The sequence below is a fragment of the Pieris napi genome, chromosome 8, assembly GCF_905475465.1.
Source record: "Pieris napi chromosome 8, ilPieNapi1.2, whole genome shotgun sequence".
Lineage (NCBI taxonomy): Eukaryota > Metazoa > Arthropoda > Insecta > Lepidoptera > Pieridae > Pieris > Pieris napi.
Genome location: NC_062241.1, coordinates 9,073,616 through 9,642,691, shown reverse-complemented (window position 1 = coordinate 9,642,691; position 569,076 = coordinate 9,073,616). Strand labels below are relative to the sequence as shown.

Genomic DNA, 569,076 nt, shown 5'->3' with positions numbered 1-569,076 from the left:
TTTAAACAGAAAATAACATACTTAATTTATAAGAAAACTAAGTTTCTATACAGCTATTACGAATAAAAGTTTTGGAAAGGAATTACTAGACCGCAGGGGGTCTTGTCCGTTTAGAAAAGCAATTTTATCTCTCGACCCACTTTGCTTTATTTAACACCCTTTGTATTGTGTTAACACTTTGATAATTTAAGAAATCCTACAACGAAATTAGAAAATATTATATTTCAACTGGATTGAACCTTGAAAGTTTTCTTTCATTCTTTTGACGATTTAAAAAGATACAAAAATCCACCACAATATTACCACAACTTATAAAAGAATATTGAATTTATCTTCCTATTAAATTTAATTAAAATTATTGGCTCCTCTAATTTTTTGCGTCAGTAAGTTGTGAGAGCGACCGACGTCGCGTCTCGCCGGCCAGTCCGTGCTAGAATTTCTCCGATAAAAAATCACATATTATCTTCAAAAGTCGTTATAAAAATAAACTAAATTACGTTAATCCTTTACCATTTGTCTGTTTCTTTGAAATTCGGAAGCTGAATTGAAGTATGGCTGTTCATAATTGGTTTCTTTATGCGGGGCCACCGGAAAAGACCCACGTCAACTAACGCGCCTTTTTATAATGGATTTGTATGGGATACATCTATTTATATGGCACGGCCAGACAGTTTGTCGCCAAATTTCAAGATTGAGAATTCGGCAGTGTCACATGTAGATACATACCTATAGCTATTGAGCTGGGGAGAAAGATATCTATATCACATAATAGACCGGATTTAATTTACATTGATAAAATAAATGACAAAACCTACTTAAGAGATATTACAGTTCCAACAGACTACAACATACGACACAAATAGAAAAACTTATATCATCCACTTAAAACAGAACTCACTCATTTGTGGATTACCCAAACGAGTGTCATATAGTTATATTCGCAACAGGAATGGTACCTAATAGTACATATTACTAAATACATTCAACAATTAAATACCTCTATAGACATCACCATACTCCAAAAACAGGCTGCCAATCACACCTTAACCATAAAGCGTGTAAAAAATAAAGTGCTTGGAAATACAGTATTCCTACATCGAACCACAACACCGCAGGATATGACCAACACACAGACTACAGTTATAAATTTTTATATAGTTTAGTAGATATATATAGGTACGTGAGTGCCTTCTTTATTAAGAGTCTCAAGACGGGACACTGACGATACACCGACTATACACTGTGCAGGTTTTAATCAACCTATCAATAGATTGTATAAATATATGTACAATGTTATAAGATAAAATAAAATATTTAGAAAATTTCAGCTTCACTCAAAAGCCTTAAAAGACAATGCAAGACAAGCCTTTGATTTCCAAAGGAAATTTCACATACAAAGCAGGACACACAACCTAGTATTTTTATATGTGATGGTAAATCCTTTATAAGCAAAGGGACGTAGATATAATATTCGATAAGAAACACTGATTTTATCAATATTCTGAAGTACATTTACAATATTTATAGATAATAAACAATATAGATAGTATTTTAAGTCTGTATTGTTTGTTATCATTAAGTATTGTCATGATTAGTATCTAATTGGCAATCGCGCTGATTAAGTTAAGACGCCACCAAGATAACGTTTATACCTATTCTAATAATTATTTATGCAAAAAATTTGTCGTAACGATATTTGTTCACTACAATATTATTTCCTTTAATTCATAGTACAAATGATGTAGTGATTAGAGTCAAAAGTTAAAATCATTTATTCATATAGGTAACACAATGTACACTTATGAACGTCAAAAAAAATATAACTATATAGTATATGAAATGCTTCAAATTTTACATTTACTGCCAGTTCTCAAATCAAGGGCGTAGAACGAAAGAGAAGAACTGGCAATAAACTCTCCGCCACTCTTTTTAATCTCCAAGTTTTTTGTTTTACACAACGTTTGTAAAGAAGCTAATTAATTGATCTACAGGTACTAATTAATAAACTTATTAAATACAAAGGCATCACCCTCACTAAGTCAGCCTTAATAATTTTTAAAACAAAGAAAGTGGTTTTAATTTGAGCAGTTTGGGAATAAACTACAGACTAGATACGTCTCGTCGAATCGCGATCGAAATTTTCATTTGTTTAATGAAGTTCGTTACGTGTAAAAAACTTGTCAACAATTTGATACGGTCTCCATTTGTTTAGCTTCTACAAAAGCAAAAACAATAATGAAACACAAACATAGCAACAAACGTTGCAATCCATACAAAATGGAAGCCTCAATCTCATATAAAACACGGATTTAAAATACTTACGTAAATATTGAATTCAAATAGCCGTGTAGTACAATAAAATATTTGTTGCTAATCTCACGCGATTTAAACCAGAAGGCGTATACTGTGATTCTCCAAAGGCGTTCGATCATATAATTTGTTATTGGGTACGAAATTATTGCTAAATTGTATCGCCTGTATCAAATCTTTATGCAACGGTAGAAGCGTAAAATTGATTCGGTGTTAGGCGGAAGTCCCTTTCATTCATTGTTCAACTCGTAGTACGCAGGTAAATTTTGTTTACGATAGCCCATTTCATATCGCATTCATTCATAATGCCCAGAGAGTAAAATGACAATGTAGCGATGGTCAGAGAGAAAAAAATTATTTTTGAATCTCAAAACCATTTATTAAGGATCTCTTAAATTATAATTGTATATATTTTATAAGATCTTCCATTTACTTTGAAAAATATATTTGGTTTCACGGTAAAATAATTCAGCCATTCAGGTATTCGTGTGATAAAGCTACTCTGATAGAGAGTTTACTGTCAATAGTTCTACGAAGACGAAGTCGCGATTATAAGCTGGTACCAAGCTTATCTATTTTATCAATTCAATGCACATGTATATATAAATATGATAGTTTATTTATTTATTTTAAATTGATTATTACTTTTAATAATAAATAACCTGGTACTTTGTTGAGTTTAGTGTATGAAGTTTAATAAACTAAATTTTAGGCTGCTTCGACCTCTTGCAGAGTACAGTTAAAATAAATAAAAATGTGTTTATTAATTTGACAACAATTTAAGTAAGATAGATACCGTATTTAAAAAAAAAATAACACACTAATTAGTTTTACTTTCGCATAATAATGGCAACTAAGCGCTTTAAAATGTGCTTATTTGTGAAACTTGGCTTTGAGATTGAATTAAACTCATTGCGATGACGTCCGTAGCTTAGTCATTAATTGTTTTCACAGAAGGTCACTTAATAAGGTCAATAAGATGCAGAAATTTGCCCGTGTACCCTTTAACTTGAATTATTTACATATAAATCATCAGGAACAGTATTTCGTTTCAAACATGAATGAATGACGATGAATGAATGTCCATTGAGCGTCAATGGGACACTTAGAAATTACATTCAATAGACAATTTAGTACGAGTGTTTTACAAGACAAAAACAAAGTCAGGTAGGTTCCGGATGCGAATATGAATCCTACACAGTTCCCACGCTGGACAATGTTTTATGAAGTGACAATTTCAACACAAATTCATCTGTGTTTAGAGCCGTACAAAGCGCCATGTTTTTTTTAAATGACCATAGTTCAACCAGATGGCAATAAGATTGGTTTTGTTACTTATAGAAGTAATTACAGTTTATGAGTGGATGGTGTTCGAAAGTTCTAAATAACTAGTCAGTCGCTGTTGTTAATAAATTTTATGGCCCTTACGTGTACTCGAAATATTGATTCGCCCGTAATCGAACCCATAACCTTTGGGTTAGGTGCGATAGAGGCTATATTATAATTTTCTTTAGAACGTAGGGCTATGTTATACTGCATTGAATAAAGTGTATCACTTGCAGTGATAATTAAAAAATATTTTTTTAATAGATAATATGAATTAAATTATAATACATCTAACTTCTATTTAAGAGTTCAGTTTTCAAGTTTGATATTACTTTTAATTACATTTCTAAACGCTAGTAGATAAATATAATGAGTAAACTATACCAATAGTACCTATTATGTAATAAATATGAATTACTTTCTATTGAGAGGCCGTTTCCTATATCCGTAAGGAAGTAGTTTTGTTTGACCACAATGAGGTGACCACCCAGAGTGGCCGCGAACGGCAGCTTTTAACAATGTGTATGGCGATACGAAAGTGTCCTTATAATTGTGAATAAATAATACAAAATTAAAGAAATAAACTTTATTGGACTAAAGTACAGTTGTTTAATAAATAAATAGACAATTTAATAAATAAACATGACACTGATATTTTAATCAAAAAGTAGCACAATTCAGCTTCAAGTTTCTGTTAACAGAAACACTGATTATTATATACATTATACATTGATTATTACAATGCAAGTTTGAATAAGAAAAATACACATTAAAAATTCGAAAGCTTTTAAAAACGAATAGTTTTCGATAAAGTTCTGTTCTATGACGGTGTGCGCGTATCGTAAAAATTTACTATTATTTTTCCCTAATGCGCCACAAGAAGATAACTTCAAAAAAAGATATGAAATTGAATAATCCGTACGATAATAGTAATTGTCTTGCTCAACAGCGATCAACACGCGTGCCAAAATTTCTCCGGCCTTCGCCTTAATATACTGTTCCCGTTTTTTGACGGTCGAATTATTTATAAATCCTATACAATTTAAATACCAATCGGGCCACACGCTGTCAATTAGATATTCTGTTTTCTTCTTTAGACTTTAAAATTTATTTTATCAATACAAAATAATATTATGCTTATATTCAGACCTACATATGCAAAGGTAGGTAAAATCGGGCAAAATACCTTCGGAAAGAAAGTGTTTCTATAGAAAACTTTTGTTTGAATTTTTTTATAGAAAAGCAAATGAGCAGGAGGCTCACCTGATACCGCCGCCCATGGGCACTCTTAATGCCAGAGGGCACGTGAGAGTCGGCGTTTTAAGAATTAGTACGCGTTTTTCTTGATGGACCCTGAGACGAATTGGTTCGTAAACACTTCACTGGGTAGCTGGTACCAAATAGAGGTAGTGCGCGGAAAAAGCTGCCTTAGATAACGGTCATTTGTGGAACGACGGACGTCAAGGTGAAGCGAATTTCGTATTCTGTTTCGACGTCCAATAATGAAATTCAGCTGCAACATAACCATAACGCTGGTGCTGAGTGATGGTAATTAGTAACTTTCGTTTAGCCATACAACGTATAAAGTCCATTTGTCATACGTTTAATTCGTGCCTACAGTGCTTTGTGAACAGGCGTTATTCTGTAAACGGTCCTCATTATAAGCCCACACTTTGTATAAAAATATGTGCTCAAGTATAAAGGTAAACATTGATTTTTTCAAATGCCCATAGAGAATAAATGTTTGGGATGCCACTGACAGATGGACAAAGGGACAATGAGGGATGTTCTATGAATGACGACCGCACACTCGGCTGTGCGTACGCACATAAGTATTCTTATAAGTTATTGTAGTGTAGTAAAAATAATTGTAAAATGCAGATCATTATACAAACACAAGGTTAGGCGAAAATGTGTTAAAACTATAAATATATTAATGTAACTAATTATCTCAAAAATTAGTTTGCCTCCACGTCGAATTCTTTAAATAATTTCTTAATTAAAATGGTTGGTATTGTATTGCATTAATGTATGAATTTTTGTTTACATAATAAAATCAATTGCCTAATATTGGTTATAGCGTGATGACAATATCAGACAAACACAAACTACACCTTTATATGATAAAGTAAAAATTCCAACATTTACTATAAATTACTGGGTTTCTTGCCGACTCTTTTGGCGGTAAAATCCAAGACCAAACTACCATAGAATATTTGAAATGGTACATTTCCTTGTCTATGTCCAGATGGTACATTTGGATTGTACCAATTTATTACTAGAATAAAATTGATATTGCCCACACATAGTCTTTCTTGGAGTTCAGACAATGCATATTATCTACTAGTAATTAGTGATTCGTTCCTCCTTTTATTTAAGGAATCTTTCTATTTAAAAAAAAACATTGCGGCATAATTACTTCAAAGACACATCTATTCTACCTATTATAAGACTCCAAGGATATATCACCATTAACACCCATAAATTAATTCTAGATGATCACTCCCACTCATGACGGATGCCTCTCCGCCCATCACGTGCTCTTTTATCTAGTTTTATTGAAAAACCACATTCATTTGAACAACTTGCGGTGACATTTATTATTCGTCTGTCCTAGTATTCGACAAAAATATCTGATTTTTTCTAATGTTGTTTAACGTAACCCAAATGGAGAATGAACATCTGTCTCATTGATGATTTTATTGGTCTGTACCGAAAGACAACAATTTAATTTTGCCGGGAATTGAGCTCATATCCTCCGGGTTACCAACAGAGGTTGGTAAAAGATACTTTTTCATGTGTGAACTTAAATAAATCTTTAAGTGAACGTCTCTGAGCGCGACTTATAAATGTCATACAGCACATTACGACCCTACAGTAGGCCTAAATGCCTTTTTTTAAAACGATTATGACTGACTTGTTTATCATGCTCTTAATGAGGTTTAAGTTTTATTTTTTATTTTATTTATTTATTTACACTTTGTTGCTTTATGATATAAAAATTTAACAAAATTACATATAAAGCTTGTCGTGTCCACATGTTATAAGGACGGCACCGCTTTCGATATTTATGTATGTATGTCAATTTATATCATGTGTTTGTCCTAATTTTGTGGTCCAAATAAAAAAAAAAATAATAAATAAAGAAAAGGCAACTGGCGGCCTTATCGCTTTCGAGCGATCTCTTCCAGGCAACCACTGTGAGAAAAAAAAATTCATTTAGTTTTGGTTATTATTTTTTCCCTTGATAGATTGCTTATGTTCTAATATAATTGATGTGTGTTAAATTTGTGATGTCATATTTTCTTGTATTTTTTTAGCCATTCACATTGTTTTAGAAGGTGTAAATAAATAAATAAATTGTGACTGTTTACACTATAAATTTAACATTTAACAGGTTCCCTTAAAGTCATCAACATCGGTAAATTAATATTTGTATAATAATATTTTTAAACAAAAACGTATTTCTTTCATCTATGACACAATTCAGGACATAACGAATGTTTGTTGTCGTACTTTGCTGATCTCGCTAAGCCCTGAAAATCCATTTCGAGTAAATTGAAATCGGAAAGAGACGGCTTATTTTATTCTAAATGGCTATATCCGTTAGTGCGATAAGGACAAAAGGAATGGGAGTGAGAGCTCAATAACGAGGCAGCCAAGGGTTTTTCTCCGAGCCTCGGAGCGGGGCAATATGTGAAGATTTATGTATTTCAGTATGTACTGGGAATACTTACGAGATGGGGCTTATTGGTGATTCCTTGTTATTATACCTAGAATTCGAAGGGAACTATTGTTTTACTGGCTGAAGAATGATGAGTTTTCTTAAAATACGTAACGGTAAAGTTACGTACGTAACGTAAAGGACAATATATGTACGATCTCATAAAGCAGTTTGGATAAGCGTCAAAGTAACTTAAACAACCCTGCGACCGTACCAATGGCTGTTCCGTTCTGATATTACGCGTATTTTGATAATTACTTTTCATTTAATTTAAGGTACAAAAGTTGTTCCTATGCCATTCTAACTGCGTTACAATTCTTTGCAATTCGTACTGTGTTAAAATTATTAAACTTTTTAATTAATTAATAGTAAATGTAAAAACTGTTAAAAAATTATTTGTCAAAAGTGTTAGAACATTTTTGAAGTTATACTTCTTTAGGCGCGTTATAAAAATTGATAAGAGAGAAATTTTACGATGCGCGCACACCGTGACACAAAATTAACAGAATGAAGTTGCCCACGGATGATGCTACGGCAGTGGACATAATTTAAAAACTACATTCGAATAATAATAGAATTTATGTTACACTTAATGTAAGAGAATAATAATAAACATTTATTTATTTAATTTTTCAAATGTACGCTGAACTTTATTGACTATAATGACTCCTTTTCCGGTCTTGGATTATTTAATTGTAATTAATTATTTGCATACAATCAAAAACTATTTTTAATAATGCCAAAGAAGTATAAGTTCTTACGCGCGTACATAAGTACACGCACCCTTTTTTTTTATTTTTACCACAATAAATCTACCTCCATGTTTAAAACTAAGACTAAAACAATTTTAAATGGACAATTGTTTTCTATATTAAATTTTTTCAAATTTGTTTTCAAATTCAGGCAAACTTCCAAGTATTTTATTTACGTTTCAACACACATAAATAGAGGAGCTATATGAATTTGTCAAGCATTAAGACAATTTTCCAGGCGTACATTAGTAAATTGCCGTGCGATGTCGGGGTGGGTCATAAGCTATAACAATAGACTCGTCACGCCACACCTCGCGTATTATTAACTTTGAAGACAAAGCTGGGCGGGTGTAGATGAAAATTGATGACGTACAACAAAGGGTACGCTGCTTTTCAATATTAACGAAACGGAATATGATTATTTGAATCAAATTTCCATTTGAAGGATTACTCTATGATACAGACGACGGATTCATTATCATCATACATATTATAATGAATACCAAAATATGTTAGTAAACGCAAAACTCTAAAACGGCTGGCCCAATTCGAGTAATGGGGATGGTTTTTATGGAGAAAAAATTTGAAAAGATATTAAAAAATAGTTTTCTATCGGGTAGCATAACAAAATGTTTCATATGTTGTAACTTGTATGTAGTAGTATGTAGCTACTAAAAAGGTAATCTATGTAAACCAATCATATTAAAGCAAAAAGAATTTGGCGGCGGCAGCTAGTTTCATTTAACAACGGTTAAGCTTGATCCTAATGTATTAAGGGATTAATATAAGAATTTATGATACGTGTTTTAAAGAGATCTTGGTTATACTAAAGTAGCGATTAAAATATTAAGCATACACATCAACGAGAAAACTACATCTTTTTTAAATATAAAAAGGTAGATACACCCTTAAATCTTCTATTTAATTTTGGCAAAACCAATCAAAACAAAAGGTTACATTTCAATTTTTTTACCAATTTTTGATAATGATAAACATAAATTGAATTCGAGCCACACCAATGATGAATATTGGAGTTATACCCTGATCAGCTAAGAAAACAAACGTGTCTAATATCCATACTAAGGACTGGCAGACGGACGGAGGGACAGGTAAAAACCCGTGTTTTGGCACTTTGTTATCAGCGGATACTGACATTTAACACATAAAGATCCGGAAAATTTAGAAAAAGTTATCGTGAATGGCAGAGTTGAGGGCTCTAGACTCTCTATTCGCTCGCCTATTCGCTGGACCGATCATAGACATAGACATAAAATTGATAACTAACAAAACACACAAAATAACAATAATCAAAGAAAAAAATAAAAAAGAATGAGAGATAACATTTTTTTTCTTTCAAAGGAGAAGATACGTATTATGTGTGTAATGTGTGTGTGCTGTGGTTGTAATTGGCCCTGGCTCAGCATTATGCTGAGGAGCAGACTGTTCCACAGCTCTGGTCATTCTGCTAGAGACCACAGCAGCTAGTTTGCGTCTCAGTCGCAAAAAAAGAAAAATAATGTAATAATAATTGTACATAGTAGAAAAAAATTATATTGATAAAAGTTAGCAGTGTAAGTAATGAAGTCTTATGTAAAAGTATATTATTATAGATAATAGTAAATAAAATAAAATTAAAAATAATTCTTAAAAAATAGATAAATATTAATTATAGATAGATAATATTTTTAAAAAGGTACATATACACCCTTGAATGTTCTTTTTAATTTACGTTGATTATTATGATTATATGCCGTAGCTGTTTGTAAGGCAAAACCAAACAAAACAAAAGATCACATTCAATTTTTTTTTACCAATTTTTGAGTTATCGTGAATCCGATCAAGTAAATGCCCTTACAGGTTTAACCAACACCCAGTCGCTGACAAGGAGGAGTGGAGGAAATTGTGCGGCGTCACTATCACAACCTTTAGAAATGGAGAGCACAACTGAAGAATTTATAGGTGCTTTGATCTGGCTTTCAAATTTTAATAAACATAATTGAATTATTTTTCTTCATATACAAAACGACTCGATTGTCACAAGAACTCAGAGTATTACTAGCAAATATAATTTATTATCGTTTTAAAAAATATCCCTCGGGTAGCAGCCCTCCCACTTAATCTCAAAGTATCGTTAACAAATTTAATATTTACTCTCAGTGACTTATCTTTATAAATCGTCGACAATATTAAAACCACCATTACATTTTGATTGTCGTGTCGAAGCCACCCCTGCCTATATAGTGCTTAGTACAAGCCACAAAAAGTGGCGTATTTGTATTTTCATTGGAGTGAGGTTATATTTTGTATTATAGTAATAACAAGTTTGATTAATTAAAACCATTACGTGCGTATTTGATATAGTATAGTAGAAATGTGTGTATACTTTATATATTTTTTTATATAGAGCAGGGCAAACGGACAGGAGGCTCATCTTATGTTTAGTGATAGCGTCCATGAACACTCTCAATGCCTGTGGGCTTGCGAGTGACCTTAAGTCCCATTGGTTCAGAAATACTTCTGTTGGTAGCTGGTCCCACATAGCGGTGGTCACGGCAAAACTGCCTTAAATAACGCTCAGTTGTGGCATCAGTTCCACTGATACTCAGCTGTAGGTATTAATCCGAACAACTGCTCTGAACACTCTCCTTGGTAAATGCGGTAGAAGATGCAAAATAAATACATTCATTTTGAACGATGGAAAATATCGTCTCTAATGAATTCATGTTATTATAAATAATGATTTTTTAACTTCCAATAACATCTTCCAACATCAACTTAATAAGAAAATAATAATGATAAAAAAGTCAAATGTGGACATACATACACACATTTAGGACATAGGTCAATCCAACAATAAGTTTATAATAAAATGTTTACACCTTTTATTTATGTATTAAGATAGTCTTAAGTAAATAATACATACCACATATTGCATTGTTAACGACTCGCTCCAACCTATTACATAGGGCAAAAAATCACAGTACCCTCACATGTATGGATTTGCAGCTAATCCGCAGCTCTGTCTATGACTTCACCGACCGTTTCATTGAGCTCTCTATTGCGTGCTAACTTTATTAAAATATTTTATACTACTTATTAAATACAATGTATTCTCTATTAACATAGAATTTAAGGCTTATAGAACGTAGGTATCGTGTAACGATATGTTTGACGAAGTTTTGTATTACACATTGTGTAAAATGTGAGATTTTATATGCTCTTCAAAGATTATAGGTACATTTATTTAATAAATACAAGCGCTTTGGTATTTAAACCTATAATAATAACAACAGTCGTATCAGCTGAAGCTTCATCGCTGCAGACCAAAAAGGGCAGACACCCATGTTCGTAGGTGCGTTTCCACAATCGATTCCACAGTTCGCTAGTTTGCAAAAGAAAATGTCTTAAAGTGGACCGGAGTCAAGGTGATGCGGATGAAATTTTGAGTAAATACAGCTCGCACGGTGATGAAACGACTTAGGATCTAAACAATTCTCCAGAACACTCTTCAAGGCTTTGATAACATTAAAATAATCATAATCATTTATTTAGCAGCTTAAGCATTAAGTTAACTACACAAATACAACAACACAACACACAACTACAACAAAACTAAATAAATGTGTGATTCTCAATTTCTTTCATGTGCGAATTTAACATTTATTCTTTCGTTCAAGAAAACCATCGTAAGGAAAACGGCATGCCTACCCAAAAACGACTGACGATTTTTAGTGTTGTAAACCATAACAGATGTCCGTCACTTGCTAATTGGAAACCTAAACACTGAAATTAAAACACAGCACGTAGTGACAATGAGGATGCAATTAAGCGTATAAAGGGTGACACCGCAAATCTGCTGTGATGGATCCGTTTAATATCACCCTGATACGTCCAATTTAGACCAAACCCCTGAGTTAAATTTAAAATTCAGCGCTATTGTTCGAAAAATCACAGTAAAGTTGCTTAGTAAATATCTTTGTTTATTTTCTTTTAATTTGGGAATTTGAATACATAGCTTGACACAGAGTATAGCCGACATCCTCTGTATAGTCGTTAGTCGTTAACCGAGTTGCTGTTTAAGATATAAAAAAAAAAAAAATATTGGTTGTTTGTAAAGTAGGTTTACTACTTTACAAACAACCAATATTTACTACTACTACGTAGGATCGAGATGTTTATGTGATAACGTCTTATTGGTGATATAAGTTTTTGGGAAGTAAGGAATTAATGAAGATAACAATTTTTTCAAATTTTAAATTACATCTATCGTTTTATTCACACTTTTGATGATAAATTTCGGGTGTGAAATGACAAGTTTACTTATTCGACTATGATATACATTTTTCTTCATCCATTCACGGAATGACTGGCAGCGCTCGAGATGAGACGGGAGATCGGTCCGTCTCTCTCTGCGTTATACCTGCGATCGCGCTCGTGAGGTTTTGGTGTGACACAAGTTTCTGAACATGTCACCCGACTAAAACGATTTTAAAGACGTTATCACGTCAACAACCTTTATTCGCGTACACTATAACTACACTAAGTCCATGTCATTTATGTTTCACACTAGTACTCGACCTCCGACGGAGTGAAGGCCTCCTCCAAATTCTTCCACTTGTCTATTTCTTGCGACAATTATCCAATTTTCCCCGCTATCCCTTTTATTTCATCATCCCAAGGTTTTCGAGGGCATCCTCTCTTTTTCTTCCCACTGGGCCATTCCAAGTACCCTTACTTTTTGACCCATCTGCCATTACAAATGCGGTCACATTGGTCCATTTCAAGATAATGCTATTTTTTTAATCTACCATTAAAATATATAATTTAAAGGATGGCTTAAAGTATTGAGTAAAGGTCAGCGAAATGACATATTAAGGTTTTGATTGTATGTATGTATGGTAAACATATTTAAATCATTTCTATATAGCTAAAGCTGTTATTTTAATGAACGAAGCATCTAAACTTATAATCAAGCTTTTTAAAAATACAATTTAGTGTATGTTCTGCAATACGGACATAACAGATAGTATACAAAATCAGATGTCTGATCAAGTTATTCGGGTGCATTAAGTGAGATGTTTAAGGTCGGAGGGCGAGGGTTCAGGATATTGCCTAATCATCCCTGCCTTCACACCCTACTAACTGTTGTTTTAACATTCATATTGATTCAGTCTTAGTGGAACCGATTTAATACTGTTTTATCGTGTTAGGTGTAATAAATGATTTTATTTATCCAGCTTATTAAAGTTATAAAGTATGCTAGAGTAAATTGTTTGGTGTGTATTTTATTTTTTATTATAATGGCGATGGTAGTTATCTAATGAACTGAATATGAAAATTGATGGTGAATCCACAAAGTCTGAAAACCTGACTTTGAAGTAAAAACTAATTTATTATTATTATAGTCACGCTTTTATATGTTTCTGACGTCAGCACAGTTTTGATATAATGTTTTAAATAAATGCTTCTCAAAACAGTGAATATTATTATTAGGCACAGAAGGATGCTTTCTTTAATACAAAACATATATATATTCATTAATTTCTTTCATCGGATTTCTCTATTTATATATTTAATTAAACTATTTATTTATCTCATATGTATTGAATGAGTTTGTAGGTATCAAGAAGCATTAAATATGTACCTACTAAACTTTTCTTTATTTGACAAAGTACACAAATATTTTAAGTTATTCCCGCACGAAAATAATTATACAAAACCAAGATTTATTATTGTAAACATGAACCTTTTTCCATAATTGAATTGCGAGTTTAATAGCGCGTAAAACAATCCCAAAATCGGGAAAGTAGAACAACCGTTTTCGGGCTATTAAATCTGACAACGTGGAAAGGGGTCTGATGAATGTGTTGTGACGTTTGTTATTAAATTTTTTCTTAAATATTGTAGATAATTTCAAAAAAGGTTTACTTGGAATGGACAGATAACAGATAATATTTAGTATCAAATGAGCCCTATATAGAAAAACAAGTTGGCTTACACAACTAAAGATAGAAGTGTTATGTGAAAAGTTTCCACCTCTTTGTGGAACCAGGTGCCAGTAGAGGTATTTTCAAGCCGACACGACTTAGGGGCCTTCACGAACAGAGTGTACCCCGAAAGGTCGGCAACACACCCGCTAGCTCCTAATGTTGCAAGTGACCATGAGCGGCGGTTATCACTTTTAAAGAAAAAACTTTTTAACCGGATTAAAGTTATGTATTATTATAAATTTACAATTATTTAACATAATTTTAAATTAATCCGACGTTTCACTTTATTCAAAGTGACCCACTTGCACTTTTGCCATAAAAACAAATGTTATTACCGAAATGGAAATAGATATTGCATATGGAATGGAAGTGATATGAAATTGTGGAAGAAATTCGTATAAAAGTCAACTAAAGGGCATTTTCCAATCCATACGTTTCTATTTTGTAACTGGAATAACAAACTATTTTAGCAAAAATTTAATGACTGAGTTGCGCATGGTCGATGCGATCGTCTCCTTGGAATAAGACAGGAATATATTTCAAAATTCTTACACCAAAATATTTTAAAATAGTATTAGCTACAGTGATTTCAAAAAGCATGCACAGTAATTTATCTCTGTACCACATTTCTACAATCTACATTTTTGCGTAAATATACATTTAAAAGTTTGATAAAATTAAAGGTTTTATTGATATAATAATTTTATGCAGTATGCGTAATAAAATTAGTAAAATGACAGCCTTAAAAATATAATATAGTATGCTTAAATAGTATCGTCTTTATCCATACCATTTTCGCGTCTGAATAAAAGCATTAAATACTGTATACGACTCTAAAGGCATTTACTATCCAGGGCAATCGTTAGCAAACCCGTCGGAAGGAAGCAAAGACCTTACATTTATCATTCTCAATAATGCAACAATCGAACAACAAACCATTGAGCGTACCCTCCATTGTGTTGTTAATTTTATCAAAAATATCGGACATAATAGGATGTCACACAAAAGTCGGAAGAGCGGATACAATTCGCGTCGACTCGCTGCCGACAAACGCAACGTATTTTTTACGCAATGACGTATTGCGTATTGAGTATCGGCGGGATGTTTCCACCCACCACCGGTCATTAGTCAATCGGATATGACTTCGGATCGGAACTTTTAACCACTTGTGCTGCATTCATCTTGGTTAATGTACACACAGGTGTACGACAATAGGCCTTTTATGTTACGGTCTTGTAAAATTGTTAGGAAGTGAAATTAATCGTTCTTGTACAATTTTTGTTGCTAACCCTAAGACCCTTTTAAAACCTACGAGTCAAGGCCCTGGTACAATTATATTTGACATAATAAATAGATCTCGGATCGGGTCCTCAGATTTTTCTGTTTCGTTGATGATAATAGATATTTATTCATATCAGTGCCTATAAATAAAAAAAAATATTTTGTTTTAGGTGATGGAGTTCAGAGTTTCAAGAACCCAAGTCCTTTTCCAAAATAAGTAAACTTACGAATTACGAAAGAGAAAGTTAAGTCCATAATTACAAAAAATTAAAAAAAATTTACATATCACTATCTCACATAGCTATCAAAGCACACACACGGACACAAGCAAAATAAGAACGGAGGGTCCGTTCCTATTTTTTATTAAATACCCTTAATATATTGTTCTTATTAAATAAGGTAGGCCGTCTTGATCTTAAAAATAATAATAATAAAAACTTTATTCATGACAAATAGGTTGTCACAAAATTATCTATCGCTAGACACTAGGGAGTCCTTGTGTTGTGGGTAACTAGATAATAATTATTCCGTGGTACATAGTACATGTTTAAAACAGTTTTTTGGGAAAATGTAGTGTTAATGTTACAATTTATTAAACTCAAGTCTTATATTCATTGAGTATGACTGCACGTGTGAGTGTGTGCGCATGTATTTGAGATTAAAAATTACCTAACTAAATGGACATGTCATTGAAACTATAGTACTACATCAAAGCATACTTGTCATACATTTTTGAGATCTTTATATTCAATTATTTGTATGAGAATTGAGATGATTCACCAGTCAATAACCTAATCAAATATGTGATCTTGATGGCTGACGAGTGATTTGTCCATTTGGGCAAGTGCCCATTTACAAACCTTTGAGTATTGATCAATGCAGGCTATGAAAAATCAGTACCTACCGATTTACTTTGCATAGCCAAAAATTGACTGGAATTGGGCACTCTCTAATAAATACCGATTTCAATAACTATGATGTCACCTAATTTAATGAATATCTTTCCATGTCCGTAAAGGCAATGCACAAAGCATAGAGGACTTGGAATCGAAATCCAATTTCACTATAAAATATGCAGTGATTTAATTAAAACAGTTTAAACTCTGTGTTTTCGTTATATTATTGCATTTCCGTATGTTCTATAAAAATGCGAAACCCCTGTGCGAGCTTTCCTTTCTTTCTGTTTACCTAAATAGGTGAAGCAATTAGCCCACGCCATTAACACGGGACGATTATATTGACACATTTGGCGTCTGTCGCCATTGCCCATTACTTTTACTGTTATCACATATCGTAACCGGCCGTGTGCTCTGTAATCACCCTGCAATCACAAACTGACTTTAAACGTGAAATACAACCCCTAATATTGTGTTTTATTAGGGCAAGTGTCACAAACTAAAATATGCTTTCTGTACATTCATATGTTCAAATATTTTCTACAACGCAGTTGTAATTGATTTTTACATTAGAAAAGCCACCAAGGAATGGTCACACTTAAATAATATACAAGGAAAGCCTTTCTAGATTTAAGGAGACAATAATAACTTTACGTCGTTTATAGATTCATTGTTATTTGTTTAACCACCCAGTTTTTAAACGTCATAATGATAAGCGTTTGTTGTTAAACGAATAAAAGACTAATTTTAAAATTATCGAACTATACTTTTTAGAGCTATTATAAAGAACATCATGTAATTATCATATCAGAACGGATGTAAGTATATCAAAAATGGTTAAATTGTTTGTAAGTAACATGGTAATAGACGGCAGTCACTTGTAAACAGTTTTACCAACCGAGTAATTACTTGCCCACCTAAAATATTCATAGATATTGTGTTGATAAAAAAAATACTGTTTATGTTAACATTTGTAATCTCAAAAATACCTCTTAGAGAAAATAAATCGTATTTACGCAGTAATTAAATTTATAACAGACTTTTCTGGTTCATAAATACTACATTCTATAATTTTGGTTAATATCATTTCTTAAATAATCAAAACAAATTAAAAAATCAAATGTCATTTGTCAAAAACTTACATCACCTGGCTACCCTACGATTTCATTGTATTTTCATCGTTATCTATTTAGCCCAATTCGTCACAGCACGACCTTACAATATGGTTGTTTAATTTATATTATATGATATTTAATGTTATTATTTAAGTAGTTCTAAAAAGATGTGCAGATGGCCTGGGAGGCGGCCCGAATGGCAGCTGTTATTAGGAAGGGGTTTTCTAAAGATCAAACTAAGAGTTATTAATTATACGAATAGATATTTTCCGAAGTAGAAATGACAAGTCTTGCAGTGGCGCCGACGGTATTCGCGGTTGGCGAATCGACTTCCGTGTAGCGTTTCCCGCCAAAATGGATCGTTTCCGGCACAATTTGTCATTTCCCAATCTGAGGGAACCATAGAGTAGAGTCAATCATAATTATTCTTATAGAAATCTCTATTTCAGTATTTTTTAAAATAAAGAAATATTCTCTATGTTTTGATATTAATTTACAAATGTTACCTTTAGATGAATAAAGAAACAATTATTTAAGAATTAAAAATACTCACACATACTAACAATAGACACTAATACTTGAGTCTTATACTTTGCCAGATTTAATATAAAGGATACAGTAGAAGAATAATTGTAATAAGAAATATATCATAAATAAGTGTTACTGTTTTTTCATCTTTAATTTTTTTTTATTTTAGGCCCTTTTTTCTAATTTTGCATGTATGCATATTTGTAATTAATGTACATGCATGTTCTGTATCTTATTAAAACGTTTTTGTTGTATGTATATTGTTAGTGAGGCTTCTGAATAATTAAATAAAATACCTGATTCGTCGGTGTATTAGAGTGTTTCAATTTTAACCACTATTATACACCAGAATATTTGTTGTGTCTGAGGGTTCTGATTAAAATGAAGATAATGAATTCAGCAGGTAATTGACCATAGTGTCACGTAATTGTGAGAACTGATTGTGTAATTAGCGCGACGAGTCACTGAGGGCGCGGGAAACCGTCGCCCTCTGTGTCCCAACACCCGTGGGAGATATTTATTGATAAAACATTAGTACTAAATGATTTCTAAATAGGTAGCAACATATTTTTTTTTTTACATATCTACAAAATGTCATGTTGGTTTGTATATATTTATTAACGGTATTTTATAGGTATAATGTGCACAAATAATACAGTTGTTTGGTTTTTTTTTTGACTTCACTTTTGATAATATATAATACGCGAATTCAACAGTAGTACCTAAGTATGCCTATGTTAAGTGTTTACCAAGAAATTATTTAAAACAAGGTTCAATATAGCAATTATAATATGTAAAAAACATAATATAGTAAACTAAGTTTCTATAGAATAAACAATTTGAGTGCATCAATTTATTTCAATTTACAGGATTGTATTGTTTCGGCGGGTGAGGCGTTCGCGCGTTTCCGGCCCGTGCTTCCGACACGAGACCGACGCGTGCCGCGCCATCTTTGAATTACACCCTACAACAATCACGCAGTGCTGCCAGCTAAAACAATAAGCTCTCCCTAAATATATTTTAAACTTTATTACCAGTAACAAAGATTCACTTTTCAACTTTACTGTCCGTACACAAAAATGTTGTTTAATAATTATCTAAAGAGTAATTTCATACACTGTTATAAATTAAAGTCATGTCAGTGACTCTATATGCAGTCAATATTTGCGTAAGGATGTCTCCTTTTACATTAAATCAACTTGTATTGGTAAATCATCATGGTAAACATCCTTAGATAAGAAAAAATAAAATATTATGCGGGTTTTGAAAATCGTAAGGTTTATTGGATTGAACTAATTAGATAGTTTTACAAATTTTCCAATAAGCAAGTACCAATTATTAAATAAGTACTAACTAGAACAAATTTATCATATAAGCAATATGGCAAATCTTCTCCACAAGGATAATATTTTGACCAATAAGAAAACACGTAAACAAACAACTCGTAGCAACTTTTAGGGTTTGTAATAAAAATCGCAAGGCTATAAGGCGAAGGCTATTTATAAATATTTTTCATCTAGTTTTAACCAGTTGACGGTGATAGTGTTGAACATCGAGTAGTCTTTTTTGGCTGACACACAAAAACTTACGTTTTACTTCGTTGTTCGAGAAGGTCTCAATTTATCTACACCACATGCACTCACCATAGTCTGAGCCAGGGTTGACACTCACCTATAAACTTTTTGTTAGCCTAGTGCTTAAACTTTGTCATAAAACTTCTTGTTTAGTAACTTTTGTTAGCAAATTTTGTTGTTTTATGACTGAGTTATTGCGCGTAAAATAATATGCTTCACACACGTGCCAAAAGCAAACAACATTTAACCTTACAGTAACAATTAAATCGGTCATTAACGTAACAAATAGATCAAATATAAATAGATGTGAGAACCGTATGTCAGTTTGTACAGAGGCGGTGTCATGTATGCAATAGACAAACATTGCCCTGCCGCGCCCTTTGTATACTCGATTGAACATTTACCCGCTAAGCGGTCAGTGTTCCAAGGTGAAAATTCCTTGTATGTACTATAAACTCATATGTTATGAATTTATAGCTAAATAAATATGTATGTTGAATCAAACTATATTTTATGTCCTCCACTTAGAAATATGTCGTATAAGTCTTTGATACTGCAAATATTTTAAGAATTTAACGTTCTTGGTACTTGGCAGAGGGGAAATTATAATTCTTGATTTAAAATTTAGTATTTAACTGAATACTGACACCCGATTTCTGTTACAAAAATACCATTGTAATTGATGTGAGTTGAACACAATTTATTTTCTGTCTAAAACTTACGGCCATAGGCTCTATGCTCGCTGCAATAAAAATCAACAACGAGGTAATTAGTTTTGGGCTAAAAGGTTCTTAACAAGTGAATAGTCTAATAAGAATTATTTACTGTCCAACTTGTCCGAGTGACCCCAGAATTAGTGAATGAAGCACGCATAGAGAAGAGCATTACTAGCAAAGTTTTGTGTAACAATGGAGTAATGTTGCCATTTCTATGCGCGAAATTCCCCACCGGAAGGTGAAAACTTACGTACGGGGGAGTTGTGCAAGTTGGCTATTGTGGCGCCATCTACAACTGTCCGTTACACTGACACGCTTCCGGCTTCTCCAAAAAGTCTTGAGTTGTCAACAAACAACGGATGCCTTAGAGTTTCCTTGAGGGTCTTTTTATTCAATTCTTGAGTAGATTTATTGGTTGTTGAATTTTGTATATTTAATTATAATATATCTTCAATAATTTATAATTTCGCAACTCATTAGAAAAAAACGTCAGCAACACACAGAATAATAAACCAAGTTGTATAATGGATTCCGATTACCATCTGTTTCTTTAAAACGCTAAGCATGACTTCCGTAAGTCAAATCCAATACGATTTTGACATACTGGAGTCTTTGGAGTTATACTAATAAATAGAAGAATCTTGAAATCCTTGCATTAAGTTTAGGTGAAAGCAAACCAAGCAAACTCAATTGCAAAAAAGCAAGCCCAACTGCAAATAGACGAATGCAAATTTAAAGTCACCTATACTGAAATCCATCAGTAGAATTCAGGCTCCAAAGTAGTTATAAATAAATGTGTGCGTGTACTAGGTGTACACACGTAAGAAGTGAAACTTCTTTATGACCTTATTTTTCGAAAAATGATCTACTATATGCAACTTTACAGAAATTGGTTAAATAAAGTGAAATTAGATAAAGTTTAAAAAAAGGCTTTTATCATCATAGACATGAATACAAATACAATTATTTCATTTTACCTTATTACTAGTAAGATTATAACAGAATTTCATTAATTGTAATAGAATTATTAGTATTACTATCATTGTTATCGTTATTATATATTTTTGTTATTAATGCCTTTTAATCTCGTCGGATCAACCGTGGTAGGGACAAGAAAAAGATGGCGCGTGACCGAAAAATGTGACGGTAATTTTTCCAACGCCGATAAAGAAGTTTGACTTCAAAAAGCAACATGGCACGTAACCGAAAAACGTGACGATTTTCTACAAAATTTCACCCATACGTCGATAAAGAAGTTTCACTTCAAAAAGATGGCGCGTAACGGAAAAATGTGACGCGTAACGAAAAAATGTTACACTAAATTTTTTTCCAACCCCGATAAAGAAGTTTCACTTCAAAAATAAATTAACTTAAACAATTATTAATGTTGTATTAGTACCTATTTTTTGAGACCGATGGCTGCCCTGAACTACATAAATATAAATGAGGTACTTGTCTACCTTTATTAATTTAATTTAAGGCAGGGTAAATTAGGAGCGCATCATTTTGTAAGTCGCGCGTGGGCGAGTACTATTCACAGCAAGGTTAGGATATAGTATTACAAAATCTATAACAACTTTAACCTGAACTCTGCGAATTCCATTGAAAATATTTCCCGAGATATGAAACGGTTTTAATGGCATGGAGCTCCAAGTAAACTGGTCGACTTTCAAGATCAAATACACGATGTTTTCACTGCCTACGCGTATTGATGTACGTCATGGCCAGATTGAAAGTCACCTCGAGCTGTCCATAGGGAAATTACTAATTTGTAAGGTCTTTTTTTTAACTGTTATAAAAATAGGAATGGAATAGGAGCAGTGTTGGCCAAGTGGCTTCAGCGTGCGACTCTCATCCCTGAGGTCGTAGGCTCGATCCCCGGCTGTACACCAATGGACTTTCACTCTATGTGCGCATTTGACATTTGCTCGAACGGTGAAGGAAAATATCGTGAGGAAACCGGCTTGCCTTATACCCAAAAAGTCGACGGTGTGTGTTAGACACAGAAGGCTGATCACTTACTTGCCTATTAGATTGACAAATGATCATGAAACAGATACAGAAATCTGAGGCCCAGACCTAAAAAGGTTGTAGAGCTACTGATTTATTTTAAAAAAAGGAATGTCTTTTTACACTACATAAGTACGATTTGGTTTTGACTTACTAGTTTATCTTATTAACTTATGTAAGTAACATTTTATTAGTAACGCTTCAATGTTGCCTTTCAAAGTTGAAGTTTTAATTCTATACTCTTTCAGTATTTTTACGTACTTAAATGGGCTCAAATAAAAGTAATAGAATGTCTAGGGAGATATGAAGCAACGAAGATTAGAAACAGTTTAGTTCTAAAGGAATATTGTACCTACTACTATACTTCATGCATGAAGTCAAAACTACTTAATTATGTACGTGGTCACTTATTGTAGACTCATAAAACTTAAATTACCCGTAAAAGACTAAAATCAAATTATTTTTAAACTGGCAAGTAAAAAGTAACGCTATATTCTCTTTGCTAGTCCATGCGTGTCTATAGATTTAAGTAGCCCGGTGGCATTCAACCCTGAGGATTTTTAGTCTTTGTGTGCAATGAATACTTGTTATGGTATGACTAACGACACAAGACCGCAATGCTCCGATAATCTCTAACTCCAAGGTTGCGATATCAGCGCTACGGATATTGAGAGAACTACAGCAAAATTGCATAAAAAAACGTCAGGGTCGGTGTTAAAACAAATGATAATGAAATGTCCATTGAAATGTTACATGGGCTGAACATTTGTTAGAGGACACAATTTCAATTTCGAAAATTTTTGTTCAATTCCTACAATTTTACTTATTGAAGTGAAACTTCTTTATCGGGGTTGGAAAAAAATTTAGTGTAACAATTTTGCGTTACGCGTCACATTTTTCCGTTACGCGCCATCTTTTGAAGTGAAACTTCTTTATCGACGTATGGGAGAAATTTTGTAGCAGGTTACGCGCCATGTTGCTTTTTGAAGTCAAACTTCTTTATCGGCGTTGGAAAAAAAATTACACACATTTGTCACATTTTTCGGTTACTTTCTTTTTCTTTTTCCTACCACGGTTGATCCGAAGAAATTCGAAGCCATTAGTAACAAAAATATATAATAACGATAACAATGATAGTAATACTAATAATTATATTACAATTAATGAAATTCTGTAATAATCTTAGTACTACATAGTAGTACAGTAATTTAAGTTAAAATGAAATAATTGTATTTGTATTCATGTCTATGATAATAAAAGCCTTTTGTTAAACTTTATCTAATTTAACTTTATTTAACCAATTTCTGTAAAGTTGCATATAGTGGATCATTTTTCGAAAAATAAGGTCATAAAGAAGTTTCACTTCTTACGTGTGTACACCTAGTACACGCACACATTTTTTTTTTATTACTGACTCTTTTCCTTACTACAGAACTTAAAAGAATTATAGTTTCTTATGATAATTTCGAAGAGGAGTGTACATTTCCGAGAATGTTTAGCAGGTAGAACATCTGCCTTCTACGATATGACCTCACAATTTTTTTTTACGATGTATAGTTTAGGAGATATAGTCAAAAACGTGGTTTCACCCCTTTTTCCAAGATGGCGGCCGGGTGACACGGGCGCCAACTCCACAAACTTGGGTTAAAGCTTGTATTGACCCCCCCCTACATGACCCATAAATAAAATTGCGTCCTCTAACAAATATTCAGTTTGGCCTCCAAATTGTAACATTTCAATGGACCTAATATAATTCTTATTCTCACCTTATAAGGACATCTGTCGATCGATACTACGCAAAAGATGTTACTCGCCAAATGGCAAAATTAATAACAACAAACAAATAAGTGATAAAATAATATATTAATGAAGCCATTCGTACATGTCATCAAGTTTGGCAAGTGATACTAATGTAAATATAACATCCTACATTTTATTGTTAAAATAATTGATGTTAAACATTGTATAATAAATATTGTACACAAGACAATAGAGTATTTTGGTATATGATGTTTATTCGGGCTAAAACGTACGTGTAATTTAATTAAATTTATATGTATTACCGTTCAATAAATAAAACAATTACTTTTAATTACGTTCCTTATATTTTAATGTATTCACGGAAATAGTTTGTGTTAAGACCTTTTTGTCGATCGTAAATTAAGAATAATGTTATAAATTATATGTGTACGAGAGCAAGTAGTTATTTTAAAGTAGTTTTTATAATTAGCTTAGTGCTTAAGTGCGATTATCAGAACTTGTGCTTTCGAAGTTTAGCAAATTAATTTGTCGATCTATCTGTCATTTGATGAAATAAAAAGGTTTCCTTACATTTCCATCGTGATATTTTCTAATCGGTTTATACATCCAGAAGTCGACGACGTGTGTTAAGGGGAGAAGTATTACCCATTTGTTACTGACTAAAGTATCACCAATTGAATATCGAGAAGTATCACCCAACTGCTAAAAACTAAAGGATGATCAAAGAAACAAACCGAAAAATAAGTCAGCCCTGTGTTCCTAAATGAATTTCACACCATTATATCCAGTACACGGACTAGTTTCTGTTTTCACATCACGGAAACTCTAAAGTATTTTAAAACACCACTTAAAGCGCCCTTGGCTTTAAAAAAACAAAAAATGTTATTCAAAATCAGGATCAGGTGCTGACTATTAGTCTCTACCCACAAGTAGTATAAGGAACTAATATAACTTAATAAGACTAAATTATACTATTTTTACATTATAGAATGTCTATACTATGAAATATATATTATTCTAGTATAATTTTCAGATCTCATATATATCAATTTAAAAGGCCTCTGTCGAAGAGGTTCGTACATCAGACTCATATAACATCACCCAATCACTGTGTAAAAGCTCAATTCAATCACGTCAATCAAGTACCATGATATGTACCGCTAAACATGGCATATGAAACGTATAATTGATGTCTCTATAAAATAAAGCTAAACTGTAATTAGCAAGAGACGTGTAACAGAGTATTCGAAAGTCGTTACGATATAATGTCTGATCTTGAGCGTGCACAGCTAAATATAACGTTGATAACGAGCCAAATATCTATAAAACTCTTTTAGAAAATAAAGCGAGAATTTTTGAAAGATACAGACGAATCGTTGAGTATTGTTTATCGTAACGTACTTCTATCGTTGCTGCATTCAAATTTCGGTAAAAGCGAAAAGATTTTTAATACTAAGCTTTGTTTGAAATGTTTGTCCATTTTTGTTTATTTTTTCAATGAGAACTTACGGCCGCTTTCTATACTCAATCCCAATCCAATTTTTACTACTAGAGAGTGATATTTCAATGCATTTCTTATAAACTACTTTTCAATAACCGATCGATGGGTCGACAGTCAATCTGTTTTTGTAAACCATCTTTGGGAGAACCGATAAGTATTTTTGGATTGATATTTGTATGAAAATTACAGATCGACGCTTTCTATATAATAACTAAGATAGCTTGGGTTCAATTCCTGGTTTATTTTAATTAATAATATACAAAAATAAAACCACTTAAAAACACGAACTAGAGGCGTATTTGCAATTATTTTAGTTTCAATACACCATTCGTTAGAATTAATATCAATTAAATTGGAAAAGTATTAGCGGCAGATAAAATATATCAAGTTTTATATGAAATCTCTTAGGTGTTTGATAAATTTCACATTTTAGTTTCTAAGAATTGTTCCTTCGTAGCTCCGTAGCAATCACGTAGCATCTATACTCGACTGCTTATATTTCAATAACACGACACATTTATAATTGGCGCGTAGCGGTGATAGAATAATATAAATATAACTTTCAATAACATCCGGTTTTGGGAAAGACTGACCTTACTTTTGACTGATTTATGATCCGTTCTCAAAGAAGTTGAAAGATAAACAATATTTTTTTAATACATGAATTCAAAAACGTTTCACTTACAAACGTTTTTTGTAACATTTGTTTGTATACTTGTTATTTTACTCATATATTATATATATTCGAAAGGAATTATTTTTAAGAATTTTACATAGTTCTATACTGCTATAAGTTCAAATATTATTAAAATATTTGAACTTATAGCATTATAGAACTTATAGCAGTATAAAAAAGACTTATTTAAAACACATATCCTCAATAATACCCTAAGAGAATAGTTGTATATAAATTTGTAAGGAAAACAACTTTCATAATTCATCTCCACGCCAAATGTTAAAGTACTTCATAAATTTGACCAAATTACTCAGGTGAAACTTATTTCCAGTGTAGACTCATTCACTGTAGGTGGGTTTATTTATCAAATTTTACAAACGATGAATCATCTCTATGTATTAATAATTATTTTTAATGAAATAGGCTTTACTCATATACATGATACATATATGTATTTAGAATAATGTCTTGTTTTCTTTTACAAAATTACTAATTTAGAAACGAAAAATCTTATTGCAACGAGTTTAGTGTTAATTTATTTGATTTAAAAGTATTATGCTTTAATTTATCAGATAAAAGATACTAGACAACAAAGACATTGATGAACAATGTCTGACAGTAAATTTAGTAGAAAAAGTATAAAATGAAATGTTTACTGTAATAGCGGGGGCGGGCGAAATGGTTGGGCGCCGCCGCCCTTGTGCGCCAGTGCGCGCCCGCCCAGGTCCGACACTCGACGTCGGCTCGTCACACCACACACCCGCTAATAACGATCATTATTTAATCGGTAAGATCTAGTGATCCCTCGTGCAAGTGTACACAACCTCATTGTGGTTCCAGTGTTTTATCTAGCTTTAGGTGTAATTTGTATTGCCTCTTTAGGGGTTCGACTGCACGTAAGTTGTACGATGACATAACTGACAAGTGATTTTTATATAGTGGCAGAGTAATAAATAATTGACAATCGATTTTAATAATGTTATTGACTCAAAGTAAATTATGTTTTTATAACTGAGACATTTATTTACTATAAAATAAATAAATAAACGAATAAATAACTAATAAATAAAATTACATTTCAATTTAATCTAATTTTTCCACGTAGATTTATCTAATCTTGACTTACAAAGTTTAAGCTAATTTTTAACCTAATCGAAAAGGAGATACATTAAGTGATGATTAGATATCGCGTTCCATCAGTTTTTGTTTTTTATAGATATAATGTAAAAATGTGTAAATACTAGAAATGTTTAGTGTAATTTGTGTAGTACAATATTGTAAGTGCGACGTCAGTTATGTGTCAGCGGCTATCATTTGAATGCTGTGAATACGATCCGGCCACCGAGCGTCTATTTTTGGCCGCACACGCCGAGCCAAATTTGCAATATCCACCTATCGACGCGTCTTCAAGTATTTTTGTACGATTTCACAATCGCGTTTTTTACATCTCCATTTACTTGACATTGACTATATTCTAAATAAGTCGAAAATAAGACAAATCAGTCATTAACCTTCATTCTCGAACCGGATATAGCATGATGAATAATTTTTAATGTCAAGTTTACTTAATGTTAGTAAAATATATTGTACGGTAATATTGGACGTTTCTAGATTGATGACAAGATTAATAATGTGATCTATACTCTAACACTTACAGTACACGTGAAATCAATATTATTGCTAATAGTAATTATGCCAATTATTAATAACGTGAAAATACAGCTGTCGATCTTACGTCCGGAATTTGATGAATGAAGCTTCTGCTGTCCAGGAATAGAATATTGACGCAAATGCGCGGATATTAATATGATAATAGCAAGGCTAGGTCCCACTTCTAAATAATTCTTTGATGCAACTGTTTTCAATTAATCATCATTAAATAAAACATAATGTATGATTAAATAACAATACAATAAAAAAAACTTTCTTACATTAATAATCTTTATATATCTCTTAGAATTCAAATCACATTTTTTAAAAACCTTGAATCTTTAGTCGATAACGGTAAGCCTAATAAATAGTAACAAGGTCGCTGAAAACGTGAAAATAGCCAGAGAATCATCATTTGTGAAAACGAGCATTTTAGTCGTCACTACTTAAATTGGCGATTGGCCAAGTCCATGGGCCATTCGCCACGGCACCTAGCCATCGAGACGGCTATTCCTAGCGTTCACCTACGTCATTGCTCTATTTACGTAGTCATTGTATTATGTCACCTGATAACCATAAAGTATTGTACGAAAGTAACTTGTAATTGTATTGTTGCAGAAACGAGCACGACAAAGCCGTCAAAATGTTTAAAAACCATTTAGAAATGATTGGGAGAAATGAGTCGCCAACGAAGAAGGCCAGGTTCTGGCAGTCTTACGTACGATCTCTAAAAGGTAAAATCTTCTTATAGTCTGACGCACCTGTCTTTCATTAAATAAGTTGGTTATTTTTAAATATCTTCAACACTTTGAAAGAACAACAAAATCTGTACTCTTCCATTTTTATCATCTCTCTCAATATTATGAATAAATCCGAACGTGGTGTGACATGAGATTTTAGTATTTCATATAAATCTGTTCTAGTGTATCTTATACATTGATCTTCATTTCCAACAGGATCTGAAGACATCAGGGCTGAAGAGAGATACAGGCCAAGCCGCCGCAGCGTTTTCCCTGAGCTCCTCTCAACCTACCCCTACAGCAAATCCATCTACGATGACCCCGTAGGTGCTGCAGAGAGGATCACAGTCCCTGGATACCGTTACCTGCCTGTCCACCGTGAAACCTACGGCTACTCCCCGAGGCCCATCTACGCGCACAACTACCCTCGCTCAATCGAAGCCTACAGGCCAAGTTAGTAACGATATTGCCCTACGCTGCTCGAAATTTGATACCGCATTCTTGCAACATAATTTGTAACTCATTTAAACCCCTATTAAATTTAACTTGTATATATTCAGACGTATATAATGCAAAATAGTTAAGTGTATAGTACTTTACATTTTTATTTAATGTTACGGCATCATTATTTTGATTGTTTCAGCGTCAAAAGCCGGAGCCGTTTATCCTTCCTAATTCTGCATATTGAATATGCTTAAATAAACATTCATATGTACTTAAAACTATGTATATTATTACTATTGCTTAAGCTATCCAATGTCATGTAATGATAAGTTGTATTTTATTAAATAAAGCCATACGCTTAAGTTTTAAGTGAGACCGGTAGAACGCTCGAAGATTTATCAAACAGTTAATGTCTCACATACACGCGCTGACTACACAAAAACACGTTCATTAAATATTATTTAATCAAATCAATGAACATCAAGGTTTTGTGTCCAAGGGTCCTAGGTAAAACAATTCTGCGACAAAGGTGACCTACCAAGTTATATGGTCATGAACAATCTTGTGTTATTCACATTCTTACACTGAGAGTCACACTTGCCACAAAATATTTTTACCTAGGACTCTAGTCCTTCTATTACCAACGATCATTACATTATATCGAGCATAAATGTTTAGTCATATATCTGCTTGCTAGTCACATAACAGCATGGAACATTAGAAGTCACCTCTACATGAATTCATCTACACTTGTTGTAATTAAAACTGACTTCAAAATAGGAGAAAGATTTTAAATTTGTTTTTGGTGTAAATTAATACCCCAGTCTTAAATTAGATATCCTGAAAATAAAACTTTCGGTTTGAATACTCAAATGAAAGAAAACAATACTATCGAATAGAAACAGTAGGTATATGTCAGAATGTTGAGATACCTATTTATTTATTAATCTATAGGTACCTATATTAATTTATTTGTCTTGGAAAGACTATCTACCTATAATTTTGTTTTTTTTTTAATTTGGATGCCATGTCACAGTTGCATTTACGTTTTGAAGTTAGTTTTTTTGTTTGTAATAATTAAAATTCATTAAATCTTCAAGCCTTCCCCAGGTCACATTTGTTAATTTATTCATTCCCCCTTCAATTCTGATTCATTTTTATCATTCCTTACTCTGAAGTGAGCCTAAAAGGTTATTTCAAAGTAAGGTTTGTATGAATCAGGGTTATCAAGTCTGCTGCTAAGAGGTGAGTTCTATGAAAAATATTTATAAATTACAATACAATCATTACTAAAGCTTGCTACGCAATCTAACGTTATCTTAACACTGTTCAACTAAGCATAGATATATCGAATAGATATATATAGAAATCTCTTCGTTTTTTTACATTTCTTTAGTTTTGCAATCTTTATATATTTTACCGATGTTTCAAGTTTGACATTTAGATTTATCATTTATTATATTTTTTTACACTTAAAAGTCCTCTAAAAAGGACCTTGTTTTTTAAGTCGTATTTGGAAATGATATCTTATAATCTTAAATATAACTTCTGTATTTTTTCGTGTAGTCTACCACGTGCCCAGGCGCACCCGACGTGGCGTAGACCCCTTCGACTCGCACAAGGCTTGGCAAGACCATTTGGACAGACTGGCCGCTATCGACCGTCTGTACCCATCCCGTTACGGCCTCTACCTGAAGGACAGGGCTTACCCCATCACTGACCTGAGCGCCCCCATTGTCGACCCCTTGAACCCCAAGAGCCTTAAAGGCATCGAATATGAACCCGACAACAAACCCCACTGGGGAACAGGTAAATTTTAATTTATGCACAACAATTTTTGCTACAGATTAAGTTCAACTCACGGGAAACTATTAACATTATAGCTAGCCAAATTATTGTATTATTAATACTAATATTATAAAAATTAGTATTAGGAAAACATATGAATCAGCGTTAGATAAAAAAAATACCATAGTTTGTGGTGGCCTTGAATGTAAATAGTATCTCGTGGAATGGACTATTGGAGCTACGTCGTTCGTTTATTTTGTCTTTTTCGGTGTCTCAAAAAGACTAGCGAATGGGTTGTTTCAAGTTATTAGATCCGTGGTGCGATTAGGTTTTGAATGCGTCCAATGGAAAATGAAAAGGATCAATTTTATTTTGGATACATTCCTGCCGAAGCGAGACACGAGATAAATTATGTATTTAGATTTCTTAAGTAATAGTCAATGCTCACCACGAAATTCTCTCGTAATGAATTTTTCTGTGCGTGGACTTGCCTATAAATTATATTTATATTTAAAATCTTAAAAATGCTTTTTTTAAATTTTCTGAACAAAATTTGTATACCGTTCAGTCTCTAATAGAATATCTCTTTTATAATTCAAGATTAAGAAATAATTTTAAATTAAAGCCTTAATTTTTTAAATGGTGCTGGTACCCTCAGCAATAATTGAGATGTTACTATTAATTTACTGAATATATGTAAGTTGTAATATACCGAGTACAAATTTATTTACATACAACTAACCAACCATTTTTTATTAAAATATAAAAGACAAAAATATCGTGTTTAATTTAGTAGTTTAGTACCTTCCTCTCATTTGCATTATCTCTAAATTCTTCACGAAAAGTTCTGTCAAGCGGTGGTGTAATTTAATTTACTCCTAATGTGGATACCTGTTATTGGGTGGAGCCCTATAGTATTCCTAGTCTTATGTAGGGAGCAGTTGTTGTTTCCTATGGGGCTCGATCTACTATAAGAATTCCCGCCCAATTGTTACGCCACTGCTAACAAACTCATGTTACGTGCATGAACTGCATTGTAAATATACGCAAGAGAACATTATTGGGAATGTTTAACGCATCGAACAGTACACTCTATATTTATTAATCGTCCCATTCGAGTGGTACTGACCATGAGACTTCAATGAAGGATCTTGGCCATCGCGGTTGTCGGATGAGTTCGCTAAGGATCCATTTTTCGCTGATGCCGAAAAATGGGCAGGTTTCGATCGGTCCCTACGAGGAAAATCGCCTACACCCGTGAAGCCGCGGATAAGTCCTACACGTGACTGCGAGGTTGCTTTTGATTCAGATGGTAAGGGCACTATCTCTTCGTCACAACCCTTAAGTTCTTGTCTCTTGTCTACAAATCTAATCTGTTTTTTAAAAAAGTAGTTAGCTCAATACAAATTCGTGAATTGGAGTAAAGACGTCTACATTCACATCTTATTCCTCTGAGTGTACATGTTCATAAACAATGCACGCTAAAATAGGTATTACTGCTAACAACCATTTGAGTGATTTTGAGTTTTGACTTACACAACTAATTTACAATTATGCTTTTAGAATTTAAATTTATGTGAGCCAAATAACAATATCAATCTTTGATAAAAAGATCCATAATTTTAATGTAGAATACTAATTATGTAGAACTATAGAAATTATTAGCTGAAATAACATTTGATGCTTTTGCTTTGTGGTTTAATAAGGGCGCTGACGAAGAGATGGTTGCCTGAAATTAATTAGTGTACACTATAGGTGCCCCGCTGTACAGTGCTGGCGGACTACGGCGCAGGCCGTGGGCTAACATTTTCAACCCAAGCCCATCTCTGCCCATTACCGCGATCACGAGGGATCCTTTCTGGTACGATTGGCCTGAGCTGAGGCCCATGGCGAGATGGGACCGCAGCCCTTCCTACATCCGCGACTCCTACTTGTCTCCAGTGAAACGCACCTTCCTTTGGGACAAACATCCCATCAGGCCCTTAGGTTAGTGGCCGTCTACGCACTGTGAGCTGTATATCGCCTTCTATCTTCTATTCTAACAATATATTGTTTTATTTAATGCTATTCTCTCATCACGGCAGATTTAATGATGGCTGACATGTTCACTGTGGACGATCTAAGCAAGACAATGCCCTTTGTTCGTAGTCTATAGAATGTGAACATGGGGTATGTTCTATAGGTAAATTTGGACCCCGAGTAGCTAGATCGTTGTCAGATGTTGGTCCCTTTGTTGAATGTAACCGATTAATATGGAGGATGTTTTGATATTCATTACTTTCTTATTCAATATTTTCATCTATTTTCAGTGTTCTTGCGATATTTACTTTCAGTTCATGAAAAAATATATTCATAAAAACCTGTATATACTTTATTTTTCATCTTCACATAGTTAATGGTACCTTCACTAATAATCTCCATCATATAATGTCTCATTTATAAAATAAAACGTGCGTCACATTTGGAACTACAATATTATATTCTAAAAAATTCTAACCTATTTACTAACTACAATTTACTTTCAATTGTTTCTAAGATAAATGTCTAATTGACAGTAAGATGCACGAAAAAACAATTATTATGGATATTGTAATTTTAAATTTATGTCGATTAGTTTTATTATTATTTTATTCGGTTTTAGTTATACCTGACACAAGAGTATTAAGGACAAAGTATTAGAGTATAAAGAAAATAATTGCTAAGTTATTTAATCTGAGGACAAAAAATACTTCCGTAAATATGCAATCCCGTCGTTATAATTAAGGTTTTGTACTCAATTGCGATATAAAAATGAGGTCTTTTAAATATGCATAGCCTTGATGTCGCAAAAATAGAATTGTGTCGCACAAAAACCCAATATTGAAGTTGGAATCGCTATTCAAGTTAGATTTAGGATATTATAGTATCAGCGTTGTTTGGAATTAGGCTCCTCTTACTCTCAGAATAGTATCTGTAATATATTACTATGAAATAAGGTTTTCACCATTTCGGGTTAATTTTACAATATATTTTCAGTTAATAATTTTATTTAATTTTTTCAGCTACTGCTTTTTAACGGCCAGTCAACGAAGCCACTATTTAATGTCGTGTAAATTATAAATATTGTGAACACAGAGCACGAAAATTTTTTACACCAAACAGATAATTTCCATCCAAAATATTTTAATATCAAAGACTGCAATAACATAGTTACTGCCACAGTCACAAACTTTGTTAAGTAATTGTTTTTATTATTATATTTAAATATTTTTATGTACAAACACAAAAAAATAATAAAAGTTGAATAAAACGAGTCATTATTTATTTTACCTCGTATCCATTATTGTAAACTAAATAAGTATCTACATTTAAATCATTCTTAGTTAGACAGTGAAGTCTGGGTAATCTTCCTGCTAACGGCTGACGCTATCTTCTGGGCTGGTTCGATGATTTTTTTGCTCTCCGCCTTTATTCGCGGCCAATTCTCAATGCTCTCGTAAGGTGGGGTACAATGCAATATCTATAGCAGTTACACTAGGCCTACGACGTATGCACTTCCCTGTTCCAAACAATTTCCTAATCGATCGTATGCTTGGGTAGAATCCCAATCCCACTCTTTATCCCCTTGAGAATCTTGTACAGCTAAAACAGTTTTAATTAGGACCGTACTTAGATATCATCAGTCATCAGTCACGCCAAAGGTTATTTAGAAAATCGCTTAGCCTAGGTTATAAGATTTATACCTACCAATAGGTATCTAAATGATTACCTATCAATTCATGCATACGTATATATATCAGGTTTAATCTTACTAAATCCCTACTGAATCGAAATAAAAATATTTAATAAACACAATAAAATTCCATAAGAATATTAATACATAAGTACATAAAAAAATGCCAAATAACATATTGGTTGTAGGTTACTAAGTATTTCTAAACCGGGATCCGGGCATTTATAAAATTGGGGGAAAAATGTCAGTTCTGTGCACATCGTATACCTACATAATAGGTGACAACTGACAGGTGTAGAACCTATTATCCATGTTCACCTAAAGAGTGTTGAAATTACCATAACTTTCGGCATAATAGTTAGAGTAACGTCTAATATTTAAAAAAAATCTGTCGTTTTGCAAAGTAGAATGAATAATTTAAATTAAGTTTAATTACCTTCGTAATTACTGTAATTGTTTGCACTTGTGTTGTATAATAATGCTACAAGCCGTATAGGAGTGAGATTTGGAGCTTAGACCTTTAAGAGACTAATATAAAATAAAGTACATATTAGAAACTGACAATGTTAAAATTTAATAAAGTAAAACCTATATTATTCCAAGCTATATAAAGTATTAAAAACGCAAAATGATGGCGATTTCGTTTGTTTTAAAACAGTAAATGAAGTAAAGACTTTAGACTACGCGTATGACTACGGAGTACGGTCTATGCACGAATGACCGATCACCGATGACGCAGAAAATGGCGCCTGGGCAAGTAAACAAAATGCCGGCCAGGCGCATCAGCAATTTGCGGGTGTATGTGTCGATTCGGCTAGATGTCAATTGTTGCTATTAAAGTCAAAATAAAATTTAAAATATAGTAATATTTAACCGACATACATAAACAGACGCTCTTTTAAATTTTCATTTTGTGAATTGCAATTAATTTAGTGTTAGTGTGTAGACGTTTAAAATCAAAAAACTTTCTCAAAGGTTTAAGACAAATATGGAAAATGAACATATTATTGAAGACGGCGATGCAAGTGTTTTCCAGAGTACATTTGACAATCTTTTTATTTTGAGAGAATTCTCTAATATATCAAGTAGCTTAAGGTGATTTAAAAATAATAATATCTTTTTATATTAATATGAATTCTATATACTTAAACATAATTATATCAAATTTTTATTTATTATTTTAGTGATGAAGAATTTCTGGCAACTGTACCTAAAGAAAAAATTGAAAGTGTTCGTTGGATATCAGTATTCCGATGTATTAAACAAGACATTTTAGACATGATGGTTAGAGAAATGAATAAAATGTGGAGTACTGAAGATATGCGTCAAAAGTTAGAGATACTTGAAACACAGAGAGAAAAATATGCAGAAATCAACCCTCATAACTCTGCTTGGTAATTGTATATATCCCTTATATTAGGCAGAATACCAATGTACAACTGTATGTTTTAGTACCACAGTAGAAACAGTTTGGTATTGGTTGAAAGTGCGTGAGAAACCATTTTATTATGAAGTATATAAAATAATTTACTAAATATCACAAGATATGCCTTTTAAATAAATATTTTTGTGGCAATTGACTAAACTGAAATACTAATAATGTAGTTAACATTTAAACTATAAAAACTTTGTTTGGAAAATACTTCGAACTATGAATTTATTTCTAAATTCAATTAAAATGTTGCAAATCTTTTAATAAAACTATAGTTCTATTCCAACAAATGTTTTTACTATTTTATATTTGTTTTTATTAAATCTGTTTTAGGCGACCCCAGCATGATAGTGTTAAAAATCAATTAAGAGCTTTAGATGCTGGTATTTTAAGAAATCAAAAAGCATTGCTAGAATCATTATTAAAAGACTATGATGAGAAAGTAAATAAGTTACAGAAGACAGTTCAGGCTAAAAGACAATATCTCAAAGCTGTCACAATGGATATTCAAAAATATGAAAAGAATGTTGAAGAAGTGATGTCTAAAATATGTGAGAAGATTCAAACTCATACTGCATTGGGAGAAGAGATAATACCAAAGTTTGATAATGATGTATGGTTAAGTAATACCCAAAAGGATGTGGAGTAAGAATGGAATATTCAATAAAATTTATATTTCAGAAAAAATGTACACACTTGAGAAACATAACAAAAATTTACCTTATTCTAAATCAAATTAACATCAATTAGTACTTTGTGTTACAATAATTGTGAAGAAATGTGTAAGTGTTTCAATACTTCAAAGCAAATTGCACAAGAGCTACTGCAGTGTTTTATAAGCAAATAATATCAATAAAAATTATATTATTTTATATCCTATAATATAGACTTTTAAATAGATACTTTAATTTCTTACACATATTATACATAGTTGATTTTGACATTGAATACACCTAGTATAAATCTTGGATAAAGCACATGGTTTAATGCAACTAAATAAAACAAAAATAAACATCTGATTTTTATAAAGTAATATTTATTAATGATTAATAATTATTGACATTGTTAACATAGCTAAACAATAAATTGTACAATGCAATACCTGCATATAATTTTTTATATATAGCAATTGCACTATTGTTGCGAGGACTACACTGCTTTCTACAGCAATAATTTATATAAAGTAATGGACATGAAGATAAAGCCTCTTGAGGAGTTTTGCTAATTAGCCAATAATTTTGAAATATCTACTTATTGTAAAGTAATACTGCATGACAATTAACATAAATTTCACTGGGGATATCAGCAAACTCCTATGAAATTGCAAAGCCCTTTTTAAATAAACTTATTAGCTACTGATGAAGATTAATATCATTTCTTAGGCCAGCTCCTCCTTTCAATTTGTCCAAATAAAAGATAATACGAAATATAATTTAGAACGACAGCAGTTTTTAGAAAACTTTGTCGTAAAAACTTATAATTTTTGTTTTAATCAACCAATTTTACTTAAGACCTATTATACTTTACATTATAGGCACATTAGTTACAGAATAAGAAACTCAAACGTCTTCGATCCACTAAAAGCTAAATCTAAAATGCCTCAACGCTTGTCCAATGCCCGCATCTGCCACTTTCACTAAATTTTCCTACGATGAGTCAAAGAAGAGGAAAGGCTCGCATAAGGGACCGAAAAAGCTGCAATCGAGAGACACCGCCGAACTTGATCAAAAAAGAGTAGTTCATTCTCAAAATAAAGGCACATAAAGTGGAAAAATAATTTACTATACAAATTTCGGCCTTGTCTTAGGATTGCAATATAATATTATGATACAATAAAATTATTTGTAGCATCCTTCTCACTGTGCAGCACACTGGATCCCAAACGTCAGTTATTTCTTTTTGGGCGGCGACCGCTGAGGCGTGGCCGGCCTCCCGCTGTTGATGCCATTGTACTGATATTTAGCTTTCTTCTCAGATGGTTTCAGTATCTGTTTCATAATTTCTAAATTGTATAAGAAGTCTTACACCAACCTAATTAATAGTTGTAATTATAGTATATATATGCAAGTGTTGATGAAAAGATGTTATGTTGGTATATACATAATATGTATTATGTCACAGTATTTATATCCATATTAAAACTTTGATTCAAATTAAAATTTATGTGACAATTATAGCCATTTGAATTGGTTCTGGTTATAGCTACTGATACAAAAATTGAAAAACAAACCTGAAAAGAGCACATAAGTGTCTCATCCACAGACATCATACCACCAGCATTGTCAAATTCACCACAATAGTTAGGAGCTGAGAAGAGTGTTACTAATTGTCGTTTGGCAAAGAATTCATAGCCATCTTCAACCACCTAACAAATATAAAACCTTGATTATTGTTACTATATTATTATAAAAGCTGTGTTTCTTATTACAACACTGGAATGGATTTTAAAAAAATATTTCGACTAGTTTATATTCTATATTATAAATTTAAGATAATAGTATATTTTGTTAAGGTAGTTAAAAAAACAAATGAGTATTACCCAATTATTACAGAAAACTAAGTCAATAAATTGCACCATTTTAATAAAAATATTCATGTGTCTGTTTAATCACCACATAAACACAATTCAACAGAAAGAGACAGATTGCTTAGGTTAAAAGAGTGCAATAAGAGTAGATTTAGATGATGACGATGGACAGATGATCCAAAATTCACACAGTCAAAAGTTTATACATTATGAAAAATTACTGATCTGTTAATAAAATTTTCAAAATCAATATATTAAGAAATTGTTTTACATCAAGACAATGGTGTATATACCATACAATAAGTTAATTTAACAGTATACTGTCATAAGTTAAACTTACTTAACTTATCTACAATATAATATCATAAAAATATATTGAAGTATGTATAAGGTTAAAACATCTTCATAAGTTACCTGATGAGCTCTACAGATCAAGTCCAAATCATGTCTGTTGAGGAATTTGCTGACAACATCTGGGCCAAATGTGAATGATACACCGCGGTCATTCTCACCCCACCCTTGCACATCCTTATCGGGATCTGACCACAGCAAGTCACAAAGTAATCCTGCAAAAATTTTTTTTTGTTACATTTTATATTTATAACAAAATGTTTATTTATTTATAATAACATTTGTGTCCAGAAACAAATAAAAAGAAATTTACACACCAAATAAGTATAAGAAATTACATAACTATAGGCACTAACAATTTCTACTTAGTTTTGTCAGAAGGTTAGTCCTAGATGTGGGCGCATGAAGTAACGGCGGAAGATGTCGCCTTTGGAACTACCTGCTTCGAAGCTAAGGCACATTATTGATGTGTTATGACATTAAATTTACTAAATCAAAACATTGTTTCCGGATAAAAAACCTTTCAGGCTATGACTGAGTAAAAAGAGCTTCCCCATTCACATTGTGTAATTAAAATCTGATTGCAAAATAATATCACAAACATCCTCCTAAGGCAAACAGATTTGGATACTTTTTAAAAATAATAACAAATATGTCATAAGTATTTTATGGATGAAATATTCTTACCAGTATCAGGCACATCTGTGGGTCTCATAATTCGTCTGATCTGCTCCATGCCCTGAAGGTCTGGTGAAAGTCCACCATGACAGCAGAATATCTTCTCATCAATAATAGCAGCAATAGGTAGACAGTTGAAGCAGTCGGTGAATGTCTTCCACAGTTTTATATTGTACCGGCGCTTGCATTCATCATAAAATCCTGAAATAATTAAATTCTATTTATGATATATCATTATGTAGTGTAGTATTTGATCTCAAATAGGCTCATTGGATTGTTCGGAGGATTTAGAATTGTTAAAAGGACCACAATGTCGTCGTTAATGTAGCCATTGGTTTTTTAATAGACCTTATGAAATATTTTCATTTTATGTAATAATTACATAAATACTCTCTGGGCATATGGAAAGCTACCAGCTTTTTTAGTACTTAAAATGTTATCTTTATACAGCTAGAATAAACAAATAGTTACCATAAATACGATTTATGCTCGCGCACTCATGGTTACCGCGCAGTAGGAAAAAATTCTCTGGATACTTGATTTTATAAGCAAGTAACAGGCATATGGTTTCGAGAGACTGTTTGCCGCGATCTACGTAATCGCCCAAAAATAGATAGTTTGCTTCGGGCGGGAAACCGCCATACTCAAACAGACGCAACAGATCTGTGTATTGTCCATGGATATCACCTGAAATAACAATTAACATTTAACAATTCATGTTATACTTAGTATCCAATCAATCCCCTGTCTCTAACATATTCAGACAAACATTTCATTTTAATTAGAAAATTTAATGCACATGCCTGTGAGCACCTGCACCATCAGGAGGCTTAGCGTACAGGCCTTTAAAAATAATAACCCGATTGAGCACAGGGTAGATACAATTCCATGTCAGCTTCATTGATATTTTTTTAGGCTCATCAACACAAGGCACACAAAAAAACATACCAATGTATAATACATAGTTGAGTCTAGGGACAAGGTTTACATTCCAGGTATACAAATGTATATGCAATATGTATTAATATACATATATTTAAGCTACACAGATATAAAAACAAAATGGCCACATAATTGCCAATGTTGTTATAATTTATAGTGTGCAGTGTAAAGTGAAACTATTTAGTTTATAAAAAAGTAATTAACATGTAAATTAACTATGATAAAATTGTTGTTTTCTTGGTTACTGAAAAAAAAATGGATACCATTGACAAAATAAAACAAACTGAAGTCTCATTTAAATTGTTATTGACATTTTGGTTTGAGTAATAATGAAGGCCACATTACTTCAGTCTTTCTGATTATTTATTTTCATGCAAGAAACTGATCAATGTAGCTTATCTGATTGAGATAGTTCTTCTTATAGGATTCCATCATACAACAAAATATGTTACTTTGAGTTAGTCAAGTACTTACATTATCTAAGTTTTAAGGCTTGGAGTGAAATTATGAAACTACATAATTAAAATTGAGTAATTATTACAAGTAGCATGTATATTTTTATAAGCTTTTGCAAAGTGCATTATAAAACATGTTTATTTTCAAATGCATATGATAATAACATAAGAAATTCTTTTCTTAATTATAATAAATATTTTCATTTCATAATTTGATTTGATATAATACAAATAATTTTTTTAGTGTAAAAGGTTATAGTAAAAATTATCTAAATAGTTACCACAAATTTTCAGTGGTGCTTCCAATTCCAAAAGTATTGGTTGTTGTAGGAATATTTCTCTGGACTTGGTGCATAATCCCCGTACCTCAGATTCTGACATCTGCACTGTTTTCCCTGGGCGGCATCCTCGAACTGCCAATACATATTGTAATGTTATAACAAATAGCTAAGATAGTTTAACTTAATTAAGGAAGGATTGTTATTATCACTTTAAGTTTAAATTTTATATATACAAGTATTTTAAATATTATTTTGAGAATTTTTCAAAAATAATTATTAGCTCATTTTAAGTACTTAACTAAATTATTTTTATTTGATATATTCATTCTACAATTATTAAAAAGCATACATTTTTACATCACATTTAATATCACTATCGAATTTACTGATCAGCTTGTGTGTTTATAAAAAAAACTAATTTTGAAAATAGACTGTAACAGCAGTGAGTATGTTGATTTTATATTTTATTGCACTAAATACAATTCAAACTAAAAATTACATTCATACAATCTTTTTCAGGAAACCTGATAGATTTTAAAAGCTGAGCAGAAATTCTAATGAAAAATATAAACAATTACAAATTCTTATAAGGACTCTAAAAATAACATTTGAAAGAAAATTTATTTTACAACCCATAGACTGTTAAATTGAAAATAAAGAAAACACTACAAAAGAGACATTAATTATACAATTTGAATACACATTTGAAGAACAAAAGTATAACTGAAATATCTAGCAAAGTACAATCTTTAGAAGTCTGGAATTAAACCATACATTCTCCTGAAAAGATGTCTTTGAATTTGCCTTTCCGCCGTGCTGCTTCCTGTTGCAGCCTGAATACTGATGTAACCCATAAAAAGCAGCATGATAAAGTGAAATCAAATAGTAAAGTAATACACAATGCGAACAAAGTACAACAATAAGCCGATGGAAATTGAAGCTAGGAATTCCGTCAAAAATCATACGACATTTCACTATTAAAAATGGACTCAACCTCCGTGAAATTAATAGGAATATAAAAACGTATTAGATTGCACACTTTTTTGTATACTCTGCCAAAGTGGATTCATCTAAGAATCGGGATAATCGATTTATTTAGAAGTTAAGACTAATTTACTATACCTATACACATAACACTGAATCACATTAATTACGCAATGTAGTGCACATTAACACTAAAATTGTTTCTTACACTTAATGCCACACGTTTTAATAAACTTAAAAACAAGTATTTATTACGATTATAGTGAATTTTTACCTTCTAAAAGTCTGTGAATAAGACTATCAACATTTAGTTCCTCCGCCATGTTTACTACACCACGAAATATTACGTCAAACGTGAGTCAAGACTCAAGATTCAAGAGAGCTGCTGATTGCTGAGTGATCAAGAGTATGCAAATAATAAATATAGTGTCCATGAATTGTCTGTGTTGGATAACAGTAATTGTCTTTGACGTTTTTATTAGAGTAAAGAGTTCAAAAAAATAGTTTTTACTGTTGGATTTTTACCACGAATATAATGAATAAGTAGATAATTCGTCGTGTATTCCGTTAATAAAATTTGCTCCATTGTGTAGAATCTTCATAGGATTGTTACAAAGCAGGTTGTATGTTGTTATGATGTCAGGACTGATTAAAAATAGATCAGAATAAAGGATACAAAAAACAAACAATCTTTTTACACAATTGTTTTATAATCTATAATATATCCAAAAAGAGGAACTACTATTTAACGTACAGAAATTGTTTGGTTTATGCTGTTTATAATTGATGTCTAATTAAATGGTGATATATTGGGGCGTTAAGTAAGAAAAGTTAAATGTGATTTAGAAAAAACTATTTATTTGTCATTTAATACGACGCAGACAACGTCATAGGCTCCAACTAGTTAGCACTTAGCAGAGGTAAAAATAAAAATTATGCTAAAGTCTATAGCTTTCTTTTATTATCTGTAAAATATATCCATAGACAAGTGCATAGACTGCCGTACTTCATAGATTATCCACGATATGCTTTTAAATTCCATTTCGTAAATTGTATGGGCAAAATGTCGCTGATCTTGGTTGTCAAGCTATTTTCTCATCGCAATGTGCCGTTCTGGCGCATAGTATGTATGAAAAATTTCAGTTTGGCGTGTGCGTTGTATTTTATTTTAGACAAGACTTGACGGCTATTTAAAAAACTCCATGGCTTTCTATTGGATAACGCTACATCGTTGGTTCGGATTTTCGTAAACATCGTATACGAAACAAGACTTATTAACAGTCTAATGGGAGTAAAATAGATGTTTATAAGAACTTATTAACAGAGGCTTACTTTAAAAAAGAAGTATTTAGTTTTGTTTTTGATCCAAGCCGTAATACTTCAGAACCATGGAAGAGAAGGTGGATAGTGATCAAAGTTTCAGTGAAGAGAGTAGCAGTAGTTCATCAGATAGTTCTAGCGAAAGTTCTGAGAGTGATGAGGAGATTATGGAGCAAGTTCGCATACTGGGTCATACATTGGAACTTCCTCAAGACCTTTGTGAAGATCCTGCCTTGTTTAAAGAGTTCTTCTCAATGAAAACCTGGGACAGTTTGGCTGACAAACACAAAGATCAGCTCAAAGAGTTATTGCCAAAATTTGAAGAAAATGATGAAGAGGAGAAGCAAACAACCCTGAAAATGCTTTTAAGTCATGAACCCTTTCATTTTACATCTCCTTTAACTTGTTTCTTTAAGAATTTAAGGCAAGGTAATTATAGGCCTGATATTGCAAGGATGAGAAAGTTTCTGACAAAAGCTAGAGCAAAACAACAAAGGCATAAGGTCAAATATTTAAATTAAAATCTTAAGTTACTGTTTTTTTGTATATATTAATGTTACAATTATTCTTTCAGATAAAGTCATATTATGCGAAGTTGTTGCCTGAAGTACTCATATCGAGAGAACGATTATTAGCAGTAGCTAAGTCTTCTCCACCAGGCCTAATTCCACCTATACCATTACTTCCACCTAAGCCATCTTCAAAAAACAACTATAAACCAATGTATGTAAGGGCAAGACATAGGTACTTTGAGGAGTTAACAGCTATATGGAGCGAAGTTGGCTGTCAAGGGTCAGACGATGAAAACTATCCAGAAGGCCCACCTGAACATTTCTCAAAGAGAAGGAAAAGAAATAATGCAGTTCAAACACAGGTATTACACTTAGATGCTGTTATAATGAGAGTTGACTAATTGCTTAAAAATAAAAACATTAAATGGGACTATTTTACAATGTTAAAAACTAGAATAAGAAACTGAATTGTATGCATTATAAGTCATTAGATATTATTCCAAATATATTCTATGACATGACAAACCATTTGCAATAATATTACTGTATTGTTACAGAGTGCAGATTCCAATGTATCTGGGACATTGGGTACTGGAGAACTGGTCCTTCCATCTTTAGCTTGTTTAAAAAATGTTTTGTCCACACACCGAGCAAGACGACAACATAGGGAGGTAGTTTAAATGTTATATATTTATTTAATTATCTTGAAATATATAAGAAAATCAAAGATTATACAATTACTACAACATTCCTTTATTTCAGACTCATCCAGAACTCAATACCACAGGTATAACATTAGATGATATCAAACAAAGAGTGTCTTTAATGAATGGAGCAAAGAAACTAATGTTTGGTGGTCCTAAAGCAGAAATACCAATACAAAAAGTTAGAAAAGGCATAAAAAGGGAGCAGCATAGGGGTAAAGATTTTAAACAACCCCAGAAAAAAACAAAAGATGATGAAAATAGTGAAAATAAACTTCTACCACATATAAAGATAAAGTGTGAGCAAGAGGAGTCAGATTCAGAAAGTTCTTTCTTTGAACAAACAAGCCCAAGGCAAAAGAAAGTTATGGACCATGTTGATATAAAGCAAGAAGTTGATAGTGAAAATCAAAAGTAAGTTTCCTTCTCTGAGACATCTTATATTAAAGTAAATATTATGTAAAAAATGAAAGAAAGATAAATGATTTATTCACTTTGCCAAAAATGTATTAGTTGATCAAAAATTCAAAAGTAGACATGCTTTATATATTCAATTTATATTGAAATATGACCTTCAAAGACAGGGCTTAGTAAGATAATTTTTTTTGCTACAATAGAACTTTTTCTAAATAAGATTTAATACATATTAATATTAATAGACTTTGTGTAAGCAAAACATTTTTTTAATATTCTGTCAAGCAATATTTAGCATTCTTTAATAACTTCGAACATCATGAACAAGTAGGTTATCAATTTGACATGTATTTTAAACACATGCTACCTTAAAGATCAATATTAATTTTTTCTCTTAAAAGTATATTTTAATTCCAGCTCAAGATTTGATCTTCATGAGAAAACAATTAAAAAAGAACCTCAAGATTCACAAAGCAATTCAAAGACAAATCAACCTGTACCTATTAAGTTGGAAGATTTGGATGGCATAGGTATACATTTTATTTATGTTTATTTTATATATATTTTTAATTAACTTAATTTATATTATGTGCTTTGAGATTAATGTGATGCTGATGATGAAAAAATTAAAATTTAATACCTTTCAAGTGAAATATTTATGGCCTAATTTATTTTCCTCAGAAAAATGTGCATACCAATATCTCATAAACTACTGAACCTATTTTATGATACTAGGCATGTTCGAAGAAGTTGCAATATACATGACTTACGTAAAATAATCATCTCACAACGGCATTCGGTTTGAGGCCGTCCAATTATTACGTAAACACTATAGGTGTCTTTGATTTTCTTATTTGGTGATTATGTCAACAGTAATTATTTACTTTTTTACAAATATTACCCACGCATTGTCTATGCTTGAAAACGAAATGCATTTTCGAGGATTCCTACAAAAAATTAGTATGTTTATGTACTATAATTTTTTAGAGCTTTGCTTACTTTTGTTGTCAAGAGGAAGGGGGCGGGATAAATTGCAGTAAATCTGCTTACGTAATACTTGAACGGCCCCTTTTCGAGAAACTCGTAGACACACATACATACACTTACGAAATACTACCCTATTTTATTAAACTCTTTTTAATGGCTGTTTAAACCCAAAGTTCGAAAAGTTAATTCTTCTATAGACATGATGGCGCTCCCAGTAGAGCTGGCCGACGAGACCATGGATTCTCCAAAGAGTCCAGATGAGGCCCTTACAGAGACCACCCATGCGAACTTTCTGTCCTTGGTCCGGGCATTATTCCCCGCTAAGTCAGCTCATCGGGCCTCTAAAAGGGAGTTGCAGGCACGGTGTTCGGCAGTTATGAGGTCTCCCATTGCTCCGCTTAATACTTGGTATAATTGTAAGTATTTTTTTTTTAATTCTACAAATTTCCTATATAAAAAAAAAAAAATATTTTTTTTAACATTAATTCATTGTAAAATTTTAATAAAGTAAACAGTCGCAAAATCTGACTTGAATCTTAAGGAATATACAGATCTTTCATTAGAAAGGATGTTCTCCAGCTTATCCCTTTATTTCCTTTTGATGTCTTTGTTTATTTTTTTTCGCGTGTAGTTTCCCAACCTTTTACTTGAAACTGGCATAAAGTTGAAGCTGTTGCCATAATATATAAAAAAAAAAAAAAAAAGGATGTTCTCGATATCGAATGAAAACATCGTGAACTGTGTGTATTGGGCAATATGATAGTTCTTTGCCAAATATTTACCAAAAATTGTTTCTTATTATTAATATGCTTATATTTAATTTTCCGTATGTGAATATTAGTCCGGTCAATCTAGACCAAAAAATGAGAGTAAAGGTACATAAAGTCCTTATATATATATAGTCCGGTCAATTTAGACATTCGAAGGGAATGTCTAAATTGACCGGACTATATATGAATTAGGCTAAATTCCTAAGAGTAATTCAAATGAAAATATAATTGATTTATATAGATAACTTAATGAGATCTTGTGAACGTCAGAAAAAAATGTATGCTTCTAAATTTACACGTCATAATAAACGTCACTATTAAAAATGGACAACGTTGTTTTTATAAAACCTTTGTAAGCACCTACAACATGTTACATCATCCTTATCAATACATCTTAAAGCAGGTAATTATTATTTAATAAAAAATAAATAAGAAAACCAACTGATTCACCTCTATCAAGGCAGGGTGACATAGGAGCATGCACTTGCAAGCTACTCCCTTCAAAAAAGTCTTGTCGACTTTTGAATTGACTTGAAGAAGAGAACTAAAAACAATGTTTGTTCCTTACCACATTAGAGGGACTTCAACCAACTTTATTTTATGTTTTATAGTATCAAATGACTGGTGTGCAGAGTTGAATTCAGCTCTGGATTTCTTAGCCGGAGAGCGTGGACCACATCCAGATGATTTTGTGCCGTATCTCCAGTTCATACCAGATACTCAAGTAAGACAATAATTATTTATTGATATAGTACGACGTATATCATCATGTATTCATCCTAAAGTCAATAATTTAATATTGCAAATACGATTTCTTTTGTTTCAACACATTGCGAGGTATTATGTTAAGGTCAAACATTAGCTAAGATGTGTAAAGTAATATTTTCTCTTTTTATTTGGAGATTTATACATTTGAATTAATATACTTTGGTGTAGACATGTCTAAATTAGTAAGGCCGATAAATATTTTTTTAATACAGTTAAAATAATACTGCAATGCAACCTTATATACGCCTGTGGTATAATTCTAGTATATATATAATTATTTACAGATGTATCAATGGATAGGGGCGGGTCGCGATTGTGATGCAATTCTCAATCGATTGTGCGAGAGATGGATGCGAGCCGCGACGCCTACTCCTCAGCAACCAGATGCGCCGCCCCCACCCAGGTAAGCATAAACATATGCAGAGTGTGTTATATTCCCAAACATATGCGTGACGCACACACAACCTCACACATAAACTTGTATGTACAACACATATTTTATTATATTTTTAACAAAATAAGCTATCATTACAGATGACTCCAATGTGACATTGACATTTATATCACAAACAAAACAAGACTTATTCATACAAAAAAAAAACGCAACATTAAACAGTAATAGATTGAAATTTAAAATATTTACAAAAAATACTACTTCTTACATTTCTTACAGTATAAGAACTGACATGAAGCAGAACTTTTGCCAGTTCACTCATCGGATAATTAAAAACGTGTTTTAATAGATTAAAACACATTTTAATTATTTACTGTAATAATATAGTATACTGCATAGATGCAGTAAACGTTACGTTATTTTATAATTAAATATGATTAAATTAAAACGTTAAAGTAATCATGCTTCACATATTATAACAAACAAACACCACATAGGGAATGCCCTGAATCGCGCTAACAAGTTATTCCGACCGCTGATATATACTATCGGCATTAGCCACTGGGGCTTCTGGAACCGTCGGTAGACTGGTCGAGACTCCATTTACGTCTGTGGAAACGCAAAACATACTTCCTGCACATACCCTAGTAGTATTTTTATAGAAAACAAGAACGTGTAAAATGCTTAAAGTCGAAGTCCATACACGATAACGCAAAATTATCACAATATTCACATATCATTGTCTGTTTAACTTGATTTCTCAATTTTATGGACAGACCATTAAAAATTTAAATATATTTATATTAAGTATCGACTATAATGTCTACACATAATGCATTGTTAACACCATAATATAACAATTTAAAACCAGCCAAAGGGTAAAAATAAATAATAATAATACAGTAGCGCTATATCTAGATATTGGCTTCAGATTGCATTCGTTTCTTGAATAAAGGCCCATTTAGATGGAGAGAGTTTCTCGAGAAATCGTACGCGACTATCACCAGCAATAATCGCCATAGCATTATCGTATCAAAATGTTTACATACAGGCAAGAACTAAATTCTCACCTACGATTATGTCATACGAGATTCGCCAGTGATTTATCGCTAGGCGATAATTTCCTGCGTCTTTTTACACATCGACATTTTAGTAAGAAGATTCTTACTTACGAGAATCTCGACTAGTATATACACGATCTCGTATGACATTTTTTGTTTACACGGACACAATACGAGGCAATTGTCGTCAAAGTGGTAGAGCAATTGGTGTGAATGTTTAGACGAAGAAAGTTTTTTGTATTCTTTCGATAATCGCACCTTCGAGACGAGAAACTCTCTCCATCTAAATGGGCCTTAATTCTTATTTTATAGACAAGTAGGTGATCAGCTTTCTCTGTCTAACACAAAACAAAACATGCTGGTTTCCTCCCATTCAAGCAAGTGATAGATACGTACATATACAGAAAGTCCATTGGTGCACAGCTGGGGATCGAACCTACGACCTCAGGACAACATTGCTCGTAAACAATAAATATGGAATTAAACATTTTTCATATTTTTTAGGCCCATTAATATATATAATATATATGAAATGAAATATAAATTGTTCTTGCCAGGTACCCAACAAACTGGATTGTGCGACAACCTACGAATACGGAAATAGCCGAGTTTAGATCTCAAGAACGACGAAGATTTGCGTCTGCATCTAAACCGTTTACATATCTACAATATGGGTATGCCTGTTTTAACTACCTTCTTTTTGCCATTTTTCTAATATAGATAAATTACAAATACCAGGGAAACAAAAAAAAGTTGAAAAATTTTTTTTTTACGTAAGTACGTTAGTTACGTTTTAATGAAATGGTTTCTTACATATTGTTATGCAAACATTCAGAGTAAGATTTGTTGCCTCAAATTTGGTCAACTCTTTTTTGTTGATCTTTTACTTTAGGAAGTTCAGGTATGATTCGAGACTTAGCTTATGAATTCCGTATTTTGAAAACGTATTTGATTTCAACAAAGAAGTTATACGCTCTAAGTCTGGAACCTGAATTCTGAATCTTATACTTAGCTCCTGCTTAATATGTCAATGTGAATGCACATAAAGGTGAAAATTTATTAATAAATGATGTACCTAACTGTATTGTTTAATAACAAGTTCATTCAAGTATTACGTAACGAATTTTTTATCTATTTGTAAAACGTTACGATGCGGGGCGGGGATTGAATTACGCGTTATTGTTTATATAATTTTCGACTTTCCAGTACTTTACATACATACCACCACATATTGGTAACTTTTAGGTATTTAAAGAGTCACTGGGTGGTCACGAAACGTTTAAACGTTTTACTAGTGGTTACAGAAATACTTGAACGCTCCCTGATTTGTTGATATAGTTTTTTTTGTTGGGTTTTAATATTTTATCTATAGGAAAAAACGACTGTTTAATGTACTCTCTATAGAAATGTCTACGACTCGTCGAAACGGGGCTAAAACTTATGCTGTGGGTGTAGATATAGGTCAGTAGTCGGACCGGCGAGTGGCGTACGTGCTAGCGCGGGTGGGGCGTGTACGTCCCTGGTGACGCCTCAGCGACCTCGCGCTGCGGGATTTTTAGCTCTTTTGAGGGACGCATTAGCCAGGCTGCCCAATGGAGAGGGTACACGGCGGGATTTACTCATGTTGCTTAAGTATGTATATTGTATAATAGTTAGTTAATAAAAGTATGTAGCGATTTTAATAAAAATTTGACTATTCCCTAAGTTGGAATCGTCGAAAAAAATAATTAAAAAAAACTATAAAATTAAATTACAAAAAAAAGGAATAAAATAATAATAATTATTCATATTAATAAATTTTCCTTAATTTCCCCTAAATTGAGGATCATCACCATAACTTACATATCCTACTCAAATATTATTCAATTCCAACAATTGCTTTTTGGAAACATGGAAATTATTGACGGAGACCATAATTTTTCCGCAGAATGTCCCAATGGATCATTCCATGTACTGATCAAGCGCTATCGTCAGCTATTTCGATGGCATTGGACCGACTCGTCGCAATAAAAAGGGATCCCATAGTGAAATACGACCAGAGGACCGCAATTTGGACGTACTTGCATAGAAATAGGTAAGTTTTATAGATTGTACGGTTTGAAGGTCCAATTGTTGAACTTAAAGGAAGCCAGACCCGGGCAGGGCCTTTGAGGCTGAACCTAGAGGTTGTAGCACCACTGTTCTTTAACATCATATTATGATCTAACTATTATCCGTTCAAGCCGCCGTTCAAGTACTGTGGGGGGGGGGGGGGCAGGGAGGTCTTTTATATTCTTATTTGGTGATTACTTCAACAGTCATTATTTACTTTATTATACATATTACCTACACATTGCCTATGCTTGAAAACGAAATGTATTATCGAGGATTCCTCGAAGCCTTCTGGAAAAAATTAATACGTTTATGTACTATTATTTTTGCTGACAAGAGGAGGGGGGGATTAAATTGCAGTAAATCTGCTTACGTAATACAACACAGTGTTAAATAACTAAATGTAACTTTATAGAACTGAAGAGGATTGGTTGAAATGCAGTAATGCTCGGAGTCGGGCGATCAAGTCAATTTCCACAGATCCCTCGCCATCGCCAAAGACGCCAGTCAATGTTAACCATGTACGTATCAATGAAAAGTTTTTTTTGCAATTATATTACTGAATTTTATGTTTGTAAGCGCAGACAAGTATGTCAAACTTCATATGGAAGACAGTTTATGACAGACAGACAGACATATGGAGATAGTTTGACAGCTCTTGAAACTGGATTTAATTTTGATTAGCGTTAACAGAACTTAGCCTAGGTCTTTTTGATTTGACAAAGTTTCAAAAATGTATTTGACTTACGCAAGTCTTACTGAGCACTGATGATCGTATTCTAGAATTCAATAAAATTTTAATCTAGTTTCAAGAGTTGTCGAACCATTTTTTTCTGTATGAATATTTCACAGCCCTTAAGACGAGATTTTTACTTGATATACGAACTTCGTATATCAAGTAAAAAAAGTACTAGTTTAGTAACAATTCTGTCTTGATTGTTTACTAATTGACTAACCAATACTAACATAGCAACCAATTTATTTGACAGTGCTCATGACGAGATTGTGACTTGATATAGAAATTTAATATGGACCTAAGTCTCTGAATATTACCCATAGACTGTAAAAATAAAATTTATATACATTTTCAGATGGAAGTCGAAGTAGGAAGCGGCGATGATATACAATTAGATGGTTCAGATACTGATGTGGATGTAGACGACAGTGGCTCGTCAGCCAATCTCTGCCAATTATCCTCTGCACAACTACTCATGCAGGCCACTCAGGCGCAGACGAAACCCAAAACCCCTTCTCCTAAAGTTAAACCAAGTCATAAACCAAAAATAATAAAACAAATATCACCAAAAGCGCTTAAAATAAATCAGATTAAACAAAAGAGTCTTTTAGCGCAAAAGTTGAAAAATTCAAAACTTATCAAGCCAATTCCTAAATCGCCGAAGCCGCCGATTCAATCACCTAAAAGTTTAACTTCCCCTAGAACTACAGCGTCCCCTAAACCGGGCGTGCCGTCCCCTAAACCGAGTGTCTCGTCCCCGAAACCGAGTGTTGCGTCCCCCAAACCTAGCGTCGCCTCCCCTAAACCGAGCGTGGCCTCCCCTAAACCGAGTGTTGCATCTCCTAAACCTAGTGTTTCCTCGCCTAAGCCAATACAAAAGCCGCAAAGTAAAAGCATGTTATCAAATGAGTTGAATGCAGCACGGACGCCTATTGTCAAACAAAAGTCTATATCCAAAATAGATACTTCACAGATTATGGTAAGTTTATATTTCCTAATATAATGTTCTGAGGTAAACGACTAAACCACTGGACAGATTAAAATGTATTTTTATAATTTAAAAACAATCTAACATAACATTACATTTAAACCTTTTTTACGTTACGGTTTATTATCACAGTCAAAGTACAAATATATACAATGACTAAATTTATATTTACTGCCAGTTCTCAAAGTAGAGCTCAAGGCTGTACATATATTATGTTTTATTTAATTAAATTTATTTAATTAATGTTTATAATACAAAATTTGCCTATATAAAATAGGTTTTCTTATATTCAAAGTAACGAAAGTTATAACGATCAAATAATAGTATAGTACGTATACGTATTGTAAATAAAATGTATTTGCTCTAAAAACATGGAAGTTACAACCCTTAGTAGCCCTAAATATCGTATATATATCGTAGGCTTATATTTCTGTATCTATATGCCGTCATTGGTTCTAAGTCATTCCTTTACCGTACGATACTGCAATGATCGAATTCTCTCACTGTTGTGATTGGGCACAAGATTTGTATCAAATTGTACTTAATTTTGTTTTTAAATTGAGGTGTCCAATAACTATATATTTTTAATTAAGTGTTTTACGATGTTTTATATAAGAGTACATTTTGGATTTTCAGACACTCCCTACATCGACTCTGCCGTCTTCCATATCCGTACCGACATTAATACAGACAAATGTAATGACGTCTATGCAACAGAATACTATTATACAGAATCCAAAGGTAATGTACTACTATAGGTTATTTCACGCTGTTCCTTTCTTTAAAATTACGATGTTACTTAAAAAGAGTTATTAGTTTTTGGCCATTCTTTCGATTGGCATCATAAAAGTAGGGGTGTTATTTTTACACGCTTTATATTAGCTTCACATGTATGTATGTATGTATGTATGTAACCGACTCCTTCGGACTCGATTTTGACCCACTTTAAACGGACAGATTTAATTCAAACTTTGTACACTTATAAAGAATCAGCGACAATATAATAATTTCATAGGTTTATCTCGAAAAAACAATGAAATTTTTTTTAAGTCCACAAAGCAATACGATTAAATTGAGACAACACGTATTGCTGCTAGGACTAAAAAGTGGAAAATAAATATAGTTTTAAAAAACTATAAAACACGCTTTTAAAGCACATCAAACTAAAAAGTGAAAAATAATTCCTAATTTAGGCTGAAAATGGTAATGAACAAAAAATACTGGTATTATTGTGAAAAAGCGTGGGGCGCTCTGTGCCATATTTTTCGTTTATCGTATTCGTTTAAACTATATTTATTTTACATTTAAGTCGGTTCGATTCCCAGACGAGGCAAGTAATTTTTATAAAAATCTTTGAATGTAGAACTACTAACTTTTAAAAAGAACATAAAGCCTTCATTAGGTATTTTCCGTTCATGTCCCATAACTTTGGGACACCCTGTATATGTATGTGGCAGCCAACTTAATTAGCCGTTCAATCAACAGCCTAGCCTCTTAACTAAACAGCGCTGTTTAACTAGCGGCTTAATACATATATTTTAAATCGTCTTTTGTTTTTTGTAGAGTTGGTATATGAGATAAAATTATCTGCTGACAATTTACAAACTAAATTTAGTTTACAGTTAACAAAACTTATGTTAGTACTGAATTTTTAAGGGTTTTGGTTTCCAGAGTAAAAATATTGTTCTTTTTTAACAAAAAAATGATTTTTCTTCGGGCTATCCTGACCTCTCGAGGTGCTAATTAATGCCTTACAGTTCCTTTCGTCTTATTATTATGAATTTTTTTCACTATTAATAACACTATATATGCTTATTATTGCAGGCCCAAGTGACACGTTCGTTGCTTATTAGGCCACCGGTGGTGCACACCACGGCAACGGTGACTGCGGTCACTGTATGTACACCTTCCACTCAGGTAAAGATATTGGTGTCTTTAAAAGTACGTTAAAAATTACGTAAAACCTGGAGTACCGTATTTGTTACCATGGTTACGATTATTCCATACAAAGGGTTGTCATGGTAACAAATAGAGTACTTTTATCCATATTAAGGTTCATGATAATAATAATTGTAGGTGGTTTCGAGTGCGCGTCGTGGCGTAGTCCGAGTACTGAGTCCGGCCACAGCTGCGGGGAAGTCCCTCATATCACCACGAGCTCTTATGCCACAACGTGAGTTATTTTAGACTATTTTTCTATCTATTTATAGTTCGCATTAAATAATAAGTTGCTATATATTAAATAATAATCAGCTACAACCCTAAATGGGTCTTAAGATGCGATAGATAGATTTTTTTGAATCATTTTGATTTTTATAGATTAGTAGGTGATCAGCCTTATGCGCCTGAAACATGAGTTTTGAGATATGTCGGTTTAAAGAAAACACTTTTTTACCGGATTGAAGTTATATATTACTATAAACTTATAATTATTTTACATAATTAAACATTTTTTCCTCCATCCTTAAGTCGATATCAACTCCGGGGAAATAAATAAAGATAATACAACTTTTTCTACAGCCGTGATACTTTCTTACATTCAACACCTTTTGTCTTCAGTCACCGTGACCACGAACGCTGTAAAGCACGCGAAACGTCGGATTTTTTAAAAATGTATAATTAAATACATAACTTCAATCCGGTAAAAAAGTGTTTTCTTTAAATGTGTAAAAGTTATGTTGATAAAAGACAATACTATATGTCGGTTTCCTCGCAATGTTCACCTACCTATTAGTCAACGGCTGTAATTCGAACGTACGACCTCAGGGATGAGCGTACACTTAAGCCACTAGGCAATTTTCAACTATTTGTAGTATTAATATACTTAAAAGCGGAAGTAAAATTATACAGAATCGTATATATTATTGCTTTTAATAAGTCTGTTTGTTTATTATTTTTTATCGAAATTGAGTCCTATATTTCTTCTAGTCAAAAATAAATAAATAGAGCTTCTTTAAGACCATCAAAATCTAAATATTATTGGATTCTTTGAAGGTTCACGGGTCTACATTGGGAATAGGCAATTCTATGCTATCATTTCAACTATCATATATTTTTACAGCAGCGACTACAACAGCAAAAAAGCGACCATCGCTGCCATCGACGGCTGTCGCCACGACCCTACAGGTATAATTTCTGCATTTTTATAAAGATATCGTGAATTTTCTCAATATATACGTAATAGATCTTAAAACACATCTTCTAAATGACAAAATATGTTATTGGAAGTCATAAATTTAAAAAAAATTCAATTGTAATGTTGATATTAAATCTTGTTACAGAGTACAACAGTCACCAATGTTGTTAGTAGCGTGACTACTCCTGTGACGTCATCAATCACGACTCGTACTGTCCAATTACCAGGAGGTCGGACTGTCCAATTGTCAAACCAAACTGTGCAGTTGGCAGGCGGACAATCTGTCCAATTATCTGGCCACACCCTTCAACTTTCATCCCTTCAATTACCAACACATAGCGTCCGTTTACCAAGCGGTCAAACTGTCCAGTTAGCTTCCCCACAAACAGTTCAAGCTATACGAGCGGTGAACCAAAAGAATCAAAATCCCCGCGCCCAAACACCCACCGTCCGGCCGACAGTCCAAATACCGGTATCTTCTGTACAATTAGCGGGACAAACGGTGCAAATAGGCGGGCAGACTGTCCAATTAGGCCAAAGCGTACAGTTAACCGGACATACGGTTAAACTCCCGAGCGGACAGAGCGTACAAGTTGCTAGTCAAAATGTGCTTCCAACCCAAAGCGTCCAATTGCCGAGCGGACAAACGGTACAGTTGGGCGGAAATGTCCAGTCAATGTTGAGCGGACAAAACGTTCAATTGTCCAATCAAATATCGACACAACTTGGCACACAAACAGTACAATTAGGCAATCAAATACAGTTGAGCGGCCAAACAGTTCAGTTGCCGAGTGGTCAAACGTTACAATTGAGTGGCCAAACAGTCCAACTTTCCAGTGGCCAAACATTACAGTTGGCCAGTGGACAAACGCTACAGTTGAATCAAACGCCCAAATCCATAGCTCAAGTGAGGAATCAAGCTGCGGGAGACAAACAGCCGCATCCAATAGTTGCTAAACTATTAACCAATGCACAGGTAAGATTTATTTGTATTATTACATATTCACAAAGACATGTACAGTTAGGTTATGAGAACTAATATTTTAAAAGAGTACCGAGAGTTTTTTACGCCGGCTTTTTCTCTCGGCCTACACCCTCTGTCTTCTTTGCCGATGAGTAGGGATTAATAATTTAATGACGTGGAATAAGTGATACCTGTATCTTATGTTCCATAATAAAAATATTTTTTTTTAAATATAATTCATATTTGCTTCGCGAGTCATTTATTTACGATTATTATTTACCTTTTAAATTTCTTCCTACTAAGTATTAAGACGTGGATATGGATACCTCGAATCCCACGAAGAGACTGTCCGCACTGACTATATTGTTACGAAGACGGGTCGACTGGAATATTTCTAGATTTTTCCACTAGTTAGGGAACTTTTCAGCAGGCTGAAATGTGATTTCTGACCGTTTCAGGAGAGGGTCAATCACATATTAGAAAATCGTAATTTACATAATGTTACCCTAGTTTTCAGGAGGTTGAAATATTTTTTCAGGCCGTTTCGGAACAAGTGTAGTCGAGTGGTACACGTTTCAGGAAACCCGTTTTCAGGCGTTTTCAGGCCTGGTTATACCCCTTTGATGAAGAAATATTCTAGAACGAATTTCCTAGGTGTGGGATAAGGACGGTATGATACGCGAGAGAGAGTTAGATGGGAAACTTCTCGAAACTATACCGAGCACTCCAGAACGCCGTACGACAAAGACGGAACAGTGTGCGAAAGAGATAGCGAGTACGCACGTTCTAGAATTGTGCGATCGCTACTCAGTAGCGCTCCCTCCTAGAGAGTTCTCGAACATTCCCAAGGATATATAAGCGCGCCAAAACGCGACCCATTAGTTCAGTTTTGAATGCGATATCAAGAGATAAACACCGAAGTGACAAAGTGCGAATATAGTGAAGACAAGTGATAAAGTACTGTGTGAAGTGCGTGTAATTGAAGTAATTAGTGACAGTATTTTGTGTGTGTATTTAGTGAATTTTTGTGCGTAATTTCCAGTTTTTAGTGTAAACAAATTCCTCGTAGATTTAATTGAAAATAAACCCTTGAAGAGATCTATGGCGTTTCTATCCGATCCTCTAGTTCGTAACCTGTTACCCTAGTTTTCAGGAGGCTGAAACATTTTTTCAGGTCGTTTCGGAACAAGTGTAGTCGAGTGGTACACGTTTCAGAAAACCCGTTTTCAGGCGTTTTCAGGCCTGGTTATACCCCTTTGATGAAGAAATATTCTAGAACGAATTTCCTAGGTGTGGGATAAGGACGGTATGATACGCGAGAGAGAGTTAGATGGGAACCTTCTCGAAACTATACCGAGCACTCCAGAACGCCGTACGACAAAGACGGAACAGTGTGCGAAAGAGATAGCGTTAGAAAACGCCGTAGATTTCTTCAAGGGTTCATTTTCAATTAAATCTACGAGGAATTTGTTTACACTAAAAACTGGAAATTACGCACAAAAATTCACTAAATATACACACAAAATACTGTCACTAATTACTTTAATTACACGCACTTCACACAGTACTTTATCACTTGTCTTCACTATATTCGCACTTTGTCACTTCGGTGTTTATCTCTTGATATCGCATTCAAAACTGAACTAATGGGTCGCGTTTTGGCTCGCTTATATATCCCTGGGAATGTTCGATAACTCTCTAGGAGGGAGCCCTACTGAGTAGCGATCGCACAATTCTAGAACGTGCGTACTCGCTATCTCTTTCGCACACTGCTTCGTCTTTGTCGTACGGCGTTCTGGAGTGCTCGGTCTAGTTTCGAGAAAGTTCCCATCTTCCCTCTCTCTCGCGTATCATACCGTCCTTGTCCCACACCTAGAAAATTCGTTCTAGAATATTCCTTCATCAAAGGGGTATAACCAGGCCTGAAAACGCCTGAAAACGGGTTTCCTGAAAAGTGTACCACTCGACTACACTTGTTCCGAAACGACCTGAAAAAATGTTTCAGCCTCCTGAAAACTAGGGTAACATTCTGTAAATTACGATTTTCTAATATGTGATTGACCCTCCCCTGAAACGGTCAGAAATCACATTTCAGCCTGCTGAAAAGTTCTCTAAGTAGTGGAAAAATCTAAAAACATTGCAGTCGACCCGTCTTCGTAACAATATTTTATTTGTGGTTTTACCAACCCTAATTGTATTAGGTTATACCACAGAAGAGCTATTAGCATCGGATGAATTTGTAACAACGTTATTTTGTTAAAAAAATTAAGAATCGTATGTAAGGTGATTCATGATATATTTCCGAAAAATAAAAATATAAATCATTAAAAAACAATGTGTCAATAATCTCCAAAAATTTTGTGACGTAATACTCAAACGCTTAAGTTGGTAGAATAAGTAAGAACAAAAATTTCAAGAAATACATATAACAATGACGGGTAACGTGCAGATTTTCCCAAGTTTTTATTTATTATTGTTCTAATTATAAGAATTGTCGTGTTCTTAGAGGGTGCCAAATCAGATTCACAAATAGTATATAACTGGTACACACACCAGTGATTTACGTTTATTATAAAGCTAAATAAAATATACATGTATAAACTTAGTTTTATTTAACATTTATCGTCTGTTGAATGTATTTAAAATTATTTATTAATACACATATTCCAGGGCCAAATGATATCCTTAGAGGGAGTCATGAATCGGAACATGAGCGGGGTGGTGGGAGTGGGGAGTGGGCGTGGTCGGGGCGTGAGAGTATTATCTCCTACCACACGTCTCACAAGACCAGTTTTGTTGACCTCCGGGAAGCCATTGCATAATATTATTTTACAGGTAATTCTTTGAAATTTATCTCACTCTTTCAGAGATATGAAAGCTGTCATTAAATTACTTTGTCTTTCACTAAATATATTTTAATTCAAGTCGAGATTGTGATTTGTGATTAGAATACAATTATGCCTAGTTATAATTATGTCAAAAACAGATTCAATGGACATATTTTATCCTAAAACTTAGGTGATTTTCATGCGTTACCAATACACTAATAATGCTTGTAATGAGGATACGATACGAGTATAAATTTATATTTATTATTTATTTATTTATACTTCATTGCCATAATACACATAATTATACATATAGAAAAAAAAACAAAAAGTAAGTAGGTTACATAAGTTATTAGGCAACGGGCGGCTTATATCTTAATATATTTTTTATTTTTATTTCAGAGTGACGGCAACGCAATACGGGTTCCTGTCAGTAGCGGTGCGGCAACGTCGCAAACAATTGTTATTAGTAGTATAGGTAAGGGTTTAACTGTTATTACTAAACATTAAAATACTCCATACATTGAAATAGACGTAAAATTATTAGTTTATAATGTATATATTTTTTTACAATTTATTGATGTTTTTATAGTTTAAGAGATACATTTTTAAATAATGTGCCGCTACAACCCTAAATGGGTATTAAGATTGCATCTTGTTTGATAATTTTGATTGTTCCCCCACGAAGTTATCCTTTTCTTCGTGCAGGCAAGTGCTAAATGCCATAGTAAGTTCCTTGGAGCAAAGCTAGGGATGGAACTTACGACCTCTAGGATAAGTGTCGCACGCAAGCCGCAAGGCCAACTACCTATAATAGATATAAAACAAATATTTCACCTAAAATAATTGGCGAAACTAAATGAATATTCACTTTCACGTTCTAAGACTGTATTACTTTCAAATTTACCAATTTTTGTTGGGTTTAGTTTCAGCAATACCGTTTATCCATTAAAATATGATAAAATTCGTTTTTATAAGAATAAATAGGCAGCAAATTTATATATATTTTTTTATTTTTTATTATTATTTGTAGTTACTAATTGTTTAACATTTTAGGTGCTCAATCTGCGAATACAACAACAACTACGGCTCCGGTTCTGAAATTGCAGCAGGTATGTTACAACCTTCATTATTTAAAAAATATAGATATTTACTTTTCTTAAATTGAAAATTAAAATTTGAGATAATTAATTTTTCTTAAACAAAACCCCCTTATTTCGAAACATACTTATAAGTTCTCGAATCCACAGCCATATAAAAGATGGACTAGATATAGTTGTATTTGTTACCATAGTTATGAATACATATTTTTTATAGAAAAAATGAGACTGTATATGTGGAGTCCTTAGTTTATAATAAGGCCGTTTATATTTGGTAACGATTTGACGAAATAGAGCCTGTAGCTAAGAGGGACGGGTCCATCCAAAAATGTCTATACAGCTTTTTAATAAGAAAATTTATTATAGGTGAATCCAATACAACAAGTAAAACTAGCGCAAGGAATAAAAATTCAACAGGTGATAATTCAATATATGCATGGGTTTTTGCACTGTACATTGTATACAAATCAGAATTTGTATTAACACAAAAAAAATAATAATATAAGTTTATCTAGGGGTCAGAAAATGCATGCTAATTATATTAATGAACTAAAATATAAAATAGTTTAAAACAACATAATACATTTTTGGTTTACGCATATAGAAAATAAATAAAATAAAATAGTTATATATACATATAGTAATATATTATTGTGCATATATATATTTTAATATCTTTATGCATTCTGGTTGCCTGTTATATTGTGTACGAACATGTAACTACATATTATGCACAGATTTTTTCATAGAATAAATTCGTCTTTATTGCTTAACGTTAAAGTGTGTTTCACAATAAACAAAAAATATCGATCTTTATATTATCTGGAATTAACATTAAACTTGGCTAAGAATATTTTCAATATAGATTACTCTTATAAAATTTGTATTTTATTATTTTACTGATATTATGTTATGTAGAGTATATTTTATAAGCATGGAATATACAATTATAGAAGGGGCATGTTATAAGACTAATATTTTAAATTGGTTCTGGTTTAATTTCGGTCATATTGAAATGTATATTGTACTATTTTAATGATAAAAACTCTTAAAAAGCATATCACAGCATAAACACAACACTATAAGGAAGTCCTGTGTCGACATTTTTTTACCAAAATCACTTTTAACAAACGACACTTTAATTAAAATAGTGTAATACTAATCTAGTTTTTATGAATAAGGGCGTTAGCAGTTAAATATTTTCTTTCCAATGCAAAATCTTCAAAAGTTAATTTTTTGGTAAATTTACCAAAAGTATACATCCTAATGCAAATGTAATTTTTTTTTGAAGTTTAATAAATAAAAGCTTTGCATTACCTGTACAATACGTTTAACAATTTTTAACTGCTTACTATCTAACCAGTGGTCAAACTGCCACAATTAAAAAAAAAAACTAAAACGTAATTAATCATATTTTAAATTTATTTTTTATTTTTTATTTCCAGGGTTCGGTAGCAAACACATCAGTGGCGACATCTAGCGGGATTCGAAGCGTAGTAATGGATGGACAGCATTTGAAACTCGTTGGCGGGAGACATGTTTTGGCGAGACTTTTGAGACCCGCGAACCCGCAGCAGTGATAGTGCTTTAGTTTTTGAGGTTTTTGGAAAAAAATAGATTGGGAAAGAAAAACAAAAGCTATCGTTCTTAAAAACAAAAGACAATCGTGGTCTAAATAAATATGGAAAAAACCATTTCACCATTGAATTATGCCTGGTTTCCTTATGACGTCATTAAGGAAAATAAATTCTATTAATCTGGATTTGTATTTTGGTTGTTGAAGTAGTGTTTTACATAAGGATTGTAATAACAATTTCTGATGTTCAATTGTGCATAACAGTTAATATAGAGTCGTTTCTCCATGTGTCTAGTGGTTTAGTTGTTGGAGCAGTGATTTAATATAACTGAACTGATGAACTTTAAAGAAAAACTTTTTTATATTCGCGTAATATCGTTGTATTAAATTAGACTGAATCTTATTATAACTGACCCTAATTTAAAGTCCAATAGTAATAAACGGATGACATATGAAACGCCTCATTTGTCTCTTTCATTTATATTCAAAAAGCCTTAAGAGTAACCAGGACAGAACATACAATAGGTGTTCTTATTCATATGCACAAACCGAAATTGAAATGTTTTGTCTCTTTTTTATATTCAATAAGCCACAAGAGTGACAAAGACAAAACAATAGCTATATGAACCTCCTAATTGTATATACTTGTAAATATCGTATTAATCAACTTAGATTAGATAATCTTATTCCAAAACTACTTAATCTAAAATTTTATATCTAGTAGTAAATGTCAAAATTTGTAAACTAACTTTCTAAAGTGCATAAGAACCATCATCAAATGAGGATTTAATAATAAATACTAGCAAAATACATGAAAACGATATTCGTACGAATTGATAGGAAACAGCACCGGTACTCTGTAAATTACAATTGCGATCTCGATTTTTTATGGCATTTCGATATAGTTCTCTAAATTTCCGTTGTACGAAAACTCAACATTGAAGTACAGCTTACCAACGCCGTGTAAACTACGAGACAATTATTGTTTATCGAGTATCGAACTCGGGAGCGGGATAAAGGCATTGAATAAGTCAAGCGTGACGTAACCATGGAGGTTTTATAAGATTGTAACATCCCTAAGGAATATCCTGAATATCTGCGATCTCAGGATCTCTCTCTTTATACGTGTGAGATCAAACAAATAGAGCTGTCCCTTTCTAAAACCATTTCAATGAAAGAGACAACTATCTGGACTGAGTCGTGAGTTGACAAAATTATGTCTGAGATCGTTTACTGTAATGTCAAATTGTTGCCTTCTAGTGGAACTGTTATATATCATCAGTTGTTTTGTAGCGATATATCAATGGTCACTTCATTGTTGTAGAAAAGCCAAATTACTAAGATTAGTTGATAGAAAATATAACTGTCAGTAGGTGCTATATTAGAAAAACGAGAATGAACTGAGACCTATTAGTATCAATATACAATTTACCATAGAAACTACATTGTGGGAGTTTTATTAAAATTAGATGTCCTATGATCAAGTATGGTCATGTCTGCAGCGAAAAATTTGTCTAATATGAATTTTTTTATATGGCAATAATTGTTAACTTTCGTTTTTAATAAAACAAAAGAATTCTTATGTGATTCGAAATTTGAATTCCTGTTAAGGCGAACAAATGTAACGTGTCCGTGGTACGCTTCATACATTTCATCGTTTTTAACTTCGCTCAGGTCATTCTCTAAATTAATATAACAAGCAATAAAAATGTTTTCATAAATTTTTTACATTTCATGTATTAGGGAATAATATAAGTATGTCTTTTGTAATTCTGTGATAGATTAAACAAAATATAGTATAATACCCAATGACGTTTCTGAATTTCATAATTGAACAGTTTGTTTATGGCTAAAATGAAAGTAGCATGATACTGTGATGACACTAATCAATATTATTTGTCACTCCAGCAGTGGTACTCTGTAACTGTCAATCTGCTGATCCCGACTTCAATATTGAGTTTTTGAACCGCGTGATTCCGAAGATCTCAAGCATTATATATTGCAAATGGGGATCGTGATCGCTCTCGTTGTTAGTAACAGAGTACCAGTACTTAAAATTTAACATTACCCTTATAGGCGATAATTATTACATTTGGTTATGTTAAATATTTTTTTAATGTATTACTAAAGATATAATAGCCGTATTCCACGTTTCTCTACTTTAACTTTTTCGGTTTTAAGTTTTTATGCGGGCCTTAGACTAGAAAACCTTTGTATGAAGTACTAGATACTAAATTGGTGTATTGTCGCACACGTTTTCGTACGTACGTACAACGTACGTATTTTTACCCGTCTATGGGCTAGATGAATATGTTAATATTATTTTAGTAATCAACCAATGCTGTGCTTATTTTTCCTGCAAAAGGAATGTTTATGACTTTGACATATTTTTATTGTACTTGTAGTGGCGCTTTCCTAGCAATAATTTAAAGATTTCTTACAGGTCGATTTCGATTTGACGCCAAATTAATAGTTGTTTATTTATTATTTTGAAGATGCAAAACGGAACGTCTTATAAAGAATAATTTATTTTCACCCGCTTTTTACGCTTACAATTTAATATTGTATAATATAAATTATTATTTAAGGTGTACATAATCTAGTTTTATTTAGTTTGTTTTCATTATTTCAGTTAAAATAAACTAACGTCAATTAAGAGATTTGTTTTTTTTACCGATCCAATAAGAATTAATGAATTTATTTTGTCATTGAAATAGGTCACCGTTACGCATGGAATAAAAAGGTCCGATATTGTACAAGACCAGTGTTGTCAATTTGTATTAATTTATTTCACACACATGAAAATAATTATTATGACTGTTTAATTACGCAGCAGGCTTTATATCTTGGATCCTACACCACTCCCTAATTCGTGGATAACCTATACAATTAATTGCTGATTTTAATTTGGATGGCGATGTGGCGCACCTCGTTTTTCGCAGCTTCTTTAGACAGGGCACTTTTCACAGGAGACTTAAAATGATAGAACATACAGGTGGTAAAACAATTTAATTTATGTACATAGCACAAGATTATGACAAACTATTGGACACAAAAGCTTTAAATTAACAGCTAGATAGTATGTGCGACACTTATGATATAAAATTTCGCATGATTTAGCGTGTTCGGCACTTGTAAAACGATGCCATACAATTCCTTTCATTTAATCACAAACCGTTCATGCCCTTCATTGATAACACACCTTATTCTAACGAAGCACAAAAAATACCTAGTGCCTTTACAAAAATAGGTTACTAATCGGACTTTACCACTAGAAATTAACAAAAACGCTACATCAGTCTTATATCTATTTAACAAAGCAATTTTGTGAAGGTACGCCGGTACTTAACCTAGTCCAATATATTAAAAAATAAATGTACACACCACATTTATTAATACTGAGATTTCTTAAAATACTTTCAGATATGGAAAATGTGTTTCGGAAACAGCGAATATATTTTTGATAGTGTCTAAAAGCTCATGATAGCTAAAGATTATATTTTATGTTTAAGACGTTATATTAATAGAAATAATGATTTTATTTAATTCATTAACATTAGGTAGGAAATGGTAACGCAATATAGCATTGGTGAATAATGGTGATTTTAAATTTGGCAATAATTCCTCTCATTCAGTCTAAAACAATGTATGAGCAAAACCATAGATTTAAGATGACAGACAATGCCTTGTGAAATTTAATATATGCTCTATAGTTACACACTTCAATTTGTTTGGCTTAAATTTCTCGTTACCAGGCCATGAAATTAAAAAAAAACAATTTGTAATAATTAACGTTGTCTATGAATTTCTTTTTGACCAATGTGATAGCATAGACATTGTTATATGGATAAAATTTAATTATCATTTAAGGTCTTATGCACGATTAGGAAAATTACTCGTCAAAAGTTTTCATTAATATTTAAGTGGATATGGATCTAAAAATCATGTATTTTATATTCAAAAAGATTTCCTTAATGTGCATATGCCAAAAAGCAAAATTAAATTACAATTTCACATCTCACTCCTCGACTTCTTCTGGATTTTCAGCCGTCAATAAGTTAGTGTTGTCGTCAGTTTGAGATTCGGTGGACAACTTCTAGAAAATCAAAATATTATACTCATCACTATGCATAGGTTAATCAAATAATTAGGACGATATATGATACGACGACAGGACCAACAGGAAGATTTATTTAATTATTATGTTTGAGTATGGTCACTGCAATAAGCAGAAAAAAACGAATCACAATAGACAATAATTATTATAACTAGATGCATTTGATGTCAATAATATTATTTAGGAACATTGAGTGTGTGAAAAAACTTCGCTGTTGGGCGTCTTAGTAGGTACTCTTATTTAGATCGTATGACAAATATAAATGATGTTATATTATGCTGAAATAAAAGAATTTTCGACGCATCTTAACGCGAGCATAACACAATTAATTAAAATATGTACATATATACTAAAACTTGTAAGAACAAGCCTTGCACCTTGGTACCACTTTATTTATTTATTAATTTAGATAAGAGTTGTAGGAAGGCTAAAACTCAAGAAATAAAGATCTTTTAGATAAGTTTATATTCACTATATGATATTCCTGTTTAGATACTAAGCAGACGCCCCGCTTATCGATCTAGGTCCCATACGGCGTCTACATCACCGTTCGCGCTACAATATTAATGCAGGACAGGCCAAATCGATCAATATGTGCAACGGTGTAATACCAACATAATATGCAAAACTGCTTCGTTAGTGTTTATCTTATAAGAGTAAAGGTTATATGATTAGAAAATCATTTTTTCCAACAAATATATCAAGAAAAATTCATAAAGTATCACGTGATATGTTGTTATGTCTGCAAAGTGACACGATAGCGATTAAGAAAAACATGCATATGGAATTATATTTTTTTTAGGAAAAAAAGGCCTGGTCCTGTATCTGTTTCGTGATGTTTTATAGTATACGCCTTTTTTGGGTCTAACAGTTTCCTAACGATGTTATCCTTCACCGTACGAGTGAGTATTAAATGCCCACGTAGACACTCAATTGGTGCACGGGGATCGAACCTACGACCTCAGGGATGAGATTCGCACGCTGAAACAACTAGGCCAACACTGCGTTTTTATGAGAGCTGATACATAATTATCCTTACCCCAGTATCGCAGGGATGGCTGGTACGTTTTCTTAACTTGATCGCAAAAGCCAATATTAGCACCAGAGTAATCGATGATAAAGCCCCTGTTAATAGTGGTAGTACGATGCTGTCATTGGGGCTCTGTGGAAAAGAATCGTTAAAACACCAGTCGGCAAAAGCTAATTAATTAAAAGTCTTTAATCATGTAAAATATGGTATTGTAATTCGTCATTATAACAAAAATCCTGATGAACTTCTTTTCTCCAAAGCGAAACATTGTCATTCCCGATATTAAATCTAGAACTAATAAAAGAACTACGAAGAATTTTTTTTATTCACTTTTATGAATCCCGGGGGGGGTCTTCCCTCAGAGATACGACCTCCAAATTTTTAAAAAACGAGCCTACTCCTCCCTCAAAGGCCGGCAACGCACCCACTAAAATGGGTGTCTATGGGCTGCGTGGACTACCCTTTTTGGTCGTCCCGCAAGCTCGTTTGAAAAAAAAATATGAACAAACCAAAAAATCGAGTTTTTACTTTACATTCTTACATTCCACCTATGTGCAATGTAAGGACGAATGTCCGGCAAATTTACATTTATAGATAATCTTGTGTATACAATATTTTAGACAGTATCGTCCCAAGTAAACCACTTCTTCAGGCAATGCGGAATAATATTTAAAAAAATGAAGAAAATATTATTTTGTAAATTCAAAGCGGTTACTTGTTTTAGAATTCAATTGGTTAGTCTTAACCAATTCTTAGAATTTAATGTTTGTTGACTATTATTGTGATATTGTGCCTTTGATTTACGTCACATAGGACATCCTAAAAATCTATAACCTATATGTTTGTAATGGATATTAAAATTTGACTAGTAAAAATTAAATGATCTAAGTAATTTGTATTACTAAAACATATCATGCATTCATCGTTATCGAAATACTTACATTCACAGGCCACTGGAAGTAAGTTGAAGAATCCACAAATGGCCATTTCTGGCCGTACCAGCCATTTGTGGTCTTAGAAACTGTAACTTCATCTGAATCCGAGTCCACCGCTATATCTGGTTTTAAAGGTGGTAAAGAAAATACTTCATCCTCTTCTAGCGTTTCCTTTGCCTCTTCATCAGTATCTACGGACAGCAGTGTGTCTTTTAGGTCATTGAACTTTGATAGATCATTCGCTATAGCTTCAGTAGTTGCTATGTTCTCTATCGTAGCCTTTGTGGTGATCAATACATCTTCGAATACTTTCGGGCTATCCGTTACAATTTTCTCTGTAGAGTGAATGGAATAATAGTTAAAAACGTCACGAATCGTTATAGGTTCTGAGGTGACAGTTGGTCTAATTATAATGTCTTTATCCCATGGCCTCATGGACATGTAATGGTCTAGAAGACGAACACTTCCTGAGGGTGTGCCAATAAGTGGAATCCGTTCGATATCTTCTGTTGGTAATTGTGGTAGAGACGTCGATGACGCTGCTTTCCAAGACCTTAAGGCAGGCATCGTCCAGGATGGATTTGTAATCTTTTCACTGGTCACAGTTATGGGGACTGGTGTAGTAGTAGTAGAGGGAGTAGTTGTGGTAGTTATAATGTCCAATTGAGGTTTCATGGTAGTTTCAGCAGACATCTTCAGTTCCTTTTTACGGGATCGTAATATTTCTCTACCACCGGGAGTGAGAGCTGGCGTCGTAGTATCATGGTGATCGAATTGCATTCTTCGAGCAAATATAGCACCGTTCATAACGTATAGAGGAACAGACGCCAATGCTAGGGCTACAACAGTTCCAAATATTACCATTAATACATATTTAAGGGTTGATTTTCGCCTGGACCGTCTCACGTGAATTGAGGGGCTATAATCCCGCCCTTTCCCTTTAAGTCCACTGTTGTTAAGCACTTCTTCGGTCTGCGGAAGGATAGTATACTGAAGACTATTTTCGCCATGGCGCACCGTTTTATACATGATGACGTAAAAACCACTGTTTTAAGTAACACTAGCAAATCACATGCTCGTTTTCACTGGAGGTTGGAATAAAATTAAAATATTACGAGATTTAAAACTCCCGACATTTGGTACGATCGGCCCTGGAGTTTCCTGCTTTGTGCTTCGTTCAGGGTTTATGATATCTGTAAAAAGGGCTGGGCGCATGCGCGACAACATTGAGCGGCTGCGTGGTCCCTTTCTGTCTTCCTAGTTGCTTCTTGGTAGAAGTTGAGGTTATGACTAAGACGCCTGCTTTTTTAGGATTGATTCCTTGAATTAACACAAAGTTCATTACCCATTCAATAAGCGGCTTACTGGTCTAATATAAATAATTATTTTATATGATAATTATTCATTTACTAATATTTCACATGCCTGTTAAACAGATTTTTTTTCAAACTATTAAGGGTAATATTAAATAAACTTTAATATCCGGTTTTATGCAACATTTAAAAATAGATTAGGACATTAAAACATTTTATACATAACTAATTAATAGTTAATTAATAATTTTAAAAATATAAAAATAAATGTACGCATTTTATAATAAAAATATTAAAGATGAATTCCTATGAATCACTTGTCTCTGGTTTCGCCGAATTTGACTGACTCACATTTCTCGCAATTCCACAATGCTATCGCCTGATCAATTTTAAAAGCAAAATGTCTTTGCCTCTACTTGTAACTGCGTCAAAGTAAGCTTATCCTATAAGCTGATTGGCACCTATTCTCTTATTGAGAAGAAATGTATTATTAACGAATGTACCATTAACTACAACATTTTAAAATCTCCACACGAGCTTCACAATAGCGATTGCTTCGTCTTTTTCATTCCCTTATCTTTATTCAATTTGATAAAAAAACGTTATTTGGGAATCAATTTTCAAAATGAGCTCATTACTAAGATAAACATTCGTTTTGAGCTAAGAATTTTTTTATAATCAAAGATCATTATTCTACATTCAGAATATAATATCATTTATATAATTTATAATAAAAAAGAAATAAAAAACTAGAACACGTTTACAGTTGAGTATTAAAAAATTATGTGAGAACAGAGAAGGTAAGTAAATAAAAACTTTTTACTTTGAACTTGTCAAGAAACTCGTTAGAGGGATGTCGCCGCTTTGGACAGTTTATTGCGGTTTTCAGAATTTAATAAAGAACGCGAAATTCGATTAAAAAAGTTCGGAAACAAGGTAAAGAATTTTTATATGATGTTGAAATTGGTTAATTATTTTTAAGCAGAATCTGGCCTAATAATAAATTTAGAAAAAGTAAAAGTAAGTTAAAGAATGAAAAAACGAAAGAAAAACCTTTATTATATACAATAAAAAAGGATATATCCTGTAGGTATATAGTACATTAGCACACTTTGTTGCTCTCATATTCACTTTAACATAACATTATTTTACCATACTATACTTGTTTTATGGTTTATGATAAAATAATACAAGTTTTATGATTGAAAAACGACTTATAGTAACTTGACTTAATGATTAAGTTTTCAATACAAATAATCTAAAATTACGTTAACTACCTATTTGACTTTACTTAATATTCTTATTTACATGGGCGTTGCAAATAACAAATTCAAGTTATTCATTATATACATATTTATGTAAGAAATCCTAAGTACTTATATAAAGTGCGATCATAAACAATAAACGTCGCAACCCCTCAAAGTTTTTAATCTTACTAAAAATATAAGAAATAAATTTTCTCACGGGACGAAATAATTGATTTCGTCGTAACCTTCGATGTATCGCTTTAGGCTTATTGTTAGAAAAAATTCGTCAAGTCGCATATTAACAAGTTTTTGCGTCCGGTCAAACGAACACATAGGAATACTAATTTGGTTGACCTTGGAGGGAATCACGTTTCCTTTCGAAATTTATTTCGAGTATAAGACTAAAAAGGGCTCACGGTTCGTCCCACATTTTGCCTTCGTAACTATGATGTGGTACAGGCATATTCCATAGTTTTTCTATTCATATTTTTACACGTTCTAAAGAAAAGAAAAAATATTATGGTTTAAAATTAATATAGTTTTAGTTATGTACACTCAGGGTAAAAAAGTTAAAGTGGTAATAGCGTATATTCTATCAAAAAAGTATCGAGAATTGTTTATAGTTCCAAATTCAAATATTGTTCTTTTTTAAACAGAATTCTGACTTACATTTTGGCGCGGAGTTTGAATTGTATTCGTTATTTAGATTGAATCCATGTTGTTATTGGGTAGGTTATATCTATAAACAAAAACATCGAACAAGGAATCTGTTTTTCGTTTTTCTTTTGTTAAAATATTAGCGAACATAGAAATGTTTCTTTAGAGTACAAGAAATAAAATATTGTTTATAATGTAAAATGTATAGCTTTAAATAATACAAACGTAAAACTTTTTCATATTATAAATATCAGTGATAATTTTGTACATGTTTATATAAGATACATAAATGTGTATTAATAGGTGATAATGGTAAGAAGGAACACGCCATGTTATCTAATATACTCGTTTTAAAATAAATAAATACTTCGCGATAAATGTATTTGATTGAACAGATAATCCTAAATCTAACTGCATAGAAAATCAAAACAACCATATGTACTAACAATAATATATACTATGTAGAAATATATGCATATTTTTACTCTGTGGAGAATAATCGCAATAAATGTATTGCGTAGTATAAAAAGATTTATTTTAAGAAATTTGTACCAAAACTGTAATAGTAGTAAATAATTCGTTTATTCCGCGTTGATTGCGGGTTCTTTGGCAAGATTTTTTGTGACCTCTTCTACAATAATTGTCAGTAAATTTACATAAAATCCTAAGTCACTTAAAGCTTATTCAGTTATCGCACTATGTATTGGTAATAAACCGTACAACGTACGTAAGTCCCTCCGTAGTTTATTGCGTTCATATAGACAGACGCGAGACTTCGTTTTTTAATATGTAACAATAGACACACTTAAAATATCGAGTTGTATTTTTTTTTCATATCATAATATCTTTAGTAAAATCTTTCTTTCGGACAAAAAAATAGGACTTCTGGAGAATTCCACAATCACCCAAATTGATACGAGAACAAGGCAAAAATTTCCGCAAGCGTTGATTAAAGAAGCATCAACGACAAAGGGATATAGGGCTTCCTTTTAGTACAATGACATCGCCAGCTATTTTAGTTGTCTGGAACTTCGCCAGCACTGGTAAATAAATGCACATGACACATGCACCCTCCGTTTTGAATTATTCCAAAAAATATAGGAAGCTACTAACTTGGCAAAATTGGGATATAGTTCGTCTAGGCCTAGGCCTTTTTAGTATACATACGCAATTTAGGGCAACCGGGACTACAAGCCCCTACAAAAGATACTTTAATAATAAAAGAATCTGTACTTTGTTTCGCAATATTATTATTTAAATTCGACTGAAAAAAAAATATTTTATTTGGATAATAATTTTGGGTCAAGGGGGCAACAAAGGCGTGGAAGAACTTTGATGCCCCGAGCCCTCCAGACCTCTAAATCCGGCACTGTATATATACTATACCACAAATAAGCAGTGACAACTAATATTATTATACTTTGACGGGATTACACCTTGATGATGATAATATATAATACGGTTATTTATCCCATTTATCTGGCTTATTATATTTAAATAATGTCCGAGCAATAAGTATAGATATTTTCCGCGATATCTTGCGTTTTCTTTATACAATTATGACCTATTAATATTTTCATACAATTCACGGGTAAAATATAAAAATCCTTGAAGGTTCAAAGCATCGTCCGATATCGTTAACGAGTTGCCTAAACAAACATCTCACACGTCTGTTTGGCCACTAATGTTAGCGAACCAATGCCCCTAAGGTTATGTGTGTTTACTTTAAAATCATACGGCCGAAAACGCCTAACCCTCTTAAAGATGTTTTTTCTTTAACATAGCAAACTGTTGATTTGAACAACTACTATCGCCGAGTTGGCAACACGCGTAAGCGATATTCGTTTTACAGTCATTATGTATAATTGCACCTATGTAATGCAAGTGGTAATGAACTGATTAACTTGACCTTTCAGTTACTAGCCATAATTACCTCTTAAAGAGAAACACTCTTATAACTTTCAGTACGGTATATATATATATATATATATATATATATATATAGAAGATCACAGATGATCTTTAATATGGAGTAAGTGATGAAATGGGGTGAAAGAATATACATATTATATACCTATGTATATTATTTCGGTTTCCCAAAGTCCTCTTTTCCTTCAGCTGTAAATCAAATTAAGTTTTTAAAGTCGATTTTTTTTCTATCTATACATTTCTTGTGTTCTTTTTTTGTTTATCAAAAACGAAATTTTCATAGAAAATACAAACCCATAATGCCTTGATGCCCTTTCGATTTTTTTATTTTAGTGGTTTTAAACTCTGTGTAGGGTAAAAGTAAAATCTAAACACAATATTCTCTAGAAAGCTTCAAACGAAACTACCTGCAGAGTAAACAAAACTTTTTGTGTTGTTTTTTTCTAAGTCCCTTAGGGTTAGATAAGTACTTGCTTATCTTATCCTGACACTTCTTAGCTTTAGATAATGAACTATTGCTATGTAAGATACGAATTTACATAAATGTGTGAAGTCTTGGCAGTGATATAAGCGTTTTTACTGGTTGAAATGTGGAGTGTTTATCCATAAATACCACTAGGAAAGGCAGGATGTCTTTTGTATTTCCTAGATTTAACTATGTGTTGCACTGGCTAATAATATTTATAGTATTCAATTATTACATTATAGTTAACAGTTATATAACTAGTTATATAACTGTTAGTTACATTAAAGAACAAATATAAATTATTGTTAAATATTTAACACACAGGACACACTAGGATAGTTAATAGTTGCATGCAATGTACAATAGTAAATACATTATGTATGTAGTAAATACAATAGTAAATACATATGTAATATACTCGCGATTTGTATTCCTAGAACTAAAATGTGGTTATATATTGTGTAATTATTATTTATAGTGTTTAATCTAAACTATTAAATCATAGTTTAATAAACAAATATTACATTATGTATTGTTAAATATTTAAACCACAGTTAATAATTGCATGCAATATGCAATACGGGATTACCTAATAATTATGTCAAATCTGAGTTGAGTTTCAGATTTCTAGACTCATACCCATTGTTACATAGTTACATGATGGAAGTGCATCGTCCGCTCATGACCCTGGCTGGCCCATTGCCACGACAACACGGGCACAGAGCCAGCTGAAACCTTCCGCATCACAATTCGTTCATATTTTAATAGTCATCATGTGCAACGAGAAAACATTAACGACTAGCTGACCCGTCTAAGTTTTATTATTACAGTCAATATCTGTTATAACGACATCGAAGGGACTACTCATATTTGGTCGTAAAAACCGATAGTCGTAATAGTCGATGACGTTGTTATGAAATACCTAATACAATAGAATTCAGCCGGGACCTTTGATTTTGATCAATATAACCGGTATGTTGTTCTAAACGACGTGTCGTCGTAAACGGTTTTGACTGTATTTAGTAACTCAGTATAAGATTTTAAACAGATAATTGTGGTTCCTGTATTATGATGGCTACCTGTCTTTACTATGAATATTGAATTGTAAACGCGCTATGCACTGAAATATAAAATTGCTTTCGTAACAAAAGTCAGGATTGCTTATTATGGTGGTTAAGTAATTTTCCGCGCAATTTTTCTTAATTTTCTCTTTCATAAGAACCTCCTGACAATAACAAACACAAGAAAAAAGGATTAGCGAAATCGGTCTAGCCGTTCAAGCGTGATGCGGTGACCAAGAGAAATGGGATTCATTTTTATATATTATACATTTGGCAGGTTATAAATCTAAATGATAGATAGGCAAAATAAAAGCAAAACTGTGATAATGAGAACATTTCAGCGTCGATCGATGTTTCCAATACATTAAAATCGCACCGTAATGGATAATTAATTGATAATTATTGGCAGATTGGCTTGGTAACTTTGCTTTTAAGGGTATTAAATTCAATATAAATTTGTGACTGCAACTACGACGTTTATGTTGCTTCACCATCACAAACTATCTTCGGCCTTACAAGCTTACAACAAAACTTAGCGATTTCAATTACTTCTTAAATTTAGGAAAGGAAGAATAAACATTTAGATATTTTAGACGGACATGTTAACCCATTATATAAAACACACTAAGAAAAATAATTAAATTATTCAAAAAGGAAAAAAAAATCAAATAGGAGACAATGCAACTAAATCCCCAGCATACCTGACTGACATTCCAAAAGATAACTTCTACACTTTATCTTGAAAGACGTAATGCCTTGGATGTCGCGAATGCGACATGTTGTTCCATCATTTAGTTGCATTGTATCGATAATTACCGCGAAAAGGCGCTGTTCTATGTTTAGGGACAATAAGCATCTAAGCTTACTATTAGGTATTTGGAGAAAACGTTTTCCAAAGAACTCTTAATACATTATCTAACAATACCCAACATCGCTGTAGTTCAATATCCGTAGACTAATAAAGTTACTTAAAAGCTTTGCTAGTCTGAAAAGTTTCATAACAAACCTAAATAAAAATGATAAATAAACATACACAAAGTCAGATTTTATATAAAGATTTCAATGGCATTGAGCGAGCTAGGACGGTTATTCAACTGTTTGTCTATTTCTGACACATCAGAACGTACCTGAGTTTCCGAAAGTGAAATGGAAGGTTATAAATTTGAACGTTTTTGGACAGAGGCCAGGCGATCACTCAAAAGTCGAACGAGTTAAACAGCCACGCTAACTGGGTCCGTTTGACTGCTCTCGGTAAAAACGGATATGTAAATAATAAACAAACTGTTTAAAATAGCCATAATTTTATGCACTGTACTGTAGATAGTAGATAATAAAAATAAAAATTAGAATAATAAAAAAAATATCTATTTTTATTATTCATACAGGTATATTTTCGCGTATTCGTGAATTGGTCATCTAAACGCGGTTCTAGTGTAGCTAAGTATTACTATAACGTGAAAATTAACAGTTGTCTGAATGTTGGCACTTGGCACTGTATTTTCGATTTTTCTTCGAAACATGACAAATGACGGTATTACTTTGGCTCAGACATCTATTTCATATAAACTGCGTTGTATAATGTAACCATTTCGTATGATCGTACGTCCGTCATAAAATGTGTTGTTTATTATATTCAATGGTATAATAAAATAAAAATGTAGGACAGCGACGGATAAACATCTAATAATCTTATGTATAAATTGTTTCTCATTATTATGATTTATGTTATAGCAAACTATAATTTTGGTTAGAGATATGGTGAATGTGATAATTATTTTAATTTGCAAACACGCACTATTTCTGTTACCGAAAAAAATATTGAAATGTAAAAATATTTTAGACTATAAACAAAAAAATATGTTAACATAAGCCACGTCACTTTTATAGCTCAATTTATCCTTATCGTCTTTATCACAAGATATATAAGGATTATACATCGTTGAGCCGTTAGCCAACAGGTACAGGCACAGGATACGTTAGGCAACATAGTATGAGGTTTCTAATGCATTGGTGGGATTCATATGTTTCAGGGTACTATAATGAAGAACTTGAATTAACTACTAACCTAGATTTTGAGCTTAAATTGTCACTAACAATAATTGACTATAAGAGCTGAAGTAAATGTTTATTATTTTTGTATGAAAAATTCGACAGTAGGTTAGAAGAACTTGCCACTCATTTAAATCTCAAATCTTTCTCGGCGATGTTGAACTCATACAATATTTATTATTTTCAATGTAATTCAGATTTACTGCAAGGCACCACAGAGGGAATCAAATATTTTATTAAACAATATTTTCCATACAAAAAGATTTTGTATATGCGACTGGCTCCTGAACACTTGAATTTATATTTATAATTGATTTTCGAACAAACTCATAACGCCATTTACCCTTTTATAAACACGATAAATTTTCATAGAATTTCCCGGACATCTGGCAGTATAAATTATTAAACAAAAATTAAATATTATACGCGTATTATGGTTAAGATAAAGCTGCGCTCCATATGTGCGCCTGCGCCGTTCCCACGACTCCCCTCACCCCGCGGAACACCATGTGGTGTCATCCAGTTAAGGTGGCCTTTTTAATTAACTTTGTTCAAACTAAATATATCTGAAATGAGATTTATAGAGCTCTTACTAGAGTGGTTACCTCCCGGGTTTGTGCATAGGGCTTCAACGACAGCTTGACGATAATTGATAGACGCTTAATTGATTAGAATTGATTAAATGAGATGAAAATCCCGCTTGGTTTAAAAAATCCAGTTTTTTAAATAATCAACTGCTTCCGTAGTTGAACACGCAATGCGCGTCGTACTAAGGTCGGTACTTGGGTCCTAAACGCATTGCGATTAAAATATAGAATATATTAAATATGCGACTATGTAAAATAATATGGCCATATAAAAAGTATCTACTACTACTACTCCGCTAGCGCAGCGGAAAGTGAGCCTAGAGCTCCGAACAAGGCGCGCGCACTTAGCTTTACCTTGACCAAAATTGGTGAAGCTAAAGCCCAAAGACTCCGTTGGTCATCTTGAAAGAATGGGAGAGTATACCGACCGGCCGTCAGCAGTCCCAGATGTCGCTGGAAAGACGCCATGGAGAAGAATCTACAGAAACTAATTAAATGTATTTCTCTGCCCATGAATAAATAAAAAAAACAATTACAGAAATTACGAAAATATACGCAATCTATCGTATTCTATACTATATAATACTACAATAATGCGAGCAGCGGTTCCGGGACGAAACCACGTTGTGGACGAGAAACCGACCACGACCATAAAAAAAATGCAGAGAAATTTAATTATTCAATTTACAAAGTATGACACAAAATTACTCTTTTGGCATTCGGGTAAATTAAGGAAGTACTGTTGACATAACCAACATGACATGACACAATTATGACAGATTGTTAACGGATTACTTACAAGAGGTACATTGTCTTAATGATAACGATAAAGTGACGGTTTAATGAACTTTTGTTTTTACCTGACTCTTATAATATGGATATCAAGGTGTACAAGAAAACAGAAAGTGAATTAAATTTCAAATTTAATAATAATGTGCGTGTATGTATGGAATAACAATTATTGTTATTCTTAATTTAAAAAAAAATCATATGCTTTACTACTTACTTACAGAACAAACTGCGCATATGTTGCAGTAAAATAATTAGGTATTTTATGTTTAGAGAAAATGTAACATCGATTAATATTTATAGAAGAAATTACTATCAAAAAATACTAATAACATTTTTTAATAATAGTATTTTACTCGTGCATTTGAATACACGCCTAGAATAACACAAAAATGAGTGAAAATCTTAAAAAAAATTCTTTAACAACATGATGTTTTGAAATTGAATAATATTCAGCTTCAACTGCAGTTTAGCAACAAAAAATGGCTGAACATCGTTTGGTCGAGATTTATCTACCTGCATCCCTTATGACTTATTGTCAAATATGTTTGAAGGGACATATTTTTCTGCACCCTGGACTTTCCAGTTTCAATTAACAATGAATAGTATTTTTTTATCTATTTTTATAAGTCTCGTGTTCCTTAGATCGTGATAAAAAGATAAACATTGAACGTTGTGTATGCAATAGTTTTAACAGGTAATATAATTTCTCAATTATATTTAATAAAGGTTGTTGGTAATGCTAATGTATAATAAAACAATATGAACGATGTTAAGATGATGATATATTAGAATATAGATAGATAATTTTGAAGATAACGGATCATATTTCCACAAGTAAGCATAGCTGACATTTCAGCAACTACTTGAAGACCTTTTGTCGAGTCGTTGTGGCAATATTGCATTTTTATACTTTTTTGTTTTATTTGAACTTACTTGATGAATTTGGATTGTTTTTTGTATATGTTCGGACGCTTGGTGGACTCATGCAAATTAGATAAGGACCGCTATATCGCCGGCTACATGATCACAAGGAAGTCGAATGGATAGCGCTGCTACCTAAGTTCTAAGTTCTCATGTCATTTTCATATATTAATATCTTTTGTCTTATATATTTCATAATTGTTTGGTTGTCTAAATATTTTCATCTGCTTCATCTCTCCTTGATCTGGTATGTAATATGTAACCTGTGTTTCGATGTAAATGATGTTTGGTTTGGTATGTGTATAGTATATTGTAAAGTAATAGTATTTTAGTAAAAAAACATTTTTTTTTAATTTTTCTTAGAATTTTACTTACAAAGAAAAATTGTTATTAAAGTAGATTACGTACTAAACAATGTTTATGTTAAACACTTGTAGTTTGTATTATATTCGAGGTCTGTGCGGTACACATGTGCGGTGAAGCGACACCTGACCTAACCCAATACGACTTGCACTTGTGAGCTGAGTGCCACAAGTGATGGGCTATTTAAGATCACATCGATAACGATAAAAAAATTAACCAATCAGCTCACAGACTTCAAAGTGACATCATTTCTTTAGGCACGTTTCATATGGTGACATTCATTCTGCCATAAACACGCTGGTAGGTGGTTTTGGAGGTTCTATTACATTTTTAATTAAATGGAAAGGGCGTCAGTTCTACGTGTGATGCTCATGTAATTAAAAACAATATTATGTTCTGAATTTATATTTTGAGAATGTATGTTAAATTAATTAAGAGTTAAAACAGAGACACAAAGTGTTAAATCAATCAAATACTCATTTATTAATGCGTTTCTTAAATTAGTGTAAATAACTTATACGAGTAGTTTTTGTTTTATAATGAATGTAGTAATATTTGGTTATACCTACTCTTAGCTAATTTGTTAGAGCGCACTGAAATTCTTTTTACATACTTAATTTTTCATATTGATATTTATGAACTCAAAAAGAAAATGTTCAAAAAATATCGACAGCAATACGACGCAACACTATCTTATTTATAACCGAGTGGGATGAAGTAGACGAGGGTACAAAAAACTAACTTTTTATATGGTGACAAGGAAGAATTTCGGTATGTATACGAATAATGGTTTTGACTTTAGTCACCATGCTTTGTTTGATCAAGTGTATTTACTCAGATATTTATAGCATATTTAATCAGGAATTTAGTTATATAATGTGTGCTTGAAAAAATATTAAACTCGCTTTACACGGTATAAATAAAGTGGTAAGGGCGTTTGATCTGTCAAAAAAGAATCGATTTTTGTATACAGTTCCAAATTCAATCGATTGTTCTTTTTTTCAACTGTAGGTACTTACATTTTGGCGAGGAGTTTGCATCTGTTATTTAGATTAAATCCACGCTGTTCTTAGGTAGGTCATATCTTTAAACAATAGCATCGAACAAGGAGTATTTTTCGTAAATATTGCATCGCCAAATATCAATCGCCAATGGAGAAGGCTTACTTTACACGTGCTTGAGTGGTGTATAGCGTTTAAAAGCGGTAGAGATGTGAAGAAAGATTTGCCTCTGATTAGCCAGCAATGTCTATAACTGCACTTGACATCGGAAACGTAAGGAAATAGTGACTGTTACAATAATAATTATTCATAAGAAGCAGTCATTTCGTATTTATTTTTTTTCTTATTTTTGGGAACTGCAACATGTTTTGCTTGAGAAGTTTTTCAAGGTATTTGGTGTATGCACACTTTACTCTAGGCTAGCTATTAAATAAAACAAATATATCTTATTATTTATTAATGCCAAATCATAGAACTATAGTCGTTGTAAATTGATTTTTAAAACAACACTTTGGGTATTATTGTCGTCAAAGTATATTCTCTTTAAAGGTAGCATGAAAATTTAAAATACTGTTAATTAAATTCGTTTTAAAACAAAAAAACTTCTTAATATATCGGAATCGAAAAATATATTTTTCCGTTTCCTCGGTAAATATTTTTTTTTTCTTTTCTCACAGTGGTTGCCTGGAAGAGATCGCTCGAAAGCGATAAGGCCGCCAGTTGCTCTCCTTTTTATTTAATTATGTCAATTGTTCTATATTAATGTATATGCAACGAAGTGTTAATAAATAAATAAATAAGTCTCGAAGAAATCTGTTTCTTATTTAGTTTTACTAAATGTAATCTGATATATTGTCATTTTAATATCCTCACCTATAATGAGCTTTTACATATATAGATATAGTTATGTTCTGGCTTCGCAAGATTGGTTTTATTTAAATATGAAATAATTATACTCAGAGATAACATTATTCTAATGGTGAAATAATTTTTGAAATCGATAGAATACTTTTGAGTATATTCGTTACAATTATAAAAATCGTTCTCCGCTATAATATTAGTTTAGATATAACACGTTTAAAATTATACAAATACTGAATTTCGTTTACCTCATGATACTCAAGTTTACGTTATAGGTAGGACACCTAGGCAACCAATCGGGTTATTTCGCAAAGTTAACAAAATCCTTATTGCGAAATGCGATCACGTTTGTAAGCGGATCTCTTTGATTATATCTCTACGTGGTTGGCTTTATGTCTGAATAAAACGAACAAGCCAGCGTAAAATAATTTGGCAAGTCATATAATACGTCTTTGAAGATAGGTCTTTGACGTATGGGCTTCATTAGTGGTCAGTAATGAGCTTAATTTTAGTAGCACTTCGGAATACAAAGCTGGGAAGATGTGTAATCTGTGGTAATGTTAACAACGGTGATTCAGAGTGGAGACATAGCGCTCCGTAGTACCTATATCAAAAACGTCATACGAAACTCATAATTCGCGCTAATCTTAATGTTACCGAGCCCGTGGGCCTCATCATAGTGTTTTAGTTTTACCAAGCAATATATATCTTTATTATTATTTCATCTTCTTCGTAGTCTTCATTACTGAAGGTCGGGCCTGTCATGCCCCAACCGATATGTCGACTTGCCGCCTCCACACCCCTCTATCATCAGCTTGTCCCCAGTGCATTGGGCATGTCCCATAACTGTCTTAATTTGGTCAGACTAACGGGTAGGCATCGACCCCGAATTCTCCTGCCATCACTCCTAGTTCCTACCTACCAATACCAGCTTCTCGAGACTATTCGATTCTCTCCTGGCATTATATTTTTATTTATCTGATATCAATTGGTACGTATATAATATACAGACAAAGAAATGTACTTTAAACACAGATGTATGACTTAAAATGTAAGCTAATCAACAGTCAAATTCACTAAAACTATATTTTGCTTTGTCTTTTTCTAAAATTATGTAGTGTCTTTAGAATTGCTTCGTTACATGAAACATACCATTAATTTGAAAGTCATTTATCACTTCAGCATTCGCATCGCACAAAACGATTTTATCGAATATTTGAACATAGAAAATAGGAGCGCCAAAACGCCGCGATTCCTTTGTTTTATTTCGGAGAAACGTCAGAGGTCGACTTCGGCATAATGATTTTTAACTGAGAGGCGCGTTCCGAAAACAAATTCTATCTATTGTTCCATTCTTGTAATTGCATTCTATTTATCTTCACGAATGTGTTAAAACAGAATTCGAACATATTTTGTAGGCTTAGGATATTATGAGTCGAGTCACGTCTCGTGACAAACGTATAGTTAGTACCTATATGCAAATGCAGTCTGACGTATATTTTCCAAGAGGTGTACAATGCACTTTTATAGTTCGACAGACGCGTCAAGCTTACCGCAAAGTGATGTGGCGAAATATCGATAAAGATTTGTTATAATTCATATTTGGCTAGTATTGCCTAAAAGTAGTATTCGGAATTTAATAACTAGACATAGACATAACATTTATTACAAACAAAAGCACACACATAAACACACAAAATAACAATAATAAAAATAAAATGAAAGAATATCAAAAACAATAAAAAAAAAATCCCTTTTCCCATTCGGTTCGCTTCAAGTGTGTAATACGTGTGTGCTGTGGCTATTATTGGCCCTGGCTCAGCATCATGACTGTAACAGGTTCACTTTCCATATGAGTAGACGGAAAGCTCTACACGTTCACAGTCGACATGTGGTCTGCTTGCAGGTATTCTAGGCTTTTTGGAGTTGTGGACGTACGAGGATAATTGCGTATATGGCGTGGACTTCACAGGACATATCATTCAAAACCTAAAAATTGCTGGGACATACGGCAAAACTTTTTTTTCTAGTAATAAGAGATGAAACAATGTGTCAGAACCGATCAGTAATTTTCATAAAAACGCAACTTGACGTGAGGGATATTTCCTCTTGGACAGTAAACCTGTTAATATTGTACATTATCATTAGTGGATTGAAACGCCGTCAATTATCACTTTTGTTTCAATACCTAACGCTACAATCGTACTTCACGCAAAATAAATAAAAATATTTGTGAGGAATATTTTTTCTTTCTAAATTAGTTCTGATCACGAACTTAAACAAATAACTTGTATGTATTTTAGTACCGATAATAATCAGGATACAAAGACTGAAACTAATGTAAGAAAAAACAAAATTGTAAACTGATAGAAGCAATATAGTTTGTACTTGATTTAAAATGGGTACAGCAAGATTTTAAAAATTATTCTTTGATAAATTTATCTCCATGGCTTAGTCTATAATGAAATAGGTGCTCTGGGAGCTCTAGGGTTCGTTTCCCTGCAAATTGCGTAACTATTTTACATTTATCATAAAACAATTGGCCTGAGTTCGCTTAGTATATAGCGAGACTTCAAACGTAACTTTATAAATATTTAATTAATTATTATTTATCGATATTAGTAGTTATCGATAATTTGGTCACAACCCTACAAGCGACCGCAAGTTATGAGGCTGGTCACGCACTTCCCTAAACGTTCCGACCTATTGTCTCGCAGACTATACTCATCCTCTTTCTTTACATGCCAAGTACAGCCTGAGTTAAGCTTTACCTCGGGGTTCAGGGTTCGAAACTTGATAATCCATCAGTATTGTACCAATTTAATTGTTAATACAAAACTGTTTTATGAATATGGGGAGAAATACTGTCCTTGGAATTTTCGTTACCACGCCACGGAGAAGCACTTTTCTACTTATTAAATTAAGCAATCAAAAATATCACCAGTGAAGTCCAACCCTGAACAAGTCCAGACCTGGGGGCCTACCATGAACTCTTATTGCGAGCCTATTGACAACCTACAACTGAGATGCATCGCTAATTCGTACCATGACATCGAAAAAACGAGACAGTTTAGGTTCCCACGTGACCTTAGCGATTATCAGATTTCGTTCGTTCAATTTGTATGAAAATCCGTACCATGACCGCTCGGCTGAACCGAAATTTGACAGTTGCGCCTTCCAACTATGACAGGATAAGCGATTCTAAAAAAGTTACTTTTTGTTAAACTTTTTTGTATCGAAATGTCCAAATAATAGTTTAGAACCTATGAAATTCAATATTTGTATTAAAACTTGTTAATAAAGTTAAAATAATAAGATTTATCTACTATGGCTAACATATGAAAAAAAAATATAATTTTTATATTTTGGGGTATTTTGAGTTTAGAGAGTGTGATAATAAATAAATTATTAAAATATCGACGGAGATGAGAAACGAGACGGCAATGCCCTTCCACCGACTTCGTAGATATTGAGTTTATAATTTATTATAGATTAACTACTTTGACTCATTGAAGATTTCAGTGTACCTACAAATAATTGCACATGGTTCAATAATATTCAATTAATTATTTAGGCATGTCTAACAAAAACATAATTCCCCAATATATCATATTTACAATAAATAATAATGCCATATCACTAGTAGATATTTATTATAGTTAAATTTTTCCTCATTATGTTCATGAATTGTATTATTCTCCTCTGCTTTTTCTTTAAAAAGACAGAGGTGTTTCTCAAATTTATAATGTGTAAATAATAAGCCATTTGAAAGTATTACAATAACAGTATTTATTTAGTTAGGATGACTCCATCAAGATAGAAAAATCTTGTCTTGTCTTGAATCAGGCAATGTTCAATTGGATATAAACATATATTCATTTATATATTTCCTTCTCTCAATTCAGCGAGTTTGTCAGGTTTAAGCTGTAAAGACAATATAATTATTTTTATTAATTAGTTAACGTATAAATTGAATTTGTAAAATATTAAGGAATCAATTTTTATCATTATTTACTTGATGATTTTCGAGTAATAGGTTGATTGTAATATCTTATGCAAAGAGTTTAATATCAGCAATTCACTTCGATATAGATATTTATTTTTAATAAACCAATTTTTGAACAATACACACCCCATCATATTATTTTATAAGTTAAACAATTTGTAAAACTATATTTATGAAACCGAAATTTTGTAAACACCAAATATATTGAAAGCTCCTATCAAAATTTGAAGGAAACGTTTAAAAATAATAAGTGTCAACTGCACAGCACCAGAAAACTTTAAATTTCAAATATATCAAACGAATAGTTTTATATTAAATAAATATATATTAAGACATAATAGCTTATTGTAATTGATGAATTATTTAAAATAATTTTATATTTTATTTATTTTTATAGAAACATCTGTCGAAGTAAGTTTGACAGTTAAATTTCTAAACTTACATAGAAACCACAAACAAAATTATCGTTCTTTCATTCGGTCTTGCGATGCTAATACGATTCAGCTTATAGGCGGTCATGGTACGAAAAAATGCGATTGACTTTAGGTACCTAAACTCAACTGCATCTCAACTGGATTGTTTTAAGAAAGTTCATGGTAGGCCCCCTGGTCGTAAACTCAGGAACATTGCTCGTTAACTACTATGTAGACTTTTTCATAGGATATAAATATAAACAAAATCGTCTTAGAATTAGATCTTGAAAAGTTTATATTTTACGAAATTAAAAAAAATTAATTCACCTTTGGACCTAGAAAAATTATAGAAATCTTTCTCTCTTCTAATCTGTTTTACTATATTTTAAAATAACTGTAATTACTCCTACACTATAAAAACGTATATTTTAATAAACAAAGAACGTTTATAATTATATATTTAAAAATTAAAATAATTCAGTTATGAAATCATTTCAAAATAAACGTTTTTATAATTATTAAATGCTAAAAAAAGCATTCTCTTTATATAAATAATATAATATTCATTTTTGAATCGCAAAATATGTCGCTAAGCGTAAAACTGGCAGACGGCTGGACCAATTCGAGTATTTTTTATTTATTCCTTAAAGTCTGAGGAAGGTTTTTACGGGGATAGACATTAAAAAAAGTAGTTTTGTTTAGTAGGTACTTAGGTTTCATTCAGGAAAAGCGGACTCTATGGGGTAGCTTAGCCAAGTGTTACACTACTAATGTGTACTTAGGGAGCGTTCAAGTATACGTCACGCAATTTTTGGAGATTCTTGACCCCCCCCCCCCATATAACGTGCCGTAACGTTTTCTGTACCCAATAATAAAACGTTTCGTGACCACCCAGTTACTTTTTATACCTTAAAGATACGATTATGTGGTGTAAAGTACTGGAAAGTCGAAATTATTTTTTACAATAACGGGTAATTCAATCCCCGCCCCGCATCGTATCGTTTCACAAAATGACCCCCCCCCCCAAATTCGTTACGTTATACTTGAATGCTCCCTTACTAACTAAAAAAATAGCATTTAAACCAAACGTATTTGCTATATAACCTAGATACATAGGTACAGATAAAGCTGAAGAAACAAATTAATATCCATTAAAAGCTGAGCCAAGTTTCATGTACTATATTGCATCTCGGTGTTTCACTTTTATTGTTCCATTTGAGATGATGCGGTTAGCGTAAGTGCTTTTACGAGTATAAAAACTTGCACTGGTTTGAGAAACCCGTTCTCGCACTGGTTTTGTTTTAAAATTTGCCAAATTCTTCTACATCCATGCATATACATAGATACCAGATACACTTATAATTAATATACTTTACATTGTGAAGAAAGATTTCTCCCTCTTCGTTGTTTTAAATAAATAATAATAAACCGTCTCTGAATAATGTCGGTTCAATAAAAAAAACAATTATAAAACCAAAACTACTTAATATCAGAATACACGTAAATTATTACAATAATCTAAGAATATAGAAAATACTCGATTTGGCATGGAAACAAATAGAAAACAATGACAACTGTCAAACGTATTGGACGTACAGGTAGAGTGATTGATTATTATAATAGATTGTTTCATACCAAAAGACATACCTTCCTTTTTTTATAGAACAGAGGGCAAACGGACAGGAGGCTCAGCTGATGTTAAGTGATACCGCCGCATGGACACTCTCAATGCCAGAGACTCGCGAGTGCGTTGCCGGCCTTTAAAGAATTCTTCCTCTTTTCTTGAAGGACCCTAAGTCTAGTTAGTCTTGATAGCTAGTATTTAAACAAATTATTTGTTTTTTTTCGTCTTTACTAACATGACATTTGGCTTTTCAATACTCGTGATTAGCGAGAAGCTATACAAGTACTCGTGTGAATCAAAGACAATATAAGGGTCAGTATTTCAATTTTGTCAAAAATTGACAATGAACAAGAACAATAAGATTCTTCCAAATTTCGTATAGAGTAGTAACGTTTAAAGTTTATTTATAAAACGGATACAGAATCGGTGAACGGCCGTGACATTTTCAATGTATTAACATTTAAACACTGCATAAACATCTTGCATTTCCATCTTTTCCGATACATATGTTTCGCATTTATGAGAACTTGGCTCTTTTCTCGTATAGAAACTTCCAGCTGAAGTTTCTCGATGCTTTTACGGTACCAATTTATCACCAATATCTTTAGCGAATATACCCATATGTTACCTTTTTAACATATAAAATAATAAGCGAACAGAGTGTACTTTGAACTATTTATTTATGATTAAAAAGGCAGTGATGGCCTAATTGCTAAAGCGTGAGACTCTGATCCCTGAGGTATTAAGTTAGATCCCCGGCTGTGCCCCAATGGTGTTTTTGTGTATGTGCGCATCTAACACGCGTTCGTACGGTGAAGGAAAATATCGTGAGAAAACCAGCATGTCTCAAATTCAAAAATCTACGACATGTGTCTACTTGTCTATGCAATCAAAAATGATTAAAGAACCAACCGGCTACCAAAAGGCTAAGATCCGTATAGGTTGTAGCGCCACGGGATTATTTTTATATTAGTAATTTACGATAAATTGAGTATCACCATTTTGTGACTGACTACTTGATGAGTTCCTATCTGAAGATTGCCAAGAATATTCACCGTTAGATGAGACTCTCTGACCCACCTGGGGGGGAATAGGATAACCTCAACCAAGTGAGCTAGAAGACGTCACAGTGCTTCGCCATCGCGTATTACCTTCAACTTAATGCTTCAGTCACAACTAAGCGTCGCTAGTTTGGGTCCACATACTTTTTAAATACCTAAAAGTACAGAATATTAGTTGGTAAACTGTCAAACGTTTTTTTTAAGCTGATAAGTATGGGTAGATAAGTCGCAGTATCCTTATACCAAGGACACATAACGATCAAATGCTAATTCTATGTGCTACTATGAATATTTTATGTCTACCTCTAATGCCTCTTTGTCGGGCATGCTAAGGAAAGTAAAAATCATTAGTTTTGGAATTAGTATGTTATAAATACGCAGCATTCATACATTGTTGTCAGAATATTTCAGAGGTTTATATAATAATAATAGTTATAAAACAGGTGATAATTTTAATTTACTTTTGTAATTAAAAGCTAAATTATTGCTGAAATACTCAATCTTGTTCAATAGCCAGTGAAACAACAGATTGATGAAAATGATAGGAAGAACTTAATATATGCTTTCTTGAGGTCTGGCCCTCAGATTGCATCTGTATCTTTGATCATATTTAATGTATCAACCTTTACACGTCAATTTTCAAGCTCAACCTTTGAGGAAATGGAAAATACCATATTTTAAATAATTGGTATTGAATTGAACTCTTCATGAATGAATTAGTTACTATCGCACATCCATTAATACCAGCTACTCAGACAAATGTAATGAGTATAAAATTTTGGCACGGAATACGCCAGCATCCGCCAAAAGTCCTTGACCTTCTTCAAGAGTTTGTCTATAACAATTGTCTGTACATACTAATAACGTAAACGAATCTTTTACGCTTTCAAATTGAAGCAAAAATTTCTAGTTTTTACATAATTTGTACGTGATTTTAATCATTCACAAAATTATTTACCTACTTGAAACTTGCTTGTATCAAACAATTTTTCATCATACGATTTTATGAGTAAAAGGTGTTCGACTAAGTGAGTCATATAACCGGCTTTTTAATGCTATCCCGCATAGTTTATTTAAACTTTTTATTAAAAATAAAATATGTTTATTATGGAATATAAGATAGAGGTATCACTTATTCCACGTCATTAAATTTGTATCGGTAGGCATCCCTACTTATCGGCAAAGAAGACAGAGGTTGTGGCCGAGAGAAAAAGCCGGCATAAAAAGTCTCGGAAAAATTATTGGGATATTGTATTTATTTGAACCGACATGCATTTAACGCTAAAGCTTTGTTAACCAACCTCTATACATTGTTCCAACCGGTGGAAAGCAGACACCACTACTAACATTAAATTAAAAAAAACAATATTTCTTCACTCAAAATTAATACATTTCCGGAAATATAAGAAATGCTAGGCAGCTAACTAAACTTCAGGCTAAATCCGGGACGATAATATAAAAATGCTACAGCCATGAACCTCAAAATGCGCCATAGCACGCGAGAACTCGTCTGGTTGGCCTTCATTGGTTCACGAACAAGGCTTCTTTGTGTAGCCCAAGTTCCCTACATATGACGATACATATACGACTTATATTATAAGGAAGGCGCGAAGTATAAATATAGCTCAGCGTGATACGAATGTTTTGGTGCCAATTTCCTTGATCGTTAAGTCACTTTTAAAGAAAAGAAAACTAATTTGGTTATGTAAATCTTGCTAGGTTTAATCATATACGGTACATATTAATAAAAATAAAATAAATCAGTACAAAATAAAGCACTACAACCTTTTTAGGTCTGGCCTCAGATTTCTCTGTTTCATGATCATTTGTCAATATAATAGGTAAGTAGGTGATCGGCCTCCTGTGCCTGACACTCGCAGTTGACTTTTCGGGTCAAGCCGGTTTCCTCATAAAGTTTTGCTTCAGCGCTCGAGCGAATGTTAAATGCGCCCATACAAATAAAATCCATTGGTGCACAGCCGGGGATCGAACCTACGACCTCAGGGATAAAAGTCGCACGCTGGAGCCACTAGGCCAACGCTGCTACAGTTATAATATTAATGCCTCTGCCTATTTTTCAATTAGATCGAAATAAGTGTTAAAACGGTCCAGCCCAGACCTTACCTGCAGTGGACTGTATCTAATAACTTCTGCTCCAAAACAGGGCTTTAAAACTTCACCTCAGGAGGAAGCAGGAACAACGCAATACGTTTTACTCGTTCTTTTACTTTTAATACCTAAATAAAGAATAAGTACGAATAACATTTTAATACATTCCTTGGCTACAATTAATGTTGATAGCAAAACCTATAATGAGAGCCATTACTGAATTATTGAAGAAAATAACCTTTGAATCGTTTATTATTCCGTGGAATTCGGCACCAATTAACTGGACCGGCGGATTTGGAGCGACGCAGTTTCTTTGTTTGTAGAGAATTTGGCTTTCGTTATTTTTAACGTTCATTGGATGTACTGTTTCTAATTCGCTTGTTTGATTTACACGCAGTTTTAAGATAAATTCATAGCCTTTTTCACTTGCTTCATTGCCTAGACTTCTTTTTTTTTATGGCTCTGGCCCGGTTTGTGCATTAGCCAGCGTCAAGTATAAGATTTTTTATAATTCCTGCTTGCCTTAGAACTTCGACCATGTCCTCCATGTACGGTTTTAGGCACTCGCCCGGTACCGCACAACCCTCCCAAAGGCCGAGTACAAAATTAAAATAAATTAAAACTTGCCCTCGAACCGGGAATCGAACCCGGTACCCCTCACCTAGCTGCCACTTAATAAGACCGCTAGGCTATGAGGCCCCTGCCTAGACTTCTTGTGTTTACTTCTCAAAATCAAATGTTTCCTTATAAAATATAGGACCTATTGACGAGAGAGAGGTCTCGAAACATCGTAGAGAAGATAGGCAAGTTCCAGTGACCAACCTACCGAACCTACCTAACCGACCAATCCTTATGTACTTTACATTGTAGTTGCTAAAAAATGGTGGCTTGCACCAACTCGCAATTTGGCCTGATGTTATTATAATTGTTTTAGCGACAGGTTAACTTGTCTAGACAATAAAAAATGGAAGGGAGCAGAGTCTGGAATATCCAAATACTAAATATAAACTTTAAAACACGCCATTATCCTAACATAATGCATAACGAAGTGTCCTTAAGCACGCAATTTACGCAGTTCATCTCTGTACACTGATGAAGTATCAAAGAGGGCCGTAACCTGTTTTTATCTTTAAGGTTGGGGACGCACTGCAAACGCATATTTAACCTTTAAGAAATTATTGATATTTAATTCAAAATATAGAATAAAGAAAACATTAACGCTTCATTAAATTAAATCTAGTTTTACTAATCAATTACCAATTCGACTTAGGGTCCTTCAAGAATAAAGCGTACCAATTCTTAAAAGGCCGGCAACGCACTTGCGAGCCTTCTGGAAATTTGAGTGACCATAGGCTGCTTAACATTAGGAGAGCCCGTTTCCTCCTGTTACATAAAAAAACTAATCTCTTTTGTTTGCATGATAGCGTAAATACAATAGGTATAACAGAAAGAGACGAAAGAGTAGGTACTTTAGTTGGTGTGCGAATAGATCGATTTAGTTTTTATGAATTAGGGGTGCCGTCCGTTGAATTGGAGATGACTATTTAATCCAAACATATAATAGTTGTGTTTAATTAAAATAGTTTTAATTATACCTACAGAATTGAAATACTTGTAGCGTTGAATCGCAGGATAATTAACAATTCCTCTCCCGTTTAAACTAAACTATTTGTAAGTTATTCAACGAGTTATAGATTTATTTAACAAGGACTTTGATGTTTGGTGTTTATTAAATCCTAAGATGAGAAATCTGGGACACGGCCGCTTATAATTTTGTCTGGCCTTGTGTGGAAAGATTCACAAAAATGGCATGTTAATTGTTATAAATTATTTCGTAACTTGTCTAAATTATTCATATAATGACTTTAGTATTGAAAGAAATTAGTTTTAACTGATTTAATTTAGTAATTAATCTAATGGAGGCAGCTTATTGCACATAGCATAGTATATCGCTATAAACCTATGTCTGTAAAATTCATAGACTTGAGTCCTTTAAATTATTTAATGCACAGTAGAAAGCAGGAGCATACAACAATCTGGATTCTACGTTCCTGTTATACGACTTAACACAAAAATATATCGATACATCATATAAGCTATACAGCATACGAGTATTATAATCAAATAAATGCAGTCATATTTACATTGCAGAATGCGAAAAATTATTTTACTGAGGTCCCGATTGCAATCAATCTTCAAAATGTATTGCAACGTAAGCAAACACGTCATTGGCAATTTATTGTAACGCATTTTTGACGATCAAAAATATTTATTTTATGAATACACCGTGAATTTAACATTGAACGGTCAATGAACTTACGGATTTTACGTTCGTACGAGCTTTGCAGTTTCTTGTTTATATGAAGTCCAAGGTTCCTATATATAAATGTCTTATTGCAAATTCTATTAATTATCCGTTAAGTCACCTTTAATAATACACGATTACTATTTTAACTAATTACTACGTCCTAATTATAATACTTGAAAAACTTCACGGAAATTCTAGGAAATTAGATTTCAACAATTTTAGTGTGAAATTCTCTATAATATACATGTTACATAGGCAAGTAGGGGATCAGCCTTATGTGCCTGAGACATGTAGTTTTGGGTTGTACTGTAATTAAGCATTATGGTAAATCAAGCTGGTTTCCTCGTGATGTTTTGCTTCACCCTATGGTATGGGCTAGTATTAATTGCGCATAGACAATATTCAGTGTGACAGTGCGCACAGGAACATTAAAAAAATAAAATAAATAATTGAGGAATAATATCTAAAGTTACGAGGAGGTCGATCAAAGCCTGTTCAGTACCTAATATTAGCTTTAACTATTTTCGGCGATATTGATTATTTTTTCATGCGGTTATAAAATTTTAATTGCCCGGAACGTTTAGACTTTATTGATGTTGTCATGTGTTAGTTCAAAGTCTACTAAAATTAGTCATGCAGTTTGCATCTGAACGAGTTAGTAGCACGGATTAATGCATTTATGTAAGTAATGTTGCACCGGTTTTGAAATCACAATCCATTGCATAATTAATTTGTATTGTTCACGTATAACCTACATATAATGTATAGGATCAGTGGTTAAGAATGTCACTCTCTTAATACTGTTGTGTACCAAAATATTTGGTGTGTGTTAACCCGACTTGAACTGTAAGTGAACTAGAAGCTGCTCTTACTTGCCTATAAACAAAAATGACAGATGCAGAAATGTCAGAAATCCATACAAGATTATAATTGTATCTATGGTCAATCATAAGAGGAGCTGTCAAATCCAGAGATTAACAATATTTTTTATCTTGCACATTGTAGGCAGATCGGTGTGGTTCAGCCAGTAAATTTAAAATAGTACTAACTCCAATCCAAAACTATTACTAATGATGTTAAATTCATTATAATGTTTAATTGGCTAAAAGCTCGGTTGATCTCAAAAATCTCGGTGGTCGGTAGTAAATCTTTATAATTAAAAACAGATTGTAAATTGTTCAAATTTAATATCAAGGTTGTGAATCGTATAAATGATACACGAAGTGGCTCAAATAATACGATTTAAAAAAATGGAGATCCGGCTTCAATATTCTGTATTTGTAGTGCAAAAAAATTCTTGTGGGGAGTAAGTATTATCAAAAACTTATCCAGGTGTTAAAAATTCCACAATAAAATCGATCTTTAGTGAGTGGTTTATCGTTATTAATCTTAATTGTAGCAATTAACTACAGCTACAAAATATTATCTGTGTGGTCGTCAGTAGTAATTTACACTTGGTTATGGTTGTCCTTTAGAGAATTTATGTAATTTAAAATCATATAATGAAGACAAATGTTAGCAAATCGTGTATTAGGCCAGATTTTAAATCGTACTACCTAAGCTCGATGCCAAGATCTTAATATATCTAAAGTTTTCAAGTAATAACGTTTTGTGTATGAATTATTTAAAAATATTAGAAAAGCTCATAAGAAAACATTATAGATTTTTATAATTTTATTTAATATATTAGGCATATTCTTCCATCTAAATTAAAAAAAAAAATAATGTAACAAATATAAGAATGATAAAACACTGTATTTTCTTATACACGTAAGAATAACTGTGAACAGAAGTTCATGGGTGTCTCACACAGTCTGTTTTTATTTATAATGAGATTTTAAATTAGTCATTCAATTATGCTGGAAATTGAAATATGTTCTTGAAATTCATTATTAATAATTAATCAAGCAATAGTACCATATTTTGCTTCTTACAATTTAGGTGGTCCAGGTAGTAAAATCACCAGAAGTATAAGGCAACGGCCTCGAGGACAGGAAGCTGTGCGCTTCCGAGCGGAAGTAATCGAGACGGAAGTGACGTCATCGGCCTCCGAGACTTATGAGACGACTTATGTAAATAAAGTTCGAAGTTTTGATCTTGATTGCCAAATTTTATTTGTGTTAATTATACTTAGCAATTATACATATTTTTTATCAGATAAATGTGCTTTATATGATAAAAAACTTCAATTTATAAAATACTTATTAAAGTTTTAAACAGATTACGGTTAGTTTATTTAAAACAAAATTTTTGAATGGCTAGGATAAAGTATTGGAAAATTTTCAACTAACAAATATAAAAAAGTTTATCAAAGCATTTGCATAATTAATTTTAAAATTTTACAATAATTTTACAAAAACACATAAAAATTATATTATTCTATTTAAATAAATACACTCTTCTATTCTCTTTCTATCAAAACACAAATTGATAAAAAAACCGAATAAGTATTTTAGTCATAACAGTAGAATTTGTCTTGTATTTTTTGTAATAAAGCAGGAAATAATATTAACCCATTGAATTTGTTATCTGACATGTAGATATATATCTTTGACAATGCAGTACATCAATTGGGAATATAAAAACTTTAAGGGTCTGTTTCACAATGTACGGATAAGTTCTACATAAGTTCCAAATTAGCTATTTATTACTTATTGGTAGGATAAACACTATTGTTGCGTTTCACGACTGTCAGATAGCGCTATTCGTCACATAAAGTCCATCATAAGTTATGAGTCCGAATAATGTCAAATAGCACAATTTATCTTCCAACTAATTAATATGTGTTGCATAGCTATTTGGTACTTTATCCATACATTGTGAAACAGACCCTAAGTATAAGAAGTTTTATTGGCATCATATAATCCTTATATAAATCAAACAATATGGTTTCTTTTGAAGGTTCAGGCGTCATCAGGAAGCGTCAAAGATAAAAAACGTGATCACATTAAGGAAGCGACACCAATAAATGCAACCTATTAATGGGAAGTCAATGGGTGAGGAAGTAAATGACTTCCTATTCAGCCTAACCTCGAGTTAGATTTTGTCGAAACTAGACTGAATACGCATTAATTGAGGTTTGTTTGCGGAAGTAGGTCGTGATATTTTTGTGAAAATATTTAATTTTTGTATATTGTATCGGTATCGGAAAATTTTCCGTGATGGGCGAAAGTTAAAATGACTCCTGCGCATCTCTTGATGCGCGTTCCGAGAGGTGTTCATAGCAGTATTTAATTTTTATTTAAGCTTTTATGAGCAAAATAAACATCGTTTTTAAATATTTTTTCTTTAATGATTTAATTGACGTTGTTCAAGGGTCCTTCAGCATACTACAATAGTCAAAATAGGTGTTTAATAGGTACGTTTAATATACATAATAACATAAACAATATATTAAATATTTTGTGTCGAGTTAACAATTCTTACGTTCAAGAGTTAGTAAGCATTTTACGCAGTACATAAAATCTCCAACGTTGCCATCTGTCCTTGCGATAGTCTTTACAAAATACTTGTCCTTAACATTAACGATAGCATCTGCCATCAGTCCGCTCCTCAGCATAATGCTGAGCTAGGGCCGATTACACCCAAAGAACAAACGCAATACACTATTTTATTGTGTGTATACTGTTTTATTGTGAAAAAGCGTGGGTTGCTCGATAGACGAAAAATATGGCACAGAGCGTCCCACGCTTTTTCACAATAATACCAGTATTTTTTGTTCATTACCATTTTCAGCCTAAATTAGGAATTATTTTTCACTTTTTAGTTTGATGTGCTTTAAAAGCGTGTTTTATAGTTTTTTAAACTATATTTATTTTCCACTTTTTAGTCCTAGCAGCAATACGTGTTGTCTCAATTTAATCGTATAAACTTATATACTTAAAAAAAATTTCATTGTTTTTTCGAGATAAACCTATGAAATTATTATATTGTCGCTGATTCTTTATAAGTGTACAAAGTTTGAATTAAATCTGTCCGTTTAAAGTGGGTCAAAATCGAGTCCGAAGGAGTCGGTTACATACATACATACATACATACATACAGGTGAAGCTAATATAAAGCGTGTAAAAAAAATGGTATCTCTCATTCTTTTTTAAAATAAAATATTATTTTTATTTTGTGTGTTTCTGTGTGTGTGTTTTGTTAGTAATAAGTGTTATGTCTACGTCATCTAACCAAAAATCTGACCGGCTTTGGTTTCAGACGAAACAATGGGTTAGAACAGAAGACAGCGGTCCTTCAAAGCAAGGCAAGGCTCATGTACTCTAGATGCTAGGGGTCAAGCGCAAACGGCATGCTTGAAGCCCTTAAAAAACATAATAAGACACTTCATCATTCTCAAGAACTGGTTCCTCGTAACGCCCAGTCTGCCTCGCCCTGATAAAAAGCAAACAAAAAAACATTGAATAACTAATGATACGTAGGAAAATGTCAAGTGTGCAAAAAGCGTAGAGTGAATTTGTTTAATGAAATCGCTGCTCAAGAGCCCACACCCATTTTGCAGTTTTTTAAGATGAATTATGCGGTGCCTGTCCTATAGGTACGAACACTTTAACTACAAGTTGATTAACTGCACAAAAGTTATTCGTAGCATTTGCGAAGCGTAATCTACGGATATCTATCGTTTTTTTTTTACTTTTTACTTCCTAATATTATACCACATAAGCCTTTTATGATGATTTTATATCTTGAGGTAACAGCAAAAAATAATGTTGCTGTATATGTGTGTGTAATATGTCTTTATGTGTCACTACACACAATTTCTGTGATTTTACAATCACAGAAATTACATTATCCTAGTTAAAGTACACCTGTTAACCTTTAATTGATATAAAAATAAAATAAAGATGGCCTTTAATCGTTTTCATAGCATCTGCTGGAACAAGTTTCGTATGATTTTTGATTAACCAATATATATTATGTACATAGTTTTACGCCTCCATGACTAAGTTGGTGCCATAGGGTGTATAAACCGGGGTACACTGCTATGCAGCCCTGTCATTCTGTAACTCACTTCACGAACTCACACAGCGGTTTTCGCATCGGCGGTCGCTCTCAAATCAGTCGTGAAGCAGTCATTTTATGATTTGGCATTCTGAAAAGGTTTATGTACACCTATAATCAGTAACTCCGATGCACAAATATCTACTACAACTGGGGGTTGCGGAACCTAAAAATACTAAAAGAGCAATAGTTGACATTGACTTTGTCCCTATTAAGTCACCTACTAGCACGTACGAAACTTGTGCCTAAATACGTGCCTCGAAAACCAATGAGTATACAAAGAACTGTAAGAATGTAATAGTTTATATAACACAAGATTAAATAATTGTATAAGAAAATGTACGACCGCGAAGCTTAGTCATGGCATTTACTCGTGAAAATTATCGTTATGAGTTAGCTAATCGTTGTTTATCTTAATGCGTTTAACCATTTCTGCTTTACTGCTTCCTGTTTTATAAAAATGTATAAAACTATTAATTACATATTTATACATAGATTAATAAAAATTAAAAAATATTCAGAACATTCGAAGTCCGTAACAGAATATTATAGTAACTTTTTAAGATTTTACATTATATTGTTCTTATCTTTGGTTTTATTTATATTTCTTTACGACTATAAAATCAATCGAAAATATACATAACAATAGTTATATAAGTGGTTGGAGTTATTTGGATTATTTTGCTAAGTATTGTAATTGCCTAAATCGTGGAGACAAAACATTATCCAAATATAGCTTCTGACAACTTGAAAGGATTTGTATGCGCATCTAAAAACTATTATGACTTAACAGAATTAGGTTTTTCGGTTTTTCCTAATAAAGATCTGCCAAAATCTTTCGAAATTTCTTGCTTTATATACGTATAAATTAAAGGTATTAAATATGTTGTTTGCAATGTGTATAATGATTGACAAATCTTATTTCCCGTTCACTATACCTAAAGCTCATATATAGCTTAACGATTTATGTTATGTTAATCGCCCTTTTTTATTGTTAGGAATAATTGCAATAACACATGCATTTTTATTGGGCGTATCACATATGATATAGCGGTAAGAAATTGTTAACATTATGTAAAACATATTTTTTTGTTAAAATAGTCTTGATCACTGTTTACATAAGTTTTAATTGCTTTGTTTTGTGCCATTAGTTTTGTCAAATAACTATGTATAAGTCTTATGTATTTTTGCAATTCTTGCTAACCTTATCTATTTTTTTTTTCTCACAGTGGTTGCCTAGATCTCTCAAAATAAATAAGGCAGCCAGTTGCCCTCCTTTTCATTTAATTATGTCAATTGTATTATATTTCAGCAACGAAGTATTAATAAATAAATATATTATATAGTTATTCATTTCATGAGACTTTTTAACTAAAACCAACATCAATTCTAACATTGTTGTGAAACGACTTCAATAAAAGTATACAAGGAAGATTATTGTTAATTGAAATGCAAAAGAATGTGAGACAAGGAAATTAAGTCCGCACAACGTAAATTGTGTAAAATATTGATCAATATGGTTTGTAATTAAAATAAATTGTTATCGAGTTGCAGAGCTGGCTCGGCACCTGGGGACCGGTCTTGCTTGTTTGGCCCACGCAAACCCTGTACTACAACATTCACCACCACTTCGCTACCAAATCTTATACAGAAACATTTATTTACGTTACATACATCTCTGATTTTAGTTGAATTTTAAGTCGTAGTTGGGGAGAAGAGGCAATGGATTTAGAACTCTATTTTGTAACGGAATCGTAGAGCGAGGTACGGAACTATTTGCATTCGTATTTTTCCATGAAAGCCTGAATGAGCTAATGGGAGAGTGAAGCACAAACATACTAATTACTTGTGTTTCTACAGGCGTTTTCTTGTGAACACTTATCTAAACTTAATATTTTCTACGTAAAGTCGAAGCCAACTTTATTTAAAAAAAAATTACGATGCACTTTTTAAAAGTCAATCGAGAAGCCGGTCTTTTGGGGTACGACTTAGGTCTTAACTTAGAACTTAGGTCTTACTCCCGTAAGTTAGGAATGTATTGATGTTTGAAACTTTAACTATTAAGCAGTTTGAAAAATATCGGATTAAGGCATTTATTATTCTCTGCAAGCTAAAAAGCTAACAAGTCTAAAATGTTGTATAATATTTACATATAAGGTATGTAATAATAAATGTCAATCAATTTCGAAACAAGTAAAATGCGGAAGAAATATATTTAAATTATATATGTATATAAGTGTGCCAGCAAAATATAGTTGTTTAGGAATGAATAAAAGAATCTCAATTCAATGTTCAAAAATTGGACCGATTTAAAAGATTCCTTCATTAGAATGCTCCTTCATACTGATTAAATAATTATTTAATTAGAAACCTTGCAACTTGCATCTTGGTCTTCAGATTTCTGTTTCGGGATTTTTTTTAAATCAGAAAATAGGCGATTCCTCGGCCTTCTGTGCATGACACACAATTTATCTAAGGTAAGTGTAAAGAATGCCGGTGTCCTCACGCTGCTTTACTTCATCGTACCAGCGTAAACTGCGTATATAGAAAGAAAAGTCCATTGATGCACAGCCGTGATTCTAACGCACGATCTTCGGTTAAGATGGTGATGAGAGACGCATGGCCGATGGCTGGCCATGCGTCATACTCGTGAACGGGTGCTACATGTGGTGACTGGTCGGACTTGAATTTGTGTATGCAGTAATGTTAGTTATTTCGACTATGATTTGCGTGTTGTTCCTAATGATAGAGGACAAATCTTTGTTTTTAATTTATTTTATTAGTATTAATAAACTATTAATTACTTAAGTAGCCATATGGAACATGGTGTAATGGTTTCAGCTCCTTACAAACATTGTGTGAAACAAAAAACTTGGCGATTAAAAAGAGTGGCGAAGAGATTATTGCCAGTTCTTCTCTTCCGTTCTACGCCCTTGATTTGAGAACTGGCAGTAAATGTAAAATTAGAAGCATTTAATATATATTTCTTTTCTGACGGTCATTAGTGTACATTGTGTTACCTATATGAATAAACGATTTTGAGTTTGATTACATACTGTTCAAAGTTCATCTGCTTTTTTAGTTGTGATTCACGCGCGAAGTCTTAGTAAATGCAAATGATAGTCATATTTGCATTAAAGTAATTCTTCAAATGTAATTAGAGTTATACCTCAAACAATTTCAATGGAAACTCCAGAATGAGTATTATACTTTAATTATTAACATAATAAAGATAATTTGTAATAAATAGTGCCACTTTCATATTGACCCGGAAATTACACTTTAATTTAGGGATTACATAAGTTCCGGTTGGAATTTTACTTACTTAACAAATGACAAAGTAATCATTAAAAAGTTTTTAAAAATATATAAAAAATAATTACGGTTCAAATAACATCGCGGCATTTAATGGTACACACATAATTATAATTAAAGAGTGTTTTTGCTGACTATATGACCCTCAAGTGTCTGTTTTCAATCGGTAAAAACTAAATCATGTCTTCATAAGTGGTTTTTTCTGCTACGTCGATATTGATGCGTTTTTGTTTATTTGAAAATTACTGATGAACTTTAATTTGTATTTTCCCAACATAAAAACCAGATGCCAATTTATTTATATATTTAGATTTTGTATAACTAAGTAAATTATTAATAAAGAATGAAGTTTTTAAAAGAACTTTATAAAACATGTAAAACATTTTATAATTTTTACTTAAATTATTTTTATTCTTGCTGCGATAGAACGTTCAAGGTTTAAAAAAAAAACATGTAAAAACAAAGCATAATTAAACTTGTAGAGCAGTGCTGGCCTAGTGCTGAAGCATGAGATTTTCATCCCTGACGTCGAAGATTCGAGACCGGCTGTGCACCTTTGGACTTTGTATGTGCGCACTCGCGCTCTTACGGCAAAGAAAACATCGTGACAACCGGTATGTCATAAGCGGGCCATAGACGGACCGCATGTTGCAGTCAAGACCGACTGCAATATGCGGTCGCCGCACGGCGATCTGCAGTTTCCATACTAAATTCATATCCGCAATACACGGACCGCTCGAGCAGTTCCTGAGTAAACCGCATATTGCAGTCGGTCTTGACTGCAAAATGCGGTCCGTCTATGGACCACTTTAGACCCAAGATGTCAAGGGCTTGTGTCAGATACAGAAGGCTGATCTCCTACTTGTCTATTAGAAAAGGAAACTGATATAAAAATCTGAGACCCAGACCTCAAATGGTTATGACGCCTCTGGTTTTTTTAAATAACTAAACTTGTAGGGTCCCCCTGAAACTGACTCAGAAATGAACGAACTGTTTTAAATCAACTTCTTTTGTATTAACAAGCAGCACAAGCGAAATGTACTCACATTATAACTAATACAATTTTGTATAGTAGCAATCGTTTTTAGAACTCAAGAAATGGAAGCACTAATTTCGCTTTCGGATAGTATACCAAAAGTACGATCAATGCTATGTTTATGTCGCCTACTAATATTATTCATATGTTTATTTGATACAAATACTACCATATTTGTGCTAAGGGTACAGCCGAAAAGTCCTCGCACCAATTAATATCGTGATCAGCACTCGTGATATTACGTAAGTGCATTTTTTATACAATTACATCAGTTACCCTGAGATACATTAGCCATGCATGTTGCATGACCGATTCATTGCTGGTTCATAGGTGATTGATCCAGCTCATGGCTACGTTTTTTTTATTGATTTTTATTAACCAGTAGAGCGTGAACGTCTTAATTATTTGTAGTTCTAAATGACCTAAGTAAATGTGATCACGCATTGGTTGGTTAATACAGTGTGGTCTGAAGTTTGAAGAACGAAATATATCTTTCGTATCGTTTAAACCTAGACATGCTGCTACTGCGATTAGAGTGTCCATATAGGTTTTCTCATTTTACATTTGACAATGTAATAAAAAATTAAGTAAAGCTCTCCAATCTACTCGTTTGATATATCCCGTTTGTATATGTCGCAGCCAACTAGCTTAATTAGCCTTTTAACTAAACGGTGCCCTTTAACTAGCGGCCTGAAAGATATTGAGCCGTAGCGTTGTAACAAACAACATTTAATAAACTGGCTGGCTAATGCTTAGGTCATTGTACGATGGAGTCATTAATTGTCAGAAATAAAAAAGATGAAACATATGACATAAAAAATATTTCTTTTAAAATGAAATTGTTTCAGTCAAATTCACATTATTATTGTCACTACACTCTTCCATTGTTCTTGTTGTTTTTAATGAAATTTTGGAAAACACCATCAAAGTTGAGATTGCCGTCGCCATATTGACAGTTTGAAGAGTTTAGTTTCGAGTTTGAGAGTGGCAGAAAGTGGAATTAAATTTAAATTAACAGTCAACAGTCTAGGCAAGTAATGCCATCGAACCAAGTCATTTGCCTAGCTGTTTGATCAACTGGCTGAACATCTTTCAGGCCGCTAGTTAAACGGTCCCGTTTAGTTAAAAGGCTAACTAAGCTAGTTGGTTGCAACATATACAAACGGGATATATATCAAACGAGTAGATTAGACAGCTTTACTTCATTTTTTATTACAAGTACATTGTCAAAAGTAAAATGAGAAAACCTATATGAACACTCTAATCTTATATATAAACTTCTTTATCATGGCGGATCCAGCATTCATGCGTACACAAGTTCGTGTTTTAATAATATACTCGTACTTGTTAAATTATGGAATATGATCGGTACAAAATCTATAAATACCCAATAACAAAAACTACTTTGTATCAGTAATAATTAAACAATTGCGATACAGGAAGGCCCAGGCCGGAGTCATGACCCCCATAACCCTGGATCCGTTCATGTCGACTCATTTGATATTAAAGCAATTTAAAATAATAACAAGGAAAAATGGAAGATAATTGAGAACAATGTGAATACACTAAATATATATCACAAGTGCAGTGTGTGTGTACAACACGTTTCTTGGCGATATAGGAGACGGCAGTTCTAGATACGAGTGGAACTGGAGTTCTAATACATATGGGAATAGGAACAACATATATGTTTCTCTGACCATTACGGCAATCGTAAACTCATTTGTAAATTAAGTAATAAGCGTTTATTGTGTCCCTTAAAGAAGTTTTACACATAAAGTAGCGAGCATCAATTTTATGGTTTGTATAAATAAAGATGTCTCCTATTGTTGCCAGACTTACCTAAAATTTTTTTTCGACTAAATGATAATATTATGTAAGAATTCATTCATACAAGTAAAGTATGATACCCATATGCCAAGACTTATAATTGCTATCACGCGATTTATCTAACTATAACGATTGATGATCATTATTACTTTATGGTTAGGCTAAGTCTGTTAATTACTAAGAGTAAATTATAGAGTATAATTTTTTTATAGAACAGGCAAACGGCAGGAGGCTCATGTGATGTTAAGCGATATTGCCGCACTCTTAATGCCAGAGGGCTCGCGAGTGCGTTGCCGGCCTAAACAAACAAATTGAATTGTAATAAATATACATAATAACAGAAGAACACGGTCATGCGTGACGTCTACCGAAGTTCATCGAATGAGGAATAAACATACATATATCGTTAATGTATAGTCTTAAATCATCCGAGTAAAATCCGCATTAGCGCAAAGGTCGATTTTAATTAATTGAATTTAATATTTCACAAACAGTTTCTATCAATGAATTAATGAATAATTCATTATAAAACTCATTATAATTAAAACTTGTTTTTACACCGAAAAAAGTTTAGCATTTTCAGGTAAATTGACATCAACTTCCGGCTGCATCTAAATTTATCGTTGAATTACGTATTAACATTACTACGTCTTTGGTGTATATGCGTCGACAACATATATTGGTAGTAATTGATTGATATAAGGAAACGGGTTATGGAAAATAAAGGCAAATGTTTTTTTAAATATCGAACGCGAAACTTAAATGTAATATACCTGGAACTTATATATCTTTTTTACATGTTTATTTGTTATACTAATATACCACAAAGACAGAATTATCTTAAACATGTTAATCAGCTAGAAATATTTTTACGCAACTATTCATAGCAAAATATATAACAACAGCTAAAAGTAAAAACGCTTGACGCGCTCGCTTTTTGCACCAATGGACTTTTTATTATTAATTTTTTATTTTACATTTAACATTCGCTCGAACGGTGAAGGAAAACATCGTGAGGTAACTGCTTGCATTATACCCAAAAAGTCGACGGCATGCGTCAGGCACAGAAAGCTGATTGCCTACTTGCCTATTTGATTATCAAATGATCATGAAATAGACACATAAATCTGAGGCCCAGACCTAAAAGTTCGTAGCGCAGTTGATCTCTTTTATTTTAAATATACAAATAAAGTAATCTCTAAAGTAAATGTGATATTTATTTTATATACTCAGTCATATTTTGTTTTATTATATATTATTATTTCCCCGCTTATATTCGGTCTACGTAGCGGGATATGTATCCCTTCCTCGATAAATGGACTATAAAATAATCATAATTTTAAATTTTTAACCTAATTCGCGCATTCACAAAGAGATTTTATTGATATACATATCTAGTATTGACTTTCTTACAATTGAAATCCCAGCTAAGGAACAATCTTTTAAAATACTATTGTTAATTTATTTAAACTCAACGCTTTTAATTAGCTTGTTATACAAAACAATACTGATAATAACATTATGCTGATTCCAAACGACTTCCTGCTTAATTTAACCAGAATTAAAGACCTTGAGAAACCTAACAAAATAGCTAACCTAATTTATTCGCGATAGTTAAAAACTGGTTTGCAAACTAAAAACAACCTAACGCCTCAAATCGAATGTATGTAAAGGGAGATGCCGCACACTGCCAGATTTCTAAGAAATATATATAGATGCAGAAAGGTGTTTGAACATATTGTACAGTTGTAAGCAAAATGTGTCTCTGGGAATCGAACCCATCGATTATTATGATTATCTCTAATAAACTATTCAAGTATCTGAAATAGTATTTCATTCAGATAAACTTCTTTCCATTGATGATTTATTCTCGAACCAAGTGGTACTAACATTTGTCAAGTCTGTATAAAATATTGGTATGAAAAATGTTATCCAAGTTAAATGAAACGCAAAACTGAGATTTTTGAAACAAATATTTTACGCAGTAGCGACAGTTCTGTCACCGTAAAATTGTAAACACCGTTAGATTGTAATCTATCTCGCGAGATTATAAACTGTCGAAAGATTGTGAACCTCAACGAACTGCTTACAATTTAACGTATTATTCGGTAGTTATATGAAATTGTTGGAAAGTAAAATTTATCTGTAATTGACCAAAGAAGTTTGAATGATAACTAAGTTAGTGTAGTACAATCTACCGAATAATAATACGTTAAATTGTAAGCAGTAAGCTGAGGGTCACAATCTTTCGACAGTTTATAATCTCGCGAGATAGATTACAATCTAACGGTGTTTACAATTTAACGTTAACAGTTCCAAGCTGCATTCGAAACGAAAATTCAAAAATCGAACTTTTATTTAAAACAAAAGGGTAATATTGGGATTGCAACGCTATTTCTGTACCTACTTGTTATGAATAAACATCCGGCCCCACACCTCGCTTTATGAACATTGTATTTAAAATGCTTTGTTTGTGACATTGGAAAGTTCATAATTGAGGTTCATAATTGTTTGTCTTAATATTTATCGTATACACGGAATGTCGACACATCTTAAAAATAGAAGGATAAGAATCACCCTTACTTATAAATAAAAATTAACAACACGTCCAATTGATAACCTCCTTCTTACAACGTTAGGTAAGGTTATGCATTCATTCGGGTTGTCTGGAAGAGGTCGCTTAGTGATCGAAGGCTGCCCATTGATCTACTCAATCTTTATTTCTTGTTTATTAAAGAGTAAAACTAAGTGGTAGTGGACGGTATCTATTTCGCTTTTTTTAATAGGCATTTAGATGATCAGGCTCCTGTGCCCGACACACGCCCACTTTTGGGTTATGGACGATATTTTCCTTCACCGAACGAGCGAGGGTTAGATGCGCACGTAGAAAAGTAAGTTGTGCTCTAGCCGTAGTTCGAACCTACGACGAGGATTAGAATCGCACGCTCAAGCTACTAGGTTAACACTGCTATGAAAAGTGTTAATAAATAAATAAAGACTAATGTTTTTCCTTCTACGTCCTTATACGAAGGCGTACAGTTCTCGCGTACACGTACTTCTCACACAAAGGAATATAGGCCTGTGTTTGTCAAATAATCTTTTGTCACGTTTATTTCTAGTGGAGTGATAGAGACAAAACAAACAATAACTATATTTAGCGGCTTTTAGATTAAGAGCGTAGTATGCTGTAGGGAGTTGGAGTGATTTTTTTTTGAATTAGGTATTTGTTATGAGGTAAATTATCGACAAGCATAACTAAAACATGTCTTTTAATTTTCTTATTATTTTAGGAGAATAAACGTTTTTGTATGCGCCTTTAATAGGTTATAAAAAAGGAGCGAGTTCTTGCCGTGTTGTTCGACTCTCCATAATATTGAACAGTGAACATAGATGATTGAAACGCAGATACATTGAAATGAATTTGTGTATTTCATTATTTGATATGTACAATTGTTAATAGAATTATCAAACAATGTTATATTATAAATACTATTAATTAAATTGATTGTCAATTGTAATATACTTTAACAATTAGGCATATTAATCTTTCATAATTACAATATAATTAGAAAATCACATCAATACAAATTAAATACTTTGGGCAATAATAACCTTTATTTAATTTTTAATTGTTAATAAATTAATGTGTTCCCTATGTTTAGTTATATACTTTACCTTTACGAATTTAATTTCCATATTGGAAAATATCTGGTAATATAAGCATAGATGGGTTTAATTTACCTACATTAGGTAGGCAACTGCCTCATATTCTATGATCGGCTTAGCCTTGAAAGTTGAATTGCAATGCGGTACTGATAGTCGAGCCTAGGTCCCACTACTGTTTATGTTAATTTATTTTATTATTCGATTAACATATCAACCTCAAATTATATTGAAGGAACGAATCTTGCAATTCTGTTCTTATAAACTGAATTGCGTATTATAGTTTATTGTGTTGACATAAGTGTTTTGTTTATGCTAGCACGAAAATTGTGTGTTATAATTGTTTTGAAATAATACACTTCATTGTGTTTTAATTTATGCACGAAATACTTACATACGAATATCTATAGCGAATCAAATATAGATGTACTAATAATAAAAATGTTCGTTATGTGTAAATAAAATACATTATTGTTTAAAACTAAAATATCATAACCGTTACTTAATTTATTGTATCTTTTAATTGCGTGTTATTATCCTACATGCAAAAAGTTTTTGTCAGATATTCAAGAATTAATATAGTCTTTTGTCCCAATCCTACACCAGCAGTCACTATTTCAAAAACCAATTCCAAAGTGTCGAAAGCTTGGCCACCGTAATTGAATGTTAAGTGTGTTTTTCTTTTTATTGACCGATTCAATATGTGAGGCAAGCCTAATTCGGGTGAGAGGTGGTTACTCAAGCTGGTTGCCAACGAGGAAGTGATGGAGCAATTGACCTTGGGCGCTCGCATAGCATTTGATTCTTACTCATCCTTACATAACGTAGATAAGTTTTGCAAGACGTTAACTTAATTATTTTAAGCCTTAATTCGCAAGTAACTAGACTTTAAATAGTTTAAATCTCTCAATAGTTTATTCGATTTACCTATAATAAGATTACTTTTATAACGTTTGGCAAATACATTGACGTAGCAGAAAAAATATGGCGCGTGCGCAAAAACTACTATTTTTGAAAAATAGTAATTAGTAATACGTACCTACTCACTACTCAGTGACTAACTGTCACGAAATTAATGATGGTTTATAAGTAAAATATCTTACGATTTTACATAATATTGTATTTTGACTTATATATACAACTAGCAAACTCGGCGAACTCCGTTTCGCCACCAGATGGCTTCGTTTTATGTAAAATTGCGTTTGGTGATCCCGCTTTTCTGTTGAAATTTTTCCTGAATTTTCTTTGCTATAAACCTCATGGAGCCCGAGACCTTTTCAACGAATGCAAAATCGTGGAAATCGGTTCGTGAGTTCTGGAGTTATAGCGTCAGGAAGGAAAACCCGACTTATTTTTATATACAGTAGATTTCCCCCATCAAATCTCTCAACAAGTCTATCATATAAACTTGAAATGTAATAAACTGTTTATTTAAAGCCATTTCCATGTTTTAAGGTTGTTGAGGTTGACATTTTGAAATCATTTTTTTATTGTTTTTGCAATGAAATGTATGTAACACGGCCGTTACTCATTTGAAATTTATAACACCATTTCAAAACATGGACGGTGAATATATTCTGCCCGTCATTTATAAACGTCAATTTTCATATTCAGGTCACCTGGGTTGTGAAAACATTCGAAATCTGAATGATCATGCTAACTTTTCATATAAATGATATCAGCCCACAGTCTTGTTTCAGTCAGTTGCCATTCCCTTAAACGTGATAAGGGTAAACATTTAATCACGATCAAAAATCTACAGTCTTTCTAGCCTGCTTAGTTGCAGTTACATAAGTCAACGTTAAATATTATAATAACGTAGTGTAATATTTATTATCAAAAGGTTAGCTTAATTTATTTAAATTTTGCCCCCGTTTGCCCCTGAAGTTACTAAAAGTTTTCCAATTTATAGTCAATAAATATAATAAGAAAACGAACGAATTCTGCGCTGTCATACATAACACATCGATACCTAACCCATTCAAAGCTGTACAAAATGGTCTCCTAATATGGGAAATGAATAACTATTGAACGAATGCTGTATAAATGATATACAATTTTGATACTTATTGTGTAATCTATTAGTATTACCACCGTCCAATATACTCATTTCAAGACATATCTTACATAACTTCTTCCAATAAGGAGCATTTAGTTCCAATTTAGTTTATATACCCTATCTCCTTTAAACAAATTCGCCTTATCATTGACATATCGTACAGTCGCGATGTTTACTTGAATTGATAAGCATGCGGGTTGCGGGTCCGCTAATCAATACCTAAAGCATGTCTTGACAGGCATATCTGAGTTTTACATAGCTGATAGGTAACATTTGCTGGCTTGTAATTTTAAGCTTTCTTTGCTCATTTCTTGGGATACGGATTGACACGAGCTGATTAAATGTTACTTTGAACCATCGTGTATTGGGATGAATTTCCAATGCATAATAGTGTTATTTAATACAGCATTTTATATCATTGTCACAACAAATAACATTAATGTTCGTTTGTTAGAGTTTCATCATCGGACGTTGAGGCAGAATACGAAATTTCACCCGTTTCACCTCGAAGTTCGTCGTTCCACAACTGACCATTTTTTAAGGCAGTTTTGCCCACAGAAGTACTTCCAAACCAATTCGACTAAGGGTCCTTCGCGGAAAGAGAGTACCATTACTTAAATGGCCGGCAATGCACTTGAGAGCCCTCTGGCATTCAGTGTCAATGGTCGTCGGTATCACTTAACATCAGATGAACCTCCTGCCCATTTGCCCCCTGTTCTATAAAAAAGAACAGAAATTAAGGGTCGGTTTTTTGATCCGTAGTTAACTCAACTATTGGTTAAAAATCCTTACTAATAGTTAAATATCAGCAAAATGCGTTTTTTGATCCGTGGTAACAGCATCCAATGGTAAAATATCTAACCATTTGTCAAAAAAGTTAACTACTCAGTATCGGAGGGTTAAAAAGATGGCCGCTGGTAATTTATATAGTAACAGCTGTTTGTCACAGAAATCAAACTATGATAAATACGTTTATTACTATCTAATGATGAATTTAGACATATTGAGATACTTTAATTAATGAGACGATGAAGAAGACGATAATATTATATGAGAATGTGTTAATGAGTGACCAAAAATATTTAGGCAATGTCATCCGCCATTAGAAACCTGGGATGATGTAGATTTTTGTCACTGTTACCCCCTATCGAAGGGAACAGTGCTCTGGATTGTTACTGAAATTGGGAATGATCTTAAACTGCCAATGAACAAGAGTATATATAGACAGCAGCTCATACCAACCTATTTTGCTTCATTACTAGCTACAGAACCGCAGCAGTATATAATTAAGTATATTACTGATTCATTATGTGTTTTATTGCCTATAATATTAACTTATAATTATTATAATTAAATAAAATACAAGAACAAGAGTATATATAGACAGCAGCTCATACAAACCTATTTTGCTTCATTACTAGCTACAGAACCGCAGCAGTATACAATTAAGTATATTACTAATTCATTATGTGTTTTATTGCCTATAATATTAACTTTTAATTATTATAATTAAATAAAATACAAGAACAAGAGTATATATAGACAGCAGCTCATACAAACCTATTTTGCTTCATTACTAGCTACAGAACCGCAGCAGTATACAATTAAGTATATTACTAATTCATTATGTGTTTTATTGCCTATAATATTAACTTATAATTATTATAAGTTAATATTATAGGCAATAAAATACATAATGAATTAGAGTTAATATTATTTATATATTACTAATAATATTAACTTATAATTATTATAAGTATATACAAGTATGTACTTATACTAAAAACTACAGCTACACATTAGTTAGGGACCTATGATATTCTTTAGGGCTTTTATTACATTTGTGAGTTAGCATCTACCTACTTTATTACAAGAATTTATAAATAAAACATGTGACTTGATTAATAAACTGTTTAATTATAACTTAAATACAAACCATTTTTATTAAAAAAACATTAGAAAATTTACATGAAACCCTAAAGTAGCAATTAAATATTTTCTAATTGTTCCTTCTTGCATTTCACCTCAATTTGATGCAACTCTTTTTGCTGCTACATATACTTATTGTGCCTTTCTTCCATCTGCTGCATCACTTTTTGGTGCACCTCCTCTTTATGCAGTATGCATTTTGGTGGGCCTCTCATTGGTGCAGCAAATGTTTTTGATGCTCTTCCTTAGCATAATTGAACAAATCATCCTCTCTTATTTGTCTTTGTTTCAAAAACTCATTTTTTTTTATCCGTGTGGATCATAATCCGCTTCCTTGTTTTCAAAGGGTTAAAAAAAATTTCCTTTTGTTGTAGGACACAGCTATACAAGAATAAATATAAAAATGTGCCTACACCTTTATTAAATGTATATTAAATTTAACACTTCGGTGTCTAGACCCATCTGAGTTGAAAACGTCACAGAGATTTCCAAGCTGCATCTTTTTGTAGATTGCTGCAGTGATCAGTTGTTTGCAGGTTACGACTGTGTAATCCTTGAGAAGCATCACCAGTTTGGCAGTTTCTTTTTTGGCGAAGTTAGCAGTATGGTCCCTTTAACAAAACATAAATGTATTACTTTCTATTACGAAACACAAGATAAACCGGAATAAATAACACGAAAATATGTTTTTACTTACTTATTTGACCGTTGGCTGTTTGCGGACATCGTTATTTATATATTTAAGTATCGTAAAAGGTGTAAACCGTATTAAAAAACAGAAAAACAACTTTATTTATATCGTGTTATTTAGATTAATTTGACAGTTGACACTTTCAAAGCGCAAATAACGAATGAAGATGGCAAAAATGGATTTCATTCACTCAATATGTCTAGTGTTGTCATACAAAATAAATGTTCCCCACAAAAAAGAACCACATTTTTTGGGATGTCATTGCTCATTGCACTGGCAACAAATTGACAAATTGTTAATTTTAACTATAGTTAAAAAAGGCATTGAAAAACGCATTTACGATTTTACCAATGGTTATTCATTTGACTATAGTTAATGTAACAAATGGTAAAACCATTTTTTACTACGGATCAAAAAACTGGCCCTTAAGTAGCACAAGGCGGAGAAGACGCTCATAAAAACTGTTGGGTTACAAAAACAGAAAAATCATTTTGTTTGCTCATATATTTGCATAAACGTTTGTAACTAAAAAAACTACCCTCTTGTATATCAAATTAAAATTTTAACGTGATAAGACATTATTTTACTAATAAAACTTTGCACTGAGTATAAGGGTAATTTAATTTATCGTATATTCTATATGAAATAGCTTCAGTTTTGAACTTATAAATGTATAACTAATTTTTATAAAAATTTAAATTTATATTCATTCAAAAATTGTTTTTGTTATATTTTCATAAAAAATACTTACGTTACGTATTTAAAACAGTAAATCGTGAGCTTCTTGATGCCTTTTCTCGGTAGATCCCTCTGCATTTAATGACAAATAAAATACAAATTCATTACAAATAGTATCAGGTTTAACTAAATCGAATTAAGTAATCATAATTTAGCTACGGTTGCGTAAGTAATTTTACATCTGAATTATAAACAATCGGCATTCCAAATATACAACCTTATTGCAAAACTTATGATTAATATCGCCCGTCATAAATACTGTATTAAGACCACATCTCCTAATAGCAATTAAGTATTAAGGTTTTTTTGAAGGTTCCAATGGATTGTGCATTCACTAGTCAAGGCGAGCCCTACGGCTTTGTCGGCTTGTATAGCTTAATTGCTAGAAGAAGCCAGCGTAATTGTGTAACATTGAATTAATTTGTACATAAAATCGAATATGCCACGGCTAGATATGCTAAAATAATAGGTAAGTTTGGTAGTACTATAACTTTGTTGATAATCTTATTCAGAGATCAGGGTGTACTAATTCTTTTAACTGTCAAAACTCAAAACAGTTTTTAAGAGCAATGTTACTTTGACGCAAAATAAAACCATTAATTAAATTTACGAAATAAGAAGAACTTATTATTTGTTTTATATTAAAACGTGAACTAGTTATCCCAAAGCAAGAACGTATAAATACCAATTTTGGAACGAAACTATAGGAACATTTGCCTTTTTAGGTACAAGAGTCTGTGCCGTTTATCTTTTATTTATTAGCATAAACATTGTTTCCACGTTTATTACAAATATATGCATGGATCTATATGATTCTGCACAGGTGTCATTATTATGTTTTTTCTTCATCTACGATGAGTATTTTCCTTGAAAGCTTAGTTTTATCTGTATATCTTTAATTGTGTGCTAAGCGAATTCACGTGAACTTTCAAGCATTATTATAAGTCTAAGGTAGAGTCTCCTTGTATTGAAATTAAAAAAAAAACCAGTGGCGCTACAACCATTTTTTAGGTCTGGGTCTCAGATTTTGGAATCTGTTTCATGATCGTTTGTCAATCTAATTGGCTAGTATCAGTGATCAGTCCTTTGTGCCTGACACACGCCGTCAACTTTTTGGGTCTAGGGCAAGCCGGTTTCCTCACGATGTTTTTCTTCACCATTTGAGCGAATGTTAAATGCGCACATAAACAGAGAATCCATTGGGTACGGCCGGAGATCGAACCTACGACCTCAAGGATGATCGTCGAACGCTGAAGCCTCTAGGCCAACACTGCTCGGTATTATCTAGAATATAATATATAAACACAAGCTATAAAAGTGAATGTTAACTTTAGTAACTCTTTAAATATGCATTACGCATTTTGAAATTATGCTTAAAACGCTAAATATGTATTACGCATATTAAATTTAGTTTATTTAATAGAAAATCTTACTCAGAAAGTTACTTTACCAGAACTATTAAGAAACTATCTAGAACTTTACCAGGAAGAATTTGTATCACCAAGAACTATTCAGAATTTGGTACATATTTCAAACTGACGCTTAGAATTAGTTCTGTTAAATATCCTTATTGATAGTGTTGAGTAAGGCCTACAACGCACTAGCGGCTGGCCGCAATGCGGTGTGCCGCTGCGGCCGGCCGCGGTATATACGGTCCGCCGTAGCGGCCTGCCGTATTCCGGCTAACCGTCCCTATTGCGGTCTGCCGCAATCGTCACTCGTCAGTGCTTCTTGAAATATTACAAATTCAAATTTAATGACGTGGAATAAATGATACATGTATCTTATGTTCCATAATATACATATTTTATTTTTTACTCTTTTAAAATAGGTTTACAATATTTTGTTTACATTTGTTAAATAATTATATGTGATGACGTAGGTAGGACGGCTAACCGCGCCGAGTGCGTGGAGGGGACGCGGCGCGCCGCATCATTCAACCGGTGCGGCTCGCCGGAGCTCCAGATCAACCGGAGCGGTTGACGGTTGACCGCAAGTCAGTGCGTTGTTATCGTGCGGTTTCATATAATAATCGATGTGCGGCCCGCCGCAGCGGCACACCGCATTGCGGCCAGCCGCTAGTGCGTTGTAGGTCTAATATTCATTATCTAATTGGTAAAATATTGTTGTAGGAAATAAGTTCCTTATCAAAGTGGAGCGATTTATAACTGATTGTGTAAGAATTTGGGTGTGGCAACAAGCTTTTGAGCTTTAGTGTATTTACTTAAAGCCACTCGCTTGCCGCGGTTTTGACTACGATTTATTTACATATAAATAATTATGAATGTATGTTTTGTTGTATTGATGAAGCATGATGGCAATGAACATATCGGTCGTCTAGTAATATTTTAATAATCGATCAATTGTCCAATATAATTTTATTTGTTGAACGTGGTTATAATGATTTAAATTTATGTTCTTTCTGCAAAGTAGCAATCATTATCTGATGATTGGAATAAGATTCTTATTGCTTTCATAGTAGTTCACTCACCCTTGGAATAGATAAATTTAATATTATGATTAATTTGTCACTTACTATCTACGTCTTCTCCTATTTCTCTTTCTAAAGGCAAGGAATCGTCAACCGACTACAAGTACGATAACTTCACTGACCACGACGACTGTGACATCAATTAAACTAACACAATACTACTAATAATGGTAGATAAACAAATGAGTGTTCAACTGGAAAACAAAATTGAATACGCGTTTACCAAACGACTGTATTAAGAATATTCAGTGAAAGACTGACAATTTTCTGATTGTTAGAGAAATAATGAATTAAAGAATGATAACCCGTTAACTCTTAATTAACGATTCTGATTACTGCTACAAAAACTTAACAGAACTAACCCAGAAATATCGCGTTAAATTGTTTAATAGAAACATCTTATGCATTATTACCTGCAACTGGCAAGCCAAGTGTTCCTTTACACGCGATGAGGATTGTCTAAGAGTCATACAACATTTATAATAGAAAAAAAAAACAGCAAAAAGGCTATAAAAACGAGGCCATAAATAATACAGCTTCTGCTATATCCAGTTAAGGAAAATAGGTACTTTACCGTCCGGTAAATGTCAGACTAAGTTTAAAAACAGTATATCAGAATCAGTAGTTTGACGGTTTTAGTTTTACAAGAACTGACAAGAAATGTACACATTTAGTGCTTTCAGCAATCGTGGCATGTCAGAGGCAAAGCTAAAATATTTAGATATGTTAATAATGTAACAAATGCGTGTTTACATCCGTAAAAATATTAGATTTTTGGTTAAAAGTCTTTTGTTACGGTAACTTTCGTTTGCTTTTCATATTTTAAGTTCATATTTATACAAATCTAAATCTGTAGATTTCCGAGACTTAGAGGGAGGGAAAAAGAAATTATGTTAGGAATTTAATGAAATTAAAATATTAAGTGTCGAAAAGTAATACAAATTATAAATTTAATTTTTTAAATTTATTTCTTCGATAGTAAAAACACGTGGCATTTTAATTTACAATTCGTCATCTGAGATTTCAATAAATTATTTTGCATAAAATATAAAATACTAATACAGTCGACTCTCGATAATTTGACACTCGTTAATTTGAATCTCTCGATAATTTGAAAAAAAATTGCGGTCCCTTGAAAAATACTCGATAAATTGAATAAAATCAATGATAATTGGTCCCTTCGGTAATTTGAAGATGAAAAAGTATTACCTTGCTCGCCAACATGCGATAATTTGAAATCCGGTCTTCCCTACTCTCTATAATTTGAAGCGTTTATCATGCACATACTGTCGTTTGTTTACATACATGCACAGACTTGTCAATTGTTTACATAAATGAGTCACTCACTCAAAAAAGACTTTTACAGACTTCTTTTCGAAATAAAAATTTGTGAATAATTGTTAATACATAATAATAATATAGAATTAATAAGTAACAAATTTTGATCAAATTCTTATTTCCTTCAGTCGCCCCTCCCCCTCGTGGTTATGCAAACACTTGTTATTTTGAACTCTTGATAATTTGAAATTTATCTCTGGTCTTGAGTTTCAAATTATCGAGAGTCGACTGTATCTCATAAATTCTCTTAACGAAATTTTAATTCTCCCTTTAATTCGCCCTTCTCACTCTCTCTCCATCGGTCTCAATCGCTCTCTCCCTTTTCTTCGACAAAAACGCTGCACATCAGAGTGACGTTCCGTAAAATTTTACCCTCATGCGCCCAAAGAAGTTTCACTTCAAAAACTATTTTTGATAGTCCTCAAGCTTACATTGACTGTTTATATAGCATCGAGCATTTAGTTACGTCAAACTCTTATTCTATATGCTACAAAAGTTGCTTGTTTCTAAGAAATGCCGCGGTGGTCGCCGCGAGGCTTTGTTTCCAAACGTGACGGCGCGCGCGCATATACACGCGAATTTTAAATTTGGAACAGCATACAAAATTATACTTTTTGTTTACTACATCTTTATGAATGTTTCATTCCTGATATGTGCATCTCCTATTCGAGATTCTGTTAGAGATTTAATGGACGGCCATCAATAGATTTTTCTCAAAATCTGTCCACAAAACCTTTAAGCATTAAAAATGTTTAAAATAGAATGTACATAAGAAGAGCATATTTTGTTTTATTCATTTGTTGCTTTTTGTATATGAATTTACAACAATACTCTCTAGTTACAGGATTTTGAATAAAGTTCATTATTCACAAACAATACCGATTTATTATCTGTATTACAGTATACGTTAATGTCAAATTAGTTGATTAATGTATATTTGTTACATTTCATTAATTAGATTAAACGACTTTTGCACGAACTATATTTTTTTCGAATTGAAATAGAACACAATACACAAGCTATTTAAGAAAGCTAATAAGCTACAAATACATAGAAATTTGTAACCGTTAATCTCGAAATCAATATGTTAATTTTGGACCGTTACAAAATAAAAAGCTATGCGTGGGGAATGTGGGGAGATAAAACCAACCCGCATTGCCAATCTAGTTTCACTCCCCTACGCGGGTTATTAAAATTATAGGAAGGGTGGCTAAGTGGATCAGTTTAGTTATTCATTATTATTCACAATATTAGTTCAACAGTGTTATTTAACACTAATGTAATGTGTGATTGTCTTTGGTTTATAAAGCACTTCAAAGAAGTTTATTTCGTTTTAGTACTTAAATAACCTTTCCTCAGCAATTTCAATCAAAATTTAATTTCGACCGCTTGCTAAATTATAAATAAATTCACATGTATATCCTATAAATCCGTTGTATTGAAATGTAATGTTTTTATTGTCAAATTGAAACACATATTTGAAAACGGTGCGACAACACTTGAGCCTCAGATTTATGCGTATATTTCCAGTACCAAGGAGGTGATCAGCCTGATGATTGACACAGGCCGTCCTTTTTTTAGGTCTAATAGCAAGATGAAGAGTCCCGTATGGCAAAAACCAACACAGGGTGACACGATATTTTCTTCACCGTATGATGAATAAAACCATTCATTTGTTTACAGTCAGGGTTCGAATGCACGACCTGAGGCTTGAGAGTTCAGCGCCTGGGCACAGGGCTTATACTGCTTTTAAAGGCACAGCAAAGTATTCGTTGAATAAATTCGCTTATTTTCCTGTTGTTCTCACGAGAATGTAGGTGCGTGCTCCTATTTCACCATGCCTACTGCTGATGGAGGACAAATCGTTGTTTTTTTATTATTAATTACTTACGATGTCATGTGTAACGTGGTGTAATTGTTGCAACTCCTAATACAAATATTTTGTAAAACAAAAAAAAAGTCGCGGAGAGTTTATTGCCAGTTCTTGTCGTCCGTTCTACGCCCTTGATTGGAGAACTGCAGGAGGCACAGCAAAGTTCTGGTTAAATAAATTCGTTTATCCATGCCAATGTAAAAATTTAAGATATATATAAAGATTCACATAGTATGGGAATATATTTTTTTTAATGATATCAAACTCGGAGGTAAATGCTTTAAACTTGTAAACTTTAAAAAGTGCTTACACCCACAAATTACTAAACTACCCAAAATTATGAAGGGTACAATATGCGGGCTGGCAGTTGACATGTTCTTGTGTTGCAAAAATTCAAGCATAACACCCCTTATTCATCTATTATTAGACAATTTAACGTATTTATAGAAAATTTAATCCGCTAAAATTGATAGTTGTGGGATTTTTCTTTTCTATTCGAGAGACCTTAATATGAGCTAACGCAATCTATACTAATATTATAAAGAGGAAAGATTTGATTTGTTGTTTGATTGAAATGAATAGGCTCCGAAACGACTGGACCGATTTCAAAAATTCTTTCACCGTTGGCAAGCTACACTATTCCCGAGTGGCATATTCGCTATATTTCATTTTCAAAAAAAATTAAGGATGCTTACTAAAACTTGAATAATCTAACCCAAGGTGTAAAAAAATAAACAAAAAACTTCCTTCAATCGCGTGCGCTGCGAAAACTATTAATGATAGAACAAAATGATGTATCACAATTTTTCAGGAAAAGGCTCTTTATTCGTACCTAGGTGATCCTTATCAAAATAAATACCAACGTTTCACATAAGCTACAATTTAATGGCATAACCACCAAAAAAGCATGGGGGATTGGTGTTCTCCTGCCGTTTCTCTTGAATAGTTTACTACTATGTAATATAACAAAAATCTTAGCCACAACAACGCTTGGCCGAGTCTACTAGTTTACTAATAATCTTACTATATTCTTGCGAAGTTTACGTAAAAAATTGTGATTCATATGAAATTATATCTCATTATCGACGACTTTACAGAATAAAACCTTGTTTCTTAAAACGAATTCAGTGTTCTTTTTTTCTCTTTCTGTCAAATTATATTTATGCTGTAATGAAACGAGACTGAGTACTTTAGTGAAAACGGAGCAACTATTTTAGAAGGAAAGACTATGTTAATCCTTGAGTTGTGGTCATCGGGCAACTGTCAATTTATACGATACTTCATGAGCAAAATATCAGACTACCCTTCTTATTGGTTTGATTACAGTTATTTAACGGTCGAGGGGGTGACGCCAACGTATCTATTAAAGGGTGAGTATCCATATTATTATCCTAACCGCTTTTCTAGCTTAGTGATTCGTAAAAATATAGTAAAGGATCTTGAGTTCAATTTCACGAAAGAACCATACCTTATAAGAGCGTTGGTATAGGCGATTTACTTTTGGGTTTATTCCTCTATCAATTTAATTTACGATTTGCAATTGTTCTTACCGCGTTTATATTTCATACTTTGATAAATTTTGTTTGTTGAGTTCAATTTCTATGATGCCACGAAAAAACTAGACCTTAAAAGTGTTGGTGATGAACTTTTGGGTTTATTTCTTTCTTAATTAAATTTACAAATTGTAATTACAAATTGTATTTACAAATTGTCCTTATCGCGTTTTATGTTTTATACTTAACTTGCAATAAATGTTGATTAAAGTTTGTTTGTATTCGCAACAATGTGTAAATAAAACAATTAAAAGGTTTTACAGTATCTTTACTATATTAATGCGTTTTTTTATGTGAATACATACATACAATACACTGAAAGCATTGAACATTTTTTTAGTCCACATTACTCTAAGCACAAAGGGAGCTGTTTACTCAAGCCAAGCTACAATTATTATTTTATAAAAGGAAATAAGCTTTATAAGTTTATTTACTCTATCTAACCTATATGGATTCATCATAGCGTTAACGCAATTTGATTGAAAGAGATGGTTCTTTAGACAGATTTTGGAACTTGTAAGTTTTTGACCGTCTTCAATCAAAGGCTCTTCCTTACTTTTAAACAGTTCAACGTGTCATTTTAGGCAGTGACAAAAAATTATGGTATATGTTTTAATTTTATTAGTCCCAAACGATTTCAAAGAAAACCGCGATAAGGAAGTTAATTTTTTTTATAAATGAAGGTCTAATGCTGGCTTAGTGCATTGACGTCAAATAAACTTCCTGTTTAAAAATTAAGCATCCTTTAATTAACAAAATTCCATATTTTAACTGTGTTTCTTGAAGCGTAATTTAGTTCAAACAAAAACTATATGAAATAACACAAAATTCATATTTATACCTAAATGAATCATCATATTATGATTAGTGATGCAACGAATACTACACCATTACAAATATCAAACCTATCATTCTGTTAATACGAATAATTAAAAACAATAATACACAGCTATTTAATAATTGAAATTAACTACTAATAAATTGTTGTTCAAAAGCACAACATTTGTAACTTCTCAGGCACTAGGCGATGTCTTTTTTTCTCGTTTCTACGTTCCTACCGGTTGAAAATAACCTTTCTGAAGAGACAGTAGAAGGTTTTACTGAAAAACACTTTTGGGCCATATTCAGTGAATACGAATATTAATAAAAATAGATGTTAAAAGCGTAATTTGTTATCAGCTTAAGACCTAAATTGGCTATGACGTTTCACACTTCTAAATATATACCGCGCTACCCCTATGGCGTAGTAATCGCAATCCTGTTTCAGCCTAGCCAGATGTATTCAATTTAGGTGTAAGAAATGCTGTTTACTTCACAATGTTTTCTGTATTACACGGTAATTGAAATTGCGCACATCAAATTGAAAAATCTATTACATATTACTCGACCCGGATAAATCGCTACTCGGTCGACCCAAGTCTACCCTCATTTATTATACATATATCATATATTTGTAGTACAGTGTAAACTCTATATTTAAGGTTGAGGTTGTTAGTTATAGACAACAAAGCAAAACAAACGAAGTCCAGTAATTTTGACGTTATGGGGGTTTGACGTTACATTGAGTGACGTAAGTTCCAGTTTACACTGTAATTGAAAAATTGTGATAAATAATCACGTTTTATTCAATCAACATTAAAACCACAGAGTACGTATTAATGTTTATGTTAAAAAACATTAAATATTGTTCCGCATTAATAAATTATGTATGTAATAGACTGTTCTGAGTGATTGTCATAAAAAATATTTATAGAAATATAATCTTATGTGTATGATACGCGAAGCCATAATGATGTATATAACCGGTTGAGAAATATCAACCAGTTATATACTTACAACATATGTGTATCTAGTTAATTATGTAAATCTGTTTAAGTCGGTTATACATATTTATACTTATATGTATAGTTTATAACATTTTTATTCACATACGTTGCACGATTTTATTATAATTAAAATGCATTGTATAAATGACTTAACCCATATGCATTGATGTGGAAATATACCAAGATTCTATCTATTTAGGTATTATCATAAAAAAATTTAGGTCTGAGTCTAAGATTTCACGATCTAATTCATGATCATTTGTCAATCTAATAGGCAAGTAGGTGATCAGCCTCCTGTGGATAACACACGCAGTCGACTTTTTGGGACTAAAGCAAGCCGGATTCCTCACAATGTCTTCCTTCAACGTTCGAGCGAATATTACAACATAGAAAGAAAGTCCATTGGTGCACAGCTGGGAATCGAACCCATGATCTCAGAGATTAGAGTCGCACGCTAAAGTCTCTAGGCCAACACTGCTCTTAGGAATTTAATTTTAATTAGATATTATAAATAAATTAGAATTTTGAATATTTTTGTTGAAATTAGAGTGGCGTAATAAGTCAGTGAGGACAAAGACCGCAATAATGATACTTAGGTAAGAAATTTAGCTTTCCTACACTGAATTGTGGCGTTGATATATTGTAACATTAAATCATTCTAAAAGATACTATTAAAAAGGATTAAACGGCCAATCATTTATAACTTTAATACCATAGACACCCGTCACAAATAAACATATTATTATGAGAAAATTGGCCAACGAATACGAATTACAAAAGTGGTTTATATTGTCACTGATATTCATTCTCACCTACCCTAAGTGTTATAAAATTCGAGTACCGAAGCTTTTTATTGTCAAATTCGCTATGAGGGACACGCGATGCGCACGCGACCCGCATATGTAGGGATGTTTAAGTACGGATTGTAATCGAATAGTGTGGGACAAATTTTGAATAAGTTGCTCAAAACTTGAAGTGCTAATCGTTCGTAGCGGCTGCCTCAATTTTTGAGTGTAGATCCGCAATTTCACGCGATCACCACTGAATCCAAGGATGTCTCTAACGAAAAAAGTCAAAAATGTAATTCCTTAAAATATATATAGCGCCTCGTGTTAAAAAAAACCTAGATTCGGTTTTAAACCACACGGCGTATAATTTATAAGGTGTCAAAGTTGTTTCGCGCTAATTTATGAAAACTTATTTTGGATCCTTCTACTTTATCTTTATTTAAACCCTTTTTTCGTAATATTAGTTGTTGTTGTATGAGCCTCCTGTCCGTTTGCCTCCTGTAACATAAAAAAAATATAAATATTTTAAGGAGTTTATAATTAAGTATGTTATCGAAGAGCTGGGATCCCTCACACTTTACGGTTCCCAAATCTTACACATATAATGAATTCTTGTCAAATTAATAAATACATTATTTATTTATTTTTATATATAGTAATAAATTAAAGTGTCACTCATAACGTAAAAACAATAGAATACATACTATAAAATGTCTAGACAAACAAAAGATTAACTACGCAGTTTGAAATCTATATCGATCCAATACTTTTCATAACACACAAGTTTATGCTATAAATGAATGTATGAGTGTTTTATTCAGCTCTTTAACATCAACGTCTCTGAGAACTGTTAAATATTAATTCATATGTAAAGGTCCTTTACACAACGGTATATATGGAAATCAGCTTCTGTTATTGTATCAGAAATCTTTATAAGTACCTTTATTAGAGGCACGAACAATACGAAAAAATACTATGTATTTATGTTTTACAAACCTACTCGGTCATATATAGATTGGAAAAAAATCAGTGGCACTATCTTCCTTTAAGACCTCAGAGTTCTGTATCTGTTTCACAATCATTTGTCGATCTAATAGCCAAATCAATCAGCATCCTGTGCGACACACGCCGTCGAGTTTTTGGGACTAATGCAGGCCGGTTTCCTCACAATATCTTCCTTCACCGTTCGAGCGAATGTTACAACATAGAAAGACAGTCCATTGGTGCACAGCGGGGAATCGAACCTACGACCTCAGGGATGAGAGTCGCACGCTGAAGCCTCTAGGCTAACACTGCTCTAAGGAATTTAATTTTACTTAGATATTTATGGAAAATAAAATTATAATTTTGTACATTTGTATACCAAAACTAAAACATAATTAAACGTTTCCTCGTTTTAATTTAAGTTTATTTACAATTTAAATATATTCGTCATAAATCCATTAGATATTGACAAATGGACCATTTTTATTCCGACCTCATAGTCGAGAAATAACGAAACCAATTTACCTATTTAAGTTGAACGTGACTAGCATGTTGTTAACCGATTCAAAAAAGGAGCACTTCTCAGTTTTTTATGTTTGTTTGAGGCTTAAGTGCGAGTTGGTCACGCATTGGATATTTAATGTTTTTAGCTCGTTAATATTGGGTTCGATGCACAACCAATCATTCAAGTCATACTCTTATCAATATATGATTGAAGTCCCGTCCCCAATGGGGAATGGGGCTAATAGATTTATATAGCATTATGGTCATGTCCAGATAAACTGGACAAGCTGATTGTCGTCGGCAAGGTGGAAGACAAAAGGCCGAGGGGCAGGTCGCCAACTCGCTGGTGTAACCAAGTCACGATTTTAAGGGTCTCCCCATAACAGCTGCGCTAAGGGAAGCTATAGACCGATCTAAGTGCAAGCAAGGCAGCACGACCTTCAGAAATGAAGAATACGACTATAAAGAAGATTTTGACGCCTTTAGACGTTACTGTTAATTGTTGGCCAAAAAAGATCTAAGATTAAAATTACAGAAACAATTTCATTATGTTAGAGGTTATAGTCGTCTGTTCTAATACCTACAGTTTGTCGTAGTAGAAATCTGAAGATAACTAATTAGGACAAATGGTTAAATTTGCAACGCCTGCGCTACACTAGTAATTGGCTATTTGTTAAAAATGTATTAGAAAGTTTCTAGTTAACGTATATTGAATAATAAAAGATAATATGGTTAAGTTTTGTATTTTGGAAAAATTAACTTCAAAAACGTGACTGAAATACGAATCTATTAATTTTTGTTTACTGCACGAATTCTGCAAATCATTCTTTATTTCGTTAATTCGTAGAGCGCTCCTTAGTAAAGTGAACTGGAAAAATTAAACCAAACGTCAAATAACTGTCAACATATATATGTGTATACTGTATATGTGTATAAATGTTTTGTCATTGATACTAATTTATTGTACGTGAACTGTTTTATTTTTTTATTTTATATTATTTCATTATTTTGTTGAAAACCTTTGAAAGCTAGGATTTTTCTTCTGACAAATTAAACTAGTATTTTATAAGTACCTACCAATGTAAGAGCGTGAGCAGTATTGGTCTAGGGGCTTCAGCGTGCGACTCTATTCCGTGAAGTCGTAGGTTCGATCCCCGACTGTTCTTTTAATCCAAGTAAGTTTCTAAATTAGAAATATAGATAAAAGCAGAACCACAATCATAAGCATTCCTATTCAAACCTCGCGATTTCATTCGCGTGGAAAAATTGAAGTGAAGCTTACAAATAATGACTTGGTTTTATGCTATGTAGATATGCATTAAAATATTCTTATTAAATAAAGAATATATATTCAATGCCAAAGACTTTGTCTTTGAAATTCAGTGCTTCATCAAAGCAAGAGGTGATATGGCCTCTGAGCCTTCGTTACGTAAGTATTATAAAATATTTACCAAAAATCCCTTAAGTTATTTTAGTTCCTACGGATATCGAAAGGCACAATGGCTTAGTAATTATTTCTATAAGATCAAGGTTGCAACTTCGAAATAGAACTTTTTGCTTATGTTCGTGACCAGTCTTTTATCTTCACAAAAAGGTGCGTGTTAAATCTTAAATGCTCTCAAAATAGATACCTAGCGCGTACCTACGAAACCTATACTAGCGGTGTGATGTAAATAATAATTGTAAATAATAAGGTGTCCTAGAAATATTGTGCCCGTGAGCCGCCTGTACCACACTAGAGTCTAGACACGTAGGAACACTGTATGGGAGTGACGTCAACGTTTGATCTACTGTGACATGACTTAAACACATACACACCTAGATCTTCATTTGTTTTTTATAAGAACACAAAGACGCCGAACTATGGGAGGTACAAGGTATCCAATTTCCATGATCGCGATACGGAAAGAATTAAGTTGGTGAACATGTCCAAGGTCGTCATATGCGGATATATCAAACATTTGTTACCAACCCACGAACGATTTAATAGACACATGCTTTGCGCCCAGGGCCATTGTAGTTAAGTGAATCTTATATTCTAGTCTCAGATTTTGTTGTCAACATGTTTGAAATCCCGTAACGATCACTAAGGCAAACGTCATAACTCCTCTGCTATGTTGATTAGTATATAGACTGTATTTTGATCCTAAAATTATTATTGCGTCGTCGGAAATCGAATCTGCGCGTTCTTCGTAACCAACTCATTATAAAGGCAGTATAATATCTTTAAGCCTCTTAATCATATTAATAAAACTGTTATTAAATATTGAATGTTTAGTCTCATATTCTGATAATTATTTCGTAATTCTACAGCTAACAAAAATTATACATAATAACAAACAGTTACACTAAAAATATAATATAGGTTCATAAATTTGCAAAAGGAAACAAACAGTAAAAAATATTCAATACATTTAACTAAGTGGGACCTAATTTTGTTGTGTTGTATGTATGTGAGGTATGCTCATGATGCAGGTGATGTTGCGTTATGGATATTTTTGATACTCCTTTTACCCATATTCCGCGATAGGTTAAACAAGTCAAAGCTTAAAATGGTCGTTGTATGTCCGGGCTGCGCGATACAAAACTGAGTTATTGATTAACAAAACGGATAAATTTTAAATAACTGACTGAACCAAAAATATTGTACGCAGACGTCACCGAAGATTCCTTGTGTACCTACCTTTTTAAATAAAATAAATAGCACTTATTTTGAATCCCATATCAAGGTTAGATAGAGTTCTAATGAAATAATAACGCGAGTTTAATACGACTGTATTCAGAAACCGCCTCTTGTCTTATCTAATACTTTTGATCTCAGGATTTGTGTAACGGAGCGTGAAAGGGTCTATAATGCTTTACAAAAACTTCGACGGCGTAAAAAATGTTGACTACTTTCAGTAAGAAGTGTTCTTTGTGTTCTTATTGGGTTTTATTATTTATTTCATATTCTTATAGTAAATTAATACAATAGAAAACTTGTTCTTAATACAAAAATAAACTTAAATATGCTTTTTATAACAACGTTATGAATATTGTTGACCTTTGTAAATTCAGCATAAAAGTTCTCAAATGAAATAAATGTGGAGATGTCAGGTCAATGAACTTATTATTGACACAATAATGTTATTAGGAAAAATATTTTTTATTTGTTGAACAGTGTTGGCCTAGTGGCTTCATCGTGCGACTCTCATCCCTGAGGTCGTAGGTTCGATCCCTGGCTGTGCACCAATAGACTTTCGTTCTATGTGCGCATTTAACATTCGCTCGAACGGTGAAGGAAAACATCGTGAGGAAACCGACATGTCTTAGACCCAAAACGACGACGTGTGTCAGGCACTGCAGGCTGATCCCCCTACTTGCCTATTAGATTGAAAAATGATCACGAAACAGATTTAGAAATCTGAGGCCCAGACGTAGAGGTTGTAGCGCCACTGATTTATTTATTTTTATATATAAAGCTAAATTATCAGTGATAATATTATATCACGCGACCACCGATACAAAACCAGGGGAGGCGCAAGCTAGTCATTCATAAACTCCTAAATAAGGAAATAATTTTAGTCCCGTAAGCGTGATTAGTCTTCTGACTAATGTGATCACTTCGCCCAACACACGTCATTGATTGGGTCTTCATACCAAAACATATATATATAAAATAGAAAGAAAAATCACTTAGTGCAAAAAGCATGAATAAAACGCGTTAGAAAAGGCCGGGTTAAAACGCAGAACTTCAGAGTTGCACGCTTAGCTATTAATCAAAATCTGAATACAATAATCAAGATATTATATATCTAACATATTTTTAGTTTAGAGACTTTGCATTGCTCTCTTTTATAAAATTCAAACGGGGTCTTGATCATTATAAGAACATTTCCATAACATCGAGTTTCACACTTATTAGAAAGGAAAAGTAATGGTATAACCTCTCAAGGAAATAGGAAACGCGAGACTAGAACACGATAAATGGCTTGAGATATCTAACAAAGGAAATGAGGAAAAAATATATCACCTATGTACCTACAAAGTATGTTAAACCTGGAATCGTGATATGGGTGTGGAAAAATACGTAAACGTGTTTATCTTGTCATCTTAAACATTTGCGAAACGTATAAATTAAAACCGGGAAGTATAGTGTTCTAATAATTATAGAAAAAGTTTGTGTGGTGGTATTTAGATTCTAAATTATAACAGCAGTGGCCTAGTGGGTTCAACGTGCGCAGCTCTTGCCTCTTAGGTCGTAGGTTCAATCCCCGGCTGTGCACCAATGGACTTTATTAAAATGTGCGCACTTAACATTCGCTCAAACGGTAAAGGAAAACATCGTGAGGAAATCGGTTTGCCTTAGACCCAAAAAAACGACGATCATCTACTTGCCTTATCTGCATCGAATCTGAGGCCTAGACCTAAAAAGGCTTTTGCTTCATATTCAATGCACACAAAATTAGCCTAAAGGTAATGTAGCAATTATTAAAATTGTTTAGTGGTTATATGGTCAATATATGGTTTATCTGAACGTGACTTTGTCTCTAAACTTTGTTGTTGGGTGGTATCAATGTAAAACTATTTTTGGTTAAAAATGCCGTAAGTATTACCCGATAGGGTCATAAGTTCACGTATTTCCATGTCTGGTTTATATAATTCCATTTTATCTAAGATCAATCAGATCAGATTATCTAAGTAGTACCACAACAAATTCGATACAGCTATTGTGTGTACTCTAGAATGTACCGTTTAAATCACGACTCGTATTTTAAACTTACATTTTTAGCGATATAATTAATAGGTTTAATAAACGGAAATGCAAAATTACACCCGCACCCCATAAGTATACAGAAACAAGGGCTTAATGCTTATGTTATGCTAGACGCACCGTAGAATTATCTAATAGTAGTGAAAGTGCGCGTGTGTGTGTGCGTGACGTAACTGCGCGAGCGTCGATTTACTCTCACTAGTTACCAGCTGCGCGCGTACTCAACTAGGAAGTTACAGCCTCCAAGAGGGCCAGGGGACCTATGACGTCATAAGATTAATGCCTTTATTGAGGAAGTGCCATATATAAGAAGTTATTTTTACTGTCATTTTATTTTTTTATTTCCTTCAAGAAAAATTGCAACGTAATTACTGTAATTTTGTTCCTTTAGTTTTGCAATGACAAAAAACGATTAATAAAGATTTACGATATATCTTTCGACTGATTGTTATAATAAATTAGGTTTTCTTAATGTTCGGGAAATTATGATGTTTAAACAAAAAGTCGTGGTTATTATACTTTATTGCCTGTTTGCCTACGCCCGTTTAATTTCTATTATTTTATTACTTTCATAATAAGAAATAATCTTTAAATTTTAGTTTTGAAACACTTAAACGCAATACGTTACCAGTATTTTAATAATTTGTAAACTAAACAAACGATTTCATCGACTCATAAATAATCAAAATTTATATATAAATAATACAATTTAATTGCATAAATGCACTTACTAAATGTCCTATAACCCCTACATGGGGCAGACGGATCCACAATGAGTCTCCATCACGTTCGGTCTTGAGCCGCGTAGTTCACTTCGCTCCAAGTCTTTTTTTTTCTAAAGAAAATTCACACGAATTGACCTAGTCCCATGCTAAGCTGGTGAAGCTTGTGTTATGGGTACTAGGCAACGGATATACATACATATTATACCTAGATAGATATACATATAAATACATATTTAAACACCCAAGACCTAAGAACAACACTAAATGCTCATCACATCGATGTTCGCCTCAGCCGGGGATCGAACCCGGGACCCATGGATTCGCAGTCAGGGGTACCACTAGACCAATGAGTCGTCTTTCCGGCTCTCTTTGCCCCAACTACGCCTGCTTGGGATCTCTTCAGAGTGTATTTCCTATCCATTTCCACTTGCGTCACACACAAATAAATAATTAATAACAGTCATAAGATAGAAGATTAAGGTAAGGATTCATAGTTGAGGCGAACTTTTCTAAGTTAAAATACTATGCGTTTTTGATGTATAGGACTCATGTTAATCGCTAAAACTCGACTCTCAATCTTACTCTAACCAAATCACTCTTCATTTACGCGGAAATAAAATCACATTTAAAAACTAGGACAGTATACATTGTAGCTTTATCTAAAATCTAGATAGAGGGAAGTGGGTGCTAGAGTTGAGTGGCGATGACGTTGCGTTTTCCACCACGTTTAAGACCGATTCGAACCGCTATGGTCCAATACACAAGCTATTTAAATTACAACCTTACAATTAAACTTTGTAAAAAATACAGAATTCTATCAAACTTTTATACTGGAGGCGGCTAATCAGACAGCGAGCGCATGCGTGTACGCAGCCGCAACTCGCAAGTGCCCTTCCATAACCCTCATACTGACAGTTCGATGGGACGGATATCCGACACGACCGGAGTATCACGAGAGCAGGCGCAGTACAGCTCCTCCATTGGGGTGTTCTCAAACTGCGAACTTCCTAATTTTTAACTAATGTCCTTATTTACCCTTATTATCCTATTACCCTATATTACCCTTTTAATCGAGCCATGAGTATGTATATTGTATAGGTATTTAGTGTGGATTCAGTTTCCGTACTTAGGCGCCTATTTGGTCCGTTGTGCGAAGTCCTGTCTAATCTAACTATATGATACAAACTATTACTGGATGCCTCTGATTAAACATGGAGGTCGACCTAAAGGCTGTCACAGGGCGTCATAGCCTTAAGGCTGATTCACGCTACACCGTGTCGCGACCGGGCCGGGCCTCGGCCGGGACACGGCCACCGTGCGCCGTCCTGGACATTGATTCATGTTACACCGGGCTGTTTGGGTGTACGCACGTACGTGCTTGCACCACTATATCTGTTTTTGTCAGCTAGTGATTTCATCTGTCGATAGACTTGACGCTTAAGTAATTATGCAATTTTCACAATTTGAATTGGCAGCTATTGCAATTGCCATCAATGACGAAGTATTAGAAAAACGAAGCGAAAGTACTAAAAGAAGATCAGGTGTACATCCAACCTGGAGAAAGCGAGAAGCAGAAGGGGATCTTTCTTTACTTTACAAAGAATTAATATACGACGATAGCAAGTTTTATGGTTATTTTAGAATATCTAAAGAATGCTTTACTCATTTACTTGAAAAATTAAAACCAGATCTAACCAAAAAAATTACAAGATTTCAAAAGCCATATTTATCGTACATAGAAAAAATTCAACCTCACTAAGATTTCACGTTGGGTGCCCGGGCGCCTACGTTCATGTTACGACGTGCCGGGGCCGGACCGTGCCGGAGCCGGGAAACAATACCCACCGACATTACAACGCCGTGCCCCGGCCGTGCCCCGGCCGAGCCACGGTCAGGCATGAATTACTTCATACAAAAGTATATCAATAATGTTAGACCCGGCCCGGTCGAGACACGGTGTAGCGTGAATCAGGCTTTATTTTGAAGTCGTCCATTTTGTTTTACTACAATAATTTATAGACTTGTATTTCAATATTTTCGAAAATATGTGTAATGATTTCTGCCAATTTGCCTATTGCCTATTGTATATACAGACAAATGTCTTTTTACAAATCTTATTATATTAATCGAAAAATAAAACATATAACGTTTGAGTTAGGTACGTCTAAATTGTGCCCCATTGACCTTATCAAATCGATTATCTAATAGCTAAAGGAAAGGTTCTAATATTATTAAGTAATAGTAAATCTGCATAAAGATGAATTCGTTTAACTTACAAATTATATATACACTTGATGTTATCAAAACATATAAATCTTCCATACAACAAACATTCGGCTAGAATTTTTTTTTTATAATACAGGGGGTACACGGACAGGAGGCTCATCTGACGCCGCTTACATTGCCAAAAGGCTTTCTGCCTTTTAAGGTCTTTTTCTTAAAGGACCCTAAGTCGAATTGGTTCGAAAATTCTTCACCAAATGCTAAAAATCTCTCAAAATACTTAAAGTCTGTTGTAGAGAAGAAACCAATCTGCTTATTTCCATCAAAGCTTAAACATAATTTAACAACGAGTACTTTTGTAAAACTACTGCAATAAGACAGATTTTGCTTGTACTGTAACGCGATCAATACATGAATAGAATGTAGTTAGCATCCTATATTCCGACGGTCAAAAAAGGATATATATATGTCGAACCAAATCTCCATCGAAATAAAAAGAATTACGTCCAACGCAGATCATGCTGGCGTTAGTGAACGCACCGTTGCAACCCATACATGGTAACTGGTAGTCAATCTTGTGTAATATTTTTTCTCGCAATGTTTCCTAGTACCTCTAAAGATATTGGCAAGGACAGTAATTCGGCTTTACTTCAGTACATTAGCTTTAATGTACCTGATGGGTACGTCAGAAAGCGACATCGTCCACCGTTACTCCATGTGCCCACGGCTAGGACTAACCTTCTGAAAAGGGCACATATGATTCGGTGTATTGGTTTAGTTAATGAACTGCATAGGTTAACCGACCTTTTTCATTCTCCGTTGAGTGAACTGGCAAAACTTTTATTATTTGTTAGTGCCTATACCTAGTGGTTAGTTAATTTTTTTATTATGTAATTTTGTTTTTCCTGAATGATTTTGTATGTTTGCTTTTTTGTTTCGTCTGTAAGCTTTTGTTCACTCTTGTCAATTTTGGGTCGCCTGTTAGGGCAGCAGTGTTGTTATAAATAAATAAATATTTAATTAGATACGGTAGATATGCTTTATTGTATTAACACCTTAAATTCCTGGAAGTATAAACATACAGTGTAGTATAACAAAACTGAACGCAAAACCTTATTACACGTAACTGCATACGGCACTTTGTAAAGTGATAACTATTCTTTGTTGACACTTAGTCAGCGTGTAAAGCTGATACCAGATACTTCGTGTTATGCGTGCTAAGGGAAATATAACTATGATCGAAGACTCGTAGCCTTTTCTAGTAAATTCACGTTGTATGACACGAAGTGAAGATGTAATGACGCAATATAATTATAACCTCAATAAGACAAACGTTGTACTGTTATTGCAATCTGTATTTTTTACACAATTTTACGATTACGCAATAAGTAATGTGAGGGAATGCCTTCTTTCTAAATTTGTCAACTAGAATATTGTACGAAAATTGTAAAACCAACGGTGCACATTTCAACGTTAGATTATTTCTCTAAAATTAATTTTATTGCGACATGACTAATAAGTCATTAATATTAAATGTAGGTAAACAAGAAGATTCTTAAATATTTCATCATATTATTGGCAAACTGCGAATGATGATAAATTTATGTATGATAAAATTTTATGTAAATCTTTGGAGGTCAATTATTATCCAGGTCAGGTTTTTACTAAATTAAGACGTAATTCATTCAATATGATGGGAATTGAACATTATATATCTTTACGGCATTTCACCTTTACCATAAGGCGGAAATGTCTATAATTTTATAGAACAGTGTAATCATTTTGCAATATTGTACTGTTATGATGTACATATTTTATTCTTGTTATGTTATATTAAAAACACCACCAAGGAAAATTATAATTATGTTATAGTAAAAATAATCAGCTAAATGTTCAGCTTTAGATAGGTCCCTCCTCTAGACAGAAGATGAGTAGATGCTTCCAATGGGAAGTCACTCCATATGACAGCACCACAGAACAAATTCGCTCATAGCCTTAGGGCTGATGGCAGCTAGCTACGACTGCGTAGTTTTCTACTATTTTTGGTATAAAGGACATATAAAAAACACTTTTATAGTTTACGGTACTAATTCCACAGTCCACTTAACGTATATAACGCGAATTTATTATATTATACAAATAACTCGAAATTTCGAGTGCTTTTCAGCAGCCATGGTCACCTAGAGACTGCCACATTGAGTTGACAGATAACTGGATATAATATAAAATTTATATATTTTAATTTTTATGCGCATATAATGTTGTCTTCCACAAATATATAATTATACCGGACGGATGGAAAACGTGGTGCAACAACTTTTGTAATGACTAAAAACTATATCTCTTCTATATATTGACAAAGATTATATTCTTCTTAAAATCTTCCAAAACCTTGATATCGGTAATGACCTGACGTATAAAATATTCTGCTGTTATAGCGAGCGTGGTCCACATATGTCAAAATATCTTAATTCCTCTAAACACACCACCAGACCCAATAAACTATTCGACAAACTTCGAATGTCATCGAGTTCAAAATATTATGTAACTCTGACGCAACGTGTTTTGGTGGGTAAGTGTGCCGGTTATTGGGGCCAGCCGATGGCACGGTATGACATAATCTGGCTTCCGCCGTTCGCTAGTGAAAGGCTTTAGAGGAAACATAAAGTCACTTGCAAAGTAACTGGTACTGCGAACGAGATTATGTTCGAAATTCAAACATAAAGCCAATGGCGGTTGCAAAGTATCCGGTGCTTGTGAGCGAGATTTAGTGTGTTCGAAATTTAAATGACGTTAAACTTTCAGCTTCAATGTTGAAGAATTTGAAGATTAAGTTTTCTTCGCTACCTGAGCAAGCACATATTTGATTCGTTGTGCATTTATAAATCTACTATCTATAAATATTTTCCTAGAATCGGGATCTATAAAACCAATACTTGTGTTTTACCAAACTTACCTAATAAATAATAACCAATGAATAAACAGGTGTTTGCGAACAAATTACTAACCTAGGCACTGATTGCCTGCGACGAGGAAATGAAATATTACAAAATCGTCTACGTAACTCGGTCAGTAATATAATTTATCGTAATTTAACAAACGTAATATCGTGCGCCTTCAAGCCCAACGTTATTCGCTTCGCTTAATACAATGTAATAATAATAGTTTAGTTAGTTGTAACTCAAGACGTTTTGGAAAAATTTTAACTTGACCCACCTATACCTTTTCATGGTAACATTAATGCAATAAATTCCAACCGTGTACAACAAAGTTAACCGCCTGGCTTAGTGGTGGCGTATAAGGTGGTCCTTGGTTCTATTCTTGGCGTAACATTATTTATTGATAGGGTGAGACTCGAAATTTAGCGCAAACTATGAGTTCCGTAGTTTTATATCGAAAGTAGTGTTCTAGGTCTGAAATTGAAAGATATAAAACTAAAAGAAATAAAAGACATGACAAAATTTAAAAATGCTGTTTAACTTCTAGTAAAACACTGAAATGGACAGGACACATTATGAACGGAATGGCTTCCACGCTAAGACAAGAGAAAAAGAGGAAGACAAACAAAAAGATGGGAAGATGATATAAGTAGAGTAGCTGACCCTATGTGGCGACGTAAACAAGAAGAGAGAAGTGGAAGCTCTTAGAGGAGGCCTATGTCCAAGGAAAAACATTAATGTAATAGACATAATATGTTATGCACCATACAATATTAAGGTTTTTAGAACTTTAGGTAACAAGTTGATTATGAAAGATATTTAAGTACCTATAATAATGTCGAATAATAAGGTACGAAATCTATATCATTTTCTTATCAATTTTTTTTCATTAATTATCAAATCACATAAATTGTTCGAAATAAGTAAAGCATTATTGTTATATTGTAAGTCTGTGTAGCTGTTGCTGAAACCCGATATTAAGGTTTTTGTTTAGGTTAGAAAACGTCTTGTTTGCCCTACATTGAAATGAGATTTTTTTAAGTTAGTTCTTTGCTTAATATGAATAGTTTTAATATCTTTAACTCTACTAACTCTATGAAGCTATTTATTTTATATTTAAATTTACTTTGGTCCAAAACGTTAACGACAACTTACCGCTACTCAGTACAATCTTAGAATTCATACTCTGTATGACATATGTTTATTATCGAATACTTCGACCCAACAAATAGCATTCGGACTAAAAAGATACTACAGAAAATAATGTCCTAAAATTCATTGCGTAATTACTGGCGTAGTATTTCAAAAACTCGATTTTTACAAAAAAATATTTCAATTTAAATGAAGAGGTTTGTCTTCCGGTCTCGAGATGTCAATATCAATGTCGGACCCACATTTCACTGTTATATAACTCACAAGTAGGTTATACGGCGCCAAATTAATAACACGCTACAAAAAATCTACGTAAAACAAGTTTGTAATTACTCGGATTTAGCTGGAATAATTAAATTGTAATTGCAAGCTTTAACAAAAAATATTTAGATATAATTCAAGGTCATACTATAAATCTTAATATATAAATTACGGGTCACGTTGTTTGTCCGCTATGGACTCCTAAACTACCGAACCGATATCAATCAAATTTGCACACCGTGTGCAGTTTGATCTAACTTAAAAGATAGGATACATCTCAATTTATACCCGCAATATTATTTTATTGCAAAATATTTGTTTATTATTTGATAGTCACAATTCTAACAGATGGCGCTGTGTTGAAAGTACCAACGTTTCACATAAGCTACAATTTAATGGCATAACCACCAAAAAAGCATGGTGGATTGGTGTTCTCCTGCCGTTTCTCTTGAATAGTTTACTACTATGTAATATAACAAAAACCTTAGCCACAGCAACGCTTGGCCGGTCTGCTAGTATTATATAAATATCGTTAGCAACAAAATTTCCATTTCACTATATGCCAAGTGTAAGTAGGTATTATAATGGTGACGACAGTATAAAGTTGGATTAAAGAATTGGCCAAGTAAGTTTTACAAATGTAAAAGGTAGTAAAAATTGTATATGGAAAAATTAAGCAGTGCTCCACATATGTATTTGGTACTGCTTAAGGGAATATATATGATGTGACTTTTACCTATCTAAACCGACATCATCATCGTTTTGTCCGATGCAATTGCGAGCCTTCTGGAAATGTCCATGGTATCACTTAACATCAGCCTTGCGATTCTGTAACTCACTTTTCGAACTCACAGCGGCGGTAATAAGAAGAAGCTTGTAGTTTATTGGTTATCAGAATGCCAAATCATAAAATGACTGCATCACGACTGATTTGAGCGCGACCGCCGCTGTGAAAACCGCTGTGTGAGTTCGAAAAGTGAGTTACAGAATCGCAAGGCTGGTGAGCCTCCTGCCCATTTGCCTCCTATACATTAAAAAAAAAACAAATCGTAACGAAAACTATGTAGGGTTAGTGTGAAAGTTGGACATACCAAATATTTCCTTTTATATGTTTATGCATGATTAAGAATGTGGCTTAAGTATCTAAATCTTTTTGACCCTTGTCGATTCCCTGATATATATCTAACCAGTGTACTTGTTGGTCTAATCTGGTCCGAGGGTTATAAAAAGTGATTCCGAGGGGTCCTTAGTAGGCCTTAGTCCCGTAAGGACAACAGAAATACTTGGTAGTGACGGTATAATAAAATAAAGTAATATTGTTCTATTCAAATATATCTTGATACATTTAGTACTTCCGTATTCAGTAAAAACACCATTTGTTTTTGTAGACCTTAATTCGTAATAATAGTTGGCTTATTTTTTGTTTACATTCGTATGTATTGTTAATGGTTAAACTTTAACTGAGTCGCATTTTAATTGTTATATTTCAATATGAGCTGAACGAGAGATAAAATCGACGAAAAGTAAAGGTACTATTATAAAACCTACGATTTTTGTATTTTACTAATTGATATACATTTAATTCCAATAGACAAACATACAGTATTTACACTATTTAATGCTGGCAGCATTTCCTCGCTGTATTGCGATACTTATTCGTTTAGCGAAAAGCACCAGCACTGGGGTCACCCGAACTATCTACCAGGCACGGACTAACATCTTTAATTAGCACGTGCACTTGAAGCACGGCCCAAGTATCTACTCCTAAGGGAACAAAATCACAGTTGTAGCAAAGACTCTTGTATCTTGTCGCCTGCTCTGCGGCCGCACCAGCTTGTCGTAGTAGTAGTAGTCGTCGTAAGTAGCATCCCCTACCAAAGCCCGTCCCATCCTCCATAGGACCAAAGACATCTCATCTTATATAATTTTTAGTAATTATTTTCATACAGCTGATCTTTTCATTAGAAGTCTGACTTCCTGTTGGCATTAAGAAATTATGTGAATAAAAATGATAATGACAAATAATAGTAGATTTTTTTTGCGCGTAAGTATAATGTTAAATATGGTATTAAATTGATTTGTATTAAGTGCACATTTTTGTTCATAGTACGAACAATAATATAGCTAATATAAATACGTGTTAGAACACAAACACATTCATTCTTTGTCGGTCAAATGCCCTAAAAACATTATAATGTACGATAACATTATATTAACGATTAGATTTAGGAGTTGAAAGCAATTTCAAATCAATTTCAACAGATAATAACTATCTGATATTGTTATCAGAAACTTCTAACTTTGGTAGATTTCTTTTAGAAACGTTTTAACCCGACAGCTTAAAAGAGTTGATCGCTCTATTCAAATTAATTTAACTAATTCGTTCTTCGTTTTCGAGAACATGGATGGTGTACGTTTGCGATTTAGGTTGATTCTTCCTTGCCGTCGTCAGGACATCAGGAAGCGCCAAGAGGTTTATAAGTGTGTTGCCGGGCTTTAAGAGAATAGAGCGCTCTTTTCTTAAAGTCGTATCGAAATACCCATACTGGAACCGCAAAGAAATGTAAAAATCTGAGCCTTTCCCGTTTCATTCTGAGTGGCTAGGACACTAGGTTGGGCGTATCTAACCTTTGATAACACTATTGAAGGTACTTTAAATTGCTATGTTTCTGAAGTATTTTGTTACAGCGCGTGTTCCTTTGCTCCGTCAAAATCGTACATTATAGTTTATACATATATAAATTACGTGTCACGTTGTTTGTCCGCTATGGACTCCTAAGCTACTGAACGGATTTCAATCAAATTTGCACACCGTGTGCTGGTTGATCAAACTTAGAAGATAGGATAGCTTACATCTCAGTTTATTATTTGATAGTCACAATTCAAACAGATGGCGCTGTGTTGAAAGTACCAACGTTTCAAATAAGCTACAATTTAACGGCAAAAAAGCATGGTGGTCCTCATGACTGGTGTACTCCTACCGTTTCCCTTGAATAGGTTCCTACTATGTAATATAACTCAAACCTTAGCCACAGCAACGCTTGGCCGGTATGCTAGTAGTTTATACATATACACGTATACTCGAAAACGTCACTCGTCAAACGTAATTCGTTATTTTTTACATTACAAACTTAAAATAAATATTTATACATATTTATTTTGTTCTATACAAGATGATTACAATAATCTTGTCAATGCCTGCTTGTTTAATGTATTGTTAAATTTTATGCAACATAAAATCAAAAGTATATAAATTTCAAATCATGAACTCAAGTTCGTGTGATAAAGACGCATTTAATATGAATTATGGGATACATCCATCCATCCTTCGGGCGTTATCAGCACAGCGTGGGGTCGCCGCTGATAACACTATCAGGGACCTCGTATGTATTAATTGCAGGACGAAATACGAAGCTTATATAAAGTTAAATTCAATCTTTAGTTTTAAAGTACAACATTGTATTGTTATGTTTATTCATACAAATGTATATGAATATGGGGCCAATGGACAGGACTTACCTGTAAAGTAAGTTTATAAACAGAGCCAAATTGCCAGACAGACGCATATTTTCTGCTAACCATTTGAGAATTATTAAGCTTGTTTATTTAGCACATACAAGAGTTTTTATATAGACGTGCAGGATAATTTTTAATACGTACCTAATATGTATATGATATAAATTGTTTGAAATAAATAAATTTTATCTTTCTTAAATGTTAAATACCTATTTTTTACATTTATTGGAATAAAACTTTATGATTACTTTAACTTCTAACAGAAAATAAATCACTCAAAATCAGTTTTCCAGATGAGATTCCATGTTAAAACTATTGCATCCAAAAGCGAGAATTATCAAAATTATTCGAATTCGTTATTCCGAGAAATATTTTTTGAACAGCGCTTATCATTAAAAGAACTCTTTCATTGGGCCGAGGTCATGTGTCAAAAGGTGCCCGATAACTTTATATCAATTATAACCATCCGGAAATATGAAATATCAACATCGCAACCTACTTTTTTGACGATAAGAATAATGACTATTGAATGGTGCCAATGATAAAAGTTTAATAGCCGAGGTGATATGAATTTACTGCCTAAACTAATCGACACTACTGACTACCTAAAGACTACTCTATAGTACCTACTATGATATTAAAATATAATGATTGAATATAATTATTCAAACCTTATATTTTAATATCATTATTTATTAAAATAGGCTCACGATCGTTAATAGCATTTTCATAAGAAGGTCAACCAAAACCATACTATCATTTTAATACCTGCCTACCTTAGTATCTCGTACCAAGAAATGATTATGATTCTTCTACAGCACATAGGCTGCCTAAATCAAGGGATATTATACTATTATTTAAGTCATATTGGAACGGTGATTAATTGATCTACAATCTAAAATTTAAATCAAATAAACAGGCGCTACAAACACACTTTATAGTTAAGGGAGCGTTCAAGTATTACGTAACGAATTTTGGGGGGGTCCTTTTGTAAAACGTTACGATACGGGGCGGGGATTGGATTACGCGTTATTGTTAATATTATTTTCGACTTTTCAGTACTTTTTACCACATAATGGTAACTTTTAGGTATAAAGAGTCACTAGGTGGTCACGAAACGTTTTACTCCAAGTACAGAAAAACGTTACGGCGCGTTACATGGGGGGGGGGATCAATAATCTCCAAAAATTTGCGTGACGTAATACTTGAACGCTCCCTAAGTCATGTGATTTATAAATGAGGTTCATCGTATAAACTAAAAAAACAACGAAAAGACGTAAAAACTGGAGCTTAGAGAAGTCTACATCAGTATTATGACGAGAAATTTTAAGAGTAATGATTTCTTCATCTAAAATTATGTAAAACCAATTTCGTTTGCAAAAACAGCACAGTATTCTTTCCACTCAAGCTTTTGGCAATTTATGTGTCGGTTTGAATAGCTCCACGGGAACATAACTTAGTTGAGACGTTTTATTTCTTTTCTTTTTGGGACCTTTGTTCTTAAATATGAGCCTAACAAAAAATTGAGGACCAAAATGATAGATGGTTTGTTTATTTGGGGCTCAGGGTTTTGCGATAGTTCGTGCCCGATGTGTTTTTTCGTACATGTTTATATACTGTTAGGTACATGGCTACACTTCTAAATATTATCAGTAATCTGCAGCCGCGCTTGACTGTCGCAAGCGACTAATGACCCATAGTAAATAGTAAATTCTATTGCCATAAAGTAAATGAAAGAAAGAAAGAAAATATTTACTTTTTATAAGAAACATACAACTTTAAATGAGGATTGATGTTGTAGGTGGTTGCCTGGAAGAGATCGCTCGAAAGCGATAAGGCCGCCAGTTGCTCTCCTTTTTATTTAATTATGTCAATTGTACTATATTAATGTATATGCAACGAAGTGTTAATAATAAATAAATAAATAAACCGACTTTGATTTTCAGTGGGTCCAAACACTTATCAAATACTACTTATATACTAAATCCAGCAAATTCTTAGGTCAATAATTGCAATATAATATTTAAATTATTGTTGATAAATAATTGAATTCCAATGGAATTTGGAATCAATAAGATTAGTTCATATAATGTGTGCTAGACACTTTTCTTGGAGAATATAAAAAAACTACGGAAGTACGGAAGGAACAAACAAAAATACATAAATAAGTTTAAACTCTCAAAAAAGCAACTTCATGCTATTCAGCTACATTATAACCTGTAAATGTCTAGTATCCAGCTTAATAACTGGAAGAAACTAGTATGATACCTTGGGTTATTAAAGTGTTGAATATTACTTATACTTCTCACGTAGGTAACTTAAACGGTTAAGTAAAATAATTATACTTACACTTAGAGCAAAGGATGTGGGTGATTTTATATCTGAGACCAGACTGCAATGTTTTACGGCTCTATAACCCATTGAACCTCGTAAGTGGTATTTGCGGTCAGGAAAAGTTATTGGTGCATAAAATAAAATGTATTTTAAGGATTGGACCAATTGTTTATAGAGCTGGTTCGAGCTGGTATATCGTTCTTCTGCATGTCTGTCACTGGAGAGACTCTCAGTAACACACAAAGTTACCTAAAGAGAAACTTTAACAACTACAGGGATACACTCTTATTTATAAAAACTAAATTAGATTAGACTCTCTGAACTACTACTAGATACTATTTCGTCTCTTTCTGTCAAGTTACGTTCCCGCTGTAATGAAAAGAGACATTGTTTTCTATTCTAAATACTACAGCAAAGCAACAAAGGAAAATCCTTCCTATTTAGTAATTTATAGCTCTTATCGTTTAGTCATAAATGACAGTGTGACCATAGTATTGTATATTAATTCCTAGTTGGACTACCTTTATGTCAAATGTTTTATATCGTTAAGATAGTGTTGCCATCCATAATAAAACCATTCCTTCTGCCTAAACAGAAGCAAGCAGGGGGATAGGAGGCAGAAGCAAAAGGGGATAGGAGGCATCGTAGGTACATTTAATTTGAAAGAGCTATATTGAACATTTTATTTTCAACTCTAAATAAAATGGCATAAAATACTACCTAATATTCAAATTCTATTAAATATTTTGTTATATATTTATATACTATTGACTAGTATTTAATTAAAATTTTAAGATACTAAGTCATTGCCAACCAGTTTAAATGGGTTCATTATACAGTGTGATTATGCATATTGTTATTGTTTATTTGGTTGACGTTTCCCTTTCTATATTTGATTGGCGTTGTGAACCTTGGAAAGGTATTAAATTCCTTGAAAATGCTGTCATTTTAAAAATGTCTAATTTAAATTTGTTTTGCGGTTATTGCGGTAATGCTTCTAGAAGTCCATAGAATACAAATCTTAAATTTGCTTTATTACGCTACTTGATATATACCTACTATTTCCGCCAAAGGTAAGCCCGACGGTTTAACTATATTTATTTCAAAGACGACAGCACTTCTTATTCCAACAGTGAGTACATATTTTCACTCGGATGCGAACCTTGTCAAATGAGAAGTAAATAACTTGTTGATATTTTGTAAAGTTATATTACTATTAATACTTAATAAAGTTTAATTTCAATACACGAGTTCCTTTTTCATAGTTATTATTAGTTATTAGGTTAACAAGATTAATTAATTTTAACAGGAAAACCACTCGTTCATAAAAACTACAAGAATGATAATATTTTCCTTCGTTACTATAAATAAATATAATTAATACTGATCTAGTATTGTTTATTGACCTATTTAAAAAGTGGGAGGTTCTTAATTCGTCAGAATCATGTGTTGTGCTCGAAGACGACTGGACCTTCGAGAAACATAAAAGCCAGAACAACGTTTGCAGGTCAGGTCAGTTTGGAAATCACAGAAGTTAACACAAAGAGCGTGTTGCTGTATAGTTGCAAACGTGGAGCACCACACCAACAACTGGAGATCTTCGTGAACCGCTGCCTTCTTCAAATCCTAGGAAGATTCGGAGAATCTCTAATCATCAGCTATGGGAGCTATGCAATAACGTGCCAATTGACAAGACTATAAAACGCCGTACACTCCGGAGGAATCCCTGTCACCATTACCAAGCAAGCTCTCGACTGGAATCCTCAACGCAAAGGGAAACGAGGCCGCCCAAAAACAGACCTGAAAATGGAGAGGCGAAGGAAGATGGACTACAATTAACAGAGTACCCGGGACCGATAAATCTGGTTTTCTACGCTGGCTCAAGTCAAAACAAGTAAGTCAGTAATTTTGTTTCTTTGGTTACTTACTTACTTCTAAGTTTTTCCATAATCACTTGGAATATATACGAGTAATTTCATGCAGTCATCTGAATGCACAACCATCTAAGACTGGTACTGCTGCCAATCGGCTTTCCTCATTACGAAGGTCAAGATCTGATGATGCAGACAACGAGAATGTGGTTTGTTCTTTTAATATAATGTGCACACAGTTAGCGATATAGTTCAACTTAACTAAATTAAATAGAGAGTTTTCTCTTCGAAGACAATTTGGTGTCAATCTCAGAGTGCTTAATTAAAATAGATAACTATATTGTTGGTAATAGTCTTGAGAAATGTATCAAGCTTTATTGCTTTAGACTCACACTAAGTTCTTTAGTTAATAGGTACCTACTTTGAATTTATTTTTGAATCGGACTAAAAATAAACAGCAAATACGAGATGGTTTAAGCGGAAAAGCCAGCTGAATACAAAACATAAAGTATTTATTAGTCCAGAACAACTACTGCCATATAGTACATATCCTTATATAGTAACTGGTAGTGAATTGTTTCCATAAATACATACATTCATTATACATTGGTCATTCTTAATTATTATTTCTTTACGAGTCCTTGAATAAAGATCATACTGTTTACTTTTTACAAAGTGGGATCGCCATCAGTAGACCAGATTAAAGTTAGGTTATTCCTTGTGGACTGTTTACATCAAACTCATGTCAGTAACACTACTATAACGACAGCGGTACCCATCCGATAAAAATCCTTACCGGTGATGATTCAACTTTGGAATCGCGCGGTGCAAATAGTTAACATTAAATATGGGAATCGACAAACTAAAACAGTGGTGTTACAACCCTTACTTTTGGCCTCAGAGTTAGTAGTAGTTAGTTTGGCCTATATATACAGTATACACATGATAATAGAACAAGTATACATATATGTTATAATACATACAAGCGATGATACAACTTTAAAGGGTAATAATTGTTAGAAAGTGTTGCTACAACTGATTTTATATTACTTAAAAAAAATCTTCTAACTTTTATAAACTCAATAACGTGATAACATTGTATAAAATATGTAATTGCATAGAAACATACATAACAAGGTAATTGTGACATTGATGGATTACTGTAATAATTTATTTCTACACGTCCTAATGTATTTATTACTATAAAAAATGAATTTAATAAAATAATACGAATATATTATTACAATGTGTTAGCAAATTCTTGGTGATAGTTATGTATGCATACTATTTAAAAACACGCTTCAACTAAACTATTGTAAAGTTTTACCGACAGAGACACATAGTTTTTGACCGAGACCAAATAATGTTTTAATTAAAAGAGTTTATTATTGGCTTGAAATCACTAAGCTTATGAATATAGTCAATAAAAGCCAAATTATTCCTTCTACCTTTATAACTTTAACGTTTTCTAATTACCCAAACATTTAGACGTGTTCCTGCATGTACCATGTCCGCATATTTATAAAATTGTAATAATTAAATATTCATTACAAACACTTTTCTACGTGATTATCTGCAATACGCATAAAATATATAAACGCAACGCAAAATGTTTTGAAAACATCGGCGTTTGAAAAACAAACTGAATTTCTTATCACCCACCCTACTTTTAATTCATATCTGAACAGGAGATTAGTGTGGTTTGGGTCAAGCCATGTCACAAAAATTGATAAACATAATATTATACATACAAACACGGCTCGATGTCCGTACATACGACGGGAAATATATGAAGGGAATATAACGCTGTTTAATAGTTCATTTGGAATATGAATTCTGCCCTGCTATTCTGTAACTCACTTTTCGAACTCACACAGCGGTTTTCGCATCGGCGGCGGTCGCGCTCGGTGTGAGTTCGAAAAGAAAGTTACAGAATAGCAAGGCTGTACTGGGATTACGCTTTCTTTGCCGAATCCTTGCACACATATAAAGCAAAAGTTTGTCCATTTCTATATTCAAAAATCTCAGTGAAACTAGTAATTGTGCGAATAATTTGATGATTAGTGAGAAGTGAGATCCCTGAAGTAGGTTCGAACGCCATGCACCTGAATTTCGTAAATGAACGTATACTAACTCGTACGGTAAATCTGAGGCCCAAAGCTAAAAAGGTTGTAGCGCCACTTGTGTATTTCATTTTTTTTTAATTTTTCAGATACTGATTATGATTTCTTCTAGATCACATTTATTTAAAAAAAGACGCTATACGCTCACAAATTAAATAGAATTAAGTAAACTAGCCCAATGGGCATTTTGCAGTGGTAATGTCCAGAAATATTAAAAATGTAAGCCAAAAAAATCCATTTTACTCGATTAATTCTATACCAATGAAGCATATGAGTTTGCAATCGAAAAGTTATCTTCAAAAAGTCGGATAGAATTACTAGTGAAATATATGTAGGTGGCTTCGCAATTTAATAGTTATATATAATAGGATTAAAATTTTAATTTAGGTTATATGTAAAGTATTTGATAGTACTATTTTAATAGACAATTGATAACATATAGATAATACAACTATACTAGTTGATGACCGCATAGGTATAGAAAAAATCACGTTTCTTTTCACGTCGTCGTCGTCTTGTGCTGTTTTATGAAAGTTACGTAATCCCTAATGTTGGGGCAAGGGGCACACATAATTCTATCAAAATTATAACAGATTGTCAATAATTTTCTAAAGAACTTAAAATAACTGTTATTATGCTCACCGAAATTTATACAATAATATATTTTCTTCTTTTGTGGTACATATAAAGGCAATTATCCTTAATATTCTTTCTCACTTGCAAAACCTTCGCGGGATTTCTACCAATTAATTTTATAACAGTACTTGGAAATAGATAAGCATAAAAGCTTCACTTATTGAAACACCGACAAATGCAAGTACGGCTAAATTCTTTATCCTTAAGGGTATTCAATATTAAGCCACCCCAAAGCAATATATTGCAGACAATCGTTATAAACTATTTTATAGGCATAATAAATATGGGACGGGACTAAAACCTCTTTTACCGCTAACCGCCTTAAATGAAGATATTGTAATCTGTGGTGCAGTTATTTAGTCGTTCAATTATAGATTTGGTAGATTTATCGTAAATCCAATTGACTACTTTTAAAAAGTCTTTCATGTGATCAAGTGTCATCAGGTCAATGCTTCTTCAAATTGGTCGTTAATCGAGCATTAATTATAATACCAATAAGCATTATAAATTCATAGTATTTTATAGAGGACTATGTGTTAGAGTAGAGTTTTTGCCGCGCACTACCGCTATGTCAAGAAAAGAATTAGTTCTTTTAAGGCCGGCAAGACTTGCGAGCCTTCTGGCAGACTTGGTGATGAGAATAATCCATTAAGCCATCAGAAGAAAGGAACTCAAAACGAAGACAATCCAATTACAAATCATTGCTATCTTCCAAACTACAATTACGATGTCTATGAATTCTTTGTTGTTTTTACAATACTTGCTTGAATAAAATATTTTAAGGTAGGTACTAGGTAATGACACCACCATCAAAAGTTAACGCAGCGCGTACCATAAACAATGAATTTTGTTACAAAATTTGGGGAACCAAAAAATTTAGAAACATGGGACTAAACATCATTATCAAAGTATAATATATATATATTAAAAATAAAAAAATACACATATAAGAGTCTTTCCTCCATCTTCGATTTTGTTCCTTTTGGAGGAGAGACTCTTGGGCCGTGGGGTTAAAGTGCACAGGCGCTTATTAAAGATTTAAGTTGGCACCTAGTAGATAGTACCGGTGACCCCAGAGCTGGCACTTTCCTGGCTCAACGAATATGTATCGCAATACAGCGAGGAAATGCTGCCAGTGTTAAAGATACACTGCCACAGGGACCAAACTTTTTAATTTTCTTTTTAAAAAAATTTATTATTACTTTAAGGTTAAGAAAATTGTAAATACAAATTATACGTATGTAGCATGGTAAAATGATTATAGTACCTACTTCAATGAATACACACTACGCAAGTGCAATTAGTAGGTAATTGAAAAAATCCGATTACAAATCCTATAACAAATCAAATATCTTTACAATATAAATATGTATTAACACGCTTATTTATATGGATGACGATTTGATCCACTATAAACTGGTTTTTTTTTATTCAATATCATCTAGATATACTATTTGCACTTCCTACCTCTGTACCGTGGTCCGTCTTCTCAGACGTACAATTTTAAAATTAAACTAATACAACACCATCAAAACGGCTAACGCAATGACGGAAATTGTGAAAAGGAAATGAATTTTTCATTTCCTATTCACCTTTGTTGTGACTTAAGTATTTTGATATCCACTGGTGAATGTTACACCCGGTAGTAGTCTCGAGGTGATCAGTTAAGTGCCCTTTTAAATCGTAACGAACCGGGAAGATACTATCGGGATATCGAACTGGTTTTTTTAGAATGGCATTGTCAATAAAAGAACGTCATTTTCGTATTACAGTACATAAAAGTGTGAAGTACTATAAACACTTATAATTAATCAGCAAGCCGGTTAATTTCTGTTTTACTTGCCCTTGGACATAGGCCTCCTCTTAGAGCTTCTCGGTGTCTAGCTTTACGTAGATTTTTTAGACAAATTATCACGACGTGACTTAGATTCCAAATATACTCAAATATTATCCCATTCCAACAATATCACCTAAATAATTTACAATAATGAGTCTCATAACACCGTCAATGGAATGAAAGCTGATTTCAATATGTAGTTCAAAGATTAAAGAAAAATATATTCATGATGTCCACGACTACTGTAAAGCGATACGACGAGTAACCAAGTCGCTTTTACGTCTATGCGCCGGTTTCATTCCATTTATTTTTCAAAATAAGATTTGCCGTTTTTAGTATTATTTAATAAAAGTAGGGTATACCAATTACAATAAATAAAAACACATCACGAGGGATAAGATCCTGTAAAAATAAAATGCACCTTTAAGCATTCGTAAGTCTACATGGACTGTAATTTTGCTTATGTATTAAGTTAATTTAGATAAAAAGTAATATGGCAAGGAAGTACTACCTATTGGTTGAAGGAAGCTTCCTTCAATAACGAATGCCGTGGAATGAATTTTTGGAAGTAACATAGAAAAAAATTGACGAAAATATTTTCGTAGGCAAACTTGGTACATACCAAGTTGCGGGTGAACTAAAACAAAACTATCTGTGCGTGAAAACGACAAGTAAAAATGTGATTGCACGACAGTTATTTCGTTACGTATTTGGAGCAGTAAATATAGTTTATCGTGTTACAAACTGTGCTGCAATTTCGCGTTCATGATAAGAGGCGTCCATACTGTGTGGACATAGACACTTATTAAATTTACCAACATATATTAATTCATGTTTTGGTTTACCACGAACCATCGATTCTGATCTCACCTTGAACGGCCCAAGCAGATATAAAAATGTACGGCTTATTATTCATACAATTGTTTTGTATGTTATTACGATGATACTTACGATGTTACTTTAATTGAATTCAATTAAAAATTTAATTGAATTAAACCGACCGCGGTTTGATATTTCACATGTCTAAAAAGGCCTAGAAGTTATTTTTGGAAGAACTTCTTAACTTTGCCTATTTGTAATTAGTAAAAAATTACTTTAGAGATACTATTTATCGCTTTACGAAAGATAACGTTGTTGTATAACGTAACAATATGTTTTGCATTTTGGATAGTATAGGGTTTATACGGAGAAGCTTATGCGTGAGTAAATTCGCCATGGTACAGTAGATGGCTTTCATATTTAAAGTGAGAAATTAACTCTTAGTTCGATCTCCCGACAAATACCCATTCTTTCTGGTTATTTATTATTAAAAAACATTATCAATGAAACCAATGTAGAAATCGCTTTGCCCTAAATAGGACATAACACATTCACACTTTCGACCTACACCATCCAACTTAGGGTTTATGAAGTTTAAATAATGTAAAATATTTTAATTATGAGGTTTTAATATCTTTTCGATTATGAACGAATGCCGCCCGCATGTTAAACACTGTGAACATGCCTCTTACTTAACAGTTGCCTAGTAACATCTATTACGTATTTTATGACATATTGGTGACGAAAATAAACATTATATATTATTTTAACGATTAGTTATTATTGTTATTTATCTTTATTATGTAAAATATTAACTATGTGCAAGTAATGTAATGAGTTGCAATATATAATATTTGTTAATTAATTTATATCAAACTTCTACAGCGCAAACTATTTTAATGGTTTAGTTCAATGTTATAAAGTTATCTGTAATACTCGGTTTTGTCTGTCCGCAACTGGGCTATTCACGCTTTTTGTCAATTAAAATCGCCTTAGGGACTATATTTATATATATCGTATTAGGTAAAACAAAAATGTACATATAATCCCGGGGAATTGCGCCTGCAATCGTAGTAAGAACATTTTCGGTTAATTTAGAAATGTAAAAAAAAATAACAAAGCCCCTTTTACATTCATAACAATGAGTCCCTAATGATATAATTTTAATCTAATCTTCATTAGATGTGGGATTAGCAATCAAATATTAATTAAATTGAACGCCCACATATTGTGTCAAGGCCATATTAAAATTATTATCTGTCATAAATATAGAATATTATCGAATATATATGTATATTGATGTTATTTCATTTATAGAATTCGCCGTATTACGCGTGATAGTCGGTATTTACTAAAGGAAATAATTAGAATATTTCTATAGAAATAGTTTCTTTTATTATTTCTTTTAAAGATTTACGCCTTTTGTTTTCTGCAGTAAATCTACTATACAATTGTTCCACTGGGTAGCATATTTCTATTATCAAATTGTATATTGTAAAAATGCATCCTGGTTGCTTAGTTCAATCTGAAAGGTTTATTGCCTCGTAATTAAATGATTGTACTTCTGAGTATTCATTAAATCTCTGGTTCCAGTTTCAACGAATTCTATGTAAACCAATCAAGGTTTCACCTAGGTTTAGTGAAATCGTGTGTTCTTTAAAGATCTAATCTATCTCAATGAGACAAGGGCTAGTCCAGTATTTCCCAACATGCAGCCCATGGGGTCAATTTGATTGGTAAATTTGAAAATTTAAATTATTTGAAATTTGAATTTCAGTTTGTCATTAATTTTTGAAAATTTACTGTGTTTCGTTAACAATGTCCTAGTAATTTCTTCCTATTGTTTAAGTTTCTTAACTGAACAATTGAATTTCTTACTATTAAAAATTAAAATCTGGTTTATCCAACATTAGTAAAGATTTCTGAATGCATAATCTAAATTATGTTAATAAAGATGAACATCGTTAACTGCTCGATTTCAGTTGACATGTTTTTCAAGTCGGTTTTATTATTTCATATTACTTTATATATATATATATATATATATATATATATATATATATATATATATATATATATATATATATATATATTTTCCTTTCAACTCTCAAAGCAGCAAAAACCTTGGTGTGAAAAAAGCTGTTGCTTAAACTTTGTACTACAATAAGTAAAAAATAACGGAAGCGTGGCTGGTGATAATTACATTTCCTGTATTATATGTGAAATTAAATAGTGTTAATCAAAGCGGTGACACGATATTTGACATCCGAACAGGCCCTATTTTATTTATTTATTCTGTGGTAAAGGGTACCGGGTAAAAAAGTGTAAATTTAGACGCTATATAAATCGAAAGGCGAATTAATTGACTTGAGATCAAGCGAAGTCAATGTTTCGGCTTTCAAGTCAAATAGCAATTAATGTTCAAGGACTTTTACTATTCCATACATTAAATTAATTATTCATAGGTTATACGAAACTGGCAGATATAGGAATACGGAAATATCGTACATTATGAGGGGGCTGGTTGGTAAAACTGTGCTTAGTTTAAAGCAGTGTTTCCCAACCTTTATTGTTAGATATGTATGTAATATACATAATTTTTGATATTAAAAAATTAAATTGTTCACTTAAGTAACTTAAATTATAGGTTTGAGTAAGAATTTATTAGGAAATATTTAACGAAACACAGTATGTAAATTTTCAAAATATAATGAAAAACTGATATTAACAAACAAATAATTTTATTTAATTTTCGAATTCTCCTCCTTAAAAATTAAATTTTTCCTGTGTTGCGTGGGCCCCACTTTGGGAAACAATGGTTTAAAGTAAAAACGTATGTACCTACACAGTTTTCTCCTTTTACGCTTAAAGACGTTTATATGTACATATTTCCGAAGGAAGAAATGCTCGCGAATCTGTCTAGAATTTGGATTACGTACATAATGTTACTCTTAAACGTACTTTAATAAGTAAGCTTTGATTTTCTCAAAAATTTACAATGGTTTATATTTGTTTCACTATTTATGTGATACTAGTATTAGCTGACTTAAATCAGGTTAATAATTGTTTTTAGAGTAAATGCCATCTTGGGTAGGTGCTTCCTCCGTTTACTTCCATTGATGTCGCCTTCAGAAACTGAATAATCGAACTATAACACTAAATTATGTATTCATTTATTAAAGTTCATACATAATACAATATTCTGTTTGTCTAAGCTGTCTTTTCTAAAATATATGACAATTTTGGTAAAAATTGATGTTACAAAAAAAATACAACAACAATGCTTTCTTTAAAATTGATCTGCTCCATTGTATTGAATTATTACTCCTTTAAACCAAAACCTCTTCTATATAGAATCATTTTAGACCGATAAAATATTCAGCTGAGGTCTTAAATATCTGGAAACAAAATGAAAACGCTACAGTTTTCAAAGACAAAACAGGAAGAGCAACGCGCGCCCTTATAGCTAATAAGCATTCAAATACGTAAGCAACTTTCTTATATTTCAACTCGTATTTCAATATAGTTCTCACAGCTTACATTATGTACTTAAGTGTGTGAACATTACAATGCAAAAACAGATACCATGTAACGGATACTTGGCGAAACCTTTAACTTCGAATAAGGGATATTTGAGAACTGGATAGGTAACATCTTTATAATGATGTCAATGTTGTCTATAGGTCTCCAATGAAGGGTGACAGGCAAACCCCCTCGCTAGTCAGATGATACATTTCGATAGCCCATTGGTGCACAGGCGGATGTCAAACACATGACCTTAGGGATGAGACTCGCACATTAATAAACTTGACTCAGACTTGACCTCAGATTGCATCCGTTTCTTTAATCATTTTAAATTCATAGATAAGTTGATACATAGACGATTTTTGGATTTGAGACATGATGATTTCTTCACGATGTTTTCCTTCGTACGTGTTAGATGTGCACATAGACAGAAAGTCCATTGATACACAGCTGAAGATCGAACCTACGGATGGATGAGAGACTCACTCACATCACTGGTATAAAACCAACAATGGACGAAACGCTTGAGAAAAGGGGAATACTGATTAATGGGTAGGTTGGAGTCACCTTACGAGCGAGTACAGTGAAGTGAAACATCGTCATGGCTTGGACACAATAGGTCGACGGCGAGTCTCAGGCTGATCACCTATTTGACTATAAAAAACAAATAATGAAGCTCTTTTATATTATTACACATTTCACTTTGAGTCTACAAGTGTATAGAAGCCGTATTCGTGTTAGAATTTTTCGTAGAAAACCGTCTCAGGTCCGTTACTAATCCATAAATATCAAAATTCTAATCCTTTGTGAGCTTTTCTTACGGCGAAAACTAAAAATATAATGTATTTCGTTTGAAATTAGAATTAGTCATGTTTTCTTAGAGCAAAGTAGCGCGCTGTGTTCTCTTATTTACCTAAATTCGTAAATTTAAATCTATTATTTTATGTTTATCAACGGGAAAAAGATAATAAATATGTGTTTTTTTTTCATACACATCACCACATATCTTGCGAAGTAATTCCGAATAAAAACTATTAAATTCCTTAATAAGTTACTTTAATTGACAATTACATATATTGCATAGGTATATGTCAACTTTACCTGTCCTTACCAAAAAATAATTCACAATAATACGTACGTATATCAAAATCGACGTCGTACCTCTTCCTAATTTGGAATTGGTAAAAATCAAGGACGATTTTCTTCTTAGCTAACGAAAAAGATGAACCACGGTGTTTGGAAGCCCTTCTAATTCCCGTAAGCTTGGTGCAAGATAAACAGACAAACGGGTTTGCCAACGAATATACCATAAAAAGTTGTTCAAGGGACGCTCTGCGGCGGTGGTAACAGATATTTAGCGGGAGCGATGAGCGATTATTGGTACCTACTGGCGTTTTAAATTTCGAATGTTACAAATAACATTACCATATGAGTACCACCGCTAAAAAACACTATATCGTTAAACTAAAAATTTGTTATGTCACAGACTTACATAAGCATTGCATATATGTAGACATTACACATTAATTATCTGTACCAATTTTGACGTGCAAGAAAAATATTGTTTATTTAATATTCTGTGTTCAACATAATATAACATCAAAATGCAGGTTCTGTTGGAGTAGTGAAGTAAATTTGTTTTTAATATTGGTTAATGAAAGATTTGTTTTCAACTAACCTGCACAAAGGTCATACATAAACGTCATAATGGTAATAAAAAGAAGAGTAAAAAACGCTTCTCCTGTTCAATGTCCACAGTTTTATTACCAAGAGAGCGCTATAGCCTAGCTACTTTTGTGGAACCAGCTCTAAAATTACAACTTTTTGCGTTTGCTCACCGTTCCGACCGGCCACTTATTTTTTAGCACTTCCTCGCCAAAATTAATAAATACATAGACCAGTTTAACTTGTTGGTATGATATTTTGTGTTTTAAAACATGGTCCGAGGCTTTACTTAGTTTAACAAAACTATTAGTTAAATTCAAACGACTTATAAAGATTATACCGTATTGATTACAACCGTTTTCCTTCCTTACATGAAATAAATATCTAAAGACAATATGGCGGGTTTTTATGCTAAAAATAACTAAAAACAACTAGTAAATGTCTATGCAGTAAACACCATACATACTTAAAATTAAAAAAAAAATGTAGTGTAGTATTTACTCATCATATTTTTCTCCAGAGTAATAAATGAAGTCAGAGCTGGATTTTTCTTCCGTTTATCTACCTAGTGTATCTAACAAAATCTAATGGACGTCTCGGCCTACTTCAGATTCCATAGACTCTGGTCCGATTTTAAGACAAACTTAGTAAAACCCTAGTGTAAAATATGAAACAGTCTTACGAAACTCACTTAAAAATTTACTTAGGATTATCATTACATATAAAAATGTTGACAATATGTAACTAGATTCAAAAACATTAATCAGCGAACCACAGTGGGAGCATTACAAACAAACATACTATGAACAAAACTGATAATAGTTTAAATATAAGTTATAAGATAAGTATATCGCTAAATAGTAAATAAGTATTTTAATTTATTTCAAAACAACCGGTCATTATGCGTTCTTTAAAAAAGGACAGTGATGGAAAGGAGTTTTTATTTTTGTTGGCCCAGAACCGGCAATATAACAAAGTAATGCCAAGAATCTACTCTCAAAGCCCGTATTGCGCTGTCAAGCGCCAAATGCAGTTTAAGTTAATGAAAATAAAGCGACATGAGCATCACGAGAAGTATATTATGAGTTAGTGTATTGTAATCAAGTTTTATTGTGATTTTAATAAAATCCTTATTTTTTTATTATAACTAAAATAGGTACCTAGTATCTTCCTAGAATCAGCTTGAATTTAGACTGTCAATCATGTAAGAATATTGTAAGTAACAAATACAAAATAATCATATATAAATATAATAATCTTAGTAACAATTATTTAAAGAAATGATTAGATATTCTGATATTACAATGTTCATTCTAAAACGTTTCTTAATCAAGTATAAAGCGCGTCTTTATTAATTAAACATAATATTAAACTAGCGACAACAGCGCTCAATTGGCAACAATGCAATAACAAAACAGAATCCCGAGTATAGACGATTGTAACCGAGAGTATCCGAAGCTTATTCCAAAACGTGATCGTGCTGTTTGATTTGAAAACAAAATCCACCCGCTCGTTGCCGGCTCGCTCGAGTCACGGGTGTTTAACCGAATTGCAGGCTCTGTGGCTCAGTGCGCGAGCAAGCGTGATACGGAATGAACGTGTGGTGCATTTTGCGCGGACGTTAACACGGCGATTTATTTTTTATTTGCGATTTATACAGACCAGAATTTAAGCCGTTTTGGAGTATAATTTCGGACATATAAAAGTTTTTAATGTCCAATACTTACTTTCAAATAGTTCGCGCAGAGTTTTGACCAAAATTGTGAACTTCCGTATAGACGCGAAAAAACAAGTGAAGAAGACGTTATTTCGAAATAGAAGAACTGTTTTGTACATTTTCGCAACTTTTGCGAAATTGTGTTCAAAAATACTGGCTTGTTCGTGGAGGGTGACATTAAAAAACTGCCCTAAGCCATCTAGATCAGGTTCAATCTGTGGTCAACGAACAAAAAACAAAAAGGCAACGATTTACTAACATTGCAACTTCATTCGACTAAATTCTTGTTTAGTTCATCCGTATCGTGACTTTTAGACGTTTTTCATAAATTACAGTGATTCGTATAAAATTTCGTGCCGTGGTGTATCAGTTGGCGAATATAGTATCGCGTAACAAGAACTAAATCCTGGATATCAACTAGTGCCTTCTTGGTTTTCTACATCATGTCTACTGCCATAATGCATCAGTCTGCGCTGTACGATTTTGGTGATCTGTTCTTGAAGGTAAGATCCATATCTCTTATTATATAGAATGTTATTAAAAGCTTAACCACTTTTACTATAACTACTTTCCACTTATCTATTATAAATCCTAAGGTTTGCCTTAAAATTCATTCAACTCATTTGGCCCACGTGTTCGGTCTATTTCTATAATCTTTCAATATTGATTAAGGAATAGTTCCTTTTTAGTGTTAAATAATTAAAATACTGAGTTCCTAATTTATTTATTTCGTAAGCTCAATCTAACAATAACTTACATTGGTATTAGGTACACGAAACCCCAAAATAACTTGCATTATGAATTTAGTACATAATATATCATGTTTATTACACAGTTTTTGATGTTAGGTTAGGTCTGAAATATGGACCATGCTTTCGTTGACCTACCGACATTGAAAAAAATACCTTGCCTTTAATTCTGATTATGATGACATGTTTAAAGTATCGTATAAGTAAATGTTTAATACCTTCACTAAACAATTATTGTAAATCATATAGATTCCTCAAATACCAAATAAAAACATTTTTTTTTTAAGTTCATATTTGACTAGGCCCTAGGCAAACTGTACTAGGTAGTAGTAGTACGTAATCAAAGTTTGCTTTACAAGGTAAGTTGTCTTTTCCATGTTGCCATAAACCGTCTAAGTTAGTTCCTGTTACCGTAATTATAGTTTACGGAAAACCTTTCAAACCAGTAATAAGTGCTTAGTATAAATATATACATAGCTATATATGCATAGAAATTAAATAATAATAAAAAATATTATGATATAAAAGAAAGAAAAAACGTTTATAGTTTTGTTAGCTTCGATTCATCGCATAGGTACCTAAATACTAATATATATTTTGAGGAAAGTTGAACGTATCCGTCTAATGATATTAAATAATCATTCTTACAATGAACAAAAACCTAAAAGATTGTTTAGCACCTTAAACGGGCACGTGTATAATAGAATCGAGTTTCCTCTAAAAAGTAAAAGTATATCAAACTGATTAAGAAATACTGCGGTTTAAGTTCTACAATATCCCAAGCAGATTTAATCAAATCGAGATGTTCATATCATTTGGATTCTTTTGTAGGTAGGGACGGAATTTTGTTAAGCCAAATCTTAACAATTTCCGAACTTTAGCGCGTTTTAGTGACGATAAAGCATTTAAATCCTAAAACCCCTTACACGTTTAATCTGCCTCAAACTTGGTTGTAAATTTAGCTTCTAAAATTATAAAAATAGTATAACTATATATGGTGTAAATCTGTATATTAGCAGACGATTCAATCTTAAGAACAAATCAACTATTAAAATTTTGGTAACTTATAAAGAATTCACGTTATTTAATTAAACTTGTTTTAGTATATAACCATTATATACTTGATAGCACAATTATTATTCGTAGGATCTTATAACTTGACAAATCCTTTCAAATCTCAGCAGGGGTGAAGAGCAGACACAGCTAAGTGGTGTGACTGGTGTTTTATCTCCGCCCTTATGAGAAAATAAATCCTCATCCATTGTAATAGAGCCTATAATGGAATAGTGGCTGCCCTTCGACTGTATCTTTAGGGGCAACGCAAAACCGGTTCTATTAACTAATTCATACGGTTATTTTTTCTTTGAAATGCATTTACGCTACCTGCTCAGTTTTTGTGGTTTCTTTATATTGCGTACACTTGTTGCTTAGGGTTGCCCTGTTTTATATTCAACGAAGCATATAGAGGGTAACAAAGACCGAGAAATATATAAAAAATTCAACCTACATTTTAGGTTTTAATACGTTGAGGATAGACAAGTGCGTCAAATGGAGAAGCGGTTATTTAATTTTGTTTTAATTAAAATGTTGGTCATTATCAATTTTAAAGCAGACCAGTTTTAGCGATATCGTCATGTAGAGTAAGATACCTATGGTCTGCGTTCTAAAGTATGTGGTCTATATCTATATACAATTAAGTTTAGTGGCTTAACCATAGTAGTAGTACAAGTTAGTAAGTTTGATATAAAAATATTTTAATTTGAAATGTAGAAATCGTACAGTGTTTTACGATGTATGTTACGTCCCGATTGATAGCGTAAATACCAGTTATTTCTTTCTATATAAATATCTTCAGTAAAGTTGTCAGAAATGGGAATTGAATGTGGTATCATTCAAAGGTCTGTTGTTTTACAGGTTTTTAAACTGAAAGCAAATCTAATAACGAACTCTTGACGTCCACTTAATTAATGCTTAATATATTTCTTTAATGATAGAAACAGGTTTGATAACGATTGGTGATTGTTACTTTATTGTAGAAATATACGTGAGTCGTCATCAACATTTATATCATAAATAACAATAGGCGACCATTTATTTTCATCACCTACTAATTTTAATATAATATAAATGTTCGAAGGACTTCTCGTGTCTATGCTGAAAACAATGTGATAAGGTTTTATTCCATTTTTGAAATAACACTGCTGCGTGAAAAGCTATCTATACAAAGACTTCGCGTAGTAGTAGGAGCGCTTTGATTACGATGGGAATTTTGAAAGGTGCGTCTTTTTTTGTGAATTTTGGCCGTTTAACCGTTCTACACCTACAACCGTCTACCTGCTATTTACAATGCACGCCATTTACAACTTGCCTGACGAGATAAAAAGGCTTTTGTGCGCAGATAGAGCTTTGTTCAATTTTTCTACAAGAGGGGTCGATAAACAATCATACCAGCTCAAGTAGATTTCTTTAAGCTCAATTTCTAAAGGAAAAATTTGCTTGAAAGAAAATGGTACTTGCCACAGTAAATATTACATATACAAACTCGGTTTTGTTCGGTTTTATTTGTCCCGCCACTTTTTGGCGTGTTTTGCTGATAGAAGGTTTGCGCATGGAATAATTAATTTTAATAAATCGCATCTAATGACCCTAGCCACTATTTTTTCCCGAATCAAAAACTTCGGTATATAATGAACCAAGTAAAAGACCAGACAAAGACGGGAGCAGCATGTATGTTTTTGCGGATTACTGGATTACATGGGAATTGTATTGTTAAAGAATCTTGGAAGTACGTAATTATCTACTTTTTGATAAAAAGTTCACAAAGCAAAATTATGTCTGGTATCAATTTAGAATATAATTTTACAGCTGAGTTTGCCAATTGCTGGTCAGTATCAGGGGTATCGGAGCGTGTTATCGCTACAACTATGCGCGTTTGCTAACAATAGTATTTCTAACTACGTTCAGTATTTTCAAATACTGCTATGAAAACTAACCCTATTTAGCTTTAATTAAATTTTGACACGTATGAACGTGTTTATAAATTCATAGTGACACCATATTCACACATAAGCACACATATTATAGCACTTTGACGGTTATGAACTTATGAATAAGAGGAGGGTGTATTTTGTCTACTTAAACGATGGTGTCTTTTGGATAAGTCTTCATGTTATCGACTTAAGACAGTAAAGTAAGAATTATATTACCAAGATAACTAGATTTTTCCCGTGACACATGCTAACAGTTCAGAAACCTCGCAAATATTTACATGTTGGTAATCTTCAAGTAAACTTTCCAGTTTTCGCAATATTAAGTTTCTCAAACGGCCGGTTCTGGTCTCAAGTCATTTCCCAAGATTGCAGAAACCTTCGAGTACAGTGCAAACAATTGTGGGAGCTGGTATCATAGCACGTATCGAATTATTTCCTTGTATGCTGTGTTGGCGAAATGTTAATCTGTACTGGCGCCATTCGAAGACACAACAAAACATCTTTAAGGTCCAACATTGTGTTGATAGCATGAAAACATTTATTAGCTTCTCCAACACTGTTCAAAACCTGCAATAATTTAGTTGTTTTTGCTCTTTAAAAGTCAGTTTTTCCTGTATTAATTTTATTTCATATATTAAACGACTTAAACATGAAGTCGCTTATAAAGTGGCTTGAAAAATACTTGATTTAATGGTAGTATCTCCATCAAGTATTTGCAGCAGCAGATTGGCTCTCGTTTATCAATGCCTGCTTTATTAAGAATTATTAGGTATAATGCTTTTACATTTCATGCATAGTGATCCATTCAGCTTTAGTAATTGCATTAAGTGTTGCGTTCACTCAAGCAAGTATATTACGAAATGAGCCTACCGTACTGGAAACTACTAGTCTAATGCAACCGGTCCGAGTTACCAGATTAATGCCTTAACGATTTCCAATTTGTAAAAAATGTATAAAATTTCGTTATACGCGTTCAGGATTTAGCCACAAGTTATCTGTCAGAACTTCCACCGCAATTCAATTGTTATCTTACCAAAAATTGTTCGACGGAAATATTCTAATCGCATGGCGTATTTAGTAGGTCAACATAGCAAGATTCTTTATAAAATGTTATCGATATTCGTAGATAAGTCAGTCCTTTGTTACCAAGAGGTATTAATATTATAAGCGTCATTTACCAAGGTGTCTTTCCTAAGAATATTGAGATTTAAAATGCGGTTCGCCTTGAACGGACATCGTTCACACTGAAGATTCATTCTCAGTTTCGACAGCCGGGGACACAAATTAAGGCAAATACGACCCTGATAGCTATGCTGCAATCTTGACACCCACGTGTAAGGTGAACATTTAGTTCATTGTTTTTCGTCGTTACAAAAGCATTGATTTCATAACCTTAATATTATTAAGAAAACAAGTATAACCAGAGAGCATTCCAACCAGTTCTAAGTGAATGTCATCAATAGTCGCTAATTGTTTTAGCAAATGCGAGAGTTCATTGCCGCGATGACGAAGATCGCCTACGCTTGAAAAGTCAAAATAGATGCTATGTTCATAGAGATACGAGTCATTAATACTATCATATCTAACCTCTTACTTTAAGTTATTTTACTATTGGTTTTAATATTCTGTTACAAAAAATAAGTCATTTATGATAAGCTGTCACGTGTAGCGGAGTTATCGCAAATCGTTAACATGTTTTGTTATTAATCGTGAATTTAAAATGCTATGCGTTGTTTAGGTCACGTTGCACAAATTCTTAATTTAAGACATAGTCGCTTTTTTGTATAACAAATATATAGAATTCGTAGGACATTTAAATAACAAACGTGCTATGGTTCTCACAAACACGTTTATTAATAAACGTGACGAGAATTGAGAGTTCAAACAAGTTAATAGTTGGTACTTAAATACATTGATAATGCATATCTGAGGTCTTATGTTGGAGTGCAGTACATAAACAAAGGGTGCTGTATCTTATCTCGACGACTGATAAGGACTGGAACATTAATGTTCCAACAGACAACAATATGCCTGTACATATCTTTCAAACCTTTGTTGACCCGGAGTTCTTAACAATTACACACAAAAGCGTAAATTCTATTACGCGTATAAGGCAAAGTAAACACTTGATGGACGAAATTAGTTAACGATATTGTGTCGTTTGCTTCCCAAATGAAAATACCGCGTGGCATCTACTACAAGTATGGAGTCATTCAGTACCAACTAAATTAACATTTATTCGACTATCTATATTTATGTAACATATAGACTGAGTTCATTATATTGATCTAGTTTGATACAATACGCCTCGCATGATGAAGTGCACCGAAAGCGAACACTGGCACAATTTCAAAATCCAGTTCCGATATCCGTTTCACTTTCAAATGTAGAAACAGCGTCTACGTTACATGATTTAACAATTCATTGCAATAAGCCCTTTATAAACGTCTATATGAGATTAGATATAACTTAATCTGTTAACTTTTGGCTGCAGTTTTGGCACACATTCTCTGTTGCGTCACAACGAATCAAGCGCAGGCCACGGCGCGTAACACTTTTACCATAAGCGACCTCGTCTACCCACTTTGTGTCGCTTTACATAATTGCCCGTAAAGAACGTATCTTACGCAACATCAAAACATCGTTATTCTAGTCGTGTTTGAGAGGGTCACTGTTTAATGCTCTACTTAAAAAAGTAAATTTTTAAATGTGAGGTAAACTAGATTAAAATCTGTGCTCGTGATATAAACTCGATTGTTAAAGTATAAAGAATGGCTGTATCCTTGACCTTGAGGTTTATTTTTTGCTTATCGCTAATTATATTTAACAACTTCTTTATGTCTATTAGAGGTGCGTGCTATTTACTTGATGTATCTATAATATGCTTACTTTAGATTATTTATACAGTATTCCGGACTTAATGTTATCTTAGGTTTTAATTATAGGTCGAAACGTTTGTCTGTATAGTGATCTTTTAGTCGTCTTTGATATGTTAAAAGCAGGACGTATGCGGTAATGCTCGAAGTGCAACAATAACATAACCGCAATCCAAGTAGAGCGACAAGCTCTCAGCCGAAACGGTTTAACTTTCTTTTCTCGTTTCGTAACAGAGCCTTACAGTTTATCGTTTCACAAGCTTAGATTTTCAATAAGAGTACGATACTTAACGCACCATTTCTCATTTCACGCTGCCCAGAAGCGATTAAATTGAAAACTATTTTTATTTTCTCGGTATTTCATTACAAACTTCATATTACATTGATAATAAAAAGCAAAATGACTTCTTCAAATGTAGCTGTTCCGTAATCTTTAAACAAGAAGAATCGAAATCGATCTATACTACTAAGGACTTAGCAACTTTACTAAAGAGTTACTAAGTCCTTAGTAAAGGTTAAATTCTCGTGTAATAATCAAATAGACGAACTATAGACTTTATCGATGTAGTGGTCCCTAGTAGGCCAAACATTAAAATGAGATGAGCGCAATAGTTGCAGCGAAGCGTCATTTCGTACGTTGCGCACGATTGCAGTTTGCATAAGCATTGCACAAACTACTATTACAGCGATTATAATCCGCGCGTGCACTGATATCTTATGTGCCAAGAGGAAGAGAACTTTCGAAGTCACTTTCGAGTATTGTTTCATTGTCAGCTCTTTCCTATGTAATTTTCCTTCCTGATTTGCCATTTAGTATAATCATACCTATTGCACTAAACATTGAGTAATGCGGTTTTAAAGTGTTACAAGACGAAACCTTACAACATTAAATAGGTATTGTAATATGAAGGCATTAAAGTGTAATTTTAAAGCACGAGCTGATACGCTGAAATTTAAGAAAAGCCAAATAGTATAAGATAATATGGATGCGGGATACTATTGACGTGAAAAATCCAGTATACATATTATAAAGGATTCTTTAGTAACCATCTCTGACTAATATAATGTATCAAAATATGTATTGCTATATTTGAAACAGGTTCCACATTTTGGAATTCCGTATGTAAATGGGGTGTCACCCCAAAACCACTGCGCAATGACACCTGTAAAACGACCTCCAATGTGTCGTCCACATTGTGTGTGTAAAATTATTTATGGATCCGGGTTTCATTAAAAGTCATTACGATGCTAATTTAATCTGTTACAAAATAAACTCACCCTAGCGTGCCCTCGTTGACTCATAAGTGGTTTGAAATATAAAGACAATTTTAATTACTCAATGAATAATTTGAATTGTTCATTGGAACACATTTTAAGTATATACATGGAAGGCAAGATGTGCTTGGCGAATTTGTTTATATATATTATGTACATTAAATTATATTTTAAGGTATATAATCTGTTATAAGTCGTGTTGTAAACATACATAAATATGTATATTCACTATTTGATGTAGTAATAACTAAAGAATTGTTTGTTTCTAGTCGTGTAAATAAATGCCAATTAATAGAACGCAATTGCATTTATCGCTTGTTTATTACAATGGATAAATACGGTACCTAACTACGAGTAGTAAGTACTTTATTGCCTTAACGTCACGTACAATAATTATATATCTATTCATTTTTAAAAATGATGATGTAAAATAAAAATAAAAAATGTTTATAATTTGCGAAGCTTATCTAGTCATTTATCGGTACCGACACTATTTCTTTATTGTCCAAATCGAGATTTTAGTCCCAATACATAAATAATTAGAATTATTTATCTACTAAGCGTTACTAACACATCTTGTGATTACGTATACCTTGTACGGAATTCGTGGAAGAGTTACAGGTATGAAGTAAGTGTTATAGGTGAGCAGTGAGCACGTTTCAGTGATAGTAAGTGATCTTCGTTTATAGTTTGTGTGTCAATAATGAAAGTGGCACGATGGTAGGTCAGTGCCGCGTTGCATAATCTATGTCACGATGATCATACCTCCATTTTTGGAACTGATCGATCACGTACTTCCTATAGATCGCGATATCAAAACATTACCATTTTGAGACAGTATAGTTTTTGAGTGGAAACTTCCTTGACTGTTATAGTGCTTGAACCTTCAATTCCTAATATTCGGCGATACCATGTTTTATAAATTAGTAATAAGACTGTACAGAACATAGATTCAAATGCCTTTTCTACGGAAACGCATGTACGGGTCGGAATTATTTAAATATACATAACGTGCATGTCAAGTGTGCAAAGGAGCAGAGCTCAAAGGTCAAGTTTCTCTCGGGTGACGGAAGTCATGCTGTCATCCAGTCGACGAACTTTTAAGGTTGTCAAAATTTCCTGGTTTACTGAACACGAGTTTCCGTTCGCTAAAATTCGATAAGCGTGGAAAAGGGCTAAAGTATTTCGTTACATTTGGAGTGATTTTACGAATTTTAAATTGCTCGTATAAATTTAATTAGGTTGAGTTTGTTGAATCATTTAATGCCGTTGAACTTTACAAGGTCTCCTTTGTACTTCCTCCTTGGCAGACCATGACTGTTCCTAGATAAATATTATTTCTCTTTGTTCTTGTAATGCGTACTTGTGACTTTCTAGTTCATGTTTTTCATCGTAAGATTTTAGTTTACAGTTCAACCGTTTATCAGCACTTCTAGGTCGTTTTTTAATTTGCTGCGAAATGTGCACCAAAAGTTACGGACACTGGCCCAATTAGTCGTCTTTTGTTATTTTTATAGTGACACAATTACACATACCGAATTTCCCACTACCTTAAGGTTGTGTAACGTTATATTAGAATGTTTATGTACGTAATCTTATATTACACGTTATTATTACCGAGGTTATCTAAGCAACAACGCAACTGGATACACGTAATGTGGATGTAATGTATTAATATGACTAATTATAAATCTGCCAATCAATAATCGTCTAGTTCGATCATAGTTTAATACAAAAAGTCCAGTATCAATTTTCCCAATACAAGTATGTTTGGAACTTCCTTCACTATGCGACTGATCTCAAGTCTTATACGGTTTCTCAAGCAAGCTGAAAACCTAAAATTGATTTTCAAAACGCTACAGAGTAAAGCGTATTGGTTGTATGTTTACAAACTTTTATTAGTAGGGAACTTAAAGATAAATTGTTCATAAACTTGTCAACTATTGATAACTGCAAAAGATTTCATGATATTCAATTAAGCAATTAATTAAAGGGCTTTATATGTTGAGCCATCGCTGTTACTACGGCTACTATTTCTATTAAGTTTCATAAGGTTTGCTTCAAAACAATCACGCACTATTGCGTATACTATTATAGATCGATAGCGCAATATTATCAAATCGCATGCATCGTGCTTGGTTGCGCTCGAGTGGAATCGTACCTACGAACTCAAGGGCCCATGAAATGCAGTAAAGCATGCACGTGAATAATTATACTAGTTAATACCTACGGCTTTGATGGTTTAGAACTGTTTGCTGTTTAAGCAATTTGATAGATGATGATCAGCTGAAATAGTTGTGGATATAACAGCTAACAATCGAATACAACAGAGGCTATAGGAACAGATAAAATATATGTATTAGTAATAAGCCTTTACCGAGACATTTTAAGCTGTTGTGTTCGTTTGAATGCGCAGTTATGGTAATACATAATTAATTATATATTTCGTATCTACAATTTAGATAAGGATTGTTATTTGTTGTTTTATCACAATCATCATTAGTCTTATTTTTTCCTTTTTGTTAAATTTATATCGAGATGCGAGAAGTTTTTGTGTTGAATTTATATTATAAATATAGGGAATGAAAGGTAACGGTCAGTTTTGGTTGGCTGAAATCTGAAGATCATTGTTTAAATTTTGTTTTGCATTCAGAGGATATAAAAGAACTTTTAACGCACTATGCGTTTTATCGTATATACTGTGTCGGCCCTATGAAACCAAATAAAAATGACTGACACAATTATAATACTCCTCCCCTACAGTACACATAGTATAATGTACAAAAATTTATCGTTAATTCTATGATAGGATCTTAGTTATGTACCCTATTGGTCATTGGGTGAGGAGTCAGCACCATGACAAGTGGGGTAAGCTGGGACACGCATCAGTACCTCGGACTTAACGTATTCTTTTTTAGCTCTGCTCTTAAAATAAACTGCGATACATATTTTTACCTCATAATTGCGGTTGCTATTATTAGTCATATATTATTTATAGGTATGTGTTGGAGGAAAACTATTGTCCATGGAAAACGTCTGAGCCTCGTTTGGTGCAATTTACAAATAAGATTTCTTAATTGCTCCACACACCTCAGAAATACTACGCTTTTACAATAGGAAATCCTGAAAGAAATTTAAAATATGTATTATCAATAAAAATATGGTCGTGACGCAAGTCGATAACTTATCCGAAACTAGTCCGTGAGTTCATAAGTTATCTTGCTGACCCAGGCTGATACTGTTTCCTCGATATTTAACGCAGTTTGTTCAACCTGTTGTTTTATTTACAAGCTCCCCCGGCTTTGTACATTCAGGGTATTCTTATTGTGTTTTCTACGTAAAAGCACCTTATCGCTTTCGTCGTTTTCTAACGCTTTAAGGCTGCATTTCGACGCCATAATCATTGGTTTGTGTTTTTTTTTATATCTTCACTGTAGATTGATAACCTTGTATGTCAAAAAAACATTAATTATTTATTCTGAGACTCTTATCATTTAACTGGTATAATTATGAAGTAAGGACTTGTTTGTGTTATTAATAAATAAGTCCTTTTTACCATCTAAAATTATGGACAAGCACATAATAATATTTAACGAACATTGACGAAATGAAACATTTATTTTCGTTTCCTGCAATGTTTGGTTCTCTGGACATACGAGGTTATCATTCTACATCGACGATATACAACTTATGACTAGCTTTTAATAGAGGACCCCGTCTCAAAATCCGGTATACAGACATGTGCTTCATAATAGTAGTTACGACAAATAAATTAAATCGACAGTATAAAAAACTTTTGTCTCAATAACATCAGTAAAGTCTAAAAATAATCGCGCAAGAGTCACGTCCGGTTCTCAATGTCTTTCTATGAATTACAGACGCTGAGCACATGTTTGCTTAATTTGCACTTTATTATACACACAACCAGTACGTATTATATAACACAAATAATAACCATACTAAATCTATACATAGGTATAAATATAATATAACAATCATTTTAAAACTTTATTTAATATCTTTTGGCTAAGTTTTAGTACATATAAGAAATAAGTGTGCCTTTGTGATGTACCTACGCCCAATATTATTAACGTGACTAAATGATTTATTAACATATCCTAAAAGAGAAAAATCATCCAGAAAGTTTTTATAATATAACTACTTACAATTTCTACACAACGAACTGAACCGTCGAAAGTGAATCTCATCGTAATCGTGTGTTCTTTTGTAAATAATATATTCTGTAGCGTGGTTCTGTCAGCGTAGGTGGAACTGGAAACCTCCCAACAAAGGGTAATTTAAATTCGTTGCTATATTTTGTGTTCAGTCGTATAACATCAAAACATTACAAAATAGCAGCCTCGAGAATATTGCCATAAATAATTTGATTTAACACGAGGCGAAAAATTTCGCGCTGAATTATACTTTGCTAATGAATACGCATTTCTTTGTTTAAATTCCTTTAATGAAACATACAGGTATATTTTATATCCATTCTAACCTATGTATTTTAGTAACGTTCAACTTTTTGTACTAATGTTTGAGGTTTAGTGCTTATCCCTCAAGATCTCACATTTATGAAGCTATTCTTGTTTTAGCTTTTTCTTTACAAAGACTTTTAATCTATTAAAATTTAAAATCTTAAAAGAACTGCTAAATATTTGGTGTCGTTAATGGATCCTTGATATTGAATATGGTGTTTTATCGTAATTTGTGCTAATTTGCACTGGAAAAATATTTGAGCGGATGTGGCACATCTGTTGCCTTGGAGACAAAGTAATTAGCGATCTCTGAGAACGTATGTTCGCATAATGTCTCCCACACTTTGGATAGGGTTGGCCCTTAGTTAAAAGCTCGAAGTATATTCTAATTGTGATATGAAATGTCATTATTGTAATACATACAATGACATCCCAATTGAAGGCACCCCAACAAAGAACAAAATATACTTTTAATTGAACAATTGAAGACGCTTAGCTACAATTCTTGCCACAACGGAATGTTGAACGAATGAACTGCTATTTCATAAATTTTCAACATAATTTTTACATTATCGTTGATTACATTATATCTACAGCAGATAGATAAAGAAAATACAGTTAAGATTAAATGCTATACATATTATAGAATTAATAACTCATATTTTGTTTCTTTTTCTAGTGCGAGGCTCCTAGGAGTCTTAGCACGCCGGTGAGCAAATTCGCCCAAAACCTAACTTATCGTCGAAAAACTTTGTGATATTTCATGTTCATTTCCACATTATGAAACCAAATTGTCTTATATTTTTCTCGTCTATGTAATAAATACGCGTTGTGTAATCGTATTGACGTAAAACACTTATTACGATCTTAGTACTTATTGCACGTTGGCATTACCTAATACCACAGCTTGCCTGGCTTATACCTATTCTATATAATATTTAATTTAATAATGAGATGATACCTTTTAAAGTAAATAAAACATTGACCTATGTTCGAAATTAAACTAAAAGAATAAATTCTAAATTTTATTTCTTTTAAGACGAATATCATGAACCAACTATCAATTGTTTTCTTTTGAGCTTGATACGTAGGCATCATTAGCGGTGATAAAGTGCAATTAATTTCGATCAATTACATAATACATAGTTACATAAGTATCATAACATAATATCTTTCGTATTAATAAAATAATTAATTGATCTGTTCTTAAAAATTAACGAGAACAAAACATTAAATAATCAAGGCAAAAGGAAACAATAAATACAGAGTAAACTACATATATCCAAATTGTATTTTGTAATAAAATTGCGATATCGATTGGAATTTCCAAATAAACGTTGAAACTACTAAATTTTAAAAGTCCGTAGAAATACTTATAAATAATAAAGTGTATAAGTAGTAAGAAGCTTCATTATCGGCCTATCTTTATGTATTATGAGGGAGATAATTATTAAAGCGAATATATGAAATAGGTGAAGCGTTTGTTGATGGGCCCATTCGCCTCGCTCGAAGGTCAAGCCGCTCGCTCAAGTCGCTTGACGACTACGTCACATTAACCAACTATAGTTCACAGCCCAAGCTATTATAACTAAAATAACTCTGTGGGGTTACAATAATGGCACAGACCCTTAAAATAATACTATTGCAGTTTTAAAAATAATTTTTGGGGTCGCAATGACGCCGTTTATATTCGTAAACGAAGAAACCAGACGCCGTCTTGAGATATAAACATAATAGAATAACAAGAACAATCAATGCTGCCATTTTTATGAATATATATTCACGTTTATTTTTTTTATTTAATACATAAATTAATTTAATTTAATAAGATTTTTTGTAGTAATTTAATTACATATGGTTTGCCCTCAATTGGTTCTTAATGTATTATTCGGTATAAATTAGTATAATTTTGAGTTAAAATTAAATGTTTCGTCACGGAGGTGTGGCAACTAAGAGGGTCATTAGATCTTTAATTGTTATATTAATTGTGTTTTTACAAACAATATCTTACTTGATTGATAATAATATTTCAAATATACTGGCAGGCTTTCATAATTTATCCAATTTGATTAATAATTTATGATTTGTATCATTTCGATATGCATATGAAATTGTTCTGTCATTATTGGTACGTGAGGCAATTTTTTTCAAGGGTAAGATTCTTTGATTTTTTACACATCAGATGAAGCATACCATAGAGGTCCTTTTAAAACGGGTCTGGATTTCTTCAATACACTTATATTTAAGTGTTTATATTTGCGTTTATTCAACAACTTTTGCCAAGTTTTCTATTTGTATTAATCTTAGGACTATGAGTGAATTCCGATTGTTGCGAAACCGCTGTGTTCTTCTTGTTTGACGTTTCTGCCAAACAAATCTCCAAATATGCAATTGCTGGCTAGGAAATATTAAAGCGTGGGCACGTTCGCGGCCTGGTCAATGTTGCTAATCCAGTATTTCAGTGTAGTTGTGAAAACAACGTTGCACAACGCGTTACCTCAATGCAATACTTGCAATCCCCTCTACCTTCGATTTCCCTCATTATGACATGCAGCGTCAAAATCTAATTGTGACCGACAGACCTACATTTAATAAAGCTGTGAGGAACTGTGAATCTTTATACCACAATAGAAATGTTATTATGTTAGGCTATTATTACTTTATGCTTGTGACGGGCGTACGTTCTTGTAGTAGTGGAGTTATTACTGATATCTATGAAAATGGGTACATGAAATGTTTTCGGTTACCTTATTACCTTCAGACAATCCGTGATCATAAGCCGAAACCAAGGTTTTGAAAACAATGCATATAAGACACAATCGTATTACTGCCAACGTATTTTAAACATATACTAGACCAGACCTAGTATTGTTATTCGTTGATTTCGTAGTTGTACCTATCAGTGCTTCTCGGTTGATTTGGACACTATACAGAGGTCGCGGCTATTATTATGGGCTTGGGATAGGCCTTCCGACGTAATTATGCGCATGGACCAAGCATTGTTTCACAAAAGCACGTGGGACCAGTGAAAGTGGCACAGCCGGCGGCAAGGCCGCCTATCGACCTTCGGATTTAAGTTTCCGGGACGTACGCAATAAAATTTTAAAAACTGCATTGCTTTGATGTCGTTATCTAACGAGTCCCATTTCGAATGTTGCGAAAGTTCTACGTAATACTACACATTAAGTAACTAATTATTTATTAAACTGGCCAAACGCCTATGTGGCGCCGCGTAGGCCAATCGCCGCGCAATCACAAAAGATCAGCCTATGTCTGCTTAATTAGAATGTTGAATTAGCCATATACGTTTGTCAAGATTCGATTCAGACATGAATTACATCTGTATGGAAGCTATGCAGCTCGCGTGACAATGCAATGTGATTGCAACATCGTGCGCAAGAGTCGCTGTCGCGTGCATCACGCCTCAACTGTACCGTAGATCCGTAAATATTCGTGAAAAATTATGAACGGGGTGGCTCATAATCAGAAACGTATGGAACACATGGAATGTAGAAGATACAAAGATCTATAATTTACTTATTTTTTTAGTTACTTGGTCTTATGCTATCTTTTGTTTCTGTAAGGCATGTAATATACAATAAGCAAATTGGATAACCTATTTGTGTGGTCAAACTTTATTAGATGTCAGCTCTTTGAGCATAACAAACCTTAACTTAACTTTTACACGAACTGCCAACAAAAAGGAAAGAATAACTCGGCCAATAAATACTACAGATATATTTGATTGGTTCCATAGAATCACCGCGTGGTTTTCACAATGTCATATTGATCACTGCACAGCGGGCCTGTTGTTGAAATATTATAAGCCATTGATATTCGAGTGTGTCCTCTATTAATAATATTAAAGTTATGTTAAAATTAATACTCCTTATATTTATCGATCGATTCAATATTTTATTCTTTTATCAGGACGTGTCGATAAAAGATTTGGTTTCACTAATATGAAAGTCTCAAGTACGAAGAGATGCGTTATTAACATACCTTAATAACATAGTATAAATAATCTAGCGATATCATAGCTATGTTGTTGTGTGTTTTAAAAATGTGATGGTGACGAAATTCAGGCTAAAAGTTTCTAAATATTATTTGACCACAAGTTGATGTATGCATCAGGAAAAAATATTGCACATTTTATTGGACATACAGTTCAATTGCTTAGTTTAATTCATCGTTTCTAACACTTGCGGCCTTGATGCCAAGTTTGCTTACATAATTAACCTGTGCTGCAATAGCGAATTAGCATATCCCTAATGAAACTATTATTTACATATAGCCGAACAAATTAATACCGGTTCATAGAAGGTAAACCTTTACCGTAGACAAAACAATGACAGCCTAAAACTACAATGGCTGGACTAGCAAGAGTTTTACAGATCCAAACTGAAACGATTGGGCCAAGGGCCGTCGTAGTGATTTCTGTGCATTGTGACTTTAGATGCATCTCTCTCATACCTTAGTCGCATTTTTGTACTGTAAAGTAGAATTTACTATTTTTCTGTCAGAAGTCTTTGTGAAATTGTCTTGTCAAAGATTTCTTTAATATGTAGGGTATTTGTACAACAATGATCATAAGACTGTGAGTCATTATTGAGGCTAAAGAATATTGTATTTATTCGGAGCGGAAATGGTAATTGAAATCGCTGACAGGGGCTTATGAAAGTCATTGTCACAATTACTGCACAATTTCTATTTTGAAGTTTTATCGACGGTTTATAAAAAAAAATTAATATACAACAATGTTTAGATTCCTCATCTAATTTAATCTTAATGTTTTTGATGGTAGGATCTTAAACGCAATATACGTTTTCTTATGTGCGGTGCTTCTGGATTGCGTTTGATCGTAATTGTTGTATTTTAAGACTGCTATTTTACAATTGGACAATAGTAGATTTACAGTACCTACTTGTTATTCTATATGTGATCAATGTAAACAGTAGATACGCTCGCTGAATTAATGTCCCCAATTCAATTGAAGTGTTTCATTAGCACAAGTGGCCGCGATTGCTTCGTTGATCAAGCGCAGAGTTCGACTTCAACCGTCACTAACAGTCATTTAAAACTATAGTCTACTAGCCGGTGTATACTTTCTGTACGTGGAATTAGGATAAAAATAGCGTTTAATTGTGATCTTTGGGTGGTTTAGTCTTTCGTTGTTGCTTTTTCTCCGATTTATTCAACTAAACAAAAGACAATCGGCTAGCTTAAATTGTAATTTATTATAGTGTTTGTATATATATCATGAGATATATAATAATACTTTTAGTTAAATTTAAAAATGCTGACAGAAATAAATAATGTAGTCATAATAATTCTGAATTCGATTTCAAACATTACAAGAATTTATATAGAAAAACCACACAAATACTACAAATTTTTTCGTTAAAACATTTAAAAGGCATTTACTGGTGATAAATAACACTGTTTTTACTTTACTAAGCAAACCTCATCATATTTAATTAGTGTTCGCTCGGTTGCATTGCACGTCGTATGCGCTGAGGTCGTGACACCCGTCTTGCAGTGTCGTAATGGCTATATAGCAAGGCATATATTGAATATTCAATATTGTCCTAGCATTGCTTAGACTCTGGTATACACAATTATCTGTTAACGCGATGTTGTTTTCCAGCCTTCTTTATGACCTAAGTAATAAGCAGACGGTGAAGTAATAACATAGTAAGTAAATCTAAGTTGTAAATTTTGTTGACATATTCTTGTTTCTCTTCAAAACTATCTATTATGTCACTATATAGATATGGGAAAGGTACTTTTAAAGGTATATTTTATGTGACTATTCGTTGAATTACGAATCCTGTACATTTACCTAAAAATTGAAGGGCAACGGGCGGTTTTATGGCTATAAAGTTATTTGTTAAAAATTAATTTCCATCTGTATTTTATTTAAAATAGCGTAAATAGTATCATATCGCTTTTAAAAGCATTTCCTATTGTATCTACAAAATATTATCGTAATGTTACAGTACCAGACTGCAATAACAATAAATTTTTATTTTCAAATGTTATCTCATGTTTGCTATATTTTAATTCGAAATATATTGCTTTTAGAATAATTTCCGCGTGTTTGCTTTAAATAATATTTGAAAGAACCTTAATTCTGTTTACATTATTTATTAGAAATGCAACTTATTGCATTGAACTGATTGACGTAAGTAATTGTCTCTTAAATGAATATCAGCGTAATCCAATACTAGGAAAAGAAACACGTAATAAACAGTTTATATTCAATTCAGTTACTAATGTCGTTATTTCATATACTGCTATATATCTTTTTTGCAATTGACCTCTTAATTTTAATTGTCTTTTGATCATATAATATTAATATAAAAACTAGATTTTATTATTAGAATTAGTTTTTTATCCATTTGATGTCACTTACTCGTAATAGTTTATTTCCTTCAAATACGGTACTAAAAACTCCAGTCGATACGGGTTATAGGATTTCTATTAATACGACTCGGTTTCTATAAATCTACTATGTATGTATATTTTAGAATAAATCTTAAACAGTATGATATTCATTAATTCCATATATGCAAATGTCAAACTTTTTATCTAAATCCTCGAATCACTTAATGTTAAATTGTTGTTGGTACTTGAATAAATCTTAATTCCTAGCTTGTTATGATGAATTATACGCGTTTTACTCTGTTAAGTATTTTATTTAGCTTACTTAATGATCTGCTTTGTTCTGGGTAAATTAATTGCTTGGTCATGTTCCGGCCAAGGCGATCAGTTTTACTTTCTTAGGAAGTTATCGCTTTCGTTATAGACCGGTTGAGTTTACTACTTGCTTGGATTGAACAGATTTTTGTTACTAATAACATTGAATGTATGGAAACATATATTGTAATATCAGAAACAGTCTGCTAGCAGTAATCAGAATTGAATAAGCGTTAGCAGTTATCGCAAAGATATTTTACTTGAATTGTTTTTAGTTATTGCTAGATACAAACGGGTGATACAAAACTTACTGCGTTACTCTTTATATTTAGTCGTTAACTAATTGGATTGGATATATGTTATTATTAATCTGTCATAACATGACATTAGACAAACTAATGTCTAATGCACTAATAGAAGATAATTTCTCTATTTTTCAAATAATTCCAAGTTTTGATGTTTTCTAAAAGAATTACGAAGACGCTTGTTACATGATCGTGTTATTAAATTTATGTTTTAATAAATGTACGGTATTTTCCTTGTTAACGATATAACTAATAACACATAATAAACCAGTTATTTTTTCCTAGAATGTAAATGTCTGTGTAGATAAATACTTGATAAATTATTCTCGTATTAATTTATGTTTTCTTTATTTTCAGGTGAGGCCCGATTTTTATGATGGCGGTTTCACTGTAAGTCAAAATAGGGAAATTGTCAATGTCAACTACATATTGATAATTGACACATTTAAAAACAATTTTGGAACACAAATGTTATATTAATGAAGAAGGTTCGAAATTCAAGTTTCCATTAAAATGAGGTTGGCGTCTGGTCGCAGTTTAATATAAATTTGTTACGCGTAATAACGACGCGTTACCAAATAAAAATAGCCGAAAGCTATGATAACCTTGTTGGTAACATTGGCCTTGCAAAGTCGATGCACTTGCAAACAGTGTTCGCTTGTCTGACTAGGTGTTTATGTTTCAAGTATTTAACATGCGTCATGCTTACTTGCTCCTATCTACGTTGACAGTCTAAACAAATACACTCTGAAAAGCCTCGGATTTCTTTGTCGCCCTTTATAAGAACCTTTATTTCTTACACTATGTTAATCTTTATCAAAGCAACGCCTGACGAAAGATAAAATCCCGTAAACCCCAATGCGTAACACATTTTTGTCATTTCATAAATCAAAATGCAATTTGTAAATAAACTCTCTCTACATATAAATTTACAAAATATCTTTGTTTTGATACAGTCCAGTACAATTATAATAAAGTACATATTTGTTAATCTTATTTTATTATTGTCTTATTTAATCTTAATATATCTTTAATTAACCTGACTATCACTAAAGAAAATACACTGAAGTGAAACGCGTTTAATATTCTTAACTACCTAAGTTGAGTTTAAATTATAAATGTCCCGACGTTTGGCATACAGCCAACACTTGTTAACTGGTATGCTATGGATTGGTAGTCCCTGTATAAGTGCATTTTGTTTAATGTCATTATAAACTCATTTACTTATATAAACTGTATACATGTATAGCACCACTGCGGTTTTAAAGCGTTTTGATAACTTTCTAAGCCAAATTTACTAACACAATTGAAAATGATTTTCCATTGTTTATATCCATGAGTCACATTTGGGGAAAGTGTGTGATGTAAGAATAAAATTTGCGCGGACAAAGGAATTGTATGATTGACGCAAGGGCCCTAATGATCGACAGTCGGCACTAATGACTGTTATTCATACTTTATCATTTAGTCTCGGATTAGATACCTCTAGTATTACAGCATTATAGCTTAAATGCCGTAACAAGAAATTTATTTAATATAAGATATCTTAGAAATAACTATTAGCTGTTACTAAATTGATAAATGTAGTACTTAGGTAATAGTAAAATCGAGACTTCGAGAATTTTTATAGAGTCAGTTTTGAGAAGAAAGCTTTACTATACTTTCCTAAACCAAGTCGCGTTCTTGAGATTATTATGAACTAAATGTTCCAAAAACATTGACTGAAAAGAATTCAATGTAACCACAGTAAATATGTTCAGTATTGGTCGGGTCTTTATTCTACGGCAGAAGTATAGGCCTCCTCCAGAAAGATATTTAGATATAGGAAATTAGGTACTACAGCATACACATTAGATATTTTCAGTTAGTAGAAAAAACCATTTCTCAATACAAGTTGGTTCGTTATATTCTGCAAATCGCCGAGACTTGCATCTATAAATAAGGAGGTGCTAAAAGCGGCCCAGGTTACTTCCTCTGCTTTGAACGAAGGGTAAACACGCATGACCCTTTGTTGACATTTGCTTTACGGCCACCACGCTCTGGTTTATGGCGCTGTAAACTTGAAAAAACGCCAAGTCGTAGAACCCGTGTTATATATTATATATGTGATATTTTACATAAAAACAGTGGTAGTCAATTTAGGAAAATTCCTGGCTATAAAAAGTTAAATTTATACTGTTTCTGTGAGATCCGAATTGTATATGGGGTTTGTATTCGAATACGATAGATTTAAATGCGGTGTAAACTAGTTTTAGAAGCCACAAAAGCTTACGATGCAGTAGTCATACTATGCAGCTAATGTTACTGTACTAACCTAACTAAGGCAGGGAAAACCCACTGGTTTTGTGACAAGAATAGGATATTTTGATCTTTCGCTCGTTTTCAATTGGTGGAGTCAACAAGGGAGACTGTCGCCGCGGCCTTCGATATCACAACAGTCAACAGGCTATCATTGTTTATGTCAACGAACTAAGCACGGTCGTTTTAACGATTCTCGAAACATCGTCTACGTGATATCCTGTAGACGGCAAATATCTCAATGTATTGTTTCGAATAATAACCAGAAATTATTCTAAATGTATTCAAATAAATGGTATTTTTACCATAGCCAGCGCGTTGCATTGCAATCAGTGTACTGCCCATCGACATGCGTGACCGGTCTTCTCGCGTCCGGTTACTCATCTAACGCACGAAGCAACGCATATACAATTTAGTCATAGTTATCTATTTAATTAAATTTTATATCCACTCTTCTGACTTAAAAAAGGGGTTAGTGGAGAGATTACTCACTCATTATTCGTCTTTATCGTAATATATAAACTGAACATTGAGACCGTTAAGATTTTAGACGATTTTTCTTTAAATAAACTTTTTGTTGCTTCAAAGGAATTATTTACTTAAATAACTAGACGCGGGAAGCTTTCGGTCTGGTGGAATTATAATTGTCCTTTGTTCGCCCGATTATTCTAAATGATCTAGATAAGTGATAATAATAACAGACATGTGTAATTTAAATATGCGACACTTGTTTTCCATTATGAATAAATTAGTTTTATAGACCACATACATAGTAATTAGGATTATGACATTAAATTTAACTTCAGTTTCCTCATCCGAAGCTGTGCAAGTGTTCGTTCTAATTAAGTTTTTCTATATCTAATCTTTGCGGGAGACATATGATGTCACTATAAATGAAATGCATAATAAATGTTTGTATAATTTTTAAATATTCGTTGTAAGCGAAAAGTTTTTTTCAAGGCAGTTTGAGCCGCGCACCACCACTTTGTGGAATCAGCTGCCCACTAATTTCCGAACCAATTCGACTTAGGGTCCTTCAAGAAAAGAGCGTACCAATTCTTAAAAGGCCGGCAACGCACTCGCGAGCCCTCTGGCATTGAGAGTGTCCATGAGCGGCGGTATCACTTAACATCAGATGAGCCTCCTGCCCGTTTGCCCCCCGTTCTATAGAAAAAAAAGTAGCCATTGAATGTTTAATCATTTTATTGCGAGTATGGCTACGGTAGGGTGAGTAAACCAACCACCTCTCTTCATCCAGGTATTGGTTTAAGGCAATCTTTTAAATTCGAAGTGCCTGCAATCCACGCAAACAAGCGCATGCAGTATACACATACTGTTAAACAGGACCGGTTCTTAATGCGTCATATAACAGACATCAGTCGCTTATAACACTCTGACACAGACTGATTCATAGTTCTTTGTTTTTGTTTCAAAACAACCAAGACTCAAAGTGCTATATCAATATTAATTACGCGTATTACAATATTATATGCATCGTAAAGTTTAACAATAGATAAACAGACAATGTGTGGACCGAGTAAGACTCTAACTGCCCTTATATGCAAATGTAGACGTTTTCGTCTTAATTCAACCGTTATGAGTATTACTAAGTAAAATGAGAAGTCATTTATCTCGACTGTATTATATATTTAAAGTACACCATTGAGTTATGGCATAATTAAGAGCAGTGATAGCCTAGTGGTATGTGACTCAATCCGGAGGTGGTGCATTCAAATCCCGGTTTTGTTCCAATTAATTTTTCTACTCCTTATCTCGAAACAGTACAGGCCATCTTCGGCCCCCTATAACTTCGTTGAGGATAAAACTTTTGCGCTAAGTCTCAACTCTGATTCTTGATCTGACCTCTTTTTCTTTATTAGACCCATATGACCTGTGATAACACTTTACTTATATAAACAAATTGCTCTCTCTATTATTCCTTGCCTAAAAATTTAAAACCAATGAAAATCATGACAACTAAAGTAATACCAATCTCATGCTATATTAAATATTTTCTGTCATCGTTTCCTGGTTATAATTATTATTAGACCTATTATTAAGAGTAAGTATACACTTAGCACAAGATGTGTATACTTCAGAACAGTGAATTGCCCCTTTGTGTTTTTGTTCGTATGTTAAACATATGGGTGAGGCGTTGAAAGGTTAATATTGCGATTATTGGAGGCTGTTTGTCGTGCCGAGGGGACACTTGCTGCTATTTTCGCGCAATCATCCAATAAACGTGGTTCAAATCGAATCAAGACCCTCGTCTTGAGTCTGGAGAAATGGAGTACTGGTACATTTTTTTGTTTGTGTTTTACTAACAATCTACATATAGCACCAATATTCTACATATACTTTTAATCATATAACATTATTTGATAGTCTTGCAAAGTTATCCAGTACGTAATCTATAGTCTAGACTCGGTGATTAGTTAAGAATAATTGCATTTATTAGTGCTTTATATCGTTAAAAGTTCATTTAAATATAGAACGCATTTGATTAAAACCAATTAGCGTTCAATTAAGCAATGAGCTTCTCGTTTGTTATATCAATTGTCACGAGATGAGATCAAGCAATGTATTATGTTGCAGGAAATCAGACACATGCGTCTAATAATGTAACAGTCGTTAACATTAACTGTATTTATCGTAAGTTCACATTTTTCAGGCATATATATAATTGACAAATACATAGAACATACTAGACATAATATTCAATGTATTAGACAGATATTCTTTAAAGAGAAACGACACTACTTTACATTTAAAAAGATATCTAAACCGATAACTTTAATTGTTGTTCGAAAATTTACTCTTTGTTGCAAATCTGGGTTAGGTTTAAATCTTCAGACATTTGAATTGTTAAAATACTTATTTACATGCTGAAAACCAGTAACCTGGTTTTAGTTCTTTGTGTGATGCCGTTGCCCTCTAGGTTATCTGACAGAATATATTTAGGTATCTGCGCAAGATTCGCGAGGTGTAAATTTTGCTGATTGCACGTGTAAACACTCTGTCATGGTTATTTTAGCCATAGGTCAGTGACCAAAGAAATTATATTTTTCCGTATTGATAATGTCACTTTTGACGAATGCAGTGAGGATCCTACATGATTCCACTTATGTCTCTTGCACCATCCACATAGATCTATTCCGACCGCCTGTGTGCAAAAAATTTCAAAAATCTATGTATTTCAGTCAGAATTTTAGTTCTTAAGTTTCTAGGTATTGTTTTGTAGGAATAAAAATTATTTCCCTAAATCTTTGAATTTATTACTATAATTATTTTACATATAGGTAAATTTGATTTATTGAAAATAAATACTTTAAGTATTATAAATACTAATTTACGTCCAAGGTCATTACAGCACGTGTTAATTTAAATGCGAGTCAGTAATGTACGGAAAGAGGAAACTTAAGTTTTTTGTTAAGTTACCGATTTGGAGCCGTTTTACCGGTTTGTTCGACTTATTTGAGATCCTAGTGTTTGTGGGGATATTTAAATATTAACATTAGTGATAGGTCTTTTATACTAAACGCTTTTGAACGTCTAAGGAATAGTACCTTCCAATACTATGGGAAGTTTCTTTGCCAGTCGAACTAATTTCGTTAACTATTCTTAGCAGTTTGTCTAGACAACGATAACACTAGTCAATTTTATAATTGTAAATATGTAATTAACTAAATCAACTATGTAAGTAAACAATAATTTGATGTGAGATTACATTTATCGATATAAAATCACCTTTATGACAAGAGAGTCATTGCCCTTTTTATCTATAGTTTATTTTCATTCTACGAATATACAAGGCTAAAACTCATGTAAAAAACGCTTCAATGAATTACAATTAGTTAAAGGATAATCGCACTTAATTCGAGTCGTATTAACGTTAATAATTCTTACTATAATTCTATAAATTTTGCTTGTTGTAAATGACATAGCCGCATAATTATTTGATAGAATTCAGATACATCAATCTTCATCATCGTTGAAACTTGTATTGTACAATGAACTCTTGTCGGTGGTTTGTGCAACACGCTGTTAACTACGAACAAACAAGCACGTCCACTCTGTCGACGCTAATTAACACGACACACGACCATAGCCCGTGCTACGAAAAACGGATTTCTTGGAAATGGTACTTATCGACAACACAAGTTTTTGGCCACCAAATATGAACACCTCCCAAGCTGGAAGCTTCCTGATAATATTGTTAAGAACACGCGACTTTATTCTTAATTCTCACTTCATCCTTTTAGTATCAGTTAAGGTACATATTCCTCTAGGTTTTATGTCGTTTTGTCAAATTTTTATAATTTCGATTGCCCTTAGTGACAACACAGTAAATTCGAAACCGACAGTGATTACAATTTTCCCTAGAGCATGGTTCGCAACGTCCGATGGAAAGCGTTTAGCCAATGTTCCGCTCTGATAAACCTTTAATTACACTTTAGTCAACGTTTTCCTTCGACACCTGGTGACCGTAACTTTAACCTTTGTGCTTTTAATGCGCACGTTTTACAAAAAACACTAAACATTCTATCGTTATAATAAACTATTGTCTTAAAACTAAAACTATTTTTTTTCTTTATTGACATAATATAATGGCCAGTGTAGTCAATCATATTTTAAGTTAAACATAATGTAGTCTTTGCTGTATACTAGGCATCAAAACTCAAGTGTTTTCGTGTTTACGACTCCCGGACGGAGCATAAGCGACTGGAATATACAATGTGTTATTCACATCGATTGAGGCCGCATACGAGATGCGAAGTATCATGTATTAATGTATAATACGAGCGACGTTGTTATAAGAAGGTACTTTATCGTTAATAGGAAGCAGTAAACAAAAAACGAAACAAAATGACCCCTGACGTTAACTAATTACTGTCCCTTGCCAACCCAAGGAAATAACAGTGAGTTTTAGTGAATAATATCTATTGACGAGAAAGACGATAACCTGAAACAGAACATTTGTGCCTGTGCGCCTCCTGAGCATTGTTATGGTGATAGCCAAGTTCGACGATCCTAAGAAACAAAAGACATTAGCATTTTTAAACTCCACTAGAATAAGAAACAGCTATTTATAGAAACCATTTTGAAACAAATAAATAATTCACAACAGGAGACCGGACGTGTAAAATCTGGTTGTAGCCATTAAAATTCGGTTCACCCCAGGGTTGTAATGTGCCAGTTAGGTTTTGTTAATTGGAAATATTAACTATTTCGAGGCAACCCAACGAATAGCAGGTAGATGAAATCAATGCTTAGGGATCTTTTTTGTTCACTAGCAGGTATCGGACCCTTCGTAGATTGTATAGGTTTTTTTGGCGAAAATCTTTAGAAACTTTTTCTTTTATTTAACTTGTAGAAATTTCATTTTATATATGGTTTAGTATTTTTTCACAAGTATCTTTATTTTGAATAAATAATGAAAGGCTTGTTAACTGCTGTATTTATAAATACCATGTGAAGGCTTGTTTTAAGTTTAAATATATTTATTGTTTTTTTTTAAAGTTATTAGTTTATCTTATACTATTAAAGTACAGGAAAAATAAAGTGTAATTTTCTAAAAGTAATGTTTCTCGTTTCAGAACCAGTCTCGACCAGTGCAGACTATGAACAGCGCGCTAGGGCCAGTTGGTGCTACAACTGTCACCGGCAGCGTTAACTGGGAGCAACATCCAGCTCTCGCGCGGGCTGCATCTGTTCCAGCCCAAAGAACCCTCGTCGGCATTCTGAACAGTCTTGGCCACCGCCGCCTGGAGCGTACTACTAGTGACCCAGCTCCTCCGCCTCCGGCCACCAGCAGATACAAGACGGAACTTTGCCGACCCTTCGAGGAAGCCGGTGTGTGCAAATATGGAGACAAATGTCAATTCGCGCACGGGATCCGTGAGCTCCGCAATCTTCAACGCCACCCTAAATACAAGACCGAGCTGTGCCGTACCTTCCACTCTGTAGGATTCTGTCCTTATGGTCCACGATGCCACTTCGTCCACAATGCTGACGAGGCAAGGCCCCGGGAATCTTCATCATCTGGTGGATCTGTAGCGTCGCTGTCTTCTGGGGGCTCGCTTGCGTCTTACATGAGTGACGGATCTCGCTCTCCCAGATCCCCTCACTCTCCGCTGGCACCGCAGTCTCCGTTGACTCCTCAGTCACCCCCAGCCATGTCTCCGCCAGCAACGGCATTTGCGTTCCGTCGTGCCCAGTCCCCGGACCCTGAGGAAGAGCGACTCCCGGTATTCAACCGCTTGTCGTCGGCATTCGGAGACCTTGTGATCGCCTAGGTGCGATCAACTAGTCCTAAGTTAACGAATCGAGCGTAGCGTAAATCGTCCGTCACCTAAGTGCCTCCTCGACGTCTTCCAGCGGCCGAGCCGTCCCACTCGTCGCGCTTTTGCCCGCACACCCGCTCAACGAATGATCTCCAGTCTACTGATGTCCTAAGTACATTGCCTTGTAAAAATTGTATTGTAAAGATAAAGTGTTCACTGGCGTCTCGAAAGTTTGCGGTGTGAATATAGTCGTATGTACATCATTTAAGTTATCGGCACGCACTTGTAAATGGCACCTTATAATTTTAGAATATTTATTTAGTAGCTCGCGGAAGTCTTCCCGATGCGATCCTCCGCCGAGCGGTGGTCTCTGTAAAGTTAGTTTATAGTTACATTATTATTTATTTCGTAAACTGCCTATCCGCGCTCGGTACCGTACCGCGAGAAGGCGCTCGTGATCTATTTTTAAGGATTAAGATAATAATTTATTATTTATTTCGAGTCTCTTTAACTATAATTATTATTCATAGTGATTACGCACCGCATTCGGACGGGGCATGCGTCGACGGGACGTGGCTCGTTTCGTGTCGATCTCCTCCACTTTTGGTACATCAATCTAATTGTTTTGCCTAAAATTTGCACAAGTGGATCTGACTGACAAGTCTTGAAACTTGACGGGTTTATTTTTTGAAAAAAAAAAATTACTCTAAATGTAACTACGAGATTGTTCGCTGGTACAACCTTTGCACAATTATTCAGAATTACGAAAACAACTGCCGCTAGCTATATCAATCATCTGAGTCCGTAAGGAATATCGAAGCTATCACGCAGCGTGCCTCCAGCCATTCGCCTGCGACTTGTCTTTTTTGCATCGAGCGAGGGCGCGCAGCAAACACAAACCAGTTTCAGAGTTTTGGTGCTTTTTTTCCACCGTAAAGCTACTCTCGCTCGATGCTATCGTACCCGGACGCAAATAAAAATCTGAGAATGAACCCGTCAATGTCTCATAAGCTCTGTACTAACATATACAGCGATGTTTATCAAGGACAATAGTTATAACAGTCGGCGGCGATCCGCGGTGCGCAGACGCTACCCTCTCGCGCTTCCAAAAGTCTCGCGCCGCGATACACAGTGCCTTTTACTTGTAACAGATATAAATCTATATAATATTTAATGCTTAGATTATCTAAATAGATAGTTTATTTATTGTCTCTTTTGAATATTATATTCAAATTGGCACACTTTTTGTACTTTTGACAGAGCTATAAGTGGTTAGTTTCGACGTAGAATAGTTTTTACTTTGAATTTAAAGTGTGATATTTTATAATATTTATATAAAAAAGTTTGAGAATTAAGGGACCAATTAAGCGATTAGGAGAAATTCTGATTGAAGCCTACCGATGTTTTCTTAAAGTCGAAAGTTGACTATTTTTGTATTGATATTTGATAAATAAAAGACCATTTTCTTATATTTGGTTTTGTATTATTTATGAAAGACATTATAGAACCGAGATGGTATTGTTTTTTGTTACCCATAAACGTATGCCGTAGAAGTTTTTTTTTCAGTTTTTCTCCGTAAATCGAGTCGTTGCATGCAGACCATTAAGATAATAATTTTGTACCTAATATTAAGTATTTAGTTGTAAGCGTTTTCATGAAGTTCGCATATATTATTTATTATCAGTTCATTACGAATTATAAACCATTTAAGTTGACTTATTTAATTTCTTTTTTATTTAAACCGTTTGAATATTACTTTGTAACTTAACGTTAGAAATATAACGAGTCATTAATAACAGGCATTAGTTTAAACTCTAGTACCTATGTCTCTTGTAATTAAGTATTTAATTTTTTTTATTTAATTATCAATAAGTTAATCTTCCAAAATGACTATATTCTATAACGGACAAAATTGTAGCAGAAGTTTGTTTATGACATTTTCTTGTAAGTTTTCTTTATTTCCATCTGCATTTTTATTGAATTATAGTCAAAATAATAATGTTAATATTTTTTTTTTCACCTATCCTCATCCTTTGTCCAGGCCTTTACGTAGCCTAGATTCTGCATGGTAGATATAATGAAAAGCATCGTATGAGTTCTTCAAGTTAAATAAACACTGACATAAAATGCCTCCGTATCAAATATTTGTATGACAAACGTTTATTCTATTGGTTAAATACTAGAGGCGCTGTATATTTTTTCATAAAAAAATTTGACGCAGAGGTTTGCACATTAGCGTTTAATACTAAACGAAACTTCTAATAATGGAAAAAAATTGAAAGAAAAACAATCAAACGATTAAACTGATGGTTTATTCGTTTCCCATGCGACAAATATGAATGTCACGAGGTGACATCTTCTTTCGTTATATATTATCACCAGGCCCTTTCCTAAAAGCAGTCGGCTAGTTTTCTCATACACATAGAAATACATAACATAGTAATAATGATGCTAAAGATCAACAGATGGTTGTGAAATCACTTTAACAATAGAATCGAACCCGGAACAAGCATCACAATAGTTCGCAATGTTTTTTGCATTACGTAAGCAAGCGTTGGCGATTAGCTTTTGTATATCTTATCCGACCTGAGCCAGTATTATAATACTAATAAGTGGGCAACACAATGCAGGGACTTTGGTGTAAATCTATGACTGATTTTTTTTTCGCTAGGATGTATCCTGGGCTCCTTAGGACGTCTAGACCACATATTAATAAAGGTTAATAAACTAATAGACTCCTTGGGTAGCGAAGAAAAAATTATTTTCATAGACATTGATTCATCTTTTATAGATGTGTGTAGCTGTTATATTGTTGTGGTTCAATAAAAATAAGAACAAATAATGAAGCTATTATTTTTTTCATAAAAAAAACCTTTCAATGTGGTACTTAAGTTTCCGGCACTGTAAGCATTTCTAAATAATATTTAAAACATACTTCTGCCTTGCAATTCCTGGAGCCTAGTCGGCCACTCTTGTAACCCAACACTGAGATAACCAAACCTTGACAAAACCACTTGAACGTTATTAAAGTAAATATAAAGACTCTTATTTGCGTACAAATAAGGGCTATATTACAAAAACACTAAATACGGTTGAAACGGATGCGATAATCTGCTGTGCTCATAATGAACCCATTTTTATAGTACGTTGTGGTCTTAATTAAGTGTTTTTGATAAAAGAATAAATGTGACTTTACGAACGCGTTTGTACGTGCCATGCGGGTTGTAATACATTATTTACTCCATATCTATAGTAACAGTATTAATAGAAATACAATTATCAGTTTTTCTGACATACTATTGTCTATAGACCCAAATTCATTTATTAAAAAAAAATACCTAATATAATTTATACATCTTGTGAAAAGTACTAATCGTAATTGCTAGGAATCCTAGATTTTTCTGTAGTAAACCGCATGTTAATGAGCAGAATTGGTGGAAATGTTTGCAGATCATAACACCTTTATAAAGATAATATGAGAAGCAGATGAAGGAACTGACTTAATAACTTATGAAAAGGGATTTTCTGGACGTTAAAAGTATTATTAAAATATAATCTAAATATTAAGCAAAAAATAAACCACCAAGGATAGTCTGCTGTATCTTATAGCAATAATACTTATTACTACTCTATTTAATGAACGTATTATTCGTGCTAAGTATTTTTTTTTTTTTTTGGAGTTTATGGCCTGGTATCTAGACCTTTAGGCCAATCGTGCTAAGTATAAGTACATTAGACCACAGAGAAAGAAGAGGCAATAAATATACGTATTAACTACATGACCTTTAGAAAAAGAAATATGTAAAAATAGTATTTAAACATAGTTTATCATCAGTGTTTACGATTACACTTCCGGGAAATGTTTCCTTAAACACAATTAAATAAATTCAACATTTCCCCTAAACAGACATTTTGAACGTAAGAAAGTAAATAATAGTTTAGTGATAATAATAATAATTGCTGCTGGATGGGTGTGATAAGGCGACACATTATCTAATATTTGTAGAAGGAATGGTGATTAGATAGCTAGAAAGATGTGTGGTTCTATTGACAACGATATTTTGTTACTAAAAATTAAATACATGAATATTTCTTACATTGAACTCGTCAATATCATGCTTTTTCGTTGTTTTTGATTCTCTCTATGCTCTTTGTGATTTTAGTTGTAATCGACATAACCCTGCTTTATTTTGTATTTCTTTTTTAGTAAGATTTAGTTATAGTTCAGAAAGATTTGCATCTTTGTTATATCTATCTATATATATAAAAATGTTATGTTGGTTTGTGTACGTTTTGTTCAAAAAGTTCTGCACCGATCGAGCTGCAATTTTTTTAAAATATAAACCGCATCAAGGACTTTTCCACAAGTATTTCAAAATTAAACTTATATGAAATGTTTTCTTTGTTTTGTTTCTCATTTCTCAACCATTCAATCACTAAGTATATGCCACAGCGAAGCGTGGCAGGGAACCGCTAGTAAGTACAGTTTAGAATTACACTTTGACAGAAACATTCTATCCAAATATTCTTTCCTAAAAGCAAGGAAGCTAGGGAATAAAAAAAAAATCAAAATTCAAAAATCATTTATTCACGTAGGTAACACAATGTACACTTGTGATTCGTCATTAAAGAAATAAATATTAATGCTTCTAATTTTACATTTACTGCCAGTTCTCAAATCAAGGGCGTAGAACGGAAGAGAAGAACTGGCAATAAACTCTCCGCCACTCTTTTTAATCGCCATGTTTTTTTTTTTACACAACGTTTGTAAGGAGCTGCAACCATTACACCATGTTCCACAATAATAGGTATATATAAGAATGTTAATAGTAGGTAGTGTCTATGAATTGTAGTTTTGGCCATGGTGCTGCAAAATGGTGTATGTGAAATTAATATTAAATCGCTGAACGGGATGGTTATATAACAATCGTTTATCGCATAAAGAAACAAGGAAAGTTAACTTTCAAGGATGAATGTAAAAAAGGAAATGCCAAAAGATTCCAGTCCGTCGAATTCCGTGTTTATTTATGGGCTAAGCCATCGATAAGGCTTTTTTGCTTTTAACTTATATTTAAACTTGAACATTGTAAGATTAAAGACATTTTACGTATTTTCAAGTTAAATTTATAGTATTTACGGACATAGACTAGTTTTTACATAGCATGCTACTATTTTGGTCGATAATTCCGTGATATACAAAACAAATTTATATAATTAATTACTACCAGACTTAACGACGTAATGCAGATGTTTTCTGGAGGCCCTAGCTTCGATTTCTATCGAATTCATAATGTTTGGTAGAACCACGAGGCTGGACAACTACTTGCAATTAAACAAATAATTAAACGTCTTCATAAATTTATGCCTGATTGGAGAGTTATGGGACTTCTAATTTGCTCGACTAACTTCGAATTAATTGAAACATGAGTACTTTGAATGGTTGTATCTATAGTAATATTAACTTTTACGTTATACAAATATGGTAAACATTTATATATATCATTGTCTTTAATATGCATAAAAAAAACAACAATAAACGTTCTCCTAATAGGAATAGTAATAATAAGAAAATTTGCATAATAGGAAGTACACAATTTAGCATATATACCTAGTATATGTAATTCAGCATAGTTTCTTCGTATAAAATACGCTTGATAAAATAAATATCTCCTTATTCTGTTAAATTCAATGTCTTTTGTCTTATTTGTTCTTCTATATTGTCTTACATATTTTTTTCCTTAATCGAACCTTGAATCATATGACTCAATGTTTCGTACTATGTATTCAACAGCGGTAAGAAAAAAGAAAAATGTCTTAATTTAAAACCATTTTTTCTAATATATTTAAGTGTTAAAAAAATTAATATCCGCTTAACCTGAGTACAACGGCCTTTCAGTTTTTACAAAACGAGTTAATGAACGAGTGAAAAAATACCGTATTGAATTCCAATATTCATGTAAAAACGGTTGATTAGTTTTTAAATATTGAAAAAGGCCTTTGAACTCCACAAAGAGATAACTTATACTAATAGCCGACACGTTTAATAACGGAAACTTAACCATTAAGTGTACGGTGTGTTACAATTTTCAAATATCGCCTTTAGCGTAGGAATACAATACGGAAAGTGACACTGAAGATCTATTTTTTCTAATAATTAATTTAACCGAAATAGATACACTTTTGTACCGATAACCTCATTAAGTAGAGAAATCGCAAATAAAATATATGTGAACGAATACAATTTTTATATTTTTAAATGACAGTTTTAATATTGCCAAGACTATGACAAAAGATAGACGATACATATAGTTTTCCTATAAATTTATATAACTTACTTATCCTGAATGCATAATGTAAACAAAATTTTTTTTAATTACATGACAAGTCATAATATTTTCTTTTGCTACACACCAGCGAAGTTACGGTCAAAATGTAATATACTAACAAAATACAGTTTTAAGTGACATTGAAAAAGCGTCATTCAGATAGAAAGGAAATTTTTGTTAACAAATATTTCAATTTAGCTCTAACAATACACAAAAAAACAAAAGAACAGAGAAACTTTTAAATTGTAAAAAATTACGACAACGGGCGGCCATTTTGTCTCGTCCTTCATCCCGAACCCTGCTTAACTTGTTCGTCTGCATTGTAGTTTTATTTATAACTAATAGTAGTTTATGGCTATGTAAAGAAAAACTCATAATATTCAATTTCCTTGTTGAATGAGCGTTTGCGTGCAACACGGCTTGCAATCAAGACAAAGGCCCATAAAGATACGCTTTGCGTAACCCGAGCGTATACGCATCGTTGCTGGGTTTACAATCTATGACCTAGCTTAACCATTTGTTTCTGTGCGGTTTTACCATAGAAAAATAATTATTAATTTTACTACCGGTTAGAAATTGTACGCTTTACGAATACGACGGCGTGCAAAATTGCGTTGATTTTTCATTTAATAGATTCTATTTCAAATTTTGTTATTTTCTATACATAATTCACTTTTTTTACAGTAAATTGATTCTAAACCGTTTAAATTATGTTCTTTATCCAGATTAAATTACATAAAAATTATACATACGACCGTACTAACAATATGGCAGCAGCTTTATATTTATGAAGTATTGCGTAGTATATTTTATACGATACGTGTAAAATTAATGCGTAAAATGATTTAACATTAAAAAAAGGCATATTTGTATGAATAATATGACCTTTGACAATCCAGTAGTTTAAACAAAAGTGCGCGGTTATTGACTTCTCAGTTCTGTATAACTTAATATTTTTTGCCTAGTGTTATTCGTTGGTTCGACGATATTATTTCATTATTTTTAGATTTTAGATTGTTTATATTGTGTGGATACAATGTCTTCTTGGTTGGTCAACTGAGTCTACCCAACAGGGGGGGGGGGGGACTTATAGATAGATCTAGACCAGTGTGTCACAACATGAGGCCCAGGCCCCACAGAGGGGCTATTCGTAATTATATCTTTGTTCTTAAAATTTACTTAATGTGTTTCGTTAACAATTTTCTAGTAGGTATTTTTTTCCTAAAACCTGTTGTTTAAGTTTCTTAAGTGTGCATACGAATTCTAAAGGCTCAGGTGGGAAAACTAGTACCTAGTTTGATCACACTCTTAATAGTTTGTAATAGGAGTCAAAATATATTAAGAATATATTGTATACTAATATTGGGCGGCTATAAGGTGTTATTATATTATAAACCCTTTGATGAGCCTAATTTAACAAATGCTGAATTGTGTTATTATTTACCCAATGTTTTCTATACATATTTTTATATATATTGGACATTAATGGTATACAGAAAATACATAAAAGCATATTATGACGTACGATGTAAGCAAAAATAAATAGTTTGGTAATGAGTCCGGTCATTAAACTCTTAAAAATTAATTAGTCATAAAGTCAACGTGACCATTAAAATAATCTTAAAGGTTTGATAGTGTTTAGGCTAATTTTATAGACGATAATGTAGAGAATATCAAATGCCTTCAAAAGCACCCGACTTGTTGGTATGAGGCCATAGTTTACACGTTACCACATTGTGTCCCAAGGGTTATTTGACCGCAGATGACTGCACTGTAGGAGTTAGGTACTAGGTGATCAATTTGTGTCCGCTACGTGTGAAAATCATATATTTCTTGACTCTGAATATTAATGTTTTTACTGATTTTAATTAATAGTCATTATCTAAAATTACATTATTGTTTTTGTGGGTGCGATTACTATTGAAATATTTTATTTGAAAGTCATTTTTAAACTAAAAGAAGTATGTTATGCTAAGTTATGCTAAGGACAGTTATAACTTCATCGTTCACCAGACTGTAACAATTGGTAACTATAGATTCGAAAGAGTTTGATTGAATGCAGTTTAGATTCGAGGTATCGGCTTCGTTGTGGATAAAAAATCTACGAAATACCTCAGTAACAGTAGTTCAACTGATGACAACTTTTCGTACCAGTAGGTATTGTCAAAGCCTATGGCAAACTTAATTTTAAGGTGAGAAATAAAGTGTGTTTAGTAATTGTTTACAACATATTAATACACATACAAATGATATGTCCATAAATAAACAATAGTGTTAGTAATAGTTAATATTAGAGTCATTGGCTCTTGGACGAGTTGTGACATGCTGCTACATGTTACCAAAGTTTAGCACGATTGCTATTATTTTTGAAGATTAAGTTACAAAATTGCAAAAAGCGTTATTTACTTTAATTGAGCAGTGTTGGCTTATTGGCTATAGCGTGCGACTCTCATCCCTGAGGACGTAGGTTCGATCTACAATCTTCGAGGCTGTGCACCAATAAACTGTCTTTCTATGTGCGCATTTAAAATGCGCTCGAACGGTGAAGGAAAGCATCGTGAAGAAACCGGCGTGTGGCAGGCACAGGAGGCTGATCACCTACTTGCCTATTAGATTAACAAATGATCATGAAAGAAAGATACAGAAATCTGTGGCCCAGACCTAGCGGTAAAAGGTTGCGCCTTAGATTTTTTATTCTAATTAATTTTTATTATCGTATAGGTACTGAAATGGTCTCTGATATCTGGTTATCGGTCTGGCTTTGGCTTTCAATTATTATAAGGTCTAACGCTTATATTGGACTTAAATTTCGTACTTTTATCAAGTACACTTTTTCAACAACCGTTCCAAAGAAAAATTATGGGCCCTTACTTATTATTTATACATTTTTTGGATAAGGATATTTAAACAAGTGTTGTCTATGTTTACTTTTAACTTGCTATAAGGCTGTGTACACATCAGGATACTTGTAGCAATTAAGCTAGGTGTAATATCGTCTCTGATTTTTGTTTAAATATTGGCTGTATTCTAAGGAATGTAATATTATTTCCGCCATTTAAAAATATTAAATTTTACATATTAAAAAAAAGAATTACAGATCACTCAATCGTGATGAATTCGTAAACTAATTTCAGTTTATACAGACAATTAAACTAAGTGGTGAATAGATAGTTCTGTAACATATAGAAATCGGTGGAAGTGTAATGAGGTCAACTTACTCAGTCGCTCCTCATATTTCTTATCAGTTTAATGATCTGTTTCACTTTTAAGTACTTAATAAAGTCTTTAAAGTTTATCGTGTTTCCATGCTATTTAAAAATATTTACGTTAAATGAAAATTGACGATGAACAATAGGTAAATGTGTTACCAATTTTTACAATTCAATACTGTATAACGATATCTTCTCCATAATTAGGTTGAAATTCTCGGTCGGTTTCTTAATCAAGTCATGTTGTTAATGTCTATGTCAAAAAAATCCTCACAGATTAAAAAACTTTAATATCCGAAACTTTGATAAGTGCCAAACAGTTCTCTATAACTTATGACAGTTTTGACAACTTACATTTCACAATTAACTGAGAAACAACGCATAAATAATTGTACATTTGTAAGGAAAAACGCCATGCAGGCTTTATTGTCGTTCTATTGTATGCGTTCGATAAACTTTGTTTATAGCTAAATGAGCGATATGTCGGTCATTGCCCCTGCCTGAAATAGTACATTACGCTGTGCGTACGATTGCATTGATAGCGCCAATTGAGATCGTTTCATATGATCATAAGTGTTAGTGTAATTACATCGCGGAAAATCTAACATTATATTGTATAGTACACTCGTTAATAAAGGGGAAATGTTGCAAGCCTATTGTTATGTCCTATACTGTGTTTATTTAGAATAAAACGAAACTGAAAGACAAATAATGCATGAAAAATATTTCAAAATAAATCAAATGTAGAATGTCAAAATAATTAATATATAGCAATTACACTTATTGTAAATTTTAACAGACTTAATATCTACATTTTAATTTATATTGAAGTTAGTAGGTATGTATTTGAGGAAAGTAACAAGTATAAGCACTTAATCTAATCTATGTTATCAAAGACATTGTACTTAATTATGTTTTTGATATATATGTACTTATATTTAGGTTTGAGAAAATCCTAGTCATAAAGATAAATTGATTTCACGATAATACGTTTTGTACGCTAGCTGTATAAAGCTAACACGTATATGTATGTCCTAGAAATACCCTCTCTATTAGATTTATTTTATACATTGAGACAGAATTAAGGTATACATTTTAATTAAAATTATAAATGTTTAGATGAGATTCAGAAAGTCAAAATCCTATATATTAATGAATCGAATCGACGTCTTTCTTGTCTTCGAAAAATAACTTATCACGGTGACATATCTCCAGGCTTATATGTAAGAATTAATTAAACAATGACCGATATATATAATGATATAAAATTTTATCGGGCACCGTATAATGCGATTTTCGGCTATCGGTCACCATGATAATTAAATGTGACGTTTCATTTGTTTTTTATTTGGGTATAAAGGTCTTATTACATATTAAAAATTAAATAAAATTAATCCTTTAAATGAAGTACACTCTCTATCTGGGCCCCGAGTCTGCAATTGTAATTTGCTTTACTTGAAACAGTGTGGTTAGTCAGATTTCGTTTTTATAAATAAGGGGGTAACAATGAGGGCATTGTGGTTTTTTGGTCTTTAGCAATTTATTACAAATCATATTCCAGGTTTTCCTTATGTATACTGTATACATAAGAAACTGAAACTAAAATGTTCTGAAAATTTTGAAAAAAGTTACATTATTTAGTTTATTAGATCTTATGCAACATAAAAAAACTTATAAAAAAAAAATTAAGTGTAAGGCTTTCAGGGAAACAGCCGTCCTATATGTAGGACAGTAGGATAATAAGAGGAAATAAAAGACCATTTAGGACAAAACAGAATGTAATCAAAAAGTGTAGTTTATTAGATAACTATTGATTATATTACCCATTGTTATATGTAATTTACTAGGTTAACACTATTTATGAATGATATGTTTCAAAACACTTGACACACACTCCAACGTCACATTTCTTGCAACGTGTCAAACATTTTTTGTGACATTGACGACAGCGTGTTTGCTTCGATTGAGGAATAACCAGATGATTCATTTGGTCTTTACGACTATCAGCATGTTCATGATGGGAGGGTCGGCTAGGCCCTCTTTTGGCATTTTTTCTGTTTGATTCAATCAAAGCAATTGCTACCCTTCTGCGAAAGCCAAGATGATCCAGTTTTCCATGATTTATTTTATATAACTGCCAAGCATTATGTTCGGCAAGATCGATCATGTGTGTGAGCAACGGCATGTACCATTTCTTACCTCGTATACCAATTCGGTAATGTGAAATATTTTCATCAGACCGATCCACTCCTCCCATATATTTGTTATAGATGGACACTATATGTGGTTCTTCTATGACAATGTTTCTCTTTTCACTTTGTGAGAAGCGTTTGGCAGATTGTTTAGGATTTATTCCTACAGCATTAGAAGCAATACTGAATATATTATTGTCATGCCATTTAGCAATATTGAACGTGTTGTCATGTGTCGTTCTGTAATCGACAGCACCACGTTCCTTTTTTTTCAGTAACTTCGATGTAATCAGAGGACAACTAGATGTCCTGTTTTCTCGAACTGTCCCAGTGCAACGAAGGCCTTTCTTTGTTATCTCTTCCAGCAAGGGCGTCCCAGTAAAAAAATTATCAAAAACTACGTGGTAAGGAAGGTCGAAGCCACGTGAAATCAGCACATCGCAAAAAGTGAGAACAACGCTTGCACCCAGCCCCAATTCTTTATATATTGGATTGCACATAGTTTTAGCACCTTGGTATGGTTCCATCCATAAAACATACCCTAACCGTGTAGCACCAACCCAAGCTTTGAACCCGTACCTAATAGGTTTACCTTTTATGTGCTGTTTGCAGCCATGTCTACCATAGTAGGGGATCATGGCCTCATCTACACTGTAATGCTCTTCAAGAGGAGAAAACTCTAAGAACTTTTTATTTAGAAGTGTAACTAGGGGGCGTACTTTTGTGTATTTGTCTTGCAAATCCAGATTATCATTGACATGAAGGTGGCGAAAAATAAAGTCAAATCTATCCCTAGTCATAGCCGAGCTGATCAATTCATTCTTTGTATCAGGGGAGTTTTCCCAATATATTCTTCTACGGGGGAGCCATGAATAACCACTAACCAACAATATGCCGATAAAACATTTCATATCTTCAGTGGTTATGTCTCCAGGCAAATTCTTTTTGACAGCATATTTATTGCTCTCTGACACCAACAACGAAATAACATCTTCATCTAAGAAGTTTTCAAACCACTCAATTGGGCGCTTATCTTGACAAGCGCCTTGAACATCTGGCCAATTCACGGGATTTTTTGCCAAGTCCCGTTTTCTCCATGCGTAGGTACGCCTACGTTTAGTTCGACCTGTAGAATCAGAAGGTTCTTCTTCTGTATCACTCACCATAATCTGCCCTTGAATCATTACTTCAGCCGGTTGAAGCAGAATGTTTCGTGGCAAATTATTCAAAGTTACATTATCTTCTTCACCCGAATCTTCGTCAGTGAGACAGTCAGGATCAACAGGAGGAGGTAGAATACATATCAGTCGTTCTCTATAATCTTCTTCATTATCAGAAACATTTTCTAAAGCATCTAAAATTTCATGCGCAGCTAACGGTCTGTAAAGAAAAAGTTGTATTATTGTACTAAAATCATGTATATTATCCTACTGTCCTATATATAGTACGCTAGTATTTGTAACAAGTTATACGTAATTTATTTATATTATTTTGCTAGAATATTTATTTAGTACAAAAGTTAAGGTTATCAACTAGATATTAACACAGAAAAAAACAACTCACGAGTAAAATATAACTTTTTATACATACCTGTAATTTGCCATGTCTGCAACGCACTTTTATTACACACTTATAAGGTATAATATAAGGTAAAAACTGTTAAAATAACTGTCTTTTTATTTTTTCTAATAAAGCTGACACGTTTCTTACTGCAAATCATAAGACTAAATAATCTTAGATAAAGAGGGTATTCTGATATTTTTTTTTATTTCTACTGTCCTAAATATAGGACAGTAGGCTTATCTGGGATAATTAATGTATTAATAATATGTAACAAATCACTGCTATTTTTGCTATAGTAACTGTAATATTTAATACCATACTACAATCGCGACCTCTTAGAAAGAATACCAAGTCTGTACAAAACTCTACAGCGAATAGTGCTTACTTATGGTTCCGAAACCTGGGCCCTTAGCAAGAAGGACGAGCTTGCTCTCCTTATTAATAGGCCAGTCATTATAGACATTCGAAATCGAAAATTTGATAATAATTCCAAAAGTTTTCAAACTTCGGTCAAGTGAATGGTACATTGGGACGACAATAAATCTCATTTTGCAACCTTGTCCGCAGTCCGGAACATTGTTAAAATTGCAATTAAATTAATTTTTGCTGTATGGTCGTGAAAAAAATTCCAAAAGTTCTGCAAACTTGGGGAAGTTTTCGATATAATATTTCGTATCACGTATAAAATTTCCAACCAACTTCCAAAAAACTTATTTTTAACAATGTTCCGGACCGCAGAGCAGGTTGCAAAATTTTATAGTTTGTTTTAATACCACTCCCGACCTTACATCAAAATTTGAAAACTTTTGGAATTATTATGAATTAATTGTCTTGACTGACTGGTCTATAACAATTGGAAGATTGTTCGAAGAATTGTTGTCCCTGTTTGCGACGACGGTGTTTGGTGTATTTGCTTCAAAGTCTAACATTCTTGACGACAACAACGTACAATTCATAAAATGCAACAGGCTCAAGTGGTGGGCATATGCACATATGAATGGCAGACGACAGAACCCCAACGTCCTTAGTTAACTTACAACCCGGTGGCATGAGAAAACCCGGTAGACCAAAGCTGCGATGTGGGGGTGGAGTTGCCAAGGACCTCGAAACGATTGGTGGTCGAAGTTGGACGATAGATTTCGATGCCGAAAGATACTTGCGAAGGCTAAGTCCCATAAACCAGCCATTGATAATGATGAAATATGCACGGTAGGCCGAAGAACAAAAATCCGCTTTCATCACCCAATCATTCTACTGGAATCCGTATATATGTATTAGTGCGGAAGCCGTTTATGTGAGACAGCATTCGTGGTACTGAGGAGGACATTTCGTGAAATACACTCAGACATGAGAGGATATTTCCGTGATCAATCAGGAGCATTGAATCTGACGATTGAAGACGGTAATCATTGTCTAACTTAACTGTTAAGTTTAATTACATTTTAAACGCCTTACATGAATTAGTATAGATCTAATATAAACAATGTTTGCTTGACTATTTGTTTAGGAGTGACATTTATATGAATTGTAAAGTCAGATTATTGTCGAATATCAAAAATAATAACTTAAGGTACATAAATAAAATGGGCAAGTACTAAAACGCTAATAACGCATTTGCGCATTCGGCCCGGCTATCCCTTTCTTCTTCAATCCTCCAGTTCAAACAATTTGTATGACTCAAAACTTAGCGATTAAAAAGAGTGGCAGAAAGATCTTGCCAGTTCTTCTTGCCCGCTCTACGCCCTTGACTTGCGAACTGGTAGTAAATGTAAATTTACAATTAATTTAAATTATTTTTTGACGTTTTTAAGTGTACTTGTTTACCTATACTATGAATAAAGATATTTTGAGTTTGAGTTCTTATAATGTTCCTAACTATTAAAAATAACGAGTAAATTTTATCATATTTAAAGCTTGTTCCTTAGCTGTACTCTATGACCATAGTGCATGACCGATAGCGAGGGCAACGACATTCTTATCATGACTGCACCATTTTCAGTACTTCAGATCTATGGTAATTAATCATCAACGACTTATTAACAATCTTTCATTCACATAAAGATAAGAAGAATGACCTTAGATATTAGGACACTATCAGGTCGTCGACATTAATTTATGTTCTGTTGATCTTATCTCTGTTAGTGACTAGGATATAGACAAGAGTAATACTTGAATAACACCATATGCCCAAGAGATGCATACATTTATGATATTAAGTAAATTTAGCGACTGTCTAAACAAGTTAAGGATAAAAAAAAAGTAAAGGTAATGTACCAGTACACAGGAGGTGTACCCATAGGTAAAGTTTAAATGTGTATGGACTGCGTTACTATATGTACTTGCCTAAAGTATTAAATAAACTTTTTCCACGTCGCTAAATTTTATTTTGCACGAAACGTAACTATCGTCTTTTTATTGCTTGTCATGCCTAAAGTCTGTATGAAGACGTAAATGCTAAACATATGAACAAAAAACTAATGAGAAAATGTGTTGGTACTCGGTTGCCACACAATAAGGCTATAAAGTTGGTCGTATCATTCTAGGCCGATGTAAGGTAAATAAAATACCAAGTTCCTATTTACATTTCCTTATTGTTACATAAAGTATGCATGAAAGATTGTAAAGAGCTAAGGTAAAGAGGTAGTAGGATTGTTAATATTATGTTTAATCAAGTGTGGCCTTATCAACAGTGCGTTAACGACCTATCAAAGAAGTCTTTATGCAAACCTCCACACCGGATACACATTTTACATAAGTCACTGTCACCGTATTGATAAAACGAATATAGTCTCAGGAGCGTATTTTTAAAAGAACGTTACATTAGGTTAGTAATGTAATGTTTTTTTTTATTGTTACTTTATGCCCGTTTGGTAATGTAATATGTACCTATTGAAATTCTAATCAATAAAGTAAGTACTAAATCAAAGATGACAAAAATTATTTTATCCTTTTGAATGTATAACTTAAAATAGTAATTTTATACAAATCTGGTTAAAACTGAACAACAATTGTACAGCATTAATTGTGAAAAATAATAGCTAATTCTGTCTATATTATGTAAGATAACAAATAAGATTTTTGTAAAGTAACGATGGCTAAGATTGTATTATTTGCACTCTGTAGACGTTGATTAAACAACATACTAAAATCCCAAAAAAAAAAAAAAAAAAAAAACAACATACTATTGTTGTACCCATGATTATTACACTGTCAGATTTGACGTAAAATTGTCATGCGGGTTATATGGTGACGGCTGACAAATTACTGACAAATAATTTGTCAGCCGTCAACTATACTACTCTACTTGACAATTTTCTATGAAATCTTAATGATTCAAATACATACTTGATACTTCCATGTTTGAAATTCTAGATTGGAATGAGAATGAAAGATTTAGTAATTTCACTGTTCACATTTACAAATTACAAACACGAAAAATATTTTCAGCTATACCAAAAATAACACAAAAGCAGATGTACTTAATTCAAATGGTATTTGGTTTCATCTTCGCCAACGGGACAAACCATAATATTAACATTTAGCTTGTTTAGTATGCAGTGACCGGTAAAAATAACTTTGAAAAACGTAGATTTATCATAGATTTTTAAATCAGTACAAAACAAGTCATCCCTACTCTGACGACAGACCGTATAATTTAATTTTATCAATTCAAGCCGCAAGGTCACGATATCACTTTGTAATTTTAATCAGTCGGCCAGGCCCCCTTTCCACCTAACTGCCGCCTTCGGGACTAGTTTTCTTGCATTAAGTTTAAGTCTAAATAAACATCATGGCTTCAGCAATGTTGAAGTTATTAAAATCAGAAGTAAGTATGCTTAGTTTATATTTTTGAAATATGTATTGAATATATAAGGTAGTAAAACAATGTGTTTTTGAATTTAATCTTAAAAACAAGTAAATGTCAAAGGAGTATTTTCGTACTCTATTGCGTTCTTACGCATACGAAATGTAAAAAACATATATTCTAATATATCACTAGGTTAAATTTGAATTTACAATACAATCATGTTACCAAATACATTGTCTTTTGTTGCGTAGTTGAATATTTCTTACGAAGCAATATGACTTTATCCATAATGCACTACCAGATTTAAATGTACATATCTTAAAAATACAACAAATAATAAATACATATTCTATAACGGAAAACGGAATACACTCTGAATGACTTTCAATTTGAATATAATTTATGCGTTTGTAAAAACAGTATTAATTAAATCAATTGACTTGACTTAAAAAATGTTTAAAATGACCGATTCAATTATGTTTTTCAGTCTCATATTCTGCTACGCCGTAACTATAGTAGTTCAGCAACAACTACAAAACTGTATATTGATGGTCAGTATGTAGACTCAAAGACCAGCCAATGGATTGATCTCACCAACCCGGCTACAAATGAAGTAATTGGGAGGTATTTATTATTTTTTGATATGCATGCCATGGTTATTAAATATTGCCAAATCTATGGCTTAGTTAGCCCAGTGATTTGTAATCTATTTATGCGTGTTTACTTTTAAGCCATTATTACTGGTTAGCTTTGGCGAAGGTTCCGAGTATGTACAACAGACCTATTGAGCGTCTAAGTGCGAAAGCTGAGTCCACAAACCATACCAAAGGTTCCGAGCTGTGGACTATTATCCTTTACACACAAGACTTATTTCATATTGTATTAAGCAAATAAGGCCATAAAATAAGTGGTAAAGACTTAATGGTACGGTAATGATTTGCCTTAGTCTGAAGAACAAAACCTAAATAGTCACCATGATTCTGTATTACATCATTTTGAATATTTGTAATTATAAAAATAAGATTAATTGTAACAATCAATCAAACTTTAACCTCATTAAAGAAAACTCAAAGCATATTATATAAAATATAAAAATGCTGAATAATTTATTTTAATTTGTCTGTCATATATGCATTGAGCAACTCTAAAAAAATTGTGGAATCAATTTTAGTAGACAGGTTCTTAGAGAAAAAAATAGGTTTCTGTACCTAATAATCAATAATAGTGTATATTTTATATATTTTTTAACAATTATTAAATTATTATATAATGAATTTCTAATTAATCTTGAAAAATAAATCGTGTTATACAATACTTTATCAGTCTGAATGTAAACAAATTGTATGAAATATGTCATATCAGATAATGGGTTGCTATACTAAATTAATGTTTACAGTTACTTTCAGAAGGTTACATAATATTAAGAAGCAAAATAAAATTTATTTATTAAATTCATTAGTTTTGCTATTTACTAGTTAATTACTCTTTCTTACAAAAAACTTAGTATTTCTATAGCTAACAGGCTTAATAGCTACAATCTGAAATTAGAATTACAATGATTTCTATTGCATAAATTGTTTAATCAAAGTGTTTCCAAAAGTTGACATCTCAACATCAACTTTTAACTCCTTAGGGCCAGCCAGTCAGAGGTTTCACTGGTTGAAGGAAGGGCACACCTTGCCCCTCCACACTTCTTTTCTTCCTTAAAAATTGGCATCTATTAATTTAACTAGAGCTTAAAGAAGTACTAGACTGAAAGAATATCAATTGTTATTCTTAAGTATGTAAGTGTATATTTTGTTTGTTTTCCAGAGTTCCTGAAACAACACAAGATGAATTAAATTTGGCTCTTGAATCAGCCAAAAAGGCTTACAAATCTTGGAGTCAAAGCACTATTATGACACGTCAGCAACTTATGTTCAAGTAAGTATGAATAAAAATTTCATGTAAATATGGTGTGGTGTTATCTTAAAATGACATGATTTTAATTAGGAACTTTATGAGTAACAAAGTTGGGAAGAACCTTTAAATAAGACATAATATACAATAATATACATACTTTATGAGATGTACCATCAAAAATTATGAACAATCCTTTTTTTACTGTGTGTAACAACTGATTTGTCTTGATAATATTGCTTTTGTTATCTTACCGGAGATTTGGCTTAGATTTGTGGCTATAATTGTCAGTCACGGTTTAGTTTTACTACACTGCTTTTACAAACAAAATCGCAATCACGATCTTAAGAAAAAAAATTAATTCAATAATCCCCGGGCTCCGTATTTTTTTTTTATTCCAAAAGATTCGCGCGTTTACTTCGTGAAAATCAAAGTAAGTTAGCTGCCAAAATAACAGAGGAACAGGGAAAGACTATCGCTGATGCTGAAGGCGATGTTCTAAGAGGAATCCGTAAGTTTTTTACATTTCAATAAAGATTTATGCATTTATGTTTTATGTGTAACACAATTATTTTGAAGAATGAGTAAAACTAGCTTTTTACACAAGAACTGACTTTCTTGTATCAATACCTTGAAAGTTCAATTATTACGTAAGCACTATTGGGGGTGGGGGCGGGGGGTGGTCTTTTATTTTCTTATTTGGTGATTACGTCAACAGTAATTATTTACTTTTTTACCCACAAATTGTCTATGCTTGAAAACGAAATGCATTTTCAAAGATTCCTCCAAAAAAAAAATTAAAACCTTTCCATACTATAATTTTTGAGAGCTTTGCTGATAAGAGGAGGGGGGGGGATATAAATAGCAGTAAATCTGCTTACGTAATACTTGAATGGCCCCTTGTGTGTGTTCTGAGGACTGGATATAAGTCAGCATATTTTTTTATTACAGAATCGGTGGAACATTGCTGCAGTATCACATCTCTCCAACTTGGTGATTCTATCCAGAACATTTCTAAGGACATGGATACTCATAGCTATAAAGTACCTATTGGAGTTGTTGGTGGTAAGTTACTTTATTTATACCACTTTTCGGGCATTAAATATTGGAGAAACAATAAATATACACCTTCAAAGTAAGGTCATAAGAGTAAAATGTCAGCTAAACAGTGTGTGTGTGTGTGAATGTGTTTGGCGTATGACTTGAGGTTTCAGAAACTTGTCTGTACAAAGTCTGTTTAAAACACCAGTACCGGCTGTATAGCAGTTCGTGAACAGTAACTTTAAGATCTCGAAGTTTTCAATTCTATAATATTGCAATTCATATACTTACTATATTTTGGCTGTTTTATTTTAATTCAGATTTTTTTGAATAAAGTTTATATTTGTTTTATAGATTTATATAATGATGATATAAATGCCTTTGTTTTATAATCAGAAGAATTAAGAACCAGTGTTCATTACGTTCATTGCAATATTCAATATAGTGGAATGAGGTAGAAACACTATTTTATAAGATTAACTAGCTGATCCGGCAAACGTCGTTTTGCCATGTATATCATTTATTATAAAAAATAGGGGTTGATCGTAGAGGGGTGAAAATTAGGGGTTGTATGTATTTTTTAATGCTGTATCAGAAAAAAAATTTTTTATCTAAAAATTAAAAAAAAAGAATTAGGGGTGGACTACCCTTAACATTTAGGGGGATGAAAAATAGATGTTGTCCGATTCTCAAACATACCCAATATGCACACAAATTTCATGAGAATCGGTCAAGCCGTTTCGGATGAGTTTAACCACAAACACCACGACACGAGAATTGTATATATTAGATTTCTTTCAGATGATATGTATTAAATTTTATAGGTGTTGCCGCATTCAACTTCCCCGTGATGATTCCGCTGTGGATGTTCCCACCAGCACTGGTTACTGGTAACACTTGCATCCTGAAGCCATCTGAACAAGACCCTGGAGCGACCCTGATGATGATGGATCTGCTCCAAGAAGCTGGAGCTCCACCTGGCCTTGTTAACGTTAGTTAAACTACCACATAAAATTAGAAGAAATTTTACTATCTATACTTAATATTATCTATAGTTGAATTATTTGTTAGGAAATACTTTAATGGGTAACTTATAGCGTTGGAGGTGAAAGTCGAGGTGATTTTGTAGTATGAACACCTAATTGGTGTAAAAACAATAATTCCTATACAATTTTTTTGCACCTGCTGATAATTTTTTTTTTTTAAGACAATTCACACCAATTGATCAAGTCTCATGCTAAGCTGGTGAAGCTTGTGTTATGGGTACTAGGCAACGGATATACATACATATTACTGATAGATAGACATATAAATACATATTTAAACGACCAAGACCTAAGCACAACACCAAATGCTCATCACATCGATGTTCGTCTCAGCCGGGGATCGAACCCGGGACCCTTGGATTCGCAGTCAGGGGTAACCAATAAGTCGTCAATTCATCATCATGATAAGTTTTTTGGGAATTGGGACAAAAACCCTGGTGACGGGATATTAATCGCTTGTTAAAAGATATTAGTAAAAAGGTTCCTAAAAGCAAACACATTCGAATATTCAATGCTTTAACTACATTTTTAAATATTGTAAGGAAATTGAATATTTAATTTTATATTATCACGCCATTTTCCCGAAAGGGTAGGCTGAGACCACGGATCTTCACTTGCTACAGTCCTGACATTCCTTTCTCGCTTCATCCACTTTCATTGCATTCACCATGCATGCTCGTCGGTTATGGGGGTACTTTTAAGTTGTCCCATAACTAGTACCTCCTGTATTTGGCCCAGGTATGTACGACAAGGCCGACATAAACCGATTTCACCATCCGCGGTCGCCTTTTATATCAAAAATTCAAAATATATTATTCATATAAGTAACACAATGTACACTTATGAATGTCAAAAAAGAAATATATATGGCTGTTCTCAAATCAAGGGTGTAGAATGAAAGAGAAAAACTGGCAATAAACTCTCCGCCACTCTTTTTAATCGCCAAGTTTTTGAAGTTATACTTCTTTAGGCGCGTAATATGAAAAATTGATGAGAGTGAAATTTTACGATGCGTGCGCACCGTGACACAAAATTAACAGAATGAAGTTGCCCGGACGGAGACGGACGGAGGATGCTACGCCATTGGACATAATTTAAAAACAACACTCGAATAATGATAGAATTTATGATACATTTATTGTAAGAGAATAATAATAAATATTTATTTATTTAATTTTTCAAATGTAAACTGAACTTTATTGACTATAATGACTCCTTTTCCAGTCTTTGATAATTTAATAAAATTGTAATTAATTATTTGCATGCAATCAAAAACTATTTTTAACAATGCCAAAGAAGTATAACTTCTTACGCGCGTACATAAGTACACACACCCTTTTTTTTTGTTTTACACAACGTTTGTAAGCAGCTGCAACCATTACACCATGTTCCACGTGACATCATAAGTAATTGATAATAATAAAATAAATTAAAGACAAAGATTTGTCTATCAGCAGGAGGCATGGTGAAATAGGAGCATGCACATTCTCGTGGGAACATCTCGCAAATATTAATATCCTACTTGTTACCTGCTTCTTATTCATCCATACCATGGCCAAACCATCTAAGCATTCCATTTCGTATCCTTAACATTACGTTTTATTTTAACCTACACTGATGTCCGATATGTCACTCACAAAAATAGGACGAGAGGTAATGCGGGTAGCGCCGGGCAGCGGGCACAGACTCGCCCATAAATATTATGACGATATTTCCGGAGTAGTTGTCGCCCGGGCCCGGCGGGAGACGCCAACCCTTCATGAAAATAATGTCCCTTTTTAAGAAAGGGGAGAATTCGACACTCCCCTCTGCTGCTTAGCCACTCGGTCACATATCTGCCTGATTGCGTCCCTGTACATTTTAATAACTAAAAGTATATCCAATATGTTTAATAGGTTGTCCACGGTACACACGATACAGTGAATTTCATTTGCGACAAACCTGACATTAAGGCTGTGTCGTTTGTTGGCGGAGACGCGGCTGGCAAACATATCTACAGCAGGGCATCTGCCAATGGTATGTAGTTGCTAAGTACACGTTCAAAAACCGGGTAGGGTCTATTAAAATTCGAAAATATAAAGTAAAATGAGGGTAGTTAATATCGCAAAAACCAATAATCTACTCATTATTTACAAATTGAGAGTATTATCACTAAATAAATTCAAAGCCCTCGTTAAACGGCAGTTAATCAATAAAGCGTTTTATAATTTTCAGGAATACTTAAATGATCCTAATCCTTGGGATTGATTTGCTCCAGTTCAAACAATTTGTATGACAATACTTGGCGATTAAAAAGAGTGGCGGAAAGTTTCTTGCCAGTTCTTCTTACCCGCTCTACGCCCTTGACTTGCGAACTGGTAGTAAATGTAAATTTACAGTTGATTTAACTTGACAATTCAAAAGAGTACTTGGTTACCCACTTGAATAAAGATATTTTGAGTTTGAGTTTGACTAATCCACATATATTTTAGGCAAACGGGTACAAAGTAACATGGGAGCCAAAAACCATGGTGTAATAATGCCGGACGCAAATAAAGAGCACACATTGAACCAGCTAGCGGGTGCCGCGTTCGGTGCTGCGGGGCAAAGGTGTATGGCCCTTAGTACTGTTGTGTTTGTTGGTAAGCACTTTTTAACTTACTATTAAATTAATAAAAATCTTTTGTTATTTTCTAACTTAAAATTCCGGTGCTGTTTTTCTATTCCTATCTAATATTTGTATGTATTAGCTTATGTTATCTAATCAACACCATTTGGTGTTGTCTATGTTTTTATGTTTATAATCCTTTCACTGTCAGTAATGTTAGTTAATAATGGCAATAAAGATTCTTAATCTTTGGTCTTTTCTATTCTCTATTAATAAATATAAGGTATTTATTTTTACTTGTGTGTTTAACTGATTTTTTCATTCGTTATTCTTGATGTTGATTCTCGTTTAGTACCTACGTTGATGATGCCAATATTTGACGACTCATTGGTCTAGTGGTTAGTACCCCTGACTGCGAATCCATGGGTCCCGGGTTCGATCCCCGGCTGATACGAACATCGATGTGATGAGCATTTGGTGTTGTGCTTAGGTCTTGGGTGTTTAGATATGTATTTATATGTCTGTCTATCTATAATATGTATGTATATCCGTTGCCTAGTACCCATAACACAAGCTTCACCAGCTTAGCATGGGACTCGGTCAATTGGTGTGAATTGTCTTTAAAAAAAAATAAAGCAACACTATTTTATGGAATTATTATCCTTATAGGCGAAGCTAAGGAATGGATCCCCGACTTGGTTGAGAGAGGAAAGGCACTCAAAGTGAACGCGGGACATGTGCCCGGAACAGACGTCGGTCCAGTCATCTCTGTAAGAGCTAAGGAACGGATACACAAACTGGTCGAATCAGGTTAATTAATATTTTAAATCTTAAAAGTTCAAGGACTATTCATAATAGTTAACTAAATGGTCTAAACAAATAATTTTTTTGAAATGAATACATGGAGTATTGCCTAAACCGCACTAGTAAACAAGCAGATTGATTCAATTAAATATATGTGTTAACGTAAAATTGTAAAAACCGTTAGATTGTTATCTATCGGTTATCGGTTATCGGTATTCGGTAGATTGTACTACACTAACTTAGTTATCATTCAAACTTCTTTGGTCAATTACAGATTAATTTTACTTCCCAACAATTTCATATAACTACCGAATAATAATACGTTAAATTGCAAGCAGTATGTTGAGTTGACAATCTTTCGACAGTTTACAATCTCGCGAGATAGATTACAATCTAACGGTTTTTATAATTTTACGGTGACATATGCATTAAAGAGAGATATTACTTCAAAACATCTCTGTGATATTGTAATTTGGCAAGGCATACTGCTACAATCAACACTGAATGATTTGATGTTTATATAAGATCTTACAACAAAAACCATGTATTGTTTTTGTTAGGATATATGTATATATATAATTGTATATATCAGTGCTAATGTACAGTGACGACGAATATGGTTTCTTTTTATTAAAAAAAAGAATTAAAACTACTTTGTCAATGTAACTCAAATTTACCAATAAATTAACATAATCAAGTATTTAAATCAGAAATTTAGTTAACCTCCTTGTTGAATATTAATTAGCACTTGTGGTACAATGTTTCATATCAGATTAAGACTAAAAATCGATTACATAATATAAGTTTTTAATATTACAAACACCTTTAAAACCTAAAACAAAATAAATGATTTTTCCCAGGTGTAAAGGAAGGTGCCAAATTAGTTCTCGATGGCCGTGGAGTCAAGGTTTCTGGTTTCGAAAAGGGCAACTTTGTCGGTCCTACAATTTTGACCGACGTCCAACCAAACATGGAATGTTACAAAGAGGAAATATTTGGCCCAGTTCTAGTCTGCCTCTTCGTGGATACATTAGACGAAGCAATTAATCTAATTAACTCAAATCCATACGGAAACGGTACAGCTGTGTTTACAACGAATGGGGCAACAGCCAGAAAATTCGCGGCGGAAATCGACGTTGGTCAAGTTGGAATAAATGTGCCGATTCCGGTTCCATTGTCTATGTTTTCATTTAGTGGAACCAGGGGAAGCTTTTTGGGCACAAATCACTTCTGCGGTAAACAGGGTATTGACTTCTATACAGAGTTGAAGACGGTGGTGTCATATTGGAGGCAAAGTGACGTTTCTCATACTAAAGCGGCTGTTTCTATGCCGACACAACAGTAATACTCAATTTAGTTATTTTAGGAGAAAATGTAAAGAGCATTTATTTTTTGTATCATCATATTGTTATAATTACATAATCATGTCTTCCATTATATTTTGTTAAAGGTTTATTATGTATCATGTTAAGTAAATTATATTTATGAAAACGATTGACTTTCATTTACTTAACAATGTCTTGGTAATTTTAAGTCGAGAATGTATCATAAAGTACATACAATTTAAAATATGTTGACCCTACAACTAAACAAGTATTTAAAAAAAAATCTACGATTACTAATTAATAGGCAAAGGCAATAGGCATTGTCTTAATTCGCAGAGGTAATCAGGTTAAAAAAATACTGAATAGAAAATATTTGTTTAAATAATTGGTAATACTCTCAACTCGAGCGCATGTAATTGACACTTAAGCACCATCGAAATGACGTTGACAGTTAAGTTCGTTTAGAAGAGGTTTTCATTTTTAAAATCTTATTATTTTTAATTTATACTAAACTTTTCCTAAATTCTACTTGCTTGTTATTGTAATGCTTGGTGTATTTTAAGTATGTATAAGTATTCGAAAATAAAACATTTTTGTAAATGAAAAGCAAATGAATTAATAAATTAGATTATTTCATTGTTTATGATACATACTAAAGCAATAGCAATTTGTGTTTGTAAACACACATTGTTTAATCGTAATGTTCGTAACATGACATCATGTTATTCTAGCAATTCGAGTTTCCTTTGTTACTTGATCGGTAGAAATGATGGGCCAAACACGTTTCATAATGAATACCAGTGTCACAGTGTTAATATTATTCCTTACACATAGTTTAGGATTGACTCCGCAGTGCAGAAATGAACGAGGAGAGCCAGTAGATTGGTAAGTTTAAATTAAAAACTGGCTTAAAGTATTTAAATAAATATCTACCTAGGTTATTTAAAAACAAAGGTTCTTTATATTATATTATTGTTTAATATGAGTATTTTTAATTACTGTTGCTTCAAGATGTAAATTTTACATTAAATTTGTGTTTTTATTTACATATGAGTAAGAGACTGACTGTATGCTTGATAAAAGAAACTATGTCTCATTTAAGAATTCCATGTCAATAATGCTAGCTTACCTTAATTTCTGCTGATGTTATTAAGGTAAAATTATTATGACTAACTGTATCTATTTTTTAACAATATAAATAATATTTGGTTTAATTAACTCACATTATTAAGTAAAATCTATGACTGGATAATCAACATATGTAATAACTACAGGTTCTATGTTTACAAGTTACCCAGGGAAAGAAACCATTTGAATCCTTTAGTAAGACGAGGTGTAGCTTACATGCATTTGACACCATCTAAGCTTAGAGGAGGTTGGATTATGTCAGATTTATCAATTGGTGACCCTCGTTCAATGGTTGGCAGAACCTTAGCACCTTTATATCAGGTAAAGATCAACAACACAACCTATACTTCTGTAAGTTTTTAATTGGTGCCAGCTCATGAAAATAGTTGTAATTTCAGGATAAAAACACAATTTCAGTAATTTACAATGACCAACCACCATCAACGGAAAATAAGCCTGATTTGTTACAATCTGTGGCAGAAATGTATTCTAAGAGTAAAAAAGGTAAATCTACAGATCTTTCATTAACATTTGATAAATCTATTGCTATATCTTGCGTTAGTAGGTGTGGAAGACCTACTAGCTTATACAGTAAATGCAATAACAATTACCAGAAACATATCTGCCCCATTCAACATCTTAGGCAGTTATGGTACAAAGCTTTTTAATTATTTTCCTATTATCATAATAAATGAAGGTCCTGTTTTTGATAGATCCATCTAGTTTTTATAGCAATGTAAATTCAAATGTCTTCAGTTTCAGATTTATTTAGCCCTTTTTGTTACATTTTCAGGCCAACAGAACCAATCTACTATGAAAAAATATAAAAAATTCAAACTTGGTGACAAATACTATGATGATTATGATTTAGCTGAAATGTGTAAAATGCATTCGAAATTCATGAAAACTAGAGTAGAGAATGGCCATACTAAAGGTGTTATTCTCGGTGACAAATTCACTTCCTCATGGCTTGTTCATTCTGTACCACGGTTTCCACCTGTACCAGACAGTAAGTACTTAGTTAATACTTGAAAAGTTTCTGTGTTTGCTTACACAGAACTAAAAAAAATTACATATCAAATTGTAAACCTTTTCCTAGGGATTTTGAAAATGGTAATTAAACAAACGAGCAGTGTTGGCCTAGTGGCTTCAGCGTGCGACTCTCATACCTGAGGTCGTAGGTTCGATCTCCGGGTGTGCACCAATGGACTTTCTTTCTAATTACGAATTTAACATTTGCTCGAACGGTGAAGGAAAACATCGTGAGGAAACCGACATGTCTTAGACCCAAAAAGTCGACGGCGTGTGTCAGGCACTGGAAGCTGATCACCTACTTCCCTATGAGATTTAAAAATGATCATGAAACAGATTCAGAAATCTGAGGCCAAGACCTAAAGAGGTTGTAGCGCCACTGATTTATATTTTATTTTAATTAAACAAACACAATGCTTTTTTAAGGTAATGGTCTAAACACAAGTTCATATAGTTATCCAACAAGCGGCATGAAGTTTGGACAATCGTTCCTTTGTGTGTCCGTCCAAACGGCAACACTTAACCAAATCGGCATGCAGTTGAAATACAATGAGCCATCAATAGTATATCATCGTTTGCCGCAGGAATTTGAAAATGAATTACCCAATTTAGTAGATGTAATTCGAAATAAAACTGTGGATGCATCGCCTTGGTGAGTTGGACTTTATTCACATTTTTATTTGTAATAATATTTGAATGAATCATACTGTTTTTTATGGATGAAAAAAATATAAATATATAGCATCGTTCTTACACCAATAAATTCATTAAATAAATTTATTAGTGATACAGCGAGTACTACTTTACCGACTACGAATATCAAACCTACTATCCGGTGGTACAATTTAAGAAGTACGTCGATAAACCCAAAGATTCTTACTGGATTACAGATTCCAGTTTCCAGGTTTTTTCCAGACGCTTCCAGTTTTTTAGACATAGTCTCTGTCAGCGTCCAAGATTCTACGCAGTAGAGCAGCATGGAGAAGACGTAACATCGCGCAATGCGCGTTGTCAGCTGTAAATTTAGGCGTTTGTCACAATGTACTTTTTTTAGTTTTGACAAGGCGTTTCGCGCTTGTTCAATTCTACAGCAGATTTCGATGCTATGGTCACCCTTTTCACCAATCTTTGTGCATAGATATCGTAGTTTCGAGAAGAAATATTAATCTTAGTAAATTAAAAAATAAATAAAGATATTTTATTTTATGAGCTTTACGTGCAGAAATATTAAGATTGATATAAATAATTAATTGACATGTACATTAAGAATTAATTTTCGTTTTAATAATTCCAGGTACCACATAGAAAGCTTTGAAACTTTAGTTGGTCGCAAATTCCTGTCATTTGCGAAAAGTGCAATGTTCAATGACGATTTGTACAGCGGTTTAGTGGCTGAAGTATTGCAGTCTGATCTTTTAGTTGAGTCTTGGATGAATGGACCGGGAACTCTGGATTCGGAATGTAATAGGAATTTCCAGTAAGTTTCATTTTACCGATTTTTAGGCTGGACAAAGCATAGTTAAATTTTTTGAAGTTATACTTCTTTTGGCGCGTTGGGGAAAAATGATGAGAGTAAATTTTTCGATGCGCGCGCACACTCACATAAAACCGACACCTTGAATATCTGTTCAAACGTCGGTATAACAGTCTTGGCCGCTAGTTGGCGCTTGCTCTGTTTTATCGACAAGTTGCATTGTCTATCATGGCGTAGTTTTTAGAGTCGTGTTTATTTAAATCAAAATAATGATTTCTATTCGAGAAAACCCGTTCCAATGAGATAAAATACATAGTGTTTATTGTAAAATAACATGATTAGTACATATTATATCGTTTCGATTGGAAGTCACCATTAAATGAGTGGTTGCCTGGAAGAGATCGCTCGAAAGCGATAAGGCCGCCAGTTGCTCTCCTTTTTATTTAATTATGTCAATCGTACTATAGTAATGTATATGCAACGAAGTGTTAATAAATAAATAAATAAAATGGACAAGAAATTGCATTTCGAAAAAATTATTACGCCAAAGATGTATAACTTCTAACATTAGTGTACATAAATACACACACGTTTTATTTTATAATCTATACATAACTACAGGATAGATATAATAGAACTTTACTCACCGCCCGTGATTTGATTTTTGGTTTGATTGATTTGATTTGATCGTGAGAATTTTTGCATTTCCTAAGTTACATATACTTTTTTTAAGTTACTTGTTTAATGAAAATCTTTTTTTTTATACGTACAGGGTCCGAAACATCGAACGCCTAAAATTTCCAATAGCCAAGATGTCGTTTACCTCTCACAACGACCACTCGAAGTGGGCCGTAGCCGTCGCTCACAAGATGCACAATAGTCAGGATACCAAAGTAGCAGACTACTGGGTGTGTGTCGGAGATATTAATAGAGCTGTAAGTATCTTGTGAGCAATTTATACTTATGGTGAAGGAAAACATCCCGTGGAAACTGTCTAAGACCTTATTAATAGGCCGAATACGAAATACGGGCGGAATCACCTCGCCGTCCGGCGATCCACAGCAGAGCATTTTTTAAAGCAGTTTTTTGCCGCGAACAGCTTAAGTACCTATTCTTAAAAGGCCGGCCAACCACTTGCCTTCTGGAAATGTGAACGTCGGTATCATTTAACATCAGATGAGCTTCCTGCCCGTTTGCTCAGTTACATAAAAAATCAACATTTATTTACCTATTAACAAAAGATCACGTAGCATACAAAAATCCGACCTACCTATACTTTGATTTTTAATTCCGTAGAATTCTGACAGCTATCATTTTTTGACATGTCAGACCATCTCTGAAACCTTTTTGGCCGGGCACATTTTTCAATTTCAATACGAGTCTTAACATCTGAGTCTATACATACATTATATTGTAAGTGAATGTATCCATTTTATTAAGTTCGGTACTCCACATTAAAAGTGGTTTAATGGCGAGTGATGCCAGCTAAATAATAAATAAAATAAAGTAATTAAAGTTAATTTGATATATTGTTATATTGAAATATTTGTTATTTTTGTATTAGGTCACTTGGGTAGGTAAGTAAATATTTAGATTTACCTTTTTGTAGGTAAAACATAAAAAATACGTAGCATTTTTTTCATTGCCATCAAATAAGTCAATTTTGTCTCTTTTTCAGTGGAGAACTTTTTAAGTAGCAACAGTAACGAAATGTCAGAATTCTACGGAATGAAAAATCAGAGTATAGACTAGATAACCGCCTTCGGTTTTTTGAAGTCGGTTAAATATATATTTGACATATATCATAACATATATATAACATAGTATCTCTTTGTGCTAAATATTTGATTTTTTTCAGTTGCCCCAAGAGTCCCGTGGTGGTGGAACAGTTTGTACGTCTGGTCCCATACTTTGGGGTAATTTCGCGCATTTAATCGAATCTGTTCAATCTTGTAATAATTAGATATAAACCTTTGGTTAGAGAAGTTAAAATTGACGATATTAAACAATCGTTTAGTACGTCGATATACTTTATTATTATAGAGTTTTGTTGAGAGGAGGAAGAATTCTAGTATTATTAAAGTCCTTTTTTTTAAAGATTCCTACGTAACAAAGTAATCTATGTTACTAATTACCTTCGATTAAGACAAAATAAATCATTGAATTGCGGCATTTTGACTAGTCTCCCCGTCTCTTTTCATTACAGTGTAATCACAGTTTGACAGAGAGAGACAAAAGAGATTCAAGAGTGGAAATATTTTAGTTTTTCATGCGATTAATAGAGGCGAATGAGATTTCTCTAATCAAAGGATATTTTTCTGTGATAAATAGTTTAAGCAAAGTTGTAAATATGGCGTATAGTTAAGATATCTTTTAATTAATTAAACATTGTATTAAATAGATTATAAATAGTGTGTTAATCCATTCAAAAGTGCAGGCGCATAAAGTGTACTTATCTAGATGATAGCGACTTATTAGAGTCTAACAATGGGGGCACATAATTTATCAGAATTTGTGGGATGAACTCAAAACAATTATGTTTTCGTTGGGAATCGAAGTCAGGAGTTTTCCGCATTACGGACGCTTTTTTTACTACTGTAAATATTTTCTTTTGTAATGTAAATTTTTCATTTTATTGTGTATAATAAAAGCTTTTTATTATTATGTTTTATTACTTATGTGCATTCTTGAGTGTAGACATAGAAATATGCATATTCAGTATTTTTAGTCATAGTTGCGCAGTGTAACATGGACTTTCGCTTTTATGTATTTGTGTTTTGTATACATAATGTATATGGAAAAAAAGGATGGAATTATGTAAACTTGCATTGTAGGGATAACTATGATGTTCCTATTGACTGGTAAAAAATATTTTTTCTATACGGTAATTATTGGTATTAATAAAAAAAATCTGTGGCGCTACAACCTCTTTAGGTCTTGGCCTCAGATTTCTGAATCTGTTTCATGATCATTTTTAAATCTAATAGGCAAGTAGGTGATCAGCCTCCAGTGCCTGACACACGCGGTCGACTTTTTGGGTCTGAGACATGTCGGTTTCCTCACGATGTTTTCCTTCACCGTTCGAGCGAATGTTAAATGCGCACATAGACAGAAAGTCCTTTGGTACACAGCCGGGGATCGAACCTACGACCTCAGGTATGAGAGTCGCACGCTGAAGCCACAAGGCCAACACTGCTCTAACAATGGTATTAATTAAAGCAATACAGAATTCGAGTCTGGTAAAGTCTCAGAAACCTAAATTTCCTTGTATGAAACTAGATAAACACATTGTTGTGTTTATGAGTGTATAAAGCGACCGATTTGGAACGTTTGTATATAGAATTCGTAAATATCCATATATAAGAACTATCTTGTAACGGTATCAAATAAATTGGATAAAGTGAGTACCATGTTTAGTGCCCGGGGTAGTCATGACCCCATCATCCCCTCTTGATACGGCTATGTATTGTATTTCTTAATCCATTTAAATATTACTTTAACAAGAAACGCTATGAGAAAACATCTCATTATGATGACGATACTACGAGAAATTTTGCATATTTAAAGAATAGGTTTTTTAGGTGGTTTATTTACAAACCCCCAAGCGAAGACCTTCCATTCCTTGGTAATGGTAGAAACTTTACATTCATAACTTCAAGTGAGTTTGGCCGATGGAATCCGTACCATATGAATATTAATTCTCACACTTTATTACGAAATACTTTAGCGCCAGTGTTTAAGGTATGTTATTAAATTTAAGGAGACCTTGGACTATGCAAATAATTAAGTAGTTGGACTATGCAACTCAATCCCATAAACTACGCCGCCAATTTGTATAATATCAACTGAAGTCTGCAACTATAAAGGCTAAATTACAGTAGATCTTTAAGTCAGCAACTACATAGGCCTATATATGACTTACGTATAAAGATTAACCGACCTAAAACTGACATAATCCTTTATTATAATTTTAACACAGATCTTAGAGCTAGAGCGACATAATAATTTAACGAAAAACGCGCAAAAAAATTTATTCCGGCATTAGTATGGATTTCTGGGGACTGCCTCACACGTTGCCGCAGCACCCGCCTAAAAAAAAGTTTGTACTCTTTCCTCACTAAACAAGCAGTGCTGAGTCGATAGCACTCCCGAAGCGATATCTCTAACCGTTTCAGAGTTTCACCTTATCAGCTACTATTTTATTTTCAAATTCCCAATTACGAACGTAAAGTCTCGTCCAATACGTCACCCTCATTTACTAATTACCGAGTCAGTTTCGTACCTATCATTAGCTAATTACCATCTGCATTCATCAGCAAATGCACCAGGAATGGATGGAAAAAGGTCTTGATTGAAAATTAAAAATATGATTTCTATATATGTTTTTTTGCATTACGTTACAATCGCACTTTACTAGAGCCATGTCATTGGTGAGTCATACAAAACATTTCTGAGGTAATCTTCCAAACCCCAAAACTTGTAGTATAAATATACCACACAATACTCCCCACAAAACGCAGAATAGAAATCCTGAACGCTACCTGTAACATCCACACGCGACTATTTCTTCTTAAAAAATCCGCTCTAACTCTAATCAGTTCACGTCCAAAGGAATCAAAATATTATCCAACTTTTTCGTGGTTGATATGAATACTGAATAGCTACCCAATGGTTGTGAGTCAGGGTCGAGATTGCATATAATAAATGCGGGTAATTGATTGTGGGTGCATTGGTAGGCGACACAGTACAGTATACCGTGTACCTCGTCGTGTACTGGAGGTTGGGATGTATTCTATGGAGACTCATTTGCAGGTTTATTGTATTCATTTTTACTCCAACGCGTTTGACCTTCTACTGTTATGTATTACATTAAATACAATTCCAATCATCCACCTAAACTAACATCACGTTGTAGGTATTGTCATCCCATATGTAATATCTTATATGTATTTATTTAGAAAAGTAGGGTATAAATGAGAAACCATTTGTTATTTATTATATTTCACTCTGTTTTATGATTCTCAATTTAATTTTAAGTACATAAAAGTCATTTCTTAACTACTATAATCCACACATACATTTCTGTTCTTATCTATTTCTAGGATATTTGAAAAATGCAATGATAACATTCCAAAAGGTATTAGAGTGCCCTTTGTATTTATTATCCACATTTTACTGATAAATACGGATACTTGTTGAAACATGCAGTCGACTTGAATACGGTAACTAGATAACCATATCCGTTACCAGTTTATAAAACCCTATACTTGTAGAACGATTTAGTATTTTGCTCTAAGTTGCGTGAAGTGGTTGGAAGTTATTTATATTTTTTAAATTTGGCGTCAGAAAATTCTTTAATAATTCTTATTTATTTGTTTTTTGTGATAAAGAAGAGGTTTTAAACGTAACAGTTAATAAAAATAAGAGGACCAGTTACCGTTTAGATGACTTTTTACTTCAAGAACCCGACCAGATAAATAAAAAACCTAATCTTTCTTCAATTGTTGGCCGTGCAGGGACGCTGATATATATTTGTGAAAATTGAGTTTAATTTTTTTTAAAGAAATCCCGATCTGACAATATTCGAAAAAAAAAATGCAGATAATATTCGAGTTAAATATTACCTGAAAAACAATTCCAACATTGATCTTCAGATAAAGGAGTAGAGTGTATAACATAACACAGGCGATATCCGAGGAAGATAGTGCAAAACATTACAGTGTTAAAAATTAGTTTCCTTTAGTTTCTTAATGCGATGACTTAATTAGTAATTAATTAACTAACTACCGTATTCTAATACCATTTATTTTTATATAATTAAGTAATGTGTCTGTTATCCACAAGTATAAATACTATGTTGCATTGTACAAAGTTAATCATTTTGTTGAAGACCTTTGCGCATTAAGGTAAAAAGTGTGTTACAAAAAACTTTTGTTGTGGAACGAATATATATATGTATACAATGGATCATGAATTTGAAAGCTTATCCATTGATACAATTGAACTTTTCAATGTTTGTGATGAAATAGAAAGAAATGATTTAAATCACCCATTTTATGATCAAAGTATGATGGTGCTATGTGATGAATTCGATGGGAAATTGTGAGTATATTTAATAATCATATTTTTTTTTAATTTCTCTATTCGCATTTCTAACAGTTCAATAAAATAAAATTTTATTCGATAGGGATGATCAAATGGGTCGCAGAACCAAAAGGAAAGCAGATGTTGATAGTAACTCTGCTGACATCAAAATAATAAAATCTGGACCGAACATGGATCTTTCACGGTCTTCACAAGAGCCATCAACATCAAATGAAGGTAATAATTCTAACACGAAATTTGGCACGAATATACAACATTCAATAAAACCCAATGCTAAGATTATTGAGACTGCGTTCGGTAATAGAATAAAAACCTATAGAGTAACTTCAGAACATCAAAATGATTTACAGTTTGAGACACCAGATTTATTTCTTGCTTCAATCAAAGATACAATATTAACATTAATAAATAAATCTATAGAATATCACACAAGTTTAAAAATAAATTTTATTTTATTTGGTGACTTTGTTCAGGAGACAAAAAACATAAACAACACTTTTGATTTCCAATCAATAAATTTTATTGTTTGTACTGGTGATGATTTAAATATATTTTATACAACTCTCACGAATTCTCTAATTAACTATATAAGTTCATTCGAGAGAAGAGATAGTGGGTGGAGTCTGAATAAAATTTTATATTTGGATATGAATTTAAATCAATTTAACCCGTTAAGAGGAAAATCCTTTATTGAGTTACCACATGATATAAAAATAAAAAAAGCTGTGATAAATGTTAAAAACACTGATGACGCCTGTTTTAAGTGGGCACTGTTATCTGCTTTGTTCCCAATACATAAAAATTCGGATAGAGTATCATCGTACACCAAACACAATCATAAATTAAAGTTCGGTAACATTACATTTCCAGTTAAATTAAACGATATACACAAAATTGAAAATCTTAATAATATTAGCATTAATGTTTTTGGGTTAGAATATAATGAGCAAAGAAATAAACATTGTATTGTTGGGCCATTGTATTTTACAAAGAATAAAATGCAGACTCATATAAATTTGCTATATTTGACACGGGGTAAAATTAGTCATTATTGTTATATAAAAAATATGTCACGATTAATAAGTAGTCAAGTTTCGAAATCCAAAGAAGCTATATATCTATGTGACTCTTGTTTACAATATTTTTCAACATCTGAACGTTTGAATAACCATCAAAAAAATGATTGCAACCATATTTGTACACAATTACCAAGCGTAGATAAAAATAAAAATAATTGGTGGAGTGATAACGTATCTGAAAGTATATTAAGTTTTGATAAATTTCAACGCAAATTGATGTTACCTTTTGTTATATATGCGGATTTTGAGGCTTTTTTAAGTCCTTTAGCATCATGTTCAAACGATCCTTCAAAACCACATACGATAAATGTACAAAAACATAATGTATATAGTTTTGGATACTACATTAAATGCTCATACGATGATAAATTGTCTAAATATGTAACATATACTGGTGAAAATTGTGCTTTAAAATTTATGGAATCACTGAAAGATAATCTGCAAACAATTGTTAAAAAAATTGGTTTCCAAAAAGTCCCTAATAAAATATCACCAATAGAGCAAGATATAGTTAGCAAATCTACACATTGTTATATTTGTAATAAAGTTTTGTGTGGGGATTCAATGATTTATCACGATTGGTTTACTGGGAAATTTGTTGGTGTCACACATAAACTTTGTTCAGAAAAATTTAGAGTGCCTTACACTATACCAGTCTTCTTGCACAATTTAAGCCATTATGCACATTTTATCGTACACGCCTTAAACTTTGATGAAGGTCAGGTAGAAGTTCTCCCGCAAAATAAAGAAAAATACATATCATTTTCAAAGTTACTTAAAATCAATAACAATAATGTAACTTTACGTTTTCTGGATTCTCTAAAATTTTTACCCAGTAGCTTAGATACTTTAGCGAAAAACTTAAACAACAATACTTTTAAAGAATTATCAAAATGCTTTCCCAATTCAGAAGACTTTAAACGGCTGACTAAAAAAGGTGTATTTCCACATGAATTCATTAAAGATTTTGATACATTAAACAATCAACTTCCAGATCTTCCGCACTTTTACAGTACTCTTACAGATTCCATTATTTCTAATGAAGATTACAACCATGCCAAAGATGTTTGGAATCATTTCAATTGTAAAAATATGTTGGATTACTCAAATCTTTATTTAAAAACGGATGTTTTATTGTTAGCAGATATTTTTGAAAATTTTAGATGTGTTTGCATTAAAACATACGATTTAGATCCGGCTCATTACTATACAGCGCCTGGATTAAGTTGGGATGCTATGTTAAAACATACTAAAACAGAAATAGAATTACTTACTGACTTAGATATGATTGCTTTTATTAAATCAGGAATTCGTGGTGGTGTTTCGCAATGTAGCACTCGCTATGCAAAAGCAAATAATGTATACATGTCTGACTATAATGCGAAAGATAAAGAGTCATTCTTAATGTATTTCGATGCCAATAATTTATATGGTTGGGCTATGTCGCAATATCTACCTACAGGTGGTTTTGAGTGGGTTAGTGCTGATACAGATTTTAATGTTAGTTGTTCATCAGATATAGGTTTTATCTTAGAAGTAGATCTGGAGTATCCGGTGGATTTACATAATAAACATTCAGATTTACCTCTTTGTCCAGAAAATATACCTGTTGGGGACGCTAAGGAAATTAGATTGATTCCAAACTTAAAAAATAAATCCAAATATATTATTCATTATCGAAATTTAATTCAATGTTTGAAAATGGGATTAAAATTAATAAAAGTTTATAGAATATTACAATTTAAGCAGAGTCCATGGTTAAAGAAATATATAGACCTTAATACACAATTGAGAACCCGAGCTAATTCTGATTTAGAGAAAGATTTCTATAAACTCATGAACAACGCTGTTTTTGGTAAGACTATGGAAAATATTGAGAAACGTGTAAACGTTAAACTATTAACCCACTGGGAAAATAGGGGCAAAGTATTGGGAGCTGGAGATTTAATTGCTAAACCACATTTTCACAGTGTTTCAATATTTTCTGATAGTCTTGTTGCAATTCAATTAAACAAAGTGAAGTTAATTTATAATAAACCTATTTATCTCGGATTTTGTATATTAGATATATCAAAAACGCTGATGTATGATTTCCACTATAATTACATGCAAGAGAAATTTGCTTCTAATCTGAAACTGCTGTACACAGATACCGACAGTCTCATTTATCAAATATTTACTAGTAACTTTTATAATGATATAAAACTAGACATTTGTACATATTTCGATACATCAGATTATGATGCAAACAATGTTTTTAATTTTCCTAAACTAAATAAGAAAAAAATAGGTTATTTCAAAGATGAAAATTGTGGTAAAATCTTTACAGAATTTGTGTGTTTGCGATCAAAAATGTATGCATTACAGGTAGATGATAAAATTATTACTAAAGCGGAGGGTGTTAATAAGTGTGTCGCAAAAAAGTTAACGTTAGATAATTATAAGTCATGTTTGTTTAATAAAAATGTTCAATATTGTAATATGTATCGATTTAAATCATTAAAACATACAATTTTCACACAAGAAGTAAATAAAACATTTTTATCTTTTAATGACACCAAGCGATGCATTCTACCAAATAATATAGATACGTTACCGCTGGGTCATTATAAACTCGCTAGCAATTCCAACTAAAATAATATATCTAGATTATTAATGAAATTTAATGAATAATGAAATGTAGTTGTAGATAATTTCATTACTCATTATTATTTTTTGATACACATTATCATTTCTGTAATAATTTGTAGGACAATGTTTTCTGATTATTATTATTATTTTATTTTGTTATTATATATAACCTTTTTATATTTTACTGTAACTTAAATGTATAAATAAAATGTTTTAAAAGAAAAATACCCAGTTTAATTGGGACACCCAAAGAAGAGAGAAGTATAAAAAATGATTCATTTTATCCATCCATTTTCTGCCGTCATAGCAGGTCCAACAGGATGTGGAAAATCAAACTTTGTTGCACAATTCATTAAACACAGGGGTAGTGCATGTAATGATTTTTTTTCTGAAATTACATGGTGTTATGATGAAATGCAGCCATTTTATAATATACCTGGAGTAAATAGTTATCATAAGTTATCATAAAGGGCTGCCTGATTAGCATATGTTTGATGGTAAAAATCCTCATTTGATAATAATAGATGATTTAATGAGGGAATCTGATGGTAGAGTTGATATATTTACAAAAGGAAGTCAGAAGTGTTACCTTTACTCGCTAGATATATTATAGAAATAGATAAAAACAGAAATATATGTGTGGATGATAGTAGTTAAGAAATTACTTTTATGTACTTATAATTAAATTGAGAATAATAAAACAGAATGAAATCTTATAAATAACATGGTTTCTCATTTATACTTTCCCTACTTTTCTAAATAAATACATATAAGATATTACATATATTGGGATGATAATGTGAGGTATAATACAGCAAGCGTTTAGGATTTCTATTCTGCGTTTTGTGGGCAGTATTGTGTAGTACATTTATACTACATGTTCTGGGGTTTCAGTTTGGACGATTCGGATTACCTCAGAAATTTTTCGTATGACTCACCAAGAAATTACATGGCACTAGTAGAGTTGTATTGTAACGTAATGCAAATAAACATGTATTAATCATATTTTTCATTTTCAATTAAATTCTTTTTCCATCCATTCCTGGTGCATTTGCCGGTGAAAGCAGATGGTAATTAGCTAATGATAGGTACGAAACTGACTCGGTAATTAGTAATTACATCCTTAGTAATTTGGTGCAGGAAGTAGTAGCTGATGTGGGGTGGTGATAATTAATTAGCTAAGGGTTTGGGAAGCTATCTCTGAAATGGTTAGAGATATCGCTATCGACTCAGCACGGCCTGTTTAGTGGGGAAAGAGTCCAAACTTCTATTGTTCGGCGGGCGCTACCTCTCGGATATATATGTAACTTGCCGACCTTGACTACTGCGGCCTTCCAGCTTCACTTGTGACCTTTCGAGCGACTGGTTTAACTAGTCGAGGGACCTATCTTTAGGTCAGATAAAAAGCAGCACCTTCCTTCACAGTGCTAAGTTTCGTCTATGAATCTTACCTTTAAATCCTGATTTCCATTCTTCACCTACAAGTCTGATCTACTTGTTATTAAATAAAATTTGTTATGAAAGAAATACCGTAACCTAACCTATCCCATTGACACAATGTTAAAGGTTGCTTCTCAATGGCATTAAGGTGTAGTAGTAACAGAAATTCTGAGCACGAGGATGGTTTTTTAAGTTCATTTATATAAAACTAGAAGAAAATATTTATCATCTAAATTTCAGCGAACGTATAGAGACCACTTAGCTGTCGCAATATATGACGCTCAAAAGGCAGACTCCCTCGGGTCTTCTGCTCATGGTATACTCATGGCTGATGGAGTAGGCGGAGTGTGGGTAGAACATACTGTACCAGATCTTATAAACTTTGAACGTTAGTTTACCGCTAATTTTATTCTTTTAAACGTTTTAGGAATTTCTATTAAAAAATTCAAATCGATTTTTCTTAATATTTATTGCTATGCGGACTTAGTTTTATTAGTCTTTGAATATATAGGCGCCGCAACTGTTATAATAGTTGCATATTAATCCAGCCGCTAGCACAAACCTTCCTTTATCGTGATTGCTATTTGAGACTTAGACAAAACACGCTAATAAATTATTCTAGTTGTTTTACGCTAGGTATATAGGTAATATAGGTATATTTTCAATAATACCCTAAGTCCCGATTTCTAACCTATGAGCCGTCTAATCTATATACCGACTGCATTTAATGGAACTTTAGTAGGTACGTCAGATTATATTAGCAATATTAACTAATAAAAATTTCATACGTCAGATATATCAGACGTGAATCGAACCTACGATTTCAGATAAGTGTCGCATGCTGAAGCCAACACTTCTCATACTATATGTTAACATACGATTTTATATATTTACACGGTGTTACAGGTGGTCGTCCATTATTTCCTGACGATGAGAGTCCAAACGGTCATTCGTTTGTTTGTATGTCAGTAGATTTAAAAACAATAAACCAAATTGCAAAGTATTTGAAACATACTTCGCCGTATATCAAACATTTCCGCGTACCGAAGCATTTGGTACATCTATTACCTGAGTGGGACTTTCATACCCCTATTATGACGTAAGTAGTGAAGAATTGTATTTACTTTTGTGAGGAAATCTTAACTAGGTAATTTTATTTAACAGTTAAGAAATTAATAATTTTATTATCCTAACAATTTTGCAAATGCAAGAATATCGCCCACTTAAAACATTCTGCCTTCGCAACGTTAAAATATGCCATTGAGTAGAGTATTTTTCTATCAGTAATTTCTACATTATTTAGTTGGTACTATTACCACGAATCAGCTTGTCTCTCACCAAAAGCCTCCGTCAAATGTTCCCATAATATCCTTCGCTATACTATGTATATCATTTAACCCCAGCTAACTTTCTTCCAAACGCCTCAACGATATTAATTTATTTATTTTAACAATCATTAATTGTTTTTGATGCTATAAATTCTGTTGTACATTGTCGTTAATTTCATAAAGAAAATGTTTTAATATCTCGAGACACTGAAACCCTTTTTAAAAGATTGATACCTATATATGTTAAATCATCACATTTTTTTAAATTATAAAACAGTCCTTTTAGCTCGGGACTGCCATTTGAATGAATGATACTACACTGATACTTACACTGGGATTCCGAGATAGATATAGGTTTTCTTGACGCGCTTTTAGAATCTTGCTTATCACCTTGTCTACCTATGACATAAATTGCATTGTCTTTTTAGTTCGATCCCAGAAAAACCCTTAAAATTCACCACAGAAGACAACACCCTAAAGGCTGAACTTCTTGTTAAACCAGCAGATGATAAACGCTGCTTGTACACATACTTTGCTCAATCCAAGGGAATATTTCTAGACGTGTATGGACAAACAGATAGTGATTATTTGACAACGATATGTGGGAAAAGCTATGGGTATATTTTATAAATATTCAGTATCAAATTTAAGAAAAGTGTATCACTAGATTTTTTGTGATTAAGATGTGATTTTTTGAATATTTGCTTCTCTAAATTTGCGTTTCATTTAATTAAAAATTAAAATTTGATGAATAACATAAAATAAGTTATAAGTTCAGCCTTGCGATTGTGTAACTCACTTTTCGAACTCACACAGCGGTTTTCGCATCGGCGGTCGCTCTCAAATCAGTCGTGAAGCAGTCATTTTATTATTTGGCATTCTGAAAAGGTGGGAGCTTGTAGTTTATTGTTCCAGAATTCGCAACATAGAAAACATATCGCTGAAGTTGCCAGAACGTGTCTATTACTTTTATAATATGACAGAACGAATGAGGTTTGCCGTCAGCACGGCAGCGCATTGGCAGAGACTTGGTTCTGGTCCAATTCAATATTGGACTTGTCTGAGTAATTTGGACAAAGAAGACAAGTCAGGGATGGCCGGACATCTGCTCTGCTTCAACAGTTATGAGGTGTGGGTGACGTTTGATAATTTGAAAATAAAGGAGCCGCAATGTTAATTTTTAATAGGTTTTATTAAAGTTTTCTATTTATATAAGTTTTATATGTTGTATTACTTTCTCGGAACAATTTCCGAAATAATTAACTTTAAATTAATACTTATTTTAATGATATTACATGTTTTATTTATTTTTGACATCTGAGTTAGGTAGTTCCGTCGTCATTGTTAAAAATAGTATTTGAATTCCTCAGATAATTAATTCAAAATAAAATATACAATCTGCAGCTACAAATCATTACGACGATCCTCGACCTTCGCTACTTCAGTCGAGGATCATTATTTTAGTTCGGAAGAAGAGCAACAAGTACCTTCTTCCACAAATTCAAAATAAAGTATAAAGATTACTGTCGATTTTAACAGGGGAAAATAAACATAAAAATACAAATATGTATACAACAATTTTATTTACAAAACATTGCTTCAACAAGCGAATGTCATCCAATACATGCATTTATAATTGGAAATCATATACATACATCGATTTCTCTGGACTTGCACAAAGAGCGCAACTTCCTAAAATCTAACTAATTACTGAATACGAGTTACATATTACACTGTCAATCAAGACGCACGCAAAATTGATGAAAGGATACAATGCCCTAGTTTCGCGCTACAGTTGTTATCCCACATAACTTTTGTATGAGATTTTTAATATAGCAAAATATAGATTTTTAAATAAAAGAATAAGCTGTGCATTTGTTGAAATTACCTAAAACTCCAATGCGAAATCACTATACGCTGCGTTGAGATGGATATGTCATGGCGCAGTGTGAGTTTGTAAGTGAATTCCATAATTACTAAGTGAAGTCAATCAATTCGACTTGAGCCTACACACATAATGGCCATTAAGGTTGGTTACAATGACTTTATAAATTGGGGCTTTTTAAAAAGCCCCATCCTTTGAAGAATGGAGAGTCAAATTTCACATATCTGAATTCTTTCGGTAGACGGTACAAAATTATATTTCTTGGTATTGGTTTAATAATTGACGTTTATGGATACAATTTTAATCTACTTTATTAGGTCCTTAGATGGAAATTATAAGGAATAAATATCAAGAAAATATTGTGCAGGTTGTTAATCTTAGTACCGAAAAAGTAACCATACAATGTATAATGAATTACATACAAAATCCCAAATTCATCCAGGTCGGTGATTAAGAATAAATTGATAATCTATTATAAATTAGATTAATTATGTACGATATACTGTTAGTTAGCCGTAATTTCTGACTTAAGACATATCGTTTACAGATATTATACTATATCCTTTATATGTCATAAAGTTGTATTGACTGTCCCTCAGACTAGTCGTTTAAGATCCCGATTTTAATTTTAGATATGATTTTGAATCTTATAAATATTTTGGTATCGTTAAATACGTTAGGCATAACCAATAATTTGAATCATGCGACTCTTAAAGATGGCATTCTTGTGAACCAAGAGTCTTGCTTCATCTTAAGGTAGTACGCGTCCCTGGGGGATGGACAAGTCAGGGCTTCCTCTAACACCTTGAGGGCGTTCGTAGGAAGGACTTTAGCGCTGTACTCCGCGGCCTCTCCGGGCATAGTCACCGCGCAGGTTGAAGAACTTACGTCAGAGCTCGGAGTATCTGGTCGGCTAAAAAGATTTAAGGTATAATTATAAAAAAAGTGCGATCAAAGTACACATATGTCAGAAGTTTAACTTCTTTAGGCGCATGAGGGTAATTTTTTACGGATGAAACGCAATATTAATTGCGGCGTTTTTGTCGAAAAAAAGGGAAAGAGCGATTGAGACCGATTGAGATTGAGATTGAGAATTACCTCATAGAAATTCTATTTTTAAAATTAAAATTTCGTAAAGGTAAAATTATATTGGGTACAATAAGTGAAGGTATAAAATATTAACAAATAAATAACTCACATTTCTAAATCAAATCAATCTTTCTAAATTTTGGGTATGATTGGTAACAGTTAATATTTTCAATAAAAACATACCTGGCTGGCTGACTTGCTGGCGTCAATTGCACTGGAGGCGAATACAGCTCAGCTGAAGACAGATCCGGTGTATGCAGGAGTACAACGTGGAGCCTGCGCGCACGAAGAGAGGAGCGCAGCGCACGCGCAGCGCCCCAAGTGCCCCAACGTACAGCAGCTGCCCCTGCACTACTTTCACCCTCGCCATCCATTCGCGCTAGACTTTCGCATGCCGTATCTGATGTTAGACCTGGAAAATATTCGATTATAAATTTAATTAAAATACCATAGTTTCGTTCTTAGAAAATATTTTAGTGAACGTGGGGTATTTATTAATCAATGTGGGAAGCAATTTTCACACTCTGCATTCTTGCTTTAAGGCCCTCTCTCGGAATGTTTCATTTGAGTACCTACTCTAAAAAATATATTCAAATTGAAACCCCTATTAGATTTAAGATAATTTCATTTCTTTACCTATATAAAACAATCGACCAGCGTAAGGATGATCTGATGCAGCAGCGGCTAATAAAGGTGCGAAGGTCCTAGCCACTCGTAAAGCACCAAGTACGTTTCCCTTAAGCGCCGTCTCCCAGCAAGTAGCGCCACCACGACCGCTACTTCCAGCTGTGTTGATCACTGCCCATACGCCTGCAAGATAAGAAATATTTGTGCTTGAATTTAATTTTGGTACGTCCAATTACAACAATTCAATATAAACTCAATTTAAGTTCAAAGGTCGATTTCAGTTAATTAAATTAAATTTAATTGTCTGACGTATTCTGTATCCTTGTGTAAATTAATTTATTCTTTAAACCGATCGCCAAAACAGTGAGGTGGTAAAAGGTTTATAATAGCGCCAAAAAGTACACTAAAATGACATTTATTAACGAAGACTATTACTAAGGCTTTGAGTTTAACGCCATCTATCGGAATTTACTTAACCGTTAACAACTATGCGCGTGCTTAATATTTTTAATCTTCTCAAAAGATAGCGCTTAATAAGATTACAATATTTAAAAAATTTGCGAGCTTAAATTATTTAATAAACATATACATATATATATTACTAGACATAACATAAACATTATTTTCCATGACACTACACTAGGCACTTCTAGTGCATTATGCAAGATTCCCATTCTTGTGATTCGGGTTCGATTCTCGGCTATTGCAAACTATTTATGAATGAAATTTTAGAAGTTAAGTTTTTCCAAGCAAATGCGGAAGCACAAATTAAGTCATACCATGTTCACCAGCCGGCAAATGCTGAGCCGTAGCTCTCGCAGCTTCCTCCAATAAATCTTCCCTGGCTACATCCAACTCTAAGGTAACTAATCGTGGTGTGGGCTGGTTTTCGGGGGTATTGTTCTGCAGCCAGGACTCCGCCAGACGAGATCCCAGGCCTCCAGGGCGACAGCCAGCGATTACTCGCCAGCCACGACTGCTTAGGTATGTTGCTATCTAAAACATACAAAAATATTCATACATGCAATTATTTTTATTTAGAATTTTTTCTCCAAAAAATTCTGGCAATCATATGTGGTAGTCAAAGCGCGAACAATAGCCTTGACGTGAGTAACCTAAGATGGAATACAATGAAGATACCACGAGAGTGTACGGAAGACATTGATAGTGCTAAGTCCAGTTTCTGAATCTCACTAAACGTGTATTTTCACTGTAATTTATTGAAAATCTCACTCTTGGTGTTCTGAGTTTTTTTATCATATAATACAGAATCGTAAAAAAATAAAATCTTTAAATTAAAAGTTATCGCTTTAGAATCTCTTAACGTATATATTGCGTCGGTTATTCAAATCATACCTGCAACCCCAATGCTGAATCCACAGAGGTCACAAGTACAGTCTTGGCACTTGCAACAGGTAAAACTTCTGCGACCTTCACCTTCCTCAGCAAATAAAGAAGTAGAGCACCGACGATGGAGCATAATGCTGCCAATTGCAGCCCGAGCGACAACCAGGTTAGCGTATCCATTACTTGTGCATTTTATCTGTAACAAGAAGTTTCAAGTTCAGGGAAAATCTTGTATCTTTTATATAACATTCGTGAATTATAATATGTTATGATTTTTTAATTTGTAAATTTGATATAGTGTTCGACAATTAATTTAAGCGACATTGTTTCACAAAAAATTAAAATGTATTTATATATCTGTAAGGCCAGTTTATTATTTAAGTGAGAATGTTGGTAGCTTATAATAAATATTAAATTTAAAGACTTCCCTATTACAAGTGACTTACGCTTTATAGGAGAGTCTATATCATGGAATGCATGTACATAAATTATTATTGTTATGTATTCATATCAGCGCCGCAGCGAGATGCAATCGAAACTAAACCAAAATTGTAAAAATATTTTGTACCAATTCGATAGATACGTTTGCAGCACGATACAATGTAATGCAACGCGCACTACCTCGCAAACTTTCAACAACACTGACAAACGTCTGTTTGACATGGGATTTATGATGTTTGTCAACAAACCCGGCTGACGGCGGATGCGATTAGTAAACAAAGATCACAATGGTCATTCAATAGGTATTTACAATGTCTGCTGATAGCTATATTAAGGCTCCCGACTCGTTACAACATTGTTTTTTTTGTAACAAAATAGATTTTAGACAATTTCTTCAACTTTTTGCCAGGTTCTTATGGTATAGAACTATTTGTAGCCCGTATAAGATGTAAGTAGCAGATTAAAGGTATTTTCGTAAGTATTTTTAACTATCTGGGGATTAACATAAAACAATGATAGGTATAGTCTAACGCAAGGAGGACAAACATACATATAGACGCATTTTATGTCTATGCGTCGCGCCCCTCAAAAATGCATAGGTACAAAATACAAATACAATACAAAATTACCTTCTAGAACATAGAGTGAGGTCGATCGAATGGAGGTTCGATTAAAGACGTAACTTCTACGAGTATCTTTCTTATAAAGAATTCGTGAAACAGTCGTCGCTATATAACTCAAGTCGCAAATACAAAATAATAAATAAAAAATTATAACCGTTATTAAAGGAAAACTAATGGTTACGCTCTATTAAGTTTGCGTTTTCTTGTAATTTAATAACGCAAGATATTAAAAAGAAATTGCCGTGCACCAATGAAATCTGGGTTAATCATTATTAATAACTATATAATCTAAAAAAGTGTATGTTACTTAGAATCCTATATCGATGAGGTGATTTTTAGGAAATTTAAATAAATTAAAGTTTCGCGAATGCGGCTACCAAACACTTCAATACTTCTATCACGTATTTATCACGTCTATATGAAAAACAATGTAAAAAAAGCCTTATAAAATATTCTTAAAACGTAACATTAATAGTATAAGTTTTTAAACATATAACGTCACCGTCTTTGGTGTTTTTTTTTGGACTAGAGAAAATAGCATGCAAGGGTAGAACAATTTTTTCAATTTGGTCCCCATGACTGGTGTTCTCCTACCGTTTCCCTTGAATAGTTTACTACTATGTAATATAACAAAAACTTTAGCCACAGCAACGCTTAGCCGGTCTGCTAGTAATTATATAAGTTATTAATATTAGGTATAAAGTAGCTGCCCTCGCGAAATTCGTTTTGCCTTAATATGATTTTTTTATTATTTTTCCAATTTTTCTCTCCATAAAAACCTTCCTCAGAGTTTAAGGAATAAATAAAAACAAATACTCGTTTGGTCCAGCCGTGTTCGAGTTATGCGTTTAGTAACATATTGTGAAATTTATATAGCATTATATTATATAATAAAACGAAGGTATTACGCACAAAAGCAATTTCTAAACGAAACTTGCAATTTAAAAATGAAAGTCCTTTCAGCCAGCTAAGGAAAGATGAAAGTATACATCCGTCTGCGTTTTATTTTATTTCTAATATAAACGTATTAAGTGATAACACGTATCGCATATCGACGATTTTAATTTTAGGCACTATTATAATTACAGCATATTCTAATTTCTATCAAACTTGAAAATTTGTCTGTTGAAAAATTTTGATCTTACACTCTTGTTCAATATCCTAACTACACGTTACCATAACGGCTGGTATTTTTGCTATAATATAAAAAACATAGTTTATAAAAAAATATAGTAGATTGTTTTAAAAATGTATCTTTATTGCAAGTATTACTTACTTAAAATTTGGAGGTATTTCGTAAAGATTTTCGTTTGTTTTTGTACCTACGCAGAAGTCATGTTATAGGTATTATGCTACTTTCCATCTTACTCAGACTACGTGTCTTCCACCAAGTCAAAATCTAACCAGGTTCGTGCCGATATCAATACAACGTACAATAGACCGTTATAATTTAAACTGTTTTGTTTATAAAGATATCGGATGTTGGTAGTTAAAACGTCGCTTACATAAAACAGACAAAAACGTGTGAAAATTCAGTTTAATAACCTATTGTTACACACAACAAAGCAAGATCATGGCCAAAGTCAAATAATTCTTTTAATTTTTATGATTATTGTTAAGAAAAAAATGGACTTCTAGATAAGAATTAATATAAAGTTGGCTTCGGCATTAACACTGACCGCCAACAAAGACCCATCTTCCAAGACCTTAATCAAGCAATTTTAAGACCAATCAAAAATTGGTCTAATGCGATTATGAACAAAATTGAAGATGATACCTTTAATAATTTAACTCCGAAATCATACCGCGGGTTACGGTTGTGTTTAACCACTTCACCACGAATGCGGAATAATATGGTGATTTTTTTCAACTGCATTACTTATATAACTTTGATTCGTTAACTTTTGACTGTACAAAAGCAATTCAATTATTACCTATTGAGACGTCAGAGGTGAACGAACTCGGCTCATAAGATTCGGATGACTAGCGACGTGAAGATAGAATGAACAATATAATAAAACATATATTTACTATTAGTATAATTTAATTCTCTAATATCACTCGAAAATTTTTAACGAGAAAGGGAACGTAGTGTACTAAATATTAAACTAAAGGACAGAAATAAGAAGTAAAGCAAAAATTATTGATGGAATATCCCATTGCAAAAAACTTAAGTGGAAATGGCCAGGCTACACCGCTCGCACGAATAATGGCAGATAGACAAACAGGGTAACTAAGTGGAAAATAAAATACCAGGGAAAAGAAGAGGGGGAAGAGGTCGCCCTCTTGCATGGTGGGCTGACGAGAAGTTGCTGGGGAAGATTGGGAGATAAATGCTCAAGATAGAGAGAGATGGAGCTTGGGCTTCATTATTATTGTTTTTATTTAATTCCAAAGGAACTGATAAATTTACTGTCTTAGCTAACGCAAGCACTACACATTTTAATATTATATATATTAACGCGATTTTCTTACATTATTGTTGAAGTTTCGAGTACTTCACGTTAAAGAAGAATAATTAACAAACTTATATGACTTAATTGTTAATGAATTGACGTATAACAGCTAACCGATCTCGACCTCTGAGCGGTGAATAACCCCGATTAATCCTGGATCCTATGTTACTAATCCTTTGGGATCATGGTGATTTTACACCTTACAATGCGAGATCGATCGAGACTTCTGAGATGTGATCGTGTCAGAAAGTGTTAAATAAAAATAGTGGATACTCACGCCAACTATGCTCTGACATGGGAATAAGATTTTACGCCAAAAAAATACATCTGGTTTTTGGAGCACAAGTAACTTCTTCGTATACGACGCCATATGGCAAGATTTACTTTTTTTAGATTTACTAGCAAATACTTATAGAACGGCAAAGCATTTGAAGCAGAGATTGTTTATACTTAACTAAATTAAATATGAATCTGAATATGCATCTATAATTATTGGGTTAATGCAAATCGTTTATTAGTAGACAAATTGCCGTTACTCAAGCCGTTTCCTTTAGTACGATGACGTAGAAACGCTAAGGTCATTGACGAAACATTTCAAATAGTTTATTTCCACGTAATATACCTTTTTATATTTGTCATCAATGTATTGTGATATTATTAGCAGTAAGTCTCGGCATTCGACGTATATTCTTTTTACGTTAAAATACACATCGTTCGGCCATCTCTATAATATTAGTATAGATATAATTAAACAAAGTTCATATTTATTTTCACTTATTTATTACGATTATTTATTTGTAAAATAATTAGGGACCAAGGTGAAAACTAGCTTTACTTATATAAAACGTTTTTATTCTTAAAATTAATTTTCTGTTTTTATTCGGTTACAGAGGGAAGTTATAACATCGGTAGTTTCAAGTAACTTTACGCGAATTTTTGCTAATACAATCACGTGTCTTACGATGGTAATAACTTGTAAAACGTGTTATCGAATCAAATGTATTTGTTACTTGGTTTTGTTTGAAAAGCGTAAAATAGAAAGTGAATGCAACGACGTAATTTAGTTGTTGTGTTTTTAGTATAAAAGACAGTTGTCCTAAATGATTCGATGTTAACTTTTACAATTTCTTGGAAAAACTTAGAATACTTTTGTCAATCAGGATTTTGAATATAACATTACTCATGCAAAAGCCGATTCACTATCTTATTGCATCCGTATTGTTTAGACATGTGACAGTTTATCAGATTTAGGGGTCAAGAAAAATAGATGTAATGGTTTTAATGAATCTGGGCTGTTGGGACCAACCAACGAGGTCGAACATCACGACGCACGTCGAACGAAACGATCCGCGGAGGAGACCTAGGTTTTAAAACTATTACATTTTCGATTTAGAACTTTTCCGTAATAAGTAAGATAAATAAACAAGGTTTTATATTTTTTTTTGAAGTTTATAGTTTCTTTATATATTTAGAACTCTAAAAAATCAATAAATGTTAGCGAAATAATATTTGGTTTTGCATAAATATCTATATATATATAAAAGAAAGTCGTGTTTGTTACAACACTTATAACTCGAGAACGGCTGGACCGATTGCCATGGTTTTTGATTTGTTGGATTTGTTTCCGTCACGAATAGCAGAATAAGCAATAAAATATCGGATAAGTTATCGAATAACAATAAATTAATTAATTAATTTTACGAATGCAAAAACCATATCGTGAGGAGATGCATAACCATGCTTTGATCCTGAACAAAAGATGTTGGATATCAGAAAGTGCTTAACATGCAGTATCACCATATTGACGCAAAAGAGAAGATGCCTAATGTGTAAAACTGCCATTCTTCTTTCGCAATGGCAAGCAATAAAACATTTCTGTACTTTAAAAAAAGTTGTATTAATGTAATACTTAACATTAATGAAATCCTAAAATAAGTTAAATTAAAGTAACAACGATATTATAAGTTTGTAGGGCGGAACGAAGTTAGCCAGGTCAGCTAGTCTATATATATAAAAGAAAGTCGTGTTTGTTACAACACTTATAACTCGAGATCGGCTGGACCGATGTTAGTTATGTCTTTTTTGATGGATTTTTCTCCACTCCGAATAGCAGAATAAGTAATAAAATATCGGATAAGTTATCGAATAACAATAAATTAATTAATTAATTTTACGAATGCACACGCCATGTGGTGACATTTGTTGACAAAACTACGCATCATTTTACGTCGAATTCGTGTCACTTCAAGAAATTCCGAACTTGAGGTAAATGAGGAGATGCATAACCAGGCTTTGATCTTGATCGAAAACATGTGTTACCTCATCAAAAAATGTTGTAAAGCAGAAAGTGCTTTAACATGCAGTATCGCAATATTGGCGTTAGAGAGAAGAGGCCTAATGTGTAAAACTGCCATTCTTCTTTTGCAATGGCAAGCAATAAAACATTTCTCTATTTGCAAAAAAAGTTATCACCTTAATGAAATCCTAAAATAAGTTTAACTAAAGTAACAACGATAATATTATTATTAAGGCAGAACGAAGTTAGCCGGGTCAGCTAGTATATATATATATCTAAAGCCAGAGAGAGATACAGAAGATATAGTATATTAATATGTTTTTATATAATAAGCGATATAAGTTACCGACAAAAATAAAAATAATGTTATGCTAATATTATTGAAGCTTATACTATATATGTACTTAAATTTGTTTAAATTATACTAAAGTTGTCTCTAACATGACATAACTGTAATTGTTTGTTTACTGGCAACCAATGAGTGAAAGTTGAAAGTTTGAAGAGTCGTCTATCGGTAAAAAGTATATTATACGTAAATTGCATTCGTGATTGCAATGCTATATAATATTTAAAAGAAAAACCCCGATCAAACTTTGAACATTTGCTGTGCAGCACGCACAGTAAATATTTAAAATACAATTATATAATAAATGTACATCTCTATCGGACTCTAAATATCGTAAAAATACTTCTAAATTTTATTATATTTTATTTAAAGTTTATTTTCAGCACGTTACTTGGCCAGATTTAGGCGGTGGGTAATTTAAGCGTTCTGTAAGGCACTTGTGGAACTAGCTATTAACTATTTCCAAATCAATTCGTCTTAGGATCCTTCTTGAAAAAAGTGTCCCGTAGTACCGCGTAGCCTTCTGGCAAAGTGTTCATGGGTGGCGGTATTACTTATCATCAGGTAAACCCGTTTATCCTCTGTTCTAACAAGGATCCAATCCCTGTTTATCTAGGACAATATAGGTAGCATAAGTCTGCCTCATAGATGGAAACAATAATAGCTTATTTATTTATTTCTTCGCACATCAGTATTCCTACAGCTACTTATAATACAATAACTAAACAATTACATTATACACAAAAGCCAAACACGGAATGGAATACACATCAAACATAAACATAAAAGACAGTTAACAATTATTACATACTTATACAAAAAACAATATTGTAAGATGCATTGATCATTATAATACATTCAATTTAAAAGAGGAAAACAAAGCCATTACGTCTAAACTACTACTAGAGTTTTTTATATTATTTTTTGTTATATTAAATATATATATTTGCTGGTAATTTGTGTTATAATCTGATACTTCATCATTGAAATTTCGAAGAGGCCTCATAGTTTCAGTAACAAAATCCATCGCCAAAGGCTCTTTAAACATTATCTTCTAATATATATAAATTACGTGTCACGTAGTTTGTCCGCTATGGACTCCTAAACTACAGAACCGATATCAATCAAATTTGAACACCGTGTGTAGTTTGATCCAACTTAAAAGATAGGATAGCTTGCATCTCAATATTTATACCTGCAATATTATTTTATTGCAAATATTTGTTTATTATTTGATACAATTCTAACAGATGGCACTGTGTTAAAAGTACCAACGTTTCACATAAGTTCTGCTACCGTTTCTCTTGAATAGTTTACTACTATGTAATACTCGTATAACAAAAACCTTAGCCACAGCAACGCTTGGCCGGTCTGCTAGTTTATCTATATAAATAGACCCACTCTTACGCTTAAACTTTTCCGATGATAAAGCTTACGTAACAATTGTGTTCTATTTGAAAGTTAATTGCATAGACGAACAACAAAGCCATACTGCACGTGTTTCGCACGTGTCCATTGACAAAAGTATATAGAACCAATTTGGTTGCTTATAACAGGAAATTAACTTCATTAAGTGAGACTAAGACCTTACAATATATGATGTTAGACAGTTAGAGGCAGTCTTAAGGCGTTCATTGTTTTCTATTGACCGGGTACTAACAAGTAATCCAATCTACAATTTCCAATCCAGTAACAAGAGGTTGCCTGGATCAAGGAAATACCCTCCCTTATTATTTAGCTATTATAATTTGTACTGATTGTTTTTATGATTTTTTTTGACCCTATTCAACATTATATGTACGTTCTATGTTGTAGATAAAAGTAATGACTATATAAATATAGATATACTCGATAGACGAAAAATATGGCACAGAGCGCCCCACGCTTTTTCACAATAATACCAGTATTTTTTGTTCATTACCATTTTCAGCCTAAATTAGGAATTATTTTTCACTCTTTAGTTTGATGTGCTTTAAAAGCGTGTTTTATAGTTTTATTAAACTATATTTATTTTCCACTTTTTAGTCCTAGCAGCAATACGTGTTGTCTCAATTTAATCGTATTGCTTTGTGGACTTCAAAAAATTTCATTGTTTTTTAGAGATAAACCTATGAAATTATTATATTGTCGCTGATTCTTTATAAGTGTACAAAGTTTGAATTAAATCTGTCCGTTTAAAGTGGGTCAAAATCGAGTCCGAAGGAGTCGGTTACATACATACATACATACAGGTGAAGCTAATATAAAGCGTGTAAAAAGAGAATGATTGACACCAATGCGTTGTCATTTGCCAAAGAAAATCGGAGACTATTGATTACAATACATGATATGCAGCTAGCTTACATTTCTTTTGATATTCTATGTAAAAATAAATAGTAATGGTGGACCTTAGAATACATTTCATAACCAAGCGCAGCACGTGGCCTGCCAAACTAATAGAGGTATTTCCGAACCGACAAGGCTTAGGAACCTTTAAGAAAAGAGTGTACGTTTAAGCTTGAGTCGGCAAAACTGTGCCTGCTCTTTTGCCCGGTCCCAGAAAAAATAGAAACCTTGCTAAGGTGACTGTCCTCGATTGGGTGAAGACTAAAGAATGGAAGGAAACAATCGCGTAATCAATGGTCTGTCTTATTGTTAGTATCAATTCTTTGGATAGCTATTGTCTGATTGATACTATGTACTATGTATATGGGAGTATGTTTGTGATTGTTTAAATTTTAAAAATTTTACTTGTCCAGCGCATTTGCTGTGTGTATAAATGTAATATAAAAAGTTGTTTTGAATTTTTGGGATGTTAAGCAAATCTGTATTTCCTTAGAAAGCTACTCATTCAATAGAAAATTCTTTTGATCTCACGTCATCACTTTCAAGTTTGTTTCCTTAAAATTTTATCGTTTATGACATCCGTTATAGCTCTAATTTCTAACGTATAGGCCTGAGGCACTGGATTCACTTCCCAGCGAAACGATAATTTTAGTTTAATCGTCTAAGGTGGTCTTATAAGTTATACAGACTCAGAAATTCTACCTAGTTCCAGTCGATCAGCGGTCATTTTTTGCCGGTGAAACTTTAATTATTATCATTGATTTTCCAAATTATCAATTACACATTTTGCGCATTACGCTTCTTGCATTATTTTAATTTGTCCCTTGATTTTATCCGTTATTGTGCGATTAGGTAGATATATAAACTTTCACATACTAAGGTAATAGCCTGTTTTGACCCGGTAAGTGGCCCGACCGGATCATTACCCGCCTACGAACAATTACATGCTTGAACTGACGCGACTCAGGAAAGCGTTCCTAGGAAATTTAGATCTAATAAAATAAGGTTTTAAATATGTTAAACAAAAACTTCCTACTAGTTTTACTGCCATTACTAATATATTTTTTAATGTATTTATATAAAATAATCCCGACCTAACAGGTGTCCTCGACAAGAATGCATAACCAATTAATGAAATTTACACACGAAACAAAAAATATAAGAATTACAAAATTACATACTAAAAACATACAAACGATTTACTAACTATAAGCCCTAACTGATAATAGAACTTTTATCAGTTATAATGAATAGTTCAGTCAAATTATCCATCGGTCTTTACTATATGTTAGTATACTGACCAATAGGCAAGGAGCCGTCGGTTTTATTAAAAACAAAAATACTAATCCAGCAACACAACCCTATATGTGTGTTGGCCACATATAAATTTTTGTGTGTGAGACATGCCGGTTCCCACGCCATGTTTGCTTTTACTATGAGTGTGAAAGTGATTCAAAGGGCCTTAGGATTTCAAAGTTAAGGTTTCAAACTTGAGCCACTAGGCCAACACTACTCTACCTACTGTTTCTACTAACTCCTAATTATTGTCTAACCGTGAATGGAACCCACATCCTACGGGGTGTACGCTAACTAAGCACGGTGGACTTTTATTTACGAAGAAGACCATAAACAATTATCGTATCGTAAAACCAAAAAGAAGTTTAAAAAAGAAAACGTTTCCAAATAAATTGATTTAAGTCATCATTGAACGATTTGCGTTTAATTTAACGCTTCATTGCATCGATTCTACTTTATACTTACAATAGATTAAGTATTTGTTTGGTTATAAGACGATTTTTTAAATTTTTGATGGCATTTGACTATTATTATTCTACATATTCAATGAGTCTGCAATCACGGATAACATAACGTATCTAATTATTACAAATAGGATTTTTATGGACTTTGGACACAATAGTCTATGTTACTATGGTTACCATTCATTTAGAATGAAAATCAGTGTCGGTAATATTAGAGTGAGATTATGAGTAAAGGCGGAAACATACTACTAAAACGCGACGCGACGTGTCGTGTCGACACCCGATGTCCATCGTGCACATTACCAACACGCGACACCACGACACGCTTGCAAATTCAAAAGTCATTTAGCTGATTTATTCACCGCGCAATGTGCCAGCAAGTTTTTACCAATTTGAGGTTCAGATTTGAGGAATGTTTGCAGCGCAATGGTGCACACCTGGATGATGTTATTTTTAAGAAATAAATTTCCCAGATGTCTATTTTAATTGAAATAAAAAATTTTGTGTATCGTATTTAGTTTTTATATTATATTTTTTTCAAATTCGCAAATCTTTCTGGCCCACCCTGTATTTTTCTAATAAACTGAATAGATTAGCAGGTTATTTGTATTAAACTAACAACATCCTAACTCCCTGTTTTTGTCCTTGTATTGAGGTAATCTCATGTCATATAAAACAGAATATTGTTTCACCAACTCAATTAATTGTTCGTTGTTCATTTCGCCAAATAAATCCAAAAATATCTAAGTATATAAATTGACATTCGTGTCAAAAACTCGAAAGCATTGACGCATGACGTCATCATCACAACATCCACAACACGCCGATCCAAATCGATTGGATGTTACCGCGTGTGATCACATGGCGTGTTGTCTATGTGCATCTGACCATATTAAATATATGGGATTGATAAGTATTGACATGCGTCGGATGGCGTGGTGTGGCGTCGCGTTTTGGTAGTATGTTTCCGCCTTAACCCTTAGAATTAGTGGAGGATTCGTTATATATTGCATCTTTGTTGACCATTGGTAGATATTTGAATAGGTTTATTTGTTAAAAAAGTCCAGGGGCTGAAGGTCCCATCTAAAGTTTTGGAGCATCGCATTTGCTTCAGCGACATCAGGTGGCGAGCAGCAAGTAGGTGGTCAGCCTCTTGTGCCTGACACACGCTGTCGACTGTTTGGGTCTAAGGTAAGCCGGTTTTGTCACAATGTTTTCCTTCACTGTTCAAGCGAATGTTAAATGCGCACATAGAATACGTACATTGGTGCCCAGCCGGGGATCGAACCTATGAGCTCAGGGATGAGTGTCGCACGCTGAAGCTACTAGGACAACACTGCTCTGCATTTCATTTTATAGTATAAGATTAGACTATATCATTGCTAGAAAATGTTGTATTCAACACAACGTGATATTTGTAAAAAATGTTACAAAACTATTTGATACTAAAAGTAACATTCGCCCTAAATAGCGTAAAAATCTGTTTCGAATTAAAATTCTTTTGGAATGAGAGTAAACAGATTTTGTCTACTGTCCAAATATAAATTCAGTTAATTTCCTCACAGATGTCATTCCCTTTAAATACCTATATGATATGATATGTACGATACAAATAATATAAGAATTGACTTTGACTAATAATATTAAATGTAAAATTCCTTAAGACAAATTTGCGCGTCATTGTGTGTTCGCGAACTTACGATTGTACCACCTTACACATTGTTGTACCATATTCTTGCAATAAATAAATTATTATTATTATAATATTATTAATTTTGGAAAATTCACAAATGTTACAAGTCTCAGCACGTAACGACCAGATTTAGCATGGTGAGAGCAAAATCGCTCGAAATTTTAGTAATAAAACCTCTTCCGTGAATCTTTTTATGGGATAGTTCAGCGTTATTAAAGCGTATGTACCATAGCAATATTTATTGCGATCCCAACTTGATTGTTGAGTTTCTGAACGGCTCGATCCGACGTTTCCAACATCAGCGCTACTTATATTGAGAGAACTACAAATATTACAAACACACGTCGGGATCGCTATATGAAGCTACAGTTTGCTGATGAGTTATACAGAATTTGCTAAAAGACTCGTGACTAAGTATGATCTCCTTGAAGTCGAATTAGTCTGGAAATAAGTATTTTTATGGATCCACGTAGTGGTGATGGAAAGAGTGGCTTTAATTAAAAACTTAGATATGATATCCAGTAATAGGTACGGGTGCAATTAAATAAATATAGCTTTTATTGACAATCTTGTAAGTTACAATTTATTTTATTTCTACTTAGTTATTAAGGAAATTTAGTTAAAGTAAATGTAAATATAATCTTATTATTTCCCATTAGACACCGGTTTCTTGATCGTCTTGCTTTTCAGCATAGGCCTACCCAAGTGTTCTCCAAAAAGATCTCTTGCTTTCCTCAACCATGTCGCTCCTGCCACCTTTTTAATATCATTTTCCCATCTACGATATTGTCATGTCGTTTACTGTCTAGGGAACCATTCCATAAATTACCTAAGTCTTCGTTGAAATGTTTATTTCATCATAATGCTACTCAATCAGCGTTTTAGTCTAAGCGATGAACAAAACCGTTTCGAATTATTGTTTTTACTATGTTACCGAGCTCAACATAGCTAATAGCATTATGTATATGAATTCGTGAGGCCACACCTCACATTCCGTCAACTCGCATGACATACATACAGAAGGAGAACCGCCGTGTTAACAACTTCGGTAAATGTTTTTGTAAGACATTTTTTATAACTTGCTATTACGGTTGAACTGAATTAAACTTGCTTAATAACTTGAAATATTTGTTCATTTAATACTGGTGCTACTTTTAACTGAATTAATGCAAGACTAACACTGACAAGGCAAATTCCTTTAACCAACTTAAAATTCCAATATGAATATAGTAGTAACCTTTCTTTAATCCCTCAATCATCTAGATCTTGCTGATAGAGGACAAATTTTTGTTTTTTCTATTATTATTTACTAAGATGTCATGTGGAACATGGTGTAATGGTTGCAGCTCCTTACAAACGTTGTGTAAAACAAAAAAATTTACGATTAAAAAGAGTGGCGGTGAGTTTATTGCCAGTTCTTCTCTTCCGTTCCGATTTGAGAACTGGCAGTAAATGTAAAATTAAAAGCATTTATGTATATTTCTTTTTATATGATAAATCATTTATATGAACAAATGATTTTGACTTTGACTTTAATCGGTCCGCTTATGACAAAAAATCCTTGCTTTAGACAAAAAATACGTTCAATGGTAAGCCTTCTGTTTGACGTCTTTTGTAGCCAGTTAAATAAAAGATCTTTACGTCCTATGTACTTTCGAATAACAGTTTTTCCATCCCCTACTACTGTGGATTTTTCTGTATTAAACGGTATGAGCAATGAAACTTTCTTGAGTTAGTGAATTCATGTATGCAATTTGACACTCTCTGAGAAAAAACATCGGTGTGCCATAGACCCAAAAATCGATGAAAACATTATAAAAAAAACAGTAACAAGAACTCTAAGGCCAAGGCCAAGCTGGTAGCGCTACTGGTTTTTTTAACGTTATGGAAATTTGAAATCCTATCTTATATAGAACAACAGCTAATATGGATAGATAATATAAACTACACCAGTAAGATATGTAATCATATAAAACTTATTCCATTAAATGTAAGTATTTATTTTATACCTTACGAATTTGATAATGCGTCATTTACCTTATGTAAATTTTCTATATATATGTTACAGGACTCAAAACATTTATTTACTAATTTTATCACAACATTGGACATATTAAATTACTGGAAATATTGTTTAAATAATTTAAATCCCGACAATTCAGGATATAATACGCCGCCTGCAATCGCACTTGACTTTATCAGTGCTAGTGCAGAAAAATAATCAGCGTTAATGCCGAAGAAACTTTGATTTCTCTAGGGTCAGTCGTATGATGTTCTTCGTAAGAATCTACGATATGGCCTATTAAATAGTAACATATATATAATATAAATAGTACTCAATTTTTATTTCCAACAAAAAATACAAATTAATTGCTTCATCTAATATTTGTTGATTGAATAATTGAATTAAATGTCATCGAATACCTTTACGCTAATTAAGTATTAATATTTGTTGAGTCATCTCACATTTACAAACATTAGCATACCGGTCTCATATTTATTATTAAATTTATTGCTGACAACTGCATTCCTTAGAATCGTTAAATTATTATTTCTATTAGTCGCTAAGTGTATTTTTATATAAAGATTACATAGGTAATCCAAGCAATTGAATTCAGGGAAAATATCACAAAAAATGTAGGCAAGTGCGAAACATCAAACAAGTATTTTCTTTGCAAGATTGCTACATTTGTTATAGTTTCTTTCTCACTTTACCTAGTTATCATATGTGTAAAATAACGGGTTAAGGGGATAAAAAACTGTTATTGAACTAGAAGTGGTAGAGAATATAAATAAACCTTTTTTAAACTAGCTACAAAACGCTAGATTCACGTCTTTTAAAAGGAAAAGCTTTACTCAAAAAAGCAAGGCTATATCATAAGCCGATCTATATGATTGAGAAGTTAACGAAAGGTTTCTACTGTATATCTGATTAGTATTTAAAGTTGGTTAAAAGGAAATTCTCTTGGCAGTGTCGGGCTAGAGGCTCCAGTGTACGACTCATTCCTGAGGTCATAGGTTCAATACCCAGCTGTGCACCAACGAATTTAACCGTTCGTATGGTGAAGGAAAACATCGTGAAGAACCCAGCGAAAAAGTCGACGGCATGTGTCAGTTACAGAAGGCCCCAGAAAGAAGAAATAACAAAATGATGACGAAACAGATACAGCAATGTGAGGCCCAGACCTAAACTGTTATAGCACCACTGGTAGTTTTTTTATTTTAAGGAATTTGTATAGAAGCATGCTCAGGCTGTTTTGAACTGTAGGTCTGACAGGTACTTGTTTTGTAAGCGTTGCGCGCTGATCGTGCGTTGCTTAGTAATGTTTAGAAAGTATTTTTGTCACTGAGAAAGTGTCAATGTAATGAACTTGTTATCACTTCACATAATCGTTATATAAAAAAGTAATTATTAATAACCAATACTTTAATTACACACACATATATACATAAGATCTAAACGAGTATTCTTTACATTATCTTTTTATGTAAGGGAATATGAAACATAATAATTTTTTGTACCTCTCTCATTAGGTTTCCATGTAAAATATAAATTTGCGTTTATTAATCAAAACTTGGCATGGATGTAAGATCTATTTGGAAGGTTGATATATCTCCTAATAATAGTGTTAATGTACTCGTACCTAAACCTATGAAGTACCTAGTATTGTCTTTTATTGACATAACTTTCACACATTTGACAATAAAACATTTTTTTACCAATTTCAATAGAGAATACGGCCTAAAATCTTCAGCCACCGTGACCACGCACGCTGTAAAGCACGCGAAAAATTGAATTGAATGAAAAATAATTGTAAATACATAACTTCAATCCCGTAAAAATTGTTTTACTATGAAGACCTATTTTGTCCGTGACGTTTTGTAAGCCATGGAGTTAGTCAGTTTAAATATACTAATTAGCCGCTTATAATAGCAGATTGTATAGTGTATTCGGATTATGGCAGAGAAATCTTTTATAAAAGACAAATAAAGCTATTTGGGTCTGATTATCCGTAAACGTTTGGTTAAGTTGAACCAATTTGGGTGTTAGGCCCAAATAATAACGGTATTACTGATTGAGTTCTACCGTTAGTTTTGGCCTCTAAGATCTAGCACGTGGATTTAAATTTTAACTTATAAGAAAACATATTCAATAATCTTAGTGAATAGTAAATATATTTTCAATCATTTTTTTTTCTTAGTAGGGTATGAATTTCTTGTGAGAGACAAAGTTCTCAATAACTAAAGTACATCGTTTTGTATTAGGTACAATGTAACTAAAAAACATATATTATTATTAGTATTATCAGATGACCCGATGAATTTCGTATCATCTACAAATATTTGTGTCAAAATTTCATACATCATTTTTAAACATACCAAAGAGATCGGACCTCATACTATAGCTATTAAACACAAATTCCTGAAGGCTTCTATAAATATATGACAACAAAGTGGCAATTTTTTATATTATAACAAAACATCAAAGATTTCCCAGCAAGGAACAGTTTTTGTTAGAAAATTCAATTGCCGTTGTTAGTATTATTATTTATATTTCTCAAGGTTTACCTTCCTTGAGCTTCCACAAATATTTAAAGAGCGGTGCAGTCATTATCTTGTCTTAGAGAGATAAACGAACATCAATTCATCTAATATATAAAATTCTCGTGTCGCGGTGTTTGTGGTTAAACTCCTCCGAAACGGCTCGACCGATTCTCATGAAATTTTCTGTGCATATTGGGTATGTCTGAGAATCGGACAACATCTATTTTTCTTCCCCCTAAATGTTAAAGGTAGTCTCACCCCTAAATATAGTTTTTTTTTTAGATGTTTTTTCTGTTTTTATTTTTTTATGATACAGCATTAAAAAATACATACAACCCCTAACTTTCACCCCTCTACGATCAACCCCTATTTTTTTATTATAAATGATATACATGGCAAAACGACGTTTGCCCGGTCAGCTAGTTTTTATATAAATATATTGATCACACATTTATTATTAAATTCCATTATTCCTAATATTTTCATAATACATAGAAGATTGCAATCAGCCTTCTAAAGCAAAACAATTGACACAAATCGAACCGAAATCCTCCTCATTGAATGTGCTTAAATACTGTGTGGTAAAAGTTTCAACCTTTTTCCTCACAATAAAAGAGTCCGGCATAGTAAACGAGTATTTACACCAAATAAACGTATTATTGAAACCGCTACAAAATCGTGGGAGGCTTTAGCGCAATTATACGGAGTCAAGGTCGACAGTTACTCATACGAGTTAATTACATCCGTTGATGGTACATTGAAGAAATTTTAAAGAGATACTTGAAGTAATTATTTATTATTATTTCAGACCTACTTGCCTATTGCATTGATCATGAAACAGATACTGAAATCTGAGGCCCAACCGGGAAATTTTGTAGAATTGTAGTGCCATCGATTTATTTTTTATAATATCTATGATTTTAAATAATTCAACGGATTAAATGAATCGATTCGTCGCACAAGCACTGTCTTACTGACATAAGAATCAAAGTTTTTTTTTCATGTTATCTATATATATAAAAATGAAACCCGTTTTCCGTTGTCACGACATAACATGAAAACGGCTTGACCGATTTGTCTGATTTTTTTTATATAATATACCTTGAAGTACGAGGATGGTTCTTACGGAGAAAAATTAAAAAAATTGAGTGAAAAAGTCTAAAAACAACACTTTTCTATATTCCCATACAAAATATTCGTAATAATACTTAAAAGTCAATTTGAACGTTAATACCATAGCATAAAGTTCAAGTGTTAGTGGAGGGGTTCCGGGAAGGTAAATTTTTATTTTTTGACATAATGTATTTGTTGTCTTATCAATTTTCTTTTTTTTATCTTACTAGCTAGACCGGTGTCCCGAATAGCAGAATAAGTATTTTAAACAAATAAAGAATCGACTGTTAGGCGGTACGATGTTAGCCAGGCCAGCTAGTTAATAATAAAAAATGTCACGAATTACACATCTGCAATAAAAATTTGGTGTAAAAGAATTTTATCGTTAAAAAAAACTATAAATAAATATTTACTTTTAATTTCAAAGAAATATTTGATGAGATAAACAAAGAAAATAAATAAGAATTTTACCTAGCAATTTGACCTAAACAGATAGAAGCGTCTAAGTTCTATACACGCAATCAAGTTTAACGAATATTAGCGGAGGCCTCATTCTGTGAGATTGAGGCCATTACTTTGATTTATTTTACGAGTAATCACAGCTAAATTATCACTATATACACGCAAGAGTTAATGTAAAAATAATTACTTTTAAAATTATTTATAAGCTTTAAATGTCATTTAGAATTTATAACCGCTTTTATGCCATCTATGATGAACATCAACTATCGAGAAAACAATACTTCTGCAGTACTTCGTATCTTAATTTTAAAAGTATTACGTTACACTGACCTCTGCGTGAACTATTCATATGAAGAATGTTACAGTGCCTCTTAGTTAAGATTTTTCATACAAATATTAGACTCGCACTTTTACGCCAAACTCATAGTAGAACCACAAGTAATAATCTGATGACCAATTGTCCTTTAAGCTCTTTTAACTAAAACAAGGACCCAATGGTCCAACACCGTCACTCTGTATCTACTATCTTCCAATAGCGAACAATGACAATATTGCGTTTTACTACGCGATCCCAATGTCGCACCATTGCTACGTATGTTCGTACGGACTGTTACAGAGTACAGGCGCAGTTGTCATCAAGTGATATAAATAAAAATAAGTGAATTGAGACGGTTAATTAAACGCCGAATTGAGAACGTGGTCGAAAAAAGGCTAGTTCTTCTCAGACTATGGCGCGTTCTTGAACGCGGCTGTCAACTTATTTTTTGTGACGTTCACAAACTATGCAATAAATGAAATAAAAAAGCAAATTGGTTGCTAGAACCTGCACACTTACTTTGTAACTCCCAATAGTGACAGCAATACTGATGCCTAACTTTTTTGTATGCAAGTTCGATGTAGTTCTCTCAATCTGTAGCTGATGTCGCAACCTTGGAATCGCGTTGTACAATAATATTGAAGTTAGGATCGCTTTCGGTATAGCTACTTGAAGTTACAGAGTAAAGTTCCTGTTTACGTTTAGTTTTAAGTTGCTTTTTAAATCCACTAATAAAGCTTTAAAGAATAAGGATAGGAGCATATAAGCAGAAATCTCACCTTAATTAAGTGATTTCAAAACACAATGGGGTACGAGAGTGTGTAGCCGAAATGTGTCATCTAAGGTACAAAATGTATTGTTTTTAATTCCATAACAGTGAAATTATACTACGTTGTAGAAAAATAATATTAATAAAATATTTAGCAAAGCCAATTAAGTATGAAGTGGAGAATGTTTTGTATAATGTACTGTGTACTGTGCTATAAAAAATATGATGTGGTTATATAACCCTTATTAACATTGTTAAATTTATCGTCCATGGATATGATTGCAAATCAACTCTTGACTGAAAACCTGTTGTAATGAGCTTGGGGCGATACTGAATGCCGATTTTGACTGTGGCCAGTTTCCAAATTCTCAAGTGCTAATAACATATTTAATAAATATGTTTTGAAATACATAAAATATAGACTAAAATCATAAAATTTTTAAACCTTATTCGAGGGTCTAATAAGTTAATATATATAAGTAGCTAATAGCTATACTGGTACGACATAAAGTAAAATACATTTAACTAATTTGCGGATAACAATTGTATCAATGATAAAAAGTATAAAATTTTACTACTACATATATTTTAAACATTATACATAACAAATGTGGGTTTGAAGGGAACTTTTTCTTGACTTAGATAGATTTTCTTGCTCAAGCAAACCCTTCAGGGTTGTAACATCATTACTTCTTTAAAATGGTGCTTATCGATTTATGTGGACAACTTTTTGGTGAAAGGTCTTCCTATATAGAAATAATTTATATATATATATATATATATATACCTATAAACAAAGCAATATAAAAAAGAAGAAATAAACTTTAACAAAAAAATCCGTGTTCACTCTTTATTATAAATTAGGTTTAGTTTATAAAACAAATAAATTCTCGCATATAGTTAGGATTATAGTCATATTATGTCGAGGTGAAACTAAAGTGGGACAAAGGTCACCTTGTCACAAATTCAATTTATTCTATTTTCCTGATCCAATGTCGAACCGTTCGCATCAAGTACATGTATGTAATTTACATGTCGTGTTTGAAGTCCCGCAACCTGTACGGCATAGTAGGTGCCAGTTCCTAATTAGTTTTTTGAACCAACCAGCAATGTGGTTTCACCGGGAACATTATCATGTTCAGCCCTGCGATTCTGTAACTCTCTTTTCGAACTCACACAGCGGTTTTCGCATTGGCGGTCGCTCTGAAATCAGTCGTGAAGCAGTCGTTTTATGATTTGGCGTTCTGAAAAGGTGGGAGCTTGTAGTTTATTGTTTATTAAAATCCAAAACCGCTGTGTGAGTTCGAAACGTGAGTAACAGAATCGCAGGGTAGACCTCTTTACTAGAGTCATGCAAGCGTTTGCATATAATATATGAATGTAAACTTGTTGGTTACTTAATAACGAAAAAACCTGAATGGATTTTATTTATTGCGCTGACGAGGTTGCTACTACCTAAAGACGTGGACAAAAGCATTTTATTAATTGACTATTAAAAAAACGTATTTAAAGATGACAACACAAGTACTTATTACAAGAAAACTCTGTATGAAGCTTTTCGTAGATATTATTTAATCGTATGATTTTTCAATTCCATGAAATCCTATGAAATGAAAATTTTAGTTGTAAATATTTAATAGAGTTTTGAATTAAACTTCCATTCTTGATAAGGCCTATTATAATACAAATGAATATTTAAACGATCCTAGTTGGATATGAATATAGAGGTAACGCGACTGAATCTCTCGGCTGCATTTCCAGACTCTGGGGCGATCGTCAACACCCACGACTGATTTAATGTAAAGTGAGAACAAACTGATAGAGGACAAATCTTTGTTTTTTAATTTATTTTATTATTATTAATTACTAAACATGTCTTGTGGAACATGGTGTAATGGTTGCAGCTCGTTACAAACATGGTGTAAAACAAAAAAACTTAGCGATTAAAAAGAGTGGCGGAGAGGTTATTGCTAGTTCTCTTCCGTTCCACGCCCTTGATTTAAGAACTGGCAGTAAATGTAAAATTAGAAGCATTTAATATATATTTATTTCTTGACGTTTTTAAGTGTAAATTGTGTTACCTATATGAACAAAAAATTTTGATTTGATACGATCGGGTCAATTTCGGGTACTTCGGTAGTTCTATCTTTTTACAATGGAAACAATGGCATACATAAAATAAACAGATCACATACAAAACCTGATTGGGTGTAGAAGGTCGCAGTTAATCAATACACAAGGCGTACCTTTGAGGTTTGATGATACAATCACGAACGGAATTTTTATCATAAACACTTAAAAGAAAATAAATGTTTTACATGCTAATTCAAGTGCCTCAAAAAATTATCCCGATTATACCTGATAGTGATCGCGGTGTAAATAAAATATATATAGAATAAATTGTATGCATTATTAATGTCTTCACGTTTATTGACGTGGTCATGGTTTTCATATACCATATTCCATAATGTAATATAAAATCCTACTCATCAATGTATTGCCAATAACATAATTATAGAATGAGGATAATAATAGGTGCAGCTATTCAATGAGCGTTAATGCATACCTATATATAACGTTGTGTAGGTTAACTCCCGAAACATAAGTAAAGTTACTTTTTATTTTTTTACGTACACTTAGGTCTCAGACATACATTACAAATATTAAAGAATATTTCAGTATTTTTACCTAATGTAGTCATTCGTCTCTTTTTGTTCAATATAGATTACGCTGTGATGAAAGAGACAGAACACGGAAAAGCCATGTAATTTTACTGATTTGGTTTCAATAAATGAAGTGAGTTAGAATGTGAGAATATGTTTCTATAATACTCACTCTAGTACCTCCAAATCTTAGAAAAACCTTTATAATTTATCTCAGGCTTTTAGCAATTCCACCCCAACAGGGTAAAATAAGGAATCAAAGCAAGCAAGCAAAACATGTAACAAGCAAAGAAAACAACAGTTGTACGTTGTGTGCAGAAAAATATTAAAGTAAATCACGATGATGTGCGAATGTAACGCTCACGATCGGAGATAAGAAAAGTTGAATGGCTTTTTCATAACGACTCTACCGGTGAGATTAACTCGATAAGGGGCAGAAAATGCATTTTTATAATTACGCCATCCAGTACTTGATACAAAAAATATATGGATGTTTTTCCTTTCTAAGTACGAAAAAAAATTGTTAAACATAGACTGTTGTAGATAGATAATAAATTGAAAGAAGGCACTGGATTTTCTATTAAATTTTTTAACCCGAATATTGACGTTACTCGACCTGAATCTCTCCGTAATGCATTAAACCGCCGAGTGTCACCAAGCCACAAATGTGTTATTGTGGCATGATATATTTGTTAGTGAGCAGTGTTGGGATAATGCCTTCAGCGTGCGACTCTCATCCATGAGGTCGTAGGTTCGAACCCCGGCTGTGCACGAATGGACTTTCTTTCTATGTGCGCATTTAACATTCGCTCTAACGGTGAAGGAAAACAGCGTGAGGAAACCGACATGTCTAACATGTCATGTCGACATGTTTTTAGACCCAAAAAGTCTACGGCGTGTGACAGGCACTTGAGGCTGATCACCCACTTGCCTATTAGATTTAAAAATGATCATGAAATAGATTCAGAAATCTGAGGCCCAGACCTAAAGAGGCTGTAGCGCCACTGATTTATTTATATTTGTTAGTCCTGCTTTATTTGGCCAAAACCATATTTATCCAACTTCAAAATAGACCCAAGGAGTTATTTCAAATATAAGTATGTAGTTTGTTACGTCTTTTGCTACTAAAACTAAATGCGCGAACGCAACCACACCAATTGCCAACTTTACTGCTAAGCTCCGTTCTTGAAGGAAGCTTAGATCGCTACGAAATATGAGAGAATCGAGTAATTCACAAATTGAGACTAAACGCGGTACATAACCATTATGGCATCAATTTTCAATATACACTTATTAGTAATATTATTATGCGTTCATTACAAGTATTACACATCGAATTTCGCAACAAGTTACGTTTTAACTCCGTAATTTGTGGACCGTGTCGGCTATTCGCCAAACCGTGAAATTTACAGACGTCGAAAGGATTACAAGCTTACTTTGTAACGATAGAAATGTCTAGGACTAATGTACACAAGCTATTCACTACGCGCTTACTTAAATTAAAAAAAATAACGGCTTTCCATTATTGAATAATTGATTTATACTAACGAGATTTCACTACTATTAACTAAATCTTGGGTTGACCTTAGGTATAGATTAGTATGAGGGCTATTCAACACAGTTTTAAGATTATATGACCAATGATTTATTTCAAAAATAGTGAGAACAATAAAAACGTAGAAAAAACTAACGTTAGTAGAATATTTGTCACACTCAATCTCAAAGAGAAAATATATAATTCTCTTGATAATAGGTTACTTCAATAATATTTAAACAAATAGTAACAACTTAAATAGTTTTAAACCAAAACACTTTTGTAAGACTTGTTATTTATTACGTAAAGAAAATTTTCGGCCAATTAAAAGTGAATTGCATGATCCATCCGTAATATTTAGTATTAATTGGTGTATAAATAGCGAAACTTGATAAATAGCTTAATTACTACAATTAACGGCGTGCTTGAGGTGAATTAAAACTTATCCAATAGGTACGCTAGGTATGTTATGAGGTTGTATTTTTCGTAATAAAAAAACAGGTAAAATTCTCTTTTTCTCCAGCAAGACAGTTTAAAAATTATTTTTTATTTCGGTGACAGTTTAATATTTTACTTAAATAATTAAGTAAAATAGTATATATTAAAGTCTGAAGTATTTAATATATTATATTAAATACTTCTATGCAGCACTAACCTTTGAATAAATTTTGAATAAAGACTGCTAATTTAATTAAGTTTTATATTGAATAGTCGTGTGCAATTTTGGAACTAAAAATAGAAGCACTAACATACATACATTTGCTTTGGAATAGTATACGTATTACATATAGTAAAATACCGTTCGTATTAAGAACGCTGATAAAACTGGCTGATGTACTAACTTTATTATATCGAGTATTAGTAAGTCGTATATTTATTTATTTATTCTTTCAAAGTATTTATGTATTTCTATAATTTTCTTCTAAATATTCTTTATTAAGTATCACAATACACCATGCGTCCCAGTTATAGGTTCCCTTTTAATAAAATATTATTTCAAATAGCACGCAGGTTTTACATTTGTAATCGCTAGCTCATATATAATTCTGAGACATTATATAGCGGTCGGTGCGATCACCTTGAAATGTTTTTGTCCCACTTGCATAGTATTGAGTAATTAACGCATACCCTTCAAGCACAAAGACAAAAACTATTTAGTCTTTTTCTTATTATAAATACTACGTACGTAGGTACGGCTACATTAATTTTCTTTTACGCTGGACAGAGATTATCTTTGGTTGTGGGAGGTTTTTAAACTAATTTTAAATTATACTTATTTTGAAATTTCAATGGTATTTTTGACAGAAATAAAGTATATTAGGACAAGGCTTTTTTGTACACAAATATTGCATACGCTAAATTTTTTTAAATATTGACGTCCATAAGTGTACATAGTAACCAATATGATTAAGTAAATTTTGATTTGACTTTACCTATATGAACCAAGGTATACATATATTCGTGATCGAAAATTATATACAAGGTATACAATATATATTTATGTTTTTAGTTTTTACCCACAATCAAGCATTACATGCAAACAGTCCTTGGTCAATCATCATTTTCAGTTATTTATTTAAGAATATACACCGAACGGTCAAGCAAGGTTACTAGAGACATTATTTTTAATTTATGTAAAAGTTATATTTTGACTATTAGTTTTATACGCAATTTAAACTGCTAATGTGTTTTTTCTGAGGTGCATCGAAGAAGTATGTATTTCGTATCTGTTATCGAAGAATTCTACGACCAAATCATGGGTGTTAATCTAACATTAAAATACTGTCTATTGAGGTGTTTGAGCAGCGTTTGCCTAGTGGCTTAGTACCTAGTGGTCCTGCGTTCGTATCACGGCTGTACACTAATGAACCTTAGACAAAAAAATCCACGGCTTGTTTGGCAAATCGATCTCCTTATTCACAGTAGGCTGATCTCCTATTTGCCAATTAAGAAAATAAAATATTACGGAACACATGCAGATATGAGACCAAAATGTAGAAGTTGTAGCGCCACTGTTTTTTTGTTTATATGTTATGGCAAGATAAATTTAGGTGATTATTTTTGAGAGATTTGACAATGGTCTAATAGTTTTTGTCCCTGTTTAACACGATATAATACCGTAAAACAAAGATAACATACTCCTAAAGAAATCAACAGCAATAAATCAAACATAATAAAAATTCCATATAACACGAACAAAAAGCGTGAAATATTTCAATACATCAGAATTAATCTGCCATTGAGAGTAAACATTTATGAAACGCATACCGCATTGAGATGAATCATTTAATCCATCCTTTGAAGCGTGAATCTTCGTACACGTAGGCGATCTTTTGAAATTGCTTTCGGCACGCATTCAAAGTATCTAGTACATGTTTTTTATCGAGTGAGCGACCCGTGGCACGAACAAAAAACATCGGATAGTCAAGATAAATAATAATACTAACAATTTACAAGTACACCTTTGAAACTAAACGACAGCACGTACATATCTTTGAATAGAATTGGTGTAGTAAACTATACAAATTGTATAGCAGTCGATGCGTTCGTTAAGTAATGTGGTAGTGACAGTCAAAACCGTTTACGACGACATCGTTTAGAACAACATACCTACCGGTCATATTGACCAAAATCAAAAGTCCCGGCTGAATTCTATTGTATTAGGTACTTAATAATAACGTCATCGGCTGTTCAGACTATCGGTTTTTACGACCAAATATGAGTAGTCCCTTCGATGTCGTTATAACAGATTTTGATTGTAGGTACTTAGCAAAACTATCGTAAAGTAACTATAGCAGTTAGCTGGCCCTTGAATGCGACTTTATCCTTGCACTTCTTATATAATAATTCTGGATTGAATTAAAGTGACTATATCGTTTATATATAAATAGGTTCTTGAATTATGTGTAGTTGTGTTGTCTTGAGCGAGCGTCTCAAATCCGCTAATTTGTAGGTTCGCATATTGGCTAAGCGCAAATTGACTTTTCTTTCGATGAATAAATCGCGAGGAATCGGCTTTTTTAACAGGCACAGAACTCTGATCACCAAATTACCTGTTAGAAAATGATCACGTAACAGATACAGGCTATCAAGGCTTTCACTCCACTTGATTTTTTTTTATTGAATTATGTTCTAAAAAATAAACTGACATTTAAATTACGTTTTTGTGTTATCAGTTTTAGCTAGTCTAAGATTAAGGTCATTCAATCTCAGATCTTTTACATTGTTTATATATAATACTAGTAAAATGCTGTTACAATGTGTGATGGAGGAAATAGCGTGATAAAAATAGAATTCTCTTACTAATACAGTGAAGAACGTGACGTTCCTCTAATATGACAAGTTATAATGGTAGGGGAGCCCACGATGCTAAATGGGGATTTACTCGAGCGTCGTAGAGACCTATTGGGATGCAAAGCTTAGATAAAAAGAAGAAAAAAATGTTATATGATAAATTCCTTTTCATCGGTGGGGGAAGCGGCTATAGATAGTTAAATATGTAAAAAAAAACTGTTGCATGGACATCCTCGAGCGCGTCAGATATTGATAGCATCTATGCCCTACGTATTTTTAATAATGTACGTATATTAATCTGATCGTTTGCATGATGCGGGTGGTTGTATTTAAGGGTTGAAAATTAAAAAAAAAAAAAATTTATCGAGCGCGTCAGATTTTCTAAGGGAGTGTTAAGTGCACCAAAAAAAAGCTCTCATTCACTAATCTGACGATTTCGATGGGACGCAAACCCACAGCCATTTTCTTAATTTGCAAAAAAAAAACGCAATTTTGAAATACTCAAGCGCGTCAGATTAAGATATATGTGGTTCATCTTTATGTTCTAAACGTACTGTCTCATAATCTGACGATTATCTAGAGGGATTCGCCTGATCTGACAAAAAAATAATAGAAAAACGGTTCACCTAAAGGGCCATCCCTGCAACTTCCCGCTAATTCCATTCCTGGGCGCTTAAAATTGATATTTTGAGCTCGCTGAGTTCAAAGAAATAACATTTCTATGCATTTGAGCTCTCCCAGCTCGAAAGTCTGATAGAAGTTTCATAGAACACTATTTTTGGAATTTTCAAACCGCAATAACTTTTGAATGGATCAAGCAATTTTCACGCGGTTGGCGGCATTCGACGCAGTTTTATCATTCTCATAAGTAATTTTGCAATTTTAATTGATCGAACCACAAATTTCGGAGTAATCCCGAAAAAACACTTTTTCGGGTTTCTTTCGTGTACGATATCTCTCGAACGAATCAACCGCTTTTGACCAGCTTGGTGGCGATCGACGTGGTTTTTCAAGCTCAAAGGCGGATTAGTTTTAGAAGTTAATCGATAAAGAAACCACTTTAAAAAAAAATATTTCTTATTTTTTTAAGATTTTTCAAAATTTCTCAAAATCTATCGGTCCGAATCGGTTCAAATTCACAGTAAATGTAATTTTGAGGGAAATATTTAGAACGCCGTTTAGTAGATTCCGATCGGTTTAAGGAAATGTAGGCATCACGCAGCTGCACGCATTTAACTTTATCGACGAATTTTTGTTATTTCGGCTTGCGGAAATCGTCAGATTATATATTTTTCATTATTCTTGAATTATTTCCTTCAAAATAAAAAAAAAATTAGCTACGCTCGAGAATGTCGAGATGACGTTTTTTTTTTACAACTTTGTTGCCCTCCCCTTTTTTTCCGTCACTCTCAAATTGTCAGATTAGTGGAATATACACTTTTTAGGATGTAATTAACTCACCCTACCTTAATCTGACGCGCTCGGGAATTTCTGATGGTCAATTTTTTTTTACTAAACTGATCCTGTCTCCTTCACGTGCGGCCTTATATATGGGCCTCATATTTTGTGGAGGTACTTAACCGGGTACAAGGTATCCCCCTATATATTAATCTGCCGCGCTTTAGTAAATCCCGAAATCCCCTCTTGGGCTCCCCTACCATAATTATAAGGGTCTGTTTCACAATGTTCGGATAAGTTCTACATAAGTTCCAAATTTACTATTTATTACTTATTAGTAGGATAAACACTATTGTTGTGTTTCACGACTGTCAGAGAGCGCTATTGGTCACATAAAGTCCATCTTAAGTTATGAGTCCGATGAATGTCAATTTATCTTCCAAATAATTTATGTGTTGCATAGCTATTGGGTACTTTATCCATATATTGTGAAACATACCCTAAGTCTTTTCGTTCATCTAAACCACACTTCACTTTCTGCTAGAAAGATGACGGCTGGTTCCAATAATTAAATGACCTGTAATGCAATATGCAATGTTTTCTATAAAATAACAAAGATCTATTTTAATCCCAGCAAGAAATATGGTTTGCATTACACATAATATAATTATGGTAATCGCATAAGTGAAATAAGTGGCTTAGATTATCTTAAAGGGAATGTGATATCAAGGATATATTTACATTTAAAATTAGCCTGGGACTTTATTGGAATTACTGATTATCTGTAGATACAAGGTCTACGGTCTGCGTGTACCATAACGTGGTCACTACTCTATTATTTTTATAAAAACAAACATATTTGAACACGCAGATGGAAAAATGTAAATTTTCTTATAGCAAACCTAAACCATGGATAATCACCGTTTTGTGTTGATGTGAATTTATGGCTGATACTGAGTAGGTATCAAATTAAATGTTAGTAATATTCCATAAAGGCGAGTCAAATGATTTATTAAACTTAAAGTCTTGTTTTTGGTTAGATGTATCAATAACATTTTTTGTGAAAAAAATTGCTTTAAAGAGACACCATGTCCAACGGAGTAACTGCAATTTAGTTAGTGTGGGATAGCGGTAGATAAATTTTGTCACAACCACATTTCTGTCATGACTAAATTTTTATATATTATTATAATTCATATAAAACAGCTGATTTAAGATGTCTACAAAATTGTGTAGTAATATGCTGAAACGTCTTTTCACCAGGCTGCTGACTTTTTACAGTAATTGATGAATATTATATGGAAATAGGAAATGTTGGCGTTAACCGTTGCTTAACATAATCTGCGTTGAGCACGAAATTTTGCGTAATAATTTGCATAAACTGCAATTTTGTATTACGTTGTACGTGTACATATCGTATAATACATTATGTATTGGCAATTATTAATTTTCACCGCCGCAAACAAGATGTATTTGTGTATGTAGAATGCTAAAAAAACTCTGGTTTGAACTAGTCACTAGGTTGTTTTGACAAATGTTTAGTTCAGGCACGAGCAATATTGGGTAAATAATATCTTTGGAACACTCAGAAGCAAACAAGAAAGTAAATATGAATAAAACCATTTTAACGAAATACGGCTTTTGTTACACTAGAATTGTGTTCTTTTGTAACAGTAAAAAAAACAGTAAAAAACGTAAAAAATCTTTGATGACATTTTTAGTGTTTTTCGTTGTAATAGAAGGTGATGATTATTAGCAGTGTTGGCCCAGTGGCTTCAGCGTGCGAATCTCATCCCTGAGGTCGTAGGTTCGATCCCCGGCTGTGCACCAATGGACTTTCTTTTTATGTGCGCGTAACATTCGCTTCAACGATAAAGGAAAACATCGTGAGGAAACCGACTTGCCTGATGCACGCCGTCAAATTTTTGTGTTCGATCACCTATTTGCCTATTAGGTTAACAAATGATCATGAAACAGGTACAGAGGCCCAACCCTAAAATTGTAGCCATTGACTTTTGCGTGCTAGCAAGGATTTAAAAACTTTGTGCTGGTTGGTTGAAAGTATTTGTTATTAGTATATTAAATAATCTACAACTTAACATCAGAGATTATTAATAATTGAAATTTGAGACCTTAGCATGATATAATTATAATAAGTACGAATAACTTGGATGAGAAGGATCTATAGAAATGAACTGTAACTTTTAGCTTCACTATTTTTACCCCACGCCTAAATCCATTTACTCAGGTGGAGTTGTGCTTACTTTTGCCGTAATAAACCTCGGTTTCCTTTCCGAACATAAAAAAGCGCTGAAGAAAAAGTAATTGCAGCGGTGTCAGCGTAAAAACAGAAATAAAATTGATTTTGTATTCAAAGAAACGGATTACCATAGTAAACGACGATTTGAATATTTAATTACACAATAATAACAGGATATTCAAAGTGACACGTTTTTAAAGTGTTTCCTTTCGCCTTTTGTGATTTCATTTTGTTTCCGGTTGGATGGACTAAGGCAGTGGTGGGCAAACTTTTTTAATGGCGGGCCACAAAGTTTAAGAAATTCTAGAGGAGGGCCATAATCATAGAAAATGCATTGCGTGTTAAAGCTTTTAATCATAATATTATTAAAACGTTACAAGTAGAATCTACATTTTCTTCTGAACCGTCAAAACGCCGATAAAGCGCCGTATACTATCCATGTCGATGGACCCTCGGCGGGCCGGATTAAATACTTTCGAGGGCCTGAGTTGGCCCGCGGGCCGTACTTTGCCCATCACTGGACTAAGGTGTTATGTTTTTTAATAAATTTTGATACACCTATTCAAGCAGTTGAATGTAACCATAGTTTATCAAAAAGCCATAAAAATATGCCAAGAAAGTGAGCCATCCACCCTCCATCTTTTAGTCGATACCAACTCCGGGGAAATAAATACAGATAATGCAACTTTTTCTACAGCTGTGATACTTTTTGACATCCAACACCTTTTGTCTTCAGTCACCGAGACCACGCACGCTGAAGAGCACGCGAAACGTCGGATAAATTTAAAATTATTGTAAATTTATAATAATACATAACTTTAATCCGGTTAAAACGTTTTTTCTTTAAATATGCCAAGAAATTCATTAATAAATATACATTTTTGTTTTTCATGAAAGTTTTTATGGCATGTAGTTGATCAGCGTAAGTGTTCTGCACTTAGACCGATACCGAACCTGTGACCCTGGGTGCTATGTACACTAATCATAACTTTTATATTAGCTGTAATTATAATTGAATAAACACGAATTAATCGGGTAAAAACACTGATAAATTGCATGCAAAAGTGCAGTTACACTATATGTAAATTGTTTTGAATAATGAATAGAAAATTGCATTTTCCGAGTGGATTTCCTTGCGTGTTTCCGGAATGTTGTAAGTATGCTATGGATACCGTGCTTAGACATTAATGATAATATTGATTCATTGCTTTTTCAAAAGTATAAATTATCTTCGAAATTATTCTAGTATATGATATCGAGAATAAGAATACGTCTGAAAAGTTCCAGTAGTGTATCGAAACGAACCAAACATATCTTTCTTGTCGTTTATATTGTCTCAATCATTATCGAACGAACGAAAGAGTAATACGGAGTCTATTTCCTTCACTAATTGTAGGTCTTAGCGGGACAGACATATTTCAGTTAGGGTAATTATGTAACAAGTCTCAATTTGTCATGAAAACCTAGTGGGACCATGTTGTCCTAGTGGGAGTGCCATGCTGCTGCTTTAGGGCTTCAGCCAAATGGGCAGGCACGACCGGGGCAGTACGACTGTCTCACAGAAAACCGGCGTGAAGTGATGCAATAAGTTCATCTTATTGTACTCGCGTTTCGTGCGGTGAGTGAGACTCCCGGAGCCCATCAATCCCCCCCCCCCCATAAGTATGAAGATGCAGTTCAAACAGAGATTACCCCAGGGGGGTACCACACGTTTACGCTGTGGAGAATCCCCTTCTGGGCGTCCATCATCGGAACAATTGGTATTCGATGGTGGATGCACAGGCTGCCCTTCGTATTCTGGGGGGGGCAAAAACTGCTCTAAAAACTTATGCATTAATCGGTTTCGGTCTCGGGGCAAACGGAAGCATTTACCTAAGGCAACCCCTTCCACGCTCACGGTGGACTTTACAAATGTTAGGGGGCTAAAAACTAACCTAAACGCGGTTCACTTTTACTTAGAATCTGCGAAGCCGGCCTTATTCTTCCTTACTGAGACTCAGATATCCTCCCCGGCTGATACTTCTTACCTCTCCTACCCGGGGTACAAATTGGAACATTCATTTGTGCCGCGGGCGGGAGTTTGCGTGTACGTCAGGGAGGATATCTGTTCTCGTCGCCTCGGGACGCTTGAAGGAAGGGACCTATCTAACCTCTGGCTGCGCGTAGACTGCGATGACCATCCGCGATTCTATGCGTGTCTGTATAGGTCCCATAGCGGAAATGACGAAACTAACCGACTCATCGAGCACATTCAAATGGCTACAGATTCCCTGCTCGAAAGGGTTCCTACCGCTGAAATCGTGATACTTGGCGATTTTAACGCCCACCATGCCGATTGGCTTGGCTCTGATACCACCGATCACGCGGGAAGATCCTTTCACGACTTTGCTTTAGCCTACGACCTGACACAAATGGTCCCTGCGATTACGCGAATACCAGATGTGGATGGTCATAAACCCTCTTTGTTGGATCTTCTGCTGACTTCACATCCGGAGAACTATCAAGTCTCTGTTGACCCGCCATTGGGTTCATCAGATCATTGTGTGGTCCGGAGTATTGTGCCTTCTACGCGCCCTTCACGGCCCCGCTTTTTGGGTTGTCGCCGTATTTGGCACTACAAGTCAGCAGATTGGGACGGGATGCGGTCTTTCTTTGCGTCCTACCCTTGGGGGCCTATGTGCTTTTCGTCAGAAGCTCCAGATTCCGTCGCTGCCTCTGTCGCCGAAGTGGTTCTGCAGGGCATGGAACTCTTTATTCCATTTTCTGCGGTGCCGATCGGTGGCAAGTCTCAGCCCTGGTTTAAACGTTCTTGCAAGGCGGCCTCGTGTCGAAAGCGAGAATGCTTTAAGGCATGGGCGGAAGCGGCGAAATCTCGTGATGCCAATACCAGCGAACTTAAAAAAGCATATAACTCAGCCTCCAGGTCCTTCAAACGGGAAATCACTAAGGCAAAGTCAGAGCACATTGCCAGATTTGGCGAGAGATTGGCCCAACTCCCTTCAGGGACTCGAGCCTTCTGGTCTCTCGCCAAAGCTGTCCAAGGGAATTTTTGTCAGCCCGCTATTCCACCACTGCACAGGGAGGATGACTCGCTGGCCCACACTGCGAAGGAGAAGGCCGACCTTTTAGGCTGTCTCTTCGCGTCCAACTCGACTTTGGATGACCGAGGAAGATCACCACCGACCATTTCGCGGTGTGATTCATCGATGCCGGAAATCACATTCCGGCAACGAGCTGTCCGCAGAGCACTATCTTCCTTGGACATTCATAAGTCGAGCGGGCCGGATGGTATCCCCCCAATTGTGCTGCGTACTTGTGCTCCTGAGTTGGCTCCGGTCTTAACGCGCCTTTTCCGGTACCTGTACTCGCTTGGCACTGTCCCGAAGTGCTGGAAAACCGCTTCGATACATCCGATCCCTAAAAAAGGCGATCGCTCTGATCCGTCCAACTATCGCCCAATAGCCATAACCTCCTTGTTCTCCAAAATAATGGAATCCATTGTTAACTGCCAGCTCTTGAGGTATCTAGAGGGCCACCAGCTGATTAGCGATTATCAGTACGGCTTTCGTCGTGGTCGTTCGGCTGGTGACCTTCTTGTATACCTTACACATAGATGGGCAGAGGCAATTGAGTCCAAGGGGGAGGCGCTGGCGGTTAGTTTGGACATAGCGAAAGCCTTCGATCGGGTGTGGCACAGAGCACTGCTCTCGAAGCTTCCAGCCTATGGGCTACCCGAGAAATTATGCGATTGGATCTCCAGCTTTCTGGCCGATCGGAGCATCAAGGTCGTCATCGACGGAGCATGCTCCGACCTTAAACCCGTGAACGCAGGGGTCCCACAAGGCTGTGTTCTATCCCCGACCCTGTTTCTTCTGCATATCAACGATATGTTGCAACTTAGCAACATTCATTGCTATGCGGATGACAGCACTGGGGATACTTTTTACACTGGCCGGGCAGGTATTTCTCGGGCAGTTGTCGATGAGTACCGGAACAAACTTGTGTCTGAAGTCGAAACTCTTCTACGTGGAGTCTCAGACTGGGGCAGACTAAACCTAGTCCAATTTAACCCCAAGAAGACACAAGTTTGCGCGTTTTCCGCTAAAAAAACACCCTTTGTCGCTACTCCTCTTTTCGAAAACACTCTTCTTAAAGCCACAGCCAGCATTGGAATACTTGGCGTTGACATATCGAACGACGTTCAGTTTCGCGGTCACTTGGAGGGAAAGGCTAAATTAGCCTCCAAAAAGCTTGGTGTGCTCAGCAAGGCGAGACGGTACTTTACTCCGGGCCACCGCATGCAACTATATAAAGCGCAAATTCGGCCCCACATGGAGTACTGCTCTCACCTCTGGGCGGGGGCTCCCCAGTACCAGCTCCTTCCACTTGACCGTATTCAACGCAGAGCGGTTCGAATCGTCGATGACCAATCCCTTTCCGAGCGGCTTGATCCTTTGGCGTTGCGTAGAGATGTGGGGTCTCTCTGCATCTTCTACCGCATTTACCATGGAGAGTGTTCAGAGGAGTTGTTCGGATTAATACCTGCAGCTGAGTTTCGTCATCGGACGTCGAGGCAGAGTACGAAATTCCACCCGTATCACCTCGACGTCCGCCGTTCCACAACTGAGCGTTTTTCAAGGCAGTTTTTGCCGCGCACCACCACTTTGTGGAACCAGCTGCCCAGTGAGGTATTTCCGAACCAATTCGACTTAGGGTCCTTCAAGAAAAGAGCGTACCGATTCCTTAAAGGCCGGCAACGCACTCGCGAGCCCTCTGGCATTGAGAGTGTCCATGGGCGGCGGTATCACTTAACATCAGGTGAGCCTCCTGCCCGTTTGCCCCCTGTTTTATAAAAAAAAAAAAAAAAAAACGGTACATAGAACTGCTAATAGAACAGCACAATCAGCTCTGTCAAATTAGCATGCAAAATTACATAGACAAATTCAAATCTCTAATTTAATAAAGTAATTTAGCATATAAATGAGACTGCAGACAAAATTTAAATCAGAATTAAATTACTGTTACTATTTTAATCCGGATTCAAAGGTTTCGCCGCACTTTGAACTCGTAATTTATGTGTAAGAATGTAAAACAAAAGACGAAAAGAGGGTGTTTTTCGATTGAGATTGGTTAGCATTGGCAACACAGACTACTGGACGCGTCGTTACGTTAATCATACTTGATAATAATAATAATAAAGACATTTTAATTCAATACTATATAATTTACAAGTCAGTTGGATGTTAGTTATTGTTATTTACATTACTTCGTGTTCTGGAGTATAGACCTCTTTTAGCTAAAAGCCTCCTACTGAACTTTCCATTTGGATCTGTTCTTTGCTTCCTCTATCCGTTTCTCCCCAGAAACATTTATGTGGTCATAGCTTTTGTGGTCTTTCCTGGAGGCACCGTCCAGCTTCGGTTCTTCCTTCTTGCACTCTTGACAGAGCGGTCGTGATCGCTATGAAATAGTGGTAATAGACAAGGCAGATGTGAAGCGCTTCACGACGTTTCGCCATCGTTGCCTATTAGAGGTCATCCTGCTGCACTGATTGAGTGAGTCTCCTACGGCAGACAGCTTCGGTTATCCATCTTTTATCTATAGGTACACCTTGATAAAACGCGACGTTATTTCATCTTTCGTTTTACAAATAAACTCTCCTAGGGGGTGAAATTATACGACAAACGAAATACGAAACCGTACTTTTGAGATACCATTGGTTAAACGGAATAGCGTCGCATTCCTACGCGTGCCCTAGAGGTTCTGTTGACGAATAACACTCAAATGAAACGCTACATTATTTCTTCTTACAAATAAGGTTTTTCAGTTCTTTATTCAATGTTATTTAGTGAAAGATATATAACGTTACATAAATAATAATTAAATGAAAAGCATTAATTAGTAAAGTCAGCAATCTCTAGGAAATTCTTTGTTGTCACGTAATTATGTACGTAGCAATTAGTGCACTCGAGATGAGCATTAACAGCATTTTTACGTGAGATTTTAACACTAATATTTATTTATTAAACAGAATAACTTGAAAGTTGATTTTTTCTATTAATTGGTTGCTAATTGGAATTCGCGTGTAATTACTAAAACTTTTATAGTAGAACATTTTTATTAATACTTGTTTATATTGTGATACGATGTGTTAATGATGTAAATAATTAGTAAATGTGATGAATCTTGCATAATATAGTCATATCAATAATTATCCTTTTAAGTATGGTATTGTATTCTTTTCAGATAATATTTTTGCACATTCTGAATACGTTTTAGCTGATCAATTTGAATATATATACATAATTTTGTTTTGGTGTAGCCTTTCATAGGAATAAATAAAAGTAAATAGAAATTGTAACGGTTATATTTTAAGTGTTTTTAGCACTTTGCGTTTCGCACAGGCTACTTAGAGACACCAAAATGGAGCTATTAGAAGTGTTAAATATTTTTCGTATTTACCGTAAAATAACAAGATTCAAATAGGCGTTCATTCACCGCAATTTCCGTTATTTAAATAATAAAGATTTTCACGAGTCGCTGGCTTATGTGTTACGGATAAATAGGTGTGAAACTAAGAAAGTGTAGCTGACTAAAAATAAAGTATTTAATTAATGTAAATAACATAAAATACTAAATTATATATGCAGGATATAAGTAATTATTTATGTGGGATATAACAGGGATATACATTCCTGAGTCGATTTAATTTATCTAACAAACATGATTCATTAAAGAAACTTTTTAAGGATTATTAATAATAATATTATATGGTATTTCGTGAATACATTTATATAGTACATTGTGTACTAGTAAATCTCAGATACCAGAACAGATTTTTAGGTTAAATATATCTATGAACCTAATCATATGTAAGACCCTTCAAGCTGGAAAACGTGATTAGAACTCGTAAACCTCGTACATTAAAGTAAAATGTATAACCATTTTAAATTAGCTATGTCTCTATATAATTTCACTATCTTTAGCGGTAACATATAGATTGCTAATGACATCACGTCGTGTCGATCGTCAAACGACTTTTCCGCTTTCACGACCGTAAACATTCTCTATCTACTTAGCAAGAACTGCTTCGACGTAATGTTTTATATAAACTTGGGCTTTATTCCTGGTAGTTAATGGAGAAGTCCTCATCGTTTGAAATTATATATAAAAAGCTATTAACAAAGTATTTGAAAACTCATTCTACGAGATTCTAGTTTTAATTTATAATCGATTATTTATATAATTACTACGCTCCTTCTTCTTTTCCGTAGTATTAGTGAAGGTCGTTCCTGTCTTGAAAGCACCTTTTGCGATACTTCGACTTGCTGCCTCCATACCACTCTATCCTCTGCTTGTCTCAGGACATTAGGGATGAGAGCCGTAATTGTCTTAATTCGGTCTTTGCCTTCTCCTACCATCACTCCTCCCTACCAGCTTGTCAGGACTATTTGGTTCATTCCAATATGGCCAAAGTAGCTAGGCCCGTATTGTAAAGCGTCAATGAAGATTTGTAGATATGTGTGTTATTTGTTAAATTACTTCTATTTATTTTTATGTTGTTTTCTTTTTTGTGTTGTGTAATTGTTAAACAATTTTTAATAGCTGTATTTTTACCTAATAAGTATTCTGTTACTTGCATGCTGTTGTACTTTTATTACTATTGAAATATACAATTAATTAATAAGCGTAATGTATAAGTATATTTTCACATGTAACTGAATGTAGTAATGTTCTAAATGTCTTAAAACGTAGTTCTACTTTGTCAGTCAAACCATTCATATATGATACATATTTTGACAGTTCTGAGATGTAACTTGATATACTTGAAATACGGGTTTTAGTAACTAGCGCCACCTACTTTCCTAGATGTGATATTTAATGTGTTCAATGAAAGGCAAAAAATATATTTTGTAAAATGCTAAACTTAGTAATACAAATTTATTAATCTTCTAAACATAAAGAATTGTTTGTGTGTTCCAACAATTATGCGACTGTATTGATATCACCAATAAGTGATTGATATCTGACACGCAATTTATTGATCCTATGTTTTTTCACTTACCACCCACAGGCCCCGTTAGATAAAAAGTCACCACCTACAGTGCCTCATCAAACAAATACTGCTACTTGGTACAAAAAGGATGTATTTTTTGTTATCCAAGTCACGCCCTATTCAGGTTAACACAACGTCCGTGACTTCGGGTTTTAATGAACCGTGCACTCCTAATGAATGGTACAAAGTTTTGAAACTATTAGCGCGAACATAAAAACTTGGGAAATTGTGTTTTTAGTGAAAGTAACATTTGGGGACATTTACTTAATGAGTATGTAAAAAAGGCGAATAGTACGATTCATTGTATGTTATGTATGTCTGATAAGTACTTTTACAATATAATGAGATATTTCTGTGCCTAATTTATTGGTAATTTGTCTAATTTATGGTCCATTTCTTCACGTTGTCTCGCCGATACATAAACCTAAAAAGGCCAGGGCACACGCTAGGATGAACTAGAACGGCAGAAGAAGACACAATAAAACAATATCCCTAATTTAAGATCTCCATTCTTGCATGTCCATATTAAGAATGTCATTTTAAAACAAATAAACTATTCATAACATGGCTTTAGATTTTTGTTATTTGTATTTTGTTAGTCTCCATAGTCCTAAATGTATCCAAATGTAATAACTTAGCGATAATTCACGACTCTATTATACGACTATCATTAATAATAATGCTAATTTAATCAATTGAAATATCATTTTATCGAGAATTCCATAGTGACATGTGGCTAATATGGAATTAATTAAATATGTTTTCGGTGACTACTGGCAGAAATTAATTAAAAATATAAAGGAACAAGTTTAATTTATCTATATTATGCAACCTTAATTTACATAACAGCGATGTTAAATGTGCATGAAAGTTGTATAACGATGATCTGCTTGACCGGATTTCTTAATTTCTATTACATAAAAATAGTAGACAGAAGAATGGATATAGGAATATGCTTTACGTAATGTAATAAGGCACAAGATTGGTCGGTAATTAGCGTTGTGTTGCATACGTTTTGTGAAGCGGGTATCAGCAAGCTATAAGCCGGCAACGCACTTGCGATCACTCTGAAAATATGAGTGTTTATGGGCTGCTATATCAGATAAGACTCCTGCCCGTTTGCCCCTGATACAGAAAAAAAAGTAAAGAAATAAGCTCTAAGTTTTTCATGTTTATATGAAACTACGGTCAGATCAATACATGTTTTAATATGTTGAAACTGTAAACTAAAATTGTGAAATACCACATTCGATAGAGGTCGTTATAAATTTGGTTTTTTAATATATTATATCGGATTCAATAATGTTCAATGAGCAATGATATTTGATATATTCTTTTAGACAGACAGACATAAGACTTTTGATGGTGATTTATATAGAATGCCACAAAAGGAAACGCTTACAATGTATATTTTTTATTTACATAACATATAGCCGCCTGCGGGAAACATCTATAGCAAAACAAGTTTTTACTTCTGATTGCGATCGTAACGCCATATAAAGACGCCTTTTTGTTAATACGCTTCATTCTAGATTATTTATCAGCCTCGTAAGAGTAGAATTTAAAAAGAGGCAATTTTATTAAATACAAGGGTTAAGTAATCTAATAACCCTCTTTCAACAATTTTATATGGGAGTCTTGTATTTAATATATATGTGTTAGGAGACATATATGCTAATAAAAATCTGACCTAACTAAGAGTCTCTTCTATTAACATCTATTTTTTAGTTGAGTCAGTTTTCGTCAATATAACCCTATGTGATAGCAGTAGTAGTTGGTTGTTTATCTGCTTAAAACAACAAATTTTTATACTAATATTTTAAGTTTAATATATGTATATATAATTTCAAGTTGACTTGGGTTATTTTGGTAAAAATTAGTAGTTGTATCCTGCAACATCCTATTGCAACATTTGCCTAATTCCCCAGTGATCCCAAAATAAAGATAATGTCAACAAGTTGAGGTCACCTCCGCTGTTTAATGGAATGACATCATTGCAACACGATTATATCGTGACATAATTAACAGCCGATTAATGATCTTAATGGTTCGATAAAGTAACTGAATATCATCAAAATATTTAAAACAATGTAAAACATTACGATGCAAGGTATGAAACATTCTGAAACTCTCAAAGAATTGAATTTTAAACAATAATAGACCGATCAGAATTTGATACATTTTGAAAATTATTAAAAAAATAATATCTATTTTGAAAAAGTCACACAACACATTTATTCTTTATTTAAAGAGTATTTTTTATATTCTATCTGTCATATTTGACAATGACCAAAGGGATTTTTCGAAGGATGACTAAAGGGAGATTTCGGATAGGAAACCCGTATTTGTAGAATTAAACCACAAGAATTCAATAGGAATTTACTAATAGAAGATGTTATAAAAAATGCCATTCCAAAGAAAGTACATAAGAAAATAGTAAGCACGCGTGAGTCGTAATCTAACATAGTATTTCGTGATAGATAACCAACACTCGTTCCGCATAACTTGATTGGAAACCGTACTACTGGAGTTAGAAAGTTAAATAAATATCTTTTTCCTGGTTACTTTAAAATATATATCAATTAAATTGTATAAATTATTAGTGAATATTGCGAGTATAACCTACTTTTACTATATCTAATCGAATTCGAAACCGATTTACAAATTGTAATGATGGCAATAAAATCACTATTATAGGCGTCGAGCTGTGTCGTTAAGTTTATCAAAATCAAAAGCATTTATTCATATAGGTAACACAATGTACACTTATGAACGTCAAAAACGAAATATATATTAAATGCTTCTAAATTTACATATACTGCCAGTTCTCAAATCAAGGGCGTAGAATGGAAGAGAAGAACTGGCAATAAACTCTTCGGCACTCTTTTTAATCGCCAAGTTTTTTGTTTTACACAATGTTTGTAAAGAGCTGCAACCATTACACCATGTTCCACATGACATAATAAGTAATAAATAATAATAAAATAAATTAAAAACAAAGAGACAACTCGACGCATGGACGCCAAAAAAACCAAGACCATAAAGAAAACCAAGAAAAGAAGAAAGTTCTCTCTAGCATCCGGGGAAACAACCTTGAACAAAGTTCTGACAAAGGCAGACCATATGCCACATAATGGGCGTATCTCGTGAAAATTCGAAACTATTTAAACCCTTTCGAAATTCAAATTCAGAATTCCAAATAACGCTTCGAATTGAGCTCTACAGGTAAACATTAAATGTAGGTTATTCACACAAAATCGTCCGTATATTCACAATTTTCACGTTACATTTCCAGTGCAATATGTAGGACGCCCGAGAAATCACTTTGTAAACACTGTACAAACGTTTTGGAATGCAGAGAGTGGTTGGGTCGTTTCAATACACGATAAAAAGAGAGTAATAGAAATGGTGATTGTGAGCAAATAAGCAAACTTGATCCGAATAGCAGGCAGTCTATATGTGATACATACCACAAATTCTTCAATTATAATTAATTACAAATCTTGAACACAGTGAAAAGCCTATGATATGATATACTTTATATAAGCTGTTACTTAGTTTTACTTATATAATAAATAGGTAAGTTGGTCGAAAATGTACTACTAAAATAGTATATATTTAGAATAATAGAAAGCCACTGTTAAATAAAAATAATTTGTCGTGGTAGTCGGAATTGCTAATTTACAGTCAAACGAACGCTACCTTAACGATGAGAGATATATGATTGAGTTCTAGTGAAAAGTTGTAGGGCTTGATAATGCCTTTTATATTTTGTAAAAACATAATCATATCTATCTGTCTGTTCGCGATAAACTTAAAAGCTACTGCACGGAATTTCATGTGGTTTTCACCAATATCTAAAATGATTAATGAGTAAGGTTTACGTATATCATTTTTTAAAGTGCGAAGCCAATAAAGAAGATATCAAATCATATATCAAAATGATAACATGCTAGGAATTAAATCAATTATGAAATTCCTTAAGTGCTAAGAAACATTGTTTCGAAACCTACCATGAGTTTATGACCAGTATAATCAAGATTATTTGTTAATATTTGATATTTCTATAATATTATGTATCAATTTCAAAATAATATAGTTACGTCTTATTTATCTACTTTGTATTATGTTGTAACAGGCTTTCTTTGACCGTTTGATGGGCCCCCACAATTCAACATGCTTGCTATCGTACAGCTAGACTGATTTAAAAGTACCTATTTAGTTTGCAAAAAATATATACTACTGCTACTATTGAGCTCGTCTTATGTACATTACAACAGTTGCTAATGGGTTTTGCGTAAGTTCTAGTAAGGTTTATGCGTATAGGAATTAAACAGTTTTACAATACCAAAGTGCGATAAGGACAGGATCTTTTTGAGGCTTATATTAATGATTGAGTCATTTACTATATAACAGACAATTGAGCATCAAATAACTTGTATGTTAAAATTCAATAACTGCGTAGCCACTGCGCATTTAAATAAATAAATTTCTCAATATGGTTATTTTTAATAAATTGATTAATATTAAATGTGTTTTTAACTTAATTCCTTTTGAATCAAAGATTACATAAAACATGTACCTAACCGCGTTGATTCAATTAAACATTGACTGAAAGTGTAGTATTTTTTAGACCTAACTTTAGTTCATTCAACAGTCAAATTTGTACTGAATAATAAAATTTTATTGAAATTTAAGGTTAAATATTACTTTATGATAAAATTATTAAAGCTTTGTGTTGTGTATATAGATTCTAGTAGTGAACTTATATTTTATATGCCAACGAATGTTGAAATATTATAATCCAGTATTATTTATATCATACAACGTCGTCATAATTGCCTTGCCCGTTAATAAGATAAATTAAAAATAAAATAGTCATTAGATAATTGATGCTCATTTGGCAAAGTATACGCAACAAGAAACTTTTATTTTATTAATTAAAATCGAAAAATATTATCATAAATTTTAAGTGCACATAAAGTGAAAATATAGAAATAAATCAAACTGAATTAAATAGAATATGTATATCAAACTTAAAGAAGGAAACGTATAGGTAAGTACATACCAATGCGATAATAAAAAATCCAAATGTATCCAAAAAGGTTTTCAAATAAGTTTTTATTCACAAAGGTTCAATGGCACTGTCCACTTATAAAATAAAAAGTACCGGAGCCGTAAGCGTCCGGACGATCGCACGTTTACTTTCGAACTAACGAAGATTCTTATTTCTTTGCCTTGTCAGGAATGCTGCACTGCAACCTCAGCTTTATTTTTCTCTATGGCTAAAACTGGATATGACTCCGTTAATTCCGCATATGCAGGTCCTTATTTGATATTAGAAATGCTTACGGTATAAAAGTATTACCGCATTTGAATTTTTTGCGATATAAAATTGTTGATAAGAAGGTTGGGGTGCGATATTCTGAAGAGTAAACAAAGAATGCGATGATTTGGGTAATAGATTAACATTAGTTAGTTGATAAAAAAATATTAATCCCTAATGAGTTGCAGAATTTTTTAAATAAAAAATCACGCAAAGAATATGATTGTGATTGTGGTAAACATAATGTTAGCTTAGTTGCATGGCATTCTGAACCGTGAATCCATGAGTTCTAACCCGTCAGACAAATTAAATATAATAATAAATAATGAATATTAACCATTTTTCTTTAGACAGTTAATTGATTAGCCTATAAAATGCCAAAAATCATCTACTTATTAATATTGCGGAAGGCTTTGAAAACAGCAATTAAATGTATTATCTATTTTATTCGAGAGGAAGAAGAGACTAAAGCTTGTCATTCTAAATTTTTCTTTCCAATTTGGATGAACACAAATTGCCACAAATTGATGCAATTATTTAATTTGAAAAATTTGCAAACTCTCATCTACTTTCGCATTTCACCTAATTTAAATTAATTAAAAATTGTGTTTCTAATAGTTTATAGAAAACAACATTTTTTAATTATTTTCATTCCGGTTTTAAAATAAAAACAAAAAATGTGGTAAATTAATTGTTTCCGCCCGAAAAATCTCGTAATAAAATTATCAAGTTATTTGATTGAAATACGACATTGAACCATATTGAGTTCAATAATTACACACAACCACGCTACGTTGAAAGGAAGGTCTCAACAATAAGTAATAAAACACGGCTATTACTGTTACTGTAATCTTTTGACATTGAGTAGAATTTATGAATTAGAAAATTAAATTCTTACAAGGAACTTTTATTTGATTTGGTAAATACGCTTTTACGCTTAACAAGTCATCTACTATAGGAGAGTTAGGGTGGAATTTATTGACTTTATAAATGATCTATTAGAGGAATTTCATAGCACTGTTCCTTGGTGGTTTACGCTCAGGACTCTGATGTACCTACTAATTTTGAATCGCAGTGAATGAATTTTCTGGCAGCACAGGATTTTAATATCTAATATCCTTAAGAATATATCATTAATACGGACGCAGAAATATGTTTGCCCCATGTCGCTTAACGGAACCTAAAACATCATAATTTCACATACAAAATTACAGGCTATAAAAACATAATAGAATGTATATTATATATGACTTGACTTAAAATGGTTTACAACGCACTCTACCGGTTGTGTAGATAATCACTTGATGTTGAACTGAACTCAACACTATGCGGTTAACTTGAAACTTAATAATTGTCTTATAAAACGTTTTTTAAAGCCGCAAATTAATATTAACTCATGTGGAGTGTACAACTTCATATGTCAACAATAGTCTTGTTTTACTTCAAGTAAACTTATTGATGAAAATGTAAGTTAGGGAATATTTGTTCCAATACTTGCCGATAGATGCTTGAGTTACCTCGTATTGCCAAAGCAGCGCTTTTAGCGCTTGTTAAAGCACATAATATTCAATAATAGCTATATAATACTATTTTGAGGTCTTAATCAGTTTTCTCTAATTTAAGTCAGCCTTTTTCAAATACTTAACTGGCTAGCTCTGAATCATCAATGATTTAGCTCTTACAAAATATAATCTTAGGAATATCGTCAATACTTAAGCTAACGCTAAAATTCTAAGATTCTCATTTTCATCTGATTTAAAACTTTGTGTATTTTGCTATGTACATTTAAATATAGCATCAAACAATATAGCATATGTTGTAAATGACAGTCCATTTTATGACCCAAAATATGTTAATTTTAATTCATAAGCTTTTTAAAATCTTTGGCAGCGCGTTTTTCCCTCAAAGAGTTGGCAACACTGCATTCAATATGGCGTCGCCATTCGCCTCTGGAACAGGGCGGGGAGTACAGTCGCCGAATCGACTTTACAACATATACGCGTATTTTAATCGAAACGCCTGTTCGTGACTCGGACGCGAGTGATATTGTGAAATAATTGTGTGTTTCTGTGTTCTTGTGTATTGTTTGTGTTATAAAATGTGCATAATAGTGATTTAGTGGTGAATAACGTAAGACATTAGGGTAACAATGTCTAGCAGTTGACATGTTTATCTGTGTCGTGTGTGAAGATTTTCCCTTCGTGTAAGGATTGCGCCAGTGTGCGTTCGGCCAACTTGTGTGCGTGCCGCAATTGGATAAGGATTCGATGATGGATTGCATTGCACTAACTTGGACCTATAGGTAAAAATATTATAAATTTTTAATTTAACAAAAGGTTCATAAAGAAAGGATTGTGCGTTCCTCGTTCCCGGACTCTACGTCTAAATTGATTATATACAGGAATTAAACATATTTTCGTACATTCTACGAGACCTTGTCTTAATAAAATTACAATGTAAGCTTCATTAAGCTTTGAGATTTTATTCGTTTCATTGTTCGAGGCCAAAACCTTGAGACATCTTACGAAATCTATGGTTCATTTAGTAAGTTTTACACGTAGATTTCATTAGATGACTTACGCTTAATTACAATCACAATAGACATCTAATAAGACTTTCGAATACTGTAACGCCTTTTATGACAGAACAATGGCATAGAGCTTTCTCGTAAGCACAGTAGATTTAAAAAAAAATTAAAGCTTAATTTATGTTCGGAGTCGCGCCATAATATGGTTCCCCTCTGTTCTTTATCAGCTTACAAAATGACTCAGTTTATCCCTTTCTGGCTAGTTATTTTGTAATATGTCTGTCCTTTTTTTGGCGTATAAGTATTGCGCGTTTTTCTTTTGCCGCGTCACCACAACCACAAGCGCTGTTAGTGCTTCTAAAGTATTGAAGTGCATGTAATTGTAGTACTAGGACTAGAAACGGGATACTTTGACCTCAATTGATTGGGATTTCTTTGTTTAGGACCCGTAGGTTTATTGGAGTTACTGCGCATCTGAATCGCGCAAGCAAATGTTGGTTTTAGACACACGTGGGTTTGTGTGGGCGATGGTTCGTTCTGATTTTCGTTTTTTAATGGCTTCAAGCTTTGGAACGAAACAAAAAGAAAAATTTAGCAATATGAAAACGTTTATTTATTCATATATATATATAAGTAACAATTCATTTCCTTGCAAATTTTCTTGTCAGCAACGAGCAAAAGGGAACTCGTTATTTACATTCAAGCAAAAAGAAACTTAATGCTAAAGTCAGAATAAAGGTCTACCACAAAAAGGTCATGTTTTTTCATATTTCCCAAATAGAGCAGAATAGCTGTATTATATTTTTTTTAATAATCTAAAAAAAATATAATACAGCTAGTTATAACGAACCTGAAAGACAGGTAAAAGTAAGCTACAAGCTACTATTTTGATAATGATAATACTCGTATCTATATGCACATAAGATACTAAAGACATTCAATGACAATATAGTCGGGGAAAAAGCCATAGCAAAAATATATATTTAAAAAAAAATAGTAAGTACATTTGCAAGTAACGTCGGGTTATAAAAATAAAATAAAAGCTTACGAGGTTAAGTAAAAACATTCGTACAGAAATCTATTAATTTTTAGATCTTATCTTCTAAATCGTAAGACCGACACCTAAGATGACAAAAAAACGAAAAAAAAAGAATAACATAGTATATTAATATAAAACAGAACTATGTAATGTACCTACTATATATACATTTGTTTCATCTAATGCAATGTCTTATATGAATTTCTACGTCTATTTCGAATATTCCAACATTTGCCCGGAGTCTAGTCTCCATCAACAATTATTTGCATAGAAATATGTATTCTATGTAAAGTCAATGTCTCTACAAAGACAATTTGTATGAAAACAGTTTTAATTAACAAACGGTTAGTAAAACATACGAATTTAACGTGATTTAATGAAAACTGTTAAGATAAACATACTATGTTAGTAAATTATATATTAATAAGTGATATAAGTTACTGTTAAATATAATTTAAAGATTTTTAAGCGCAAACAGGCAGAAAGCTCACCTGTTTCTAAGTGATGCCGCCGCCCATGGACATCCACATTGCCAGAAAGCTCGCAAGTGCATTTCTAGCCATGTTTTATACAGATTGCTCTCAATTAGACTTTCTTCAAACTGTCTAAAAGCCCATTATGAGATCGTTGCTTATCGAATCAAACGCCGATGTGTGTTCCACTGTGTCAGAATATATCTCTGGCAAAATTCAATAATATATACGTAGCCTAAAGCCTAATCTTTGTTACTAGAAATACACAAATACAAAACAATTAAATACTATCATTAATTTACTGTCAGAATTCGTGTGGAAAGGCGAACTCGTAATCTGTACGTTAAATTGTGTTATCAGGTCAGCAATTAGTAATTTACACTTCCATTTGTCGCTAACCATTTGGAGATTACACTGGTTATATGGAGTAAATGCATACAATCCCGTTTCACATCCTACCGCCTGCTTTACGAGAAGTTTCCATGATATTTTTATATGACAAATAATAACTTTTGCAGTTTTGCAGTTTAATAACCCTGAGGGTGTGTATTCAAATTCAATGCATCAATGGATTTTTCTTTCTAACATTTGCTAGTTAAACATCGTGAGAAAATCGACAGCGCGTGTAATATACGGGTATAAAATAATTATAAAGGAATTTTTAGCTCAAACTTTGAATGGTAAGTAAAAATAAGTTTGTAAACGTTTATGAATGAAACCGTAAGTAAGCAATTTCAGTATTCGCAATGGCTTATCATTTTAACCCCGTAACCTACAAAATATACTTTTACCGCGTATTATCAATAACAAATCTCACGTAATAAACTTTTTATATAAATGGGGGATTTACGACCATTGTTTCTTCGGGTTGGCAAGCACAAAGTACTTGTCATTTACTACACAAAAATCATGGACCAGATTATATTAACAATACAGAATGAAGTAGGAAAAGTTTCCTTTGTCGATTCTTGATAAAAATTACTTCCCATGGGATCGATATCAAAACAATTTTTAATTACGTCAAGCAAGCATTTTTATTTATGATATGTTCTGCTTGTATTGGATTTAGTCGAAAATTCTAAATATTTTATCCTATACAATAATAAATAATAATAGTAACAATATCTGTAGCACGAAAATGTCCAAATATGGATTTTGTAAGGAAAACTTAAGGACCTATCTATGGCGGAGTTGAGTAGTTTATGTATACATTTTGAAACGATTTAAAAAATTTAGATATAAAAAAACGCTAGAAAGAAAAAATATCCAAACAGCCAATTTTTGACACTTTGAATTTATTTTATAACAAAAATGTACATAGAACATGATTTTGAAATTTACACGATATATTTTATCGCAAGCCAAGTAATCCATTTATGAAAAAAAAATGGATAAAATTACATTAATTTAATGTTTTACATAACTAATTCTTATTACGGGCCGGTGCGCCTCAGTGCTCCAGCTCTCCACTGCGCCCCGCTGTCCACCTCGAGACACTGACACAGCAATTCGTGCTGGGATAGGGCCTTAAACAGTGCTCCGTGGGCGTATTTTTAATAACACTCGAAAATACTCGTGTTTATTAACAGCTAATACGTTACGTACGTTGCATTCGCGTTTTACTTTAGATTTTGACCGCCAAAACAAGACATACAACATAACATAGTAATAAATAAGCTTTCTAATAGTGTGTCAACTCTTCACACGTAAGTGTAATTAAAAATAAAACCAAAATGAAACAAAAAGGTTTATATTGTCGGCTTGCATTGAGCTCGTAATTTCGGCTGTAGTTATCTACTCTAGCATTTTTATTTAGGTTTTAATGTCGGTACATTATATAGATAAGTAAATTAATTCGATTATTTAATTTGATAACATGCCCTGGGGTAATCTCATATTAGTATTATGGAAACGAACGGATTCTGAAGTGGATTTTTTATTCATTTTTAATTGACCGTTAATAGAAAGCAATTTACTTTCTCAAGTCGATCTCTTTTAACAGACGATTTATCAAATGATATTTATCTGCACGTTTTAAATCTGCCTTCGGTATAGTTATTCATTCAGTAGCACACCATAAACGTCGTATGTTATAAATTTAATTAAGCCTGGATTTGAGGAATTTTGAGGGCTTCGAAATTTAGACCATTGATTGACATGCTTTCTGACTATATTGTTAGCTATCTACTTTTTATGTATAGATGTATGTATTATATATATATATATATATATATATATATATATATGTATTTTCAAATGTATTTAAACTAATGTGTGTTATTTGAGCGTCAGCAATGCTAAGTAGCCATGTGAAAATGAAATTTTTAGGCAAAATGTTTGAACTAAAAAGTATAAGTAGTTGGGCTATTTTATTAAACTTACAAGTAAATTATGACATATTATATTCCAAATAAAATTATAGGAAATAAAAAAAAAATTAGGTATCTTGCGTTTTTTTGTAGCTTAACTGTTCGAAACACTCTGGGCTTAGATCGGATTTACTCAATATTTTATCGGATCTGACTAGCGGACATTCGTTTTGCGAGATTCATATCAATAACTTTTATCCTTTACATTGATATTCGTAGTTCAGTAATTTTATTTGTAACATTTGAAATTGGCACCTTTCAATCCTACAGACATCTCCATTACGTTGTTTTCATACCCAATTATTTTCCTACTAAAAAACTTATTCAGTAGTACTGAATAATGAATATGTTTTTTTATAACAGCATAATTACAACCTCAAAGGTTGGGCCTCAGATTTCTAAATCTGTTTCGTGATCATTGTTCTTTCTGGTGATCAGCTTTCTGTGCTTGACACACGTCTTTTGGTTCTAATGCATGCCAAGTTTCTCACGATATTTTCCTTCGCCGTTCGAGCGAGTGTTAAAGGCGCACATAGACAGAAAGTCCTTTAGTGCACAGCCGGGGATGGGACTCTCACAGATCAGAGTCGCATATATAAGTGTGCGTAGTTCTAAACGCCACTAGACCAACATTGCTCTTTGCACATATATATAACATATCTTGTCGCAAATTAAAACGAAGATGTAAGATTAAACTTCATCTGGTCAAATTGAATCCAAATTATTTTCGCTGGCCTGCAATTTAGTCTAGTCGACAAGTTGAAAATGGAACAAAATAGAGATACTACTCTTAAAATTATGTGCGATAGCTCATTGGATCCGGAATGACGTCTAGAAAAATGTGCTAAAAGCGTGTATTAGCACATAAAAAATTGCAAAAGTTATAGACCATTAAAGATGAAAAAATAATGGCATTTAGTTTTTTGCCAATATTTAATAAACTATTAATATTTAAGAAATTTCAAATAAAGATTCTGAAAGAGGAGGAAATTTCTAATAAAAAACTCCTGACTCCCAGAACTCTATCTCCATTATTTATAATGTTAATTTAACGCTGAAAATAGGTCTGCGGTTGACATTTTTAGGATTCGCGCGTGGCGTCAAAAGCGACTACGGCACATTAATTAATTTATTTAAGGTATTGAATATTTTTTTTTAAATTTGAAAAAATTATGGTGTGTTCTGAACACTATAATTAATTTATTCCCGTTGAAAATTTTACTTAAAGTTAATTTTTCAACAAGTTAAATAATTGTTAACTAACGAAATTTTCTCGAACGACCGTCTTAATTGTAAGTGAAAAAAAATGTTTAAATAATGGTCGTAAAAATATTTCGCTTCGTAGAGCCTTTCTTACATACATACTTAACAAGATCGTGCCATAAAAGTTAAAAAAATATTTATACTTTGTTTATAACAATTTTTTTACTTAAACAAAAACTTAAAAATCCATGTAATGATGTTAAAAAAATATTTTTTTTTCTAAATCATCATATCGATACCTCCTAAGTATACTGAGTCAACTGACATTTTAGTAATTTTATAGGAGAGCCATTTTAAGGCAAATTGTTTATATTTTAATGAAATCAAACTAATTCGGAATAAATTAAATGTTTTTTTAATAAAGATTGAAAGCTCTTCCTTTGGTATAACATGATTTTGCTGAATTTTGTTTTTAAATGATATTTTATGTACATGACTCATTATACACGGGCGGGACTGAATAGTAAAATGGTCTAACTACCAGTTATATTCATGTACGTTGTACATGAAAATCCATGGCTTACTCGAAAATATTACGAAATATGATAATCATTTTATTAATATCATACTACTTTTGGTTATTTTCAAATTTTTTTGTCCCACTTAATAATAAAATGTTGAAATTACATCACTTGACTCATTATACTAGGAAAGTACTTACCTATGTTAGTAGTTAAAACCTCAACGTATACTGGACTAATATTATTAATCGAGGCTTTTTAATTACTCATTTTAGGTATTTCGAATACCTCACGAAATTAATAAAGGTTAGGAAGAAGTAGTCTCATTAACAAAACATCACATTTAAAGAATCACAATGTATTTTTCGTTTAAATACTAAGTAGGACCCGTTTTTGTAGTTTTTGTATCATGAAAGTTTCTTGAAAAGTAACAAACATCAATAAAAATAATAGAAACTAAAAATGGTAACTTACGTTAAACAATATTAATAAAAATAATAGATATGAATAATATAAATATCTAAAAATCTAGGAAATTCTAACGCTCAAAAAATTGCTATAAGGTTAAACAAAATAAATAAAAATATTAAAGGTTGAACGAATCAAAAATCAGTCTGAATCACTATCTTCTGCTCCATTAGAGTTATTTAGATAGATAGATAGATCCATCATTAGTAGTTGTCCAGTTGTTTATAAGTTTTGACTTTGATTTGAAGTCCTTTATTAAATCCTGAGACACTTCAATAACTGTGTATGTATCTAAAAGCTGTATATCAGACGCTTATGGTATCAGCATATAAAGCTTTTTATCTTTGTCTGTCTTTCAATTATAGCCTGCATACTGTCACCTTCACTTTGTGAATGACCCACTATTAGAAAGCGATGGCTAATAGCTATACTACACTTTAAACTACCTAACATATACATTAAGAAATAAATCCTATTTCTATTTTGGCCTCCACAGTTGTCTGACTAAAACAGGTAATCATTGACACCTTCACCACCCGTATCTTCTATAAACTTAAAATAATAGCTGGAAATTTCAATTGCACCTCTCTTTGCTGTCTGTTGATACCATCAAAAGCAATCACCTTGGCGAGATCCCAGAATGAATGTCGTGAAATTATACAAATAATGTTTCCGTTTATAATAGAAAGTACTCACGCTCTCGTGAGGTACATACATTAAGACACTTTTGAAGATCAGATGCTGTTGATTGAGAAGTTGAGGGGCAAGAAGTTTTCATAATTCTCGTAGCATGTACTCTTCCGTTTCTACTGACATATTCCAATCCTCTATTAAGCTTATATTTCCTCTCCTTATCCTTACATTTTTTATGAAACCTCTTAGCCTTTCTTTATCTTTTTTCGCAATGGAAATGCGCTTTTGGCGTTATTGGACGATGAGTATGATATCATTAATGTCAGAAATTAACAGGAGATGAGTCAAAAGAATTATACGGCGATGGTACTGGAGTAATATCACAATAATTTTCTATAATGCTATTCTGGATGGGCGAATTACCTGGAGTGTTCTCTATGACTGATGGCGATCGATCTCCTTTTTGAGTTCAGTTATCAACATTCGATACCCAAGGCGAAGAGCAAAGAATAATATAATCTAGGAATAATGTGTAAGCATTAGAAGGGATATTCTGCGATACTTCTTTGCTATCATTCTAATCAATATCATCAAGTATTGATAGCTCCTCTTCCATAAATTTGCAATTTTTTTTTGCAATTTGCATCTTTCATAAATCTTCCATAAATTAGCAATTTGCATCTGGTGACAATGGAGACTCTAAAACAAACAACAATTAAAAACACAAGAATTCATATTTTTATATTTAACGTGCCAATATCAAGTTATAAAATTTATAACACATAAAAAAATATATTATACCACAATTAAAACAAATATATCAAAAATTGAATTAGTACATTATTATAGCCAGATAAGTCTAGTGTCTTCTTTATAAAGTTTGTTCGTTGTAAACAGGTGTAAATATAGTTGTATTAGTATACGGCGTACTAAGCGACGTGTAACAATTATCAAACAAAACTGGCAAAATCACACTATATGTAACATAAATAAAGTATATCAATGTAACTTACCATATTCATCCCTGTTTTGCATTATATCACCGATTCCTGAGATATTGCTAATTGTATCATTAGTATTATTCACCTTATTATTGAGAAAATTAAAAAAAATTCGCGCCCTCGTCGTCTTTCATCGTATACTGAGCCATAATAAACTTGTATCAATGCGTCCCTCCTCACGCCCCGCGAATACTGATACAATGTTATTTGGATCAGTATACAATGTACGATTTTAACTGATGTTGAAATTGATTTAGTATACGTGAAATTATCTCGGTAATTATAGGTCTTTTTTAAAAAAAAATAACACTAACATTAAGATCATGGTTTATTATGTACTTTTGTATAAAAAAAACAAAATACCTAAATTTGTTAGATGACTCAGTATACTTAGGAGGTATCGATATAATCGTTTTTTTATTAATACAAGATATTTATTGATTTGCAAAAAAAAAAATTCCCGCCATTTGTTGATCAATTTTTTTTAAACAAATTGATTAAATCAATATTTTTAAAAAAAAATTTAACACAACTTTATTACATTAAAAATTTTATGATTTTTAAAAAAAAATTTTTTCCTTAATAACAATTTTTAATTGTTTATAATCGTTTTTTTTAATTTTCTATTGTTTAAATAATTAGTTAAGAAATTTTTTTTTCCTAAAAATCATAATTGACAGTCTTCTATAAAGTAACAGAAAAAAATTTTTTTTTAATCAACAATTCTATTGTTTATTAACTTACCAATTTGTTATAAACAAATATTCAACTTTTGTTTATTTTTTTTCTAAAACTTCTAAAATTAACAAAAACAACCATATATAACAAAGTATAGAAAAAAAAAAAATTTAATTTTAAATAAAAGTAATATTCATGATAATCAAAAAATTTACAAAAAAAAATTTTCTATACTTTGTTATATATGGTTGTTTTTGTTAATTTTAGAAGTTTTAGAAAAAAAATAAACAAAAGTTGAATATTTGTTTATAACAAATTGGTAAGTTAATAAACAATAGAATTGTTGATTAAAAAAAAATTTTTTTCTGTTACTTTATAGAAGACTGTCAATTATGATTTTTAGGAAAAAAAAATTTCTTAACTAATTATTTAAACAATAGAAAATTAAAAAAAAACGATTATAAACAATTAAAAATTGTTATTAAGGAAAAATTTTTTTTTTAAAAATCATAAAATTTTTAATGTAATAAAGTTGTGTTAAATTTTTTTTTAAAAATATTGATTTAATCAATTTGTTTAAAAAAAATTGATCAACAAATGGCGGGAATTTTTTTTTTTGCAAATCAATAAATATCTTGTATTAATAAAAAAACGATTATATGATGATTTAGAAAAAAAAATATTTTTTTAACATCATTACATGGATTTTTAAGTTTTTGTTTAAGTAAAAAAATTGTTATAAACAAAGTATAAATATTTTTTTAACTTTTATGGCACGATCTTGTTAAGTATGTATGTAAGAAAGGCTCTACGAAGCGAAATATTTTTACGACCATTATTTAAACATTTTTTTTCACTTACAATTAAGACGGTCGTTCGAGAAAATTTCGTTAGTTAACAATTATTTAACTTGTTGAAAAATTAACTTTAAGTAAAATTTTCAACGGGAATAAATTAATTATAGTGTTCAGAACACACCATAATTTTTTCAAATTTAAAAAAAAATATTCAATACCTTAAATAAATTAATTAATGTGCCGTAGTCGCTTTTGACGCCACGCGCGAATCCTAAAAATGTCAACCGCAGACCTATTTTCAGCGTTAAATTAACATTATAAATAATGGAGATAGAGTTCTAGGAGTCAGGAGTTTTTTATTAGAAATTTCCTCCTCTTTCAGAATCTTTATTTGAAATTTCTTAAATATTAATAGTTTATTAAATATTGGCAAAAAACTAAATGCCATTATTTTTTCATCTTTAATGGTCTATAACTTTTGCAATTTTTTATGTGCTAATACACGCTTTTAGCACATTTTTCTAGACGTCATTCTGGATCCAATGAGCTATCGCACATAATTTTAAGAGTAGTATCTCTATTTTGTTCCATTTTCAACTTGTCGACTAGACTAATTGGACACTCTTACAGCGGTGACTCGGTCCGGTAGATAAGAGGGTAAGAGGGCTTAGGGAGGGAAGGAAACATTTATTAACAAAGAGAAAGATAGAAGTAAATAAAAAAATATATTGTAGTGCGCAGTGTTAAATTATTTATTTATAAGGCACTAATAATATACATACAGACACTTACACAGCACGATATCAGAGATAAAATAAACACTATATATACATATCGGCAATTAGCCCCGAATGGGCCAAAATACTTTATTAAAGCTTTATATTACTGAGCAGTGCGAATGACAGTTGCTCACTACACGTAACCGAGTTTTGCTTTCTTGAGTTTTTTTTATATAATAGGGGCAAACGGGCGCCTTAAATGGGAAGTCAGCGCAGCCTATGGACACCTATTTTTAGTGGTTGCGTTGCCGGCCTTTGAGGGAGGAGTACACTCTTGACCCCCCACCGGGAGTCGATTCCACAGTTCGCTAATTCGCAAAAGAAAGTGCCTTGTGAAACGGACCGTGGAAGACTTCCAGCCTTCCAGTGATTTTGATTATGGAAAATTTTAATTGATACGGCTCGTACGGTGTTGAAACGAGGCAACAGGGATCAACCCAAACAATTCTTCAGAACACATTCAGAGTTTCCAGTTATTCACACATACAGTTTCTCACGTATGTAAACTCCGTAATAAATGTAGCCAAGATGTGTTAATTAAATGAAGCTGTTGGCAAGTAAATTAATATAAGGAGTAAGTTTGTTACTTGGCTGAATGCCTGAGGACTTCGTCTATTGAAGTTGCAAGTCTATGTTGCGCTAATACTAGCTGCTATCTGTGGTTTTGTATGAATATAATTATTAATTTATTACGTATACAGAATATATTTACGGAGCAATTACATGCTCTATTTAGTGAGAAAATTATTCAAATGCCACACCAAGAACGATCTTGATATATATAAATGTTACATTAGACTACTATTAGAGTAGGTATGCCTACAGCATTTGGATCCTTATTGCATAGTAAAATAATAATAATAGAGCCAGTTTAATTTCCAAATCACGAAAAAAATAAAATTGAAAAATACAGCTTAGATTTTTTACATTTTATACGTTATTCTAGCTATCTTCAGTACCGTCGATTGGAACCCCTTCACGGGTAAAGGCTCCTCCAGCTTTATCTCTGTCCTTCCTGCTACCGCTTCTATTTCTTCTATCCCTTTTTTTGTGGGGCATCAGCTTCTTCTTTCCCCGGGTCCTTTCTTATTTCATAAAAGGTATTAATATGCTTGAAAGGGTTCAAAGAAAAGCCACGAAATTGGTGAGAGCACGTAGGAACAAACCTTATAATGAGCGTCTGAAAGCGCTTGATGTTACTGATTTAGGAAGAAGGCGATTAAGAGGAAATCTCATTGAAACCTATAGAATCCTTACTGGTCACGATAATGTTCCAGGAATTGAGAAGCTCATTATTTTAAGAGAAAATACACATTTATGGGGTAGTTCTTTAAAACTGAAGACCACTCAATATAATACAAAGTGCACTTAGTGAACCCGTTTTAGACTATTTCAAAAATAAGTTGGTTAATTTCTCCAAATCCCCAAATACGCGCGCATCAGCTTAATAAGCTGCGAGTGTGTTCATATACATTATAATAATCATAATTAAAGGAAAAGCAAAGGAGCAGGAGGTTCATCTGATGTTAAGTGATACCGCCCTGCCCACTCACTTTTAAGAACTTAAAGACTTATGAATTGATACGCTCTTTTTTGAAGTATCCTAAGTCTAACTAGTTCGAAAATACTTTATTGGTCAGCATAGTGATGGTGCGTGACAAAAACTGCCTTAAGGAACGCTCAGTTGTTGATGACGGACGTCGAGGTACTACGGACATTTCGTATTTTGCCTTGATGTCCGATGGTGAAACCCAGTGTGGGTATTAATCCGAACGACTCCTCTGAACACTCCCATGGTAAATGCGGTAGAAGATGCAGAGAGACCAATTCCAACCAAACCAATACGACCAATAATCAATTCGACTTAGGATCTTTCAAGGAAAGAGCGTACTAATTCTTACAAGGCCGGCAACGCACTCGCGAGCCGTCTGGCATTGAGAGTGTCCATGGGCGGCGGTATCACTTAACATCAGATGAGCCTTCTGCCCGTTTACGCGTTTCACCCTGTTCTGTAAACAAAACATCCAAACAGAACGCCAACGAATCGAATCGCTCTTCGTTGAATACGTTACTTTCGCGAACTTACGAGTTAGATAAGATTTAAAAACTAGACTTAGCGCGAACTGTAACTTGCGTATTTCAAAATCTAATACAATGACATACGGAATGGAGTGGGACATACTTAGTGCTCAGTATCGACTCTGATTGAACCTTTAATGTTTTTTCTTTCAACACTTAAGTCGCTTAGTACCAATGAATTTTCCTATGTTGCGCAATGACTGGCTTATACGGTGATGGAACGGAATTCAACACATCTCAGAACTAAAAGTCCACGTAATAACAATCAGGTAGCGTATTAAAAGAACAAAAGGATCACTTTACTTTGCTTATAAGGAAAAATGATTAAGAAAACAAATCTGAGGCCAAGCTGTTGGCGTTGGATTTTTTCAACTGATTGGCTCTCGCGTGATTGATTGTAAACAGTTACAATAAAACATATTTTAGCTTCAAAGAGAAAAGATAAATCTTAAGATATTATTTAATTAAGTTCAGTTAATTATTAAAATCACATTGAAATATAGCTTAATGCCGCCTAATGCTTAGGTTTCCTGGAAAAGCGGTGCCGCTAACTAACGGCCGTTACGGTTGTTAATAACGGCCGTCTTTACTTTATTGTATTGATTAAATATGGACACCGCTACACGCGAAAGACGTTGAACTAATGTTTATCACCGCTATGACGGTCGTCATGCAAATGACAGCCCCACTATTTGACGTTACGGTGACACTCAACGTTCTCTAGAAAACCTACTCCGATGTTATTTATAGACAACGTATAGGTGACGTCACCCAACGTTACATTACGGCCGTTGGATAACGGCACCGCTTTTCTAGGGAACCTAAGCTTTTAAATACCAAAATTGTGCGCAAATTTCAATTGTATAAAAAAATCAATATTTCTGGTCCTTATAGTAATCATGAACAAGTTCACATAAACTTTAAACCCTATGTGTATTTAAAAAGGCATATATATTATAATGACCTCGTATTTTTTATGGAACCGTTAACTGCAGCAGACTGCGTTTGAGTTTTCTACGCAATATACATACGTCCTTGTTTACTTTACGGTCTATTGCGTTTTACTGGGGATATTGGCTTTTCACAAACGTAATATAAATGACGGATACGTATATAACAACTAATAACGTATACGCTGTTTATTTAAACATAACATAAGTAGTAACGTTTACGGTAATAAATAACACACACTTGAATGACGATATCGGCAAAAGACAGGTTTTTTGAAGTGAAATATGAGATACTCAAATTTTAATTTTAGCACATCGGCTTTTGGAATTTAATAGATACAGTTATATCGAATACCTTATAAATTATAGATCTTTTAAATAATTTGTAGTAATAATAAATATCAAAGATCATATAAGTTAAGATGTTGCAGTTTTAATCTCTGTTTGTTGATGTATTTTTTAAACAATTCAATACTGTGTTCGTTCGTGCTACTTTTATCGTTCCTTTTATGATAACAATTTCATTTGTGGCGTGTTGTTTGCTTGGTTTGAACACGCTTTTAGTGTTTGCAATATAAGACTTGGGATCACATAATAAAATCACAACGCCGTTAATTGGTCAATCAAGGTTGTCACTTAGGATTATTTTTATTGTTTACTTTTGTTCAGCTGCTGATGATAGAGCTTAAAATTGAATGAGGTTATGATGCATGGGATTTATACTTCTATTCATAGTGACCACGCCTATATAATTTGACATATTTTGTTCTATCATAAACATTAATTTTTATTTATTTATGAACACTTCGTTGCATTACAATATAAAAATTTAACATAATTAAATGATAAGGAGGGCAACTGGCGGTCTTAACGCTTTCGAGCGATCTCTTCCAGGCAACCACAATATTTGTTTTCTTTATCCAAAATACGAGTCGTTATTGCTACGATACGTAGATTTACTATAGAAAGAATATCCAAAGAGCTTTCTATAGAATCTGCGACTCGCTAGAGGACAAATATAAGTTAAAGGAAAAATACTGCATGGCCAAGGGTACGCTATATATATATATATATATGAAACGTAGGGACCTATTTATAATTTGTTTTTTATAATCATTGTAATCTTGTAATAAAGCGATAAAATTTTTGTTTTTATTTAAATTTAAATATTAATGATCTATTTAAAATTTAAATGTGTTGTGTAATAGAATGAAAAAATTATGGTAATACATTGTATGTATAACGATTTTATAAAGTATGGTATCCGGACGAGGAAATCTAATGAAGTATTTGCGGTTTAACTATTTTACTAGAACACCAAATATTAAGGATAATTTTCATATATTTAACAATATAATATAATAATTTACGTGAAATACATGTTTTATATAAAATATTTAAATACCTTATCTGATAAATGCTTACAAGCATTGCACATAGTCGAAGGTATTAACATAAAGCTGGAACTTCGAACTTTTCGGAATTTCGTCCAGAGTTAGTAAATAGTTTGTGCTGGCTTTTAACAAAATCTACATTCCATTTGTTATAAAGTATTAAACTTATTAATTATTGTTTTCGTGGTACTAGGAGTTTGAGGTTTAGTATATATATATATTATAACAACTAAATTATGTAAATATTTAACGATTAATAAAAATTGGGTTTTGAAAAAGCATTCGTTATTGCTACTAGTCGTAGATTTTGCTGAATTATTTTATAGGCATTTGTTGCGATCCTGACAAGAATACTATTGTTACATTAATACAGACCACAGTGGTTTTCAAATATACCAAGAAATAGATTTTATTATTCTGTAAAATAAATAAATTAAACATTACGCTATAAAATGAGTGAAATGCGCTTTACACAAAAATCTAGGTCTTAGAGCAATTATATCACAGGCAATTCAAATCAAAAAGACTCCGTAGGCGTATTTTGTAACGCATTGATGAACTATGGTCCCGGTTCGAGCCGCAGAGAAACTACACTGATAAAATAGGTGCTGGTCCAAAAAATGCAAATAATAAACAAGTACTTATTACTATCACAATTTTACTAAAGAGAGTACCGTAGTTTAAATAATTTTAATCAAGCAAAGTTTAATTGAATCACGTTTAAAATCAAATTTAAAATACCGCAACATTTAAAACAAAATTATTGGAAAATATTACGCCTTCTACGGTCTGTGGTTGGCGGCGATTCAGTACAATTTTAAAATATCCTTTTATATTTATATTATTTTTATTTAGTTAATTATTAAAATGATATATTTTAATAATTAACACGATAACACCAATCGTAGTTATTAATCTATTATTGACATTTATCCTGTAATATAATCGACATAGAATAACAATGAAACCAAATTTATTTTAACATTCGTCTGAAATGTATTTATATTATTAGTTATAAGATTTAGGTATATAAATATAATTTTTTAAATGTTTTTTATCGAGGTTAATTGGTGTGGGTATAAATATTGTGTCGTTCTATAGTAATAACTGTAAGGATAGAATAATGATATGGAATAAAATAAAATATATAAAAAATAAATAAATTTTCGTCTCTAAGGATATTTTTATTTATTTATTGATAAGATGGAAAATACTGAATTTTAAGAGTGGTGGTGGAACCGTCCTGGTATATAATTATTGTAAAACTTGGCTCAAAAATAAATATATATATAAAACTGTTTTATAATTTTACTCACAAAATTTTTAAAAGTTGTTATGAATTGTCGTTGCCGTATTTACGTAAAAACGTATTAAAAAATTGTATAATATAAATCCAACATTGTTTTTAATTTTGTTCTTTACGTACAGGGATTTACGGATGAATTTTAAGGCATTAGTTTTGTATTTGATATAATAAGCAGGAGATTCTCGCATTCTGGCGACTACATCGTTATTTATTTAATAAGAAGAAACACTCTGATAATACACCTTTTAATAGAAAGAAGACATAAAATATACATTTTGAGCATTTGGTTTATATAGAACAATTTCACCGTGAAATAATTATTTACAAACTTGACAACAGAGCGGTATATAAGTATACAATCGTATATGCAGGAGATCAAACATTTGACGGCATAAATACTTAAAATTATTATTAAAATGAAAAAAGGTACAAGCCCTATAAAAAAGTATAGCGATGGTTTTAATTTATTCTTCTCGCAGCAGAGGAATGAGAGTTACAAAATATTATTAATTTAGTCATTAATTTAGTCGGTCAAACGTACTTGCTTTGATAAATGCCAACGAAAGAGACGTGGAAATATATAAAATTCTGTAGACCCAATTATCCTTATAACGGTTATGGGGCTTCAAATAAGCTGATGTCTGCTTTTTATCGGCACATTTCTAATTTATCGTTTTATAATAAAAAAAACTCCTTTGATGACTGAAGTATAGTAAAATATACTCTTTTGACAAGTAAAACCTTTTCATCTTTACAAAATATCAATAGTTGTAGTCCGCTGCAATTCCATACAAAAATGGATTAATTTCTTGACACGTTTCTAATGTATAAAAGACAGTATAAACTCTTGATGCCAGAGGTTAATATCACATGACAAGGAAAACCTTAACATGAAAATGTTCGTAAAGCGTAGCCAACTACGCTATAAAATTCACATTGGCTGCTGGCAATTAATGAAAAGTTAACAAGAAAACTTCACACCGACTTTCCGACACGTTTTATTCATAAAGGCTTCAAGTTCGAGAGGTATAAGTTTGTGCCGTTAATCAAGTGCTTGACGGGTTAAGATTATCTCCCGATTAATCACTTAACTTTAAGTTTCGAATAAATGGCGTCATGCTTGATTAAATATTTTTTTTAGTCTCTCGCTGATTGCTGAAAAGTACTAAAAATGTTTAGTTATGTAAATAAAGCAATAAATTACCATAATTTAACTTTTATTCATGTTCTCGCTAAAATCAAAGTCAAATACTAGGCATTAAAATGATAACTATACTATTAAAATTATATATAATATACGTAATAGTAGTTTACTTGCTTAACAAGTAGTTATATCTATAACTATAATGGCTAACAAAGCTATGTACCTGAAGTAATATTTTGTCATTTTTAATTTATATGCTTGTGTGAAATGAACAAGGAAAAGGAAGTTTTAAAATAATATTAAGAATTAAATTAAATAAAACTTCAAATTTTGGACATACATTTAAATGGTATGTAGTAGGTTTATAATGGACCCATACATGTAGTTTTCTTTGTACCAAAGTTTTTGTAATTAATTAATTGCACATCAAAGTATCATCACTTTACACTTTACACAAACTTATAAATAAAGATTTGCAGAAAGCATGGTTCAGTTAAACAAATATTATAAAACAGAGAAATAAATTGAAATTATAATGTTGTAGTAGAATTTTGGTTTATCTATTGCACGATTTGTGTATCTATCAAACGCGTTCTAGCGAACCTGAGAGTTTAACACTATAAAACATAGCAAACGTGCGCTGTTAGAAAATTAAAAAACATTACATATTATACAAAACGACAATATAATTTACCTTTGATTCATGAAAGGCAACATTAAAGTTTTTGCCAACAATCGAGTACCGTTTGGGTTATGATTTTCGTACGCTTAACTACTTGTAAACTATTCGATTACAGCGCGAGGAAACTTGTATTGGTAAATTTGCAGTTTGAGCGAGTGAGTTTCACACAGATTGTACTCTCTGTTTTACTTTCATTGGACAACATATACCATTTGTAGTCTCTGAACATATCTGTAGTCCAATACGCGTTAAAGCGCGACATACGTCATGTTAATTGACCAATCACAATCGAACGCAACGTTTCGTCTTGGGTCTCGAAATTTTCCCCAGTCAGCTCTTATTAAAGATAATTTAATTAATTTAGTCAGACATAACATACAAACAAAATGTAAAGCGCAGCGCAACGGTGTAAAATAAAAGTAAGGAGGGCAATAGAAAAAGTTTGAATGAACTAACGCGTTCGAATTGGCTTCAACTTTCAGTTATTTGAAACCGGGCAAATCTACCTCGTTTGTCACTTTGAACTGTTTGCCAGACAAACTCAAACGTTAACTGTATTTTATCAGGATCTATTTGCTGAACTTTCACTATTGGGTTTAATGTGTTTATAATACGCAAATTCTAAATCGAATTTTCATTCAGGAAGTATGTTTTTAAAACATCGTTTCGCATTGTACGGCACGTAAAACTATCTTTATTTTTTGCACTTTGTAACCTAAAAGATAATATAAACGAAATTGAGAAGAACATTTCGTTAGTCAAATGTCAAGAGTGCCAAAAACAGAGTGTCAAGAAGACTTCAAAATAATTGGCCTTATTAAATTTTTTTACATATGAATTAGAACGATATTTGTTACCAAAGTTTCCATCGGTTTTGGAAACAACATTGTAACAAACGAGGTACTTAATCCACGATAAGACTGTTTAACTATATATATGTATGCTTTGTATAATAATACATTAATTTCAATTCCTGTAAAACGAAATTCGTTTTGGCCAAACGTTACTTGCCTGTTCCCTAAACTAACCTGAGTGGATCGTCCTCACAAAGCCGCTACTCGCTATTGAATAATCAGTGCGTGTGGACGTACTGTAATAAAAATATAAGTGAAATCGACATTACACTATATGACAATACACGTGCGCCCTAAAGAACGATCGCTTTAATTGCAAAACATGATTCCAATCTAGAATAATGGATCAGGTTCGTTCGTTGTAGACATCTAAAGTGTAAGTTTTAATGGCAATGGTAAAATCACCAGTTAATTTAATCTATAAAACAAATAGTTCTAAATGTTAAAACAACTTGTTTTAATCACGACAACCCTGGTAAGACACTCGAAGGTAGTATTTTATTCAGCTTTTTGAATTTTTGATTTTGTGCGGCCTTAATTGCAATTTTAATGCGTTTTGTAAAGCACCTTAAGTGAAAGGTAACAATAATTATTTTCTTCATTAGTAACTAATGTTACTTTGGCTTGAATAGTGTAATACGAAAAGTTGGAGAAAGAATTTGGTTTCGATATTATATAGTCCAGCAACGCTTCTATAACCCAACATGAAAGCTAATTTAAAGTTAAGTTAAAAAAGACTTTCGCAAAGTCCTGCAAGGCTCGCTTCGTATATCGAGTTCATCAGATAAGCTGCCCGTTTTAACATATTTTTTTTTAATATTATCCAAAATGTCGATTACTATCACGTATAATTGCACCACAGAGTACATTTAACGTTAACTATTATGTGATTTAACTAATATTTAATCATAAAATTGTGGTAAACATGAGAGATATATGTAATGGATTGAAAATATCGGTTCAGAATTGTACGGCGTGGGTTTAATTTAATTTATTATCAAGGGAATGTTGTTACGTTGATAAGTGATGTTACTGTTTATTGGTTTAAAAAGCTTTTTCGCAGCAATTACTTATATTTCGTAATTATAAGTCTTAGAGGACTTAATCGCGAACAAAAATCGATTTTTCAACATAATAAGATTTTAAATTGTTAGTCTGATCACTTTCATATGGAAAAGACTGATCTTTGACATTAAATAAGCGTTTAAAACCTGAGTTTGTTTTGTTCAATCGAATAATACATAAACCCTTATTATTACTATTCACAAATATGACAAAAATACATTTAATCAACCACAACAATGCTTTTTAAATTACAAAATTTATAAAAAATTGCAAGGGGATGTAATAGAAATATGTAATACATACTGTGCGAGGTTTTTAAATTTATTTTATTCTTTTTATTCACTTTTGATTATTATGACTACGCAGATTGTAAGATAAATCAGTGTCTCATAATATATTACATGAGTATTCCAGGTACATTTCTACATCTGATTAATTATTGTCTTTAGATAAATAATATATTAAATAGAACTGGCACTAAATGGAAAATAAGAAGCATTAATGTGTATTTCTTTACTGACAAGTCATAAGTGTACGATGTGTTACCTATATGATTAAATGATTTTTGAATTTTGAATAAAAAACACTAATTCCGGTTATATCATGGCATTAAAGCTTTAAAATTATTTTAACAGTAATACTTAGTGTTCTTCACCCATCTGCCACCACAAATGCGGACAATGTGTGTCCCAATTCCACTTTAACTCTTTTGTATGTTATACGACGTCTTTTATGTTTGTACGGCTTCCTATCACACCAATTAACTTTGTCTTTAAGTTTCAAAGCAGTAGTGTTAATGTATCTATCAATGCTATAAATAGAGAGACTCACACATATAATGAACGGCTGCATTGTGATAGTAATCTTACTCTTTAATAGTAAGTAGATTATTGAATAGAAAATGTAATTCATTTAATAATTATTTAAGTAAGATGAACTTACATCACAAGTAAATGCGAACACAACACATACAGGACGAATCATATCAATTCTTTTATCGACACAGAGCAACGTTATCTAGGAGTAACATGACCTATTTATCCAGATTTAGAGTAGGTGCTGTGTCTGTTGAGCGATGAGTGAAAGATGCGCAGAAAATCCAAGGCTATAAATATGTAGTATAATAAATCAAACCCCAAATTTAAAAATACTTATGGTACTCACGCAGACAGGAGCTCCGCGTTTGGAGTTCGCGATTATAAATCATTGACAAAACTCCTTAGCGCTAATAGCTGTGTTGTGTTTGGATTATTATTATAGCCTCTTTATTTCCATAATGAATAATATATTAAACAAGAATATCATATGATTAATTATTACATAATATGTGCATGCATTAAAATATTACATGCTATGTATTAACAATCTTTCAATTTAAATTCCAATCATAATTAATAATTTCAATGTATATAAATTTTAAATGATAAATAAATTAAAAAGAATCAAAATTCATTTACGGGTAAAGGCCCCTCCATTTTGCTCCACATCTGTGTCTTTTGCTTTGGTGATCCAGTTTTTCACCAGCTTTCTTTTTATTTCATTAATCCCTTTTTCCTTTGGTGTTGTTGTGTTTGGATATTTAAAATTATATTTCTCTATTAATGAAACTATCCCCCATGAAATACATGTTTACACACGCTTCTAAAACCTCGAACTAATTATGCTTTCAAAAATTTTAATTTTCTAATTGAAGTTATAGTTAGTTCGAAAACAAGATTATAACTCCACATACGAATAGGAATGTGAGCCTAGGAGTTACGTACGTTTGCACATATTGCTTGTTTCTTTTGTTTGCTTTATACTCGGAACAGCATCAAAGCGTCGTCATTGGGGTCATATCCTTATTTCCTTACTGTTTAAATAGCCGTGTGAAATGAGTTCTCAAGGATAATTATTGCATTGTTGAAAATCCTCCACCCACGATCGAATATATCGATCGAACCTTAATTAAATATTACAATTACATACAATCAGGACACTTAAAATTTAGATCTAGATATAAGTCTTAAGGCTTTGTTAGCTCAGTTACGCACATTTGGGTTTTATTCGTGACAAATAATAATTAAAATATTGTCACAGATGTTTAAAAATTAAATACAAGCATAATTGTATTAGCTCTCACGTTTCGTTCTCTCCTGCTCGTTTTCGTAGAATTATTTTACATATTCATATTTTCACATATCGTATAAGATTACTTTGTGCCAATGTAACTCCCTAACTTATTTGTGTAGTTTGTTTTCTATTAAAATGTTGTATGGACAATGAATTGATAAATAAACTTAATATGTTATTTGCAGGATATTAAAAGTATTAAAAAGGTCATGTATTACCCTTGACCTATTTAAAAAGCGTACCTACAATTAATGTAGAACGTGTCTATAAGTCTGCAATATTTAAAAAAAACTATTTTAAAAGTTTTGTATAGGTAGTGTAAAAAATTTTGTGCCTATTTAAATTAATATTTATTTTATTGGAGTAGTAATAGTTGCATACCAATTGTGGAAGTTTCTATCAATTTATGTTTTTGGTTTAAGGAGTATAAAATTTCTGGATACTAATGAATGTTAAATATATTACGGAAACATCAAAATTGACATTTCCATACAATAAGTATCGCAAGTATCGCAGTATTGTTAAATTACTCAAGATTCGTTATTGTAGAACGTTACGATACGGGGCGGGGATTGAATTTCTCGATAGCTTATAATCTACCAATGCATTTTAAAAATGTGATTAAATTTATGTATTACAAGCGATAGAATAATCACAAAATGAACCAATACTTTAAAAATTACCGTAATATCTTTCTTTAATTATGCTTAATGTAGAAAATTTGTGACCCTCAGATGCTTCGTGCAGAAACATCTAAACAGGTTCTATTATTGGTAAACGTGTAATTGCATGTATTTATAACATTTTATGGACGAAATTAACCTAAGTGGGCGTGATGTGTTTAATTATAAGGGTTAATTATTATGCTTATGCTTAAGTACCCGTTAAAGTGTAAATTACAATTTTTTACATGTTAATTACAAAACTTTTTGAATTAATACTTTTTACTTCATTATTTGCTCCACCGGGTATTGCCAGTGACTTTGTTCTGGTTAACTTTCCAAAATAAAGTTGTCTATCTCTGTACTAATGTGCGTTCGACTCATGTCTCACTTTAATAATAATTGTTATTTTAAAACTCAATCTTTAAGCAGCGAAGTCTTAGAACTTTTACGAAGAAATTTTTTAGCACCAATTATACATTTTGAGACTTAGTTGTTCTGTATCCTAAATATATACATATATCTTTATATATATAATTCTTCTGAGAGTGTGTATGTCACTGAACTTCTCTCAAACGACTGGACCGATTTTGATGAAATTTTTTGTGTGTGTTCAAGGGGATCTGGGAATGGTTTAGATTCACAAATCAGCCCGCCAGATGGCGCTGCAGTCGGTACTTTCATACTTTGCTTTACTAATTGCTTGAAATATCATGCAGGACAACGTCTGTCGGGTCCTCTAGTAATTATATATATTACGACTCAATTACATATAATGTATATAATTGAGTCCAAGATAAGCCGAACGAGGACAAAACGAACTTTCGACAATAACGACTCTTTAGTAAGTAATTAAACAAATACTGCGATACCTTCGATAATAATTATTGTCTGGAAATGTAAATTTTTATGTTACGTCCCAATAAGGAATAAACATCTCAACAAATTTACTATAATTACAAATAAAAAATGTTACTGATATTTGAGTGTTGGTAAAGCAATAATTTACGGACGGTTATAAAAATGTTATTCACCCAAAAACGATTGACGGGAAAGATTTCGACACTAAAACCAAAAGCCTTTGATAAGACACAAATCGTGACCGAAAATAATGTTGAAGAGTAAAGTTGTTGTTTCTTTCATAAAACAATTAATAATTAACTAGTCAGTAGTCAGTTTGCGAGTATTAAACGTGTCAAAAGATCTATATTATTAATTTAGTTAAATTGTTCCTTTTGAAAGGCATCAATACGCGCTGTTAGTTTGATTCATTGTCACCCGGGTTTTAGTAGGCATAGCTCTGTATAGCAGCGCTTGGAGTAAGTCTCACCATCTCTCTTCTATACAACATTCATTATAGGATACGTTTTTCTATCTCAGATATAAAAAAGCTACCAAGACCGTAAATTCCTAAACCTAAACCAATGGAGACGCTATTACATTTTCTTCTTTTTTGCTAGCCGTTATAGACTTTGGACTTTGGAGTATATGCCTTCTAATTTGTACCATAAGCGCCATTATTGCATATGTAACACGCTGAATAGAAATATGAATAGGCACGTGATTTTGAAACGAATAGCCTTCATGTTACTTGAGGTCATGGGTGACGTCATACATTACGTCATCGTTACCTTGTTTTTTAGCACTTGTTTAATCATAAGATCGACAATTATATGGAACTTCATGTTTTGTAACAAATTGAAACATGCTGCTTTATTTGTATAGAAATATTTCAAGTAAATGTTTTTGGAACGAAGTTCCTTATCGCGCGTTGTGAAAGGGGGGCTAGACGGCAAAAATTCTTCCGAAAAGTTGTCACGACACTTTTTTGCTATTTGCTATTGTAATACACCGGTTCTCGTCCGATCACCGAAGTTATGCAACGTCGGGCGAGGTCAGTACTTGGATGGGTGACCGCCTGGGAACACCTCGCGATGTTGGCTTGTTTTTTTCGTCGTAAAAAAAATCGTCGAGAAAATCTATCATACTGTTATGATACCAATTAACATATAAATTAATCGAAAGGAATTTCGTTCCATCCGGGTGTCCCTTGACACCTCTAAAGTTTTTTTTTTAATGGTGATAGTACATATAGCTGTTCCTAAATTATTGGCCTGTTAAAGGTTGTATGATAAGCTTTAAAACTCCTTTAATAGTAAGTCAATATCAAAGCATTATAGAATATAAATAGGCGCGTAAACTTAATTATCATCGCTACTGCAACTTAATTGGTTCGCTATTAAATTATGAGAAACGCCCGACCGTATCTCTTTTTAGCTATCACGCTATGAACTGTGTCCGTACACCGTTATATGTCCCTAAAATTCAAAGACACGTTAAATTATTAGTGGTGAAGAACGAAGCATATTAATATAATTACTATTTTAAAAGAGATGAAATGTGCATTTGAATATACCAAAACAAATAATCCTATTCGAATTTTGTTACCAACATTGTGTTCACAATGACCGTAAACACTGAAATGTAAGCTGAATGTTGACTCTGCTAGCTTTTTGGTCCATTTTAGAAATTCTGTACGTCAGCTTGAATTATGAAATGAAAATAGTATGTATTTACTATGAGTATTAGGGAGCGTTCAAGTATAACGTCACGCAATTTTTGGAGATTGTTGAAACCCCCCCGCATGTAACGCGTCGTAACGTTTTTCTGTACCCAAGTGACTCTTTATATCTCTTCATACCTAAAAGTTACCATTATGTGGTGTAAAGTACTGGAAAGTCGAAAATAACATTAACAATAACGGCTTAATTCAATCCCCGCCCCGTATCGTAACGTTTTACAAAAGGACCCCCCCCCCCCAAATTCGTTACGTAATACTAGAACGCTCCCTAAGTAATCTTTTTTACTGTGTTAGTTTTAAGGTAAAAGTAAATATTAGTTTAATTGAGAATTGCTTTTATCGTCATAGTTAATGTTTGCTAATTAGTGTGTTGTTAATTGAATAAACTGATCATTTGTTAATTAATCAAATAAGCACGGTTAGACTTTTGTTACGTATACAGTTAAGCTCTCGCTTTGATATGTTGGTTAAATATTATTAGTTCTCTGGATGTATTAAGTATATATGTAGATGAGCAGTGGCCAGTCGAAGTTTCGAACCCGGGCTGAGCACCAATGAAATGTTATTTCTATGTGCGCATTTAACAGTCTATGGTCAAGGTAAACATCGAAAAGGGGGCATTCGTTAGACCCCAAAAAGTTGACGGCGTGTGCCTATTAAACAAAAAACAAATGACAGGAAACAGATTCAGACAATTGAGGCCAAAACCAAGCGTTTTAGCACCACTGGTTTTATTAGTAGGGTAGTACATTTTGTTTTGGAAAATGCAAGGTAACACATAAGCACTAATTCTATTCAATATCATAATACTTAACACTGAGGGAAAATTCGCTAATTAACTATTATGTCAAACACGCTAACGCGTTTAATGTGATAAAAACTTTTTTAAATAATGAGTCAATTTCAAGTTGTTATTTTTGTATTAATTATTTAAATTTGCTTGGATTATTACAACTGAACTGTTTCTTAAGGTTTGCCGTTGTCGTTTAATTATAAAATAGATTGCTAGCTAAAGTTATTAAGAAAACGACCTATTTTTGTCTAAGAAAAACATTTTCTCTATTGTGATGATATTTTGACATAACGTAATGATATAATGGTAATTCAAGACAATTTTGATAATTTTATTGTAAAATTTTAACCTTAACCAAAAATTAATGGCGTCCGAATTGAGGCTGTACTTGCCGTAATCTATGTTTTTTCTACTTTGTCTAGTATTTGTTACTTAATACCCATTTATTATTGAAATTTTTGTAAAATATATTTAATTAGTTTAACTATGTATTTGTAAATGCTGATTGTTCTTAATTGGGAGCGTTGTTTGTATGTTATGTTTTGTAAACATATTTTGTGAACAATTATTTAAATAATAAACTGATTTAAGTAGCAATCAGTTATTATGCTAGTTTAAGACACTGGCTGATATCCAGAATATAGTTCCTGAGATAAGCAGTTGAAGCATTTGATAAATCGTAGTGTTACTTGTAAAACATTATTAAATAATTGACGCTAGCTACCTGCGCACATTCCGATCGAAACAAATTGAATAAACACGAAAACCAAATCATATCAAATAAGTAAATAAAATGTTTCACTTAATTTTCTTTTCCACAATTTCTCTTATTGTCTTGAGTTGTACAATAATATCGCTCGTTTTCCGCAAATGTAGGTTTTCTGCAATTGTTTGTTTGGGTTTGTAGGGTTGCTATGTTAAAACATTTGCGTTGGCACGTTTTTAAATGTGGAACGGAAATTGTATTTTTCAAAGATTTGTAGCGGAATATAAATATTTCTGCATCTGCATTGATACCTCATAGTATTAGTTTCTATTTTTAAATATGAAGCATAATTTATACGAGTTCTCTCGTATTATATAAAAACTACGACTCGTATATCGTTAAGATTTAAAAACAACTGTAATTTGTCATATAATTTTGTTTCTTATAATTCATATGAATGTTAGTCATAATTTGTAAAACATACACGTTGTAGAACGCATTAACAAATACGGTCTTCTTTTTAGTCAAGGCAGAGACAACTATATATATAATATACATTATTGGAGGTCGACATGTAGTCAACCCTAAAAATGGTTTATAAATTTGTAGTTTTGCTGTGTTACACATAAAGTATGAAGTATGTTATGTGTAATAGTTTTGCGGTAGCTAGTGTATTTGTACGGGTTTCAAGATCGATAACGTTTTTGTACCGTTAAGTGTCATAGCTACGTATTCGTAATAATAATGTCAAATTTTACACGCTTTTCGTACTGTCAAATCTTGCGCAAACTTGACGCAAATGTATAACAATTTATAAGTCATAATTGGCATTTGTATTTCACACAAAACTTTACTGCGTATTATTAAACGTGACACGCCCTACCGGACTGCCTTCTCTCGATACAAGATTTAGCGTTGAATAAACACAATACATAATGACTAACGTGCTAGATTTTCTTAGAGATTCCCTATCACTGCACAGTGCACACAGTCTGCTTCTATGAAATTCAAATGTGTTAATGTATTATACACGCATATAATATTTTGCTTGAAACATTTTAAACTCACAGATATGTGTTGTATATATATATTTGTATGCTGTATCATAAAAAAATATTGTTTTTTTGTCTCAAATATAAAAAAGTTTTTTTGGGGTGGACACCCCTTATCAGTTAGGGGTTTGAAAGATAGTATCCGATTCTCAGACTTACTGAATGTGCATAAGAAAATCATAAGAATCGGTCGAGCCGTTTCGGAGGAGTATGGGAACGAACATTGTGCCACGAGAATTTTATATATTAGAAGATAGATATTATATTTTTTTTGTAACATTTTTGTTTACCGTAATTGTCATATTTTAGAAAAGATAGTTTGTAACATTTATACAGTAGATACATTATGTATGATGTGGTGAACTTTAATAAATATACATTCTACCTAAATTTTACACAAATCTGGCGCCCGTAGGCTATAAATCTTTGACGAGTGGAGGCACCAACGATGTGATAGGAAAAGTTTGACGTAAAATGTGGCGTGTCGTATTATCTTCGGAAAGCACTTGATGCTTTTGACATGAATACTTAGTGGAAATTTTGCGAGGCTTTCGATGTACGCATTAATTTTATAGGATTACGACGCGAAGTCGTTTATTAGCAATCAACTTTTATATTAACTAATCGGGTATTAAATTTAGTCGATGAATTATACCGATTTTAGAGATTCATATATATATTTGGAACTTTACATTAGGGATAATGTATTAAATATATGTATGATATCCTTATTTTTAGGTTTTAAATTTTGTATGTACTTAGCTAGTTAAATCGGTTTATTAAAAATCTTTGACGAGCAAAAACGCTTCAATAATATAATAAAAGTCATAAGACAAAATACCCCGACTCGCTGGACAAGTTAAAGTCCTTTCAAGCTCTAGTATAAGACAGGCGAAAGCTTACCGAAGGCAGAAGGCAATAGAGGAAGTTGTGCAACACCAACACGATCTTAAGAACCTGACTAAAGAAGGAAAAGATACAAGTACATCGTAGTCAAGCATAGCATTTTGTATTTCATCTAACTAATCGTAGATTCAAATTAACCTTTGTGATTTTTAGATATGTTTTAAGATTACATTAGTAGTATTGGCCTAGTGGCATCACGGGGCTACTCTCATCCCTGAGGTCGTAGGTTCGATCGCCGGCTGCACCAATGTACTTTGTTTCTTTGTGCGCATTTCTCATTCGCTCAAACGGTGAACACACCGTGAGGAAACCGGCATGCCTTAGTCGAAGAAATCTGACTTCTGGCTGATCACCTACTTGCCTATTAGATTGACAAATGATCATGAAATAGAATACAGAAATCTGAGGTCCAGACCTAAAAAGGTTGTAGCGTCACTGATTTTAAAATTACATTACCATTTTAAATATCAATATAGCGTCTAAGAAAATAAAATAAAATGTTATAAGTACAAACACAAACGGCGTTCAGCGTGTTTGTAAACGCTTGTTAATGCTATGTGGGTGGTATATTCATATACGCGATTATGAGCCTTAAGTCTAGTACGTAAGCTATGAAATTCTTTAAATATAATAGATTAGATACAAGATTTACGATTGTATAGAGTTAGCAATACTTAATGTGCAATCAGCCGATGTGGTTTTTACATTGTCCCTTTTTATCGTCTGCGAGTTATCTTTAGATATCTGTGACTACTTTGATTTATTTGATAAACTTTGTTATAATTCGGTTAGGTATAGGTTGATGAACTTAGAAATAATTAAGTTGTGTTTTAAGCGTAACGAAAAAGATGCTGAAAGTTAGCATTTTATTTAACTGAAATTAAATTTTATTATAGACTAGCTGACCCAACAAACGTTGTTTTGCCATGTATATTATTTCTTAGAAACATTATTATAGTTCAATAAAAATAACTATCTGCTTTAATAAAATATAGGGGTTGATCGTAGAGGGGTGAAAATTAAGGGTTGTATGTATTTTTGTATGTTGTGTGATAAAAAAATAAAAACAAAAAAATTGTCTCAAAAAAAAAAATATATCTATCTTTCAAACCCCGAAGCGATAAGGGGTAGCCGATTCTCAAACTTACTGAATATGCATAGAAAATTTCATAAGAATCGGTCGAGCCGTTTCGGAGGAGTATGGGAACGAACATTGTGACTTGAGAATTCTATATATATATTAGATAACGAAATGCGCTTATAATAACGAATTATATAGGATGCAGTACATTCTTTGGCTGCACTACATCTTCATTGTATATATTTTACTAACATTGCGTCTGGCGCTTTTACCAAAGCTAGTTTGATAAAAAAAACAAAATATTCATAAAATGTGTACTGGGCTTCGCGTAAATTGTTTAGCTGTGGTTTATCGATTTACGTTAAAATAACCGGTAATTTTGTAAAGCACGAATCGGTGTAAATCACAAATTCCTCGAGAATGTTGAAATAACGAGCAAAAAGATCAACTGAGAGAGGATTTAACACTGTTCGGTGTTCCGCTTTACTAACTTACTGAAGCTCGAGTTTTAGGAAGTTAAAATACTTTGTGTTTTGTAAATAATTCGGTTCTTTTACATTTTATCTATCAATAATATATTTTTATAAGTCCTTTCATATTTAAAAAACATTTTGTGGAAAATGGTCTGATTGTTTTGTAACTGTGCATTTAAATAATTTTTTTATACCGCATTGTGATATTTAATTTACTCTAAAATAGTTATTTATTGCCAGTAGTCGCACTCATTTGAAAAAAGAACAGGTTTTGAGCAAACATATGCCACAGCCCTACAATAACAATTATTTTATAACTGCTCAGTACTGATTATTATTCTAAACGTTGAATAAAATCGAATAACTCACTTTCTCCGGGGTTCCATATTCGTCAAGTTAAAGACAAAATTTTCTTTGGGTTTTTAATTAGGTACTTAAATAGATTTAACGCCTTCTTTAAACAATAACACCTTCCTGTAGCGCTCTAAGATCAAAACAATTAATTAAGTACAAACTACTTGCCAAGCCCAACCAGTATAAGGTGACCCTCATAATCTGCTTTCAGCTGCCGTATTATTAGATTAACTTGACAAAAGGCAGACTCTTTGCTTAATTATTGCGCAAACAAATCATCCTTCTTCATTATAGTCTCTTTAGAGCGTACTTTAATTCTTAAGAATTTTATTTTTAGTTTGAATATGCTGACTGAACTACTTATAAAGACTGTGATATTTGGACGAACTATCAGCTGTATACAACGTGAAAAAATTCAATGGAACGAATAAAAATGTTATTTGTCACAAACCAATTTTACCAAACAATTTTTATATGAATATTTCTAACACAAAGCAAAAGCAACTGAAACATACAACATATTGATTAGGGGTTATTTTTATTATTCATTTTATGTTCTGTATACCGTATTTAAATTCTTATTTTTGGAATATAAAAAAATTCGTTTCGTTTTGTTTCAGGAAGTAAAATCTGCTGTCAATGTCGGAAGTTCACATGATTGCTGAGGACAATGCGGTCGCAAGCCTCGAAAGTTGTTGCGAAGAAGGGAGCATCTAATAAAACATCTGTCAAATCGAAAAATGTCAAAAAGCGAACCAAAAAGAAAGTGGCCTCGCCAAAAAAGGTTAAAGCGCTTCAAAAATCGTTAAAAAATCCCAAAAATAATAAAAATGACGACACTGATAAAAAGGAAGACGGAAATAAATCTCATCAAGACAATCCCTCAACTTCAAACGAAAGTACTAAAACTGTTACGAAACCAAACACAGTTAGAAATGAAACCTCACTTAAGAAAAACAAGAAGGAGTCAAAAGAGACGAAAAATATAAACACAACTAAGACCCTCACCAAAAACCTACCTTCAAAGAAACCCTCTAATGCTGCGAAGAAAGTAATAACCCTTCCAAAGGGAAAACAGACTCTTAAAGATGTTCTTGATAGCGAATCTACAAGTAACGCGGATGTCATCAAAAAAGTCTCCAAAATTCCAAAAGCAAAAGCTAAAAAAGGAAATACCAAATCTGAGGTTTCTGTAGGTAAGGGCAAATCTAGTTCCGAGACTATAACAGTTCCAAAAGAAGAGTACAACGATGAAACCGTATCAACAGAGTCAGAAAAATATAATGATAAGAAATTAGAGAATATATCAGAAAATCAGGCTGCTCAATTTGAACACGAATCTGACACTCAAGAAGGTAATTCGAGTAAAAATGAAGCCGTTAGTCGAAAATCTACTACAGTTACGCTTTCTCCGAAGACACCAAAATCAGAGATGGACAGGCCGCCTAAATTTTTTACATCTGCTAGATCTCCTAGAACAGTAGATATTGATGTGAAGTGTTCTAAAAATTCTAAAGGAAATTTAACGGTATCTGAACGATTTTTGCCCTTAAAATGTGAAACCAAAACTGAAGACATCAAAGAAAAAACTTCTTCTAGCTCACTCGTAGCTCAAGGCCCAGAAATAGATGTGTATACTTTCACAGAGAAAGTTGACTCACCAAAAAGCATTTTGTCTGATTTTAGAAATTCTGTAAATAAGACTGTTGGACGTGTTCGACCAATAGCTCGAGTAAAAGGGACAGTAATTGATAAAAAGGGAGAGTCAGAAAGAAAAAAATATTCCCCTCACAGACCCATTGAAGAAGTTGTAAAACAATTAAAAGCCAGCAAGAAGACTGAAGACACTAGCCAGCCTATACAAGAAAAATCTAGCACTTGTGAGCTAAATAATCCAACTAATATAACTGATGAACCAAAACCCATTGTCAGTAAATCCTACAAAATGGTTGCTAGAAAATCTAGCGTCACTGGAAAACCTTTTAGCCCAACCAAATTTCTGGAGTCTTCAACTATTAAAACTGAGAATGATTCTGCGCCCAAGAAAACACAGAAAGGTAAAAAACAGCAGAAGAAACATACATTATCAGATGAAGAAATTGATTCATCAAAGTTTGCGTTTAGCACTAAAACTAAACATTACAGCTCATCAGAAGAGAGTGTAAGTGAATCAAACGATGATCAAGATTTTAAGAGTTCTTCCGAATCTAGTGGTACTAAGAACAAAAAGCCCAGACAAAAAAAATATAAACGCATTACTGACAGTTTAAAAAAGAAAACATCTAAAGAATTAAAAGAACTATCAAAAGATTCGCTGATTGATTTAAAAGATACTTCCAACTTATTGGGAAACGAAAAGCCTACTAAACGGCGACTTAAATTATTATCAATGTGGTCAGGACCTAAAAAGCATAGAATGGCTTCCCTTAATGCCTTGGCCAAAGTACACTGCTTATATGAAAACGAAAGTCGGAGCCATGTAGAGTTAGGTTTAATGAGAACAGTTGAAAGACAGCCAATACCAGGAACTTCAAAAATCACAGTTCCCAAAAAGAAAGAAGTTAAATCAAAAGATTCTGATAAACAGGACAGTACATCTGGATCAGAGTATGAAAATAAGAAAGAAAAAGAAAAGGATAGTTCTGATAGTTCTGATGACAGTCCACCACAAAGAACACTAAGGGGAGTACCAGGTATAAGAAGTGCTGGTAAATACTGGGATCCTAAGTCATCTACTTCTTCTAGTGAGGACAGTGAAATGGAGTCTAAATCTAAAAACATTGAACGTAAGAAAACTGCAATTAAAACTTCTGCACCAAAACCTGAGTCTGAGAAACCTTCGCCAAAAATGAAAAAGACAGCCGGCGTTCCTATTAAAAAGAAACGTAACAGAAACGAGGTCGTTATGGATTTAAAAGACATGGTAGTCCAAAAACGTATGGCCAGCTTAAATGCCACGGCGATTTTGGCAGCCAGTTACGAAAAGCGATCTCCAAAATCAAGTAAAGATGATAGTACTTCTGACTCATGCAGCGACGAATCATTTTCGCAAAAGCCAAAAAACGTAATTGATTCCGGCGTGAAGTCGGAAGTAAAAACTGAGGAGCCAAAAAAGGAAATTGAGGACTGTGTTCTTCCAGATATAAAACAGAAAGTCGAGGTTATCGTCAACCAAGACACTGATGTTACAATAACAGGGGTGTATGCAACACACCATCATGAAGGTTTCTGCACCGTTTCGGGCATGCAATATCGCATTTCCTCTACAAGTCACACGCAGACCACCGCCACTGCTAATTGTGAAAAGGTGAGTACAAACATTTTTCGTTATATTCAAAGAGGGCCTTTATTTCAATAAAATTAGAACTGCGTTTTCTCTAAAATTGTTTACAATAATTGACATAATGTTGAATACATTTAATTTCGGTAGTAGTAGCTAAAGTACTAAATGAGCGATTTGTAAGAAGGCGCACCCAGCTATATCAATATTCTTTTGAGTTATTTAATCGGATTCCAATTATGTATGTGTATGATTATGTCATACAATGTAACGTAGAACTATTTCCAATGTGTATTAATATTAATACCTTATTAAAAGCAAACAAATAATGTCTAACACTGAAGCGTAATAAAGATCGTAGGCGTTTTGGATCTCATTAATACACCGTAATGAAGTAAGTTCGACGTAAACATGCCTCGGGACTTTATCCGTTGTATCGTTCACTTTTTAATATCAATTTCAACCTTCGCCTTATTATGTTAAGATTCAATCTCATTTAACGTAAAAATAATGATTCTACAGGATATTACGCATGTCCTTGACAGTAATTGTTTTGTCTTACATGTTAAATATCCGTACTCTTCTTGTTATTCCTTTGTATGAGCAGAAAGTAATTTCACGGTGTTATTTGATTTTAACGCTTAAAATATACTTATATAATATTATACCTAATACAATTGATGCAGAGTTGCTCGTGGTATGGGTTGTTTGTATTATCAGCTTTCATATCTCTGTGAATATTCTATGGAAGGAGGATAGGTAGAATATAAAACAAAAGACGCAAGGTGTAATGTTGCGACTGTGATTGGTTAAACGGACGTATCATATCGCGAGTCACGTGTTTTGAACTAGAGATGCTATTAACCAATGACAATAGAACGGAAGGCTCTGTCATTGCGTATTTCGTTTTACATTCGGTTGACCAATTTTGCGGGTGAAAGTTCGTTAATCGTTAATAAAATCTAAAAATAAAATATAAAATAATTATAATTCTGCGATCTAATAATATATATACCTTACGCTGAAATAATAGAACAATACAATAAAAAAGCTAAAACGATGAATGTCGCACTAAACTTCTTCAACTAATACAATTCAGTTTAATATGAAATAGTAATAATTGTAATTGTCTAGGGCTGTTTATTCGCTTGTAGGGACAAATTTATTGATGAATAAATATAAATGTATACTAATATATTAACAGGAAGGATGTTCTCGGGAAGATGGTTCTCGGTACACGCCATTGTCAGCCCTTTCCTCAATGCAGCCGCCGCCAACAGAGCACGCTCATCATGCGCCACATCCAGGTAATATTGTTAAAGATACAATTTCAGTCCCAAAACTACTGCTTTTAATTAATCATCTAAGTATTTTTCACCGTTAAAGTTGAATGTTTTTGAAGTTATACTTCTTTAGGCGCGTTATGAAAATTTTGATGAGAGTGAAATTTTACGATGCGCGCGCACCGTGACACAAAATTAACAGAATGAATTTGTCCACGAAAGATGCTACGGCATTGGACGTAATTTAAAAACAACATTCGAATAATAATAGAATTTATGTTACACTTAATGTAAGAGAATTATAATAAATATTTATTTATTTAATTTTTCAAATGTAAACTGAACTTTATTGACTATAATGACTTCTTTTCCAGTCTTTGATTATTTAATTGTAATTAATTATTTGCATGCAATCAAAAACTATTTTTAATAATGCCAAAGAAGTATAACTTCTTACGCGCGTACATAAGTACACGCACCCTTTTTTTTGTATATGCATTCTTCAGCCGTCCGTGGACCGATATTAATGATCATGAAATCTACGAATCTAATTGTACGGTACCAACATCCAAAATGTTGCCTCAGAAAATCTTCAAGCCCCGTGTATATAATGTAACGATTAATACATTTAATTGTGCTATTATAAAATGTTAAAGTTTAAAGAAACACTTTTTAACTTTCAGTTCAAATTTTGGTTTTTTAAGAAGTTTATATGAACAATGTAATTTTCATTATTGTATGTTATATGTATCACCAATAAAGCTCATTGCGGCTGTATATTTGCCAAAGCTGTTAACAAAGATAAAACGGAGTAAATGAATGTAATGTAGAGTTAATACTAGTTCTCAGCTTTCACATCGTTTTGTTTGACAACGCCGAGATATCAAAATATTTATTTCTGTTCTCGCGATTCTTTATTCGCAATGAATGCTTTTACAATTTAATTTATTTAATCCTTTGTTGGAAAAATTCACCATCAACCCTTGTAACGTTTTTCTTTTGTCTTAAACAGGCAAGGGAAATTAATTATCAATAGTTGCCGATTCTATTGCTCCGAGCTTAACATACAGAGTAAATACTTTATAACGTCATTCTTTATAACGACACATTCTCTATAACGGAACAATGAGTTAAATTTAATTAGTTTAACCCAATACCCATACATAAATTCTTCCCTACCTATGACGACCCTTTTCTATAACGTAAAAAAATTCTCGGACCCTTGATATTCGTTATAAAGAGTTTACACTGTATTTTTAAAAATAGCGCTTCTATACACGGACAAATGAAAAATTAATATTTTTGAATACTCTTTGTCCACATTTAAATTTCACACATAAATCCACAAATGATAAAATAAAGTAAATAATTTAATTGGAAAAGAACATTCCCATTTCAAGATTACCAATATGATTATGAAAATGACTTGAAGATGCCAATTATAAAGATACTATGTATAAACGTCCAGTCAAATAGACAAACATGTAAACAACCTAACGTCCCTACTCCTGACAAGCTATGAACGGTCGTGTCCCCTTACCATACCAAGATGGGGAGGGAGACATAACTGGTGGTGCCCCGAACTGGAGAGACACCGACGGTAGGTCAGGAAGCTGTTCAATAGAGCAGTGAACACACGGTTACCCACCGACTGGGACAAGTACACGGTCGCGAGAAGGCGATTCAAAAAACTTTTACGTACTAGGAAGCTGGAGTGTTGGAGACACTTCTGCACCAGTATTGAAACCAACAACCAGGCAACCAGGGTGAAATCATGCCTCTCCAGAGAGCCCAATCACTCGATCGGTTGTCTTAAAAAACCTGACAATTCATTTACAAAAACTGATTCAGAAACATGTGAACTACTACTGGCAACACACTTTCCGGGTTGCATAATTGCCAACGAACAGGCTTGGCAACCATACTCGGAGAGAGCCACCGACAGCTCAGACTGGCAAGTAGCTCACAAAATAATCACTAATGAAAAAGTAACGTGGGCAATCAACTCCTTCCTTCCATTCAAAGCGGCTGGTTTGGACGGCATCTTCCCAGGCCTACTAAGATGGAGTGGGAACTTAATAGTAGACTATCTTGTCTCTGTCTTCCGAGCCTGTATAGCCCACCGATACATACCCTTGAAATGGAGAGAAGTAAAAATCATATTCATCCCAAAACCGGGTAAAGAGGACTATACCCAAGCGAAGTCCTTCAGGCCTATTAGCCTTACTTCATTTTTCTTAAAAACGATGGAGAGGCTGGGGGACCTGGAGATACGCAGCCGGGTATCGCTATCCAAATTCCTACACCCTAATCAACATGCCTACAGTTCGGGCAAATCAACGGACTCATCACTCCACAGCGTCGTGTCTCGCATTGGCAACTCCCTGAAGTTAAAGCAGTCAACCCTTGGTGCATTCATTGACATCGAAGGTGCTTTTGACAAAACAAACTTCACGAGTATAACCAGAGCACTAAGGTCATGTGGAGTACCATCAACCCTTATAGAATGGGTAAACAACATGCTAAAACAACGAGCTATACAGTTCACGGTAAACTCCACAACACGAGGCATTGTCAGCAGAGGATGTCCGCAGGGAGGTGTTCTATCGCCGCTACTGTGGAACCTTGTGGTTAATGAACTAATCACAAAACTCAACGCTGACAATCTCTTCACTGTGGGATATGCTGATGACATAGCAATCTTGATATCTGGGAACTTTGAAAGCACCTTATGCGACCTCATGAGACGAGCTTTCAAAGTGATTGAGAGATGGTGCAATGAGCACGAGTTATCTGTCAACCCATCAAAAACAGAACTAATACTTTTTACCAACCGAAGAGTTCTTGGACCGTACAAACTTCCGAAACTCTTCAACACTGAACTCATTCTCAAGAATGAAATCAAGTACCTAGGTGTGATTTTGGACAGTAAACTGCTCTGGAACAAACATCTAGAACACAAACTAAACAAAGCAACGATCGCCTTTTATCAATGCAAAAAGATGCTAGGCGTGAAATGGGGCCTATCGCCTAAGATAACATTATGGATATACACTGCCATAATTAGGCCAATGCTTGCCTATGGAGCCCTTGTTTGGTGGCCCAGAACAGAACTTCAAACGGCAATTACCAAACTCGGACGCTTCCAGAGGCTTGCTTTGTCCGCTGCTAGCGGTTGCATGAAAACAACACCAACCGCAGCAATGGAGATGGCCCTGCAGATCTTACCCCTGGACCTACACATACAGCAGGAGGCAGCCCTGGCTGCTATCAGGCTTATGGTACTGGATCTATGGGGAAAAAATCACTACAGTACACACACAGCGATTCTCAACAGGGCAACAGAGTATCAACCTCTTATTGCTGCGCCCTGTGATAGAATCACTAACCAATTAATATTTAACAGGAAATATCATATACAACTGAGAGAAGAGGAACATGACCGGTCGACCGTGAATGAGCTACGTATATATACAGATGGATCCAAAACAGGGTCTGGCTCAGGCGCTGGCATATTCTCTCTTGATCTCAACATCAACATACACCTACCCTTGGGCACACAGAGCACGATCTTTCAATGTGAATGTGTCGCCTTAACCGAAGCAGCCAGAGCCGTGCAGCGGCTAGGGATTAATGACTTTTGCATTAAATTCGTATCCGACAGTGCATCCGTGCTGATGGCGCTCGGAAACAAAAAAACCAACAGCAAACTAATACTGGAGTGTCATGAAGCACTGGAGGCTATAACCCGAACCAATAGGGTTACCTTACAGTGGATAAAGGGACACAGTGGATCTCTCGGCAATGATGCTGCGGACGAGCTTGCGAGAAGAGGCTCCGGAATGATGCCTGCTGGCCCGTATCCGCTCCTTCCTCTGCCCTTCTCGCTGGTGCGAACCTGGATCCGCCAGAGATCCGCTGAACTCCAGCAACAACGATGGTCGCATGGTGCGGCCTGCAGACAGTCCAAAGTGGCTCTGCCAGCAGTAAACCCGCAACTGACAAAGCGACTACTTAACTTAAATAGAACCAACCTTAAAATAATGATAGGGACAATAACGGGTCATTGCCTCCTAAATAAACATCTTTTTATCCTAGGCGCGACAGACAGCCCCCTGTGCAGAGGCTGTTTCAGCGCAGAAGAAACAGTCACCCACGTAGTCCTGGAATGCGAGGCTGTGGCTAATCAACGTGAAAAAATCCTCGGAACGGTGAGGTCGCTCCGGGAAGCCTGTGAAGTGCCCAGGAGACTTCTGTGCTTCTGGAAGGAGCTAGGCTGGCTAAATTAGCCAGGACTCGTACGCACAACGGACCAACCACGAGTCTAATTGCGGAAAAAGGAGTCCTTCTACCCTAACCCTAACCCTAAACGTCCAGTCAAGTTCAAACTACAGCTAATAAACTTAATTAGGATTAGGATTAGAAAGGGAAATGAAATTAGGAAATGCCCTAATGTTATAAAACTTGAATATGGTAGCTCTACGTGCTTGTGACAGTTTACATAAGGGTCTCTATCGCTAAACGGCTCACCCTCCCATAAGTGGTTAGTTGTACGTGTTGACACGCCGCTCATATTGGTTATAAATAGTGTTGCCCAAAATCGGTCTTGGTCTTGCAGTCTTGGTCTTGTTCTTGCACTTTTGCAAGACCAAGACCAATACCAAGACCGCCTTATTGTAGCAAGACCAATACCAAGACTGAAGCCTGCAAGACTTGAGCAAGACAATACTTAAACCTGCAAGACTCTTGCGTCTTGCAGTTAAGTCAAACTGAGATTTGGGCATTATTAAGTAGGTATTTGTATTAAATCCCGATTTTGAGAAACGTTCCCCAGTATCAAAACCGTAGGTATCGTCATAACACTAAACTAAGGGCTGCAGTTGTATCTGCAGTTGGCAACGTGCCGCTCGTCTGAAAGAACCCTGAAAGGTATTGTATTGATTAGGTAGGTAAGTACTTATTATATTTCAACTATTTATTAAGTAGGTAGCGTGTTAATACTCACAAATCTGTTCCCATCATCCCATGTGATGTAAATGTACCTAGAATAACTTTCTAGCAAAGTTCATACCTTGTTGATCTACCACAGATCTGCCAGCGTTGCCAGATTTTTTATTGTCAAGGCGGGATTTTGGAACTTTTTCAGTTAAAAAAGTGGGAATCTCTCGTCAATAGCGGGACATAGTAACTAAAGGTGATATTTTAAATCAGAGTTACCCTATCGTTAAACACTTGTCTTCTTAATAAAAAAAAAAAAATAAACAAAACAAAACTAAACCAAAAAAAGTATTCATATCATTAGACAAATGGCGTTTCAAATAATTGTCAGAAATCTGAGGAATGAGTATATGATATACCTGGTATCTTTTTTTGGTAGCTGTTAAAAGAGCTGGTGCAATTTCTGAGCATGGCAGTGGTGTCTTGAGTAACCCCAAAAAGCGGGAAAAATGTCCCGCGCGGGGCATTTCATGTTCATTAAAAAATCGGGACGTATGGCAACGCTGGTATCTACCTATAATAATATATTATGCTTGTTTATGTCTAATGTGCAGATTTTACGTTAGTACTCGTAGGTTGGTATGTGCTTAAAATTATAGCCAACAAAATTATATAAACATTATGTAGGTAGCTACTTATGTTTCAAAGTTTATATTATTCTTCTATTCAGAAAAATTTAAAACTAACAAGCTAGCGAGTCGAGTAGGTCTAGTAACAGTTTCTACGGCAGCCAATGTTATGGTACAGACGCCAGCACATTGAGCTCCTACAATCTGTCAAATTTCTTTAACAGATTTTCAACTTTATCGCTAGAGTATTAAGGTTCAAGGTTAATTGGGAAAATGTGACGTTCTGCGAATAAACTGTTGGTCGGTCGGTGTATTATATACCTAATTATTTGATAATTTACCGACAAAGACGCCGCGGTTTGCAACAAGTGTATCACAGCATTTGACACTGTTTGAGCGCCGCATTTGCCGACAAAGAGTACGGACAGAGGCACACAAAATTGTTACCTATTTTGGTAGGGTTGGTATAGGGGGATAAAATTAAATGTCTCAGCAGTAGGTAGGTATAAATTGAATGCTCTGAGTTTCTTGTACAAATACATTCTCACACTGGCTGTCCGGCGAGATCATAATTAATAACTAAGTAGGTATTGCATCTATTGAATTTCGAATATTTTAATTTCGAAATAATCATTGTTAATATCGGTAAATGATAGATAGTGAGTGATATACCTAGGTACTAAAATGTGAGCAGCAAGATTGAAAATTGTATATGCCATGTCAGTGCTTTCCATAAGTTTATTTTAAAAAAAGCTCTTAAGTAAGATTTAGAGTTCACTATTACACACAACAAATTATGAAAAATATATTTAGACTGAGTACTTAGGGAATTAGTAGAAAAAATATTCTATCGTAGATACCTAGTTAAAACGTTGTGTTTACTTAATTTTATTTTTCTGTGCTAATGCCAGCATTGACAACCCTACCAAAATAGGTAAAAATTTAGTCCGCCTTAGTCCTAGACTTTGTGTTGCCGCCGTCGCGTCGCTTTCATGTCAAAGGTCGCCGCCACTGCCCATGTTCCAAAGAATAAAATAGGTTTCCGGGTGCTCAGAACGGACGCCAATAGATTATGTTGTCCTCGCAAGGAAGATTGTAGTCGTAAGCATATTATAAAAAAAATTGTAATAACAATATACCTAGTTTATATTATTATTATACCTTTTTAAAGGACATTGCACTGCAAATTTGGAAGTGGGTTAATTTAAACAAACTTGAAACGTGGAAAAACTCCAAATATGAGTGACGTCGTGGGTTTTGTTTTAAAATCACACACTTCCAAAAATCGAGATTTAAAGTGTCGGTTTATCAACTTCTATCGTACCTACATGACGTGAGGCATGACCTAACGGAACATGCCTAGTTCCAATAAAAAAGGAACGTGATAAACAATATTATTTGCATTTATTATCTGCACTATATTTTTGCGTAGGCACAAAACCTATCTGATTCTGATTCTGATACTTCTGTTTTTTAATCTTTCAAAGATTTATTCTATCTATCAAAGAACGCCGCATTTTTCTTTGTCGGTCTTCGGCTTGTGCTTATAAATATGAGTTTTTAAATAATTTTCAGTCATTTCCAATTGAGTTCCGCTTCGAGTCTATCTTATTTATTGTTCTCGCCGATTTACCTAGCTAGATACTCTAAATCCTTATTACTTTCGGAGTGAATGTTTACAATTTGACATGAGTGACGAAGATTCAAATAGCTCTAGTCGGAGTAGTGAGAGTTGCAGAATTAGATCTAAAAGACTTAAAAGCAAATATGACGAGTTTTTCGAAATAACTCATGCGTCCCAAATTGGTATGTGTAAATTGTGCCAACATAAGAAAGTCGAAATAAAAATGAAAAACAGAAACACTTCAGGCTTAAGAAAGCATCTAGTATCTTTTCACGGGAAGGAATCGCAAATATTTGTTCCTGTAAGAAAACCAACATTAAGTCAAAGTCAAAGTGGAGATATCACAAGGTTTTTAACAACCACTGCAATAAGTAGACAGGTAAGAAAAAAATATGTTACGTAAATACTAGGTACCCAATTAATAATTACAGTAATTTCCAGAGTAAAGTACCTAGCTGTTTCTCGTAGGTACTTTATTTTTGTAAATTTATGAAAAAAAAAACAATGCAAATTAGGGTGTTTCATAAATACCTACTTTACTTTTTATAGTTTAAATTTTTTTTTTATAAATTATTTAGTAGTACGTAGTCCTCAGCGTGGCAATTATGGGCAACTACACCCCGAATGGGAAGCCTTTGTCCAGCAGTGGACGTTCTAGTAGTTCGTAGTTATTAAATTTTTTTACGATTTTAATCTCTATTTCTACAAACGGGTGTTTGTATAGGTATCCTTGTATTACGTGTTACAGAAAGGGTAGGTAGGTATCTGGTTTAGAATCTGCATTCATTTGAACCGTGAGCTAAATAAAGTACTCTACTTAAGCAGGTACATAGTTACTTAATTACTGAGGCAGCCGCGGCACTACTTAAGTTTATTTTACTACAAACAAAAAACAATTTCCCAAGCTACAAAACCTACTTCGATTTTGTACTAACTAATATGTGTTCAATTATTTGTTATTTTGTGGCATAAAACTATCAATATAATAATAAAAATACCAGAAAAACAAATGTTATACGGAGTTGTTTCTTGGATGAATATATGTCCCCGTAGAGCGAAAATTCATTAAGTCCAAAAAACCTGTTTTGAGATAATGAGGGTTAAAGTTTTGAAAAATATAAATTGCCATAACTTTAGCATGTCATGCCATATTTTAATGTTTTTAGTTTCATTTTGAAGGAAATCAAATTAAGTTAAAATGTTAGCTACCCAAAGTGATGATTAAGTTATTACTGAGAAAACCTAAAAAAAAAACCAATTAGTTATTTGTTCTCTGTAGAATATCCGATGTAGTTATGAATTAGTTAATATTTGCCCCTAGTTAGTGATTTTTCACTCAGATCGAGTTTATTTTTATGTTATATGTACTTGATTTGGGTAATTTACGACTAACTGGTAGATATACAAAATATACATAATGAAAAAAAACTTAAGAGTTAAAAGACATTTTGTTTTATAATAGTATAAAATCTAACTACTTTTATATAAAAAAAATCTTCTACACTTCCTATGAATTAAAAATGTTAATATTTAAAAGTAACTTAGGTAATCTTTTATTTTATAAGCTATGTAAGTTTTTGATAAATAAAAAAATAGTTAACATGATTTCGTAATTTCTCTTATTTTCTATTAGGACCAAAGAATAGATTTATTTAATTTTCACTTTTTGTAAATCGGAAACTAGGATACCTACAAAATTGACGGTTAGACAGTTAAATAGGGGAAAAAACTATAGTTTTATTGGCATTGTTAACTCGATTTGGGCATTTTTCAACCTAATGTGTTTTCGCTCTACGGGGACGATTATTAATTGATTGACACTATTTGACACCGATCAGCTGACGTAGGTACCTATGTAATGAATGATTTGTGTACGTATAGACTTACAAACATTAATAATTATGTAGGTAATTATAGGTATTGAAAAATGTTGCCTTATTGGTTTCTTATCACTTATCACCATAGGAATCCGTGCCTTTGATATGTATGTACATTAAGTATATCCTTTCCGTAACACGATTATAATACAGATTATAGGTATACCTAGGATACCTAGATATAGGTACAGACCTATACCTAGGTAATTTATTCAAATGCGAAGCTAGTTTAGGTATAGTTTAGGTTTTCTAGTACCTATATTATATTTTTATAGATATCATGCTATGTTCATAGTTTTAAATTTTAATAGGTACCTATTATTACTATTATTAACACATATTTTAATATTTTATTTCAGTCAGTATCTGAAAACCGAAGTGACAACTTCATGACAGCTACAGTTGATTGGATTGTAAAAAAATATCTTCCTTTCTCATTTTTCGATGATGAAGATACACAGGAATATTTTCGATCGATATGCCCGAATACGATATTTCCTAAAAGGTCGACACTAAGAAGGAAAGTTAAAGAGCGATTTGAAGAACTACAATCGAATGTTAAAAATCGACTACAACAATATTCATGTAAAATGTCATTTACCATTGATGGATGGACGTCCATTGCTGGTAGGAGTTACTACGGGGTCACAATTCATTTTATAGACAATGACTGGAAGTATCGATCTGTAGTCCTTGATTTTATACCATCGCGCGGTCGACATACTGGGTTAGATATTGCAACGATTTTCCACGAATGTTTATTGGAATATGGCATAATTAATAAAATACAGGGTATCACGGTGGACAACGCAACTGCAAATACCAAATTTATGTGTGAACTTGGCAAACAACTGCTGCATTTTGATTCAGACAATCAACATTTCCGGTGCTTTGCTCACATTTTGAACCTTGGTGTACAAGATTTACTAAAGACCTTAGCTTTACACATTGAAACTGACAATAAAGAACAAGAACAGCAGTATGAAGACTATGAAGACGAAACTGAGGAAGATGAAGAATATGTGCCAAATATTGCTGACTCACGTACAGGTATTACAAAATTACGCAGTATTTCCAGTAAAATAAAAAGAAGCGAGATATTGAAGAGGAAGTTCCAGTCTGCTTGTGAAGCAGTTGGCGTGCCATCAAATCTCAATCCTATACTCGACTGTCCAACAAGATGGAATTCCACACATGATATGATTGGATTTGGTTTAAAAGTGAGACCTGGCATTAACATATTATGCGTTTCAGTAACCGAATTGAATGATTTTCAAATCACAGAAACGGAATGGCAAATACTCGAAAAAATACATAAGTTTTTAATAAACTTTAAACTTTTATCAACGAAACTTGGTGGAGAAAAATATGTTACATTACCGCTAGTCATTGTATCATTCAATCTATTGCTTGATAAAATTGAATCAATGGTAAAACAATTAGATGAGAAACCAAATCGAACTGAAGTGGATGAAAGGCTCATTTTAGGTTTCCAAGCAGCCCGAGATAAAATGCTTAAACATTATAAGAAGAGCAACTGGATTTACTGTACCACTTTAATTTTAGACCCAAGGCACAAAGCTCAGACTTTTGATATTACATTATGGGGGCAGCAAATTAAAACAGAAAGCCTGCACAAATTTAATGAACTTTATAAAGAATATAAAAGTCTACACGTACAGCAACACTCGGTGTCTAAATCTCCAGAATTACCAAGAAATGAAAACAAAGTATGTGAGGATGAGGAATATGAAGATGTAATAGACTTTGAGAAACTGTATGCATGTCCCTCTACGTCGTCATCTGGATCTTGTCTTCAAGGCTTAGTTTCTGACGAGTTGGAGGAGTATCTAAGTAAACCGAGAGCCGCCAGCTCGGAAGACATTTTAGAGTGGTGGAGGACGCATGAGACGGAATATCCGATTTTATCCAAGATGGCTCGTGATTTTCTTTCGATACCTGCAACTTCAGTACCTGCTGAGAGATTATTTTCTAAAGCATCGCTAGTAATTAGAAAACATAGAAATAGATTAAGTGATGAATCAGCGAGGTGGTTACTTTGTATTAATTCTTGGTCAAAAGAATTAATATAAAGTAACCAATTTTTTTTAATTCGAAAACAACCATATTCATATTTAGTTTTAGCCACACAACAAAAACCTCTCGGGGTTTATATCTGCATGTTGGCGAGCCGTTCATATCATTTCTTTACCAATTTATAGGTAGATACAATAATACATAGGTATTTACATAGGTACATTAGGAGAATTTTTGTGTAAGGAAACGCTTTGACTTGTACTTATAACTTTTTGAACTCGTTTTGTATAACGTTTGCAAGTCTAATGGAAGTTAATTATGTCGATGCTATTCTGTACTGTACTGCAATTTTTTTATTTAAATAAATGTTAAATTGCATAGATTGTCTTTATTCTACAACTCTTCCATCCCATTCCATTAAACAAATTAATTATTATTAGTTAGTAAATCATCGCTGAAGACAATAGTCTTTACTAAATAATTAAATAAATTTACTAAATAAATAAAACTAATTTAAACTAACGTGTTCAATAAATAGCAATAGGCTAATAGGTATTTGTAAGTCTCGCAAGACTTGCAAGACTCTTGCTGCAAGACCAATACCAAGACCAAGACTGAGAGCGCAATACCAAGACCAAGATCAAGACCAGGTGTATTGTCGCAAGACAATACCAAGACTGGGCTAAGTCTCGTCTTGGTCTTGCATTTGGGCAACACTAGTTATAAAACTAAGTGGCCGATAGCTTGAGGCTTTTGTATGGCGGGTGTCCCCCAATAGGGTATAAGCCTGGTCAGTCAGTGACTTCCGAATTGCTATATTACCCTTGAACGCGTTAAATTTAGCGTATCAAAACTTATCGAAAATTACTATATTGGTCTCTCTATTGCATTGAAACACGTATCATTTATTTTTAAATTTAAAGAGATACTCTATTATTTATCTTATAATGTAAATTATGATATTCCTTGACCTCGTATACGTAAAACGTAAACATGTTTTTCCCTATTTCTTAAAGGCTCTACAAAATATTAAAGAATTATTTAAAGTCAACCGCTTTGAATTTATAAAATGCTCAGAAGTTGTGAAGTTATTGCACAAACTTCTTAAAGAAACCTTAATGAGACAAACTGTTTACGGAAAAAACAAACGCTTATAACTTGGAGTTGTATTGTGCACTTAGAGGTTAACGGTTCAAGGATTTATGTATATTTTATAAAATGTAATTACAAATAGCATAAAACACAAACATAAATAGAATTCGATAACTCGGCTATAGTACTTTTTTGTATATCAATAAAAATCAGTATTTTTAGATCATAAAGTTGGCCTTTTAACATAGCGTGTGACTCTCATCCCTGAGGTCGATAGAATTTCTGTCTATGTGCGCATTTAACATTCGCTCGAACGGTGAAGGAAAACATCGGGAGGAAATCGGCTTGCCTTAGACTTGAAAAGTCGACGGCGTATCAGGCACAGGCGGCCTATTATATTGACGAATTATCACGATACATAAATCTGAGGCCCAGATCTAAAAAAGGTTGTAGAGCCACTGGCTTTTTTATGTTTAGATCAAGCGTTCGACCTCGCTAAGTAGAAAGAATACCCACTAGAATGTAAGGCACCTTTTAGATACTAGTGTACCTATTGAACGCCTTTTAATAACGTAAATTGAGGGTAGTCCGGTATAATATCTGAGCAACCACAGTTACTTCCTGCAAAGCTTAAACTTTTCTATATTTTTCAGTGCCGGAAATAGGCGGCCTCGCGCGACGTCCTGGCTGTTCGAGTGCCTTCTCAGCGCCGTCACCAGCTGCACATCATGATCCAGGTAAGATTAGGTTTCTCTCTATTACGTTACATGAGTTGCGTTAATGATCCCGACGTCCGAATAATCTTAAATACCTACATTGCTGTTTGCTTATATTATTGTAACATGATTACAGAGGTAACGCTGTAAAATCATGTATTATGATGATGTTATTCTATGAGTAACTTCAATAGCAAAACTATAAAATTAAAGCAAGCAATTTGAGAATTTTAGTACAACGTGACTAGAATGGCAAATTAGAAGATAGGTACGGCAAAGTTTAGAAAATCAAGTAATTTGTCAAGGAAAATGTAATTTTAAACAAAGGTCTAAAAAGTAGCCTTATTTATATCTATCCTCATTATCAATGGTAGGGACAATATTATTTTTGGACTTTCTTCAAGCAATTTGCCACCTTTCAAACTCATAACTTCACAGTTAGCCCGCTGAATATATCATCTTCTTTTACGTTTTTTTCTGTTTAGACCTAACTCCTTAAAAATTAATACAAGCTTTTACCAATTGCTATAGTTTAGTGACACAGGGCAAAATGTAATAACTACTTCTTTATAGGAAATTGGTAGAACGTAAATTACCAACTTAATTTTGACGTAATAAGCAGATTGTATAATTGAAATCGTCTAGCTTTGCGATGAAAATTCAGTTCAAAAGGTGAAATGCGAGGGTTGCTAATTACTTTAAAATATTTGACAAATCCAGCAAATTGTTTTAATTAGTGTGACTCATTTGCGATTCAAAATGTATCTTGGCATATGAAAGGAAAAATCTCAATCGCGTCCGTCTTTGTCATGTCTATCTAGCAGTACCTACTGCGGCGTACAGGCATACGCTTATTTGGCCGATTAAGATATGATTTCAAACTCCTACTCTTGCGCTGTTCGCCGAAGGAGTCTGAGTTACTAATACTTCTGTTTCACCGTTCTCTCAGTCTCTTCATGATAGTGTCCGAGTTCGGTATGAATTAGAGAATCCTGAAACTGTGTGGTCTACCCTAGACTAGCTGCTGCAAATTTTAAAATTACTCAGCTTGACAACCCTTTACGGGTTTCGTTTGAAACAACTCTCATTCGGTTAAGTAATTAATTCTTTTGCGCTGGAATAAACCACTTGTCTACAGAAAGCGTATTTTAAATTTTTAATCAATCTCAACAATAGTGTGAAGTAATAAAAGAATAACATTATCTACGTTTAAGTGCGAAACTTGTTATGTTTTATTGTTGCCGGCCTTTATGCCGCCATTGCGGTAAATAATACCCGACATATATCTAGATTATTAGTTGTATTGGCTACGTTATATTATAACATCTGTCAAGTACATTTTATCTATAAACTGAAATCAAAGATGAGATTAAAACTAACCTATGAAGTTTTGTCTTTTGTTTTCATGCCAAAACGTTTTACTTGAGTCGCGGATTTACCTAGATAGCTTAGTACGTATAAAATGTATACTACAAGATGTGACTACAATGAAGTTTTTTTAATGCTAGTAAAATTTGACAATTTTTTATTACATAGGCAAACTATGGCTATACTATTTGGCATGTCTGGGATGATCTAAAGAGACGAGCAAGTTCAGTGATATCAGCTCCACAAAACATTAGGAAGCTCCAAAGAGTCATTGCAGAAGAGTTAGAACTGGGATCGCATTTCTCAAAACATTATTAAAAAAACATCGTGGAAAGCATGCCCAGTAGGATTCAAGCTGTGATTTTAGCAATAGGAGGTTACACTCGTTATTACGTTTTTAGTAAACTAGTTGTAACTTAATACAGACAAAACCGTTTACGACGACATTGTTTAGAACTTTAGAACAACATACCGGTTATATTGACCAAAATCAAAGGTCCCGAATGAATTCTATTGTATTAGGTACTTAACAACGTCATCGGCTGTTACGACTATCGGTTTTTACGACCATGAGTATACCCTTCGATGTCGTTATAACAGATTTTGACTGTATACTTAAAAAAAGTAAAAAATGCTGACCATTTCTTATTGTATTGTCGTGTACATCAATAAAGAACACAACGAAAATTAAAAAAAATAACAGAATTCACTTCACGCGTATTAATTTACACGATTATAAGTATACAGACTACGCCAGACTATTAAATTTCATTTAACATCAGTTGGAACATAAATATCCTTAGGTGACCGTTTTTTTGCGAAATAGTTAATATTATAGAGTTCTACCAAGACTTAGCGCAGGGAGCCAGTTATTAATTAAGAGATTGGAATAACAATTAATAAAAATGGCGAATCAGCATATTGTATGCATTAAATACCGATGCAGTAAATGTAATTATTTTTGACCTTTCCGCGTAATGGAGTGAATAAAAACGATTGAGGGCGACAGTTCAATTACACAACCATTTATTACGCCAGATAAATGAACCACTGTGCAATTAATATTTAATATTAATTCTGGACACCTTTATCGGGACTTTGATAGACATGACATATTTATGATAAATTTATAATTTAATACTAAAATGTGCTTCCGCGGTACAGCTCGTCTATACAAACCCAGTACAAATAAACATTAAACGGTTTGTTTTTCTTTACTCGAAATCAAATTCAGGGTTAAACGCAATTAATTGAATCTTCTGTGATGCGCGTAAACAAGAATAATTTCGGATTGAAGTTAATAAACCTGACACTTTACTATGAAATTATCACAAGTATTTATTATATTAAAATAATAATATATGTGTTTTTAATATAATTATTATATTCGGTTTGTGCACGCTGTCCGAATGATCTATGAACGATATCATCACACACATTGGTTGCAAAATTTATAACTTCTTCTATTTTTTGTTATGTGTTATGTTCTTTGCGCGGCTTTTTATACATAAATAAATTTCAATTGAATTACGAAATCGCATGCTACATGATAATCGCATATTTCTAAGTTGTAATAAACACTATTATAATCTGATTACTAAAACGTGTTTCCCTGTAAATAGTCGTAAATAAAGCTGTATGTTGCCAAAACAAATTTTTACCTCGCATACACAAATCGTACTACTGCTAACATGGAAATTTTGGCAAACTAATAGCTAGAACCCAACAGCGCTGCCTGCGATTTATTCATAACAGTAAATTGGGCACATCGTATCCGCAGGCTTTATAGGATAATTGAAAACTAGCCGTTAACTAAAACTGACGTAAAACGGATGATTCTTCCATTAGCATTTTTGTTAAGCTAGCTCGCTATTCATCACTAGTAAATTAATGCTTTCAACTTTAACGGTTACCCTTTATGTGGGAGGATTGGTTGGAGGTACTGTTACTCCATCCTATAATGGAAGTATTGTCAGCCAATAATCGGCGTCCATGCATCGGGTTGCCTCGCTCCCTATGGCGAGGGGGGCGATGGTTGACCATGCGTATAACGTGAGCACCACGAGTAGCACCCCTACTCGTGGTGACTGGTCGAACTTGAATTCGTGTATGCGGTGATGTTAGTTATCTCGACTACGTATTTGCATGTTGTTCCCACGAGAATGTAATTGGGTGCTTTTATTTCGCCATGCCTACTGCTGATAGAGGACAAATCTGTTTGTTTTTTTTACTATCAATCAACTATTAAATACTTAAGATGTCATGTGGTTGCAGCTCTTTACAAAATTGTGTAAAACAAAAAACTTGGCGATTTAAAGAGTGGCGGAGAGTTTATTGCCAGTTCTTCTCGTCCGTTCTACGCCCTTGATTTGAGAACTGGTAGTAAATGTAAAATTAGAAGCATTTAGCATTTAATATGTGTTTCTTTTTTGACGTTCATAACTGTACATTGTGTTACCTAAATTAATAAATGATTTTGTCTTTGACCAATCCAACCACAGACTGGTCCAAAATCACTAGTGGCTTAAGCTCAAGAAGTTGTATATATACTTAGCGAACGGAATAACTGCTTGCTAGTGTCAGGGTACGACGTTGTGGTATCTTAATTGTTTTGCTCCGATCGGTGGGATTTTCAACAACAGTTATCATCATTAAATATTTCCAAGGAAAAGAGCATGAAGGGTTAACAATTCGATGCGTAACGGTGTCGATTTATTCGGTTCAAAAAGCTTATCGCGTCACTTCAATAGCGATTTTAATGATTGACTCAACAAGTTAACAATTGGATTGCACCAACTAACAAAGAACTCTGTTGATGTCATCTAACGATGGAAGGCATTGGATTTATCCGTAACGCTTATGTCGTAAAATTGGAATCAGATTCACTAAGTAGTTGATGACGATTCAAGATTCTATAGAAAGGGTTTTGTAATTGTATTGTATGGATTAATAAGAAGCTTTAAGTATACCAAAAGGCCATGGAGAGTTCTATTCTTTGGTTAAAACTTAAAGACAAAGTTAAAAACCGTGTAATCCGAAGCTTTACTAACATAACCGATTTAACACATACAAAAAATACGTGTGGCACTCGGGGACTGCCGCGGTAAAGCTATTGCACAGCATTTTTTATAAACTTATGCAATATAATTATTTATTTATTTTTTGCAGTATTTTTTTTCTTTGATATTAATTCAAGTTTTTTCTTTGAAATTAATTCAATCTACCAGACTCAGACTAACACGCCTATCCGATCACGCTAAACCGATGTGAGACGCAGTATGCGTTCTGCCCCGCTCTAACGCGTATTGGCCGCACCTATATTACGTCATCGTGTGTTAGGTTTATTTCGTTACGGAATTTCTTGATTCGGTCGCCGCGCTCAAAGCCCGCGATAAAATCTATGCAATAGCTTAATATGCAACAGCTTAATAACTTAAAGAAAAATGGGCCGGTCACATTGCTTAAGTTTGTGATGACAGATGGGTCAAAAAGACCCGTACTTGGAATGGTCCAGTGGGAAGAAAAATGAGAGACCACCAGAAACCTGGGAAGATGGAATAAAAGGAGAGAGACAAGTGGATGGGTTTTAGGAGGCCTTCAGTCCGTGGAGATCGAGTACTAGTGTAACATAATGACATGGACTTAATGTAATCTCATGTAGTACTCGAATATAGTACCTACACGAATAAAGGCCATTTTTATTTTATAATTGTATGCATAGTTTTTAGGATATGGACTTTAAGGAACAAACTAACATTCGATTCTTGTCCTATACACTTGTAAATTACAATACTCCTATTTTTTTATTTAGACCTGGAGGCAAACGGGTAGGAGGCTCATCTGATATTTAGTGATAGACACTCACGTTGCCACAGGGCTCGCAAGTGCGTTGCTGGTCTTTAAACCTATGCATTAATGAATCTCCGTTACAGTTAAAGGGATCAATTAGCATCTGGCGATATAGAAATTATTGCGTAAGTATGCAGAATAGACGAGAAACAGAGATTACGACATTGTCTGGTGTCTTTATGAATATCAAAAAAGAATCGTTTCATGGTTAGTCCACCATAATCAGTATTTTTGTATTACTACAAAATTGATTAAAGGTATCCTTATTGATTAATTTATTACTATCATAAATATTATTTCAAAAGCCCTGTATGAAAATACAATAAAATCGACGCTTTGCTGAGAAAATCGTGTTCATGAAAACAAGCTTTCCATCGTAAAGGATTATTAGATAGGAAACGAGTTTGCGTTTATTTTCATGATTTCCCTGCATGGCTGTAGTTAAATAACGCATTTTTACTTGTCTTTATTTACTACTTGGTAAGGACAAATATTATGTAATGGTATGCAATAGAATTTCATTATATTTGTGAAACTATTTATTAAAATCTATTTAAACTGAGCTTTTATGTCACTCAGTTATTTAAATAAAATAATATGTCTCTTGACCACGATTTCTGGACACTGGAAATGTAATTTCAATTAATTCGCGTGTATAATCGTTAATAATTTTATTTAATGTAAACTAGCGTAAAGGAAAGACAAAATTTTATTACAATTACCCATTCGTCTATTTCTCTTAAAAATCTTAAGTTACACCGGATGTGGTTAAGTGTATCGATTATAATGTGTCCTTGATCCGTTTAATAGGGCAAGGATGAAGCCTTTTTATTCACTGTTTTTATTACAATTGTGGGTTATGAAGTATGCAAATCCGTGGTTTACCATTTAAAAAATATATAAAGTTACAAGTTACGTCCGTTAACCACATAGTCGTACTCAGAGTGATTCATTATGAGTTTCGTAAACACGTAAACGTAAGTTAAGTCTAAGTTAACGGAGATAATGTTTGGTGGCGATTGGTTTTTTTTTTGGAGTTTCAAATTACACCCATAAATATTGTTCTAATATTTCATATGTATGGATATACATACGTAAATGGTCTATCATATGTATATGCTTACCGCAGTGTGTGCCAGGACTAATCTAAAACTATCTATTGATTCTGAATGAACGAAACCTGTTAAAAGTCGTATAAAAATATATATTTCTAAGTACCGTAATAATCGTTATCTCTTACATAAATCGTAAAATTGCCGAAAAATAAATAATCCAACAATTGTATGAATAAAATTTTATATATATCAGGTAACATTCCTTTACTGAAGTAGAGCTTAAGCTAAGCTCTCTCATTAAAGACGGATTCTTTTGTAAAATCGAGTTCGAGACGTCTACAGTTCAAGACACACGGCTTAAGTAGTTGAACACGGTGTTTCAACCGGAAATATCTGTTCTACTTTTTACTTTCAACATGTCTATTTTAATATATGTTAAAGTTATATATCAGTTCGTTTGTTGTCTCTCGACGTCCGCCCTCCCCTAAACTTCCAGGTTGATCCCTTCTCCTCACCAGGTCATCTGTTCATCTCTTAACAAAAGCTTTTTAAATGGAAAAGTGTTAAAATTTTACCATATAAAAGGCCAGTGATACATCAAGCCTTTAAAGTCTGGGCCTTACATTTCTGTATCTGTTTCGAGTTTGTTTTTTCTAACATGCAGGCCTTCTGTGCCTGACATTTATTGGTGCACAGCCGGAGTTCGAAGCTACATCCTCAGGGGTGAAAGTCGTACGCTAAAGCCACTAGGTTAATACGGCTGAAGTTGATGAACTACATATTTTAAGTCCATCGATTGATGCATTGGGTCGAACTCACGACTCTTCACGTTAAAACCACTAGGCTTTTTGATTACCACATAACTAATTTGAAGTCTGTGTAAATCTGTAGGAAAAAATAACGGTTTTTATAGGCAACAGAGTTGGTGTTGACACTTTACGCCTAGAATGAAACGTATGATGTCTGCATTATACCATAACGCCACAACTTGACGTCCAATAAATACAGATTATACAAACTTTCAAAATATGAAGTATCGGACGTTACCGGATCTTATCTCTGTCAAAGCAATAATAAATAAATAAATCTGTGGCGCCACAACCTCTTCAGGTCTTTGCCTCAGATTTCTGAAGCTGTTTTAGCATCATTTTTAAATCTAATAGGCAAGTGGGTGATCAGCCTCCAGTGCCTGACACACGCCGTCGACTTTTTGGTCTAAGACATATCGGTTTCCTCACGATGTTGTCCTTCACCTTTCGAGAAAATGTTAAATGCACACATAGAAAGAAAGTCCATTGGTGCACAGCAAGGGATCGAACCTACGATCTCACTTATTTGAAGCCACTAGGTCAACACTGCTCTTTGTCAAAACAATACTAAATATTTTATACATTACATACATAATTATGTCAAATGAATGAAAACCGCAGACGGAATCTTCTAGTCAATAATAATTTAACGCCCCTTGCTCAGTTATCGGATTATGTCAACGTAACGAGATAGTAAACACTAGTCGAGAATTCCTTTTGTAATTTGAATCACAATAGAGATTTTAAAGGAATTAACTCTTGAATAAGAGGATTACGGACTTCAGGGTTTTTCATTGTGAAAATCCTTGGCCTGGTTGTGAATTAGAACTAGCTACTGCTGTATAACTATAGATCTGAGGAACGCGTTTGTAATAATAGTATCAATATCAAAGGTCTTTATAGATCTCACTGCTAGGAGTAAGATAATAATTTGGTTCCACCACCCACCCTGGCTCGCTCGGGGCCGTTCTAGTATTACGTAAGCAAATTTACTGCAATTTATCCCCCCTCCCCCTTCCTCTTGTCAGCAAAAGTAAGCAAAGCTCTCATAAACAATAGTACATAAACGTATTAATTTTTTGTAGGAATCCTCGAAAATACATTTCGTTTTCAAGCATAGACAATGTGTGGTTAATATGTGTGAAAAAGTAAATAATTACTGTTGACGTAATCACCAAATAAGAAAATCAACCCCCCACCCCCCCATAAAGCTTACGTAATACTTAAACGGCCCCCTAGCCTAGTGCCGATTGACACTTGTCAAAATTTATTTATCCTTCGCCGTATGAGAAAGTTTTAAATTATATGGAAAGAAAAGTCTATTGGTGAACAAACGGGTTTTAACGCACCTACTGCGCGTTGAGAATTGGGCGAGAAAACCTGTAATTAATTTTTTATTAGTAGTTCAACCTTTTACTTGTATAAATATATATAGGGTAAACGGGCAGGAAGCTCCGATGTTAAATGATACTGTCTATGCACACTCGGAATGCCAGAAGGTACGTGGGTGCGTTACCGGTGTACGCTCTTTATTAGAAAGACCCGCTCGGTGGTTCGGAAATATCTAGATACGCAGTTAGTTCCACTACTATGTGGAACTAACTGCGTATCCAGAAATATCCGTGTATATATAATATATATATAGAAACGCAAAGTTATGGAGCAACTTTTACAATTTGGTATTAATTTAATTAATAAATCTTAGCACCTACAATTCCATACATGTAAATCAACGAATAATAGTCACGGCAATTTTTTTGGAAGCTATTTATATAGTGATTTATATTATTAAATTAACTTAAATGATTTTAAATTTTGCCATAAGTTAATAAGTCTGGTTATTTTTCTTGTTCTTTCTTGTTCTTTGATGAAGAAATATTCTAGAGTGAACTTTTAAGGTGTGACACGGACGGAATGATATGCAAAAGAGAGGAGCCATCGGAACCTTCTCGAAGCCAAAGAGAACATTCTAGAACGCCGTACGACAAAGACGGAGCGACGTGCGAAAGGGATAAAGAGTACGTACGTTCTAGAATAGAGCGATAATAATAGTACAACCGCTACTCAGTACCACCCCTGCCTAGAAAGTTCTCGAATATCGTTAAAAAATATTCCCAGGGATATATAAGCGAGCCGCGTCCCATCAATTCAGTTTCGAGGGCGATTTCGAAGGATTAACATCGAACTGATAAAGTGCGAATTGAAGACAAGTATTAAAGTACTGTGTGAAGTGCGCGTAATTGAAGTTACTAGTGTGGTAATTAGTGCATTTTCTTTTTAGTGTAAACAAATTCCACGATGATTTATTTAAAAATAAACCCTTGAGAGATCTACGCCGTTTTCAATCCGATACCCTAGCTCATAACAATATGTTTCATCTAATAATAAACTCATTTTCGCATTTATAATTTTAGCTAAGATTAAATAGTATTGCAGTTGGCAACCTCGAGGCTTATTACGAAGGCAATATTCTGTTACGCGAGCTGAATTTATATTAACGAGCTAAGTGTCACCCCTTGCGTAAAATAGTTGTAATTTTTTACTTAAATTTATTTACAATGAATTAATTATTGTAATGGGGTATAATTAAGGTGGCCGAATGCATGAGCAGAAAAAATAGGCGCTACAATCTGTGGTCTTATTTATGTATCTGTATATTATGTGTATCTGTTTCGCGACCATTATTTTTTTTCTAATGCGTGACACACGCAGCCGACTTTTTGAGTCAAGGCAGTGTTTCCCAACGTGCGCACCCCCCACAGGGGGCAATTTGATTGTTAAGGGGGCTATTCGAAAATTTATTTAATCTGTTTCATTGTTTTAAAAATTTACTTAGGTACCTACTGTGTTTCGTTAAACTTTTTTTCTAAAACTTATCATTTAAGTTCATTAATTTAACTATTGAATTTTATAATATTAAAAATTATGTATATTACATAGGGGGGCCTAGCCATTTTGGAAAGGCTAAGATGGTGCATGGCACAAAAAAGATTGGGAAACACTGGTCTGCGGCATACTGGTTTCCTTACGATGTTTTCCTTCACCGTACCAGCTAATTTTGAAAACACTTGTAGACTAGTCTGGGTACTGGAGCACAGTCGGGGTTCTAACCAATGACCTCAGTGACAGAGTCGCAAGCTGATACCACTATGCCAACACTGCCAAATTCATGAACAGCGAATATAAAAATAATATAATTATTGTACGAATCAATACGATTTAACAATGACGTCAAGTTTGAATGTTTTATACAAAAGATATCTTTTATTTAAATCCAAAATCCATTGCGAAGAAGTCCAGTGGAGTAGCTAGTCATTTATAATCTGCAGATCGCGAGTATTCTTCAAAGCATCCTTTCAAATCTAGATGTATAAATCATATTGAATTTTCAATAATATCGAAGGTAATATTTCATCATAGAAAACCAATACCCAGATGAATGCTGTAATATTTTTACGTACTTCGATGTATACGCAGTTTATTCAATCAAATGGAAGCAAAGACTGTGTTTAGTTAAAGCCAGCCCTTGTTCGTTATTTGAGTTAAATTTAAATCCGTTTATGGGAGGCAACGGGCAGGGTCACGTCTAATAAAGTGCTAATTGTTTTAGAAACCTGCAGCGAGGGTTGCAAGATCTGAAATGCGGTAGTTTGATCCATAAAGTGTGCAAGAAGTGCTTGAGACGATCTGTCGTATAACGCCAGACTCTCGGTATTATCTCAAATAATAGCGGTTGATCCTTTTCACCTCGGTTGGGCATGAAAACTATACCGTTTCGGGAGTTTATTATATACTAGCTGACCCGGCATACATTTTGCCATGTATATAATTTTAAGATGTCTAATTACATAGATTTAATAAATAAAATTGGCAAAGAGTTTTTACCGTGATTGACCACAAATATTTTACTGATTATAAATGTAAAATATCTTTTAACTAAACATTTTTTTTTTTATTGTAACCATGTTTATTATTGCTGGAAAACATTTTTTTAAGTTAAATCAAAATAACTATATACTATACTAAAAAATAGGTTTTGATCGTTGAGGAGTGAAAATTTAGGGTTGTATGTATTTTTTACACATGATAAAAAAAATAAAAATATTTTTTTTGGGGTGGACACCCCTTCTCACTTAGGGGTTTGAAATAATGTAGTAGCCGATTCTCAGACTTACTGAATATGCATAAAAATTTTCATACGAATCCGTCGAGCTGTTTCGGAGGAGTATAGTAACGAAAATTGTGACATGAGAATTTTAAATATATAGAGACATATTCATTTTGAATATTTTAAATAGATTGTTATGAATAATCATTGCATACAATTCGACTGATTAAAATTAAGCGCGTCCCGTGTTTATTGTTTAATTCTTTATTGGAAACCGTACCACATTGAAAAGATACAATTTCAGTTGAAATTTTTGAATTATAATCCTTTCATTCCACGCTACGAATAGTTTTTAAACATTAAAATAGTTGGTACATTTAAATATGCCAAACAAATACGATAGTAAAACGGTGGCTATTTTCAATTATTCGCATTGTATGCAAAAGCAAATATTTTCGCTGCTCAATCGGAGTGGAAAGTTTTTCGACCACAATTTGTTTGCCTGTAAATATTTTTCACATAGTTCGTTAGTTTCACATGTTAATGTTCTGTTTTTGTTTTCAGGTAAGAATATTGCTAGATTTAGAATGGGTAAGTTCTATATATAGCTAGTAGAAGAATATATTATGGACCTCAATCCTGTATACTACTAGAGAGACTACGTACTCTTTAGAGAGTTTGACACGTATTTTTTATGTAATAGGAGGCGCAACTTATGTTAAGTGATACCGCCGCACATTGCCAGAAGGCTCGTGAGTGTGTTGACGGCCTTTTCATTGGTACGCTCTTTTCTTCAAGGACACTAAGTCCAATTGGTTCGGAAAAACTGCAATGGTGCGCGGCAAAAACTGCCTGCGATTTGTCATAACTAAAACTTTTCTGAAGACATTTCACATTAATACAACGAAAGAAAAATATACATTCTAAAAATAACCTCACTATCAAGTTTTTTTTATTCTTTTCTTTCACTTTTTAATTTGTACGAAAGTGTTATTTTCATTTTATTTTAAAAAACTTTTTAGATTTTTATTAAAACAGTTGAAGGTTTTTCTAAACCGTCAACCGACCGTGTTATTTTTTAACATGTTCAGTAGCTAGAATCAGTAGTGTAGATTTAAAGATATCTTGACTTCAGATTGCTTTTGTTTTCTTGATTATTTTATTTTTTATAGACGAGTATGTGATACGCGTTCTGTACTAGATAATTAGAAATTTAGGATTTAACACATTCCAGTTTCCTCACGATGTTTGCTTTCACCAAGTTAATTGAATAGAAAGAAAAATCGAATGGTGCAGCAGCACAAAATCTGTATGCAGAACAGCTGTGATTCTAACGCACCAACCCAGAGTCGTACACTTAAGCCACAAGGACAACTGCTCTTTTAAGTAGATAACTAGTATTTCCACGAAAAAAAATGTTAATCAAATAACACCAACATGTATTAATTAGTTTGTAATGACTATTAATACGAATTCCAATGTTTATAGGCGACATTATTCGTACAGAGGTCCTTACTTATAGAGGTTCTTGAGTGGCCCATAAAAGATCTACATACACTTGGGATAATCTGTGATCTCCGTCACGCAAACGATAAGAGTTAATATGGGTTAATACCGTATGATACAAAATTCATAATACGTGCGCCTTATATTGTATATCTTGACACTTCGGATGTTACATTGGTTTTCGCAATAGATAATGAAACGTTGTAAATTAATTCGTAGGATAAATTTCCATACGGCAACGAATCTCCTCTTCCCATATAAACTTCTTTATTCTTTTTTCTTATATCCGATTTTTTTTCTAAAATCCGATTTTCTACGGATCACGGGACGAATCTATATGATTTTTCTATAGTGACACGTCCCAAATTCTCTCAATTAATTTTGCTTCACAGGCAATCTATGTGCAACTAGTATGGTTCTATATATGGGATATATAAATATACAGTCTAACTGATATATTAGGCAAACTGGTGACCCAAATGTGTACATGCATGCATTACATACCATTTTCATCGGATTAAAACGTTCGTCCTTCCAATTAGCCCATCAAAGCTACACCCGCTGCACCGTTTTTCTAGAACTTCCCGCGTTCGTTAGCGCATGCGTGTCTCCATATTCCGTCCTTTTCTCACGTATTGCGCGGCAGTCTCTATTGCGCATCGCAACGCGCCGCCGGTAACGCTGCGAAACCATAACAAAACGATGCTTGCTGACTTTTCACAGGATTTACGAGTGTCCCCAAACGGTAGGGACAATTTACTTCAGATTTGTATGAATTAACGCAATGTATGCTTGTAGTAAGTAGATGCTACCTTCGACTATCGCTTTTTGTCTTCGCGCTTCAGGGAGGCTTATGAGAGACGCGGTTCGCTTGGTATTATACGTTGCTTTAATATAAACTCTGAAAAGGCGCCAAAGCTTGACCATTAATAAAGCAATAATGGAATTGATATTTAAATTAAAATTATTGAGGTTTAAAAAAACTATTAATTAATTTACTGAAAGTTATTGCGCATCAGTCTCGAGTTTGAAGTAATTTCATTGCGTATTACTGTAACGCGCAAATACTTTTCCGGTGTTTAAACTGCGATGTAACCAAGCATTTGTTTAAAACATAGATATATAAAATACAATAATCGACTTTCTTCACTATCTATTTCCAATAAATTCTATTCTTGAATATTTTTTTATATACTGCGTAGAAAAGTCACCAATGTTACTTAAGAGGTTATTGCGCATTTAGATGTGGGTAGTTTAAAGGTCATAATGGCGTAGTAAGGTCGTGGCAACTTGTTGCGTTGACGGGTTGACAATAAGGGAGCATCATTTTCCTGTTTACTGATTCATTCATAAATTCAATGAATGTCATGTTTCCTTTGTTATTTACTATGAATAGAGTTTATTAGCTGTCTTTGTTAACACGTCAACAATATTTATCCAATTTTGAGTTTAAAACATTATTTCGAATTAAATTAATGATGCTGCGAATTAATGCTATGCTATTTAATTGTACTACTAAGATTTATTAACTTCATTACAGCAACAGCGAAATAATAATATCTAGACTAGCTTACAATTAAAACTTAAAATACCATCTGTATCACTTTGACGTCCGTCGTTCCACAACTGAGCGATTCTTAAGCCAATTTCTGCCGGGCACCACCACTATGTGGAACCAGCTACCCAACGAAGTATTTCCGAACCAATTCGACTGAGGGTCCTTCAAGAAAAGAGCGTACCAATTCTTAAAAGGCCGGCAGCGCGCTTGCGAGTCTTATGGCAGTGCGAGTGTTCGTGGTGCGGTATCACTTTTTACATTACATGAGCAACCTGCCCGTTTGCCTCCTGTAATATATAAAAAAAAAACATATTTAGGATTAATTCACATAATGGCAAGAATTATTTCCTTACCATATGTAATTATATTTAAGTGATAACAATGTTAGTTACTTACCATCAGTCGAGACTCCCGATTTTATATTGATTTTATAAAACAAATATAGTTTGCGAAAAGGAACGCTGTTGTTGGAACAAATGCTAATTCATTAATTGTAACTTAAATGTCTCCTAATTTAGATGTCGTGGCAGCCCAGAGTAGGCACTTGGTCCACTTTATATAATTTAAGGATTAAATTTATTTCTAAGATATTTTCTATTGATATAGTTAAGAAGATATTTTGTGATATATTAATAACGATAAATTCTTTTAAATAATTACGAAAGGGCGCGTACAAGTATTACGTAACGCAATTTTTGAGATTATTGACCCAATATTAAACCCCCCCCCCCCCCCAATGTAACTCGCCGTAACGTTTTTCAGTACCCAAGTACAATACTCTACCCAAGTATAGTAAAACGTTTCGTGACCACCTAGTGACTCTTTAGTTACTACTATGGGGTGTAAGTCGAAAATAATATTAACAAAAACGCTTAATTCGATCCCCGCCCCGCATCGTAAATTAGTTACGTAATATGTACTTGAACGCTTCCAAAGTTATACAAGAAAATTTAAAAGAAATTGAATATAATTTTTTAATTTATTTAAATTTAGTTAATACGGCTGAGTCATCATTAATATAAAAATGCAGGCGAAACCACAGGGCTCGCCAGAGGTTTTATACTTTAAAATCATATGTTACACAACAAGCATTAAAAATACACTTTCCTTTGTCTCATACTAGTAGCAAAAAGGTACTAAGAACAAAAAAACTAAAGTTTAAAATTGAACGCCGCAGTAGCTACGACGTAATATTGAATTGTTTCAAACAAACAGAGACATACATTGAGATGTATATGTTTGACAGGTGAGTAAGGTCAGGTCGAGGTGACCTTTAAAATGCAGCGCCTGTCAAATCCTCAGATCAATATTGTTCAAATTGAAAAACTATTTGACGTAAATTATTGTAAAACGTATTACGAAACCTGAGCGTATAATTAGTGCTTTATCTTAAACATTTAACCATTCATAAAAATGATTAGTCTGATTGCATTTTACAACTAAAGTACTCTTTTGTCTGTTTCTGATAAATTGTGTTTTCGCAGTGTTGAAAAGAGATCAGTATTTTAGAAAATACAATTCTATATTGTTTTATTTATGTGTATGTAATTATGTTTTTTGGTTTAAGTGTGTAGTCTCGTAGGCCGTAGCTGTTTTTTTTTAAAGATTATAACTTTTTATTGTTATTTTTGGTACTGGACTAAATGTGAATTTAACGGAGGTCAAAGTAGCCTTTGAATTTTTAAATAGTATTGTTGGGAGAAGCCAACCCATATCTAATATATTTTTAAACATATTAATTGTTCGGATACAATTACAGACGTTATAAAATTGTCTAACATAATATTGAGAGAAGGACGGTGGTTCATTTACTTGATGACTGTCCGACTTTCGAAGGAGCCCGGTTTGATCTGGAGCTCGAGACTGGTATCCGACATATTGCTAGAGCACAGATTGCTGGAAAAATTCTGCCACAAAATTATCAAATATAGTAAGATAAATAGCACAAGAGGTGATGCAGGTCTCGTCGGCCAGTGGGTCCATCTTTATATATATAATTCTTCTGTGAGTGTGTATGTCACTGAACTTCTCTCAAACGACTGGACCGATTTTGATGAAATTTTTTGTGTGTGTTCAAGGGGATCTGGGAATGGTTTAGATTCACAAATCAGATGCCAGATGGCGCTGCAGTCGGTACTTTCATACTTTGCTTTACTAATCGCTTGAAATATCATGCAGAACAACGTCTGTCGGGTCCACTAGTATAAATATAATAAGGATAATTCTGGAGTAGTCGTCGCTTACTACGTCGCTAGCTCAAGTTAATAAAATCCCTTAGGAAAGGGGAGAATAGACATTTCCCTGCTGTTTAGTTTCTCGGCAACTGATTGCGTCCAAGCAGGTTGGTAACCACGGCTTATTTTAGCTATTAGGGGTCCTATATATTATAATAAAAAAATCGATGATTGCTTTCATAAACTATTTTATATAGGAAAAAGCCTTCATTAGCTTCATAATCAATCAAAAAACAAGGCCATTGTTTTGAACTTGCAATGTTTTTGTTAAGGAAGCATTACTTAGTATCCTGAATATCCGTAGCGCTGATATCGCAATTTTGGGATCGGTATCGCTATAGGAGGCCCAGGTACTTGCACTGCGGCCTCATTTGGCGTAACGCCCATTAATTTTGATAGCGAGAGCTTAATAGTGATATGGGAAATCATTAATAAATATAATGAAATCCTGAGAAAATATTTTCTTTAAAAAATTATAAGCAATAGTCGATTGTATTGGTAGAAGTCTAAGTATAATTGCGCAAGTAATAAGAAAAATCTATTCTACCAGCTGGGGTAAGAATACTTTTGACCTTGAGGGTTAGACGAATACTTATCTAAAGTGATAATATTAATTTCAGTATAATTATTAATTGAAAAGATAGTTTTAGTTTAGGGTATACCTTTCCCAGTAAATATAAAATTCAATCACACGAAATGCAAATAATTCTGGACATTATCAAGAAAAATCAATTTACACGTTACAATAATGTTTATTATAACTATAAAACGCGTTATAAAACACTTAGTAACAATATAGCGACATCATTATTTTCCGGTGAGTAGTGAATTCCACCGAAAGTACTGTTTGAAAAAACTTTCATGTTTGCAAAACGGACTAGCTGGCGACGTAATTTAACGACGGCCGTAAAGCACTCTGCCCCAAATTCAAAACCTGTGCGGCTTTATTTTCCATTTCTCTATGCTGGTAACAAATCTTTCGAGTTATTAATTTTATCTATATGTGCTGAGTAGATTTTTCAAACGTATTGAAGTGAAACTTCTTTATCGACGTATGGGAGAAATTTTGTAGCAAATCGTCACGTTTTTCGGTTACGCGCCATGTTGCTTTTTGAAGTCAAACTTCTTTATCGGTGTTAGAAAAAAAATTACCGTCACATTTTTCGGTCACGCGCCATCTTTTTATTTTTTATTTATTATTCGACACTTAATAGAAGTTTCACTTCTGACATGTGTACTTTGTACACACACACTTTTTTATTTTAAGGTCAGCTTTCAGGGTCCGTGGTTCTCTCCAACATAAAACCAGCGTCAAGTAAGTGGTGGTTATGCTGTACAGTTCGAATGGTAATAAAATCAGATTTATGTGTCTGTTTCATGATCATTTGTCAATCTTATAGGCAAGTAAGGTCATCAGCCCGTGCCTGACACACGCCGTCGACTTTCGGGCAAGCCGGTTTTCTTACGATGTCTTTTCCTTTACCGTTCGAGCGAATGTTAAATGCGCACTTAGAAAGAAAGTAAATTGGTGCACAGCTGGGGATCGAACCTACGACCTTAGGGATGAGAGTCGCACGCTGAAGCCACTAAGCCAACACTGGCTCGAATGGTAATGGAATAATTAAAATATTCCGTGGTCAATAATATTCGAAAAATCTTTTGGTTATTATTCGTTACCGTTATTTCACTTATTTCTAAACTATGTCTATGCTTAATTTGCAAGATTACTAATAGATTTTTACTTAACCCATTACACAAAAATAAATCAAATTTGCACTGTTGTAACTAAAGTTACTCTGTTCATCACAGCGCAAATACAATTTGATAGAAAGAGACTACTTTCGTTAAATTGCAATTAGACTGATTTGCTTTCAATGACCAAGGGGGTTACTATTTAATATTAATTAACGTATTTGAAACTAAATGGAACCACGAACACACATTTCATAAACTGCCGAGTTGTTTGAAAAATCTATGCGTTCGTTCAAAAGCATTATGGTAATGATTTCTTAACGAATAAATATGTTCACGTAAAAAACAAATGAACAGGAAAATTTAATTCAAATTATATTACACCACATTTAATGTATATTGAGTAATTCTTTATTCCAAAGTATACCCTATAAAAATTCTTTGAGCCTTTAACTTATGATATTAAGTGTAGGGGATTTGAATAGCTTATTACAAGTAATCCTAGAGATATAATAACTTTAGATTAGAGCTACGGTCCCTTTGATTTAATAATAGATCTTAAAAATTACATTATCAGTTCATCCGTCATGGTCAGAAGTAGTAGGAATACCGTACAATTATTTGTAGCTATATATGTGTTTAATAACACTTACCTTCCTCTATTAAAATCTGTAGATCAAAAACATGTACTGCAGTTTTATAGAAGACAACATTATCGACACGATATCATATGTCTAAAAATTATATTGTAATAAAATTAATATCCAACCGTACGAAACCAGACTGATGGCTGGTTTTTTTTTAAAGACAATTCACACCAATTAACCTAGTCCCATGCTAAGCTGGTGAAGCTTGTGTTATGGGTACTAGGCAACGGATATACATACATATTATAGATAGATAGACATATAAATACATATTTAAACACCCAAGACCTAAGTACAACACCAAATGCTCATCACATCGATGTACGTCTCAGCCGGGGATCGAACCCGGGACCCATGGATTCGCAGTCAGGGGTACTAACCACTAGACCAATGAGTCGTCTAATATAAAACAGTGCAAAGTTAAGTTTAATCCCTTAGTTATTCATTATATATTCAGCACATACATATTATTGTTTGTATATTTTGTGAGCTTAATTTAACGTGTAAACAAATAAGATAATTAATTTGCATACTCCATGAATTGTAAATTGTAATTACATTTTCCTGAAACTCAGCTTTTTCCTTTCCGCTCTATTTATGTTAGTACATATTGAGTAGGAATTCTAGGAATAAGTCCTCGGGAAAATGCACTCAGTCTATTGATTTTTATTGCTATTAGTATAAAGTTAAATCCTTTTGAGCATTTCGCATATATTTCGCTTTGTCCAACTTGTTTAGTTCTACCTACTTGTAACTATTGTATATATGGTGCCGTTAGACATTTTAATAATATGAATCCAGTGGCGTTATAACTCCTTTCTTTAATCATGTCTATTTCATAGACAAGTAGGATCAGCCTTCTGGCACATGTCGTCGATTTTTGAATTTGGGACGTGCCTGTTTCCTAGCGATGTTTTCCTTCACCGAGCGAGTGTGAAATGCGCACATAGACGGAAAATCCGTTGGTGCAACCCGAGATCGAACCCTCGACCTCAGGAATGAGAGTAAACGGTATAATAAAACTCATTTAGTTTATATAACGGTTTAATTTTTTTAGGGTATGGGCCGAAATTAAATACATAAATAGAAATTCTTTTCTAATGTATGATGTATGAATGATGATGTACATACGTACATGTAAAGGCTATTTACCCTATTAGTGCGACGTAACCGCACTAACGAGATGAATCGATGCAATGTCGATACATTTAGTTTCAATTTCAACAAATATTTCTTGAAAATTTGTAACAACCTTAAACTCTGTTCACTCCGAATTTACTTACGAACTCAAACTGCACCCGTATAATTTGACAGTTACGCACATTTGGCCGCGCAGAGTAGTATAGTGAGTTTAAGGCGAAATCAGTACTCTTCAAATAGAACCTTAAAGGAAAGAGTATGTACAGTTGTGTTTATTTACATTACATGTAGTTATAATAATATCTACACAATACATAAAAACCAAAACGAAATACAGTGAGCCTCTATCGCGATTTTCCGGCTCTCTTTGCCTCATTTGCAACTGTCCGTCGCCAGGATTGCTTGCTTGGATTTCGCATTCTAAATAAGCGCCTTCTTTAGGGATATGATTGGAATCTGCTCAGTGTGTATGGCCTATCCCGTTCCACTGGCGTTTCTTGGTCTGCTGGCTATATATTTAGTCTTAACTTAAAACAGTTAACAATTATTATATGAAAAGGACAATAGCATAAGACAAAATACAGATTAACTATATTTTTTTTCTATGAAACACACACACGCGTAAAGGACAAGATGAGTTCAGTGTAAATGAGTGTTAACACAGCCGTAAAATGTCTACGTAACATTGCTGTACGATTTCCTTATAACAAGTAACAGTTGTATTGCAGGATATATTTTGCAGGATATTATTGCAGGATATCCCTGTTTCTGATTTCCATTCCTGTTCATCCAATACTCCTAAACATGATTACTTAAAAATTATAAGAAAATATGACGGCCAAAAGTTTACACACATACACAAAAAATACAGGCAAAAACTAAATAGAAACTTAAACCTCATTAACAGCGTAATAAACAAAATTACGGTCGGTAAGATTGTTGTGAAAATATCAATATTTTCATTAATGTTAGTAATTAAATTGTAAGAGCGAATAGCCAGGAGCATAACGTACCAGAAAAGGATACAAATACAGAAATAGTTATTATAGAAACATTTTTGTTTTCTAGATAGCCATATTTATACTTGCATTGCGATGCCAAAAGGCTGTAGGTATATATTCCGAAGTCTTGCGCCGGCCAAGCCTGTCTAATATATTAAGTTCATGCTATTCTTTTAAACTACGCGTGCTTCCGGTAGTTTTTTATTGTTTTAAAGTTCTTGGTTAGTCTATGAGCTTATGAGTTTTATGCAGAGGAATTTAATAATAAAAAATGTTATATACATGATATAATATTTAGCTTATCTAGACAATAGAATGATAAAAAGTTATTATTATAATCTATTGTCTATCTTTACAGCTTTATAATGTTCTGTAAAACAATTGTTCTACATTTTTACACGCTTTATATTAGCTTCACCTGTATGTATGTATGTATGTAACCGACTCCTTCGGACTCGATTTTGACCCACTTTTAACGGACAGATTTAATTCAAACTTTGCGCACCTGTCAAAGATCGATGACAATGCAATAATCCGAAAAAAAAAAAAATTTTTTTACGAAAAAATAAATAATAGTAAAAAACAAAAAACTAAAAAACACGCTTTTAAAGCACATCAAACTAAAAAGTGTAAAATAAATCCTAATTTAGGCTGAAAATGGTAATGAACAAAAAATACTGGTATTATTGTGAAAAAGCGTGGGGCGCTTTGTGCCATATTTTTCGTTTATCGAGCAACCCTATGCAAGCAAACTATTATTTATTAAAGCACGCATTCATCCGTTAAACGTGTATCAATGTATCTACTACTACTAACGGCTTACTACTTTTTTAATTCAATTTAAAGTTTATCCTAAATACTTAAGTTCGACCTTTGAACTTTGCGCTACGTCCATTCAAAACCAGCCGAACCGTAATCCATACATCACAATTTTCAATAACAAAGTAATTGATTAGCCGGACTGGTAATTAATTTACATAATAGTTGTCTGACCTTTCGGAACGTGGGCGACCGACGCGTGAAACGCCCACCGCGATACGCCCTTTATAATGGGAAGTCCTTCTGATTTTAAAAAATCTGGTTCTATGACGTCATAAAACTTTTCCTAAGGCGTAAAAGGTTCTATTTGTAGAAATTTTATATTTAAAATTATTTGGAGTTTATATAATGACTGTTTTCGCGGAAGCAGACCTAATGGATTCTATCGTTATAAATACTTTATTTTATTTATTTATTATATGTATAAATAGAAGTTCAAATTGTAATGGTAATTAGACAATGTTTTTCTCTACACCAGGACGTGAAATAAATTTATGACTCATTTACTAATATTATCTATCATAACAAAATTAAATTATGCACGTAAATTAACTTTTTAGATAAGCATTGTTAACATTTAAACATGCGATTCTCAACTATTTATGCTAAAGAAATATATGAAGTCGGGTATAGAAGAATTTTATTTGTAATATATTAGTGTTTTATTTCTAATAGATGAGTTTATTGAAGTGTGGCGAAAACGTGTGAGTGCTAGCCCAGTGTTGCGTGAGTCTCAACCATCTGAGGTTGAGTGTTCCGTGGCTGTGCACCAACAGGTCTTTCTATGTTCACAATTACAAGTGCTTGCTTGTACGGTGAAGGAAATCTAGGAAACCGGCACGTCCTAGGGTAAAATTCAGAGAGAGTTAGCGCTAAGTACGACTCCTGTATGTGTAAATGTATTGATTTAATATACGGAAATCTTACACAAGATTCATACTTTTTACATACAGGATTCATACATTTTACATACAGAAGTTTTACTTTTACATACAGGATTCATACTTTTTACATACAATAGTCTTAGTCTTTACATACAGGATTCATACTTTTTACATACAGGATTCATACATTTTACATACAGAAGTTTTACTTTTTACATACATCATTCATACATTTTACATACAGAACTTTTACTTTTACATACAGGATTCATACTTTTTACATACAGGAGTCTTACATTTTACATACAATAGTCTTACTTTTTACATACAGGATTCATACATTTTACATACAGAAGTTTTACTTTTACATAGAGGATTCATACTTTTTACATACATCATTCATACATTTTACATACAGAAGTTTTACTTTTACATACAGGATTCATACATTTTACAGACAGAAGTTTTACTTTTACATACAGGTGTCATACTTAGCGCTATGTCACACACATGATTCCTGTTTGTGTAAATGTATTAGATTTTATATACCGAGATCTCACCATTAGATCCAAATTCGATCAGGCACAGATATATCACCTACCTGTCAATAAAAACGTATGAAAAACCGACGCACCGCGGAGTAATATGTCTATCCAACTCCATTTAGAGAGGATATCATACAATTGTCTAAACAAGATTTATCTATAATATCTTTAAATAAATACCGATCGAAAAACCGACAGGTTATTAAGTTCACAAAGTCAGTGTTGACGGAAGCGATCAAAGCGAATGGAAGTTGTTTTAAAACAGAGTAGGGTTTTCATAGCTATATATTTTTATACAGAGTACCTACTGTACTGTACAGTATCTTATGTATAAAAGTTACGTTATATATACACATGTTAAATATACACCACCATTGCATAGGGAGGATGACTCACTGGCCCATACCGCGAAAGAGAAGGCCGATCTTCTAGGCTGTCTCTTTGCGTCGAACTCCACTTTGGATGATCAAGGGAAGGAACCACCGACACTATTGCGGTGTGATACTACGATGCCCGAAGTTATATTCCGGCAACGTGCTATCCGTAAAGCTTTGTCTTCCTTGGACATCCATAAGTCGAGCGGGCCTGATGGCATTCCCCCAATTGTGCTGCGTACTTGTGCTCCTGAGTTGGCTCCGGTCCTAACGCGCCTTTTCCGGTACCTTTACACGCTCGGCACTGTTCCGAAGTGCTGGAAGATCGCTTCGGTACATCCGATCCCTAAAAAAGGCGATCGCTCTGATCCGTCCAACTATCGCCCAATAGCTATAACCTCCTTGTTCTCCAAAATAATGGAAACCATTATTAACAGCCAGCTCTTGAGGTATCTAGAGGGCCACCAGCTGATTAGCGATTCCCAGTACGGCTTTCGTCGTGGTCGCTCGGCTGGTGACCTCCTTGTATACCTTACACATAGGTGGGCAGAGGCAATTGAGTCCAAGGGGGAAGCGCTGGCGGTAAGTTTGGACATAGCGAAAGCCTTCGATCGGGTGTGGCACAGAGCATTGCTCTCGAAGCTTCCAGCCTATGGGCTCCCCGAGAAATTATGCAACTGGATTTCCAGCTTTCTCGCTGATCGAAGCATCAAAGTCGTCATCGACGGAGCATGCTCCGACCTGAAACCTGTGAATGCTGGTGTCCCACAAGGCTGTGTCCTATCCCCGACCCTGTTTATTCTGCATATCAATGATATGTTGCAGCTTAGCAACATTCATTGCTATGCGGACGACAGCACTGGGGATACTTTTTACACTGGCCGGGCAGGTATTTCTCGGGCTGTTGTCGATGAGTACCGGAACAAACTTGTGTCTGAAGTCGAAACTCTTCTACGTGGAGTCTCAGACTGGGGTAGACTAAATCTAGTCCAATTTAACCCCAAGAAGACACAAGTATGCGCGTTTTCCGCTAAAAAAACTCCCTTTGTCGCTACTCCCCTCTTCGAAGACACTCTCCTTAAAGCCTCAGCTAGCATCGGAATACTGGGCGTTGACATATCGAATAACGTTCAGTTTCGCGGTCATCTGGAAGGAAAGGCTAAATTAGCCTCCAAAAAGCTTGGTGTGCTCAGCAAGGCGAGACGGTACTTCACTCCGGGCCACCGCTTGCAACTATATAAAGCGCAAATTCGGCCCCACATGGAGTACTGCTCTCACCTCTGGGCGGGAGCTCCCCAGTACCAGCTCCTTCCACTTGACCGTATTCAACGAAGAGCGGTTCGAATCGTCGACGACCAGTCACTTTCCGTGCGGCTTGATCCCTTGGCGTTGCGTAGAGATGTAGGATCTCTCTGCATCTTCTACCGCATTTACCATGGAGAGTGTTCAGAGGAGTTGTTCGGTCTAATACCTGCAGCTGAGTTTCATCATCGGACGTCAAGGCAAAATACAAAATACCATCCGTATCACCTCGGCGTCCGTCGTTCCACAACAGAGCGTTTTCTAAGGCAGTTTTTGCCGCGCACCACCACTATGTGGAACCAGCTGCCCACAGAAGTATTTCCGAACCAATTCGACTTAGGGTCCTTCAAGAAAAGAGCGTACCAATTCTTGAAAGGCCGGCAACGCACTTGCGAGCCTTCTGGCATTGTGAGTGTCCATGGGCGGAGGTATCACTTAACATCAGGTGAGCCTCCTGCCCGTTTGCCTCCTATTACATAAAAAAAAAAAAAAAAAAAATATAAAACACCTACTACAGCTGGCAACTACAGACTCGAATTAAAAAATTGTTAATAAATAAATAAACAAATAAAAATAAACCAGTGGCGCTACAGCCTTTTTCGGTCTGGGCCTCAGATTACTGAATCTGTTTCATGATCAATCTCAATCTAAAAGCCTTAGGTGATCAGCCTCCTGTGCCTATACACGCCGTCGACTTCTTGGGTCTAAGGCGAGCCGATTTCGTCACGATGTTTTCCTTCCCCGTTCGAACGACTGTTAAATATGCACTGATGCACAGCCGGGGATCGAACCTACGACCTCAAGTATGAGAGTCGCACCCTGAAGCCTTGAACTTATCGTTATAAGTATTATATAACATTATGTTATCACTGAATAAACAGCAGGGCATGACTAGTTTGATTTAAATTAAAAAAGTCAAAGCGCCATTTATTCGTGACTTCATTAAAAATAATTATATTTGATTCGTTATTTGTTCGTTCTAATACACATTCCATCCTTTATACAAAAGAGAATAATCTACAAACTGTAGTTAACCGCTGCATAAAGAATACTTTGAAATAAAGCTCAAGTCCATTGTTATAGTGGTCGAAGCTATCTAGGTCAATCGAGGCGTAATTTATTTGGGGCAAACTCGATACAAACACTGACACTAGTGAGAAGCGTTATGAAAATTCAAGGAAAATAGGTCTTTGAGAATATTTTTTATAAAGTTTTATTAGTATTCCGATGCATAAAATTATTTGCAACATCCCAAGAATTATCAAAGATAACATTATTATGTACGAGTTCACACTCTTCCTGTTTTATACATTGCCGCCTAAAACGTCCATAAAAAGCAGCTACCACAGTAAATAGACACCCATATTATTAGTAGGTGCGTTGCCTGCCGATAGAGGATAGATAAAAATAAATCAGCCGTTTTTTGGGTCTAAGGCAAGCCGGTTTCCTCACGATGTTTTTCTTCAGCGTTCGAGCGAATGTTAAATGCGCACATAGAAAGAAAATCCATTGGTGCACAGCTGGGGATCGAACCTACGATCTCCGGGATGAGAGTCGACGCCACTAGGCCAAAGCTGCTCTTCATCTGAATGGGCTACAAGGTCAACATCTTATTGGAAAAACTATTTTCCTTAAAACGTAAAAGGTATGTTTTAAATAAACATGAAAAGACTTGCTGTACGAGTATATAGCTTTGACAACTTTTTGAAGTTATACTTCTTTAGGCGCGTTATGAAAAATTGATGGGAGTGAAATTTTACGATGCGCGCGCACCGTGACTCAAAATTATCAGTATGAAGTTGCCCACGGAAGATGCATGCGGCAATGGACATAATTTAATAACAACATTCGAATAGTAATAGAATTTATGTTATACATAATGTAAGAGAATAATAATAAATATTTAAATTTTCAAATGTAAACTGAACTTTACTGACTATAATGACTCCTTTTTCCAGTCTTTGATTATTTAATTGTAATTAATTATTTGCATGCAATCAAAAACTATTTTTAATAATCCAAAGAAGTATAACTTCTTACGCGCGTACATAAGTACACGCACCCTTTTTTCTTTTACACATTGCTCTTATTGGTTGTAAAGTGATGTTATATATCCTATAGTCTTGATAAATGGACTAAACAAAAGACTTATAATTAAAAGCCGTTGTAGAGGTCAGCGCGTTCAACCATACAAAACCCTTCAGTTGTATAACTAGAAATAAACAAATAGGCTACTTATTGAAGATACACTGAGAACGGAGGTTACCCTAAATTATCTCTTAATTAATAAATACATATATAAACTTGAATATATAACAAAACATCACTTTCGCAGAGTATATATAAGGATTTCAAAATTTTGTTTTATGAGCAACCCGGCTAAGTCGTAAACCGAAAATTATTCCTAAAACGGTGTGAAGAAAATATGATTTAGCGAAAATCTCCTAAGATGACTGTTTTTATTTATTCAGCCCCTCTGACCTTGTGTTAATAATGTCGAAACTCGCTGAATATTGAATAATCTTTTCAATTTAGGGATTATTTCGTTTTATGAATTTGTGTATTTCAATTATATACTTTTTTATACGATACTAGCTGACCGGGCAAACGTCGTTTTGCCATGTATATCATTTATAATAAAAAAATAGGGGTTGAAGTAAGGGGTTGTATGTATTTTTTATGCTACAGCATTAAAAAATACATACAACCCCTCATAAAAAAATAAACAAATATCTAAAAATAAAAATAAGATATTTAGGGGTGGACTTACCCTTAATATTTAGGGGGATGAATAATAGATGTTGTCCGATTCTCAGACATAACCAATATGCACACAAAATTTCATGAGAATCGGTCGAGCCGTTTCGGAGGAGTTTATCCACAAACACCGCGACACGAGAATTTTATATATTAGATATAAAACTGATACCGCAGTAGTGCCTTGATAGGGCGTTACTTTTAAGGAAGAAGAACGTTCTATTTTTAGGTACCTATACCTAGGTCATATCTCCATAATTGGGAGCTGAAGCAATCGCACGTGTCAATATTTGAACACCAAAGTGTGTCTGGAAAATAATATCCTCAAACGGAGACACTAATTGGTTCTGACTTCTGACGTAGACTAAGAACCTCCTTTAAATTCAGTTAAATAGTCGAGCGTAGTTGAGCAACAGCCTTACTTCTAAGCTATATTCCCAAGACACAACAATAAAGTGTATGTTTGTTGCTAAAGTTTAAGAATAGAAACAGAAAGAAATACTTTTCGGTCTTTGTATATGAATGGTTTTCCACTCTACAATACCAGTATACAAACCTTCATATCTGAATTAGTAGAATAATTTTGACACGTTTTTTTATTTGCTTAGCAGCAGAAGACTGATCAGGGAAAATATTCAATATTTTTATGAATAAGAGTTTTACAATTTTAAAATATGTAGTTAATCGACTTCGGCTGTGCTGCCCTAGTGGCTTTAGCGTGCGACTTTCATCTCTGAGAAGGTTACTTCAAACTCCGCCTGTGCACGATAACTGATACGAAAATCTGAAGCCAAGACCAAAGGTTGACATTCCACATCGTTCCTAGTTTAATCTGAATAGTGCTTGAATAGGTTTTGACTATTTACAGACAGTACTTGCACATATTACTAGGAATCGCAACGTAAAACTTTATTAAGCTTCTAACATAGGAATGTATTTACTAAAATCTTCAAAACTAATTACAGATTCCGTGAAAATTCAACGTGATATTTTTAATTCTATATTATATATACTGTTCTCTTTTTTACGAAGTGTTCACAGAAAGAGACTAATACATACTTTAGAAGAATGTAAGACTTGCATTTAATAGAACCTCATTTAAAATATCGAGTAGGCTTCCAATAGCACGGCGTCGTATTTGAAACTTTTATTTCCATTAAGTCGTAAGCGCAGGTATGTTAATAATGATTATTATTAGTTATACGGGACAGAACAAATGTTTAATTCAAAAGCGACCTTCCTGTGTTGTCTTAAACAACGTATTGTAATAGCCCTCATAATGTAAATAGATACGTAATACGGAAGTATTTCAGAAACTATTCAACTGCCGGCAACGCACTTGCGAGCCTTCTGACATGTGAGTGTCCATGGGCTCTGTCTCTTACATAATAAAAAAAATCCTTCTTGAACCTTCTTTGTTGAACTACTTATCTTAATTTTGATATAAATAGCTTATTATGCTTACATTGTTTAAAGTCCTATTCTTCTTTTTCGACGTCTTAAGTTGACCAGCCTCTTACTAACCCGAAACATATTGAATCACCTGGAATCACACAGAATGTCTCCAGGTAATTAAACTATTAGTGCTTTAAAATTAGTAACTGTAATAAGTTCTACTTCAAATCTTATAACAGATATCTTGCTGTGTTAATACATTATTCCATAAGTGTATATATTCACATATTGCTATCGAATCAAAAAGACCTACCTGCAGTAACATCTTTTCGTATTAATTAATACCCTCAGTGTTTTTTTTTTAATTAAAAAAATTGTACGTCTGCGTTTATGTTATCAACCCCAAATCGTAATTACTTTCGTCTGTTTAGTGGGAATTACGTTGTTTTCAGGCCGTAGCCTAACTTTCAGCCGCTGTCATTTTCATTTTCTTAATCTTTTATTTTACAAATTGTTTTCTTAAATACCTCTTTTAAGAACAAGGAACGTTAATAATGTAAGAGAACGGAAAATATTTAAATTCAAAGATTTCGAGACTTATTTTGCGGTCATTTTAGCAATGTACAAAAGAGGTAGATTGCATACTTATTTGTATAGTTTATCATGTCGTATCTAAAATCATATACCTGATTTTTTATTGTATTTCAAATATAAATAGATGGCATTATATGGTGATTTCGTCTGATATATTTCAAATAATATTCATAAGTGGCTTTGAATAAATCGGTATGACCATTGTAGTGTCAATATAAATATGTCTGGACGGATATATTCGCACACAATACGACGCGTCTAAAAATAGATGTCTAGTGATGCATACGCGATATCAGTTACGTAACAGTATGTTATATTCGGACTTCTTATACTAGTTGTATCTTTAAACTGTAAGTATCAATTAGTTTTCAAATCCGCTAGTGGCATTTTCGTTATATAAAGTGGTCTAAAAACACAAATATATGTGTGTGTGTGTGTATATATATATATATAGTATATATATATTATATATATATATATATATATTATATACACATATATATATATATATATAATTTGAATGGGTATTAGCAAATGTTGTGCGTTGTGTTATGTTGGCCTATGGGCTTCAACAGGCGATTATTATCCTTGGGGTAATAGGTACGATCCCCAACTGTGCACCAATAGATTTTCTGTCTATGTGCGCATTTTACACTTGATTGTACGCTGTTGGAAAATATCGTGAGGAAACCGGCATGTGTGTGTCAGGCATAGAAGGTTAATCTCTTACTTGTCTATTAGTAATGATCACGGATCAGATACAGAAATCTGGCGCCCAGAACTCAAAGGTATATAGGCGCCATTGGTATATACACAAATGAGAGCAAGATTTAGATTACAACTACGTATTGAGATTATTCGTTAAAGTCGGTATTACCAATTATGTTGAGGATAGTATATGAGAAAGTTCATATATATAAAAATTATTGTTTTTCGTTAACTTAACTTAAATGTTTCGGATGCATTCTAAAAGTTTGGAATCGCCCTTAAACAAGTTGTACCAGATATATTGTTGAATAATAACTGATTTGCTGACAATGAGCAATTGAAAGATTTGATGGGATATTTCTAAAATCGCCCACCTTTATTTATTTGATGCTAAAATAATGATTGTAAGTTAGCATTAGTTCTTTTTACTATTAAGTTCTCTGATAAACCACTTATTCTATTACAATTTAATCAATAACCCATAACACAATTGCACCTGGGAATAGCATTATTGTTTACGCGTTCTGAATCGATATTCGATAACCTTTGTTTTCAATTGTATACTTGAACGTACAAAGTAATTGGTAATACTAGTATAAATAAATCAATACTCACATAAATTGGCTATACTTATATCGTCACAACCCTACTTGTCTCTCGGCACATTATTCTCAATATTTATATTGGCTAAAGAGGATCGTTTTCCTCGTTTGGATATCGCCATTGTTTAGCAAATAATTATGAAATAAATAGTGTTGAAAAGTTATTAATATTGTTAATATAATAGTCTTTATTTTAGAATAGATTTTAACTTATACTGTAGTAGATATTTTTTTAATAAATATACTATGTACCTCAATAAATTAATAAATAATAAATTAACATACTTAAGTACGATGCGTATACAGGCTGTATTATTTACTTCGCACTTCGGTCACTCCAGTGAGCTTCCGTCCTGACAGGCGATTGTCCACCCCGCGACGGCCCTGGGAAAAAGCCCATTTCGCCAAAACAGCCCGAGCTGAGCTGTAAAGGCCCTTAAGGCCAATTGCTATTCATCCATTTAAAAAAAAGGTCGTACACAGGCCGTTATTCAACAAGTACATTCTTCTTCTTGTTCTTTCTTTAAGTAAAAGATGTGTCATACTTTCCAGCTCCATATAAATTGTACGCAATTTTAAGATGTTTACCAAAAAACAATATTTAACAGTATATAAATAAACGGATTTAATGGAATTACTTAGTCAAGCTTAATTTGTTTACTTAATTAATTTTGTTTACGCAAAAATTCCTTTAAGGCTTATTATAAGAAAAATAATGTTTTATCCTGTTATTTTTTGAGACCCAATTATATTGACTACATCGTAATTACCAGTGATCGGTCTCTTAACAATATACAAATAATTTGAAAGAAACATATAAATCAGTTTTAATAAAACGGTGTAAATAAATGTAGAACTTTATAAATAAGTTTTAAAAGCCAATTTTTTTATACAAGATTAGGCTCATCTGATAAGTAGAACTCATTACTATTACTTATTGTAAGCATTAATAGTATAATTCACTGGAGGTTCATTGTTCGATTCCAATATTTTTTTCGGGTTGGTAGAAGACTGACCAAATTAAAACGTTGAAAATGACTAAGAAATGAATAGTTCAACAAAGTAGGAGGTACCCCTTTTTATATAGGGAGGAGACTCCCCTGATTTTAAGTGATAGTTAAGCTATGGGGGGCCATGGACAGTCTCAATGCCAGAGGGTTCGCGAGTTCATTGCCGGCCTTTTAAGACTTGGTACGCTCATTTCTTGAAGGACCCTAAGTTGAATATCTTTACTTCGAAAGGCCGGTCCTTAAGATAGAAAGTTATCAGTAAAAAAAGGTGCTTTTGTTCCTTACAAAAAGTTTAGTTCTGTTATAATAAAAATCTGTCAGTCATCGTTTATCCTGGTTTTATCTAAGAAATTGACTTTCAAACATGCTATGTTATTTGTAACTTCGAAACTTTGATAAACTTGGAATAACTTCGCTATCTGTTTATGCTTTGACGGAGATTTCTAATCTTTTCTACTTATAAGAACATAAATATGAAAGATATATATGTTTTATGATAAATTTATATAGCGGACCCGACATACGTCCTGTACATACACACACTAACGGATCCGGACGATCCAATTACCGTAGCTAACAATATATTAAAAGCCGCCGGGTGGCTAATAATAATAATCAAAATCAGATTAGGGTAAAAAAACCGCCTTCACCGGGGAAGGCGAGAACCTTTACTGCGTACTTCGGTCACTCCAGTGAGCTTCCGTCCTGGCCTTTAGGCGATTGACCACCCCGCGACGGCCAAAGCCGAGGTCCGAGTCTCACAGGAGACGCCCTTGCGCTAGTCGCGGGAAAAACGCCCATTCAGGCCGAGCTACGCTCGCCAAAACAGCCCGACCTGAGCTGTAAAGGCCCTTAAGGCCAACAGCGAGATTCCTTACAAAAAAAAAAACCCCTGTACACGTCTTAAATACAAATAATATTATAATTGTAAATCTAACCCATTATTGAACCCACTTGAACACACACGATCAAAATACAGCCATTTAAGAGTTTAATTACAATTGTGTATGTGCACAGAAGATTGAAAGAGATTTTTATAGATGTTTGTTATTATGTAGTTCTTTAAGATAAAAAGCCAGTTTTTTTTAAATGTAACATGAGGCAAACGGGCAGGATGCCAGGCAGGTTGCCGGCCTTTTAAAAATTGATATGCTCTTTTCTGGAAGGACTCTAAGCTGAATTGGTTCGGAAATACTTCAGTGGGAAGCTGGTTCCACATAGTGTTGGAAATTAATAATATTTTACTTCTAAATATTGTATTGAATCTATATTTGAATATTTTCTATATTAATAAGTGGAATAATGCGAAGAGTAAGCACCTTTAAAGATAGTGTTAAAAAAGCTATGAAATAGGCGTTATTTTCCCTAAAATACGAGTAGGTAGGCACTATTTTTTTATATTTTCACTAAAAGACTTCATTATAGCGTAATTTCGTAACAAGGGAAAATAATCTAAATAGATTTTTCATTAAAGCGGCTGGTGGGATTGTGGTCAAACCTCTGTCCAGTTCTGGGTTAAAAAAAATCACAATTACACGCGATCGTAATTGCAGGTACCTTGTTTTAAAATTATATTTGCGCGATCGACATTACGCGAAAAAAACTAAACGGAAGCTATATTACCCGTAATCCAATACAATATATGGCAAAACCGCATTTTTTGCTTTTGTTTAAATGTCGCAGTGTGCACTCGAAATCATTGTTTACTGCAACTTAAATGCGCTGAGATTACACTCGTAACTTTAAACGGAGAGCAATTTTATTCGCTTAAATAACTGCACGTTTTAGTTTAAAAATAGTCCTATTGAGAAGTTCATTTATATCGCACTAATATACTTTTGTCTAAATATTGCAACTTCTTTTTCTTCTCTTTTCAAAATTTTATAGCCTAGCGCAGACAAATTACTAGCAGCAAGAAAACATTTTAAAGATAATAAAATTTGATACTTGTAATTGTTTTTCGAAGCTTATAAATTACATAATACTTGATTCGTCGAGACATTCACTTAAAGAGTTGGAACTTTGAGCAGTTTTGCCAAATCACTTTGATAAGTTAGAACCAAGTTTGGGGATAGTTTCTTGGAAATTTGCCGAATTTTGAAGCATATACGTTTCCTTATTACCGTAATAAATGCACATTTCATTAAATTACTTCATTAAAATGTTTCATTATGACTATTATATATTTATATCTAATGCCTATGCGCCTTCATATAGAATTCGGACATCATTAATTTCTTAGTTGCGCCACTAAATAAAAAACTTACACAACAATTTAATCTGATAAAACATGAAATACAAAATAAATTTAAATAAAACTTCTTATAAATGCGAATCTATTACATAACTAACATAAATTGAGCAGTGTAGGCCAAGTAGCTTCAGCGTGCGACCCTTATCCCTGAGGTCGAAGGATCGATGCCCGGCTGTGCACCAATGGACTTCCTTTTTATGTGCGCGTTTAACATACGAAGGAAAACATGAGGAAATCGGCGTGCCTTAGACCCAAAATGTCGACGGCGTGTGTCAGGCAAAGGAGGCTGATCATCTAGTTGCCTTTTAGATTGACAAATAAACATATAACAGATACACAAATCTGAGTCTCTGACCTAAAAAGGTTGTAGCGACACTGATTTATTTTATTTTATATAAATTGACTATATATATGAATTTGTACATAACATTTTGCGTGTTTGCACACATACTTTTGAAAAGGCTTCGGAAATATAATAGACACAAATATATGTCCATGCCCCAGATGATTAGCGACTCCATGCTTTCCCAACGGAGTGTGAAGGTGTTATGCATAATTTATGATCGAATAAAAGTTGTCGTAAATTATGCAATTTTCTTTCTACCTTGCACTCGACTGCATTAGAAGGACTCATTTACACGCTAAGCGTTGTATTCATTTTAAAATTTGCTCTAACATTATAACTTTTATGAATAGGTAACTTGTTTAAATTACCAGATAATCGCGTGATTTTTTTGTTTATTTAAATTTACTCCGACATACAACTTACAGTAGTGTTACTACAGTAGTATTGACACGGGCAAAGTTTCACGTAAAATAAGACTGAGAAGCTTTACTAATGTTAAGGAATGTTACACAAGAAAGCTTTTTTATGAGTACGCCACAAGCCGTAAAAAATTAAATAGCTATAACTGGTAATGTTCAGTAATATATAGAACAATATATTATATTTTAATATATAAATAAATATACTATTAAATATTGTCAGTTTCCCATAGATTCTAAAATATGAAAATTCTAAAATTCTGCATTTTCTACATTCTCCAAGACATTCTGAAATTGCCGAATGGGGCAGGAGGGATGAGCTTGATACGTACATGTATTATTGTGTTTAAATATCACAAAGCAAATTGTAAAAAAAAACTACACAAAATCTGCACAGTCAAATTAAACCCAGGTTGAAAGCCAAATATCCGCGTCAATTTATCAAAGTGTTTTCCTCTACGGAAAATTGGTTTCCTCGAATTCTATTCACTCATGTCTTCGTTCGGTTTCTAAAGCACTGCCTAGAAGTGCTTTAAAATTAACTAACTGCCGCAATGCAGTTACGATGCCGCCAAAAGCTGCTATAACATCGTTGAATAGCTAACACGATTTGAATTTCGAAGGCGTATTTTTTCTATACTCGTACTTGCTGTATCTTAACACCAACGTTTAAACTTCCAAACGGCTTTTAAAACTGTTCAGTCGTTTGCGAGTTTTATGTGAATTGGTCTTTTATATCAAAATGTGCGCTTTGCGAGAAACCTTAGGAATCGGTGTTAGCGGTTAGACATGCAATTATTTCTTATATATAACTGGCGGCAAAAGGGCAGGAGGCTCACCTGATGTTAAATGATTCAGTTGCCTATGGACACTTACATTGGCATCGCACTCGCAAGTGCGTTGTCGTTAAGATCGCCTCGACGTTCGCCGTTCCACATCTGAGCGTTTTTCAAGTCAGTTTTTGCCGCGCACCACCACTTTGTGGAACCATCTGCCCTGAGTACAGAAGTATTTCCGAACCAATTCGACTTAGGTCCCTTCAAGAAAAGAGCGTACCAATTCTTAAAAGGCCGGCAACGCACTCGCGAGCCCTCTGGCATTGAGAGTGTCTACGGGCGGCGGTATCACTTACCATTAGGTGAGACTCCTGCCCGTTTGCCCCCCTGTTCTATAAAAAATAAGATAAAAATAGTTTCTCAAGGAAGGTGTGTTCTTTCCGGCCGTTCAATAAATTTCTGCCTTGTGCAAAATTAACATTTGCTAATACGGTGAAGGTAAACATTGTTAGAAAATCTGCTTGGCTTTGATCTAAAATTCGACGAGATTAGTCAAGTATTGTCCATTTACACATAACTTTACCGATTATAAACGCGACTTTATTAGATTATGGCGAGCCACATCAAGTAGTAAGATGTCTATTTGATATTGAAGCGCCATATATTGTCGCGAAATTAGAACTAGCAATTTTCCTTTTATCCTAAAATACCAAATTCGCGGCAATAGACATATCAATAGACTCCAATGATACATGTATCTCACATATCCTGATTATATTTCTACAAAACTTCAAGAAATAAATGCCAGCTTTACATGCCTGTAACAATGCTTGTTAGAGGTATAGCATTATTTAATTTAAAATAAATTTATACAATTATACTATACAGGGTTATTGGTTATTCGATATATTCTCTTAAGGAGGTGATAGGATAACTACTTGTGATAATTTTAACCAAAATATTAGTGCGTGTTAAAATATTGAAATAATCACGTCGTTTTCGGCTCGCATTTTTTATTTGGACAGATATTTGTTTGTTTTAATATTGATAGATAACCAGTGTTTAATCGTTTTTAATCAAGAAATAATCTTAGATTTAAATTGATCCTTTTTCGCTTTTGCATATTGGAGATAATATTATCGCATTATTATACAAATAAAAATAGTCCGCGCTATCGCCTCCTGACAGGAACACGTCGAATTACCAATAAACCTGTATATACTTAAATTGTATTGGTATTGGAAAATATAATAGCAATAACATCGCGTGACCACTGTGACAGGACAAAGACGCCATTAACAGTAGCTCTAGTTAAAAGTTATTTATCGAAAGCGATATCTCGCTTTCTCCTTTCAATTCACGATCAGATTAAAATACATCTCCAAACAGTTCATGAGTTAGGAATATTAATTAGCCCGACGCGGGATTAGATAATTTTAAAGTGGTTTCGTGGTCGTTCTCTTTCAGAAATAATCGCTGCAAGATTTTGATGTTGATATAGTAGAACATATTTGTCGTACAAAACATTCAGTCTAATTATACGTATTATTTATAATTGATTTCTTAAAACATTGGTCAATTTTGTGGCTGACTATCGTATTTTTTCTTCTTATTCATTATTTTCTTTACCGAAAACGTATGTAAACTTGTAAAGATGTAAAATTGGTAAAAGGCAAATAAAAAAATCAATTGCGCTACAACCTTCTAGCCCTCAAATTCTGTATTTGCTTTTCTAATAGACGAGTAGATGAGCATCCTTCCTGACACACGCCGCCAGCTATTAGGGTTTAAATGTCGGTTTCCTAACGATGTTTTCCTTCACCATACGAGCGAGTGTTAAATGCGCACATAGACAGAAAGTCTGTTGGTCCGCAGCCGGGAATCGAACCTACGAGCTCAGGGAAGAGAGACGCACGCAGAAGCCACTAAGCCAACATATATAAACAAAAGAAAATATATAAAAATATTATTTCTTTTAAAACTACTTTTGCCCGTCATTCTGTATTAATATTTAAATAGGATTGTATAGGTCATGTAAAAGCGGCGTTACATTATCGTTATTTGACCCGTTTAACGGCTCCAGAAATATGCAATGACAATCGCAAACAAGGCCTTCCTTGCTGAAGCAAATTGCTTGACGCGCTCCAATAGAGACTTAGATTGTAAAATCATTCCTGAATGAGAACATAAACTAAGGCAGCCATAGTGTAAAACGTGAACTAAAAAAGTGTTAGTTACCATGGTTACAAACACTTCTATCTATAGTCCACGTTTTAATAAAGCTCATGTTGTTTTCCCCTTTTAAGTGCCGTCATAGATTCAATTAACAATTTTATTAAACCTCAAATTCATAACACTCCTTTTCTATGGCGATTAAAAATATTTTATAATTGACTACCTACTACGGTACCTTTTTACTTTAACCGACACACTTACTTATTTCATTTTGTCGAAGTGAAACCGGAAAATTGCCTCGAGAAAATGAAGGTCTATTTAGAACGTACTTAAAGGAAATCTGATTTTTATACGTTAACGGAAACTTTTTTAAACTACTAGTTAAATTTAATGTCGAATTAAAATCGTCACTAATAAAAATTCCTACATCCTAGCGATTTACTTTACGATATAAGCGAAACAAAACACAGCATACCGGAAAACAAAGAAAGTAAAACAATAATGATTACCACGTTAACAAAATAATCTCCACTCCGGCTGGTCCCCGTGGGGAAAGCGACCACCACCCTCCATTACATATGGAAAACGAAGAACAGGATAATAAAATTTAAAAAATGGCTTTGCACATCACACCAATTAAAATTATGCACTTTCAACGTAAGATCGATATCATCCAAAACAAGGCAATTAGATCTGAATAATGCATTGAGAAAAATCAGAAATGGAACAAAATGGAGGAGGCTTTTACCCTAAAATACTAGACCATTAAAAAAACTAACTTAATTTTTTAAGTTGTATACAACTGATACTCATATGTATTATGAAATGTTAACTAACCAATTTTGGTAAGGATTCATTATAATAATAATAATAATGAACAATAAGGTATCGGGAGTTGGGAAGAATCTGATCCTTAACATAATTGATGCAATATACTCTATATTAATACCCTCTTATTTATACAATATAAATCACCATCAAACTAATTCCACTGTTTTAACAGTGTAAACACAATTTTTTTTATAGAGATTTATTACTTTAGTTATCAGAGTTCTATTAGAATTTAGTTCCTAATCAGGAGGTTAGTATAACTAAATTACTGTTAATAATATTGTTTTAATGACTCGAGAATAAATACGAATGAATACGCTGTATGGAAAGTAAGCCCTTTGAAAGAGAAAGTGGGCCGAATCTAATCGTGTTTAAACTTGGTACAACTACTTACTAATTTTGGTTAATTTGAATTTAGCGACTGCGCTGGACTGAAGAGAATCATCAAAAGATTTATGAAAATTATAGAAAAAAAGCAGTTGTCCTACAACCTTTTTAGGTCTTGGCCTCAGATTCCTGTATCTGTTTTATGATCATTTCTTTTTCTTACTAGAGAAGTAGGTGATCAGCCTTCTGTGCGTGTCACACGCCGTTTTTCAGTGTGGCAAGCCAGTTTCCTCACGATATTTTCCTTTTCCGTTTGAGCGAATGTTAAATGTGCACATAGACAGAAAGTCCATTAGTGCACCCGGGGATCGAACCTACGACCTCAGGGATGAGCGTCGCACGCTAAAGCCACTAGACTAACACTACGCTGGCTGGAAACTTACAGATAGAATTGGATAATTAACATATCCACCGCCGACAATACCGCCTTTGAGACCTTTAAACTTTGAAAACTTTAAAGCTTAATCGTTTAAAATGCTTATATTTGTTACAGCTTGAAAACCCTATTGTTATTTCAAATGGGCACAGTCGTAACTTTTAATTATACATAGAGAGCTAAATTAAAAAGCACCCGTCCGTAGGAATCGCTATATTAAAACTGAGCTCATCGTACTCATTCCATCTGTTTGTTTGTTTTTTCAGTTAAACCTTACAATTTGTTAACTTGATTAAATTTAAATATTTTAGTTCGCACTCCACTCGCAATTAAATGCATTTAAATAAGTTGTACATTATATTTATGCCTTAATAATGTTTATGTAACGTTTTTTATTAGAAATAAATATGTTACATATATAATATATATGTGACAAAATTTTTGAAAGTCCAGTAGTTTTGAATATATTCGTTATTTTTGTTGAATAACTTTCTTATAAAAACTGTGATTATATTTTTAAAGATAAGATAAGGTTTCTAGGTTTATCTAAAAGATATCGATTGGCCGCACATTCCACATTATTTGCTTAAGATGTCTGAATTATAGTATAATCCAACGAATTGTAAATAATTAGTATCAAAAGCAAAACATTTATCATATAAAAGTTGCATAGAACTTTCAAATTGAGGTCCCGCGTATATGTAGATAAGATAATTCTTATCATAAATAGTTGTCGCATTCAGTTGTCAGACGTAAATAAACTATAAGGTCAGTGTTACGATACATTAAGGAAAACTTTAAATAAATCGTTGGGATCTTCAGAAAAATAACTGTTTTTCCCGTTTTTGTTTCTTTGTTATTAAAGTAAACAAACTAAAAGTAATCAATATGTGTTAATAATTTTATCTTTATTAAATATTTTTGTAATAATAAGTAATTTTATGTCTTATGTAGTTTTGCACTTCTTGCGCTCACTTTATTTTTTTTTCCTCACAGTGGTTGCTTGTGAGTGATCGCTCGAAAGCGATAAGGCCGCCAGTAGCCCTCTGTTTTTCTGTATTACTGCAGCGCAGTATAAATAAATAAAAATAAATAAGTACTTTTAAATATATTTTTTCTCCAATATAAATAACCTTGTTAGAGGGTTTAAAACATAGTTTATAATTCTTACAATCATAACGTACTATTAACTTGATTTAATAATATACATATTTGTCGCATTTATATATTACTACAATTACACTGGAGTGATAAGGACAAACATTAAATAGCCGTTTAAGACTTAACTTTATCAATAATGGGGTCATTTAACACCGATTCATATATGCTACATTATTATAATTATTTAGTTTCCCGGATATCCGCGTTAAATATTACAAATAAGATATTACGACTCTTGTTATTTTATAACATATTTTTCCATAAATAAAGTAATTAATTGTAACACAGCACGCGATGTTCCTTGTAACCACGATTGTAATCTTATTAAAAAGTGTTAATTCTATATTTACGTGTTGAAAGCTTTACCAATATATTAATATACAATTTTTTAATAAAAATTGTTTTTTTATGCAATTACTCTGGCCGACTTATGGAAAACGTATAGGTATAACAGTGTCATTTAACTTATTTATTTGGGAAACAAAACAGATACATCTCTATACAATAAAAAATATGATACAGAGCAACGCAAAACAAAGATACAAGGATTGGGACATTAACAGTTGTTTTAAATTATTTTTAAATGAAGCAGTAGAGGAGTGCGAAAAAGAGTCGATGTTATTGACAGAATCTAAAGCAGAACACCCTGTGAAGAGGCTCGCGGAACCCAATGTTGGTTCTGGGAGTCGGAAGGTTAAAGGTTCTGGTGTGAGCGTAGAAACCTGGCAGGAACATTGAATGTTATGAGTTCAAGAATATCCGAACATCTGATCTTATAGACAACATAAAACAATCTAAGCTGAAAATACTTTATCTGTTTCTTCTTCCTATCCGCTACACTCTTGACAGAGCGGTCGTGATCGCTATGAAGTAGTCATAGAAGGAGCAGATGTGATGCGCTGATTAAAACATTACTACTTCCAGAATGTCATAATATATGGGAACTAATTACATAGTTACATACCTTCCCAGAAATTTTCCTATATTCATACGTAGGATAATCAAGATACACGTTTTTAAATATTCGAGACTAAATCTATTAAATTTTGATATTTTTTAATCAATAAATATCTCGTAATTTTTCAAGATTAGCACGTAAACTTGATCAGTTAACGGCTTTGACGGAAGTAATTAAACTGTTGGAGGCCGAATAGGTTAAACAATTTGACATCGATACTCTTGCTAATTAAATCCACATATTGACCCACCATACAAAATTTCCCTTATATCTTAAAAGTCACCTTAGATACTAAAAATCTGTTTGTATGAACGCGATAAACTCAAAAACTTGAATTTTGTTTATACCAATATTCCTGATGAATGTTTAGATGTATTTTTGAGTGATTCTATTATATGTAGTTCGGTCGCAAAAATTCTTGTCGAACTACATGAAATCCATTGCGGGCTGAGGCTAGTTTCTAAATTATTTGCTTGTTTGATCGCTTTAACAGTCACTGAATTATAATGTCATTATAGAAGATATCATTAATCATTATGTTGTTAGTGGGCAATTAAGTGTCTGTATGAAAGTGATTTCCGTCCGTTAAAGTTGTTTACATGTCTTAAGTTTAAGTGTTAATTAAAGGTCAAAAAAGCATTTAAAAGAAATATATTTACGTGGAATGAGTGTAGTATGAAACAAGCGTTGGTAGGATTTTATAATCTATTAATTAAACATACGGATGTATTTTGTCAATTTGAGTTTGGTTTTTAACTTTTCCTACGATATGTATGTATACACATTCGGCGACGGAGTGGTTCCCTAAGTTTCCTATATATATACTTTTCCGTTACGATAGCTATTCGGTTTTACGAATTGATCATGCTAAGACCTATGAGTTCTATTAATATACTTTTCATTTATAAGTAATTATTTTATATCTTGTAAGAAAAGAGCGGAGCAATTATTAAAAGGCCGGCAACGTACTTGCAGTCAGGCAATGTAAGTTTCCATGAGCGGCAGTATCACTTAACATCAGGTGAGCCTCCTGTCCATTTAACGGCACGAATAATATTATATAAAATTATTAATGATGTAAATAATAAGCTAGGTGCCAATATAAGACAAGGATTTTCAATAAATACATAACTGAACTGGGACTATACGTAATGATTCACCGTTGCTAGATAATTTGGCTATAACAGGATGACACTGACACGATTTACGACCAAACGGAGTATTTTAAAACAACGTCCTTGATATTAGCAGAGATGACGCAACACAATTTTATAGCTTTTAGATATACTCCTGTAGTTTATTCATGTTAAAAGGCTTATACTTTTATACTGACTATCAAAGTTTCATCGATTATTAGATTGAGTAAAAGTTTCATAAACTTACATACCGAATATCAAATGGGAATGGAAAATTTGTCAAACGCTGTTTATTTTACAGTATTGAGCATTGTTCTTTAATATGTTTAGACAAGGCTGCAACAGCAAAGAGTCTTGAATTTGTGAGGATCAGATGTCGCTGCAGTGCTAGATTACCATTTTTGTTGTTCACCATTAACTTAGTATGAAAAAATTAAAAGTAAATTATTGTGAATGAATGACGCGTAGCAAATAAGAATTATATTAGTTCTAATTATCGCCACGCCTGTTCTCTTTCCGCACATACGAAGAGTCTCTCTATCTATCAGGAATTTACCATACCGATTAAAATCAATGTGGAGATTGAAAAGCAATACAATCTATTTTTATATTATAACGGTCTTATTTATTACCTAATTTAGCTAATCAGAGTATTTGTATAAACATATCCACAAATACTTACTTTACGTTATCTTTATTTTATTTCTCACAAAAACTTAGCACATAAACAAGTGACAGTTATATACTATTACTAGCTGACCGGGCAAACGTCGTTTTGCCATGTATATCATGTATAATAAAAAAATAGGGGTTGATCGTAGAGGGGTAAAAGTTAGGGGTTGTATGTATTTTTTAATGCTGTATCATAAAAAAATAAAAAATAAATAAAACAGAAAAATATCTAAAAATAAAAAAAATATATTTAGGGGTGGACTACCCTTAACATTTAGGGGGATGAAAAATAGATGTCCGATAACCCAATAAGCACACAAAATTTCATGAGAATCGGTCGAGCCGTTTCGGAGGAGTATGGCAACGAAAACTGTGATACGAGAATTTTATATATTAGATAAATAAATAATTGTCTTACTTCTGTTTAGGGAAAAAGCTAGTTTGTAAGCTAATACTTAAGGATCTACCCATTGTTATCTCTTTTGAGCTGTTATTTCTGCCTTCAGTTTGTATTCGGGCAATAAGCACTTCCAATTCTTGTAAATCTATTTGCAATTCAACTGTTTGTTTGTGCATATCCCGACTAGTTCGTGGTATTATCACAATACATTGTGTCTTAATAAACATCAAATGTAGGTAGGAGTTTATTTTATGGCGAAATTTAACACTAAGGAATTATTTTGCTTATTTATTTGATTTTTGTATTACTACAGCTAAATTTAATAATAGTTATGACATAAAAGCCACAGATGGAACACATATTTAAACATAAACTATAGTAACAATGAAAAACAAATATTTATATGTAAAAAATTAGGTTAATCGCAATCGCAATTTTTTACAAGAATGAAAAATATATTAACAATTGTATTGTAATTACTTATCGTACATATCCGGAAGAATATAGGACGTACTACAGAAGGGACACGTCAAAAGTACTCAAACTGGTGAATGTCATAAAAGTGGATAAAGCGAGAAAGGTATGTCCGTATGGACAGCGGCAAATCCGTGATCTCGATCCTTTGGTAAAAAGGCATGTATAGATTGATAGATAAATAATTTACGTTTTCACTATAGAAAAAATAATAATTTGTGTTTTGAATGCGATAGTTTTTTGTTTTTTCCTTAAACCGGACGTAAGCCGCATGTCATAAAACTGTTACTTCCATTTTTAAACAGCCTATGTCTAACCCTAAACTGTACGTAAGCCTAAACAATTCAAATCGGTTAAGCCATATATGATTAGTTTTGCGCCTAATATCACACCAGTGTCAGGCATTATGTGTTAATTAACACATAGTTGAATTACGGCCTGGCTTTGTAATATATTCAACATTGTACACCCAAGTTTGTTGTCATATTAAAGGAGCTTTAGGTAAATTTACATGAATTTTTCTCATGTACACGTTACTTTTGCATATCGAATTTCCAATATCTTAGAAGTAATCGTGATTCATGCGCTATGCTTTTTTAGTTATCTTTTGTTTATCGTTGTATATTACTCATAGGTATTTATACCATATCTGTTGAAGTTTCTCTAATCCACTATAGATTATTAATACTCGTACAAACATCTGCTGATAAAGGTAGAAAACTAAGGTAGAAATTGGACAGCTATCGGGCTGCGATGAAAGTATGAATTAAAATTCTCAAATTTTTATTTTTTAATATATTCAGACTCGAGCACTAGCCCACTGGCAAAATGTGCTACCCTTAAGGACCCTTTGGAAACCAGGGTAAATCTTGGCCTTATAAACATGATAATATGGTGAAGGAAAAATATCGTAAGGACACCGACTTAAACTCAGAAATAGGTAATCAAAAATGTGTCCCAGGCACACAAAACTTACCTACATGCCTTAAAAAAAAGTATCAGTAAAGAAGATGCGGAAATATGTCTGCCTTGCCTCTTAAACTCATCCAGTTATTTATTTGCTTTTAGAAATTCTTTATCAGTAACATTCAGATCTAAATAGAAATGCTTCATCATATAAAATATATATATCATATAATCCCTCGAAAGTGCTCTAGCTGAATGAATTCATCTTCATACCGCGAAGAAGCTTTAAGTTCACCTGCAGTATTCATAATTCCTATCAGCTTAAGGAATATCTGCAGAACTTTGAGAACTTACATAAAATACTACTTGAATTCTATTAAACTTTGATTGTTTTCATAGATATGAATTTAGAAAGTACATACTAGTTCAGTAACATTGTATATGGAGACAAAGTTAGTTTAAAGTTAAGAATTAGTAGATATAGTTATTCAATTAGACAAACACACAAAGGCCAATTTATGTCTTAATAAGGTCCTCAAACAGAATAATTACCATATTATTTTTCACTTTGATGGAAGAGATTTTTTAGACAGAATAAATACAAAACGCCAAATGACGTCTAAAAAAATAAATCAGTGGCGCTACAACCTCTTTTAGGTCTTGGCCTCAGATTTCTGAATCTGTTTCATGATCATTTTTAAATCTAATAGGCAAGTAGGTGATCAGCCTCCAGTGCCTGACACACGCCGTTGACTTTTGGGTCTAAGACATGTCGCTTTCCTCACGATGTTTTCCTTCACCGTTCGAGCAAATGTTAAATGCGCACATAGAAAGAAAGTCTATTGGTGCACAGCCGGGGATCGAACCTAAGACCTCAGGTATGAGAGTCGCACGCTGAAGCCACTAGGCCAACACTGTTCAAATGACGTCTAAAAGGTGTTAAATTCATTGCATTTCCCATCTATTACTAAAAGTGATATCCCCCAAGTGGGGTAGATGGCATCCAGTGTAGAAAACGTTCGTGGGCAGCTCTCTTAATTTCACTCCACGTCATTCCAGCTTCCTTCACCTCTGCAATGGATACTTCGTTCTCAGGTCTGTTTTGGGCGGGTATTCCCATCTATTCAACTATCTCTAAAGGGACATTAATTAATTGTATATTTAAAAGCGGTATTGAAATGACGACTAGTTAACAGATTTAAGGAAGCCTAGGTGACATTCCTTTTCTAGATTCTGTTTAGATTTATGATGAACTTATTTATAACTCACTATATAGGTTAAGTATCTGTTAACTGTTGACAACTCTGAGTACGGCTGTTATTATCGTGTTCTATATCTGTGTGTGCATCAGTAAAGACGCGTCCTATTAACGTGTATTTTTGTTGCAGGTACGTACTTATTTCCTGGGATTAATACTGTATGTATGTTTAATATCTTATGTGTTTAACGTAGCTTTTAGTACGCCATATATGTTACTAAGTCAATCAACAAAAATAAATTATGAGTGCTTGTGCTTAATATGACGTGGAATTTTCATCCTGTAAACGAGGGGCGTTCGGAAATCCGCTCTCTGTCGATGCTGTTTCCATTGTGTAGGGTTGGATAAACATGAATTTTGACAGTTCACACGTATTGTTTTAAATTGTTATCTGACACCCTTGATAGTGTGCTATTCGGATTGTATATTTTAAGATTTTGTTATACTGAATAAATTAATGTCATTTAATCTTATATGTAATATGTATCTTAAATTATATGAATGAGCTTATTATATATTATATGGTTTGCTAGTTTCGAATCCAGCAGTTATTACTGTAGTCTGTAGTCTAAACTTATTTTTATTATACACTATAACTATATAGTGTGAAAACTGGTCTTCCTTATGAGTAATAATAATAATACAACGGCTCTACAATCTTAAAAGTGTTTTGGCCTCAGATCGCATCTGTTTCTGATCATTATATTTTTTATAGTGATAGAAAACTTTCCGTATCTGAAACATGCCAATTTTCCTCCGGATGCCTGAGCAAGTGTTAAACATAGATAGAAAAATCCATTAGTTACACTGTCGTGATTGCAACGCACAGCCACTCTGTTAAGAGTCGTCCGTTTCAGCCACTACTCCGACACTACTAGACCATTAAATGCCAACAAAATATATTTGTATTAAAAGAAGCGACCCCGCTGGACGACCAACGATTCTTCAAACTAATCTTTGTAACTCATATTGTCGGTACATTCCAAGTCAGTCAAAACAAGTTTAATAACATATCATTTTTTGCCGCGCACCTCCACTATGTGGACCCAGCTGCCCACTGAAGTATTTCTGAACGAATTCGACTTAGGGTCCTTCAAGAAAAGAGCGTACCAATTCTTAAAAGGCCGGCAACGCACTCGTGAGCCTTCTGGCATTGAGAGTGTCCATGGGCGGCGGTATCACTTAACATCAGGTGAGCCTCCTGCCCGTTTGCCCCCTGTTCTATAAAAAAAAATCATACTTTTTAAAATCTTGTTCCCCATACAATATGTTATATTTTACTATATGTTGAAAGTATTATCGATCTAGCAGACTCCCTGTTCTACATTTTTATTTTAGTATCAACCCTACAGTGAATGCTCGATTGTCAGACGTTTTTGTCGAGCACAATGAGAAATAAAAACTCATCTCGCTTTGTTCAGAGCTCTGACTCAGACAAACCCCTTGTTTACTCATTACTGTAATAGACACGTCGCAAATCTCAATATTACCGCTTTGAACTATCGAAATTCATTTAGTTGATGTGATATTACCAACATACGGTTTATGCTTTGTGTAAGCTTATGATGAGTAGGCGTATATACAATATAGCTAATAGCTAGAATATAAATTAGTTTGTTATTATATTAAATGCTTTAAGGTTTTGAGTTTTAGATTCAAAGAATGTTATTATTCTATTAATGATTTGAGTGTACATATTTATATTCATTTAGCATTAAATAGAAGAAACTACAAATATTTTTCACATTTAAATAGAATGCTTCTATAAAGGCCTAGATTCAGTGTCAGTTTAATTTAAAGTCCGCCTGAGCTGCTCATGCTTTATTTTTGACTGCATATTAAAGGGTCATTTTAGTAACTTTTCCAAACCTTTCTTGGTCTACCTTTGTATCTATACACTCGCATCTTTCTTACGAACAGGTAGGCAAAGATCACGGATCTCAAATTGCCACGATCCCAAGAAACACCTTTAGCATCATATTCTTTCATGACATTCACCATACATGCTCGTCTGTTGTGGGTACTTTTGACTTGTCCCTTATCTAGTACGTCCGGGGTTTGGCATAGGTACGTACGACAAAGCCTACTCGACCTCACCATCCATGGTTGAAATGCCTTAAAATCGACCAACAAAATTAACATAGATTGGATATCGTACTAAAATTATATTTTAAACCGATAATTAATTAATTAAGTCTTGTAGATAATCTCCTGATAGCAGACACATTTCTGCGTCTGTATAACAATTATAGCGTATTAAAGTCTTGATTTATCCAACCCTCAAACAATTATTCTATCCCCAAACATCAAACTTCAAACAGAACCTTCCTATATAAGCATTATAAATTCAGCCATGAATTACTTAGTAAAAGATTTGCGACGAAATTAATTTTTACTTACGAATTGATACCGGTTAAACCGTTAAACCGGTTCCCATAAAACCATGCCCGATATGAAACCCGTAGGGCGGTGATTTGTCGAGCTTCCGCATTTACTAGTCTAAGATCCGGACAACGATTTATACGGTACTTCAGTTAACTACCGAAAAGACTTTAAGTTTGACTAAGTGGTTACATAATTGCACAGAATACATGTGAGTCGAATTGTGTATTAGAATCATCGTGTCTGACATATATGTATATACAAAACTCATGATGTATGATAGTTAAATCACACGCTTCATACATTTGTGGGACCTACATTCCGGTAAATTAAATCAAAGAAATTACCCTGCTTTTTACTAGAATCTTTGTGTCTATCACTTACTTTTGTGTCTTAAGGCCGATTTACATTATCTTAGTGTTTAGGAGAGTGCTTTAGGATAGTACTTTAGTTGAAACATGTAAACGCTACGCTAAAGTACTTGCCTTTCAAGTTGTACTAAAGCACTCTCCTAAACACTAAGATAATGTAAATCGGCCTTTACACTGACTAAGTACATAGTTAAAAGTATTTGACATTTTTACTTTTTTTTTCCAATCGTCAGCTTTCTCCATCGTAATCAGCAATGCATTATATTTATTATTATTATATATATATTATTATTATTATATATATATTATTATTATTATATATATATTATTATTATTATATATTATATTATTATATATATAGTATACTAGCAGACCCGACAGACGTTGTTCTGTATGATATTTCAAGCGATTAGGTTAAACAAAGTATGAAAGTACCGACTGCAGCGCCATCTGCCGGATATGTGAATCTAAACCATCCAGGGCGCCACCCAAACGTATACAAAAAAAACAATTTAAATCGGTCCAGCGGTTTAAATTGAGTTCAGTGACATAGACACGTACAGTAGAATTATATATATGAAGATACAGCCTTTCAGCTACATTTTATCGTCATATAAAATAAGTGTTCAGATCTTATACTACACAGTTTGCGAGTAACATACTATAATCCTCTCAAACACCAATTTCTCAGAGCTGAAACTTCGATTTTACTCCAATAAACTTTGATTTTTCTTAGCGGCGAAGATTCTCAGTGGTTCTTGTTAAAATGTGAAGAGAAAAGCGCAGTTACGTGAAAAATGTGAAGTGTCGAATTATTATTTATCTTATAAATTATATTCTCGTCACAGAGACTTTTTAGTATGAATTTCTCTTTAAAAATGTAACTGTTTTTTTTTAAATATTTATGTGTTGCGTTTGTATTTATATTTGATTTATCTATAACATAACTTATACAAATATTTAAATAAATTCTCCTATTTACTTTTAGTTCAAATGTAGCCCACAATTATTTTTATTTTAAAAGATTTTTTCCAGATACCACATTTTTCCTATCTTTGACAGAAATAGATTCTGTTTTAATCAGTAGCATTCTAATATTAAAATATTTGAAAAGCGGTCCAGATTTTTTTAGGTTTACTCTTTACAAACCAAACTTAGAAATCCAAATCTTACTGTATTTATTTAATTATTCACATTTTACCCCTACTAAGCGATGTCTATCAGGCAATCCTATAACTTAAATAGGAAAAAAATTGAAGAAAATTACAAAACAAAAAATAAATGGTAATAATGACTCTAAACTTAATATTAATAAAGACATCCAAAAACATGCACTTAACATACCAGGAGAACATATAATATGAGTTTAGATTACGATTAATAGGTATTAGGTATGTCTGTTAGTTAAACAATTCATCTCATTGTGATAATCCGATTATTGCAATAAGCTATTGCATTATGCACTAGGAATGTACATATGTACCGGATGTGGTAGGCGATGCATGCTTGAAATATTTTATTATTTTTAACCTTCATTTGTCTCTTCCTTGTTCGCTAGTAAAGTTCGATTCGTCGTATAATTTTGAACTAGTTTCCGCTTGAGACTTATTTCTCGATTCCTTTCGTGGCAAACATGTCGTAAAACTTAGAGCTTTTATCTCTATTCTCGACAAAAAATAACTTACATCCATTAAAAAAATACCTATATAGCAGACGTTAGATTGTTTTCGTTATATCATGTCTCATAATTAAAATAAATTATGTCCTATAAATACTATCTAATGACTGATTTAATACAATCATTTAGGTAAAAACATTGCAACTTTTGTCTTTAAGCTAAGGAGTGATTACAGCGATCATATGTAGCTAGCGATTGGTTCTAACGTGAACTTTGATTTTTCTTTGTATGTGAACACTGAACAGGTAACAGACGTAAATATCAACTTGTGTCAGGCACAGAAGGAATAGAAAATGATCAAAGAACCGGAAGCAATCTGCAGACACGACTTAAGGTGATAGTGCTTCTAGATTATTTTATATTCTATATATTATACTATACTATATTATTCTATATATTAAATAACAATAGTTCTTATTTATATTGGCCTGTGATTAAATATAAATATAGTGTTATAAAGTAGATTTATGTATAGGTAAGTTATTAACATCCTATTAGGTTTATTTTTGGAAGTTGGTGCCAAATATATAATATAATCGGTGTATAAACGAATATTAAATATTCAAGGAAGAGCGATTCGAATTCGACTTTTCGAGCGGCTTGACTGGCTGACTTGGCTGGCATTACTTAGAGATATGGGGTCCCTCTGCATCTCCTAGCACATTTACGATGAAGCATGCAGCTGAGTTTCATCATCGGTTGTCGAGGCTGAATACAAAATTCCACCCGTATCGCTTCGACGTCCGTGGTTCCACAACTGAGCGCATTTTAAGGCACTTTTTTCTGTGCATCACCACTATGTGGAACAAGCATTTCCGAACAAATTCGACTTGAGGTTCTTCAAGATAACAGCGTACCAATTGTCCCATGTACTATAAAATAAATATAAAACCCAATAGAAACAATTCGCTGCAAATCCAAATCATTTGAGAACTCTATCATCCTATGTACTCGGCCCAGGAGCTTTGTTAGAACATACCAAAAAAATACACAGTAAACTTCCTCCTTCCGGTTATAAAAGTCGCTTAAAAAGAGTTTAACATCGCAGAGTACAATAAAAACGATTGAGTGTATTTGTCAAATTTGTCATGTAATAGATAAGACTGACCTTAACCGCGCGTTGTTATCAGTATACAAAGATAACAATGCGTACTCAAGTTTTCACTGTCTCTTAACATAATTGGCCCTTTACGACCGTACCTTTTTTTCCCTTTAGCATCGTACCATAGCATTGATGGACCAACTACAATTTTATCCCTTAATCTGTTTCTCTTCATAATGTTAATAATTGGCAAAATTCAATATCGCCAACCTTGTATGGTATTCACAAAAATACGGCGCCGACACGTGTCTATTTCCAAGTGCTGACCATAGATGGCGCAATTTTAAGCATTTTTTTATTATTATATGTAAAACATTAAGGAACTTGTCAAAACAAAAATGCACCTTTTACCAGAAAAAAATGTTTATATTTTTTAATTTTCAATAGTATTTTATGTTTTGAAAATTGGCATCAAGAAACACCACAAACAAATAATAATAATAATTAAACTCGCGAAAATCGAGATAGTTTTTTGTCTACTCGCTGAAAGGCCTTGATAATTCAGTTTAGGGTGTCTTGACGATCGTAGCCCTGAAATTGGGGTTTTCCCAAGACGTAGGCTGGGGCCGTCGAGGGTGAAACGAGACAGTATTATAATCTAATACTATCTCGAAATTAAAAATTCATATATGACTTAATATTTGATTTAATATACACTACATATACGTGTACAAGCTTTTTCAAATTGAAGTTTTTTGTATCTAGCGATAAAGATCGTAAAAGCTATAGAAAAGTTCCAAACGTTTATCACTTTAAACAAAGCATATCGTGTAAAAAAAGGCATTTGTAAAAACATCCTCGGGTTGGTTTATGGAATTTCCCTACAGAATACCCAATATTCCATTGATAAACAAAACAATATCAAAAACGAAAGTTGGGAATACTCGGGCGTTGAAAACGCTGTGAAACTGTGATATTTTAGCTTTGTTCGGCAAAAACTGCAATTCCGTAATTACTATTTACTGTTCAGGTTTTTTCTTTATCGGTTTTTGTAAAACAGATTTACGTACAGGTCTGAGATTAAACCATTTTAAAAGACAATGGTTAAGTTTGCTTTAGATAATGTTTTTATATCGTTAGGTTTGAGGTTTAAATCTACATATCAAGAGTAGTATGAAATAAATTATGTATTAAAAAATGGCGGTCGTACTGCTAAAAGCAGTTACTTTATTCTACAGTTATTCTATTTGTGTTGGTATCTAGAAGACAAACTAGGTAGAACATGCATTTATTTATACACACGTAGGTCTTAGATAAAGTTAAAACATTCTAGTTATATAGTAATAATATAAATAAAAAGAAAATTAAAACAAATTTAAAAATTCGGTCGCTGTGGCAGTGTACCTTTAACGCTCATTTCCTCGCTGTATTAAGTTACTTATTCGTTGTGTAAGGAAAGCACCAGCCCTGGGGTCACCGGTACTATCTACGCCAGGCGCCAGCCTAAATCTTTAATAAGCGCCGGTGCACATGAACTCCACGAGAGTCTCTCTCTTAGAGTCTTAAGAGTCTCTACTTTAAAGAGAACAATTCGAAGTTGGAGGAAAGACTTGAATATTTGAGCCGTTTATTACAATATAATTTTCAAAAGCTTTTCCGCCCGCATCTTCGGCCTCGATTTCGCGTATTATAGCATGTTTTTTTGTCATCTGTTCAACTATAATCGTTATATTTTAATATAACCGTGACGATTATATACCTAAACCTTCCTTCCAGAAATTACACTATGTATTCATCCAGATTTTGAGTTTCTCGTGTTCATACAGAGGCGGTCGGAAAACTAATACGGAGAAATTGTATAAAATGTAAGGATGTATAATGATTTTTTGTTTTGTTTTTCAAGTAAATTTTATTTGTGTGATCATCACACATTATATTGCAAGTAACAATCAAATCAAGTACCTAATAAGGCGTGAACGTTAATTTTTGCTTAACATAAGCGGTTGACCCAACGGTCTCTTTAACATGACTAGTCTTTTTATAAAAACTCAAAGAAGCTAATCACAACTGTCATGTTGACAACCTTTTGTCCACTCAGGCGCCTCAGCCCTTCAAGGCAAAATACGTTATCAAGCACTACCGTTATCTTAACGTATATAGTCATCCCCTTTTCACGCTAACAACACCCGTATGAAAGAGAAGGACAGATATACATTTCGTAATCAATGGGAGACAGGATGCTCGGACGCAGCTGGCTGGAACCTTTTGTGTTTTTTCTAGAAAAAGTTTTGGTTCGCGGTTTCGTACATGCATCGTTTCCGTAATGGGAACGGAAAATGTTAATGAGTGTATTAAATTACTGTAATTTATCGGAATTAAGGTTTGTAAGTAATTAATCACCAGGCTATTGTGCCGTTGGTAATTGGTAATTAAACAAGTATGAAACCGTCATTATACTTTACCCGCTTTTATTTCCCGCGGCGTTTTCGTTGACAGAAGTCAAAATATTACTCTGTTATATCTGTTTTTTTAGTCTATGTAACCCAGTTCGATTGTCAAAATAGTAGATAATCTTGGACGATCCCTGGACAATAAACACTTGTTTGACGTTGTTGAATCTAGTATATGGGCGTAAGTTTTTACATTTATAAAAAAAACAACACTTATGCAACAGTGTTGCACTATACTGTATTATTGTTATTATAACGTTCTATTTTATAGAGATTCTCTTTTGATATTTTTTTCTACACATACACATATTTAAAGGTAGGAGACGAAAGTTCATTTATCCCCCGCAAAATTACTAAGATTAATATTAAAAATATATATGATAAAGAGGTAATGTCTGAGGTCTTAGGTTCGATCCCCAGCTGTGCACCGGAACGGTGAAGGAAAACATAGTGAGGAAACCGACATGTATTAGACCCAAAAAGTCGACGGCATGTGTCAGGCACTGGAGGCTGATCACCTACTTGCCTATTAGATTTAAAAATGATCATGAAACAGATTCAGAAATCTAAGTCCTAACCTAAAGAGGTTGTAGCGCCACTGATTTATTTTTAAAGAGGTAATGTAAGTATTGATCAGAAAAATATTGACATAAATAGATATTATAGACTTAAACATTAAACCGTATCATATACTTGACGATTTTTACAGTTACGACACTATTTCTATGATACATGGCTTTGGTCGTAAGCTGTCGTGCCAGTCTTAGGAGTATTTCCATAAATAATATTACAGAAATTAAATATTTTCTATTACGTTATCGCCGGCCAGATACTTTTCCAGCACAAACAGAGGTTTCTTTGAGTTTATGTAGGAACAGAACGGCTAATTTCTTTTACTTTAAAAACCAATATATTAAACGGAGAAGTATCTCTCTAATGCTTTTAAAAAGCTACATGTCTACAACATAGAAAGGAGGGTACGGTATGTAAATAAAAGCTATATTTTATCGGCATCAAAGATACCGTCTACGGAAACTAGTTATCAATCTTTAAAACTCAACACTATACATTAAGAATTCTACTGCATATGGATTAAAATTGGTTACATATTAACGACTTGACCATAACGAAAGTTATTACAATGTATTATAAGCAAATATGTCTATCTTTTATGTTGTCTCTTTATGGGCAAAAGTGTAAATATATACGTTTATTTTACTTATAAGTGAACATTGTAAGAATTGGCACGTGTTCTTGCTTAGCATGCACCGTAAATTCTTGTAATAGAAGCACTTTAAATACGAATTTTAACATTACACAGAGCAAAAGCTCACCTGGCTGACGTAAGCAAAGTCTAAGTAAAGTCTAAATACGCTTCATTAATCATAAGCTGCACGAGCAAAACAAATATTAAGTATATTCGTATGCAAGGCACGTCTCAAAGTCAATCCAGGAGTCATGAGAATGTGCAATAATTACGAAATAATTCAATAAATGTCTTTGTAGGCACGTTTATTTATTCGGTATGTGGAGTCAAAATCAATGGCCCACGCCGGCTAATAGGTCCCATACATTTTTTCCAATCAACGTTTTTGGTCGATAAGATTTTAATTGGTAGTTTAAAGAGATGAAGCTCTTTTTGAACGATATAAATTTGATTTTCGAAAGGCGGAATCTATACTTAATGTTAAAACGAGCCGAAGAATTTATGTATATACTAGCTGACCGGGCAAACGTCGTTTTGCCATGTATATCATTTATTATAAAAAATAGGGGTTGATCGTAGAGGGGTGAAAATTAGGGGTTGTATGTATTTTTTAATGCTGTATCATAAAAAAATAGAAATTAAAAATTTTGTCTAAAAAATAAAAAATAAAATTTAGGGGTAGTCCCCTAACATTTAGGGGGATGAAAAATAGATGTTGGCCGATTCTCATAGATACCGGATAAGCACAAAAAAATTCATCAAAATCGGTCAAGCCGTTTCGGAGGAGTATGGCAACGAAAACTGTGACACGAGAATTTTATATATTAGATCTACGCGCCAATCAGGAACAACAAAAAAAATATATTTATGTTGACTAAATTGAGAAGTGAAACAAAAATAGAAATAAATTAAACTGCCTGTTTAAATATATATTTTTTTAACTATAACACTGAATTTGATAAACAAATCTTAGTTTTATAATCTAGAATTAAACTGAAAGCTCCCAAGAGTAAAAAGGTAACTCAGAAAGCTCCTAACGAAGGACGCGGTAATATCTGACCTAATTTAATTTTGCTGTTTTAGTTTGGTTTATAATAAATATATAGTATTCAGTTAATTTTATACTTTAATGTTATTAGGACCTAAATATATTTTGAAAGAAAATCTTTGATATCACAACTTTGCTTTTCCTTTATAGATATAAATTAATCTTATATCTATAACTTTTCATTTCGTATATAACATTGTCCTGTATTACTAATAAATGATCTTTTCCGATAATTTTTACTAATAAACAAATATTAATATAAATTTAATTAATAAGATGCAATAAGTACAAAACTTAAGTGTTTTTTTAGTAAATACAAAACTGCCCAGAAGATTCTTTCCGTTATCGTGCCCCTGTGACCTTACTTAGCCGTCCTACACATGATTACGTACACTCCTTATCTGGATATGGAGAGGAGGAATGGTAAATTAAGTTAATTAACTTTTAATAACTGTGTGTTCATTGTTGGAATAACATTAACTACATTGTATTTGTGGCTTTAACTTGTAATTACGGCACGTACTACTATGTCGTTATTTTTTTAGTTAGAAGTGAAATTAAACTTACAGGATTTCAACTTATTTTTAAAAAATGTAGTCTAGCCGTAGCCGTTACAGATTTGAACAGGCCTGCGATTCTGTAACTCACTTTTCGAACTCGCACAGCGGTAGTTTATTGTTTATTAGAATGCCAAATCATAAAATGACTGCTTCACTACGGATTTCAGAGCGACCGCCGATGCGAAAACCGCTGTGTGAGTTCGAAAAGTGAGTTACAGAATCGCAGGGCTGTATTTAAATTTAGAATTTGTCACGCTTCTTTCATTTGGAGTGCTTTTTCTCATTTTGGCGCCCATTTCTGTGAAAATGGAGTGAGAAGGTAGAATAACCGAATTGCTGTGGTTTTATTAGGTACTCAAAGTAGGTATGAAAGCAAGGCTCTGTTTTAAATTCTTCCGAATGTTGTAAGTAAATACCGATTATATTATAGATTCACGTTTGCACAAAATATGATTAATACACTCAGATATGTACTTATAATAAACTGTAATTTATGTCCTAATAGTCAAGTCGTTAATATGTCCAACCACCAATTTTAATCCATATACAGTATAATGCTTAATTTATACTGTTGATATTAAAATTTTAACTAGTTTTCGTAAACGGTATCTTTGATGCAGATAACATATAGCTTTTATTTACATACCGTACCCCCTATGTAGCTCTCCAACGTAGCATTGGAGTGACACTTGTCCGTTTTATATTGGTTCGAAGTCAAACAAATCAGCAGTTCTGTGCCTACCAGTCCTTGTTTTATCATAATCGTTGGCCTGGAAATATTAAGTCACGAAGGCGGTCATTAATATTTTTTTCATTATTAGCAGGAATAACTATTTTTCTAATTTTGCGCTATATTTCTCATTAGCTAATTGGTTTCATCAATTGTATATGAAATGACGTAATGACCATTGATTCCTTATCGTAAGTGCTGTAGTACGTGATTGCACATCCGCAGGCAGCAATTGTGAAATCAATAAAATAATTTAAACCTATATTTCATTAATTCATATGTCAAATGGAAGAGACTAGTTGCCCACGAGTCACGCACACAGACACGCACACAGGGAAGGCCTAGTGTGGGGCTATTACTTAACTATAAATCCTTTTTTATTATGTGTAATAAAGTTTTTTTTGTATTTAAATATTTTTCTATTTGTTTTAACATCTACTGCTGTAATTAGGACAGCTTATATTTTTCCCTTATTATTTAGCATACAATTATTTTATTAATATTATGTATGTTAAATAATTAATTTACATTGTGTAATAAGCTATAACAATAGTGTTTATTAATACTTTACACAATTTAATTGGGTCTTGGTCTTTGTTCAATATTGACACGAATTTCTCACATTACAATATTTTGACATTTCACAGTCTGTCGTAATGTAACGTTAACATTTTACGCAATATTTAATCGTATCAATGCGCAAGCGCCGAGCTTTCGGCACCAGAAGCATGGTCTCATATAATAGCTTTAAAGAACAGCCCGCGTATCGCAATTATTTTACAGCTTGCTTTTCGCTTTTCATGTTGATCAGAATAATTCATGTTCATATACTGGAGCGGAGAGAAATGTCAAAGGTGCAGAGAGATGCCGTGTATGACAATTCCTTAGTGTAAAATTATTTTAATATGTAGCTGCTTTACTTTAAAAAATCTACTCGAGACAATAGCTGGTTTGTTTTAAACGTATGACGGAAGAAAATGCACGCGACCGATTAGTGTTTTCTTTTCGCTCTTCAAGGACACGTCTTATCTAAGGGGGCAAGTGTGAATTGGTAACTTGTATTGCATTTGCAAAACGAGCTTACGTTCACACGGTTAGGCGCGCCAAATGAGAAAGTCTATCGAGCGTTTATTGCGTAGTTCGAAGCTCCCGTCCCGCAGGTGTCCCTCCCTCCCCGCCACGCAGCTTTCTTTACGCCAGTCGACTTACAACCACGGAGGCGAGCGGTTGTCTCGTACAAATTGAAAAGCGCCGCCAAGCGTAAACACGCGCGTTTCCGTTCGCGAAATAACCTCAATGAAACACCGGTTCATGTGTACAAAGTGGATTTACTGTGTTTTATAATAAGTGTCCAAGGATTGCTATTATGAATGGATGTTAACAGTACTGTTGCGTTTTATGGTTAGTTCAGCTTTAACTAGTATTCGACAGGTCACATCTCAATCGTAAATTAATCTCGTGTAATTTAATGATTTATATAACACTTGACAATTTCTTTACATAAATTTTGTGAAGAGGCTTTCGTTCGTTGTGTCGCGCCGGCCGGCTTTTGATTTAACAAATAAGTGACGTAAATGGAAACAGCTCGCCGGTGTCATATTACGATTTACCATATTCTCTAAATGTCAACAAACTATTAAATACACCATTTATATTCATTTACCTACAACTATTAGCTTATTCTCATTAGCTATTAAATAAATTTGAAATTAGAATGTTGAGTTAACGTGTTATTATCCTTGATTTTTAATTGTCTTAACTATCGATTATTAATATTATAAATGATATTTTCAAGCGACTTTTGGTAGAGCCATCACATTCGATATGTTTTGGAATTTAGATAATTAACTTTAATACCAAATTGGCAGGAATGTAGACTAAATACTTTTAGATTTGGAACATAATCAATTGATGCCATCTCCACGGTACCTAGTGCCCTAGATAAAGACTAAAGGCGTGTGTGATGTTTTAAAATAGCTGTCATTTGGGTATTTTTATATCATTAAAAACAGTGTTGAGAAAAAACAGATAGCCATTGTTAACCATTCAGAATTTTGTGTATATTTCTTTGATGTTCTTTCGTAATATTAGCTAGGATTGTATTGGTAAAATTTTAAGCTGTGACCCGTTTAAATGACATTAATTAACATATTTTACGCGTTAATTTAAGTATTCGTATGCAAATTTCGGCCGAACCATATCAGTTACGTTTGATTAGACAATTCGCGATAACTGTAGGTAGGAAAAGATAAATCGTTTTATTTTTAATTTTCCTCAGTAATTTGGACTAAACACAAGATTTTTCTGTAATTAATTACTCGATAATTGGTACTTTTAAAAGAGTAGACTTATCATTATTTTTCACTACAACTGATGAAGTATTCCTTACTTAATCTTCCAGAATTTGATAAACTACTAACAATGACAGAGTTACACCAATTACTTACTAAAAACATAAATACATATTGATGTATTTTCCAAAAATAATAAAAAATCTGATCTAAGAACTATCTAAAAACCTACGTATACATTATTTGGTTTTGCTACCCAATCTTTAAAGATAGTTGAGAAAAATAACGATGAGTTGTATTGAAAGTTTTCGTGCTCAAGAAGTAAGATAAACAAGATATATAATCATTTGAATACCTACTTATTAGTTTACGCGAAGTGAAAGGCCTGCTTTCACCAGCCCTCCGGCCCTTTGCTAGCAAAATTTCACAGATACGAATATCAGTTACACAGATTATAAATGGATTGACCATAGATTATGCTACTGATAAGCGAAAGACTGAGTTTTCTTTTGAATAAATATTTAGTTGTTAAAAGAAATTTTTAAATGAGAATATAAAAGAAGGAAAAACGTTTATTCATTAATTAGTTTTAGTTTTCCAAATAAACAACTTAGAAAATTGGTACCTGAGGGAAAGCTACAATAATTATTAATTTCAATATTAGACAGTTGATCATAGACAATGATATTTAATCGTAATTTTCGCATAATGATCCCAAAGGGAGCTCTAGTAACAACGCGAGCACGCTGCCAACGTGGCCAAAATTTGTAATACTGTTACAATATCGAGTTTGTTTATATAAACCATTATTATGAACTCTAGAAAAGAACATTAAAAGGGTGGGTCAGCTACGATGAAAGCGTTACTTATTGAATACTTCTGATTTGTACGAAATCACGAGTCGGAACTTTTAAAGCGATAGTTTAATTCTATACATTATCTTAACGAGAACACATAACGGAAGACATGATTAGAAAGCATTAGGAAGGAATAAATCAAAAGTATCAGAGATGAACAATAGAATCGTGATGACCCACATACAGTGAGGCACGAAAAAAACTGGGTATGTCTAATAGAAGAAGGTACTAACTCCTTTTAGAACTTGACAAGCTATTTTTCACTATCGAAGCCAAAGTTCACTCGCGTTGATTTGCTCGTAGATAGACCTTCCTTGTTGAACCTGGCCAACACGAAATAATATTTTAGTTTCTAAGATTAATTTTAGAATCAAAGTTCCCGTCAGTTTACTTAAGGTAGTATTCTAATGGCGAAAGAAGTTTTAAAACCGTCTTTCTTTCTCTTTTAAATTATAAAAGTACAAATATTTCCTCTTTACAATATAAATCTTGATGTTCTCCTACCCCTATTCATGTGGTGACGTGTTTAATAAAAAAAATTAACAGTATACACCTTTGTAATTCTATAGGCCACAGCCTAAGATTGCCTGAAAGAAATTGCTTGGTAGGGAAAACTTAATTTTGTTGCTAATAAAATCGGAGTATACCAGTAATATGAAAAAGGGTTGTAGAGGAAGACCTTATTTCTTTAAAACCAGATTTCTCAGAACCTTTAGACCAGATTTCTATATATTCTGAGTGTAGGTCAATCAGACATTGCATAAATTTTTGTGTGTGATAAATCAACTATTTAAGTACACAAATTCAAAGCTATCTTCCAGTTACAATTACTTGAGCTTCTTAAGTGGGTTTGTGCAAGCTTTGCTTATGTAAGTTATTTACGACTCTTGCGCAACATGTATTCCATGCTGGTTATACTTAGCTAGTTTTATACTTAGTTAAAACTGAACTAAAATTCTTTCGGAAAGTGTATAAGTGCTACGCTACGCGTTTAATTTTTGTAAAAGCAAATTTTTGACAAGCCTAAAACTAATTAGAAGTAAATATAGATTTATAAAAACAAGACCAAAAGCTGGCTTTAAACCAAGGAAAATGATAATAAACAATTTAAAATAGAAAGGAAATTTTGTTATCGCATTATCAGTCTTGATACGGTAATCGGTGGTGATAATTGAAATCTGTGATAAAACTCTCACTTTAACACAGGGTTTGACCAACTTCAAAAATGGGAGATGCAAATTTTATGTTTTATTGTTGTATGTCTTTTATTGACATAACTTTTAGACATAGAAAAACACTTTTTTAACGGATTTGAAGTTATGTTTTATTATAAATTTACAATTATTTTACATAATTAAAATTTAAATAATTGTATAATAATATGCTTATTAATCAATTTTACATATTACAATACACAGACGGGTTTAATTTCAAAACAAGCTTTCACGCGGCTTCGTCTATATATAATAGATTAGTCATGAAAACATTTCAGTGGCATCAAACATAAAATTTCGTCCGGGGTCGGAATGCCCGACCCACTAGTCTATTCGGCTAACACTTAATTTTAAAATAAAAACATTATAAGTAATATTATGCAACGTATACTAATAAAACAATATACTGCATTGAACATCGGTGTGTATTTCTGGGCACTCGCCAAGTACCACTGCCAAAAGAGTTCTAACTATGACAGTAAACGTAAATTAACAAACATAACAAGCTTAAATTTCTATACAATTGCTTTCATTAAAAAATACCTGCGCATATCTTTTACCATAGACGGAGATTTAGTAGAATGTTGCCAATTTTTTGTGATTATTAGACCAAAATTATTAGTCCGGTCAATTTAGACCAAAAAATGAGAGTGAAGTTACATAAAGTCCCAACAAGTTGGATTTCAGTGAAATTGTTCAAAACATAATTATAAACAATGTCTAGAAGTTCCCCATCATTCCCGTGTAAGGAAAAAATTTTATTCAAGGGCAAAGGTAAAAAAAAATGAGTTTTTCGCGATTTTCAGCAAAACGGTAAGTTTTATCATAAAAGTACCTCAGACAAAAATTGTAGATCATACAATTATCTATAAAAAATATGTATATCAATCAATACTTTTTTTCTTACGTTTTAATCTAGTGTTTAAACGGCCCATTCTCAACCTGTTATGGTTGTACTTTTGTGGCTTGAACAATCATGTCGTGACGTGTCAAGAAAATATAATAGTAGGTGAAAAAAGGAAAAGTAATAAATTAAAGGATATAACTGAGTTTTGTCAAACCTTGGCAATAAACGTGGTTAAATATTTTGTTTGCAAAATTTGTCTCATTAAAGGAATATTTGTCCTTTTAAAGTATACTTTCTGCACTTTTGTCAGACTTTTGTTTTTAAAGGCCGGCAACGCAATTGCGAATAATTTGGCAATGTGAGTGTGCGTGTGGCGATTCACATAACATCAGATGAACCTCCTGCCCGTTTGCCCCCTGTTATATATAAAAAAGACATTCTAAATTTAAATAATCAAAAACATTTCAAAATTCAAATAGATATAGATTTGTATAACAGGTATATTTATTGTCTGAATATTGATCATAACGAATTAGTGAAGCAGGTAAGGGGCGCGGGGCGGGGATCTTCCGCCAGCTGCCGTGCCAGCTGTCGATACCCTGCGTCAACGCACGTGCGTATACCTATTATTTGGGCCATTTTTTATGTCACGGAAGAACCCACAGAACCCTTCGTTACAAGGAACCAAACATCTTTTCTATTGTCCAAAATTTCTCGAACGCAACTTTGGCTGCGAGTGTTTAAATACAATAGGAGATTATTTCTCGGGTATTAGGTGTTATACGACTACAAATTAGAATTTATTTGACGCGTATAAAAATAGAGATAAATTTATCACAACTGGCATGTAAATTGTACGACTGTAAAATATAATCTAAATAAATATATTCGTACATTCTTGGATTTAGGAATTTAAAAAGGATTGTTTTGTATTTGTGATTTTTTTTAATATAGGCTTCACCTGATGTTAAGTGAAACCGTTGCCCATGGACACTCTCTATGCCAGAGGGCTCGCGAATGCGTTGCCGGCCTTTTAAGAATTAACTTAATACTGAATGTAAAATATCGCGTTAAAAATGTGTTATATAATGTAAACAGTTTTTGATTCGTTTTGACATAAGTGTGCACATGACGTTTGTTTATTCCATTTCAAGGCCGCTTGCATATTGCGACGTTAGTTCGCAACTCAGAAAAATCTAATATATGCGTATTAACAATTATAACGATGCCTATTAAAATTTGTGGCGTATTTATGGCAAACATCTTGTGAGAGACTTCTTTTTTATATTTTTATACTATTTTCCTATGTAACACTACTTCTATAGTTAATAGGAGACAGATGTCTTGCAGTGTTTAATACGCACTTATCGATTTTATAGAAATCAATATATCATTAATTAATAAGGGTAAATTAAAATACACTTATAAATGTCAGTAAAAAAACTGTCAGTTCTTAAATCAAGGCCGTAGAACAGACGAGAAAAACGGGCAATAAACTCTCCGTCATTCTTTTAAATCGCCAATGTTTTTATTTACATAATGTTAAGGCACCTGCAATCAAGCTATAAAAAAACTCAGACTACCGTTAATTATATCAATCGGGAGAATTTATTAAAAGTTGTTTTCTATGGTAATTTTTTAAAGACAATCTATTAAATTTTATTAAATTGCTACTTTAGGTACAGAATTGCACCATGCTATAAACAACTCGATGTTAAGCGTATCTCGTAAATATTATCAATTTCTAAGTACAAATAATGGTACATGCATAAAAGCGAAAATAAATCACTATGAATGAAAAGTGAAGACGTAGGAAATGTGTCGCTTGTCACTTATATGTAATCCGTTTGACAAATGCTAGAGATAGTCAACTTTCTATTATGCATTAAATAAGATTAATGCTCAAAAACATTTTAAAAAGTTGTTGATTCTTAACATATCCACTTTATTGTGCTGTAATAAACTTTAAAAAAAGGGTGCGTGTACTTATGTACGCGCGTAAGAAGTTATACTTCTTTGGCATTATTAAAAATAGTTTTTGATTGCATGCAAATAATTAATTACAATTAAATAATCAAAGACTGGAAAAGGAGTCATTATAGTCAATAAAGTTCAGTTTACATTTGAAAAATTAAATAAATAAATATTTATTATTATTCTCTTACATTAAGTGTAACATAAATTCTATTAATATTCGAATGTTGTTTTTCAATTATGTTCAATGCCGTAGCATCTTCCGTGGGCAACTTCATTCTGTTAATTTTGTGTCACGGTGCGCGCGCATCGTAAAATTTCACTCTCATCAATTTTTCATAACGCGCCTAAAGAAGTATAACTTCAAAAATTAAAATAGTATTATCAAAGTACATACATGTTATTGAGGGAATAGGAAATATTTAAAATGTTACACTTTAACCGTCGCATTAGAACTTTATAATCCATATTTCTCTGAACTGTTTTGTGCAAACGAATAAAATGAAATAAGTATTAACATAATATAAATAACAATAGCGAATCGCTTGTTTGAAAATCAAATAACACTCCGCAATGCAGTTCGCTAACATAAAGATTTTCCAATTTCATTTCTAACTTTACATATATGTTGATGATCTATTTATAAATCGAAATGCTTATATTGTGCAATCGAGTTTGAATTCTGTTTCATTTTATGGCGTTTTGTATGGAACAAAGAGTCTTCTCATAACACCTACACCAAGCTGTTCTATTGCTAATACATATAATATGTTACTTATAGATACAACGAAACATATCTTTCTGAAGTATGAAATTTGAATCGAGGGACAATTGTTAACCAATGAGAAAATAGACCCCTTACTCTGTAACTTCCAGTAGCGGTACCGACTATCTCAATAACCGATCTCAATAATTAATTTTTGTTCCCCGCGTCCCAAAGGTTGCGACATCACCGCTATGGATATTGAGATAACTACGAACGAACATGGAAGTTACATAGTAAGGTCGCAGGTTGTAGTTTTAAATAAGTCAAAAAGCATGTACTTCTAAGTACCTACCTACTTGTTACCGATGTGCGTGTGATAATTTATGCGATAATCAACCACGTAAGGCTCGTTTGATCTAAGAACCCGAAAATCTATTACAATTGACAAGTGTCTTAAGCTGTCAAATACTATCACTGTTTGACAGATGGTTTCGCACGTAAACGTATCTTAAACGTAAACGAATCTTGGTCGTTTTTCGCAGTTTTTTTGTCTATAAACTTTTACAAGTAGCTATTAATACTTTAGAAAAAACACGTGTTAGACGGGCGTGACGTGACACTAATGAAGAATATATGTGTGTGTATAATGTATATATATATATATATATACACACATGAAGGGATAGGCGAAAGCGCTTATTCCTTCATTAGTTTAAACATTGAAGCCGAAAATTCAGTGACGTTTATTTTTTAGGTTATCGACTGAATACTTAGTGCCTTTATAGTGTATAGACCGGAACAGTGCAGAACTATGCTGTGATATCTCCTGTGATGTGTGTATTTGGATATTTTTCTATGTGATTTACCAAGTACAAACCGAGTACAAAAAAAAACGGATAGTTTTATTTACAATGAAGGAGTGTAAGTTGTGCAACGTCAACGGATGGTGCGAGAGTCGAACAACTGACTTTTCTATAAACTCCCTGATGAGGCCGGCTGCCCAGCATCACGGCCAGGATCCGGCTGATGCCGTACTGCTATCTACATACCTGTTGAAACTAGGTGATTATCCATTATATCCGCTTCACGATTACCACTCCAACGTCGGTGAGTATCGTGCACTCAAGTAGTTTTGCACCTAACAACAACTAACAGTAGAAATAATTTTGCATATGTTACCATACTCACTGCATGTTAGATTTTTTTCTTCTAAATAGAACATACCTCTATTATTTTGTATATTAGTATATTATATATGTTTATAGGTGCCTGACTGTTATTTTTAATTGTACAAATAATATGGCTTCATAGTCTTCGATAGCAATGCTATCAAATATATATACTTAATATTTGGACGTTTACTGACTCGTGCAGATCAAAAAATTAAACAAGAATTTAAGAAGTAAGAAATTACTGACTTTATTGTCCAATTTAAGTGTTGGTTTAAGTATCTTAAATGGTGATTATCCACTTTATTACGTGTGAGTAGAATTCCATTGACGGTATTTGACCGTATTAATGGAATTAACTTAATTATAAGAAAAAATACATAACCTAAATCGCAATTTTTATAAGCTGTCTGTTTATTCATTTATTATTTTTTATTATTTAATGGACGAAATCAGGCACAATTTGGTGCCTGTTTTATATTTCACTATACAGTATAATCATGTTATTGTAAATCTAGATTCTAGACCATTCACGAAGCCACATGAAGACACAAAAAAATCAACAAAATCGGTCTAGGCGTTTAGAAGAAGTTTAATTACACACACGCGAAGAAGTTTGAAATATAATTTTTTTTATTTTTAAGAAAACAAACTAAAAACGAGTTTATTGGAAAATTAAACTATGTATTTATGCTTTTACATATTTTTGTTTTTTTTTTTATTATTTATATTATACGTAGGTACATGGTTTTCGTTTCAAACTTCCCTAAACTTTAACAAAAATTTCAAGATCAAAATTAGCCAAATTGTCCAGCCATTCTCGAATTTTAGTGAGACAAACGAACAGAATTGTTATATATATATCTCGTAAATGAATGACCATTTTTAAAACTATGCAATAGCATTATCGACCTATAAGAATCCGTACCAGATAATCCCCTACTACAATATATTACTAAAAAGTATAATGGGGTATAAAAAAAAAGACGAATCGTCTCGTCCAATCGTCCCAAGAACATCTCTAGTCACGCGTTGACACGCGACATGATACGTCATATAACGTTTGACCAATCACAATGGAACGAAACGTTTCGTCTTGCGTCTATCGTTTTCCTTATCGACTTCCTTTCATTATTCATGAACGTAACTATACAAGCAGTAAATTGTCACATTTATTAGCGAAGTAACATGAGAGTGATAAGAACAAAACATTCAATACCTATTACATGTAGTATATAATCTCGTCGTTCATATAAACCTTCATATGTTCATGAAGAAAACGTGGCGTTAAGCGTGACAATGTTTTATTACAATTTAACTAAAATTGTGGTGAAGCATTTAAAATTTGTATCAAGATTAAGTGCGTCAGCAGTTTACGTAAGTTTACTTTGGTAACGTGGGTCATTGTTTGTATTCGCGTCATTTTATAATGGCTGGAAATATTTATTCCATTGTATTGTTTCTGTTAGTCGTAATAATTTTTGGTTGTTAAAAAAAATATTAAACAAATTTTAGCCATATTTTCATTCATATAAAATCAAATCTTTAAATTCACTGAAATTATTACGCGGGATTACTTACAATATCTAGAACGAAACTTATTTGAGCGTTCAAGTATTACGCAAGCACTATTAAGCAGTTAGGTCTTTAATTTTCTTATTTTTGTTGACATGGAAGGTGGGGGGGGGGATCTACATAGTGATTACGTTACGATTACGTTAGTAGTAATTATTTACTTTTTTACACATACGGAAAAAACATTGTCTGCTTTAAAACGAAATACATTAAGAGCTTTGCTTACTTTTGCCGACAAGGGGAAGGGGGGCTAAATAATACTTGAATGGCCTCCATGTTGTAAAAGGAATATTTTTTCTTACCTTCTAAACAGGAAACAAGGCCTATGTATGCTAAAACTTTAAATTAGCGTTCGTAAAATATAGTTTAAGCCTAAGCTCCATCGACCTCGCAAACACATCCGCAAACATTCTCAGCTTCCATTCTAATCTTATATGCCATTGCCATTAATTACGCCAAATATTACTTCAATGCCAATTACATTAAGTTAATACTAACACCCAAACATAATACTAATATTGAAATAAAACCTGCATACTGATACATCAAGTTTTTTGCGTGTTTTCTTATTTCCGGAACACGACGTAGACCTCAAGCGCGTTTACTATAATACATACATACAAGCTTGCCGGGTTTTGGATCTCGGTAGTCGTCAGTTATATTTTATAGAAGAGCTTTTTACCCTTCGAGAAAAGGGTAAGATTAAAGATGACATTCAGGAACGCGACAATACATTTTTGACGGAGTCCGACTTAACGCTGTGTGTGATTTATCGCATTGTATGACTTCCGACTCCCGTCAAAAACCCACTGGATTTGATATATATATCTCTGTTAGCCTTACTCCTCACATTGAATTTCCGTTTCTCGGGATGTTAGTTAACTATAAAAATAAATCAGAGGCGCTACAACCGCTTTAGGTCGTGGCCTCAGATTTCTGAATCTGTTTCATGATCATTTTTAATAGGCAAGTAGGTGATCAGCCTCCTCCTGACACACGCCGTCGACTTTTTGGGTCTAAGACATGTCGGTTTCCTCACGATGTTTTCCTTCACCGTTCGAGCAAATGTTAAATGCGCACATAGAAAGAAAGTTCATTGGTGCACAGCCGGGTTCGAACCTACGACCTCAGGTATCAGAGTCGCACGCTGAATCCATTAGGCCAACACTGTTCTTAGTTAACTATAGGAAGTTGTAAAATGTGTATCCATTTACTTGACTTATTCCAGTCTGGCTTCAAGTTTGCTATTAGCTAATTCGACTAGGTACTTAATTAGCCATTAATTATTAAAGGCAAATTCGATATACTTACGCCATTGTTTACTGTAAGCTGTACATGAATTACTGCGCACATCGAATAACTAGTTAACTATTACTTGTGTGACAAATTCAAGATGCGCACACGCTTCATCGTTAAATATAAAAAGTATAGTACGCTGGTATTTTTAGACTGTAACTGTTTTAAATACGCATGGATAATGCTAATTTTGACGATGAGCAGGACACACTAATTCGACAGTCGATAAAATACGTAAATATACAAGTATTATCCTAAAATCTATGGGAATTAACTTAATCCGAACAATTTAAAGCGTTTGTTTAATTTCAACGTGGACATTAACACCTGTGTATGGCACTCGGAGGCGTTCCTTATGTAATAATGGATACATTTTTGTAAATACTTCATCGTGGACCCAGTCGGAATAAAAGTATTAATTGTTTTGTTTCCTACAATCGTAACCTACGTAGGCTTTAAACTCGGTAGATTCGCCGTTCTTTTTCATCTATCTATTTCTATTTAAGACTTTCGTTTGACTAGGTGTCGGGTGTAGATACATATGAGCAGTGTTGGCCTTGTGGCTTCAGCGTGCGACTCTCATCCCTGAGGTCGTAGGTTCGATCCCCGGCTGTGCACCAATGGACTTTCTTTCTATGTGCGCATTTAACATTTGCTCGAACGGTGAAGGAAAACATCGTGAGGAAACCGACATGTCTTAGACCCAAAAAGTCGACGGCGTGTGTCAGGCATTTGGAGGCAGATCACCTAGTTGCCTATTAGATTTAAAAATGATCATGAAACAGATTCAGAAATCTGAAGGCAAGACTTAAAAGAAGTTTTAGCGCCACTGATTTATTTTCATTTTATTGTAGACATATTATGCGCGTCACTCGTCCCGGCTTCAATATTGAGTTGGTACTGCGCGATTGCAAGGTTGCGGCAACAACGCTACGGATATTGAGAGAACTTCATCGAAATTGCATACAAAACGTTAGGATTACTTTCGCTATTTTTGATACACAAACTTTAATAGCCAGTACAACGCTTTTACAACAGTGTATAATTTTGAGGACGACGAGTCTTTGACTTGAGCAGTCCATTTCGTTGGCGAACGTCCACGCGATCTTTTGCCTCCTGTATTGCCAATCACGCTGAGCATCTATAGATTCTCTTTGCCTCTACGCATTGTGTGAAACTTTAATACCCATAAATTAAGTATTTGATCTATTTCTTCTCTAAGTCCTATCCAAAATACATGAAAATTAATACTAGGTTCGCAAATAGTATTCAACGGAAAAGTATTGTTATTTATTAAACTGTTGTGTACTTAATGCATTCTAGTTATTCGATTTTTAATACTGAATTTTGTTTTATAGCTCATATTACAAATATTAGTGACGAAAATTTTTTAAACTCGTTCAAACTAGATTTATGAATAATACAATCATTATTTTGCGCGATAGGTTACAGAAAGATAAAAACAATGACGTCACCTCGAGTGAGTCAGGAAATCCTATCCGCAGTGTAACAGGAAAATGGAAAACCGTTTTCATTTAGAATAAACTCTGAGATGGAGTGGCTAATCCGATATCTTAAATTGCAATTTTAACTGGGAACGAGATAGCCTGATACAGGTGTTGGTAATGAAGGAAGAATTTGTTGTTTTCGACATTGATTTTGTTAAAACTATAAAAAGATATTTAGGATTTCTTATGCTGAAAGTACACTAAATTAAAACGTTTAATTAACTCTTTTAAAAATAATTAATTATTCAAGAAACGTGCAACACGTCGAATGTCGGACTTATTTATTTTATTAACTAGATGACCTGGTGAACTTAGTATCACTTTCATTTATTTGTGTCAAAACTTAATACAACATTTTTAAAACAGACCAACGTGATCGCACCTTATTCTAAGGGCCTCCTCATTCTATAAATATGACAGCCAACTGATAACTTTTATTTCTTAATAGACAAGTAGGAACAGATTTTATTGGAAATTCATTTCTTAGTGACTTTCATCGTCTAGGAATATTCAAGTGGGAGAGTATACTAGACAGTGGTGTGGGCTAGAACCACCACCCCCCTATATAATACGCCTACAGACAAAGCATATTATGACAACTTTCCAACGCCAATATAGACTTAGATTTCTCGTAAATTATACTCTACAATTTTCAGTTTTTTATTATTCCTTTGCTATTTGATGGTGTTATAAAGTTATAGTATCATTTTGTTGATAGGCTTTTATGTATTTTTAGTTACCAAAATTGTTTCAACCTAATTAATTGGCTCGTTCTACTCAACAAATGAAAATGATTACGATAAATCGCGAATTGCGCAATATTTGCGTCTTTTTTTTTTCAGTTTTAATACCATATTGATAAAAATAGAAAGACTATATTGTTTTTGTAATCTTTTTGCATTACTCATTTGTTTTCATAGAATAGCAAGGGGGCAAGATGGTAATGTACTCGCTCGCTGCTGAACAATCATAATTAAGCTTTTGGGTAAGATCTTGTCTTATTAGAATCCAAATATATCGAAAAACACAGGGATCAGGCATCCAGTTAATATATTTACAATATGGAGAGGTGTTGTCTAATATTATATTCTGATTCGGACAAAACGTAAATAGCAGGCCATTTTCAATGCAAGCAACAACTCCAGTTTAAGACCGCCATTTATTTAAATAAATCATTGATGTATTTAAATCACGTGTATTAATGGTATAATCTTTCAATTCACATTATTACAACTAATTATTGCTACGATTAAATATCAAATATTTACTCTGCGTATATAACCACAGATACAAAACATGATCCAAACTAAACTTCGCAGTTTGATAAATGTACTAGATTTATTTTTGTAACATCGAGTGCTTGAACCCCGCTAAAGTGTTTATTGTTCCTGATTGTTCTATTTTAAAAAGGAGAAGTAATGCTAAGTGAAGCGAGTCCCTTCCGATGTCTCCCCTAATTCGTTCCTATGACTGGATACATTCGTATTTTTAGCTAAGTTATATCCACTATGGCGTTAAAATTAAATTAAAAAACTTGTAGATCGAAACGGTAAATAATCCGTATCGTGCCACCAGCGATTTTGAGGCTGATTTTTTTTTTACAGTCGCGTATATATGTAAACATCATAACTAGTATTGTTATGATGGCGCATAACTTTAAAAAAAAAAAAAATTCAAAGTATTTGGAAACCAGTCTTAGCAGCTACGACTTGCATAATGCCTGTGCTTTATTACAGCGGGCTGCTCTTCCTCCGCGTTATGGTGCTGACTAGTTACTCAGTGTCTTGAGTTCATGACGAAGTCATTAAAAAAATCAGCAAAATCGCTGGTGGCGCGACTCGGAATATTATTCAAACTTTTTTTTATTTCTGGAAGTAAGGTTAGATTTACTGTTTAGTTAATAAGCATTATGTTATTTTAATCTTACCATTTGTACCTGTTATCTCGCCATTTATAACTTGTTGTATTATTGTGATATGCATCGTAATTATGATTTTATTTTTTTAAATACACAAGACGTAAGAACAACTGCTGTAACTAAATAGGGAAGCGTAGTAAATTACGTTTTACCTTTATTTATGAATATTGTGAAAGTAGCTGATAATAATCATAGATTTAAATCCTCCGCTTGCTAAATCTCTTATACAATCGTTAACTTTTTGAAGGTAAAGTCCAATGTGCATTGATGCCTTTTTATGCCAGCGATTTTTGCGTAACCATTTCGTAACGAATTTCCACCACAAGCGATATCATTCTAGTATCTAAGAAAAATCATATCTGCACACACTTATTTTTCTAAGACCCATATAAGATTATAAACCACTTCATGTATGACTAAATAAAGGAAACTTAAGTTTGCTTAGAATCGTAATGCACTTGCATTACGACACTTCTAATATTAATAATTTTATAAAAAATATGATAATAATAAAAACAGGAACTATTTTCATTTCAATTTCAACAATTTAAATTGTTGTATTTATTGGCATTAAATCGATCTGAGTAACCCCTACCAGTGAAGCATTCATAGTTTAAATAATAATCCTATACGTTTATATTGTACGATTAATGAAAGTGAAAATGCGAAAGTATGTAAGGGTAACTCAGTAACTCCAGATTATGAGAATATTTAACTAATGACAAAATAGCACGCATCATTATAAAATCAGTGGAGGTACTACCTTTTTGGGCCTGGGCCTGAGATTTATGTCCTCTTTTCGTAATAATTTGTGAATCTTATGGAAGTAGGTGCTCAGCCTCAGATCAGATACACGCCGTCGACTTTTTGGGTCTAAGGCAAGCCCGTTTCCTAACGGTGTTTGCCTTCACCGTTCGAGCGAATGTTAAATGCGCACATAGAAAGTCCATTGGTGCACAGCCGGGGATCGAACGACGACTTCAGGCATGAGAGTCGCACGCTAAAGCCACTAGGCCAACACTGCTGTTCGTTTAATAGATTCGTCGATATCTGTAGTCAAATCCTATACAATACACAATCCGTTTTCCCATTTGACCAATCACAAACAATCGCTTTAACCTAACGTATTTTGTTTAAAAATTTCCCTACAGCTGTATAACCGGTATGTTGTTCTAAACGATGTCGTCGTAAACGGGTTTAACTGTACTTAATTTACATGAAAATATATTTACAAATATATATTACAAAACAGATAAAAATTAAAAAAGACAGTATGAAAATGGGGTCTTACACTTAACAGACAACCCAATATGACAAACACAGGTAGATTTCAGCAAGGAACTCAAAACCCTTTAGACTCGATTGATGTATTTGTAGCGAAGTTAATATTAGGTCATTGTCCTGTCCGTTTTCCCCCTATCATTTAAAATTATACATCATTGATTAAATTCACAGAAACTCACCCCTTATAGGAGTTAAATTACACACTTTCTAAGAAGTGATTAGACCCCTATAAACCAACAAAAAATTTAGATAAAATACATTTTATATTTGTACAAGTTTTCCCTATATTTGCTACAAGCAAAAATCTGATATGTATTAATAGTTCTCCCTATATCCGTGACGCTGATAAAGCAAATTAGCAATGCGCGCTATAAAAACTAAATATAGAACATAGAGAGTTAACAGTAGTGGTATTGTCGGTTTTGAGACCATTCCGGCCCAAGATTGTATGAATAGGGTCTGCGGGTCTCTACTGTCCAATGTCCATACTGGGCTTGTAGATCAGTCAAACTTCAAAGTTGAATCTCTCAGTCTTTCGCTGCATCCTTTTAACCTCACACAGCTCTTACTATTCCTTATTTTATTACACATTAATATTGTGACGCCATTTTAAAGCACCTTTTATTAATTTTCACTTAACTTCATAGCTTATAAAGACGCATCATATATAAAAACGTGCGCGGTATATAGGCTATGATTATTTCATTTGAAACAAGACAAATTTCCAAAAAAAGTGTAATTAACAAGTTACGTACGTGTTAATTACACATTTTTTACGTACTTCTATTACATTTTATAATTAATTCGCATTTGCTTGAGAACGTTAATTCACACGGACTAAACTGATTAGTTTTTTCCGTTTTTCATCCGAAACAATCATTATTTCGCAGAGAATCTAATTCAGGCCGCGTGGGTAAGCGCAGATGGGTGATATTTTTTTTCAAGAAACAGCAGGACAACGAGCTGGAGGCACCCATTGACATTTACACTGACAGACGGCTCGCAACTGCGATGCCGGCATTTTAAAAAACCAAACGCTCATTTCTTGAATGACCCAAAATCGAAATAGTTGAGAAATACTTCATAGACAGCTGGTTATGATGATGATGGAACAACAAAAATATTATTAGTAGCTTATAAACTATATTGGGCAGTGAAATTCACGTGTTGAATTATTTATCGACAATAACAACGTTCATTTGCACGTATTCATTGCGAATTGATATATGTTTTTCATAATAACAATATTCGTGCCAACAATATTTCGCTCCTATTAATTTCTCACTTCAATTCAGATAATAAATATCTTATAAACATTAAAATTAGGGATGCATCGATACACCTTTTTGCCGATACGATACCGGTGCCGATACTCTTATAGAAATATCGTCGATACCGATACCAACACTATTAAAAAATATAAACAGTCACAAAATATTAGGAATTAAGAGTAATAATTTAAATTATAATTGATTATTCTGAAATTTATTAAATTTGGTATACAAAAAAATACTAAGCAGTTAAAAGCCAACTAAAATTTCTAGCGAAATGGAATACGCGGGGGCAAAGCTTGTAAGAGAGACCACAAGCTGAATAAAATGTGGGGATTCCCCGGGCATAGATAGTACGTGGGATTGATTTGCTCCAGTTCAAACAATTTGTATGACAATACATACGTGCCTCGTTTGCAATGTTTAAAGCGCGAAAAGTATCGTTGCATCGGCAATTAAAATATCGCCGATGCCGATGCCTAATTAAAATGTACGTAACTGTAATTATAATAATTGTATACCCTTAATTAATATACTTGATTATATAAAACTTAATTATCGTTAAAGAATAATACAATACGTAATATGTTTTTAAACGGAAAATTTCGAAAGTATTCGTAAACTGTACGAAAACGCTACATCAGTTCTTACTATTTAAGATTATATAGTAATAGTATGAATATTTGATAAACATTTTAAAAACAAATTTACCCAATTGCGACGCGTAAAAGCGTTTTATAACTGTCATATGTCACACTGAAGCTAATTTTATTTAATTTTATAATTAATCAACATTACTCTTCTATTTGTATAGCACTGTGGGCGTCTGGAAACTGCAATACATATGCAAATTATAATTTTATGTAATATATTATCGGTCTTAGTATATAAGTTTTAAATTTGTTCGAAATCCTGCTGTACAGAAAAATATGGATATTTTATGTACCCACCACGCTATTGTAAATTGTTGATATACAGTCATAAATAAATTGTAAGAGTATTTGTTATGACGTACTTAGGGTACGACACTAGTTTCTTTGAATTACCTAAATGTTATTTTCTTGTTACAGGTAAGCCGTCAACGTGTACATACTGTGATCAAATGCCAAGCTATCCGTACGGTAAGTTTGAGAATGAATAGAAGAAAATCTCTATATATATAAAATTCTCGTCACAATGTTCGTTCCCATACTCCTCTGAAACGGCTCGACCGATTCTTATGATTTTTTTTATGCATATTCAGTAAGTCTGAGACCTACTACTACCTTATTATCTATCTTTCAAACCCTAAGTGATCCTTAGTGATTTTTTTTTTCATTTTTTACAATTTTTTTTTGTTTTGATTTTTTATGATACAGCATACAAAAATACGCTCAACCCCTATTTTATGTTGTAGTACATAGTTATTTTTATTGAAATAAAAAAATGTTTCCTAGAAATAATATACATATGCAATTACATGGCAAAACAAACGGGTCAGCTAGTAGTCATATAAAAATAGGCATGCAAATGGCATATTAATAATCATAATGTCATAATAATAAGAACGGCATAATAATAAAGGCACCTTGCCTTTATAAATCGAATCACTTTCCCCTTGAAAGCATTACACGGCAGTGATCTATGACTTCTAGGAAGGTGATTAAATAGTTTGATAGCAATTTTTGAAATACGTCGTAGTGCAACATGCAGACACTCACATCCGTTGTGTCATTCTGTAGACACAGGCAATTTTTCTTTAAATGTTTTGATATTGGATACTTTTTTAGGCATAACGTAATTTTAGTCTAGCTAATTTGGTAATGGTTTTAACTCCAGAAAATTTCGCATCTAATTTATAAAAATAGTGAAAACAAATTTATTACTAGACTTATCGGCAGAATATTATATTACTATGTAGTGAAACTTCAAAAGGCAAGTGATGAAGCATAGAATTTCTTGATATGTTCATCGTTCCTGAATGACTGACATAATTATATTTTCTTGTTCAGCCTTTGTCCAATTTAATCCAGTACACGCCACAGTTAATTTTAAACAGTATTTCAATTTACTACCAAATTGTGTAAAATGTCCTTGATTTTAAAAACTATTAATAAAGAATCTAATTTGCTAAAAAAACACTATGTACGGAAGTGGTAATGATTATAAATTAATATTGCCCTATAAATGAAATGTTAGTAAATAATACTTATACTTTCTATATATTCTATTACGTATTTTAGTTTAATTTGTTATTTTAATTGGATGTTCGTAACCTTCAGACGCTTTTTTGCGTTTTAAGTATAGTGTTATCTTTGCAAATTACAATCATATCCGCGATATGATTACAAGGTTAGTTGATTTTATTAAATATTATAAATTGACACAAATTAAATTACGAATTGGTAATAATTATGTATGTATATCTCATTCTCGCCTTAGGTTTATTCAAATGTAATTTACATTTTGAATTTTTTCAGCCTTATATTATTACCGGCGGTGTCCATGTTCTTTATTCAGTGCATTTTGTCCCATAAATATAAAAAAAAAACCTACTTAAGATTATAATGATATAATATCAAGCATTTTTCTTATAGCTTTATCAGGTTCATAATTATAAACAAATCAATCAAAATATTTAAATGTCAGTTTTTCTTTATCAAAGAGACAAACATGCTCTATTTCTCTCTGACCTACTGTTTGTATTATACTAGATTCAGTGCAGTAATCAAGTGGGCAGTAGGTCGACAGGTCGTTCCGCCCGCATCGTTCCCATACACCGCACTACACAATCACTATGTACACTATATACACTATTCACGTGCTCCAAAAGCGTTCATAAACATTCCACCCTTATGCAGCTTTAGTGTGGGAACATTGCGTATTGAATAATGTATTAAGGAACTGTTTTTTTATTATATGACATTATTTTAATTAGGTTCGCGATGAACAGATCCGGTGATGCAGTTTATTATTAATACGAGTTGGACGGTGTCATATTTTACGCTTTTTAATCGATTATTAATAACCTACTTATTAATTGGAAGTAAAAGGTAGTACTAAGCTTATGAGTTCTATGGCACTTGGTATGTAACCATATCAAACAATTTTATAATGTCCTTAATATTGAACCAATCCGTTAATTGCTCTCAACTCTTGACGTCAATTAAATTTCACTCGATTTTCCGATTTCCCAAGAGCTCTGGAAAACGTTCGAATTTTAAAGCTTTATTTAGCTGTTCGCGGAAAAACCTTCGAAAGCCAAATAACTAAACAGCTTAATTGATTGACAGATTTAGAACTAAAACTTATAATAAATAAAACACCATGTGATTAATAATAAACTTTTAAAAATACATTTTCTTCCAGAAAATCTGTAAATAGTCGTGTAAATAAAAGGGAGCACGTGTTAAAATGAGTTATTTTAAAAGTATGATTTATCCAGTTCCGCTTATATCACTGCGCTGTGATGCCATAAATCTTAGCTAGCATCTTCTAAGCATATTTAAATATTAGTCTCACTTAACATTGAAAACTTTTATACCGCTTTCAACATTATTATATTCATTCAGTTTATAGTTATTCTTAATGGCTTATAGTGATCGTATGGGGTAAAATAATGACAATTTATATACAGTCAACTATGATGCAATAAAAGTATACTTCAATTTGTCTTTGCATTTGGTTGAATTTTATTGTATTTTAGGCATTATTTGTACACTGGTAGTAACGTTGATGTCAAATATTTTTGTGAAAAATCTTAATCGCAAATTTCATGTTACGTGCAAATTTTTAGCGCAGAATTATTTTACGAAAGGTTTAACAATTGAAGGCTGGAGAGTCTAAGTGCTCAAGATAGTCCGAGAAGTACTAAAACTATGTAAAAAACAAAAACTGGTTCAGATGTGCATTTGTCTGAATACTGTTAAATTTCAAACGAAAATTACACTAGGGTTGATAAATTAGTTATATGGGGATCATTGAACACCCGCATTCAATGTCAATCTGCAATTTACTCCTTACATTCTATCCAATTTTCAATTTGATATAGAAAAATAATCATAGGAAAATTTAAATTATATAATGTTCCTGACATATGTTGCCAAATTCACTGCCTTGCTCTATAATTCTGTTTTGATATTATATCCCGAAAGATTTTAGAGATTCCTATTAAGATACAGATTTCATATTTTTTATATAACCGTATATTACTTATAAACAATCTATAGATATCATAATTTTATCTTACTTTTGCGTGCGCGTAGATTCCTATTTTTGAAACTATATACTTCAAATTTTGTTTTCTAATGTACAAAATCTTGATCAACGCCGTGGGCGTATTTAAAAAACGAAAGCTTAATCGTACCAATAGCTCTACCGATAGTTTGACAAAATATCAAATAGACTCAAAACACGTCCCAGTTAAAGATTTATAGTAAAAAATATGCTCATGCATATGCTCAACATTATCGTAATACATACTTACAGTTTACTTTACACGTAAATTAGAAACTGTCGAATAATTAGTACTAAGGGCGTACAAAAAGACGGAAACCAGCTCATATTATTCAAACAAATTAGTCTGTCTCTTTTCTGTACTAATTGCCACCTACGCACTAAGAATGACTAATACATTTTTCAATCACATAAACAGTTTATTGTCGCTGTATTTCTGAATAGTTTTTTGCGTGGGCCAGATGCGTCAGATGATATTGAAAATTGGTTTTCTCACACAAAAGAGAGAAATCTCTTATATTGACTCAATGTTCAATAAAGCGCATCTGAAATGGTTTCCTTTAAAAGTTCTAGTCACGTATTATCTCTTATTAATGTTGCAGCAAGACTTTCATATAGATATTTAAGATTTGTATATGTATTTTTGTAGTTTTGTATCAGCGTGGGACTCTCATCCCTGAGGTCGTAGGTTCGATTCACGGCTGCACACCAATGGACTTTCTTTCTATGTGCGCATTTTTCGATGAAGGTAACCATCGTGAGGAAAACCAGCTTGCCGTAGACCCAAAAAGTCGACGGCGTGTGTCAGGCACAGGAGGCTTATCACCTACTTGCCAATTAGATTAACAAATAATCATGAAACAGATATAGACATCTGAGGCCCAGGCTTAAAAAGATTGTAGCGCCATTGATTTTTTTTTGCTTTGTGTATTTGTATATTTTATTGTAAGCTTCATGAGGGTGGCATTATCCTTAAGAATAAAACCTCATACAAAACTTTAAAGAGTTAAAAATAAAAATAAATAAAATAATATCTCTTATCTAAGATTAAATTGCATGCTCTATTTCCCAGTACTACTTGTTAAAAGTATACTTAAACATTTAATTCACGAGTTACAAAGTTCCGCATTCACGCAGGTCTCCAAATAAAAGTAAATATATCATACCTATACGTCCGGGGACTACAATCCTTAACGAGTCCTGGCTTCCTCCAAACCATTCACAAGCCTTAGCGACCCTTTCCTTCAGGTCGTAAACATTACCTCGCCTTTAAATATATTTTCTCTTTAGTTTAATTGTATTAGCGAACGTATCCGATGTTTTGTTTAAGAAAAAAAAAACTTATCACCTAATTTATATATCTTATCTCGTTGGATTTATTATATGAAAGTAGTTCATTGAATTTCGGCTGAGAGATTTATGATACTACTTTTTTTGGGTCAAATACTGTTACCTAATTCCTCGGTTCGGGCCCTATTTGCAGACTTTGTCGTTACAAGCATTCTTGACCCGGATCGACAGTTTCGGCGTTATGAATATATTTAATTTTCAAATTTATAATTAACTAGCTAACTGCGAGATTCACTCACATTGGAGGTAAAATGTAGGATATAAATATAATATTATTTTTCTTACATCGCATGTTTTACAGTAAAAAGTTGTTGACTTGTCTGGTTTCAATCATTATTATTATAGTGTATTGGAGCGTATTTATACTAGAAAGAGCGTAGCTATATTAGTAAGAGATGTATGTAAAGGAAACCTAGTTCCTACCAAATGACGACACCGTTCTTATGTATTCATATAAAAAAATTTAAAGTCTCATTACTATTACTTAATCCAAAATACACAGCCAAAATACAAGCCTTAAAGATGCCAAATAGCAAGGACATTTGCATTGTCATTCACTTCCTATTTAGCGATCTCACGTTTCTTATCTTTTATATCAATATCCGAGTTTCAAGATAATGTAAATACAGTTATGTAAATCGCTAATTTTTGCGAAGGTCGCCGTGGAGACCTCGCGAGAGGCAGTTTCGACCTCGTAGTTATCATTGAGCCGATATCATATGCGCAGTTAAACGATGATAGTCATTTGTTCTTTGCATTGCCGAATTACTGTCCTACGGTGCGCGTGCGACTAGTTATGTGGAAAAAGCTTTACGCACGTAAGTAATATCTTGATTTTAATGATTTGTGAAGTGAAATTCTGCTTATGGTGTGACCGACGCGATTTAATTCATATTGTTATCTTTACACGTGTTTTAGTGGATTTTATTTCTTTGTTATCGTATCAAAGAAAGTTTCGCTGAATTATTTTTAAATAAATTAACATTGTTAAAATTTGGTTTTGGTTATTGGTGTTTTGAAGTTTATATTTTTATTTTATTGATGGTGAATTATAAGCATTTTAATCAAAACAATAACATACTGTATCGAATGATAACATTTGGAATAAATTTAATGTAGTCTATATATATAAAGCTTCCGTGCGTTTGTAATGAAACTCCGTCTAAACGGCTGGTAGATTTTGATGAAATTTGTGTTCAAGTGGATTCCGTTTAGATTTATTTAAAAGACGTGTGTACAGGACAACGTCTATCGATCACAATATAAAAATATATGTAAATAAAAATTATATAGAGTAAAGTTACGTTATTCTATAAAGAATTACGACATTCTATTAAAATTCTAAATGTCAATTTACGTAACAGGTGACCTATGATAATTAGATTAAAATACAGATTAATCACCTTAGTATTTATTAATACAAATGCCAATAAATTAACACGTAACACTTTTTATATCCTTGAAATTCCGCGAATTGGATTCAAAATCTATGTATTAAATTCGTAATCAAAATGCAAATTAACCAACATTAAGAACGAATTTACTAATATATTTTTATTTTAAATACTGTGTCAAGGAGTTTTTGTTCATGTGGAAATAACAGAAGGTACTAATAATAATCTAGTGCCACCACAACCCTATATGGGATCGCATCTGTTCTTCGATAATGTTTATTTTATAGACATGTAGTTGATCAGCCGTCCGTGTCTGACACATGTCATAGAATTTAAGACATGTCGGTTTCTTCACGATGTTTGCTTTCATCGTACGAGCGTGTGTTAGATGCGCACAGAGACAGAAAATCCATTGGTGCACAGCCGTGATTCAAACCCACGACCTCTAGGCGACTAGGCTAATGCTCCAACAGGAAGTACTTCAGTACTCAAAATTGAATAGGAGGGTTTATCATTAGGTCTATTAGAAAGTAATACCTATTTGTTACCCATTTTGATTACATATGTTACAATACCATTATGGTTCAAAATTATTGCTATGTACAAAGAGCTGAGATGAGCTTTTTGATTGAACTGTCATCGTTTAATTTTATCAAAGTATTTTAGATTTTAAAGTGATTATCTTTTTTTTACATTAGAACAAATATTTTATCTACTATTAGAGATAACTATTATAATATTGTATATTTAATTTGATGTGTAAATTTTTTTATTTAAAATCGAAATTAAATATAAAACATATAATTTTAAATGCATAAGATTTTTATCTTATATTTTAGATTAATATCGCATACTGCGAACATATAAACATTTCGATAGTCTCGGAGAATTAAACATTTAATTAAATGGAACTTTTAAAAATATTAATATATACATATACATAAATAGATTTAAAACGTTTTACTTTATAACCTCTCTAGTTCATTCAACACTAATACCCAAGGAAGCGATAATTTTTTTTTAATATTTTGGAAAAAAACTATGTTTCGCAAGCATTATATTTTTGAAATCGATACAGTAGTGTGATATTCGTATAAAAGTATAATTTCAATTAAAAATATCATTACAATTAATAAATAGTACCTATTAGTAACGATAAATCGATCTAATTAGAATACGAACTTATTTTTTAGTGTGTAAATTTAATATCGTTTTATCGTATATAGATTATTATTTGTATCTGAATGATTGGATCAAAGGCTTGAATACTAGTTCAAGGCAGATAAGAATATCTGACTTATTCTATCACGTCTGCGTAATGAGAATAAAACTCAGTTGAACATTTAGAAGGAAAATGAAACATTAAAGAAAAACAAGACAACATCGTGACTATTTGATGAACTATGTAATTAAAAGAACATAAGATGGGCAGAACATAAGAATTTGAATTCAGAATTTTAACTATTATTAAATCTTATATTATTCATAATTCACATTTCATATAGTCTCGACACTGGACAATAAATCCACGTCAATAAACTAGGTAATGTATAACGCGGTCATGACATTGTCGCTGGTAGCGTAAATAATGATCGAAAATGCCCTAAAAGTTAATAGTCAGCGCTTAGTCGCGTCCGATTTGGCCATTGTTCTACAAACAGATAGGACCATCGACCTTCTATAACCTTAATACGTTCTATGTCTTCAGTGTTTGTCAGAAGCGATATATTAACCCACTTTACCGACTTATTTGTACCGACAGTGTAATTATAACTGGGGTGTTATTATGTATACCTATAGGTAGAGCAGTATCTTTATCATATTCGCGGAGAAACAATAATTGCCCTCTCCAGTGCAGTATAGATCCCCCCATTTAAAATATAGATCTTTCTCCATATATAGACTTAGGCTATATATTATAAAAATAACATTTTCTTGCTTTTAAGTGTTAGTCCAGTCAAATTATGGCTAAAAACGGGTTAAATAAACATGAGCGAACACAGTTTGGGGATTTTGAGGATCGATAGGGGGGTGTATTCTGAGCATAAATTCCAATTTGAGGGGTTGTACTGAGGTCAGCTCAAGGTCATTTCAATGGAAACGCGTTTAATTCGATATCTCGAGAATGGTTAGTGTTAGCCGAAAAATTGTAGAGACCTTTTCTTTTCCTAACTAAATTGACTAACTTTTTTATTTGAAACTTTTTTTTATAACTTTAATATTTTTCAAGTTATTACTCCCGCAAGGCAGAAATTTTACTTTTTTTTCAATTTTTCCTCGTTTTCTCCCCAACCATTCAATTTTATTAAATTTTACCGATCATCGAAGTGTAGATCTTTTAATTATGAACAATTTTGTACTTAAACTTTTTTCCGTAATGCCAATACCTTCGGAGTTATAGATTACTTTACCGAGCGAAATCCGCGCCACTGTCGCAATATAAAAAGGTCAATCGATTAAGCTATTTAAAAATTAGGTATTTAATATGGGTAAATTCTTGGGTTAATTTGGGTAAGAAGTAAATTAAAAATTAAAACTGTTTCACACATTTATTGATAGAAAAATAGGTTATATAAAAGTAAGTCGGGTTTTCCTTCCTGACGCTAGAACTCCAGAACGCACGAACCGATTTCCACGGTTTTGCATTCGTTGGAAAGGTCTCGGGCTCCGTGAGGTTTATAGCAAAGAAAATTCAGCAAAAATTTATAAAAGTAGTAGGTTATAAAATTTGACGACTCATTGGTCTAGCGGTTAGTACCCCTGACTGCGAATCCATGGGTCCCGGGTTCGATCCCCGGCTGAGGCGAACATCGATGTGATGAGCATTTGGTGTTGTTCTTAGGTCTTGGGTGTTTAAATATGTATGTATATCCGTTGCCTAGTACCCATAACACAAGCTTCACCAGCTTAGCATGGGACTAGGTCAATTGGTGTGAATTGTCTTTAAAAAAAAAACACGGAATATTAAGCGCCCGAGGTCGATGGAAGTGATTCGTGAATATTCGTGGTCCTGACGGTATCGGGGCATACGTCGTCCTAAATTATCCGGAGCTGGTTTCAATGACATCGCTATCGGCTAATAATTTTATTACGGCGCGGATTTCGCTCGGTAAAGTAATCTATAACTCCGAAGGTATTGGCATTACGGAAAAAAGGTTAAGCACAAAATTGTTCATAATTAAAAGATCTACACTTCGATGATCGGTAAAATTTAATAAAATTGAATGGTTGGGGAGAAAACGACGAAAAATTGAAAAAAAAGTAAAATTTCTGCCTTGCGGGAGTAATAACTTGAAAAATATTAAAGTTATAAAAAAAAGTTTCAAATAAAAAAGTTAGTAAATTTAGTTAGGAAAAGAAAAGGTCTCTACAATTTTTCGGCTAACACTAACCATTCTCGAGATATCGAATTAAACGCGTTTCCATCGAAATGACCTTGAGCTGACCTCAGTACAACCCCTCAAATTGGAATTTATGCTCAGAATACACCCCCCTATCGATCTTCAAAATCCCCAAACTGTGTTCGCTCATGTTTATTTATTTCGTAATTTGACTGGAGTATGTTGGTAATTACCCGTATACAAAAAAGTACTAATTTTTTTTATCAAGATCTGACAAATGTTCTCTCTACGTAGTTATGAATTTAGTTTATTATAAACAGTAATAATATTAGTAAACAGACAGAAATGTATCTACCACGTGATACCAAAACTTATTACTCCAATATGGCGTAAAAAAACACTTTACAGTTAAAATCACATTTTCAAAGGCTTTTGTTCATCTTGTTATTTATTGAATAGAGAATGTATGCAATGCGGTTGTAACAATTTCCAATTTATTAAAAAGCTCATAATTTCGAAATAGGCCAACCCGACCGCATTCAAGATCTCATTCTGTCGAGCTTGCGCAGTGTTTTTTCAACCTAAGCCAATTTCGCTTGTTTTTCTCTGTTACTCGATTCGTATTTAAAACTATCTAGGACATGCATTGGATTACTTTGCAATAACAACTTACTGCTGTTGGTGTCTCTTCCTTACTGGAGGTTGGCTGTCAGTCTCGTGAAGCGTATCTTGTCTTGTGCTTTTATATTATGAAGCAGCAACTCTTCCGCAGTCGCACGGCCCAAGCCGAGGTCCGAGTCTCGCAGGAGACGCCCTTGTGCTAGCTACGCTCGCCAATATAGCCCGAGCTGAGCTGTAAAGGCCCTTAAGGCCAACAGCAAGATTCCATTTTTTTAAAACTCCGCAGTCGCAATACTCTTATGTTACAAAGCCATGATTTTTCCTTCTACCAACATGCCCATTTATCGTAAATTTTACCCATTATAATTAATTGCAGAAGCTAGCAGCGGTCATAGCGCAACACGTGGCTTAGCTACGCAAGTTTAAAACTAAAACTAAACTATTGTAAACATTTTCCTATATTCGTGTTGTCTCGAAGAAATCAAAACGACACCCTTGTTATAGCACTTACTAGTATATAAACCATTCGTAACAGATCTATCTCTATCATTCAAACAAAGCTAAAATATTTTTAAAACTGTTCCCATTTTCCATTATTCATGGCACAATCCGAACAGTGAAAAATTCGTATTGCTAATATTTTCGCGATTCTAGGTGCAATATTGTAGGGGAATGGTGTACTTTAAATTTTTTAAGCCAACTCCAGACTTAGATATAATTAATCCAACTACACGTTTACGTATTTAAGTTACTATAACTCTTAAATGTCACGAAGGATGAACTAAAAGCATTTCGTAGGTACAATACAATCATAACATCGTCAAATGATTAGACTGTTACTTTTATTACAGCAATAAATAAATTTCTAGGCCACCAGACGCTTAGTCAAAGTGACCAGTCATTATTAAGAATCCAGCTTAATAGAGCGGTTTCTTACGAAACAAAAGCGAAACTTGAACTTTCAAGGAACTTCCAATCAAATTTAAACATAATAACAACAAATAGAAATATATTATTATTTATAATTAATATCTAACTGTGTAACAAATTAATTCATAAATTATCATAAATAAATTAAACATTTATATTATTTATTGTACTCGTACTTTCTAAATTATTTTACTTTTACGAAACTTATAAACTACGTGGGTATAAAAATGTATCGTTAAAATAAAAAGTACAAAAATAGACAATATATATATATTTCGTGAGCTACACATGAATTCTCGTACATAATGACGTTTTTGTCAGTATCTTCTCCGTTATCATGAAATTGACTGTTACGTCATCCACTCATCCCCATTATTGCGTCATCGTTTAACACCCTTATAGCACATAAAATACCCTTCCTACTTAAATATTCATTAGTGGTGCTAAGATTTAAAGCGTAGAGAAATTGGCATAACAAATCTGTGTGTAAATTTTAATACAATTTTATCGTATTTTTTGTGTGTATGGTTTACCTACCCGTCTCTATTCAGCCTTTTTTATAGGTTTAAAGACTAAGGTTGAAGGTAGAGCGATCAAGAGGGCTTCAAAAGGCTGGTCTTAGAAAACGCTGGTAATTTCCTTTTCATAAAGAACACAGCAGCCCATATACAGAAAAAAATAACGGGCTTTGGGGTAAACTTGACGATGTCTTCTTTTCAATGCGAATGTAAAAATAACGGTTGTCTAGGTACAGTATTAAGGAACACATTGACACAATTTTTTCCATATACAATTTTTCATAATACTTAAAAGTTAGTTAAGAAATTGCCTTGTCTTGCCACAAAACTGAGATTTTTTCACCGTGTTTATGTGAGTTAAATACCTCGTTTTTTATGATAATCAACCGAAAAGTGTGAAATAAAATTTAAAAACCAACATCAAGTATATCGTTCATCGTTTAGTTTTATAATAGTACAGATTGTGAAGGGGACAACCCTTCGTTTGTTCAAGGTCAAAGGGGTGCAGATACAATTAACTTTATTTTACCCACAGTACCTGCAGCCGTTTTAAATTATTTTAAAACGTTTTGTTTATCTTTTCACTAGAGTTAATTTGATATATCAAGCTTTTTGAATCGTAGTTAATTTTGCATAAAGTAAAATACATTGAAATGTAACTTTAAACATGAATACAATATTAATACTTGAGTTTAAACAATATGTTCATTGAAATAGGTTTGTTTTAGTCACTCTACTTTGTCAAAATAATAAAGCCTATTATTTCCAAAAGAATTTATAATTCTAGTTTTTAGTAGGTATAGCAACCCCATGATAGAGCATAGGCCTCCTCCAACCCCTACAAAAGTTCCCTTTCTTGGGCTTGCTGAGTCCACCAGGTAGTCGGACAAAAATACATTACAAAAATCAAACTTTGTTTTACATTTTTCATAATATGTCTATTTAGATTTGACATTTCATTTCTCAGTAATAAAGAGTATAAAATATAAATACTACATCGTTTAATACGTTAGCTAATTCATTGTTTTTGGCGTCATAGATAAACAAATTACCGCATAACAAACTTATGGAATACATAAAAGCTTTTGGCTGAGCAGCAAAAACTAATTATCAACAAATCGTCGGCGACCGCATTAACTGAGAAAGTTTCCAAACAGTTGTCTGAAGCTCTACGCCAAAGCTTTCTCCAGGTTAGTGCCGCCGCTAGATTCAGACAGATTATAAACAAATAATGCATATAAACTGGCGATATTATAATTACTAAAACTATAACATATTTAATTACGAATTCGCAGGAATCTCCACGAATGTATTGTCCAATTGCACTTTAGTTAAGTTTGAAAACTAAAAACACTTGTCGCTATATTTTTATTCACGTACTTGCCAATATCGCGTAATTGTTCAGTGTAGAAACATCGATTCTCGTATACATATAAATGCAGAATGCAGATGTAATGCTTCAACGAGTTACTTTTTATTAACAGTTTCCGAGAAAAGCTATCGGCTTTGTTTGTTACGTCATTCCTATGATACACGAGTGTGCGTTTTGTTATGTTATATTTCTTTAAGCTTTACTCTAAAAATGCAAATTCAAAAATATTAAATACTTATTACCATGCTGAGCATGTAGCAATCTATAATTGCTTTTAAATAATTAATAATTCCTACGTGTTTTTTTTTCACCTTATGTTGGCGGGTAATATACATTCGTCTTTTGATTTTGTATATTATTATTACGTATCTAATTAAAATGTTTTATATATTCTATAAATCTACAATATAAAGTATAATAAAGTACTATCTACGCCACATTCTAATATCTATGCTAGCCCCAGCCATTATTCTATCTATGCCATTCACAACCTATTTTTAATCTATACCGTTGAGAACAGTTATTATCTATGGAAGTATACTGAAAGGCTGGCTGAGGGTTAATGCACGAGAGTTGCGAAAAAAGTATGAAAAAAAATCACGAATCTATAGCGACTAGCGAGTGAGGACGACGACCTCGCGATCTTTGACTCTATGAATACAAAAACCAACACGATTTCATTAAAAATGGCGGGAACTACATTTAATTGGCATAACAGTTTAACTTTATTTTACAATACTTGTTTATTTAATCAACACGTCGTGTCGTTGATAAATAATTATTATTTTTATCTACAGCTATAATAGATTAATTTTCTTTTCAATATTTTTATCGCGCCTAATAATAAAGTAAAAGTATGAAAGTATTACAAGTAGCAATTTACTACGCCAACATTAAGAAAAGGACTTTTATATATATTTTATTTATACAACGGGCCAAATGGGTTGGAGGCTCACATAATGTTAAGTGATACCCATGGACACTCTCAAAATAGAATTAGCTAGTATTAGGATATCTGTATCTACGTTCAGCTTAGACTTGGAGACATTAGGTATTACGTCATAGCGGCGGTCAGCGACCTCTGTTTCTGCGTATGTCATAGTCATTCGGATACTTTATATCACAGTTCTCTTTGAAAGATTAATCCGAACACGTAAAGTTTTCAATCAATTAATTATTCCTTTGTTTTTACAAAGTAATAATGACTGCGTTTGGAATCCATCTTTGTTTTGAGACATTCTAATCTAATTTTAAATTTCATAACTCTTATCATTATAGCTGAGAGGTGTTTTCTGAACAATATTTGCTGGTTAAAACCTAAGATATTTAAAATGGACCTGGGGGTGGGAATAAAATCGTAACATGAAACGACAGCGCGTGTACCAGCCAAGGCTGTTTTGCTCACTAAGGCTTTCTTAGTATTATAACCGTGGCTATTAACTAAATCGAGTTGCGCCCCGAGAGTACAGCCAGACACGGGAACTCTCTTAAGCATTTTAATAAGCATAGCATTTCATGTAATAAATGTTTTATAACAATTAATAAATTAGCATTATTCTGTTGCACGTGAGAAACTGTGACTGGTTAAAATCATATCCTTTATAATTTAAAACATGATCCATTAACCTTACAGCGCGTTTGATTGTGATATGTCAATAGCATCTGTAATCCAAATCGCAGAAATGCGATTTCGTTTGACCAATCACAAATAAACAAAACTTACCATAAGTCATGTTTCAAATTATCTTTTGGCTAGTATTATATAAAAAGGTAACACACTCGTATTAAATGTATGCAATAATTACATTTCCAATGAAACAACCTACAGCTAAAAATGAAACGCATGATTGCTTACGTCAAAGAAGCCATTGGTTTTTTATAAAGCTCATTACCTCATTTGGCATGTAATTTTCTTTAGCGCTCCTAACGTTAATGTTTTTGTTATTCAACCGTAGGTACACATTTTAAATTGTTTTATAAACTGTTTACGATTTTTATAACAGAGATTTCATATTCGACCTAGATGTAAAATCTAAGAACGAAAACAGCGTTTGTAACAATCTTATCCAATCTTTAATCAATAATTCTATTATTCATATAATTTATAATTCAATAAAGTGTCTATGGCGTTACGTTACAGATTATAAATTAAGCAGAATTTAGCGCGTAGATTATTTAGAACGTGTGATGTAGGTTATTTAATTCATGTATCTTGAAAAGATTTAAGAGTTATTTAATGTAATTTTACGTATCTACTAAGAAAAAGTCAATCGTTCCAGCTGAAGCCAGTTATGTTAATGCGGACAAGATAAGTACAGGGTACATTCCTCTCTGATTTGTGAATAATTTTAATTACTACTAGATATAGAGTTATGATACAAAATTTAATCTCCACCTAGCATTTACATGAGTTTTTACATGTTTTAAAAATACATACATCCGGCGCTACAACCCTTTTTACAAGGTTTTGGCTTCCTCTACAATAATCCTCCACTGGTCTCGATGTTTTGCAACTCTTTTACAGTTTGTATACTATGTAGTAGAACTACACACATATATCATTATATGCCTCCAGTGGCGACTGTCTTCCAGTTCGTACATTATGTAGTAAAAAATATTTATATATAGAAATATTTCTACATTTGGCACCAAAGGTAATAAATTTTCTGTTTTAGTATAAATAGTACGACAGAGCATAAATGCTTTGTTATTCGCGTAACAAGAGGTACCTACTATGCGGAATTCCAAATAAAGTAATTTTATAGTTTATATATATAATAGCATGTATGGCACTCCGATCGAAGTTCCGATAGCAGTAATTGTTTCACGACCAAACAATAGTGGTGTGAAGGAACTCCGCACGGTATTAAATTCCTAAATCAATCACTTTTCACATATTCCATACATAATTTTCTTTTATTATTTACTACGACGATTTATTTATTAAGGACATAATCATCGTTCTTTATTTGAGGTATACAATAACACCGGGCATACTCGTTTTTAAGTTTTTAATCTTCAATATACACCGTGTATATTAAAGAATTACCCACAGAGGTCATATTAAGATTATTCAGAAGGATTACATCTGCTGTCCCTTTGAGAAAAATTATGACTATAAATAAAGTAAATAATAAAATAATTTAACTTTATAATGATTATAAAAAGGCATTTAAAGATGAAACACAATTAACACGCATTTATAAATGCTCATAAAAATAAATAAAGCGTGGTTTTTATGTAATAAACTTAATTACCCAATTATATATAATTATGTCTTGTTAGAGTGTTATCTATTTCAAAACAACGGTCCGTCCCACTGTATGGTTACCACTGGCGGAAGTAGCTCATGTTTCTCGTGAGTATTTCTAGTGTTAAAAGACTGATCTAATATTTATCGATTTTTAATTTTAAAAAAAAGTGCGTGCGTACAAAGAAGTGTCAGAAGTGTAAATTAATTATTGAGTAATTAAGCTGCCCAAATCACATAATTTAATTTTGCCAGTCTTACTATATTAATGAATGATACTAAGGCTAATTAAAAACTAGAACTAAAATTAGTTGTTGCCAAATAATATAACTAATTCATTATTATCATAATTGCTAACTTATGTCCACATTTTCTAAAATAGCCAACTGGGTCTTACAAAACCAACAAAATGGTAATTTAGTCACTTAATAAAATAAAAATTATATTGATATGTATTAAAAACACCATCGGTGTTCAAGTATGAATAATTGCACCACGATATTATTTACTATTACCAGCACATCCTTATTAAAGAACAAATCGACAAAAACGTTGCACATTATCGTGACGTTCCGTAAAAATTTTACCCTCATGCTCTTAAGAAGTTTCACTTCAAAAAATTTCTGACATGAAATACTCTGGTTGGTTTTTCGCGGAAGAGTATGTATATAATATAGCAGTGTCCAAGGTTCCATCTTATTATCAGAATAAAATATAATTTGAAATAACAACTCTAAATATAACTTGCTTCCGAACGATTTAAAACTGAAATAAATAAATGTTGTGGCCTGGCCGATAACTACATTGCAAATATATTCAATTAAATGGACAGCTAAAACTGGCAACACCGATTAACCGTCAGCAATCCTTGATGTTTTAACGAAACAAAACTATTCAGTGTGATGATGGTTGAGTATCTCATGATAGCTTTAGTTGGCAAGTTTTAAGGCAAGGAGTTACCACTACTTCATTGGCCACATCATGAAGTGATCAATTCTACAATCGTGCTGCGACATATACACGATACGATCTTTCATTCGGTGTAAAATTATTTTAATTGACGTTATCTGACATATTTGCATAATTTAACTCATATTAGGTTATTAAAAATGTAAATACATTTTTTATCGAGAAATGGTGTCTTGATTTATTATTTATGAATGGCAACTTTTTCCAAATACACTTGTCACTTACAATACTCGCAAACACCTAGCGAATGGATAATTCATAGTACCATGTTGAATTGTTTATCGCTAGGTTTTGTAGTTATTATCTATTTAGTATATATTTATTTTTGCCTAGTGGCTTCAACGTGCGACTGTGCACCAATGGACTTTCTTTCTATGTGCGCATTTCACATTTGCTCGAACGGTGAAGAAAAACATCGTGAGCAAACAGACATGTCTTAGACCCAAAAAGTCGACGGCGTGTATCAGGCACTGGATCACCTACTTGCCTATTAGATTTAAAAATGATCATGAAACAGATTCAGAAATCTGAGGCCTAAAAAGTTGTAGCGCCACTGATGTCTTTATTTTATATACATACCTATTTTTACAAGTTACTCTTTGATGTGATTTAAACATTGATATTTGTAAATATCTTAGATAGATGCTGCATTGCCTAAAACTTAAGAAGTGTTTAATGTTTCCACTTTCTGTCACCTAACATCTCATTCTTTTTCTTACCATAAATATGTTTTCGGTGTAATATAATATTTACACTCACAGTTAAACTACGATTTAATTTAGAGTGTAATTCACACATCATTCAAAGCACAAGTCAAAAGATCAAAAATAATTATAGTGCGTAAAATTAATAACGTCCTATTTCGAAAGTGTTATTAAATAATTTATTATATGATCAACACACGTTACGAAATTATCAACAAGATTGACACCCTAATTATATAAAATGAGATAGACTGCGCCTGCGTCGAAGTTATCAGGGCTACCTCACGATATATGCTAAGTTAACGAAGCTAAGCATTTAGCAGCGAGATAAAGCGTTTTATTAAAATTGTTGCTTGCATTTTAATCACTTAAAATTGGCGAATTTTGTCTGTTTTAAACAATTACTTGCAGCTTATCAAATAAAGTGGTTGGTCTCACGTACAATATTAAGTAAGAACATAAAAAGCAAGAACTTTTAGTTTATAAAGTAGTAAAAAATTATTTTATATTTCACAAGTTTTTCTATATTCTTAAACATAATAAAAAAGTATGTATAGTAAATAGATAAAGTGCACTAGCCCGCACACTAGGATTCCCTGTGTCGTGCTAATCTCTTCCATTTGACATGGTTCTATAACGGCCAAAACCAATATGCAATATCAATCCAATTTTAGCTGTCATAGACTGACAATTCAATCCATTTCTAAAGAAAAGCATGCCAATATTCAATACATGGACTGAGATACCAATCTAATTATTCAACCAATCGTTCAGAGGGCGGATAAGAGATTGAAGATTGCCCTCTGTATGAAAATGAATGTTTACTCATGCCAACAACCTATCTGTCCATTTTGACAGTTGCTTCAATTGGCCAAATCAATCTCGGATTGCTATCGGTGAAACTCGTATGATTTGGGTTTGGGATTGCGACCTAACTTAATATTCATTGGGAAAATTTATTCATCTTCCAGTTCTAGTGATAGTGATTTGGAAGTTTAAATGCAATTATCCGATTGGGATAGTAATTCTGAAGCTGGAAGTAGACAACGTACTTCTGTGCGAAGACATAAGAAGACAAGAATTTATTATATCCAGAGCCTGAATGACGCCGAATTCACATTTAGATTTAGGTTAACAAAAGAAGCTTTGGAGACACTTTTACACAAAGTGATGTCTATATATGACTTCTAGCAGGTTTCATCTTGTCATCAACTTTTGTAAAAAAAATTTAAATATTAGCTACAACCAAAAATATTTGTTACTATAGATACTACCTACTAACTCCACTTCAAAACCTCAAGACTCCAGCAGAACATCTTTATAACGAATCTCAAATACGAAGCAGAAATGTGGTGGAAAGGACATAATATGGTGTTTGGAAAAAATCGGTTTGTCAAAAAAGGTTTTGCTTCAATTATCTCGTGTACAAGCCGTGATAGTGGCATGTGCAGTGTTGCACAATATTGCTATTGATATGCGAGATGAACATTTTGAACTACTGCAACAAGTAGATGAACAAGCTGATGATATTGATCAAAGCGCAATTGACAACGTGGGAAATGCAAGTGTGCGAAGTAATCTTATAAGTGATTATTTTGCTTTATTACTATAATATTTTATAAATTACAACATTTTTGAGATAAATTAAATAAAAATTCAATGCTTTTATTTAAATAAAAATACAATTTTTTAATACAATACATCCTCGCTCCAGGCACAAAATCTATTATTTTTCTAATTTATTTAACAATATATTTTTTTCTATGGCCCATAATTCTCTTTTATACTCTCTTTCTTCCTCTTCAAATGCCCATTGCTTTCTCTTATTTAGAAGCTCTTCCTTTCAATTGACTTTCATTTCCTTCGACAGACAACAATATCATGTCTTTGACTTTTTCCTCGATAGGGGGTAAGAGGAGTAGCAGCACTAGGGCCACCTCCTGTACGATATGTTTCAGCATGTATCAAGGCAGACTTTTTTCTTGTAGCCCTCTTTAAGCTTTAGCACTGCGAAAGTTTACCCCACTTGTGCTATTAAACAGCGCCTCCAGCGTCTTCCAGCACCGCTCTTTCTCCTGCCAGGTGACTGAGTCACTCTTTTTATTTTCTAATATATTTTTATGGTCAGCAACAAGCGAAGTTAGAAGGTCAACTTCTTCCCGGCTGAAATTGACGCTTCTTTCACGTTTTTGCGTAGACATTTTTTTAAGTTAAAGAACCAACCTCGAATCACAAAAACAACATACACAAACTACTCAGAGAAAATATATATTTGTAATAATATGTACTAAAATACCCAATAACCTAACAAACAATAATACCATATGACAATGACAGCCCGTTTCATTACAAGTAATATTAAATGACCAACAAAAAGGTTAAGGTTCTATGTTTTTCTATAGAATTTATTTGTTCGTAACAAAAAAACAAACAAAACGTTGCATAGCTATTTGCTACTTTATCCATACATTGTGAAACAGACATTAAGTCTTACTTATTTTATTTCGTTCCAAAAACAGCAAACTTTTGGTATGCTTGAACACAACATATTGCATTGAACGAAACGCGGTCGAGAGGCAAGGATCACGCAAAAGATTGCTGTCAATCTTTTGTCAAATAAACAATCGGATAGCAGAAATGTTTATTGGCATGCAGATTGGAGATCGGTCTTTAGATATGAATCAGTCCAAGATTGGTTATAATCATAGATTGATGATACATTATTAATTTTGGCCGTAAATGGTTTTAGGTTGACGTAATAAATTTCACAACACTACAATTTTATAATTAAACTACTGTTGCATAAGAAGAATACTTTTCGTTTCAGCATACGACAGGTTTAGAAGATGTTGCTAACGTTTATAAGTGACTATTCAAGCCAAATTAATCATGTAATAAAAAACAGATGTTTAGAATATCGGTGCAAGAAAGAAACCTTTAAGTTTCTTCTTTCATTTTGTGTTTCGTATAAAACCAGATAATAGACAATGTTATAGTCTATATGGCAACCCTATCTATGGTGCTTTTACACCACAATCGGTGTTAGTGATATCTGTGCGATATTAAACTCCGCGCGCTTTTTGCGGCGTACCTAATTGCACGCTGTCGTTAATTGAACGGTTACCAACCGGCAGATACTGTTTGCTAAGCGATTATGCGGTCTGATCTATACTTTTAGGTATTTGCATACGGTTAATAGCTTTTATAGTTAAATATACAGTAGACATAGCATTAACTTTCTATTGGAAGATGCTTTTGTCTAACAATTCGACAAGTTAATCATTAGGAATTAAAGCGTGAGTTTTATTATTTTTTAACATTTAAACTTTCATTAGCAGAATTAAGATTTAATCCCGTAAACGAACTATAAAATATGATGTAACGATAATATTCGACATGCTCGTTAAATATCACTTAAATTAATTTGCATAATATCGAAGGGGAGTTAATTAAATCTTAATGTAACATTAAATTTAATTTATACGACAGATATCGTTCTATAAAATATTTATAACTGCTTAATGTCAAGAGCAGGTATCTTTTTGATCTTAAAAACTTCCTTGAAGTATAAAGAAAATGTTAATTGGCGTATATCCGTTTTGAACAAAGGTTTTTCTTTTAAACATATTAAATTTGTCCTAATCTGATTATCTGATAGCTTTCCGGAAGGGTGGTGTTTTTTTTAATGCACATTTCGATGAGAGTGCCATATTCATTCGATTCTACGATAGATCTTCTATTTTAATACTAGCTGTATAATAAACTACCCACAGATATAAAAAATATTACTTCTATCAATTCATTCAAATCGAAGCTAAGTGCATATGTTAAACAAAACTACTTTTAAATTCATTTCTTATAATTACTTTTAATTCATATTTCTTTGTTTACTTTTATTTTTAAATTTATTGCATGTACGGCTATATTTTATTGTGATTATTTTAAGAACGACTACAATGTTATGTTATCTAGAGTATTATTCTCATATAAGTGATTTTTTTTGTCTTTTTTAAGAAATAAAGTCTTTAAACCTTTTAATACGTACTTCCTACTCCTCACTTACCATTACGATGTTTAGGTTCCACAATAAATATAGCTGAAAAATTCTCTCTACATTTATAGTTCCTGAGAATAGCGCGTTTCACTAAACAAATTCTTGAGATATACTATATTATATATAAATTAATAGGGGAGTGCTTGTCCCGTCCACGTTAACATACGGGATTGAATGTTGGGTGTGGCAGAGAAATAATGAAAGTATAATAAATGCCGTAGAAATGAGAGCGTTAAGGCCCTATCCCAGCACGAATTGCTGTGTCAGTGTCTCGGGGTGGACTGCGGGGCGCAGTAGAGAGCTGGAGCACTGAGGCGCACCGGCCCGTAATAACAATTAGTTATGTAAAACATTAAATTAATGTAATTTTATCTTTTTTTTTAAATGGATTTGTCATAAAAGTGTAATAATTGGCTTTTTTTTCTACGAGCGAAGTTATTTAAATCCATTTCAATATGGATACATAAACTACATCGAGGCGACCATATAGGTCCCTAAGAAGTATGTATGGTGTAACATGATAGGATGAGTAATGGTGAGATTCCTAAGCAGTGTGGGTTAAAAGAAGACGTTATGAGGACACGAAATGGAATGCTTAGATAATTTGGACATGTACAACGGATTAATGAGAAGTGGTTACCAAGTAGTATGGTAAAATCGCTTTGTTGTACATACCTGGAACGAATCCAGGTGGTACTAGTTATGTGACAACTTAAAAGTATCCATAACCGATGAGAATATCATGAAATTGGATGTAGCGAGAGAGGTATGTCAGGACCGTAGCAAGTGGAGAAACGTGGTCACTGCCTACTCCTTCAGAAAAAGGTGTGATAATATAAAGGAATAAATAAATAAATTAATAAAAGTGTATAGAATTTGTGTGTATCGGGAGCCAAAACGAGTCTACTAAAAACTAAAGTCATTTTTTTTTATTAGTAGAGTTAATTATTGTTATAAGTTGGCATGAAATTATTCGAAATAACATACGTAGACGACACATACTATACTATAACTACTGATTACATACATAGTTCATAAAAGTACTGATTAATTTGAAACTTGATGAACAATTTACTTTATGACACTTGTTCGTAGTTCGTACTTATTAGAGACAAGTTTAAAGTTAGCAATAAGTAGAAGTCGTGCTTAGAAGTCGTAGAAACTTTTATCACTTGTCATAAATATTTAATATACCAATATTACTAGAATAAGCTGTTTCATAAAACAATTTGTTGTATTAAAAAGACAAAAATAAAACTTTATATTCATATATGTAAATTAATTGATCGCCAGTGAAAAAACTTTATGCTTTTATATTTACATTTACTGCCAGTTCAGACAAGAACTTAAGAGTTTACCTGGACGTCCATCGTTCCACAACTGAGCGTTTTTTAAGGCAGTTTTTGCCGCGCACCACCACTATGTGGAACCAGCTGCCCACTCATGTATTTCCTAACCAATTCGACTTAGGGTCTTTCAAGAAAAGAGCGTACCAATTCTTGCTCGCAAGTTCATGGGCGGCTGTATCTTATATCTTCTATAGCTATATCTTCTATTACATAAAAAAGAAGAACTGGCGATAAACTCTCCCTTACTCTTTTAAATCGCCTAGGTGTATTTTTCCAAAAAAAATCCAAACTCACAAATACAGTGACTCCTATCCATTAAAATAAAATAATTTACAGTATATTAACACTAATATTTTACCTTCGACGACTCATTGGTCTAGTGGTTAGCACCCCTGACTGCGAATACATGGGTCCCGGGTTCGATCCCTGGCTGAGACGAACATCGATGTGATGAGCATTTGGTGTTGTGCTTATGTCTTGGGTGTTTAGATATGTATTTATATGTATATCTATCTATGTATGTATATCCGTTGCCTAGTACCCATAACACAAGCTTCACCAGCTTAGCATGGGACTCGGTCAATTGGTGTGAATTGTCTTAAAAAAAAAATATTAGTTATGATAAATCTTTTCCTAATCTGATAAAGTTTTACTATACTTGCCTTTCACCCAAGATTGTAATTGCAAAAACGATTCGCTTTATAAAAATTCAAGTATTACGGGCGTTAGAAATCCCATAAAATGAATGAAAATAATATTGCAGATGTTTGAATCCGTCAAAGCAGCATTTAACATAAATATCCCCAGCAGCTGCAAAGAATAAAGGATCAAGGTGAACCAGTATCTTAAGCTGAGTGCAAATAATGATTTTTTACGCTAGATACACGACTTGCAGTTTAATGATGTGAAAAAAGTTATTTACGAGCTTAACTTTTAAGATAATTTATTACGAGGAGCTCGCGTTTTAATGTTAACATGTTTTTTAAGCTTTTTCGACTACTAGCCTTTATGAAAGTGTCACCAAAAATTTATATTAACAATTAATTTATGCATTCTTTATATCCCTTTTACTTTTTTTATATAATACAAACGAGCCTGTGGGACGCCCAAAAAGGGCAGTCATCGCAGCTCATAGACACCCATTTTTAGTGGGTGCGTTGCCGGCCTTTGAGGGAGGAGTACACTCGAATTTTGAATAGTTAGAGGTCGTATGACGGGGAAGACCGCCACCGGGAGTCGATTCCACAGTTCGCTAGTTCGCAAAAGAAAATACCTTGCGTACTCACCGTAGTACACTTTATAGAAAACGCAAAGAGATGCAATGTCTCTGCGTAGAGAGAGAGAATCAAGCCGATCAGTAAAACATTGGAGATTGACAATTCGACAAGCTCTTCGCTGAATTTGGTCAAGAAGAAGAAGCTTTTACTTTTCACATAACAATATAATGCCCTTTGACTTTTATCGAAACTCATAATACAAGCCAATTGCTTGTGAAAATATTGTTTGAAGATGTCAAAAATATGGTTGTAACTTGTAAGCATCGCAGCGATTTAGTGTGAACAAATGAAATCAATGTGACAAACTTTGTGTAACTATTTGTAGTTTATAGAACGTGTGTGAGTTAGACGCTAAAAGCTTTTTGTATTAAGTTTACTATATAATGCGTTAGGATTTGGATAGATGACAATTGTTTAATTGTCTTCAATGAAATGTGGTTTGTTATTTTTATATCAGATACAATAATGAAAGAAATTAAAAATAATAATCCAATCTCATATATTGTCAACTGGAAACTACCATATAGTTTATTATTTAATACTATTTACCTAGATTCCTACTCGTTATTATAGTTCTTATATACATATGCGTATGCGTAAACTACTCAAATTCAAACTCAAATCTTTACTGCATTCCTTATGTACAGAATTTATTAAAATAATGAAAACCTTAGCTATGCACAGCAATGTTACTTTACTCAATTATTTAGATGAAAGTTAATACTGTTCTCTATGTTGAAAAGAGTTCCAAAATATTAAAAAAGTTTGATTGGTAAGCAAATGACTGCTGAGCATTTTATATGTTTTTTATATGTGCGCTTCACAGGCCACTGTGTTCTTAATATACCAGATAGATAATTAAAATACGAAACATGTTTCTGTAACAAATAAAAATTGTAAATGATTTATCACGCAGAATCATTTACATAATGATTATAATCGTCGCGTAAGTCGACAGCAAATAAAAGTTTTCTTTGATTTGTCCGCGTGTAGTTTCTGAATGCACCTGCTCCATATTTATGGCCGTTCCTCTGTAATCTATTACTCGTTTAAACTTTTTTATCCGTTTCTATTAATAAGCTATCGTTATTTTGTCGAAGTGATTGTTATCTATAAAAAGAACTGTCGAGCAAATTACTTTTATGTCGTTTAAGACGTTCATTTTTGCCAAAATATTAAATATATATTTTTACCATTTGTATACTTAGTCAAAAATAAAGGAGTATAAATCCATCTATTATTTGGCCAAGCTATCGATTTATATAATAGTTTTTGTTTATGGGTTAGGTTCAAATCTCAGCGAAACGTACGGCGTATATAGATTATAAAAGAATGAAATCCAAGTTCTATTGCTCTCGTGGACAAGTAAACTTTCTATTAAACTGTTTGTCCTAATTTTTCTACATATATCACAGCGGTTAAATCACGAAATATTGTCAATTGATATAAAACATAACTAATGAGGCATTATTTTCGTTCGAATTTTCATTTAAAGGAACTTATAACCGCAGTTATAGAGAGTAAAGGTTTATATTTAAAAGATATACCTTGAACTGTACAGGTACTTACGCGTTTATCGGATGAAACAAGAACTTGTAGCCAATTAGCAGTGTCTTTTCAACGACTTACGATTCGCCACTCTTCTTATCTATACAAATACTACTGTAATTTACTTTTAAAAATTTATTTATATATCATGTTATACAGATTCCGATAATTATTAGACTTTACATGAGGTGCTAATTATATACCCCATCTTTCTAGACATCTTATCATCATATGTAAATTTATTTATATTTTATTATTTGCAGTAAAAAACACAAGAAACCCTAGCAAAAAAATTATCAATCTAGCAAGCTTTTATCTGTAAGAAACATAATTTTTTATGATAAAAAGAGGCTGCATTTCTTTTATTCAATCATTTAATTCCACAGAAAAAACATTTCTAATACAATAGTCCACGTTATGGCCGCCTCTCCGCCCTCGCACGAAAATAACGGTATCGCGGCACACAAGCAATCTAGCTAAAGCTAGTCGTGCTATAAGCGTTAAGTTTCGTGTCTTCTGTGCTAACATTTACAATTAAAATATGGTTTTATAAGTGGTAATTGCCATATCATTAAAATGTAGGCAGATATTAAAATTGTTTCCAATATTAGAAAACACGCTTACTGAATAACAAAATTCAATGTTATATACAAACAAAAAACAAATAAAGTTTACCGCACGATGCGAATATGTGGAGCAATAGAATTTTATCACAATTGCTAATGTTCCTATTTTGAATCCATATCAAACGGAGGTGGGCGACCGCATCCGTTCACAACCTCATTCAGCCGACATATTTAAACATAAGAAAACATAGAGCTCTTTATAGCCATTTATTTTATTTTTATTGGTCCATATCTTAATTCGTATCTGAGGTCACAATCTCGTGATCGCTGTCAAATGTCATATTGTTTTGACAGCTCTTGAAACTAGAATTAGGCTCGAATGATGTTTTATACGGTCTGTGTTATGTCAAACATAAGAAAATTATCTTTAAGTGACGAGATTTGCTGTAATAAAAGTGCAAGTGTAACTTCACTTCGTCGAACGATAGTTTATGTTCTTCTTTAAAATGCTTATTTTACACAATAAACTTGCAAATCCAATGGCTCTAACACAAAACCGGTGTAATTTCTGTCAGAGCTTTAATATAAAATACTTCATTATTTTCTGTGTAGGATATTTGTTCATACTCCAGTCATCCCCAAACTACACCTATTATATATTACATTTTCACTTTCGCTCAGTATTAAGGTGGCTCATATACCAAATTGCATACCAAGACAAATTATTAATAAAACAAATACAAATCTCAGGCCAGGCCTCATTAAGGTTTATTATTATAAAGTTCCATTTCATATACTTTAATAATTCATGTATATACTGACACATTAATAAACATAAAATAAAACATTTGTATCGACACAGATTATCAACATATTGCAATATTTATTATCTGTGCTTCAGCGCCGACGTTTGCCAGCTCAATTAACATGTATTAATGCTAACGGATACTAGATAAGCTGGATTGCTCTATTGAAAAGATAAGTTAAATCGAACCCTTAACTCCGGAAAACCTCCAGTCAAGTTCTTATTGAATGTTAAATAGTTTTCTCAATTGCCATTTGCCGCGTTTGAAAGCTTTAGTAAAATGTCAGCTGTCAAGTATTAGCGTGGATATGTATTATTAATGTCAATCTTATTACCTATTACAACTAGGCGTTCTAATAACAAATCATGTATTAGTACTACATTTATTTGATAAATCATAATATTTAGGATTGAAATGAATTTAATTGTTAGTAATCAATTTTATATACTGTCAAGAAATAAATTGATAATTAAGTACTTTAGAAGCTTTATCTTGGACAACATAAAACTTATATCTGGTCGTCATTGTGTGAAACTATAATGAATAATTACCAAGATCGACACATAAAATAAATCACATTACGTTTAAATCGTACATACAATAATTCTATTAAAAGACAAATTTAAATGGTAACTATTAAATCTAGGAAGCCGGTCATAAAATGTAAAACGACCACAGCTAAGCATTTTTCCCCAGTTAATATCCTAGCTTTATAGCTCTCGTAGGTATCGTGTAATCGTTCCTATGTAAGTTATTTTAAACATATTAATATATTCTATTATTAAACACATTGTCAGCTACAAACTATAATAATCATATCAATAGAAATCTATAAAAAAACAATAAAAACAAAGTAATAACAATTAAACTTATAATAATTGACAGAAAAAGTGGGTCACCTGAGGGTCTTTGTTTTGACAACTAATATTTTATTTATTCACCTTGATTAAGAGCATGGATAGCTCCGAAGTATAAGTCTTTTATTGATTACAAAATAACTTATCCGTAAAAAAACTTATTCATAAAACTTTACAATAACTAAATTCCAAGCATCATTTGTTTCATATAATGTACTTGGAATTTAGTTATTGTAATGTCCACTAATCTAAGATACCCCCAATACATTACTTATGTGAACTTTTTCTTCAGGATACTACCAGCCGGCAGGTCCATTGATCAAAGAGAGCAGCGCAGATGCAGAGCGGGCGCTGACTCGGTACCACCCCACTCCTCACTACCACGCGCCACATCCACCTGTAAGTATTTACAAATATATTAAAGTTACAATGTTTCAAACTAATCATTATTTATTTATTTCTTAATCCTACATCTAACATATCCTATATATATTGACAAAAACCTATTATACTCAATAAATAGCCAAAGATGGAATGCAAAATACTACATATGTATATACGAAAAGATTTAAACTTTTACACTAGGATGGTCTTCACATAATCTTGTTATGTCTGGACTTTAAAAGAGACTGTGACCTTTGAGTTTGTTTCGGCGTTTTTCTCAGAGTATAAAAAATATGTTTGACGTGTAAAAGTGTTTGTAAAAACGTACTTACAGAAATAAATCATTTATCATTTAGGAAAAAGTCAATAAAAATTATTAAATACATTTAACTATGTAATACCTAATTCGGTTGTGTTGTGATGGTGTGAAAGTGGCTGTATGTATTGAGGGTAGTAAGTGGGGTGTGCTATGGGTATTTTTAATACTCCTTTTAAGCATGTTACGAGATAAAAATTAAAATAGTGGTCATTATATGTCCAGGATGCGCGATTTTGAAATTATTTTTATTTATTTTTCTTAAAGAATATAATTCCCTTGCATGAGAAAAACAATACCTATATACTTCTTCGTCAAAGGAATGATTTTAAGATCTTATGTACAGTGTAGTACAGTTACCTTATATACCGTAAGAATATCTTAATCCTGAAGTTTTACCAACATTTTGGGTTGAGACGGAAAAAAGTTATTTAAAATAAGTAGAATAGTAATAACAATTGAAATTACTCAAATAAACGTGAATAAAATTATTCCGCTGATAAACTTCATTTTACAATCGCGGACTGAATTCATTTGAAAATATTACGTTTTTAAATGTCTGCGCAATTTCCGCCTCGACCGTTTCCGGTTATTTGTAAGTGAAAATTTGAATTTAAAACTCACTCTATCTTGGTCAACTTAGAACCTTTTATTCCTATTATTTTCTAAGAGATTGGTAATTTTGAATATTCGAGCTCAGTTGGCTCGAACATGTTTTCATAGTTTTGTAACGTTTTATATTGATTGAGTCCTTCAAGAAAAGAGCATACCAATTCTTAAAAGGCTGCAACGCACTTGCGAGCCCTCTGGCATTGAGAGATTCAGATGAGCCTCCTGACCGTTTTCCCCCTGTTCTATAAAAAAATAATGTTGTTAGTCAAAGCAACCGTTTATAACTTTGCAAAAGAAACATTACATATTTCAATAAAGATAAGAATAAGATACCTGTAATAGATGTCAAATTCAAATTCATTTATTCATTAACGTAACACAATATACACTTACAAACGTCAATAAAGAAATACATATTAAATGCTTCTAATTTTACATTCACTGCCAGTTCTCAAATCAAGGGCGTAGAACGGACGAGAAGAACTGGCAATAAACTCTCCGCTACTCTTTTTAATCGCCAACTTTTTTGTTTTACAAACGTAAGGAGCTGCAACCATTACACCAAAGAAAATGATCTACCGAAATTGTAAAGCAATGTTGCATATTTTCCATTCCATATTCGTACCTACTCCAAACAATTTTTTTTTATTTTTCAGGTTCTCCAACAGTATGGTCCGTATTACCCGACCGATCTCTGCTATGGGCGGTATTACCGGCCGCCTGGACCTTACCACATGCCGCCCCCACAGCCCGACTCGCCGGTAAGATTTCTTAAATACTTTTTTTATGTAATAGGAGGCAAACGGGCAGGAGCCTCACCTGATGTTAAGTGATACCGCCGCCAATGAACACTCACATTGCCAGAAGACTCGCAAGTGCATTGCCGGCCTTTTAAGAATTGGTACGCTCTTTTCTTGAAGGACCCTAAGTCGAATTGGTTCGGAAATATTTCAGTGGGCCGCTGGTTCCACATGTGGTGGTGCGCGATCATCGTGTCGATAGGTTCCTAAAATAGAGCCTCTGTTTCATGTAATTTTTCTCGAAGAACCCTTTAGAAAAAACAATTCTAGTAAAATTACATAAAATAAATAAATAATATTGTTGAAACGTAACTTAAACTTCTCTTCCTCCGTTTGAGGGATTTGTGCGAAACTAAAAATGTTTATAATATCGCAGTATTTTTATTAGGTTATATCAAAATTTTATTTTTGCGGACGGAAGAGTTCTTACATTTTACTAATCAGCTATTCTATATTATTCCAGATGGTTGGTGTTAGTGAGCCCTATCCACCGCAGTATTACAGCTCACCGCCATGTTACCAACATTCACCTCAAAGGATACCATATGTTGGTTAGTACTTTATTTTATGCCTGAAATTCTGTTAAGAATTATTGCAAGCCGCTTTCCAATATGCTGTATATTGGAAGCAAATGATCAACTAGTTTATTTATTTAATTATATATATGTTAGCTAAACTATGACAAAAATACAAACACTTACATTATTTTCAGAGTATCGAGGATGCCCGTGCCCACTAAACGCGTGTCCAAAAAACGTCCTTATTGGGCCCGCTACTGGTAAAGCCCCGACCGGTGGCGGCCCAGATGTTCCCTCAACACTCGCGCCGCCCGGGGCCGCCTTCCGACCGAAGGTGCGGGCGGGCGCGCTTGACCCTGCAGACAAACATAGCAGCGGAAAGGTCAGTCGTGTTTTAGCAAATTAATTTTGTAGGCAAGATTTAAATAATTCTCTAGAGAGAACCCACACTGTGCCAACACTTAACATCTCTCGTCCTAGCTAATGACGAAATTTAAACTAACCGTCACAATATCACTGTTTTGTGGGTAGTATTACTAAAGCTATTCTATTCTCATATAAATGAAGTGATAATAGCAATAAATAATAACCTAACTGATTAAACCACTGCGTCGAAAAAAGAAAACTATTTATTTTCCATAACGAGATCACTATTCCCACGTTACCTTTAAACAAACTGATTGTAATTTAAATGTTAAATGATCAAAGAGATAATTAAGTGATTTATGGCTGGGACACGCTCGCCGCTAATGTGTTATAATTACGTACAGTTAATTGACATCTGCTCTTCTAATGTAAATGAGTATTTACATTGTATGTCTCTCAACCAAAGGATGTTGGCTATGTGTTTTTATATAGTAGCCCGTGACAATATCTTACAGATAATTGAAATCTATCTTCATATTTTCAGGACCCGCCCTTAGAGCCGGAGCCCCCGGAGCCTCCGACAGCAGCAGACGCGCCCCACCCGTGTTCGCTACCGGCCATGGGTGGGGCTTCGCCCAAAAGAGAGCTTTACGACGTACGAGATGGCCTACGGATTAATGGAGATTTACCAGGCCCGGAAGCACTTGGCCCACCGTCACCAGCGCGAGGATCCGCCGGCATATGCGCTCCGCAACCGCCCCCTATTGCGCCTAGAAGAGCTCGACTAGGAAAAGAAATGGCCAGGCGATCTCTAGCTGGAGACGACACCACTATACTTCTTACGCCACAGCCTTCATCTCATCAGGAAATGGATGACGACGTTCTCGCCATATCGCCGCCTATATCGGCACCTATAGACCTCTCATCATCTGACGAAAGATCCACCCCTCTCGTTGACGTCAAAAAAGAAAACGAAGGCCCCACCTATGCACCCTGCAGAAAACCCGATGCGCAAGCTCTGAGAGAACACAACTCTACCATGGCACTATCGGAATCTGCAGGCACGGATTCGGCTAAACCATCTAAAAGAAGGCATTCTAAATCCAAACTTGAAATCGAGATGAAAGACGTGCAATTAGAAGACGTTTGTAAAACAAATGGAATAGGAGAGCACGTTAAGTTGCAAAAGCGACGCAAAGTTTCGGGCGATCAAAGTGAACCTATTCGAATAGAAACGATAACAAAAGAACCAAAAAAGAGATTAAGTCAACATAAAAAGACACCTAAAACTCCAACAGAGAAGAAAGGCAATAAAAGAAAATCTGATTCCGTTTGCAATGAACCTAAAGCTAAGAAAATGCTTCTGGACCCTGCTTCGACTAATGACCAAAGACACCAAAATGTTGCTGCACCTAAAAATAAGTCCATAGAAGATAATTTGTGTCCTACACAAAAAACAAAAAGTGCTGAGGTTTTAGATAATCTGATTAAGAAAAATAGTGTTGAGGGATACAACTCTGAAAATGACATTAATCCTGCTGCGTTATTTTTGCCTACTAATCAAAATATAGCTCAAAGTACAAAGAAAACTTTAAATATAAACAACAATGTTGTTGAAAATAACACAACTATTAGTGGGGTGACTCCGGAAACTATAGCAGCGGTGAGCCAACTAATTGAGAAAAAGTTAGCCAGTAAAAACTCTTACAAACTAGAAAATATAGATTCAAAAATAACGCATAATATGCAATCAGTATTAAACAATAATGCCTCAACCGACGTCCTTCTAAACTTCAAAGAAGATAAGAAGAACCGAGTGCTTGCAAACGTTGAAAAATGTGGGGATAAAAGTGTTAGTGTAAAAGACATTTGCGGACTTTCGAAAGTAAAAAGCGAGAGTGTAACAGCCAATAAAATTAAATGTGAAAATTATACCAAAACACTGAAAGCGTTGAAATCGCAAAAGTGTAAATTCGTTACCCAAACCCCAGAAACCGAACTGGACAAGTTTATATGTGATAGCAGTTGTGAATCTCAAAGTGTAAAGAAGGAAGGTCTGGAACTAATAACCGACATTTCCTTAATCGACGGCGGAGAAGATAAATCGGATGAAATATCGACCTCCATCGATAGTGATCTCAAACGGAAAGCTGTGGAGAATGTAGTGAAACTATTAGTGTCGAAGCGTCAAGCCCAAATAGAGGAAGCAGAGAAAGAGGACAAAGACATAGATGAGGAAAAGATAAAACGGTGTAAATTCGGGAACGGTGAGAAGAAGAGTGTGGAAAAGGTTGCCAAGTTATTAGTGTCTAAAAAGACTGTCATTAAAACGGACGAGGCTGCTCTAGTGATCGAAGATGCCTGTTCTTCACCCGTGCCGGGGCTGAAGAGACGCGCTAGGCGAAGGCGCAGTGTGGGCCGGAGGGTTAGAAGAGTTGCCCCTCCTCTTGACCCTCCAGATTTCAAGCCCCGGCCGCCCCCAAGGTGGAGCAATGGATGGAATTGGGATGGAGATTACTTTTTCTCGAAAGTCTACCTCAATGTAAGTTTTTTAATTTTAATTGTTGGAATACACATCTTAGGATATTTAACCCACTAAATACATAATCGGGACGGGACTACTTTAGTGTTTTCTATACGTTTTCAAAAATAATAAGGTTAAATTGTACCTTATAAAATATAATATATTTGATATATTTTTTCATTTATAATTAGGACAAAAACACAAAAATAGACTTATAATGATATTAAATGGAGCCGTCCTTATAATAGCACAAGTGAATTAATAGCTGATAAACCCTACCTTAAGCTATAACTGTTCCACTAATCTAAATTCCGATTAAGGCCATAGATTACAGATTACATTTCGTTTTTCAGAATGACTCGCGCCTAGACCGCACAGCGCGTTGTTGGTCACGTATGACCCACGCCAGTGGAGACCGCGTGGCGCGGGGTGACTGTGTCTTGCTGCGAGCTTCGCAGGCTCGCGCCCAACCCTTTGTCGCCAGAGTCGCTAGTCTGTGGGAAAACCCTGACGATGGTAAGATTCCTTCAGTCTTGCATTCCGTTATATTGACACCAAAAAAGGAACTATTCAGCTGATAACTAGATTAGCCTAGTAATAACACGACGTCTTTCGGTTTCCATCAAAAGGATTTGACAAGGTTGTTGTTAAGGTAACTGCGACATAACATGCGTAAGCGAAGAAAGTCCCGTAAAACTATGCATTGGTTTAGTGTATAATATTCTTTTTACTCTATAACTTGCAATGGATTATATATGTATCACTATTGATACTAGTATTATAAGCTGACTTAAATTGGGATAATACTATTTTTTAGAGCAAATACCATTTTGGGTAAATGGTAACACTTTCCACACTCACTCCTTCTAATGTTCTTTGATTTTGGTTTGGTGCTTTATGGCGTTTGTGGTGTAGGGCATATTGAAACCCCTTTTGTGTGTCTGTTTGAGGCAATTGTTTGTTGACGCGACGCAAGACGGATTATAAACCTTTACCACGAACTAGAGTTCCTAAATTAGAGACCTAAGCTCAATTCAAAATGATAATTATTCTTTTTTTTTTTTAGGAGAAATGATGGTATCTCTTGTGTGGTACTATCGACCCGAACACACAGACCGCGGCCGATTGCCCGCTGACGCCCCGGACGAAGTGTTCGCCTCGCGACACAGGGACGCCAACTCCGTCGCCTGTATTGAAGACAAATGCTATGTACTCACCTTTAACGAGTACTGCCGGTACGTTCTTTAGAGTATAAGTTTTTATATTAATAAAAGGAATTTAGAAAATTGCTGCGATTTCATTCAGAACTCAAATTTGTACCCTAAGTCAGTTATATCCCATATAACTGATTCAAATCTAAAGATAAAACATTTAGATTCCCAGAAACTTATTGATAAACATATGGATTATATATTTACGAAATATCAGTACATGCGTTTGGAAGCCTAAATACTCGTAGATATATATATACACTATATGGTATAATTCAAAGATTTCCTATTCAAAAAATATCACTAACAGCTCAAACTAACAACTTTATTTCGGTAAAAAATATTATTGAGCTCAATTTGGTTGGATAAATTCACGTTGCAGACGTGGACCAAAGATAGAATATAAATAACGGTTTGTCATGTAAGATCATACACAAAAATTGTAATGTAAATTTTTGATATTATTTCCCGCCTTTGTGCACCTTTGTGAGCATGTCAGAAAAAATACCTGTAGCACTACTAAACGTTAATTTAAAGAAAATATTATATATTTCTACAGCTTGTCCTAATTTATCATTTGTCACTTTCAGCTATAGAAAACGGCTAAAAGCGGCTGAGGAGGGTATAAGAATCACTCCCTCTATCGTACCTCCCTTCCCAGCCAGTGAGGTGACGCCTGCCATAGCCCCCACGGACACCAAACTCCCTCCTTCCGTGTCCCCCGAGCTGGTACTCTTCTGTCGGAAGGTATACGATTTCAGAACCAAGAAAATACACGTCCCTAATAAATGAAACCTTGGATCCGAGCAACTGGATTCAAATTGACGGCCGAGGGACCGATCCCAACATTATCAGTACAAACTTTTCTTTAGTAGCGTGTGTGTGGTACGTTGCTTTTAATGTCGTAGAGGTTGATTTATTGATTTAATTTGCTAATCCTTATTCGATAATAATGTTGATAAATGATGCCTTTTATAAAAAAATAAGTAGAGTTAAGTGAAGGATGAATAATTATTGTGAATAGAACCTTTCGCTTGTGACATGACTGTGCCCGATTTCTTACTTCCGTAGACTAAATGTATGTGTGGAATAATTAAGTACATTAAAGCATTTACGTTACTTTCGTCACTTTGTAAGAGTTAATTTTACGTATAGGCGTGGGCACGGAAACTTCGAATAACAACTATTGTAAGTAGTAGTGCTCTGAGTCCTGAAGCGATTCATTTGGTTGTACTTACGCTCTAAACTTGTGTCAAAAATTCTGGATGTTCGCACAAAATTGTTAATGTAATGTTTAGGTATATAACATAGACCCTTATGCGAAATCCTTTAGCGATTGACCCCAAAATACCTCAGCTTTATTCCATTATCAGTTTAGATCGCTTAAAATCTGTATGTCATGTAGTTACTAGATTATAAGAAAGACCCAGTAAACATCACATGTAACATCTCATGCGAATTCATCTAAATTTAACATCTCTTCATATCTGATATTTGGGCCGATTTGGAAGCGCACGCGCCACAAAATGACTTTGTATTGATGAAGGAACTATGTATATCAGGAAAATCTAAAAAGTGTACACATAAAAAGCAATCAGGAACACAAAAAGCTATTTGATCCCTTCTTTATTGGAATAATATTATGTACATAGAAAAATTCCATAAAAATTATCAAATTGTACAAAATGCGTGCACGTACAAATCGCCCTGTTGGAACGAATTTGGCCATTTAATTTTTTGTAGTCTGTTTAAAAATTTACAAACAATGGTAGTTACTATCAAAAAAATCTTGGAGTTTTTGGGTTTATTTTAATGTTACGCATATTTAATGAACTATATGATCAATTATAATTACAATCAAATTAAATCACTTATATGCGAACAAATATACCATTTATCATCTATTAACGGGACTAGAATGAGATGCCGCCATGACAGTTTTGTAAAAGGAAGAGTCACTTTGAAATATCAATTTCAATGTCGTGGTTAGAGTTTCGGTCAAAGATGTTTGTGGTATATTCATTCGTGTCTTTTATATTTATTTTATTAATAGCGGAGCAAAATAATTTGAAATCCTCAATTTTGTGCTTTCGAGGATTATTTTAACTTAATCAAGACTGATTTTGCAAATGGTCATTTTAGACGATTTTATCAGTTCATCACATCAATTGACAAATCAGTGGTTAATTGTAAAAAAAAAAACAAATGGGAACATTGTAACATATTTTAATAATTAGAGATAGTTTAAACACGTGTTGAGTGGAGAGACGCACGATCTCTTAGAGGTACCGACCCCAAACCGAAAACAAATTGGTACTTGCCGTGTTTGGGAAAAATACTTTTGGGTCCGTTCAGACCGCGGTTCAATAAAATGTAATATACCTTTTTATCAATAAGTACCATCAAATCAAAATAAAAAGTTTTTGGAAGTCAAAAAACGATCATGACACTTGCATGATTTTTTTTAAGGTTATTAAAATTCGGTAGTACTAGAAAATCCATCCAATTTTTCTAACGGAGACACTCAATGCGGTCTGAACTGACCTTTAATTTATCAATAAACTGTTAGATTTTTGAAATTCTAATGTCTTATGCGTTGTATCATGTATTTCGGTGGTGATTTGTAGAACATAAAATTTTCTATAAGTATGTTATTACTCCCGTGTATTAAGGGCATTTATGTAGATGTCCCGGTGCCTAAGTTCTAATTTTATGTACAAGAACTATGTATTATAGAATTGAGCTGAAATTGTTTGTTTTATTAGTTGCACGTAAATAATTAGACAAGTGTATCAATATGTAATACGTGGAGTACTCGATATTGAGTCTTTAAGTACCTTTCATTATTTTATTTCGTCAATAGAAGGGAAATACCAGTTTTGATGGAGGTCAATGCACATATAATAATGTAAAATGGAAGGTGCCGGGACACCAAAAGTATGTTAAATCATGGAGATATCTCATTTTATACGTTTCTCCAAATTTCGTTGGCTCTTTTTGTTTTGTATATATTTATGTGAGAGCGTGTTTTTCAATCGTTTATGCCGAATATTGTAAAGGAATTTCTGGTGGTAGACCTAATTCTTGGGAACGATTGAAAATCAAGCTTTAGTGATACTGATTCTTTAACTATCCAATGAGGTTATATAAGTTAGAATATAATGGCTGTAGCCATAGACATAAAAATATAAATTTCGTTTAAACAACAGAAAATAGTCCACTTGAAAAAAGGCGTCTAAATTTTATAAGCCCATTCCGAGGACACCAATTTTATGCTGTAATTAAATTGTCGACACATCTATAGCCACAACACAGTCATAAAAAAATCTATCAATCTAATTGCACAATTTGAACTAAAGTACTTATCTGTCCCTTTTCATCACAGTGTAAACATTATTTGACAGAAAGAGATGCAATCAGAATGATTCCGTTTTTTACGTATAAGATTATTTAACATAACCTCATTGGTGTCTATTCCAAAGCTTAAGTTTTCTTATTCTTTGCTTGATGCCAAAAATTTTGCTGCAAACTTATCTATATTGTCAATATACCAGTCTCTTTTCGATTTAGGCTAAAATTTTAAATCATTAGGATATGCATATATTTAATGTTCGAGTAATGACCAATAGGTTGGATTTCCAAAAACACAAATATACATTCAATTATACTAAGCGTTGTTAATTACCATTTTAAAGCTATAATTGTAAAACGCTGGTAAAAAGTTCTTTATTTCTAAGGGAGAAAGGTTCATTATTGTGCACCCTGAAATCAAATATATAATTCAAGTGCCAAAAAGAGTGTCGAATGTTGATTGAACTCCAGACGTCCTGTATATGCATATTCTTCTGATACTACTCATTATTAGTTAATTTTAGAGTAAATTCCATACTAGAGAATAGTGTAAGTGACCTCTCCCTTGCTTGTAGGTGGATTGTTTTAAATGTTACCTGGTATTCAGCAATTGCAAAACTCTATAGTCAATAATGATTTTTAGATTTAGGTGTATTCATAAGGAAATACCTTGTTTTATTATTTATTTGTTCAATGAAAATTATATAGGTATATTTTTATTATTGTAACCTACATAGTTACGTTGGCTGTAATTTAATATTGATGTAAAATTAATATATGTATTTTTATTTGAACTCTCGTTTTATTTTTCATACTAGCCGTTTCGCGCCCGCTTTGCTGGACGAATTAAAATAAATTTTATGTTTAATTATTTTTCATATTTTTATTATTCTTCTTTTTAACTTCCCGCTAAGAAAATTGAAATATTTCGAAAATCGAGTTTTTAACAGATGTTGACGTTTAGAGGTTCTAGGAAGCCTCCCCGAATGTTTCCGCGGTGAAGTCCGTATGGATAAATTTTCATAAAAGTAAAACAGCAATAAAAAAATGAAGGAACGTTGGAATTTAATAAATAAATAGCCATAAACCATCTAGTTTCATGTCGATACGAGTACACATACAGTGGTTTAGGCGTGATTGAGCCTCAAACGAAGACCATTTTCATTATATATATATGGATTTACGAGAAATTATTACCCTTTACCATTCATACATATTATCCATAGAGGACTCCAGGATATGATGATTATTCATAATTATAACAGTTAATGCATAAGGAAACCAAAAATAGATAAAACATTGCAATATTTTACGTATTTTTCATTGGAACTGGTTTGGACTGGAAGCCAAGGGTTTGCAATATCAAGAATGTTATAAAAGTATTAACAATGATAGCGAAGCAAGGTTTTTGTATGAGAAAACATTTTATAGTAGTTAAACTTAGGTATACTGCTTAGGGTAACTGCTTCGTCGCTGGCGAGAATTATATTTCCGGGACAAAACACCTTGGATGTAACAATTAACACTCGTATAACCTCATATGTCCGTCCTTCCACAAATAAGCGTATAAGCACATTTGGCCACGCTCGCTATCAGGAACTAGCGTACTCGAAGAATTTCTGAATCGATTTAACTTGAAAAGAGCACCAGTTCCTAAAAGGTAGATAACACACTCGCAAACCTGCAAGCACTTTGGGTGTCGATGGACGGCTGTGCTTTTTGTTTATTTATGAATACGTATACTAAAAAATATATGTAGTATTACGGTTGTTTATCCTGTCCATTGGAGAGGGAGATGCGCTCAGCTACCACCAAGCTGCGGCGCCGGTTTTAAATGGCCCTCCTATGCACAACGTTCTGGCAAAATAAGATAATATTGTTAAGAGTTAGAGGATCCGATAGAGACGCGGAATATCTCTTAAAGGGTATCCCTTTAGGGGTAGGGGTTTCCCGATAATCAACGAGAAATTTAAGTGCAATAAATATACACAAATAACGCGGAATAACACAATAATAAATGGACAAAACACTGCCACTTTAATTAGTGTTTGAGTTATGAGTATTTATAGTTTTAAAGTTCGTTCTTGAATATTCAATCTTGCTTCAACAAGTTTCGATCTTCCTTCTCTTTCGCTTATTATTCTGTCCATGTCTCACACCAAGAAATTTCACACTAGAATGTTCCTTCATAAACGGGGTTTTCGTCCAGAAAACGCCTGTATCTGGGTTTCTTAAAACCAATACCACGTGACTACATACGAGTGGTATGGAAACTGTCTGAAAAAATATATATCTACTGAAACTGTTTTCTGTAATGAATAACAGCCTCTCTTTAAACGGTCGTAATTAAGCTTGATGAAAACGTCCCTAAGTTGAAGAAAAACCAAGAAACATTTCATTGAACCCGTCTTCGGAACAATATGGTTTTTCAATATATCATCGCGGATTTGACCCATAGCAATAACTTATAAGTCCGGAATCACGCGGCTTTCAAGTTCAATCTAGATAGTTTGGTTAAGGACTTGCCCACTTCATATTTAACATGCAAGTCAAAGGCGGAGCTTATGTTTAATGTGGGTGAGAGTAAGCGCCTCTCTGAGCTCACAAAATTGCCACTACCCGATCTCACCATTTATAGTAAGTACCTAATACTTAAAAGCTGAAGAACAAAAGTTTAAACGTTCTTGCAAGGCGGAAGCGCGTTGGAAGCAATAATGCTCTAAAGCGTGGGCGGAAGCGGCGACATCCCGAGAATCGGTATCTCGGAATGTCACTGCTGCGGCAAACATAAAAAGCATATAACTCTGCCTTCACGTCTTTCAAACAGGAGAATGCTAGGGATTTGCCGAAACATTACCCGCCTCCCTTCGTGAACTTACCAGGACCTTCTGGTGACTCGCCAAAGCTATCTAAGGGAATTTCTGTCAGCGCTCCACCCCTGCACAGGGAGGATAACTCGCTGGCCCATACCGCGAAGGAGAATCAGGCATCCCCATAATTGTGCTCCTGAGTTGGCTCTGGTCCTAACGCGCCTTTTTCGGTACCTGTACTCGCTCGACACTATCACAAACTGATGGAAGATCGCTTCAGTATACCCAATCCCTAAAAAGGCGATCACTTTGAACCGTCGCGTCCTACTATCGTTAAATAGCTTATGGGTATTCTCCTTGTTCCACAAAATAATAGAAACCATTATCAACTCCTGGGTTATTCAGAGGATGTTATCTAGAGGGCCACCAGAGGATTAGCGATTGCCAATACAGCTTTCGCCGTAGTCGCTCAGGTGGAAATCTTCTTGTATACCTTACACATAGATAGGCAGAGGCAATTAAGTTCATGGGGAAGGCGCTAGCGGTTAGTCTGAATATAGCGAAAGCCTTCAATCGGGTGTGGCATATAGCGCTTCTTTCGACGCTTCCAACCTATGAACTCCCCGAGAAATTACGCTACTGCATCTCCAGCTTTCTGGCCGATCGGAGAATTAAGTTCGTCATTAACGGAGCATGGTCTGACATAAAACCCGAGTCTTTTTCTTCTGCATATGAATGACGTGTTGCAACTTTAAGCAACATTGCAACAACTTAACATTCATGGCTATGCGGATACTCACTGCACTGGTAGCACTGGGGACACTCTTTAGATTGGCCGTGCAGGTATTTCTCGAGGTATTGTCGATCACTACCGGAATAACTGATGTCCGAAGTCGAAGCTTTGCTACGTGGAGTCTCGGACTGTGGTCTACTAAATCAAGTCCGTTAGTCCAAACCCAGGAAGACACTAGTTTGCGCGTTTTCCGCTTAAAAAAAACTCCACCTCTTCGAAGACTCTTATCTAAAGCCACAGCCAGCATCGGAATACTAGACGTTGATATATCAAACGACGTTCAGTTTCGTGGTCTATTGGAACGAAAAGCTAAATTACCCTCCAAGAATCTTGGTGTTCTCAGAAAGGCGAGATGGAACTTCACTCCGGGCCATGCAACTGTATAAAGCGCAAATTCGACCCCACACTGTACTCACCTCTGGGCGGACGCTCCCCAGTACTAACTCTTATCACAATTATACTAATACGGTCAGTATTCAGCGAAGAGCGATTCAAATCGTCGACGACCAGTCACTTTCCGAGCGGCTTCATACCTTGGTTTTGCGTAGATTTGAGCGCTCCTTCCGCATCTTCTACTTCAGGGGAGTTGATCGGATTAATACCTGCAGCTGACTTTCATCATCGGAAGTCAGGCAGAATACCACCCTTATCACCTCAACATCTGTCGTTCCACAACTTATTTATGGCAGTTTTTGCCGAGCACCACCTCTATGTGGAACCAGTTACCCACTGAGGTATTTCCGAACCAATAAGACTCCACTGGAATCCTTCAAGGAAAAAGCGTACTAATTCTTTAAATGCCGGCAACGCACTCTCGAGCCCTCAGACATTGAGTGTTTATGGGCGGCGGATCACCTAATATCAGGTGAGTCTCCTGCCCGTATTGAAAAAACTCCCTACTAACCACAACTAATTAATTTTGAATCAAAAAGTTTTCTTGTGATTGTGTTCAATAACAAGGACATAATATAAGAGATTTCATAGTTAACTCCTGAAAAAAATAGTGGTCATATACCACCCCTGCATTAGTGATTGCATGAGTAATTAATTACTAAAGTGAAATAGGGAAGAATTTGTTATTAAGGGCGGGTTTAGTAGTAGTAGTAGTAGTAAAATGACAGTTTTGCATATTTTTTTTAAATACTGTTGTTTTGAAATTGATAGTATCACGAGCGCGTACAAATAACCACCGTATTAAAATTATAAAATAAAGATTAGATAAAATAAGAAACCCAAATAAGGAAGTTTTATTTAAAAATTTGGTACTTGCGTAAATCAAGACAATAATGATAATAATTTTAGGAGAAACAATTTAAAAACGACTGATCTTTATGCCACATTTATTTAAAAGGTTAAGCAAATTTTACTATATAAAATAAAAATTCGTAATCCAAAACAAAACATCTATGTAGTCATCATTTGAACTAACAATAACATTATATTTAACTAAAAATTAAGTTTCATAATTATTTCAAATTGATCACAGAACAAATACATGTTATGTTCACATATTTTACTTTATTTTTATACAGTTTCAAATCACATCTCTGACCTGTACAGACTACAAAATATTATAATAATAATGATATTAATTTTATGTTTTTTGGCTCCTTAACAGACATTATGCATGTAATTATATGGAAAGGTTCTAAGTTTCTAAGGTTCCAGCGATAATATAATGGTTTGTGACCAAAATTATTAACAGAAAGATAAGAATATGAATTCCACATTACACTTGATTAGAGGGCTATACAGTTCACATGCAAACTCTCATCTTGTACCTATTTTGCTTTGGAGCATTGACTGCTGAACCAATAATGGATTGAACATGTCTGTACACAACAGAGACCAATTGCATCTAGAACATTCTCTGAGCAGATGTTACCATTACATTCCAAGTACATAACTAATATATATAGCTAATAATATATAGTTAATACATAAATTACCATATTATAGTAACTATATATAGACAAATATTAAACTACATAAATATTAGTGGTTTCTAGACATCCTTTTGTTCTCTTAACATATATTTAAGGAAAAAATATTGCAAACATGCTTTAGCCAATGGATGGACCTAAAGGTTAAACCATATTAGGAACAAACTTATTGAAAGGACAACCTCTACTTTATAATCAGTATAGATTCATACTATATAATTGGCAATATAAATATAACAATATCTACTAGAATAGATCCTACAGATACATCAATACAGAAGACCATACATAATACACATAGAAAATATGACCCACACTAACATTTTTGTTAATAAGATAATTTATTGAGATTTCATACATTTTACAATATTATACATAAGATCACTCATAAAGATGGTACGAATCATTTAGTGGGATTGATTTGTGATTTCAAAAAGGATTTACTCATGCTAATCTCATACATATTAAGTATTATGTCAGCTAAGTGCTTTACATAATGGAAATCCATATCAGTCTTACCTAATTTATAACATTTATTTAAATATATCAGGATTACATATTTATCTATACTCAAAAAATGCTAAGAACAATGTGACACACCTATAATGCACATATTTAACACATTACATATAAAATGCTTTTCATACTGTTTTAGGCATATATATTATTCAATAATTTGAAATCAACATCAAAATCCCTCAAAAATTACAACAACTATTTGTCTTACGAGCAGTCTTATAGAATGCCTTACTATGCATAGAAAGACTATTTGATTTTTCAACTAAGTCATCCAATTTCTCTCCCCTCTCTAACACAGCTTTAATTGTGTCATGAAGAATAATTTTAGTTTCATCTAAGTCATTCTGTATTTTTGTCAAAGCATCTGCTTCTTTAGGATCCTGATATTTGGCTAAATATTGTGGGAGGACAGGAAAGTCAATAGTTGTTTCATCTCCAGTCTGCCAAGTTGCCACTGGCACTTTAGCAGAAAAATCATCAAGCAGCTTTGTTATAAGAGTATGTGCAACTCTATTCGGATATTCATGATCTGATATAAGAACCCCTGCAAGGTTATCTGCTCTTACATATACTTGAACCATATATTCACCTTCTTTTACTGATTGCCTGGATGCTTGATGTGTTCTCTCAACAATTGTCTTACTCACAAAAGTCATAAACTCTTGAACAGAAGATCGTTGGAAAAAACTAAAGCTTTGTAAATCATATGCCGCTTTTAAAATTGTGGCACTGGTCACTCCTTTATACAAAACTACAAGTCCATATACCTTCACCATGATCAATATTTAAATGGCTGTAAAGTAATTAAGCAAAAAGTTAATAGTTTAATAAATGTTATGTTCTTAAATTTTATTAATCACAATTTTTTAGATAAAGTGAAAGTAACATACCTACGTGTAATAATAATCTTATGTATCTGCAGTTAAGGTAACAACAATACTTGTGAAGCCAAATATTACAATATGCAATGTGATTATAATTGTTTAGTATTTAATATTTTGCGTAATTTATAAATTTCTTTTATCAAGCAATTTTTTTAATAATTATTTGATTTTCAGTCATTATTGTCAATTGTTAAATTGTCAATGACAATAGTTAACATGAGTAAACAATTGACCTTATGAATGACATTTCGAATTATGTAGGTTGCACAGTGCACTTGAAGACAGGAAAATCCCTTAACAACAATATTGATGATATAGGAATTTATTGTGAACAACAAAATTTGTCTCTTTCTTCTACAGTACAATTGCATTTAACGAAAGATTTAGTTGATCATGGATGTTACCTAATAGTAGACTTGAACGTTTAGGAATGTACTAGATCTGCCATTTCTATAAGGAATTTCGAGAAATACGGTTTGAATTCTATAAAAAATAATAAGATTTTTTTTATAGAATCATGGGAATTCTATAAAAAAAAATAAGATTTTTTTTATAGAATTACCATGATTAATTCATTACACTTATTCTTATACAAATTTACACCATTTTTCGATTCGATTTTTTGCATTTTCTGAGAATATTTACTATAGTAATATTATGTTTTTTACCATAGAAAAGTAGAGATTTCAACGAACTGAAAGTACACCAACTTTTTGAAAAAAGCTGATATTTTGACGGGAGATCTTCGATTGAAAATTAGGGTGCTTTTTCGATATTAATTCAAAATAAGGTGAAAACATATACAGGGTGTCCCAGAAAGAATGGATAATCGTTGAACCCCGCACGGAACAGCTCTCCAGCGCTCAGAAAAAAAAATTCCAAGTGATACCAAAAATATGTTACCTTTATGGCTCTGGCACGGTTTGTGCATTAGCCACGTAGATAGAGTATAGAACTAGATGAGCTTCTAAAATAACAATAATAACTAAAGAGAGAAGGCATTAACGTGAAATACTTAAGTGCGAGCGAAACAGAGTATTAGTTTTTCTGTCTCTATTTGCGTATCGGGTTTTGTTTGTTTACCACCGGGCCCTTGATGGTAAACAAAATGTCACCAATTTGCCACATTGCCACAATGTTGTCATAAATCTGTGAAATCTAAGTCAAACCTATATTAATTTAAGACTTTATCCTTATAAGAGGTGTATTTAAAGTGTCAGTCATGGTGAATTGTTGCATAATTGGCTGTAAAAGCTATAGTGAACGTAAAGAACCAAACGTAACCTTTCATCGGTAAGTAGCTTATTTTGTCACGACTCAGTTGCCACACTTCGTGTCCTTTGTAAATAGTTAGTTGGATTATAACTTGTTGGGGCTACCAGCACTTGAATAAATTTTCCACTTTTTTCAGTTTTCCGAATGAACCGTTTTTAAATAATAAATGGACTGAGTGTACCGGTAGATTAACCTGGCATCCAACTCAAAATGCCCGAATATGCCCAAGGCACTTTAAAAAAAATGTTATAACCAAATAATAAAAATAATAATAATATTGTTATAATTGTTATTGTTTCTAACCTAACCAATGTAGACTGTACACTGTACACAGTGTAGTCGGTAGCCCTAGACTTCGCGCACACTGCTGTGCGTGTACAAAAACGGCGTCTGTGTATTACACACACTTCCTATAATGAAAGTCTATGGTGTATTAGGTAGAACAGTTACTACGCAGCGTTAGTATAGAGTGTTCGGGTGTGGTTTAATTTAACGTAACTGATTAATAGGCGTGTGGAGTGAGTGTGAGCACCCCCTGATTTTTTTTTATTTTGGGGTATTTCTTATAGTAAAAATTACCCCACAAAACAGGGATTTTTTTTCTCATGGCAATATTAGTGGCATTCTGAAGTTATGTCAATCATTCGCTATCTCACACGCTGTACGCTGATGCCTGATCTAATTTTGGCATAGTTTGAGAGTGTTTCATGTAAAAAAAAGTATGAAAACGTAAGTGGCCAGCTATTTAAAAAAATGCGCAGTTCATACAGCTTACAAAATGGTGTAATACATCATTTTATCTAATACCACTACGAAGTTATAGCTATTGAGATGCAAAAAGAGTAAATACGACTTAAGACAGAAAATTGTAAAATTATATTTTATCTTGTCTTAAACGGTAACATTGACAGTAGCGTTCCAAAAAAGGGTCCTTTTTTATTGTACTAGGGGTGGTTTCTATTTACGACCTGAGCGTGGCCCAAGCTCATATGTTGTTTACACGAGACATATGGTTGATGTTGTAGAGTATGAGCGAGTGAGAGAAAAGATCTTTTTTCGCTTGGTACACCGGTTTGATCAATGATCATTATCAGATCGGTTTCAGATACATAGCAAGACATTTACTTAGTTTAATTAGTTAGTGCGTCTCTCGACTTGTTCAGTGTCGTATGTGTGCATTCCTTTCTCATTTCTCGAGTTTGAATCAGTGTTATAACGACGATTTCTGGCTATTTATTGGACTTTAAAAAAAGACGGATACTTTAATATGCATAATCTGCACAGCTGGCAACTCTCGAATCCAAATTTAATGCGAGAACTCGTATTACCAGTTCAAAGTCAATTATTGGACTGGTATATTAAACGGGATAATTATTGGTCCTTTCGAACTGCCGGGAAATTTATCTTCTCATAGTTATTTAATTTTTTTGCAAAATGATCTCCCGAATTTAATGGAAGAAATGCCTGAGGAGGTAAGGAAATCCCATTAGCTACAGAATGATGGCTGCCCTGCACATTATGATACTAACGTCCGTGGTTTTTTAAATGCCACGTATCCAAATAAATGGATTGGTCGTTTGGGTCCCATTTTGTGGCCCGGATTCCCGGATTTTAACCCACTGGACTTTTTTATTGGGGATGTTTAAAGGAAGAAGTGTACTCAAAAAACTACACTTCAAATTTGGAGGAATTACGCAGCCGTGTTCAAGAGGGTGTTTCAAAAATAAATGAACGACGCTACGCACCTTATTTTAGTAGGGCCTTTATAAGATTTAGAGCGTGGCAGACAATTTGAACACCTGTTGTGAATAAAGCTCGATTTATGTACACCCGATTTTTTTATTATTATTAAAATTTATTAAGACTTATCGTTTCTTTTTTAGTCGTATTTACTCTTTTTGCATCTCAATAGCAATAACTTCGTAGTGATATTAGATAAAATTATGTATTACACCATTTTGTAAACTGTATGAACTGCGCATTTTTTTTAAATAGCTGGCCACTTACGTTTTCATACTTTTCTTTTACATGAAACACTCAACTATGCCAAATTTATTTTGTTATCAAATTTCATGTCAATAACTCAAGTTCTTATTTTGTTTTTGAAAAAAGTATCATAGATACATACTTATATTATTTCATGTATTTCTAGTAGTATAGTCTATCAGGAATAAGATGACACCAAAAACGCCACAAATTTCATTACTTTGTGGCCGTTGTGCACATTAATGTGAAGTAAAGTAAAAATGACGTATGTTTTTCTAAAAAAAAACATATTTTGGGTATCACTTGGATTTTTTTTTGATATTTTTTTCTGAGCGCTGGAGAGCTGTCCGTGCGGGATTCAAGGATTATCCATTCTTTCTGGGACACCCTGTATATTTCAAATCAAATAAATTACAGCGTATTTAGGACATAAAAAGGTAACTTTTTATCAAATTTCGTGGGAAAAAAAATATTTTGTAAAAGAAAAAACCAAAAACCAAAAACTTGGTTTATTGAATTTTTCACATAAATTTTGATGTGATTGAAAACGTGAAGATACAAAAGTTTTAGATCTTTTTATTATCTACAACTTTGCGGTTTGACTTTTTTCCATAGGACTTTTAGTTTTGCCGGAAATCGAGATAAACCGTTTTTCCCCTAAAAACTCACCACCTTCCCGACCTCAGATCGCCCGTAAATTATTTTTCCTTTAATTTTGATTATATTCTCCTCCTTTTCCAATGGTTTTCATCCTACTATATTTTTTTTTGGTTTAAAAAATTATCGACCCTGGTCTAATATGTATCATCAATTCTGAGAAATACATACAAAGAAGGAGCCAGATAGTTGGCGCTCTTAGCCGAATGGTTGTCGACTACAAAAGTGGCCAGATAGTCGGCTTTACCGATTAGTCGGAAGTTCCGTACATCACTAATTATTAGCCCTTACAGATAGGGTACCTAACACTTCAGCTAAAATATTGGAAAAGGTGATGATAATATTGGAAACAAAGTTTTCTGTTTAGAACAGCAAATTATATTAATTTTTATAAATAAATTTTCAATCATAATAATATTAACAATAACAATGTATACATGACTATTGTGTTAGTCTTCTATATAAAATTAAGACTTATTCAATGGAAGGCAGTTTAAGGTTTTTATGAATACCTTTTATCTTTGCACTACCGTAACATATATTATTACTATACAGAACCCCATATTGCCCTTCTGTTATTGCTCTTAAATTTTGCTCTAATATTATTGTTAAGCCATCAGAGTTAGTAACTACCCGGCAAGGTACTAAAGGCTTAGTATGTTGAAATCTAAAATAGGCTTTCCATACACATTTCTTAACTAAATCTACTGGTTCTTCAGAAATCCAGTGAGGGTGGTTGGTGTAGCAAATATTATTCCAAAGGGCAGGATGTTTAGTTCCCGCAACCTGAAAAGAATATTTGCAAGTAAATTTATAAAAAAATATATTTCATGTTTGTTTCTTGGGCCGACCCAAACACTACAATGCATATGACTATATAGATATTTGACTTTAAATTAATACATATAACTTGAATTTCAATATTATACTCACAACATAAATATTATTAGAAACTACATCTTTTTTAAAAATAAAGTATGCATCTTTGAAGCTCCGCAAACAACATCGTTGTCCTATTGTCCATTTATGGATACCAGTATGCTCTCCCACAATATGTCCTGTATCTATATCAATAAAGTATCCATTCTTCTCAGGAATAAACTAAAACATAGATATACAAAATTTATCATTTTAAATTCTTTAACTACCTAATAATTATGGCCTAATGATGTAAGAATGCACTATACCTCTTGAATGAAATTTTTGAATCTCTTTTTGCCAATAAAACATATTCCTGTACTATCCCTTTTACTAGCAATATTCATAAGACCTTTCTTTCTTGCTATTTCTCTTACTTCACTTTTCAAATATCTTGCCAATGGAAACATACATCTTCTTAATGAGAATTGTTTTACTTGGGACAGAAAAAATGTTTGATCTTTATGTTTATCAACTGGCTGTAGAAGCTTTACACCTACAAAAAAGACTTACTAAATTTTTAGGTATTATAAATATATGTGACTACACTATAGCTATAAAATATGCTAAGTGATAATAATATTGCTATTAGAATACTTACTTTCATCTTCTTTAAAGTTATCTAAATATGGTCCAAAAGTTGTATTAGCATAGTGGCCAGTTGCAATGGCATCTACAGCTAAATTTTTCCTGCAATGTTCAAAAAACCTATCAAATTTAATATATCTGTTGCAAAGTATGTCCGGATTTGGAGTCAACCCTGATTCATATTCCTTTAATAAAGTGGTGAAAACATCATTCCAATATTCTTTTATAAAGTGCACTCTGTGTAAAGGAACATCAAGCTTACGACAAACAAATGAGGCATCTTCATAATCTTTCTCATCTGAACAAAAACCGACTTCGTAATTATTGTCCCAATTTCTCATGAAAACTCCTTCCACCTGATAGCCTGTAAAAATTATTATTTTATAATAATATTTACATTTATTATTTTAAATGTTGCCTTTATACTTTCAATAAACAATTGAATATTTAAAAACATACCGGCGTTCTTTAACAAAAATGCTGCTACAGCACTATCTACACCACCAGAAATACCCACAGCAACTTTTTTGAACATTTTGTGCTAATATTTCTTGTTATAATGTGAAAACTGAAAAGTATGAATTATGAAATAAGCATGTTGTTGGTCTTAAATATTTATAATTTATATAATCCAAAGATTTTTGGTAATTGGTTAGAAGATGGCATACTTTTAATTATAAAATGAAATACCTAATTGCGATTGGTGAATGAATTGTGACTTTTGGTTTGCCGACCTTTGTCAATATATTGTATACTGTCAAACGATTTCTTGTCATTTTTACTCATGTACGATCACTAGACCAAGTCCCAAGATCGTACAAAAAATCTTATTTTTTCTGGCAACATTTCGTAATGAAACGAATATATTTAATCCACCGGCAAGTATTATGTTCCTACAACCTAACGTATGCCCTAGACCTTTTACGCCTAAATTCTTAATCTTAGTTTTAGTTTTAAATATGTATGTGTTTCTCAGTAAGTGAATTATGTATGCAATTCTTATGAGAAATAAAATTATTCTTAAACCAAAACCTGAAGACCCTTTTTTATATGAAGTCTGTATTTGTGTGCATTGTTACAAAACTTATTATTTTTCTCTTGTAAAGATTTGTATTGGAATAGTCAAAAACCTGTTTTTCTTATCAGTCTCTAGCTCTAAGTGATTATATTATCCCCTTTTAATCTGCATTTTGTCTGTAGTTTTGTGTTTGTGTGTTGTTTTCAATACGCTTAAGTAAGAATGGGTAGTGAAAATGAAGAAGAGCGACCTGCGCCAGGTACTCCAAAAAAGAAGCTAGCCAAAAGAGGAGAGCTTTCTATAACATAGAGGAACAAACACAGAGCACAGAAGTATCGTCCCAAACGGAAAAAAATTGATTTATTTACGGACCGGTTAGGGCCCGGTAAAAACCAATTTAAAGCCAGGTGGACTGTTTGTGACGTCGTAATGGTTTCAGAATATGGAGTTTTAAAGTTACACTCTTCAAGGCAAAGGCATCCACTCATTTTAATTAAAAACTTTCCACTTATGTTCCACTATGTTGTACGATCTTTTAATTTCAAAATTTCCTTGGTGTAAGATTTTTTTTACTGCGTTTTTTTCATCTGGCAGCCCTGCTTCACAGCAATGAGCAACATCAAACATGACCTAAATCGTTATTCGTTAGTATCGAAGTGCTTAAGTAATGCTCGTCTCGATTAGATTTTCAAAAATATAGTTAAAATATATTTCATATTTATTTAATTAAAGGACTTGAACATCGAAAATTGCATTATGATGTGGCAAAACATATAATACATTACAATACCCGAATACATACTGCAATGTATAAATCTCCTTTATATAGTTTTGTAAAAGAAACTTGATCTTTAGTTGATACAATGGTTTAGAATATAATTTTGGTAACAAGACTAAGGGCAAGATTCAATATCTAAAACAAGAAAATAGCATTGACTGCCGTACGTCAAAAAAGGGCTAAGACTGGGTTCTGAATTTCTCCCTAAAAGTATTCCAACATTAAATAGTTTTAACAGAATTAAAGAGTTTAAGTTTACGGCCACTACTGTCGGGCGTCTCGAGACGCACACCTTTTTTTTTTAAATTTGTAGGATTAAATTGGACCTGGGGGTCTAGCCAAGATGGCTTAACAGTAGTGTATGTAGAAAGTCGAAAACTAAATTTGTATGAAAATGACAGCTCGTGTCGACAGTCGGTAGCCTAGGCCCTAAAGGCGTGAGTCGGGATACAATAAGCGACGCCATGACAGTGCTACGAAAAGACACACATTAAGTGTGGTTTTACAGTGACGCTTTCGCCAGCGCAGTTGGTAAGCGTCGCGGGCCACGAGCTTTGCGTCTCATGGATCATTACATAGTCACGCGGATGGCCCGCGTTGACGGCAATTCAGCCGCGCTTTTCAACCGCGTGCGGGCGAGGAGTCATTGTGTTCAGTCATCAGTGTGCGTTGCACAGTCTCGCCGGTCGGACGCGCGCATGCGTACCGTCGTCGCCAAAATGAATGCGAATTATATCGATACGGGTCGATTGATTGAAGAAGTTCGCTTTCGACCGTTGCTGTGGGATCCATCGAACGAATATATAATATAATATATAACTTATAGACAGACGAAAATGTTTAAAGAACTTGTCACTATGTTCTCTTAAATCCGCAAACGATGTAGAGAACGCGCCTCTCAGCAATCTAGTGGCATTGTAAGGATGTACTTGTATACGTCGTCGTCGTTGCCTTTTTTTCCATAAGTAATATAGTATAATAAATACGAGAAGTCTCATCACGACTGTATGAGCCGGCAAACCGATCACGACTGTACGAGGCGGCTAACCGCGCGACTAGCTTTAAAACTAGTTTTATAGTTTCGAGCGGGTCATCCGCGCGCTTACCACCCGCGCGGACAGAAGCGTCACTGTAAAACCACACTAACGCTTACGCTATTCGGTAGCCAACGGCCAATTAATGTTTCGGCAGTGTAGAAAAAACGGCGTTTCTCCGCCATGTTTTAGCGTGATCTCAAAAGCTGCTGTTTGCAATAATTAAGTACAACTATTGCCATCTTTAATGGCTACCGTTTTAAAAACATGTCATATTTTGGACGTTTTAACGAAATGGTTTTAATTTGTTATCTGTCTTTTTTTAACGTTCTCGTGTAATTATAATAATTTAAACTAGAGTTCATATTTTTAAGTTAAGAGTTTTAGTTTTTCTATGAATCAATGCGAGGATAACATAATAGACACAGATAAATATAAAATTTCAAGAAAATCGGCAAATTAGTAGAGGTAAATCCTGTTTATATTGGATATCTTTTATTGATATTTACCTATATTGCATGTAAGTTTATAAAATTGTTCTTTAGTTTGAAAAATACATATACCATTTAATATTGCTTATATTATGTAATCACAAAGTAAAATGATTGTACATTTTATTTATATTTCAGATGAGAAAGCAGTCACTAATGAACATTATTAGAAGTTCTAAATATATTTTATTGTAATTATAATAGAAGCTAATGATATAATATTGATTTAAATTAATCAAATAAAGTGGATTTATACTTCTTGAACTTTGGAAATATATTAAATCTAGTGAGCAATACTAAGTAATGGTAAGCAGATATTTTCTTTAATTATTTACAAATGTTAATATACTAGAGAAGTTATTATAATATTGTTAATGAATGAGAAGTTTGAATTCAAGGCCCTTGGGAGTTAATGACATTGTTTGGTTATTAAAAACTTTAATTGACAATCAGCAGCAAAGTGACAAATTAAGTAGGTATATTTTTAAGTTTAGAATTAAGTAAAGAGTTTTAATATTAAAGTTACCTATTGAACAAACCTTGGACTGATCTTACAGTTTAGTTTGTCAGTTTTCTATTTGATCAAAGTACTAACTAAAATATTTTATTTTCAGAAAAAGAGAAGATAATAAGACAACTAAAAATATAAAAAAAAACACAAATGGACAAGTTTTATTAAAGTCTTATCTTTTAATTAATTTAAGTGTTATATTATGTACCTGAAAATGAATTTGATAATGGGGAATGAAGCATTTTATGAATAATGTAAAAAATAAGACAAGTGGAGTATGAAATAATGCAGACTGCATTATGTTAAGGAAGATATTTGGTGCCTTATTTTAATAAAAATAACCAAAACTGAATCATTTTTATTTTGCTACCTGTTTGTTTAATATTCCTAACTATTAGTAGGTACGGGACATTCATATATGCATTATCTGTATATTCTTGTAAAATAAACTAATATTGTGAACCACTTTAATGGCTTTTCCTACTAAAGAAGACATAGGTAAATTGCCAAAAATAAAACTGACTAATACATAACATACAATGTTTATTCATTTCTTACTTAAACAGATTTTGCATTTACATATTAACTAGTAGCAAATCACTGATATAACCAAAAGTTAATTGACATAAATATTAACTTAAAATCAGCATCAAACTTAAATTTATATCTAAGATGTTGGAACATCAATATGGAATCAAAGGTTCATTAAGGGTTTTACTGTCATACCAGACTAAGTTTCTATTTTATAATTTTTATTAATCCCTCTTTTCATTTCATTGAGTACTTGCTGCTTTTCAATTCTCACTTTCTAAAAGTATAAATTTATTATAAACAATCAACCTTAATGACTCCAAATTAAACTGAAATTGTTTGTTGGACATAAACAGAGATAATTCCAACTACTAGCAAATCACTAATAAAATCTACACTTATATAAAAATATGCTTTCAAATTGACATTAAAAATGTTCAAGCACAAACACCAAACCTAATTAAAGCTTAAATCAAACTCTAATTTCAGTGTTCACACTAGTCTACGTTTTTTTTTTATTGTTTTTTAATTCTTTGGACTTTATCAACTTCTAGTCAACCTTATTTTCACTCTTTATTTATCAATCCACAGTACTATTTCTATTGTTTCTTCTAACCGGTAACAAAATATGTTGCTTCTTCATTTTGCAGATTAGTTGTGAGGTCAAATCCTAAAAATATCAAAGTATGAGTACTACTAATTATTATATATCACGATTATGCAATTTCAAAATATTGTATTTATTTGTAGCCTTAAATTTCCGACAAAACATGAAACAAACCATAATTAATTTAAACATGCAATTAAATTCATATATTCACTTTGCACCTTCCGTAAATTCCACTTAAATCGAAAATTGTTCTGACCTTGCTGACATTCTAATGTCCCTTTAGCAGCTTCCAATTGCAAATTTGCAATAATATTGATTATTGTAAATTTGCAATTGGAAGCTGCTAAAGGGACATTAGAATGTCAGCAAGGTCAGAACAATTTTCGATTTAAGTGGAATTTACGGAAGGTGCAAAGTGAATATATGAATTTTAATTACATGTTTAAATTAATTATAGTTTGTTTCAGGTTTTCTCAGAAATTTAAGGCTTCAAATAAATACAATATGTTGAAATTGCATAGTCGCGATATATAATAATTAGTATTACTCATACTTAGATATTTTTAGGATTTGACCTCATAACTAATCAGCAAAATGAAGAAGCAACATATTTTGTTACCGCTTATAAGAAACAATAGAAATAGTACTGTAGATTGATAAATAAAGAGTGAAAATAAGGTTGACTAGAAGTTGATAAAGTCCAAGGAATTAAAAAACAATAGAAAAAAAACGTAGACTAGTGTGAAGACTGAAAAGTGAAATTAGAGTTTGATTTAAGTTTTAATTAGGTTTGGTGTTTGTGCTTGAACATTTTTAATGTCAATTTGAAAGCAGATTTATATATAAGTGTAGATTTTATTCGTGATTTGCTACTAGTTGGAATTATCTCTGTTTATGTCCAACAAACAATTTCAGTTTAAGTTAGAGTCATAAAGGTTGATTGTTTACAATAAATTTATACTTTTAGAAAATGAGAATTGAAAAGCAAGTACTCAATGAAATGTAGAGGGATTAATAAAAATTATAAAATAGAAACTGTCTGGTATGAAATTATAACCTTTAATCGACCTTTGATTCCAAATTGATGCTCCAACATCTAATAGATATAAATTTAAGTTTGATGCTGATTTTAAGTTAATATTTATGTCAATTAACTTTTGATTATCTCAGTGATTTGCTACTAGTTAATATGTAAATGCAAAATCTGTTTAAGTAAGAAATGAATAAACATTGTATGTTATGTATTAGTTTTATTTTTGGTAATTTACCTATGTCTTATTTAGTAGGAAAAGCCATTAAAGTGGTTAACCATATTAGTTTATTTTACAAGAATATACAAATAATGCATATATGAATGACCCGTACCTACTAATAGTAAGGAATATTAAACAAACAGGTAGCAAAATAAAAATGTTTCAGTTATGGTTATTTTTTATTAAAATAAGGCACCAAATTACTACTGAATATACACAGGTGCACCAAATTCAATGCATTACTACCTAATGTAGATGTATTCATATTTATATATGTAGATAATTAACTAATAAATGTAAGTGTTAATTTGCAGCAATGTCAATATCTTGTTGGTGTGCTGTTATATAAAAAAAATGTTCAATTCATAAAACCTAACATTAGATGTTGTGATGATTTCATAAAATTACTATGATACCTACAGTTACTATGAATACATACTGGGCGATAATAAAAATAGTGATTGTTTCCTTGACACAACAATTGTAAATAATAATCGTTATTGTAAAGATATAATTCTTCCCAAAATCTACAAATGCAGTTTGTTTATAATAATATCTCATTAACATTCAAACTGCTGAACTTATTAAGATTAAATGTGGAAGAACATAGTTTCAGTTACTGTTTCCTGTTCTTGAGGTAATGTTCCTTAACCAACCATTATTTCATACTCCACTTGTCTTATTTTTTACATTATTCATAAATTGCTTCATTCCCCATTATCAAATTCATTTGTAGGTACATAATATAACACTTAAATTAATTTAAAGATAAGACTTTAATAAAACTTGTCCATTTGTGGATTTTTTGAAATATTTTTAGTTGTCTTATTAGCTTCTCTTTTTCTGAAAAGAAAATATTTGAGTTAGTACTTTGATCAAATAGAAAACTGACAAACTAAACTAAGATCGGTTCAAGGTTTGTTCAATAGGTAACTTTAATATTAAAACTCTTTACTTAAAAATATACTTAATTTGTCACTTTGCTGCTTATTGTCAATTAAAGTTTTTAATAACCAAACAATGTCAGTAACTCCTAAGGGCCAGTCCCTTGGGAATTCAAACTTCTCATTCATTAACAGTATTATAATAACTTCTCTAATATATTAACATAGTAAATAATTAAAGAAAATATCTGCTTACCATTACTTAGTATTGATCACTAGATTTTATATTTCCAAATTTCATGAAGTATAAATCCACTTTATTTGATTAATTTAAATCAATATTTATCATCAATATATCATTAGCTTCTATTATACAATAAAATATATTTAGAACTTCTAATTATGTTCATTAGTGACTGCTTTCTCATCTGAAATATACAAATAAAATGTACAATCATTTTACTTTGTGATTACATTATATGTATATGCAATATTAAATGATATATGTATTTTTCAAATTAAAGAACAATTTCATAAACTTACATGCAATATAAATATCAATAAAAGATATCCAATATAACTAGGATTTACCTCTACTAATTTGCTGATTTTCTGAAATTTATCTGTATCTATTATGTTATCCTCGCATTATAACTTAAAAATATTAACTCTAGTTTAAATTATTATAATTACACGAGAACGTTAAAAAAACTAAAAAAGACAGATAACAAATTAAAACTATTTCGTTAAAACGTCCAAAATATGACATGTTTTTAAAACGGTAGCCATTAAAGTTGGCAATAGTTGTACTAAATTATTGCAAACAGCAGCTTTTGAGATCACGCTAAAACATGGCGGAGAAATACCGTTTTTTCTACACTGCCGAAACATTAATTGGCCGTTGGCTACCGAATAGCGTAAGCGTTAATGTGTGTCTTTTCGTAGCACTGTCATGGCGTCGCTTATTGTATCCCGACTCACGCCTTTAGGACCTAGGCTACCGACTGTCGACACGAGCTGTCATTTTCATACAAATTTAGTTTTCGACTTTCTACATACACTACTGTTAAGCCATCTTGGCTAGACCCCCTGTGCTCAATCTTCCTTTTCGATTGATTGTCTCTAAAGTTTAAGTGTATTTTATCTGTTTAAATTTTAAAATTATGTATTAAGTTTAATCTATAATGACAAATGACTTGACAATATCAGGTTGACATTTGTATAGAATCTCGCCGATCACCCGTCGTCGCTTTATAGTTTATGCGTGATTTGTTTGGAAGTTTTGCGGCTTGCGTTATTTTACGACTATAATATACAAGAAACAATGTCTAACATTCAATTGCAATGTCTACTTGGAATCCAAGGCAAGGATTTCGTTATGATAGCTGCTGATCAGACAAACAGTCACAGTATTATGGTCATGAAAGACGGTGAGTTAGCACTTTTTCAATTAATTTTTAAAATTCTATCACCATCGTTAAGACCTTAGTTATCTTAAATGTCATAATTGCAGTGCTTTATGTCAAATATAACTCGTTCTTCTAGTGAACAATAATTTTATAGATTGATGAACCTAGAAATCTGTAGGCCAATCGTGTAGGTTTCCTCACTTTGCCGAGGTTGTTATGTTATGGCTCTCTAGTGAGAGTAACCTCGTCACAATTTTGTAGGCTTAGCATACATAATAAATGATCATGCCGGCAGTCCTCTTGACATAAGTCTTTCAATTACTAGTATAAACAAAGCTTTTTTTTTCAGATGAAGAAAAAATTTATAAAATATCCAACAAGCTTGTCATGGGAGTTGCTGGTGATTCAGGAGACACAACCCAGTTTGCAGAATACATAGCAAAAAATATACAACTATATAAAATGCGTAACAGTTATGAGCTTGGTCCATCTGCTGCTGCTAACTTTACAAGGAGATACTTGGCAGAGTACCTTCGCAGCAGTGTAAATAATTTATAAACTTTGCATTAATAAATTTTTACGTGATGCAGATACCATGCCCATGACATGATATTTCTGGCATAGTAATGAGCCTTGACTGATTGACCAGTGATTTGAAAATTTAAATTGTCCAACATGGTAAATGTTGTTGCACTTAAAATACAAATTTTTTTTCTTTCCAGACACCATACTTTGTGAATGTTTTAATGGGTGGTTATGATAAAGAAAATGGCCCAGAACTTTATTTCATGGATTACCTAGCTTCCAGTGTGAAGGTACCATTTGCAGCTCATGGATTTGGAGGTTTTCTCAGCTTGAGTATCATGGACCGACAGTATAAAAAAGGTAATACCAGCTTACAAACACTAGACATGTAGTTCTAGTATAACTGATATAATATTAATGAAGCTGTGTATTAATTTCAGATTTAACTGAAGAAGAAGCATATGATATATTAAAACTATGTGTTCAGGAAGTGCATCGGCGTTTGTTTGTGAGCTTACCAAACTTTCAAGTTACTATTGTTAATAATGATGGTGTAAGAACCCTGCCTGTTATTAATTCTAAATCTTCATAATAATTTTACTAAGAATACATATTGAAAGGTGATTTTGTTTCACTTTATTTCCCCTATAAAATTTATTAAATACAAATTTAAATATAAATAATTAACTAGATATAAAATATAATGTATATTAGGAAATTCAAATGATGTACCATTGTTAGCACTACCTTCTCCTAGTCACCTAGTGGGCCTTATTATTAAAAAAGTGTAGAATAAGTATACCACTCACATATATCACTAGTTACATCCCATTTATTCAGTGGACTGAAGTTGCATGCAGTAAAGTCATTCTCTTTGAAAATGATAATATATTATACATTCCAGCATCGAATTAATCATTTAATACTTGATTAACAAAAGGAAAGTAAATTTTAATGTCAAAACAGCCAAAGTTGGTCACTATTTTACAGTTAGTGATTTTAGTAACCTACAACCTAGCCAAATTACCATTTAGACTCAATTTCTATCTGTGCCTAAAATTTACCCATGTGAATAGGCCTAGATGAGTCAATAAAAATTACATACTTTATTTTCTGATATTAAAATAGTTTACAAAGAGTTTACCTTTTTCCATAAAGTTTTTTAGGTTTTGAGGTTGGTTTAGGTTTGATAATTAATGGATTAATTTATGGACAACATTTTATTAATTGATACATAGTTGTAATAAAAAGTTAACTTAAGTAATTATTTTATCCCCCAGATTTAATTCTATCTGGACTAGATGGTAATGTAGAATCAGGATTTTCTGATTGAGAATTATTAGCATTTTCACCATCCCCACCATTCTCTCCTTCATTGTCTGATTGGTCTGAAAGTATTAAAAGAACAATATACACATTCATATAATGTTTATTGTGTTTTTGGCCAATTACCATCATATTATTATTTAATAATGGCATGCAAAGTTTTACTTAAGTTTAAGCATAAAATAAAACAACCTTTAACTAAACTAGTGAGTGCTGGACTTGTATAGCCTTATGTGTGATCACTTTTAGTAGCTGTTGGGAGAATAATGTGATTGAAGATAGAAAAAAAATTGTAAATAATTTACCTTTTTTCTCAGCTGGAATATCTTCTGTTCTATTAGCAACTTGAAAGTGATATTCTAATTCATCAAAGTCAAAGACTTGGTCAGTAGGTAGTAAGCATGGCAAATATGCTGGAAAGGTTGGCTTACACGCAATCACTGAAAATCATAGAACTACATGAAAACAAGGAATAATTTCTACCAATGTGTTTTCAATTATAATAGCTGACTCCTGCCATAGCTGCATTATGTGTAATCAACTTAGGTTATTCAGTTTATTAGTTCCCAGAGCTTAAAAAAATACAGAAAACAAGAAAGAATTTGAACCGACAGACCTGCCTTACATTTATTGAAAATCAGGCCAAATCAGGGCTTCATTATAAATATTTGTAACCAAAATTGATTTAAAAATGATCTGTATTTAAAATGTTCAAAGAGTTATCCCCTTACATGGAAAAACTTGGTTGTCTTCCGTATTAAAGAGATTGTGTGTTTCACTTGTTTTTGCAAGAAATTTTGTCAATGCCTTCTCAATATCCCGTTTCTGATTTGCAGCTTTTTCTCTTATTGCTTCATACTCAGTAACAGGTTGCTTATGTGTCTGAAAATGGGTTCTTTAGATTTTACTATTCCTCAAACTAGCCAATCCAAAGTAATGGTTTTCACAGATTCATTTTTTTAATTTAAAATTGTAATATATGCAAGTAATAGAGAGAGGTATTAAGGTCACAGTGGCATTATTTTATTTATAGACAGTTAACATTGTTGCAGAAAATTGCAAATATAAATATAATAAGAAGGAATACTTACAGGTGTTCTTATGTATGCATGCGGATCAGGAAATGCTGGTAAGTGGAATGGTATGTGTGGAGATGGCTTAGCTTTTGAACCAGCTGACAACATAGCTGGTGTTCTAGGCACAGGTGCTTGTTGTGGTGGCTGAATTACATGTCTATTTGGCCTAGCTGCATATTGCTCTAAGCCTTGAAGACTTATTCCTATAAGCAATAAAATTAGCCAAAGATTAATGTTATATAAGTTATTTCAATTATAATAGATATTTATTTATAACTTGCCCATATTGATAAGCGCCAACATAACATCAGCCAATACAGGTTCTACTCTACCAGATAATTCACAGTAGCGATTTGCTGAGTTACCAACTTCTGTAAAAACTGAAATATGAGGAATACAAAGCTTAAAGTGTGATGTGAAACAGCCATATAAATTGAAGATTAAATCGAGTATTCTTACAGCATTGTAACATCTCCGTCAACGTCTCTAGGCTAATTTTGTCTACTGTTTCGAATCCACTTTCTAAAAGGACAGTTGATACTGCTATGTTAAGTATTCTTCTCCGAGCATCACCATTACTTTCAATTTTTTCTGTTGTCTCGGACATGATATTGATTTCACAGTGCTATAGACGAAATTAGAACTTGAAATCAAAAGCTAATTTAGAATGAAAACTTGTTTATCATTTGTTTGTCAATTTAATTTTCAACATTTGTCATGAAGCAACAGCTAAGATTATCACAGATTGTACCAAGTTTTAGTATTAACTATTAACGTCAAAACAATAAAGACATAATAGAGAGGTCTTTAGCTTGGGTGTTTACCCCCAAATTTAGGGAAACCAAGATATTTAAAAAAAACGTTCATTTCTATACAATTCATATTAAGCCAACCAACAAACTAAACCAAAAATAAAATAAGAGCTCTATAATCATTAATATTATTAGGTAATTATATATAAAATGAACCCGCATTAATAAAAAAAACTATTACTTGAATGTATAATTAATATTTGAAATTACCTCACAAATTGAGTGTTTTAATCAAGGTTTTTAATCTATATTCTTTGTATTATAGACAGGCAAATGAAAGAAGATAATTTAATGCACAAACCGTGCCAGAGCCATAAAGGAAAAAAAAAAAGAAGATAATTGAATTATTTGAAAACTTTCGGATGGCAACACAGAATGTCATTGAATTTCTTAGGTTAGTATGATTTAATGTCTTGATACTTCATGCAATTACTCATTTTTATTTCTATTATAAATTTTTTCCGAATAGTTAACAGGTATAATAAACTTTGTTTTATTTGATAGAATATTTCATTTCTTTCGTAGGATTTGATTATTCCGAATAAAGTTGTGTTTTATAATAAATATAGTTTTAGTTTTCCATGCAATGCTAGTCATTTTAAGTATCAATAGTAAAAGACTAAATACGTGTAGTATTTATTTTATCAATGTAAAAAATAATAAAATAAAATCAAGTATCAAGTAAGTTTGATCCACAAAATATATCAAACTTTTAGGGATACCATACTAATTTTAATTTACTAATCCAAAAGTATTCGTTATTCGTTCGTTCTTATTGTCAGTTGTGACTTGTAAAAGTCCAAATTTTCATTAAAACTATACTCTGATTTTTAATTCCGTTGAATTCTGACAGATATCATTTTTGACATTTCAGAGATTCTAAACCTTTTTGGCCGGGCACATTTTTCAATTTCAATATGAGTCTGACTCTATAGATACATTTTATTTGTTAGTGAATGTTTTTTTATTAAGAGCGGTGCTCGCATTGATATACAAAAAACCCAAGATGCACACTCAACGTCTAAAAAACGTCCTCAAAAAATGAGCGCAACATTCTAAATTGTGCGCTCATTTGAAATAGTCTCGCGTCGCTCGCGTCTGGGAGCAGTTGTTAAAAATGCCAAAGTGTTCTGTGAGAAATTGTAAAAATATAACGTCAAGAAGGCTAAAAAAGGATGGGATATCATTTTTCTCGGTAATTAAAAACTTTATTGATTAGTTTTTGTTTTTTATGACTGATTATAACAAGCAATGTGTGATTTTTATTTATTTTTTCTAAAAACTTCATTCAACGCACAAACTTCTATACGGCCAACTTCAATGGCTGCTTATTCAGTGTTAGAACAACGCATTACAGTCTTCTTTTTATTTTTTTTCGCATTATAAGAATGACCCTGTTCTAATAAGTGGAGTCGATGTTATTTATTTGTGTTTCTTTTTATAAATAAATATATGTACTTTTGAACTTTTTGTGTGTAGTTTTTGACAAATATATTTACGCTATATAAAGTGTAGGTCAGGAGGTAGCCACTTTAAATTTTTTTTTAATTTAAAGAAAAAACTTTTTAACCTGATTAAAGTTATGTATTATTATAAATTTACAACTTTTTAACATCCAACAGCTTTTGTCTTCAGTCACCGTGACCACGCATGCTGTAAAGCACGCGAAACGTTGTAATAACAACTTTAAACAATTCGCGTAAGGTTGATTTTGCAATAATATATGCTTGTAACTTATAGAAAGAGACAGAAATAGTGTTTTGGGACACTTTCGAGCGTTACTTTTATTCGAGACTGTGCATGTTGGGTTTTTTGTATATCAATGAGTGCTCGACATTAAAAGTGGTTTTACGGGGACTGATAATTACGTCCCTTTTCATAACAAACAGTAAAAAACGCACAAGTAAAGATAAAATTTTTTTTAAAGGTTTACTAAACCTATGATTGGAAGGCAGTCATGCCAGCTAAAGAATAAAATAAAGTAATTAAAGTGAATTCGATATATTGTGCGTGATATTGAAATATTTGTATTAGGTCACTTGAGTTAGTAAATATTAAGATTTACCTTTTTGTAGGTAAAACATAAAAAATACGTAGCATTTTATTTTTGTAGCTCTCAAATGGGCCTAATTTGTCCCTTTTTCGATGGAGAATTTTAGTAGCAACATTTATGAAATGTCAGAATTCTATGGAATAAAAAAATCAGAGTATAGTGTATACTGTATAAGTGTATAGTGGGGGAAGCGCGGGAAATACGATCGTAGACTGACGCGTTTTTCGATTTAATTAAATTTTATTTTATTTCTAGGGTTTGGATCAGTAGTCTAGTGTAGTTAATGTATATATATTTGTTATTTCTTAGTTTTATTTAATAGTGTATTATAGAGAAGATTTATTGGTAAGTTATTTTAATATACTTTTGCTCCTTATGGAGCCGCCTGATGACCCTGGGGGCGGAGAAGTCCCTGGGGTGGGCTGTATAGTAACAATTTCAAATGATGAGTCTGGAATGGAAACAGATGGATCTATAAAGTCTAGCAGTGGTGCTCGAAAACGGAGAGCCACTGTGCATAAACATTGCACCCACTGTAATAAAAAGAGACGTAGTCGGAAACATGAGGGCAAGGAAATCAAACCAAACGAATGTCATTGCATTCCTTTAACCAATACCCAAATTAGCACTGCTCCCTTGTTCAATGAGTCACAATCCAACCCGTCACAACTTAATTCCTCTAATGAATATAAAAAGCCAGAATCAGTAGCACGTTTAAGATACCAGCCAAGTGATGCAGCACCATATGTTGTTCACATACAAAGAGTACAGCAAACTCCAAATGATAGCGTTTCAATCCACCCAATTGCTTTTGGTCGTTTCTTAAAAAGAAATTCTATACACAATATTGTTAACGGAAGCTTAAAACGAATTGGTCGTAATAGACTGTCTCTGTCTTTTAATAATTACCAGGACGCAAATTCTTTCCTAAATAACTCTGCTTTACAATCAGTCGAGTATAAGGTTTTTATCCCAACATTTACTGTTACCCGTATGGGTGTTGTAAGAGGCATACCTGCTGAGTGGTCAGATGAAGAAGTTATGGAAAATATTAATTTACCTGTTGGATGCGGTCCAATTTTAAAAATAAGAAGAATGAGACGGCGTATCATTACTAGTAATGGCAGTGAGTTTAAGCCTACTGAAACTGTGGTTCTTACATTTGATGGACAAATACTACCTAAGCGAATTTTTATTTGCTACACTTCCCTCCCAGTTGATCTTTACATTTTCCCCACAATACAGTGCTACAATTGTTGCAGATTTGGTCATGTTAAATCATTATGTAGATCAAAACCAAAGTGTTTCAAGTGTGGCCAAGACCATTCGGCTGATCAGTGCTCTATCCTAGAGGAAGATGCATACTGTTGTTTATGTCAAGGTTCCCATTTTGCCACAAGTAAAAGATGTTTAGAATTTGATCGCCAAAAAGCCATCAAAGAATCTATGGCCAAGAGCTGTATTTCGTACGCTGAAGCATCTAAAATTCATGCACCTATCTCAAAAATATCTTATGCTGATGCTTTATTTTCTTCTTCCAATGTAGGTGCTTCTACAATTTCTACTCCTCAAATTGAACAGTCTCATAAACAGTCTTTGAGTAACTCTTACAAAAAGACTTTTTTTCTTAAACCAAAATCTATTCCTAAACTATCCAAAGGTTATGACAGAAATACACAACAACAATTAATTAAAGATTATGATATGCCCTCACCCAGAAATGGTTGTGGATTAAACACAAACAACAATAATGATTTGACATTACAATCAATTGCAGACCTAATAAAAATTCTCATTAACACTTTATCACAGTCTAATATTCTTTCACCGTCCAACGCTGCTCCTTTAATTGACACTATTGCTAGCTTACCAAATTATATTAATAATGGACAAGCAGGCCAAAGCTCTACAGTGGAACTGTAGAAGTGCTTCGTCTAAGAAAAGTGATATTATTTATCTTATAAATAAATATAAACCTTTTATCTTCGCTCTACAGGAAACCTGGTTAAAACCAGGTGCTCCTTGTAGGTACTCAGGCTATGCCTGTCTCCGTGAGGATCGTATTGACGGGTATGGCGGAGTTGCCTTACTAGTCAAACATCATCTTCCTTTTTCTCACTTTCCTATTCCTTCTCATAGTAATGATTTTTCAATTATTGCTGCTATTGTTAATAATATCTGCTATGTTTCAATATATATTCCTCATCCTAGTTCTTCTATCTTTGTTGAAATTGACTCTATCATTTCTACTCTTCCTAAGCCTTTTATCTTATTAGGCGACTTTAACAGTCAACATAATTCTTGGGGCAGTTCAACAACCAATACATACGGAGTTTCATTGATGGAATTGTTAAACTCTCATAATCTTTGCTTTCTTAATGATGGTTCTGTGACCCGGCGGACCTCTCCCAATGAAGGCTCAAGTGTCCCTGATTTAAGCATTTGTACTCCTAGTTTAGCTTCCACTATTTCATGGTCTACACTTTCTTCTTCATATGGTAGTGACCACTTCCCTTTACTTCTTAGATTTCCTTTTCACTTTAATTTTACATTTAGACATTCACCTAGATTAAAACATCGACTTAATAATGCTGATTGGGATACCTTTAAATCCAGTATAGAACAAAAGATGACTTCCCTTCCTAATATCTCACATGGTTCAGAATCAATTTGTGCTGATGCATTAACTAAATTATTTATAGAAGTAGCAGACAAAACCTTTCCGCTTAAAAATGGTGCTCTGGGCTTTATTCCATCTCCACCTTGGTGGGATCAAGAATGTTCAGATGCAATTAAAAAAAGAAAACAAGTTGAACTCCAATATTGTGAGAATTGTACATCTGAAAATTTTGATCTGGTTACAGATTCTTTCAAGGCCACTAGTTTATTATTCAAAAAGAAAAAAGCACATAGCTGGAAATCTTTTTGTCTCTCCATCTCCCCTAATGTCCGTCCTTCTGTGGTATGGCGTAATATTAGAAGATTCAGGTGTGCATTTACTGAAACTTCTGGTTCTCTCCCCGATTCATTAACAAATCAATTCCTCGACAGACTTGCTCCTACTACAGTTCCTGAAACAATAATTATGCCTCTGATGCCATTGAACCCCTCTGGTCTCAATAGTCCATTTTCTATGTATGAAATTAAAGGAATACTATCTTCAGTTATAGACTCTGCTCCTGGTGACGATGGAATCCCATATTCCTTCATCTCTCATTTAGGTGACCAAACTCTTGAATATTTCCTGAAATTGATAAATACACTTATGTTAACCGGTTCTATCCCTCCACGCTGGAAAAACCAGATCATTATACCAATTCTGAAATCTAATAAAAATCCCTCTATCGCAAATTCATATCGTCCTATTGCATTATCCTCGGTCTTGATAAAACTCTGTGAACATTTAGTGAAAACTCGTCTTGAATGGTTTGTAGAAAGCAATAAATTACTTTGTGACAGTCAATTTGGTTTCCGTCGAGGGAAGAGTACGATGGACAGTATTGCCATCTTTATAACTGACATTTTTTTAGCATTTTCAAGGAACGATTCTGTTGTTGCCACATTTTTAGATGTACAATCCGCTTATGACAATGTAGTGTTGTCAGTTCTTCATAAAAAGCTACAGTATTTGAATGTACCTGTAATGTTATCAAATTTTATCATAAATACTTTATACGAAAGACACATCACTCTAATTTCACAAGACTCTACTGTTGTAACCAGAACCTTATGGAGAGGTCTTCCTCAAGGATCAGTCTTAAGTCCCATCTTATATAATATTTATACCCATGATTTGAAAGCTTCTTTGGGTAATCGGATTTGTATTCTCCAGTATGCTGATGACCTTTTAATTTATTCCATTCATCAATCACCGGCCATTGCTTGCTCATTACTGTCTCATTCTCTTAATTTATTAAAAACTTGGCTTGATACTAATGGCCTTGAAATATCCCCCACTAAAAGTGTTGCCATGCTTTTTTCTAGAATGCGTCTCCCTCCTCCAATCAACGTGTATTTTGATAATAATATTATCCCTGTTAAAAACTCTGTGAAGTTCCTTGGTGTGTTTTTAGATTCTAAGCTCTCTGGTGTAAATCATTGTGACTACATTTTTAATAGGTGTGAGCGAAACCTGAACATTCTTAGATGTTTATCCGGTGTATGGTGGGGTGCCCATCCCTTTTGTATGAAACTCATGTACAATGCTTTAATCCGAAGTATTTTAGACTATGGTACCTTTTTATTATCTCCTGGAAATGCAACCCGTTTAAAAAAATTAGATAATATACAGTCTAAGGCATTAAGATTAATCACAGGAGCTATGAAAACTAGTCCAATTAATGCTTTACAAGTAGAATGTGTTGAAGCCCCATTACATCTTAGACGACAATATTTATCTGATAAATTCATATTTCGCTCCCTTCAATATGCCAACCATCCTCTCCGTTCTAAGCTTCAAGAACTATCTCAATTGTTTACATCTTCCAAGTACTGGTCAAATAAATCTTCACCTTGTCTCATCGTCAGCTTCAATAAATTTATCAATATTCAAGCTCCAACTCATACCTTACCAACTTACCCTTTATTTGGAACCAACTTTGAATCTCTAATTATTTCTCCAGACATTAGATTCAATATTGGTATAAACAAGGGCGATTCCCACGCAAGGATTACTTTTAATTATTTCTGTGAACAACACTGCCATGAGTACAATTACATATTTACAGATGCCTCTAAACACGGTTCGTCTGGTAATGTAGGCATAGGAGTATTTCACTTACAAAGTAAAACTACAATAAAAATAAAGTTTCCTCCAGAGTCCTCAATCTTCACAGGGGAATGTTACGGTATATTTAAAGCTTTAAAATTAGTTTTGAGTAAGAAACTTAAGAAATCCATCATATTCACAGATTCACTTAGTGCTCTTCAAGCTCTCCAAAAATATCCATTAAAAAACAAATTAATTTTTCCTATCATTATTGAGATTAGGAGTTTGTTGTATGAATGTGAGCAATTGGGGTTGTCTGTGTCATTTGGTTGGATACCTGGACATTCTGGTATTTTTGGTAACGACATAGCAGACCAACTAGCAAATGAAGCTGTTAAGGATGGCGATTCTAACTCGTATAAAAATTATTATCATGATTTGGCCTCACTTCCTGCTTCTTTTCTTCGACAATCTTGGACTGACCTTTGGATTCAGACCAGTTTAATTAAGGGTAAATATTTTTCATGTATACAGCCCACAATACCACTAAAGCCATGGTTTTTTAAAATGAAATTTAATAAAAAGGAAACATCGTCTCTCATTCGTATGAGATTGGGCCATGTGTGTACCCCAGCCCACCTTTTCAGATTTCATATTATTGATAGTGAAATGTGTGAGTGTGGGCTGAATATTGGTGATTTAAACCATATCATTCTGTCCTGTCCCCGGTATAACCACTCCATGTTATTCGATCATTCTAATCCTTCTTCTAGTATCCCGTTACCTACATCTGTTCCTGTTCTGCTTTCATCTTTAAATAATAATATATATAAAAAGTTATGTTTATTTCTTACTGTAAATAATATAAAATTATAAATACATATGTATACAAATCGTATTTTGTATGATATATATTTTATTAATTACTGTTCCTTTCCATAATGTAGTATTTTGTATTAGAGATAGTTTTATATCCTGCTGATCCTATCCTTTATCGATGTAATGTTCATTCGGTGTAAAATTATTTTTCTTTACTATTCCGTTTTCCTTACCTTTGTCTGTGGCAATACGCTCTGCGTGAGGCTATTAAAAAAAAAAAAAAAAAAAAAAGTGTATAGTGTTCGCCAAAACAAATTTTAAGTCATCTGTACTTATTCTTAAGAATTAAGTTTTTTTTTCATAATAATTAAAGGTTTTTCTTAAAAAAATATAGTTTAAAGAAGGATATATGTCTTTTGTGGCGATAAATTAATTTGCCTCGGTTTACACAAACTAATTACCTACTTTCTTGACATCAAACAACACAAATTGAATATTATTCCAAATGTCTTTGCCGCCGGTTGACTATACACATCCACCACCGCAGCTATTTGTACCCCCACCGCCACTTACGTCTATATATGGAGAACCGCCACCTATTTCTGAAACGCCACCACAACCGATGTTCAACTATCCTCCTCCAAATTTAGGACCTGCTCCTCCGCCTGCCTATCCTATTGATATACTACCTCCTCCTTATGTGCCACCCCCCCCACCCAGCTTCCCACCCCCGGCATATGTACCTCCTTATCCACCTGGCTACCATAGCAATGATTATTACTATCACCAAGCAACAGCCGCTGAAAATCAATATTATCAAGATTGGAAAGCAGAAGAAATGAGCACACGAATATCACCTCTCAGAACTTTAGAATTTAAAAATCCACAATACAAGTATGAGTATAGTTCAAGGTCTCAATATAGTCCAAGAAGAGAGAGAAGCCATGAACGAGAAAGGCGATATAGAAGTAGATCTATACGCAGTCGTTCTCGCAGTCCCAGTTATAGGAGTTCCAGAGGTGGCGAGGAAAGATATTCTAGATCACGAGACGATGGGAGAGACTACGACAATAGAAGATATAGAAGTGAGCGTCGCAGCTGTGAACGAGACCACAGGTCATATAGCAGGAGTGAACGAGATAGATATGAGGATAGACATAGACATTCATCATATAGAAGCCGGGAAAAATCTAGTTGCTCACATCGATCATCTAGTCATAGGCCATTGACTGACAGGGAGAAGATTTTGGAAGACTATAGGTATATATATATATATATGTAAATTTTATTTTAATTATGCAAATAGTATCTTGTCTACTTAAAACTTGTATCTTTTAGGAAAAACTATTGTAAAACATCAGAGGACTTTATAAAAAAAATGGAGAAGTGGTCTAAAGAGCACAATTCTGATGAAGAAGAGGTATGTTATAATAAATAACTTACTATTTTTATTGGTTTCCTTTCTCTTAAAATGGAAATTGATTATTTTGTAATAGTAATCAGTAATGATTAAACTGTATGAAATTAAACATCATTAAATACTTTACAGAACTCAAAAATGTGGTATAGAAGTTCACCAGCTGAGTTATATTATAAACCAATAAATGGTGGTGAGGGTGTGGAACAAACTCGTAAACTAGAGAAAATTTGTCAAAATTCCCTCAAATATCTAATACATAGAGGCCAAAAAGCACGACCTGAAGTGGATGAGTTGCCTCCGCTGAAACCGCAAAAGGCTAAGAGGTGTAAACATTGTAAGTATTATAATGTCTCTGAACTGAAAAATGTATTCAATTTCTAATGTTTCAAATACATAATTATGTAAAATGTAGGTGAATTAACTATAAATATAAATATTTTTAAATGTACATCATATAATATCTGAAGTATAAAATGTCATGTACCCTTTGCTGATAATATTTCCTAGCAATATAAAGATATTCATGCGAAACATTGTTTCTAACAGCTGATGATGATAGCTCTTCATCATCATCTTCAGAAGAGGAGGACTGTCTAGATGAAGAGAATCTACAAGGTTATACTGATAGAATGATGTTAGAGCTACAAAGGAAGCAAAGTCATCCAAGAAGACTTCATCCAGAATTATGGTGAGTCTTTTAAAGCCATAAAGTATTTTTAATAAATTGGTTAAAAATGTGATAACGAGCATTGTGTAATAGTTGCAGCCTCTTATTAACGTTTTGTAAAACAAAAAACTTGTTGATTTGAAAATGCAATAGAGTATTGCCAGTGTTTTTTGTCTGTACTTTGCCCTTTATTAGGGACCTGGCCTTAAATGTAAATTTAGAAGTAGTTCTGTTCAATGTAGAGTATTAAAGCGAGTACTGTCATTTATATTACTGTTCGGTTCTAATCAAATTAAATATGTTTGATTTTACTTCAAAAATCACATAGTTCTTCATACTGATCATATTTTATAAGTTTTTAATGTTATTAAAAATGATTTTTATCATTTTTCTATGTATGTTTTGCATACTTATGATTAATGGACAGTGTACAATTATTTTCTCTGCCTTGTAAAAATAAACATTGATTTTTAGGTTCAATAATACGGGCGAAATGAATGGTGGCCCATTATGTAGGTGTAGCGCGAGAGCACGGCGTTTCGGTATACGACATGGAGTTTACGCTGCCGAAAAGCAATTCCCCAAATGCGTGCCCACGCAGAGTAATATTGATAAGCTGTATCACTATCGGTAAGCATTCGAAATAATCCCATTTAAATTATCAATTAATTTCTTTTCAAAATATACAGTACAACCCATTCATGGCGCCATAGGGTCTTGGGCAAAATGTTGTCATACATGGAAAGTATGTACCTACATATATTTTATTAACTATTTGTTTTATTTATGTGTGCATACAATATGGATTATTTATATAAATTTTACATAATTGTATTCCTAACATAATTCATAAATTGTTGTGATTCATGTGCCCTTTTCTTTGTCTGTATTTGTTTTTTGTAGTATTGTACTTCTTGGTTTACCCTATTTTATTGTTCCTTAAAGTATTTGAGCATGCGCGAATTAGAGATTGCTTAACAGCGAATAAGGCCTTAGCATTCCTTTTTATAAGTGTTATCATTTTACTGATATTGAATTGCAATGAAGAGTTAAATAATTTAATAGCTATATTCAAGGCAGGCACAGAAATTAAATAAAAATTCATAATTATGCGACAGTTAGAATATACACAATCCATGATTACAATATTGCTATTAGAGAGCGTTCAAGTATTACGTCACGCAATTTTTGGAGATTATTGTCCCCCTATGTATGTGTATATGATTACTGTACCTAAAAGTTACCATTATGTGGTGTAAAGTACTGGAAAGTCGAAAATAATATTAACAATAACGCGTAATACTCGAACGCTCCCTTAAACATTTGTAGTTATTAAAAATACAATTTTTTAAATTAGTATTAGTATTTCGCCAAAAACACAACAATTTTTTTTTTAATTTTTCAGAATAACAGTGTCGCCTCCAACCAATTTCCTCATAAAATCACCGACGATCATAAGTCACGACGAACACGAGTTTCTATTTTCTGGCTTTTCTATGTTTTCCCATTATAAACTGGCGAAGTTACCTACCTGTAAAGTAATAAGGTTCAATATTGAATACACTATTTTATACATCGAGGAGCCTGCCCCGAAGAATTTCACTATTCAGGAGTTGGATTTGTTTGGTATGTACAATTTTATTCCATTTTTTACTTTGTTGAAAGGTGTTTTTTAAATTTGTGTGAATTGTTTTTTTCTGAGATATTGTTGCCTTTGATTTTTCCATAAGAGTGTTAAATTAAAATTCATTTAGGTAACACAATGTACACTTATGATTGTCAATAAAGAAATACATATTAAATGCTAAATGCTTCTAATTTTACATTTACTGCCAGTTCTCAAATCAATGGTGTGGAACGGACGAAAAGAACTGGCAATAAACTCTCCGCCACTCTTTTTAATCACCGAGTTTTTTGTTTTACCCAATGTTTGTAAGGAGCTGCAACCATTATACCATGTTCCATATGACATCTTAAGTAATTAATAATAAAAAAATAAAATAAAAACTAAGATTTGTCCTCTATCAGCAGTAGGCGTTATCTCTTTATACTAGACATTATATGCATTAAAGTATTTCTTTGTAATATCAAACACTTGAAATTTTCAAGTGTTTGATTTGTGTGTCTTTTTAGGACTACGATTAATTTTTGACTTCAAAGAAGAACAATTTTTTTTGTAAAAACATCTTGATCACGTCCAAGTTTTGATTTTTAGTTTAAAAGTCAATTTGATGTATATATAACGTAAATTGGTTAAGAATAAGTACAATTAATTTGAGAAAAAATAAGATACAAAATATCTTTAACTAGTAACCCAAAAATACATAGATATTGAATAAGCCTATATTTACAGAGGAGTATTTGTTCAAAGAATTATTGGAATTAGTCGATTTGGATCTCGGTAAAGGAACTGACACGAGTTGTTCACAATTTCACTTTATGCCGAGATTTGTACGATACTTGCCGGAGGGTGGTTGTGAGGTATGTATACAATATATATTTTACAGCAGTTATTAAAAAAAATGTTATGACTGCCGCCTGTTTTGCTGTGCGTTTGCGATGTTTTTAGACCAGTTTTTTTTTATAAAAATGGTTACCAGGGCTTAACAATAGTCATGAAATAGCCAATCATCAAATCATAAAATTACCTTCACCGAATCTTACCACCGTCTTTGAAAACCGATTTTAATGAATTTTTTGTGTTCAAGTGAATTAGAAAAATGGTTTAGATTTACAATTAAAGGGTTTTTTTTGTTTAAGATTTGTGTACAGGACAATATCTGTAGGGTCCATTAGTTAATCTACTTTATAAAATTTTCGTGTCAAAATGTTCGTTCCCATACTCTTCCGAAACGGCTCGACCGATTCTTATGAACATTTAGTAAGTCTGAGAATCGGCTACTATCTATTTTTCAAACCCCTAAATGTTAAGGGTGGTGTCACAGAGCCACTCCGCTACGCCCGTATGGCACCCTATAACTCGAAGTAATTGCGGTGCGGCGCCGCACCGCACCGTTACCGCATCGTGTGGCCGCGCTCTAAGATCGCCCATTTATTACCTTCGTATTTTATATTCATAATACTCCTACTAGAAAATCAGAAGATTCCAGACTAATTACGATTTTCATTTGATTTCAGGTTTTGTCAATGTGTGAAGTACTGAGATATTTGATAGAGGAAAGCAATTTGTTAATTCCACCAGAATCGCTTGAAGACGTGCACAGAATGGATCATTATCATTGGCAGAAGTTCGTCGATAAGATAAAAGGTATTTGTCAAATAAAATCGTTTCGATATAGAGAGCGTTGCGTTATACAGATAAATCATATCCATTATTTTATTGTCAATACTGATATAAATAGCTAATGTTTGGGATTTTGTAGAGGGTAATCTCTGGATCTACTGAGAATTTTGAAAATTCTTTTACCAATAAAATGCCACGTTACTTATGAGTTTCATAGACTTTGTTAGTCGGATTTGCAAAATATGCCGGAGAAAAAAGGGTTAAACGAAAATGATTCTTACGAATACTTCCTTGTTCAGTGTATGATTTCTCAAGCTTTACGGGTCACAGTTGCTCTTGTGAATCCGGGGCGGGCTGTAAATTTTAAATAGTTAATAAATACTAAATTCCGATAAATGAAAATGCTTATAAAACTTTTTCCAAAAAACGTCATCATAACTCACTATACGAACAAATAAATGACACAATTCCTATTCGAAGAATGATGTCGTTATTATGCCTGACTGCCTTTCCCAACTAAATATACACAAAAATCATAAAAATCGGTTGAGCCGTTTCGGAGGAATTTAAATAAAGACTGCTGATGTTTTCTATACATAAGTATCGTTACGATTCTATAACGATATCTAATCAGTTTTAAGGGTCAATTTTAGTCTTTCATTTGTAGGAATGATAGTGACTTATCCGGGTAGAAAACCCTGTTCGGTCCGCGTGGATCAAATAGATCGAAGTCCACCCTCGAACGTCAATGACCCTGACGACGTTAAGAAATTTTACCCTGAAATCGTACATTTTGGGATAAGACCCCCGCAATTGAGTTACGCTGGGAATCCTGAGTAAGTATCTTAATCGCCTACAAATCGTGTAATTTTGGTAATTAATATTTTTAATGCGAAGATATGTATTTGTTTGCAGGGTCAATGTACAGAACTTGGTTAATATTGATTAATGTGATAAACCAAGTTATGAACATTGACCCTGCCATAATTTAACTGCCGCAATTAAAAAACTTAAATATTGTGGTGTTATATATAAAAATTTATTTAGATATTAATACATCATATTTTAATGGTGCGTTTGTACGCGAGTCTTCTTGTTGATGTTGCGTTATTAGAACAGAATTTTGAAAAATTTAAACAAATAATTGAGCAGTGTTGTGTGACTCTCATTCCTAAGGTTCGATCCCCGGCTATGCACTAATGTGCATTTAACATTTGCGTTCGAGAGGAAACCAGCTTGCCTTAGTCCCAAAAATGTCGACGGCGTGTCTCAGGCACAGAAGGCTGATCACCTACTTGCCTATTAAGATCGACAATTTATTATGAAACAGATTAAGAAATCTGTTTGTCTGTTTGAAATTAAGAAAGACGGACTGAGTATCGGCTGAAAAAGACGAAACTTGCCGCAGTTTGATAGTTTACGAATTACGGAGGGAAATAATTTTTTTTGGATTTGCGTTCCCTAATTGCCATCATCTCATAAAATCTGATAAAAGCCAAGAGGCTGATTGCAGATGGATTAAAAAAAAAGATGAAGAAATCTGAGGCCCAGACCTAAAAAGGTTGTAGCGCCATTGATTTTAATTTCTTGTATCTTTATTTCCGGTAGCGGTCACTTTATACATTTGGAAGTGTTATTTAAGCACGGCCGTTTTTTTATCTGTGGTAGTAGATTTATATATTTGTAATATGACATTTTTTGAGATAAATTACAATAATGTTCCGAATAATGGTCTAACTGTGTCAAAATATCATCAATAATTATTCTACATTTAAGGTACCAAAAAGCATGGCGTTACTACGTAAAATATCGCCACTTAATAGCGAATATGGCTAAGCCATCTTTCACTGAAAGGCAAAAGCTCGCAGCAAAAGAAGCGAAATTACAAGAAATGAGGACGCAAAGTAAAATGAAGCGTGACGTCACTGTGGCTATTTCCTCGGAGGGATTCCACACTACTGGGCTCATGTGTGATGTTGTACAGGTGTGTACTATTATTATATATTTTAAATAAACGTTCTGCGAGACTCAGAAGTTGCCTTTCAAGATTAAGAACAGCTTTAGTGCGAACTATGTCTATAGTCAAAATCCCATATGTTTTTGACGAGTCGTACTGTCTTGACTTTGAATCTAACACTAAGGCCCGTATTCTAGAACGACAATCAAACTTGAATCTAATCAAAAGTGAATCCGTCGTTTCTGTATGTAGTTACATATGCCACTAGCTAAATTCACAAAGATTGCATTATTCATAATTTATAATTTAAGGTTTAGGGTTTTTGTTTTTTTTTATTTTATATTATTTTTTTAGTTTAATTTTTATATGTATTTATAAATTGGCTATTGTATTAAGAATCAAGTTACTGTACAGGAAATAAGGAAATAAAAATAAGATTTTATCCATAGTTGCTCACCTCAGACTTTGAGAGCGATTTTCGTTTAGTGTTTGTTTAATTTTTTTTTTATTCTTTAGATTAATTAATTTTATTACTTCTTGTACCTATGCTATGTTTGCCAGTAAGTGTTTAACTAGATTTTAGTTTAATTTTCGTTTTTGACTTAGATGTTTAACCGACGTAATTGTTATTAATTTCGTATTCCATTCGTAAACATAAATTATATATTATATACTAAAGATGTAGAAAGAGGAAATACATTATATATGTACATTTCAGCACGCCATGTTGATACCGGTACTCGTCCGCCATTTACGATTCCACAAATCGTTGGACAGCCTAGAAGAAATAATAGGGTACAAGTTCAATCAACGCGCGTTGCTCCAAACGGCGTTAACTCACCCATCGTATAGGGAGAACTTTGGGACTAATCCAGATCATGCTAGGAACACCCTAACTAATTGTGGCATACGGCAACCGGAATATGGAGATCGGAGGATACATTATACTAGGAAGAAAGGTATATTACTGAAATCCATTTTTATAAACAGTTTTTTATGTATGGGGGCAAACACCCCTGTGGGACGGCCGTTAAAAGCAAAAGCAACTACCGTAGGCACATGGAGATTCATGCGCTGCAGGTCTTTCAAACTTTATATCTCCTTTTTTTTTTTTTTTATAAATAGCCTCACGCAGAGCGTATTGCCACAGACAAAGGTAAGGAAAACGGAATAGTAAAGAAAATTTTTTTTTACATCGAATGAAAATTACATCGATAAAGGATAGGATCAGCAGGATATAAAACTATCTCTAATACAAAATACTACATTATGGAAAGGAACAGTAATTAATAAAATATATATTATATAGAATACGATTTGTATATGTCACCGTAAAATTGTAAAAACCGTTAGATTGTAATCTATCTCGCGAGATTGTAAACTGTCGAAAGATTGTGAACCTCAACGAAATGCTTACAAATTAACGTATTATTATTCGGTAGTTATATGAAATTGTTGGGAAGTAAAATTAATCTGTAATTGACCAAATAAGTTTGAATGATAACTAAGTTAGTGTAGTACAATCTACCGAATAATAATACGTTAAATTGTAAGCAGTACGCTGAGGTTCACAATCTTTCGACAGTTTATAATCTCGCGAGATAGATTACAATGTAACGGTGTTTACAATTTTACGTTAACATATACATATGTATTTATAATTTTATATTATTTACAGTAAGAAATAAACATAACTTTTTATATATATGTATTATGATTTAAAGATGAAAGCAGAACAGGAACAGATGTAGGTAACGGGATACTAGAAGAAGGATGAGAATGATCGAATAACATGGAGTGATTATACCGGATTATATCTCCTTTAAAAAAAAAGTATCATCGCTAGAGGGCGCTTAGAGCTGTTTTATTATAAAATATTTTTCTAATTAAATTAATCTAAATTATATCAAACCGGATATGATATAATTTAACACATTTGATTTTTAAGAACCTTGAATGCATTTATTATATCCGTTAAAAAGTTTAGTTTAAATGATAGTTTACCCTGAATTTTATTATACATTATCAACAACATCCTACCTTCGCTTTATATATTTTACTAGAGACCGGCCAAGCGTTGCTGTGGCTAAGGTTTTAGTTATATTACATAGTAGTAACCTATTCAAGGGAAACGGTAGGAGAACACCAGTCATGGGGACCACCATGCCTTATTGGTGGTTTTGCCATTAAATTGTAGCTTATTTGAAACGTTGGTACTTTCAACACAGCGCCATCTGTTAGAATTGTGACTATCAAATACTAAACAAATATTTTGCAATAAAATAATATTGCGGGTATTAATTGAGATGTAAGCTATCCTATCTTTTAAGTTAGATCAAACTACACACGGTGTACAAATTTGATTGATATCGGTTCGGTAGTTTAGGAGTCCATAGCGGACAAACAACGTGACACGTAATTTATATATATTAAGATAACAAATTTTTTTTAGGTATCGTGACCCTTATTAACATAATGTCCCGTTTCGGTAAAAGCAATGAGACAGAATCGGAGATTAAACATAATGAACGTCTGGAATTCTTAGGAGATGCAGTTGTAGAATTCATATCTTCTATTCATTTATTTAAAATGTTCCCGGGATTATCTGAGGGAGGACTGGCTACTTATAGAGCTGCCATCGTACAAAATCAACATTTAGCGCTTTTGGCTAAGGTAAAATGTTTTGGCAATAACTTATGTAATTGTAACAATTGTTTTTATTTAATGGCAAAATTTTGATGGCATTGTGAGTGAAAGAACACGTGAACAAACTACTATAGCCATTTGAGGTACATTTTTGGTCCTTCGAGCCAGACACATAAATGGTGGAACGTAGAAACAACACATCCATCAACACCACTGCTGATGTGTTGTTTTTAAGTTCACGACTTTTCAAATCTACTAAAACTTTTGTATTTTAACTAATGAAAAAGATTGACAATCTTCAGGTATGGACAAGAATACTATTTTTTTTTTTTTAATGATCACTGTAGAAATTCTAACGCATTTTATATTTTTTAAGTTTATTCAAATATTACATCTGTCACATAATACTTTTTTTTTAATTTCTTTATTCTTATACATATGTGATTTCTGGTATAAATAGACATTAAAATTTATTTAAGACATTATGATGTTTCAGAACATGGGCCTAGAGCAATACATGTTATACGCCCACGGATCCGACTTATGTCGTGAAGTGGTGATGCGTCACGCGATGGCCAATTGCTTTGAGGCGCTCATGGGCGGATTGTTTCTCGATGCTGGCTTAGAGGTATTCGTATTTTTAAAACAAAGAAGATAATTCTGCACATCGCATCCCTAATAATACAAGGGCATATTTTGATCAAGAAGAAATTTGGGATATCGCATTTAAATATTTTAAATTGTGCTTGGTGAATAAAATGGTTTTTATTTAAGCCATGATTATGAAACTTTACAAATCCATTCTTTAATTATTTACTTTACGAAGATATAAAAATTAATTTCAATAAATTCGATTGATGAAAGAAAATTATTTAAGTTGGGCCCATATAGTACAAAAAATATAAAAAACATTATGGAATTTACAATAATGAATAATGAATGTACAATCACTCGACTTAGAGTCGTTCAAGAAAAGAGCGTACCAATTCTTAAAAGGCCCGCAACGCACTCGCGAGCCCTCTGGCGTTGAGAGTGTCCATGGGCGGCGGTGAGCCTCCTGCCCGTTTGCCCCGTGTTCTATAAAAAAAAACTAATCTCGCAACGTTTGACCAGTCTAAGTTATTTAAATATGGACACTTAACTAATTAGTAACTTGTAGTAATGTAGTAGTAGGTTCGAGGGAAGCGTGGCAGGGGTGTGCCGAGTAAGAGAGGCACAAATATGTTTACCTAGTTATTCCTTTTCCTTTTACTTTCCCTGTCCTTTTACTTTCTCTCTCAGTGCTTTTTTAAATTTCCTTTTGTGCCATGTAAAATCTCACTTTACCAAAACTTTAAGAATTGCCCTTGTATTCATTATAAGGGAGCGATATATATTTTAGCAATTCATTATATCCGACTTGCATAATATTGTTTGCATTTGTTTCAAGACTAATTCAAAGTGATAAATGTTGGTAAACGTATACTTTGTTAGAGTCTGGCTAATGAAAAAAGATAACGAAAAAGCGCGGCAAATTCAAAAAAAATTAGTATGGTATCCCTAAAAGTTTGATATATTTTGTGGATCAAACTTACTTGATACTTGATTTTATTTTATTATTTTTTACATTGATAGTAACTGTATTTCTATGAAATTAAATACTATACGCATTTAATCTTTTACTATTGATACTTAAAATGACTAGCATTGCATGGATAATGGATATATAATAAAACTATATTTATTATAAAACACAACTTTATTCGGAATAATCAAAATCAAAATCCAAAAAAATCAATAAAACAAAGTTTACGTTATCACGTCAATAAAAATAAGTAATTGCATGAAGTATCAAGACAATAAATCATACTAACCTAAGAAATTCAATGACATTCTGTGTTGCCATCCGAAAGTTTTCAAATAATTCAATTATCTTTCATTAGCCAGACTCTAAAGAATAACTTTTCTAATCGCTTGTGTGAGTACAGAGATATATAAATCTATATATTTAGGTAACAGACCGTGTATTTGCTCAAGCTCTGTGGCACAACGAACCCAATTTATATGAAATTTGGATGAAGGAGCGGGCGCACTCGTTGCAAGAACAAGAGCCATTAGGAGATCGACAATACATCAAGGACTTTGAATTTCTACAGAAGTTAACTGTTTTTGAGGAATCTATAGGTAAATTAAATATATTCTTATTCTGATATTATGAATTTTAACCGGTTACTTGCTATAATGCAATGAAGCTAAAATTACTTGGCTTAAAAGGAATTACCTTTTTCTTGCTGAGAATTATTATTAAATTTAGATTTTTGAAGTTTTACTTCTCTAGGCGCGTTATGAAAAATTGCAAAAAAATTGGCATTGGACATAATTTAAAAACAACATTCGAATTATAATAGAATCTATGTTACAGTTAATGTAAGAGAATAATAATAAATATTTATTCATTTAATTATTCAAATGTAAACTGAACTTTATTGACTATAATGACTTATTTTCCAGTCTTTGATTATTTAATTGTAATTAATTATTTGCATGTAATCAAAAACTATTTTTAATAATGCCAAAGAAGTAAAACTTCTTACGCGCGTACATAAGTACACGCACCCTTTTTTATATATTTTCTCGATAAGCTCCAACAAAAATCTTCGGCTACAAATCACTACGATGACGTCATATAGGTACTGAATAGCGCTAACAAAGTTATAATTAGTTTTTTCTATAATAGTACTAGGCCTTCGGGCCTACAGATCGTCAGAAAGCAACAACCTTCTTTCCTCCACAAATTTTTGAATTCAAATAAGTGTGTCATAAGACTTGCAGATATAACAGGTTATATTAAAATGATCGATTGAATTGTACGTAGGTGTGAAGTTCAAGCACATCCGTCTCCTAGCCCGATCCTTCACAGACCGTTCTGTGGGATTCACGAATCTTACGCTGGGCTCCAATCAGCGTTTAGAGTTCCTCGGAGACACTGTACTCCAATTGGTCGTGTCTGATAAGCTCTATCGCCATTTCCCTGATCATCACGAGGGACACTTGTCTGTGAGTATTATTCGTTATTTGTCAATCGCTTGTGTGTGTATAAGAGCGCGGCCACACGATGCGGTAACGGTGCGGTACGGCGCCGCACCGCAATTACTTCGAGCTATAGGGGGCTATAGCTAACGTTGCGGTGTGGCAATATATTTACCTCTCCCCACCTCGCAGGTCACAACTCCGGGGAGCTTGCGGTGCGTTGCCTAATTTGTATGTAGAGTCTGGCTAATGAAAGTTGATACTGAAAAAGCGCGGCAAATTTAAAAAATATCAGCATGGCAGCCCTAAAGTAAAAAGGAAAGTTAGAACAACTCACTTTGATACTTTGACATTCATTTTTATTTTACTAGTGGATGCTTGCAATTTTTAGGCTTATAGGTCTTGTGGACATAAGTTTCATCTAAGTAGATTATTGGCTTGCCTTCTGCTCGTTTCGATGCAATGGTACGCAAAAAGTTATGCGTTCAATTAATAATGAACGTTCATTTTTGTTTTTCTTAAATTCATAACCGTTGGCTAATAATCTCAAGACTATCTATAAAAGAACAATAACATTATCTAAAGTAACTAAAACTAATATGTACTTATTTAAAATAAAAAAATATCAAGACATTTTGACCGTACTAACTTTAGTGGTGTCATATAAAAATTGCAAAAAAATCCAGTATCTACTTTCATTAGCCAGACTCTAGGATGACGTTGCGGCACCGCTCCGGCGCCGCACCGCACCATTACCGCATCTTGTGGCCGCGCTCTGAGTGTTGCAAAAAAACAGATATTTTCGTATGTTCTTTTTAAAGTAACATTCTTTGCACTGGGAACGTTATAACTTCCATGTTCATCAGATTTAGGCAATATTGTGATTATTTTCTTATAATTGTTAGCATGTTCAACTACATCATGAAGGCATACCAGGTGAGGCAGAGACATAATTTTTTTTTGTGCTTATCGTGCTTAGTGACACTTTAATCTTTCGATAAAAGCCTGCCGATCTTTGTAGTAGCCCGTGAATGAAGTATGGGCAATGTATTTCTTTTAACTGCATAACATTTCACATTTTTCAGCTACTCCGATCATCACTAGTCAACAACCGTACCCAAGCGATGGTTTGTGATGACTTAAATATGTCGGAATACGCGATTTACAACAATCCCAAAGCCAAACCGACGGCTAAGAAGCATAAAGCTGACTTATTAGAGGCGTTTCTTGGGGCACTTTATATTGATAAGGTACTCGGATATCCGGTTGACGTTTATTCATTTTACTCTAATGTACACGCAATAATTTGATACTAAAGGAATCTCAATGCCTACTAATGTAGATTTTTTATGGTCTATTTTTTTAGAGCAAAATGCGAATGTAAAGCAATGTGTATATGCAAACAATTGTTTAAATGTTACTACTATTTCTCGCCCTACTCGCAGTGTTATGTATATACATATAGAGTATATATAATATATATGTATATATAGAGTATTCAAATATTTAACATACTATAACTTTTTTGCCGTATTTGTGATCTGTGAGCAAATAAACACACTCTTGGAAGGTTCGTGGGTGCGTTGCCGACCCTTAGAGAATTAGTATACTCTTTTCTTGAATGACAGTTTGTTCCACAGTGACAGGATACAAAAAAAAAATCATGTGTCCAATTCACACGTGGTAGAAGTGAAACCTTTAAAAACAAAGTTTTTATAATTAAAATATGTAAATTAGACTTTTTCTCTATCTAAATGTAGGATCTTTTCTTTAAAAAAATATATATTTTAATGTTAAATTTTTATTTATAACTTCAATCTTTAATTTGGTAAAAACTAAAATAATAAAAGTTTTAAATAAATTCACAAGATCCAACGTGGGAGAAAATGAGATAGGAAGCATTATACAGTGTATAAACTTTTAATTAAGTGTAGTACGAAGTTTTCACTTCAAAAAGTTTATATAACTAATGATTTGTAAATAAAATTGATAAATAGGTAATCTAATTTTATAATTAAACTACTTACTTGACTTACTTATTTAATTTTCATCAAATCTGTTTTTTTATTTCAGAAAATGTTCAAATACACACTAATTTAAAGTTTATACACTGTATAATGCCTCCTATCTCACTCTCTCCCACGCCAAATCCTATTAATTTATGTGTCTGTCTCTTTTTACTGTCGCTTTCTCACTCTCTCCCACGCCAAATCCTACTAATTTATATGTCTGTCTCTTTTTACTGTCGCTTTCTCACTCTCTCCCACGCCAAATCCTATTAATTTATATGTCTGTCTCTTTTTACTGTCGCTTTCTCACTCTCTCCCACGCCAAATCCTAATTATTTATGTGTCTGTCTCTTTTTTCTGTCGCTTTTTCCGTTGCATCCGGTTTGAAATCACAACGATTCTAAAGAAGTTTCACTTCAAAAATTGTTTCGTAAGAGACAATACGCTCCTAAGTGAAAATTTAATATTAAATCATAATTTTTTATCCACCACCCTAAACATTCCAGAATTTGGAGTATTGCCAGGTGTTCTGCGATGCGTGTCTATTCCCTCGTCTTCAGGAGTTCATAATGAACCAAGGCTGGAACGACCCCAAGTCGAAATTGCAACAGTGCTGTCTCACTCTGCGATCTATGAAGGGAGGGGAACCGGATATACCATTCTACAAGTATTTATTTTTATTTACGCATTTAACCCGAGGATCTGGGTTCTATTCACTACCAAAAGTTCGGGATTGCCAGGGATAATAATAGTTTATTGCTTTTAATATAAATTGCTTGATTTTTGTTTATCTATATATATAATGAAAATGGTCTTCGTTTGAGGCCCAATCACGCCTAAACCACTGATCGTATCGACATGAAACTACCACCATTCGATGCGAAATATTTATTTATTAAATTCCAACGTTCCTTCATTTTTTTATTGCTGTTTTACTTTTATGAAAATTTATCCATACGGACTTCACCGCGGAAACATTCGGGGAGGCTTCCTAGAACCTCTAAACGTCAACATCTGTTAAAAACTCGATTTTCGAAATATTTAAATTTTCTTAGCGGGAAGTTAAAAAGAAGAATAATAAAAATATGAAAAAAAAATAAAATAATGAAACATAAAATTTATTTTAATTCGTCCAGCAAAGCGGGCGCGAAACGGCTAGTATAATAATATTTTGGTTTTAATTAAATATTGTTAGGTAATATTTTTTAAATCTTTTGTTTCCGTCCATTAAATTACTTCTGAATATCTAGCCGCTCTCACTGCATCAGGAGTAAGCATGTATTCCCCGTTACATGTTTAAAAGATCTTAATAAACACAGATTTACAACCTATAAAATAATAATTATAATGCTATATAAATTGTCATAGTCGTAGAATAGTGACGGATCTGCCAAATAGTAAACTTTATAGGGCAACCATTTCAAAATAATTTCATCATGTTACTTTTTGTCATAACTATTTTAATTTCAAGTGTTGTTATGGAAATTGGCATACAAGCAAACAAAAGGGTTTGCTTTGAAACAAAATAAAAATTATAACATTAAATTATTTATTTATACTAAATTGCCATAATACACATAATTATATAGAAAAACCAAAACGTAAGTAGGTTACACGAGTTATTAGGCAACGGGCGGCCTTATCGCTAACAAGCGATTTCTTCCAGGCAACCCTAAAACTTAAATTACACAGTTTTCTAGAAAAATCACATGCTTCTATCAAATCCGTCACTTTACCGACTGATTAATTTGAAATTTTAAACACATGGAATTTTTTTTAATATAGCCGTAATATTTAGTCAATGAAGTATCCGAATATGAAAAAAAGTGGATTGTAGTTTTTTCAGATCCGACATTGTTCTACGATCATAACGAAATGTTCCGACGTTTAGCGGTTTATGGACTTATGAACCAAAGCATAATTTTATTTGAACATGTGATAGTAAAATACTAAGTTTAATTTGAATATTAAACGTTTTAGAGTGATCGAATGCCTCGGCCCAACAAACACACGCGTATACACAGTGGGCGTGTACTTCCGCGAACGAAGACTGGCGGCGGGACGTGGTCACTCCATACAAGAGGCCGAAATGAACGCGGCTAAAGAGGCATTAAGCTGTGCTCACGGTATGTATCTGTCTCTTTCTAAATGTCGTCGTCCTACTTGCGCGTATTGTGTCGCACTCTACGTAACAGGGTATGTATATTTGTCTCTCTCTCATCCTTGTTTGATATATTCGCTTGTGTAGAAAATTTTATTTTATGAATTGTCTAATTTTTTGCTACTACGTAAGTATTGACGTCACAGTGAGATGATATAATTAAATTTTAATTTTTTTATACGATGAACTTTTAAAAAAAAATTTTTATTACGGGTTTAGAAAATAATGATTAACGTATTATTATATTTGAGTTATAAAATTTTGAATATGACAAAACTCTTATTTTTTTTTAAATGTTTATATTAATTTTGAACCTTACTATACAAGTTAGTCTATAAATAATATTAATTTTAATTAAAATACGTTTAGTCTTTATTTTATGCTATCAAAGGACAGGCTTAATCCGGGTTTTAACCGGATTCCCGGATATAGTACTTAAAATACTTGGGTTATCAAAACTTGATTTCCCAACAAGGTATCGTATAAAGTATAAACCCACGAAAAATATGGTTTCTTTAGGTGATTTTCAAAAAATTCCAGAATTATTCCCACAATTGGACCACCAAAAGCGCGTAATTGCTAAAAGCATGCAGCTTAAAAAGAAGCGCCAAAAACCCGAACTATTCATTAAAGCAGAGGAAGACGTACCAAAAGCATATAGAACTGACAACAAATTGGAAGACAGTTCTTCCGATGAACCGGCTTCGGATACGGAAGCACCGAAATCTGATGATGATAAATCTGACGATGAGAAATTTGATGATGAAAAATCTGATGATGAGAATGAGAAAGCTGGTGAAGGTTGCGGTCTGGACAGTGATGAAAATGCAGATAAGTATGAGAATGTTCAAGTGAGCAGTCTTTTAAGTGATATGGAGAAGCTCAAACAAGATTTAATAGATAGGAATGAGTATGATAAGTTAAAGGAGAAAATGTGTAAGAAGTGTGATTCAGACTCAGATTAAATACTAGAAATGTCAATTTATTGTTAATTTCATTTAACTATATAAATACCTAATAGTTTGATTGCTATCATTTTCTTTTACATTTGGCAACAGTCAGTATAGCTGTTGTGTAGTAGTTAATCTATGTTTGGTCGTTATATCCATTATTTTTATACTATTCATAAAAAATAAATCAATTTACCCGTTTTAACTCATTTGTCTCTGTTGATCACAGCGTAAATATAATGTGATAGAAAGAGACGCAATACGAATTCGTGCTGGGGATTCTATAAATAATATTAACTTCGAGATCTGTCAAACTATGCTCTTGTTAATAAAAATAATGCATTGACTCACTTAAATTATGGTTATTCTATGATAAAAAGAGACAGTATTTATTCATTACAAAATGAATGTTAAAGATATATGAGGGTAAACTTTTATTTCTAAATCAGTGAGTTTAAATTTTGGCGAAACCTTGTTACTTTTACTGTAGATAAAATCAATTACCTATTTTAAGGCCTAATTATCGTTATTAACAATACATTAGTCTAACGTTTTAACTAGTCACCTGTCTCTTTTCATCAGAGCTTAAACACAATTTGGTGGAAAGAGACGAAAGAGCTGAGTAATGTAAGTTGTAAGGGGTTCAAATAGGCTAGTTTAGTTTTTATGACTTCGGGAAATAGTGTACTAGTGAGGGGGCGTCCATACATTACGTGAGGCGTTTTTTTATTAATTTTGGATCGAAATAGGTAAAAAAAACAAAATATATCCAAAAAATATCATTGCCATTAAATTTCGTGAAAATTTAAATCGATACGGTTCGCTGAACTTTGAAAAATCTCACAGTTTTTTTTGAATAATTTCTAAACGGCTTTTGCCGATTGAATCCAAAATCTGATTTTAAGTTTGAAAAACCACGTTGATTGCCACCAGTCCCGACAAAATCGGTTGATTCGTTCGAGAGTTATCGAAAACGAAAAATTTCGAAAAAAGAGTTTTTTTGGAATTACTTCGAAATTCTTCGTTCGATCGATTTAAACTTAAAAATCCGTTATGAGGTTTCAAAACTTCTATCTAAAGACTAAGTGACAAAATAAGTGAAATATTGAGCGTTTAGGTATGGGGTTAGCGGGAAGTTGCCTTTGATGGCCTTTAGGCTCAACCGTTTTCCTAATTTTTTTTTCAATAAAAAAAAAATTGCGTGATATTTGCCGAGACCCTCACTCCAACGTAAGATTAAATGAGATTTGACTCGACCTCCTCTCCCCCCCTTAAACACCTTACGTTATTTATGGACGCCCCCTAAGTGGCATTTCCTAAAACTGTGATAGGTCTAAGTTTGGTTTTTAGGTTATTTTTTATCAATGTTAATAGCTATTTGTGTATGATGGCATCTTAGCAAGATATAAATACTTGGATTTTGACTAACGGTCAACTTGAACTGAGTTTTAATATATTCAGTTTGAGATAACGTGACCTGAGGTTAAGTTCAGGTTTTCGGAAGTTGAACTGGTTTTCGACGGATTTTCGGGATTTTCGTGTTGGAGCGTACTATGTGTTTTACAGACGACGCTCCATAACGATTTGCTTCAGTACGAAGACGACGAACAATTAGTGTGTAAATGACTAATCAAATAAACTTTTATGCATATGAACTTTAATTTTTTCTCATTTAAAACTTGTTAGTGTTTGAATTGATTAAATATATTTAACTTTCTGGATAATATTGTCTTTTATTTTGATTGTAACGACTCCCTTTTAGTAATAAAGGAAAGCAGCATACTGATAATTTTTCCTTATAGGGATGTAGCTGACGTTTTGCTTTGGCCGGAACTCAAGCAATATATCGCTACTACAACAACGTTTACTAACATTAAGGCCATCTCAAGCTTGTACGCCGCATTGGTTGGTAGTATGTTAGAGTTTAACTCGTCTAGACGAGTTGGCCTACTATATACTTAAAGTCTTGCGATGGTGAGCATCCTAAGTGTTCTCCAAGAACTCGGTTTCTTTGTACCGAGAGGATATGTGGGAACATACTGAAAGCTACATAGACAATATCTATTGCATAATGTACCTTACCTAACCTGCTACCTATCGATACCTGATTTTTTTCATAATATGTATGTATATGATTTGTAAAGTTATAAGGAAGTTAGGGATGGTACAGAAAAAATAATAAATTTAGGATTTCTAAATCTTTATTCTTTAAATCAAATATATAAAATTAAACATGTATTTTAATAATAGCTTAAAACTGGTTATACGTTTTATATTAAAATGTTATTGGGATATGGCGGAAGGAATATAAAGTGCATAATATCGGCAATATTTTATAAGGATGTAAAATTTTAGGCCTCAAGCAAAACTGTGATATTAATATAAAACTAAGCAACAAAGTGTGAATGCAACGGGTCCACTTAGTTTGTTCGCACGAAGCGTCAACCATTGCTTTTGATTAGGAACATACATCTCTGCGGGCATCATCTGATCAGGAGTTTCGTTGTCTGAAAGAAAAATAATAGACCTTTATAGTTTCTATACACCTGTCCTCAGTTCCAACAGATATAAACCTTGGCTATGTTTAATAAAAATATTATTTAGTTATGTGATCTAGGGACCGTTCAAATTACGTCTAGTTACTATTATTATGTGGTTTAAGTAGAAAATAATATTAACAATAACGCGTAATTCAATCCCCGCCCCGCATCGTAACGTAACGTATTTTTTTGTACAAAAGGACAAAAAAATACGTTACGTAATACTTGAACGCTCCCCTAATAATTTTTATTATTCGTTAATGTTGTTATTTTATGATATAAAATTATTAACTTCCTATGCAAATTGCGCCATTTATAACTAAATCGACAACGTTTTCAAATACCCCAAAGACAATTCAAGGTCGGCGATTTATTGTTTAGTTTCGTTACTGAGAGTCATAGCACAGATTATGCAAGTAAGTTTTTGTAATGTCGCGGTACAATTAACTAATTTATTATTTTCATTTAACGCCAGTTGCGAAGTATATTTTAAAAAAATCTTACCGTCTTTCCGTATTTTTGCTGACGGCATAGTGGATTCTTGCATTGATATTAAATCTCCTGGCGCATGTAACAACAGCCTACCGACACCTTCACATCGCCTAATAGCAAAATAGAATAAAAAAGCTTGGATCAATAAACAATTTATATAATTAGAGAAGCTAGGAATATAAACACCATATAAGATTAATTCTAAATTTTAATATAAAACATATTATTATTTACGTGTGAAACAAAAGACCACGAATAATGAGTAGTGAATCAGACTGAAGCAAATTAAATCCTTTTTTATTCGCTAAAAATTAAAATTCCAAAAGTAATTAAGACATGTAATTTTTAACACTTAAGTCAAAAAGATTTTCGATAGCAAAACAGCATTAAAAACAATTGTATGAAACCTTAAGGTTAGCTTATACAAAAATGATTACCTTAAAACTTCGTTTTGCAACATTTGTTTTCTTGCTGTTGTAGTCAGTGGTTTACATTCATTTAACCAAACACGAACCTCATTGAAGTCTACTAATAATTGCTCTGCGGCCACCTTACTGAAAATATGTAACGGCGTTATTAAACAACATATCAGCCTCTAAGCGTCGGTCATGACTCATGAGACCCAAGTACGGGACTTAAGAGATCCAAGGTTTCTGACAAAACTAATTGTTTCGCATTGGACACAAAACAAAAGGTGATCAAAGACAGAAATAGGTTACGGTATCTCGCCTACGTTGTATTTGTTTTATATTTGCAAGGTTAATAACAAAAAACCTACTTGCTTTAATAAGACGAAATATCAGCATATCGCCCGGACGAAATACTTACGTAAATTTCACTTTAGCCACATATATGTGGTGTAACCAGGATTCGCACATTATTCTTAGCACCATGTTTAGAGTTGTAATGTCATCAGTTGCTTTTATTACGGGGAGTAGCATTTTGTCTGAAAAAGAAAAGACATGAAGAAAATTAATGGAAAACATTTATTACCTAATAATATTGTATCTGTACGTCGACATCTGTGTCGAAATATTCAATAGAAATTAAATAAACGTAAAAAACATTAAATAAAAATGCTGCCCATGGTAAAATGTTCTAAAAGTGTGGCCTGTGGCTAACCAATTATTAAATATAAAATGATCGTTATTAGTGCATTATGGAAGACGTCATACATATTAGTAACCTGATTATATTAAACCCGGAGTTGATGTCTTTTGTTTATTTACTTTAATAAAATCATGGATGGAGGGGGGGTTATAAATTAATAACCCATCGAGTTTTAATTAAACATGTATTTTTTTGTGAACTTTCAAGCGTTGCTCTGTTCTGTGGCCGTTCTACATGATTCAGTGAAATTATTTCAGCGAAAAGGTGTCATAGAAAGGGTTTTGTAATTAGCTTGAGAGTTTTCAGGATATTAAATTAAATATCTCATGAACAATCCGAAATTCGTGACGCCGCGTCGTGGATAGTTGTATTGTATATTGTTAATGTTCCAGCGATAAAAGTGAATACCTAAGAACTCATGCACATATGCAGAATATTGTGGCAACGATTCAGTGACGCGCCGCCATTCCGCGTTGCTTGGGAACATCATGGTGAGATGAGCCAGACTTGTCGTTCCACACACAGATGATAACACCGATATTATTTCTTCTGTGGCATCCTGAAATATGTTTTATTACAAATTTCTGAACGAAAGTTAATATCGGTAATAAATTTAAGAAATTCATATTTCATATACATATATAATATATACCTACAGGTTTTAAAATTATGATTATGAAAATTGATTTTAGTTTATCAAGAATTTACAGGAATTTCTTTAAAAATTGTGGGTGGCTATTAATACATATAAAATTTAATACTAAATCAGCGACAATGTTGGTATAAATATAAATAATAATTAGTATAATATTAATAAATATATAATAATTTTACCTTAAATTTTTGAATATTGACTTTTACTTCGGACACTAGTTTTTCTCTCATTTTTGCGCAAACGTTTTCATGAACCCCGATTTTTCCTAAAAAGATAATACTATTGGTTTTTAAATAGAAAACAAAAGTACCACCATTTACTATATAAACATTACTAACAAAACATAAATGGTACATATTTTAAATTTGTTTATTTTAACCTAATTTCCGGAATTACTCGTATAAAAATATTGCGTTTATATAAACTGATTTGCCGAATTATATTAACTATGTAATGAGTAGGCAGATTCTTTAGTTAAACAGTGTACTTCTGATTTACTTTTTTACCTGATTCAATTGTAAGTGTATGATCAGCGAATCGTAACTGATTAAGTTGTTCCATACATGCGACCATGTCTTTGTGTGCGATGCGGAAGAAATCATCCATTGCCCAGTTATTCGCAAGTCTACGGGTTTCCGCGAGACACCACAAGCGGTAAGTGTGTATGGAATGGTCTGTAAAACATACAGGGTCTCAAACTTAATATAAAATCTTATCCTAGGAACTGTTAAACAGTGCTTAAAGCGGGCCATAGACGGGCCACATGTTGCAGTCAAAACCGACTGCAACATGCGGTTTGCTCAGGAACTGCTCGAGCGGTCCGTGTATTGAGGATATGAATTTGGTATGGAAACTGCAGATCGCCGTGCGGTCGCCGCAATATGCGGTCCGTCTATGGCCCGCTTAAGAGTCATAATCTAGTGACCTAAGATGGTGTTTGGTATAAACGGGATATATCAGGTGTTCGGAATGCGAACCTACGTGGTCGTTATGCTAAGTTATCTATTTACTACGTGTCATTTACTCATAAAAATTATATATATAAGTAATTTTTTTTTCATATAGTATCAAGATTATCAAACTATAATAGTAATTTAGCACTGCAGCGATTTTAAATCCCACGACGGGTTTTCCTCCAATAAATGGCACGTGAGTTATTTATCGAACCATTGATCTGAAATCCTAAAGATAATGGAATACATTTTTTTTTTGCATGCCATGTTGAAATATTGCGTGTTACGTATTAAGTGATACCAAATCGGTTAATAGATTTATTAATTAAAATATGGTACGAACGGACTTAAATGAAATAATGATAATAGCAAATATGACTATGTAAAAATAGATACACCACCATGTCCAGTGAATTTTAAGCAAACTTCGGCACCTTTCTAAATAAATAAGACTAAAACACTTTTGACATACCAAGTCTATGTAAAATGGGTATTTGTTCAACAATAGGTAAATCTTCTAAAGGCGCGCCCATTATGTAGTCCCATGTCACTTCACAGTGGTTGTTAAGAGATACCAGCTCTTGCAGCATTACGGCGTAATTTGCCCCGGTATCAGTTGCCTTAAAAATATTTAAAAATACATAAAAATTTTAAGCAATAAATCGGTGGAAGACTTCAAATGTACAAATAAAGAAGCGAAAATTTTAAACCTTATTCATAAAGCCATTAAAAGCTATTGAATGGTTCGTCTTTCTCACTCTGATTTTGCAAATCAGTTAATACATTGTTTAACTAATTGTGACTTACAGTAAGTTCAAGCCTGACTTGTTAAATCTACAAGCTTACTACGAAACTACAAAAGCGATTTTAATGTTAGTAATTATAATCCTAATAAAAGCAAACGCAAACTTGGAATTTCGGAGTATGGTAGGCAGTGATTGATTGTGGGCGTGATTTGACATAAAGACAAGACTGATTTGATTATATTTTTAGACTTGTCTTAATTAAAATACAAAAATTACTTCACCAATAAAACTTACTTCAGTTATATTTATGGAGAGACCTGGATAGATCGCCAGCGATGTAGTTCTTAAGTTCGTTGTCAATGTTGCCCTATATGCAAAGAAAATTACGAATTATTAATATTAATTATGCCTTTCTCGAATTTGCTTTGAATCGTTGATTTTTCTATATGCGTTTAATAACAGTCCTTGTCTGTATATTCGCTTCGATTATAGATCTGTAGATTTTATCTATACGATATGTAGCAATCTCGTTTTATAGAAACTGGAACGTCCCTTTTACGCATATTTAAAATCTATGATGTGATAACATTGATAAGATTGATTATTAAAATTTTCAGATATTAACATTACTAGAAACCAGTAGCCAGTAGACGGGTTACAAAATTATTATTAAATCTATGATTATATGATAGCATTCTATGAATAGTAAATATTGAATTTTTAAAGATAAATAGCAAGATTTTACAGTAATAATTCCTTTTACAAGTTCTTAATTAACTGATAAACATGTCAAAATTTGGTACATATAATCTATGTAGGCGTGATTTGGCCTAAAAACTTTAATGAATATGTATAATAAAATTCCGTAAGATACATTATTCAGAGAGCATAGATATTTACCCGAAGTGCTTATCCCACGACGTAGAAGTAACGTGACAGCCTAAAGCATCGGCGAGAATCCTCAGTGCCGATAGCACCAAATCCGGCGTGTCTATGGGAAACCACAGACTTTTAATATTACGAAAAAATATATAGGTTTTGAGATGTTTTCGTTCTAATAAGCTTTGCAATGGTTGTAGCGTACAATACGAATTATCCCAACAATTAAACCCTTTTAATAAATTCCCTGTACTAAAAGTAGAGATGCATTTAAATAGTGTAAACGGAATATAAAGCAACACATTATTTAAGGGCTGTCTCATTGAGATCTCGTTTTGGGTTTTTTCAATTATTACAAACTATACTTGAAACTAGGAAAGTTAAAACACCTTTAGACTGATTAACAATTAAAATAATATAAACTATTTATTAATTTCAAAAATAACACTTAACTTACTATTAACATTGAAGATAGAGAATAACCATTCACGAAGGTTTTGGCTGACACTTGGTGACCTTTAAATAAAAATGTATATACATATAGTTAAAATACACATTCTTTTTAAAATATAGATTTGGTAACATTTCCTTTGATTATGATTGGTCACCATCGTCAGTTTAATCTCAGCGCGACACGAACCATCTTTGCATTCATTATATTTTTCACAATCAAACGAAATTATTGATCTATTATTAATTTGTATTAGATTCTAACTCACATGAAATAGATTTCATTCAAAATCTTTACACAAGAAAACGAGTAATGAATGAATCTAACGCCCCAATGAACAGACATATATTTGCGACCGTTTCATGTGGCACTTCTGCGCATTTCAAACAATTTCGAAAAATTTTCACAAACAAATAACGCACGCCAGCGTATACGCTAGGTGCATTAACCACTACAAAGGCGGTTAATAAGACGGTACATACCTTGGGAAAGGAAATATTACCTTGTGGCTAAAGGAAATGAGGACCACCATAAGACAATGTGTTCTAGGCAGTTACCAACATCGCCCCATAGAATGTTCTGATAATACTCCGTCACCTTCTGAGCTGCTTTTTTACTCGCTTGCAACCTTCCTGAAAATAAATTGTAAAATCATATAAATAAAAAATAAATAAATATTTTCACATCTTCACACTAGCAACGTGTTATACAGAGTTATCTAGCTGTCACTATTATACATAGTTATTATTGCTGAATAATTTAATTATTCGCTGTATATATGTTAACGTAAAATTGTAAACACCGTTAGATTGTAATCTATCTCGCGAGATTATAAACTGTCGAAAGATTGTGAACCTCAGCTTACTGCTTACAATTTAACGTATTATTTACCTGATTTCAGTTTCTTAACGCCTTTATTCCCCAGTAGCAACGGCGAAATGTTTGCCACCGTATCTAACAATACTTCAATATATACTTCTTCGCTTTGTAGAATACTGTTCACGTTCTCTGAAATAATCCAAATGATATGATTCATAAAAAAAATCATTTTAAATGTGCGCAAAATCATACCACATTCCCTGTGCACTACATATATTTGACGGTGTTAAATTGATAGCGTTGTTTAAATGTATCGATAGATGGCGTGACAAGTTCTATTCGCGTCATTTTTCTGGACGTTAACGTTTGTATCTTTCATTTCCATACATCGATATCTAAGCCCACACCCACGCTAATTAATATAAACTTTATAACATATTGTCGACGTTATTACAACCTTTACAATCCTATGAAACTTGAACTAGTAGAAGTAAGGAGAATGTTATTATTATTTATAATACTTGCGACATAGGGAGACACAGTCATATTAGGCATAGATAGGGGTTAAGGAACAAAATTCGAGGCTAAATTACTACAAAAAATTCACACACACATACAGGAAAAGTATATACATTATTAGAATTAAAAACAGATAGGAATATGAACACACCTTCATTAAGAAGAACATCCAAAACACACTCGTTACTTAAAAGTGACGTGTAAGGTATTTCTGAGTCAGAATTCTGTGGATTTAAAACTTCACTCAATTTCTTATGTCCATTCTTTGGTTCGATGAGACTCTGCGCTTGCTTCATTTTAGCTTTTCGGTTCTCAATAAAAGCTTCTCGACGTTTGTTACTATCTATTTTGGATACAGATGAAGATGGCGGCGTTATGTGTTTTGTTAGCGTGCTGAAAGTATTACAAGATTTTTATATAATAAACTCGTTACATTAGTACAATTTTGTTATGAAGAACTCAAAACGTCGGGATAGTTTTGCAGTTATACTTCTTTAGGCGCGTTATGAAAAATTGATGAGAGTGAAATTTTACGACGCGCGCGCACCGTGACACAAAATTAACAGAATGAAGTTGCCCACGGAAGATGCTACGGCATTGGACATAATTTAAAAACAACATTCGAATAATAATAGAATTTATGTTACACTTAATGTAAGAGAATAATAATAAATATTTATTTATTTAATTTTTCAAATGTAAACTGAACTTTATTGACTATAATGACTCCTTTTCCAGTCTTTGATTATTTAATTGTAATTAATTATTTGCATGCAATCAAAAACTATTTTTAATAATGCCAAAGAAGTATAACTTCTTACGCGCGTACATAAGTACACGCACCCTTTTTTTTAAATTAAATTATTGTAGAACTTTTTTGAGTCAGGCTTTTTTATCGTCATATAGGTATTAGTAATCTGGAAAATGATTTTTCAATATTAACCCCATGGATACATTTATTAATATTTGCGTAGCATTTACATACATAATATTGGTGCAAAGCAATAATATGATATGTTAGTGCTTTGCATATTGCATATTCGGTGTAATAATAATAAATCTTACTGGTAAATTTCTAAGCTGTCTACGCTACTTGAAGACGCGTTATCTTGGTGCTCTTCGGGTTTAAACATTTGGACCAGACAGTGGATCAGACGGTGGCAATTCACTTCCGTGCGACTTTTTGATAAGATCTGTAACAAGTTGTCTTTATATGAAGTCTCTAACGGATAATAAATAATTTTGTACTAAATGAATTATGATTTTCCCATCTGTTTTATTATAGTTGTTAGCCAAGTTAAGCTCGCGGTCCTACTTTTGATTGATGACTTGTGAGTTCGAACCCAGACCGTTAGAATTTATTTTTCTTCTTATGTGCGGTTAATTTTGGTCGTGAACATAAACCCACGGGCAGGAGGCTCACCCGATGTTAAGTAATCCCGCCACCCATGGACACTCACATTTGCCAGAAGGCTCGCAAGTGCGTTGCCGGCCTATCAATTGTGGCGCATTCCAAAAGGAGTGTGCTGCGTTTTTGTAATTTGTTACTCAAAACTCAGAGGTCAAACTGTGTGTAACTGGGGGACTAGCCAGGGTTTCAAATTATATATGTATTGATGAATTATTTTGAATATTGTTGCCGTTGCTTAACAAAATGAGTTGTTAGCTTAGTATTGAAATCTATATGAAAAATCGTTTTTTATTTGTTCGGAAAAGAAATCGACATAAAGCAAAAACGTCTCGCCCTCAAAACAGGAAATACTTAATGCTAACCTGAACAATCTTTGTTAGCGTGATGGGTTTTGTTTCGCTGGTTGCATTTGGGTAAGTATTGCTGCAGACATTGAACTTCGCAGAAAACTTTTTGTAACTGAGGCCCGTCAAGTTGTTATATATTCCCACTAAACTGTAAAAATGGTCACGATGAGTAGCGATTTAAATTTTTTTAGTAACTAATTAATTATCATTAATTCTACGCATCCATGTCTGTACCTACAGACTAGGAAAGCATGCTGCATGGTTTTAATTTTTATTTAACCGACTCTTTTTTTGCCTGCGACTTCTTGGAAGTCTAGTATAGACAAAGCAAAAAATAATATCCTGTTTAAAATAATATTTTGTTTTTTTTATTTTTTATAGAAAATTTCTTCATCTGTTCAAAAAACTTCTATTACAATTTAGAAGAAGACCATAATTTTACTTCCGGAACACCAGACATATCTAAGGATTTCCATTTATCATAGATTAAAGAAAAAGACGTAGATAACTTACCATAAGCATGATTCGATCATCTTCCTCAAATCTTCTCTTCGTAGACAGGTCGATAATATCGTCGTTATTAAATTGTTAATAGATTGACACATTATAAATCTTCTGCTACACAACTTATCGAAAATATGATCGTGTTTGCTTAGCATTAATTCATTATCTCTTTTTAATCTAGCTAATTTAGGATTTAATTTGTAAAATGACTTAACTAGCTTAGTTAAATAGTCTATTATTTGATCTAGTACCTGAAATGTAGTTTTTAATAGATTTAAATTAAACAAAATTACGCAATTTAATATAATAAAAACGTAAAATATACCAGTGTTGATTATTCTGATACTTTTAAAATTTCTCATTAATACGAACAGATTAGGTATTTGACGACTCATTGGTCTAGTGGTTAGTACCCCTGACTGCGAATCCATGGGTCCCGGGTTCGATCCCCGGCTGAGGCGAACATCGATGTGATGAGCATTTGGTGTTGTTCTTAGGTCTTGGGTGTTTAAATATGTATTTATATGTATATCTATCTATAATATGTATGTATATCCGTTGCCTAGTACACATAACACAAGCTGTACCAGCTTAGCATGGGACTAGGTCAATTGGTGTCAATTGTCTTTAAAAAAAAAAAAAATTATCAGATTAATTTGAGCTGAGTTAGATTACAACTAAACGTTTGACACGTTTAACATTTTTAAAATGAAATGAATTAAGTAAGGTAATGTAAGGCGTTTTCTACGTACCTGTATATTCACCAATTCCATAATATAATTTCTATTAGATAGCGAAGGCGTAGATTTTGCTGATCTGTGCCATTTACTACTCGCTTCTACAATCACTTTAGTTATAGCATAACAAACAATTTCCATTTCTTTACAATGGTTAAATAGTTCCACCTCTTCTGATGTTTCTTCATTTATTATTTTTCTACTTTTAGATGTCATTTTAGTGATTTAAGCATAGTGTAATGCTAGCTATTCGGGTTCATCTTAATGACTGGGGTAAACAAAATAAAAATCGATGGATAGCGACGTCGGTGCCAGGTGAGGAAAGTTGGGCGCCAAGGCTTGAGAATAGTTTTGGTAACCTCGACCTTGAAATAATTGGAGTGAATACCGCTTGCTGTTTACGAGGCTTTTAGGGTAGTTTAAATTATTTTTTTATTTGAATTATTTTACTTTGAAAAAAAAAGATATTAGAGCGACTCATGGCCATGTGTAATACCTTTTCAGAATCCATATTAAATGCGCCAAAACTTGAAATACAGGGTCACTTTTCGGTAGAGTAATTTTTTTTCACAGTGGGGTCCGAAATAAACAAAAAGTTATGATTTAAAAAAATGTTATATCGTATAACTTAATATTATCTTCAATTCACTCAATAAACAACTATAAATAGTATGTCTAACGCAAGAACTGATCAGTACCAATCTAGTGGATATTATGATAAAGATACAGGATGTAGATATTTTCGAATTTTAAGAAGAATTAGTAAAAAAAAGTCAATTTTCATATAAAAACCAAAATAAATCATAACTCTGCAGGGGTTGACCTTAGAGACCTCCCGTAGAACAATTTTTTGCCGCTGATGACATCATCTATCCCCTATTTGCGTTTGATCCACGACTTTTTGGCCACCCTGTATAAGGTGGTATAAACAGTACGTGTATTTGTCTACTGTGTATGTTTTTAGGTTTAAATATTTCTATATATCTTAGCTTCGTTTCCATATAGTAAGTTTTTTATATTAAGCTACAGAAGCGATTTTAATTAAGTTCAGCTCGGATTATAAATTTGATATACGCTATCGCAAACAATAGAATACACAAGTAATATTAAATATACAAGTATTATTATATCATATATCATGGAACCAAGCTGTGTTATATTACCTTTGAAACCCTGAAGTTTGGAACAAGTAGAAGTTACGTAAGGCCGAAATTATGTGGGGTGAGTCGTTATACCTTGCTTTTATGTACCTGACTGCAATGAGTTTTGGCGTAGATGCGACCTAGCAAAATAATCTACATGAAAATTTAATGTACTTATCATTGTAGTGTCATAGTCAGAACTGTCTCGTTTAAAATGGTCATCATATGCGGTTGTAATCCGTATTCTCACCGTAATACGGCCTGCATGCACTGGTTTAGTAAGAAATCTCACGTAAAAGTCAAAAGGGAGCGTTCAAGTATTACGCCACGCGTCTCAATTTTTGGAGATTATTGACGCGCGCTAACGCGCCGTAACGTTTTTCTGTACCCAATTACAGTGAAACGTTTCGTGACCACCTAGTGACGCTTTATACCTAAAAGTTACCATTATGTGGCGTAAAGTAATGGAAAGAAACCTTTTTCAAAAGAGACCCCACCCCCCAAATTCGTTACGTAATACTTGAACGCTCCCATACTCAAAAATCATTTATTCCTAGGTAACACATTGTACACTTATGACCGTCAAAAAAGAAATATACATTAAATGGTTCTAATTTTACATTGACTGCTAGTTCTCAAATCAAGGGCGTCGAACGGAAGAGAAGAACTTGCAATAAACTCTCCGCCACTCTTTTTAATCGCCGAGTTTTTTGTTTTACACAACGTTTGTTGTGCAACCATTACACATAGTTAGTGCAATGGACTTTTAAACTAATTCTTATAAAACTAAACTGTATAACTGGGATTTTATAAAAAAGACAATATCACTTAACAACTGCACACTTTATTTGAAACAAAAAATATTAACAAAATAACATTCTGAGAAGCGAATAGGAAGAGTATATCACAGTATTAATTCATTGTTATGCAACAAAAATCTTAAATTAGTTACATCTAATTAAAAAAATACTTCGTACCTAATTGCACCTACTGCTTTACATTCAAGTCTGCCTAATAACAAATACATAAATTATGACTTAAAACTTAAAGAGATCGTAGAGAATATGCATCTACTTAAATGATCACGATTATTTGTTTTGAACAGAATTCTTAATTCCATTTCTTTCCCGAAAACCAGTTGTTGTTTATTCAAACGGAAATTTGTGCAGAACTATGAAGTTGATTAAGTTTTGTTAATTATTTTACAAAATAAAAAAGGCCATTTTAATCACTATGCTTTTAATATACGAAAATAAATTTATGACGCATTAGCACAAAAGTTTAAGATAAACAATGACGCGACACACAGACCAATGGCGAACAGTAGAAGGATTTTAGTATTTTTTAAATTAAATCTCTTTTTAAGTACATCCATATTCTCTACTTGCATCATTTAAACCCTTAACATAACTTTGAACATTATTTACAAATATATTCTACCATTTAAAGCACCATTTATATTTAAAACACCAATGATATGAAGAGCAATACTTGATATACAATGATTGCCGGCATTTAATGTAAACATTTTTTTTCCGCAAGCAAAACATAATTAATGTATAAAAATAAAATGTTAGCTATCGTATTCTTTATAAGCCTAAGGAATAAAATTTAAAGCGTGAAAAAAGCTATATTAAGCATTTTAATATTTAAGTTATTAGTGAACAATTCTCTTTCCAATGTTTTCTTTCTTTGTATTGGTCGAATTATTTTGTATCTACAAAAATTATAAATTACGTCTATTGTTACATCAACATACTCCTATGAACGTTTATACATTTGAAACTAGCTCTATGATTTACACAGATATTAATCTCAAAGCGCGGGAAAATATTACAAAATTAGTTTTTAAAAAAGTACATTGGCAGACATGACAGACAGTCGTAGACATATAACGGATGTCTATGACAAATAAACTAATTCATCACGCACTATAAACATCCAAAAACTAACATTTTGTAGTGTCATATTACTAAATATTCTTAGTTTTTGAGGCTTATAAATAAGTTTGAGTTTCGTGCACAGTAATTAAATATATGTTATAGATTTGATATTCTATTACCCACGCTGTTTTAACCAAACTTATTCTTTTAAAACAAGTGTCGTAAGACTGATTTAGTTGATACATAAACTTATATAAAAAAAACCCATAAAGAGGAAATATGCGTGGTTCACTACAATAAAAACCGAATGACTTATCCACCCAATACAGAACCAAGGATTTATTAGCTAATATCACGAAGGACATCTAGCATTTAAAGAAATTGATTTTCATAATTTACTTAAATTTCGAGATACTTTCCAATTTCAGAAGGCTTTGCTTCTTAAAATATAACTTAATCGGTTGAGGTACATATAATTTTAAAAGATAATAATTAATAGTCATATTTGTTCGTAAGGTTTCTGCTACCTTAAATATTTACTAATTATTCACTTTCTGAAACCGACTTTTCTGATAATTTGAATAGCGCCATATCAGTTCTATAGATCAAATTCAGCTTAGACTTCTCGAGCTCAATGACCTACATAGGTTTTAAATACGACATTTAATTTCGTTAGGAAGATTATTTTTGACTGAGAATTGATCCACCACAGACTGAGTTACACACAAAAAAGAATTTAATATTAAATAAATAAAACATTTGCATTAGCGAAATACGAAACTAGTTATTGGAATCTCATACGATTTATAAGCCGACAATGTAAATCATTTTATGTAATATACCTTGACTTTACTCACTGACAACTAAATCAAGATCATAGGAAAAATGCTTAATTTTTATTAATAAATGAGATGATTAACATGCGCTACCCAGACACTGGTATTACTAAATCCCTATCCCCCTATATTTTTGTCACTATTTACACACTGGGGTGATAAGGACAAAACATTGAATAGCTATTTGAGGCATTTGCATTGTATGTAGAAACTATTAACAACGAACACACTATTGAAATAACAATACGGGTTCTATATAAATAAAAAGGATATTTAATTCCACTGTTTCCTGCCTATGGTACAAAATTCACTCCTCAAAAGTTAACAAACATAATGCAACGAGACTCTTCGCTGCATATATAACTGGTACTATTTGGGGGAGCGAGAAAAACTATGCTATCTTCATACAGATGCGCCTAGTCTATGGTTTAATTACCCCATCCAGTTCTAACACAACATTATGAGTAAACAAAATATAAAATAATTGTGCAATGAAATATTTACTAAATACGATTTTGCTAATTTTTCAGTTTCATTTAATACAAAAAGCTAAAGCAAAAGTTAATTCCTATTTTCTGAAGCTGTATCCAAATTGTAAAAAAAGTGTAAATTTTTGGTAACATTATAGCTAAATCGAAAATATTTCCGACTGTCACAGATTATTTACTTAATATTAGTGTGCTTATAACTCAAATACGTAAATCAGAATATTATAGTTGACACTTTTAAATAAGCGCCTTTATTTCGTTTATTGTCTTTAATTGTCAGCCATCTTAATTTGACATTAACTATATTGACATAAGGAATAAAAAAACATGGCGGATAACGTTTTCGCGGGTAATTAGGCATTTGCTGATTAAATGTAAAATAATTTCTCGTCAATTAAGATCCAATATATTTCATTACCAATTGATTGCTAGTTATAAAAAATTGGTATAATTTACCTTGATTCTCTCTGATTGACCCAAGATAGTATATTGGATTTTCAATCGGGCATATCTATGCTAGTTACTGGTACGACGGGTTTTAAAGCTTCATTTTTCTTTTGATTCTTCTGTTTTCTATGGACTTTCTTTTCTTCGTCCCTATACGGTTCTTGATTAATAGGCGGTTCGTTCGGAACCGATCCGCGATTCACGTTATTATTATACGCAATATTTGCGTACTCTTGCAGTAAGGGAAACACTGATAGGAGGAACTGGCAGAAGTCTTTTCGAATCCCGAACCACCCTAAAAAAATGGTAAAGTCAAATCATTTATTTCAATTAAAATGATTAAAATATAAAGATGATTCTAGTTGCCCCTTCCAAAATGTAGTTTCGTGTGGAGATGAATAGCCAAGAAACTCCACACTTACTCTTTTAAAATAGGTTAACAATATTTTGTATACATTAGTTAAATAATTATATGTGAAGACAATGTACTCCTAGAACATAACTACTATACTAAAATAGAAATACAGTTACTATCAATGTAAAAAATAATAAAATAAAATCAAGTATCAAGTAAGTTTAATCCACAAAATATATCAAACTTTTAGGGATACCATACTAAAATATTTTGAAATCTTCTTTCATTAGCCAGCCTCTATATTTAAATATATATTCTATGATTGATGTGTTCAAACTGTGTAAAATATTACGAGTGCTATTCAGAAATCGTGATTAGTAAGAGACTGTTTTTCGCTGTCCCTGTTAAATCAATTCGCGTTTATTTCCGTTTTATTTGGGTTACACATTCTATATTAATTTGTAGCTTTCTTTAAGGATTTAATATATATGGGAGATCTCACCCGATCCAGTTTAACAGTAATTTAAAGTAAATGTACAACTTGCTATATAATTATTTTAGTATGTACTGTATGTTACTAGTGCATGTTTGAGTGTTATGTGATTGTGAAATCCTAATTTTTTTTTACATAAATACTTACATTTATTACCTCCTTTGGAGCTGAATGACATGATAATGAGTGTAGCGTAAGTAACGAACAGTGGGCTGACCACTACGATGTATGAAAATCTGTTCTCTGGGCTGTCATCCAACTTATTCGTTAGTAGAACCTATGGATATAAATGGTTTCTTAAAAAAAAATTGTATTTTTGTATGTTTAAAACAAAAACTAAAATATAACAGGAGCAATTTTAAAAAGTTTTGATTAGGTTTTGTGTTTTTAACCAAATATGCATTATTTTTTAACAATGAAGCACATATTTATTTCCAAAAAATGTTGAAAAAACAAACTTTCAGTGCGAGTACAAAACACGTAGTAACAAATAATAATGAAAATGGGTTTAGCGGTTTCTGATTTTTTTAATTTAACATACAGTTGAATAGCTGAAGGTTTTTAAATAAGGAATGTTCAATGCTTTTCTAACCAGAAACACCAAAATAGGCACAACAGTGAATGTATAGGCCATGGCGGAGTTAAAGCTCGTTCTCCGCTGTTGAATGTTGGCTTCGGGCGAACGTAGAAGAATACCCGCGAACATTATGCTATATAGCACACCTGAAAATATAAAAAAATATCTTAATTCAAAATGTATTGTAATTATCTAATTCCAATTTCCATTGGAATTGGAATTTTGCCATATGTGAAATATGTGTACAAATGATAACTGGTTCATTTGTTTACCGTTGGTCTACAGCATCTCAAGTTCAATTACAGACGCAGCATACAATTCATCTTCCTGCCCGAAGCAATCGGTTATAAAAAGCCAGAAATTTATTTAATCTCATGGATATAAGTTGCTACATTAAATAAAATTCAATATAAAAGAAACAAAAGTCTGTTATTGGTCTATTGGCTCGGAACCAGCGCGCTCACCACAGATAATGTCACGTACTTAAATTGAATTGAAACCTCCTTGGTCGGGACACATTGTACTTTAATAATTAAAAAATTGTTTTAAAGCATTGTTTTGTTAGGAGAATAATGCTTTAATTTAATTTTTTAATTTTCTTACAGGAGTATGTAAATGAAATATGCCAATAAAGGTCTGTATTTCATTTCATAATAAGAATATTACCGAATGAGATTATATAAAGTAATTTACGAAATATCAGCAGATTCATGGGAGTTGGCGTATAAAGATTAAAATGTTCCCACTATTCAACTTGAATTTAGGTCCTATTTTTAAACAAGTCAATTCATCTCGCGTGATGCAACGTCAAATTAAAAACATAAATTACTCGAATGAGGCTGGCGCCACCTAGTCATTTTAACCAGTTTTAAGACAATTTAAAGCTGTATTGCTTTAAAGATGTTTCACATTAAATAACTAAATCCTTATATTTATTAACCAGAAATGTATTTTTATTAGGGACACTAACAGACGTTTTGACTCTTATGAAAAAGAACAAAAGCGTCCAATAAGTGTTTAATGCACATGACACTTGTGTTTATTTGAGGCCATATACCTAAATAGTGATGCTAATTTACAGAACACAGCTCAAACAATATGTATAAAAAATATGTAATAGAATGGTAAAAAAGACTTTTGTATGGAAAATTAAGCAGCGCTCTGTGAGTGTATTTGGAAATGTAAACTAACATTGCTTCAATAAAATTTGTGTGGTAAATACACAAATAATTAAATTAGATAATTAATAGACAATAAAGTTTGCGCAAATGTGTACAGATTTTGCTATAGTGTTTGGCTTGGTAAAAAAAAATGAAATAAGATTAAATCAATGCAACTTTAGTGCAATTCTTAATTGTTAGAAATTGGAAAAGATATATTTTCATCATTATTTGATGTTATCTTTAATACTTGAAATTATAATTATTACTTACTTGAAGTTAAAACTATACTCACCAACTAAACTAAGACACATTAGTATCCAAAGAGGAACAAACACCACTTCCCAAGACCAAGTAATAATGGTATCTAATTTCAAAGCCAAAAATATAAATTGTAGAATGTTAACAGCACAAAATAGTTCCAGCTAAAAACAATTTTTATTATAAATATTTTACAAAGCAGACAGGCCATTTAAAATAATGTGCTAACCACCTATGGATACCCGCAATTAATGGCATTAGGGTATTTAAGGATACACTCTTTTGTTGAAGGTTTCTAGACCATTTTTGTTTGCAAAATACCCAGTGGCATCTCATTTGTCAGTAATTGTGCTCATCAAAAAGAAATACAAGCACTAAACATTGATAATGTACTTGCCCTATTGTGTGTGACAGTTAAATATGATAGGTTCTGAATCAATGTTGTTTATTAGATTGGATAGGATTATAGGCTATAGTGAAACTCTACACATATAATTATTAAATATAACTTTCCTTTCAGTATCAATTTATCACATTCACTACAATAACTAACTATATATCGTTTGTTTCTTATTTACTATTTCTTTGTCATAAGATATAATAATTCAAGAGACTATACAAAATTATTGATACATACCTCATAACTCCGGTCATGTTTAACACACCATATACAAATAGCAATAGATACTATGCTTATAAATATTAATGGTATGAAGATAAGAATCCAAAAATGGCGATATGTAGTCAATTGGTCACACACAAGAAGCTCAAACATTAGCAATATTAAATGTATGGCAAGGCTAATGAGCATTGCCTTATAATGAATGTAGGCTTCACCTTCTAATCTGTAAATATATATGTTTCTATAAAATTCTGTTATATAGAAGATAATTAGAGAAATTAAACTTAATTACAGAATTAGAATCACAAAGAAAGCTAAACACACCTGAAATGTGGATATTGCCACCAAACATAGGTTCCAATTGTAGCACCAAGAACCACAAGAAATTTCCAAATCCATATTGGTGCAAAAACTGACCAGTAGGACCAATCAATTGTGTTGTCCAACTTTAAAGCCAGTAATGCCGTAAAAATTGACAAACAAGTGTGGACGACGAATTTACTAGGAAAAAAAGGATATTATATTAAATAATAAATTATGAATAGTAAATATGTTTTATAAAATTTCCAAGAGCTACCTGGGATTAAAATCCTGGAATAATGTTTGTAAATTCATTTCAGTGCACATTCACCTTGAATTAGAATTCTTAATCCACTGTAGCATTGCACTTTGTTGAACTGCGACTTCAACTTCTAACTTTGAAATCAAGATTCTCGAATATCGTTTACAGTTAGAAAAGTGAGTTACGGTGACTTCTTGCGTGAGTAGTATCTACTATGAACTATCTAATGGGGCATCCACACGCTGGCTGTTTGTCACAAACACCGCAAACAGCAAACGAAGTCCCAAACACCAACCACAATCACCCAACACAAACAGCTTGTGGCAGCTATTACCTTCGGGTTGACATATTTTTATTATAAATTAAAGCAAGAGAAAGAAAAAAGAAAAAAAAGAAGAAAGCAAAGACGATGGTTGATGATTAAAATACATAGAAATCGTACAAGGCTCTGCTTTAGACCTATTATTTGGGCTTTAATTGAAAAAGTGTAGCAAGTAAATACGTCCGCCTCCCGCAAGCTCGCGCGCATACTGATCGCTGCCAAACGTGTGGATACGTAGCAAACTGTTTGCCAAACATCCTTTGATCTGGCAAGATAAACCGACACCGTTGCCGAACACTGCCCAACACAAACACAAACAGGCAAACAACGACAAACAGCCATCCACACGTCCGTGTTTGCTGTTTGCTGTTGGCTGTTTGCCATTGTTTGTCAAGCGTGTGGATGGGGCTTAAAAGAAAAAGTATGGCTATCTATATAATAATATTTTTTTTAATTTAGACAGGTAAATATATGTTGATATATACTTGATAGCTGAATTTATTAAGACAGCACAGAGCACAGCTTGGTAGTTGGTCCTATGATCCAAGAGTATACTAATACGATAGGAAAAAGACTGGCCCCTGTCGACTAAAATTGATTTGAATTTTCTTTTTGGTCTTCCTAATTTCAGCCTCTGTACCAAAATGAAATTTTAAGTGGTAAATAGGAAACCTGGGAATTACATTAGTCCACGCTTTGTCACGTGACCATTTTCATACAAACTCGTTTGGTGTTGTCGAAAAGTGTTTTAGTCTTGAGACACTTGACACACTTGGGGCCCTGCAATTTTCTAGCCAAACCGTGGCTAATAACCCCTAATAATTCAGTTCAATTCAATTATATTGCTTTTCATCGACATACCTACTGTATTTTATTTTTTCAATCTCAAGAATCAAATTTATGTTTTAACTAAATTTGATTCTTTTTTGCTATGTCAACCATCAATGTCAAATACAAATATTGTATATGTCGAGTGTCGACTGTCGACTGACAAGACTTCTCTAATTTGAATTAGAATTTAGAAATATACATTCAGATTTCAGAGGTGATACCAAAAATAATAATAACTGCAAATAAATTATAAACTAACATATTTATTTAATAAAACAGCTACATTCAATTTGTAAGCCTTATAAGTTTAAATGGCTTCCCCTTCACCGAAATCTCCTGAACAAAACGAAAAAACCAAACAATACGACCGGCAACTACGACTTTGGGGTGATCATGGACAAGCAGCGCTTGAAAATGGTCATATCTGCCTAATTAACGCAACAGCTCTGGGTACAGAGATTCTAAAATCAATAGTTCTTCCTGGAGTTGGCGCCATAACTATAGTGGATGAAAACATAACCAGCGACGAGGACTTTGGGTGTAATTTCTTTCTTGAAACCTCTAGTAAAGGCTTAAACAGAGGTTCTGAAACTTTACGATTGTTATTAGAGCTTAATGACGCCGTTCAGGGTCACTCTGTACAGGAACCTCCAGATCAAATACTAAAAGATAATCCTGATTTTTTTAAATCATTTAGTACAGTCATTGCAACATCATTAAATGAGAAGTTAATAAAAGATTTATCACAGCACTTATGGGACTTAAACATTCCATTAATATTGTGTAGATCAGTTGGGTTTTTAGGCTCATTTAGAATACAGTTTAAAGAGCATGCTATTATTGAGACCCATCCCGATAATGAACGAGTTGATCTCCGTCTAGATGTTCCATTCCCTATTTTATCCCAGTATTTCGATAGCATTAATATCAGTACTCTTGACCTAAAAGATCATGGCCATGTCCCATGGATTGTCATTTTATACAAAGCTGTACAGCAATGGCAAATCACTAATCTTGATAGATGGCCTATGAGCAGAAAAGAAAAAAATGAAATCAAAGAAATAATCCAGCAATATATAAGGATTGATGAAAATGGAGTGCCAATAACTGAGGAAAACTTTGAAGAAGCAATAAGGGCAGTAAATACAGCATTGCTTCCTACATTTCTACCTGTTAAAATACAGGATCTTATTTATAGCAGTGCAGCTATTAACTTGACTAAAGATAGTTCTGCATTTTGGATTATGAGTTCTGCTCTGAGAGGGTTTGTAGAAGCTGAAGGAAAAGGGAAGTTACCTGTCACAGGTGTGTTACCAGATATGACAGCTTCCACAGAACATTATGTAAAACTGCAAAATATTTATCGGTCTCAGGCTGCAGCAGATGCAGAGATAGTTTATAGAAAAGTACAACAAATAGTATCACAGCTTCAATGTGACACTTTGAGTGAAGCTGAAGTCAAGTTATTTTGTAGGCATGCTCATGATTTGCATTTAATTAAAGGATCTAATATAGCTTTAGAATATCAACCTGGTGGCCCTGTAGCATCTTACATAGCTAGACATTTAGAAGAACCTGATGTAATGATGGTGCATTACATTCTATTAAGAGCAGCTGATATGTTTAGATCTGAACATTGTCGTGCTCCAGGAGAATGGGAGCCAGAAAGTGATATAGCTAAACTAAAAAATTGTGTCTCAAAAATATTGACTGATGTTTCTTGTTCCCCATTCCCTAAAGATGATCATATTCATGAAATGTGTCGTTATGGAGGTGCAGAAATCCATAGTGTGTCCGCTTTTCTTGGTGGTTGTGTGGCTCATGAAGCTATAAAACTAATTACTAAGCAATATAATCCTGTTAATAATACATTTGTCTATGATGGAGCATCCACTAATTCTGCAACTTTTACATTTTAAGTTTTACTAATCATATATTTTTGATTTTCAATAAATCACTGCTAATGTCATAGCAATTTTATTTTTAATTACTTTAAGTTAGGGTTACCTTTTAAATAAATGTACACTGTAGTTCTTGAAGAGTGTATTTTCTTATAAGGCATACTTACCTGCCATACTTTAGAAAAATGAAACTTTAGGATTGTAAAAGATTCATATTACAATGAACATATAAACTAAATAAATTATGAAATGAAATTATTTGTAAATAGTCTTCTATTTTTAATTATAATTCAAATAATATTCTTTTTCATATATACAGCAGTAAATCAAGCCATGATAAAATTCAATTGTTACTAGAATAACCTGACCTTAATTCCCAAGGTAAATTATTTGCTCAACATTAATATGACATTTATGAAAGTCAATACAGATCAAATTTCATTTATTTAAGATTTGCAGTAAGAAATACATACAGCTACTTTGTCAACAAATTTTAACAATAATTACATAAAAACAAATCACATGACTCAAAATTTTTTTTGGCTGAAATCCAGGTGGCAGACGCATTGGTAAAATATCAAAATAAATAACAGTACAGGGTTTATATTATGCATAATATACACCTGAAACTGTTGGTGTTAATACAACACAACATTTAAGATATCCCAAAGGACAACTGCAATTTTCACCTGAGCCAAAGTTTCAATCTCAATGCGTCTACACCATTAAGATAATATCTAAATAAGCGTTTGTCTCTAACAAATCCCAAATTTTCATACAGTTTTAGTGCAGGTTTATTTGTTATTTCTGTTTCTAATACAACTTCATCAGCGTTGTCATCAATCATGACCTGGAACGGGTAGAGCAAAATACATTGAACATGTAATATATTAATTTTATTCACATTATAACATGGAAATATTGTGTAAAAAATTTGAATACTCGTTAGTTAATTGAAACAACAAAATGTTTATCAGTTAATGATGATCAAATAATAATAATTTGATAAACTTATTTTAGATATTTGCTCACCTGTATTGCTTGCTGAACCAACTTAGATCCAATACCTCTTTTTCTATATTTCTTATCAACTGCCAACATAGCAATGTAGCCTCTTTTAACAACATTGCGATGCATGTCTAACTTACATACAATGGCACCAATGCAATTTTTATCATCAATTGCCAAAAAGCAAAGCTTAGGCCAATTATGTATAAAATATCTATATGTGTAGATTGAATAAGGTTCAGATAAATCCTTCTGTATTAGTCTCATGATTTCAGGCATTTGTAACTCAGATTCATATGATACAATGAATATCTTTCCATCATTTTCTGTATCTTGAAAATGATTGTCATCTTTCTGGACACTATCAAGAGTCCTTTTCTCATTAGGTTCAGAGGAACCATTTTTAGTATTATCTGTGTTTTGAGTTAAGTCACTACAATGTACACTATTTACAAGAGTATCTCCACATGGAGATTGTTGATCTGACGAATCCTTAATAGGTTCATTATTAATTTTCGAATGTTCACTAGTGCCATTTGTTAGGTTATTGTGATGCTTTATATGAAGTGATTGTGATATCATTTCGTTCAACTTCTCTTCACTATTTTCTATACTCTTTCCGTAAGGTGTTTCTGAAGGATCTTTGGAATTGATTGATTTGTTTTTCACGCTTGTACATTTAGAATTTTCTTTCACGTTTCCTACGTGATCATCTGCACGTTGACTCATGTTTTTGTTCTTCTAACTATTTATAATTATTTACACATTCAACGACTGTAAGCTCATCCACCCATCACCTTTCCCATTAGTGAAATATTTTCTTGTCAAAATCATAGAAGAATATTACCGACATCTTGGGTGCTCAATATGCACTTTCCAATTATTCATAAAATTTTGTTTCCTTAGTTATAATAATATTTAATGACAAAGTAGCTAGTCGTCTTAAATTAGACATACGAAAATAATACTTTCAATTGAATAAAAATTTCAATAAAAGTGTTAATACGAGCCTTCTACAATCACATTGCAAAAAAGATGCCATAGATTTTCGACACTGACCATAGATGATACATGAAAGTGTATATGACATATGTACACATAGAACGAAATTTCTCTGACAACATTGATTACAGATATTAATATAGAAAAAACACATCGAATCGTTTGGCTACTGCAATTTTTATCTTACTAATTTATTCGATGTTCAAATATTAATAATCGAATCCGAATATTATTTTATCTAACCTACGTAGTCTGTAAATGTTACATAGCTAAAAAATATGGGAGAAATTAAATTGGCAAAAAAGATATTATTAAACAAACACTTTATTGTTTAATGAAAATAGTATGGTCAGGTATATTACTACAGGTTAATCATAATTTGTTTACTTATCAAATAAATTATTTTAAATTGGCGTATACCTTTATTTTCTGTCGATGATTGAATTCGACAGAAAATAAAGGTTGTGTGATGGTTTGTTCGTGACTGAGTGTGATTGTAATATTTGTTTTGGGTGTAATAATTTTAGTCTGTTTTGGCTGTAGTGTACGTAGAAAATTTGATGTATATCTGATCGTTAAACTTATTTATCGTCATCCTTAATTTAAAAGTAAATTTGTAGTATAATTCATAATTTATAAATGAATTGGAATATTTAATGTTTAGTCGTATTTAACTTAAGCTTGTCTAATTTTCTACGTTTTTACTGGCCACCCTGGTATCTTAAACGGCAAGTGTTCTACTTGCCAGTTGCTGCGTTTAGCGTTCATGTTCAATTATCAGTATTCAGTACCGGGATGATAGCCGGTGAGGCGGCGGCGTTATGTGTTTTTAGTGACTTACGATACGCGCGCCGCCTCTGCGTGAATTTCTGTAATTTTGTAAATAATTTTATACATTTACAACAGTTGTGCTATGTTATATCTGGTGGACTTAATTTATGTTTAGGAGTTAAAAAAATATTTATAGGAGTGCTTCGTTATTATACAATTTTTATACAAACGACAATTACATGAGTGAATTTGTTAATAATTCATATTAATATTTAAAATAATTCTTGGATTGTTAAAAAAAACAATACAAGGTGAAAAAATATCAAACGCTATAAAGTGCTAGTATGTTGTGCCGTGGTTAATTAACGAATTCAATCGGTTAATGTTGTAATTTTCCTAAATAGACTGTGAAAGTACGAATTTTGATGATTTCAAAATCGGCAATGGCGGAACGGGAACGACCCGCAAAAACCCCCATCAGGGTGGGATTTTATGACATAGAGAGAACTATTGGCAAGGGTAATTTTGCCGTCGTTAAATTAGCACGACATCGAATAACGAAGACTGAGGTAAGGAAACCCTTAATGTAAAATAATAATGTATACATTTACAGTACCTATTTAAAGTGAACATGGGTACTCCTAATATACGTAGGTATACGTACCTAGTTATACGTAGGTATAACTCAACTACTTTAATATGCATTATGTTTTACCTAGTAGGTAATATGGCTGAGTTCACAAGATTTGGTTGTATTATTATTACCTCTTATAGTATTTGTCTTACGTAGACGTAGAATTACCCAGGTGTAAGTTTTATTGAGTACTTCATTAGCTTTTAGCATTACTGCAAAGATAGAATAATTATGTACCTAGGTAAGTAAATAAATTCCTTTATTTATCAATGCCATCAAACGGATGGAGCGATTTAAAGGAAACATAACATTAGGTTTCTTTGTTATAACGCTCTAGAGTCTAGACGGTCTGCGGTCATGGAATTTTATTCTTCAAGAATAAGTACACAATTGCCATAATTATCTCTTATGTTAAGCCAACAGCTTGATGGCTTACTTAGACGTATTCTAAGACTTTTTAGGCTTACTACCTCAATTGAGTAGTAATCCGTCTGCCGTCTGGTAAAGTAGTTAATGCGTCACGATGTATGATCACTGAAACTCGTGTGTTCTGAATTCTCAACCACGTGACTTCACTTTATGGGTAGAGGTCTTTACCATATACATATAAATGTAGAAACAAAAGGTAGGAAGCATACTTACGGAACGTTCCTACGTTCTATACTTCTATTCTAGTAGTCCTTTCTATAGTCTGTCTGCAACTGAACCACAAATAATATTAGAAATAACGTATTCAGTTAGCATAGAAATTGATTTGTTATTAATACGTTCTTTAAAAATCGTCACGTGCAACGACGTTCCAATTAAGTGTCAACTATTAATTAAATGGGACAATACCCTGCGTAACGATTAGATTGACGAACGTTCAATTTTTACTTTACTAGCTTCTTCCTACCAATTTGTCAAAAATATGTATATTTATGGGACTAGTTTTATTTTTCAAATCACATCTACATGAAACATCCAAGTTAAACGTGTTCTTTTAAACCACGTATCAGAAAATAAACCAATAAGTAATCGTACCAAAGAATTGGCTGGTTGATTAACCTAATTTAGGTTTATTAATTATTGTGTGTACAATTTATTGACGATGTGGTGTATGATACAAAATCGAGGAATGAGTAAATGAAGGCATTCATGTTACGTACTCTTGACTATTATTCGGCTGTATACAGTTATAATTATTACGGATTAGACCAAAGGCATTTGAACTGTACACCTATCCTAGAAGTAGGTCGTTGGCCGAATACCGGCGTTGTCGTGAATGACTCACGTTATTTAAATGGACGACTACACTTTCAAACTTTGATTTATGTTTAATTAGAGACGCGTTTGTTTAGAAAGCCGCAGCAGACACAAGTGGATGGCGTGCTCAATGCACTGAAATAACGGATTGGTCGCGGCCTTCAGTTGAAAATTGAACGAGATGTTTGCATTGTTGATATGCCACGAAACGTAATCAAATGAAGTGTTCCATTTTTGAATAGTATTTATTGAGTACAATAGCAAGGGGAACAGGATGTTACATCATGATAGCATCTCTTATTCTCTATAATCTGTTACCCTGTAAAATATAGATATTTTCTTAGAATTACGAAAAGAAAATTCGATCAATGCATAACGATTTGTTAATAAAAACAAGAGGTAGGAGGTAATGCGTATTTATCATTGTATCCCCATATGTTTGAAAACAGACTGCATACTATTTTCGTTCTATCGAATAGGTTAGTACTGACTTAACATCTGCGAAATATTTCGAAGAACATAATCATCAATCAGCAAAAGTCGGTTCAGCGTGAGGTCGATCCAGAAATATCGCGGCCTTGTGTGCGTTGCATGGATTTTTGGCTTTTTCCCGTTTACCATTAGCGCCAAGGTGATGGTCAATACTGTGTCATCACTTCGACAGATTGAATGACACGTCTGTCGATCAAGTAACCTTCTAAAATAAACAGCAACCTACACGGATGTGCTGTGTTTGTGACTCAAAATGTGTAGTTCGCTGTTCTATGTTTACCTACAAAAACCTGATTGCTTATTAATGAGGATTTTTAAAGGCAAAAGACTGTACATACTATGGCTTCCTTTTATAAATTTTCTTTCGCAGTCTAAAGGAAACTTGACCGTCGGAGTATAAAGATCTAAAAAGTTCCGGAAAATCGTCCATTAAATCCTCTTCCTTAGAGGAGAAAATCATTGCGTTTCTCCATCTTTTGACGAATGTTAGGCTAGCACGATTGCATGAAATGCGTGTTAATTGATCTCACGCGTTGATTCATACCAAAGACAGAAAGTGATCATGTTTACTTTGCGTGATCAGTCGTGAGAAGAATATACGATGCATATTTAAATGAGCTAATAAATATTAGCTTAATCGTGATTTTTGATCGAATATTTGCAGCTTAAGCATTTGTAAATATATTTAATTCATGAGTTAGATCGAAGCTAAACGACCTATATATTGAGTTCGATTCTCGTTAGAAGCGCAAATTAAAATATACTTTGAAATTGATTCTTTAGTGATCTTCTCACGTGGCGGGGTGTATGAAAATTCGCTTACGCTAAATCTGGCTCCCGTACATAATAGCTTATTGGATGTTGACATATTGGAATCATAGATTGCGGTAAATATCACCCTAAACTGTCAGCGACCTAATATGGTAATTGCCGCTGTGCAGTTTCTTGTCGGCCGTATGATTGGACCTCTTTGAGTAGAATCCTTAAGGCGATCGGTTCTTGCGTGAGTTTTTTTTAATTTGACAGGAAATCTTCCGCCCAGTTCAGTTTACACTGGAGCGCTAAAAAATGTGCGCTTGACGCAAATGCGTTATCTATTTTGGACTTCTGCGTCAGAGTTTGTTATCTGCGCGATTTGGCGGTCACCACTTCTATATTTGTGGTTGGACTTTCTTTTCTGAAGTTTGGTCAAAGAGATTTATCAATATTATGCGTAGACAACAAAGCCTACTCCACAACTATTCAACAGCTACCGATTCAGCTGCTTAATCTCAAAACAAATGCATGTACAAATTATTTTATTGGTTTTTGTTAAACCACACATTGTCATCTATCCTCCAAATGTGGTATTAAAATGTTAAGCCTTCTTTTTTATTTCATAACTACCGTACCATTCACGGTTTTATTTATATATTAATAAAGCGTTTACTTAAGATGTACCACCTATTCTTTAAATAAGTAAACCTGTTATACTATTTTCTTTAAACACATACTTACAATAAAATAAACAAGAAAATGTTATTCAACAAGATACATATGTACTTATGACGTCACGTATTTATTTATAAACCGCTTTGTCTTATCTCTCGATAACTGTATCCAAAAGAATGTATTTGGATTTAAGTTTTTGTTCGCTTGTACACGAATGGTAATTTCAGTAAATTCCTCATGCGCACATTGAAGAATGTTTTACCTTGAAAAATATCTGATAAAATCCAGTAGCGCTACAGTATTTTAAAGGATTCTTAAAGTAGCGCCCTTCAGTTGCATCTATGTATATTTTCTTGTATACAGAATTAATAATAATAATAGCGTATATACAACATGAGCAGTGTTGGCCTAGCGGCTTCAGCGTTATTCAGGGAGGCTTTATCACTGAGGACGTAAGTTCGATTCTCGGCTGTGCACCAATGGACTTTCTTTCTATGTGCGCATGTCACATTCGCTCGAACGGTGAAGGAAAACATCGTGAGGAAACCAGCTCGCCCTAGACCAAAAAGTGACGGTGTGTGTCAGGCACAGGAGGCTGATCACCTACTTGCCTATAAGACAGACTTGACCAGAAATCTGAGGCAAAGACCTAAAAACAGGTTGTAGCGGCACTGATTTTTTTAAAATTATTTACAAGCTATCACACAATATCATACATCAAATCATACATTATTTGCAGAGAAGAGAACAAAAATAAATTAAGGCATTAAATGTAAATGAGCGTTTTAATGCTAAAAGCAAAGAAACTGCTAAAGAAAAAATACAATACTGAAATAGACCAAATAATATAATAATAATTTTAAATTTATAGGATGAATATAATATGTTGGTTATGTATAGATATTCTTTCATTCAAATTCAATTCAAATAGATTTAAAAACCTAGTCATACGAAATTCGAGCCTTAGCTTTGATATTCGTGCTGCCTCGTTCTCCTATTTAGCAAATAATATATCCAGATCAATAGCCGATCTCGACATTTAAATTTTGTATCCATCCATACGGAACGCGTTAAATAAATTGTATGAGTCCTTACAAATTAAAAATGTAAACTGACAGTAACTGGTAAATTGAATTCAGGGCGTAGTATGTACTACGGGTGGGGGTACTAGAATGGAGTGCACTACGCCTCACCCTTACTACGAGTACCTGACAGATTGCGATTTTTCTCAACAAAGGCTACGAACTCAAACGTACGTTTCATATTTTGAATATTCCTGGCATATTTTGCATGAATTTTAACAGGTGAATGGCCTATTTTTCTATCATCTCAATACAGTATATCAAGGTGATATTAGAGTTGATTAAACAGGTATAAAAGCGGTTAATTTAGAGGTTATTAAGATCTATAGAAAAGAAAGCATTGGAAATATGAATCTTTTAATAAATACTTTCACTATGACTTAAATCGTTTGACGTTTGATTCAAAATGTGACGAGATTGATAATACAAAGTAAACATAAAATGCAACCTATGTAATCTCAAGTCGGGAAATAGGGAGGCTTACGGGGGTGCATGCCTCCCTCTCACACGTGTCCCGTCTCGCTCACACCATATTGATCGTAGTCTAGACTTGTTGATAGCTGTTTGACCCAGGGTTGGATGTCCTGCGAACTAAAGTAGTCCTTTGACTGTCCTGGGTAGTCTTTAATTAGAATTTCTTTGTAGGCCGTAAAAACCAGGGCAAAAATTTAGAATTAAAACCTTTAATGACGTTCATGGCATTTTTTACTATATTAGTAAATTATTTTACTTTTTAAATAAAAAATTGGTAGCTGTTTTACATTTTTATTTCCATTTTTTATTCCAAGCCGCATCGATTACTAGGTCTATTTAAATATTCTATAATCAAAGACTATATTTAAATCAAATAAATATAATATTTATATGTCAGGAAACAGAACAGATAATCGGTAAAGTCTTGTCGTCATAAAGAGATTTCAATCTACTACGTCAATATAATAGGTATTTTATGTTGCGGTTTATCTCATAATAATGATAACCATTGACGCAAATCATTGTTTGGATTTGAGATGTTCAATACATAGGAATACTTGAAGTTGATGATTTCCAGGTATATAATAATAATACTATATATTCAAATATTAATTTATTTCGTAATTCTACAGCTAACATAAATTATATACTTACAACAAAAAAATTTATAATAAACATATAGGCATAGATTGAATACATAATATATATACAGCCGAGACCCTTTTGGTGTCGACACCCTTGGCCCGTAGGGTCATAGCGCTATAAGGCTTTTTAAGGAAATAGCAAAAAGGTTAGTCGACATCACAGGAGACCGAAGAGCTGGCAGCTACCTTGGACAAAGAATTAGTCTAGCGATTCAAAGGGGGAACGCTGCCAGTATCTTCGGAACCTTGCCTAAAGGAGTCCCCTTTTAATAATATATTTTAGTTATTATATTTTAAGGTTAGTTATTGTTTTTCTGTTATTAACTAAAACGCAGATGAATGAAATTAGTTTGTCAATTATTGTCATCTTCTGGAAAACTTAAAACTTCTGGAACAATATTAAAGAATATAACAAAAAGATTCAAAAGGAAAGGAAAAAATCTATAATTTTTAATTAATTATAAACCTAAAGTGAGTGATACCCTAAATATACACCATATTTAGGGCATGCTCATGATGCGCATGATGCAGGTGATTTAGCGCCTTTTAAGCATATTCCGCGATAGCTTAGCTTATATTTGTGTGAAAATCGTAGTTTTATTCAAAATGTGACTGTAATAAATTATTAAAGTCAGTTTAGGAATTAAAAACCAATAATCCAAGAGCTGTGTAACCGAATGTAATTCTACCAAATCATTTGTTGATAACTTAAAAGATTACTTAGATAAAGGGAGCTTAGTATTAAAAATTTACGTGACTGAGTCTTTAATGTTTACATCTAGAAATAATTACAACGCGCAGAGATAATTTGTAGAACCGCACCTGTGCCCACTCAACAGCTTCTGTACACAACCACGGCTTATGATAATATAGGTTTAAATATTTACTTGGAAATTAATAAACGTATTTTTGTCTGTACCAAATAAGATTTCATTTCACATCTATACCATAATTAAATTAGCTCAAACGCTGCGTTTCGCAATGACGGTTAACCAAAAAAATCCATAATAATCACGATTCTTCTTTAAGAATAGCAAACTGGGAAAGGATTTCAGCTATACCCCTTGTTCATAAAAAACGGGTGCGTGTACTTGTACGCGCGTAAGAAGTTATACTTCTTTGGCATTATTAAAAATAGTTTTTGATTGCATGCAAATAATTAATTACAATTAAATAATCAAAGACTGGAAAAGGCGTCATTATAGTCAATAAAGTTCAGTTTAGATTTGTGTTTTTAAATTATGTCCAATGCCGTAGCATCTTCCGTGGGCAACTTCATTCCGTTAATTTTGTGTAACGGTGCGCGCGCATCGTAAAATTTCACTCTCATCAATTTTTCATAACGCGCCTAAAGAAGTATAACTTCAAAAATAAATCAATCTAATTGCACCGGAATTAAAGTTCTTATCTGTCTCTTTTTATTACAGCGTAAACACAATTTGACAGAAAGAGCCGCGTAGCTGTCCGCTTAGCTATCCATATCGTATCCCTAACTTTCGTAACTGATCTAACTGAAATTATCGTGATTCATGTATCTTTTTATTGTCCTTTTCATTGTTTAAATATGTTGTAATTGCCTTGTTTGTTCCATTATCTATGTCTAAATAATTGTATATCTTATGCACTTCATGCTCAGATTATTATTATTTTTCTTATAGTTGTTACCTAAAAACTGTTTTTTTGCAGTGTAAATAAGGTTTTCATATTTAAGGTTTTCTTATTCGGGCATATTTAGAGTCAATTTGATCTATATCACGTAGGCGATTGACTGGATTCAATGTTGTCCAGAGCACTTATACGCCAGTCACGCGGTAGATTTAATAGTTGATAGTAACAATTATCAGTGGTCACTTAATCACATTATCACACTTCTTGTTGAGGACAGCTAGTCAATGACAGTATTTGCGTCATAGGTCTTTATGTACATTCTTTACTTTCTCCTGCGGCTTCACTCGCAAATAATGTGCAAACACACAAAAACATAAACGTATAAAAAAACTTAGTTAGTTCTAGTTCATTGTATTTTCGTGGTATTTTGGAATACGATATTTTTTTAGTTTGAACCTGTAGTTCCTAAGGTAACAGCGTACAAACAAACGCTTTATAGTATTGGTATAGCTAAGTGTATATTGGGTAAAATTAAAAAAAAAATACTTAAGGTAACTACTTTAATAAATTGTTTATTAATTATCGCTGATAAAGCGCTGATCTCTATAGTCTTTGCGTCACGTGGTACGTCAATTGTCGTCAAACTACTTTAAAACACTTCAAATAAAGTACATCATCCTTGAATGAGATTAACATGATACATTAATTGATACTAATCAATGAAACATTGTAGGCAAGACTTCTATTCAATTACACTGTTGCACAAGAAAGAAAATACCCAAGTATCCGAACGATAAAGCGGATGCTTATCGCGGTAATTACTGAGAAATGGGCACAGATGTAAAACTTATAAACCAATATAATTAAGGCTGGACTACACGTTGACAGTTCGTTCTCTTCGTTGGTTTGTTAAATTTGGCGGGAACTTGACTGTTATGGATAGTGCATTGTTATTAATTTTACGGAGACGGAGATCAGACCGCAAACGACTTCTAATAAGAGAAATTTGTTACTCTTAATAAAATGCAAGAACCACTACAAGGCTAGTGGGAAAGGGGAAACAGAATTGCGTTCGTTTCCAATTATCTAAAGAGTAGGAGTAGTTGTGAATATTTTATACAGTAAAAAATCATTAACCGTCTACTGTTATATGATGTTTAGAGAGCTTGGAGTTGGAATATTTTAGATATTATAACGTAGGTAATCATTTAGACTTTACGTATTGAATTTTTTCATACATTGCTTTTATATAATGTATATGTTAACGTAAAATTTGTGAACCTCAGCTTACTGCTTACAATTTAACGTATTATTATTCGGTAGATTGTACTACACTAACTTAGTTATCATTCAAACTTCTTTGGTCAATTACAGATTAATTTTACTTTCCAACAATTTCATATAACTACCGAATAATAATACGTTAAATTGTAAGCAGTTCGTTGAGGTTCACAATCTTTCGACAGTTTATAATCTCGCGAGATAGATTACAATCTAACGGTGTTTACAATTTTACGGTGACATATATATACAATATATATATTATACATATAACTTCAACATTAGAAGTTATATGCTATGTTGACAGCATTTCATTGCTGAATCGCGGTTCTAGTTCGCTATTGCAATATCTGTGGTCCCTAAATGTTACGTGTTTTACAAAACGTGTGCTATATAATTATAATTATTAGTTTATAACACGTCTATTCAGTATTTATTTAATAGTACATTAAACAGTTATTTTAAATATTATAAACAAAGTTGAAGTTTACTATTGTTGTGGGTTAAATTATAACGTTATTACATTATACGTATGTAGGTGATCGTTTAATTTGCGTCAATATGATATTTTGTACGTGTTATTATTTAAATATCAAAAAACACCGAAACATTTGGATTAACGCCAAGGAATCAAGTGGTGTATAGTTTTACAATCTTTTATTGTATTCTCTCAGCATCGGCACTTTATTTTGTCACTTTAAATGTATATAAAACATCATTCTTTATTTAAATAAAGTTTGACATTTTTCTATAATATTTTTCTTTTATAACGGACCCACGGCAATATGAACGAAGAAGGATGTCTCTGTGTCCCGATAAACGTTAAAATTCTTTTTAAGTTTTCACCTGTTAACTTTACCCTTACCTAGCTTCTCAAAGGTTGAATGACACGAGGTTAATGACCTACTGCGCTTAAAAAACATACGTCACTATTTTAATTATAATACGTAAACAAGAGGTGAAAAATATTAAATATAAGTTATCTTTCTAATTTAATATTCATAAGATTTATTAAATATCTATTTTAAACTAAGTAATAATTTTCGAAACTATTTAAATATTTTATTACAATTCTGTCAGTGTTATCTTTATACAAGTTTTATAACGACATCCTTAAGAGTTAGTTGATAGCGCTTAAAAGAATCGTAATTATTAACGACGTCGATGTTTCCTTTCAATTTTTAAATAAAGTTATAATTCTTATAGGCCTAGGCGATTTTCTAGTGAACATAACTTTCTGCATTATTAAAAGATTGTGTACTGAAAAACCGTACAGTACAATTAGTTCCTATGACGTGAAAACCTACGAAGAAAGATCGAGACAGTGAGGTCAATGTCGGACTCTAGCGGACATATCAACAAAATGTTAAGAGCATGACCTAGTGGAAATAAAGCAGATTCGAATTATTATAAATCACTTCAATTAGAGGGAGATTTATGTAAATTTTAAAACTGCATTTTGCCTTAATTCATGTATAAGATGTGACAAGCAATATAAAAATACCTACGTATATTTAATATTTGGCGGGTCGAAAGTGAATCTTAAAATAGTTTTTATCGGATCGTTGCAATTTCATATATATTTACTAGATTATAGAATAATAACATTATCTCGACGCGTGCTTATCCTAATCTACTTAGGCATATATTTGAACATAACATTAAAAAAAAACGAAAGACAGTTTCCAGTATTGAATTTAAACATTTATTGAGCGTGAGGTCGTCTCTAATCGCGTCAATTGGCGAGTGACGCCCGCGTGACGTCAGCGGCTAAAGGCAAATCACCGAATAACTGTTTTCTTCCGTTTAAAGATTTAGTTGGATTTATTACTTCTATTTTGATGTTTTATTTGTTTTTTTTTTAATAGTAATCAGAAGAAAACAAAATCTGGCTTAGAAATAAGATGCTTTGTTTTGATACTTTAATGGATTTTGATAAACGATTTTGGGGGATTTAGCAATTCTTGAAAATGTGATAATCTTTATTTAGAAAACATTCTAATACATACTACATGTTTATGTTTACCAGTCTACAGTCTATGATAATTTGTTTATGTCTGTTTTAAAAATAAATCAATTCGACGAATGTTCCTTTTTCGTACATGTCAAGAGCAAAACATCTCATGTTCTATGTGTAAACCTAAACGCGTGTCTCTTAGAAATATAGATAGATCTTGTCAGAGTTTAACACGGAACTAAAATGTGATGTCTTTGATCTCCACTGCCTTAACTCGCCTTATGTGATATGAATATCTTAGAGCGTTAGGAAAAACTATATGAAAATGTTCTTGCGTTTTCTGCTGGAGTCGCAGCGGGTGTTTTTCGTCGTAGTACTAACTTGGATTCGAATGTCATTACCATGTCTACATTATCAACGATTTCGCTTACATTTTCAGACAATGACTCAGACTTATTTGTGCAACTGTTTGCCAATTGTTTTTCTACTTATCTGTACTAATTATAATAACGAGTTTGCTAAGGGCTTGAACGCTATCCTTGTGGTTTAAAGTGTGAATTCTTGCGTTGCGTTTCATTTATCGAGGAAGGTTATAATATGCACCTTTTAGTGATTTCCACAAGAAATGAAAGCCTAAAAGCTACCGAGTTAACGTAATAAACAAAGGGATTTGCAATACGGAAAACCTGTTTTAATAACATTTATTAGATTTACATGGCATCACGTTATTGGAATTTCATAACATGTAGACGTGAGCCGCATATAATGAAATCTCCATTCGGATGTGGGGCAGACATTTATTTCAGCAGGTTAAGGCTGAGGAAAACTAATCGGCAAATACAAAATTCTAAATAACTAACAATATTCTAACTTATTTTATTGGTTTTATAATACTTAGTTTGTAATATGAATTTTACATTGAAATTTTTGTTACAGGTAGCAATTAAGATAATAGATAAATCACAACTAGATGCCAGCAATCTTCAAAAAGTCTACAGAGAAGTGGATATTATGAAACGGCTGGACCATCCTCATATTATTAAGCTGTATCAGGTGAGATTTATTGATTTTTGAATATTGTATCTTAGTACATAGGCCTGATTAAATATTTATCTTAACAATTTAACACTAACAAATATGGCAATTATATAAAATGGGTAAACAGCAAACTTACCGTGTAAATTTGCTGAAAAGTTTAGCAGAGTCCTATACCTTTAATAGGGATAACGCGACATTTTTGTATACAATTTCGATGTAGATCTTTCAATTTCCGTAGCGCTGATAACCTTGCGTTTGTGTGGTAAAACTTTGAACAAATAACTGGGACCTTATTCAGTAACTTCCAATACCGATCTTAAGGCCCTATCCCAGCACGAATTGGTGTGTCAGTGTCTCGGAGTGGACTGCGGGGCGCAGTGGAGAGCTGGAGCTGAGGCGCGCCGGCCCGTAATAACAATTTGTTATGTAAAACATTACATTAATGTAATTTTATCAATTTTTTTTCTGAAATGGATTACTTAGCTTGCGATAAAATATATCATGTAAATTTCAAAATTATGTTCTATATACATTTTCGTCATAAAATGAATTCAAAGTGCCAAAAATTGGCTATGTTTGGATTTTTTCTATCAGGCGAAGTTATTTAAATCGTGTATCGATCTTTCAAAATGGATACATAAACTACTCAACTCCACCATATATTTTTTCCATTCTCCCTACTTCAAGAAACGATGACGAAAAGTGGAAAGAAACAATGTACTTTTTGGAATTGGCGACCAGATCGGTCCTTAATAGTTTTTTTTCCACGCGGTCCCTAAGTTGCGTCAACAGCGCTACGGACATTCAGAGAACTACATCGGACTTGCATACAAAAACGTCGGCTTCGCTATACGAAATTACAGAGTACGGGCACAGGCATTTAATATAGGCAAATGTTGACTATTAAACACATTGATATACATATATGTGAAGCGATTTTACGATCGGGAGACTTTACCCTTTTTTCCACATACTTCCGTGCAATTTTCCGTTCGCACAGCCTTAACCATTTAAATCGACACAATGGCCTATACAGTTAGGCTTATTGCATCGTTCTGTATGTACTTGTGTCGTTAAATGTCACGTGACATTGTCGTTAGTATCGTTTGTACGTGATTTGATTGTTCAACGGTAACGGATCGTCATTTGTTTTTGGAAATTACACATGGTACAGCCGCGGCGGTCTGTCTCGGCTTCACACGGATTGTTTAAATTGTTTTAGATATTATTTAATTTTGCTCAGAGATCAGCATCCTAATTGCGAAATAGATTTTGAAAATACGCCAGTAGAGTTTAAATGATACAAACATACAATTCTAACTTTTGAAGTTATACTTCTTTAGGCGCGTTATGAAAAATTTATGAGAGTGAAATTTTACGATGCGCGCGCACCGTTGACACAAAATTAAAAGAATGAAGTTGCCCACGGAAGATGCTACGGCATTTGACATAATTTAAAAACAACATTTGAATAATAATAGAATTTATGTTACACTTAATGTAAGAGAATAATAATAAATATTTATTTATTTAATTTTTCAAATGTAATCTGAACTTTTTTGACTATAATGACTCCTTTTCCAGTCTTTTATTATTTAATTGTAATTAATTATGTGCTTGCAATCAAAAACTATATTTAATAATGCCAAAGAAGTATAACTTCTTACGCGCGTACATAAGTACACGCACCCTTTTTTTTTAAATATTCTAAACCTACACTGTAATAATAATAAGTAAAAATGTATAAATAGAAAATTACAAATTTAGAACATTGTATGTAAAGTATATATTTTGTGTGTTATTAATAATAATAAATAGTTTTTATATTACTTAATGTGATAATGTGTAATATGACCCCTGGACAGGGCAGAGGGCGTCCATTGTGAGTCACTAACGCGATCGGTCTTGAGCTTCGTATTTTACCTCGCTCCAACTCTTTCCGCCTTTTTACCTCATCTGCAACTCGCCAGGTTTGCTTGGGACGGTCAAGCTTCAACAAGGTCAAGGTTCACGAGCCTCCTTGGGGATAACCCCATCAATAATACGATTGGAATCTCTTCGGAGTGTATAAACCTTTTGAATAATAATACTGGTGTCGTGACTCGTCCGTGGTATATATTTAACGGTACAAAACGGTTAATAAATTTATTAAAGATTATTCGAAATAAAAACTTACATCTAAACAAATTTTATAAATATCTATTTAAAAATATAAAATGTTAAAAAGGTAATTGACCCTACACAACCGTACGTGTTCCTAAAATGAAGCTTGTTTGAAGACATTTTAATTTTTTAGATTTGCTTTATAATAGAGTTATTTAAATTAATTTGTTCCCTTTGGAGTAGAGACTCTTAAGCCGTGGCGTTCAGTGCACAAACGCTAATAAAAGATGTAAGTTTGACGCCTGGTATATAGTACCGGTGACCACAGAGCCGGTGCTTTCTAATCTCAATACAGCGAAGAAATGTTGCCAGCATTAAAGGATTTAAAATTTATTTGTAAATTTGTTTTAATTATTTATTTATCAATTTTAATTATTATTACAATGTAGATGAAGAATATTGTAAATACTGTATTTTTGTGTGTTGGACATAAATCGATTATTAATAATAGATTTTAAAAAAAGGCACTATACGTCATGGTATGAGTCAGTTTGAGTCGTAAATACGAAACTTATAAATCCCTAAATGTATATGTCTTATACGAAGTAAACAATAGTCTTCTCAAATATTATTTGTTTTATCCTTATCACTCTCTTGTGAATTTAAAAGCGAATAAATGTGACAAAACATTAAATAATACCTGTATTTAGTACATAATTTATACGTTTTATTCACCTACAATAGCAATTGAATATTTTATCCTTATCGCTTTCATGTAACTTTGAATGTTAGTAACTGTGACAAACATATGTATGAGGGTTTTAGAGGTTAATGTGGCTGGCAACGGTAGTATCAAAATCGGTTTTAAACTTACAACTTAATAAATATTTCATCCTTAGCACATTTATGTTTAAATATACGTTATTTAATGAAAAATATATAAGACCTTGTATACTGCCATGGTTAATTGTTACGCCATAGTTTCTCAAAATTAGTTTCTACATCGCCATTAATGTGGTTTTCCTCGAGATAAGCACAGTTATAATCAATGGTGTAATTAATAACATGGGTTTTATAGTTGAATACCGGTTGAGTACTATGTAATTATTTACATACTCGGTAATACATATATATTTTAAATAATATGATTGTAGCTTGAATGGGTGGCATTACCTATATAAGGTGATAGGTGAACTATAAAGCTCACAAAAGAGTTTGCGACTTTATATGAATTTTAGCCCATACAATAATTATGGCTATTATTGGCTTAAAAATAATGGTAATTAGTGGTCTATAATGTATTGGCACTATGTTCGTGTCCGAGATAACGCACTTGCGAACTGGTAGTAAATGTAAATTAACGATTAATTTAACTTGACGATTCAAAAGTGTACTTGGTTACCCACTTGAATAAAGATATTTTGAGTTTGAGTTTGAGTTTGAGTTTGCACTTTTGTTCACTACACTACACTAGTTCCAGTAACTTAAAAGGTTTCGTTCTCTTTGGGCGTCTTGTTCCCGTTGTATCAAGATGTAGATTGCCTCAGCATTCTAGACGCATATATTTAAGTTAGCATTCTAGACGCATATTTTTAAGTTAACTAAAGCATTCTTGAACTTTCTAAACTCTGACCCTATTATATCTAGATCTAATAAAATCCGTTTAATTACACGTTCACTCTTCTATCTCTTTTCATCACAGCGATAACAAAATTGAACTGTAGTTCAGTTACAAGAGTTTGTAACTGCAATTGGACAATTTTTTAATGCAACTACATAATATATATGCAAAAAAAAAATTTATATACAATTTTAATGGTTTATCGAAAATTATATACCAAACACTGATTCAACATAATTAAATACATAATTCCATTATTTATAAAACAATGATTTTGTTTAAGCTTACTAAATCTCAATCATATTAATTGTGTGATAAGGCAAGGAATGTTATCTAATTTATAATAGTTAAACATCAATTTAAAAAGCTCTTATAAAATAAGCTCTGTGTAACTTAAATTAAGGTGAAGTTGGAGGCTTGAAGCACATCATTATTTTGGTCGGGTGCTAACAAAGTTAAGAGCGCTGCTAGAATACATTAACTCGTGAGTATTTACGAACTACGGTTCATATCCAATTAAATTAAGCCTAAATAATTATTATTTACGATGTAATTTATATAATAATTATAGTTATGAGCGATGGTATTATCAAACGTTAAAAATGAGTTATGATAATAGCTTTTAGGCGTTAAATCAGTGGCTCTACAACCTCTTTAGGTCTGGGCCTCAGATTTCTGAATCTGTTTCATGATCATTTTTAAATCTAATAGGCAAATAGGTGATCAGCCTCCAGTGCCTGACACACGCCGTCGACTTTTTGGGTCTAAGACATGTCGGTTTCCTCACGATGTTTCCGTCACCGTTCGAGCGAATGTTAAATGAGCACTTACTCTGATTTAAATCACATCGCCACGATGCTAGTTTCAGTTACCGAGTTTGTGAATACGTTTAAGAAATTTCGCACATGTGCTTGGAGCCTACAAAAGATTTAAATTTGAATATACTAAAGCCTTTCAAAAGCACTAAAGACAAACTGTCTTATTGTTATGACCTAATCCAATATAACACTAATTCTTAATTTAAGAAAATAATCGTTAAATTGTCAAAAACAAAATAAAAATCATAGAAGGGAATTGAATTTTGTACTTGAACTAGTATCGTCGCTCCTATTTGTACATTTTCCTTTTGGAGGTGTCCAAAGTCCACGTACTATTATTATTATTTTATTACACTCTTTAGATTTAAAACACGCCTATATTACCACCAATATTATCATTATATTTATAAATTAGATACTCAACGTTTTCCTAATAGCGTTTCTTTTTATAGAAAATAAGTAACATTTGTATAAGGTTTTGCTTTTGTCACAAGTAAATTCTGTGAAGAATAGGTATTGTTTACGTCAAGCGACTTTCACGTGATATTCTCGTGCGATCTTAATGTAAATACTGCTTTATTAACATTTATATACACTTATTTTAACATCGCTCTTTAGATGTTACGTTTTAAAAAATATAAATGTATTACTGGGTCAGGCAAATTTAATTTATACTAAATATTATAAAAAGAGGTTACCATTTTTTTAAATGCCGTAGCCATGGCAACAAACATGGTACTAACAACCACGTTTTGTGCCTTCACGAAACTGATATGGAGAGTTAATTAAAATTAGAAGCACGCAAAATTAAGTATTAAATTAAATTTATTAAAAGAAAGCTTAAGCCGGTCAAATGAGTGTATTATTTGAAAATGGCTATCGGTTTTTATTAAAGTTTGATAAATACGCAGTTTACAGGAAGTGGCCAGTGGGTAAGTGCGCCACAAATTAGGTCAGTTATCATACAATGATTATAACATGCGGCTTATAATTTTTCAATGGCGTAAGTTAAATTGATTAATTGTTATTTTTTAACGAAAAAAAATATGGGTAGGTACCCACTGGAAGCAACTTTGACATATTAAGCAGAGATTCTTATATACATATACTAGCCGTTTCCCGCCCGCTTTGCTGGGCGAAATAAATAAAATTTTATGTTTCATTATTATTATTTTTTCATATTTTTATTATTCTTTTTTTTAACTTCCCGCTAAGAAAGTTTTCGAAAATCGAGTTTTTAACAGATGACGTTTTGAGGTTCTAGAAAGCCTCCCCGAATGTTTCCGCGGTGAAGTCCGTATGTATAAATTTTCATAAAAGTAAAACAGCAATAAAAAATAATCGCATCGAATGGCAGTAGTTTCATGTCGATACGATCAGTGGTTTAGGCGTGAAGGAGCCTCAAACGAAGACCATGTTTCTTATACATATATAATATAGATAAACCTTGCCTTTCAATCATTATATCAATAAGACATTTAAATAGACAGAAGAAATTTAAATTTTTACGAAGTTAAAATGGTTACATTGTACAAATGACACATTGATACATTGAATTAGGTATGAACTAAATTCACACGTTATTTAACGCATAAACTTAAAGACAATACTGCAATAAAATTCGCACTGAAAAAGTGTTTTTCGAATGAATTGCTTCAGCATATCGTAAACATGAGGAAAGATGCGTCATTTCATATAAATTTATTTTTAAACTTTATTTTTGGCGTGTCCGCTAACAGTTCATTGGCGCGACCTTAGGTTTTTCATTAATGGAAAAGAATACAATTCTAACTTTTTCAAGTTTGGATCTTGATATTAGTAGACGGGTAATTTTGTCTTGCTTTCGACTAAAGTAAAAATAGCCTTTATTCGAGTACACTATAACTACACTAAGTCAATGTCATATTTTATGTCTCACACTAGTACTCGACCTCCGATGGAAAGAAGGCCTCCTGCAAATTCTTTCACTTCTCTCTATTTTTTCACTTGTCCAAATTTTCCAACTTTGCCCCGCTATCCCTTATATTTTATGTTCCCAAATGTTTGGTGGGCAACCTCTCTTTTTTCGCACCTCTGGGCCATTCTCAGTAAGGGTCTTTTTAACCAAACTGCCATCACCAATGCGGCCAATGTGACCGGCCCATTTCCATTTTAACTTTTTTGTATGTTAGTCTTTAATTTTTTTACTTTTAACTACTTGCCACAAGAGTCCTGTCACTATGTTATGCAAAGGTTAATAACATAATAAATGGAAACTGACTAGCAAAATTTTATATTATGGTAAAATGCACCTTAATCTTACGGAATAAAGGTATAGTCAGTATCCTAAGATAATTATTGTCATTATTATTTTAAAGGTATTCCCGAATTCTAAAGAATTCTGAACGGGTTGTTTGTCATACGTCATGCGTGAATTCCATACTAAAATATATGGGCATTACCCATTAAATACATACAGTGACGCTGTTACAAGGAAGAGGGACTTACAGGAAGGCTATTTTAGGGTATAATCATGCTAATTGATTTCCGTAACTTTGCAAAATGAGTATAACAATGGTTCAAATTAAAAAAAAAAACAACAATGTTGAACACAAAAAACTTGACAATTGGAGTATCAGGGTTACCAGTTCTTCTTTTAAGAACTTATGTTTAGCCTCAACATCGTAATTAATATTACACAGATAACAATGCAGTTTATTAGCTTAGTAATATTATACAGATTAGATTTAGTTTAGCTTAGAACGCATTTAATATTTATTTTCTAGAGTGATTCGCGAGCACAAATTACTTTTCTAATTGGATCAGAAACTGCGGAACAAATTAAACCTTTTACAGTGAATCTCTGAACAAATTTGAGATGTCTTAAGATAAGCGTGAATAAAACAAACTTGAATATTTGAAACACTCCCATTAAGTGGATATTTAAATTAAGAACAACCAATCTTAAGACTAAGTAAAGAATCTTAAGAATTTTGAAATGGTATAATTTCGATGAATGACTTCAATTCATTTTGTCCTTATCCGATTTAATTATTTTTTGTAATGAACTTTCATATTGTGTATTGATGTAGTTATGTTACTGACCGTATGTTATTTTGGCTATAATTAAAAGAAAATGGCCATACGTTGTTTTCCAAGTATTTTGAGATTATTTAGTAAGTTGAATTTTCTTAAGAGTTACTAATTACTTAGGTAATCATAAAGACTAAATGATGTCATCTAAAGAAGTGATAATTGCAAGTTGGAAGTAGTTGGTACTAAAATTAAATATGAAATTAGAATGGCTTTCGTTATAGGAAGCTTTGAAGAAACATTTTTTTTTTAAACACGCAATTTTTTTAACGAAAACCCCAGGCGTTAAAACCTGTGGTATTGGCCTCAGATCTCGTTATCTGTTTCGTATTAAATTTTTTTTACATCAATAATAATAAAAATAATTAATTATTAATTAATTATTAAATTGTGCTTTCTTCGCAACGAATAAGTATCGAAATACAGGGAAGAAATGCTGCCAGCATTAAAGGTACTCTGCCGGGACCAAATTTTTATATTTGTTTTAATTTTCTATTTATCAATGTATTATTATTATTACTATGTAGATTAAGATGATTAATATTGTATATTTGTGTTAGAATTAAATGGATTTAAAGTTTATAACAATACTATATTTTATTTACAGGTCATGGAAACGAAGAACATGATATACATAGTCTCAGAGTACGCGAGCAAGGGAGAAATCTTCGGTGAGTCATACTACATTTACATTGTAAACATTTCATTCAAATCTAATTTAGTTACTTGCGTAACGTTAGAAACTAGAAAGCATTAGATTCCTCAATTCAACAATATAGGAAAAATTAAGACAATTGGTGACCTTTTGGCCCCGAAGTGAAATACTGGTTTAAGTAGGAATGTTTTTTTGAGTGAGATAGAAGACACCATCTGTATCTCGCTTGGTGACTTTTAGGTATAAAGAGTTACTAGGTGGTCACGAAACGTTACAACGTTGTACCCAATAATAAAATGGTACAGAAAACGTTACGGCGCGTTACATGGGAGGGTTGGTCAATAATCTTCAAAAATTGCGTGACGTAATTCTTGAACGCTCCCTTAATATTATAACATAAAAATTTATTATTTTTCCTTATTTTGGTAAAAATATATATTTTATTTAAAAAAAAACATAATTTTAAAGCGCAGCGAATACAATTTACTTCAATCAGTGTTTGACACTCTAATGTATCTTAATGATATTAAAACTAATCAATTCGATTTTATAGAGAAACACATAGAAATCAATTTTTTTCGTAACACGTAAATCGTGAATTGTAATTGCTTCTAGAGTTCGTGACATCGTTAATTTGAACAAAAAATTTCGATCTACCTCGCAATATTGTGGTAGAATGATAATATTAATGGCTTGTCCGGGGCAAAGCTACCCTCGTTATTACACCAGTCACGGTATTGAGTTGATATTTGAAAAATAGCCACCATTCCCGTGATTTATCGCAGGAATCCGAGGTATTTTAGATTTTTGTGTTCTCTGTCAATTTCAACACTAATTTTCAGTAACGATTGATATATATATATGTTACAGTTAACACTAGTTTTTAGTTAAAACTCGTTTTCCCTAGTTAAAAATAGTTTTGACTAAATGCCTTTGTCAAAACTAGAAATAACAAGTGAAAACTAGAATTTACCACTGATATAATTCATTTTCTGATAAAACTAGTTGTCACTCCGAGCTTTAGTTACAACTAGCACTAGAGAAACTAATTTGAATTTTGGGATTGAAAACAAGATAAAGTTTTAAAAATATTTATTCAAAAGATCTAGGGTATAGAAACATAGTACCGTACCTAGTAAAAAAAACTTACACTAAAGGAACATTTTAGGGAACATCAGCATAAAGTAGTTGCCAAGGTGACAACATTAATTAAAAGTAAATAAAATAATCAAACAAATCAACAGAATACAACCATAAAATTTAAAAAAGGAACATTATAATAATATTTTTAAGGGATATTGGTAAACATACAATAAAAAAATAATCAAACAACCTTAAAATTAAAAAAGATGACGATATACTTGTTATTGCAAGACAAACTATCGTGGCATTTTGAATTACAAAGGTAGCCATTTTTCTTGCAGAGACACCTTTTTGACATACATCCTTTCTTACATACGCAGAATAAAGTAGCCTTGGTCTGAACAGTTTTAACTGACTAACTTCGAAAAAACGCGTTTTGTCTAATAATAACTAGTTTTAACTGATATTCATTTGTGAGCATTAGTTAATTCTAGTTTTAACAAAGGCGTTTAGTAAAAACGCGTTCTAACTAGGAATAACGCGTTCTATCTAAAAACCGGTTTTAACTGTAACATATATATTTCTTCTATTGAAAGTAATATTCTCTTATTATGTCCTATAAACCTGTGATGTTAATATTTAATAACTTATAACAAATAATATATATTTATTACATTTGCAGACGTCTAAGGTCTTTACTTTATACCAGTCTCTTTAAAATTACTGTTTTATCACTACCAACCAAAAGCTGTAATATAGTGAAATCTCTTTACAACAACATTCTATATAACGATAACTCTCTATAACGAATGAAAATGCTCGGTCCCTTGATATTCGTTATAAAGAGTGTACACTGTATATCGTATCGTATCTGTAATGAAAACATTTTTTAATTAGGATTTGATAAGCAAAAGCACGAATTTTACGATGATTAATAGTGATTAAAAAAAAAGTCTACGCATCAAAGCCTGCGCATTTTTTATTATATATTTTATTTGTGTGTGGGTTGATTCTGTATGTAATGTGTACTGTCAATGTTACGCGTAGGTGTTTTTGAATATAAATAACTAATTACGACCCACAAATGTCCCTATACGGTGAAGGACTCAAAGGATGGGCGGTATAACCTTTATGCTATCCGAATATAGAATATTCTCGAAGTATTACTTGGTTATATTCTAATAGGTAGACCTAGTGCTTTCCAACCTTTTTTGCGCCATGTTTTACCTTAGCCTTTCTAAAATTATTATGCCCCACCCCCCAAATGTATTTATGTACGTTACAGGGGGGGGGGGGGGAATAATTTGTTATTGATGTAAACAATTTAATTTTTCATATAATAAATGACAGATATTATGAAGAAATTACTATAACATTTCTGAAATTCAAATTCCAAATAATTTTAATAATTCCCTGTGGGGCGTGGGCCCAACTTAAGAAAACACTTTTTTTTTCTTTTTTTTTTATACGATGTGAAAATGCGCTTACGCAGGCCCGCATCAAGGATGTCGAGCTTGACGCGGGGGACTGTGGGGCTAGGTCTACACTCATAACTTTAGAAAACACTGGTCTAACCCCATTCATAACTATAGACCACAGGAATTTTTGGCTTTATCACTCGCACGTCATTTTGCAAACAAATAAAGGTGACAAAACATTATTTAATTGAAGCGTAAGTTTATATATTTAGGTATTATTAAGCTTTTTGTGAATCATTTGTTGAACATGACAGCTGTTTATTTCTTTCCTCTTTTCGTATAAAAACGTCTAGTTTTCCTTATATTCATGTAACAGGTTTTAGAGAATAATTTGTGTGAATATACAAAAAATCTATACAAAAACACTTTGCATCTGTTTGCCTGCCGTTAGCAAAACTATATCCATACTACACGATTAGATATTCCTTAACCCACATAAAATTTAAATGTCGAGGACATTTTTACTAACATTTATTACTTCTAAACGTTGGGACGGTCCATTGTCGACCCCTGTATGACGTAAGCAGTTTGGCAATGACGTCACTGGGAAGGGGATGGGTAGCAATTTCGCGCACAGCTGACGATACTGAAATTCGTCTATGGAAAATTTACAATAATTCGGATGTGATTGTCGTTTGATACCTAGTGTAGCAGATGTTCGCGATGGCTTATAGGTAAAGTTTCTGTTTGATTAGAATTATGTAAAATTAGACTGAATTAACTTATACACAATTTAAACGGACTCCTAAGAGTAAGTCGTGAGTACTGGGTTCGTTCCCCGGCTGTGCACAATAGAATTTCTATGTGCGCATTTAACATTCGCTCTAACGGTGAAGAAAAACATCGTGAGGAAACCGGTTTGACAAAAAAAGTCGACGTCGCTCTGTCACAGTTCTTTTTTAATTCGCTTGATAGGTCGGAGCGTTTTTGTCATATTCGTGAGTTTCATGAGCTAGTGGTAATTGCGCATATAGAAAATCCGTTAATGCAAAGCCGGACATCGAACGAACCACCTCAGGGTTAATAGTCGCAAACTTTAAGCATCAAATTATTGTGATTACTGGGGCTCTTATTTAGACAATTTCAATTAACATGAATTTAAGTACTCGGAAGTTTTTAATAAAGTATTAAATTACGCATTTAAGGTGTTAGTTACGGGGAAGTGATTTGATTTTCCTGCTTTTAAAAATGGTTGGTGTCAAAACATACGGAAACAAACTGTTTTAAGTGATAAACAACCATTTAATGACTCAATCATGATAGTGGCTGATGCTAAAGTTCGCAATTATCATATTAGTTGTACATAACTATTTATTTAAAACGCATAAATATAAAAAGCGAAGAAACAAGAATAATACGTAAAATCAAGCGTAATAGACACTTTTTTGACCGTCTTTAAAACCGAAAGTTAAATTCGACGAAGTTTTTTGTTTCTTTAAAAAATTTGAGCAGCACTCTATGTTAATTTTGTAGAATCATAAATCTAATATAATTAAAATAAGGAACTATACAAATTGTATGGAAAATTAATTCTATCATTCAAAACGTATTCGAATACCTGAAGGAAATAATTATTCTCTTATTTCTATTGATTGGTCTTGTATTACCAAGAGAATCAAATTAAACGACCTTTTTTATGGGCAAGAGGCTCACTTTATGGTAAGTGATACCGCCCCCATAGACTCACATTGGCAGAGGGCTCGCAAGTACGTTGTCGGCCTTTTTAACCATTTGTTCGGAAATACTTCCATAGGCAGCTGGTTCCACATCGTGCTGGTGCCCAGCAAAAACTGCCTTAACTTAACTTACTGCTGCTCAGTTGTGGAACGACGGACTTCGAAGATAATATTAGGCTGTTTTATTGGAAAAATCAATGTAAGCCTATGTGACCTATTTCATGCAAATCCGAATCATTTCAGATGTTGATCATCGGCAGAGCTAAACTTAAAAATGCAAAAGAAAAATAACACGTCGAATAATGTTCGGTTTTTTAAGTCGGCAAAAAATTTGACAATGGGTAAATGCAATAAGTACCAAAGTTACTTGTATACGTATACAATTATATAATAACTTATACAATGGAAATCCCAATATTTACAATGAACGATTTTCGTTTCTGCGACCTTCAGAAGTGCTAAATTATTTGAGTATTTTCTTTATTACAGAAGTTGATAAGAAATTAAAATAAGGAAGTTGTTAGGCGTTCGCCTCATTAAACACATTAATCGATTAACGAAAATAATTACATCGTATGTTTGTTAGGATTTTAGGCTTGGTTTAAAATTCATGACCTTAAAGGGGCGGTTCATCTATAACGGTCGTTTGTGGGGCGTCCTGAGCATAAGTAAAAATTACTATGGCGATCGCTCACTTGTTCAGATAAACGGCGACACGATCTATCTTTCTGTTCGACGAATCGACTTCGTCTTCAAAAGTAAAAGCCACAGACTAGATTAAATATCTCTCTCTTCGCTATCTTCCGCGCTTACACCCGCGGGTGTCGTCGGGGAACCCCGTTAAGTATAACGTTGCGGAGGGTGTCGTGTTCGGGCCCCGCTCAACGGCGGGCGGTCTTTGTGGTGGATCTGGAGCGGCACTGGGCCTCGTAGGTGCTACGTGTGCAAGGACGTTCGTGGGACTAGATTAAACTCATACAGTTTACCTATATAAAGAAAAATTTACCTAAACCTACCTAGGTTATATTATACGTGTGTGAAATGCGTGTAAGAATATCTCAAAAACAACTGTACTGATTTGGATGAAACATGAACTGTTCCCGAAGTTAGAATATAATAAACACTTTGAACATATATAAAAAAAGTAGACATTATATGTAAAAGGGAAGGTCAACTGCTAAAAGCAGTTTCTTCCAGACATACCTTGTTTTAAACGAAAGAGTTTTAGGATGATCTTTATATATCTTATAGTCCGATTTTTATTTATACAGTAATATCATATTATATCGAATCGAACCGTATCAGTTTATTCTTATTAATTTATTCAAATTTTAATTTAAATTTATACGAAAATTAAAAATATTACTGATTACGTAAAGCGATATATTCTCTGAAGAATAGAATTTCTTATTCATAGTCCGAAATGACAGGTGGCCGGCGCAGGTGCACGGCTGGATTCATAAAATGCAGGTGGATGAAAATTAAACTTCACGAATTCGCATTAATATTTAAAGTCTGACATGAAACCTTTTTATACTTTTTAAGTCACGTTCTTTTTTCAGAGGTTTTAATATTAATTATTTTTTAATTATATCATTAATATAGAATGTAAAAAGATCTTATTTAGAAAATTACTTAGCCAAAAGATTTAAAGTCTTAATATATATAAATTACGTGTCACGTTGTTTGTCCGCTATGGACTCCTAAACTACCGAACCGATTTGAATCAAATTGGCACACCGTGTGCAGTTTGATCTAACTTAAAAGATAGCATAGCTCACATCTCAATTTGTACCCGCAATATTATTTTATTGCAAAATATTCGTTTATTATTTGATTGTCACAATTCTAACAGATGGCGCTGTGTTGAAAGTACCAACGTTTCAAATAAGCTACAATTTAATGGCATTACCACCTAAACAGCATGGTGGTCCCCATGACTGGTGTTCTCCTACCGTTTCCCTTGAATAGGTTACTACTATGCAATATAACTAAAACCTGCATGGAACTGCTAAGCCCATTCCGAAAACATTGATCTCGGAATTCAAAACGAGTTAAACAAATAAAATAATAACTTACATACATAATTCTACTAACTAAATACAAAGAATAAACCTCCAAAGTGATATTAACACTATCATTGGACACAAAACGCAATTCAGTGCAGATTTCATATAAAATATTCAAATGTGTGGCCTGATTCCACAGGAAGTCTATTTTAACAACGACTGAAATCTACATAAGCGAATGAGTCTTGAAAAGGACTTTTTGTCGGCAAACTGATTTATCAATCACTTGAAGATAAAATTGTGTTTTTTTTATTTTTTTTATTTATAACTAGCGGACCCGACAGACGTTGTCCTGTCTTAACTATGAATATTGATTTTAAATTGGTATAATTAATTAAAAAATATTTCAGAAACACAGTGTTTATTATTCTAATGCTTTATGTTATACAACATTCTTTGTTTGTTTCTCTGGCTCGCATATATCAATATAATAAATCCAATCGAATCATTTATTTTAAACGATATTAATTTTTCTTACATCCTCTTTGACAATATTTGCAGCACGCATTCTGTCAATGTTATGTCAAACGCCATAAGGTTACATCAAAAAGTTCGAATTGTATGGTGGTTAAGTATTCTTAAATTTTCTAATTTTCCGCGCAATTTTTTCTTTTTTTCTTTTATAAGAACCTTCTCCTGACAATTAAAAAAAAAATCAGACAAATCGGTTAAGCCGTTTTCATGTTATGTCGTGACAACGGAAAACGGGTTTAATTTTTATATATATAGATTTTAACCCCATGACCCGACCCGAACTGGCTTCAGGATTCGCGTACAACTAGCATAGTTACGGTTAACTGAGTTTTTAAAAATTATAATTGATCGATCGTGACTTTTTAGAACATTAGTTAGTAAAACACGTAATTGTTAGCTGTTTGTCATGTTTGCCCAAGTGGGGCATAGGGCATGCAGCGTAGAAAACCAGCCTTATCGGCTCTAGACAGATCTCTTAATTTCACTCCACGTCATTCCAGCTTCCTTCGCCTCTGCAATGATGCTTCGTTGCCAGGTCTGTTTTGGGCGGTCAAGTTTCCTTTTGCCTTGTTGTTTCCAGTCGAGAGCTTGCTTGGCAATGTGACTGTGTCCATTGGCACCTATATGGCGTATTACATTAATAATTATCCCAAGATTAAATATACATAACATATGATATTAAAGAAAATCGAATTAAGAAAGCTTCACTTCGGACACTACGAATATTTGTAATAATTTTGGATATAATTATGTAGTTTATATTTTATGATACGGGGAAATAATATTAAAAGAAGGTTTATCGTTCCGACTTATACAGTATAGTACAGACTGAAACATCTACACTAAAAGCCAAAAATCTGAAATAAAACCATCCTAAAATAATACTTTCGTATAGAAAAATGACAATTTTATATTCATCTTAGAAAGCAATATTTCTCGGAATTGTATTACGTTCGTGGCCTTTTATGGATTTACATATATCAGGATGAAAAATATTGGAATTCTATTTCTAAGCTTAACTTCAGTAATAAAGGAGCACGCATATTTCACGATAAGCACGAGATTATAATTCCGCTTGTAATCTATGTTTTATACTGATTTAGTGGAACGGTTTTGTATGGTTTATATTTAATAGTATCTGTATCTTAAAAATGCTTAATGCTTATTAAGGGTTGTATGTATTTCTTTATGCTGTATGATTGTATCATAAAAAAAATAAAAATAACATTTTTTGTCTAAAAAATAAAATTAAGGGGTGGACCGGACCATCCTTATCATTTTGGGAGATGAAAATAGCTCGATTCTCAGACTTACTGAATATGCATAAAAAATTTCATAAGAATCGGTCGAGCCGTTTCGGAGGAGTATGAGAACAAACATTGTGATACGAGAATTTTATATACCTATATGATATGATATGATTACTAAATTTCATATTTTCTTTTACAAATTACTATTCATCATATATAAATTATAATTAAAATAATTATGTAAAATATAAAGTTTTTATAGAATTCAGATAAACCTTTGTGCACTAATTTAATTTCCTTCTGCATAAAGTATAGAGCGAAACAACAAATTAAAAAGAGGTTTCATTACATTAACATGAAAGCGGTCAAAAACAAAAGAGAATTTAAAAATGTAAATCCTTTTGATAAATGAAGAGTCGGATAAATTTTTATGTTTCATGCAGATGTCGCAAAGTACTTGAAATTCGACTGTAATTCATAAATGTTCTTAAAAAATGCGTAATTTTTATCTCTGAAATTATCTTACATGAAATCCGTACAACCCGTATTTTAATACAAAAATCAACACATTTTTGCATATAACTTGAATGACGCTCTGTGGAATATTTGTTACTAAAAACTTTGTTATTCCATAATTTAGAGATTACTGTTTTTTTTGTTCTTAATATATTTTTAATAATTAATTATTTCTTTAGATTACATCGCGAGGTATGGCCGAATGGCAGAGCAAGCGGCAAGAAGAAAGTTTTGGCAAATTCTGTCGGCGGTGGAATATTGTCACGAGAGGCGGATTGTACATAGAGACCTCAAAGTTAGTACTTAGTTTGCTAAATTCACAGTGAGGCTTGGGCGACTAATGTAAATTTTCTGTTTTTTTTTAAGCCGTTCTTAGTTTAGTATAATTTAAATATTTTCTGAAAATATTTTGTACATATACAGCTTTTCCGACGATATTCGTTGTTTAACTATTGCTTTGTTGCTCCTAAACGAATTTCTGCTTTTTTGTTTGTAAAACAGTAACATGTGTGAAAATACTATGTCCCACAAACAAAGGTAGATAAAAGTGTAAAATTAAATGGCTGGCTTTTACGCATTTTTTCGAAACTGGTGTTCCCTATTTCTTTAGAAAATATAGGATAGTTTCCGTAAGTACGTAAAAAAGATAGCTACTATTTTTACTGTGTAACAAAGTCAAACCTTTTATACGAATACTTTCATTCAAAGTTGTGTAAGCACAAGTTTTCTTTTCTCGTACCCTCGCTGCACATTGCATCTGGCAGTTGGAACTTCACGGATATTAAATGTGTACAAAGCTATATTTAGACATATTGCATAAGATATAAAAATCAAGCCTTCTTAGAGGGCACTATTTAAAATCGTTGATCTTTAAGGCTTTATACAAATTTTGTGCTGGCTGTAATAGTTAGGTTAAGTGCACTAAATATTGGAAATTATATAATTTGTAATTGCACTTATAGAACTAAGAACTCCGTGGTATGTTTTCAATTCAATTCAACTCAAAATTATTTATTCATATATACACAATGTACACTTATGAACGTCAAAAAAAATGCTTCATTTACTGTTCTCAAATCAAGGGCGTAGAACGGAAGAGAAGAACTGGCAGAAAACTCTCCGCCACTCCTTTTAATCGCCATGTTTAGTTTATATTATGACTAGTGATTTTTAGTGAGCCTTCTATCACAGGCAAGTCAACTGACCATGTTTTAACCTAATAAATAAGGACATTTGACAACATTTTTCAATACCGCTCCCGAAATCGTAACATTCCGTAACCCGTAGAGAAAAAATAACGCGAGTTCAGAGCTCTTTTGCGAAATGATTTGTATTTATTTTGGATTCTATAGAAAAGACGTGAACGTTATATGAACATTTTGATCAGCTTTGGTGCTGATCATGGCGCTTTGAATACTTTATATTAGCTCAGGGATATTTATCCGATGATATATTTGAATGAGATTTTACAAAAATATTTTTGTTTGAAAAATAATTTACGAAACAGTTATGAGTTTTATTTCGGGACAATTGCTGTAAAATTGTACTAATCATTTAAGGCTTTATAATAATTATCAGCTATTTTTATAGTATGGCGTTCAGTTTTAGTCCCAATAATTCCAAGTTAAATTCATACCATTAAATCCTGGTATTAAAAGAGCCATAACGTTCATTGGTTTAGAAGCAATGATGCCAATTGCCGCAGATTATACAGCAGAAGTTATCATAGTTAATATAGCTTTTCTTTTGCCTTTTATACGTTTGCTTTACAAAGCTTTTGGTAAAAAAAACTTTTCTCATCTAGGCGGAGAATTTGCTGTTGGATGCAAACATGAACATAAAGATAGCAGATTTTGGGTTCAGTAACTACTATGCCCAGGGAGAACTACTTGCTACCTGGTGCGGTTCCCCGCCCTATGCCGCCCCAGAAGTCTTTGAAGGCAAGCGGTATACGGGACCGGAAATAGATATATGGGTAAGTGATACGCCATTTTTCATACTTGTTTCTTCTTGAATTCACAGTTGTGTATAGCATAACCCTAATGTTTTGATTGTAAGTTTTGGTCTCGGCACGTAAATTTTCAGTTTTTTTTAATCTACTTCTAGTAGGAAAATTTTTGAATCGAGTTTTACGTATCTGAAGCAATCTATTTGCGGGGAACCACAACATTTAAATCTTGTAAGACCAAATAGCTATATGAATACTAACAAATAAGACAAAGCCGAACCTTGTCTATTTCCTCTCTGGAAACCCGAAAACAACCCTTTATAATTTTTATAAAGAAAGTTTTGAATCATCAGCTTGCGGAATGAAGCTTTTTGCAGAAGTGCAAAATCCGTTTCAGAATAGTACTATCAAAAATGCTCGATTTTTCAGCAATTTATGACGTCCTGCTTACGTATTACGTGATATATTTGAATGAGTTTTATGATATTTTACAAAAATATTTTCGTTGGAAATATTTCGTTATAAATAGAAGTCTTAATTGCAATGTTGTTAATAAAAAATCTTATTTATATGAGTATCTTAATAAAATAAATAGTATTAATATACGAGTATATATCGTACATATGGTTTATAATCAAAACCTATATCATGTATACGAGTACTACGATTAATTTGCATAAGAACATCGATATACATTAATATCTTCTAAAAAAAAATTTCTTTTTACATATTGTTATTAACCTAGTCTTACACTGGTAACTACTTTTTTCAGAGCCTCGGTGTAGTGCTATACGTGTTAGTTTGCGGGGCACTTCCTTTCGACGGCTCTACTCTACAATCGTTGAGAGATAGGGTGCTCTCGGGACGATTTAGGATACCCTACTTCATGAGTGAAGGTAAGACTTATTTTCTAAAATCTATAAAATAGAAAACTCAAAAATAATCTATAATCTTTGACAGCTGTTATGAAAAATTCGTGCGTGACGTATTCATAGTTGAGAATATTTCTCTCACTTAAATAACTGGATTATCAATGATATTTGATTCAAAAATAACTGGTAAAATATTAACAGTATGTCGGCATTTTTAAGTCTTTATTCGATCAAATAAATTAATTATGTAACTCGAACGTGCAATGCTGAACAATATTTCCTTTTCTTTATTACTCTTTTGGAAAATAATACCCGGTAGCTGTATTATAGTATTTTCATTATAATACGTGTTTTGTTACTCTGATTTTCAATTAAAATGTACAAAACATACCATTTCTAAAGGGCACGATCTTTACGTTGTTAATTAAAACGATCTTCTACCATTTTTATATTTATAAGCAGTGACTAGTTGACTTCGCTTATGGTAAAATAACTTAAAAAATACAGATGGGTATGCAACTCTTTATTTAATTTTACCCTTGACATTCAATTTTTTCATTTAAAATTGTGTCAACTGCCAAATTTTCAAGTGTGTCTATGCTTTGAGATCTTTGTGCAAGAGTCATGAGTAGAAATCATTTCATCATCGGTCGTCAAGGCAGAATACGAGATTCCATCCGCATCACCTCCACGTCCGTCATTCCACAACTGAGCGTTTTTAAAGGCAGTTTTTGCCGCGCACCACCACTATGCACCAACCGCCCACTGGAGTATTTCCGGGCCAATTCGACTTAAGGTCTTTCAAGAAAAGAGCGTACCAATTCTTAAAAGGCCGGCACTCGCAAACCCTCTGGCATTGAGTGTCCATGAGCGGTGGTACTTACTTAACATCAGATGAGCCTCCTGCCCGATTGCCCCCTGTTCTATAATAATTAAATACTTTTATTAATAACGGGGCATTGAGGGCATCATTCTGTAATCTGTGGGCTTATTACATTAATTAAATATGGTTTAAATTGTGAATTATTATTATATTGCCAACTCGTCTTGAAATATTATCGCTTCGGTTTACGGTCAAGGGTAAAATCTCGAGTAAAAACCAAATTTAGCAATGTTTGCCTATTATAGTATTTACGTAACTGTAACATCACTAAAAAAATGCAATATACCTAATTTTATATCAGACTTGAAAAAAGGTTATCTTTCATATTGATTATTATCAATTTTATATCAAGTTTGAAAAAAGATTAATATCGGTTTTGCCGTTCACATATCTAGGATATCTAGCCATTGCAAATGTGGCTTGTGACTAGACAATCATACCTCATAGATTCTGCTTATGTGGAGGGAAGAGTTAGTTAGAGGGGAGTTAACGCGGTGACATTGGTTCCGGTACAAAATTCGTCCAAATGCCTTGCATAGGCCCCTCTTTTATCATATCATTTCTCATATTTCCTATTTTGTGATACACTGTGCGCTATCCAAGGATTTCCTACGATTAAACTCTAGTCTAGTTTAAAATTAATCAGAACTGAATAACACTAATACTCAAAAACGTGTTACATTTGACATACGGGAGTCATACTTAGCTAAGTATCGATTCTGAATCTTCTGAATCATAGGTAACCTCTGAATTAAATCCATCAAAATAATGTTAATTTAGAATACCTGTACAGAACAATAATTGGGAATTAAAATAGTGTTATTAATACCTTATATGATTAAATTAACCTAATTTAAAACAGTAAACAGGAACTATTTGGACATTATTGATAATCTTTAATACATAGTTTATTTACGGAAATGAATTCAAAACAAATAATTATTTCTTAAAAATCACGCGAATTAGTTTGTAATGTCTTTAGAATCAATAAAAAGCATTTTAAATTAAATATAACTGTTTAGATGTTTATAATATAACAGGTAGTATTTATTCAAAATTAAAATAAACATTGCGTAATCAACAGAATACTTATATTTCGTTATGTAATGTTTGAGTTTAGTTAAACGATGTGTACATTTTTGTGATAATATTTCTTCCAGAAAACGTATTTAACGTTTTAGTAAAAGTAATGTTTCGTATATATTTATATAACATTTATAAATGTAGCCTTGTTAACCATGACAAAATATGTTTCTGGATCTCGAAGCTAGTTAGCCTAGCTTTAAGTTTTTATACTCATTATGATAAAATTAATATTTTTAAGTAACCCCCGGAGATATATGCCGAAGCTTACAAGTTGTGATGACCTTGAAATGCCTGAATTTCATAAATTGTACCTTAAAACCATCTTGATCCCGTCGGTTTTTCAACAAAAACATATTTTGGAGATGCAATGTAGACAGACACTGGCACACAGTCACTTCAAACTTATAGCACACATATTGAGCATACTTGTCAGACTTATAAATAAAAAATCAGTTATTTAAGTTATATCAATCAAGAGCAGTGTTGGTTTCAGCGTACGACTGCGGCCAGCCTTGCGATTCTGCAACTCACTTTTCGAACTCTCACAGCGGTTTTCACGACTGATTTGAGCGCGACCGCCGCTGTGAGTTACAGAATCGCAAGGCTGACGTCGTAGGTTCGAACCCGACTGTACACCAATTGGCTTTGTGTCTTTGTTCGCATTTACTACTCGCTCTCACTCCTGTGGCGAGGGTCAACGTCAAAACGTCAACAGCGTGTGTCAGGCACAGAAGGTTAATCACCTACAGGTCTATTAGAGGAAACAGATACACAAATCTGAGGGCCAGACCGTGGTTGTAGCACAATCAAATTTCACAAGTATTACCACAAGCTAATAAAATCAGGGTATTTTTTGTATGCTCTACTTTTAGCTTTTTCGCCACTTTTAGATTCCAAAGCTTATGCAACGGCTGCGAAAGATAAAATACTTTGCTATGGACTTTCCAAGCGCAGTGGATTAACTGTTGCGAAACTCTGGCAAGAAACCTCTAAAGTGAATTCGGTTCTGATATTATTTTTGTTTGAAATTGATTCTCAGCGATCCCTTTTGTTTACCGGTCGGTTGGTTCAATTGTTTCTCTAATTATAAAATAAATACATGTAATTATTTCCAGACCCTGAGTATTAGTTCCCCATGCAGCAAATGAAGTATGTTAATTTATTGATATAAATGTTCCCGTTTCACTCTAGATTACGTCCCGGAAGTATATTATACACAATGCACTTTCAAATCCGCGATATTTTAGTATTAAAACAATTTTAAAGTTTAAATTCCGAATGTTACGGTCTAGTAAAACTAAATACGTAACTACTGACGAAATAACGTAGATAACTAGCACACGTTAATTATTATTTGTTATTAATTACTCAATAAACGGTGTATTGTGCAATTTCCTACTTTATAAAAGGCTATTTCAACAATGAACATTTTTAATTGTAATAGCGGGGTTGATTATTGTAGCGGAGCCACTGATTACATACTTGAGCTGCGCTTAAAATGAAAGTTTGACAGTTTTTTTTCTTCTCGGGATCCAGAGAAAGAAAACGTACAATTTTGTTAATGTCCCGTAAATGGAGAAAAAAAGAAATCTAACATATTTTTGAAGTTATACTTTTTTAGGCGCGTTATGAAAAATAGATGAGAGTGAAATTTTACAATGCGCGCGCACCGTGACACAAAATTAACAGAATGAAGTTACCCACGGAAAATGCTACGGCATTGGACATAATTTAAAAACAACATTCGAATAATAATATAATTTATTTTACACTTAATGTAAGAGAATAATAATAAATATTTATTTATTTAATTTTTCAAATGTAAACTGAACTTTATTGACTATAATGACTCCTTTTCCAGTCTTTGATTATTTAATTGTAATTAATTATTTGCATGCAATCAAAAACTATTTTTAATAATGCCAAAGAAGTATAACTTCTTACGCGCGTACATAAGTACACGCACCCTTTTTTTTAAAAAAAACACATACTAACACAACTAATACTAATATTAAGGAATGCAAACTAACCAATTGTTGTATGGATTAATAAAGCTTTAATAATAATAAAAAATGGAGAAAAACTTTCTATACATAAATGATGATTGCTTCATATATTTTTGCTTAATTTACTAAGTGCCGTCCCTAAGGGTAACTGCACGAGTAAACTGTGACGTCAGCAACTTTATCGATTTCGTACTTCCCCTTTTTTACTCGTTAAACACTACTTTGACGTAGGAAAGACTAATTTCACCAACCTTTTTTGGAATTACCAAAATCGTAATTGCAAAACCCGTACCTAGCGGTTTCCGTCTGCGCCACGTGGTCTGTTTGTATAATCAAATCTACTTTGAATTTCCTCGTTCAGTTATATTTACGTAAAGAGTTACAAACATCCAATCCAAAACAGACGAACACAACCTGTCTGAGTAGAATAGGATACAAATATTGATAACTAGCCGTTTCGCGCCCGCTTTGCTGGACGAATTAAAATAAATTTTATGTTTCATTATTTTATTTTTTTCATATTTTTATTATTCTTCTTTTTAACTTCCCGCTAAGAAAATTGAAATATTTCGTAAATCGAGTTTTTGACAGATGTTGACGTTTTCACGTTCTAGGAAGTCCGTATGCATAAATTTTCATAAAAGTAAAACAGAAATAAAAAAATGAAGGAACGTTGGAATTACAAAAAATAAATTGCCATAAACCATCTAGGAAAAATTTCGCATCGAATGGTGGTCGTTTCATGTCGATACGATCAGTGGTTTAAGCGTGAAAGAGCCTCAAACGAACACCATTTTCTTTTTATATATACATAATACATATATAGATTAATCTAAATTAATCTAAATGATATTTTCTTTGGATGAATCCTAGTAAAACCTGTAGTAATAACAAAAATTATCGTTGTTTTAATACTATTATCTGATTGTTTGACGCAAATGATAACAACCGATAAGGGTAATGTTAATATACAAAATAATATGGAAAGTTTAGCTCATATTTGCTGTTAACGAGGAAATTATCTGATTGTTAAATATTAATTATAGGTACCTGGTACATGTCAGTTACTATACATTCCTATAATACGAATATAGTAACGGAGAATCCTCTTATTAACTTTAATTTATTTGTTGTTGATTTCATTTTACTTCAGTATTCTAAAACATTCTGCGCATAAGTTTTCATATGATATAAAAGCATATATCTTATGATGTAATCATATGTAATCAATGTAAGTAGTTTAATGAAAATGATACTATCATCAACGTAATGGAAAAAGAATTGTTAGTTCGAGCCATTGACGTAGAACATACGTAAAGCATTAGAATTCAATATAGACACGTTTTGTTTAAACGTATTTAGATAAAATACCTGCAAATTTTAAATTATTGCATATACATATATTATAGAGACTGTGAAATCCGTGCGATGAGTTTTGTTTAATTAGATTATATACCATATATTAATTTTCGGATCGTCTTGTTTGCGACTTGTACATTATATGTATATTATTTCTTAAAGGACTGTGATAGTGCCTGATACACTTGGCGGAGGTTACGTAAAAGTCTTCTTTAGTTAAAGCCTTTTTATATCAATACAAGGTGTTACAATGACATTTAGGAAGTCTCTTTTTGATTGACGTAACTTGGATGCTCACACCTCGCTTCTACTGTTTAGTTATTGAAATAAAATGAATAAATATGTAAATAAAAGTGTTTGATGCAAACTATACTACAAATATAAACAATTAAAAGTACTAGCTAATTCAATTCAATGGCTAATTGCGAGTATATTGTATAATTCCTATAATATTGCATTTTCGTGTTAATTCAATAAGCACATGACCGTCGGGCTCGAAATAATACCATTGACGCTCGTTCACGTCGGAACTCTTTGACGTAAGAAATGTTAATTACTTTCGTCACTTTATCGACATTCTACACAATACTTAAGTAAATTATATATATGTTTGAAAAAATTACATTTGACTGTGATTTGTGACTGATATTTGGCATTTTCAATATTGTTCGGATGACATGCAAAGACGCAGTTTATTTTTAACGTAGATTGGTTGGTTCTTATAGTTAAATTGAAAATAAATCAGGCATTGGATACATTTTATTGATATTACAGATTCATTACTAACACTATAATAAGCATACACCAAAATACTCGAAAATTCTAGGTGTAAAGTAAGCTTTTTTCCAGAAAACCTTGCATTTATTTATGATCCTATTTCTTATACAATAGATTATGGATTATGTTAGAATTGATGAATAATACAGTAATCTTGAAAGTTGCGTACAAATATTATTAAGAATGTTGAGTTACAAAGAAAACATTTGTAAACTTTGCAAAACGCATAAAATTCTTTTAAAAGTTATTCTTTGTAAGAGATATTTATTTCGACTTAGCTTATATTATTGTTCTATTGTTCTTCACTGGTGTATAAAGAAAATAAAATCTCCAAGAAGGTACAACTATTTACGAATATGTTATGAAAATATATAATATAGAAGTTGTACTACATTTGAAAAATTGCTACGAAGGTTGGTACTACTCTTTTGGCAGTAATAATTTGCTACGGTGCGTATCAGTAAGCCTTACTATTTTTCATAAAATTCTAACATTAATCTTTTATTGCACGTTACTTATTAAATTAATGACATACCTACACTAAATACAATTTATAAATCGACATAGAGGTGTGTATGACTCAACACCCTCCAAATGCGTAGTTAAAGGAAAATAATTTAATTCGTGCATGTCATATATTATGGTATGACGTTTCTGCAAGAGTTGCCATCTTCCATTTTTTGGCAACGCTGCCAAATATCACGATATTAAAGTAATGTTACTACAACGCATGTTTTCTACTGACTTAATATAAACACAAAAGAACACTCTTTCGAGTGGTGCTGCAGGTTCTATTAAAGCAGCGATCGTGGAATTTTTTTTCCAAGTAATTGTTGTATTTTTATTGTTATATTTGTTCATTATCATGTACAATATTTTGGTGCAATAAATAAACTAAAAGAACGGGTACATAAATATATCATCTCATTTTTTTTTCTTGTTCTACTATCAAATCTTTAAACCCTGCGACAATCATTAATTTATTGGATATCTGGCACGATTTTGAGGGTACACTCTTCAAGAAATATAAATTATATAAGATATAGGTTCTAAGTCTTGAGTATATTTATAGATTAAGAACTATGTAGGTATACTTATACATTGTAACGCAATGTACGTGCTAATACACATAATTCACAGTTATGTAACCTAATTGACGTAAACTGAATAAAGCTTTCACATTTTTCATAATTTATAAATAGTTACCGCACTTTTAATCGCAGTAAACAAGAGTTACACGAATTCACACTTCATTTAATATACAGATAAAGCAAGTATCGTAGGCTATTTTACAGTAAAATAAAGTGATATTCAGTGTCTAAAACATGGCTTTAAAAAGCGTTATGGAGTAGATAATTATTAATTTCTTGAGAATAATATTTAACACGTAAACACTTGGGACTGGTGCGACGCCATCTTGCCTAAAGAAGCGTTTTCGCGGGTTTTTGAAATCATGAATGAGTGATTTGATAATTTAAAGCCATAAAGAACAGAATTAAAAATAACAAATTGCATATAGTCACTTAACATACTCTGATATGGATCTTAAAATCTTGTCAAAGTCATTTCGGTAAGTTAAAGCTTGTGTAAATGTTCTACGGAATAGTGTGATCTTTCCGAATACTTTTTGTGGTTTAATCCCAAACTTAGAAATTCTAATTGTGGTTTGTTGTACGCCATTATTATCTAGAAAATGGCTTTTTGTTAATGTTTTTCTTTCTATTCTGTTTTTTACTTATAAATAAAAACAATTAAAAAAGATTTTAATTATAATTAAAATATACATATTATATAATTTATAAGTACAAAATTCATTACTCGAAATTTTGAGTTCTTTACAGCAATGGTATGAGACAAAGGTCTCTTTAAAAAAACATAGTTATGATAAGAGTAATAAGTAAGATCTCTATGTATAATGGGGTACTTATTTCGCTATATCAAATTAGGAAAATTGTGAAAGCGTCGCAATTACCACATCACATGAATATTATAAAGTATAGAAATACTTTTACCCTAAGTTTAGCGTCTTGACAGCGGTCGTTTACACTTATCTAAAGCTATTTCAGCTCACCGTTAAACAGTCGGTGAACTTGAGCTGACTATCGTCACAGACTAGTAGAATGCGTCAATATTTACTAAGTCCTTAGTGCTTGCCAACGTAAAATTGCCACAAAGATCATAGAAATAATGTTATATGGCGTGTTTACATTTATGGATCGCTTGGCAAACGTCTCACAAGCGACGCGACGTACGTTGCAAAAGCCAAGTTCACGGCATCTAAGTTTTTATTCAGATTTAAAAATAGGTCAAATGAGTGTTCTTTTGTTATGTTTTTTTAATTCTTTCTAATTTTAATATGACATCCCGATATGTCGTTTCCGGTGGATCATGGGGCAATTTGATTCTTAAATAATTAGTCCACATAGATTACTATAAATTTTATAACTTAATTATATATCAATAATCCATAAATCTCTTACTGGTAAAACATTTTATTTTTGGTAAGAAAGAAAAAACGGTTCCGAAAATTTAATATACATTTAGGTAGGTTTTCTAGAAATAGTAAGTATTTAACTATTCCTTGAACACATAAGTTTGTGCAATATATTATAATTACGAATAATAAGACGAAACGTAGCTTGTAAAATTGCACCAAGTTCATGTACACCCGACTTTACACCCGCGCATTTTTAACACTATTGCGTCAATCGGGCAGCCTGCGTCTGAACTTATAAATAACCTGAATTGACCACTCATTTATTTGTAGGAAGTGAAAGAAGGAAAATAGCGGCATGTTTTGGTTTCTATTTCTGAGCCAGTAAGCGATACTGAACCGATATTTTCACTGTGTTATTATTACTTCAGTTGAGATATTATCTGTATTGAGATAAATTAAAGCTTAATTTACACTTGTGCCCTATTTTTATTAAGAATGTAATTGTAGTAATATATAAAGTTGTATACAAAATCTTAGCTTTGCGTTAGGTTAGGTTAGGATGACTTTTTTGAAAATAGAATAAACGATTTATTATTATTATATCCACCTAGAAATGTTTTGATTCCGGATTTGTGTATAATGCTCGCTCTATTCCCTTTATTGTATATAATAATCTGTTTCATAAATATTAAAGATAAGCTTATACAGACAGATTATATCCACAAAAGCAACACAAACCATAAACACTACTGCAATTCAATTACGTATTTACATTTGAAAATAGAATTGATTAAAAGTGGGAGAAAACGCGGACGGAAACTCAATATTTATAATCGAATTCGCCGTTTGACTGTTTTGTAAGAATATTTATAGAAGGTTATTTTGGTTATGGAACTTATTTATTCCGGTCGAGCGTCTTTCAGCACATTAAAGCAATTAACTGTATTTTAGTTTTGTGTGACGCATGCGATTTTAATTATAGTTCTTATAATAAATAGACGAAATTACTCACTTTAGAAGGGACGAAATAACAGCCTAGTTGTTCTACTACGCCAGTAATAGATCGACTTGCTTTCGAGAGTTTTTAAATCATATGTTAATTCTAATATTAAAATGTTTCTATATAATATATGTATATTATTTGGTCTTGAATTCCTCTTTTGAATCATTATTAAAACACACATTTTTTATATCTACTAAAACTATTTCCGTTACTGTGACGACTGTAAAAACTAGTTAAGTTATTTTTAATGATTTCATTAGACGTTGATTATGTGTACTTAATTGCCATATGAAGATCATATATTTGAATATATATAATAATATTGTTATTTTCATATATTTTAAAATGTTTTTTAGTGTATGGATAATAATCATATCCAAATCGTATGTTGCATATACGGTATAACCACATTCATAATATCTAAGTAAAGGCACTTTTTGTCGCGCATCATCACTAGGAACCAACTCCGGTCGATGAATTTTCAAACCTATTCGACTTAGGGTACTTCAAAAAAGACCGTACTAATTTCCAGAAGATCGGCAATGCACTCGCGAGCCTACTGGCAATGAGAATGCCCGTTCATCTATAGACAACTATGTTTAAAAGGTTACAATTATTTGCCTTATTATTTTGCCATTGTAATGCCTACGCGTCTATAGCATACTATAACAATATTTGGTTATGTTTAAGTGGTTATTAATGTACGTCATACAACGTTTTTGGTTTTTACACCTCGTGATGTACTGGCAAAAACAAAAGAGGTATCAGTTTGTTCACATAGTTTTTAATGAGCCAATTAGTGTTGGAGAATCCTTACACGAGTTTATACCATCGCCTCATTTAGAAGGACGTTTGTACATTTGTACCAATTAATGATTGGAAGCAACGAATTGAATTCATATTACGTAAAATCTGTCAGAGTATACGTTATCTTTTGATCGATCTCAGGAATTACGCTTTCGAATTAACAATTATTGTAGTGCAAGATATGATATAAAATCAGATTTCCGTATCTGTTTCGTGATGAGATTTATTTTGTAATTGGCAAGTAGGCGATCAGCTTTCTATGCCTGACACACGTCGTTCTTTCTTTACGATGTTTTCCTACACGAGTTTAAGGCACTCAGACAGAAAGGCCATTACACAGCCCGGGAACTAACGACCTCTGGGATGAGAGTCGCCCACTGAACACTGCTCTTGTGCTGGATATGGCTACTGGATATATTATAACGGATGATATACGCACGTTGTATATGATTTTTATATGCTCTTTAGTCTATCATATGGATTAGTGAAACAAAACTTATATATGAGAAACATTTTTTTAAATGTTTACTAAGAAACACGTGCGTCCAATTTATAAGATACATGGCTCAATATAAATATGTTCAAGCAAATTAAAAACAAATAAATGTTAAATGTGCCCTCTTAGCTTTACTGAACTATTAAAAGAAAAACCAAACGCGATATTGGAAAAGCGTCACTACTGACGTCAGCTTTTGTCTTATCGTCACTTGTCACCTCGTCTATGGCTCAAAGTATATCCGTGATAAAATTGAATGACTATTAGTTTAGTCACGCGCATACTGTAGCCACAATGGACATTATTTAATGACTTTGTCATATTGGTCTGAAGATTTTATTTTATATATATACTTAGAAACATTCCTTCTATTATGTGGTCTGTGGCTTCTATATTTTTATTAAACATATTTTTGTATTTTGAATACGTCATTTATTATAAACAAACATTGATTGAGGCTAAAATGTTATTAGAAAAACCAACCATTAAATGCTACAATAAGATACTAATTCAAAATAAAAATCTGTTGTGTAGACAAGTTTAAATTACCACCTCGGAATATAAGTTTATTTATTTTCTTTATTTACATTTTTTTTCAGTAACTTAATAATAATACAATAGAAAGCTATTAATATAAAAATTAAACTAAACACAATAAAAACAAAACAAGTACAAACTTAAAACCTAAACCTTTTTATAACTAATTATAAATAATGCAATTCTTGTGAATTCAGCAAGTGTGCAACTAAATATATCAATGATATTTAGGGTGCGCAAGACACCTTTAAATGGTGTTTCTCTGCGTAAATTTGTACGCGATCGAGGCACTGCCAGCAATTGCGACTGCTTACCACTCCAAGTGTGGTTATTTGGCACACGCAGCCCCAGTATCCAACATTTCCGCATTATATATATTTTACCTCTAAGTCAGTAACATAACGTGAAACACGGACGCATTGACGCTGATCATTTGTTAAAAAATATTAACGAAATAGACGCAATGTTGTATTTGCCCCATACTCAACTATAATGGTATTACTTACATTATTTTTAGTGACATCAAATGTTTAATCTGTTAACTCAGAATGCACTCGATCAATATAATAAAAATGTAATCGAGTTATAAGCCACCCTTCAAAGGTGTGAATGCCAAAGCCTCCACCCATCCCATTCGTGACCTTTTGGCGGGGTTAAGTTGACGTCCGAACGCGCGTCACCGTGACGTCATACTCGTATTTTACGCTCGGCTGTCCATTTTTGGTTCGAAGGTTCTTTTAATTAGAAGAATATCACGGAAAACCACTGACCCAGTAGTAATTTTATTGGCTTGGTAGGGTTAGAAAATTAATTTACGGGTTTAAAGTTGCTGCTGTTTCACTCATGCTATCTTTATATTTTAAAAACAATTTTTAGTAATCTTATCTGAGGACAATACGCAAAAAATATATTGCTGTTTAAGCCCATTTTCTGTCGTTGTTTTTTAGGAATGTTGCGAACCTTACATGCCTGGATAGCTTTCACTATGTTACTATATTATACTTGGATTATAAGTAAGCGGTGGAAAGCGAAGTTTAATTTCGGCGAAGGATTCCTAAAAATATCCTTCCAATTAGGCCAACAATACACGCAAGTCAAAGCTAAATTATAGCTCAGATCTTATTAATTAATTTATAATTAGGCACGTTATGACGCAAATCGCGCGTAATTATTATGAAAGGTATTTTCAGAAACCTGAAAATCTTAATTCATTTATTGAATGAACCTACAATATTGTCGATACATCGTACCGATCATTTCATAAGTATAGCCTAGGTATATATTTTTTTACGTGTTCTGAAAAAAATACAAGTGATAAAAACCAAAGATTAAACAATAGGCTCTGTAAATATGTGCATATGATTTAATAATATCGAATGAAAGATAATATATGAGATTTTATCAGAAGATACGAGATACTCTAAAACAGATTGTTATAAAAAAATTCACGTGTCGTTTCTTGAAGTGTTTTTATGAGTTAGGCATTGTGAAAAACGTTTGTATAAAAACATGGGAAATTTATCTTTAATTATCCAGATAATAAGTTAAACCTTATTTACAAGTACATTATATTTTAGTATAGGTTAATAATTTAAATGAAATAATGTGTGCTTGTGGTGCTTTATGCGCTTAACAAATTAGTTTCGCAATACAGCGAGGAAATGCTGCCAGCATTAAAGTTACACAGCGACAGGGACCAAAGTTTTTAAATTCGTTTTAATTTTGTATTTAACAATTTTTAATTATTATTATTATTATTACACCTACATAACGTTCAGAATATTGTAAATATATTTAACGTATTAAAAAAAATATATTTATATTTCAGAATGCGAGTCACTCATCCGTAAGATGCTAGTCCTGGAACCAATGAAGCGATACACTATTGAGCAGATAAAGAAACATAGATGGATGTCGACAGAGCCCTACGTGGTTCCAACCATATCTGGAGATCCAATGAGGAGTCCGGCACATGTGGCTCATAGCAATGAACCCAACGAGCAAGTGCTACGGCTTATGCAAAGCTTGGGTATCGATCCTGTTAAAACTAAGGAGGTAAGGTTGTCATTTTATAAATGAATATACACATTATTTTGCTATTTAAATAAAATATTTCATTGATAGAAATGTTTAATCAATTATTATTCGTTTGCGTCAATTGGCGTGAACAAGAGGAAACTCGTCATCATTTCCTACATTTTTAGTTAATGCGATAACTTCTTTGTCTGTTGTTTTGGTAAAATAAGTCAAGTTTTTAGTGGGTACGTAATGTAAAGGGGCAGGTTCATGTCAGCGTCTGTTTTGTTGATTATTTTTTAATAGCAAACAAGTGCGTCCTCTCGGTACAAAACTTCAAAAGGTGAGTCATATTGAAAGTAACACAGCAATGAAATATAGGATGTAGGCAAACTCCAGTCGCCCTGGAGTCACAGAAATGTTTCACCAACAGAGCCTTCGGTCGAACAGTTACGACCACCACGCGGCCATCTACCTGCTGCTCCTGGAGCGGCTGAGAGCCAGGGCCAGCCTCAGTGAGCGAAGACCCACACGCAGACCCTCCTCAGTCGCGGACCAGGCGCTGGCGAGGGACCTTCAGGATCGGCGGGAGCATCATAATAGGTAATCAAAATATTTTTGGAAACTGTTAAGAGAACTTAATTTAATTTTATGAATGTATCTTAATTATTGTTTCTACGTCTACGTTGCGTACTATATAAATAATAACATTTTATAAATTCATAGCTGTAAATTAAATTTGACTAAGAGTCTCAATTGGTGTATACGATTTTGTCAGTCTTCAGGATCAAGTCATGTAGTTCTACAAGCGGTAACATTGACATTATCTTATTTTATTTTAAATCAATTCCAGATTACTACACAGCGGCGAACAGAGGGACTTCAACAGACCAAACATGCCTGCAACTTCTGACTCTACTTCAGAAACTCAGCGTCTTTTATCCCTTGCCGGGGTCAACATGACCGAGCAAAGACTGCTTCAGAGAAATTCTGACCCCTCCGACACACACAGAAGTTTCCTAGTCAACGACCGATCGCACGAATCTGATTCCACAAGACTTCTCTCTATGAGAAACGTCGACGTGGCACAATCGAACCAACGGCTAGGAACCAAGCTCAACGATACTCCCACGCATAAACTTCTCACTTCAACGTATGAGCAACAACAAAACATTCTAAAACAGTCCAGTGAAGATTGCCGACGGCTTTTGCAACAGTCGACGACAGTTGGCCCTGATCCCAAGACAGCAGACGGAAGGTTATTAACATCGTCCAGCTTCGATTCCAAATGTGCTATTGATTGCGGAAGAACGTCTGCAGCTGATAATAGTGCAATTGCAAATTTTCTCCAAAACTCCGCTTCGGCAACTAATTTCAATTTAGATTCCATGAAGATGCCTAATTCCACTACCTTCACCATGTGCTCCGAAGCTGCGAAACTTATGAACACATTGCAGCAGTCCCCCTTACCCCTCAAGGGCACTGTAAATTTAAGCACTAGCCCGATTCCGTCTCAGTTTACTGATACTAAACTGAGTAGTGTGTTAGAACAGCCGAAACCCCTTGAATCGAGTAGGCTCGTCGCCGCCCAAGATATGAATAGGTTACAAACGAGCACACCGCCATTTAAAGACTACATAAATCATATTCCCTCTTACTCGTACCTACAAAATACCTTGCCACAAATGCCTGCCGAAAGTAACTTGTCAGCTGCCAGTGAACTTTACCAGAATACTCTATACAGACCTGATAGTAAATTCTCTTTAAATAGATATACAACCGGACAAACGTATACCCAGGCCCTGCCCGGAACATCAACTGATGCGACAAAATTTCAGCAGCAATATTCCTCCTCCACAGACGAAGGTTGCGAAACAGATATGGAGGATGTGAACGCTTCAAGCGGAGTCCAAAACAGATTAAGTTCCTACGCTAGTTCAAGCTCCAGCAGCGGTGTAGTAACTTTTTTTAACAATAAGAGTCTAAGTCAAAATTTGAGTTGTGATTCATCGCAGAGCAACTTCTCTGCGTTCGAAAGTATCGACTATCAACTATCAGATTGCTCGAGTGAACTTGCTAGCAGTTTACCAAGTTGTACGTCAAACGAGGACAGACTGTCGTACGAGAACAGCTCTCTCGTAAATACGAGTCCAATGCATCCATGTGTTTATATATCGTCGTACAATAATAAAACGGCCGGCACCGGATTTATAGCGCGACATAATCCTCTTAACTACCAATCCACTAATAAAAGTTGTCCTCGAGCAATTACTCGGAGTCCGGTCGATTTTAGAGAAGGTCGACGAGCGAGTGATGGGTTAGTGGCACAACAAGCCGCACAACCCGACGAAGCCCAAAAAAATAGTTTGGCATTCAACAGTCAAAAATTAAATGAGAATTGCAAAGCGAAAGGTGTTCTAGAATTGCATTTGGTACAAAAAGAGGCTCAGAAACTGAAAACTCAGTACCAATCGACGATACCAGCCGAGGAAATGACGCAGCGGCAAATTCAGCATAATCAATTCGCCGCTTCGTTCACTACATACTTAAATACCAAAAATCCAACACCAAAGCGAATTAGTCTACCTGAATCCTTCAATTACTCGAGCACGTCACCCCCGATGCCGGCAAGTCCGAAAATGGTTGCTCAATTGCAAGAGAATTCTGAGTTGTCACACGGCGTGTCTGTTTCTCAAGTCAGCAAGCCGCCTTTGCAACAACAGCTCATGCAACACAGACTTTTCCAGCAAAAACGTCAGTTGCTTCAAAAGCAAATGACTCCACCAAATGTTCCCGTTCACGAAATGACCGCTCTACATAATATACAAGTCGGTTTAAGCAGGCGGCAGATGCTTCGCCAACAAAGCTATAAAATTGCCCAACAGCAACCGGTCTTACCACCCTTACCTTTGACTGAATCTGAGAGCAGAGATTTACTAGCATTTCAGGCAATAGTGGAAGACCCTAACAGAGTGAAGCACAAGGTTGAGGACGAAGAAGAAGCAAAATTTTCGTACCAAGGTTCAATGGAAATAAATATAATGAAGGATAGATTGGGTAACGAGAATTGGTCCAATTTGCCATCTAGTCTTCAAACCGCCTGTCAGATTTCCGAGCTGTCGAGGCGTGAGGTGAAAGACTCTCAAGAAGGAGAAAGTTCCTTGGACGCTCCACTGTGGCAAGGACAATGGAATGCCTCACTGTTTCCACCACAGACTTGCTTTCAGGTATTCCAACAAATCAATTGAGTAGAGTAGTTAGTACAGCTCGATATAGTACTTGAGTAATTCACGCAAAAGTTGATTTAGCTATTCTGGCATTTTAAACAAGTATATAGAGCAATATAACCTAATTAAATTCCTGGCGACTCTTTTAAAATACGTAGATATATCCCCTATGTAAGGCCAGATAGGCCAAATTCCATTGTCTGTTATATAGCACAGTAGTTGCACGCAGTATTGAAGTAAATAAATAGTGGATCTAGCTCTAGGCATACATGTGTTGCCAGTTACACATGAAATAAACTACCGTTAATTGGATAACGACGTGTCTTTTACATAAATTAGGAAAATCCTGTATATTAATTTTGAAAAGAAATACGCGTTTTTATTCGAAGGAAATAGTAGTTTATATTATTCTAATAATAATGTATGCATGACAATAACTAGTGCTTTAAACATATTATTACGCAAACTGCCAAATATCAATAAAAAAATAATAATCAATACTAAATTGGGAATTAAATTTGTGTCAAGTATACTCTTGTTATCACGAAAAAACTTATTACTTACATAATATAAGATATTATGCCCTTGCCAAATATTGTATTAGAGAACATAATTAGGTTAAACCCATGAACCATAAGTTTCCTTCCTATAGGTATTATTGTGAAAAAGCTATGATTTTTGTGACTAAAATTAATAACAGGTTTGTTTATTAATTTCATGTCTTGTATATTAAGTATGTTTGACCAATTATTATTCTTTCGAGATGCAAGATCTAATAGGTTGATTACATACTTATAAAATAAGTAACGAGCAATACAATAGGTGCCTCCTATCTTTCGCCAACAATGTTTGGCCATAGATAAAATAATTCCTTATGAGGTATGACCATAGCTATACAATATGAAACTTATGGTAACCACAGATAATCACAATGTTCCTAATTGATACAGACCCTATAGTTATTAATACTATAATTATCTATTTATTATGCTGTATAAATATTTAGACATCCATATTATGTACATATAGGTTTGTTGCTAAGTTATGACGTATTATGTGTAAGATGTGATAGCTTTATTTAGAAGCAAGGTTATTTAAATAAACTAAAGTTTATATATCTTTTTGTTTTATTTTGCAACTTTTTTGCTTGTTAGATTACACTTGCATGTGATACAAGTAGATTATAGAGCTATATGGAAATTATAGATTGTTGTCTGTCATATGCATAGTTCTCTATGCGGAGGTTTGCCGGTATTTCCATATAGTAATGACAGATAAATTATAAAGATTTAGTCACCTCATATTAAATTGGCTGGTAGTATAATCTTTTTAAAATATGCTAGATTGTCAGCTCATATAGACGTAGATAATTTATTTGCGAAATAATAGATAACGATTAAATATATTTTCTTTTTTCGTATGTTAATATTATTAAAATTGATCATGCCATGGCCAGGCCCTTAAATTATTTCTTAAAAAGTTTCATTTTGGTACCTTAGCAAAAGAAAACAATTAATGTCAAAATAAAATAATTATTATTTATTCAATAATAGGTAACTTTGTATAATATTGCTTAAAAATCATTTTAAATTTCAGCCCAGCTGGCAAGGCCATAGTCTACCGCCCAACACCAATATGTTACCGCTTAGTGAAAGTCCGATTCTGGAACTTACTGAACAAATGGAGTCAATATAAAGTATAATTTTTGTAGACTTAACTCTGCAGTTTTCTATTAGCAATCGCTGTTTAGGAGTGGACAAAGACAATATGCTAAGACTAGCTATATTATCGCTTTTCTGTTGTCTATTTATACAAGTTCATTGGCAAATAAGCTCGAGCGAGTAAGGTTCGCACCATACAAAAGTTACATACCTAGTCTAAGGCTAATATTCAGACGGGCCTTAGTGTATTTTCAAAACAAGACCTATCCATTTTTTTCTGAATTGTTACTGTTAGCGTTAGGGAGTGTTCAAGTATTACGTAACGTATTTGGGGGGTCCTTTTGTAAAACGGTACGATGCGGGGCGGGGATTGAATTAAGTACGCGTTATTGTTAATATTATTTTAGAATTTCCAGTACTTTACACCACATAATGGTAACTTTTAGGTATAAAGAGTCACTGGATGGTCACGAAACGTTTTACTATTGGGTACACAAAAACGTGACGGCGCGCTACATGGGTTTGGGGGGGGGGGGGGTCTTGGGCTGGGGGGTGTTGCAATAATCACCAAAAATTGCGTGACGTAATACTTGAACGCTCCCTTAGGTCTATAGATACTCTTAGAGTTTAGTCAAGTACGAACCATCTCTCATTCGTCCTTAGACCTATGACAGAAAAAATATTTTCTTAGCGCCCCTGAATCTAAGTCACGACTCTGCCTCTTATCATGAATGCTGTGTTAAATTTATGCAGTTTGCGATCATACTCCTAGGTGGCGTTGCATACAGAAACTTTTCCTATTTTAACGACCATTTAAATAAGTTTTAATTAAGGACGTTCTTTAAAATGTGATTCAATACATTCCGTTACATTAGTATTACTGTTTGTTACATATTTAGAAAAAATATACCGTTACACTTAAGACACTAAATAAGTAGAATTATAATCATCACACAACAATGTGTAAACATAACATGGCACGAAATTAAAAAAAACATAGCGTTTCCCATAGAAGGGCATCGGTTAGGTATAAAACAATGAGACAATATTATAAATTAGTATTAATAATAATAATAATCACGTATTAATTCGTTTGTAAGCATTTTAAGTAAATATTTGTGGTGGCTGTTTGATTTTGCAAATTTCAGGCGAAGATGGCCCAAATATTATAGTGATATCTTTCATCAGTTACCACAACTTTGTTATCTATGCGATACCTTGTAAATAATAATCTACCTCCTAATGTTATAACCGTTAGTTTTAGGCAACAAGACTGAA

The 569,076-nt window shown here is 33.1% G+C and overlaps 20 protein-coding genes and 4 long non-coding RNA genes across 40 annotated transcripts; 12 read left to right on the top strand and 12 right to left on the bottom strand.

The window, feature by feature from the left end:
* The first annotated feature begins 26,824 nt into the window (after window positions 1-26,824).
* LOC125051521 lies at window positions 26,825-34,074 on the top strand. Of its 8 annotated transcripts, none has more exons than XM_047651889.1 (8): window positions 26,825-26,947; window positions 28,429-28,544; window positions 28,767-29,003; window positions 30,561-30,803; window positions 31,930-32,094; window positions 32,538-32,768; window positions 32,867-32,951; window positions 33,824-34,074. In XM_047651889.1, exons 2-7 carry the CDS (start codon window positions 28,454-28,456, stop codon window positions 32,935-32,937), a joined length of 1,038 nt encoding a protein of 345 aa, XP_047507845.1. In that variant the 5' UTR covers window positions 26,825-26,947; window positions 28,429-28,453; the 3' UTR covers window positions 32,938-32,951; window positions 33,824-34,074. The 8 variants fall into 8 exon arrangements, 7 of the variants coding, with proteins under 7 accessions (XP_047507845.1, XP_047507844.1, XP_047507848.1 ...); XM_047651888.1 differs by having other exon boundaries at window positions 32,867-32,964; XM_047651890.1 differs by having other exon boundaries at window positions 26,900-27,056; window positions 32,867-32,964.
* A 1,179-nt stretch (window positions 34,075-35,253) lies between these two features.
* Window positions 35,254-37,917, top strand: LOC125051603. The gene is made up of 3 exons (XM_047652041.1): window positions 35,254-35,589; window positions 35,679-35,888; window positions 36,260-37,917. Exons 1-3 carry the CDS (start codon window positions 35,483-35,485, stop codon window positions 36,573-36,575), a joined length of 633 nt encoding a protein of 210 aa, XP_047507997.1. The 5' UTR covers window positions 35,254-35,482; the 3' UTR covers window positions 36,576-37,917.
* Window positions 36,937-42,574, bottom strand: LOC125051602 (serine/threonine-protein phosphatase PP1-beta catalytic subunit). 2 transcript variants are annotated; one of them, XM_047652039.1, is made up of 8 exons: window positions 42,419-42,520; window positions 41,935-42,000; window positions 41,161-41,292; window positions 39,954-40,169; window positions 39,492-39,683; window positions 38,868-39,019; window positions 38,157-38,291; window positions 36,937-37,914 (listed from the first exon to the last, which is right to left on the bottom strand). In XM_047652039.1, the coding sequence occupies exons 1-8, from the start codon at window positions 42,465-42,467 to the stop codon at window positions 37,816-37,818; spliced, it is 1,041 nt and encodes a 346-aa protein (XP_047507995.1). In that variant the 5' UTR covers window positions 42,468-42,520; the 3' UTR covers window positions 36,937-37,815. The 2 variants fall into 2 exon arrangements, with proteins under 2 accessions (XP_047507995.1, XP_047507996.1); XM_047652040.1 differs by lacking the exon at window positions 41,935-42,000 and having other exon boundaries at window positions 42,419-42,574.
* Window positions 42,575-43,181: 607 nt separating this feature from the next.
* LOC125051674 (nuclear factor related to kappa-B-binding protein-like) lies at window positions 43,182-63,238 on the top strand. 5 transcript variants are annotated; one of them, XM_047652172.1, is made up of 23 exons: window positions 43,182-43,967; window positions 44,039-44,338; window positions 44,534-44,647; window positions 44,739-45,094; window positions 45,512-45,624; window positions 46,264-46,497; window positions 47,463-47,575; window positions 47,904-48,022; window positions 49,632-49,748; window positions 50,530-50,706; window positions 51,002-51,148; window positions 51,581-51,686; window positions 52,257-52,880; window positions 53,526-53,630; window positions 54,714-54,806; window positions 54,966-55,062; window positions 55,954-56,015; window positions 56,171-57,001; window positions 59,660-59,824; window positions 60,220-60,295; window positions 60,874-60,929; window positions 61,284-61,334; window positions 62,363-63,238. In XM_047652172.1, the coding sequence occupies exons 1-23, from the start codon at window positions 43,533-43,535 to the stop codon at window positions 62,495-62,497; spliced, it is 4,626 nt and encodes a 1,541-aa protein (XP_047508128.1). In that variant the 5' UTR covers window positions 43,182-43,532; the 3' UTR covers window positions 62,498-63,238. The 5 variants fall into 5 exon arrangements, with proteins under 5 accessions (XP_047508128.1, XP_047508130.1, XP_047508131.1 ...); XM_047652175.1 differs by having other exon boundaries at window positions 43,183-43,967; window positions 46,279-46,497; XM_047652173.1 differs by having other exon boundaries at window positions 43,183-43,967; window positions 46,279-46,497; window positions 55,951-56,015.
* A 2,247-nt stretch (window positions 63,239-65,485) lies between these two features.
* Window positions 65,486-69,771, bottom strand: LOC125051844. The gene is made up of 3 exons (XM_047652426.1): window positions 68,582-69,771; window positions 67,650-67,772; window positions 65,486-66,589 (listed from the first exon to the last, which is right to left on the bottom strand). Exons 1-3 carry the CDS (start codon window positions 69,602-69,604, stop codon window positions 66,512-66,514), a joined length of 1,224 nt encoding a protein of 407 aa, XP_047508382.1. The 5' UTR covers window positions 69,605-69,771; the 3' UTR covers window positions 65,486-66,511.
* A 15,815-nt stretch (window positions 69,772-85,586) lies between these two features.
* LOC125051834 lies at window positions 85,587-86,009 on the bottom strand. Its single transcript, XR_007117358.1, has 2 exons — window positions 85,955-86,009; window positions 85,587-85,746 (listed from the first exon to the last, which is right to left on the bottom strand). It is a non-coding gene; the product is annotated as an uncharacterized LOC125051834 (long non-coding RNA).
* A 26,254-nt stretch (window positions 86,010-112,263) lies between these two features.
* Window positions 112,264-113,291, bottom strand: LOC125051964. The gene is made up of 2 exons (XR_007117377.1): window positions 112,877-113,291; window positions 112,264-112,790 (listed from the first exon to the last, which is right to left on the bottom strand). It is a non-coding gene; the product is annotated as an uncharacterized LOC125051964 (long non-coding RNA).
* Window positions 113,292-156,871: 43,580 nt separating this feature from the next.
* On the top strand, window positions 156,872-187,023 carry LOC125051531 (protein TIS11). Its single transcript, XM_047651913.1, has 2 exons — window positions 156,872-157,564; window positions 184,332-187,023. Exons 1-2 carry the CDS (start codon window positions 157,505-157,507, stop codon window positions 185,028-185,030), a joined length of 759 nt encoding a protein of 252 aa, XP_047507869.1. The 5' UTR covers window positions 156,872-157,504; the 3' UTR covers window positions 185,031-187,023.
* Window positions 187,024-201,912: 14,889 nt separating this feature from the next.
* LOC125051605 (probable methylmalonate-semialdehyde dehydrogenase [acylating], mitochondrial) lies at window positions 201,913-210,962 on the top strand. Its single transcript, XM_047652044.1, has 10 exons — window positions 201,913-202,134; window positions 202,604-202,740; window positions 203,929-204,039; window positions 204,420-204,526; window positions 204,967-205,080; window positions 205,881-206,047; window positions 207,998-208,118; window positions 208,574-208,723; window positions 209,359-209,499; window positions 210,354-210,962. Exons 1-10 carry the CDS (start codon window positions 202,099-202,101, stop codon window positions 210,836-210,838), a joined length of 1,569 nt encoding a protein of 522 aa, XP_047508000.1. The 5' UTR covers window positions 201,913-202,098; the 3' UTR covers window positions 210,839-210,962.
* A 301-nt stretch (window positions 210,963-211,263) lies between these two features.
* Window positions 211,264-228,326, top strand: LOC125052015. Its single transcript, XM_047652655.1, has 14 exons — window positions 211,264-211,703; window positions 212,093-212,267; window positions 212,345-212,450; window positions 212,740-212,955; window positions 213,405-213,630; window positions 214,273-214,455; window positions 215,225-215,387; window positions 216,311-216,412; window positions 217,156-217,313; window positions 218,034-218,193; window positions 225,948-226,095; window positions 226,614-226,806; window positions 227,464-227,652; window positions 227,951-228,326. The coding sequence occupies exons 1-14, from the start codon at window positions 211,585-211,587 to the stop codon at window positions 228,210-228,212; spliced, it is 2,400 nt and encodes a 799-aa protein (XP_047508611.1). The 5' UTR covers window positions 211,264-211,584; the 3' UTR covers window positions 228,213-228,326.
* Window positions 228,327-228,601: 275 nt separating this feature from the next.
* Window positions 228,602-275,557, bottom strand: LOC125051575. 2 transcript variants are annotated; one of them, XM_047651993.1, is made up of 6 exons: window positions 275,402-275,557; window positions 231,993-232,179; window positions 231,416-231,632; window positions 230,646-230,819; window positions 230,193-230,421; window positions 228,602-229,833 (listed from the first exon to the last, which is right to left on the bottom strand). In XM_047651993.1, exons 2-6 carry the CDS (start codon window positions 232,161-232,163, stop codon window positions 229,620-229,622), a joined length of 1,005 nt encoding a protein of 334 aa, XP_047507949.1. In that variant the 5' UTR covers window positions 232,164-232,179; window positions 275,402-275,557; the 3' UTR covers window positions 228,602-229,619. The 2 variants fall into 2 exon arrangements, with proteins under 2 accessions (XP_047507949.1, XP_047507950.1); XM_047651994.1 differs by lacking the exon at window positions 275,402-275,557 and adding an exon at window positions 232,552-232,570.
* A 2,049-nt stretch (window positions 275,558-277,606) lies between these two features.
* On the top strand, window positions 277,607-439,995 carry LOC125051686. The gene is made up of 12 exons (XM_047652187.1): window positions 277,607-277,961; window positions 308,962-311,648; window positions 312,826-312,928; window positions 325,755-325,838; window positions 431,095-431,201; window positions 432,771-432,875; window positions 433,378-433,465; window positions 433,627-433,814; window positions 434,343-436,340; window positions 436,676-436,838; window positions 437,389-437,557; window positions 438,124-439,995. The coding sequence occupies exons 2-12, from the start codon at window positions 309,012-309,014 to the stop codon at window positions 438,323-438,325; spliced, it is 5,844 nt and encodes a 1,947-aa protein (XP_047508143.1). The 5' UTR covers window positions 277,607-277,961; window positions 308,962-309,011; the 3' UTR covers window positions 438,326-439,995.
* Window positions 439,996-445,810: 5,815 nt separating this feature from the next.
* Window positions 445,811-448,026, bottom strand: LOC125051793 (synaptobrevin homolog YKT6). Of its 2 annotated transcripts, none has more exons than XM_047652348.1 (2): window positions 447,840-448,026; window positions 445,811-447,742 (listed from the first exon to the last, which is right to left on the bottom strand). In XM_047652348.1, exon 2 carries the CDS (start codon window positions 447,723-447,725, stop codon window positions 447,129-447,131), a length of 597 nt encoding a protein of 198 aa, XP_047508304.1. In that variant the 5' UTR covers window positions 447,726-447,742; window positions 447,840-448,026; the 3' UTR covers window positions 445,811-447,128. The 2 variants fall into 2 exon arrangements, with proteins under 2 accessions (XP_047508304.1, XP_047508305.1); XM_047652349.1 differs by having other exon boundaries at window positions 447,844-448,026.
* A 3,773-nt stretch (window positions 448,027-451,799) lies between these two features.
* Window positions 451,800-453,967, bottom strand: LOC125051889 (mitochondrial tRNA-specific 2-thiouridylase 1). The gene is made up of 6 exons (XM_047652501.1): window positions 453,948-453,967; window positions 453,717-453,825; window positions 453,271-453,621; window positions 452,939-453,165; window positions 452,685-452,852; window positions 451,800-452,537 (listed from the first exon to the last, which is right to left on the bottom strand). The coding sequence occupies exons 2-6, from the start codon at window positions 453,790-453,792 to the stop codon at window positions 452,226-452,228; spliced, it is 1,134 nt and encodes a 377-aa protein (XP_047508457.1). The 5' UTR covers window positions 453,793-453,825; window positions 453,948-453,967; the 3' UTR covers window positions 451,800-452,225.
* Window positions 453,968-458,545: 4,578 nt separating this feature from the next.
* Window positions 458,546-459,232, top strand: LOC125051714. The gene is made up of 2 exons (XR_007117340.1): window positions 458,546-458,600; window positions 458,698-459,232. It is a non-coding gene; the product is annotated as an uncharacterized LOC125051714 (long non-coding RNA).
* A 231-nt stretch (window positions 459,233-459,463) lies between these two features.
* LOC125051713 lies at window positions 459,464-461,351 on the bottom strand. 2 transcript variants are annotated; one of them, XR_007117338.1, is made up of 3 exons: window positions 460,911-461,351; window positions 460,624-460,795; window positions 459,464-460,326 (listed from the first exon to the last, which is right to left on the bottom strand). It is a non-coding gene; the product is annotated as an uncharacterized LOC125051713 (long non-coding RNA). The 2 variants fall into 2 exon arrangements; XR_007117339.1 differs by having other exon boundaries at window positions 460,959-461,351.
* A 222-nt stretch (window positions 461,352-461,573) lies between these two features.
* LOC125051711 (proteasome subunit beta type-2) lies at window positions 461,574-462,925 on the top strand. The gene is made up of 4 exons (XM_047652233.1): window positions 461,574-461,797; window positions 462,126-462,319; window positions 462,499-462,661; window positions 462,742-462,925. Exons 1-4 carry the CDS (start codon window positions 461,692-461,694, stop codon window positions 462,891-462,893), a joined length of 615 nt encoding a protein of 204 aa, XP_047508189.1. The 5' UTR covers window positions 461,574-461,691; the 3' UTR covers window positions 462,894-462,925.
* Window positions 462,926-463,505: 580 nt separating this feature from the next.
* Window positions 463,506-465,456, bottom strand: LOC125051710 (transcription initiation factor TFIID subunit 8). Its single transcript, XM_047652232.1, has 6 exons — window positions 465,163-465,456; window positions 464,985-465,083; window positions 464,719-464,906; window positions 464,359-464,509; window positions 463,933-464,067; window positions 463,506-463,689 (listed from the first exon to the last, which is right to left on the bottom strand). The coding sequence occupies exons 1-6, from the start codon at window positions 465,308-465,310 to the stop codon at window positions 463,571-463,573; spliced, it is 840 nt and encodes a 279-aa protein (XP_047508188.1). The 5' UTR covers window positions 465,311-465,456; the 3' UTR covers window positions 463,506-463,570.
* A 7,934-nt stretch (window positions 465,457-473,390) lies between these two features.
* Window positions 473,391-492,882, top strand: LOC125051563 (ribonuclease 3). The gene is made up of 19 exons (XM_047651971.1): window positions 473,391-474,355; window positions 474,434-474,515; window positions 474,645-474,849; window positions 475,062-475,203; window positions 475,657-475,812; window positions 476,588-476,808; window positions 477,536-477,663; window positions 478,321-478,450; window positions 479,094-479,262; window positions 480,203-480,410; window positions 481,102-481,342; window positions 482,836-483,056; window positions 483,526-483,657; window positions 485,021-485,192; window positions 485,884-486,065; window positions 487,124-487,288; window positions 488,554-488,714; window positions 490,028-490,173; window positions 490,749-492,882. The coding sequence occupies exons 1-19, from the start codon at window positions 473,601-473,603 to the stop codon at window positions 491,171-491,173; spliced, it is 4,041 nt and encodes a 1,346-aa protein (XP_047507927.1). The 5' UTR covers window positions 473,391-473,600; the 3' UTR covers window positions 491,174-492,882.
* A 484-nt stretch (window positions 492,883-493,366) lies between these two features.
* On the bottom strand, window positions 493,367-503,609 carry LOC125051729. Its single transcript, XM_047652257.1, has 18 exons — window positions 503,337-503,609; window positions 502,594-502,835; window positions 502,096-502,228; window positions 501,388-501,515; window positions 500,474-500,715; window positions 499,876-499,992; window positions 499,487-499,616; window positions 498,991-499,049; window positions 498,555-498,645; window positions 497,949-498,021; window positions 497,381-497,528; window positions 496,462-496,629; window positions 496,135-496,220; window positions 495,709-495,859; window positions 495,019-495,136; window positions 494,628-494,744; window positions 494,203-494,300; window positions 493,367-493,665 (listed from the first exon to the last, which is right to left on the bottom strand). Exons 1-18 carry the CDS (start codon window positions 503,535-503,537, stop codon window positions 493,535-493,537), a joined length of 2,433 nt encoding a protein of 810 aa, XP_047508213.1. The 5' UTR covers window positions 503,538-503,609; the 3' UTR covers window positions 493,367-493,534.
* A 1,681-nt stretch (window positions 503,610-505,290) lies between these two features.
* Window positions 505,291-512,998, bottom strand: LOC125051826 (transmembrane protein 185B). Of its 2 annotated transcripts, XM_047652401.1 has the most exons (8): window positions 512,879-512,998; window positions 512,217-512,370; window positions 511,910-512,086; window positions 511,601-511,808; window positions 510,998-511,127; window positions 509,558-509,688; window positions 509,113-509,242; window positions 505,291-508,412 (listed from the first exon to the last, which is right to left on the bottom strand). In XM_047652401.1, exons 2-8 carry the CDS (start codon window positions 512,246-512,248, stop codon window positions 508,168-508,170), a joined length of 1,053 nt encoding a protein of 350 aa, XP_047508357.1. In that variant the 5' UTR covers window positions 512,249-512,370; window positions 512,879-512,998; the 3' UTR covers window positions 505,291-508,167. The 2 variants fall into 2 exon arrangements, with proteins under 2 accessions (XP_047508357.1, XP_047508356.1); XM_047652400.1 differs by lacking the exon at window positions 512,879-512,998 and having other exon boundaries at window positions 512,163-512,370.
* A 447-nt stretch (window positions 512,999-513,445) lies between these two features.
* Window positions 513,446-515,269, top strand: LOC125051825 (NEDD8-activating enzyme E1 regulatory subunit). The gene has a single exon (XM_047652399.1). The coding sequence runs from the start codon at window positions 513,612-513,614 to the stop codon at window positions 515,217-515,219; it is 1,608 nt and encodes a 535-aa protein (XP_047508355.1). The 5' UTR covers window positions 513,446-513,611; the 3' UTR covers window positions 515,220-515,269.
* Window positions 515,270-515,626: 357 nt separating this feature from the next.
* LOC125051827 (N-alpha-acetyltransferase 30-like) lies at window positions 515,627-517,268 on the bottom strand. Its single transcript, XM_047652402.1, has 2 exons — window positions 516,234-517,268; window positions 515,627-516,051 (listed from the first exon to the last, which is right to left on the bottom strand). Exons 1-2 carry the CDS (start codon window positions 516,936-516,938, stop codon window positions 515,887-515,889), a joined length of 870 nt encoding a protein of 289 aa, XP_047508358.1. The 5' UTR covers window positions 516,939-517,268; the 3' UTR covers window positions 515,627-515,886.
* A 690-nt stretch (window positions 517,269-517,958) lies between these two features.
* On the top strand, window positions 517,959-568,126 carry LOC125051824 (serine/threonine-protein kinase SIK2). Its single transcript, XM_047652398.1, has 10 exons — window positions 517,959-518,551; window positions 529,767-529,883; window positions 538,090-538,153; window positions 546,863-546,978; window positions 548,488-548,658; window positions 549,404-549,527; window positions 562,723-562,949; window positions 563,344-563,513; window positions 563,764-566,137; window positions 567,734-568,126. Exons 1-10 carry the CDS (start codon window positions 518,408-518,410, stop codon window positions 567,830-567,832), a joined length of 3,606 nt encoding a protein of 1,201 aa, XP_047508354.1. The 5' UTR covers window positions 517,959-518,407; the 3' UTR covers window positions 567,833-568,126.
* The last annotated feature ends 950 nt before the right edge of the window (window positions 568,127-569,076 follow it).

What these genes read in the sequence shown, in the direction of transcription:
- LOC125051521 (XM_047651889.1), top strand. Translation starts at nt 28,454, where the DNA reads ATGTTTAAAAACCATTTAGAAATGATTGGGAGAAATGAGTCGCCAACG. An exon ending in TTACGTACGATCTCTAAAAG is followed by an intron (nt 28,545 to 28,766) that starts GTAAAATCTTCT and finishes CATTTCCAACAG; the next exon opens with GATCTGAAGACATCAGGGCT. An exon ending in ACATCCCATCAGGCCCTTAG is followed by an intron (nt 32,769 to 32,866) that starts GTTAGTGGCCGT and finishes TCATCACGGCAG; the next exon opens with ATTTAATGATGGCTGACATG.
- LOC125051603 (XM_047652041.1), top strand. Translation starts at nt 35,483, where the DNA reads ATGGAAAATGAACATATTATTGAAGACGGCGATGCAAGTGTTTTCCAG. An exon ending in AATATATCAAGTAGCTTAAG is followed by an intron (nt 35,590 to 35,678) that starts GTGATTTAAAAA and finishes TTATTATTTTAG; the next exon opens with TGATGAAGAATTTCTGGCAA. An exon ending in AACCCTCATAACTCTGCTTG is followed by an intron (nt 35,889 to 36,259) that starts GTAATTGTATAT and finishes AATCTGTTTTAG; the next exon opens with GCGACCCCAGCATGATAGTG.
- LOC125051602 (XM_047652039.1), bottom strand. Translation starts at nt 42,467, where the DNA reads ATGGCGGAGGAACTAAATGTTGATAGTCTTATTCACAGACTTTTAGAA. An exon ending in TATTCACAGACTTTTAGAAG is followed by an intron (nt 42,001 to 42,418) that starts GTAAAAATTCAC and finishes GGGTTACATCAG; the next exon opens with TATTCAGGCTGCAACAGGAA. An exon ending in AGACATCTTTTCAGGAGAAT is followed by an intron (nt 41,293 to 41,934) that starts GTATGGTTTAAT and finishes ATGTATTGGCAG; the next exon opens with TTCGAGGATGCCGCCCAGGG.
- LOC125051674 (XM_047652171.1), top strand. Translation starts at nt 43,533, where the DNA reads ATGGAAGAGAAGGTGGATAGTGATCAAAGTTTCAGTGAAGAGAGTAGC. An exon ending in GATTTACTCATGTTGCTTAA is followed by an intron (nt 50,707 to 51,001) that starts GTATGTATATTG and finishes ATTTTTCCGCAG; the next exon opens with AATGTCCCAATGGATCATTC. An exon ending in CGGTTCTGAAATTGCAGCAG is followed by an intron (nt 60,930 to 61,283) that starts GTATGTTACAAC and finishes AATTTATTATAG; the next exon opens with GTGAATCCAATACAACAAGT.
- LOC125051844 (XM_047652426.1), bottom strand. Translation starts at nt 69,604, where the DNA reads ATGTATAAAACGGTGCGCCATGGCGAAAATAGTCTTCAGTATACTATC. An exon ending in ACTTCCAGTGGCCTGTGAAT is followed by an intron (nt 67,773 to 68,581) that starts GTAAGTATTTCG and finishes TCTTTTCCACAG; the next exon opens with AGCCCCAATGACAGCATCGT. An exon ending in GCCATCCCTGCGATACTGGG is followed by an intron (nt 66,590 to 67,649) that starts GTAAGGATAATT and finishes TTGATTTTCTAG; the next exon opens with AAGTTGTCCACCGAATCTCA.
- LOC125051531 (XM_047651913.1), top strand. Translation starts at nt 157,505, where the DNA reads ATGTCTACTGCCATAATGCATCAGTCTGCGCTGTACGATTTTGGTGAT. An exon ending in TTGGTGATCTGTTCTTGAAG is followed by an intron (nt 157,565 to 184,331) that starts GTAAGATCCATA and finishes TTCTCGTTTCAG; the next exon opens with AACCAGTCTCGACCAGTGCA.
- LOC125051605 (XM_047652044.1), top strand. Translation starts at nt 202,099, where the DNA reads ATGGCTTCAGCAATGTTGAAGTTATTAAAATCAGAA. An exon ending in CGATGTTCTAAGAGGAATCC is followed by an intron (nt 204,527 to 204,966) that starts GTAAGTTTTTTA and finishes TTTTTATTACAG; the next exon opens with AATCGGTGGAACATTGCTGC. An exon ending in ACACAAACTGGTCGAATCAG is followed by an intron (nt 209,500 to 210,353) that starts GTTAATTAATAT and finishes GATTTTTCCCAG; the next exon opens with GTGTAAAGGAAGGTGCCAAA.
- LOC125052015 (XM_047652655.1), top strand. Translation starts at nt 211,585, where the DNA reads ATGATGGGCCAAACACGTTTCATAATGAATACCAGTGTCACAGTGTTA. An exon ending in CCTTAGCACCTTTATATCAG is followed by an intron (nt 212,268 to 212,344) that starts GTAAAGATCAAC and finishes TTGTAATTTCAG; the next exon opens with GATAAAAACACAATTTCAGT. An exon ending in ACTGTGGATGCATCGCCTTG is followed by an intron (nt 213,631 to 214,272) that starts GTGAGTTGGACT and finishes TAATAATTCCAG; the next exon opens with GTACCACATAGAAAGCTTTG.
- LOC125051575 (XM_047651993.1), bottom strand. Translation starts at nt 232,163, where the DNA reads ATGGATACGCTAACCTGGTTGTCGCTCGGGCTGCAATTGGCAGCATTA. An exon ending in ATTCAGCATTGGGGTTGCAG is followed by an intron (nt 231,633 to 231,992) that starts GTATGATTTGAA and finishes TGTATGTTTTAG; the next exon opens with ATAGCAACATACCTAAGCAG. An exon ending in CCAGCAAGTCAGCCAGCCAG is followed by an intron (nt 229,834 to 230,192) that starts GTATGTTTTTAT and finishes AAATCTTTTTAG; the next exon opens with CCGACCAGATACTCCGAGCT.
- LOC125051686 (XM_047652187.1), top strand. Translation starts at nt 309,012, where the DNA reads ATGCGGTCGCAAGCCTCGAAAGTTGTTGCGAAGAAGGGAGCATCTAAT. An exon ending in TCAAAGGATACCATATGTTG is followed by an intron (nt 433,466 to 433,626) that starts GTTAGTACTTTA and finishes CATTATTTTCAG; the next exon opens with AGTATCGAGGATGCCCGTGC. An exon ending in TCTCGAAAGTCTACCTCAAT is followed by an intron (nt 436,341 to 436,675) that starts GTAAGTTTTTTA and finishes TTCGTTTTTCAG; the next exon opens with AATGACTCGCGCCTAGACCG.
- LOC125051793 (XM_047652348.1), bottom strand. Translation starts at nt 447,725, where the DNA reads ATGGTGAAGGTATATGGACTTGTAGTTTTGTATAAAGGAGTGACCAGT.
- LOC125051889 (XM_047652501.1), bottom strand. Translation starts at nt 453,792, where the DNA reads ATGTTCAAAAAAGTTGCTGTGGGTATTTCTGGTGGTGTAGATAGTGCT. An exon ending in TAACTTTAAAGAAGATGAAA is followed by an intron (nt 453,166 to 453,270) that starts GTAAGTATTCTA and finishes TCTTTTTTGTAG; the next exon opens with GTGTAAAGCTTCTACAGCCA. An exon ending in TTTCTAATAATATTTATGTT is followed by an intron (nt 452,538 to 452,684) that starts GTGAGTATAATA and finishes TATTCTTTTCAG; the next exon opens with GTTGCGGGAACTAAACATCC.
- LOC125051711 (XM_047652233.1), top strand. Translation starts at nt 461,692, where the DNA reads ATGTCTAACATTCAATTGCAATGTCTACTTGGAATCCAAGGCAAGGAT. An exon ending in CAGAGTACCTTCGCAGCAGT is followed by an intron (nt 462,320 to 462,498) that starts GTAAATAATTTA and finishes TTTTCTTTCCAG; the next exon opens with ACACCATACTTTGTGAATGT. An exon ending in GGACCGACAGTATAAAAAAG is followed by an intron (nt 462,662 to 462,741) that starts GTAATACCAGCT and finishes TATTAATTTCAG; the next exon opens with ATTTAACTGAAGAAGAAGCA.
- LOC125051710 (XM_047652232.1), bottom strand. Translation starts at nt 465,310, where the DNA reads ATGTCCGAGACAACAGAAAAAATTGAAAGTAATGGTGATGCTCGGAGA. An exon ending in ATGCATACATAAGAACACCT is followed by an intron (nt 464,510 to 464,718) that starts GTAAGTATTCCT and finishes ACCCATTTTCAG; the next exon opens with ACACATAAGCAACCTGTTAC. An exon ending in AGACAACCAAGTTTTTCCAT is followed by an intron (nt 464,068 to 464,358) that starts GTAAGGGGATAA and finishes TATGATTTTCAG; the next exon opens with TGATTGCGTGTAAGCCAACC.
- LOC125051563 (XM_047651971.1), top strand. Translation starts at nt 473,601, where the DNA reads ATGTCTTTGCCGCCGGTTGACTATACACATCCACCACCGCAGCTATTT. An exon ending in GGCTAAGAGGTGTAAACATT is followed by an intron (nt 474,850 to 475,061) that starts GTAAGTATTATA and finishes TGTTTCTAACAG; the next exon opens with CTGATGATGATAGCTCTTCA. An exon ending in GGGCACTTTATATTGATAAG is followed by an intron (nt 487,289 to 488,553) that starts GTACTCGGATAT and finishes TAAACATTCCAG; the next exon opens with AATTTGGAGTATTGCCAGGT.
- LOC125051729 (XM_047652257.1), bottom strand. Translation starts at nt 503,537, where the DNA reads ATGACATCTAAAAGTAGAAAAATAATAAATGAAGAAACATCAGAAGAG. An exon ending in ACCCATTTTACATAGACTTG is followed by an intron (nt 496,630 to 497,380) that starts GTATGTCAAAAG and finishes TATGTTTTACAG; the next exon opens with ACCATTCCATACACACTTAC. An exon ending in TTGCAAAACGAAGTTTTAAG is followed by an intron (nt 494,301 to 494,627) that starts GTAATCATTTTT and finishes TTTTGCTATTAG; the next exon opens with GCGATGTGAAGGTGTCGGTA.
- LOC125051826 (XM_047652400.1), bottom strand. Translation starts at nt 512,212, where the DNA reads ATGTGCACTGAAATGAATTTACAAACATTATTCCAGGATTTTAATCCC. An exon ending in TGGCAATATCCACATTTCAG is followed by an intron (nt 511,809 to 511,909) that starts GTGTGTTTAGCT and finishes ATATATTTACAG; the next exon opens with ATTAGAAGGTGAAGCCTACA. An exon ending in AACATGACCGGAGTTATGAG is followed by an intron (nt 511,128 to 511,600) that starts GTATGTATCAAT and finishes AATTGTTTTTAG; the next exon opens with CTGGAACTATTTTGTGCTGT.
- LOC125051825 (XM_047652399.1), top strand. Translation starts at nt 513,612, where the DNA reads ATGGCTTCCCCTTCACCGAAATCTCCTGAACAAAACGAAAAAACCAAA.
- LOC125051827 (XM_047652402.1), bottom strand. Translation starts at nt 516,938, where the DNA reads ATGAGTCAACGTGCAGATGATCACGTAGGAAACGTGAAAGAAAATTCT. An exon ending in TGGTTCAGCAAGCAATACAG is followed by an intron (nt 516,052 to 516,233) that starts GTGAGCAAATAT and finishes TACCCGTTCCAG; the next exon opens with GTCATGATTGATGACAACGC.
- LOC125051824 (XM_047652398.1), top strand. Translation starts at nt 518,408, where the DNA reads ATGATTTCAAAATCGGCAATGGCGGAACGGGAACGACCCGCAAAAACC. An exon ending in ATATTATTAAGCTGTATCAG is followed by an intron (nt 529,884 to 538,089) that starts GTGAGATTTATT and finishes TTTTATTTACAG; the next exon opens with GTCATGGAAACGAAGAACAT. An exon ending in GACCGGAAATAGATATATGG is followed by an intron (nt 548,659 to 549,403) that starts GTAAGTGATACG and finishes TACTTTTTTCAG; the next exon opens with AGCCTCGGTGTAGTGCTATA.